We start from the raw sequence: 576,716 nt of genomic DNA, 5'->3' as shown, positions 1-576,716 counted from the left end.
AGCTGAAAAGACCAAGAATTCCTGATCCATTCGAGAACGTATTTTTTAATCTGTTTTTGGGCAGGTATTCAAGCAAAATGATGCTGCGTTAAATTAATGCTGATGAGCTAGGACAGGAATGGTGACAGTCCCAGTTTATATCCATGGTGGCCTTCCAAAGGGTGCTAGTAGAATCTGCACGCCCTTGCTGAACAATGCCAGGGCTCAGCTATTCCCTTTTTTGGGAGGCTGCCAGCCTGACTAACTGATGGCTTTCAGTATTTTGAGATGTATTCAGGCCAACAGCCAAGTGACCTTGAGCTCATTGTGTTCTGCCAGCTGCTCTGCGATGCTGTCTGCCTGCTTCTCACCTCCCTCTCTGTTCTCACCTGCAGAGCACAGGGGTGTCAGCTCATCCAGCAGGACAACTTCCCTTGCCCTCCTCTCCTTAGCAAAGAACAGTTTTCGGATGAATAAGGCCACATTTCTCAACCTTGCTGACTTCAGTGGAATAACTTCAGGTTTTACCTGTAAAACAGACTAGCGAGGAGCTCTGGGATGATGTAGCTTTTTTAACACTTTTGTGCAATCTTGTGCCCTCCACAACACCTCTGACCTGCAGTTTCAGCGAGAGACACTTGCCAGGGCTGAAGAAGCAGAGAGAATGGGAACATTGCCGTGATCCAGAGGTGTAACTGCAGCCCTTCTAGGCACACGAGTCACCTTCAGGTGCCAGTTCTGGTGCTGACAGCAAGAATTTCTGGGCAGATTGTGCGAATCTGCGCAGGACCCTGGGTGAGCCCTTGGCTGTGAGTGTCCTCAGTGTCACAGCTCCCTTGTTATCTATACCCAAGCCAGGAAGTTTCACGTGAGCTCAGAATGGAAAGGCAAGCCACAGTCTACCTCTTGAACTGCACAACAGAAAAGGTGTAAACCAAAATGCTGAGTACATGACACCTCTTGGTACTTCAGAAATGCAAGTGCAGTCATTGACACAATGGATGGAAAGGGTGTAAACAGACTACACATCCATCCTGAAAAAATCCTGTATATCTACGCACACACCTGTGAAACAGCATCAGGTTAACTACACGCATTCACAGCATCATAGAGTCATAGAATCATTCAGAGGCTTTTAAACCTTGTGATCTGAGTAGAAGAGGAAAGCTAAAAGCAGGGCACTTATATATAATGAATGCATTTACAGAAGTACGATTCTTTTATCTGTTTACTGTGTGGTACCAAATAGAGGATTCTATGAGTGTATGCATCAGATGATTGTGAAAAATGTATCTGCATTATCTTTGTTAAATAGCTCACTAATGTGAAAGAAAGACTAAAGGTCACCTGTCAAATGTAGTTGTGAGGTAGAAAAAAAAATCACGTTGGATATCTTGAAACCTTTAGGCTCATGATATTTTTGTTGAACAGAGAAAATGTGATCAATGAATCATTAGGAGTCCTGTGCCTGATAATAGAGGTCAAGAGTGCTTTTTGATGATGAGTTTAAGATGCTTTTATTAACCTGTCTCAAGATGGTTGATTGCTTTCTAATGTGATGAGACCCTCTCCAGCACTTGAATTTTAAATATTTGGAGATCTTCATTGTCAAATGCTTCTCAATAAATGAATTATTGTGCAAATGAAACTCCAGGTAATTTTTAATAAAATCAGAGAGATTTCAGTATTCTGTAAAGACTAATCCTGTTTTACAAAGTACTTGCTAAAACAAAGGTAACTAATAAGAAGACACCTAGAAATGAATGAGGAACTAGGTGGATCTCTTCACACTATGTTCCCGAGTATGTAAATACACTACTTTCTAATTCTAACTGCCTACATTTAAATTCTGGCTCATTTTAATGATGCATATGTGAGAAGAAATTAATTCATCTATGCTCAGGTCCTAAGGAACAAAGTCATTTCAGCCTTGATGCTTTCTGATACAAAATCTATTTTGCATCTCATTGGCTATATAGATTACATTAACATTTGCTTCACAATTCTGTTACAAAGTTAGAGAAGTACAAAGTGATGTCTAACTGAGAATCAGACCATTGCACATAAATTTTTACTGCTATTTCAGTAGCCCAACTCCCATTTAATTTACACCAAAGTGAATTGTAAGTAAATCCATTTAAATCCACTGGACTGCCTGAATAGGAAATTTAAAGGAGATGAGCAGCAATGTTCCTTATTTAAATGGCCACATGCTTTGTAGAATTAGAATATATAGCATTTTGTCCAGGCAACCATTTTAAAACTCTGACAACTACGGCTTTCTTGTTGAAAGACAGTTCTAGCATCAGTTCTGAATTTATAACAATGAGCAGAGCATAGTTTTTCATTAGGTCCTGCCAGCGCCAACTGTTCATGGCAGAGGAGTTTCCTGTACCCTCTTTTCACCTGGTGATATGTTAGGAGACAAATAATTAAGTCACTAATTAGGCTGGTAGCTGTTCAAATTCATTCGACTTCACTTTATTGTACAGCTACGTGACATAATGCTCAATTGTCTCATCTACCATCTGCTTTGGTGTCAAGATGTGCTTTTTCCAAGTGACATTCTGTTGTCAATTGTAGCATTCTTGACATTTCTAAATGTCTTTATTGAGAAGTTTGTGGTCTACTTGTGTTTCCACGAGAAAGTTTTGTTGATCACCACCAGTACTATGGGACTTGCTGTTTGTGGCAGCCAGAGGGACCGTTCACCCTGCCATCTCTAGGCAGCACCCTAGAAAATTCTGCAGTCATTTCTCCCACTTCTCTGCCAGTTTCACTTCTGAGTGAAGGATTCAGATGGCTTCACATGCTCTGTTTGCTATTTTGCTCTTCACTTGCTCTACACATTCAATATTATTCTGATATTACATGCAAGTATGACATCAGGAAAATTAACATTGTCAAGAGGTCTTAGTCACCTCATACAAGTCAGGACTGCAAAGAGTTAATATGTTACCAAGACCCTCAGCTCACTGTTCTCAGTTGAATCTAATACAAATTAGTTGTGTACTGTACCATTCTACACTGTGCACTGTGTTGTACTCTGTCAGGGGGAGTTTCTCACTGAGCAACAGTTGTGCACAAGATGTTATACTGGCTCATTAATTGAATATGAAGCAACGGCCTGGGATGCTGAAAAAAAAAGCTAGTCTTATTCTTTGGTGTACTAAAAGGAATGGGCATTTGCAGGACCTGGAAGCATGCTACTGATTTTAATTCAGAGTATCAAACCCTAAGAAATATGAGTAGTTGAAAGCTTTCCGGGGACAGCAACAAGAACAAAAATTGCCTGGGCAACCTGTGCCAGTGCCTCACCACTCCTATGGCAAAGAAATTCCTCCTTACTGATGGTCTGTGCACAAAAGCAAAGCTTGGATAGCTGGCAAAGCTGATGTTAGCAAAAGTAATGTCAAGTCACATCTGTCAAGGATCAGGCTGTAGACCTGTCCTGTAACAATGAGAGATTTGGTTTGTAAAAGCTTTTGTGATCAAGCCCTGCATAGCTTTCATAATGTGTTTAAATAACTTCTTTTAGACACTGAAAAAAAAGTAGTTTGCACCATACAGAAAAAGGTCACAACAGCACATTTCAACAAGAGGTAATTAACATATTATTTGGCTTCTTGTATGTCAGTTCTTATAAATTCATGTACACAGACAGCAGTTACACAAGGCCTCTGTTTTATTAATGTTAGCAGAGAAAAAAATTCATTAAGAAACTCCAGAAGTCGCATGGTGGGATTATTAAGTAACACGCAAGATATTTGCACACTTCCACTTTTCTGCTTTAAGGTTCACGACAAGAATAAATACACAAAGTTTCTTTGTGGGACACTGCCGATAAGACATGTAAATCAAAACAAGACAAGCATCCAATGATCCATGCTCTACTGGTGCATCCGTTCCTTCATTTTGATGCCACAGTGAGAATGCAGGGTCTTTTGGTTTTTTTGCCCGATGAGAAACACTATCAGAGTATTTTATGTTCAAAACCTGCAGTTAAATACATACCTCACTTCAAAACCTGAGATTGGTAGGACTCTTCACATGTCTGAATACCTTCCTGAATCAGGCTGCAAACAACAGGAGTTTTCCCATCTAAATTAGCTAAAGAAGAAGCTGAGTGATGAAGCAAGGTAGTAGCCAAGATATCATGGTTTGTTTGAACAGCTGTCGTCTAGCATTAGCTCTCATTATCCTGGCAAGCCCCACTCACTGCCCTACACACATGGAAAACCTGGCTAGATTTAGCTCTTCTCTATCCTAACACAAACAATAATGTAATGCCATGATTTTAGTGCTGCTACAGCAAAACTTTGCTAAGGACTTAAAATATGTCTTCTGGACTCTGAAAGCTCTATCATCCCATTCCTTTTTAAACAGAAGGATCATCTGAAAGCAACTTTTCCTTAAAAACTGTCATGCTACGACCCTGAAAGACAGCAGAATGAAGAAGTATTTCAAGTGATCTCAGGGACTTGTAAATCTGGGCATTTTGCAAAGAGCATGTTTGCAACAATCTGTTGATTTTTCCAAAATTATAATGAAACCAACTCAGAATCATAGCCTGTGTCCTGTTTGATCACATCTCAGCAAAGCTGTTAAAAAAATATGATGGGTTTCTAAAATGAAAGGATTGAAGCTCTAGTTCATAAGGTTCTTAAATTCGTGCTTAATTTTATTTGCCTGGGTTTCAAAGGCAAAACTTCAGAATCCAAGCAAAGGAAAAAGTAGGTGGTTAGCTTGCAAAATAAACGTACCTAGCTGAAGGTGGATAGGAGACAGGTTTAGAAGCATTTTTTATTCCTCTATGTATGCAATTTTAAAATAGTGTACTTTATGTGGAAAACGCAAACTCTTATGTGAAGGTATAAATGCAAGATTCACTATTTTTTCCAAAGGACAGTAATCAATATTGCATTCAACATGTATTTTTCCTATATGTAATAAAAAAGATCTTATGACACCTTGAAGACCACTGCTAAATTAATTGAATGGTGAACACATACCTTTGAATTTCAGATATAAAACCAGTCTTTTTAGCAAATAAAGTGTTTGATAGTAGCCACCTATTTTTCTTTTTGTTCACGTTGTTTGAGTTTGAGGGTTTATTGAGAAAACACAGGCTTAATGTTAGATGTTTCCATCAGAACAACCCACAGCCTGAACAAAAGCATCTCCCAAGATCTGCGAATATCCTCAGTCCAGTCCTAAACCATCAACAGGTTTTTTCCTTTCTCTAATCAACAAAACTATAATGAGAATATGCTTTATGGAGAGCTGTTTTGCACAGCTTGAGTAAATTGGAGTGAAGGAAAAGCTGTAATCATTCAAACCATTCACTTAAAGAGATGTTTCTCTCCTCCTTCCCTACTGATCCTCTGAAACTCATTTATGAAGTATTTTTCCACTTAGCTCTGCTCTTCTTTCCTCTACCCTCCATTTGTAGATGCCTGTATTTTCATTGATGTAGGATACAAAGCCCAGGAAAGGCCTTACCAAGTGAGAGAAAAGTAACTGCTTTCCAACACCTTTCACTGCCCACACCAAATGTACAGCTGAGATTTTCCGTGATCGTCTAACTGACTGGTGACATCAATAAGAGTTGAGTCATAAACTTGATTCACAACTCAACTCTTTCCCAAACTTACCATCAACTCTTTCTCAAACTTACCACCACCCGTTTCTCCCACTTACCACACCACTCAAATGGATCTCACCATTGATACCACTGCACTATTGGAAAGTTAAGCCTGGCTTACTCATGCAATTTAGCAGGTATATTTTCCAGGTTCGCAGGAGTGGTCTGTAGACCAGCACAAGAAACATGCTCTGGCACACCTTTCACAGCACATGGGCATTCTGTCCATCAACAAAATACTCTAGAGTATGGTTGGACCACGTTTACCTCACAAAATGGGGGTATTCAAGCTCAGTACATCTCAGAAATAATTAGAAATACTAACAGACAAGATCAGAGCAGAGACTATAAAGAACAACTTCAAATACAAAAGCAAGTAAGTAAGCACAATAGAAATAACAGGCCTTGGTGATGTAACTGAGATGTCTGTGCTAATGCTTCAAAGAAGGAGGATCAGCAGAAGGAAAAGAGAAGAATGAGAATAAAACAAGACCCAAGGTGATAGGTTATGTAGAGCACTTCCAAGGCACTCTGGACGGGTCTGTAAGGAGCAAGGCAAGCACTGGGAAGCCCAAAGAGGAAGCTGGTGTAGGATCATCCTCAAGAGAGAAGGAAGGTGACCCTTCTCAGAATAGGGGATATTTTGGCAGCTAGAGACTGTAAATGTCCATCCCTGTAGATACTACAGAGAAAGGAGGAACAAGGAACAGTAGCACAGCCCAGAAAACATTCCCATTTCCATACAGGACCTTGGATTAACAGGTAGTCCCAGTAGCGAAGACTGAACATGAGTTGCATGCGACATCTGCAGGTTTTAAATCAAGAGCTAACAGTATTTTAGATGAAACCAGTCATTCACCCTTGGTTAAAGAAACAAATATTTTCTTTTGTCCCTTTAACATATTATGTGAAAATATTTATTTTCATTTCATTGCTGCTCTTAACTACTGCTGCCCACAGAATTGCCTTGACCATGCCTGAAAATTTCCTTAGAAACTAAGGAAAATTACAAACTAAGCAATTCTCACAGTGCTTGCAGAAGGATTTTGGGAACTGAGATTCTATCTCATTTTACAGGTTTAACTCTTTTCCTGTAAGGCAGTAGATGATGAACAGAGGCACACTGCAGAAAACTGAAAGAATAAGGATGCACTGTGCAGAACAGTTGATTTGGTTTTGTGGCAACACAAGGGAGGCTCTGAACAGCTCAGAGAATCACTTGTTCCCTACAAGGACTCAAGAGTTCTGACTGCAAATTAGGACAGGGAATTTCCTGCCCCAGCTCTGAGGGCTCTGATTAAGCAGCAGCAGGGAAGTTGCCTTGTGGTGGCCCAACATCATTCCTGCTCCTAGTTATCCCCACCCCAGCTCCTCTGAGATGGTCTCAAACCCTTTGCAGGAATGACTGAGTGATCTATGTAGTAATTAGTTTGGTTTATAGTACATAACAATAAGGTAACCCGAATTGTTGACAGTTTCCCTTAACGCACCACACTGAGAGCTCTTGTTGCTACAGGAGCAGACATAGGAAATCTCTGCTGCCACAGGAGCAGTTATGCCACCATACAAGACAGACTTGTTCAAGAAGAGAGTTGGTAGGCTGCTGTAGGCAAGAACCACAATTGTTCCTCCAAGTGAAGCCATACCCACTTCTGAGTCAATCTGTGGCTAATTGCCGCAGGGACCAAGCCAGTTTGAGAGATTGCTGTTCCCTCTTGAACACCTAGCCACGCGTTCACACTCCCACCCCACCCCAGAAGCTACTCCCCTTGGCTATGTTGATTCAACTACCTTGTGAGTGTGTTCTAAAACCTGTGAATTTACTGTGTTAATCTCTAAGAGTTATTTTTCTGCGCAAAAACTATTTTAACCAAATCTGTTGTCACTGGGTAATGACGTAGAGTCACAGCCTTAGGCTGTATGACATTTTTGAAATGAAAAATATTTGTTTAACAGCAATTACCCTAATTTACTCTGAACCACAACATACATCCTAGGTACAAGCTCATACAAATTTACAGATGATTCTGGTCTTGCATGAGTCACCTGTCATTACATGTGGTTGAAAACCTCTCTAACATCTCACATTGAACCTATAAAGTACCATATTCCTGTGTACAAAAAGATCTAAAGCAAGGCTTTTTCCCCTTTCATTGATAACTGTCAACTGAAAATGTATTAGTAAGACCTTGACCTGACTGCCACCAACGTAACGGAAATATCAAACCTGAGGCACAGCTGTTAGTATCTTTTACTTGTACACCTACAGTGCATATTATCCAAATAGCTTGTGGGAGGCAGTTGCACACACAAATGCCTTTGCTGCTTCATGGCAGAACCTGCATGTATGACATTCCCCACTCCTCATCACACCACTTTCAACATGTATTTCATCACAGTGGTGTTAATGGTAGCTTTAAGAATAAAATATTCTGAAAATGCACTGAGGAATGAACAACCTTGTTGATGAATGGAAACCTGAAGGATAAAAGGTTACAAGTCAGGCTTGGAAACCCACTTCCTTGTGGACTGCCAAGGAGGGCTAAGGCTTTGAAAATATCTTTGACAAGAAGCATTTCAGCACACATCCCCATGTCATCCAGCAACCGTTTGGAGAAGATTTAGATGGTTGTGGTGCATGAAATCGTTGCAGCGTGTGTATGAAGAGATGCCCGGATATATGCCTAGCCCCAAGCTGAAAGTTCCCCAGGAAGCCACTGAAGAATCATGGTCCTAAATGCATTGCATTGTTTTGCTTTGAGATCAGGTCTCACGTTATTTTTCCTTTGGCAAAAATGAACATTCAAATTTCTCCAATGTCTGCATAGGCTTAATCATATTCTTTTTACACATAAATAAAAGGCCGAGATTTTCTACTGAAAATGTGGCTCAGGAAGCCTTTTTTAAGGCCAGTCCTGAAGTCCATTGCTGCTGACTCACAAAGGCATTAGAATATGGGAGCTGGCACAGTCACTTTCTGCAGACACAGAGTCACAGCACTGAACCCTTAGTTTGATTTGATTTACCTTGTGTCCTTCTGTCTAAAATCAGGAGTGATTTTGGCACATCTTTTGTGTCATAGGTGAAGACTTACATGTTCCATCTCATTCCCAGCATCAGAGACGTTTCCAAACATGAACCTAACCCAAGAATAAAGGAACCATTTTTGTTCTGGTTGCGAGGGTAGACTAAAACCAGGGCAAACCTCTGTGCGTGACAGATTTCATGTAAAAGAAGGAAATGTGTTCCATGACTTTCTTCTAAACTTGTAGAAGTAATCTTATGCCAGAAAGTAGGTCTGCTCTAGACAGGTGATAAGAAGGACTGACCCTAGAAAAAGAACATGTTACTACGTTGCCGTTCTTTCCATCACTGTGTGATAAAGTTACCACTCTGTTCTATAAATTCTCCTAAAAAAAACACCAAACAAAACCAAGCCACACCATTGCTGGTATTTCTAATATTAATATCATGCTACAAGAAAACTTTCTCCAAGAAATCAGGTCACTGTAAAGCTCATAAAAAAAAGCAAACCACATCACAATCTGTTTTCGGCCTGATTCCCTAATGCATAGCAAGATAGGCATCAAGCACTTGGGAAGGCCTCAAATTAGCTTAGCTTTTTTTTGTTTACCCATAATCAGTTCAGTGAAACCACACAATCACAGCCAGTCAACTGATCAAAAGAGATTATGGTCTACCAGTCACTTGCCATAATGCCTGCAGTCATCCAGATTTCCCTGCTATTTCACCAGCTGAGTTCTGGCTTCTGAACCAAAAATCAGGTTCCACTTAGTACCCACTTATAACTGCATTCCCAACTACCCAGTCTTAAGTTTGGGAATTTGAGCTACAGCATCTTGAGTTTCATCTTCACGGATTTTCACAAATATGGTGTTGTGCTAAAATCATATCAAGTCTTTCGCCAGGAAATCTAATCCTGTTCATTTACAAATCAATCAGAAATGTTTTTAAGCATATGAGTACAGAGAATATCATCAACATCAATAGAACATGTTTAGAATTAAGCATGTCCCTTAGCGTATTTCCAGTAAGGCCTTATATTGGTGAAAAGAGGAGAAGGAACTACCCATTACCTGAAATCAGTAATTTAACTCTTTCTTGAACAGTAAAAATGGCCACTACTAGGCATATTTTTGCTATATTGCCAAAGTCAATCCTGGTATTTGATAAAAGATAGTGGCTCAGGTCTTAACAATTTTTCTGTTCCTTACAGACAGTTTGTTCACATCACATAAACAACTGAATAAGGAAGAGCCTTTGCTTAGCCAAATTTACATGCCTATGCTTCATTATTTGGACTGCAAAAGCACTTATATATCCCAGGAAATAAGATTAAATACATTAAATACATTTTACCCTGGTAAAAAATGTAACGGGAAACAGAATTTGGTCCACAAAGTGTTGCACTTAATTTAGCATCGGTGAGCAAACAACTTGTCTTTTACAGGAAGAAATCCTACAACATAGGTTTTTACTTCACAATGTGCTGAACAAAGTCAGTGGAAAAAATTATTTAGATGCCATGTGGTTATTTTAAGGGCACTTTCTACTATTTGACAAAATTAAAGGCACTTTGGATTTTCCTGATAAAAGCATTCTTCATAATGATCCTCACAGCAGGCTTATGAATTGGTTGAATTGTCTTGTAACTACATCTACTGCCATCCAGAGGTAATTGACGAAAAGTTTGAAGTGTAAATCTAAGTTAATGGCATCGCTAACAGTGAGACACTAATATCGTACATGAGCGCAGCTCCTATCAAACACAAAGTTGTAGCCCAGGTGAACAGAAACTACAAAAATAAAAGTTAAGTGGGATAATTCTTTATTCTTTTCCAACAGATAAACAAAACATCACATTGATGCTTTAGGTCTTTTGGTGCATCACATATACTCTGTGCTATGCTTTCTATTAAATTTTGGACAAGCGTTTCTGTGAATTACACTCTTGTGGTTTTCATGCAGACCCCAACTGTGGTTAAAAAAAAAAAATCCAAAACCCTATAGCCTTCTTCACCCCAAAAAAAGCCTGCACTTCGCAACAGCATCCAATTTATGTCAGATCATCTCACAGTAAAGAAAGTAAGTAAACAGTAAGGAATTAAGGACATACAAACACATCATGACATGTCATTTGCTATCGTTCACACTGAAGAGACAGAAAACTTCAGGCAAAGAAAGAGAAAGGATGAAATTGGTCTAAGTGTCTACGGATTGCGAGCACTCAAAGTTGAGAATAACTGCTTTCAAGTCTTATGGCTGAGCAATCACAAATCCAGCCGGGGCAGTTGAGGAAATTCAGTATCTGAGATTCTAAACCTAGAAATGCAAAACCAGAGATAATCAAAATGAATGAATATTTCTGAGAATTCATCCTTTTAAAAAAATGCCGAAAAAGTCTATTAAGAAAGCTGGAGCAAACATGAAGTAATAAAAAACATCCATTTCCTAACAGCTATTTCTAAAATTCAACATTGGTCTCACCCTTTTGTCTTTTCAAAAGCCTGAATTTTCAGCAGTATACACACACCTATTTGCCTAGCAGAAGCTGTGTGCCTGCTTGTAATTCTCAGCTCTAAACTAGGAGTTACAGGCTCAAAGTGTGGCTATGATTACTATGGAAATCTTCTCAGAAGCCACTTCTGACAATGGGATAATTTCCCAAAATATCCATGACTCTATCTACAAATATTGTTTGGTTTACAAATCCATTCAAGTATTCCTCTACTACCACTGTCCCAACCACACTGTGAAATCATAAACTCAGAAATGTCCTGCCTGAATAATACAACATTGCTATTTACTGCATTAATGATTTTGTAGCCAGGCTTCACCAGCGGGCAACATCGTGCTGAGAACACTTAAAGCACAGTCAAATGTAGCTGCTTCTTCAGTTATGTCCCATGCTTGCAGGAGAAAAAGTTTGGTGTTGTTGGTAAACCAAGGAGATACTTCTTTCTTCTACACAATAGGAGGAGGTCAATACCAAGACTGTGACATTTCAGCTTGCAATAAGTTAAAACTGACTCTGCCAAGGCCTACAGCAATGTGAAAGCAGTTACAGATTTCCTCTGTTGATTATAATTGTTACTGTTCAATTACGTATGTAGAGACTGAATAGACAGGATAGTTCATTGCCTCCAGCAATGAAACACACAACAAAGATCAGTAAAGGAGGAAAAAAAGCCATTAAAAAAAAAAATCACCTTTGAACTCATCTGAGACCAAATATAGAATTTCCTGTCACTAATCCAGTAATCATAAGGGTGCCCCTATTAGACTACTATTGCAAATGAAGCAATTCAGTAAATGAGTAGTCCCATTTACTGCGCTGAGACTGATCATACAGTAAATGACAATTTCTGGAACACATAAAGAGGCTGGAATTTTCACCTTCCAAGATTCTTTTTCCCTTCCTTAGCAGGTTCATGCTAACAGTTAAAACAAAACTATCAATTTATGGCATGCACTCGTTCTGCTATTCCACTCATACCCAGTAGTCATTAGCACTCTCAGTCCCAGACATGTACCTGAAGGCTTCTGGTCTTTGTAGAAACGAAACCCCCAAAAACCTCAGAGTTAGCTCCAGGAGAGGAGAGGAGAGGAGAGGAGAGGAGAGGAGAGGAGAGGAGAGGAGAGGAGAGGAGAGGAGAGGAGAGGAGAGGAGAGGAGAGGAGAGGAGAGGAGAGGAGAGGAGAGGAGAGGAGAGGAGAGGAGAGGAGAGGAGAGGAGAGCATAAGGATCAGTGTAAAGACATTGAATAGACTCCTGAAAAAAATGGATCTTGCTGTTCAGAAGTATAAATTTATGCCTAGATCTAAATAGTGCTCGCACATCTCTTCAAAGATCTGTCTTTAAAGTTAATTTTATCTGCAGTTCCAGGTGAAAGTATGAGCTGGGCAAGACAGAGAACAAAATATTATCCAGTGCAATGCCATCTTGTGGTAAACGGGAAAACTGTCTGTGCCACCAGACCTGGGTTTAAAGGCTCAAGGACTCTGCTGATCCGTAGTACTCAAGTCATGCTCAGAACTACTGATTTGAAAAAAAAAAAAAAAGAAAAAGACTACCATAGTTATACTGAAAAAGTATAAATTGTGATATGCTAGGCATTAGAAACTGAGAATCAGCTATTTGTCTTCATTTCACAAGGCTGGCATTTTATTTTCATTCCAACAATACTGCCACGGCACTAAACTCAGAATCATTTCCATCAGTCCAAACATAATGTAAAGGCAGAGATGTGATTTAACTTCACAGAAAATCGTACCTAGTATAAAAACTCCCACCACTTTCCTTGGCTACAGTTAAGTGCTCTCATGAGCTTGGTTTTAGAGCACCAGGGATCAGCTCAAAATGTCATGGCTATACAAGATGAATCACTGTATAGCTATAAAAGGATTCTTCCATAGCTCATTTGTTTAAAAATAGCATGGAGGTATCTTTGACCCAGCTGACCTCTGGGTGCATGCAGTACCACCCAATCCCCTCACTGACAACTACACCTGATGAGACATGTTCCAGCGATACCACTTTCCAGACAGTGTTCCTCTGTCCCATTCTCTGCAGGCAGACTTGCCCACAAGACCTGTGTCACTCTCTATGGAGCTGCAACACTCAAATTTCGGTCCTGCGACCAGCACTTAAAGGCATTGCTCTACAGCAATGACTGTCAGATGTAAAAATATGCTACTAAAAAAAAAAAAAACCAAACCCTTGTAAAATGCATTTTCCCATTTCTCAGTCCCAGGCCTGCTCAGTGCTGAAGGCCATGGCGTGCCCCTTATGCAGGCAGAGGCAAGGGACGCCACAAGGCTCTGTTGGCTTGGCAGTGGCCATGTCTCTCTGCACCTCTGACTATGCTTTTGGCGTGTACCTCCCCTGACCCACAGGCTCCTTCCACCCATTTTCCACCCCAGTGCCACTTGGGGTGGAGACAGGAAACAGCTTCAGGGCAGCCCCAGCCAACATAGAATCATATACTCACTGGATTGGAAAAGACCTCTTAGATCATTGAGTCCAATCAGTCCCATCCGCCACTAAAACATGTCCTTGAGTACCTCATCTACCTAGCTTTTAAATACCTCCAGGGATGGCCACCCAACCACCTCCCTGGGCAGCCTCTGCCAGGGCCTGATCACTCTTTCTGTGAAAAAGTTTTTCCTGATGTCCAGTCTGAATTTCCCCTGGTGCAGCTTGAGGCCATTCCCCCTTGTCCTATCACCTGTCACTTTGGAGAAGAGGCCAGTAGCCTCCTCTCTACAACCACCTTCCAGGTAGTTGTAGAGAGCAATAAGGTCTCCCCTCAGCTTCCTCTTCTCTAGGCTAAACAATCCCAGTTCCCTCAGCTGCTCCTTGTAAGACTTGTTCTCCAGCCCCTTCGCCATCTCCGTTGCTCTTCTCTGGACACACTCCAGAGCTGCAACATCCTCCTTGTAGCGAGGGGCCCTGAACTGAACACAGTATTCAAGGTGCGGTCTCACCAGTGCCGAGTACAGGGGCAGAATAACTTCCCTGGACCTGCTGGCCATGTTGTTTCTGATACAAACCAAGATGCCATTGGCCTTCTTGGCCAATGTGGAGCTGTTGGAAAGGATCCAGAGGTGGCCACAAAAATGATTAGAGGGCTGGAGCACCTCTGCTATGACGACAAGCTGAGAAGTTTAGGCTTGTTCAGCCTGGAGAAGAGAAGGGGCTGTGGAGACCTTAGAGCAGCCTTCCAGTACTGAAAGGGCTTCAGGAAAGCTGGGGTGGGACCGTTTACAGAGGCTTGGAGTGATAGGACGAGGGACAATGGCTTTAAATTGGAGGGGGGAAGAGTTAGATTAGACATTAGTAAGAAATTCTTCACGATGAGGGTGGCCAGTCACTGTCACAGGTTGCCCAGGGAAGTTGTGGCTGTGCCATCCCTGGAGATGTTCAAGGCCAGGTTGGATGAGGACAGCAGCCCTGTCTGGTTGGAGGTGTCCCTGCCCATGGCAGGGGTGCTGGAACTGGATGATCTTTAAGGTCCCTTCCAACCCAAACCATTCTATGAACACATCGGCATCTTTGGAAGCGCCTGCCCTCAGCCAGGACGCCCCCTGACAGGTACCGAGAGCGATTAACGCCGGGAGAAGACGGACAGATGATCTGTCCGGAGGGGCGGCGCTGCCTCTCACCCTCGGGCAGTTCCGGGACTACATCTCCCGGCAGGCACCGCGCCGGGCGCCCCGAACAGGAAGTTCTCTGCTGTGCGCTTCCGGCGGGAGCGGCCTCCACGTGCGCGGAGCGGCCCGGCGCCGCGCGGGAGCGGCCTCCACGTGCGCGGAGCGGCCCGGCGCCGCCATGGCGGCCGTTCGGGTAGAGGAGGTGCTGGCGGCCGCCGATGAGCAGGAGGCGGAGAAGCGGCGGAGCGTCACGGTGGAGAAGGAGCTGGAGTTGGAGTTCGACCTAGGCAACCTGCTGGCGCTGGACCGCAACCCGCCGCCGGCGGCTGGGCTGCGCGGGGCCGGTCCGCGGCGGGAGGCGCTGCTGCGGGCTCTGGCCCGCGACAACGCGCAGCTGCTGGTGGCGCGGCTGTGGGAGCTGCCGGCCGAGCGCGCCGGCGGGGCCGGGGGGCCGCTGGTGGCCCAGCTGCCCGAGCCCACCTTCCGCCTGCCGCGGGAGAAGCCGCCGCCGCGGCCGCGGCCGCCGACCCGGTGGGAGCAGTTCGCGCGGCTGAAGGGCATCCGGCGGCGCAAGAAGACCTCGCTGGTGTGGGACGAGCAGGCCAAGGAGTGGCGGCGGCGCTGGGGGTACCAGCGAGCGGGCGGCGACCCGGCGCGGGCCTGGGTGGCCGAGGTGCCCGAGGGCGCCGACCCGGAGGAGGACCAGTTCGCCCGGCTGCGGCGGGAGAAGCGGGAGCGGGTGGCCCGCAACGAGCTCAACCGCCTGCGCAACCTGGCCCGAGCCCACCGGGCCGCCGCGACCATCCCCGCCGCGCCGCTGCACCCCACCGGCCACCAGAGCCGCGAGGAGCTGGGACACGTCGCCCGTGTCGCTCGCGTTTCCACCGCCTCGCTCGGCCGCTTCCAGCCCCGGCTGCCCAAGGAGCCGGCAGAGCCGCCGTCCCGCAGCGGCGGAAGGAAGCGCCGTTTCGAGCCACTCCTGGGCAATCTGGCGGCCGAGCGCAGCCGGCAGCTGGAGATGCTGCGGGACATGGGCAGCAAGAAGCCGGTCCTGGACATCACCCGGGCCGTCAACAAGCAGCTGCGCCAGGAAGAAGCCGAGGCAGCTGCCGCCAAGGGCAAGAAGAAGCAGTCGCAGCGGGGGAAGCGCGGCCGCCGGCAGCAGCGGGTTGGCCGCAGCGGCAAGAAGAGCGGAGCCCGGCGGCAACAGCAGCGACCCGCAAGCAGCAGCACAGGCGGTGGCAAGAGGAAGAAGGCATGAGGGACAGAGGGACTGCGTGCAGCACGGGGCTGGGGTTCCCTGCCAAGGCGTGGGAAGGGACTGTCTCTGCCAGCCTCCTGTCCCGTGCTCTATTCCCACACTTGTTTGTCAATAAATACGCTCCAGCCTTTTTAAGAAATGTCGTGCATTTGTCTCTTGGCTGGCGATGAGGGAGGACTGTGTTCCCCGTCCAGGTGGAGCTGGCGATGTATTGAGGGGATCAGGAGTCTCACTTCCCCACAGGCTGGGGGTTTCACAGGGACAGCCAGGTAATGTTTCATTGCTGGCTGCAGCTGCAGCATTTCGAGACAGGACTGAGGCTGGGCAAAGCTGCCCCTTGCTTAGGTGGCTGAGATTGGGTGTATGTTCTGGTGGTGTAACAGCCTGCTCAGTCAAAATGCTCTTTGCTCTGGGCAAGTGGCCTCGTGGTGGAGCTCTTGCTCTGTAAGTCGACTAATGCTGCTGGCTCTGTGGTATTCAGGCTCAGTTGCAAAAGAAACATGAAAACTTCGTTGCAGGGCCTAAGAAGTTGTCCAGATTTCCTAGAGATTTCAGTTGTTTAAATAAAGCCAAAGCTGGTGACTAGCCATTGAATTAAGCAGAAAAATGTTTATATTGAATAGCAGGTTAAAACCTAAATTTCTCCCTGTACTAAGAGTAATCAATCATTTCATAGAACTAATTGCACAGTGGTTTTCTTTACCAAGCAGTTTGAGAGCAGATGTTGAAAATTATTTCTGACTTCTGCTTGTTATTCTTTTGAATTTTGTAATGTATCCCATACTCTTTAAAAAAATAAATAAAATTTTCTGTCCCAGCTTAGCTACTGAACAGATGCTGTTGGCTGGTGCTGTTCCTGGGGGAATAAAATAAGTTTCAGCAATATCAAGCGAATAGTAATGTAATATCTTGCTGCAAATCAGTTTTTGAAAAACCTAGGTGACTAGCAGTTACGTTGTCTCATTCTGTAGCAGTTCAGTAGGGTGGCAGCCTGAGCGCAATGAAGAAGCTAAACCTCTGTGTAAGGTGGTATTCTTACCCAGCTATCCTCTGGAATCCTCAACATAAGAAGGTTCTTATGTTGAGGGTTCCAGAACTGGACGCTTCTGCAGATGAGGTCTCACAAGACAGGAATAGAGGGGCAGAATCACCTCCCTCATCCTGCTGGCTACATTTCTTTTGATGCAGCCCAGGATACAGTTGACCGCCTGGGCTGTGAGCGCACATTGCCAGCTCATGTAAAGATTCTCATCAACCAGCACCTCCAAGTCCTTCTCTGCAGGACTAATCTCAATCACATCATCCCCTGTCCTGTATTGAAACTGCAGGTTGCCCGGAATCGGGTGTAGGACCTTGCATTTGGCCTTGTTGAACCTCATGATATTCACACAGGCCCACTTCTCTAGCCTGTCCAGGTCCCTCTGGATGACATCCCGTCTTTCCGGTGTGGCAACTGCACCACTCACTTGGGTGTCATCTGCAAACTTGCTGAGGGTGCGCTCAATCTCACTGTCTACATCATTGATGAAGATATTAAACAGCACTGGTCCCAGCACAGGCCCTTGAGGGACACCGCTTGTCACAGATCTCAATTTGGACTTTGAGCCATTGACCACTACTCTCTGAATATGGCCATCCAACCAGTTTCATATCCACCAAAAAGTCCATCCATCAAATACATATCTATCAAATTAAAAGAGAAGGATATTGTGGAGGATCGTGTCAAAGGCTTTACAGAAGTCCAGATACATCACATCCATCGGTTTTCCTGTGTTCGCTGCAGTGGTTACCCCACTACATTGGTCACACAGGATTTGCCCCTGTTGCCCCTGATGAAGCCACACTGCTATTAATCACCTCCATGCGCTTTAGCATGGCTTCTAGGAGGATCTGTTCCATGATCTGTTCTGGAGGGACCTGGATAGGCTGCAGAAGTGGGCTGTGAGCCAGCATTGTGCGCTTGCAGCCCAGAAGGCCAACCATATCCTGGGCTGCATCAAAATAAGCGTGGCCAGCAGGTTGAGGGAGGTTATTCTGCCCCTCTGTTCCTCTCTTGTGAGACCTTATCTGGAGTATTGTGTCCAGTTCTGGAATCCTCAACATAAGAAGGAGATGGAGCTGTTGGAACTGGTCCGGAGGAGGGCTACAAAGATGATCAGAGGACTACAGCACCTCCCATAAGAGGACAGGCTGGGAGAGTTGGGCTTGTTCAGCCTGGAGAAGAGAAGGCTCTGAGGAGACCTTATAGCGACCTTCCAGTACCTGAAGGGGCTACAAGAAAGCTGGGGAGGGACTGTTTACAAAGGCTTGTAGTGATGGGACCAGGGGGAATGGGTACAAACTCGAGAGGGGCAGATTTAGACAGGACATTAGGAAGAATTTCTTTTCAATGCACGTGGTGAAACACTGGCACAGGTTGCCCAGGGAAGCTGTGGATGCCCCGTCTGTCCCTGGAGGTGTTCAAGGCCAGGTTGGATGGGGCCTTGGGCAGCCTGATCTAGTGGGAGGTGTCCCTGCCCATGGCAGGGGGATTGGAACTGGATGGGCTTTAATCTTCCTTCCAACCCAAACTATTCTATGGTTCTATGACCTTCCCAGGCACAGAGGTGAGGCTGTTAGACCTCTTGGTAGAACGAACAGTTTAACCCCCCCCGTTGGAGAGCGAACACGCTGCCGGAGGGGCTCCCTGCCCTCTGTCCGGAGGCAGCTCACCCCGGGCCGCTGCCCGCTCTCTGCCCGCAGGCGGCGCTGGGGGCGGTGCTGGCGGCGGCGATGGCGGCGGGGCGGGCGCGCGCCGTGCGGCTCCTGCAGCGACTGCAGCGCGCGGCGTGAGTGGCGGAGCCTCTCCGGGCCGCGCGGGGGCTCCTGGTGCCCTTGGAGCCGGAACGACCCCTCGGGACGGGGGGCGAGGGAAGGGTGGGGTCTCCGCATTGGTTTTTTTCTTCCTTTTAACCCTGCATTTTCCTTTTTATTAACCAGATGTCGGTGCCCGAGCCACTCCCACACTTATTCCCAAGGTAAGACTTAATTCGTGTTTCCAAAAGAGTCTGGTAGGAGACCGTGCCCCTTAGGTATCATGGAATCATAGAATCCCCAGTTGGAAAAGACCTCTTGGATCACTGAGTTCAGCCATTCCTACCTGCCACTAAACCATGTTTAGCACCTGCTCTGCCTGTCTTTTAAACACCTCCAGAGATGGTGACTCAAACACCTCCCTGGGCAGCTTCTGCCAGTGCCCAATGACCTGTTCTGTGAAATTTTTTTTTTCCTGATATCCAGTCAACCTCCCCTGGTGCAGCTTGAGGCCATTCCCCCTTGTCCTGTCCCCTTTCACTTGGGAGAAGCCGCCAGTACCCTCCTCTCTACAACCTCCTTTCAGGTAGTTGTAGAGTAATAAGGTCTCCCCTCAGCCTCCTCCAGGATAAACAACCCCAGTTCTCTCAGCTGCTCCTCGTAACTCTTGTTCTCCAGCCCCTTCACCAGCTTCATTGCTCTTCTCTGGACATGCTCCAGATCCTCAACATCCTTGTAGCGAGGGGCCCAGAACTGAAGTATTGGTATAACCTGGGCAGAGGGAACAGGTGGGAGGCTTCTCATAGAATGGTAGGTCGCTACAAGGTCTCCCCAGAGCCTTCTCTTCTCTAGGCTGAACAAGTCCAACTCTCAGCTTGTCAGTGTTCATAGAATCATCAAATGCCAAGTTGCAAGGGACTTCAAGGATCATCTGGTCTAACCTTTTTGGCTAATACATGGTTTAAGTGAGATGGCCCAGCACCCTGTCAAGCTAAGCCTTGAAAGTGTCCAGTGTAGACTCATCTACCACTTTCCTGGAGAGAATATTCCAATATTTAACTGTTCCTATAGACTCATGCAATGGTTTGGGTTGGAAGGGACCTTGAAGATCATCCAGTTCCAACCCCACTGCCATGGGCAGGGACACATTCCACTAGGTCAGGTTGTTCAAAGCCTCCAGCCTGGTCTTGAATACCTCCAGAGATGGGCCATCTATGACTTCTGTGGGCAACCTGTTCCAGTGTCTCACCAGCCTCACAGCAAAACATTTCTTCCTAATAACTAATTTGAAACTATCCTGTTTCAGCTTAAAATGTTACCCCTTGTTCTGTCACTGTACTCCCTGATAAAGAGCTTCTCCTTAGTTTTCTGGTAGATCCCCTTTAAGTACTGGAAAGCTGTTAACTTTGCAGCTGTACAGGTGCAGTGGTTATTAGTGGAGAGATTGAGTGTTTCCATGTAAACAACAATCAATGCATCCTGTCTCTCCCTCCCCTTTCTGTGAGGCACACTGATCAGAAATTTTGTCTGGCTGGTACTGCTGCTGTCATCACCTGAACCATCTCAAGTTTAGATCTGCTTCCAAGGGGAAAAACACACATCTGTTACATTAGAAAAGAATTCGGAAGCAATATGGATAAAAACAAGCTGTTCACAAAGATGTGCTTTGGCTTGAGCAGCGTAATTTCTATAGCCTTTTTCTACAGTCAGTCCCAAGTATGTGGCTTGCTTAGGCCAGGGTTGTGGAGTAAGAGCAGGAGAGCTGCGCCAAGTCACAGAGTCAGCCTGGGAGGGTTTTCTGTTTGCATTGACTGTAGGGAGGCTATGGGAATAGCTATCTGTTTGCTCTTTAGTTTCCAGATCTAATACAAATTAGTATTTTGGGACATAATTTCAGCAGTGTAAAATTCCGAGTGGCTTGGTTTCATGTGCTTTACTTAAGACACTTTTTAAAGAATTACCATTTTAGAAATTGAAAAGCTATAGATATGTTCAGGTATTTGTTTTGCCCAAAACCATCTTATAGCAAGACAATAGCACAGCTGAGAAATAGAATTGCATTCTTCTGCTTATCTGCTTAATGACCTAGTCGGTCGATTCAAACTAAGCCCTTGCTAAACCGAAGTCTCAGTTAAGAACCCCCTCTGTAGTTCTAGGCAGCAATTGAGTCTATGATCTAGCAAGATGATGTCAGTTCAATAAGTCTCTGAATAGTGGGAATAGATTGAACAGTGACTGAAGCAGGAAAAAACCCCGTTCATTGTGTTTCTGGGCAGTGTTCAAGGAAATCGTGCGATTTTTTAACACAGTAAAATTCTTCCTGAAAGTTAAGTTTGGCTCAAGAATATAACAGCGGGGCATCTGTTATACTATCAGAAATGAAGAGAATAAATGGCTTGGACATGTTCTTAGCCTGTCAAATTAATGACCAAGAGTACAGCAGACTCAGACTCCAGGAGAGGTCAAACATGTACAGCCTGGCAAGAGATGGCAGTGAAAGAGCTGATAGCAGCTGGCCTGGCCTTGAATAGAGAGCGCATAAAGGATTTTAATACATCTATCTGTTACTGTTGTGGGTCAGTGCTTCAGTGCACCCCAGAGTGTCTCTAAGACTCATTATCATGGCCTCACTCATTGGATCTGAATCCAAATCGCATATTTTCAATTAATGTAGCAGACAGAAGGCGTGACTTCAGCAGGAAGAGCAGAATGTCTCATCTGATCTTTTCTTGGAGCAGAATGGTCTGTTTCAGTTGATGCACTTAGTTTCACTGTGGCGAAATCAGGATATGCAAGAAATTGAGTTTTGTGGTAATTTATGTAAAAATGTCATAGCAGAGAGAGGATGTTACTGAAATAATACCCCTGTAAATATCTTTTCTACTAAATAAAGTTGATAGTAACGCACCAATTTATACCAAAGCTCTGTTTATTATTGGTGATGCATGCAGTTCCGTAATTTTCAAGCAAGCAATTGAGTTTGACTTGCAAATTCAGGACTAGTCAGAAGTAAAAAGAAGAGCAAACACCTGTTGGTATTACTCTCACACGTACACAAGATGTCCTCTACGTGAGTACATATGGAGGATGTCTCAAGGATTTGTCTTGAAAGTTGTTCTCACAGTTATCATGTAGCTCCTACACACTCGTAACACCTATCAACTGGTAGGTAGGCAGCCTGCACGCTCTGCAGATACTCGGCTCTACTTACTACATGCTGTTCTGGTCCTTGCAGAGTGATAACAAATTCTCATGCATACTTCCTAGTAACTTACTCAGTTTTTATAGGGAAGAATTAATTCTTGAAGAAAAAAAGAAAAGACACACCGTTTTTGCTGAATTATACGAATCAAATTAAGTACTTGGATCATTTAATTTCATCAACAACAAGGAATAAAACAGGTGACTGTTACCCAGACAAGCCAAGATGACCTGTGAAAATGTATCAGTGATTTTAAAAGGAAAATAATCTGTCAACTCTAGTGCTGAGATACAGAATGAAGTCTCTTTGTGTTCCCTAATTTTGCTATTTCATTTCCATTCCAGTTCCTGAATGGCCTACCCTGGGAAATAGAGAATATGCATTTGAGGTAGATTTAATAATAAAATATGTTTGATTTAAAAGTAGTATTTTGTGTAAGTCCAAATATGGCATTTAACAAATATTTCTATTAGTAAATATATATATTTCACTTTGCTTGGGACTAGATGCCATTTCTCCTTTTTTTTTCCAGAAAAAAAAATGTTCTTTTTTTTTTTTTGGTAGATGGCCGTTTCAAACATCCGATATGGAGAAGGAGTTACTAAAGAGATTGGCATGGTAAGCTTCCATAGTGTAATTCAATCACTGGCGAAAAGTTATTTTATAAAGGGCTGCTGGTGCTATCAATACATTTTATAAGGGAAAGCTTATGTATTATGTGTCTGAATCTCCACTGCTTTGCAGTATGTGTAGTCATATATACCAGTGTAAAAAGGTCAGAAAATACTGCTCGATAAAGAACAGAAGCATGTTACAACACCGTTGCTGTGATATAAGTAAATACATGAAATGGAGCTTAGTTGATGATTTGCCAGGACTATGCAACAGTATTTTTCTCTGACGGGGAATTTAATTCAAGAACTTTTGAATCCTGGTGACACAGCAGAATTTTCTCAAGATCACTTTTGTCTTTTCTAGTGCTTATTAAAATATGCCAGAGACTTTCCATTAAATTAGATGGACATTTATTCAGCTCTGAGTTTGCACTGTGAGAGCGTAGAATTTTTGTTTCATCAAACAAAATGTGAGATGGTTCACCTGAGTACGGTACGCCAGTTATCATTTTCAAGGTGTGTTTTAATTCGTCATTTTTCCTCTTTTCTTGGCGTTTATAGGATTAACAGTTCTCTTTTTTATTTCAAAATTTGAAAAGTGAATTAATAGATATTAAGTTAGACAGAACTTCTGTTTATAGGATTATTCCGAATTGCATGTATTAAATAGCTATTGTCAATCAATTTAGCAAAGATTAGGTGTAGAACTATTTTTCTTCTTTTCCCCACCTTATTTTTATTTTTCAGCAGTAAATTAATATTAAATTTTTAAGATTTTAATGTCATGCATTTGTAGGCAGTTTGGTGAGACCTGTGCTGTGGAAAAGTCTTTTTATGTCACAGGAATTGTGTAGGAAAAAAATATTTTAGAAAATACTTCGCATTTTTTTTGTAGTCTTAGGTGAATCTATATGCTTTTCACTTGTTCAACATCTTAGGTTTTTTCTGTCATAAGATTTCAACCATCTAACTTTGGCAATGTTATACTTTATGCTGTTTTCTGCATCCTATATGTATGTGGTTAATCCTCTTTATCTGATACTGTTGCAAAAATTTTACAATAATCAACTATTTTTGGGTTGGTTTTTTTTTTATTACTAAATGGTTCCGTTGGTTTGGATTAGTATTTAAATAGTTCAATGTATGATTTTATACCAGTTGTTTTGGGTTTGATTTCATTGTTATTTTAGGACCTGCAGAATCTTGGTGCTAGAAAAGTTTGTTTGATGACAGATAAAAACCTCTCCCAGCTCCCTCCTGTGAATGCAGTATTGGACTCCTTGGCAAAATGTGGTATAAACTTTCAGATGTATGATAATGTCCGTGTGGAACCAACAGACCAAAGGTATTACTTCTGACACTCCACTTCTCAAAGTAGTGCCTAGGCTCTTGCAGCATGCCATACAGCTGTTTAAACACCTCCTTGTGACCCGTGCGCTCGTCTTAATAGTCATTTGCTCTATTGTATTGTGACTGCAAGTTGCTCAATTCTCCTGACTAATCGGAAAGCTTTTCTTGTTTTCCAAGTTTCCTGGATGCCATTGACTTTGCTAAAAAGGGAGAGTTTGATGCCTACGTTGCTGTTGGAGGAGGGTCTGTCATTGACACCTGTAAAGCTGCCAACCTGTATGCGGCCAGCCCTGCATCAGACTTCTTGGATTACGTCAATGCTCCTATTGGGAAAGGGAAGCCTGTCACTGTGCCTCTCAAGCCACTCATTGCAGGTAAAGCAGGAGTGCAGGGTGTGGAGGTTGAGGGCTAGGAGAAGGGTAGTCATTCTACACTCTGCATACAATATTTTTGCTGAAATCAGTTTACCACCACTGCTTCACCATTCTGTGGGCTTACTTCTCTACTTGTATGCAGCAGCAATTTTGCTGTTTACTTCAGTGGAAGTAAAATCACAGGTTTTGTCATTAGTTTGCCTTGTTTAGCCAAGCTGGACTGCTTTTGGTGAGAAAAGAGATCAAAGTGTCAGTTTCTCTTTGACCTGGGGCTTCGGATCAGAAATACCTCTGGAATTTCCTGGATCGTGTATTTTTGGTGGAGTTATTATTGTGGGTTTACTTATTTATTTTGCAATATTACGTATTACTTGTAGTTTGTTGTTATCTTTATTCTTCCTTTTAAGTTCCAACAACATCTGGAACTGGAAGTGAAACTACTGGTGTTGCCATTTTTGACTTCAAAGAACTAAAAGTGAAAACTGGTGAGATTTTTTTTTTCTGCTAGTCAAGACAATTGATTTTCCAATGTCTTCGTTATTTCTGTGTCATGAAAGAAAGGGATGCTGCATGACTTTTCAGGTGTCATTTTGTTTGATTCAACCACCACAGGCAAATTTGAAAAGATTAAAAGTTTCCTTTTTGAATTAAATTTATAACATATTAGCATAATTAAATGCCTATGCAATATAGTGGATTATAGTTTGAAGGCAAAACAGGAAACTAAAATCTTTCAAGTTCTTAAATGGCACAAAATGTTAATTGCAAAGGAAATTTCTACTTACATTCAGGGTCAACCAACTGTTCCTTATTTCCTTTGTCTTTTTCTTTATGCTTCTAAGACTTCTATTTCTTTGTTGTATAATTGCAACCAAATGTTTCTGTTCCTGACTTTTGGAACCTCAGGCCTGAGATGCTGTGTGAGTGAGGGGCGCTGTCTTCATTTGGCCTTTTCATCCTTGCCAAATAAACTTTAGGGCTAAATTGTCATCTTAAGCTTCATAACCTTTTTGAGATTTTAGTTCTAAACCTCTGGATTTTATGTGCCACTTGGTACTTGTGACCTAAATGGGTGTGCTAAGGAGCTCTGACCATAGCTCAGAGTTTTCTAGTCTGTGTGTAGTTAATCGGTCTGTCTGTGTCTGTCTTTCTCTGTACATCTGTGCGCCCTTAACCAAAACAGGAAGGCATATTATGGATGCTGAAGACAGCAATTAGCAATAGCAATGGATTGTAGACACAAACCAGTTGTCCCCTCTGATTGTTCACAGAAGATACAAATCTAAGAATAATGTTGCAGATGCCATTCAGCATAGACATTTGGGAAGTATAGGCCAGGCGGGAAGGGTTACAAATGGAGACAGAACATTGTCTGGTATAATTCACTTCAGGCAACAATCTCAGTTCAAAACTTACTTACAGAGACTTCATCATCAATAAGACTTACATTCATAGATACTTCTTACTCTGCCTTCTCTTTCTTGGCTTTTCTCTTCATAGTTTCAAATAATTACCCCTCATTATTGTTATGTTTTGAACCTTAGGATTGTCTTGTCCTATTTTGTTGCAAAAAATCTTTAACTCATTTTTCTTACTTATATATTGCAGGTATTGCTTCAAGGGCCATTAAGCCAACATTAGGGATCATTGACCCTTTACACACACTGTCTATGCCTGAACGAATAGTGGCCAACAGTGGCTTTGATGTGCTTTGGTGAGTTTTCTGTGTAGGCTGCTACTTGAATTTGTTATAATTTTGTGTTTTTGCTATGATGGTTGTACAAAAAATATATATTTTAGGAGCAGAAAAGGATGATCATCTTTTCTTCTCCCATTCCTGCTCTTTTTAAGGTGGTTTCCATTATACTTTCTTCTTGCTTAATTTCACTACCTGCCTCAAAATGTATGGAAGCAAATCACTTATTCATAGAAATTTTAATGTTTTTGCAGTGCACTGAAGAAACCATTTGCTTCCAGGGTGGTAGTTGTCAGGGAACAGAGTCTCAGTCTTCAATGATTAATGACAATTGCAACAGTGTGTAGCACATCCCACAGACAGAGCAGGGAATAGAGAACAAGGATTTTTTTAATAAAATCCACAATGTGACAACAAAAGTTTGTGAAGGCTTGTGGGATGCTGGCATGTCTTAGGTCAATTATGACCATCTTCAGAACCTCTCTCATAATGTACTTTCCACTTGGCACATTTTATATATCTTAAACCCATACAGCTTTTAACGGCACAAGATGCTTGGAAGTTTCTGTTCAGAGGGCCAGAGCTTACTTTGGTTTTGGATGCTGTGTATATTTCAGTAATAGATGTGTAATGGAACAGTGTGATTTCTCAAGCTTGGTAAAGTGTCCTGAAGTACAGTGTCTGTAGTGGAACTGAGGCATGTGTCATAAATGGAAATGGTTTGTCTATAATTTTGTCCATCTAGATATGGGAATGTAGGCAGTTCCCCTTATTTATATAGTCAAACTCACAAGTATCTGGGAAATGAGACTGTTCTTAGTTCCGCTTAGCTTAAATATCACACTCCCATTTTTTTGAAGATCAATACTTTTAAAACAAAACTGGTTTACCATACTTCCAATGCTAAAGCCTCTTACAATTCCTGTCCTGCAAAAAAGAAACAAACCCGTTGCAGATGCACAGTGCTCTTCAGTGAGAAGTGTTACACCCCAAGATGCCCGTTCATCCAACCTAACTTTAAGCATGGTGTGAGCTGATAAATTGTGACCATGTTTGGATTGCCTACTGTGTGTCTGTTGGAGAGTGAAGCACTTTGGAGGTGCCCACCCAGTGTTCTCTCAGTTGTCTAGGGATTGTATTTCTGGGTTTGGCAACTGTTAGACACCAGAACTAAATAAGAAGAACCTGCATTCAAAGGGCAGCAGAGCAGTAAAATAGAGCCCTCCCACTGAAATAATTCAATTTTTAATCTTTCTTTTAGCCACGCTCTAGAATCATACACCGCTCTTCCTTACAACATGCGCAGTCCCTGCCCTTCAAATCCAATCAACCGACCGGCTTACCAAGGCAGCAACCCCATCAGTGATGTCTGGGCTCTTCATGCTCTGCGCATTGTGGCTAAATATTTGAAAAGGTAGTAAGTTTAACAACCACCCCCTTTGCAGTATGTTCAGTCTTCAGTGCCCACGAAGGGATGCACAGAAGAACTCGAGTTTTAGGCTAAAATAAGGCAATTACTACATTAAACTTTTGGCTTTGACCCTGGATATTAAATAAAGCAAAAAGTAGTTTTCCCAGGGAATCTACTCATGAGACTTTTTCTCCAAGTTGTCAAACTACGCAAGCAGTCTGATGCATAGGAAGGCAAGGATCCCTGTCCTCTTACCACACAGACGGTGGGGCTTAGACCACCATCTACTGAGGTGGCGAGAAAGCTAGAGTGGTCTGGGAGCCATGCGTATCATAGAATCGTTTGGTTGGAAAAGACCTTTGAGATCAAGTCCAACCTTATGATTGCCAAAGCTCCTAAGTAGAATTGTTAAAACTGCCACTGAGGTGAGTATGGCTAAGTTCACTCTATCAACCCAGTTTTTTGAAAAGTGACAGGAAACTTGCCCTTCACTGAACCAGTTTGATCTACTTGTTGATCCAGAAGCAGATTCATTCTCTCACTGAAGTGTGAGTTGATCCTATTCCCTGTGTTATCTCAGCTTATCTTAGAGGTTTTTGTATGCCTGTCCATAAAGAAGGTCTCTCCCTTCTCCATCCTGAGTTACCAATCTGTTTGTGAATTAACTGGTACTGTTGTCTTCATGGTGCACAGAGCCATCAGAAACCCTGAAGACCGTGAAGCAAGAGCCAACATGCACCTAGCAAGTGCTTTTGCAGGTATTGGCTTTGGCAATGCTGGTGTTCATCTCTGGTGAGTACAGAAAAATGTTAATCCCATCCAAGGTCAGCTTCTAGCCAGTGTTTGGTTCAGATTGCCAAAGACATTGCTGCCTTTGTTGCTGACTGTGTAATAAGACTGGCCTGCCTATAGTCTGGTTGTGAGAAATTGATAGGCGCTTGCCATTTATATGTGTGAGGATTGTGTATTCTGGCTAGAGATACTCAAATCCAATCATGTGAAAATTACGAAACATGGCCTTTACCTTCCTTGATAGTAAAAACTCTAGTTATGAGAAATAAAACCATCAATGGCATTTAAAATGTTGGATTTTATGCCAGCTGTTTTGCAGTGAGACAGCAACGAGGTAATCTTGTGCCATTCCTGAGCTGATGCAATTGTCTGTAAGTTGGTCTGAGGGGTAAGCATTCATCAGGCTGAAATGAGCTGTAATTAATACTGCAAGGCAATGTAGTTTCATATGGGTGAAAATCTCGGACGAGCAAACCCTAATCCTGAATAGTGTGGAGAAGTTATTAGCAGTCATTCTCTTCAGAGGCTTTTCTTTCATTCTTTTGTTTGAGCAAATCCATTCTTTAATTAGACTTTAAAATTAATGTTTATTTTTCTCAGGCAGTGTGGTCAGGTAGGGGTGGAGATTATGCTGGTTTTGACATATCTATATTACTTTAGTAATTGAGCATCTTTCAGTCCAGTCCATGGACTAATATAACTTCACAGTCACAAAGTAAGGAGATATTTTTTTACAGCTAGGTCCCTAGAATGCAAAGGGGTGAGGATTGTCTGTATTCAATATCCATACCATACCTAAATACCCTTTTAGTATCTGTACCTAAGAGACTTGCATACAGAAGACTGACCACACAAGGGACTGAAGGCAAATTTTTCAGATACCAGGAGACCTGCCCTAACCACTTTCTGTCTACCCTCTGTTCCAGCCATGGAATGTCTTACCCTATTTCTGGTTTGGTGAAAACTTACAAACCGAAGGATTATAATGTGGATCACTCTTTAGTGGTAAAACTTGGTTTATCTTTGTTTTCATATTATACATTTCAGTTCTCTATTTCCTCATATTAATGAGCATTAAAACACATTGAAGTTGAAAGTACGCGTTCTGTTGATGTGATTATTCTTTTTTCTTTTTCCCCTTTGTCCCCAGCCTCACGGCCTTTCTGTGGTGCTGACATCCCCAGCAGTGTTTGCTTTCACGGCACAGGTACACCCTGAGCGGCACTTGGAAGCTGCAGAGATACTAGGTAGGAATCTGTGGATACAACTTACTCATACAAATGGAATTCTTTCCAAAATATCTTTTGGGGAGGAGAAAAAAATGCATGCAAGCAGTTGTTATTGGTTGTCATGGAGGTTTTAAGTTTAAAAAACAAGATTCTGAAGTCTGACTGAGTTAAACATAATGCAAACAAGTTGAATAATGCTAAATCTTTATATTGGGTGATGTAGTTAGAGAAACAAGGTGGAGAAATCTGCTTCTTGGCTAGAAAACTGGGCAGCTGAAATTAACTGTAGGTCTATTATGAATTGGGAGAGAGTAGCTGTGATTGACATCTCTCTTGGTGCTTTATGGAGAGCAATTACTTTAGAGTAGACACCATAAAACAAAACAGTACTTGGGTGTACCTCTTAGCTAAAAGGAAGCATTTTGCCTGACAAATTTCCTGCAGTGGCAATACATTAGGACAGTTCTGAATCACTACTGCCCTTTTTCCATGGCATGCAGCTGTGGGCTTTGGTCTTTTTTGAATGCAGGCCTGAGCTTTTTTGTAGGTGCTAGAATTTCTCTGTGCCAGTGACTAGGGAAGACACAGAGTAGCTGTTTCTGTGGACACATCTGTGATGGCTGAGAAGTGGGTTAGTGAACAAACTGGCCTTTTCTGCTTCTTAGCAGTATAAAAGTAAATGCTGCACCCTGACAGTTTGTTTAAAGGTTACTTTTTCCTACAGTGCTTTGTTATCTGTGCAACCCATCACCAGAAGATGTTCTGGGGAAAGGATACCTCTTCATTGCACACCCAGCATGGCTGTCTATAATTAATAAACTAGCTTTTGATGATGTAACCTGAGAGCTGTTAGCAGTCTAGCTGTGACAGCACGGCTCCATGGTGGGCTAATTTATTTATATCTAAGGTCAGGATTTTTGTCTGCACTGTGCTGTAGCTAAAGTGATGCTAATGCTCATGCTTGCTAATGAGCAATCACAGTCGCACTGTGCAGCAGTGTAAAGGGTAGAAAGTGGTATGTGGCAACTCCTGGTATTTGGAAAGTCTGTGTTCAGTCCTTTGTATGACATTCAGCCTTCTGTACGCAAATCACAGCAATCCAGTCACATGTGTGACTTCCTTGTGTAAGTAATCTGAAAGCATTGTTGGTTTCAAGAAAAACTGAGGCTTTCATGTAGCCAATGAAAATATCAGTCTTTTAAAGAGAGTGTAAAACAACATGGTCAGAAAAACTATATCAGGGAAAATTCCATTTATTTTATATATGATGGCCATGAGTTTGTTCCTACAAAGTATGCAGTCCTGACTATGGTCAAATCCAGAACATAAACCTAGTTGAAATTGTATACTAGCTGCAAAATGTCAGCGTTCCTACAGCAATAACACAATTCAAAGTAGACTGAGAAAATGTTTCTGGATAACTGCCCGGCACTGCATATCAGAGAATTTGAAATTTGGCTTCTTGATTTTAAAAAACCTCTAGGTTTTATGGTATGAACTGCTGCCATAAATTGTGTTTCTAAAATCTCTGATAATTTTCACAATAGATATTTAAATTATATTATTGTCTGCCATGTGGTAAAGGGACTCTGCCGAAAACATGTCACGTGGAATTTAATTTATTCATTTCTGCCTGGGTTGTTTACTTCTAATTCCAGTCCAGAGTCCAACTGACTACAGTAGCTGATTCAAATCTGTCATGTTGCCAAATGCAGTGACTAAGAAGGTATTTTATGACATGAAGCAGATTACTAAATAGCTATGTTGTATGTACAGCTGTGAATTTGGGTACAGCCAGAAAAAGCTTAATACCTCCCTGGGTGGATTCTTAAACAGTTGAAATAGGTGTGCGTGTGGCCAGAAATTTTCTAAGTGCAATCAAAGACTGATGTGTCTTTTAGGTAGAGCAAAAAGAAAGTACTAGAACTATAGCAATATTTTAAAACTGCTCTTCATGTTTACTGTCCTTTTTTTTTGCCTCCTTCCTCTCCCTTTTACTTTACTACCTGAAGATACAAGATTTATGTCCCAGTTACTCCTCTACAGCAAAACCCAGGGTAAACTCAAACTGCGTGGCATAATCCCAATAGCATGAGACATCGTACAAGATTCTGTCATGCCTTATTAATTTCTCCCAGATGTTATCTGCTACAGTACTGCTAGTCTTACTACCCAAATATCTGAGTTCCTCAAATGAGCTTGTCATGCTCATGTTCACTTAATCCCCTTTGAATGTTACACTGAACTGTGTGAGGATCACAGGAAATATTTTTCCTGTAGCTATGTTGTGCTCTTACTCATCTCACAGTAAGGCGCTCAGACCTAACATAGTTCTGGTGTAACATCATTGAGGTTACATAGAGAACAAATTTAGCTCATCTTACTTTGAAAAGAAATCATGTGGAGGAACCTGTGTCTTCTATTTGGACATGTTTTTATTATTACTTTTAAACAAGTCCTGACCATTCATTGAAGAAGGGGAAAAAGGTGTTCTGTAAGAAATATTGGTGATCTTTCAATTTATATTGATGCTTTCATTACTGTTCAGTACATGTTTCAGAGACACCAGTTCCTGCTCTTCAGTTCTACATCATTCTACACAAGTTAGCATATATTCAAGTAGCATTAAGTTTAGAATTTACATAACCCCTTGAACACTGCCCTGCCATCTCCTGTCTGTCTCAGCCAACATGCTCTAGGTCCCATCTTTGAATGCATAATAGAACAGAATAGTAAGTGGTTTCAGTGTCCTCTAGATGTCAGCAAACTCAAGGCCTTAAAATTAACATTTGGCACACTGTCCATAAAAATAAATAACGTTGACGTTCATGCATTCGCTTCTTCCCTCCCAGCAGTTAGTCAGACTGAAAAGTGCTTCTCCCTGTAAGCACAGAAGGGAAGGAAGTTAACCTCATGTGGCAGTTAGTCTTTCTGGCAGCAGTTACCTGCTTCTCCTGGTCTTGTTTCATTTCACCTTTTACAAACTATTCTAACTGTAAAATGAAGACTGATTCCCCTTTTTATTTCATGTTTCTTTTAGGACAGTGACTGTTATGTATGGATATGTATTCAGCTGATATTATGATTAAATTAAGTCCAGAACAGGCTTCCTCCGCTCTCTCCACCCTACAGTCAAGGCATTATGTCTTATTTTAGGAGCTGACATCCGCACTGCCAGAATCAAAGATGCAGGATTTATTTTGGCAGACACACTCCGGAAATTCCTATTTGATCTGAATGTTGATGATGGCTTAGCTGCAATTGGCTATTCTAAAGCAGACATCCCTGCATTAGTCAAAGGCACACTGCCTCAGGTAAGACAGAAAGCAAAACAGTTTTTCTTTTCAAACAAAATAGAACAGATTTTTGAAAAAAACAGAAGTATTTCTTTTCAAGCAAACGTTATTTCTAGGCCTACATGAAGACAATTAAAATGGAGGAAAATTATGGATAGTCAACTGTATTTTGTTTCTTTGCACAGTTTAAGCTTTTCTTTTCAGTGAGATGGAGTGCATTCTGCAGTCTGTTCTTCGCATGGATTCAGAAAGAATGGCTAGATATTAGGGTTTCTTTTTAACATTACGTTTTCAAAAAAAGAGGATGTTTTTCATAGACCTTTCTCTTTGTAGGAGATGCTACTTTTTCATAACTATCTCTGCTAATTATGTATGCAGGATGAGTTATAGATAAAGCCTTAATACTAAGAGCTACCTGGTAAGACCGATCAAGCTTGCTTTGCATTAAGCTCTTCCATATTGAGAAGTTGCACTTTTCTTCGCAGATGGCTTTTTTGTTCCATTGATCCCCATCAGAATTTGAAATAAGGTCCCCTGGGATGATACAGATTAAACTTGTAATACCCTTTATTGTTTCAGTGCTCACAAAGACACTGCGAAAAGCAGCACAGCACTCCGAAAGCAAAATCCAGTATCTTCCTTGTAAAAAGACAATTTGATTCATATGCTGTGGACTGTTCTGTCTGCTTAGGATTTATTATTAGCACAGGAAATAAACACTAAGGAAAGAAAAGAAAAATTTGTAGGCTGAAAGCTTATTCACTTTTTACAGCAGTACCTCTTACCGTGTCTAGTTCTTCTCATTTGTAAATCTCAGAGCAATTTAAACTAGATTTTAAGTATTAATATTCCTATTTTATACCAGAGAAAATGTCACAAAGGTGCAACTATTTAGGATCACACACAGCAGAGCAGTAGCAAAGCCAGGAAGAAGACTAAGGTCTCTGAGCGCTCATCAAATGGGTTATGCATGTAAATTGTTATGGGGCATTTTGGAGGTTTGGTTTGATAAATATATTCCTTTAAAACAATTGGGTTTGAGTCATCATAAGCACAACATCTCATTGAAGGCATGTTTTGCATACCTAGGGAAGGTTCTTCACCAAAAGATGTTGAAGGGGTTTTTTTGTTTGTTTGTTAGCTTAGCTCAAATTGACTTTTAATTCATTTAGTGTTGTCTCAGCATTGAGGATTAATTGCATTGTATAAAATGAGCTCACCTAATAGTTTCTCAAACCTAATTTTTGTATATGAGTTGTAGCATGATGAAAATGTATTATTGGTCCTTAATAGCCTGTTATTATCCACAGAGGTAGTCCATACAGTTTAATCTTTGGTATATTTTTTCTTTTCCATTTGCAGTAGATTTTCTTTGGAATACAGCAGTGATCTGTTCACGTCAACAAGGCAGTTGTAGTGCAGTGCTGATAGCACTAGGAAGTGTGCAGGGTTTATTCCACATCATGAAGTGCAGGCTGCAGGAAAACAAAACTAATGTAATCTAACTGCCAGGATTTGGGCTGGGAACTCTACGGGGACAAGCACTTATACTTGAAGTTTAAACAGAATTTTATTCCAAGTGAGTTTATTGAAGATGATCGTATTTACATACAGCAGTGAGTCTAGCAAAGAAGACGCTGTCCCAAGGTCTAAGCTGGCCAGCCCTGCAATGGTGTTTGAGGGGGGATAGGGAGGACTGAAGATGAGACACAGTGGAAGGGCTGTTCTCTAGCCTACCCACCCCCTGCAGACGTCCCAGAGGCAGCTACAGTGAGACTGATCCACTGACAAGCCAGGAGTTGCTCATTTTTGGAATGATACCAGAGTGCACTGAGTCAGACTGGGTGAGCTGAGGCCTTGCTGTCCTGGCACCAGCAAATGTCAGGAGGCTCGTGCAGAGGGAGTGCTGGTGCCTCTGTGTTGGCATACAGGAGGAATATCCATTTGCAGCCTTCTGTCGATATAGCTGGGAAATGCTGCAGTCTGTCAGCGTGATTGCATCCTGTCGCCCTATGTGACTTTACAGATAACTCTGTGCATCTCAGTGCAGAGGACTACAAAACTGTAATTTGGCCCAGAGTGTCCTAACATAAGTCTGATGATTTACTGAGTGCTTGAACACTGAGTTGTCATATTTCCCATATTGTGAGTCTGAAAAAAGTACCCATACTTTTGCCCTCGTGCTGTTTGAATTTTCCATTTGGTTTCAAAACCTCATAGAAGAATCTTAGGCTTTTATTTGGCTGGGTCTGTGTGTGTAGCAATGCTGTTTGGGGAAGGGGAAAGAGGTATCATTTGATTGCTATTGCTGCACCAGCAAAGCTTCTCATGTAGGTAAAGTTATACACACAAAGCTGCACTTTTCAGACTCATCACAAGCCATACTAACTATGCTAGCAAGACTATGAACATATCACAGCTGGCTTCCTCACAATGCTAGACCAATACGTCGCGTGTTAAACTCACAGTGCCATGGCCTCTCTTGCTGTATAACCACATCCATCCTGTCTACAAATCACAGCCTTGTGGGTTTAGAGGCAAGTGGAGCGCCTGCAGCATTGCTTTGCAGCAGTGGTGTGTGCTCCGCTCAGGAGACTGAGTTGAGCCTCCCCCAACGCAGGGGGCTGGAGAAGCCCCTTCTCCAGCATCCCACTTGATGTGCGAGGCAAGGCCCCTAGCAAATGACATCCACTGTCTTGCATGTGGAAAAGGGAGGGAAAAATTTAGAGCTTTTACTAGGACAGCCTCTTCCACAAGTGAGGTCTTGAAACAGGTTGCAGCAGAAGAAACTCAACCTTGCCAAAATACACTGCATTCATGTAGAGATGATGCATCCCTAGTGTAGGCCTAGCCTCTGTCTTCGCAGATGTTTGTGACTCTCCCAAGTCTTTCAATAAATGTTAAAATTGTTGACTGTTGAAAGCATAAAAGTATGAATCATAACCAGTCCGAGTACATTAATGTTAAGCCCTTTCAGCTGAGTGTTTCTGCAGTAACAATACCTACACTAACACAGCTCCTCATCCTCAGTAGTGCGGGGTTCTTCTGAATTGCCATCTCTGCATTTGTGGTTGTTTTGTCAAGCAGAGCAGTGAAGCATGTACCTGAGTTTCAGTTGGTGGGACTTCAGCACCAGAAAATTCTGTCGAATCACTGTCGAATGAAGACAACTATTTTGTATTCTGGTTCAAAGACTATTTATTAAGCAGTTTTAGAACCGTCCCTTGCTGTGTCTCTTTTTTGGAGCCTGAGTTGCAAGCGTTATTTGCTCTTCCCATCTGTGGCAGTTCCATGGTTTTGAGAGATGTTGTATTTTGAAAATCTTGGTCCCTAAAAATCGACCTCCAAATTCCAATGCCAGGGAATGAATTTTAAAATGGACTGTATTCCCAGGATACTACCCACCAGTACGGACGTCTATGACTGACGAGACCAGTGTTTGAAGTACTTGACTTTGCAACTGAAATGCATTTTAATCTTGCTTCTGTGTATTTAATTATAGGCAATTTAAACTAATATATTCTTGGAAGTATTGTGCAGTTGATGATGCTTCAACCGTAATTACTTGATTACTTATTTGCAAAACCGTTTTATTCCCTGTGAAGGGCATTAGTACAAAGGCACGTAGTTCAGCTACTGTTTGATTAATTTTATTGGCAACTTTCTGTAATCCGTTTTTTTTTTAATCTTGCAGGAGAGAGTGACTAAACTATCACCACGTCCCCAAACAGAGGAAGACTTATCTGCCCTCTTTGAGGCTTCCATGAAGCTTTATTAGCTTAAACATTTTGTTCCAAAAAGTGTGCACTGTTCTAACACAAAGGTAATTTCTTATAGATATGGAGCTTAAATTGTTTAGAGAAAGGAAGAACTTGTGTGTCTTTGACTTCTGTTCCATTGTACACTGCCAAAAGGTCAAGCAGTTAATCTTTATCTAAATAGTGCTCTGAAGCGAAGGCTTGGCTGTGAGTCTTTTTTTCTTGCTCAGTAGTCAGGGGTATTAACTTGCATATAAAACTAAGAGCAAACTTCTCACTTTACTGGAGACTTTCTTGTGCTTTAGAGGTGGTAAAAGATGGGAAAATGATGTAAGGGATATTCCAAAGCATTTTACAAAATTACGTTTTTCATTAAAATTGTCTGTGATTTTGTCTTTAAAAGTCATGCTGTTTAAGAAATAATATGGGACATTTTTAGATGGGGAAGGGGAGTTACCTTGTGGAAAAAATCAGCTTGCTGTATTCTGTTCTACTTTGTCATCTTTTTACCACCTGGCTTCAATAAGGCAGCTCTTCAACTGGAGCACCTTTTGTTGTTTGGTTCAGAAGAAACCTGCATGCTTCATACATGTTTGGAAAAGGCTTCCTGAGAATTTGGTTTGGGTAAAAAACTTGACATTTCTTGTCAGAAATTTATCTTGCCTTTTAAAATCTATATAAAGCATTCGTAGGAGGAGCAAAAATAGAGTAAAGCGTGGTCATGTAACAACATCATACATCATGGTCATTTTGTCTCTGTGGAGGCAACAGCTCCCTTTTCCTGCTGTGTTCTGTGGAAAGAAGCTACTAACTGTATCTTGCTTCTCTGTGAAGCAATTGTTTCTGCTGAGCTCCTGCAGGTGCTGTCACTCAGAGGGCAGCCACCAGCTTACGGAAGCGGCAGTGTGCTGTGGTTCAATATTAAAAGTTGGTGGTGTAGCGTATGGCTGCACAGTGCCCCGCTGGGAGCACTGGTTAAATGTGGGAATGAGTGTGCATGTTCAGAGCTGTTAACCTGCTGGTTGACTGTCACCTGGGACAGGGAAGTGGGAAAGGGAGAAATGAAACTGAAATTGTAATACTATTTTTCTTCTTTTAGAAAATGTACGTGGTTTTGTGTACAGATAATTTAAATTAGGTTCCACTTCATGTTGGACCATTTCAGCATCTGATTCATGCAGCTACCACAGCACAAAACAAACATGAGAAGAACCCCATAACTTGTGGTGTGCTTATTTCTTTCTGCTAGGGAGGGAGCACTTTTCAGTCAGCCTTTTGAACTAGAAGGCTCTGTACTTATGCCTTTGCATTCTTGTGTTTGTCTGATAAAGCTAGTGCTGTCCCAGAATCTGAGGGCAGATATGTTCTGTGTGTTGACATTGCATCTGTTCTAATGCTGTTAAAATAGATGGATGGATACTGGTTGAAAACTGGAGATTTTGGTTTTAACCCCAGAATGGGTTTAGTGGCCACAGGAACAGTGCTGCCAGTATGCCTTGCCTGTGCTAGGACAGACATTGGATTTCCATGCCCTTTTGAATCTTGTCCTCTGCTGAAATTGCCCACAAGAACCTGTGTCACAAAGGCATATGTTGTAATAGCAAGAGATTAACTTTACTTTATTGTGCAAAGCTGCTGTATTGGGAAAAAAAAAAATTGTCAAACGCTTTTGTATGTAATCTTTCATCTTTCCACTCCTGTTTTTCTCCAGGATGTGATAGCAGTGTGGAATCCTGAGAAGAGAATCTTTTTTCCAGGAGCCTAATTCATGGCAGCCATGCTGTGTTTGGAGGGTATATACTTTCTGGAGAACTGAACAGCATGCAGGTTTCATCACTGCAGCAGGGTACTTCTATGGGCTAGTTAGGAAAGTAGGGTATTTTCTTTCAGCACACTTTTTATTTGCCATTTATCCCAGTATGGCAGTTATGACCAAGCTGCATTTTCAGCTGACTGAACCTTGCACTTAACTTCCTATACCAGATAACCTAGAACTCTTGCTGGTTTTTAAATTAAGGCTCACACACACACACACACACACACCCCCAATATGGTGGATTTTATCTGTATTTTGTAGACAAGACAAAGAGTTCGATATAATACCTAACTCGACATAAGCAGATGGTGCTGTAAGAAGGGCCATTTCTGTTTTCTATCACTTTTTGGCAGCATCAGGGTCTTCGACTAGCTTAAACTGGTTGTGAAATCGCACTCACAGACATCAGGTGCACAAATGTTCTCCCACCACCAATTATTAGTTGCTAGTGTAAATTTTCTGAAGAAAAATCAAGGGAGGTCAAGTCACCTCCCAGTGCTATCTTTCAAATAGTGATAGTGTGACAGGGAGTCACACCCCAGCTCCTGGGCAGTGGTGGTTTTATTCACAACTGAACAGTTAACCAGGGTTTTTCATGCCTTATCTTACTAAATTGCTCTTTTCTGACACAACCTAGTTGGTCAAAGATATCTGTATCTTTGAATGTGCCTATTTTGTGCACATGAGCCTGCATCTGTATGAAATTTATATGGGGAGCTGGAGTGGCACTGTAATTGTCAGTGCCTGGTGGTGGTTGGGCGTGTGTGTGAAATCTGGACAGCTTGTTCTTGTGGCTCCTGTTACTGCTCTGTTACTCAAGCCCTCCATGACAGATCTGTTATTGCCTTTAAGTGATACTGAAATGCAAATAACAAATAATATTGTACTTCCTATAAACACAAACTTGATTGAAAGTGTGTGGTTAAATCTGGCATGTTAACTTCAATCCTATAAAGTAACTGAACCAAAACCACTCAGAGAAAGCAGGCTTTCGCTAGCTTCACAGACCATCGTGATTCTTCCTGCAAAGTCATTTGCCTGATGATCTTGGTGCTGTGCAGACAAAGCCATTGTGTTGTGGGGTGACAACCAAGAGCAACGGTAGAGGCATTCCCGAAATAAAAGCATCCAAACTACTGCACAGTGTTTCTGTGAACATTTAGGACCGTTTGTGCATGCCTCAGTCTGCATAATCAGTACATAGTTATAAGTATTATTACATATTTCATGACAACAACATTATCAATCTTTTTATGTCGTACTCATTAGCAGTAGGATTTGATTGAGTCTCCTCTTTCTTGTAGAGTAAGAGACCTACTTTCTGCCTTATGTAGCTGTAACTATATAAAAGGATTTGTCAGGTTTCGTATAAAGAAGAACAAATGCTTAGTTTGTCTAGATCATGGTTTCTAAATAGGTTTTAAGTAAGCATAAATGGCAGATATTCAGACACAACAGAAGAATGGTGTGAATAGGAGTTACCATGTTCAGAATTCTTGCCATGGACATTGACCTGCTACTTCTCCCCCTTGGCCTTATGTTCTCTGAGTTCTGCACAGATAAACACAAATTGAACACTAGCTTATCTGGTTGCTTATTCGGTCCGTCTACAGTGATAAGATTAGCTTTGGGGAGCGAGTATGAACAAGTGCACGTGTAGTGCTGGTGAAAATAGTTTACCAGCAGGTGTAGTTTTACCTTGAGTACAAAATGGAAAGCCCACTCCCCTCACAAGGTGCTGAGAGCTTGGTACTAATAGAACTTAGTGTAGCTGGTACAATAGTTTGTCCAGACCCTCTCTTCCCTTGTGTCTTCCCATTCTAATGCTGATTTTCCTAGCAGTTAAAGTAAAAAGAGGATGAAGCAAAAAATGTGTAACCAACATGCCTAAATCAGCAAAAATTCTCACCATCATCCTGTGTGAATAAACATGGAAGAAACCACAGGTAGGTTAGTGTCTGTGCTCATTCCTCGTTGTACCATCTTCGCTTAATGTGCCAATGCTGTCATCTTCTGTTTTGTTGGCTTCCCATCTCCCTGAGACCTGAAAAATGGATGAGGGAGTGTGGTGGTTAAGAAACACAGCCAAGCTATGTCTAGGTGCTTCCCATAACCCCTGAGTAAATCTGCTTAAGCGTCACAGTGCTCCGGAACATGTGCAGTATGCCTTTGATTCAACAGGTCCGTCCTAATAAATCTATCACTGCATTAAGTGTCTGTGCAGAAGGGACAAGGGCAACCTGATGCAATGCAGCAGGAGCCCTAGAGGTATGGTCTCCGTTTTTCCTCAGATCATCCCTGTGTACTTCCTAAACAAAAAGGAATTTAATTTATATTCAGAAATACTGAGTACAGAAAGCGATGAGACCATTTTCCTGGTTTCTTCAGGAACAGTAGGTGATACAGAGGAACACAGACCACTTGTCTGTCACAGTGTCTTGGACAGTGAGAACAGGGTCTCACACACCTTCCCACTCCTGCTAATCCTGTCTTGAAGCCTGGTTCCATCTTTAACTTGTCACCAGGCCACCTGCAGAAGAAGTTCCTCTTTGAGCCACGGTGTGGTGGGACTGTCAGTTACTGAACTTGCAAGGGTCTCGGCTGTCTTTGTGCTTGCCTTATTTCCCACAGGCAGTTACGTTTGTGCTTACCTGCAGTGTGCGTATGAGAAATCACTCAGGCTCAGTTTGTCACAAAATCTTTCGTGCATATTTTTTATGTGTCCATGAAAATAAGCAGAAGGTTCTACTGTTGCTCTGAATTTCTCAGTGAAACAGACAAAAAAACCCCACCCAGAACCTGGGTTATCATTAGGAAGGCTGCAGTTCCCTTGGATGCAATGTTTCTGAATGTAGTTTTATATTTTGCCCATTGTAGGCTCACATTAAATAACCCACTAAAATGCCATTCATTTTCTTTTCTCCCCACTGCACTGAAACATCTACCACGAGCAAGTTGGTAGAAAACGTTGTGCAGCCAAGTAACAACAATAAGAGGAAGAATCATTTGACACAGCTCAATGGAATGTTAATCAGCGTCTTAACTGCTTTCCTAGTAATAGAAGAAGGGATGAAAAAAATACTTGCAGTCTTTGATTTCTTTTGAAATATTACATGTACTCAGTTTTCAGAGAACTTTAAATACTACAAGTGGCAGCAGGTATTTTCCTTATTTCTCCGATCATAAGAATTAAAGGGGGGAAAAAATGCACACCTGTGAGGTCACACAGTTAAGTGAAAGCAGAGGAACTGTAACCCATATCCTTTGCAGGGCAGTGTTAATTCACGTCACTGTAGAGCCACAGAGTTCGGTTCCGCAGCCGTGTATGCTGGCAGCACACCAAAGTTAACAGAGTAGCAATAGAACGAAGGCTGTGCCCACACTGTCATCTGAGCTCTGGCAAATGTTTGATTTAATCTGATACGACTATATCATGAAATGTATATATCATGGCGCAAACACTGGTTTATTGATGTGGAACTTTTGCTCTGTGTTCCCTGACTTGCAGTGACTTTGACTAGCTTTAACAATGCACTTGTGCTTTTCCTAGGGTAGGCTGTTTGGATTTTTGACCATACAGCCTTAAATTAGCAACTTGACATTGAAATGCTGATTTACACCTGCAGTCAAATGGATAACACATGTTAAGGACTGATTGTCAGCAGCTCCAATGTGTTATCGCTTCATTCTGTGGCATTGTCACTTGCCTTTATGGGATTTAAGGATGCCATTGTGTGGTATTGTTGTTATGGCTAAGGACACAGCTGTGGGGGGCTGACACTGTGTGTGGACATTGTCATTTATCTAAAAGCTGACATCACTTTCGAAAAATCACTATGGAGGTTTGGATGTTTAAGTGTTGCTGTGTATTTTAAGACAGTATTAGAAATAAAGACGCTTTTTTTGCTGGCATAAAAAACAGTTAACATTGAATAGCTTGCTCTTCTGACCTCTTCACCTTAAGGAAGATTAATGGTCATTTAGATCAGAACTTTCCCCTTGATTGGGGGTTTGAAAGCTTCAGGGAATCAGACAGACAAAGAAAGTCTTTTCACCTCTAGGTCACCAGCACAGACCGGTGGTATCTCTTAGTGACCATTATTAGATGGTTGCCCAGTAGTTTATGTGCGAGAGTTGGTCGTAATCCATTTTCCAACGGACACTTCCCTGCCTCATGAAAGCTGTCACCGTATGCTTATCTGAGCAGTGAGAAATAGGAATTAACATGAACAGAGCCTGAATTGCATTTTCTGTGCACTACTGAAACCTCAGAGTCTCTGCAACCCTTGTTTCGGTGGATCAGTCCTTCTCCAAAGTTGTCTTTCTAAGCCAGGAAAGGTTGAAGCCGTGTCAGTGCTGTGCTGTGAGCAGTGGCACTTTAGTGTTCCCTCTACTCCCGCTTATGGAGCAGGCAGGTCCCGTTCAGCCACACTCACAGTGGCACCACTCGCATTTCTGGCAGTTAGGGGATCCCAGAAGAGGACATCCCGCAGCTTTCATGTAACCATCTCCCAGGTTTAGTTCCTGGCGTGGTCAAGCTGATATACTTCATACCTATTGGATTTGTGTTTTACATGGGAGTCCTAAAATTAGAACTACTCAGTTGGTAAAAGTGAGCATAGAGCTAGGGGGCAGATTTCAATACTAAAGTAACTGCTAGTGACTTCTCGTGTCAGAATTGATAATGTCACCAACTGTAAAGCGCCGTTCAGGGACCTGCCCGACAGAGTAGAGGTGGAAATGCCAGCCCCCTGAACAAAGGGGCACATCAGCACAGGGCTGGCTGATGGGGGCTAAAGGTCTAAGCATTGCAGACATCTGCATGTGCACAGCAAACAAGGCATTGGTAAAAAAAGCTGGTGTGTGGAGATATAAGAATATAGTTGCTTACAGCTGAGACGTTGAGCCTGAATATATATCATGGTTACATGATAGAGAGTATGAGAAGTTGGAGAGCTAAGGTCTAGGAGCCTACCTCTTTTTGGCTGACCAAGTTGAGAGGATATAGAAACATCAGACTTGAGGGGAACATCTAAGATGAGAATACGTATTTTACAGAACATTGTAAAAAACACAAGGGATGTAGAATCTAAAACTGTGGTTATTAAGGAGAGTGTGCCATGTCTATTGCAAAGCTCCCAAAAACTCAAACCTTTTGGTTTCCTCTCTCCCAGGCTTACTGCTGTACAGTTACGTGCCATGTAGTGCACAGAACAACTGAAGAGATTGCAGCCCAAACTGAGGTTTAAGTGTAAAGGCTAATAGGACAGAGGAAAAGGACAGGTAAAGATCATCAGTTCTACGAAAATCAAAGATCTCAGAGGCTGCGTGACTTGAAAGGGACTGACCTCTATGTAGCTTATGAGCTTGAAAATCCTCTCCTATGTATTTGCAGCATTAATTCCTGTTGTTATCTGAGGTGATCTACTTTAATCAGATTCCTAGAAACAAGTCAGGTACTTAAAGGAGAGTATCTTTGACACCCCTGCTGGCAGCATCCACAGAGAGGCCAAAGACCGAACCAGCAGGGAAATAAGATAACTTGCTTCATCTCTCCAAAACATTTCTTAGGATAATTGGCCTCAGAGGGAGTCCACCAGTTTCCTCTTCCAGACTCATAGACATATGGTGTATAGCCATTTAACATGCTTGTCGCACAAAAGCTACGTCAAGTCTCAAATTTCTAAGACACAGTTCCCTACTAGTGCTCCCAGTGTACCCTAAGACCTCCTTTGTCACTGTGCCATCTCGCAGCTTCACACAGGCAACATAACTTAAATATGGATCAAAAAGGGACTCATAAAATTGATCCTGCTTCTGTGCCTTTAGAGCCACTTCTCCTACTTCCTCTTCCTGTTTCTCAGTTTCTAGCACTGTGTTCTCTGAGTGCCAATAGTGATGGTCCTCGTTTTAAATTTAATCTCATTTTCACCGAGAATTTAAGCCAGGGGAGGCAGTGTCATTTGATACCCTCCAAAGACACTCATCCTGCTGAGCACGTGTGCTGCATGCAGCAAAAGGAGCTTGATGGCTGTGTGAGGACACGCTAGAGACAAGTAAGGTGACAGTTCAGGTTGCCTCATTCTTTAGACTTATCCATGGGTGGAATCCTAAGCAGTTTGTGCCTGGTTACCCAAGCAGTGGATTTTCCTCCATATGGTGTGAGACAGTCTGCAGTTGCAGCAAGAGGGCTACTAGTGCAAAAATCTGGGAAACACAGGAAGAGTTTCAATAAATGTGCTTGATCATCCAAAAAAAATGGTTATGTGCACATCAGGAGCCAATAGTAAAAATAATCTTAAAATGTTTTAGAGGAAAAAGTTGGGAGTGAAAAATCCCCATCCAAATATTATTGTGCTTTATCAGGGCAATAAAGACCTCACTGATCAATTTGCTTGAAAAATTAATAAATTAAGGGCAAATGTAATTAAAGTTTGGTATGTTCATAAGCTGTTGTTGTCACAGCCCAATTTGGACATATCGCTCTGTTGTTGACATTTTTAATCTGTGGATTACCAGTACACGACCAGTGTATGAAAGCTTGTTAAGCCTCCACGTGCTCAGCTTGGCCCTCTCTTTTAGTGCTGGGTCAGTGCAATCCCTGCTGCTGGCACAAGCTCTGTGGGACTTGAACCTTGCGGTGCTGGGCATTGTGCTTCTCACTAATCATTGTATGGACTTACTCAAGTGTGTTTTACAAGCTTAGGGCAAGTTTGTGAATGTCCAATTACCTATATGTAACTTTTTTTAGGAGGAAGCAAACAGGCTTGTTTTTTTCTCTCAGAATCCTGCAGTATCTTTCTGTAATTGGAAGGGGAAGAGATGCTTTCAACCTGGCTTCCAGGTCTGGCCAGTGTTTCCTTTCCTGATTAGCAGAGAAGTCTGTGCTCTAGCCCTTTCAAACTGCACAAGGCTTGCATCCTCTATGGTGAATGTGAAGTTTAGAATGTTTTTAAATGCCTTGATCGTCTTATTCGCATTTGGGTAAAATCTGTCACAGCAGATTTCAACCAGATGCTGGAGTTAAAATATTGCTTTTGAAAAGTCTTATTCATGGGCCTTTCAGCCAGGCAGTGCTACTTTAATTTTGGACTATTTTTGCAGACTTCTATAAGAATGAGGTGAAGTTGGTGATGGCCTATCTGTCTCTCTCTTCCCTTCATTTAGAGGAACGTAACAGACTAGGTATGACAAGCTTTATATTTTGCTTTTGCTGTTGGTTTTACCTTTAAGTCATCAGCAGTTGCAGTTCTTAGGCCCTAAAATGAAAAAAAAACAAAACGTTATTTTCTTTCCAAAAAACACTTGCATTTCATCATACAGAAGTGTATTAAAGTCTGTAGCATGCATGTGCACTTGTATCCTGTCTTATTTTTAAATGGTTAATTGTGTATACACAATCCTGCTCCAAAAATATCTGTGATTTATCCTTATCATATTGCCCAGCTAACAGTAAGAAATAGGCTCAAGTGGCTCAGTACGGATTAGATTCGCCTCTTACGCAACAGAGTATGAGATCCAGGGAGAAGCCAGAGACTTGCCTGCAAACAGCTCTGTCTTCTGTGGGCCAGGGAATCCCTTGGCAATATTCCCTGCATATGCTGAGAGTACTGGGATCCTTCCCACCGACTTCACTTGAAGAATGCTGCATGGAATGCTGCATTTGTTTATAAAGGCCAGGATAAAGAAGGTTTCTGATTATTCTCTTAAATCAAAGTTTCATTACATTTTTTTTTTACCGTAATTCACATCTGTTTTTACTGGATTCCTTTTAAGGTTACCAGCTCTGGTGTACTTGGTAAGCAGGACAAGCAAATACCCTTGATTCCGCTAAATGTGGCTGAAATGTGGGAAAAGGAGCCTCACTGCCTCCCCAGAGAGACATTTTGCCAACTTATGGGATTTTCTGCCATGTTGACAAGGTTCACTGATCCTTATGCTCCTTTAATCAGTTGGTTTTATCTCATCCTCAACATATGTCTCTTCTCCTTTTCCACCTCTCCTTCCTTTCTGCCCACATTCCTAAAAGTCAAATACCTTCCCTGTCCCAGACCTGCAGTTCAGGTTAGATGGAAGTTTTGTCAGGCGTCATACGTCTGGTTTTGTGTCCTGAGTTCTCCTCCTCCTCCTCACTTGTCCCCATTAACCTTTGGTCACCAAGTTCTTCCACCAGCAAGTGTTTTGATTCTTTACTGCAACACAGGGAGTTCAAGTATTTGGAAAACAGTTACAGCAGCTACATCACAGCCCACAGCGAGGAACATGGATTCCACATATTGACTTGGACATCTTCAGTCAAAGATATAACCCAGTGCGAAAACAAATTTGGAGTCTTCTCATGGCTGCAGTGGCATCACATGAATTAAATTAGTAGCTTTTTTATTGATAGCACAGAGGAAAATTTTGAGCCTAGTTTCTAGATATTTTATGTAATTTGGGGAACAAAAAATGGTTCATAGGATCGACACATGTTTGGTTTCCTGCTCCCACCACAGACTGGACTCTTGCTAGGTGGGAGATACTACGTGAAATTGTCTGATGTTACCCTGCAAGCAACCCCTGAGTTGGATATTGTGGAGAGCATCTTCCTCAAGTCTAAAATTACTGTCCTGCTGTTCTTCAGCAGGTTTCATGCAGTTGAACTTTCTAGTACACTTCTTCGGCAGATATTATCACACCTAGTTTGTAGCTAGCTAAACCAAGACATTTGTCCAAAGTAATTCACAGACAGCTAGGAAAAAAAGTAGCCCAATATGTGCAATTCTGCTGAAGCCACATTAAGATTTCCTGCAAACCCCTGGCCATTGACAGTGCTCAACAGCCCTGTAAGATCTTTGTAGAATGAAGCAGCAAACTCCCTTTTGTGAACAGTGGAAAATTCATTCCCAGATGAAACAGATCATATTGACCCTCCTGAATCCTGTTTTTCTGTCTGGAAGCATGAGAGCCTTTTGTCAGCTCTCTGCACAGGGTGACTCATCCCCAGAGCATCATGTCCTTTGTAAAGATAGGTGTTCAAAGCCTACCTGCTCAAAACCCTATCTATAACACTGTGAATGCCGGCTGGTAACCAGCTCCCTTCAGTTTCCACATCCCCACCAACTCTCAAATGATGAAACACCAAACATTTGTTCTAATGTTAAACCCCAGCTAAGATTTTAAAATATCTTCAAGTATACCTATAACTAGGAAAACAATGACTCAGATCCAAAAGTGTCTCCTCTCACAGGACTCTCAATATCAAAAGGTGAAATAAAGGGTGGTTAGATTTGTTATAGCTTTTTTTTTTTTTTGTCAACTATTCAGTGTTGCTCTTCATTATTTTTTTTTTATCCTTTTGAAAGCTTTAAAGCCTCCCTACATAACCGCCTCTGCTCCATTCACTGATGAATGGATGGTGCGCTGATCTTTTTCTCGGTGGGTAATGGATTTGGCTTGATTGCTTGACACAGGAACAATAGGGGGATAAATAATTACATTCGTGCCCGTGCAGCTCCCCATCTGTTGAGTGTGTGCGCCTTCAGAAGGAGCTGGGCAGGGACAGATGAACACGCCAGCCGAGCCTGATGTTAATGACATCAGTCATACAAGTAGAACATGTGGCGCAATGAATCAAAAACTAATTGAACTTTTGCTCCATCATATTGCCATCCCACCGCCCGTTTCAAACACAGCACACTTTTCCTGGGACAATGCCCCTGGCCCCGCAGTGGCTTTGCTGCTCCTGGACAGCAGGAGGCTGCCCTGGGAGATGACAAGTGATACCAACTTCTCTTCACTCGTTTCTTCCTTGAAATAGGGACACCTTCCGCTCAATCAAAATGCTTCCAGGCTTGGGATGTGTATTTGACCAATATTTATTATTTCAAATAAGAAATATGCATGAATATGATAGTCAAACCCATATTTGCTGGCACTTTCCATCAGGGACTGTTGGTGGCAGACATCTATAGGAGAAGACAGAGCTAGTTTTTGTGTTTGTTGCACATACTTGCTAGTAATGAGGGGTATTCATCAGACTGATATAATTTAATATCATTATTCACACTTGATAGTGTTTCAGATGCATCAGTTGCTGGAGCCTGCAAGCCAAATTTTTTGAGCTTAGGTGTCCATGGCTGCACTAAGTCACCAGAAGTTGAGGGGGCTGATTTTGTGGCTGTGAAAAAGAAGAGTTTCTGATGGGACTATTAAGGAATGAAAAGCTTTGTCAAGAAGAGCCTTTATTGAAGTGCATAAATACGGAATTAGGCCCCAGAACCATGAGGGCATGTAGGATCCCATCTATGACTGAGCCATCTGCCCCCCCTCTGTAGCTACAGAAGTGTAGTAGCATATAGACCTACGTATGTCTGCCTGACGTGCCCTTCTTTAGTCATCTGCATTTGAAATTTTACACTGAGGTGCCCAGGATTCAAGTACTAGTGTATGAACTTAAAAGGTAAAACAGAAAATGCTTTTCTTAGTGTTTCTAGACTCAGCTCCTTATTGTATGTGAGGAACAAATTTTTGTGATAAATGTATTAAAGTACACAAATCTTAGCCCAACTTCTATTAAATGTCCTTGCACTACTTCTGTAAATATTTATTTGCTTATAAATTGGCTGCACAAAACAGCCTTTAATTATTAGCAGATTATTACAGAGGATCCTCCAAACTGGTAAAAGGAGATGTAAAGTAAAATGCTCTTATCTGAATAGAGGGTTAAGTACAGCTAAATTAAATCTTTGTATTAATAGTATTCATAGAAAGGCAGATGGGAGCAGAAAATGTTGCAATGAAGAATATGGAATGAGATGAGATCACAGCATGTCTGTCCTTTGTAGATCTGGACAATGATCACAGAGGCAGATTGGATTAGTGAAACCTATTTACCAGAAGTTCAGAGCAGTTGCATGAAGCTGAAAGGCAGTCAGGAGGGAGAGGTGGAAAATGCACCAGATTTACAGCTGCAGCGATGAAAATTTAGAAGTTTTCACCACTGTGATTTCATCCAAATGTGAGTACATCAAAACTGTAACAACCGCTACGGTGTTGTCTTTCAGATGGATGGGGTGTTTAGCATCGGGGGAATTTTTGAAGTGAGCAGCTCATCTGTTCTTCCGTGCCGTGCTCTGCTGGCAGTCTAGCGTTCACTGCTTGTTTCTGGAGCTAATCTGTGCAGGTGCTTCGACATTGTGGCTGTGTAAAAACTTTGTGCCGGCAAAATTGGGAGATCTGGAATCAGTGTTGATATACCTATGAGGTAATTGCTAAAGTGACAGCTTGCAACTGTGTGGTTATTCTGCGTAATAGAAAAGAAAATGAAGTTCTCTAAGCAGTTAGCAGCTTAGATGAACTGGGTGAACTGCATGAATGTTGAATTTAAGTCTGCTGGCTCAATAAGTGGAACATTTCCAAAGCCATGCCCTGGAAATGAATGCATGATTAACATTAATTGCTTGTAATGAAGAGTAAGAACCGGACAAAGCCCAGTCTGCATTTGATTGAACAAATTAGTTTAAACTCAATAGCTGCATATTTCAGCAATATGAGAAAGAAAGCAGGTAAAAGCAGGGAAAACAAATTGTGGGGCCAGATCAGATCTTTACTTGCAAGCTGCAAGCTTGAGCTCTCAGCTGCATAATTTCAGAATATAAGTGGAAATGACAAAGTGAACCATCACTGTAATTGTTTTTATTGCCTGAAAGCTGGGCTGTGCATACAAACATCCTTTTGCAGGCAAATCCAGAAACATCAGCTGTGAGGATTCATTCTTTCTTTCCTGCTCCCAACCCCTGCAGAAAATCAAGTTTGCAGGGAGAGCCCTGCAGCCCCACTGTTTGCGTTGCTGCCATTGTTTTCCTGCGTGAGTGGGTCACTTCTGGCTACCTCAGCGATTCACTCTTCATTCAGTGGCCATTCAAGTAATTGCATGTTTGCTGGTGCTGTGACTTCCCTTTCATGCTTTGCCTTTCTTTGGCCCCTGTAAGCCATTTGCCACTCACACTGACAGACAACAGGCAGTGTGTTGGACTGTGAGTTGTACGTACTCTGAAAACAGGCAAATTTATTACCTGGGCACATTTATGTCTTGTTCCTTGTGCACCAGCCTGGGCACCACTAAAATCACAACAGTACTTGGTTCTGATAGAAATCTGTATAAACTGTGGTTCTCATACTAACCAGTAAAATATAGACAATACTAGAGAGACATGAAGATGGTTTCTCACATCACTAAACTTTTCTGTGATTGAGTGTTTTGCTTATGAACAATTAGTTTAGTTCTCGCACAATGAAATTCCAAAAGTAAGGGTAATTGCAGCAGCTTCAGAAGCAATTTACAACATATTCCTAGGGAAAAAACTCCACTTTCATTACATACACATTCAGCATAGTTTAAAATATGAAATATGTCCTGAAGGAGAAGGCAGCAGGGATCCCCAAGGATATCATGCTGTGCAAAACAGACCGCAATCAAACTGACAGCTTAGCGCGCTCTCAGGCTTTATACAGTGTGGAAGCACCCTGTGTTGGAATCGGTCACTGGCAGGGACCCTGGACAAGACTGATCACCTCCTGTGTTACTGTCTTGTTTCACAGTGGGCAGAGCATTGCCCAACACTTTGTTTCTAGCCAGTGGTGTCCTAAGACTCAGCACTTATACCCTCACTGGAGTATTGTGGGGTGGCATTTAGACAAACACAAGTTGTCTAGGAAGAGTAACTTTGGTTCCACTCTCAGCTCTGTTTGGAAAAGAGCCCTGGAAAGCCCATTCACTTGTTATGCCTGCCGTCAGAGGAGTTTGGCTGCAGAAATGAGGAGCCTTGAGTGAACTCCAGTTGCTTCCACAGCTTCACAAATCTCTGCGAACATCAATATATAACAATGATGATTACTGCAACTCCCGCAGATGAATGGATGCCAAAAACTTAAAGGAAAGCTCACCCGGAGAGTAAGAGTCAACCATCATCCCGTAACAAACTTTCCTGGCTCTTCAAAGCCTTGGGACAATAAATGGAGCTTTAGTAGGAAAGTCCCATTCACATGCCTTGCCCTCAGAGTTAGCCTTTACAATTGGAGATAAGTCTCCAAATCTGGCAGTATTTTGCAGGCCTGTTTCTGTCACTGGCTGCTAAATCCTGTAGTCAACTCCTGTATCCTGAACGCAGAGGAGGGTAATCATTTTGAAGAGCAAAGGGTAAGATATGATGAGAAGGAGAGGTGAGAGTATCACTGAGTTTTTCAGTCCAATTTCAAGCCAAATTGAAACAAGAGGTGTTTAAACTTTGCACCCAGAACAAATCACTTCAGTCCAGTCAAAAGCTTGACTTGTTTTCCTAGCATTTTGTGTGTCCAGTGGCTAGTGATTCTGTTTTGCCTGTGATTTTGGTGTCTTCATGGGTCTAAGAAATAAAATTGAGAAACAGACTTCAAGCAAAATCCTCCAATTTAAAGAACTGAACAGGTCATTTTGAAGATTGAAAAAGAAAAGCCTGGCTTAGTGCAAATGTTGTGCAGTAAAACTGAAATGATGGCATGAACTGGTTTGAACTTATTGAAAAAAATCCTGCCTAGAGAAAATGATAGGCCTCTCCAAAGTTAACGTAGACACTAGTCGTGCTTGAAGGTGACTGGATGGAAAGAGAAGCTCATTTCTTTCTGAATCATTGGCAGGTGAGAGGCCAGATTCAAACTCAGGAAGGAGAAGGATGGTTCCTCCTGGAAGCCTATGGGAGTGGTGCAGAAACTTGGGGAAGGCTGCTGCCCTGTGCCTGTGGATGTCTGTATTGTACAGCTAGAATATGGTCACTGAGATGACATTAAAAAGACTTTGATTTGGGTTGTTTTAGTTAGAATCCTTAAACCCTTTCTTCTTTCCCCCCTCCCCACCATGGCCCCAGTGTAATCTCACAGAGAACTTTTAGAGGCACATGTAACCTCCACTGCACCCTGACGGTATTCCTGCTCTTCTTTTCACAGCATGTAGTCCTGCCCGAAGACGAGCCAAAAGTACACAGCACGTCCTAACAAAGAGTGTAAGAAAAATCTCACTTTTTCCCTTTTTTTTTTTTTTTTTAATTCTAGTTGGCTACACTTATCTTTAAAAATGTTGTGGATAAATGTGAAGGAGATCTTTCAGGGCAAAGGAGCGCATCAGTGTCTGATGCTGGGAGTGGGGCGGAAAACAGAAAGGGGAGTATCTGTAAAGCTGCAGTTTATTTACAGAAGCGTGTTGAAACTTTAAAAAAACGGGTCTGTTTGTGCAATCAAAATGAACGTAATGGCTTATCAACATAGGTCATCTGAGGGAATCACAGCCTTGGCTTTTATCCATAAATCTCTAATAACAGTGACAGAGGGACAGGCAGGAAGGAAAAGCAAACAAATCATATGAATACATAACATGTGTTAGTTGAGGAGTAAGCCAGTATCCCATTCCCCAGTGAATTTAGGAGGGATTCCATCAATCAATGGACTGTAAACTTGACTCAAAAAGATGGCTCTGAGGGAGCCACAGGAGAATGCCTGTCCCTTGATCCCAGAGGTACTTGCCTGACCTGCACTCACCACCAATGCACTGGTACAGAGGACACAGATGGATCCTCTGTCCCTGCAGGTGAGATACCACCCCAAATTCGAAGAACTGAACATTTTTCATGCTCTGAGAATTTTTTTTCAAAATTTCAACACTTTGACACGTGGCTGTGAGGTTTCTTCTCTTCAGAGACAGTTTTCCCTCCTTAAATTCACTTGGCAAATACACAACCCCTTCCACGATCCTTTCATCACGGTTTAGTCTTACAGGAATGACAGCCTTTATCTCTTGTACATATCAAAGCACTTTTTACTAGTTTTGAAACTCTTCTGCCAAAGCATTTCTTCTCGCTACAGACCTGTCTCATCTCTAGCACTTTGTTGCAGTATTTTGCTCCATGGCCTTTCTTTTTCTCATGCCCTATCCCACTTCCCAGTCCCTTCCTCATTTGTAAACAGCCTTCTCTTCGTATTCCTGATTCTCTGATCTCCCCATGGCACCACAGGTAACCCCTGCTTACCACACTTATCCGTGCACTGGAGTAAACCTCACCATATTCTCTCCTGTCTGCTCTCCTGGCTATTAAAGCAGATCATACGATCCAAATACCACACAGGACACCTAAAGTTGTCCCCAAGAAGGGTCAATAGATGCCTATGGTATTTGAGTAGAAACTATGCGTACGTACATTTTTCTCAAATTGTGAAAAATCTTATTTTTGTCCCATAATTCAGGCTGAGGTTTCAAAATGACTCTTCATTCCAAATGAAGATGAAAATCAGAGTGCTGGAGACACGGAGAGTGCTGCTAAGAAATTTTGAGATGCCACTTTTTCATTTCTTATGCCTTTTGTTTTTCATGTAATATAAAACCAGCAGAAAAGTCCAAACCAAAAGTGAGCTATTCTGTTTTAATAAAACAGAATGTTCAGATAATTTCTCAAGTATTTTCAAAATAGATACTTTTCCAACAAAATTCCCAGATTTCTAACCAGGATTTTCTCATAAAACTATTCAGTTGCAAAATTTTCAGCTGGCTCTCACTGAAATCTAGGGCAACTGTGTGTCTGTTATTCTGTTCCAAATGTCAGCAGCTAGTTATTGTTTCTGCTGAGTGTAAGCCTCTAATATTTAATTAGGTTTGGATCAGCTGTTGTAGTAGCATTATACTCATAAGCATCTAAAGAAATAAGTTAAGAAAGTCCCTGGTTTGCTGCTGTATTTTTGGAGGATTTTTTTTTCCTTTGGGGCTTTCCTGACCTCAATTAAAGATGCCCTTTGATTGGCCCTAAGTCATGATGCAGGCAGCATCCTGTTAGCAGTGGGAGCACTGAGCCCGAGGACCAGTCTGCAGTTCCAGCTAAGAAAACAAGCAAGGCTCTCAAACCAAAGCAACTGGCACAGGCAACTCTTAGACTTGTGCGTTCCCCTTCTTCAATGTGATGCAGCTACTTACAGTTCATGTGCAGGCATTCAAATAAATAACACGTAGTGGAACATATGTGCCTGTGAGGAAGTTGTGATTGCCAATTTCTAGACCCACACAAAAGTAGCAGAATGATTATTTTTCACTTTTACCTCTGCACCTGCAGCCAGTGCTGCAGAAATACCTCAGTTAACATGAAATCTTCTGCTCTAGTGATTGCAGTGGATGCACAACTTTAATCCTCATCAAGGGTGAAAATAGCAAGCAACATGAACATCTGCCAGACTTTTTTTTCATGGCAGAAACACTCAAGCAGTGTATCATTAGAGTGATTTAACTTTCAAATGACTGACCTTGGGGGTTAATTTCCATCACATTCAAGAACCCATCCCAAAAGCATCATCCTGACTGTGGAAGGGTGAGAGAAAGGGGGAACATCTTTTTCTTAATAGAGTGTTTCACAAACACATATTTTTTGCAGTTCCTATTGCCCTATTAAGAGTTATTTTCAGGGATAGTAGATACTTCCATTCTTTTCCCTTGCTCTCCAAGTCCCACAGTCCTTTTGCTAGAACTCTAAAACCCGTCCAGGCACCAGTACCTGTCTGTTTTGCAGAAAAATGGCAAATCCCTCTGTGTATGCTAGAATTGCCACATTAAGAATTAGACCATCAAAAAGAGCTTAACTCTACAGATCTGATGTTTCCTTCACTAACACTTCATTGTTCATCTTCTAAGCTTCAAAGTTTTGTCCAAAGCCAGATGCTTAATTGTCATCTTTTCTGGTTGGTTGTTGGTTTAGCAGTGGGATATTGGGTCCAGGAGCAGGGTGGTTAGAAAAAGCTTCTGTGCTGATCTGCAACCCTCTTGTGTCCTCTGTGCCCCCTGCTTAACACAGCTAATTCCAACAGCGGAGATGCCAGGTGGTGAAGTCCACAAAACAGAGACTTTGCTGAGCTCTGAATTCAGAGTCAACATCCTGCAAACAGACTGAACCAGGCAAAGGACTTACAAGTTCTAAAACCAGTAGTATTTTAGGGAGCAGTTAATAATTCTGAGTAGTTTGGCTGACTCCGCCATTCACACAGATTAAAATTTCCTGGTATGTCTGGAAAAGGAAAATGACTTCCAGCTGATCCTTCTGCCTCACCCTAAGTACCCTAGAGAAATGTCAGCTCCAGTTGAGATCAAAACTGCACTACAGCAGGTTTAGTTTCCTGGCCTAAATAAGTCTTTACATATTACAGTAATGGGTGAGGTAGCCAAAGTCACGGTGAAATCTTGTATGAAGAGATAAGGAAATCCAGAAGTGAGCTACAGCCAAATGCTGCAAACAAAGGGGTTCACTGAAGATGTGCTATAGAGACTGTGCCGTTGTCTACAGATGTAATGGAAAATGGCACTGTAACTTATTTATACAGATTCTGCTGCTTGAAGACATTTTGGCATTTCTGATACAATGTGTAACAAAGAATCTCAAAAGCATAGAAAACATGTCTAAATAATTCCTGCTATTAATGGAGTTAAAAATACCGCTTCCTTTCGCCAAATTGTACTGTAATCCTTTGCAACACACAGGCAGATTGTTTCAAGTCAGTAGTGTTTCACCCTGGTCAAATAAGCCACTTTCAGGATTAGAGACCACTGCACCCAGCATCCTACTTACCAAAAATGTTCTTTCCATGGCCATGCAAAAGAAGTGACCTCAGGTGTCTCTGTAGCAGAGGGACATTTTCTATCACACACCAAAGAAGCCTGAGTATGACGTAGAGCACTGTGCATATTTCCAAAGCTTGTGGGAAATATGAGCTTTGTAGTGTTCCTTGAAAGCCAGAAGAGCTTGATTCACATGAGGCAGACTCCAAAGGCTGTCATGAGAGACTCCTACCAACCACAGCCTCATTGTATTTGTAATGAAGATGAGTGTCTCCACAGATGTCGCTGTGGTGATGGGGGTTCGTGCCTCTCCCTGCTAAGCAGCTTGCAAGGTTCGAGTGGTCAGGGCACGCATGGACACAGGAGCCTGCAGCCTGCCAGGAGCTGCTGCAGAGCAATGAGGAGGTCCTGGAACTGGTTCAGGAGCAGCTGGGAGAGAGCCAATGCCAAGTGCTTAAGCAGTATCAGGAGACTTCTCAGCACCAGCACCACTATTGTTTCTGAATTATTGGAACAATGCAGAAGCTTGGCTCTGTCAGGCAGTGCCAGATTCGTGGTCAGTAGAGCTGGGCCCTGTCTTAGGCTTCCTTTAGCACGTGCTTGTCTTCAAGTACGCGAGTAGTCCCTTTGACTTTAACATAACGGTGGGCATGCCCTTAAGAGGTTATGAATCAGGGACTGTGTTAGGCTGTGTGCCAAAATCCACAGAACTACGAGAAACCCTTTCTTAGGTCTTGAAATAGGCTAAAATAAATAAATAGCATTTGTAATTCACATTGCACAGGTTTAACTGATTGCTCAAGATATGGTATAATAAGACATTAAATTTAAGCTGTCTCAAAGGCATATCCTACTTAGTAGATTTTGAAAAGGACCACATTTCAGTCTCCTGAGGAGAATACAGAAAGGTGCAACTAAGTAGCTGGATCCCAGAGAGATTACGATTAATTTTTCTGTACTTCTACACATCTCATGCATGTAGGCAGAAGCCACACAAAACCACACAAATCCCACAGTCCTCACCCAACAAAACTCCCTTTGGATGACAGGAAAGCAGCAGGTAGAGCAAATGCCATACTGCTCCACTGTAAGTTTGACAGCCTACCTTATCTCCGAGGCCGAGTGTAATGGGATGGTTTTGCCTTCTCCCTGTAGGTGATAGCCATATCCGATCATCGGCCCCACAGGACAGAGAAGCTTCAGCCCCACCAAGGCGATCTCTTCCAGGTGCTGTACAGTGAAGATGAGGTGCGGGGCCTGGGCCACCTGCAGAGTGGGCAGCGGGGACCCTGCTCTGCCAAGGGCACTGCCCAGCATGGTAAGTCTGCAGAAATGGCTTTATTCCTCTATGGCTTCAGAAGATTTTTAGATATCACAGTCTTCCAGTCTGCAGTGGAGCAGGCACTTTGTTGTGTACCTGAAAGATTCTTCCACACTTAAAATGTCCAGTGGAATTAATGAGATAATGACTGTGACATTGCAGGGCTTTTGCTTTATTCAGAATCATAAATTCAGTTGATATGGAGTCATAAATGCTCTCTTTTCAAAGGATGAGAATATTTTAGAGATTATGACTTGCATATTACTGAGTTGGCCTGAGTCTTCTTATTATATAAAATTCCCACTTAGAACTTGCCAGAACATTATTATTTGGGATGAAATTTTAGATTCTGAATGTCTGCCACAGACCTGACTTTTTTTTTTCAACCAAAACTTGTTCAGCATATTTGTAAGAATCTGAGAAGGAAAATTAGAGTTTTCAATGCAAAACCAAGGAAATGAGTAAACATAGCTAGACTGGTCATTCAGCTACTTCAGTGCTGGTGTGTTATGTTTGAAAGGTCAAAGCTGGAGCTTAGCCATGCAGTTTGGCAAGGGTTGGCTTTTTAATCAAAAATGCATCTTTTGCTCTCCCTTGAAAAACCAACCAGATGCGATCAAGTCATAAGCCTTTGAAAAAAATCCCATATGGCACATGTCTGGTAGAGACATTGGACATTGACCTGCTAAAGCTGCTAAACAGATTAGAAGTTGTAAAACGGATACTATAATGAAGACACATGTTCTTCACACCACCGGTCTGCAGCTGCAGTGCTCATAAACCATCCCATTTGAACACAGACCAGACAAGTGCAACGCCTTGGAATATGAGAAGGAACAAACTGAGCCTGGGACTGTTGGGAGAGATCTCAAACTGGCACCAGAGCCAAGAAACGGATGAACAAAGAAGTGGGGCTTAGGAACTGGAGAAGGGACACGAGGAGGAGTGACTGAGACTGGCCGTGGGGTAGTGGATAGCAGAGAGCCAGTGGGGCACAAAGAATCATAGAATCATTAGGTTGGAAAAGACCTTAGAGATCATCAGCTCCAACCATATTGGTCTACTACTAAATCATTTTGCCAAGCACCTCATCTACCCACTTTTTAAACACCTCCAGGGATGGTGACTCAACCACCACCCTGGGCAGCTTCTGCCAGTGTTTGATAACCCTTTCTGTAAAGAAATTTTTCCTAATGTTCAATGTAAACTTCCCCTGATGTAGCTTGACACCATTCCCTCTTGTCCTATCACCTGTCACCTGGGAGAAGAGACCAACACCCACCTCTCTGCAACTTCTTTTTAGGTAACTGTAGAGAGCAATAAGGTGTCTCCTCAGCCTCCTCTTCTCCAGGCTAAAAAGAAGGGACTGGTGGTCTCTGCTGCAAAGGGAAGCAAGAGGTAAAGGGTGGCAGATAGGTGCAAACTGGAGAAAAGATGTAGGTACTTCAACAAGAAGAGCCCAAAAGAGGGAAACAGTTCTCATAAGGGGAGAAAGGGCACAAAGAAACTGTGATGCTGAATGGAAAAGCGGGAGAAACTAAGGTTAAGTTAGACTGCACAGTAAAAGGGAAGAACTGAGAACAAAAGAGAGGCAGAAGGGACTAACTGAGTAGCGCAGGGAGGGAGGGGAATGGGACAGGAAAAATTCACCAGGAGGATCTGGACAAGAGAACAGAGCTACTGCAGGGCTGCCAAAGCTTGGGCAGCATGGTGAGGCTGCTGGTTGGACCTCTATTCCCTTCAGCACAGAGGGTGCTCAGACTGTGCAACAGGTCGTCTCTTGCAATTGCCCCCTAATGTCTATCCATGCTGCTCACACAGCCAATGTATGCCCCTTTTCTGGGTGTCTGCTTCACATCTGTGGCTTTAACTCCCAGGAGCACTCGATACCTGCTGCCACTAAAAACTATGCTGGCTACACACAGTGCTGCATCCTGCTCAAGCCTCTTAAAAACTGGATTCCCAAGAACTTCTAGTCTTAAACTCAGCACCTACCTCTGTTTCCCTGAGATAGCATCTTATTCTCAGTATGTAATGCAGTTGCCTTTTTAAAACATTTGTGCAGATGATGACCACAGTGATCAGCAATACAGAAAACCCCATGAAAATATTAATAGTTATGTCCTCAGAGGGTTCACTGGTGGGAAAAGGAGGTACAAGACTGTGTACTGAGCAACCAAAGCTAGGCATGAATAACTGCTTTCTGAGTGAACACTGTCCATATGAGTGAAGCAGAAAGTCTGTGGCAAATTAGGGACTGAATCTCAATGTCTATATCCTTGGGGGATGAAATAACTTTGGTTCAATTCTAGTGTTTTATAACTTTTGAGTGCCTGATTTTACAAATGCAGCATTTTAAGGGCTTTAAGTAGAAGACTTTGCAAATATTTGTGTGAAAATAAAAGCAGCTCCTTGCTGTGGTGTGGTGTACCTTCCAGTTTCAGTAGGCACTGTATTAATAATACCTACACAGAGAGTAGAGTGCCATGAGAGAGCCCAGAAAGGCTTCTCCAGCTGTTTCTCAACAGCTGGAGACTCATCATTGTGTGATGTGAAGTGAGGTATATACACGGATATGTAGCATCTGTTTTCTGTACAAATGTTACCTCCACATAAATTTCATCCTTTAAAATTATCTTTCAACTTTCTTGCTGGAAATGGTTGTGTCTGTAGTGTTTTTCCATGCTTGCTTCATAGACAAGTATTATTGAATGTTAAAGAGACTTCAGATTCGGTAAAGCACAACTTGCAAACCTGAGGTGTTGAGGACTTACTTTTTCTTATGTATTTTGCTAAAACTTTGCTAGAACACTTTCCATATCTAAAAAGAAGAGAGGTAGGCAGAGGGGAAAAATCAGTCAATACAAAGTCAATACAAGAGCAAACAGAAAAAAATGAAGAAAAAATATGGCCATTAACTGAAGCACTGATGCCTGGAGCCACTTGCTGAATTTTGTTAGTACCTAATATGCAAGATGAGAGGAGCTAATTGAATTAAACTTTGACATGAGGGATACAGTTGGGTACCTAATAGAATTACTGGAGCAAGGGGGAGCAGGAAGAGAGATGCTAGTTAAGATATTTATCATGGTCAAATATTGGCCCCAAAAGAGAAGACAGTTCTGACTGCGAACTCGTACTGGAAACAGTTCTATAAGCAGCACTCTTCACTCTCCTCAAACCGGGAGAGTAGACAGGCAGACAGAAAGGCTGAAATCTCTCCCTGTGATGGAGTGGATGTAGCATACATTGCTGCCCAGGTAAGAATAATTCTCCAGGGCAATCCAGAAAGACGAATGAACTGCTAGGCAGGATGAACCTGGCAGGGGGGCTCTAAGACACACAAAAAAACTGCATTACCCAGGCTCTGCTGTGGAGCAGCAGGTAGGACTGCACTTCTTATGTACATATACATGAGTGTTCACAGAGGGTTAGGGCTCCCACCTAACTTGGTCTGCTGAAGACAGCACATTGTCTCATTTGAAAAGCAGATAAGCAACTTCCCAGAATGACAAGCAATTCCAAAAATCACGTTTTTTTGATATCACAGTAGCTGATCATAATAAAGAAACTTCTGCAGTTTAGGCTATAAACAAACCTAGTGGGACCATAACCTGAATCTGTGCTCTGTTCATATCTGGGCTTAACTGCATGAAAGAAGGCTTTGGGTGCAAGCTGTGCCAATGCAGGAATTACTGATCATGCCACATTTCTTATACTTTGCAGTAGGACTTACTGAAAGAGAGTCATCCAAGTCCTGCAGTCACCTGTTGGATAGGAAATCTTCGGTAAGTAAATACAGCAAACCAGCTACCACTGTCTGATTCATCTTAAAACCTACTACCTGTCAACATGTCCCACATTAATAGCATGTCAGTCTGTCACAGTATGTGCAGATTTCAGAGTCTTCTTTAGGCTTTGAGACATCCTTTATGCCAGAAGCTCCTTAACTGGGAGCAGAGACTAGCACAGGACAGCTGCCACTCAGGGAACCAAGGAAACAAATATCAAATAATTCATATTCTGCAGAATGTCATCCTGACAAGATAATTGGACCAATCAAAAATATCAACAAAGAGTCAATGGGAAAATCATCATACAAAATCTGAATATTTGTTCTGTAGTGAAAAGACAAAATGTTTTAGTTAGGAATGACTTGACTTTACTAAAATGTTTTCCCTCTCTTCTTTTTCTTAACAAAAAACAATTTTCGAAGTCTCTACATTTTATAAAAACCACATTTTCAACTAGAAAATAGTTCTTTGAAAAGTTTCTGACCAACATCAGACCATGCTATAGAAACTTTCTGGCTTCAAATGCTCTTTTGGATGGCTGCAATATACGTGCTAGCTGGTAGCTGGGCTACACTCAATAAAAATCACTGTGAGGTGTTGAAGGATGGTCAAAATGAATGGCATTCAGTGCAATGAAACTAATTGCACCTAATTAACCCAGTTAAATTTCAAGGATGTTTGCAAAAGTGATTTTGAACATCTTAAATCTTGGTTTACTTGCAGAGCACAACTAAACATATCCAGTCTCAGATTAATCCCAGGGAAAATAATCCTAGGCAGTTTAAGACCAGTTATAGTAGTGACAATAATATGAAGAAAATTTTTAGTATTGCCAGTAACATCAGTCACTGTGTTTGTTGCCTGAAATGATGAGAGCACATCACAATTTTTGATCTTTTTTGCTGTTTCTGGGCAACTCACACTTTCGCTCAGCATCTCTGAGGATATACCAGTCTCAGTGGCCTCTTTATGGGAAAATGCAACTCAGTTCTTTGATCAACTGGGACAAGGAGGATGTTGATGATTAGGCACTCATGGGGCTGTGGCAGAACTGGGGCATGAGCCAGGAACCCCCATGCCACAGAGCAGCACTCAGCAAAACATTTCTGAATGTGTAAGTAACAGTGATGGCTCGGACAGCTGTAAAGGCAGCCTGTGAAGAGCTGCAAGAGGCAAGCTGCTCAGTCTGCACAAAGGCTTGCCTCCTTGGGAAGCTAGACGTGAAAGCTAGGGAATAAAAAGTCCTGCAAGCCTCCCTTCTTTGATAGTAGGTATAATTCTTGCTGATATGAGTGCTGCACTCTGCTCAGTGAGGTCATTCAAATGAGCAATTGGTATTTATGTGGGTAAAATTTTGGCTGGCGAGTTCTTAGCCAGCCTCCTTTCTCTTGTCAAGACTTAAAGTATTTATTCATTTTCCTAAACCAGCCTCTTTCCTCAGACAAACCTGAGGTCCCTGCTCATCAGTGGTATTTCCTAATGGCGCGCTTTTTCTTTCCGCAGTTTCCACCATCACCAGTTGCCCATATCAGAGCAAAAGCAGTGGCTGTCACAGACTCACCTACAGGCAACGGCACTCCTACAGATGAGTAAGTCCCTTCCCAGTCCTCCACCCGAGCCCAGGGGGCTGTGTGGGGTGCTGACAGGGCAAGGAGGGGACTGGGTCTCTCTATCACAGGTCACCCTCTCACCAAAAACGTGAATAAGTGCTTGGCTGCTCCTCTAAATGACAAGTGTAAAACCTCAGCAATTTACAATAAAGCCACACCACTTGCTTCCCAAAGGCAGGAAAAGATCCACTAAAGGACATGCTGATTATATCGTCAGCCATGGCTGTTTATACAGCTGCCCCAGTGCTGGTTACAGCTTTGTTTTATCACTAGAAAGAAAAGCATGTAAATCCAAAATTTAAGTGTTTTCCACTTAAGGCTATAATATTTGCTCTAAGGCAGTTTAGAAAAGGTAATTAAATATTTTTTAAACAAAGCTTTATTGTCTTTAAGTCTAACTAAGGAACACCTTGACCACAGTGCAGATGCACTCATCAGTAGACAGTTAACCAAGACATGGATCCAGGTGATATTTTAGCTGCCACTATTGCCACCTGAGGGTCAGTTAAAAGCTCATTGTCGCAGTGTCCTTGCACTTTTTACACAGAGACATAAATCCTCCTCAGACGGTGTAGGCCAGCATAGCCCCTCAGTCAACACAAAGCTCACACCCTCTGGATGCTGCCACACGGTCCCCGGGTGGAAGGACTCAGCTCAGGCCCTAGGCCACCTACCAGCTTTTTCTCTGGTGGCAAATGCTACAGAAGGTGTACCTAGTAGCAGTGTCATTTGTAGCCCATCTCCTCATGCGAGTGTTCACCCTGATAGCAAGTCAGAATGGGCTCAAAGGGGAGCAAGGACAGTAGGGAATGGGCAGCTGTGATGTCCAAGCCCACTGCCTTGCACAGCCCCTGCCCACCATGGACCTGCTAGTCCCAGGGACAGGCGAGCCACAGGTTTACCTTTGCAAACAGGCAGCCCTTGGTGTTAATGGCTAGTGGTCACAAGCATGGGAGAAGGGCCACAGAGATTACTACTTTACACGTCTGTGCTTTATTTTCTAGCCACAGGCAGCGCTGGAGGAAGACAACGGAGTATGACCTGAGTCTGCCACCGGGAGCAGAAGCTTCCCTACCACTGACTAGAGGCAGCCTGTACGGGACACCCAGCCTCCTGAGGAAGATGTGGATGAAGCACAAGAAGAAGTCAGAGTACTTGGGGGCAACAAACAATGCCTTTGAGGCGGACTGATAAAGCTCAGTATCACTTGGAAAGACAGAAGGTCCTTTAGCCAGGACAAGGTGCTCTAGAATCAGTGAGGGAACAGACACAGCACAGCTCATCCAGGAAAATGATGTCCTTTTATTATTTGATGCCATTGCCTCAGAATGGTGAGAGAAAGGCTAAGGTAAAAATCATGAATGTGATGCAACTCACTGGCCTTTCTTTGTTGCAATATACTAAAATTCCAAGTATCCCACTAAAATTACATCTTGACTCAATGCCAAAACTACTGCTGGCCCATTCAATATTATACATGTCTGAATCAACTCAGACTCACAACAAGAAAAGCCTGCCAAGAAGTTTGTGTATTCCTCCAAAGCAATGGTTAGATTACAGAGCGCCATTAAATCCCAAGGGTCTGCTTGTCCTGTGCCACTGCTTGTCCTCTTCTCACAATGTGAGATAAAAACCACATCTTACAATATGCCTGTTGAATGACACATGCCAATCTTTTTTTCTTCAGCTTTGATGTTTCATGACAGGAGTAAAAGACGTAAAAATTTTAAAATAATGGGTGAGTCAGAACTGAGCGAGTTGGCAAACACACATTTATCAAACCTTGCTATGTGACAAGTGATTGGTGTTTCAAAGTGTCCTGCCAGATCAAACAATGAGCAAACAGAGATACTTTCTTCTGTAGAACCTGCAGGACAGCCTTGCAGCTGGAAATCACAGACTCGACTCTCCTCCTTCCCCAAGGCAAAAGTCATTCTCTGGCCCAGCAGCCTGTTAGAGGGATGATTTACTCTCCTGTTTTTCTTCCTTCCTGCGGGAAAGAAGAGCAACGCAGCTCCTCATTAACCACACATTGAAAGGGCCTGGTTGCTGGCAAGGCAATGGGAAGAGGCAGTGGTGGCCCAGCATTGACGATGTGTGACCAGCCACATTGTTCAAGAGTCATGCCGATGCCCTTTGGAGGATGCACACCTGCACAGCACCAGGACATTTTCCTCACAGGGGCCCACTCCACCTATAAATTAGAGCTTGACCTTGTGTAATACTCTGTACACCATGACCAGCCTGAGCAATAACCCTGCCAACATCAGGTTCTCCATGACTGAACCAAGGTGGAGCTGCGCCCAAGATTTTCCTGTAACATCTTCTGCAAGTATCACCAACTACACTACACCCCTACTCCCCAGCCCGTAGAAATCCTGCCAGAAGCCTTGGCCTCGTACACACCTGCTATTTTTACGCATATAGGTAAGCCTGGTAAACTCAGCGGAACAACTTTCTTGCACAGCAATGCGTACATTCAAGGAGAAAGCATAATAGTCATCACCAGTTCCCTTTTTTGGTCTCATAATCTAAGCAAAGCAAAAATGAAAAAGATGGGCAGACACTGGCAAAAGCCCATGTGCTGCGTTTGGGGTAATTAAGATGGTGAGCGTTTGTGGTACCTGCCCTTGTAGTGTATTTGACCCATAGTGCACCCATCACAGAGTTCAGGGCAGCAAAAGTTTTGTCTATTGAGAGAGCTGTATTCTAGTATTTAATTTGTTAATTAATAGATTTAAGCAGTATGAGAATGGAGGTGAAGAGGAGATGATTAATGTTTCTACCTAATAATTGCTGTATCTTGAAATGTGTATCTGTGGTCTTCTTATTTATTTAATTTATAATTTGGGTCTACAAGAGAAGGAGAGACTTACAAGAAGCATATTTAATTTCTCTGTATTCCAGGAACTGCTGTGGAGATTTCTTGTATTGTAGTAGACACTTATTTCATTGATTTAAATAAAATATGTCTTATTCTTTAAAAAAAATTAAATAAACAAGTAGCATGTGGTAACACATGAGTCTCTGTGCCTTAAAAGCTTCTGGGGAGATTTTCATAGAATCATAGAATCATTTGGTTGACAAAGACATTTGAGATCATAGAGTTCAACTGTACCTGTCCGCTACTAAGCCATATTCCTGAGGACCTCATCTATTTATCTTTTAAATACCTCCAGGGATGGTGATTCAACCACTTCTGTGGGCAGCCAATTCTGATGCCTGATAACCCTTTCAGTAAAGAAAATTTTCCCAATATCCAGTCTGAACCTCCCTTGGTGCAACTTGAGGCCATTCCCTCTCGTCCTATCACTTTTTCCTTGGGAGAAGAGACCAACACCTGTCGCACTACGACCTCCTTTTGGGTGGTTGTAGAGAGCGATAAGATCTCTCCTCAGCCTCTTCTTCTCAAGACTAAACAACGCCAGTTCCCTCAGCCGCTCCTCATAAGACTTCTGCTCCAGACCCTTCACAAGCTTTGTTGCCCTCCTCTGGACACACTCCAGGACCTCAATATCTTTCTTGTAGTGAGGCGCCCAAAACTGAACACAGTTCAGTGGAAGTTTAGAAAAACGTAAAGCCAGAGCTTATAATATTGAAAAATATGATGACAAAGATCCCAATTTTTTCTCACCCCAAGGAGAGCCCAGAAGTGTGTGTGAGTAGCTCCAATATTTTATGGGTGATAGAATCATTGTTTGTTATCAGATACTCAGAGAAAAATTCTGATGATGGCAAGAGGAGTTAGACATTAGATACGCGTTTACACACCTGACCTCAAGCACTTCACAGACACAACATTTAGTTCCACTGTGTCTCTTGGAGGTGAGCAGTGTCACTATCCTCCCTTCTATCAAATTTGAGCACTAAGGCAAAGACTCGTTGAGGGCAGCTAAGGCTCTGGTAGAGACTAAAACTAAGCAATCCCTATCTTCAGGCCTATCACTTGACAACAAAGTCACTCAACTTACTTCAAACAAGATCCTTGGAAAGTGCGTGCAGAACTACAGCCCAACATGAGATGGGTTGCACAAGGGTGCAGGAGCCCAGGCTAGGGGAGCTGACTCAAGGACTGCAAGGGAAAGACTTCAGGATACACCAGGGAAAACAAACATATGGTGTTGGCATCCTTCACCAACCTCGACTTTAGAAAGCCCTTCTGTTAGCGGGTGGCTTGTCCTCCCTGGCAGCTCTGGTGAAAAGGTGCCTCATGCCTGGTCCTTCCACTACAGACAGTGTCTACCTCTAAAACGGGCAGCCAAGGAGTGTCCTCTTGATGACCATCTGGACTGCAGGTCTTGGCACAGACTTTTTTTTGGGATGGGGGTAACAGCCTGGCCCCTGCTGTGAACTCCTTTGTAAATGCCCAACACTTCGTATTTGTTAAAATAGTGGAATGAGTGTGGAAGAGGATGTGGATATGCAATACATCTTCCAGGTGAAAAATGTACAGAGAGTGACATTGGTCAACTCCACCACAGTCAGAAAATGTGAAATAGTGATTAAAGCAATAAATAAACTGCACCATTTTTCCATCGAAGTCAGAAAAGAAGTTAACTGGGCAGCTGAAAGCATCGACTCTGGCATTGCCTAACACATGTGTGTTGTCATACTTTACGATATCTCCGAGCGGATGCATTTTTTAGATATGTTTCTTGTAGCTTAATCATTTTGGGTTCCCCGGAACTAGTGACTAACAAGGGCACTGGCCTGGCTGAAATAGGCAGCGTGATGACAGTCCTTCACGTTTACAGTAATTTATACTTCATTCCAAAAATAGGTTTCTAATTTTTTCTCACCATTTCTAAACCATCTTTGTGACAGAACTACTCATTAAAACACCCCTTATTCCTTTGCATACCACTTTATTTAAATAAACTGTAGTGAATTTAAAGCTAGTCTACCATATAAAATAACTCCCACTGATGCATGAATCAAAATCTCAGATATGCTTTGCCTGCCTTCCTTCCTCTTTTGCACTCCCTTTGCAGATCCTGTAGCAAAAAGGTTTGCCAGAAGAGCAGATCACAAACACATCGCTTTCCAGGGGAACACGACACACTTATGACAGAAAACATTTTTAACTCAAACATTGGCATTTGCAGAATAATTTCACATCCGCCAGAAAAGTTGCAATATCAGGACTTGCACATACAAAGGAAAATGAAACAAGTCAGCTTTCTCAGACGAAACCCTGTGTGTGAACTCTACAAACAATGCAGATGTCAAATAACCATAAATATTTTATGAGAGATTTTTAAAATCTCAGTGTTGACTCCATGGATTATTCACAAGCTCAACCCTACACTGTATTGAAATCTTTTTTTTTTTTAAGTGGTAGAATTATTTTAAATGAGTGGGCACACAGATCACTAAAATAAAATGTGGAGCATTTAGAAGGAGAAAAAAAGAGAGTTGAATATTTAATAAAGTTAGATAAAGGCCCAGAAAAAAATGAGTGGCTGAACTCAAAGGAAAACACGAAATGGAAGCACATGTGGGTGATGCCTCTCTTCCCAGCTGCCAGGCTGGCTTCACTACAGGAGAGGGCACCATTTATGACAGCTGTATTAATAAACCTCTGGAGCAGCCGAGGGCCCCACAGCTGACCCAGCAGGAGATCAGCGCAGACACTGACTGGCAGCCCCCAGGCCCAGGTGTTTCACCCCATCAGACCTCCTGCCCTGCAGATTCATCTGCCCTAACAGTTTACTCTGCTTTATTTTAGAACAACATTTTCCCACTGCACCCTCACAGTTTGCATAGCACTGAAATAGTAAGTGCTATTTCAATAGATCAAAAATCTATTTGCTTGATGCTCCCTTTTTGGGGGAGGGGAGAGTGCACTGGACCATAAAGCAGAAGAGACATGCAAAAGGCCATACAGCTTGTCGGTCCTTTCCCCCTACCACTGACGAGGCATTTTTTGGCAAAGCAGGACCTCGGAGCAGCCGTACTGGGAGCTGATGGTGCAAAACCATCTGCTCAGCTGACGCATCGTCTGCTCCCATGCGGCACCAGCAAAAGCAAAGGAGGGGTTCAGGAAGCAGCAGCATCCTCGTCAAAGCGGTTGCCCGAGTAACACGGACCACTAAACACACAGCAAAAGCTTCAGAATTTACAAGCTGCTTTAGCCTGGGAGTGCTGTGACAAGCCTAGGAAAACTGTATTTAACTGCTAGGCTGCACACAAAGTCCTGTGAGTGACTTTTATCAACAGAGAGATTAACCTTTCATGTGAAAACTACAACCCTACCTCTTTATAACTCTATCCTAGAGTCCTCGTAACACTGGATATCGACTTCGTCCTTGAAAGTCAGGATGTGAGTAGATTTTTCAATCAGATTTGTAGGCAAGGTGGATAAAGATTTATCTATAATGAACCCTTAAACATGGGGTTCATCAGCACTCAGACTCTTGCAATGTCTATTCTTTTAATCGTGATGGTAAAACCTAAAAATTCAAGCTTGGCCAACTATTTCTTTCGTTATTGACATTATAATTGGAAATGACAAGCTATTTAGGTGTCTACAACATGCTCAAAATAGGTTAACCCATTAGTGGAAGAGTCGCAAATATTCTAGTGGAAAAAAGGAGTAAGAAATAAGCCTTCAATCATTTTCCTCCAGAGAGGGATCTTTCAACACAGAAACTACCAAGAGCCGGCATGTGGGGCTCCTGTGCCTCAGTGCACATGCCACATTCAGCAAGGGCAAAAGAACTGTGCAAAGCCAAGTGTGGCATTGTCCAGCTTAGGGTTTCACAAAGGAGCCTTTATTTTGTGACTGTTGCACTCATCTGAGCTGATGCTCCACTGACATACATTAAGGTAGCTGTTACTTTTGCAGCCAGTCACAAGGTCCTCACTGGACCTCAGGTTTCCAAGTGGAAAGCAGGGATGCTGAGCAACCATGCAGTGCCCCAGATGATGCCACTTATTCTTTGACCTTTGCCACCTAAAGAAATGAGACAAACTCCACCGGTGTGACAGAGGAGTAGCCTCACATGTGCAAAACAGCTACGGTCTGGTTGCCACGACTCCGGCACCTGTTTTGCCCCAGGTCAATCCTCCCCGTGGGCCAGAAGGAGCAACCAGCCGTACAGTCCCTTGCCAGGGACCCCAAGGAGTGTGAAGTCTTGGCCCAGGCTGCCTTCATCTCTGGTCAACGGCATTCCTGGCTATGCTGCAGGTGGCCCTGTGTACCTCCTCAGGCTGGGAAAGATGTGTATGTGCAGTGCTTGCACATCCATCAATGAGTGTGCAAACCAGGGCCTGGCCCAGTTTGCATAGCAGCCGTGGCAGCTGGATACATCAAGGGCTTCTTTGCAGACCATCACCTCATCTTTGTTAAAAATACCTTCTTAGTGCATGTGATCACTGCTGGGCTGGAGATATACATGTAAGCTCAACCAGGGTGATCAGCAGTGGTGGAAACCAGAATATTAAGAAAGAGAGAAGGGAGAGATGCCAAGCACTTTGTTCCAGCCACCACCTGAACTTTAGGAATCTGTGTGTGTAGATTCAGCTTCAAACCTCAAGACATCTCCTGAACAGGCAGATCCACAGTTTTGGTGATAATGGCACTTGGGAGCCACACAGAGTTGTGGCCAGGGCATTTAGCTCCAGAGATTTTAATTAAATGAATATTATCTTTTTCTCCTATCCTATGATAGTCAGATATTACGCACTCAAGGTGAATTTTCCCAACATTTTAATTATTTAATTTTTTTACTCTTTGAGCAGGGCTGGCTCCAGGCACTTTTGCAGAGCACACCCTTGCTATGAAGGCAAGTGGTGTCTACCGATAGAGTTTGAAGAAGGCAGAAGGATGACATAGACTAAGTTTGCTGCTGACAGACAGACCCAGTGCTGGCTTTTTCACCTGTAGAAATGAGCTGCTATGAGGCAGGGAGGAGTGCTGGAAGTGGGGTGCTCAAGCTGTTCTTGTTGCAAAGCCAGCATTGAACTGTGGGAATTGGGAAGATGAACAGCCGGAGGCTGCAGGTGCTTCTCCCCCAGAATTACTCTTGCAACCACTAATTTCCTTCAGGACAACATTTCTCTTCTTACCTTGCTGTTACCTGCTCATTTAAAGCTGGAAGTGAGAGAATCACACATGCTTACGCTCACCTTCCCTAAGGGCAAGGAATATGATGTTAACTTATGCAGGGCCAGGCTGGGTTATAAACACAAACCCCAATGAGTTTGGGGCAAACATTTATCAGCAGGAAACATAAGGTGTAAAACTACCGAGAGCTTCTGTTGTGAGCTGAACCAAGGCTCAGGACCTAAAACTCTTTTGAACATGATTTCCAGAGGTGGATTCTAACTCTGCAGCTCTTTACAGACTTGTTGCTGAGGGCCATTCACTATGTGCATGAGCTGAGAGCAACTCAGGTGCAGGAAAATTACCCCTGCCAGGTGTTTCTATCCATGTTTGCTACTGAGCTGCTGCTGAGGGAAGTAATTAGAAGCCACCTACTGTCACTGAGCTCCTCAGGAACTCTGCAGAGATAGAAGCATCTGCTGCCAGCCAGGCACCAGCTCTCCTTTCAGGGGTCAGTACCAGCAGAGGCCCTTCGCCTGCTGGGACCTTTACCATCTCCAGCTGTGCCCTGACAGCGTGACCTCGGGCAACCTGGGCCACGTTTGCCATTTTTCCCCAGTCAGCCAAACAAAAGCAATAGAAGATGTAATGAATTTTACACATTTGCCCAATGCAATTAGCAACAGGCTCTCCATGGAGGGGCTGTATTGTCACACTCAGCTGGAGCCAGCTAAGCTGATTTGTCCAGGCTCACAAAACTCTTCTTTCACAGCCCAGTGAGTACGGTCAAAGGACAAACTGACAAGATCCCATCTTGGCCCCAGCTGCTGAAAGGTCCACCCCCTCCACTTGGCCCTACAAGGAAGCAGGAAGTCTTGAAGAGCACTGGGCTGGTTTCTCCCTTAGGGTCCCATCTGGTTGGATAACCAGATCCATGCTGGAGTATTTCCCTTGTTCTCCTGCCCCAGCCTGGCTGGCCAAGTCACTAAAACATCCATACCAGTGCTGCAGGACAGTATTTGCAAACTGCGTATTGTACAAACACAAGTGTAACCATTGCTTACTGCTAGCCAAGGAAAAAGACATTCTGGTAAGTACCAGCAAGGGCACAAAAAAAGCATAAACTCAGCAAACACAGGACACTCCATACCCCGTCACTGGGAGTTTGCTAAGGAGAGGTTGTATTAACAACAGAAAAAAAAAAGAAAAAAGAAAAAAGGGAAGACAAGAAAAAGCTCTCCTCTTCCCGCCAAAAATTATGCAGCAGCAGGTCCACAGAGTGTCTGCCAGATGACCCACTTGTCACACTCATAATTGCTTCCCATCTGGTGTCTGGAGCACACAAAGCCTGGCCGTTTGCCAACGCAGGACGACGCACAAACTGGCCTACTTCTGGTGACACAGGCCCTCCAGACACCACTGATCCGCTGTTTCCGTATGGCTGTGGAGAACGTGGCATTCATTTGTAAATTGCCAGCGGCTGATTTATCCAGCTATTTGGGCCCCCCTGCTCAGCCCAGCTAACCGGCTTCCCCTTTGCTGCATAGAATCATAGAATCACCAGGTTGGAAAAGACCTCTTGGATCATCGAGTCCAACCATTCCTATCTGCCATTAAACCATGTCCCTGAGCACCTCATCTACCCGTCTTTTAAATACCTCCAGGGATGGTGACTCAACCCCCTCCCTGGGCAGCCTCTGTCAGTGCCCAATGACCCTTTCTGTGAAGAAGTTTTTCCTGATATCGGGTCTGAACCTCCCCTGGGGCAGCTTGAGGCCATTCCCCCTTGTCCTATCACCTGTCACTTGGGAGAAGAGGCCAGCACCCTCCTCTCTACAAACTCCTTTCAGGTAGTTGTAGAGAGCAATAAGGCCTCCCCTCAGCCTCCTCTTCTCCAGGCTAAACAACTCCAGTTCCCTCAGCCGCTCCTTGTTGGGCTGCATGGTGCAGCCCAAGCCCCAGCACTGAGGCACATACTCTCTGGCACCGAGGAGGCACAAACACACGCTTGCTGGTGTGAGAAGCAGACAAACAAGGACCCTCTGCTTCTGCCACTTAGCTTGAAGATGAGCATATCAAGCCACCTTCTCCCCACACATACATGCAGACACATCCTCAACTGCTCTAATTTCTTGATTGCTTTTCCAACCTTTGTCTTTCCATCTAGTGTGTATGCATAGTTCATTTTGCTCACATAGTTCCTACAAAGACTTTTGAGGCACTTTATATCACTTCTTATAAGCATGGTCTTAAAATGAGTATATGTTTCTGGGTTTTCTTTGCCTGTCTTATGGGTTTGCTACTGATGAGAGGGTGTTCTAAAAGTTTTTCAGTTCCTACTGGAGTGAGAACTCGAAAGTTAAGCAACTATTTCTTAAATTATGGGATAGACCATTTTAAAGCAGAGTACACAGTGTGTTCAGGTGTGCTCTGAAGTTCTGTTAGTTGTGCACCCACCAAATATCACCGTTACAAGGAATAACTAAGACCAAGCAAGTGGCTAACAGTCAGTGAGGAAGTAAATGCTGAGAATTCTCCCTCCTTCCAAAAGATTTCCACCCTTTCCACTCAGATTGACACAGAACATTTGCAGAAATATTTCACTGCCAGCCAACACAGAGCCCCTCCCCATCTTGCTTGTTCTAAGGCCATTAACAGGGTCAGGGGAAGTTTAGATTGGATATTAGGTAACATTTATTTACTGAAAGAGTGATGAAGCAGTGGGGAAGTGGTGGAGTCGTCATCCCTGGAGGCGACGACGATACATCAAAAAACGTGTATATGTAGAACTTCAGGACATGGTTTAGTAGACGTGGTGGTGTTGGGCTGACTGTTGGACTCGATGATCTTACATACCTTTTCCAACCTTAGTGATTCTACGATTCTAACATCCATCTTCTCTGCAATCAGAGGGTATGATGACATAGGAAATCAGAAGTCAGGCAAAAATCTAGAGTCTCTAAAAATGATCCCAAAGGACTACCCCAGATTTCTGTAAAAGGCAGCAGCAAGCAGATAGAAGTTCCTTTGTAACAGGGAAGTATATCACTGTGTTGACACAGTCCAACAGCAGCCACCATCAAAAGACTCCTCTCATTTCTATAGCTCAGGAAAACCACAGACAGCAGAAGAGAATATGAAATTGAAAAAAGAAAACCAAATCACCAACACCAGTTGATACCAGAGAATGCCCTACTGCACAGGTCTTACTCCAGATGCAAACAGAAGCTGCACTACTGAGATTTCATAATCATTAAGGTGGAATATTGTATGAACATTCAGGTTTTTACTTTATACAAAATGTGAGATTAAGTATAAATGTCTGTTCTTCCAACACATCATGCTAACAGAACTACAACGATCCTACTCTCTCCAGCTGAAGAGCAAGAACCCAGCCCACTCAAGGGATAAGCTGTCTGTATCCAGAGGAAGTCACAGAGGCCAGCATTCTTCTTGGAGCTGCAGCAATCTTTTTGCTCAGCTGGCACAGGAACAGATTCCTCATGACAGTAAGCATTTAAGCCTGTAAAGCTTCAGCTCATCCAAGGTCAAGGAAATTTATTAAAAAAAAATTTAAATTAGGTCTATCATTAGAAGACATTGATGTGTTTTCTTCCTAGGTACTGAACCTTTACCTGAATCGTTGTCACAAAATCAAATGCAAGAATCATTTTCAGTCTCGGAATTTTTGTTGTCTGCATTTTATTAGACCTTGGTCACAGTTACTGTGCAGCCATGGTTGGTTAATAGCCAGTATTCAAACCCTTATTTCATGAAGCTTGATTCACTCACAAGATGGAATCATTCGTTTGGTGCAACTCTATTATTTTCATATAAAGCCGGAATAACAGCAGTAGGAACTGGGCTTCTCACCAATCAATTACTTAAAGACCATTTCTTCCAAGTAAAAGTCAGGCCTATGAGTAAAGCTTCCAGAGTCTTCATATAATCAGACTTCGGGTTGTAGTTCCTTCCAAGTTTGGCTTACTAGCTGCCCATCTATTCTACTTTCTTTCACTGAGCAAAGCTGATGTCAAAAAATGAACTCGTTGCATCATTAAAGACTTGACTTTCCTCTACCTACACTTTGCCTCCATTTCAGATGTCAGCCATCAGCCACAAGAAGCCATGCTCTCCAGTCAGCCAACCTTGCTTGTCCCCAGTGTTGGAGGAGGCATGCAAACACGAGCAGGTCTGCAGGACATTCATACAGCAGTGTGGCTGTAAGAGAACCCCAGCAAAGCCACAGTAAGAGTCACATTGTGCCTGTACAGCCTGAAGCTTGATGACACCAAGATAAGTGGTGTAGTTGCCACACCGGAAGGATGGGATCTCATCCAGAGGGACCTGGACAGGCTCAAGAATTGGGCCTCTGAGAATGTCATGAGGTTCAACAAGGCCAAGTGCAAGGTCCTGCACCTGGGTCAGGGCAATCTGTGGTTTCAATACAGGATGGGGGATGATGTGATTGAGAGCAGCCCTGCAGAGAAGGACTTGGGGGTGCTGGCCAATGAGAAGCTTGACGTGAGCCGGCAATGTGCTCTCACAGACCAAAAGGCCAACCGCATCCTGGGCTGCATCAAAAGAAGCGTGGCCAGTAGGTCGAGAGAAGTGATTCTGCCCCTTTATTCCTCTCTTGTGAGACCTCATCTGGAATACTGTGTCCAGTTCTGAAATCTCAACGTAAGAAGAACATGGAGCTGTTGGAATGGGTCCAGAGGACAGCTACAAAGATGATCAGAGGGCTGGAGCACCTTCCCTATGAGGACAGGCTGAGAAGGTTGGGCTTGTTCAGCCTGGAGAAGGCTCCCAGGAGACCTTATAGTGACCTTCCAGTACCTGAAGGGGGCCTACAGAAAAGCTGGAGAGGGGCTATTCGTAAAGGCTTGTGGGGATAGGACCAGGGGGAATGGGTATAAACTGGAGAGGGGCAGATTTAGACTGGACATTAGGAAGAATTTGTTCACCATGAGAGTGGTGAGACACTGGAACAGGTTGCTCAGGAAGGTTGTGGATGCTCCATCCGGGGAGGTGTTCATGACCAGGCTGGATGGGGCCTTGGGCAGCCTTATCTAGTGGGATGTCCCTGCCCATGGCAGGGGGGTTGGAATTACATGATTTTAAGGTCCCTTCCAACCCAAACTATACTATGGTACTATGACACAAATTGCCAGGACATATTTCTGAAGAACTGGCTTGTGTTAGTTCCTCTTGTCCTTTTCTGTCAACAAATGAAATTATTTTAATTGCTTGCCATTTATATTTTGTCACAAAACTGGGAAAGACAATAGATATTATCTATTGAATGCCAATGTTTCTAGCAAAATAAGAGAGCCCAAGTCTAACACTTATTCAGATTAATACATGTTTGTGGGTACTACTTTGGAAACAAAGTCTTACTGCACATTTTACACCTGCATTTACCTCCCAAGACCCAGGCACACATACCAAAATACTTCTGCCATACAAGTGAAAGGAATGTAGAAAAGCTTAACATTAGCAGCATTCTTCACCCCTCAAATTGTCTCCTCTACATAAATATTTGTGCTAAAGCTTTGAGACACATCTGTTAAACAAATACAAGTAGGCTTACAGGTAGGTTGGGTTGAAGCACATATTGTCCAGGGACTCAATCCTGCTGTGTAACCTACTCCTTCTCATGATTACAGTTTGTCTCTGCCCAGCCTAGAAAAGGTAAGTTTCTTGCAATTTTAAATGCACACATCCATACACATTGCTTTAACGAGCACTGAGCGTTTAAGTTCAGAAATAAAAGGCACGTACAGTAACCTGGTACATAGATGCTTTATTTCTGACATTAATATGGTCTGTATTGTATGTGAGATTTTCTTACATAAATGAAACGTTTGTAGTACAACAAAAACTAAGATAAACAAGGCATTTGTTGCACATTATGTCAAACCTTAGAACAAAAATATGGAGTAATATGTATTTAGGTTTCATGCAAGTTTGGCTGCTGCATGTACAATCTACTTATAAACTGAAAGAAATGCAAATGCATGCAACATTCAAAAAGTAATAAAAGATGCCTGACATACGAAAGATTAAAACCTTCCTGCTAAAGCAACAAAGTAGAAGTTAACTGAACGATCCAACCAATACCAACACAAATTAATACTACTTACCATAAATCTATGCTTAAACTTGGTATAGGCAGTTTTGGTGATATCACTTCTACTGAAATATATCATTCAGATTCTAGATATCCATTCTCTCTCAATGTCTTATCTGATTTTCTGTGAATTAAATGCTGTCTCCAGCATTAAATGTTGTTAAATCCATTTTGGTAATCCACACCTAAATTTAGTACTGCCAAGAGTTCTAATTGCCTTTTCTCAGTTTTCATAGGCAAGGAGTAATCCTGGCACGATGGCTGTTTTCTGATCTCCTTGCTTATGTGGGATTCCCCCTCTTAAAATTTTGATGTGAATTAAAAATCGCTAAAATGCTTATGCCTACTACTGTCATAGCCAGGCAAATATTAATATCAAAAAGCTCCTAAAAACAAGGATTGTATAAGCTTTGAGATGTTTAAAAAAGTTTAATAACCCACTACCTTCCTTGTGTCACTCATCACGTTAAAATTCTCCATTAATAGATTATTCTCTATCAACTTTGATATTAAAGTGATAGGAATACTTTGCACACCCTGCATAGTACTGGTTGAGCTCATAAAGTTAACTAGAGAACCTGACATCGTTTTTGTAATTTTACATACAGTGCATATGATGCTCGCTCTTTCCATCTCTCATAGCAGCAAGCCGATTCTGCCACTATCTGTAGCAGCACACCCGGGAGTGGAGAGGAAGAGTGTTTGAATTATAAATAACTAAAACTACAGTGTACAATTCTATCTACCTGTCAGTATTTATCAATAGCACACCACTATAACTTGCTCGAAAATTACATACAAATCTCTACAACAAAAGCAACCCAAAACATTCCTTCAAAAAAAAAAAAAAAAAAGACATAAAATAAGTGCAAATACCTAAAATAGGCAACTAAAGCAACTGTTGTGACCTGTACACCTTTAAATAAGGACAAAGATTTTTCATAAATAAAAGAAGGTTCTTTGCTCTTCAGACACTTAGTAAGTAAATAATGGTCAAACTTAAGTGCAGATACAATTGTTTTGAGATCCAAGGTGCCAAAGTTTCTTTAAAAAAAATAAAAATCTATATTTAAAATGCATTAGTTTTTAGTTCCTATGCAGGATGAAGTACTCCTGAGTCACATATAGGACTCCACCATTCATTTCTAAATATATTTAACCAAGGTACAGGAATAGTTGCTGTATAATACAGGTATACCTTGTAATTATTTTGTAGACCAACATGATTTAAGGGTTATAGTGCAATATTTATGTAGATGTAACATACAGTATAGATTTTTCCACCTCACCACTGTAATTCTTCTGCTGTTCCATACTATAAATTTGTCCTTTTTTATTTTAGCTGTTTTAACAGGAAACAACATTGGCTTCTATACAACCTGCATACATATAAATATCTACATTTAAGCTTTAAAATGAAAATAAATTATAAAAACAGACTCCTTTCCAATTTACAAAATTTTCCCTGTTCCTACATACTGTACAATACATTCAACAATCATCTCATTTTGAGATTTATGAAGAAAATACTGATGCTTTACACTAAAATCTAACTAACCCCCCTCTGCCTACTTCTAGTACCATTTGCAAATAAATATATTTAACACTGTAGTTAATTTCATTGTTTTGCAGCATACCAAAAAAATTAGTAGTGCAACTTTCTATCTTTCCTTTACACTCCTTTCCATTGTGTTTCTTTATATACTAGAAAAATGCTACATAAGCAAAAGCACATTCAATATTGTATGCTGCTCATTTGGAAACCAGTAACAACCTATAAACCTACTCTATATTGAAAATGCACTAACGGAGAAAAAGCAATGTGAATCAAAAGAATAAATATGAAAAATAGGCATTAAAACTGTATGTTGTAGGTACTGCAACGTATCTTACCATGCTTTATCATACTTCAGGGTGTTACTTTTAAAATACTTAAGAAATTCATTGCAGAACTGTTAGTATAATACTATCCCTTTGTAGAGAATGAGAGCTCTGTGTCTGTTGTCAATCAAAAGAAGAAAGGAAGCTTCAAGGTAGCTTTAAGGTTTCCCTTGGCAGACTGTCTTAAAGTAAAGACTTAATTCACCACTATTGTGCTGGAATCGCCTTCAACATTGTGTCAGTTTCAGTGGAAAGAAACGGTTGTCAGTTGCTGTGACCATCACAGTATCAGAGCCCTTGAAGTGCTGCTGGTAGCTGTGTATGTGCTCAGATATCTTCTTGCTTGTTCAGTCATGATAAGCTGGTCTTCTGTTTTTCCATAAACCACTGCTTCCCATTCACAATTTGACTGTATAAAATAAAATTTGGTTAAAAATATTCTTTTAACTGACTAAAATACTGGAGCAATGCTCATACCACCTTGCAAACTAATAATAAAGTATCAAAGTCAAGCAATACTGTATTTAGATACTCTAATGTGTATTAGTCATAAAAAGAGAATAGTTCAAGAATTCATACATAAAAGGAAAGTTAATTAAGTCATCTCTTTGGATATCTTCCCCTCTAAATGTGCTAAGTTCAACAGGCAGAAGAATTATTAGTAGCTGTCTGGGGACACCAAGGAAGGCAAAAAGGCTTTGCAGCTGAAAAAGAATATAGTGAAGGATTTCGCTGACCCAAACTGGCAGCTGTGGAAAAACAGTCAGAGGTTTTTGGAGTATAGTAAAAATGGCAAAGGAATTAGGAGTAAAAATAATGAATGGAAGAATAATTGAGCCAATAGTCCTGCTTCTTCTGAGAAGCAAACTCTGCACATTTACATGATTTATTGAATCTTGAGCTGATTGTAGCAGTTCTAATTTGGACCTGACACTAGCAGACTGCAGCTTAATGAAGAATGCAAGATTCTCTCCTTCCCATATTGAGCTAGAAACTTATCCGAAGGATCAGTTCCACATACACACACACAAAGAAAATCAGCCGTTTCAGTTTCTCTATAAATTCAGCAGGACTCGATTCATGGAACAGACTCATGGTTAAAGAGGCCACTAAACTGCAAGGGAATTTCTCAGGGGAAAGAGAAAAAAGAGAAAGATGGTTCAATGTGAATATTTGTAAGTATAGCATGACTAAGGTTCCATTTTAAGTATTCTTAAGAGCATAGTTCTGGGCCAGATAGATGTAGTCACATTTGCTGCAATTCATAGCAGTTAATTCCTTTTTTGGAACATCACAATTAAATAAGGTTTGGTCATAAGAAAGGAACAGAAAGTAATACTGTTGTCTCTGTACTCAAAAACACATCGTCGTGAAAGCAATTAAGTGGGACATGGAAGATCAGGCTCCAGACACCCTGCCTTTTTATTTTTAAAATTAATACAGAGATGTAGCTATTCTGAGAAGACACGAAAAGTTTATACATTAACTCCCTATGGCGCAAACTGGAACAGGTACCAAGTCAAAGAGAATCTCTCCCTAAATCAGTAGTCAAGACACACACAGAGTAAAAACTAAGTTCCACAGTTTTAACAAGACTGAAAGTATACAGATATACAAGAAATAGTTACCAAATAGAACCTGTGGGTGAACTCTGCTTAAGGACATCCCACTGGTCTTATTTTTAAGTAAGCACCAGCCGAATTTGAGAAACTTAGTTGCTACAGAGATTTAGTCAGCACCAAGTCAAGTTTTCTTACTGCTAGAGTTGGTACCCAAACCTGTTTTGTATGTGTACCCTTACCCTGACTTTTCCTTTCCCCTTCATTTAAATCTTGGATGCCACTCAATGAAACATCAAGGTTGTATTTAAAGAACATAGCTATGAATGAAAACTTTATGGACACATGACCAGCTTATAAGAAATAAGGATCATGGAAACACTGACGAAAACTAGATCACTGAGTTGAACAATTCTAGACATTAGGACAAGACAGAAACCAAAAAGAAATTCCTTGTTAACCTGTTAACAAAACTAACAGAATTCTTTGCATTTGCATCCAGACCTGAAGATCTTTCTCCGCTTTGACATTTTTTGAAGCACATGCATTCATTTTCTTCGTAATTACTGCATTTTCTTTGTTTGCTGGATTTGTATCCTGGTTTTCTGATGTTGGGTTACTGTTGTCGTGTATTTCCGAAAATGGTATCGTTAATAAAGATGTGGTATAGAAGTTTTCTGACTATTGATGAAAAAGAGGGTAGGAAACAAGAATAACAATTAGTATTTAATAAAAACCAACATCTTCAGCTGCTGTTTAAGCCAAAACGTAAACAAAGCAAATACTATCATAAAGACCCTAGGAAAGAATCTGAAAAGAAAAACTAATGAACAGTATGTAACTGGTGTATACAGGGATTCATGGTTTACTGTGCTCAGGACTGACTAAGTAGCTGCTAGCACATTTTGAGCGTTACTGAGTAGACGGCTTCTTTTATACAAAACCACGCTACAGATTAGTCATTCCAGAAGAGTTTTATATACTATGTTTTTGGAAATAAAAATAAATCAATCCAGCTTCACTATAGCAGAAGAAATTAGCAAAATTAGCTGAGAGTAGCAGTGGCATATGCACTTGTTCCCTTACAAAAGCACCCTATTAACCTGCTTTCAGCTATTTTTACATATTTATTCTACCTCAGACCTTACTCCAAACTTTCCACCTCACAGGTACAAGATTTCTACTTAAGGATTGTTACATTTTTAATTTTTAAGTCAGATACTACCATTATATCTCTTGCTAAGAGCAAACATTCCTGTTGACTAGCATCCCTCATCAGAGAGAAGGAAAAGAATTTTTTTCCCGGTCCACTGCCCTTAATACACCACAACATCATAGTGTTTCTTGATCTTAGTTTAAATTACCATAGCATCAGTGGCACATAATATGCCATGTCATAACAAGACATTACTAAGGGAGCACTGAGCATTTTGTTTCTGTTTTGCATGGCTGCAGCAATGCTGCTCCTCACAAGACAGAGATGTTCTTGGGGAAGCGGGGAATTTCCACTAGGTGGCAGAGCACTTAACGCCCAGGCGACAGACACCTAGGCTTCGCACAGATCCTACGAGGCATTTAAAACAGGAATTTAGAAAAACAGCTACAATAATCAGAACAGGGTATGACTTAAACGCCTGTTCTTTTTAGGAACTTTGGCCCCTAAGTCTTGAATACAGCTTTATACCAGATCAGGAGTCAGACAGTTACTCTTTCAGAATTGAACACATTCATACATTAATTTAAGAACTAGATTAGAATAAAGTTTTCCTACAAACTACTTGACTAAAGTTTAGTCTATACTACCACTCAACTGGTAAAACATTGGGTTACTTTTTAAAGGAACGAGGGACCAAAACAGCCCCACCTCTGAACGCTTGATGTCTTGGTTGGTAAGGCAGAAGTATTCAAATTCCTTCAGGCAGAGGAAGCCCACAAACCTCATCTTCTACATGCTTGATATTCCTCTACTACATGAAGCAGGAAAAGGAAAAACATGCTGCCTGGTATGCACTTAAGTATTTTCAGAACACGTCAAGCATGCAAAGCACAGGGACAAATACCGTCTTCCTGGGGTACTACAGGTAGATTCAGCATGCCGTATATCCTAATGCTTACAGATAACCAGCATGGAAGTAGCATTGCTACAGCAGCAAATCTGCAAGCATCCACATTACTTTACCAGTCCCGCTCTGAAGGCTTGGAAGGAAAAATTCATGCATAAATTCATGCCCAGTGTTCAAGTATTGCTTAAGTACTTAAAGTAGCATTTCAAACCGAAGGTGATTTTCAGTTTCCAGATTTATGAATCTAGCCTCAATCCAAACACTTTATTTCAATTGACAGAATGGAAGATACTCAGTTCTATATTAATATTGCTGCCAGTGATGCTCTTCATTAGTGTAATTCTTACCTGCACATCTAAACTATTGTCTTCTGTGAGAAGCTGAGCACCAATCTCTTCTTTTTCCCATGGATCTAAGACCAGTGATTTTCTGACCTTTGTAGAAGAGTTGTGCTGCAATAAACATTTTGCAGAGAAAAAACTGTAAAATACTCTTTAAAAACAGTTAGTTCCCATTTTAAATTATTGTAAGTTACCTCCTGATTGCAGCTTTTATACACAGTGTTGTCTTCCTCCTTGAGAAATATATCTGTTCCAGTTTCCTCTTTCAAAACTTCCCTAATGTCTTCCTCCAAGAAGGCAAGTGGTTGTGACTAAGTTAATTAAAATTGGACAAGAAAATACAGGAAGTCTGTTAGTTGCTATATTTTACCATGTTCTACTTTCAGATAATGTAGGCCAAAAAAAAGATCTTGCAAAACACAGCAAAAGATAAAAGGATTTAAGTTATTGTAGTGAACAACTACAGACCAACATTTCCAGGCCATGCAGACTTTTTAATTCATTTTACTCTGCATTATTTCTAGTGAGATAGAATACATACACGCACACAGTGCCTCAAAAAATGTAAGGTAGCATTGTAGAAGACATGTAAACTACTTGTTTGCATTTATTATCAATGGTTATCCACTGACAAAAAGGATAAAAATACTTTATATATACACTGAACACAGATGTGAACACATACGTATAAACACATGCATAGAAACGATAAAAAAACTGTATTCTAGAATTATGACTGTTGTTGGGAAAGGAATTTATGTCAATCTTAGCACAAATCTTTGAATAAGACATTGATAGTCCCACGTACAGTACAGAATTTCACAGAAGCCATACAGATGGCTCCTTTGTATACTAAGAGGAGAAGAATTCCCTTAAGCCCTCAAAATTTGATTTGAACAGGAGGTTAATAGTGGACAGAAACAGGAATGCCAAACCACTCCATTTGCATAGTGAGAGAATCTATAGGGCAACACAGATGGTGCCAAGCCCTGTGGCAGAGTCTGAGCTACCTTCTGTGTTTGCAGAAAAGTAATAGTCAATATACATTAGCTGGAATTTTTTCAGACCTTGAAAAGCATATGTCTACTGAATTCCAAAAGTTATTAAGCATTAACATACCTTAGCTAGGCTAGGAAGAGAGGAAAAATTGAATTCATTTGGGACAAACAAACAAAAAAGTAACATCCATAGTCAACCAAGAAAAAGTCTGTGATAGCAGAAGACTCAGAGGAATCGTGAGTCACCATATTAAGATTTTCAGTTTTAGGATGAAGAAAATTTTAGATGCCACTCAAGTATGCCCCTAAGAAGGATAAAACACTTCCAAACACCTTCCCATCAAAAAAATTCTCAGAATACTAGCATGCTGTAGTAAACATCTAGTTTCAGTCCTAGCACTGCAGAAGAACAAACACCTGAGAACAAGTCAGCTCTTACTTAGTCCAGGGGATTCAAAGACAGTACCGTTTTAAAAGTCAGATGTGAAGGTTAAAGTGCTTAAAGTAAGTGTCAATCACATTTGTCTACATCAGTTTTCTCTCACTATATTATCCAGACCCACATCTATGCACTCTCACTCACAATTTTTCTTTTGTAAAAGCAAAGTGCTAAAGTATTAAAATCTCAGACAAGAGTGTTGCCACCTTGTAAGAGTTACTGTGTTAGCAAGGATACACAAACTTAAAACCACTCTTAAATGTAGAACCCATGAATTTAAGATTACTATGGATCAAATGATTACATGTACCAAATACCATTCAAAAGAAGGCAATGAAGGGTACCAGTCTAACATACAAAATCTGAAATATTTTTGATTCATGTTCTAGCTGTTCTCTAGGATAATATGGGGTGTCACTGAAGCAACAGTATTGTTGCTTTCTCAGATCATGCTGAGGCTTACAATATCTCAAAAAACAAGAGGGCATTTAGACTTCAGCAAAGAAGAAAATAAACGTGTCATCACATACCGTAAGTTTGAGGGGACCATACTTTTTTTCCTGAGCAGCCAAAGCATTTTTAAAAGGAGTTGGTGTCCTCGGTGTTGAGCCCAAAAGAGACCTTCTAATTGTGGGAGTTCTAAAACTATTCAACCATAGAAAAACATTCATACATACATACATTTTAATATTTTACTGTACCAACAGTAATGTAATAAAATTAATAAAAGAAACATTTTAAAATACCCTACTTTACACAACTGATATCACTACCATGAATCTAAAGGTACTATGATCACCATAGCTTTACCCCAAGTAGATTAAACTTCATCTAGATTTTTTTCGGTATTTTAAAAAGGGAAAAATTTGAACTGAGTACAAGTCATTTTCTGATAGCTTAAGACCAGGAAGCCAGTCTGTTTGTACACAAGTATTTAGCATTAGGGGTTTTAGAACTCATTCACAATATGCACACAGGTAGACTAATTTCTTAATGTTTAGAAAAATTTGTTTTTATTTGCAAAAGACAAGATGTTTAATTTAATAATCCTACCCCACATTTTCCTTTTGATCTTTTGGTGTCATTTCCTTGTGTAGAGGAGTCGTAATAAGAACCTTCTGCCCACAGATTGGAGTCGATGTAAATGCAGGATTTTCAAGATTAAATTGTTCGTTCCCAGAGCAAGTGTTGAAAAACTGAACACAACAGAGGAAAAATAATAAGCAAATTTAAAGGACAAAACTTTAACACTGAACTGAGCAGTGAAAAAAGAAATATATGTTTATTTACTTATCTGAAGGGCTTTTACTGACAAACCTCAACAAACTATTGTTGACTTATACTCTAAGATGTCACCAATATTTATCACTGAAACCTTGATTTTCCCTTAAAAATCCCTGCTGCTTAATTAGGTCACAGAGACAATAGGCCTCTACCAAAAAACTATTTGCACAAAAAAGTGTGAGCTGGCACATAAGTCACCACGTTCCTCACCCCCAGTTAGTTTTCAAAACAGAGAAAATAGGTGTTTTAACACGTTTTTGATATATCTACCTTTATGCATGTGTTCTAAGAAGTTTTTGGACATACTTGTTTAGGCTACAATGTACAACTAGGGAAGAAAGTAAGTACTTGTAATTTATAATCCACCCACTTCAGTCTCCATAGTTTAGCTGTATTTAAAACAAACTCACCTGTGATGGAGAAAATGGTAGTGTTTTCACTGGTGTATGCTTTAGTGCAACATTGACAGCATCATTACACAAGCCATCGTTCAGTTCATTAACCGGTGGTTGTCCAAAACGCAATCTCTTTTTCTTTCTTAGGATAGTAGGTGGAGTGCTGAGTTTGGTTAAGTTTGGGGTTGTTGGAAAAACTGCTTCTTCCACGCCACTGATGCTACTGTGTTTTTTGCCATCGAGCACAGCGCTGACATTATACTGGCACTCAGCAGCCCCTTCATTGTGTTGAATCTGTGTTAGTTTTACTGGAGCTGGCTTGACAGAAGACGCAACGGCCTCTGAAAGCTCAAAACTGGTGACATCATTCCACACTATGGGATCCTATGAAGCAAGATGCAAAACACTCAAACACTAGCAGGCTTATCTAAGATTATTTCAAAATGTGCAAGCCAATCTAACAGCTCTCTATCTTCTGAAGCCATTTAACGAATTATTCTCCTTAAATCTGTCACACAATCCTAAAATACTGAATATTTTAAGACACATTTCTTTTAAAACAGGCAATGAAACAAATTACTCTATATGGGTGAAGCTACAGACAAGAACAGAAAAAGATAACGTTAAGAGTATTTTACACATACTGTGTAATTTTAAGTTCCTAAATAAGTTTTTTTTAGAATAAATACAGACTTACAGATTCAATAAAATCAAATGTCTCTGCAAAATCTGGAATGGATTGTAGAGATGATAACATTGTATTTGATTCCACAGCCAAATACTTATGTGGTGAATTCAGCTGAACAGATGTGCCATGGGTCTCATCCATGCTGTAGAACTCACTTGTTTGTTCCTCAAGACTATTTAGTGTATCAGACACACAATCTTCCATGACAAAACTTCCGGACCAACAAGGTAGGTTTCCAGCTTGCTAAAGTATGGAGAAACACATTAATCTTATACAACTTAGAAGCTGAAAAGACTCAATTATGTGACCACAGAGAAGGAAAAAAAAAAAAAGTATTATACTATATAGAAAGACTAAGCACAACTATTAATTTTTGGGTTTTCAGATACTAAATATCTCTGTGGATTAATGCAATTAATCTTCTCCTTAGATTAACATACTCAACACTCTCAATTTGTGCAAGATTTTGATCTTTCCTCTCATTCATGTCTTATGCACGTTCATAACTTAGGTAACAATGGGTTGCACTGGAAGGCAACTCTGATGCAAGTTTCTTGCATTTCTGAACGTCAGTATGTTTAAGTTATCTTCACTACAGAATACAGATATGTTTTAAGATTAGAAACAGTTTCTAATTGTGAGATACTTCTTGCTTGATTCAAGGCTTTCCAATGCAGATTCTGCATTGATAGTTTATTTAACTACTAAATGGTTATCCCATTTTAGTATACTGCTTAGCACTCAAGAAACAAATTTTAATTTTCACTGGGAATCTAGAAACAAAGCAGATTCCACTGTTTCAAGAGAATGGCAGGAATAGCTCCACCACAAAAAAATGGAAATTCACCTGTAACCCTAATAAGTAATCAATGTGGTTGTGTTGTTCACAGCCCTCTGTTCCTAAGGAAATAAGTGACTGTCATCTGCAAGTTTCCCTCATTCCACTGAAGTACACGTGAATTTTGTACAGTGTAAATTCATACAAAGTTTGTCATGTCCAAATGTGGATATTATGTGTTCCAAGTACTCACACAGAAGTTTATTAAAAATATAATCTTACAGGACTTTTTGAAATTAAGTACGGCAAAACCTGTGTATTTTTCACCTTTCTCTGTTGAACAGATGACCAACATTGCTGATCTATAAAACTGAATGGCAGTGGTATCAAACAAAGCACTATCTGCTGAAAAGGATTAAAATCCTGGGTCTTTGAAACAACTGCCAAATTGCAGGTCATATTTTTGCTGTTCTCACAGTTTAGAAAATGGAACTAAAAATAATCCGTCTCCATTCTAATATATAGACTTTGTTTTACAACCCAGCCACCACAGGTTTGCTTTTAGAAGGCTGAGTGAAAAAACACCTCACAAAAGCAAACATCCATTACTAAATTGCTGAGGATTAATCTCAGTAAAACATAGTCAAATATTTACAGAAATTTACAGTCCTTACAGAAGGCACTTGTTTTCTTCTGATTTCATTCTCTGTTGACATAAGTAGCAATTCAAGTTGCTTTATTTTCTTTTCTTTATCAGGATCATCATCAACAAATGACTGCTGAAAAATTTCAGAAAGAAGTTATTACTATTTTCCACCTTCACCACCTCTCCACAGTAAAGATTCTACATTCTAACACAGCTACATTTTTAACAGAAATCCACACACAGCAGAAACAAAGCTATTCAAGCTGCATCGTATTTTGTAATATAGTAGTCATTGGCAAGTGAAAAAATGCTAGCAGTTATCAGCAAATGGATCCAATGTTAGAGGGGTATACAAGATAATTTTTTAAAAGGTTTTGAATATGGCCTGTAATTGCTCAGTACGCTATAGTACTTTTTAACCAAAAGTCGCTCAGTTCTGTCTTTAATAGAAGCAACAAAGTTGGCATCTTCGTAGATGTGTTTGTGTTTTCATGTGCTTTCTGGAATTTTGAGTTATTGATGTTCACTAAGTATAAAGGAAGTGTATAAAATAAGCATTTGCTGGCAGAATATCTACCACTACCAGTAGCAAGCAACCTTACCGCTACTATCAGAAAAGAAAACCAATTAGGTTGGGTTGGTCAGTTTGATTTCAGCCTCCTTAAAACTGATTGCTAGGTAAGTCAGGATATATTTTAAGAGTTTCAAAACTAATTATACTCCCCAGTTTAGAGGGGCAGTCTGTTACTTTTCTGGATAGGGCAATCCAGAGAGTCAAAGGCCACACCAGGCTTTGCTACGATTTGCTGCTGTATTCTTACAGTCAGTTCAGAGGAGAAAATGCAACATGAAAAAGATGACCTGCACAGGGAAGCTTGAGGTTAGGTACAGGGTTCTGCAGAACACCTCAAACATATTGATACATATCTAGCACAAAAAAGTATGCATTATTCCCTGTGTCAAAATAACTTTTTTTTCCCCTCTAATTTCAAATTCACAAGAATTCTTCCAGGAAGTCATATTACCAACCAAGATCTACAATCAGCCTCCAGCACCTGAGGAATTGCAGACATATTCTAAGCTCGGCCAAAGAAGAAAAAGGAAATAAATATATCATTTAAAACAAAATATTGTTTTAAAGTTTCTCAATACTTCAGCCCTTATAATGTTGCAAAAGAATCAGTTGAAGGCACTGAGAGAAGTTTATCAGTCAGAAAAAAATAAAACCTATAGAGAACAAAAGAGCACAGCCACAGGCGTAAGTCACAGTAAGTTATCTGAACTGAGTCTTTTAGGAAGTGCCATGTTTAGTATATATAAAATACTAAAATCTGGTTTCTAAATCTCTCAGAAGCTAGGTAACACTAACAGGTCATGCTTTTAACCTAAAGATTTATCCAGTAGACCATGTTCTAGCCCATACTTCTGTCAGAAATAAACACAACCATTGTGTTTCTGGGATGTACAAAACAGCTTTTTTTTCCCTACCTAGGACTACCAATTAATCTAGCAAGCCTACTTACAGAGGAACATGTGCATAAATTTAGGTGAATGACAGAAGACTTTAAAAACATTTTGAAGTTACAGGTTTTTACACTCTTTATTTTACAGCATAATAAGCAGTACATTCTCTTCATTTATGATGGCCGTTAACAATTTACCTGAACTATGTTGGAAGAAGCTGAAGCATGTTCTACACAGCTGCCTTCTGGTGAGGCATACTGGTATGCTGGAATCTAAAAAGACAAATCATTTTACAAATCCTAGAGAAATGGGTTCTATAAAATTATCTCTAGTTTATTGTACATAAACTACTTACTAAGGCTTACGATTCCTAAATTACCGTAACATCACAAAAATACTCTTCATTCTTTCAGATTTGTTTCCATTCCAAACGAAATAAGTTATTTGAGACTCAGAAATAATAATTATTCTGGATTTTGAACTTACATGTGTCTGAACAGGTAGGTAAAACTGATTCTGAGTGTGCAAGTGTTCCATAGCCAGACGAGGTTGGGGCTGAAGTTCAGATGAACTAGCTCTTCCAGATTTTATACTATCTTGTAAATATCCTTCCTGTTCCACCTTTCTTCGCATTGTTGAATTCCAGTGATTTTTAATTGAATTATCAGTCCTAAAATGAAAGTATACAACAGTGATCGGTTTATATATCTCAGTTTAATATATGGCATAATTTACAGAGTTGTACAGCAGGGTAATCCAAAGCCACTGATCCAGAAAACTCCAGAAGCTTGGACTGGAAGTTCTATTATCAGAAGTGTTTCAGCATAATGACAAGGAAGTTACTTTTTTCAAAACTTCTTTCTACTAAATTTGAAGTCTGCAGGAAATTAAAAGTAACAAATGAGAAAGCCTTGGTTCTGGCTACTATTATGGGCGAGAATCTTTTTTATTGGAACATGGAGCAAACATGTTTGTTCTCTGTGACTGCACTATTCACCCACTGCTACAAATTTGCAGAACATGAAACTAAGGTAACCACCCTGCTACCCCACAACATAATAAGAGCCCTGTCGGTAGAGTTTGCCACCAGAAGGTAACTCTTCCGAAAAAAATAACAGCCTGCATTCCCAGCTACAAGCTTTATGTGCAGCTTTGTGAAGAACATCACAGTACATCTTGGTGCTCTTGACCTTGTCTGGGGAAAACAGGCATGGCAGAAGACCAGTAGCCATTGTCACTCCCCTTGGAAAGAGAATGCCTGCAGCTGGACAAGCAGGTTGAAATCACTTTTAACACTAGAGAAGCATTAAGGCAAGAGTAGAGTGAGAATGCACTAGAGTCTAAAATACTAGCAATATTATTACTAGCTGTACAGACAGGTACACAGAAATAAAAAATGCTTCAAGCCCCATTCTTCATCTAAGCTTAGCTCCAAGCATTCCCCTTTTTCATCCCACTAGTGTTAGACTTTGTACAAATCTTCTAGGTCTAGGATCTAATCTTTAGCTAAAAGTCTCATCTTGGGTTTATTTTGAACAAATAAGTCATTGAATTAGGAGTGCCTCTGTCCTTACAAACTTATCTTCCCTCTCTGAAATTCTATTATGATGAAATTCATTCCTTGCCTATTGCTCCAAAGGATTTCCTGTGATTCATGGATTATGGACTTACTTAAAAATTTTATACACACATCTCTAAGGACTCATTCTCCCAACATAACAAGTGCTGACATTCCTTAGGCACAGCTGGACAGTCACCTCCTGAACACACAGACAATTCAGAGAGGGACAGCTTGACATTGACTTTCAATTAACAGTACAAGGTAAAAAAATTTATTAAACCCTTTATACACTAAAATTTTGTTTTCCACAAGCACAAGTCAGCAATCACACTTGACACAAAGATAAGGAGAACAATGCATACAACTCATTCTTAACTTAGAGACTAAAGGGTAACCAACTAGCTTTTCAATCCAGGGCTCCTGCATCTAGGCTTTTGAAGGTTACCAAAATTCTCTTTTTCAAGTGTCTTGTTTAACAAAAAATAAATTAAAAAAAGATTTTCTGATCTTAAGCTAAAAACAGAAAGTCACCCCCAAATGTATAATACTGAAGGCACTCCGTTATCAAATCGTATGATGTTAAGGCATTCTTCCACTATCACTTGCAGTCACTCTTCAGCATTAGAGGTCTTTTTATTGGTTTTATAACTTTTTTAAAAACACGTAATCAAATGCAATAGACCTTAAAACATTTAAGTCTCTATCAAGATAAAAATGTTGTGACATAAGTTTCAACAGATGCTCTCTGACTAACAAATTGCATTGGAAACAGTTGTGTGATGAACACTTCCCATTTTCTACTATTAACACAAACAGATTTGAAAAGCACCTTCCAGGAAGAAGTTTTGCTATTTCAGCCCATCGGTTTCCCAAGCGCTTGTGAGCTTCATAGATTATTCTGTCCTCTTCTTCTGTCCATGAAGACTTTTTTACCTCGGGATTGAGATGGTTATGCCATCTCTCTCTGCATTGCTTGCCTATTCTTCCTTTCAGGTGTTTTGCAATTAGAGACCAGCGTTTTGGACCATACTTCTGAACTAATTCTATAACCTGGAATACAGATGAAAGCACGTTATAAATCTGAACCCTAATTTTCCTAATCAAAGTCAGAGAACATTGATAAACTCACATTTTAGAAAAGGATTATAATAGTCAACTTGATAAGACACCAGACTTAAGGAGGCAGTGAATAGGTGTTTTAAAAATTATTTTTAAAAAAAATTTAAAAATTGCATATTAACCCCAAATTCACTGTGTTTAAAATGTAAGTATATATTGATGAAAGCATTCATTTAGAATTTTCCTTTTTGTTATCTATTGCATAAGCTGACTCTAGGCAAGACCGAAAAAGGAGCTAGTAAAGATGCTTGGTTTGACTTTTTTCAACAACACACGTGAGAAAAAACCCCACACCTCTACTCTCAAACTTCATCCCATTTCTACAAGTTTTTACACATCAGAAGCTTTTTCTTAAATGAATGATGAGAACTGAAAAAAAAATAAACAGATTAAGGAGATGATATTCACAAGTTAACAAATACTGGCTTTAAACATCTTAAAACACTTTTAAACAATGGGAATTCAGAGTCAATTTGAAATACCAGACATGAAAGCTACATGTGTACCTCCCTACAGGATAGTCTACGCTTTGAAGGCAAAAAGCCGCAGTGTGGATTAACAGAGATGAGGAAAAGGAGTCTAAAACACCGTTGCTAGCTTCTTTAACAGTAGAGTATGAAATAATTACCCCTATTCCAAAACCTTTTAAGTCTGTTGTGCATGAGAAATGAGGAATACAAGATGTAAATGACACCTTTGATCTTTAGTGCTATGAAAAGATCTCCTCTACTTGGTAAGCTAGAGTAGTTTAACTAGCAATCTAGCTAAATTAAACACATGAGCAGAACACGTATTCCATCTACTTAAGAGCAGCTGCATTTTTTTTTCTTCTGACACAGCATAATATAATATAACAATCTACGTCACAAGGTGCATTAGGCATCATCTTTGTGGGGATGAAACCTTAGAAAAAGTACAAATTCTTAGCAGTCATATGCCATATTATTGCAGTAAAAGAGTACAGCATAAATTAGTTTTTATTACCCTCTGATCTTCTTCTTTAGTCCAGGGACCTTTAATCAGTTCTGGGTTTAGTACCTTCTGCCATCGATGCTGGCACTGAAAGTCTGAACGATTCTGAAATAGTTTTAGAAGAACAGTGTAGCTGTTAAACTCTTTAATACATAAAACTGTATTAGGTAGTCAGAATTATTAGCTCCATTCAAATAAAAAAAAACTTAATCAGACCCTTGTTCTAAGTGTAACAGTTAGATTTTCCACTGTTATTTCTTCTTCCATTTGTTTATAAAACCTCTTCTCCAGAAAAAAAAACAGCCTTGCACAAAGCTCTAATTTAATTACTTCGATGTTCTTACTTGATAATCAAATTCAGAACTCACTCTTCTTTAAAGAAAATACTTAGAATTATTTTTGTCCTCATTACACCCCATTTTCTCTAAAATTTGACATGCTTTTGATATTACCCATAACCTATATAAGGAAATACATTTTTAAGGGAACTACTTTTTCTTTCATATAAAAGAATGAACTTTTTTTAAGATTCAAATTCATATAGTCTCAGCTCTTTCCTAGAATGCTAAGGAAAACAGATTTATATCAAGTTTAGCTAACACATACTAATTAAACAACATTGCTTTTTCTTCTGGGGACAGATGGTGCTTTTCTGTAGCTTTACTGTGGATCTTTTGAAATATTGTTCCCAGTTATGAAAGAAAAGCAAGCTTTCGCTTAGCCTCCTAAAAACTGTAGGAAAATTTAGGACTCTTGAGGGTAGTGGGTCCAGACCGTAGAAACATGCAGATAAGAGCTTGCTCCAGCATGGCACACTAGTGTCCCTTTTATAACGCTGGGACACAATGATTTACTCTCTTCAGTGCAAGTTGCTGGATAGCAAGTACCAACTTCAAGGTTTTGCTGGGCTTTTCTACCAAGTAAAGGCGTTATCATGTTAAGATGAAGTTAAAGAAGCAGTCTGTGAGATCAGAAAAAAACACTCAAAACACTGTTACATCTAAAATTACATTGACCACAGTATCTTCAAGTTAATGACAAGTAGACACTCTATGATTAAAAGCACACAAGAGCTCATTACAGAACATCATCGTTTCCTGGTGGACACAAGCTGTTAAGAGACAGACTCAAAATAGGATAACTGTTCCCGTTTTCAATGAAAGTAAAATTTTGAAGTTGTGGCCTTCTAGTGTTTTTACCTTCCAGACATTTCTTAAATCATTACATATCTGCAAAACAAATGATGGAATGAAACGATAAAATCATTTCAGGCCTGCCTTAACTGCAATAAACCGGAAAGAGAATACAAGCTGCGTTCCCACTTTTGAGGGTTATCTTTAAGCCACCTTTACTTTTTGGAGAAGAATAGAGGCAAGGTTTTGTGTTTGGGTCAACAGTAAAATGGGGTTCTGAAAACATGGCAGTTTGAGTGACTTCACATGCTAATAACTCAAGGCACGCTTGGTTTTACTAGCAAAAGTCTATAAGTAACAAGGTAAGTGCTAATTATGCCAGCCTCCATCACTTGGCTTTGTAATTTGAACACTGCAATAGGTGTCACAGAGGGGCAGTGGAGTCTCCATCCATGGAGATACTCAAAACCTAACTGGACACTGTCCTGGGCACCCAGCTCCAGCTGACCTTGCTTGAGCAGGGGGGACCAGACGATCTTGAGACGTTCCTTCCAACATCAACAATTCTGAAACAGGCAATCTGATCCTCCGGGAATGTTGCCCATAATAGCTGGGGAGCATTTTTTTTAACCTCACTTGGGGATACCTGAACAATAGCTTTCTGTCTCCAGAAGCATTTGTTTTATTTATAACTTTATAACTTAATAAAGTTTGGATAACTTTATTAAACTAAACTTAGATCTGCTAAAATGCCACTCCATACTACATCTGCAGACCAATATCAACAAAAATTGTATTTTAAAGCAATTTAATATAAAAGCTTTTTGATAGTTTCTCTTTCTCCTCTGCCAGTCAATAATTTCACTGCTTTTTGAAGAGGATAATGTACACGTAAGGAACAGTGATTTGCTTATGCACTCCTTAAATTTAAAAGCCTTGAGTTCATTCACTGGTGTCTATACTAAGCCGCCTGGAAAAAAGAAATCAGAAATACCACAGTTGCACAAATTTGATGAGAACAATGAAAAGCTAGTCATTCAGCATTTAGAATTCAAGTCTATTTTTACCAAGTTACACGGGAATTTCATACAACCATATCACTGCATTCAACATTTTAAAGAACCACAAAGGCAAGGGGGTGGAACGGCGGTGTATAATTTTTTATATTTCTAACATTTGAATGTTCAATACCACTTCTAGGTAGTGATTTCAGCTTTAGATTCAAGCCATGGTTTTACAAGAGGAATTTTAGAACACTTAATCAGAAGAGAAACAAACATCATCAACTAAGTTGCAGGTATTTTCCACCAGCACACCTCATACAGCTGAGGAGTCCTTTAACATTTGAACTAACAGCTCCTTTATTCATTCCACCTGACCATTGGAACAGAACAAGATATTTTAAGCGTCAGCTCAATAAATTTTCTAATGTTCCATTTGTAACAACTGAAGATATCATTGGGTGGAAAGATTTACATACCTAAGGTAGGCAGACATCACCATAAACAAAACCAAACCAAACCAAAAAAAAAAAAAAAAACAAACAACCCTCCAAACACCAAACCAAAAAACCGGCTACCCCACTCCCATTTTCCTAAGTTGTTTAAGATATTGATCCTGCTCCTTTCAAGCTATCTTTCAGATGCAACCCACTCTGCTAACTGCTTCAGAAGCAACCAGTGAACTGTAGGTGTAACCACCACAAACCAATAGGAAACCAATAGGAAGCAGGAATATATTCCAGAACAGATAGCAAGTGTGAACAGAGGGCATCAATTTGATCCTTTCAGACGATCACTTGAGCCTCAGCCTGAGCTGATGAAGCTCTCCAAGGTCTAAGATAGATCTCAAGTACAATTGACAATTTATTGTTTTACTATTGCATGTTTCTAATTTCTATTTCACCTCATTTCCAAACTACACATATGACCAAAGTAAGTAAATATTAAAAAGGAATATTCAGAGATTCAGCTTACTTGTAGATGACTAGCAATGAAAGCCCAATCATCTGTACCATTTTGTTCCACAAGCTTCTTTAGCCTTTCATCCTGTTAAGACATAATCTTAGTCAATAAATGTTACATGCTATCTCAATGATACTAAACAATAACATATTTCATGTGCTACCAATATCATATAGGAATAAAACTAAAGCCAAAGAAGGTATTACCTCATCACGTGTCCATTTCACCCTGCTATATATCTTCTTAAACCCTTTTTGCTGTAGAACTTCATAGTCATGATCCACATATTGAAGATCACACTCTTCCTCACTGCAGGGTACAACAGAAGAATGAAGACAGAAACAAAGTTTAAAATAACTCTGAATAACTTTTTTTCCTAACTACTTGTAGATTTTTTCCGATCTGTACATATTGTTCTAAAAGGACATATAGAATTTACATGAACATAAGATCTGTCTCCAGCAGTGGCCTATATGTTAGGGGAACCGAATTAATTTTAATTTCAAGGCCATGTACTGGGATACAGACAGATAATTCATTGCAAGTCAAGACTTAAATTTGAAGCAAAGGCAATTGTTTAAGATCACGTTTTTGTAATACATTTATGAATCTTTATTTTACAGAAGTAACCCTATAAGACAAAGTGGTTTGGTAGCCTGCAAGAGAGAGTCCTGTTTCACCTCCATAACTCAAACAAGTACAACAATGTTGCCAAATAATTTAGTTCAACTTGAGATTTGAAGGGGCCTCCTGCCTTGAATAACAGTGTTGCCTCCCTGGTACAGGAATTAGATACATATCTTTGAAGAGAGAAACATTACAGCAAGAAATAACTGCAGTGCCAGTGCTGATTCTCGAAGTTCAGAGTCAGAGGGGCAAGAAGCCGGGAAACCTCTGTCACTCCGCGGAGATCGCACTCCATCTACTGGAGAAAAGAATACTTCACAGCCTTGATAAACAAAGCCTTACAAACAAGCAGCACAGGGAAATGTTTCACGGAAATATCACTTAGACTTATGTTAGAGACTCGTTTTAGACAGCACAAATTCAAACATGTGGAAATCTAGGCCTAACAAGATGAGCAGTTCTTTTGCATCAGTTATAGCAAAGACACAAAGAAGGGACTCCCATCGACACACACAGCTTTAGTCAAAACCAGTTTCACACTGCAATCTTAATTTTCCTCCATTTCATTCTCAGCATAAAGCACAATATAAATATCATATTAATGTTCAAAACAAATTTATTAGTTCTGCTCAGTCTTGAAAACTACTTCCATATTTCAACCAAAGGTAAAAAAAATCCTTCGCCAGTAATGGAATCAACCTGTGCCAGTGTCCTAAGAGCAGATTAGATGACAAATCTAATTTTTTTATTTTCCAGAACATGCAATTCACTCACATAGCATGCTGAGGGACCATTTATGAATATTTGTTATTTCCTATGAAGTGAGTATGTTCTCTGTAGCTAACATGAATATAGGGTCATTCCAGAAGAGAACTACTTATTTGGAAGTATTACTGCAAGACAGTATGTATCAAACTCTTGCAGACCCAGTGCATTTAGAACTGCTTCCACATCCTACATCATATCTGGATTTGCCCTACTTAGCTCCATGATGTGGTAGAAACAGTCAGTAACACATAAACATACTAAAACTCTGCAGAGCCAGTGAAATAAAAGCAGTAAGCTTGTCTAAAGGTCAACAGCACGTTCTTCACAGTACTTGCAAAAAATAAGCCGCAAACACAATGATTGTAAGAGTTTTGCTTTAAGTGGCTTAGGACTTAAGAAAATAGGATTTAAACTCGCAGGTAACTAAGAGTTTTCTCTTCCCCATTCTGCTTCCTTTTTTTGTTTCTAATCCACAGGTTCTTGACAAACTTCAGGAGCATATCTTGGCATTATAATCCTACTTCATACTAAGGAAGCCATGTAATTTACTTATAACTAAAATTTGGTCTTGTGATTAAGCTGTTTGTCAACATCATCTCCTTTCTCACCCACTGCACAGCAAACCAGTCTTCAGTGATGTGAAAAGTTATGGGGATTTTAAAAAAGAGGAAGGGCTCCATATACGTTGCAGTGATGCTAATGAGAGCAGCAGCACTAGGCAACATTGGGTCCCTGCCGGTAGCGGTGGTTAAGAACCCTGCACCTGGAGTTCTCCAGAGGCACACACGTCCCACAGCCAAGCAAAGCAGCACAGCCACCAGCCACCTCTGTGCATTTCACAGGAAACAGGGGCCAGCCAAGCAGTCACTAAGCTCTCTTGCAGCTTGATTCCACATGAATAACCACTTAGTCTTCAGTCTTATTCAGAATAGGTACACCAATAGATTATAAATTAAACATACATGAATGGTTGGGACTACTACCTTAAGTTTTCAATTACAAAGAAAATAAGAAATATTATTCTTCAAATAAAAAAAAATCTCGAACAATAAAGTATTTGATGAGTTCTGTGCTATTTGCCTCTGTACTCCTGAGTCAAGAACCATTAAAGGAAAAAATTAAGCTTCCAAATGCAAAACTCATAAGAGGTTTAAGAAAATTAAACTTAATTCCATTTGGTGCAAAACAATTATACTTTCTCCTTACTCCACACCTCAACAATCTAGAAATCACCTTTAAACTCACAACTGCAATTATTTCATTTTGGAGATACCATCATCATGCACTGACACAGTACTCCTCTAGGCCCGCTGATCTCTAACCGAACGTTCCCCCAGCTGTATTTTCAATTACGATACCAAAGCACTCTGTAGTCATACAAGATAATACAAACTAAAGCTTTTGCAAAGATGAAACTATTGTTCACAATACCACAGATCGAAGTTTCATATTACAAAATGCATATTAGGAGTAACAAGCAACTTTCTCTCTCTCGGCCAACTCTTGCAGATAGCTAAGTACAGACAGCTCCAACAGTCAGTGCCTGCAAGCAAAGACCCTTAATGAATCTTTGTTCTTATACAGCTAGAAACTCAAAGACTGCTTTCTTGATTTAGTTTCACTTTTGCAGAAATAAAAAAAAAAAAGATCAACTTACGAACTCTTTTCATGTCTGAGGAAAATGCAGGAGCAGTATCTGTAACTTAAAAACTACCCCCAATTCCATGAGAAGTACGCAGTCATGGTAAACCCTTGTTGCCACAGGTAACTCACAAATTAATGTTAATCACTGAGTATCCTTTCCTTTTTCAACCCCAATCCTTCTTTGCAGTTTTCATAAACTAATTATTTAGGACAAGAATAACTATAGCAATAGAACAGTTCTACAAGACCCACCTTCTGAATACAATGTAAAGACACACCCATTTTCATATCAATAAAACAAAAGATGCATCAAAGCCATCTGGGGCCACTGAAGCTCTTCAGGAAAAGATTTCAGGAAGATTCTTCTCTCAGGAAGATTTCAGGCTAGATTGTGACATCCTCAACCAAAGAATATGCCAAATCAGAGAGGAGGTGCATTTAAGATACTGGAAGAATTGGCAGGCCCAAGCATCAACTTCAACCTTACATGGCTGTGCCAAGGCCGCTCAGGAGGAGAACAGCAAGAAGTATTGCTCCAACAGAAAGAAGGTAACCAGCAGGAGAAGCTACTGCAGAGACAGCACAGTCGTTACTGACAGGAAAGAGAAGCTAAAGAGTTGCCTAGGTAAGCCACACGAGCCGAGAAAAGCAGAGGGGTGAGAGCAAGAGAGCGAGAGGCAAGAATCATACCTGACAGCTGGCAAGACAGAGGCAGGCAGATACCTGTGCGGGTGCCGGAGGAGGGAGGACTCGGAGGAGTGGGGGGAGGGAGATGGGCAGTGACACCCGAGGCCGGAGCGGTGGAAGAGCGGCAGCGCAGCCCGGCGGGGCGGCGGCACCTGGCAGGGATCCCGGGGCATCACAGAAACACAGAATGTCCTGAGTTGGAAGGGACCCACAAGGATCATCGAGTCCAACTACTATTGCTGCATACGACAACCCCAACATTCACACCATGTGTCTGAGCGCGTTGACGAAATACTCCTTGAATACTGTCAGGCTTGGTGCCATGGGGAGCCTGTTCCAGTGCTCCACCACCCTGAATGAAGAACCTTTTCCTAATATCCGACCTAAACGCCTCTGGCGCATCTACCTGTCATTCCCCGTGGTCCTATCATCGGTCACCAGAGAGATCAGCTCCTCCCGCCTCCCTTGTGAGGAAGCTATAAACTGCGAAGAGGTCCCCCCCTCAGCCTCCTCTTCTCCGGGCTGCACAGTCTAAGTGGCTTCAGCAGCTCCTCTAATGGTTTCCCCCCGCTAAGCCCTTCACCAGCTTTCTGACCTCCTCTGGGTACCGGGGCGGGGGGCGGCGATCCCAGGCGGGGACACTGGGGGGGGGGGAGGGCGGGGTACCCGAGCGCGGGACAGGGCGCGGGGGGGAGGGGGGGGGACGGGACAGGGGGCAGGAGAGGACGGCGAGGATGGACAGGAGGCAGATGGGGAGGGTATAGGGCGCAAGAAGTGTAGTGGGGAAATCAGGGTGCAAGGGGGAGGAGGACAGGGCGCAGGAGGGAGAAGCAGGGCGCAGGAGGAGGAGGGACAAGGGGACACAGGTCTGTTCCCCGCGGGAGGCGCGTCCCCTCTCACCTCCACGCTCTCTTCGCCATCCTCGTCGCGCACCATAGGGGGCAGCGCGGAGCCCCCCGGGCCGTTCCCTCTCCCGGGGCGGCTGGAGGCAGGCGCGGTCCCCTCAGCGCATAGCTCGGCCCCTGCCGGCACGGGCCGCGCTCCGGCTCCGCTCGCTAGCGCTCTGTCTGTCTGCTCTCCCGTCAGAGCCGCCCCTTCCCGCCCGGGCAGCGCAGCTCGCGCCGGGCTCGGCCGGTGCCGCCGAATCTCGCGCCCAGCCTCCCTCCCGAGCCGCCGTTTGAATCTGCGCACGCGGACTCGTGCCCCATTGGCCGCTGCCGCCGCACGCGACAAGGGGGAGGGCGGGGCCTCTCGCGCGCCGCGGGGCCGGGGGGGGGGGGGGGGGGGAGGTACCGGCTGCCGGGGCTTCCCCGGCTCTCGCCGACCCCGCACGCCCCTAACGCCCCGGCGCCCGCGCGCCGCCAACGGCAGCGGCGGCAACGGCTCCCGGGCTGAAGGAAAAGTAGTCCGGAGCAAAACATATGCGCCTCCTTCGAGCCGGAATCGAACCAGCGACCTAAGGATTCCCGCGGAGCCGAGCCTCTACAGTCCTCCGCTCTACCAGCTGAGCTATCGAAGGCAGCTGCGCAAATTTTGTGTTCTGGGCTATAAAGCTTTGTCGCTGACCCCAACCTGTATGGAGACTGCTTAATTCGGGGAGAGCCAGAGTGTGAAACTGAATCACAGAATAGTTTGAGTTGGAAGGGGCTTTAAAGATCACCTAGTTCAAATCCCCCTGCCGTGGGCAGGGACACCTCCCACTACATCAGGCTGCCCAAGGGCCCATCCAACCTGGCCTTGAACACCACCAGGGGTGGGGCAGCTACAGCTGCCCTGGGAAACCTGTGACAGAGCCTCACAGCCTGCATTGTGAAAAAATTCCTTCTTATGTCCAGTCTAAATCTTCCCCTCTCCAATTTATACCCATTCCCCCTGGTCCTATCTCTGCAAGCCTTTGTAAACAGTCCCCATATTTCTTGTAGCCCCTTCAGGTACTGGAAGGTCGCTATAAGATCTCCTTGGAGCTTTCTCTTCTCCAGGCTGAACAACCCCAATTCTCTCAGCCTGACCTTGTATGAGAAGTGCTCCAGCCCTCCAATCGTCTTTGTAGCCCTCCTCTGGACCTGTTCCAACAGCTCCATATCCCTCTTATGGTGAGGATTTCAGAACTGGACACAGTACTCCAGGTGAGGTCTCACAAGAGAGGAATAGAGGGGCAGAATCACCTCCCTTGACCTGCTGGCCACGCTTCTTTTGCTGCAGCCCAGGATACGGTTGGCCTCCTGGGCTGCGAGTGCACACTGCCGGCTCATGTCAAGCTTCTCATCAACCAGCACCCCCCACTCCTTCTCCACAGGGCTGCTTTCAATCACATCATCCTCTGTCCTCTATTGAAATTGGGGATTGCCATGAGCCAGGTGTAGGACCTTGCAGTTGGCCTTGTTGAACCTCATGAGATACACACAGGTTAACTTCTCCAGCTTGTCCAGGTCCCTCTGGATGACATCCCATCCTTCCAGTGTGGCAATTGCACCACTCAGCTTGGTGTCATCTGAAAAATTGCTGAGGGTGCACTTGATCCCACTGCCTATATCATTGATGAAGATATTAAACAGCTCTGGTCCCAGTACAGCCCCCTGAGGGACACCAGTTGTCATGAATCTCCATCTGGACATCAAGCCATTGACCACTACTCTCTGAATATGACCATCCAACCAATTTCTTACCCGCCAAACAGTCCACCTAGCAAATCCATATTTCTCTAATTTAGAGAGAAGGATGTTGTAAAGAGTTGCTTTAAAACAGCATCTGACTTTAAACCAGCTTGACAGGTCAAGCGCCCAGCAGAGGGTTGCTGCTCCTGGGCCACCTCCCTGCTGACAGAAGGTTGGTTATCACAGGTGCTCTCAGCCCCTCACACCATGCACAGTCACAGAGTACGAATCATAAAGTCATAAAATCGTGGAGGTTGGAAAAGACCTCTAAGATCATCCAGTCCAACCATCTGCCCAACACTCCTCAAGTTGCACCAGGGGAGGCTCAGATTGGACATCATGAACAAATCCTTCACCAAAAGGGTTGTTGGGCACTGGCAGAAGCTGCCAGGGAGATGGTTGAGTCACCATCCCAGCAGATGTTTAAAAGGCGAGTAGAAGAGGTGCTTGGGGATACGATTTGGTAGCAGACAGGTATGGTTGGACTTGGTGATCTCAGAGGTCTTTTCCAACCAAGTGTTCTACAACCATGTCACAAAGTACCACGTCTACATACTTTTTGAATACCTCCAGGGCTGGGGACACCACCACTTCTGTGGGCAGCTTGTTCCAGTGCTTCACCACTCTTTCAGTAAAGAAAGATAGTAAAGAAAGAATTTTGTTTTTACTAATAACTGATCTAAATTCCCCCGGTGCAACTTGAGGCTATATTTTGGCATCCTGTCACTTGTTCCTTGGCAGAAGAGACCAGCACCCAGTCCACTACAACCTCCTTTCAGGTAGTTGTAGAGAGCAATAAGGTCTCCACTCTGCCTCCTTTTCTCCAGACTGAACAACCCCAGCTGCCCCAGGTGCTCCCCATAACACTTGTTCTCCAGTCCCTTCACCAGTTTCATTGCTCTTCTTTGGACACACTCCAGCACCTCAATGTCCTTCTTGCAGTAAGGGGCCCAAAACTGAACACAGTGTTCAAGGTGCAGCTGCTCCAGTGCTGAGCAGAGGGAGTCGATCATGTCCCTACTCCTGCTGGCCACACTATTTTTGATACAAGCCAGGATGCTATTGGCCTTCTTGGCCACCTGAACACACTGCTGGCTCACGTTCAGCCAGCTGCCAGCCAGCACTCCTGGGTCCTTTTCCACCAGGCAGCTTTTCCTGCCACACTTCCCTCTTCCCTCACTTTCTTTCCCTCTCCAGAACATCAGTGCTGCCTGGTTACAAGTGTGCGTGAGCAGCAAGAAGCACGGGTTTCATTGTACCCTGCTGTCTTGCTTACCGATCGCCTGTTCTACTCACCACACCGTCAGATTAAAAAAAGGCCCCTCAAACATGGCACCGCTTCCTCTTGTAGACGTCCGTGGAGCTCTTAGGAGAAAAAGATGTGAGCCCCTGCCATAAAGACGAGGGTTAGCAGTTACAGAGCCAAAAAAAATAGACAAGGGCATCTTCCTGCAGCCCTGACAAAGGCACTCCTGGGGGCAGCCTTTAAAGATACCCACAGTGTCTGGTCAGTTCTCAGGTGCTCAAGCCTACCACAGGGCCCAACCATCAGCTCTTTCCTTTAATTTTAATATGATTTTACTTTAATGGTCAAAACAAATCATCAAAACAACATAGGTTTTCTTATTCCAACTACATTTTTTAGGTAGTTTGCTTACAGAAAAATTGTTAACCAATCCTATAGAGGAAGTAGTCTCCTGAAGCTATCACCACCATGAAGCACAAGCTACGCTTGATGCAACCTGTGTGTCCTCTAGGTATTCCCCTACAAAAAAGTCCTAAGCTAGGAGTTATGTGTATAGACGAAGCCTTGTATGCATGGTGTTTGTACATACTATGTGCATACATACCTCTTCCCAGCCTGTGAGGGGAAAGGCTGGCTGGCAGCACCTGTGCAGGCACACAGGAACTTCAGGCCCTGGAACAGCCCCTAAGGAGGGAAAAAATAGCACACACAAAAAACCAGCTTACCTGCATTACAAAATTACTATTACAAGTAAAAATTACTATTACAAAGGTGAGCTTGGACAATTGCATCTTTCACAGGAAAAAAAAAATCCAATTTTTTGTGGTTTTTGCTTGTTTATTTACAAGTAGGGTTTGCCTGCTGCTTACCAATAGGTGTTCAGCACCAACCTGCATTCACTGCGATTCATTTTCCTTGTCTAGAAATGACAACACAGCAGGTTTCCCCACATCAAAGCTCTGACAGGAGTCTTTGCACTACAAAGGCTATAATCAGAAATTATGTAGAGTAAAAATCACCCTGAGACAGGATTTGTGTCATCAGCCTCATATGGTATGAAATGTCATCTTTTAGCATTCATTTATATTTAATTTGAAGTGAAAGGAGCCTGAAATAAAAATATTGTTGTTTAAATAAGTACCTTCTTGCGTATTCCCGTAGCAGTACAAGAGTTCTTAATTTGTAGGAAATAGATCCTGAAAACATTAGCTGAGTCAAACTACTGAATTAATAAGTACTGATGGTCTTGCTGTTAAAAAAAATAATAATTTAAATATGCAGTTGTTATGACATCCAGTAAACATTCTCTTTGGAGTACATCAGTAAGCACTTACGTGCCTCAGTTGGTTTTTGTTTGTTTTGTTCTTTTTTAATTCCATGTGTGTTACTGTCCTGTGTGACAAGGTCCAATGTCCTGAGTTTTCTTGTGCTCCTATATGACAAAAAGAGGCTGGAGATGCATCCCCCTTTCCACCTCTCTCCTTAGCTCTCGGTAGCTTCACAGAACTAGCTACTTCGGTCTTCAGAGACCCTACAAGTTATTTTCTCCAACTGTTCATTTCAGAGAATCCCTGAGAAAGAGGCACAAATTGCCAGTCTGTTTCTGTAGTGTGGTATAGCATGTCTCCACCAAAAGCCACTACTTTTGAGGACTGTCCCATCCCACCCCACTCCACAAGCCACCAGCCTCAGCCTTAACAGACTTTTGGTAGGAGAGCCATTAATATCACAGTCTCATTATGCAAGACCTGCTTTCTGCCTTTGCCTGTCCTTCCCAGGACTGCCGTGTGTGAAAGGAGAGCTCTATTCCAGCCTACACTAGAAGAACATCATCGGGTGCAAAGACACTGCTGCAGGCTCAGGGGGGCAGGATGAGGCTAATGTCACCATCACTCCAAGCTCATGGGCCTTGAGTGACAGTGGGCATACTTCCAGTGGCACTTTGCCAATTCCCTGTTGCCTTAGGATGGCTTAATTGGGTTTCCTGACAAATCAAAATCAAACATTACTTGAACCGCCTGTTGGCATTTGGATCCTGCTCAGGTTTTGTAGTGTGGCATCACACTTTCAAAGACAGGACACTCACACTCTTACCCAGATGATTTGAGAGGTGAAGGACTCTGGAAGAGACAGTGACAATCCTGTAATTTGCCCTGTTATTTATTCCTTCTTTCTAAGCTTCCTGCTAGTCTGCAGGAAAAAATTTCTATTAGGCATTCATTATGATCCTGACCAGTGGCAGATCAGCAACTCTCTTCCAGATGGGAAACAGATCCCTCCCTGTGTACAGTCGATGCTTCAAAGAATTTCACCCAGCCTCAGTGGTACCACACTGTTAGGCACTATGCTTAGTCTGTATGTGTGTTACTGGGCTCATTTTTACTGCTCCAGTTCTGCAAGTATCTATTCCCTGACAAAAGCTTGAATGAATAAAAAATATCAGTCATGGTCCTATTTCATATTGCCACGGAGCTGAAATGACAAGAAAAAGTCTGAAGTCATGTGCGGAAGTTTGTAATTCTTTGCTGCTATGCTCATCAGAATCTCATTGTGAATTCAGGCAGCCAGTTCAACATTTATCCGAACAACTAAGAAAAACAAGGATATTCCCCAGAAAGCACAGGCCTAACACCACTAACATAAAGTGAAGAATAATGAACCTATCGTAAATGATCTCCCAGTAGGCTGTTCTGAAACAGTTAAAATGGAGAAACCCAGAATCTTTGCGAGGATGATTCTCAGCACAGACAATCAACAAGGCAGCAACAGACTTCTTGCTATTGAGAGCTTTGGCCTTTGAATCCCACAAAATTCCTACAAAGTAAACTCAGAAATTAGCTTTTTTTGAATTGTGGAAAAAAAGTAGCTTATTTCCTCAGCAAGTTTCCCAATGCAAAAGCAATTGCTGCCTGTCTCATAGATCTATGGTCATAAAGGAAAATAAATGGATGATGATTGCTAATGTCAAGCAGCATAGGTGAGCACTTACAGCTTTTTACCAGATATTTTCCTTTTAATAGCCTTCAATGCCTTATCACTTCTGCCTCTAGTGACTATAATCATCAGACCTCTACACTGGCAGAAACACCAAATATGTCAATTAAAACCTCAAGTCCTTTGACTTGTTTTAAACTCAATGTCACTGCACCACTCATTCAGAGTCCAAAGCGATGTTGCTTGCATCAGCCCTGTGGGGGCTGAGCGTCCTATCCATGTTTAGAGAAATTCCTGATGAAAAGCATGGGATATTCACTGGGAAGTCTTTTATTAAAACAGTTCTCCATATGGATGCACATTATTTCTGCATCTCCTCGTGTCTCAGTACTGAAGATCCCAGCTTGTCGTTTGTACCTGAGTCATGTCACAGTCAGTTCAGTGAAGCTGCAGTTCAGAGCAATTTAAACTTACTTTCTTTTTTTAAAACTTCTCAGTATCAAAGCTTCTGAGGGGTAATATTCTATTCATGGCTTCTGGAAAATATCTGCTTTTGCTGGACTTCTCTCTAAAACACTCCTTACAACATTTTCTTGAGATGCTGAGTCTTACAGAATCAACTCCTCCACCCAGAAGAGTTAGCAAGCTCTGTGCACTTTGACTCAATAGATTGACACAGCCTTTTGGAGTGGGAAAAAGTGCCATTACCTCTGCCTAGCTCAATTAGCCTGTGTTCTGTTAATCGAGACGCAGAATAATTTTATGTGAGTTCACGAATTTTGCTTTACTATATTGACGGGTCTACATTATTCATGCTAATGTAAGGAGGGTAGAAACACAAGGTTTAAAGGCTACCATATCAGAAAAATATTAAAATAATTGAGTATATTTGGATGAGGTTAGAATTTATACTACTACATTAACCTTCATGACAACTCTGCACAAAAAACACATTCCTAAATCAGCCTGTATCAACTTCTCAAGGAGATGTATGAGTACTCAAAGAATTCTAAGGTGGCCTCTGGATCAGGCCTTGGACTGAAAAAAAACAATTGCAGTTCCCAGGTTCGGGAACGTGTTTATTTTGGAAACCAGGGAAATCACTAGTTCTAATCAGCCATACAGATGTTTTTTAAAAAGGGTTTAGCTCTTTCTCAAACATACATAGAACTTCAGAGACTGGAGATTTAGATGTCACCTGTATTAGTGGTACACATTTTCCCATGCTGTTTTGGAATTACGCCCTTGAAAGTCATCACTACAAACGCAAGAGAAGTCGACTTAATCCTTACATTTTGCCAACCCCTGGAGTAAACAATTAGTCCTAGTGGAAGGTCTTTGTAAACAGTCAGAGCTAGACTGAGCCAATCAAATGTTCACGTGGGCAAACTTTAGTCAGGCAGCAGCAATGGTGTGCTAGTAGCAGCCTGAGCTACATTCCGGCAAACAGCCTAAGTTTGATAGCAACCTGGTGATAAATGGAAAGCACTGGCTTGACTTTCTACTCCCCAGATAAACCCCTCTTCATATGAAGAAACTGGTGACAAGACTCTCCTTCCTACTCCTAACACTGATTACAATAACAGGAGTCACAGAGACAAATCTTCCAGTATCACAACTGGCAACTGCAAAGACGCCGGCCTCCGCTGCTTGCACAACTGCAGTTTACCTCTTTTTCCAAGGCAGAGTTGCTCCCATGCCCTGCTGAATTCCAGAAGGAGGAGAGGAGAGAGAGCTGAGAGTGCTTACAGCTGTGAGAGACTGCACACTTCCATCCCGGTTCCCCTTCTGCAGTCAGGAATGAATAGTCATGAAAGATCCATCCTTAGTGCAAATGTATTTTCTGAGTTTGTTCAAGGACACGAGTGTATGAGAGTTTCACAAATGTAGAAGTCTCAGGGTTAGGTTAGGCAAGATCCAAAATGTTAAATAATAAACGACAACTCTCAGGGCAGACAATAGATAACTTGAGGTTGTGGGGTTGCAGACTTACCACAGATCTGAAATAGTTCAAAATTTCCAAACTAAGAAGGGTATGGGCTGACTTCAAATGCAGGGAATAAAACAAAAAAATATGTTAGCGAATATGGCAGGGTAAAAAGGTAGTTAAAGTTAGGAGAAACAGAGAGAGCAAAGAAATAAATACTGGCATTTTGTTTCTTCCATTGTATCATGCCTTGAATTTTCCTAGTTTGAAAGCAAAAATTATGCAGGTACTCTTGACCCTTATTTCCTGCGCCCTTTCTGTTGTCTGCAAAAGTAATTGCTATTTCCAGCATTTGTCTTCAAAAGCCAAGAAGGATATAGTGGGGGAAGAGCACTATTCTTGTATGTGCAACATTCAGACGTAGGACCTGCCTTTTCCGTGTGTTTTGGCTTTTTTCTCGCCACAAACCCTACACTACCATGTGGCAACAACTGGTGAGGTCTTACTCCTTCTCTCTCACTGGACAAGTATGGAGAAGTATGGAGATGTATTTAGCAGCTCTTGCTCTTAGTAGAAAGGAAAGGTGGATCTTGGGGAAATCCACAGATTTAAAGTGAGCCACTGCAGCTTCTGAAACTAATCCCCTTGGAGGGGGAACAACACGAAACATGGTCACCCTACAGAACCACTAGATGATTTTCAGAATCATTGATAAACATTTAAGTACCTTCTTTCCTCTCCTGAATATGTTCACAAGTCCTCTGTTGTCTTAGGAATTTCCATTCCTTTCTGGCCCACACATTCAGATCTTGGAGGAAGTCAAACAAGGTTTTCATTTCTATTAGTCTCAATTGTGTGGAATTGGATTATCTATTGCCTCTTACTGTCTCTAAGAGCAGCAGTATAAACAGAGGACAATAAGCTTATAAAAACATCCATGGTAAAAATGATTCATTATTTAAGTCCAAAGGATACACAAAAGCAAAGAGGAAAGCTAGCACATCAGAAGAGACCTCTTCAGGATTTGCAGAGTGCACAAATGCACGTGGGAAAGAAGAGAGAAGTTAGGATTAGGAGGTGGTGTCTGGCAAGTATCTCACTACATTTATACAACAGCCTGACAGTCTGAAAGAAGCTTCATTTTAAAGAAAATCTTGATTACTGAGTTGACAAAACAGCCTATAACATTAAGATTTCTTATTCTGATAGAAGTTGCTTTAACCCTGGCTCATACATGGCTTTAACCAAGGCAAACACAATCAATGACTGTGCATTTCATGCAGCCAGGCTCTACAGATTACTGGTTAATAAGAACCATAGTGGCTTCTAAACCTTCTTCCAATTTCTGGTAATGTCCTTCCACCTATCATCTTTCTTTTTAATTTTTTACCTATCAAATACAAGTTTCCAAACAGCACAGACCCAGTCCAGATCTACAGGATCACTTTGGAAGTGAAATCAGATTTCCTACCAGCAAGGCAAGGCACTAGAAGTATTACTTCCAGCAGAAAAATAAAGTAGGTAGTCATTTAAAAAAAAAAAAAAAAAAAAAAAGGTGGATAACATCCAAATACAAGTCTATGCAGCGATCTCATAATCACCAAATCAATGCCTTTCATTAACAGAACAGAGAATAATAGTCTTTTCTGAAGCCTCTTAAAGTGTCTGCAAGTTGCTGCAAAAGAGGTCCTGCTTATACTGAAGCCTCATGCCTTTGATAATAAGTGTGAAGTTCACTGGGTGAATCTGAAATTTAAATAATTGAAATCACAATAACCCATTTCAAATAATTTGTGGCAATCAGGTTTCCGCAATGTCAGCTTGGCCATCAAGTCTGCTACAGATTCAAACGCTACTAATTTTCATCATCTATCATTAAGTTGTAAATAGTCAAAATATCACAAATCAGTAGAAGCCAACATATGTCAAAGCCTCAATAAAATAAACTCCACATCAAGCAAAGTGATGCAGTATCTATTAATGTGTTTGGATCGACTCTCAGTAACACCAAGAGCACCTTCCACAAATCACTACACATGCTGATAAACATGCATGGTTCACTCTCACCCTCATCCTAGGGAGAAAATTGTGTTGTGAGGGATCTTGTTCTGGCAGGAAGCTGGGGTTTTGCAGAGATGTTAGAACAGATTTGCTATAGACATACTTAAGGAAAAAGAAAAACCACAAGCCAAACAACTCCAATCTAAAATTAAAAAAGATAATTAAAAAGAAATGAAGGCTGTACCATTAAGAGCAGAAGAAAAATGAAAACTCTCTGAAAGCACTCTTAAATAGGTTGTTTCACACATGCAGAGCTGATTTTGGCTCTGATTATGAACATTACATTAATGAAGACAAGTAAATTTCTAGCTTAGCATTAAGCATTTAAGCCTTTGAAATACAAATCTTTCAATGGATAATTTTCAATTCTTCAGGATGACATGCCATCAAAATTAACTCTGTATATTTACACTCATCATTTTAAAGACTGCTTTAGTGCTAGCATACTTTGAATTAAAGTCTTCCAAAACCAGAGAAAGGAGTAACACGAAGTTTTGCAGGTGGGTTTTATGACTTCTTTTCAGACTCAAAAGTTATGATTACAGTCAATTTTTGAAACAAAATGTTAGCCAGTGGAAAAAGTGGTAAGTAGCTGTCAATAAGTTAATCTTTGACTATTGCCAAATTTTCAAAAGCTATTTCTTCCAAATGATCCTATTCATATTTGTGTATTGCACGCATGCATTAAAATTTTGCTTTGAAATACATTTTGACCAATGTTTCAAACCATAGATTGCAAGATACCTTAAAATGTTATGTATGAATTGGTCAGCGCTTTTCTACACCTTTTTTCCAAAGCTGTCACTAAGAAATTTGGGATCTCAGATTTTGATCTCAAATATATAAAAGCCTGTTTTAAAAACCTCCCAAATTCAAAGGTCCTATGTGTTTAATGAAATATTCGGAACAGACATGAGGTAATAAAAACCTTTCCCATAAAAAGTTTTTCTTCCAAAAAAGTTATTTTAAACAGAAACATAACTAAAGCAAAATGGATGACATCACAGCTTACCTTCCTAAGATTCGTATCAGTTTTTCAACTTCATGTATGCAAGCGTAATGCAATTTATATGAAGAATGCAGAAGTTAATATAATTACAACTCATTCATTTTGTAGCCAAACCAGTGTTAATTATACTGGCTAACGTGTGAAAGGCTAGATAAAAGTGGCACCTTATAAAACCAAAGCCAATGTTTTAACTTATAGTTTTAATATAGCAATCAAAGAAAATTCCAAATACTGTACAGTGAAGTGTAGTATAGTACACTATATACTGTTATAATACACTATTGTTACATTACAGATAAAAAAATCAAATATAATTAGTACAGCAATCACAAATAAAACAAACCAAACCCTGCTGGATAAACAGCCAGTACTGTGAAGATGGTATAGCTGCTATGCTAATTTCTTTTTAATTCAACATGTAAAGCATTTACTGTTTAAAAAGTTTTGTTTTCTAAATATATACACTATTTTAATTCTCATTTATACATTTTAAATAGCATTCCCTCCTAAAAGTGCACTCTTTCATTTCTTGGCAATAATCCTTGTTAAACGTAAAATAATTCTGAAAATACCACTCTTGTTTCAATTGTTTATTGCTCAACCGCAGGCATAAGGGCTCAGAGGGAATCCTGCATTCCAAAGACCTTAAGCAACTTCTTTAATTTTAAGAAGCTAAACTGATAACCACAAACAAAACAAAGAAACCACTTACTGTTGTTTTCTTTTAACAGAAGGATCAACTTCATATTATTATTGTTTTACAGAAGCACCTAAATTCTGCTATTTGAAAATAAGCCAAACAAATGTAGAGGTAACAGTGGCACCTTCTTAAATGGTTCATTTTCCATACATGTCAGATCAAGCATCGCTCTCCCAGTTGTAAGCATACTATTAATTTTATTACCTGGCATTTTCAGCACATGGAAAAAAATTAGCAAGCAACTCTGTGACAATGGAGTCTACTTTTTTAAATGAAGCATTTTGGTCTTGAAAGTATGCCTGTTGTACAGGGCTGCTAGCATAGAGCCTTGTGGCACCGTGCCTCTGTGACGCTGCTAGAGCATTCCGTCAGAGGCACCGTCTAGCTCACATCTTGTATCTATCAGGAAACAAGTAAACTACATGGGATCAAACCATCAAAAAACATTGCTGTTTTGTGACTACAGCAGTGAAAACATCCCAAATATACTCATGTGATTTCATTTGTAAAGCTGCTATTTATTTCCCCTCAGTGATTTGCAAACAATTCCGAGAGAGACAGCAGTATCAAAAATTCAACCTTACTTACAAACAGCCAGTCATTTGAAGCAGTAAAAGTCTTGCATTTGCCTGGAAAACCAATCTGCTCTCTGGAAGTTTCCCATATGCTTATCAACAATCTTGTTCATTCTCTTCCCCCCACCTTGTATCGGCTCTTTATTTTCAGTAATCATCTCTCATTTATTTTATATGTACTAAGCCATAGTAAAGTTTAGGCTTTTCAAGTAATTTAAGTCATCTTTGCCACGAGACGCTGAGTAGAAGTTGGTTGGCCCATAGACAGGAAAGTAATCAAGGCAGGTGTTCAAAAAAAATTTAAAACCCAATTCAAAAAGAACTAGAACAGCCTAAGTTCAGAGGCAATTCAGTAGAAAGAAGTTGGGCGTTTTTGGAGAAAGGGACGCTCCTCATCTTTTAATCTTTTAAGTCCTATCTTTTAAGTCCTCATCTTTTAAGTCCTATCCACAGGGCTTCACACCCACAACGAGTCAGCATCTTCCCTGCCCTTGCACCCCACCACCATTTTCCTGACTCTAACAGGGAAATCTAATGAGTACATGGGTGCTTCTCAGCCAGGCACACAGATCTCCCTCAACTTACATCTACATCCACTGCTGGGAATCAAATGAAACATCTGTTCAAACTTGCACTTCAGTGTTCTTTATTTCACTTCTGTACAGTTACACATCTCACTGGCATGTAGATGAATTTTAGCTTCACTCGAGAGTATCAAAAGCCACCTTTCTCAAAAACACTGATATTTAAATGCATGAGAAAGCTATGTGAAATAAGAACACTGCAAAGAAATATACACAATCCTGCTTTACACCAAAGGAATTAATAGCAGCGGGTCTTGTGATTCCGACACCATTTCACTATTCCTTTGTGAGATCATTTTATTTTAGGAAGTGGAGAGTGCTGATCTACATGAGTTCAGTGGACCCAAGCTGGCACTAAGGGTGAGTCAAACACAGCTATTATCTGTGTCCATTTTCATTTAGATAAGAAGAAAAACATCAAATTACTGCTGAAATGGGAAGTGTGTCAAAATTAAAACACAGCAAAAGGCACACACAAACTTCCATAGTCTTACCAGAAAGGCATGAAAGAAGTCAGTATTTCCCCTTGAAATAAGGATGATGTGCAATAAATATTTCCATTTATTTCAAACTTACAATTCTCTCATGTACACTGCTCATTTTTCTTCAGCTGAGGAACACTTCTTTTTCTAAAGAAAAGGTTAAAATGTCATAGTGATAGTTACCTTGTCTAAAATGCAAGAGATCCAGGCGATTCCTCCCCATTAGCCTCTCTGGACTTAAATTCCTCCCCAGGAATATGCCACAGCTACGCTTTACAAAACCTCCCACTATGACAAAGCACAAGCTTCTACTCAACATTTTCCATACAGAAATAGCCTTCAGACAGCTAGACTGATTCACAGGAGACTAAATGTTTTCAGAAGTTATGGCAGGCTTCCAGCTGCTGCATGTGCATCCTGTTTCTCACTGAATAAACCCTGCCAGTTAACCAGTGCATCAGCAAGGTCAGTTCTGGTGAGCCAAATTACTTCATACGTTCCAAGCTTCCAAATTGCCAACTTACAGGTTAGCAATTTGAGATCTTAAAACTTTTCATTTACTCATGAAAATGTGGTTCTTACTTTTTTTACCCATAAGTAGTGTACTAAATCATAAAATATTTATTCCCTCTACATAAAAAGTTAACCAATAGAGGCATTTTAATTTACTTTGACAAAACGGGGGCTATTCTTTAAGTGACTCACTTCAGTTAATTTTTACATACAAAAATAAATCCTACTTCATGGAACGTTTTATCATACTAATGCTTAGAAGTGTTTAAGTGATAAGAAATGTAAAAAAGTGAGGAGACTTTTCTGAATACAAACATATACAATACAAACAGCAGTTGTGAACTGGTAAAACCCCACATGTGCACAAACAGAGACTTCAATAATTAAATGCTCTTAATTCCTTTGAAGCTGCATTAACATCTGTCATCCATTCAATGTTATTTTACCATTAAAGGAAGCAACAGTAGTGCACTTAAATATGACTATGAAGATAGAAAGCACAGTGCAGTATCAGATACACATTCCATCCTTCGGGAGCAAGCGCAATGGCTGCTTCTTAAGAGTTAGCATTGCAGGTCTGATGAACATGCTACTTAAGTGGATACCAGCTATATTACCACTGATGCAGGGAAATCTGCATCACAAACTGAAACAAAGCTAATAGAAGTAGGTAGACAGTCTTTACAGACACTGAAACATCAGGTATTCCTTGCTTCCACGGAGTAAACAGTGAGCTTCTAAAAGCTCAATCATCGCTGAGCATTTCAGGATAATGTATGCTAGACAGTCATTTCCTTCACATGAATTGTTAATTTTCTCTGAAGAGGACAGCTGTTATTTAATCTTTGCCATTACTAAACAATGCTAATAATCACATTTTTTTAAAAGAAATGGATTTGCCATGGAACATTTGTTGTTTCTTAAAACTGCAAACAACTTCTCTCCTGTAGTTGTACTAAGAGTTGCACAACATCTGACCAGCTCAATATTTGGGAGGAAATAAAGACATGCTATCATTAACTAACAGAGCACCAAGATGGTCGTGTTGGCTCAGACAGCCACGCACAACCATAGCACATTCATTTTATCTTCATCATACACTAAGTAACCTTTTTTCCTAACTTGCTTAAACTGACAATATGCAGAAACTAGAAAGTTTACTAAAGTTACACTTATTTCAAGCTTTCTGAGAAGCGTATACAGCTGTATGAATGGAAAAGTTTTTAAACTGGAGGAAATGCCAGCACGATGTAATTCAAGTACGGCATAAGCTACATTATCAAATTTAGCATAAATTTAGTTTCGGTTGCTTTTTGAAGTTTATGTATAAACCACGATTATAGTGCATTTTTGAGTGGAATTAAGTACCTGGGACAGGATTAACTTTGTCACATTTCTAGTTTTGCCTGTTCTAGCCTTTCCAGTAACCTTAAACTAGCATGGTAAGAACCTTGCATGGGCTTAAACTTTAAGACTTTTAAAGAATTAAAAATTAGAAAGAATTTTCAAGAACCCACATTTACAGCAGATATTCATCTCAGTGCATTTCCTAATAACTAATTTACAGGTAACAGAGCCAGCCTGGGCAGCGGTATGGTAATATTGAAAGCTATTGCCAATCACACACTTGCTTATCATGCACTGAATAAGATGATATAATCTTTGACATACATACAAGATTTAATAACTAATCACTTTGTGTGGCCCAGCCAATAAACATTATATTTGAACAGTAATTTCTTCTACCTTTATTAGATTCTACCCTATCAAGAGTGATCCATTGGCTCAGTTGCATTAGTGATTCCTGCATCTTGACTATCCATCTCCTCAAGCTCCTCAACAGAATTTCCCTTTTGTGTTTTAGACCTTGCAGGGAATGTTGTTCCCATAGAATTTACCATGTTACCATCAGTTGATTCAGTATCCAAGCGTTCAGAACCACCTGGTGCAGAAAACGATTCGGGTAAGCCAGCCTGAAAGCTCCCAGTTTTAGCAGTTGAACTCACTGCCTCTACTTTTCTTTGAGATATATCAACTGATGCTGACTGCTCTGTATTCTGATCCCGCAAATGTCTATCCATTGAAGCCTGAATAGAAGAGACCATTTCCTGCAACTTTTTTCTCTGTGCCTCAATCAAAGTGGGGTCAAGCTGCCTGCTGTCTCTCATTGTCACAACTCCTGGAGCAATTCGGATAAGCTCACTGTTACCAGAAGCAGCTGTGAATACAGAAGGCTCAATTTTAGCAGAAGGACTGAAGTCTGTTTCTGTGCTATGCTTTCTTAGAAGTGGTGTTTCCCTGGCTCTTTGATCATGCTGTTGACTACTAGATGCAGTTCCTAAAGAATGACCCTTTCCTTGAAATGCAGTTATGTTATGCAGTTGTTCAGATTTCTTTTTCACTACTCCACCACTACCCAGCTTCAGCATTCCATGGGAAGGACTTGCTTCTCTGCTTCTTGAAGTAGCTTCTGCTCGCACTTGACTTAAGGCCTCTTTAACCAACTCTTCAACGTCAGGACCAATAGGAAAGTGCCCAGCAGCATCCACACACAGCTCTAACCTGTCCTCTGCGGCATTGTACACAAAGTTTTTACCAGGCAGATGTGGAAAAGTGCAGTGCTTGCCATCAGCCAGACCTATAAAGACAGAAGAAGTTATTCAAAGTGCAATCATATTCTAAGGCATGCTCTGGATAGACACTAATTACTGTAGTTAAACTCGTTGCATCAAGTATGTAAAAACAAACGCACTGAAATTTACTACTGTGAGAGAAAACCAACTTAGGTTTGTATGCCACATGACAACAACCTAAGATGCTGCTGTCTTCTATGCTGATTCTAAGGAAGAGATGGGATTGTAGCATTACTAGATAGAATAACCACCTTGCTAGGACTTGCAGTTCCAATAAAACCGAAGTTAAAGAAACAGTATATGCTTGCAGCAACACTAAACACGCCAAGCCCCATCACTACCACCATCACCACCCACCCCAAAACCACACAAAAACAAATAAACAAACAAACAAGCCCCCAAAACTGCCAAAGACCACATTTCAAATTACTGTGCACCTGGAGAAGTACTGTTTAGGCTCTCTCAGACTAGTTAGAATTGTAGTAGGATTTCAGGGTAAAAACTGCTGCTAAACTTAAGTAATTCAAATTTGCTCTTTGTCATCTTCTCAGAGGGAAAATGTAGCTAGATAAACAAGTGTTTCATGCTTACTGTGTTTAGTAGTCATGGAGATCATAATTATTAACCTCTACAAAACAAACATGAGGCATAATATTTTTACCTCTTGTTTGTCTTATTATCCTACTTAAAATTTGACTGATCTGCTAAAATCCAGAGCTCACTATGCAACTTTAATTTCTGAAGGGGCTTTGTGTCAAAAATGGGCAACATTGGGTTTTCCAGTTTATCACTTTAAAATACAAAATAACTCTTTCAACTCCTCCCAATACTGGCTGTGGTAAAAGCAGTGAGGTATCACTTCAGTGACAACAGCTTTCTGTGAGGCAAAAGCTATCTGCAGGTGAAAACTTGGCTGCAACTCTCTTCACTTCAGTTGCAGCAGTTACATGAGGAAGCTACAATTAAAAAAAAAAAACTTTTCAAACAGCATCAGGAATAGTTAAATTGGATTTTTCCTCATTCTCTCTTACAATTCTTTAAGACACCACAAACACATAAGGGAAGAAGCACAACAAACAAGTCCTGCTTCTGTGTTGTCAAAGAATGCTGTTAAAACAAGTATTCTGGGCATCAATGAAAAAGGTCATTGAAATAACTTTAAATGTTAAGCTAGTTTTATACTTATGAACCAACTGACTAATCTCACTCATCCTCCACAAATTTTTATTCACACACTTCTAAAGTTGCAGAGTATCTACAGATGAGATTTTACTTCAAGAACTTCAGACACATAGCTCCCTTCTTTACATATCCATAGGAATCAAAGACAAAACAGCCAACACACAGAGAACACAATGCAATCCCAAACACTTATCCATCTGATTTCTCCTGAAGAACATATTTTAACAATATAATTTACCAGCTCAACCTTCATTTGCATAGGGGAGAGCTGCAACAGCTTCTATGACAGACCAAAACTGCCTCTGAAATTGCAATTCTGAAATCTCAAAGTAGGATCTTAAACAAGATCTACTAAATCAAATTCAATTTACAGTACCTACACTTGATAGAAAACTTTGTTCCAAATGTCTAGTATAGTAGTTGCATTATCACATCAACTAAAATATTACAAATGGGTAAGGAGCTTCTTTAAGTGAAAAAAATAGTTACTGTCGCACATTGCAGTTGTTTAATGTAGAAATTAGTAGTTCATAAAATGTTAAAATTGAACATGTACATTAATGCTGAAACAGTATTCCTACTACCAAGGCAGTGCAAAATACCTGCACACAGAATATCACCCCCTACAGCCTTCATTCTTACATTGTCAGTTGACAAAAATCACTTAAGCCAGGCATTTTCTGTGAGCTAATGACTAGCTTGATTAAAATCCCTTGGATTCATTGCAGGTTCTCAACTCTGACTAGTTGTTAATCAGTCCAACATGTCCTTTCAATCAGGCACTGTTTTAGCCAATTCACTTGCCACAAACAATATATCAAGTCTTTACTGTACAAGCACCATAAAAGAAAGAAAACTAAAAGGAAACAGATCTGCTACAAGACAGTAGCATGCTAATTCTATTATCCAGATAATACAGTAAGTTACTAATAATACAGTAAGAGGTAGAGAGCATTTACTATATCGGCTTACTGCATTTTTAGTGCAAATCAAACCAGAAATTAGATGGCAAAATACCTGTTTCCAGAAATAATCAAGACTAAGTTAAGGCTGATAAAACTGCCTAAGAAGAAATCAAACGGTAAGAAAGCAGCAAAAGAAACATGATTATAGATGAAACCACAAGAACTAAACTATGCAGAGACTTCAATAAGAAAATAAACTTTAAATGAGAGAAAATAATGGAGTAGTACTTTTTTGTCTCTAAAGAAGCAGATCATTCTTTTTACGTAGTATTTGTAAAGCTCTCTATAATCAAATACACTCTAACTACTTGCTTGGTTATTCTGCACATAGTCCAAGACGTGACTTTTATTAATGCAAGAAGGGGATGGATAGCTTTGCTTTTGAACAACGATCTTAGGAACATGAAAGACAATTTAGCCAACTATTTAAATTTAAAACATGCAGTACCCCTGCACAAAATATCTACTAAGAAGCACACTAGAAAGATTAACTGCTTATCCAGTAAATTTTTAAAAATGTAATAGGAATAGGTCTTATGATCTTCTCTTTGTTTGATCTTTTTCTGGGGGGGAATAAGGAGTCAGTTGACTTATTGAAGTTATTCATACAATTCAGGAAGTTTAAATGGAGATGTGTGACTGTAGAGAAAGTATTAGAAAAGAAGAGATTTAAGTTGAACTAACTAGTCTTACTCAGATTCCTTAGTTTTAGGCTCTCAGAGAGCGCACAGAAGGTGTTGTGCAATATTATGAAAATGAAAATGTACCATGGTAATAAAATAAAAATGTGTTTATGCTTACAAGTGACTCAATACCAATTTACAGTTTTTAAAAGACTTGAAAACAGAGGAAGAAAGCGATAAACCCCCAAAATACCTGTGGTTTTCTTCATTATACTGTAGAATACTCCACCCTGCTGGAACAACTGAGGAAGACCCTTTGCGTAAGTCCAAACATCTTCTCCTGTAAAAAGTCAAGCACAACCACCAAACAGTCATATTTTAACATTATAGACAATGGTTGAAAGAGTAACTCCTTAAATTAAAAGCTGAATCCTCACTCTTATGCAATTAAGAATTAGAACTTCTCTTGCAAATTTGCAGAACAGGGGCCCAGGACACCAAGAAACTTTCAGGAAAACACACCATTGTCTGCAGTCAAATATCCTACATCTTCCAGTATAGAGGTTCCCAGATTTGATTTGATCCAAGCTGCAGTTCCTGGTTCTTTGCCAAGCCCTGTACATGAGTCCCCATCCCCTTACTACCCTTGCTTTCACTATAAAGCTAGGAAATGACTAATATACTTCCAAAACTCAAGTACATACCCTTGCACATGAAAACCTCAATTCTACATCCCTACACCTTCTCAAAAAAAAGATCTTGATTTCAGTGGGTTTTATATTGTAGCTGAGATACAAATGTCCACACAGGCAGCTGTGTAGAAACTATGCCCGTACCTTGCTTTTCTTGAGAGTTAGAAACAAAATACCAACTGTGAGGCCCCAAGCAGTCCTGGGCAACTGGCATCTTTCAAAGATGCCAAAAATGGCATTAAAATGTAACAACCATAAATGTCACTGAGAGGAAAAAAACCCTAGACTACATAAGGAAAGGAATAGAAAGAAGAGAAAAATTGGGTTACAATGACAGAATATCAGTGACCTAAAGGCAGCTGCTAAATCAGTTCAGATTGCATTTTTACCTATACCCTTTTCCACATTTTGCTAACCACTTACCTGCTTCAGAGAAGCGATGTGTGACGTAGCTGTCAAAGCAGTGCAAACAAAAAGTACTGATAAATTCCATCCTCCTGATGCAGAAATAACTACTGCACATATACATTTTCAGAGAAAGAAATGCTCTTCCCACTTTATATTAAACATTCAGGGAACATACTGAGACATTTTAAATAGAAATTGCACCCTTCTTTAGGCATCAAAATCTCAATAACCATGTCTCTCAATTTTCTATTAAAGTTGCAGAATGTAAATCAAAGTTAACTGGAGGCACTTACTACTTGGAACAGAGACAGCTAGAATGTGTGAGGCTGTGAAATATTACCCACAAATATCTCTCTGCTTGATGTTAAGAGTAAAATAAAAGTAAACACTTATTTTTAATAGCTTCCACATGCTGAATACAGGGCAAGCCCTCCATGCATCTCTTTATTGCATGTCCCACACGGTAACCGTGGCTCCTCTCCTATCCTACCCTCTCAGATAAGAAAATGTTTCACCCTCTGACAGTGGCATTGTGCTACCTTACTCTTTGACAACCTTTAAGCCCTCTCTGACTTCTCAGTTTACCCTCCCCAACAGGCATCAGCCTCTGTACCCTCCCCTGCTTGTCTCTCCCCCTCACCAGAAGGATTCTGTCACTTGCCTCTCCCCTTCGGTGTTATTCAAGTCCCCATTCCCTAGAAAAGGTACAGGGTATCGTCACCATGTTTTGCCTTTAGACATCTTAAAGACAGGGGACCTACATTATCTGATTCACTTTAAAAGCATCCCCTTGAACCATATACGCTCTGCTTTATTACATCCATTTGCACAACAAGCTCACAGATCTGGCCTTCACTTGCTAGCAAGAATATTCACATTAAACCAACTACTCTTCTTATTTTCCATGATCTGCAGAAGAAAGTCTTGTCTTTTGATTTTACCCTGATAACTCCTCTCAATTGACTTGCTAATAAATCAGAAGCTCCTCTCCATCTCTCACTGATCCTCTAAAAAGAAAAAAAGGAAATTAAAAAACACCATTTAAAAGGAGCCTTCTCTTTTCCTCACCACTATTGCTACCTTTTCCCCCTCTTCTTCAGAAAGCTGAATGGAGGGAAGACAATTACTGCTGCTAACACTCTCACACATTTTTGGTATTTAAAAAGGTGCTTACTGTTATCCTGCATCCCTGTTTTCATTGACGATTTGAAATGCAGATCCCTGTACACAATGGCTGCAGAGCATCATTGCTGCAGTTCTTAATTTTTGCCTAAGTAGCAGCAAGCTGAAATCTTCCTGATGTTTTAAATAAGTGTCCACAGGAATCAAAATAACCACTAGACTGATAAGTAACAGAATACAGTCATCAGTCTCCTGAAGCTCAGGAAGGCCACTGCCAGCATCCACATAGTGGCTGACTTCATGTGAAGGACTCCTACACCGATCCATCTAGCAATCCGTTCTTATTTGAAATATTCCCTTCCACAAGGTGACCACCTCGAATTTAGAAGCAGCCCAGTTTTATACATTAATGGCATTCTCCAAGGAAAGATTCCCTATTCCCTCCAGGCATGATTTTTGAAGCTTTGCACCAGGGAAGCATGGTTGCTTAGATAGCTTTTATGCAACACTAAGAAGGATGACATGCAGAAAACTATGGAGAGCAGGGCTCACAAAACAAAAGCATCAGCCACTGGAAGAAAAACAAACTAACTATGTTGTTTTGATAAAGAGATCTCAGATTGGAACACCCAAAATCCCACAACTACAACTGGGCTTTCCCAGATCACAGGAACTAGTGTGTATGATTCAAATAAACTACGTTTGAGGTTTACACATTTTAGTTGGATTTTGCTGTTTGTTTTGGCTTTGGTTACCATGGAAGGAAGATCTTGATAGGTCACAAGTTAATTTGGGTGATAATTTAGATTAAAAACTCCCTCAAGATGCTAAATTTATCCAAGAGATGATGTTCTCTGCACCATTCCCACTCCAGTACAGACTTCCTCAGATCAAACCTCAGTGCCACAGTATTAAGGTACGGCAAGAAATGAAGACTGTCCTACTCACCAGCATGCCTCACACACTTCTGAAAAAGAGCAGCTGCAGATTAACCTACACCAATGAAAGCCCAAGATTGCCACGCTGTACAGCAGAGAAAACGCACAGAAGTGCAAAACAAATTGAAAGACCAGTTGATAAATACCAGACACAGAGAAATACAGTTGGCTTAAAAACAAGCTCTTTAAATGCAAGCAAATCCTGGTATCAATTAATAAATTTAATTAAAACATGGTTATTTTGATTCCTTGTGCACTGACAAATTCACCAATGCAAAACAAATAGCTCAAAATAGATTCATACTTGGCTTGCATGCATCCAGAGTGCTGCTGCATGTTGAACTTAGAATTAATAAACCATCATCTATGTAATAACCTTGCCTACCGGAAGTTCTCCCTGCTAGTTTTTCAAGAGTATTTCTTAGTTTTGCTTCTTGACTTTTTTTCTCAGAGTTCTGTTTCTCACTTTGCCCTGAACTTTTTCTTCACAGAAACACAGAATTATTTAGATTGGAAAAGATCTGTAAGAACAACTCGTTGCTCTTCATATTTATTCCCTTTTCAATCTCAATTGTCAAATCTCACCCTCCCATCTCCACATTACTGGATTGTTCATAGGAAGTGTAAATGAACAATAATTAGTGGCCCGAGCTAAATAATACAAAATCAGTTTTTAAAATCTGTTCTCACCTGCAGATCTCACCTGCTCCAAGATTATGTTTACTAGAATACATAGTCAAATGGATTATATGCTTATCGAATTTACAGCTGCCACATTAGGGGATCTACAACATTTAAAATAAACAGCCAAAACACTATTAAGCTGAACACTTCCCTCACTAAATTCTTTAATTTTAAGATATTGTTTGCACTATGAAAGAAATCCAAATATCTTTCAAGGATCTTCTAAAAAACTAGACTTTACTTTTTTTTTTGTTTAAATACATGCTTTAAGTCTTTGATGCAGAGTTGCCTTCTTTTTACCAGTAGCAAGAGGAGAAAACCTGGGTGGACCAGAAATCACCTCTAGGCATCAAACTTGCAGTGTACATAAAATCAGTTTAAAAATATAATATTTTAACTATGCTGATGTCTGATTAAAATTCCTTTAGTTATTTCCTTATGGAATTCTGTATTTTGAGCTAAACGAAAGTGGGGAAAAAACATATTATGCATGATTTTTTGTAAAGCTAAATAGCACAGAAATTACAGTATCTAATTTCCCAAGGCTTATTTTTAAGTTGCATAGATTAAAATTAAAGAACATGGCCTAAAATTTTAATAAGACAAGAAAAGAAAAACCATAGTAACTGAAACATGAAAGAAGCAGCAAGTGTGCCGGCAGGTGACCCTGCATGAAAGAAAAGCTTCGAAGCATCCAAAAGGTAGAGATGTTTGAAGATACACTTTCACTATAGGCATTGAGAGAAAAAAAAAAGCAGTGTGTGTCAGGCCCAGAGAGTTCTTTCAATAGCACACGTTCTAATCTGACTGTATTCAATGAATGCTTTTAGCAGAACAAAGTTACAGCAAGAGCAGGCAGGACAAAACTCGCAAAACTTTGCAGCATTGTTTTTTAGCAGTACAGAAACGTAACTGAGAAACATCGAAGCTTCTTGTCTCGGAAAGGCAGAACGTACCACCCTGAGGAACTGCCAACCCAAAGCTCTTAAGAAAGTGCAAGGACTCCTGAAGTTCCTTAGAGTTTGTTTCTGTATAATCAGAATTATAAGTAGTCAATTGCCTAGGATTCTTCCACAAGGAAAAAGAAGCCTTGATGATAAAATTGCTTATATAAAAATAGAATCTTGTTCAGTAGCTGCATAAGTTGTTATAACTGGTTGGTTTATCATTTACTGTTGCTTCTACTAGTAATGCAAAATGGATGCAGTCAGAGAAGGGTGAGGTAAATTCTATTCTAACCTGTGCTTCAAAAGCAGAATCTAATAGCAATGACCGTCAAAGACAAAAATTGTTTCTTGAACACAAGATCAGCTCACTATTTATAGATAAATGCTCATTAAAAAAATGAGACACCTTAATGCTGAAGTCACTGAGATACTTTTAAAGCACCTCAGAGTTTGTTTGCAAGCCAATAACTACATCTTCAGGAGTATTTCCTGGAAAAAGGAAAGCACTCTTTTAATCTTCATCTCAAAATTACAACAGCTTTTAAACCTAGCCTTTTCCTGCCCTTTGGAACTGTGGTGTAAATGTCAGTATGAAAACATGGCTAGTGATTCAGCATGTTGTCTTGCAAGAGACACAGGAGTAACAACCAGGCTGGAAAAGAATCAAAGTTCTGCCTGACGAACCTCTGACATACCACCCTGTGATTGTGCAATTGTTTCGTTTCTAAAACATCACATGCTTTAGCCACACCAAATCCGTCCAGCAAGAGAAGGCTCCCACAAAAAAAAAAAAACAACCAAAACTGTAAGCACTCCTATTCAGCTGGTTCATAGAGCTAAAGGTACGATAATTACCGCTCTACTTCCTGCCAGCGAGCAGCAAGAACTGTGAAACCTGATGAAGAAACTACACAAATGAAGGTCCAAGTCTCCTGAGTCTAAATATGAAAATAAAAACCATAGGCACCCCAGTAAAGTCCTTCCAAATTTATTTTTTAGCATTTGGCCATAAGTGATTATTTATAACCATAGCTTTGCACTGGAGTCCACCTCTGGGCCTGAAATCTGTGCTTAGCTTCTTTCCGTTTCTTGTTTGCTTACACTCCGAAATAATACTTTTCACAGCTCTTTAAAAAGACCAGATCTTCACTTCAAGGTAGCAGGTCAGCCAAAAAGACAAAGTTGTGTTGATTTGCTTAAACCAACACAAATCCCAGTGGAGAGAAATGCAGGAAATGTAGGAAATTATCCTATTACAAAGGTGACAATTTGGTCCTCAAACTTCCAGGAAGCAGAGACTCAGCATCCCCTTCTCACCTCTCCTCCGAATTTATTTCCTGAAAGCTGAGGGAGATGTAGGAAAAAAAGAGAGCATGTAGCTCACACATATACACATAAGATGTGCACCTCATGAGAGACAGGGAAAATGAGAGACGGACAGACAGAAGAACGCAACAGCTTCTTGAGAGCAATTCTAAAAAGAGGACTTTATAGCAAAGAAAGAACAAGTATCTCCTAAACACATTGTCAAATGTCATAACACTGAACAAATCACTGGCAGCACATTAAATGTTCTTCTAATAGAGGGATAAAGGAACTAACCTGCTCCATGCTCACAGAAAAGAAATGTACGTAGCTATAGTTTGTAAAATGTTATTGCCCATTTAAAAATACCATTTTATAGTATAACTTGAAGTCAGCCTTACCCATTAGAGTTGCTAGAAGACATAGGGAGTACATTTCCTTATCGACTTGCTCTTGCAGCTCCTTTGATGAGATTTTACTCGTCACAGCAACGTCTTCATGCTTCACAGCATGGGCCGAGTGTGCCGAAGCAGACTGCCTGCCTTCCTCCTTACCTTTCAGGATTTCTATTGCAATCCTGTCACCATGCTGCAAAGGAACAGGCTCATTTTCCATGCCTTCTTTGGGAGGCAGTAGCTCTTTAGGAGGAAAGCCATAGCGAATACATTGCAAATACGGAGGAATATTAAATTCTCTTGCTATGCTTTCCTGTAATTCCAAGAAGGTAGTAGTGCACTTTAGGGTAAGCATTGACTGCCTCCCATCATTTGTGGTTATTCGGATTTTCTTTTCTTTTGCAGATGTTGGAGAATACGGCGTTTTTGTTGGTGTAGCAGGTGCGGACGATGGCCCCTCACGAACAGCCCCAGGAGAAGCAGTCCTAGGTTGCCCTTTAGGCTCTTGTTTCAATTTTTCACTTTTCCGTTTTTGCATTACGGAAGCCTGGTCTGCAATGTTCTGCTGAATAGTTCTTTCAGTTTTGCTCATGTTCAACTCCTCCTTGTGCAAAGTTTTCGTCTTCTGTCCAGTCAAAATAATTTTGGTTGGAAGTTGTGACTCTAACTCTTGTCCTTGCTGTACATCCTCAGCTCTTTGGGCATGAGCACCATCTATATTTACAGGGGTATAATCATCAGGGTTCTTTTTGGCAGTTTGATGCAATATCGTGTTGACAACTTTCTGAACAAGAATCTCGCTACCAAATTCACCAGGGAAGTGCTTGGTAACGAGTTTCATGGCGACGTCATACACATTGCTGTTCAGAGATGTGTTGCTTTCATACTGGAACCAGTAGACTGTCTCTCTCACCACTCTTCCACTCCACTCCAGAGTAATAGGAAAAGCTTCAGGGAGATTATCGTATTCTTTACCCTCCCAGTAGTGCTTGAATCCACAGCCGCATTTGCCCCCCGTAGACCTAGTATTAGTTCTGTCTCCATCCAAGTATGAAACAGACCCATCTTCTCTGACACGACGGACTAAGTTACTGTGACACCAGTTACAAGCAGTCAAACTACTCAGGCTATAGTCTGGTACCAGAACATCCTTTGCGGGGTTGTAAGAACACACCAAACTGTTGAGGGGAAAACTGTAATTTTTGTCAGGCCTTAACTGGCCATGAGTGCTTTTTGCCAGGTTGTAGAGTTTCCCCCCAGGAGCCAGCCACTCTGGAGGAACGTGATGCTCTGAAAGGGCTCCACAGATCAGGCACCTGTGAAGGCGGTTGTCCATCACTGCTTTTTTGGCAGCCGCAGTGACTTCTTCAGGCTGGACTCCAATTACACCAGTCCTTCTGTAGAAATACTGATGTACATCAGCTACAAGACTCGGATGGATACCGTGTTTGCTCATGAAAACCTCCTCCATTGCAGCAACAAGCCTCATCAAGTACTTGTCTTGCAAACTTCTGTCTCCTCCAATAACACAGCCACCGTCCTCCTCTAGCTTGATGTACTTTTTGATGAGGTCCTGAGGAACTCCCCAGGCTTTAGGTAGTAGCTTCCTAGGCAGTTTAGGTAAAGCAGCACCTTTTATTCCAACTAGAGGAATATAATGGTTACGCCCTGAGCTACTCCATGCAATGCAGATCGGCTTGTTCAACATGCCATCTTTTCCCATACATTTTTCTAGAGGTACCAGACCAGGAAGGAACGTTGCTGAATAATCACCAGAGCTTCGCATTCCACTCAAGGAGTCCAACAGGATGATAGGTCGGTGAAGCACATTGGCCAGACCAAAGATGTGAATATTCCTAAGGCCCATTGGCACACCTTCTGGAGGAACAAACAAAGGGTCACATTCATTGATAATGTCCTCCCACTCTGCTGCATCGATAAAGTCATGGAAAAGTGCCTTGTAGTGACTCAGATTCTCCTCAAAATGCTTCTTTAGGTTTTCTCGCAGAGCGTGCCAGAACAGTTCCCTGCCAACAAGCGCCCGTGAGACCGCGTGGACAAGGCAGTGGCCGTCTCCGTCCACGTGCACGGGAATGAGGCACTCCTGGCTGTTGTTGGCCTTCTTGATGTCTTCCAGGGTGTCGTGCAGGTAGATGAGGCTGCCGGAGCGGTCCTTCCCGTATCCGATGGTTTCGACGTGCTCAGGCTCGATGAGGAAGGCGCGGTCACCCAAGATGGAGCAGTCAAAGATGTCCCCTTGGTTCATCTCCGTAAGGAGCTTGGCTTTGCCAGTTTGCTTGTCCATCCCGTAGCGGGCCAGGATGGGGGCCAGCAGCTTGCAGTGGTAGTTGGAGAGGCCCATGACTTTGACGAGCTCGGCGTTCCTGCGGGGCGGCCCGGCGCCGCTGACGCCCAGCAGCGCGTTCCGCAGGAGGCTGTGCAGCACCAGGTCGGGGTCGGTGACCTCCTCCACCGCCAGCAGCTGCCGCTGCTCGTGGCGCCGCCCGCAGTCCGTGCACTCGATGCTGCCGCTGCCCTGCGGCCCGTGCGCCGGGAAGAATAGCCGCGCCTGGCATTTCGGGTCGGGGCAGGTGCCCGAGAAGATGCGCCGGTCCCGCTTCTTGGAGGCACCCGGCGGCGGCTGCTGAGGAGGAGGAGACGACGGCGGCGGCGGCTGGGACATGGCTCCGCTGCGGCCGGGCCTCGCCGCCCCCGGCGCTCACAAGCTCATCCCGGGCGGCGTACGGCGCCTCGTAGAAGCCGCCCATCCGCCGCGCCCGCCCGGCAAACGCGGAAGCCGCCGCCGCCGCTCACCGCCTCCTCTCCGCCGCCCGAGCCGGAGCCCGCAACGTCACGCCCCCTCGCGCCCCGACGCGAGCGGCGCAGGCGCGACACCGCGAAGGCTCTCGGAAGACGGAGTCTTCTCGGAGTGGAAGCCCGCCGTGGGGAACGGCGCGGGCAGGGCGGTGGGACTACAACGACCGTGATGCCCCGCGGCGGGGGGCGGGGCGATCCGCGGCAGCCGCTCCGCCCCGCGGGCTGCTGGGAAATGTAGTCCGTCCCCCCCCCGAGTGGACCCCAGGGCTTTGGGGCGTGGAGGATCGCAAACACCGTGGGAAGCAGCGATACCCTGCAGACATGGGGCCTTGCCCCAGTCACGCCAGCCGTACAAGAGGCAGTTACTGTTGCCAAAAGTGGCATATTTTGATTTAAGCTAAAGTAGAGTTAATTTTCATCATATTTTTTTCAATCATATTTTTTTGGAAGTTATACAGAACACCCCCCTCACTGCATGTATTCTTTTTTTTCAAACAGTGTTTTCCCAGACACTGTTCATTCTTTGGAGATGATAACATCTTGTGTGAAGTATGTGCTGAGCAGATGTCTCTTCTTCTGTCATCACCCCTGTTTGCAGCCTCTCCCTATCTCAAATGCAAGGTCAGGCAGAGCTGGAGCCAGCTCCAAATTAGCAAGAAATTTCACTGTTGTGAAGTTCATAATGACATTAAAATTAGTCCTTGGAAAATAATAGAATATGCATAAGATTTCTGGGAAAGTTTATCCCTATGCCTGTGAGTGGGAAATGCATTCTGTAACCAGCTCTTATGTCACAGCACACAATTGAGGGAGATCGCTCCTTCACATTGACCCAGACTGATAAAGGACGCTTGCTTTCCAAAACTCCAAAACGAGTCTTAGAGAGCTTATTTGCCAGCATTTTCAGGCCTGCGCTGTGCCTGCTCTCTGAACCCCCCAGGCTTTCTGGGGCTCGATACACCCTTGGTGGATTTTCGTTTCCCAAGTTGCTATGCCAGGCTGCTTCTCCGTGAGGTGAGCTATCTAAACGAAGGTGTTACCCAGCTGCCGGCTGCTGATAGCGCTGAAACAAGACACGCAGAGACATGAGAGCAAGTTATTAACACATGTGATCCCTCCTGCTGGTGCGACATAAGGAGATAATGAAGGAACGGTGCTGGCGCTCATGTTATCTCCAGTGGCCATCTGAAATGATACTTCACAAAAATGAAAGAGAATAAAGTTCACAACTTCCAACCTAATTACATATTCTCTCGGAGAGCCCAAAGAAGGTTACTGTCAGTGAGCAGGGGGTTTTAAGTTCTCTGGAAGCCATTTGGGAGATTTATCACTCAATAAAGGCAAGCAAAAGCTGAAGTTCTGGAGGACACAGCAGCACCTCTCTGGGTATTGCCAAGTATGAGAGTGACCCAGGCCTACAAATAGAAGGGCAAAAACGACTGCTTCCTTCCTCCTCCATCATCCTGGATCCACCAAACACCTGGCATTTCCATCCCAAGGCCTTACCTATTCTACAGGCATCAAAACGATTTAATATTAGAATAAAAATCATAGTGCATGTATTGCGCTTGTACTTTCCAATACAAAGAACGTGTTTCATTGTCATTAATCCCTGAAAGGTAATTGATGCAGCTGACAGTTAAATTATAAAGGTTTAAATGATTTACACACAGAGAAAAATTCTGTTTGTGTGCTTTATCACAGGCTTAAGGAAAAAAATGGCTCCAGGCCTGGCTGTGTGACAGGCTGAGCACTGCCACCTTCCAGTGACAGCAGTGGAAGCTGTGCATGCTCTTTCCCTTTCAGTTACGGTAATTTTTCAAGCATAGAAAATGTATGTGTGTCTGTGTAATGTATGTATTCCATAGCAGAATCTTTTATCTGATCTTTCAAAATCGGGGACAGATTTGAAGAGGAAAAGGTAAAAATTATGAGACAGATTTTCATTCTTTGCCTGCTACCGTTTTTTTTTTTTATGTGTGTGACAGTACAGTACATCACCAGCTACATAATCCTGCCAATGTGCCTTGTACTTAGGGATAAATCAGCAGTCTATGCCCATTCATTCCTTAGTCTTCCCTTCATAAGTAGCAGGAACGCTGTGAAAATGCAAATAAGGAAGCCTCTGTCCTCTGTGAAACTGTGTGGCAGCTACCGAGAATGGGCACCATTCAGGGCATCGGACGGTGACAATCCTGTGCTAACCCGGCCGGCGTTTTGAAGGAATGTCAAAGAAGTTTTGTGTAACATCGCTGGCCTCTGGAACAATCCATTTCTTCGCATAGCAGAAATAAACACTTCTGTCACTGTTCAATGGTAATTTGTATTAAATAACAGGTAGCAGTCCTTCCTAGTTTCTGCATTAATTTCCTGGATAAACTATATTCAATAGAGTAATCTATCTTTTGTGGTGACTTGACTCTAATTAACATGAATCTTTTTGATTAATGAAATTTGTAAGTATTCCAGCTATATGCAAACTTATCATCATGATTGACTGCCCAAGCAAATTGTGCAACAATAAACTTTCAATACAGAAACTTTGATAAAAATCACAATTCTCTGGCAAGCTAATAATTTATGCAAATTAAATGCATATCTGTTTACTAGCTTTGTATTCTGTATCTGGTAAACATGATAAGGAAGTTTGGTGTTATATCACTGAATACAGGTCATATAAGTAACTGTACCTTTAGGCAGACTTAAAGGAAAGTTCCAGAAATACAGTATCTGCCTTGGTAGATACCCTGCAGAAGTGGAGCGATGAGTTCTACCAGAGATCACAGCAATAGCCACACTATTTTCACAGGCAGTGCAAGCAGCAACATTGCTGTTAGGAACGCAAGGTTACTTTCAAATCTACCAAACACTTGAAGAACACACCAATTACAAAGTTAAATCTACTTATAATGGGTCAGAACTGGACCCAGCACTGAGCCCTGGGGGGAGTCTACTTGTGACCAGCCTCCAACTGGATTTAACTCCATTTACCACCACTCTTTGGGCCCGGCCATCCAGACAGTTTTCAACCCAGCAGAGGGTGTTCCTGTCCAGGCAGACAGTTTCTCAAGCAGAATACTGGGAGAAACAGTCAGTATTTAGTCAAAGGCTTGGCTAAAGTCCTGGTAGACTACATCCACAGCCTTTCCCTCATCCATCAAGCAGGTAACCTTTCTACAGAAGGTGATCAGGTTAGGTTGGCAGGACCTGCCTTTCACAAACCCATGTTGACTGGGCCTGATCACCCAGTTGTCTCGCATCCTGTAAAATAGCTCTCAGGATGACCTACTCCATGATCTTCCCCCAGCAACAAGGTCAGGCTGACCAGCCTGTAGCTCCCTGGATCCTCCCTCCAACTCCCTCCAACCATTCTTGTAAATGGGCTTAACACTTGCCAGCCTTCAGTCAAGTGGAACTTCCCCAGGCAGCCAGGACTGCTGGTTGATGGAAAGGGGGTTGGCAAGCACTTCCACCAGCTCCCTTAACACCCTTGGGTGGATCCCATCTGGCCCCATAGACTTGTGAATGTCTAATTGGCCAAGCAGGTCTCTAACCATTTCCTCTTGGATCATTGGAGCTTTGGCCACCCTACCTTCTGGCTCAGGAGGCTGAGTACCCAGAGAACATCTTACCTTACTATTAAAGAGACAACGAAGGCATTAAGTACCTCAGCCTTATCGTCATCCTCTGTCACTATTATTCCCCCTGCATCCAGTAAAGGATGGAGATTCTCCTTGGCCTTCCTTTTGTTGTTGATATATTTGTAGAAACATTTTTTATTAACTTTCACAGATTTGGCCAGTTTAAGTTCTAGTTGGGCTTTAGACCTTCTGATTTTCTCTCTGCATGATCTCACTTCATGCTTGTGGTCCTCCTGAGATGCCTGCCCATAATTCTAAAGGTCATGTACTCTCCTCTTTTTTTCTGAGATCCACGCAGAGCTCTCTGCTCAGCCAAGCTGGTTTTCCTCCCCATTGGCTCATTTTCTGTCACACAGGGATGACCTACTTTTGTTCCACCAGGTTTTCCTTCTTAAAGACCATCCAGCCCTTTTGGGCTTCTTTATCTTTTAGGACTCCCTCCCAAGGAGCTTTATCAACCTGCCTTCTGAACCTGTGACACTTTATTGATGAGAGCTGAGCACTGCCAGGCAAAATATTGGGCATTCATTTCTGGTTCAAGATGCAAGGTCTAAAATTTTAGTTTGGTCTTCACCCAGTGCTATTCCCTCTCTTTGTAACTCACCCTCAGGAAATGGGTCATTCCCAGGTGAAAGCAATTATTTCTCCCAGGGATTTCTTTCTTTGGAAGAGCAATGACAGAAGTTCCTAGCTAAACAGAAGGAAAAGGCTTTTGAAGTGTGCCAGAGATCATGGTGAACTAGAAGGTGCTCTGTTTTGTCAAGAAGTGAAAGTTATTGTCAGGCTCCGGCTACAACTCTGTAGCATGCTCTTCATTAAGTGCGTTATGGAGAAAGGACAGCTAAAAGTCTGGTGTTATCTTCATTGAATCCCTGCAAGACTCGCTGTTTTGTCTGACCTGGTCCTGAGAACACTCTACATTTCAGCCTTAGACTCAAGGAAGAGGAGAGAGAAAACACAAGCGTGAGCTGGAGGGAAGAAGGCAATATCATCGCAACCCACAATGAACGCAACTTTTTTTTATTTACATCTGGCATCTTAGTGTCTAAAAAGCATGGGTAGGCCCCCTGACCGGATAATATTTATGACATCATAAGTACTATTAGTAGTACCAGCTATCTACAAAGAGTCAACAACAGTGTCTGCTTCACACACTCAGTAGCTTTAAGTTCCATGCAGCATGGACTCTTGTATTTATCATTCTCATCGAACTAATTCTGTACTCGCTTCCAAACTCCTGCTGAACTGCATATATGTTGTTTCCCTTCACCTGAGCAGGGATTATTAAAAGCCCGAGTGCTAACCACCATGCTTGCTGTGGTATGTCAGAGGGGTGTTGTCACAGGCCTCGTGTCCTTGTTCTCAGAGGAAGCGTGCCACCAGGCATAGTGTTCTGGAAGGACAGGAATCACCACTGAGCAACTTCAGTTCAGCTTTCATAAACCTTTGAGTTAATTAATAATTAGTTGATGGGGGTTAGAAAATAGCATCTGGCTTACTTCGAGGAGCTGGACTGGTAACTCTTGTCTTGGGTATGTCCAACTGACTAGCTTCCATATTCCTCTTCTTGTGCTTTCCAGTGATCTACAAAATGAAAAACTGTTTTCCTTCAGTACTATCACAGAGTCAGAGCTTGAACTGCTGCCACTGCAACAGGTCCTGCGTTTCACATCACTAATAGATGCACTTTATTAGCATTAATGACAGCCCTACACACAATACCAAATTTGAGCTGCTCGAAATGCTGCATGTGTGTTAACAAAACATAAGCACGTTAGGAAAACAACATGAAAAGGGAAATACTGGGCAGAGGTTCTAATGCTAATTACAGCTATCCAAACAACCTGCTCAAAGGCTTTGCTGCTGCAAAGGCGGTGTTTGTTGAGGTACTGCCTTGTCTTGTAAGAATAGCTCTCAATCTGATTCGCATGCAGGGACAATCTTGGCATGCAAGACAAGTTGCTCAATGAGTACATTGGGGGATTTTTACCTATGCTTTCCTTTTATTTCTTGTCTCAGCATCTGGTTCTGAGGCCCCATCTTACAAGTAAATTAAATTGATTTCACATGCAAACTCCTCTGCAAAATTAAGGCCCTACAATTTTTGTTCTGAATATCTCTTTGAGAGCTGATGCGAGCACAGCTGGCAAGAAAAATGGATTCATCAGGACTGTCAGTGTCCAGTCACTGGACTGGAATGGATTCACCAGGACTGTCAATAGAAAATCAATCTTTAGGGCAGTAGACCATTAAAAAAGAGGAGAATGTAAGTGTTATTAGCTTAGATGCGTAACCTGATTATACGGAAGTCTCAATGGCAATTACTGGGAATATTTATCTGCTTCCCATCATGCTCTGTCAAATACAACTATACAATGCCATTACACTAAAAGATAAATGCCTAAAAATAAAACAGGTTGAGCAACTAACACACTCACTGTTGTATTGATCTGTATGTTCACAGTGTATGCACAGGCACTGATCTCAGCAGCTGTTAAAGGTTCACTTAAATCTATATGGCATTCACATGTATTTAAGCATCCCAATTTACTTTGTGGTCCTTAGGGAAATTGTTTCTGCAAATACCCAGTTTAATAGAGAAGAATGAGCAGCTATATCCAGCACAGAAAAAATCCCAAGTCAAGGTTGTATATGGGTGACAAAGACAATGAATGCTTCTTACAGAGAACACATAACAGCGATGCCTGGCTTGTGATCATGCTTAAATTTGGGAGTACTAGACAGGTTGAGAGCTTCTATGGCAGGGGGGTTCCCTGCCCATGGCAAGGGTGTTGGAGTTAGATGATCTTTAAGGTCCCTTCCAACTCAAACCATTCTATGATTCTTTGGTTTTTCAGAGTTGAAGATGTGTGAGAGAACCTGGCATACAAATATGAAATGGTGGGAATGGATTGAGGGACTGTAAAAAAGAAATACAAATAAAGGCATTCCATCCTCCGATTCTTCTCCTGAGGGTTTTAACTTAGATGTTATTATAATTCAAATACAAACTAGAGGAACCATTCAAACTGGTTTGTCACCCTCTCCTTTAACAACTGAGCATAATATCCCATCTTCCAAAACGCACAAGCACCCTTGCCACCAGCAGCCAGATGTTGTAATAGTTTCTAGTTTTCTGATAGCTGAAAAGGTTCCTAGTCTTTTACGCTCCTATGAAGGCCTAAACTACAGTACTTGCGTGCGTGAATTCATTTCAGTTCACTAAACCTAGCAGCCTTCCAGTAAGTGGGATCTCACACCATGCTTCTTTGTCCTGGATGCGATTTCCAGATATTGAAATAAGTGAAAAGGAGGTTTGTAAAAATGAAGAAACAGGTGCCTACTACAGGGCAGGAATTGCTTTGAGAAGATTTTTCTCAAATTTGATGTATTAAAAAAAGTTACATTTTTTTTGCCTTTGAGAATTATTTACTTCTAGTCATAAACTCATTAGCTTCTCTAATGGAAAATGCATAAAGTGACTTTGAATTAACTCTTGTCCTTCAGTAAGTTTACTAGAAAAACAGCCAAAAAAATAACCCTAAGTTGCTACTGTAGGATTTGCCGTTTCTGTTCTGTATCACTCTGTTTCCATAAAGCTACTGTTAATATTTATCTATTTAAGTACAACACCGCCAGTCTGAATCCAAAGGTACTTTCCAATGCATCTTGTGGTGCAGTGTCAGTCTCCTCCTGTGTCATTTTGCTGCATTCAGCTCTGGCAGTAGGTGTCAGCAGAAGCTAACCATGTGAACCTTCCCACTGATCCCAGGCTACGCAGACTATGTGTTAGTGCTACAGGGCACAACTGGTTTGTCACTCCATCGACTGTTATCTGACTAATCAAATAAAGGAAAACAGAGGACCTATCTGCTGAACATCCTAGAAGATCGTACATGACTGAGAAAATAAGCAGGACAAGCCTTGCTGACGCACTACGGTTTCATGTGTATGGCAAGCAGAGTAGGGTAGTTCACAAGACACAAACAGAAGAACATTGCATGCTGAAGAATTACAGGAAACCGTGATTCGAACATTAAGAATATGAGTTCCTGTTCTGAGGTCCAGAACTCATCAGGAGATCTGCTCAAATGACCACAACAGAATGGGAGTGAAGAGAAAGCAGAGGAACGATCTCACTATGGTATGACTTTACTGTACAGCTCTGCATAAGGAGGATTCAGGAGATAGGATTTTAAGCGGGGGGATTTCAAATAAAATCATACTCAGGTCCTTCATTACCACCAAGTTCGCTGCTAGAATTAATGAATATCTGCTGGTAAAAGTGGGAGAAAGTTGGCTAATGCGTAGAAAATTTGAGAGCGATTATGTTTATATAGATGTAAGACATCCTGTAGGGAAGGCTTTTTAGATCTGAATCTGAGCAAATCTAGCTGAGTGAACAAAAGTAGCAAACATATTGCACAACTGTTCTTGAAATGACAAGAGATGTAAAGAATGCCAATGGACCTTAATAAAACATCTTTGAAATTCTTCACATTGCTAGATAAGATTTCGTGGGAAGAAAGTAAAAATCAAAAATAATTCTGAAAAAATGAAAGTTTGCATGTGCCCAAACAACGCTGATACAAGGAATAGTGAAGAGCAGAAATGTCAACTTAGTTAAACAATGGCATTGACTCCGAAACTCAAAAAGAAACACTAAAAATTAAAAAAAAAACTTAAATTAAATTACCGAACAGATAGCAACATGGTCAAAAAAATCCAACAATGCCAAAGCAGAAAGTAAGACAGAGTTAAGGGGATATAAAGAGGACCTTCTGCAAACACATTGTGACTATGAGGAATGGTTGACATCAGCCCAGTACAGTAACCTGTTTTCTCTCCGTGAGAGTAGGCCACTTACATGAGAAGAAGTGATAGCTGCCTTATCTTGGCATGCATGAGTTTAGGTATCCACTCACATTGCACTTTAGAATCAAGCTAGCAGAAAACGCGCTGATCGGATACTGCTGTGCTACATAGAAAAGCCATGATTATAGCACACTTATGTAACCACAGCATATGTAGAGCAGCTGGTCACTACCAAATCGTAAAAGCATATCAAAATGAGGTTATGTAGGCATCTGTCCTTAGTCTGTTCATTAATTACGTGCAAGATTATTCTTCTTAAACCTGTGGGAAGCACTAAGCTGGAAAGAGTTGCAAGTAATTTGAGGGAAAAATTTATAGTTCAAAACTATCTTAACAAACTGGTGAAATAAGTAGGATTAGAAATCAGTATATATAATGCTTTATTCCCACTTATAATCACAAGATAAGGGAGCAAATTTATTGGAAACATTTTTTCACAATGGATCAGGGCATATGGTGAATCACAAACTGATTGTGAGTCAGCCGTGTCTCATTGTCATGGAAAAGCAAAGCCTTTCAAAGGATTCGGAGCATGAGTGTCGTAGGTGAGACAAAATGATTGACATGGCAACTTGCAGCAGGTGCAGTGTGTGTTGTTACCTCATTTTAAGAAGCATGTGAATCAACAGGAAAAAGTCCTGGCTGGATGAATGAAAAATTATCATGGTCTAGGAAAAAGAAGAAAGAAAGAATGGGTGTCCTCATCTTAGCATGCAAGATCTGGGTAACTGAGGCTGGTATCACACACAGATTGGAAGTAAGAGTCAAGATGTCAGTAAAGAAAGATGATACAGAATTAGAGGATATGACAAAAAAAAGTATGCCAGAGATTATATTGCTTCATGATAAATACTCTGCTCTACTCCAAATCCTTTCCTATGTTTCTATTTGTATCTAAGACTACTAAATCCTCCCCTCTGATAAGTTTTGTTCACCTCCTGTTTGCATCATGAGCAGCTAGCCCAGCACTCAAGATGAATTGTAAGATTTGGCAGAATGTTCCTGATGAAGACAAACGAAACCATGATGAGTATGCTCAAAACTAGGAAAAAGCAAAATGAGAATTGGAGAAAAAGAGACTTCTGGTCTCTGGGTTAGTAGAGCTGAGAGTTTCAACTAGTTTTAGAATAACCTGCAGATCAAGAATATTTGATTGAAGCCATTACCCCTCTCAAGAGTGTTATTCCCAACTTAGCTCTTCCAAAGCACTTCACTGGCTCTCTGACATGCTTCCATCCATGAAAGAAAAATGAATTAAAGTATTGGGGGACTAAAGAGATTCAGTGAACTGATGGGGCAGTAGAGGGGGAAAGAGATGCAGGTGGGAACTCTGGTACGGGGAAACAACATAAGCACCTTCTGGCAGGGCAGAAAACTCTGGCTCCACAAAAAGGGAGCCTTGGCGACCCCTCATTCTTGTTGCACAATGCCAGATCCCTGGAAGAAGGCCTCACGCAGGTATTTTTATGACAGTCGTTTGAGTAAGATGAAGAAGAAACTAAAGGATGACTTTGAAGAAACAAAGGAAGACTTTGCCCTTACAACTCTGAAAGTGTAAGAAAGACAGTGGACAGTTTCCTCAAATAACTCTTTAGAAACAGGTAGGATCTGAAAAAATCATCAAGCAGAGAACATGGCATTTTTACTACTGGTTAAACATTGGTTTAGGTTTATATAATCCCTATTTTAAATATTGTTCCTCAGTTGCTTCCTAGGACTCCAGACACTTCCCAAACAGACCTTTTGGGAGCAGCTATCTCCTACCATGTGTGCAAAAGCATTTGTTGTAAACTCCCAGCAGTTTCCACCAGCAAAGAAGCTACCTGGCATGCAGGAAGCCACTGGTGTTTGAAACATGCTCTACTGAGAGCAGATCCATGTACTGATTGGTTAGCACATCTGAGACACTTGTATTTTTCCTGCTGGAGCTCTGCAAGAGTTGATTCTGAAATAGATGCTTTTAGAATGGAGTTACAGCACATTACAAACCCCAGGGCTTAGTAACACGGATCTCTCTCCTTCAGTTGCCCTGTTCAAATATCCTTTTGTTGTATGCCCATTGTATTGTGCTATGCTTATTTCTGTGTGCAAGTTTATTGAAAAAAGATGAGAAACTTCAGGTGTTTCCCAGTTTGCCCTACAGAAGATATTTCATTGGTTTCCTTAGTCAGGTTTTATCTGAATTGCATTACAATGCAGAAATATTGATAGGACATACACAGTAAAGATGAGAAAACAGAACAACAAAACTGAAGGAAAACAAAAGATTTATTTCAATTTTTAAGTGGTTACTCTCACTATCAGCAGGGCTGAAAAGAATGCCTGGGCTAATGAAGAGTGAGCATTAAGCAAGTATACTTTCGATTTAAGTGTATACAAAAAGATTTCACATATATAAACTTTATTAACCTCTCCACTTCACTTAGAAATGGGTAACTCAACTTCCTCACAGCCGTCTACTCTTGCCCACTCAAGAAACTTGTTCTCTTCTTTTAAAGACTTTACACCCCAACTCCTATATTAAGACAAATGAAAACATCTCCATGAATCTGTGGTAGGTTTTGAGATTTTATTTCTGGGAAAGCTGTTGCCTCATCTTTGATACTTCCTGATAATTCATGGGAAACATCTGAGGAAAGGACTTTCTTGTTCCCCAAAACAGCAACCACAACTGGAACGAAAATTAAAAGAGAGAAGAAACAAAAAACCCACGACATTAAATAAATGTTTACTTACACTGAAACTTCAGTAACTTAATTCAATTTCAAATTTTAGAGACTTTCAATGTTATACCACATCATGTGTTTTTTTCCCGTACCACTAAGATTTAATCCCAGTTCCCTTTTACAATACTATCTTAATAAGCAAAGGTAGACATAGGGTTTTACTTAGGGCCTCTACGTATCATCTGCTTAATCATTACACATTGCAGTGAGTCAGATGACTATACATCCTCTCATGTTTTCTTTGCGTTATCATTTTGGTTTTCCGTTTGGAGGTCTAGATATAATGATTATGTCACACCCTTGTAACGCATGTCATAGTGCCTTTCTTTCTTGTGTCTTTTTGAAGAGAAATAGCTTCTAATTCTTGTCTGGATGTTTGAAGATTGTTATTTAATATGTTAAAGAAAAATAGTTTTATTATTTTTAAAGAAATTTATTACAGATTTAAAGGATACACTGTCTTCTATTATTTCAGTCAATTCTATCTGCAGAGGTTGACTGTTATATGTTGTAGCCAACAAAACTGGCATTTCATATGACAAATATGTCATAGCAACAGGGATCTCAAATGCAAAAAATGGTTTCTGCTTTCTATGAAAAAATTAAAATGGCTTTTGATGTGAAAGGATGAACCTTGCAGTGTATCAAGTAACAAAAGCTGAAGGGCAGTGAATCTGCTGATCTAGTTAAGCTTCAATTTTACACATAAACATTTAACAATAGCATAATATGCCACAACAGTCGGTAAGAGGTTATGATAAAAGAATACAAATTTACTAGCTACCTAAATGAAGGATCTCATGCTTAATGGCTTACCTCCTGCTATTTCAGGAAAAGAACTGTACTCAGCATTGAATCCTGCTCTTAGTTAGGGGCTACTGCTTACGTGTCCTGAAATATCACTGACAAATTTGGCAGTATCTTTTTCGTACTCAGTTCTCCGGTATTCACCATGTCTCAGGATTAGACTGCTAATGACCATTATTTAATAACAACTAACACTTGGAAACATATCTCTGTTTACACTCTGGAGGTGGGCACCTCACCTGAAAATCCATCTATGATGGGCTTCAGTTTTGCAAAATCTGATCTGGATTTACTCATGACACTGACAGATGCAAACTAAAGTATGATACTCAAAGCATCCAACAGCATAGGAAATACAATCAAGTGAAACCAACTCAAAACAGTAGTTACAAGAAGGGTGATCCCCACTGTTCCCTGTCTATTCTGATTTGGGGTTTGACATGAAAGTCTAACGGCAGTGCTTCAGAGGAGATGATTTTTCCTTGGAGGCACACTGGGAGTTAGGGATCCCCAGATGTGATTTGGCAAACAAGTTCCAGGAACTTAATAAAGCACTTAAGTTTCTTTTTATTTAACATTTGTATTGAACTTCCCATGTTTCAAATGTTCCATAAAACATCTGTTATATTACCTTACTGGAGGAAAGTCAATTCAATACCCATACCTTGTAAAGCTGTATGCATATTAGAAATGTAAATAGTTAGCTAGTCCCCCTGAAGACCAACTTTATCATTCCTTCACGGTCTTGCTGTGAAAAAATGGGCATCTGTGTGCCTGGAGACAGGAACCTCGTCATGAACATGGATTTAGTGGCAGATGAACACCATGCCACAACAAGCCTTTCTCATGATACGTAATCACTGATTTACTTCCTTGCTAGTTTGCGGTTGTGGGGGTTCTAACTAGCCTGAGCGTGTACTGTCAAGTCTGCTGAACAGACAATTCTAAACAAAAGACCTTGTATAACTTTCTGCTCTCTACTTTGAAACTTCATTTAAAACTTCATTGTTTTTAGCTTGTATTTCCTTTCTCTCTACTTTGGCTCATGGCCTACAGTGCTAAGAAGCTTGTTACCAGTCTACATCGGCTAATGACCCTTTGTCTTTGCAGTTTTCCCTTCTAAACTTCAGCCTGCACTATTACACAGCTTCTTGATGTGGGAGGAGGCAAAAGTAGGGTGTATGGAGGCAGGGTTGCTATGGGGAATAAGTGCAAAGGGAAGAAAGGTGGAGGCATGTAAATCAGTGAAGCGAGAAGGAGAATGAAAGAAGGCATAGCAAGAAGGCAGAAGTAATGGTGACCTTGCAAAAGATGTTTCCCCCTCTTTTTGGTGGTTTGATCTTTCACAATAAGGTCAAGAAAACAGCATCTCCACAAGTACTGAGTTATAGCACAGAGTTCATTCTGACCTCAGCCCGTGCACCAGTCTGCTGATGTTGACAGGAGTTTTGTTTTGCTTTAAAAAGAGTATGTCATCATCGCCTGTTTTTTTCCCCATTTTCTCTTTCTATGTTGCTGGTGCTTCTAGGTGAGCTATTCAGACATTGACCTGTGTGTAGTTAAACAGATCAACCTGTCTGCAAGGATATGTGTAAGAAAGGAAAACAAGCCATGGAACAAACAGATGATGGAAGAAATGGGGCACATCTATTAGGTCTGTTTGTTCAGCAGCAGGACTGAGACTGACCTTTTAAAGATTTTCTAGGTTTAGTGCTTCCTATTGTGGATGATGCAGCATTAGGGACTTCAAGTGTGTACTTACGTCCTCCCAGCGGAATACCAGAGTGAAAGGAAAACATGCTGTTCTTACAGGGCAATTACAATGGAAGAAAATAAAAGGCTGACTGTAGCAGCAAGTAGTTTTTCTCTTTGTTCCTTTTTTTTGAAAAAGATTTCACCATACGTGAAATTTGCTTATATTGAAGGTGGAGTGGATAAGATTCTTGTGCTGTGTTGTATAGGAGTGCAATATTCTAAGTAGTCACAGAAGATCATCTCTGGTGCAGAAAGCTGAATTAGGAAAAAGTGAGGGTTTTTCTTTCTATAAAAAATGAAAGATAAAAATAAAAGATAAAAATCTTTCTATAAAAGATTAATATAAAATCTTTCTATAAAATATAAAAATACACCTACTGGGTGAGGGAAAGGCTGTGGATGTGGTCTTCTTGGACTTCAGTAAAGCCTTTGACACAGTTTCTCATAGAATTCTGCGTAGGAAATTGCCTGCCCCTGGCCTCGACAGGCGCACACTGTCCTGGGTGGAAAACTGGTTGGATGGCCGGACCCAAAGAGTGATGGTAAATGGAGTTAACTCCAGCTGGAGACTGGTCACAAGTGGTGTTCCCAGGGCTCAATGCTGGATCCAGCCCTGTTCAATGTCTTTATCAATGACCTGGATGAGGGGATAGAATGCACCCTAAGTAAGTTTGCAGATGACACTAAGCTGGGTGGAAGCGTGGATCTGCTGGTGGGAAGGGAGGCTCTTCAAAGGGATTTGAACAGGCTGCATCGCTGGGCTGAGACCAATGGCATGAGGTTTAACAAGGCCAAATGCCGGGTCCTGCATTTGGGGCACAACAACCCTATGCAGTGCTACAGACTGGGAGAAGTCTGGCTGGAGAGCTGCCTGGAGGACAAGGACCTGCGGGTGTTGGTTGACAGCCGACTGAACATGAGCCAGCAGTGTGCCCAGGTGGCCAAGAAGGCCAATGGCATCTTGGCTTGTATCAGAAACAGCGTGGCCAGCAGGTCCAAGGAGTTTATTCTGTCCTCGTACTCGGCACTGGTGAGACCGCACCTCGAATCCTGTGTTCAGTTCTGGGCCCCTCACTCCAAGAAGGATGTTGAGGCTCTGGATTGTGTCCAGAGAAGAGCAACAAAGCTGATGAAGGGGCTGGAGAACAGGTCTTACGATGAGTAGCTGAGGGAACTGGGGTTGTTTAGCCTGGAGAAGAAGAGGCTGAGGGGAGACCTCATTGCTCTCTACAACTACCTGAAAGGAGGTTGTAGAGAGGAGGGTCCTGGCCTTTTCTCCCAAGTGACAGGGGACAGGACAAGGGGGAATGGCCTGAAGCTGCACCAGGGGAGGTTCAGGCTGGACATCAGAAAAAAAATTTTCATGGAAAGGGTCATTGGGCACTTGCAGAGGCTGCCCAGGGAGGTGGTTGAGTCACCATCCCTGGAGGTATTTAAAAGACAGGTGGATGAGATACTCAGGGACATGGTTTAGTGGTTGATAGGAATGGTTGGACTCGATGATCCTAGAGGTCTTCCCCAACCTAGTGATTCTGTGATTTACAGTCACCCAGGGGCCCCACTACTTCTGAAATGTCATGGGGCGGGCAGGGCTGCATCTGCAGATTGTGGCCTGGACTGGAAAACTTTTTCTCAGGCTGTCAGCAAGCCAACCCATCACCACATCTTTCTCAAGCCACCTAGCTTGTGTCAATCTGCATGTGGAGCAGAAAAAATGGATTATGACAGGTCAAAGAAAGATTTGTAGTGTTTTTATACACATAAAGAAAAAGGACTAGAAGAGACTGCCAGTGGTTCAGCCTCTGCAGCTGATAAAAGATGCTGTTTATGACTGTCCTTTTTTTCTTTCCACACAAGCTCTGTGTTCTTTTTAAGTGGCAGAAAAACTCTAGGAAGAGCTGCGTATCATTGTTACATAACTGAGGTGAGTTTCACTTTAAATGGATGCTTTTTACAATTTTTCATTTCAGATGAGGAACAAGCAATATAAGAATGCCTTGTTAGAGCTTTAGAAGAAGAAATCCTGGTTCCAGTATGGGATGAACACCAACAAAACCAGGTACTTTATCCAGTGCTTAAGAAGTACAGGAACGCTGTGATGATATGTCAGGTTACAGGCTACTCTGGGGCTGAACAGCTCTTTCCTTTTTGGGGAGAGGAAAAGAACTTTTTTGGTTCTATTCTTGGTTTTGTCCTGATACAGAAGAAAACCTTCAAAGACTTTTTCCTCATTCAGGTTCTTTGGGAGAGAAGGGAAAGGAGAGAGTGGATACATATTGAGGTTTGTCTCTGCCAATTTAATCCAACGTGAAAATAGTGTTCTAATCCTGAAAGATTAATTACTGAAAATCTAGGCCTTAAAGGAAAGGTTTGGCAGCTTTAAACACTTTATTCAAAGCACGTAACATAGTAAGAAACTCTATAACTCTATTTCTACTGTTTAACATTTCCACTGGATAACAGGGTGCACCTCTTCCTTGCATCAAAATGCATAACCTTTCTGTTTGGAGATTTGCCTTTTTGAAGTTGTTCTGAAAAGAGCTTTCTATGTGGCTGTCTTCTAAACAATTACACATGGAAAATGGAACAAGGACACTCACATGGACATACTGTTAAATTTATGCAAGACTTATGAGAAACAGAAGGTTACAGTGACATAGTTCAGTTTTTTATGATAATGGATCCAAATAATCTGGCAGTTTTCCAAGTTCGGGATATATTGGACCATCAGCACGGTTTTAAAAAAAAATGTCTCTCAGAAAGAGAAATGTTGGACACAACGGGAATTGTTGTAGCAGCTCAAGTGTACAAACCCAGCAGGTGGTGGTAGGCTGAAGAAAAGGCCAGGACCAGAAGTGAATTATAGGTGCAGTCAAATGACTGGGTATAATGATGGGCTAAAACAGCATTCTCGCTAAAAATGTGTTAGCAACATCCTTACATGAAGAGATCAAAAGAGGAAGCTTTCATGAAACCACACCATCTCAGCAAGAACTGCTCATTCCTGTCCTTCCTCAAAGATGCTGGCTTTCAGTCGTACCTTTCTGTCCCATTCCTTTGCTTAATTAGAAGTGGGGAAGGAAGGAACTATTGAAACTCTGTTGAAAAGATGATGTATTGTAGCCATCATTCTTTTAAGATATACCAGGACATCTGATTAATTATCTCAGACCATCAGATCAAGCTCTTTGTCTAGGATTCACTTTTGCCCTCACTATAGTTTCTGTTTCTAGGATGCACTAGCTGTTGCCATTCTCAGTAGTCTCTTGCCTTCCTCTTCTTGCTACTCAAAAATTTCACCTGTGCTCCCCTGTGCTTGGAACAAGCTCTCTTGCCTCACATCGCATCTCAGAGGCCTTCCTGAAGCTGTTCTTGTTTTGTGACGGCTCCAAGGTGGTACCATCTTCTTAGGTGTGCCACGCAGGAACCTCAGCCAGCCATACTTGGAACAAAGAATCTGATATACAGAAGCATTTTGTGGCAGGATTGCACAAATTAAGGGTGGAGTGGGATTTTCTGCACTGCATCCTGTGGTAATGTGGGGAGAAGCAAGCGTGGCAGGAAGCACTGAAGAAGCAGCCAGAAAAGAGATAACAAATGTTGCTTGAGACAAACTGATAACTCTATTTTTACCACATCCTGCTGTGAGAAATGAATGAGCCCTGAAAGTGACTATTGAATAAAAGCAACAGCAAAATAATGCCTAGAAGACAAAGGGGGAGGATGCTTCTGCACTCCAGCTGATGTCTCTTCCTCCATCCAGCCCGATTCATTCACTTTTGCTGGCCAGACGAATGAAATACTGGCATCGAAAATCCTTTCTCTTTTTCTGTGCCAGGCGTGACAGCTCTGCAGCTGAGGGAGCAATCCCATGCCATGCAGGCTCTGTGGATTTAGCTGACAGGAATAACTCTCAGTGTGTCCCTGCGAGCATTCAGCCCCGCAGCCGCTGCTCCAGAGCCCCATCACCCTTCGCAACCCACTGGAGCTGGGCAAGACCACGTCACCCTGGGTTATCCACCGGTTTAACTGGAGGACGGAGAGCTCAGTAATCCAACCTTGAATCCCATATCCCATATCCCATACCCTGTGCACTCTGCCAGCGCCCATCCCTCATGCAACTGCAGCCTCAGGGCAGCAGAAAGGGGGGAGCCCGGCATCCTGGGGAGCAGCAAGAGGGGAGCCAGGCATCTCTACGTGACAGAAAGTGGGGAGCCCGGCATCCCGGGGAGCAGAAAGTGGGGAACCCAGCATCTCCAGGTGGCAGAAAGGGGAGATCCCGGCATCCTGAAGAGCAGGAGAAGGGGGAGCCCGGCATCCCGGGGCAGCAGAAAGGGGGGAGCCCGGGAGGAGCCCGGCATCTCTAGGTGGCAGAAAGGGGGGGAGCCCGGCATCCCGGGGCAGCTGGAAGGGAAGAGCCCGGCATCCCGGGGCAGCAGAAAGAGGGGAGCCCGACATCCCGGGGCAGCAGAAAGACTGGAGCCCGGCATCCCGGGGCAGCAGAAAGAGGGGAGCCCGGCATCCCGGAGCAGCAGAAAGACTGGAGCCCGGCATCCCGGGGCAGTAGAAAGACTGGAGCCCGACATCCCGGGGCAGCAGAAAGAGGGGAGCCCAGCATCCCGGGGCGGCGGCAGGAGGAGCGAAAGCAGGGAAAGCCAGCTCAGGGCAGCCGGCGAGCTTAGCGGGAGGACGGACGGACGGACAGGCAGACAGGCGGCGGGGGGGCGGGGCAGGCAGCTCGGCGCTCGCAGCAGCGCTCGCAGCGCGGCTCGGGAGGAGCCGCAGCCCCGGCGCTCCGCACACGGGAGCGTTTCGCCCCCCTTTTGTTTCAGCCCCCAAAGGTAGGCGCGCTCCCCTTCCCTGCCGCTTCGTTCCCGTGCGGTGGCTTTAAGATACTGTGTTTGCAAAGAAGTCGCTCAGTCATTCTGCATTTAGCATTCGCCTGGCGTATTTTCTTGCATTCCCATCCTCCAGCGGTGCTAACTCCTGTACTCCTGCCCCGGTGTTCTCAGGTACGTGTAGTTTTACATATTGTGCTTTATTTTGCGTGGCTGGTTGGGGTGGGGGGGGGTGGGGGTGAGTGCTGGGTTTCATCTACAGATGCCACCAAATTCCATTTCAGTTCATAGAATGGTTTGGGTTGGAAGGGACCTTAAATACCATCTAATTCCAACTCTCCTGCCATGGGCAGAGCCACCTTCCACTAGATCAGGCTGCCAAAGGCCCCATCCAGCAGCTCCACTGCTTAATTCCAGTGATACTAGGCTGGAATTAGACATTTAACAGTGTAAGCGATGGCTTGGCATTTACGTTCACAGCATTTGAAAGAGCCCTTTTCCAGGGACCCCTTTCCCCTTGCCCCTGTGGGATGAGGAGATCCTGGTTCACTTTGCTTTGTGCCTGTTGGCGTAGTTTAGATCTGTGGTCTCTCTAATGGTCACTGTTGTGGGGGAGGCAAGGGCTGGAATTGCTTCTTTACCCCTTTAAACACCTTCAGTATGAGAGAAGGCTGGGGACAGATAATTAAAATAACGCTTTCCCCTCCCTTGAAAAAGGAGTCACCAAGTGTTGGTACTTTCTGCACAGTTCTTTTATGAGGAAGGTAAAACTCTTGACACAGACTTGGAGTGTTTGCATTAGGGGAGAACTAGTGGAGCTGGAGAGAAGTGTCCCACAACATTCACCCACGTGACTTCGTATTTGCAGAATGTCTGTGGCTCAGTTCTTTTATAAGTATTGGTCACCTCTCCTTCTTGCCTCCGCTTTTCTGAGACTGATGTGCTCCTGCAGAGCTGGTATTTGCCTGAATCCAGCCAGGCCCTTTCCCTTAATTTCTGGGAGTGTATGAAGAGCAGGAATATGCACTAGCTGGCAGCAAAATACAGTTAGCACTCTCTATATTTCTCTGTAATAATTGCTACAGCCTCTTTGTTACGTTCCATGAGCATTGAAACAGCATTTATATTGGACACTCAAAATACACACTGACAGCCCTTGCATTTCATGTATTTCATGCTAATCTAATAAATTCAGTATCTATTGTTATCTTAAAAGAGGCTTAAACATTTCTTGAGGGGAAGGAGTGTTACATGGACCAGTGTATACAGGGCTGCATCCAGAGTGCTGCAAGACTCGTAATTCGTTACGTTGCTCTGAGGGGATCTTCATTTTGATAACCAGCAGCAGACAGGACTTGTTGCTTTTTATTATTGCTCTCTTTGCATTTCCATTCCCTAAGGACAGGTGGCTTTCTAAGAAGCCCCACAAAGCTGGATGTTCAAGTCTCATTCAGCAGAGGTCCTATGGGGGATGTAAGTTGGGCTGCTCCCAGCCCACTCTGCTCATAGAATAATAATGCACTGCAGGGAGCCAGTAGTTCAAGTTTTAAGATGTGGGCACTTTAAAATTACTAGTCTGTTCATTTTTTTGACTTGTTTAAAATCAATCCACAAGTAGGTGGATAATTTGACTGTAATGGCTTGTGTTTAAAATAGTGATTGCTGGGTTTTAATATGCAGATTTTTTTTTCAGCCTAGCTAGCTGGAGTAGCTGCAAGCCTCCAAATCTGACTTGACCTAGAAACAAGACATTTCAATAGGGTACGCCGAGAGCCCAAAATAAAGTACACTAAATAAAATGTCACAGGTATTAGCAAATAAAAATAGATGTGAAGCAACTTTTGTCTCCCCTGGAATCTAAGATATATGATGGAAATCATCTGTCATTTTATAAAGCCTAAATGCTCATTGCAGGTTCATGTTAATCATCACCGTGTCAGAGGGTATGTCAAATCTTATTTTCCATCCCATCCATACAGGATGAGCTTCTGATAAGCTATGATCCTTCAGCCACATCCACACATCGTCTCTCTCCTGGATTACCCTGACCATTTTCCATGTTTTTGTACTTTGCGTGCAAGTACTCAGGCATTTTTGTCTCACGGCTACAAGCCATTTTACACACAAATGTCCAGCATTTCTGCATGCAAGTCGAGATAAGTGACGTGTATTTGTAGTTGTAAATGAATAATTATTTTTTAATTTCTAATATGTCACTTAGAAAGCTTATTTTTAATGAGTAGGCACTTTCTAGAAGGAAGGTCTCTACCGGTTGGTTTTGTGACTTCATTTTTGGATGCTCGTAAGTCATTGAAGACTTACACTGCTATGAATTGGGTTTTTTTCTGTAGACTGAGGAGCTAGAATCTAGCATAAGTAATCTATGTATTTATATAGTCTGAGCTGTAGTAAAGCAATATGTTGTTTTTATTTGAAGTTAGCACTTGGAGTGTTTATATTGAAGGCTTCATTTTGTTCTAGTTAAAGTATGATCCATATGCTAAAATAACCTGCCAAGCAAACACGCTTTCCAAAGTAGAACTGAAGGGTTTCAGCATACTGTGAGAATATTTTAAAATGTGTTAATCAGGTTCCTGCTTGCATTCCTAATTACTGAACAGAATCTATACCCCCAAGTCTTCCAAACCACCTAATACGGTGTCTGCCTGACTCTGGAAGTGTCTTAAACGTATTGAATCTCCCTCTTTAAGCAGAAAGTTCTTAAGCGCCTTATCTAGAGCTGCCGTAGATGAGCATCAAAGCCCTTAGGAGATCAAGAAACTAGGACACCTGGCAAGCACACTGTAAACACACGTGCTGGTAGGATTGGTTGTGTTTCAAAATGCAGTTGTATAGGCTTTGTTTTTAAAACATCACCAGAAGAGGAGCAAGTATTCATTTTACCCACAGAGCTGGTGGTGATGGGACTTGTCTAAAGAGTAGACTGTGTTCTAGTACTTGAAACCTGTGCTCCTGGTTCCTGTGCCCAAGGGGTTCAAGCCCACCCATATCTTTCTCCACCTCTGCAGCTGTTGGACAGGCAGCAAGTAAGTGAGTGGGAGACCACGCTTCTCCCCCTGTGTTTAACCTGGGCCATCTCATGGAAGGTACAGCAGGTTTCTGAGGCTGACAGGAGAGAGGACCAAAACCTGGCTCTGTTGCAGCAGTCTGTGTGTTCCCCTGGGAGGAGGGCTGTGGTCGAGTGCTTGGTTACTGATGATGAGACTGTTACCACAGGTGTGAATTTCCGTGACATTCTTCGTGTTTCAAGAGAGGAGAAACACTTGGCTAGTTGCTCTAAGAGAAAACTGGCCCAGGAGAAGAATGAGCTCTGAGTTTTGGAGTGGATGGCGACAGCTGTTTGTAGTCCTGGCTTAGGAGTTTAAGCTCTGAAGCTGAAGTAGGGAGAGCGTCCAGCATTCCCTACCAAAACCCCCCCATTTCCAGTGCAGGAGTCTCCATCCTGGGCTGCCTCTCTCTCGCTGTGTATCTGTGTGGTGAGAGGTGTCAGCCTGGTAGTTTGGTATTATGCAGTTTTCAGGTGGTGGTGTAACTGATCCATACCACAGATCTGTGTGTCTGTGACCTGCTCCGTAACTCCGTTCCTTCACTCAGTTCTGTTTTGAGAGCTTTCCTCCCTAGCCTTTGGCAAAGGGAGAAGTAAGGTTCTGTCTTCATGTGACCTTTTCACGTGGGTCTCTCAGACACCCTGCAAGCATCGTCTGACAAGGAGAGGGAAATTCCTCATTCCCTCATATTTGAAATGCTTTGCTTTGCAACTACAGCATTTCTTTGTTTTACGGCAATAAAGTACCAGGTTGGGCAGAGTGTGGATAAGCAAGATTGGTGTCTAAATTTATTTCAAAACTCCTTCATCCAAAGAGATATCACGTCTTATTTCTTGGCAGACTTGTTTGAAACTCAGAGAGCAACTGGCAAGCTGCTAGTGCTAAGTGCCTTGCCAAATACTATTGCAAACTACTGCCACTGCAAAAGTTGCTTAGCTTTACAGACCGTTAAGTTTCTCTTGGAGTAACTCAAAGGGTACCAACTTCTGATTCTTTGCCTCCACTGAGAGGCAAGACCCATGGATTTACATCTGCTTATGAGGCACCAGCATGCTGCTTTGCTACTGCCATCCTTTCCAGTTCTTGCAATCAGTTTTCCTCTAACAGTACTTCTCAATGTTGTACTCACTGCTGCGAAATAATGAGGAAACAGAACTATTTAAAATGTTTTCATGGTATTGTTAATTGCTAAATATTTTGGAACAGACATCAGACTGGAAGGCTTTGCCTCCGATTCTGGACTCAAAGTTGCTAATGTAGCAGGTGCATCAGAATACATTTGCAGTGCCCCATGGCGTTATACCTCATATCTGAGTTTTTGGTGAACAACCGTGGAACTAAAGTCGTTCCCAAGTATTTATATTTATGAACATAGTATAGGATGCAAAATCTGATATCTAAATATGTGCAAACTGTGTACCAGTTTTTGAGACCTTGGAACTCCGCTGCTAAACTAAGGTAACGGTTGGAAACAGGTCTTATTTTTCAGAAACTATCTTGGTAGCTATTTCAGCACTTTGCATCATTAATATTTGCTCAGAATGATATTTTAATGGAAACTGTAATTTTTGGGAGGGACTTGTGAGGATTATTTTCCTGTGATGTTGCTTAGAACATTGCATTACAGAGACATTTCTGGAAGGTAGGAAGATATCCTGAAGGGGTAAGTGCTGCTTAGGGCTAAATGGCTTAAATCATGCAGTTATTCCAATTAGAAGGAAGCTTGGTAGGTGTGGAGTGCAGCCTCCTACTCAAAACAGGCTTAACCCAGAGTTCAAACAGGGTTGCTTAGGGCTTTGTCAAGCTGAGTTTTGAAAACCTCCGAAGACAGAGGCTCCACAGCCCCACCAGGCAGCTGTGCTGGTGGCCAGTTACCTTCACGGTGATTTCCCTTCTCATGCAATGCAAGGCAGCAGAATCTGTCCCCTTCTTCTTGGTAACTTTCTCAAATGCATCTGTAGGCTGCTGTTAGGTCCCCCCTGGAGCCTCCTCTTCTCAGAGTCCAGTCACTTGCAAATCACCTCCTAGAGCTTGTGCTGCAGCCCTTAACTGTCTGCCCTCTGCCCTCCTCTGTACCCTGTGGATTTCCTGTTTAAGTGCAGGAATGTCAGACACATGTATTTAAATGCAAACACACTCAGTCTACAGGACTCTGACAGAACAGCCCTGTATTTAGATTATGATAGTCTAGGTTTAGACAGTTTTTTTTGGCATCTTAGTGATGGTTATTTGTGATTTGGGATCACTATGAAGCCTTAAAATATGTTTCGTACTAAGTTTAGTAAATAAGTAATGGCTGAGCATTCAGAAAATGAATGTTTTTACTTAAATGCTCTGGCGTTTCTAGTTCATGGGATGTTTTTACTTTAACGTTGGGAGGCGCATGGAATAGGGACAGGAGGTAATTAAATAAAAAAATAACTTTTTTACTCTCTACAGATGGAATTTAACCATACCTTGCGAAACCAAAATGTATTAATTCTATACATTTGGAATACTACCAAAAAACTGAAAAAACAGGCAAAATTTAGAGCACTTCAGAAATAAAAGCTACCTGGCAAAAGCACGCAGACTGTCAAACACCTGAAGACAAGTGCACCAAAGAACTAGGAGACTTCTGCTTCCTACTGCAGTAGCAATGGTGCTTCTTGAATATGTTATGGGTGGAAAAAAAAAGGAAAGACAACCCCCTATATTTTCATAAAAAGTAAGTAGGAGGGGCATGTAGCATTAAAGAGTACATAGCAATGTTTTGTGAGAGGTAAGCAGTGAAACAGAAGGGGGTCATAGTAGATGCTGACAGCCTAGAATCCAATTTGCCTCCTGATTTTTTTCCCCCAAATACTGAGCCCTCCTGTTTCATTTAAATGTTTCTTTTAAGTAATGCATCAATGGTGTTAATCTAATCTCCTGGTACTGATGGTAAATTTCTTGTAAATAAGTAACTCAGCGTGACAGATTGCTCTTACAAGGGGTTCTGGATTTTCAGAATAGCAGGGAAATACCGAAGACACTTTCAATATTAAAACGTTTAAATTTCACCCTCTTCCCCGCCCCCCCCCCCCCCCAAATCAGCCCTTGGTAAAGGAAAATCTGTTGTCTTTTAAATTGTTGGGTCTCTTTTCTGCCACCCTTCTGTGTTCAGAGCCCTGACTGAAAAGTGGATGGGGTTTCTCTGTCAGGGGACCACAAAACTGTCTTTTGATGGTCTCCCTTAAAAACTGTGGGATACTTTCAGCAGTGACAGAAAATCTGAGTAGTTACTTGGCTCTGGTGAGAGAGTATGACCAATGTGCTCTGAATTTTCAACTGCTTTGGTGTAAAGTGATGGTATCAAGAACAAAATGTGCTGTTTCCAATGTTGTTTTACATCTTGTCTATGTGTCCACACACATTATAAGTAACTCTAAAGGCATATGCCGGATAGATTGGTTTAACTTCACTTTTCTTAAGAATTTTTGGAGGTTGGCTGCCTCTTTGGTGCTCTTTTCATGTTAACTAATACGTTATGTGGTGGATGAATAGGATTCTTTATAGAATTATCTAAAACCAGGCACTGATTTATTTGAAAACAAAGGGTTTCTTTAGACCTAAGTTTAAGCTGGCATTGCCATGAATCCTAGAATTATTCTACATTTAAATGAGAGAACAGTGATGCACTTGTACTTGGGCTTTGAACAGCACAGAGCTGTTGACCAGAGACTCTGAAACCGCTGAGCAAACCTTTCTAGGTTCACTTGCTGAAGTTTCCAAGCCCACTTTTCCCTCCTTATGCAGATAATGAAGAGCAAAGCTGAAAAAAATGCACTTTAAAAGTGTCACTAGTCAATTTGTTTGGAGGTATGCAAAACTGTTCTGCCGTGTATGATCAAAAAACCTATAAAAACCTGAGTGCTGTGTAGCAATCTAAGCACATACTTTTTCTCTGTTTTGGTTTGGGCTGTGTGGGCTATACTGCATAGCAGCTAAACAATACCTCACTTGTTTATGAAAAAGCTTGGGAAGAAGGGGTGAGAAAGAAGAAAATATTTACAGTAGTTTTCTACCCAATTAAAATCAGAAGGCAGACTGAAAAGGAAAGAGTTCATCTACCGTCCAAGCCAATTAAAGGTAAGTTTTGCTGCTTGGATGTTAATTTACACATCCAGCACGATGTAAATGTAAACTAGGAGCTTGACTTAGCCTCACCAGTTCAGATGATCTTCAAATTTATGATTCATTTGGTTTTGATTATAGCATCTGGGTGTTTAAGCACATTTCATATGAATTGATAGTGGCTATTAGAAATTCATAAACCACCTTAAAATGCTAAACTTGTGGAGTACTTCACCATGAAGTGTAAATAATGCCTGTGCTGCAAACATAGCTCTGAAACGTGAACTGACTATGATCTTTGGTTATGATAGTTTTATGTTTGGTGGCCTCAGCCACCAGCTGCTGTTTAATTATCTAGGAGTAAAACCAGAATTCTGTAGCTTCTCTCATGTATTAAAAAGTATGTAGAATTTCTGTGCACACACTTTAATTGTACTTGTTGATTCTAGTTGAGGTGGTTTGGTGTGCCCACCCCTATGTTTCAAGTGTCTTTGTTTATAAAGAATTAAAATAGGTGGAAGAAGAAATCTCCTAACATAGGGTTTTACTCTGAAATGAAATCATGCCTGACAAATTGGTGGCCTTCTACCACAAAATTACAGTGCTGGTAGAAAAGGGAAGAGCAGGTGATGTCATCTGTCTGGATTTGAGCAAAGCATTTGATACTGTCCTGAATGACATCCTTGTCTTTAAATTGGAGAGACACGGATTTGATGGATGGACCACTTGGTGGATAAGGACCTGGCTGGGTGGTTGCACTCGGAAGAGTTGTGGTCAACAGTTTGACGCACCCTCAGCAGTTTGCCTCAGTTTGCTGACAACACCAAGCTATGAGGTACAGTAGACATGTTGGAGGAAAGGGATACCATCCAGCGGGTCCTTGACAGTCCTGAGAGGTGGGCCCACAGTAATTTCATGAAGCTTAACAAGACCAAGGGCAAGGTCCTGCACCTTGGTTGGGGCAATCCCAAACACAAATGCAGGCTGGGCAGAGAGTAGATTAAGAACATCTCTGCGGAGAAGAACTTGGAGCTGTTGGTTGGTGAGAAACTCAGTATGACCCAGCAATGTGCACTTGTGTCCAGAAGGACTATCTTATCCTGGACCAGATCAAAAGAAGCATGGCCAGCAAGTTGGGGAAGATGATTCTGCCTCTCTATTCTGCTCTGGTGAGGCCCCACCTGGAGCTGGAGTCCTCAGCACAGGAAAGACATGGACCCGTTGGAGCAGGTTCAGAGGAGGGCCATGAAGATGATCAGAGGGCTGGAGCACCCCTCCTGTGAGGACAGGTTGAGAGAGTTGGGGTTGTTCAGTCTAGAGAAGAGAAGGCTCCAGAGAGGGTTTATAGGAGGCTTCCAGTCCCTAAAGGGGCCCTACAAGAAAGCTGGGGAGGGACTTTTCAGAAGGGCATGTGGTGATAAGAGAAGGGGAAATAGCTTTAAACTGAGAGAGGATACATTTAGATGAGATACAAGGAAGGAATTCTTCATTCTGAGGGTGGTGGAGGCACTGGACCAGGTTGTCCAGAGAAGTTGTGGCTGCCCCATCCCTGGAAGTGTTCAAGGCCAGGTTGGATGGGGCTTTGAGCAATGTGGTCTAATGAGAGTTGTCCCTGCCCATGGCAGGGGCGTAGAACTAGACGATCTTTAATGTTCTTTTCAACCCAAACTGTCCTATCATTCTGCAGTTCCATGAAGCTGTAAACTTGTCAATGTCTGTAAAAATCAGTTCGCTGTTTTACATAGGAGAATCACTTGAAGTGAACCAAAGGAAATTTTATCATCAACCACCCAGTCAAAGACCAGAAAATTCTTCAGGGTATATGTAGGAAGTGTGATGTGAACAGAATAAGAAACAAAACAATCCTTGACAAAGAATCCACGGGTACAGAGTATTTCAGAAGCTACAGAGTAGTGGCCTCATAAGGAGTAGAGAATGGCCTTGCTCCTCAGAATCTAAACAGGCACACACAGACAGACATGCGCAACTTGACCCTTCTTTAGGAAAAGCAAGTTGCATCTTGAAATGAAAATATGTTGGTAGGAAATAAGGAACTGTCAATGAGAAACTGGAATGTTCTTTGTCTTGGTTACTGCTTTATGACTTGGCAGCTGGAAAAGATTGATGGCTTGGGTGCTTGGCCTTTTGGTTTGGTTCTGCTATTTTCATTTATGTGAATTATAAAGACCCTAGACATAGGTCTTCATTTAAAGAAACAAAATAAAGACAGATTACTAACAATGTTATTTTAAAGTAAATGCAGACCTACCAAAGATGTCCACATGTTGCATAAGTTAAAATGGTCAATATGCTCCTCGAAACAGTGCCTGGTGCCTAAACAAGTAACGCTGTCACTCCAATTCTGCTTGTTGCTGCGAAGTATTGGGACCTATCTAACAGTCAAGGCAAGCAGTGTTGTTCTGGTCTGCTACAGTTGACCTGTCCTGCTTTGCTATCTGCCATACGGATGTCACTGTTGGCCCTGGTTTCCTCTGGTTTGGCTTAGAGTGAGTCTGTGTCACTACATTAGTTCAGTTTAGGAGGTTGCTTTTGAAGTACATCCCTCACCACATTTTAGTTGACTTTGCTGGGTGATCTTGGGGAACATGACTTGTATTCTTTCCAGGTGAAGTCACCCTGGAAGATGTTCTGCAGGAGTGCTTGTAACATCCACAGACCACAAACGGATGTCCTGTCCATAGGACCAGGCTAGAGCTGGCTTGAAGCCAAACATACAAATCTCCATGTAAACATAGGGAGTGTGGATGATGCATCCTCAACGTTCCTCTCTGTGAATGTGCTTGTCTTGCACTGTGTTACTTGCTAAGGTAGACATTGGAACAAAAACTACACCAAAGGCAGATCCAAGCACCTGGAGCCTGCCTCTTCTTATGGCATCAGGGGCAACCTTCTAAGTAGTTGCTCATGAAGGTGTAACACGCCTCTGGAATGGCTCTCCCTGCAAATGCCTGTCTCATTTTTCATTTTCTGTTTCCTGCCTGTCACTTGACTTCCCTCAGTGCTTCCCTCCATGCTTTCAAACCATTTTTTCTTCCTCTCACTTCTTGTTTGCCACGATCTCTTTGCTAGAACATTGCTCCCAGCCTAAGGGCTCAGTGTCATGAGGTCATTTAACTGTCTTTGCACCAAAGGTGCAATCTATCTTTTATGAAGAAGCATTTGCCTCTGCTGTTTTTAAAGCTCTTTCCTGGTGGAATCTCTTTCAGTGCTTCATTACCCTTCCATTTTTTTTGTTAATGTTCTTGTCTCCCCTCCTCCAGTATTTAATCTGAACCTTTCCTGTGCTTATTAGGACTTGTTCTATCCATAGCTGACTGAAGAGACAATTCTCTTCTCTTTGTAGTTTTTTTCCTCTGTACTAACACCTATCTTGCCCACCCCACCTCCCTGTAAGTCACATTTTCTGGACTGCATCGCATTTTCCTTACTGTTCCCTAGAGCGTCTCTGGTGGTTTCACACCTTTCCTAGGTATTCAGACACAAACAAAGTAAAGTAGAAGCATCTTTTTGGTTTTGTTTTGTTTTGGTTTTTTTAGTTCAGCACATTACTCTCAGGCTTTTCACTCCAACACATTTCTTATTATTTTATATCTCATAGTAATGTTTCTCTTTCTTACAGCAGCATGGTATTTGTCTCTTGTGTCCTGCTGCATCCTGCTGCTTTGTTGTTTCCCAGTATTTCTATACTTGATGGTTCCTGCCTGTGGGGAGTATCTTGTACATAACCTGGTACATTTCACTTTGTCCTTCCAGATCACTACTCTATCCTGATGATGATATATTTAACCTTTGTTTCTCACATCCTAAACTAATACTTGTTCTTCCTGCATCTGTAGTCTGATTGTTAAAATATCTTGAGGGTGTTTCTAAGCCTTACGAAAGGAAAGATGTGACATCTGTGCTATTTCTCCTACCTGTCTGGAAGACCTGTCAAAGAAATTTAGCAATGCGATTTAACAAATCTCTTTTGGCTACCAGTTAAGATTACCTCCAGGTGCTGCTCAGCACTTCATTCTGGATTGTTTTCCCCAGGAATTCAAAGTTAAACTGTCTAATTGGGTCTCTAATCTTCTTACCTGTTGTTTTTTGTTGCTTTGTTTTGTTTACGTGTTTGTTTTTTCCATTGTGCACACATGCATACACATTCATTCACATTCTCTCTCTCCTGCTCCCTGAAATCCTGCCTGTCATTATTTATGCTAATTACTGCTTAGATTTGGCCCTCTTGATGAATAGAATCATAGAAAGGTTTGGGTTGGAAGGGACCTTAAAGATCATCTAGTTCCAACCCTCCTGCCATGGGCAGAGACATCCCACTAGATCAGGCTCCCCAAGGCCCCATCCAACCTGACTTTGAACACCTCCAGGGATGGGGCAGCCACAGCTTCCCTGGGCAACCTGTGTCAGTGCCTCACCACCCTCATGGTGAAGAATTTGCTCCTGATGTCTAATCTAATTCTGCCCCTCTCCAATTTATAGCCATTTCCCCGATCCTATCACTCCATGCCTTTGTAAAAAGCCCCTTCCAAGCTTTCTTGTAGTCCCTTCAGGTACTGGAAGGTCACTATAAGGTCTCCTTGGAGCCTTGACTTCTCCAAGCTGAACAACCCCAACTGTCTCAGCCTGTCTTCATAGCAGAGGTGCTCCAGCACTCTGATCATCTTTGTAGCCCTCAATGAAGACAGATGTCCTAAACACAGTAGCCTTCTGGATGTCATTCTGCATCAGTTTTTCTCTGTGTTGACTAGGGCAGCAGGTTTTTCTTGCTTTTAAGGTATAAACTTATTGATAGTAAGGATTTTTTAAATATGCATTATAATTCTATCTTAACCATGCTGATTCTAATATCTGTGTGCTTATGCAGATTTTATACTTATTGCTAGCAATTTGACTGTTTCCACATTCTATGTCTGTCTTGACAAATACATCTTCCACTGTTTATTTTTACAGGGCATAAGCACAGATTATCCTGTTGCATTGTTTTTTGGAGAAGCTGCTACTGCTTTCTTGTCTCTCCTTTTAGTATTGTCTCTTGTGATGTCTCTTCTCTACCTGAATGTGTTCACATTTGTCTTCATTGCATTTATGAGCTCCCTCTTCTCCCATTCCATGAGGTTTAGTCAACTTGTCTTCTGAAGTGCTTACTCTACATTTCTGTAGAAACAAATCTAAAGGATCTGCTGCCTTCTGTATTTTCTCTGTTTTTTAATTAAATAAGAAGTATGAGTCTAAACAACAATAAAGCTTCATGTCAGTTCATGGGCCTTTGCTCCTGATGTCATGTGGCTATCAAGATACCACATATAGATTCCCATTTCAGGCTTTTCTTTTTTATTTCCAAGCTGCTATCTGTTTAATATGTAGACCTGAGCACATCTGTGGTGGGTCTAGATTTTGTTCCACAAGTTATTGATACTGTACAAAGGTCAGATGCAGGACCCAAACTCTTCCAACCATGGATTTATTTCCACTGCTTATTACAGCAGTGAAAGTAAAACAATTTAACAGAACCACATCGTTCGAATGAACAGTTGTGTGACTTTAGTGACCTCAGCAATTAGCTGTAAATGCCTCCTCTTGCTGTTTTGAAAGGCGAATGCTGTACTGCATTCCACTCCCAAGAGAGAACTGAGTCTTTACACATTCACCCTTAATGACACCAATGATGCTAAAGGCTTAGCATTAACTTTCTTCAAATCCAGGGTGAGTGAAAAGGGCAGAAAGAGTGCTCCCACTCCGCTACGGGAAGCCAGTCCATGCAGCATTTGTGTTAAATCTGTGCTATGTGATGCCGCTCTTTCAAAAGAAAGGGATCTGGTTATCCTGACCAGGGTCTTAAGAGCTAGGAATAGAAAGATATTGACACTTCAAAGGATTACTGTGTAGTCCATTGAGCACAATAAATGGGATATATGCAATAATACATATCTATATGTCTAAATTTACTTAGTTATCTTGGTCATTGGCAGTCATTGGGCACTTGAAGCTACATCAAGTCCACATTATGCTAGATGTCTTACACAAAATTAATAAAGATGACCTCTTTTCCAAAGAACTTTGCTCCGGCTTTTATTCCTAGGTGGTAAGATAAGACAAGTCACAGCTGCAGTGTGAAAATGATTCTGAACAGAGTGGGTGACAGTGGCATTCGATTGTGGAGGGAGCAAGAAGAGAGGGGTTGTGTTCAGAGCTGCATCTCTTGAGGTCTGAAACCCTGTGGGTTTCCTCTGGATAGGATGGTTGCAGAGAATGGGAAAGTGGAGAGGCAGGATGTAAAACGGTAGACAGACATTATCCTTGCAGTAAAGACAAATGAGAAAGATGATATAACAAAAATGGGAAGATATTTTTTTCATTGCCTACTATTTGATATTACTGTTTGTGGGGTGTGTGCAGCTGCCTGCAGCCATTTTTTCTGCGCTGATGAAGGAGGTGCCCAAAATAAAACACTATTTGGAGTTTAATATAATAAAGCTCTGCCAGTTTGTCTTGATCACAAAATGCTTTTTTAGGCTTCTGATTCCTTTTCTCCTACTTGCACTAAGATCTCCAACCCATAAGACTTACTGTGATTTTTGATGTTAATTTATTTGCAGCCCTTCATATCCTGTACCTAATTAGAGATCAGTTTTAGCCAACTAATTCACTGAGCATATTGACACACGAACCCTGATACTACTAAGGAGCTCCAATCTCCCTGGGATTGGTGAGTGGTCTTCCAAACATTTTATGTAAGCTGAGGGTTCTGCTGTTGTTCTACAGAGATGAGCAATCGATGTTCCGTGACACTAGAGAATGAGGCCTGGGGTGCTTCTAGAAGAAAGTGAGAAGTAGATGATTTTTTCCTAGCTGAGTAAAAAGGCTGTCCTTTGCAAGTAATCTTCCTCCACTGGGGGATGAGGAGTAAGAGACAGGATTCTGGACAACTCAAGATCTCTTCTGTGTTCTTCTGCAAAACCTTTCCTTGCGTCTTGGTTAATTCTTTAAGGCTATGCCGCAGGCACATTTTTATTGCTGTTTTCATGTTTTACAATGTAGCACGTCTTAATTTTATTGTTCATTGGACTCTGTATAATCTTGCCCAAGAAAATGCCACTGCTGACAAAGAAAATACTGCTTTATTCATTGAGATTCAGACTCTTGTTTACTTATTTATTGTGCTCTGTTGTATCAGGAATTTTGTTTGTTTCTTTCTTTAATCTGACTTCCTTACAAATCTGTGGTATATTCTGTGCCAACAAACTACAGAATAAACCACAGACCAGTGTCACATCTATTTTCCGTGGTTTTCAGCTCTGCTTAGTTTTTCAGCTCTAGGTAGATTATCTAGCAGTACTTCAAAACGTTTAAAACATTAACACAAATTCCATTATTTATGTGTTCATAAGATAGAAATATTCTCTGAAATAACATTTTGTTAGTATCATATTTACTTTCCTTCTTAGTAAATTTCCCCCCCCCGCTTGTATAGATAAATTTATTTTTTAAATTTACAAAAGAAAGTCTCTCTCTCTATATATATATATTTTTTTTTTTTTTTTTTGGTTCTAAAATAAAGAAGTAGGGGTTCTGCCTACTTTCCTCTCCCCTCCCTGAGGCAATACAGGAAGTCATGAGCTGTGCTCTCAGCTTTCCTGGACATGCAATAAAAGAACACTTCATATAATCCCACGTAAATTAAATAACCAATCCTACCATCTTCCTGTTTGCATACTCCCACAATTCTAGCATCTGCACAAGTACAGTTTGACTTCATACCTGCCCACCATGGTAGGCATATTAATGCTTTCAAGTTTGCATTTATGTGAAATGTCAAAACCATCATTCTCTGGGTGTGAGATTAATATTTTATTTGTTCTCTTTTTGTCTCCCTGGATCACTGGTCCTATTCTTAGTTGATAGAAACTCTACCATCACTCTATTACCCTGTAAAAGTACTAAGCTGCTCTGGCTTATGTGACTTGAGACATCTTCCCCATAAAACAGATTTTAAAATGTGGTACTAACTTAACTATGCAGGTTCACACTGAATGAAATAAAATGTATACCAAAAACTTTATTGAGCAGTTATGCATGTAGAAATGCTGGAGCCAGGAGTCAGCAGTATAAACAGCCATCTCGCTTGCTCTGACTTTAAAAGAGTTAAGTAAAAAAAATGGTTTTGGCCTCTGTACTTTTGCATTTCTCTTCTCAAAAATAGGCATTATTCTCATAAGAGTGAGAAGTAAACAGTGATTATATTTTCTGATTTTGAAGATGCTTCTGAATCAATCAGTGGAGGCAGAGGAGTGAAGAATGAAAATACCTGTAATTACCCTGACTTTATTTTAACAGAGGTACGTGGTGAGGAGTGCTTGGCCAGACATCTGCCCGCCACCCCAGGCTCCCTAGGGGAGGTGACCTTGCCAGCAGCGTAGGTGATCCCTGAGGTTCTGGTGTCCTGATGACTGCCTGTGGGTAGGCAGAAATTGGTGGCAAACAGAGAAAAACACTGAGCAGGGTAGGCCTGGGAGAACCGCAGTTATATAAAGGTGAATGATGAAGCATTATTTCTGAAGTGGGTATTTTGAGGGGCTGTTACCGCAACACTTTTTATATAAATGAAAGGTACATTTGAATCGGAAGCAATTTAGTGTACAAACCTGCTAGTGACTCATCCCAAACCTGAGGGGAAACAGAGCTAGCGTGGAACAGAGAGATTTTTGAGCACTTACATGGTATCTGCTTCAGACTGACGTTAAATTTTCATCAATTAATTAGTGGAAGATATTAGCACTTTCCTCCCACACCACTTCTATTAGCTTCCATTAGTGTGGTGCATATTCCCGTTTGGCTATCCTCATCACCATTGCAGCTGCATCCAAACAGAGATTGATCACTGATAGTTTCCTGAACAGATTCTGCACAGCTCCCATATTTCACTACCAATGCAACAACAGGGTATTTATCAAGTGAATCATAGAATCACCAGGTTGGAAAGGACCCACTGGATCATCGAGTCTAACCATTCCTAACACTCCCTTAAACCATGTCCCTAAGCACTTCATCCACCCTTTCCTTAAACACCTCCAGGGAAGGCGACTCGACCACCTCCCTGGGACATCTTGAGTTCTCGTGGCTTTACAAAATTCTGTATCTTCTTTCTAGAACACATTTTTCTCTTTGGTTAAATCAAAGATTTATAAAAACATGTAATGATTCAGGTTGACAGAAAGATTGCCATGTAATTAGAAAACTTTGGCATTTTGCTCTTTTTTGTTCTTAAGCAAGCTTAAAATTGCACTGTCATCTACAAAAATTACTTTAATTTGTACAGCATTGTTGGAGAAGACTGTAGTTGGAATAAGACATTGTTGATCTCATCCCTTATAGAAGGAAAACAGTAGCTTGGATTTTTGTGCAGGAACATTTTCATATAAAATATTTGACTAACGTGAGCAGTGACTGCAAGAAAATACTATGCCTTTTTAAATAATCTGGTTCTTTTTGTCCCTTTAAAATTGCTGTGTGTACATCAAAGCTAAATGTCAACAAATACAATTTTGTGATAACTTCTATTTAGTATTCATGTTCTGTGCTGCCATCTACAATGTCTTTGTTCTCTGTGGTCCTTTCCACCCAACACCATAACAACTAATATTGAAAAATTGCTGACCCAAAACATTAAATACTGCCATGTTCCTTTTTAAAACTGCATAATGGAAGAGTGATCTTGAGTTCATATCAAGATTAGAGGGATTTCTTTAATTGTTGCTTATGCTCCATACTCAAATTTGTAATATTCCATTAAGTGGCTTCTGCTAGACTGTCATATTACGAAAAGAAAGATATGTTAAGAAAAATCTAGTAGAGTCTGAAAGCTGATCATCTGTCCTCTGTCCTTGCTTGTTCTTGGACATCTTGTGTACATTGGTTTTACCTGGTATATGAAGAGAGGATGTGTCTTAAAATAACTCTGTTGCTGAAACTCACTTAAGGGTTCAAACTCATATACACAATTAAAACATTGACCCACAGCTCCCAAGACTGAAAATGAGAGTATTTGTTCATGGATGCCAAAAACTAGACTCCGTACTTGGTAGATGGAAATACCTCTTCTCTGCATGTCGGGAAGAGGTTGGGCATCTTGCAAACACGAGGAAACAGTTAGATAAACAACTGAACAAAGTAAGGACAGCAAGTAATAAATTCTTACAACATTTTGCTTAAATCTCTTTCATTTTTGGATTATGAGACAGAGCTGCTTGGTTCGGTGGTAGGTTTTTTTACATCCCTGCTACTTTTATTCTACTCCAAGTTGGTGCATAACAGTGCTGTAATGGAACGCACATGTCATTTGGCATAAACAATTTGTTAGAAGTATTAATAGAACAGCAAATCCAAATCTGGTCTGTTCTGTAGATTTTAGGCTGCCATTGAAATGCTGAGTTTTTTGGAAAAGGCAGTGAAGGGGTGGAATCGATGCAGGGACGCTCCCCAAACCAATGCCCTTGTTTAGTTTCATTTTAATAGAATACCTGTACAGATCTGCTAAATAGATCGGTAAACAGTAAATAGCTTGAAAATGCAAGTATGGTGCTTGTGTTCTTGCTCATCTCTACACTCTGGGGAAGAACTCTTGACATTCTGGGTAGACCCCACCTACATAACATCGTGTGCCAGAGCAATTGTTTACCAAAGCATGTTTGTGTGCACCAGCCTGTATTTGCAATTCCAGTAGAACGTGCTGTAGCTGGGATTCAGGAGGCTGAATTAAGAAACATCCATATAGAACTACTACTTAGAGAGCTATTTTTCTTTTATACTTAGCTTTCCTTTTTCGTTATAGTCCTACCTTGGAGATATTGCGAGTTCAGTTCCAGACTGCTGCAATACAGCCAATACCACAATAAAGTCACATGATTTTTTTTGTTTCCCAGTGCTTAGAAAAGTTGTGTTTACAGTATACTACAGTCTATTAAGGGTGCAATAGCATTATGTCTAAAAAAACATCTACACCTTAAATAAAAAATACTACATTGCTAAGAAATGGTGCAATAAAAAATGCAGTATCTGTGAAGTGCAATAAAGCAAAGTGTGATAACATGAAGTATGTCTGTACCTTCCCGCACAAGCTGCTCAGGTCTCCTGCAGACTCAGATACCTGATCTGTTTAATAGAACTGTATTTACAAGATGAATTCCAAAGAGCATTTGCTAAGAGAAAAATGCAAGTCTCACAGTACTATCATCAACTTATACTTCATGATCTGCATTGGACAACTTCAGCTTCAAAGTGTTTAACAACACAGTAATTTATTACTGCACTGTACACATATTTGCTGAGACCAGTCCCAGAACGTGTTAGCATATAGCAATAAATGGTGGGTTTGAGATGTCAAGCACATATTTTGCTATAGATATGTAAAGCAACCTGCTGCCCTTGTCCTTTTGTCATGTATGTATTCATCATTATAGGACTTAGACACAGGACTTCTATTTCATCATATTCTTGGAGCCCATGTAAAAACCATGTAAATCTTCCATGCTTCCATGTAAGCAAATGGAGGTGGCTTGAGGCATTATCTACAGTGTGAATCTGCAAGATAATGGAAAGCTAAGGTAAACTATGCTATTTGGAGTTTGGCATTCAGGCTCCAGAACTAGTTTATGGATATCCGTTTGGGCTCTTGCTCCTGACTGCACACTTGCAGTGAGCAAGGACAGCCGCAAAGCAGAAAGAGATCCAAGCCCCGTGGGCAGTGAGTATGTCCATCTGCCTTGGTTAGCAGTGTTTCTCCTAATGACATGGCTATAGTTGGATGACATCTCCTGGTGGAACCCTGCCAGCATTTGCACCCAGAACCACTCAGCTCGGAGTGTAGATGTCCAGCATATGTCTGCTGAGGTCCAGTAAATGTCTGCTGAACATTCAGAGAACAGGTACTGCTTCTAGGAAGGACCAGATCCATGTGCTGTAGCTCTGACCAATGTAAATGTCAAGGCACTTAAGATAGAGGTGCCACTGAACTCCTTCTTAGTGGGACTTTTCCATGTGACTGAGAGTATTTGGTGTTTACTACAGTTATTCCTGCCCAGAGAAACTCTCAGCTGTTGGCTTCATCATCCCAGTGTGCAACTGCATTGCCGAAGAGACTGAAAGCTTAATGTATTTTTAACAAAAAACATAATTGCTTTGAAGAGCACTGGCAGGGAATATGCATTTCCAAGGTACGCAACAATATACTTGGCATACACATTCCCCTAGGTAGGGATAAACTCACCTTTTTAATCTTTCAACTTCATTTATTTTTCTTTAATTCCTGTGACACTGCTGCTTTTGGCATAATGCTTGTTTGTGTACTAGTTGGTGTGCATGTTTAGTATATGCTTCAATTGATTTAAACCAGTTTTCTTCTTAACTTCTGTGAAGAATTTCTTTGATGTGGTGTTGCTGTCATTCTTCTGGTCCATGTTATGCATTTTCTGTGATGTTTATGAAATTATGGAATTTATTACAGTTTTTCTATAGTTTTCCATTATTTTCGTTTGTGGTGTTTGCTCTGCTAAGTTGGGTCCATGTGGTGATGTTGTAAATCCCTGGTTTTGGTCTCCAACAGCCTCTGTGCTCCAGGACACTCTTCCTGTAATACATGGATGATCTTCACGTTTGGAGTGCTGGAAAACTGTCAGCTCACTGTAAATGTTATTCAGGGCTGGGGAGCTTCCTTTACCTGCCAAGTTTTTATGCTTTGTCAAGAGATAATAATGAATCTTTCAGTCGTACTTGTTTAGGTGGCTTGTGGTAGTTTCAGGTGGGTTGGGAGAAGGGATTGAAGTGTATGTTTGCAACAAGTCAGTCTTTTAAGTATTCATTTCATTCCTTCAAATTGAAAGACTGCCTCTGTAATCTAAAGACATTTTGTAGTTGATCTAGCATACAAAAAGAAAGAGAAAAAAATTTCCTCTGAGCAGCTCATGTAAAATCGAACCATTATTCAGACTTCTGTAACAAGCACAGGCCCACAATTATGAAAATAAGTTAAATGAAAGCTATTAATATGCATACATGCATTAAGTGTTTCAAAACCAGCTTTGGTAAAGAACAGTTAGCTGGTGACACTGTTGCTTGCACATGCACTGTGAGGTTTAAATCTTGTCCAGCTGGCATTTCTTTCAGTTTTAACTCCCAGGCTTTCAGCTAGATCACTTTCCTACTGAGGTCTTTATTTGATTTTGCCCGTGGTAGCCCAGCTCTCCTGATAATCTTATGTGTCAAGGGAGTCTATCAGGAGACTGTTTTCTCTGGGATATGATGCAAAGTTGTTATGCTTTGCAGAGCTGAACATCTGGTCCCAACAGACCCATTCCCAAGCCTCTCCAACGTCCTGTTCCTAAGCAGGCAGTGGGGTATGAACACAGGTTAATTAGGTGTATCCGAACAAGATACTGGGAAGTAGTGTGAGAAAGCTGATAGAACACAGTGGGTGCATATCTGTCTTCAGACATTTTGTAGGGTCTTTGTAGCTGCTGGAATCCCAGGTGTTAAGACAGTATTTGCTCTGAGTTGTTGTGCCTGCATCATTGTTAGGCCTGCCCATTGCAGCCTGAGGCTTTCCAAAGGGTAATGTCCTCAAATTGCTCAGTGCTGTGTAGCTGGATACAATCAGCTTGGAGTCGAGTTGTTTGATTAAAACAGTCGGCACATGCATTGTTAACTACAGTGGCCATCACTTGCTTCCTGAATGAAGTCTATATTTATGGCTTTATAGGCTAAAGGTTAACAATAATTATTTAAAAGATCACTTCAAATCTGTTGTAGTGTCACGTTAATGCCTTTTGGAGGGTTTTAAAGAGGCATGCATTTGGTTTAACTGGAGTTGCTTGGATGCGAGATACTGTCACAGAAGAGTTTTTGATTCCAAACATCATCTCATCTTAGTGTGCAAACCTGATGACTCCATTAATGATCTGTTCTGGGGCAAGAGAGTTGTGTTGTCCCAAAGCGTAAGCAGTAGGATAGAAAACTTGATGTTAGAAGTGATAGGCTAAGATACCTTTTTAAAGATGCAGGAACTGAAACTAAAACCTGTGATGTTGGTTTTTGAAGCTGAAAGCAAGGTTATGATTTTGGGGTATCACTCAATTGACCCACACTGTGTTTTAGCAGTAAGTAAAAATACTAGGCTGCACTTGTCAAGTGGTTTGGGCTGTGGTTGTGTGAATATTTGAATATACACTGAAGTATCACTGAGTATACGTACGGAACAGTGTTCACTAGCAAGTCTCCTGGCTATGTTTAAACAAGTCGTCTGCATTCCTCCTTGTCTTTGTCATGCAATGTTTTTTATATTGTATTTAGTTTTGTCTGTATAGTTCTCTTGATGTTGTAAAATTAGACTTTTGATCTTTGGTCAGGGACAAGGTTTTCATGCTAATTTAAGGTCATTTACAGTAAAACCAGAACCTAATAGTTCAGTTTATTGCTACCTGCTCATACCGGACTTGGAGAAACATGTTAAAAGTACTCTGCATTCCTGTGACCTCTTGCATTTGTGTTGGGTTGAGATGGGTCCTTCATTCCTCTTCCCTTCTTTTTTCTTTTCCACCCCTGCCACCCAGTCAATGGTATTTTTCATCAGAGACTTGAAATAGTTGGGATGACAGCACAGTACATGTATTTGTAACATTCTTCAGAAGCAAAGTACTGCAGAGCAGTAGAAGCAAGATTCTTTGTGTGTATTACTTGCCCAGAAAACATAAATGTGGAATGCAGGGGAGTTCCCGGGGACAGAAATGCCAGAGCAAATGCTGACCTTTAACTTCACTTAAAAGGCAAGTTGTGTTCTGTGTTTCTGTGTGTGCTATACAGTTAACCACCAGGTATCCACATTGACTTTAGAATACTAGACATTAAAAGCTCATCAAGCGAATCTGTAAATTAGGATTATTTAAATTTTTTTTTATTTTTAAACAGCCAACTCTCTATTCAAAGGTTTAGGGCTTAGACTGCATGGTTAAGTAGACAGTTAAATTGTCTGTAGGCCAGGGTCATCTTCTCTGCTTTGCTGGGTTGAGGCCCCACTACTTACTGTAAATCAGTCCAGGGCTCCATTCAACTGATCTGCTGATGAGTGAATGATTAACTGAAAACTATCAACCAGCCAGAAGATGAACACTGCTAAACAACTTTGAAGTAAAATAACTCTTGAATACAGGCTACCTGATTAAGTTATTTGCCAACAACTTATTTTAACTGACTGAAGTTCAAAAGTTCTGGGTTTCATAACAAGAAGTGCTAACACAGTTTCTTTAAAACCACACTATGAATGTAAGGCAAATACCTTGCCTGATCCGAACAAGCAAAAGGCGGCTGTTGCTACAATGCAGAGTCTCTGGATCCAGTGGTGCCTGCCCCAAAAAGATGAAACTCTAAAGTCAGGAAAGGGCAGGCTAGGAGGGTAGAACTAATATCTTCTTGATTGGACTCTGCTGAAATGGAAGTTTGTAATCCAGCTGGCTTGTAGCTTGTGTGTACACAGTTGTAACGCGCTATTCAAAACACTGATGTATTTTAAATAATGCCAGGCTGCTTCTCTGGTTTGTTTCTGGAGCATTTGGATGACTGTCAGTGTCTGACACATGAGTGTAGTATTATGCAGGAATACTTCTGCAGCAGGAGTGTCCAGAAACAGAATCTTCTGAATCACTACTTGCCAGATACTTGCCAATACCCGTGACTGTTGAAATGAGCATCGTCTTGTCTTGTCAGGCCCAAATATGAGTCTTGTGAAGACATGCTTGTAGAGCATGGGGCTTCTCCATAATCAACAGAACGAATTCCTGGTGAAAACCCATGAGGGCTTGGGGAATCCTAGGCATTGCATCTGTTAAGATAGCAGAATGGGCTACAGTGTTTTCATGCTTGCTCATTCTTTACACAGCAGTTGAAATTGAGAGAATAATTTGGGGTATTTATATGGAGAAGGCTAAAATGGCATAGGCTTTTTTACTTCATTCTGAATATCACCATTTGCACTACATATTCCTTATTTCTTAAGCCTTGTCTGAATGATGAACATGCATGTGTTTAGAGACCATAGCAGATAGTCAGTAAACATAAGGTTTGAACTTTATGGGTGCAGTGGTCTGTTCTGTTAAACCAAAGCCATGCCAACTCCTGGCTGTCCTGCACTTCTAGATCTAGTTAACAACATAAAGAAGAAGCGATACTGCTATCAAAAGAGCTTTTTTTCCCCCCGGAATTTGTATTTTAATGACTGTTCTGTGGCCTAAATCTGATCAGGAAAAACTTAACATGCTACACTCAGTTATAAGAGGTTTCAATGAATTTTAACTGGAGTATTGAAGCTTACCCTCTAATTTCAGAGGGTGCAGAAATACTTCCCCGAGTAGTGCTAGGTATTATGCAAACCCATCTCGTTTTCTCTGCGTTATTCCTTCAGCACACACAGAAAAGGGCACCTCTAAGTGCACCAAGAGGTGAAGCTGAAGCCCCTCTTGTGTGCACGGTGTGGGGTTTTCTTTAAGATTATGTGACTCTTATGAGGTTCAACAAGGCCAAGTGCAAGGTCCTGTGCCTGAGTCGAGGCAATCCACGGTTTCAATACCAGATGGTGGGTGATGTGATTGAGAGCAGCCCTGGGGGACCTGGCGGTGCTGGTCAATGAGAATCTTTACATGAGACAGCAATTTGCGCTCGCAGCCCAGAAGGCCAATCGTATCCTGGGCTGCATCAAAAGAAGTGTGGCCAGCAGGTTGAGGGAGGTGATTCTGCCTCTCTATTCCTCTCTTGTGAGACCTCATCTGGAATACTGTGTCCAGTTGTGGAATCCTAAAGAGATGGAGCTGTTGGAACGGGTCCAGAGGAGGGCTACAAGGATGATCAGAGGGCTGGAGCACCTCCCATAAGAGGACAGGCTGAGAGAGTTGGGGTTGTTCAGCCTGGAGAAGAGAAGGCTCAGAGGAGACCTTACAGCGACCTCCCAGTACCTGAAGGGACTACAAGAAAGCTTGGAAGGGGCTTTTTACGAAGGCATGGAGTGGGATAGGATGAGGGGAAATGGCTATAAATTGGAGAGGGGCAAATTTTGATTAGACATCAGGAGGAAATTCTTCACCATGAGGGCGGTGAGGCACTGGCACAGGCTGCCCAGGGAAGCTGTGGCTGCCCCATCCCTGGAGGTGTTGCAGGCCGGGTTGGATGGGGCCTTGGGCAGCCTGGTCTGGTGGGATGGGGACTGGAACTCGATGATCTTTAAGATGCCTTCCAACCCAATCCATTACAGACTCATAGAATAGTTTGGGTTGGAAGAGACCTTAAAGACCATCCAGTTCCATGATTCTATGATTATTTCGGATTCCTTGCAGCACAGCGGCTTTGCCACCGCTGTTTCCCGGACTCTCCGAGCGGAGCCGCCCAGCAGGAGCGGGAGGGGCCGCCGGGAGGGCATCGGGCACTCCCGAGGGGCTGTGCCGGGTCCCCCCCGCCCCGCCCGCCGCCCCACGGGCCGCTGGCACCGCCCCTTCCCGCTGTCCCTGGGCAGGGCCGGCGGTGGGGGCGTCGCTCTGCGCCCCGGGGCGGGGCCGCTCCGGGGCCGGGACGGGGCCGCGGGACGGGGAGCGGCGAGCCTGGAGAGCGCCGGAGAGAGGGGCGGCTCGGCGGCATCCCGGCGTTGGAAACTTCCTTCCCGAGCGGCTGGGAGAGCGCGGAGGAGACAGAGGTGGCGGGAGCCGGGGGGAGGATCGACCGCGGGAGGAACGGGGGCAGCGTGTGCCGAGCCCCGGGGGGGCAGCGTGTCCTCACTCCTGGGTGGCGTATTGTCCTGAGCCCCAGGGCTGGACGTCGTGTCCTATGCCCCGGGGGGGCATCGTGTCGTGGTGTGTGCCCCGGGTGGGCGTCGTATCGTGTGCCTCAGGGCGAGTATCGTGTCCTGAACCCCAGGGTGGGCATCGTATCATGTGCCTAAGGGCGGCTATTGTATGCCCCAGGGTGAGTGTCGTGTCCTGTGCCTTGCGGTGGGCATCGTGTCGTGTGCTCCGGCTTGACATCGTGTCCTGTGCCTGAGTGGGCATCGTGTCGTGTGCCCCAGGTGGGCATCGTGTCATGATGTGTGCCCCAGGGCGAGTATTGTGTCATGTGCCCAGGGCTCCATCGTGTGCCTCCGGGCGGGCATCATCCCATGTGCCCCGGGTGAGCATCGCGTCGTGATGGGTGCCCAGGGTGGGCATCATATCGTGTGCCCTAGAACGGCTGTCATGTGCCCTGGGATGAGTATCATGTCCTGTGCTTCAGGTGGGCATCATGTCATGTGCTCCAGGTGGGCATTGTGTTGTGTACCCCAGGTGGACATCATGTCCTGTGCCTTGGGATGGACATCGTGTTCTGTGTCCCAGGATGATATCATGTCCTGTGCTCTGGGTGGGCATCATGTTCTGATGTGTGCCCCAGGGTGAGTATCGTGTCATGTGCCCAGGGCTCTATCGAGTGCCTCAGGGTGACCATCATCCTTTGTGCCCCAGGTGGGCATCATGTCATGATATGTGCCCAGGGTGGGCATCGTATCATGTGCCCCAGGGTGGTTATTGTGTGTCTTCAAGCGAGTATTGTGTCATACTCCCAGAGCTCTATCGTGTACCCCAGGGTGGGCGTCATCCCATGTGCCGTGGGGTGGGCATGGTATCGTGATGCATGCCCTGGGGTGGGTATCGCGTCACGTTGTGCCCTGGGGCCAATATCATCCCATATGCCCCAGGGTGGGCATCGTGTCACGATGTGTCCGGCAGGGCTGGTGTGCCCCAGGTGGGTATCGTATCATGTTGTGCCCTGGGGTGGGCATCGTGTTGTGATGTGTGCCCCGGGGCTGGCATCATCCTGTGTGCCCTAGGTGGGTATTGTGTCATGTGCCCTGGGGCGTCCCAGGGTGAGTATCATGTCATGTGCCCAGGGCTCTAATTGTGTGCCCCAGGGCAGGTATCATATCATGATACATGTCCCAGGCTGGCATCATCCCATGTGCCCCAGGTGGGTATCGTATCGTGATGTGTGTCCCAAGTGGGTATCGTTTCATGATGTGTGCCCCGGGGCTGGCATAGTCCCTTGTGCCCTGACATGGGCATGGCATGGTCCCGTGACCCCCACTGCAGGCATCATCCCGTGAGCCCCGAGGCCCGTATTGTCCTGTATGCCCCAGGGCCGGTATCATATGCCTGATGCCTACTCTGCTCTCTGAGCAGTCTGCAGCCAGTGCACAGCCGTTGTTTTGGAAGAAGGCAGCGAACCTAAGGGATTGTCCTGGAAAACTACAGCTTTTCAGGCAATGCAGTCTTGCAGGGATTCACATACCCTTAAGGAATTTAATTCTGACGAGGGTAATTAAAAGGTGGTTTTGAAGTATTAAGGCTAAAGCTGCTTTGACAGCTCGTCTTTTTTCTTTTAATATATATGTGAATTTTCCTCCTCCAGGAACTCTTAAATGTGTAACTTCTGCTTTTAGATGTGCAGTAGCTTTGCAGTATGGAATATTCATTTCTTATTCCCCTTTAACCTTCAGATATGTTTTCATGCTGGTGCTACGTTCCTTTTCAAGGCAGTAATGTCACTTGAATGCCCTTATGGTTCTTCCAGTTATTTGGCACTGAAGATTCTGTGTATGTTGCTTGCTGTAGTGTTCTTGTAGCTAAGGTTTTTTAATAACTCCTTTCAGATGTATACCAAGTATGTTTGTGAACTCGCGCAGAATGAATCTGTATTTTTAAAAGCTGCTGTTATTCCATTTTGGGTTCTTTTAATGTTAGTGGTGCTTCAGTCTGAGTGTCTAAATATAGTTCTGACTTGTATTTGTGTTATTTTTTTCGGTCTTCATCAGCTCTTCAATGACTGTGCTATGAACTAATGATAAAAAAGGAAGGTGTGTATGGAGGAATGTTTTTTCTGAAGGCTTTAAGATACTTCAGATTTCAGGAAAAACTGTTATTAGCTTTAGGAAAGTATTTTGGAAAGTCCACTCTTAGTGTTGTCAAGGCAGTCTTCATGTATAGTGTTTCTAATAACAGAAAGCTTAGAAAACCAACCTATTTCTTAAAAGATATTTTGAGATACATGTTTAGAAATAAGCACATGTAACTTGCACATGTCGGTGAGAAGTACTGCTTGTTTAACCACTTGGACAATTTTAAAGCTGAAGAAGTAGTCACTAGTGGCTACGTGATGATGATGAATGGTGTTAAAATTGCTTTCCAGGCTCAATTCCCACCTTTGATTGTAAATTACACCCTCACCACATCTGATATTGTTGCACCAGATTCTGTTATGCATGCATAAACAACTGCTGTCTGATTCCATATAGAATTGAAACACCTTATTCTCTGCAGCTTTAAACTGTGGCCGGGATTATATGCTTTGTGTTCACTGAAGCCTGACTGCCCTCTTATGTAGAGCTGACTATGCTGCAAGTGGCTGGTACCAGCTGTCTGCAGGACCTCTGGCAAGTAGCTCAGGTGCTGTTACTACAGCTTTTGATCTGTGCTTTCCTTAGGCGGTCTGTTTAGCTTTAATGGGAACTGGTGTGTAGGAAGACTGAGGAAGCATGCCAGAAATGTGCAGGTAGCAAGTGTAACACAAACTTGATTTTTTTTTCTACTGTTTGTGTCGGTCATACCGGCTGACGCACACAGTGACCTTTCCAGATACTACAGACACAGGCTAAAGATGAAATTATTATGGACCTGTGTTCGACATTAAAAGACAGCTGCTTTTTATTGACCATATTTGTTCTTTAGATGCATTTTGTTACTCAGGGTTTGCTTACCACAGCAAAGAACCTGTATTCTGTCATGTAATAAACATGAATGCAAATGGATCCAGTCCAAGCCACGAATCTCGTTATATGCCAGCTGGAGTAACTTAATGGGAGGTGAGGCTTATTTTGGGAGGTGAGCAGAAGGGATGTTCTTGGGTAGAGTCGTGGGAAGTAAATGTTTACCTGACTTGTCCGATTTCGATAGAGACAGAAAAAAAGAAGAGTTACTTTGTTGTTCCTCTTGGTTGAGTTTTCACTTTACCTGCTATCCTTTTCTGCAAGTAGGAAGAATCAGTAGAATTGGACTTTGCCCACATTGCTGCAGAGTAGTGGTCTGCTTTCTGTGGTGGTGCTACTAGAGATTTTAAAAAATGCATGTTAGTGGGTGGATGTGTAAGCAGGGAGCAGGCTTTCTCCTTTATACCAGTGGCTGAATTCTAAATTCTCCTTTCAAGCTGTAGTTAGGAAGGAGTGTGGATGGAAGCCAAGGGTTGGTCAGAGTATTTTGGTTAGTGTACTCCTTCTTCAGCTGGAATATTGCTAGAGGTTGTCACAGTTTAGCCCCACCCAGACAAATTTCAGCAGCTGAAGCCATGCAGTTGAGCTTCCAAAATCCATTCCTCCATCCCACCCGATGAGGAGAGGAGAGAGGGAAATGGGAGGAAATAGACTTGGAAATTTGGTTGGAAACCAAAACTACAGCTTTAATGAAGTGATAACAATAATGATAATAATGAAAATAATTATAAAGTAATATAATATATATAAATATATGAGATCGCACCCCCACCCCTCGATGACTATACGTCACCACAAATGCTGCAGAGGAGACACAAGGCAATGGGTTCATAGCTAGGAGGGAGCTGGGCTCAGGAACTGGATTCAGGAACACAGGATCTGGGATCAGGAACAAACAGACAGTTGAGGTCCTCACTGGATATCAGCCATCGCAGGAGACAGCGAGACCCTTGTGATCTCTCAAGTTTTTACTGAGTATGACCTGTATGGGATGGAATACACTGTTGGTCAGGTTAGGGTCACCTGCCCTATTCTTCCCTCCTTGCAGGTACAGCCCCCTTCCACCAGCATGAGGGTGGCCTTGGTTAAGTATAAGCACTGGGCTTTATGCGTACCAATGCCTTATGTTATCGCTTTTAGAGAAGAACACTGTCTCAGAAACATGCAGTTAACTTTCAGAAAAATGAAACTACTTACAGCAACTGAGTTAGTCACAAAACTGACTCTAATTTAGCTCAGACCACAACGGAGGTCTATGCTGGTGTTTAGTGTTTTCATATTTAAAAGCATGGCCAATGTAAAACTGTTTTCTGCAGAACCTAGCTGTTAGACAGCTTCTGGCCATCTACCTGACTTTGCAAATTAGTGATCTGTGTTCTGGTTTTGACTCTTCCTGAAGCATGTAACTTCTCCTGTAGTTCCTGGCTCTCCTCCTCCTATATTTCTGTTGCTTTGCATTGTGAATATCTTGTCTCCCGTTTCCTGTGTCAGCTGCTTGTCTTGCAATGAGAGTGGGTCTCTCTGTTTCATCATACAGTGGTTGAGAAAAAGTTAACTTTCTGGGCTTTCTCAAAGATTGTGTAATGTCCAGTGATATGTTGAGTCATTGTCAGGATCTATGTGGAGAAGACTGAGGAAGTGATGAAAAGTATGCCAAAGATTATACTTTCTCTAAAGTAAAAGGAAATAGAGTAATGTTTGTAACGAGTAATAGGACTGTCTCTTGTATGTTACCCTCTGTTTCTGCGTATGCAGGTTTCTTATGTAATTCGAATCACACTCGGGTGGGATTTTCAGCAGCTGGTTTTACTGGTGCCCCAATCCTAGAGTAAGTCTTCCTAGGCACATGATTAGCGCATAGGGAAATGTGTATTCAGTTCCAGTGGGTGAGTATGAATCCTGGTGATTCTTCCAAGCATGCTTGGAGAGAGGCTGTCTTTTGGGCGATTTTGACCCTGTTATTGTCTTTGCTTCCATTCTATTACTCAGGTATGATGGCTGTTTTGCACTGGCCTTAGAGGCCTTTAAGGCAATTTGGCTACAGCTGGAGAGGTAGCAGAGGACTGCACAGCTTCCTCACCTATTTTGAACAGTCGTGACAGAGATTGAATTGTAAACACCCAGAACCAGTGGTGTTGGTTAAGCAGTGCTATCACCTTCAGGCCATTATCATTTTAAAAAGAGAAGAAAACATTTCAGTTTTCAGATTAAATTTCAGAAACCTTTTCTATCTTGCTTGTCTAGAAAGGAGTAAAAAGGAGGTTGTATCACTAAACTACATTTGCCTATTGCATTTAGCTATTTTGAGGTTGCACAAAATACTTTTCTCGTAAGGCATTCAGAAAATTCCTTGTCTGTGGGTTTATATTCTCATAGTGTCCGGGTGCTGTTATTGCCATGCTCTTACTTCACCAGAAGGCAAGGGTCAGCCTGAAATTTGACATTGTTGTGGCTTCCTGCAGGAAACAGTGAGAATACCGCTTGCTTTTTGACAGCCAGCATGGAGAGAATGGATAGTGGAGCTGTTGACAGACTTGAAGCTTTGCCAGGAGGATACCTAACTTCTGTTCTCGTTTGTCTGTTCCTTCCCCTGTTCCAGGCCTAGATACTGTAGCAGCTTAAAAGTTTTAACTGTTTATGGATAGCACTGGTCCCAGTGGTATCCTGTCTTGCATTATCTACGTGCTCTTTTGCTACTGCCCAAGTATGATTTAAGGGATATTTATTTTGCTACCTGGTTTCTAAAGTTCCTTCTCCTTCCTACATGTTATCAAAGTTGAGGCCAGGGGATGCTTGTTCTTAGTTGTGGGAAATGATATAACCGGAGGCAGAGACTTCTGAACTGACAGTGCCTGTTAAATTCACTCGTATCTGGCAACCCTCAAGACACTACAGTTTGCGCTTTTGAAGCTGTGGATGAAAATAACATCCCTACTGATTGTTCTCTGTTATTCCTTCATGTAGTTACCACAGCATCAGTGGTTTTATCTGCTACTGAAACTACAGCTGTGTTCCTAAACTACAGCATGGCAAAGATGTAATCACAGCATGACCTGGCAGTGTACGGTTGCAGCCCAGAAAGCCAGCCGTATCCTGGGCCACATTAAAAGAGGCATGGCCAGCAGATCAAGGGAGGTGATTCTGCCCCTCTACTCCACTCTGGTGAGACCTCACCTGAAATACTGCATCCATCTCTGGATCCCTCAGCAGAGGAAAGACATGGATCTGTTGGAACGGGTCCAAAGGAGGGCCACGAGGATGGTCAGAGGGCTGGAGCACCTCTCCTGTGAGGACAGACTGAAAGAGTTGGGGTTGTTCAGCCTAGAGAAGAATAGGCTCCAGGTAGACCTTACAGCAGCCTTCTAGTACCTAAAGGGGGCCTTCTAGAGAGGGGCTTTTGACAAGGGCATATAGTGACAGGAGAATGGCTGATAGCTTTAAGCTGAGAGAGTGGATTTAGATGAGATACAAGGAAGGAATTCTTCACTCTGAGGATGGTGAAGCAATGGACCAGGTTGTCCAGAAAAACTGTGGATGCCCCATCCCTGGAAGTGTTCACGGCCAGGCTGGATGGGCTTTGAGCAGTGTGGTCTAATGGAAGGTGTCCCTGCCCGTGGCAGGGGGCTTGGAACTAGATGATCTTGAAGGTCTCTTCCGACCCAAACTATTCTATGATTAAGGCAAATCTATCCATGTTTCTGTAGTCAGACCTGCAGTTCAGATATAGGAAGCTCTCAAGGGCTGATATGCTCATGGCAAATAGAAATTGAAAGAAAGCTCTGATCTTGTGGAGTTTAGTGGTAAACTGATAATACATTTCTTCCAAGTTTGTCAGTTCAGCTTAGTGTTGGTGACCCAGACACAACTTGGAGGAGATGCCTCAGGGAAAGAAAATCATCAGAGCCAGTGTGATCTTCCAGGCAGCTTAAAGAAAGAAATACGAACATTGCAGTTTCAGCTTCTCAGATGATTTATTCTTTTTCTCCCCTGTAAGATGAATAAACTCTTCCTGAATTAATCTGAGTGATACTTCTTCCTTTTGTTTCCCATAGATCTTACAACTTCAGATCTGGAATAAAGCTGAGTTTTCCAAGTGATATTCTTTGGACTACAGCTTTTAATCCATACTGCTCTTGTACTGCTATTTGAACTGTGACATCAGGAATAAAAAATTAAAGGGATAAGTACAGCTTATGGTGTGAGTGCAAGCATTTTAGGAACCTTTGTAATGAATGTCACTTTACAAGAGGAGAAAGATGGTGAATGATATGAGGCAAGGAACACCTAATCCACTTTAAAGCTTTACTTGTTTTTCTGTGATGAGCAGGAAGACTGATAAACACAGTGACTTGTTTTCAGTTCCTGGCGCTAGACCTGAACTGAAGTGGTCTGAACATTGACATAAGTGCTTTGTAAAGTCTAAGCTTAGTGAAACACTTACTGAAAGTGGTGCCAATTGACTATTTTAGTGGACCTCTTATAATGGAGAAGTGCACAGTTAACCTTTAGATGTTAATTTTAGTGTGTGGCAGTGGGTATAGAACCATCTTAATCCCATGCCAGTATAAAATTGTGGAAAATAGGAACTGTGCCTTGTTGTAATAAATCTTTTAACAGTGGCTTGCCAAAGGAAAAGGGAAACCAATTTGTAACTCAGTTTGTGTAACTGCCTTCGATGAGCTGTGTTATAGTCAAATAAAGGTGTGTGTGTGTAAGCTTAATCCTGCTCAGCCCTGTAATTTCCTAATCGGTGATGTAGGGAACAATCAAATTAATGTAACTATATATGTAACTAAAAATAGTTCTCTGACTATGTTGCAGTTATGGATGATCTATCACTTAACTGTGATTACAATGGTTTCAGATGCTACTTTTTTTATTAAAGTCACCAGATAGATCTTTGAAAATTACTTAATTTTAAGTGGCTACGGAAGCAATAATAACATGAAGTTTGAATCAGGGAGGTTATCTGACTTTTGAGAACAAGAAAAATAGTCAACTGCCTGAGATTAGTTGGGTGTCAAGAGCAAACCTTTTCACTGTATTCCAGGGACTTTGGCCTTTGTGCCAACATAAATATGGGTGTCTCTCTAATAGCAGGATTGCGCTGGATTAGTTTGTGCTTTCTGGAAATTTATGATATGAAATATACAGTTCAGTTTTCTACTTCCCCATTTTAAGAAAATGGGGAGTTAAATGTTGAACTGGGCGTTCCTTTTTCCTCTGGGTGTTTAAAAGAGAACTGAGGTCTCTGCTTTCTAAAACATTTTTCTCATGTTTGTTGAGTTGGTCAGATACATACTGTTCTGAAAGCTGAGCTGCATTCACTGAAATGCTTCTGGTGACCATGCAGTCCTGAGCAGAGGGTTGTAGATACGTAGCATTGATTTTGGTTGAATTCCTGTTGTTTAGAGTAGGGTCCAGCAAACAGTTGGCTTGTGCTCAGGGCAGGTGTGGAGAATACTGTCCAGCAGTGAGTGAAGAAGCATCTATTCAGTACTAAGCTTTCTGCCATATGATGGTGTTATCCTCTCTCTTCTTGTGTCCTTCCCAAGTTCTGCCTGGAAGCTAACTGTTCTACTGAAAGGAACAGACAAACTTTCTGTTCTGCTAAACACAAACTATGCCAGGTTTGGGGGAAGAAGGGGCAGAGGGAAGATAAATATTCAGACAGACGCATGATGCTACCTGTGTCCCTCTCTAAAATTTACATGAAAAATTACCTTTTCTCATGTCGTCTTTTATCTCTGATGATTAAATACACTCAGCCTGTTCTGACAAATCTGAAATGCCCTCCGGTACAGACTCATGTAGTTGAAAACCTTTGTGTTTAAATGAGCTATTGTGAATATACATGTTAGTGGCTTCTCGCAGGCGTTTTATACCAGGTTGTCATCTTCAATTATTTTTCCGTGCTCTGTTGTTGTTCCTTCAAAGTATTGGCTGCAGTGGGCTCAAATCTCTTTTCAGTATATCCACACAACTCAGCAATTTTTATTTTTTTTTTTGTACATGTGTTTCCTGAGAGAACGTGAGTGATTTCGGTGAAACAACAAAGGACAGCAAGTGTGAAACAGTTTGCAAAACCATAGCAATTATGGCTGTTTATGTGAATGTTAAAATGCATTTCCTGCCAGGAAAAGTTCTTGTCACACAGGTTTAGCACTGTGAGCTAAATGTTCTTGTACTTAATTTTCCTTCTATGTTCCCTTTAAGATTACATGATGGAATTCACACTTTCTCAAGAAAAGCTGTGTATCTTGGATCAATACCGTTGAAGATACCTTCTGGTTGCAACACCCAAACCAGGGACTTGTAACAAGTTTGTCTAAGGAATACATACAATGGATCTCAAAGAAAGCTGTCCAAGCGTTAGCATTCCCAGCTCGGATGAACACAGAGAGAAGAAAAAAAGATTTACTGTAAGTATGTAGGAGAGTAAGCACTGTAGGCAAATGCATGGGCTTTTGGTACTTAGAAGTGCTACTTTGTTTGGGTTTTTTACTAGTAAGCTTAGTATTACTTTCAACAGGTTTATGAAAGTCTGTTCACTTAGTTTTGTGAATACTGGCCATAGTCCAGTGTGAGACGTTGTGAATGTTTTACAGTGTTGAACTGTGTTGCTTTGTGCAAAAAGCATTTGACTTTACAAGTTTCTGGTATTTTTGCCATCAAATAGCAGCCTTTTATCATATAAAATATATAAGTGTCCAAATGAAGGAATAACATGAGTTTACATGAAAACATTTATTTTGTGAGGGAGGAAGGTGTAGGTTTTGTTTCTGGTTGGGTTTTTTTTTTGTTTGTTTGTTGGTTTATGTTTTTTTTCTTAAATGCCTAGTTTTTTTCATAGATATCCTATTATACTTTTATAATTTTTTGTGTAAAAGAAAAAAAAAATCCAAGGTTTGAAAGACCTTTTTGTGTCTTCCTTCCTGTTTTCAGATTCTAATGCCTCTGAGTTTTTTTCCTATCCTGCTCTCACTTCCACTCCTTGTTATTCCCCTCCTCCTTTCTTTTTAGGCCTCCTAATTTGACTTGCTTTAAGAAAAGTGTTCCCGTTCTGTGAGGAAACCTTTTGCATTGCATACTGAAAAATCAAGTAGTGTGGTGTGGATTTTTGTTTTGCTTATATGTATACTAGATTATAAAAGCAACATCATAATACTTCCTTTTAAAAGCTCAGACTATTTCATTGCTCTTGTGCAACTTCCTCTAAGCTTTTTTTTTTTTTGTGAGTGAATTAGTCACTCTTCAAATGTGCAGAGCAAACAGCTTTAGACGGAATTGCCATCTGAAGAATACAGTTAAGCAAAGATTTACTTTGAGTTATGTATCAATCTTTCCTCTTCACATCCCTTCCTCAGAGAAGAATAATGCTGTTTGATTCCACAAGTGTATCCAGATATAATTTGAGGAAGGAATGTGCTGGTAAAGAGAACAAGCAAAAGAGATCTTTACTAATACTCTACACTGCTTCATGCATGGGAAACTCGAATGAGCACGAGAAAGTCTAAACTTGAGCTAATCGGGTTTGTTTTATTGCCTCAGTGCCTGGCAGTCCTGCTGTTAAACTGTGCCAGTGTGGTACATTTGTGGTACATGCTAGTGTTGTGATTTCCAGGTCATTTTACATAAATACATGTGACAACCTTATAAATTTAAAGGCATTTTGTTTGGGTGTGCCATTTAGAAATCCGTACGAGCAAGAATAGAAAGGACACTTCAGAAATTGAGGGTTGAAAGAGAGGAAAAAGGAATCTAACCCAGCTTGCACTAAATGGAGGCACAGTTTGTCTTGGTGTCTTCCGCTTTCTGCATCAAGGAATAATTAGCAGCTTGACAGGAACTGCTTCTCACAACGAAGCTTTTAAGTATTATCGCATGTATTTTAGGATTTGATAACAGAAGTGAGGGTCATACTAAACTTCATGGTAGGAACTGTGAATTCCAGCATGTGCCTATCAGTGCTTTTGCTCTGTCTCCTGTTTTGTAGCTGTGTTATAATGCCTGGAGACTGTCAGTGCTGCTTTTGGAGGGGATGAAGGGAGAGGTGTGGCGCAAAACACTTGATTCTTAACAAATTTGTGGTAGGTGTAGCTGTCTGTTTCTGATGGCAATGTTAGTGCCATTTCCTTGAAAATTGGTAAGAACCCCAGGGTAAAAGGAAAGGTGAAAGTGATAAAGGCTAGGAAAGACTTCAGTTACTTTTGAGTCATCTACACCTTGCTGTCACTTACAGTATGTATTTCTATTGCTTCAGAGACTATTCTAGAATCTTAATCGTCTAAGCCAAAACTATGAATTCCAGCTCAAACCTTACAGCGGCACACTTAATGCTGGCATGGAAACAAGACAAGTATATGCAACTTTGCTTTTACTAGCTATTCTTTTTCCCTTCACACTTGCCCTGATGGAGCATTTTTAAAGACAGTCATGTCTCTGTGCGGTCCTTGTTCTGACAAATAAGTCAAGCTTTTAACTTTTATAGATTTTGTCTTTGAAAATGAACTCTTCATTTCTCAGAGGAGAAGTACCTGGGGGTGTTGGTTGACAGCCAACTGAACATGAGCCAGCAGTGTGCCCAGGTGGCCAAGGAAGCCAATGACATCTTGGCTTGTATCAGAAACGGCGTGACTAGCAGGTCCAGGGAGGTTATTCTCCCCCTGTACTCGGCACTGGTGAGACTGCACCTTGAGTCCTGTGTTCAGTTCTGAGCCCCTCACCACAAGAAGGATGTTGAGGCTCTGGAGCGTGTCCAGAGAAGGGCAACGAAGCTGGTGAGGGGGCCGGAGAACAAGTCTTACAAGGAGCGGCTGAGAGACCTGGGGTTATTTAGTCTGGAGAAGAGGAGGCTGAGGGGAGACCTTATTGCTCTCTACAACTACCTGAAAGGAGGTTGTGGAGAGGAGAGAGCTGGCCTCTTCTCCCAAGTGACAGGGGACAGGACAAGGGAGAATGTCCTGAAGCTCTGCCAGGGAAGGTTCAGGCTGGACATGAGGAAAAAAATTTTCATGGAAAGGGTCATTGGGCACTTGCAGAGGTTGCCCAGGGAGGTGGTTGTGTCACCTTCCCTGGAGGTGTTTAAGGGACAGGTGGATGAGGTGCTGAGGGGTATGGTTTAGGGATTGTTAGGAATGGTTGGACTCAATTACCTAGTGGGTCCCTTCCAACCTAGTGATTCTATGATTCCTGAGCATTTTCATTACCTTTTATTGAGTATTTTATTTGTTCTTTTCTAGATACCGCATACATGGGGTATATTTACTACCAATACTTTTTTCTTGAGACTAATAATTTCACTTCCGAATTTTTTTGGCGTTCTGATAGGGAAGCTTTTTTGCTTCCACTTAATTCATGGTAACCACCCTCTGTATATCCACTCTAGTTCATTGTCCTGCCTTTCCCTGAAGATTCAGAATTCATTTTCTTTATAAAAAGAGCAAAGTGCTTGCTTTATACCATATCTAGGCTATATTAATTGCTATTCTGTCCTTGCTGCATAATGGGCCACTTTTTTTTTGCTTGTTTTGCCAGCTAGCATTGTTTTGGATTTCTCGCTTTTATCCCTGTGCTGTTTGATGTCTGAAGCTTAATTTTCTCTTCTGACCTGTTCTTGTCTCCCCTCGCATCCCCATCATGTATAAGCTTATTAAGAAATCTCTTTCAAGGGTGTTGTTTGATTAAGTCTGGAAAGTTTCTCAGACCTGTGATGAATAATGCTAATCGCCAGCCCTGTGGAAGCTGTGGAGTTGTTTTTATTTTGTTGACACTTAATAAATAGTTTTCTTAATTTCTCAATGACTGCTCTTTTGAAATTGGAAAATGGCCTACCTTTTTTACTTATCTTTGTTTATTACAAGTTGAATATTTAATCCAGGAGCATGAGCTACCATAACAGAGTTGGAGCCTTTTAATTTCAGTGACTTCTTTGATGAAGAAATCTATCACAGACAGAAATAGTTGGACCCTACTGTGTCTGTATCTGGGAAGACAGTCTAGGGATAGTTCAGGAATCTATTTTTCTTCCTTTTTCCTTTGTCAGAGCTTTGCCTTGCTTATCCACATATACAAGGTTTGGATGCATGTTACCTATTTTTTAGGAGTAATTTAGATTTGAAAAGGTTATTATCTAATTAAGGCTAAATCTCCCTCCTCCCCCCCTATGCCTTTCTAGAAACAGGCATAGGGGCTTTACCAGAATCTTTGTAGATATCCGATGTGTTCTTACCATCCAACGTTTCTGTAACTGTTGAACTTGCAGTTTCTCCTTTGTTGGGTGTGCAGGAGCTTTGATGATGATATGAACTGAATGACCTCATGTGTTTGGGGGTTTTCTTATGCTCTCATGTAAAAAACGTTGACTGTGTCATTGTTCTACAGCTAGCTGCTCTGAGAACAAAAGTGCTTTAGTTCTGAGGTTGCCAAGGAGGTAAATACTATCTGTATTCTAAGTTATGCTTGCCTGTGCACTTTGAAGTCTGTGTGTTTTGCGCAGCTGATTTAAGGAGTTGTCCGTGGCCTGCATCTGACCCTTGTTGGCATTGATCTGCCATGCAGTCATGGGAGTGAAGATGTTGAGTGTTTGAGCATTATTTGCACGCCTTGATTGCTGTATAAGATGCTTAGTTCAGGAGGACAGTACTGAGTGTTTGCAACTGAAGCTTTTGCCGTTTATAGCCTAGGGGTGCTCTAGAAGGCATGTAAGTAGGTTTTATGCCATCGCTTGTTTAGCAGTTTAAGGGAAAGCTAGTTTTCTAAATAGAGCCACATCAGCATCCTACTGGATGCTTCCGTCCAGCCTCCTGTGTTCCCCGGGGAAGACTGAGCACAGTTTATTTGAGCAGTTAACATAGCATGAATGCAAATCTCAGGCTAAGGGACTGCCACTTCCACTAAGGGAGTTAAATAGAGAGAGGTGAGCTGCTATTGTAGGACAGAAGGGCGACTGGGAAATTGGTCCAGCTTGCTACCTCAGGAGTTATCAGCCTTCTGTACTCATTTCCTTGCTGTGCCTATCCTCTCCTGTGAAGTAATAGACAGGCTCCTTTTGGAAGCACAAGAATGTGGGGGAGGGAAGTTAACCAGTTGCATAAGAGACAGGAGAAGCCTGCTGGACACTTAGCTGTCAAGCACATTTATGGAGCCAGGGACTGACAATCTGTCTAGTTACTAGAGCCCTCTGCTGCGATGGGATTTGAATGGCCAGAACTGTGTGGCTACGCCTCCCTTGATCTCAGTGCTGTGTATTATGTAACCTGTACTGTATTTCAGCCATAGCAGCATTTTTCCACCCCTGAACAATTGTGTCTACGCCCCCAACCATCTGCCAGGGTTCTGACTATAATATGTGTTCAAGATGTTGCGAGGAACAGTTGTCTTGATAACTGCCTTCCATATGTACTTTCTGTAGGTTTCCGTGAAGACAATATTCAGTATTTAAATGCTTTACTTTCTTAATATGAGTTTGTATTATGGATTATCAAGTTATTAACAAATTTCATAGCAGTTTTTTATAGATTATTATCTGATGGTCAGGTGTTTTTGTTGGATATGAACTAATTTATGAAACTCCATTAATCAGCCTTGTGTTTGTTTTTTTATTTAAACATCAGGTAAGCAAAAACGTATTTCTGTAAAACACCAGACTCTTCTAATCGTTCTTTTAATCATTTTGTTGACTACTTAGCTGTAAGACATATATAGCTCAGCAAGAACATTTACACAGTACATTTGTAACATGCCCATATTTCCACCACAGGTTTAAACCTGGGCGGTTTTATTAAACTTTGCTGTTGGCAATAACTTTATCTTTGTTACTGCAGGTTTACAAGGTCTTGGTCTCAGTTGGCAGAAGTGAATGGTTTGTCCTCAGACGGTATGCAGAGTTTGATAAACTCTACAATACGGTAAGCAAAAGGCAAGCTATGAAATGATGCCAGAATAGCACAAAGTAATGCAGTGTTATAGTTTGAGTTAATTCCCTCATTGAGGAATTTGAGTCAACATTTGATAACTGTAGGAGCCTGTTTAAAGAAAATGACAGGGTGGGTTTTTTAAACTTTGGTTTGTTTGAATTTCAAACTCAAAATCCACATGCCACTTCTTTTTATTGTTGCTTGGGGTCATAGCATACTGAGAGAAACTTGCAGTTTACTGGTTGTCATAACATCTGAAATGTGCGTTTGTTCATGATAGTAAAAATCAATGCAAAAACTTAAAACATCTAAATAGGTAATTTCTCTTCCAGTGTTTTGAATTATTGAAAGCAGTGAACAAATCTTTGTTTCTTAATCTAAACTTTCCGATAAGTCAGTCATGGAAATTGCTACCTTCAGTTTCACAGCCAAATGTTGTGCCAGTGGCCACTTTGATGACTAATTATGGATTTCTTGAGTTTGTTGTGAGAAGAGGATTTCCCCCCTTTTACATAGTGGACAAGCCGGGCAAGTACTTGCTCAGATGCATAGTCGGTTATGTGTGCTGTGTCCTACTTTTCTCTAGCTCTTCATGCTTAGAGCCCACAATTTTTGTTCTAACAAAGAAAGAAATAATTCCTCTGTGATCCACTTAAGAAAAGATCACCAGCACTTTATTTATGCCTCCATGTCCCTTCCAGCATCATAAAACAGGCTGTTTATCTCTTTATAATTTTGACTTAGGGATAGACCACCTGTGGTTTCTAAACCTTTCAGAATGTTGTTTTGGCAAAACCCAGAAGCCTGTATCCCCAGCCCATCTTAAACCTCATTCATACACCTCTATGCGAGCAAGCAAGAAAAATCCCAAACCTAAGAGAGGTAGAGAAATTATGGAGGAAGGAAGGAAAGAGAAGAATAAAACCAATATTGAAATTGTAGCCTACTTTTTTAATCTGGGGAAGTGGAACATCATTTTGGCAGTATTTGCAGAAGATATCTGCAGTAGTCCATAGCTTTCTAAAGTTAGATGGACTTTGAATTTAAAAGGGTATGACTGGAGCAAAAAAGCTGAGTACAGATTGTTTTGGTTTGTTTTTTTTCCCCCAAGTGTACAAGTAGAGAAGATGGCAGAGAGAAGCAGAATTACTAATAATCAGATGTTCAAACTGTTCAAACTATAATGTTTGAACTATAACAATAATGTTCAAACTGTTTGTCAGAAAACAAAAAAAAAGCAATTACTTCTAAGTACTTCAATGTCTAAGCATAGTCCAATTATGTGTTTTGTGTTCAGCTAAAGAAGCAATTTCCCACCATGAACCTGAAGATTCCAGCTAAAAGAATATTTGGAGATAATTTTGATCCCGGTAAGTTATCATCTTGTTACTCATTTTGTCAGCTTCTTTATATGAAAATTGATCTATTCCAGCCTACAAGAAGCTATCTTAGATGAGTTCTACACTAGTCCTCAAAACAGTGACTAAACCGAAGTTTAGTCACGCTTCAGTCAAGAACAGGAACCAGCATAGGTACGTATTCTACCTTGTGGTCTTGAACAAAGTATTGCTTAGTGGCCCACTGCCTTTCTTGCCCTGAAGGGCATAGCTCCTCCTGTATTCAGAATTGTGAGAGATTTTGAATTGTCAGGTCTGATGTCTTCTGTAGAAGAGTTTGAGCTTTTGATTTAAACGTATTCCTAGTAAATTTTAAACTTCTTTTGTGTGGCCTTTTTTTTTTTTCCTCTGAAAAATGAAATAACTAAAGGGTTCATCTTTGCAGGCTTCTGAACTCTCTGTATCTAAATGTGCTTCCTTGTACAGTTTAGATGAAAATGAACCTCTTCCTGCTGTTGTTCCATTTACAGAAGCCTGCCTGATACAAACATGATGTCATCCAGTTAGCAGTGATAGGTCTTAATTAAGCTAGCTCTGCCCACATCAAAATACTAATGGAAAATCACTTGTAAAGTGCATTGGATTAACCTAGGTGGCACCGCTGATGTATAAATAAAAAAGCAGATAGGAGGTCAGGCCTTTACTGTAGGTGTTTATACGTTTCACTCAGGCCATTTTTACTTGAGGATTTTCGTAACGGTCACTGGCAAACCTCTCACCCTCCCTTATCTTGCTGATGTGATCAGAATGTGTTTGTAGTTTCATGTCCTCCTGCACCTGTTTCAAGCATTTAATTTTCCATTTTGCTGATCCAAAGGTGTTGAATTTCTTGGAATGTGGTGTTCTGACTCTTTTAGAGTTCTTTCAGACATAATAATTTTCAGCAGTCATAGTTAATCATCTGGATCCTGACATGAGACTCACTTTTTAATTGAAACAATCAAATGCAAGTGTTCAAGCTCTGATGTCCTCTTCTGATGAAAAGGTCGAAAGTTCTAAATGTATTGTGTGTACAGGAACTTCTTGGTTTGGTTTGTTTTTTTTCCTTTTCTCTGACTTTGGGGGTTTCAGAGTTGGCTTGAAGACCTCGTAAAGTCATGCAGTCTGGTCTGTTGTATAGGCAAATATACAGGTGGGTTTCTTGAAGTCGGATTTAGGAAACTGGAGTTTAAATGGGGAAAAAAATCAAAACCTTAAAGCTTCATTAAAACTATATATGTAAAACACAAGTCCTCAGAATTGTTTTAAATTTCCATGAACTGTGCTTGAAATCCTTAAGAGCATGAGAAACTTAATAGTTCTCAAGATGTTTCTTGCTGGGGGGCAAGGTGGAGATGGAGCCATGATGCTCATTGAAGTAACTCTTTATCTTAACACTGATTTATTGAAGCTTTGATGTAATGTTTCTGTTGGCTTCTGAACTAAGTCATGTATTTTACAAATGGTGAAAAGCTGTTTTACCTATATTAAGTCATGCTTTAAAGTATGCAGCATTGTACTGTTGCTTGAGAGTTCATAAGTGCAATAGAGTGAAACTTAGATATCCCTTTTTCCAAAGTCTACCAAAAATACCATGATGACACACGCTGTCATCTGAACGCTCCATATTTAGTCACCTATTTCAAAATTAGTCTTGTTTGAACTTAAAAAATGAGGCAGAGGGAGATCATAGACACCAGTCAGAATGCAGAGCTAGAATATTACAGAATACTTCTCAGTTGATGTGATGCAGGTGTTTTATCTTCATCATCACGGATTGCTCCGTATACTTAGCATGGCTGATTGTGTTGTACATCCACCATCCTGAAACTGCTGATGTTGGTGACTCCCATAACCTCTTCATGCAAATTTACCTTCCTGTTTGATGTCAGAAATCTGGGATTATTAAATAACCTAACAAGAGTTTAGGGGTTATATCCATGAAACAATATGAACGTTTTTCTTAATATCTGAAATGCAGCTTTTAATTCAAATTTAAAATTTTAGTAGTTGTCAGTAACCTAAATGTGACAGTCATTGGAATACTTTAAAAATTAATACTTAAGTTCAGTATTCTTTTTCCACACGAATCATTGTTGATTGAAGGAATGAAAGACAAGATTATTCTGGTTTTTTTCATGTCAGAGCCCTTTTTCTATTTCAAGTCCCTTCCATATCTTTCCATATTACTGAAGAAAAGCTATGTGTGTTAAGTTTTGGATGAGAGTGGAGATTCTGCAGTTTGTGGGGGTTTTTTTACATTACAGGTGATATCCAAAAGAGAGAGGGGAAAAGAATTTTATTTGGTTGTCTTCATTAGTTACATCCAGGAACTTGCTGCCTGGATGAATTGTGTAACTTTCCCACTGCCATACATACATTATGGAAATTCTGCTTGATGGACTGTTCATGTAAAAACTTGACTTGTGCAACTGATGTCAAGTTTTGCCTATGGCTTTTTTCTGAGTGGAATTGGGTCCTGAAGGGCTCACCCATGCAATGAAGGCTTCACGGCTTAGCCCACTGTGGTTACGTGTTGTTCTTGGCACTCTTAATCCACTTGGCTTTCTACATAACCAGGTAGTTTCATAAAGAAACTGATTTTTTTTTTCTCTCACCTCACTTGGATGTTTTTTCCATATATTTTCATATATTGAATTGATCCTGTTCTTGAACCAATCATGAATCTTTTTAACTGCTGTTCAAGTCCTGAAAAGCCCTACCTTTGAAAATGTCTGTTTCACAAGATGACTGATCATTTTAATATATCTATCTTTTCCTTTCCAGATTTCATTAAACAGAGAAGGGCAGGACTGAATGAATTCATTCAAAATTTAGTTAGACAGCCAGAGCTATGCAACCAGTAAGTAGTTTCACTTCTATTTTACAAGGACATTTTAAAAGCTATGGAATGTCAAATATAAAACTGCAAATTAGATACCTTTAACCAGAAAATGTATTCTACCTGTTCAGTGCCCTTAAATATAAAAAATAAATTTTAATATGGTTGTTCATTCCTTTAAGAAAAATATGCAGACTAATGAACAGTATAAAGATGTCTGTGTTCTGAAACTGGTCTACAAATAAATTTTGGGGCAATTAACTGATTTTAGTTCAAGGGCCACAGGTTCCAGTCTGAGCCCTGTTGCTGTAGGGCCGGTGTTTGTTTTGCCAGTAGATTTACTGTTTGAAAACTCTGCTGTCACTTGCTACTAAGTTGTCCTGGGAGTAAGTCACTGGCTGCATCCTTCTGTTAGAGCAGTGCACGTGTGTACTCCAGAGCTTGTTTTAAGCATGCTAACCAAGTAGCTTAATCACCTTGCTTAGGTAGTTTGGGATAACCAGGCTGACCTGCCTAAAGCTAATGAATAAGCTTGCGCATAAACTGTTCTGTGAGAACAACTGCAGGTGTGTTAACCTCTGTCTGTGGGATGGTGATGGATGAGAGATGGTGGTATGCTAGAGTTGTTAGTTCCAGTTAAATCTGGAGCACGGTGCTTCTGTGTATGAACTGATTTGGGGGTTGAACTGCATTATTCTTTCAGTTTAAATCTATACCTAATCAGTTTCAACTAAATACATGCAGCTTTCTATGTTACTTGGACTAGTAAAATGGTAAAGCTCTATGTGTGGCTGTAGTGTTAAGTAAATGTCTTTAATACGTATCAGTATTATCAGCCTGTCAACACAACCTGTGAAACTGCCTGTTTCCCACAGGGGAAAGAAAAATCTCTTAACAGAATATTGTTGCTGTTTGCTGTGTGCAATCACATCGTTATTATTTTTTTCCAACTAATGAACTATTTAATATCCCATTAACCTGAGATATGTACTTCCTTTCTTTTTTGGAAAGAAGTATCATTTTATATATAGTTCCTAGTGGTAAGTGGAAAAAATTTTGAAACAATCTTTACAGTGAAATAGTTTTCCACTAGAACAAATACTGTGAGGTTTGTGGTTTTAGTTGTGTTCTCCTCTTGGAAAAGTAGAAGGCACTTTAAAATAACTTATTATTGAATTCTAATCTCGTTTGTTTCATTAGGGAAGGACTCTGTTTTTTTAGCACAATCTCCTCCCTTGTTTGGTTGTCAGTATGTCCCAGTACCGAATATTTTGTCTCAAAACAGACTGTGTTTGTTTTCCAAAGGTAAAATGGTGCTTTTTTTATGCATATCACATGATAATGTGTTTAAAAAAAACAAGACAAACCTTAAATCCGCTTGCCTTCTTAAATTCTTGTGACCCTTGAAAAATGTTTTTGCCTCAGATGCATCTGCAGAGAAATCTTAAGTTTCTTGACAGGACACTGAGCCTGTCTGATCTATTAAAATGACTTAAACCAGTATCAAGAAATAGGTCTTATAAAGTCAGCTTTTGGTGCTGTTGAAAGTGTGTTAAATAAAAAGCTTATTAGGCATAGTTCTAAACTAAAATAGAGACTGAATTTTGTCTTGTGCTGTTCTTCTCCTCTCCACCCTTAAAGTAAGTGTTTTTGTGTGGGAGAAGCAGCCTTTAATTGACAATTCAGTGCAAAACCATTTAATTTTATAGTAATTCCTCTGTTGTTTGTCTTTTAATAACTGCAAGGTACATTGTTTTTCTGGAGCGAACTTTGTTACGTTTTGCAGTGCTCCATTGCAACAAATCCTGTTAATAATGACATGATCTGTCACTTCTCTATGTGCCAATGAATGTTATTAGTGAAGAAATACCAAAACTCTATAACCTTGGTTGGTGGTGGGTTGGTTTTGTTTTAAAATCTTCTAGAAAGTACTTACGGAATATGTGGTGACTGAGTCTCCACAGATAGTCCGCATTGTTACTTTCTGAGACTGTTCTGTCTTAATGTGCTATTTAAATTTGATCTTAGGTAAAATAACTTGGGTAAAGTTATGAAAGGTGCAAGGAAATCTTAGGGGCCTATGCATTTTCACAGAACTTTAAATGCGGCCACCTTCAACTAAATCTCTTAAGCATTCAACCCAGTATTGGGATGTCATATTTTTAAGTTCTGCATAGGAAAACTGTTTGACTAAAAGCTTAAGAATGGTTCATGATGATGTCCCCGTTTCTGGAAAGGAAGGAAGCTAAACATCTGAATTGGAAAGCATAAATATTAAGTTCACTGTGTCCAAGATGGTAATAGTCATGTTATTCTCTGACATGTGCAGTACTGTGTTCTTCTATTCTTTTTTTTTTTTTCTGTTTTGTTTTCCCCTTTCTCCTCTAGTGGCCTTTGTTCTTGGGTCTGACATGTTTGTTGAGTATTGCATCAACCCCAAACCTTTCTACTCAACAAAACCCTGAAGTGCTTGAGTGATTAGAGAAACCCTGTGATGGTTGATAAGGATATATCCAAAAATATATGTCAGGTGGAATACAAGGGGGAGATCACAGAATCACCAGGTTGGAAAGGACCCATTGGATCATCGAGTCCAACCATTGGCTTAAAATGAATTGGGAATTAAGGGGAATATCTTCAAGGTGCATTTATTCAGCTAACTGTATGTGATAAAGAACTTGCTTTCACGGGTAGAATAGAGAAGAAATGTCACGAGAGACTGATATCTGGTGATGCATTCCCCTTGCTGACTGAATAGGAGCTGGAAGTTTGTTACTTGCGAACGCTGCTGGACCCCCTAAATCATGGAGCAACTGTTCAAATCGGGCTGCTCGCCCCCTCAAATGTTGGTCTTCATTGAAAAAGTAATGCATTTAATTGTCTGTCAGAACACGTCCAAAGAAAATCTGTTTGAATCTTAATGTGTAATAGAGGGTGCATTAAAGATGTAACGTAGTTATTTTTAAATAGTGCAAAGTAGCTCCTTAATGAAAATGAGGACATTTGCATAACACTTTAAGAACACAAGGATGACAATACCCTGCAACCTCTCTGGGGATATGAGTTATCAGCTCTTTAAGTGAGAAGCAGAGTTCTGCATTTCTTCCCTCAAAGTGACTGGATCTTTCCGGTTTCAAAGCCTGATGAATACAAAGCCCCTGGTTTGTAAGATCCGTGTCATGCAAGCCTTTCATTATATCAGTTGTACACTTTTAAAATCCTACTGTGCATTATGGCTTTTTGAGACTTTCTTTTCTGTTAGAAAGATGGTAGCGTTTTACTTTTCTGTTTGTTTTATTATTTTAGAGGTGTGTGGAGAAGAAGAAAGGAGCTGGGCACCATTATTTAGATAAAACGTGTTCCAAACTTTAAGGTTCTGTCACTGGCAGTTTTACCATTTTGCTTCAAAATTTCTGTAACTTTTTGGACTTTTTCCTATTTTTGGATATATCCAAAAGTTTTTGTGTGGCTTCATATGTTCCTGCAGGAAGGCTAATGCAGAATAAGTATCATGGAAGGAACTGGAGATAATTCATAAACTAAATTTTTCCAGTCAATCCAGATAAAAATCCAGACATACCCAATTTTCTTTGGTAGTATATGTAAAACATGTGTCAAGGATCCCTTTTTAAACTGTTTGCCTGGTCCTTTAATTTTGTATGCAACGCTATTTTAGGAACAGCTTCAGTGTATTTTAAAATATATGGAGTTAGGACATGAGCTAATATAGCATACAAGTCCTACCAACCTATGTAGCATTTTGAATAACATGCTGCAGTTCTGGCTAAGAAATTGGTATATTAAACTTTTTATTTTCAATCACTGCTTCTTTGCAGTGCTTTTCAAAAGTACAAACGTGAACAGTGTAACATTGATGAGTTAGGCTTCTGGGTTCCATGTATTGCAGAGATTGTGGAACACCCTGCAACTGTACAGCAGCCTTATATCATAAACAGATTTCTCTTTTTGGTTTTTTTCTGCTGTGGATTCAGTCATGGACAAAGTTACTATAGTAACTATTTGAGATGTATTACAACATGCTCTATTTAGTCAGCCAGTTGTCCAGATTAATTAATGCTGAAAGGTAATTAAGGTTTAATTTTGTTGTTTTGTGTCGCAAAAAGCATTACCTATAACTTTTCATTCTTGATTTTACTATATCCAAAGATTTTTAAACTTAAATTGTTGCATCATAAGCTAATTCTACTACAATATTCAAACCATGGTGATTTTTGTCTTCCTGAGATGCGGGTTACTAGACAGACCGTGAAATAGATCAGAATAAGGAGTTCACGTAAGATGGGAAGAATTAAACTGAAATCACAGAATCATAGAAAGGTTTGGGTTGGAAGGGACCTTAAAGATTATCCAGTTCCAACCCCCCTGCCATGGGCAGGGATACCTCCCACTAAATCAGGCTGCCCAAAGCCCCATCCAACCTGGCCTTGAACACCTCCAGGGATGGGCAGCCACAGCTTCCCTGGGCAACCTGTGACAGAGCCTTACCTTTCTCATGGTGAAAAAATTCCTCCTTATGTCTAGTCTAAATCTTCCCCCTTCCAATTTAAAGCCATTCCTCCTATTCCTATCACTACATGCCCTTGTAAACAGTCCCTCCCCGGCCTTCTTGTAGCCCTTTCAGGTACCAGCAGGTCGCTATAAGGTCTCCTTGGAGCCTTCTCTTCTCCAGGCTGAGCAACCCCAACTCTTTCAGCCTGTCCTCATATGGGAGGTGCTCCAGTCCTCTGATCTTCTTTGTAGCCCTCCTCTGGACCCGTTTCAACAGCTCCATATCCTTCTTACGTTGATGATTCCAGAACTGGACACAATACTCCAGATGAGGTCTCACAAGAGAGGAATAGAGGAGCGGAGTCACCTCCCTCGACCTGCTGGCCACGCTTCTTTTGACACAGCCCAGGATATGGTTGGCCTTCTGGGCTGCGAGCGCACATTGCTGGCTCATGTTGAGCTTCTCATTGACCAGCACCCCCACGTCCTTCTCCACAGGGCTGTTCTCAATCACATCCTCCCCCATCCAGGTATAGAGGTGAGGCTGACAGATCGGTAGTTCCCAGGGTCATCTTTTCTACATTTTCTGAAAATGGGCACAATGTTGCCCTTCTTCCAGTCAGCAGGAACCTCTCCTGACTGCTGTGACTTTTCAAATATCACGGAGAGTGGCCTGGCAACCACATTAGCCAATTCCCTCAGGACTCTGGAATGCATCTCATCAGGTCCCCTGTTCAGGTTCCTCATGTGGTCACAAACCTGATCCTCCACTACAGTGGGAGGGGGTTTACCCCCCTGGTCCCCTTCTTGTTGCCCATTGACCCAGGAGGGGTGAGGAGAGCGGTTGTCTTTGAAGTCTGAGGCAAAAAAGTTGTTGAGTACTCCAGCCTTCTCCTCACCTGTTGGTACGAGGTCACCGTTTTCATTCATCAGTTGGTGTACACTTTCTTTAACCTTCCTTTTCTGATTGACGTACCTGTAGAAGCTAAAATGACAGTGAGAAATTGTGTCTTTTTGCTTTATTTTAGACTTGAAAGGCTGAAGGTAACTAAAACAGATTTCAAATAGGGTTTAGGAACAGTGAATGTGAGCAGCGGCAACTGGGGACCTCAGGTAGCCTAGGACATGAATTAGGTTCCGTAATGCTAGTATGAAATACAGGAGCTGGAGTGATGTCAGAAAGAGCTCATCTCTTGCCTCTTGCTTGTGGTACTCTCTTTACAGGAGTGTGGAGGGTGAAGTGGATTGCAAATAGGAAAGCAAATATATCTACTTCTTATATAAAACTACTCTGTTTTATATATGCTAGAGGTAAGGTAAAAGAGCAGCTCCATAGTAAGTGCTTTCCTTGTACTGAATGGCTCATGCAGCGTTTCCAGTCAGTGACTGCCCTGAGGCCTTCTCAAAGGACTTTATCACTGAAATTTAGATAAGATTTCTTCCTTGATAAGCAGACTGCCTTTTAGTGAACTGAAGGAATTTGAAAGTTTCACTGCATCTCTTTCAAGGGATGTACAGACTATATGTGATACCCATTTGTTTAGCAATTAATTGTGTGTCATTTGTATTACATTATTCTTTACTGACTTACTGTGCTGTGGTTTAGAGGGACATTACATTCTTTCGAACTTATGTTGGGTAAGTCTTGCTTCCTGGGAGTGGGTTCTTAGAATCCTTTTACTTTCTCTCTTTTCTCCCAGCCTTCTTTCCCCAGCCCCCACCAAGACAGAACCTCAAAACCAATGCTGTAGTTAAAATGCTTCTCTTTAGGCACTGTGGTAACCTTGTAGTCTCTCTTGCCAGTTCCTGAAGGACAGCCTTTGTGTCCCACAGCTGACTGGAAGGATTTCTTAACATTGTCTTGTCAGTGCCCACCTAGAATGCATTCTGAACACAAAATCCCCATCTTCCTCTTCAAAGCAAATGGGGACAAGAGAGTTACTACCACGTACCTCCTGGGACATGCACCTCTCTTTGGGATACAGACTACGTATTTAATTCTGTATTGTGTTGGACTATTTCATTAATTTTGGAAAACTAGAAATAGTTATAAATTCTTCAGGTTTTTGAAAGAAAGTTGGTTTCCTGGTGGTTGCTAGCAAGTTAGAACTCGTGCTTTGGAAAGTGTTTGTTCTCCTAATAATTACCTTTTGATGCATTTCCTTATGTCTTTACATGCTTCTGCTTTAATATCTCAGGTTTTTGCAAGTGGAAAATTTTATGTACAGTATGTAACACATTCAGCAGTTGAATTATGTTGCTGTAAAAGCATTTCTTGTACACAGAATTTAAACATAAAACTTTGTGATGAGTAACTCTTCTGTACGCTGCTGTTCAATCCTATGCTGCTTATGATTATGGCTGAAAGTTGTGCAGATTATCGGTGTGCTAATGAAGTTAACTCTGTTTGTAGCCCAGATGTCAGAGCATTTCTTCAGATGGATAACCCAAAACACCAGTCGGATCCATCTGAAGATGAAGATGAAAGGAGCAGTCGGAAGGTAATACAAAAAATAGAACAGTTTTCTAAATTTTGGCTGCTTGAGGTGAATCTGAAGTATATTTTTGACTGAAGATTACTGGTTGGTTTCACAATAAATCCCCTCCATGCTCTTTTAAATAAATGTGTTCCACTGTGGGCTAAAAGATATTTTTCTGTCAGATGTGAACTGCAGAGAGAGGTAAAAGTGGTTACTAGCTTTGTCTTGCTTCTTCCCCACTTGCTATGGGAGTTAAAGAAACAACTTTAGTCACAGCTGTCACAGTTTTTGCAACCTCTTCAAAGATTCTTACTCAGAACATCTGGCAACGAGCAGGGGAGACTGAATGTTTAATTGTCTTCTTGTTTGCTTGAGTGGTTTTTTTTTAAAGAAGGAGAGAAATGTAATTCTCTCAGGGGGAAAAAATATCCAGCCTTTCTAAAAGTCACTCAGGAACAAGGATGGATTTGATTTCATTTCGAATATAACACTGTGTGAGGTCAGAAGCCTCTTCTGTCACAAAAGGCATGGCTATATGGATTCCCTGAAAATGACTTTACAGTCCCCAGAAACAGTGCCGTTTTGGGGGTGGGGAGGGAGAGTATTTCTAGGAATGCAGAAGTGCCATATTTAAGTTTATTTTCTTTATTGCTTGCTCCTTGGCATACAGGTGTAAGCTTAGTAGTTCTTTTCTTATTCAGCCTCTGTTAAAGATGTAAGAATTGTCATTTTGGTTTGTATGTGATCCACATTTAGTGTTTTCTGAAAGTTTGACTGCTAAGGATACAAGTCTTTGCTGCTTTTTTTTTTTTATTTTTAATGAGTGCTTGTCAGCACTGTGAGCATGCAGTGAAAATCTAATTTAAATACTGTTTTCTCCCTCCTTTTGAAATGTACTTTAAGTAATACAGAATGATCTAAACCTTCTGTGGAAAATTAATGATGTGTCATGCCACAGCAAGTTCCAGAATGGGAAGAGAGCTAATGCGTAATGGCCTGGACCACTGGCTTTGATAGGAAATTCACTTTCCCGTAGTTACTCCAGATGATGCAGCTGAATAATAAGGAGCAAAAACAAACCCCCAAGAAAAAAAATCCCCCAACTTACATAGTAGCGTTACAAAACAAGGGTAGTGTGACAACAAATCAAGTGTAGCGTGATTCTGTGAAAACTATCTAGTACCATTGGGTGATTGGCTTTTGTTAATGAATAGTGGCATCCAGAGCTGCTGTACGAGCATCTCTGCCTCTGTAGCAGTACTGGTTTTGTAATGCCTGCTAGGCTGTTCCCAGGTACCTTGTATTTGAGTGTAGTTTATCCTTCTCTGATAAAGTCCAAAACCACAATGAGGTACTGCTTTTTACATCAAAAACAAAGTGGAGAAAATTACCTAAATGACAGTGTCACCTTCTTCTTCCTGTCATTACAAGTTCTGTATGGGTGTCTATTGGTAAGATTCATGCCATCCCTGGAATTGAGTTAGTTAGCCTTTAATGTCAGGGTAGAAAAGGTTGGTAATACTTTTCGGGGGCAGGGAGAATGTTCGCTTCTGGTTGTTTGTTTTTTTTTTAAAGCACCATGTCTTTCATTAGAATTATTTTATTGTTAAGATCTCTTGAAAATTAGAATAAAAGGTAGAAAATGTGTTCGTAGAGCAAATGCAGAAACGGTTAAGTTCTGGATGAGGAACAAGTTGTTTGCTGAAATGCTCTTAAAGTTTTTGTTCCTAATCTTTTCCTCTGTGTCTGGATGCAATTATTTTATTACCTTCATCCTTGAATCTGAAGTGTGTAGAAACAATTTGACAAGGTGATGATGGCCAGGTATTTCAACTTAGGAAGTTTCCGGTCTGGATGTTAGATTTCTTTAAAAGTCTGCTGTAACAAGTGTAAAGGTATGGATTGAGCAGATTGAGGAAATTAGTTGAGTATTTTGAAATTAATATTGGTTAAACTACAAGAGTAAAAATTAAAAAAAAAAAATAAAAAAAAAATTTAAAATAAACCTCTTTGTCTCTCCCAACAGTTAAATTCTACCTCACAGAATATCAACCTGGGACCATCTGGAAATCCTCAGTAGGTTTCAGTTAAATTTAATTAAAATATAGTACAATTTAATGTAAACTTTTTATTTTAATGAAATTTTATCAAAATTAATTTTAATACCTGAAAAATTAGACTAAGTGTAATTGTTAATAGTGTGAAAAGATCTTTGGCCTTTATTTATTAATTTCACTGCTGTCGAGGAAGCAAAACATTTAATCCTGTGCTAAATAAACAACCGCTTTTAATACATTTCTTTCCTTTTTACCTTCAGATTGTGTTAGTCTGCTCTCCTTTTACTAAAGGATGCTATAGCAAAGATGGCCTTGGGGCTCACAACTGTTAAGAATGTGAACAGTTTCTGAAAACAAGTTTGTTTTAATGCAGGGCAAAGGAGTAGCTTGCCTTGTCACTACTACAGACCTAGTTACTGCAGTCATAAGTTGCTTCTCTGTTTGGTGTCTTCTGTAGAATTTCTGTTCACAGTTCTAAGTGAATCTGTGCTTTTCTCATCTAGATAACTGCTATTTTGGTTTTGCTTTCCTCGCAGATTTGTTCTGGGCAAACAGGAGGAAATGCTTACTAGATTGCAGGAAGAAATGAAATTTAAGAGTACTTCCCGTCAGGGGCAGTAAATGGATAGGTGTGTGGTGATGTAACTATTGTTTCACGATTTGAAAACAGGCATAATTGTTTTGCTGACAAAAATATCTCTGCATTGTATTTATGAAAAAGTGAGAGAATCCTGGGAAATAACTGAAAGGAGTTGTCATGTGGAAAGTGGAAAAACTGAGAGTGAGTTCATATGTACACACGTAGAGGAGGAGGATGTTAGGGCCTCACTCCTTTCACTGTAATTTAAAATGACGGAGGGGAGGATGGGATAAGCAAAAAGAGGAGACATAACAAACTTGATCCTTCTTTGCCTGGTGTAAGTTTTGAGAATCCATTTGGCCCTCTGGCAATGAGAAATAGAGTCCAGGAAAAGTCATGGGGAAATGGAGACTTAAAAATAACAAGAAATTAGACTATGGAGAATAAAAGAACAGTCTTGCTCCCTCTTTACATCTTAAACTAAACAAAATAAAAAAACCCTCAAACTCGAAGGATGTAACCTGAACGCGTTTCCTGGAGGAAAATGGAATTGCAAAATGAAGAGTTGTTGTCTCCAAGGGAAGGTCTGCAGAAGTCCTGGGTGTTGGGTAGAATGAAGAATAAAGAGGGGGTGCTAGCAGGCCATTCTTCTCACCTTACATCTCAAGTGCTACACTAGACTGTCATTTCTGCCCAGGTGACCTGTCTTCTTCCTAAATATCTTTCAGCGCTAAACCAACAGACTTTGATTTCCTGAAAGTTATTGGGAAAGGCAGCTTTGGCAAGGTGAGCTTTCTTATTACCGTGTCTTATCCTGGTATGAGGATGCCAGCTGGTGGCTTGTGCATTGTGACTAGACTTGGCCAGAGGTTTTGGAAGTGGTATCAGTCTAAGGTGGCGCGTAAACTGTCAAGTTGGATCCCTGGTGATGCTTCTTTATAGCCCTGCCATATTTAACCCAGTGTGGCAGTTGATTGCCTCAATCTCTTGTTGGGAGTAACAAAAGGGAGCATTTCCCTTTCTCATTAACAGCAACAGGGATCCTCTGTTTCTCCCAGAGAGGAAGGGAGGTACCCCTGTGCTTATGCAGCGGCCGGAGTGTGAATTGTAGGTTTCCCTTTGTTGGCATGGACTGTTTCGTGAAACCGGTAATGCTATGGAACAGTGTAAGCAACAGCCCATTGGGAAGTGACAAATATTACTATTCTACAGAGATGCAACAAAGAACGCTCCTTGAAATCTTTGATTTTGGGTTATTTTTCAAGTTGTTTTTCATCATTAAATTATCTTTAAAGCTTAGAAAAGCAGCTATAATTGATCCTGATAGAGATTCAGCAAGTCCCGGAAAACAAATATAATTCAATCTTTCATAATGCCACTATCATGATAGATTTTACTGAACTGTAAGTTCATTCTTTTGGTGACTATCTTGCTGATTCACTGTATTAAAAGCAAAGAAACTTCATTGGGAAAAAAAAAGTAGCACAAATACTTTCTAGTTATGCTGAATTTATGAAAGTATTACTAATAGAACATGAACTGCAGCAATCACATTTCCTCACTTGTTTTGAATTTCACAGGTTCTTCTTGCAAAACGAAAACTGGATGGGAAATACTATGCTGTCAAAGTGCTGCAGAAAAAAATTGTTCTTAATAGGAAAGAGGTGAAGAGAAATATTCTTTTTCCATCCACCTCCCTTCCTTTTTCCCCTTAATTACAAAATCATTCTGGTTTACTTATTGGTCTTTTACTTCCTTACAGCAAAAACATATTATGGCTGAACGTAATGTGCTCTTGAAAAATGTGAAACATCCATTTTTGGTTGGATTACATTACTCATTCCAAACAACAGAAAAGCTTTATTTTGTCCTGGATTTTGTTAATGGAGGAGAGGTATGTGATGGTTGTGTTTGGATTTGAGGCTCTCCATTTTGCTAATTCTAGGTGGAAGGGGTGAAATAATCCTTTACAATGGACTGTTTGGATTTGAGGCTCTCCATTTTGCTAATTCTAGGTGGAAGGGGTGAAATAATCCTTTACAATGGACTACGATTAGTATTCTCCCAGTTTTGAAAATCCCATTACTTTGTGCAGTTACTGTAGACTTCTGTAGCTGTTCAGCCCCTGATCCTCATCTTATCAACAGCTTTGATCCCAAACTTATTCATGGTTGTCAGATACAAATACTGTATTTTACAGTTACGTGAAGTTAACTTAATTATTAATTAATCTGATGTTGGCATTTTTCACCATGTAAAACTCCCTTTTCCTCTTGTGTCTGTATTAGCTGAGATGCCAGTATTTCAAAAGTGGAAGGAAGGAAACTGGCAACTGAATTTACTTCATTCATATTATTGGGAACCTTGGGAATATTCTGTAGCTTTGCATGGTCTAATTACTTATTTCCAAATAGCCTTGTCCTCAGGGTTCTTTTCCTTGAAATGGTGCTGTTGAATCCTAAAAGCCATTAAGTAACTTGAGGGAAAACTTGTGAAGAAAATGGAGAAAGTCTGTATATGTTTGAATAAGATGTTCTGAAGCATTTTGTGTTCTGTAGGCATCTGTTGCTTTTCAAAGTGCCCTGTGCTTCTAGGAGTGCTCAAGAAACTTGTGTATAAACTGTTTGAGTAGTCGGCACAGATGAGGAGGATAGAAAATGTTGCTTCTCTTCCTTCAAAAGGCTTTGTGAAAAAACAGTAATATCTGGACCTATCTAGGAAATGAGTTATGATTGAAGAAATCAGCATAATGGAAAAAATAGTGTATAAAAGGAACTATCCAACATACATGCTTCAAAGAAGAGCTGCATGTCTTGTTGCTTGCTGAGTTTTCAATTTGGTAGCTTATTCGTGTAAAATGTACATATTTGGAAGGTCTTACGGGTGAATAGGAAAGAAGGATGAGACAGGATACCATTGTTAGACAATAAAATGCTGGTAGCTGAAAGGACACAGGAGAAACGGTAAAATTTAAGTAGTTTGTTTTGGCATATCTCAAGGTTTCCTATTATGTCACTGCAGCTGGATGTACACAGGCGAGTGTAGAGTATATGGGATAAACCAGGATGAGATATGAACTGGGGTGTACTTGTGCATTAGTTCTAGTTCATATGACCTTCTCTCAGTATTTATAATGCACCTAGAGCTGGTGTTCTGACCTTGTTAAGTGGTGGAGCTGGGACAAGACGAGCCTTTCTCTTGTCTGATGTACTGTCATGTTATTTAGAAAGTATTAGCAAACTCCTGGTGTGCTCTGCTCTGAATTGGTGGCCACAACTTAGTTTGGCATTTTTCCAGGCAAACTAAAATACAGTTCAGAACAACTTTTGAATTTGAATGAAGTGCTTGCAAAGTTCTCATGGCTTTTTTTTTTCTTTCCCTGAAGTTTGTAGATGGAAAACAGAAATTTTTTTGTTTAATTACAGCTTTTAGAAATTGAATGGGTAGTGCAGTTTCATCTGAATGGTTACAATTTAGTCTTTGGCTAGACTTCTGTGTCTGCTCATCCTGTTGGAAGCCAGGCAGCTCTCTGTAGTTAAGAGAATTTGTGGATCAGCTTGGAATATACATCTCCCAAAGTGATCTTAGGTGAAAGTAGGTGGTTTCAGAATAAAATTATATTACTACATAGATATGAAGTTTTGAGTACAAGCATATACAGAAATGGAAGATTACTTATTTGACATCAGGTTATATTCTCTTAGGAGGCTTTCTAGAGTGATTTAATCTTACCAACCTCTGTTCAGAGTTAGTAGTTTATTCCAGTTCCTTTTTTACTAGTCTTAGTTTTAGAGGAATGTCCTTATATGTTTGAGGTACCTGTCCATCTCTGAGCTACAAAAGAGGGAGAGTAAAGGAATAACAAAATACTGTTGCAAAAAACATTTTATTTCACTCTATGTTTGTTTTTTTTTAAAAAAAGTGGACAGCTAAATAAAATTATGTTTTACTATTAATATTACATGTTACTAACCTGTTTTTTTGGTGTGTGTAATGTTCTTTCTTACTATTTTCATATTTACAGCTGTTCTTTCACTTACAAAGAGAACGTTCGTTTCCTGAGCACAGAGCCAGATTTTATGCTGCTGAAATAGCCAGTGCACTGGGCTACTTACACTCCATAAATATAGTGTACAGGTAAGTTTCTGAAATGTATTCTTGTCCTGCAGAAGTTAAAAACGGGACAAATTGCAGATTAAAACCACTGCATGAAATCACCTAATGCAAAATTTGAATGTCATGGTTTCACCAAAACTTAAAGCTTTCAGCTGAAGAATAGCAGTCCTTGCCTCTGAATATCTTGTGCTAGTGTCTGCTATTTTGAATTAATACAATTTTAATTTTTTTAAATACAGGGATTTAAAGCCAGAGAACATTCTCCTAGATTCACTAGTAAGTGTACAGCATCATTATTTGGTTTCTATATTCTCTCGCAAAATTGGCATTTGGGTGTATCTGCATGTTGAGCATATTCTCTTTTCTAAAATTGCACTCTTTCCTAAACAGGGTCACATTGTGTTGACAGACTTTGGACTTTGTAAAGAAGGGATTGCAAGTTCTGATACCACTGCAACTTTCTGTGGGACACCAGAAGTATGTTGACAACTTTCTTGGTTTTTTGGCTAGTAATTAATGACTGTTGACTATTATTAATATTTCTGTAACTGGAACATCAAACACTCTATTTTGTATTGTTGGAGACTTGCATTCTTTTTAACAAGCTCTTTCATGAACCAAACACAAGCTTCGTGCAGATCTCTTCTTTGTCATTTTTACTAGTACCCAACGTCTCCTACTTAACTAACCACATCACGATAACTCATCTCTTCCTTCCTCCCTTTGCCCCATCCCTTTTCAAACATTGTTTCCTCACACATCCCCTAACTGCTAGCTCAACACAGGACAGTCAGCTTGGGAAACAGCTGCAACAGATTTGCCAATAAGAACCCACTTACCATATCCTGCCACCAATGTTTTAGTAAGTTTATAAGGACATAGTATCTGTGAGTCTTGAGCAAGTTTTGCATGTGCATGAAACTTTGAACTTGCAAACCAAGTTTATTGAACTGTGTTGTCTCTCTTTACTGAGAAACTACAATGGAAACACAGTATCTGGAAGTCTTGAACACTTATGAGGGATTCACTGAAATGCCACAATTAGCAGCTTTGATGATTTGATAAACATACTTTAAAATAGAGAAAAGGCCTTTGAAGGCAGTGGAGGATGAGTGAGGAGTAGGATTTAGCTGAAACATTTGGAGTCAAAAACAAAACCGAAAACCAGCAGGTGACAATATGTGACAGCTTACCCTAGTTCTGATCAGAGCAGGAATCCGTAAAGATGAGTGATAAATGCAAACTGAAACCATTTGTTGAATATTTGAAATTTCATAGAATGGTTTGTGTTGGAAGGGACCTTAAAGATCACCTAGTTCCAACACATCCCACCAGACCAGGCTGCTCAAGGCCCCATCCAACCTGGCTTTGAACACCTCCAGGGATGGGGCAGCCACAGCTTTGCTGGGCAACCTGTTCCTCACCACCCTCACCATGAAGAATTTATTCCTAATGTCTAATCTAAATCTTCCTCCTTCCAATGTAAAGCCATTTTCCCCTCATCCTATCACTACATGCCCTTGTAAAAAGTCCCTCCCCAGCTTTCTTGTGGACCCCTTGAGGTACTGGAAGGCTGCTGTAAGGTTTCCCCCGGGCCTTCTCTTCTCCAGGGTGAGCAACCCCAACTCTCTCAGCCTGTCCTCATAGCAGATCTGCTACATATTCTCCTTTTCAGAAGGATAATGTGTAGAACACTGGTAACTGTGGATCTGTTTGTGAAAATCTGTGGGGTTATTTTTCTCATGTTCAGAGGCTTGGTCTACGCACTTACTTTGGGCTTGCATTAATTGCAGCGTAAGAGGGTGCTCATGCTGTTGCTTCATATGAGTTCTTAAAATATCACAACTATACATAGCAGTTGTGTATTAGCCTTTCTTATCCAACATTTAGATTAAAACTTTTCATAATCCTTCTAAAACTGTAATGATGTTCTCAGTGTTTCACAGAATCACTGAATCACCAGGTTGGAAAGGACCCACTGGATCATCGAGTCCAACCATTCCTAACAATCCCTTAAACCATGTCCCTAAGCACTTCATCATCCCGTTCCTTAAACACCTCCAGGGAAGGTGACTCGACCACCTCCCTGGGCAGCCTATTCCAGTGCCCGATGACTCTTTCTAAACAGAGCTGAATGACTTGGTGAATTCCAATACCTAAAAAGCTAAAAGGAGGTTGTGAAAGGTTAAAAAAGCTTAAGTGGTTGAGTTCAAAATACTGCAGCTGCTTTTCATGCTTTTGCAGGGTCTCCTCCAGACAAATGAGTTGCAGGGCACTCACATACAGAAAGTTTGAGAAATACTGATCTAATTAAACTGTGAGTTTCAGTCTGTGCCTTGTCTGACAATGCTATCATCTATTTGTAAATGAAATTTCAGAATTGCGATACTGGAATGATAGAAGTGAGCATCTCCTTGTTTTGAGAAGTTAGAAACTGTGCGTGCTGTAGATGAGGATTGAGATGACGATGATCCAGCCATAGTAATATGACATTACATACTCACAGAGAATGGTCTCATATTATGAAATGGCTGTCTTTGTGCTGTAGTGCTAGTAAGCTCTGCAATGCTCAGTAGATTTCTTTCAAGGCAGATGGCAATTGGTTAGCATTGTCATTCAGTCTCTGATGGTATCATATGTTTGTCATATCATATCTCAAATCAGTCAAGTGAATACCTACTTGACAGCAATCTAATTTAGCACCTCACAACTCATGCCCTCAACAAGATTTACAATGAAACTTAATATAGGTCATACAGTTTCTCAATAACGATAGATCTGAAGCAGAATTAACATCCTCTTTAATTTTGATGTACCGGATAGGGAGGATGCAGGCTGGGGATGGCAGAATAGGTATGGCTAGAGTAGGCAGCTCGCTGAGCGATGTTGCCTCTGCAACGATGCAGCAACCTGAAATCTGAAATGTATAACAAGTTTCATAACAGAGGTGGCAAAGTAGTTTGGCAAAACAGTATTGTAGGGGAAGGATTGTTTCAGTTAGGAAAACAACTGTCCTCCTCGGTAAATGACCAGATAGATAGTGGTGAAGTATTTCCCAGGTTTGTTCAAGGACAAGATAAATACTTAGCAATTACTTAGCAATACTTAAAATCGCTATGAAGCAACTTTTCCTGAAGGTTTGTACTGTAATGCAACTAAAACTTCAGTTTTATTCTTGCTAGCCTAATGCTCTAAAATACTTCTTTGTTTATGTTTTTTGTTTTTATTTCAGTATCTCGCACCAGAAGTCATTAAAAAGCAGCCCTATGACAACACAGTAGACTGGTGGTGCCTTGGTGCAGTTCTTTATGAAATGCTTTATGGGCTGGTATGTACTCATACGTGAAAGTAAACATGAAGTGTTGTTAAAGATATTAGCTTTTGCAAAATATTGAAATACTCCACTGAAATGGATGCACCGTTTGTTTTATATTTAACATAGCACCTGTTTTTCTCTTTCGGATTTTGCATTGCCTCTAGATGTCAAAGATTTACTTTCCAGTGAAATGTTGGACATCAACTCCAATGAAAACAAGTAGTCATCACTTTGAGGGAGTGTGAGAGTAAACAGAATCAACAGGGATAATACCCAATAAAAAAAGCCCACTTATATATGAAATTTTGCCAAATACTGGAATAAGTAAAATTGAAAGACTTTTTCTTTACTTATGTCTCCCAGAATTCCTCCTAGCTTTTTTACTTATTGATGCAGCAATAAAACAAAAAATCTTACTGTGCGGCTTCTAGTAATATGTAATCACTCTGACAACAATCTATTCTGTTAGTTTGCTTGAGTTTTCACCTCCTCCCGTAGGACTTTAAATAGGGAGATAGATTGGGTTTTCAAGTCTTATGTTCTTTTCGGGCAAGTTCAGTGGGAGCTTTGAAGCTGGATAGCATCAGTAGCTACTTATGAGTGTAAGAACATGTTAGAAGAAGAGGAGGTGGGTGAGGAAGGAGTGTAAAGATCTGACAACAGTGATGACTGAATTAGAAGTTAGCAGTGCATAGGAAGAGGTGGATTTCTTCTTCACTTCTATCAGTTTGTCATCCATGTAGAGTCATTTACTGTTCAATATACATGAAACAATGTCACATGTGGCATCAAATTAATGTGTAAATTTTATTTTTTAGCCTCCTTTTTACTGCCGTGATGTTGCTGAGATGTATGAGAACATTCTTCATAAACCCCTAGTTTTGCGCCCAGGAATCAGTCTCACAGCCTGGTCTATTCTGGAAGAACTTTTGGAGAAAGATCGGCAAAGCAGACTTGGAGCAAGGGAAGATTTTGTATGTAATGCTCTAATTTATTGATCCCTATTTTGTTTAAAGGGACATCAGCAAATTTACATGCACAGCACATGCTTAATAGTTGGAGATAGATTTCTTTGTTACATCTCTCTCTGTTTTCCTCCTTTTTATTTCTTCATTAAAACCACCAGTGTGGTCAGTCCTTGAAAGTTGTTGGGAACAGGAGAGAGGTCATTGTTGTGGGATATAAATATTTTGAGCTTGGTTGCTGCTGTAACTGCCAGCAAAGGAAACACGCTAAGGTAGGTTTCACTGTTTGTAGTGAAACTGGGAAGTAATCGAAAGAAAAGGCTGTTTTCTGGTAACGTCAGTTTAACTACCTACATGAAAAACAGTCTTCAGAGAAAGAGGAACACTAGTACCATACAACCTAGCCCTTTTTTTTAGCCTTGAAGTAGTGGCAGATGTTTTCCCAATATAACAACAAAAACATTGTTTGCAAGAAGGTGATGTGAGAAAGTGATGTGATGTGTCTTCAGAACTGTCGTGAGAAATGATCTAGAAAGACTTCTTCCATCCATTAATTGTGAGATCTTCAAAGTCTTCCTTTTGCATTCGTAATGTTACATAGTCTGTTGACTTCGTAACAGCATTTGGACTACGACATAGTACGTTCTCAGTATGGAGCAAAATGAAAGGATGATAGCATTTAGCGTAGATGTTTGCTGCTTCATAACCAGTAAGCGTATTGCTGAGTTGTTGAAGCAGCCACTTCTCAATGATCAGCTTTACAAAATCTAACGAAACTTTAAGACAGGAGCAGAGGTACTAACAGAAAACCTTCTTGCTCTGTAGTAGACTTGAAGGTGATTGATTTCAAGGCTTAAAAGCAGAAAATATGATCTTAAAGGAAAGCAAGTTTGTAAAGGCAGGCTACCAAATTTTAATTACTGTTTTTACCAATTACAGCTTTTATTACAAAGTAAACTGTGAATAAACTGATGAAGGACTTGACTTCCTTATGTGCACACAGTCTGAAGCAGTGTTTACTATGGTGCACAGGGTGTTTTTCTGAAATACCTAAAACCTTTGTTCTTTTCTACAGCTTGAAATTCAGAAACACCCGTTCTTTGAATCTCTCAGCTGGACTGATCTTCTTCAGAAGAAGATTCCGCCACCATTTAATCCTAATGTGGTAGGTGCCTGGTGCTGCTCTAGTTCATGCCAGCTGAATTTGTGCCTTTGAGGGCTCATCTGTTTGCAAAGTATGTTTTGGAACAGTGAAGAACGGGAACCCATCAGTGCCGACTGGACTACTGGGTAGTCACACTTAAGCAGTGATACTGTCTTGTTTTTTGCTTAAAACTGAGTTTGACATATCACTGTTTCATGTGCTTATTCCTGTCAAAGTGCTGTCACTTTTTGTAGCGTAAGTAGACCAAAGAAGAAAATACAGATAGCCTCTCTATTTGAGGAGTTTCCAAAAGACTGATTTTCTGCTTTCATTTTTTTTTTTTTTTAAGTTATTGGATCTTAGTTGCAGCTTTTCTTTATCCTCCCATCAATTTAAACTGTGTCAACCTGTGACTGGTTGTCCAAAAACTCATGGAGGGGCGAGGAAGTCATCCCTAAAGTCACATCAGAGCGTTGTCTTTTGTTGAGTCTGTATCTGTTTGGTGAAGAAGCCTTTGTTTTTCCCCTCTGTGACTAAATACTGCTGTGGTTTAGTTCTTAGGTGTGTTTCTGGGAATCTGATCTATCATAGCAACAAGGCCGTGGCTAGAATTTAACACTTAGAATAGTATTGATGGAAAAGGCAGAAAGATAACTTGGTGGGGTTTGGCGGGTTTCTTTTGTAGGTTTTGGCTTTTAAGGCAGTTTTTATTTGATTGGGTTAGGTTTGTTTAATGAGGGAGGTTGTGGTTTGTGGGCTTTACTTGTTGTTTGGGGTTTTTCCCTTTTTTGCATCTCCATAACAGTCATTTAAGAAAGAGACATTTCTTCTTAGGTTTATCAGGTCGTAAGGATGCATAGGGTTTGGCCTGAACTCCAGCTAAAAAGACACAGTCAGGCTTTTAATAGCTTTTTTTCAGGGATGCTGTGGTGTGCTTTCTTATGTTTCCTGGGCTTAAATAGGAAAGAACAACATAAAGTAGATAGCCTCAAGAGTTAAATTTGAAATCTACAAGACAAGCACAAGTTTAAAACACAGTACTAATGTGACAACTGTTTCTGTTTTCTAGGTTGGACCAGATGATATTGGGAATTTTGATGCAGTGTTTACAGAAGAAATGGTCCCATACTCAGTTTGTGTTTCTTCCGATTACAACATTGTTAATGCCAGTGTCCTAGAGGCGGATGATGCATTTGTTGGATTTTCTTATGCACCACCTTCTGACGATATGTTTTCCTAGGAAGTTAGAAGCCAATAGTGTTTTGGAAGTCTTGGGGTAAACAGAAATGTTAGGATCATGGACACATTCCAAAATAGTATAACTAGTGCCTCGTTTTGTATGTAGGTTTGAAACCTATGAACAAACTTTCTCTGCTGTATAGGAGGAATTTGGGCATTTTGGATGGCTTTCTTTGGTGTTTGAACTGTTTGTTCCTGCTGCAGAAAGTATTTTTTAAAACCTTTAAAAAAGCATTCTCTACATACTATTTTTTAAGCAAAAACACTGACTGTTCTCCTCAGTCCCTTCAAGTTTACATTCGTACTTATCTAAGATTTGGCTAGCACAAACAGCAGCAAATTTAGTAAGTTTATAAATGCTTTTGTACCTATTTACAGTGACTTTGTGCTTGAATTGTAACTATGCAAATTGTCTTTTGTATATCCTGGTTAAAAAAGGTAATTGTTTTCCCTGTTATATCACTTTGAAATACACGTTAATTTACCCGTCAGCACTTAAATGAGCAGTTAATCTAAGTTAAGATCAAGATTCTTAAAGAAATTCTACACAATGAGAAGTTGGTCATGTAAAACTGGATTGTTGCTCTTGCTGAAGTACCCATTCACTCAACTGGATTATCGGAGGTGTGGGGGATTACTCAAAGCAAGGATGGAACAAGTTAACTGGATCGATTTCATAACGTTACTGATCGTGTGTTCTAGTTCTCTTTCCTCCCTGAGATAAAGACGTCTATATTTCAACTATATTAAAAATATATTTTTGGTTAAAACTCTGCTTTTCCAAAGATATAATATGCAATAATCACTTACTTTGAGAGACGATCTTGCTTTGACCTTTTAAGGGTGGATGGTGAGGGGATCATGCCAGACGTTAGGGATTTTCCTCACGGATTTATAGTTCAAAACACTAATATGTTCCAAACTGATTGTATTTCAACATTCATAGCTACTTGTCTTTGCATTCCAGTTTGCACCAATTTGAAATCTTCACTTGATATTACGGGGAAAAAAATGTAAATAATGCTGATAATTTTAAAAATGTGAAAAGCTGTTGTATTTCTCATAACATACACGTGTATGGATGAATTGATAATTCTGAACAATTTCTGTTTAAGGAAATTTTTTTTTAACAATGCAAAAAATGACTGCAGTTACAGTGTATAAAGGCCTGTCATGGTATTAGTTTTATTATATATATATTACTTGTAAATAACAACTTATTTTTGCCTGTTACTTCAAAAATGTTCTGTGTTTTTTGTTCATAAATGCATTTAGTTAAAGGCCTTGATCTGAGAGAGGTCTGATAAGACACTGATAAGTAGCCAGAGTTGAATCTTAGATAAATTTCAATATTTAAATCCTCTCATTCTTGACAAATTAAGAACTACGTAATAAAAATTGCTATCTATATTGCATCAAGATCAGTTAAAAATTGAAACTATTTGGGAGCAGAGTGCCTCAAATCAAAATTCTGTTGACATTAATGTTGTATCAACAGAAAATCATTAGACAAGTGGAAACTAAAACACGATGAGGATTCTTTGCTTATCCTAAGGAGTATCTCCTATAGCGGAGTCTCCTGCACAGCGATTGAGTGATGCTGAGCAGTTGCTAGTTAGTGAGGTGGTGGAAGGAGTGGCTGGGTAAAAGGAGGTAGACATTGGTATGGAAGGGAAGAAGAAACTGTCTTGTTTTGGGGAGTGAAGACTGGTGGCCTAATTTTCAATAGTGCAGCTGTGTGAAGTTCAGAGAGGTTTGGAAATGGCTGTGCAGCTGTTCAGGACAACCAACAACCCCAGGAATCCTGTTCTTGCAGCTCTAATCATTTGGAAGCAACACCCTTACCCTCTTAATTGATTGTAAGAAAGGAACTATCCATTCTCCTACTGAATTTTTACTCTGTGTACTCTGAAATGATTGTGGGCTACAGCAACTACCCTCTCCTTACAGCAAGGAAGCATATCCTGTAGCTGCTTTTGCTTCTCCCAGGAAGAAAGTACAGTACTGTGGAGAGTTGTGAAGGAGAGAGGATACTTTAGAAGCTGTTGCAGTGGGAGGTAGTGTCCCCTTTAGTTTTTGTCTTATATTTCCAAGACGTCTATACCTAGCTGCCTGACTTTGGGGTGGGGGGGAGTTGTCATAAATTTGTGGCTTCTTTGCTTTTTTTTTGTTATTTAAACAAATGGCAGTAGTAATTATTTCTGGGAGAGCAGCTTAATAATAGCTTATTAAGCTTTTTTTTGTCAGCAGGCTCTGCCTTTTAGGTGACATGTGAATGTGTTAAACATACAGCTTTCAATACTTTAGTTTGCTTTGTTTATTCTACTATAAATTCAAGTTGTGAAGTGCCTTGGTCAGATCAGGACTTCTGAAGACAACAGACTGTGTACAACATCAAGCAGTAAAGCCTCACAGTGCTTCCGTACCTAGCACTCCTGTTCTGAATATTCCTGCCTTTCCTGATGCTGGTTGTCCACATAGAGCAGCTCAATTCAGATTGCATTAGCCCCTTCACCCACACGGAGCTGAGAGTGAAAGCTGAAGCACTGGTTGTGGTAAAGCTGAGATGGGAGATTGTCAAAGAACCTACACAGGAACCACTTGCGGTGCTCCCTTCCTGCTTTGGCAGATAAGTATAAAGGGAGGTAAAATTTGTCTTTTTGTGACTACCATAGGGGAGCTTGCCTGTTGGTAGCAAAAGGGGGCTGTTCCTCCCCTTCCAGAGAGGTGCAGCTGAACTCCATGAAGAGTAGCCCTTCTCTCCGGTGCTGTGGAAGTGAAGAAACAGTGCTGCCTTAGTGCTCTCTGGTCTTCTGGCCTTAGAGGAGAAAGACAGAACAAGATGGACTGACTGACATACATGGCAGCTGTAAAATCATGAACTGAAATACAACAGAAGAGTTTAGCAGTGCTGCCTTGGGAGGTAAGCTTGCAGATGTCTGGCATGCTAAGGGCAGTAGTTAAATATGCAATATTTATTAATGAAAGACAGAAAATGCTTTTACAAATGTGTTGTCTTTTAGTACTTACTATGGTGTCAGTGCATGACCCTTTCTTAGTGGTGTGCCTAGGACTGTGGCTCCAGTAACGCGAAGGCAGTGCACCCCACAGCAGAGACACCCAGAAGAGCTGGTGGCTGATGTGCTTGTGCAGCTGTGGGTCATGGGTGGGCTTGAGTTTTGCCTTCACCTAAGGTGCAGAGGGAGTTATTTCAAACTGGCTGCTCAGAGCTTGGAGAGGTGTACTCAGCTGGCTAAAAAAAAGGCTGGTTGACTGGGTCCAGAGAATTGTGGTGAATGGAGTTAAATCCAGTTTGTCACCAGTCACAAGTAGTGTTCCACTCACAACACTTGAGTAGAAGTCAAAACTGAGTGGGGTCGGTTCTGTTTAATACCTTTAGCAAGAACTTGGGTTAGGGAATCGAGTATGCCCTCAATAACTTCGGAGATGCCAGTAACTTGTGTGGGAGTGTTGATCTGCTTGAGGGAAGGAAGGCACTAAAGAGGGATCTGGATGGGCTGTATGAATGGGCTGTGACCAGCTGAATAGGATTCAACAAGGTCAAGTGCCAGGTCCTGCACCTGGGACACAACAACCCCATGCAATGCTACAGGCCTGGGGAAGAGTGGCTGGAAAGTTGCTTGATGGAAAAGCACCTGGGGGTGCTGGTTGACAGCTGGCTGGATGTGAGCCAACAGTGTGCCCAGAAGGCCAAGAAGGCAAAGAGCATCCTGGCTTGTATCAGAAACAGCGTGGCCAGCAGGAGTAGGGAAGTGATTGTCGCCCTGTGCTCAGCACTGGTGAGACTGCACCTTAAGTCCTGTGTTCAGTTCTGAGCCCTTCACCACAAGAAGGGTGTTGAGGCTCTGGAGTGTGTCCAGAGAAGAGCAACGAAGCTGGTGAGGGGGCCAGAGAACAAGTCTTGTGAGGAGCAGCTGAGAGAGCTGGGGTTGTTTAGTCTGGAGAAGAGGAGGCTGAGGGGAGACCTTATTGCTCTCTACAACTACCTGAAAGGAGGTTGCAGAGAGGTGGGTGTTGGTCTCTTCTCCCAAGTGATAGGTAATACGACAGGAGGGAATGGCCTTGAGCTGCACCAGGGGAGGTTCAGATTGGATATTAGGAACAATTTCTTCACCCAAAGGGTTGCCCAGCACTGCAAAGGCTGCCCAGGGCGGTGGCTGGGTCCCCATCCCTGGGGGTGTTTCCAAGACGTGTGGATGCGGTGCCTAAAGACAGGGTTTATTGGTGGCACTGCTCGCTGCGGTCGCACCCCATGATCCTACAGCGTTCCCTGCCAGGCGGCTCTGTGCGAGGCGCTGCCCGGCCCCGCCCCCGGCGCTGAGCAGGGACACGGGGACACCGGCTGGGACAGACCTTCCAGGTCATCGACTCCAACCGTACCTGTCCACTACTAAACCATAGCCCTCAGCACTTCATCTACTTGTCTTTTAAACACATTTAAAATGGTGGCTCAGCCACCTCCCTATGCAGCCTCTGCCCGTGCCTGAGAACCCTTGTGATAAAAAAGTTTTTCCTGATATCCAGCCTGAACCTCCCCTGGCACAGCTTGAGGCCATTCCCCCTTGTCCTGTCCCCTGTTACTTAGGAGAAGAGGCCAGCTCCCTCCTCTCTACAACCTCCTTTCAGGTAGTTGTAGAGAGCAATGATGTCTCCCCTCAGCCTCCTCTTCTCCAGGCTAAACAACCTCAGTTCCCTCAGCTGCTCCTCGTAACACTTGTTCTCCAGCCCCCTCACCAGCTTCGTTGCTCTTCTCTGGACGCACTCATGCACCTCAACGTCTTTTCCTATAGTGAGGGACCCAAAACTCTACACAGTATTCGAGGTGTTGCCTCACCAGTACCGAGTACAGGGGCAGAATCACTTCCCTGGTCCTGCTGGCCACAAAATTTCTGGTACAAGTCAAGATGCCATTGGCTTTCTTGGCCACCTGGGCACACTGCTGGCTCATGTTCAGTTGGCTGTCAACCAACACCCCCATGTCCTTCTCCAGGCTGCTTTCCAGCCACTCTTCCCCCCAGTCTATAGCGCCACATGAGGTTGTTGCTCCCCAAGTGCAGGATCCGGCATTTGGCCTTGTTAAACTTCATGCCATTGGTCTCAGCCCAGCGGTGCAGCCTGTTCAGATCCCTTTGAAGAGCCTCTCTACCCTCCAGCAGATCGACACTTCCTCCCAGCTTAGTGTCATATTCAAACTTGCCAAGGGCAGGTCATTGATAAAGATATTGAACAGGACTGGACGCAGCACTGAAGCTGGGGGGAAGCATAGGATGCATGGGAATGTTCTTGGGAGAGTGCAGTAGTGGGGTTTGTGAGGAAAAGGGGCGCTGCAGCAGGAGCTCAAGGCCAGAGTGGTGGCTGCAATATGGTGCCACGAGTTGGGGTGGGGTTTGCTGGCTGTGGGGTGTGGATGTGGTCACCTGAGCAGCAGGACTGCTCAGGCTCTGTGTTCTGAAGCTCAGGCGATAGCAGTATTTGGGGCCATCGCCTGGTCTGTCATGTTCGGTGTCCTTTCCTTGTGGTGTAGGGAACGCAGGATCCAGAGAGATACAGTGACCCGTGTCTGTCTGTGTTTCAACTGGATTTTAATCCCTTCTTATTTAAGATCGTAAGGGAGGGAGCAGTAATTGTGTAGGAGTAATCTTAAAGAAACTGAAAAAAAACCAAAAATCCCTACTAGGCTCCACACTATAAAAAGGATATAAAGGACATAAAGTTGATGAAGGGTTTAAGAGGGAAAGCTGTACGAGAAGTGGCTGAAACCACTTGGTCTGTTCAGCCTGGAGAAAAGGAGACTGATGGGACACCTCATCACAAGGGAGGCAGGAGGAGCTGATCTCTTCTCTCTGGTGACAAATGATAGGACCCAAGGAAATGGCAGGAAGATGTGCCAAGGAGGTTTAGGTTGGATATTAGGAAAAGGTTCCTCATTCAGGGTGGTGGAGCACTGGAACAGGCTCCCCAGGGAAGCAGTCACAGCATTAAGCCTGACAATATTCCAGAAGCATCTGGACAATGACACGTGGTGTCAGTTTTGGGATTGTCCTATGCAGGGACAAGAGTTGGACTCAATGATCCTTGTGAGTCCCTTCCAACTCAGGACATTGTGATTCTATGAAATTCTCTTTCAACTTGTTCTTAAAATGTGATACTTCAGGCCCCTAAGCACTGCTCCCAGACCACAGTTCTCTGATGAGAGGTTTCACACTGCTGCCACACGAGTGTTGCACTGGAATCCAGTTACTCCTGCCTCAAATGTCAATCTATTTGTCCTCATGAAACTAGTTCTGTGAACTCCTACAGGAGATCTTTCATATGCTGTGAGCTTTGCTTGCTCATCAAACCAATAATCCTGTGTCTTGTCCTTTACCAGGTAGCTAAATCTGTTTTTGAAGATTTAAGTGGAGTTTTGTATTGGCCATCTACAGAGAGGACAAAGGATGCTTTGTAGGAGAAAATCTGTAAGACAATAAAATAGATATGTCTAGACAGAATACCATAGTTCAGCCTTAATAATTCTCTGTCTAAATTCAGTGTAGTGGTGCTTCATGGTTTGAGATTTTACTTAAAAAAATAAAAATAAATGCAGGGATGTGGATACCACACAAAAACAGCATTGAGGAGCATGGTCAGCCTCCAAACCAAAACTGTAGTTTTGACAGCTCTGCCTATGGGAATTGGAATCGATCGTCTCTGTTCACAGATGGAAATAAGTGTTTGCTAGATCAACAGCTTAAGTAGGTGTGACAGGAGGTAACAGGGAAATAGAAAAGTCAGATTTAATTAAAAGGGAAAAATGTTTTCCAGTTTCCGACTTTTAAGAGTTATGACAAACCTTTCAGATAAGGGAGATATTTGTTTTACTTCTGATAGACTGATTATACCTTTAAAATATATAGGGGAGATTAAATTAACCACAAGCTTTAATTTCATGGGGGCACTGCAACAGTTCACTGAGAAAACACTAGAACATTCTTCAGGAATTTACTTTGGGAATGTAGTATGCTTCAGCCATTGGAAATAACTTCCTATAGAACAGTAGTGTTTTTAAAATCCTTTAAGAATTGCATTGTTTGAAAAAGAGAAGATTTTAATTTCGTATGGCTTTGTTAACACATACCTTTATTATCATAGCATGGCTGGTTCTAACATGATTACTTCACAGTTTACTTGAACATTTTGATAAAAAGGACAAAGATCTTTCTTGGAAGATGCATCGTGGAATACAGAAGATGAGGGAAATTGCTCTTGTTTACCTGGACAGAAGTGGTGGCCTTCAGAAATTTGTGCACGATTGCAAAAAATATAACGGTATTACTCACTTGACAGATATTCTGTCAAATTGATACATAATGTTACACAAATCTCTGTTAATTTTTATTTAAGGTACTTTTTGCTCCTGCAGACTCAAAACAAAGTTATGCTGTTTATCGTTTCATTATTTCAATAAATCCTTCTGATATTACTGAATTAGATGCAACTCTTGGAAACTACATTCTTCATAAACCCATACAAGCTGCAGAGATTTTTCAGTCAGTAAGTATTTACTTGTAGACAAAAGTACACCTTCTATATTCTAACTAGATTTTTCCTCTTAAAATCAAGTTATTTTTCAATCACAGGTATGTTTCATAGCTATTAAAACATTATCGTTAATTGAACAGTTGCAGACAGAGGCCCAGGTGAGTTTGCATTGTTTTCCTCCATTTACATTCTAAATCCTTTAGGCATGGCAAAGTATTAACAAATACTATTTTTGTATTAACTCTTTCAGTTTTCATTTTCCCTTTGATTGTAGTATTATTTGTAATTAAAACCAGTTCAAAGTCTCACCCAACCATATTCCAAGAATTCTGAGGTAATTGATATGAAACTGAATTGCTTTTATACTTCACGTGTTTGGGGTTTTTCCTAATAGCTATCACATTGTGTCTAAGTAAAGCAGTTTTAAATGAAAAATATTTTTATGTTGTTAATGTAATTGTGTCTCTTGTTAGATTAGCGTTCTGCTGAAACCAACACATTTGCCACCTTTACCAAGTTATGTTCTCAGCCTTTCTGCATTTCCCTTTAATTACACATCTCAAAGATTTTACATGTCTGAAGGAATAGCGATTGCAATGGGAACAGTAACAAAATACACACAAGGAGCAAGATTTCTTTGTACTGAGGAAACCTGTCCCTTTTCTGAAGGTAGTAAAAAAAAAAAAAAAAAAAAGTACTATTTCAGAAGCTTTTTAATATTTTTGATAAGAGAAAAAAACCTAGCATGAAAAAGGCATTTTCCTATGCAGTCTTATTAAGGAGACAGCATGATTTTTATTAATTGAAAGCACCAGACCTTACCAATAGTTGCTCAGCATTATTTAATGTTTTGGGAGCATAGCTATACCAGCAATCCACTGTCCTAATGCTGGTGATGTTTTTTATGAGAAAAGATATGTGTCCAATATAATCTGATAAACTATCTGAAAGATAAAAAGCTGGACTGGTGGAATGCTTTTTTTTTCCTTAGAAACGGTGTTTCTCTGCATATAAAAATACCACAGAAGAGTATGCTTAAGTGACTGGCAAAAGCTTCTAGCATAGAGCAATAGCTAACTTCTGTGGAGCTACTTCTTTGATTAGTATTACTGAATTGCTTGTACCATTGCAGGATTAGGCCTTATGCACTTTTAGAGCTCTTTTGTTTCCTCCTTCCTGTAACAGAGAACATAAAATTATAAAAGAGAAATGAAATGCCAAAGTGAGGAGACTACAGGATAAATCCTAATGATGTCTTTATGAGGGCGTAGAATCAGAGTGGTTTGAGTTGGAAGGGACCTTAAAGATCATGTATTTCCAGTTCCCCTGCCATGGGCAGGGCCACCTCCCACTAGATCAGGCTGCCCAATGCCCCATCCAACCTGGCCTTGAACATCTCCAGGGATGGGGCAGCCACAGCTTCCCTGGGCAACCTGTGCCAGAGCCTCACCACTCTCATTGTGAAGAAATTCTTCCTTATGTCTAATCTAAATCCTCCCCCTTCCCATTTAAAGCCATTGCCCCTTGTCCTATTACTACATGCCCCTGTGAACAGTCCCTCTCCAGCTTTCTTGTAGCCCCTTCAGGTACTGGAAAGTCACTATAAGGTCTCCCTAGAACCTTCCTTTCTCCCTATCCCATGTCATTGCCATGCAAGGCAGAAGCTGGAGCTGGTTGCTCCTGCTGCACAGAAAGCCAGGCCAAGCTGGTCAGCTTGGGAATATGCAAAAGGAATTTCTGCCATCTTGTGGTAAAGCTCTAATAAATTATAGAGATCATTTTAGTGGAACCAGAGTATAGGAACATATGCGCATCTGAAGAAACACATGATTAATTTGGAATTTCACTGTCCAGTATTTTAATTGCATCTCTTTTTAACAGGAAATTTAAAATTAAAGCCATGTCCAAGTTCAGTAAATTTATTTATTTATTCTTTTAGGGTTTAACTACATAAGAGTGCATCTGCCTGGAGCTACCGAATCTGCCACAGTGAGGAATGATTTTGTATGTAGTTTGTGCTCTTCACCACTGCAGGAAGACATGAAATTTAGAGTACTTGGTGGTAGGATCTATGTAGCTTTGTTTTTAGATGTTACTTTCCTCCTTCTGCTACACAATAAGTAAACAAAATGATAAAATGGAAAAAAAACCCAAAATAAAAGCTGTACTGTTTTCAAGCAAACTAATCTTTTCTTTGCCTTTGTTTTCAAAGATAAACAAATAGTTGAAATGATTGATGCAAAAGTTCTTCATGCTTTGAAAGGATATTCCAATGATAAATCCCATTTTAGGATTCAGACGTTTACAGTTTTCCTGAGAGGTAAGCTGAATTCTGGACTTTTGTCAAAAGTGTTTTAGAATTGAACTGTAATAATCCCTTGCATTTTTCCTACAGGTCTGTTTCTCTGGATAAAATGGTGAAAGTAATAATTTATATTGGAGTTCTGTAATAAAATGGGGGGGGGGAAGACGTAAAATCAGTTAGGTGACTGAGGAGCACACACAGGTGATGGAAACATGCGTGTAGCAGAACTGTCGTGTTGTCTGCAGTATCATGTTCTAACTGTACCTTGTTTTTTTCCTCTGTTCTACTTCCTTTGGTCACACAGTTTTGTACTCACTTCATGCATTTTTAACATCCTTCCTCAATCAAGCTGTTTCCCGCATTCCATCAGAATTTTTGGCTTTTACTACCACTGCCTTTCACTGCAATCATTATATGATTACTAATGTAAATATCCAACTAAAATCACAACTTGCCAACCTACTTCCGTTAGAAAACCCCCACACCATTCCAAAGGTCTATGGAATTATATGGTTCATTTCTTGAAATGTAAATAGAAAAAACTAATAATAGTTAAAAAATTATAAAACTAAGATAATAAAACAGAATCCGAGAATTATGCATGCATTAAATTTCCATTGGCTTCAGTGACCAATAAAGGTAGACAGTCTCACAGCTGAGTCTCGTAGTTGTTTGGACCTAACTCTTGTTTCCAAAAACGTGGTAATTCTTTCTAAAAGATACACAGAAATAGAAAGGTTCCCAAAGCTATTTCTGTGTCTTTCTGAAATCTGTTTAGTTTAGGTTTTTTTGTTTTTTTCCCTCTGACATTTTACAGGACAGTAACAGATAATGGTGTTACCACAAGTTTCAGAGTTGGAACACATATTTGCCAACAACTGTCCATTTTCTTTTCAATGCAGACCTAAATGCATCATCCTTTGTATTTATCAGGAATCTGCCTTTTCTCACCCACCGTGCATTCCTTACCTTTTGCACTAAATTAATTAGAAACATATACTTCATTTTACTCCAGTCTGTTACACTGAACCTGGCGTCCAGTTGCTGTTATCTGTAATTAAATCATAAAATCAAACTGTTTGGAATGTAAAGAAAAGCTTTCTGAGCATGTCTCTAAAACTTTTCATGCCCTAACACATCTGTGGGTTCCTCTCACCACCCCATTGTTTTTAACTTTCTAGATGAACTGGCCAATAAAATGAATATAGGAAACCACTACCAGATTATAGGAATTCCAGCCTGTGTGCAGAATGGCTTACAAGCTACACTATGTATAGAAGCCAATAGTGTACAGCTCTGTAACCCAGATGGTAAGGAATTCCATTAAGAATTGACTACAAAAAGTTGAAAAACTTTTGAGAAAAATATTGATAATTGGTATAGTTTTCTGTTATCTAGAGGCACAAAGTATGAAACCACTCTGGGACTTTCCTCTTACAGGCTGAAATGTGTGCTTAATATTATGTGAGAATATCTTCTTTTTCCCATTTCCATGCATTGTGAAACTACGGAATTACTTTGTGCACTTTTGGTACTTTGAAATCATATATTAAATGAACCTAATATTTCAGTTTGTTATTCCTTTCTTATTCCATCAGTTTCAGCAGATCACGTCTACTACCTTTTTAACAGCAAAATTAATAGTGTCAGATGTTTACATTCTGGATTTGTGCTCAATACATAAATATATCCATTCTTTGTAACCTTTGTATCAAGACTGGAATGGCAATTCTTTCTGATATATCTGCACAGCTGTGTTATGAAGTGTTTGTTAACCTGTACTTTGTTTTAATTAGGTCCTCCTTTTGTTGGTTACAATTTTAAGTATCTGCTATCACTGACTTCAAGTTCATGCTGGAGGTTTACTGCTGTCCTTGCCAATATCTTTGCTTCCGAAATTGTCCCACCAGGCACTTACACCACTCTTAAGCTCGCAATATTGCTGAGTCTAGTACAGACATGTGACAAAGAAAATGCAGATTATCTGGATCTGTTGATTGTGACAAGCGACACGCTAGTAATTGATAGGTAAAGAGATCCCTTATTTTTCACATAAATTAGAATTAAACGCATGAGTATTTTTTTAAGTTAATAAGATCAGTCTTATATGAAAGGCTAAAGAGATTGTATTTTAAAAACATACAGGTCTCTGACTTAGTAAAATTACCAAGTCTTTATCTCTGGGACACGTTTATTCGAAGTGATAAATTTAGAGCACAACTTCACTAGTAATAAAACTGCTTTATGCTCTTGTAATGATCTCAGTAAGATTTTAACATAAACGCTGTTTGGCAGAGCTCAAAAAAAGTTCTTCTAACATAAAAACTGAAGACTGTCCCAGAAGCTGGTAATGATAAAAGCAAAGGGCTCTGCTTTCCAAACCTTGTGTCACTTTAAGCCTATCATTGTTACTTTCCAGCTATCAGCATTTTCAGTTAATAAGCAGTGTGTTAATACATATTTACATCTTTATCACTATTTTTCATGGAAACTATACCGATAAAGTACATCTTCACACATGGGTCATAAATCTGGCTATTGTTGCCTTTAGCAAAATACTTTCCTGCTTTCATGCATTTTATGTATTTACCCCTTCACATAAACTGTTAACACACTTTCACATACACTGCAGAGAAGTACAATACACTCAGCTTTGAAGTCACATTAACTTAAACAAAATAACTTTCTTCTTCTCCAACTCAAAGCAGGGCTTCATTTTTATTTTTTAAAAAGATCCTTGAGAGTGGCAAAAATTTTATCTTAATCTGAGAGTTCAGTAACAAATTCATTAGTATTTTTTGTTGGGGGAAAAAACCCTCTTTCTTAGCCATTTCAAAGTGTAGCTGTAGAAAGAAGTTCAAATTTGAAAAAAATATGGGCTGCAGGAGTTATTTTTCCACAGGTTGAGTAAGATTCCGTAAAAGAAATCCTAGAAATTGGTAGTGGTTTGAGAATCAAAAAATCTGGTTAATATAAAAAAAGTTGCACACTGTAAATCTTGGTCAGTGCTGTCACTTGCACTGTCTCGCATGCACACAGAGTATCTTATTGTCAGTAGCGTGTCAGAACAGGCACTTCCTACATCGTATTTATATTATTGTGATAGTCTATTTATTAATACTTATTAATTTTAATTAATAACTTTCAGTTAGTAGGATACATCGTGCTCCAACATCTTAAAATCATTAGGAGGCTTTGACTGGGGAATCAGACAATTTGCAACCTCTTTGTGCCAAGGAACACAGTACAGGGGGTGAAAAAGAAACTGGGAAGGGAGTGGGAGAAAGGGTAACCCAGGCAGGCAGAGCTTGCAAGTTCCCAGCGTTTCCATTTTTCCCAATGGCCAGGATTGCCAATTCTGTACCCTTTTAAATCACTGGGAAAGTTTCTCTAGAACAGGAGTTAACAATATGGGGTTAAATTATGACATTTCATTGACTTCCTAGGAATCACTTCTATTACAAACCATGATTTGACTCATATGTTAAGTCCTTAAGAAATAGAGTCCTGTTGGCAAGAAAGCTTGAACTTCTACCTTTGTATTCAAAGTTATTTTAAACATTTCGTTTTGGCACTGGTTTATATTAAAGGATTTTTTGTTGTTGTTGTTTTGAAGTGTGTCTTAATACAGAAAAACACCCTTATAAAGTATTAAGTAGTTTAAGTTTTGCAAAAGTAAAGAATTATTTAACAATTTGTGACTGACAATTATTTAATCCTCTAGGCTTCTGAACTACAGCATTTGCCTTCTGCCTCGTGGCATACGACACCCACCTTCTAGTGAAATTTTTCCTTCTGTGTCCAAAGATAAACACAGAACTGGAAGTGCTAGTATCCAGGCTTGCAGTGCTGTGCTGGCGAAGGGTGGTGTCTGTTACATAGGAGACTTATCTTCATATAAAAAGGATAAACTCGAACTTCTGCAGTCTGGTAATCTCATATCTACTACCAAATGACTGGACAGAACAAAACAAACAAGCAAAATCAGGGATAGGTTTGTTCCTCAAGTGCTGGGAAAGTCTATTAGCTCTTTTTAACAAGTCTGTGTAAGAAACAAGGATAAAAATAGCAATATAAGCTTACATTTGCTACGCAGGCTACACTACACATCCATTAATTAACAAAACAATAACTAGACAGCAACATAAGCGCATGCATCATGCTTCTTTAGAAGGATAAATCATAAATACTAGGATTTAGGCACTCACATATGCAGTCCTCACAACTGCTGGCATTGAAAAGCCAGACTTACAAAAAAAGGATTATGTATTTCACTGCATTGCCATGACAATTCAGTGAAATACATAATTGTGTCTGGTTTCAGATGATGTGTGGGACTAGAATTTGTAGTTAAACGACATGAATTATATACCTGACATATTTTGTCCTATCCTAGTTCTAGAGAGCAGAACAACAACAGTATTTATTCCTGGGAAGAAGTATGGAGAAGAGGCTGACCAACAAGTTACTATTCCAATTCAGACCAATTTTTGGTCTTTTGCAGACGTGGATTCTTCCTCTAAGAAACACATGCAAAAGGAGAACTTTTTAATTGGACAGATGGTAAAGCACATGCCTTGTTATGATGGTAACTGTATTGTATAAGTCATTTGTGTTTATGGTTATTTCACCTTATAAAATGGTGAAAACAATCAAAATTGTTACTATTTCCCAAAAAGCTTAGGTGACTTTAAATCAAGTAACTTCTAAAATGAGCTAGATTTACCCAAAGTAGCTATTGTTTATTTTATTTGGGATAGTATTTGGAATAGCTTTTGGAAACTACAACTGAAACAAAATTGTACTGCGTATATTGAAGCTAAATCGTTAGATAATCCTGCAGGACTCTGTGTATACAGATACCGAACATTTCAGTTTAAAATATTGAAGTCTCTAAGTCAAAAGGCCAAAATAATTGCTTTATTTCTCTGGGTCTTCTCTTTAGGACCTGGGTTTGATTCCACCTAACCTTCTAGATGTTTTTGGGCTTTTGATATACAATGAGTTTCCTTCGTGCCAGCTATCTTCTCCTCTCGTTCATCATATCTTGAAAAAAGCCATTACTCCTGAATCCACGCTGTACAAAGTCTCACAGCAGTTCAGAACGCAGGATTATGAGGAGGTAACAGATAACACCCAATAATTTAGAAGATCACTACACTTGGGAATATCAGACTATTTCTGGAATCAGAAGGTTCTGTCTGCACATTCAGCTTGCTTATTTTGGAACCTGCTAATACTCCCTGCCTACCCTTTCCCCCACCATATTCCCAGCAGCACTAGTAGGTTCATTAATAAAGCGAGCTTTGGTTCTTTAAAAGGGCCAGCATAATAAATTCCACTTGATCTTGTTTCTGAAAAACATATGAAGTTAACATTCACATGAGAACACATCTCCAATACCCTCTTCTGACAAGAATAGTTTATATAATCAGTAATAGAAGTTTATATTCCATTCTAAATAAACTGTCCATAGCACTTGTATAATTAACAGATGATTCTGTACTATCAGAATAGTTTCTTATGCATAGCTAAATGATGACAACTGTCTTTTTAAGACCTATTGGTAGAATATATTGTCCAAACTATACTCCTGTGCCACTGGTTTGTTAAAAGGTGAGAAAAGTGTAGCTTTTTCAGTTTCCTGTTAAATATTTAAAATGTATACTTTCTCTCTAGTTTATTTTGTTTGCTAAGAATCTTCACGTTGAGCTGAGTTCAGAAGCAGAAAACCTCATTCAGGGTTACTATATTGCAAGTCGCAGAGTGAGAAGAGATTCTATTCATGGATCAACACTATCAGCATCTGCGCTAAAAATTCTGTACGTACTGCTTTTTGTAGTAGAGGAAAGCACATCTATGTTTCAAACAGAAATTGTGCTAACCTGTTCAAGAGCTTGTTAATGACAAATCTAGAAGAGACTCAACCTTTGAGAAGTTTGGGATAAAGAATCTTATTTACTATGTACAAATACTACATATTTTAATGTTGCAAAAAGAACATTTAAAGAACTTTGCCAAGCAAAACCTCAGTGATTTAAGAAATTATCACTACTAAAGCTATCTAGAAAAACAAAAAAACATATTGCATTCATGTCTGCAATATTTATTTCTGACATGCTTATGTTAATCTCTTAGGATTTCACTGTCTAAGGCTCATACTAAACTAAGTTTAAGAAAGAAAGTGCTTGAGGAAGATGCATTGATTGCCATCTTGTTACTTGAAGCATCTCTTACCTTAAAACACGGTAAATAATGTAACTCAGTCTTTAGTTTTGGGCCCATTTTCGTTTTGTCAGTTTGAAAAAAAAAGCTGATATTAATCGATTGCAATAGTTTCAAATCAAAGTCCAGAATTTCAGCTGTTAAGATTGGTATCAGAGAAGTCTTTCAGTTGGAAAATCTCAGTGCTGTACACAGCCAGGCCACAGGCCAGCACCAATCCTCCAGCCTTTATGCCGGCTTACTTCGGGCATTGCTCCTCTGACATTGGTCCAGGTTAAACTAAAGACAGATTTCACTCCCTTGGGAAAGAGAAGGCAAAAGTTGAGGGGGAGAGTTTGTTTATTTAGCATCACAGTCACGTTTGTTCACGCACAAAAGTTGGCAGCAAGACAAGAATTAAGATGTAACACTTGAATATTATGACATACAAACCATATTACTAAGTAATCTGTGTCACAGCTTTACCCCCCCCCCTTTCAGTTCTGGCAAGTTTATCAATTCTTTCAGCTTAATTTCTTCTTTGCTTAGGCAAGTCTGCACTATGTGTAGCACCAAATCCTGTATTTCCATTTGACCTCGTCGATGATAACTCCCTGCAACAGAGAGACATTTACTTAATGCAGTGTCATCACCAACTACTGAAGTTTATTGGTGCATATGGCCCAGGAATTCACATTAACGAAGAGTGAGAGGTGCGCTGTGTAAGTAAAGCTTGACGCTCCTACTTTAGGTTCTTTTGAGACTGCAGTTAGAAATATACAACTAAAGGTTTTTAATGTTTTTGTAAGATAGTTCAGTGCTGTTTTGCTAAGGAATGAAGCATAACTGACAAAATTGAATTAGAGGTTTTGTGACAGTGCTGTTGGAAGGCAGGTGTGATATCTTCATCCTGGGAGGCCACAGCTTCAGCTAACAATCACAACCTGAACTTCTTTTCCTGGCTACCACTGTTCATCCACAGTTAAATGACAGGAGCAAAGCAAGGGTTTTAATAAGACTGCAACTCTCAATTAAACCAGTTTAGAATCTAATGTTTCATATAACTACATGAACAACTACAGTGTTTCTGGTTGCTTCTTCTCAAATGTATCCTCCGATGAAGATTAAATATTTAAATACATTAAAACTTCCTACTTTAAGCCAGCTCTCTCAAATCATTACTAGCTATAAAAGGTTTAAAAGTTATCACCATGCTGCCTGATATTCTATGTCTTAGTTTTATATTGCAACAACATAAATTAGAGCAGGATGCCAGTCTGCTCCTGTAATCTGAAAAACCACCCCAGTGTTTCCACATTAATTTAGAAAGACTGCAGGAGATAGCAGAACCCCACAGAAAGGTGAAAAAAAAATCATAAGGCGACTTGGTAGTTAGGCAGCTCAGTGAGTTCAACTGTACCTCACTGCAAAAACAAGCGTAAGGAACATTATGGTAGGACATGAGGTGTCTCAGCTACAGCATGTTGCTCCAACTGTGGGCTTCCATGTATTTTATATCCTTAGTAAGGATATGGCAGTAGACTTATCACTGAGCAAGTTTTACATCCAAGAAGTCCATGTTAAAAACACAGAAAAAAAATTGTACAGACTTCCTAGCAAATCTGGACAAGCTGAATACCAAAGACTTGGTGTGACTCATACCCAGGATGTCATCCAGCAGCTCACACACCTTCAACAAAAAGTTACAGTCACTGAAAACAAATCCAAGACTTTATTCATAGAGACATTGCCTTGGAGATAAGCAGAAAAGCTACCACCACCAACACTGCAAAGACTCCCACTTAAACAAGAAAACACAAGTTTTCCTACATGTTTTAACCCTTGATTTATTCAGTTTTGTTCCATTTATTTGATACACTTGAATATTCACACTGAGTTCTAAAAGTGTCCACCAGGCCACTTCCCCTTCTAGAGCGACACTCTCACCTGCACTTCATTCAGAGATTATTCACATTTTCAGCTGCTACTCTGCTTTACTGTTGAATCAGGCAGTATTTCCAAGAAGCAGGAAGGGCCATGACAGCATATCCAAGGGTATCAGAACTCCACACTTCAGGCTGCTGTTTTCAAGCTAAATAAAAAAAATTCTAAGTAAGTTAGTCAGTTTTCTGTATGCTGAATCAATCTCATGCAAAAGTTAACAACTTTACTGGCATTTCAGAGTCAAAGATACACATCAAAAACCAGTCAGATGGGTAAACGGCAAAGATTTCATCATTAATGCCAGCAAAATCAGGTCTAGTGGGAGGTGTCCCTGCCCATGGCAGGAGTGTTGGAACTGGATGATCTTGAAGGTCCCCTCCAATGCAAACTATTCTATTCTTCTAGAAACGACTTCCCTTACAAATCCCTGTTTTTGACAAGCCGTATTAAGGGATGATTACCCTGATTACCCTCATATGTGAAGGGCACAACTCTAAATCCTTACTTCTCCGCAGCTTCTCCGAGGATGCTTTAAGCAAAAATTAGAAGACAAGTAGCAGTACCACACGTAAAGGACAGCACAGTCAGTGGTTCAAAACTGTCCTTGACAACAAACAGGCCTCACTTTCAGCTGCTGTCAGCCAGCACAACTCCAGGCAGCAGCAAACGTGGCCAGCACTGGCCTTCACTAGATAGCCACGCAGCTCACTGAAGGCCCTGTAATGCAGTGCCACAGTAAAAAAGCAACTTACCGTCTCAAACATCCGTACTTCCAGAAGCAGATGTACTCCACTGTTGACTGCATGTGCATACAGGAGGCTCAGAGACAGTGGAGAAGTTAAGCGGATGTCATAGCACCTTTAAAGGATAAATAAAATCAGAAATGACGGCAGCAAATCAAACTGTGAAAATCCTACTGCTCAGCAGGCACATCAGATCCAACATTGCACATCACGAAACTCAGCTGGGTAAACGGCAGAGGTATCATCACTGTGCCTGCAAACAGCTTCCTGCCTGGGGTAGGACTGCTGTAATCTTTTCCATGTAACAAATCCCCTTGTGTTTGATAAGTTTCTCTTAAGAGATGTGCTTCTATAAATTAAAGTAGAACCTTGTTTTGAACTGTTAAGCAGGGAATGGATTCAGTATAACCAGGAACAAGAGAAAATAGGTCCCTTTGTGCACAAAAATGCAGGACCCTCCCTGCTGTTATATTCAAGCCCTAGGTGCCAAGTACATTTCTAGAGGTAAAGTTCACTGCCATAGTTGCCTTTCCCTTTAGAATATATCCCAACAGACTTGATGCAGTTGAGTGCCAGCAGGGATAGCAATCTGAACACGCTGTTCTTCACTTTGGTCTCACTTCCAACCAGCATCTGTTAATTCTTCAAAGCAGAAGTCTTTTCTCTCCCCAGATAAAAACCAAATGCTCTGATACTATTAAAAACCCCTCCCCGTCTGATTCCTTCAGGATTCTTGGATTGCACATCCTTTGTTCTGGGGATCGAGCCTGAACAGATTTCATAGCTGTCATAACACCTTTTGTTAGAATTTCAGCCTCTTAACCCTACATGCAAACAGCTGTATTCCCCCTTTTTCCATCCAGAATTTACAACCCATAGAAGAGCTTCAGAAATCTAAACTGTGATTTCTGGAGGCTTTCCCCAACGTTTTTAAGTACAGTAAGAAATAATTACTTCTGTAGCTCCAGAAGTCACGTGATATCTTTCTGCTTGCAAGGAAGCAGCGTGGCAGAGTCCAGACTGAAGATTTTCAAAGCCAGTAACAAACTCATCTCTTAACTCCACCTGCTGCCTGAAACAATAACAAGAGATAAAAGATGACCAATTCAGATCTCTACTGCTGAGCCAGCAGCAAAAAGCAACAACATTTCCTTGGGGAAAGTAAGCCAGTGAAATAAATACCAGCCCACTGCTGGCTTTATCTTTACCTGAGGAGGAAAGTACAGACAGCACCAGCAGAGACCAAGGCTAAACAGAGGCACAAACATTTCACCTAAGGTAACCTCCAGCATGAGGAATGACAGATTGCAGGGCTATTATGCGGCTCCTAACGAGCAGCCATCTCTGGGGAGAGGAACCCCCCAGCAGGGTATGGCCTTTAACCTCAGTTCACGTGCCACGCTCTGGTGAACCTACTGACATGTTTTCCTGTTGGCTGGATTAGTCAGCGCTCACGCTGTGGATCTGGCAAGAGAACATTACCGCAGACACTGCTGAGACCCTGGGGTCCTGTCCCTGCCAGATCCCCCATTTTAGACCTGTGCCTACTATCCAGAAAGGGCATCATCAGGGTCACCACACAACACCTGCCAAATTCCCCAAAGGAAAAAAAAAAAAGGTAATTTATCTTTAGAATTAGGAAGTGGATTTGCCAATGACAAGGATTTATCAGCAAAACCAAATCTCCTTGGATGTCCTGACTTGCGGAAAGATGACTTTACAACCCATGAGGTTGTGAAGTAGGTACGTTTATTCAGCACTGAGGCACATGGGGGAATTCCTCCTCCAAATATGTGCGTGCCTACCATGGCAGTGTGTCGTGACTTTATACAACAAAGCGTTTTATATCAATGATAATTCTGAGAATGCCTATACACATTCATAACATTTCCCCGCCTCTTATTACAATGAGTTCCGAGAAGTCATTTCCATATGCTCCACTCTGGTCTCTTCCTGCTTGCGTCTGCGCAGTGCCTCCTGGTGGTCGTGGGCCAGGGTCTCAGGGATGAAGTCAGTAGTCTTCCTCTGGACGAACTTTCCTTAACCTCGGACTGTGCCCATGCTCCCTGGATTCTTGGCGTTCCACCAGACCACAAAGCCCTTTCTACCCTAAATTGCTTGAGGCAGCAATTTATTGTCCTTAGCAGGGCAAGAGGCAGCTGGTCTGTGTTCTCATCAGAGCTTCAGGCAATCTGTCCTTGCCTCTTACCCGGAGCCATCCACAACAGACCTCTTCCTATGCAATGGCCTAAGATACATTGCTTCAGCTAAATAATTGCTATCCAGTTAACCCTTAAGCGTTAGTTACTTTAACTACCTAACTACTACTTTATTGTCCCGTCTATCAGTTCCATCTGTCATTCCCTCGAAGAAACAAAAGATAATTCAAAGTAACCAGCATGGCTTGGCAGGGGAGCAGCACACACTAATTAGGTCCATCTTAGTCTCACAGGATGCACGCAGGTCACTGGAAATACCAAATGGCTACTGAGTGTCGGCTTGACCTGACCCACCCCAGCACGCAGAACAAGCCTTAGCACGCTGCCACCACGCTTGGCAGCTGAGATAACGATATGAATACAACAGCGTAGCAATCACTTGTCTTCCAAGGGATGACATACGCTGTTCAGAAAAGTGCCTGCAGGGCATCCCTTTAATTCCAGTGATTATATTCTGGATAATCACAGAATGGTTTGTGTTGGAAGGGACTTTAAAGATCACCTAGTTCCAACCCCGCTGCCATGGGCAGCGACACCTCCCACCAGACCAGGCTGCCCAAGGCCCCATCCAACCTGGCCTTGAACACCTCCAGGGATGGGGCAGATACAACTTCCCTGGGCAACCTGTGCCAGTGCCTCACCACCCTCATAGTTAAGAAATAATCATCTCCTGGAATTTATTTACATAAGTTTCCTCCCCTTGGCACACACTCTATTCTCTGAGGTCTTCTTTAGGGGGTCTCTGGATGAAGGCAGTAGATCTTCCCCACAGTTGAACTTTCCAACTCTTCTTGCACAGGCTCTTAAGACTCCTTGGGCACTTCAAGGCTGCATCTGGTCCTAGCTGGTTCCTTCTCTTATCATTGCGCTAGTCATTGTTATCTGGCTTAACTGGATACAGTCACATTCTTTCCCATTCTTTCTAACTGCAGCCCTGTTAAAAGTCTTTACTTAAGGATAAGTATCCAGGCACAGGCTAGCTAGAAGTTATTAGTTACGCTAAGCCTACATTTTAGTTCTAAAATCACAAAATCTATACATAATATTCAAGCATATACTACTTTAGCAACTTATAACAATTTCTTCCTTCACCAACGCCTCATCTCAACCACTCCCCCTCCCGATTTAAGGCCTTTTCCCCTCGTTCCACCACCACACGCCCTTGCAAACATTCCCTCCCCAGCTTTCCTGGTCTGAGCGCTCACATCCGGATTTCTCACAAGGAACAGCGATTTCTAACCCCTCTGAGAAGAGCAACTCACGGAGCACCGGGGCCGTTCAGAGGCTGCCTGCGCCGCGAAGCCGCTCCAAGTCCGGCAGGGATCGCAGCCGGCGGCGCCGCAGGAACGGGAAGGCTCCCGACTCACCGAGACCCTCCCCAGGGACGGGATCCCACACCGAGGACCCCGCCGGACGCCACGTGGCCCCGGGGCGCGCGGAAATAGGGGCGGGAAGGGAAGGGCGCGCCCCGGGGCTGTGATAAAGAGGGTGCGGGCCACGGGCGAGCCTGGGCGGGCGCGAGCCAGGGGCGGGGCCTGGGGCGGGGAGGGGTGGGCACATGGCAAAGCGGCGCATTGCCAGTGGGGCAGGGTCAGGGGCTGTGGACGGGGCGCGGGGCGAGGAGGGGCGGGGTTGGCTCGTGCCAGGGGCTGGGCGGGATTGGCGCGCGCCAGAGGCGGGGCGGGGCCGGGCGGGCGCGCGGCAAAGCGGCGCCTTGCCGTGGGGGAGCGCGGAGCCAGAGAGTTGTGGGCGGGGTCTGGGGTTGTGGGCGGGGTCTGGAGCGGGGCGGGGCTGGGCCTGGGGCGGGTTGAGGCAGGCACGTGGCAAAGCAGCGTCATGCCGGTGGGGGGGCAGAGGGGTGTGGGCGGAGCCTAGGGCGAGGAGGGGCGGGGCTGGCGCTCGCCAGCGGCGGGGCCGGACCGGAAGGGCTCACGACAAAGCAGAGCCTCGCTGGGGGGCGGAGCCAGAGAGTTGTGGGCGGGGCCTGGGGCGGAGCGGGGTTGGCTCGCGCCAGGGGCGGGTCTGGGCGGGAGCGCGCGGGCCCCTCAGACCCTCGTTCGCACCGAGTCCACCCTCCAAATCCCGCCTCCAGAGCTCCGGTGTCACTTCTGTCTGTAATCGTATTCATTGGGTTACACAGCTCTACCCTGACACAAAATTGTTTCCTTTCCTCGTCCTTAGTGAGGGTGAGGACATCCCTCAGGTGATGCTGGAACAATCACAAGTTCTCACTATCTGATATCCCTTATTTAACACGTTTTCGGCCCTGAATCAATTAACCACCGAGTTAATCATTTTCTTAAGACCGAGCATCCACATCCCTGGGCAGAGGCGGCGGTGTTTATGGAAGATACTGAGTGTCTGCGTCTCTGGGGAGATATTCGGGTGTTGGTGGAAGACACCAACAGGGATCAGGATGTTTGCAGTGAATTCTAAGGCCAGGTTGGATGGGACCTTGAGCAGCCCTGTCTGCTGGGAGATGTCCCTGCCCATCGCGGGGGGTTGGAACTGGATAATTTTTAAAGTCCTTTCCAACTCGAACTATTCCATGATTCTATGATTCTAAAAAATGAGGTAAACAAGGTCCAAAATGCATTCTCCTTATCCCCTTGAGTAACATTTGTGGAGCCAAGGTGGCAGTAAGGAAACTGAAATTTATTCCAGGTGGGTATCAAAAGACAATCAGGGCTGGAAGCACGGTCACTTTCCATTTGATGTGTCTTATCTACAACAGCATTCTTAATCAAACCCTGCTTTTTCACCCTTAAAATGCTTTGGTTTCATGCAATAGTCAGTCTTTCAGGAGTCAAAGCCATGTAAAATTCATCTCTGTGGTGTTGTCATTCTTTACTTTACACAAGTACAGTGAATACTTTGTCCTAAAAGTCTCTACAGGGAAAAGGATTGGCAGGGTATGCATTAAGAGAAGGCAATATATGGCTGGAGGGCACGGTATTGTAGTCACAGCTGTGTGTATGAGGAAGGAAAGATCTGCGGGCAGCAGGTTTTGCATAGGCAGGATATTTGTATGTGCCTGTGCAAAGTTTGTCTGTCCCTCTCCTCTGAAGGAAAAGCTGTGATGGCAATAACTGAGGTTAGCTAGGATCTTTAAGTTACTCCCTGAAAAGCGGTTCCTTTTGGTAGCCATGTGTGAACATTGTGGAACTGTATTCCTAAAGGAATGGGTATTTCCCATGCCAAATTGTTGCATTTCAGTATACAGGGATAAGAACTGTTCCTAAGCAATGTAACATTTGATCCAAACACCATGTTTGAAGCAAACGGGTTCAGGGGATCCTGGTGTAAATTTCTGGAAGACAAGAGCTCTTGCCCTGCTCAAGGGGAGTGGATTCCCTCACCTGGTCTCTTAGCTCTGGACAAAAAGGCATAAAAATTTGTAGCTGATGCAGAATAACCTGCGTCAGAAAAAAAACCTCAAACAACCCAGCTCATAAATATGGGGAATTCTTCTCAAATGAAAATCTGCTGTGGTAATTCTGCATATTTTTACTGGCTTTTAATACATCCATAAAACATAGCTGGGGTCTTTGCATTGTATGTGGCCACAATTTGTACAAATACAAGTACAAAGCTGCCCCTGTGTTTGCTCTCCATCGCTCTGGCTGTTTTCTGAGCACTGTAAATACCCCGCCTTTACTACAACAAAAGTCTGAGCAGAGGTATTTTCTCCATGCCATCCATTCATGACTTTCCATGTTTCTGACCCTTGTCCCTATCTGCTTTTCATGCTTGCTACATGAAAAAGCAGTCAGAATCTTTCAATTGCATTTAATGGGAGAAGCCTTAAAAGACTAGGGGAAGGGTGTGAGTCTTTTTTTTACTTTTTTTCTTTTTTTACTTTCTCGAATTCTGTCCCTTTCAGGTGTGTTACCTAAGAACCTTGTGAAGTAACCAGCACCTTTGTGCATTGCTGCTTTGCATTTTATCAATCTAAGCTGTGTCTTGATTTATAAAGCAAACGATTCCTGAAAACCCTCACCATTCTCACTCTTTCATCTTGCTCAGCTGTCATCACCCCTACAACTCCTTTGCATTTTCTTATTAGCCGATCTGAATAAAATAGCTGTCCCGAACATATGAGGTTGTGATAACCCACTTTTTACTACTATGAAAAGTGAATACACTTCTTTAAATAAAATCAGACTCTTATTTACATACGAGCAGATAACTTGCCCCTGCTAAACTGCCCTTTTGTACATATTTGTTTCACAAAATACAGTAGTTTGTGTGGTTAAATGGTTCTCTGGCTATGGAATTCTCATAATGAGCCACTTCAAATTTTAAATAAGAAATATACGCCTAAAAAAGTTTAAATACATATATTTGATGTGTATGTTTAAACTACTTTTACTATTTCAAATAATAACCTTAATAAAAGCTCAGAATGCGGCAGGGATAGAGGGGAGTTCCAGATTTTACTGTGCTTTAAAACTCTCACATATCCTAGGTGGTTTGTCCAACTCCTTCTAAACGACTCTGCTAATTTTTCATATAGTTTCTTACACCAGAGGCCTGGTTTTCTGGGATCCTGGGCATTCAGTTTGCCATGGCATGCTCAGCACCCCTGAAAGACCTCACCTCAAGAATGAAAGGAATAAAATTTATTTTATAAAGGTTGTTCCTGCTAGTATTTGCGTTTTCCTTTTCTGCCAAATTTCATTTTAAATGTAAGCCATGAAGAAGTTTTGAGAAAGATGTTGCAATAAATGGAAGATGTTACTATTAAGAACATCAGTCTTGTACAATGTCCTGTACAATGAGGAAATGATACAGACTCCGTAACTCAAAAAATACACTATGTCCACTGTATAATATTTAATAAAATGTTTACCTTGGCAATAACACTATGAGAAGTACAGTGCTCTACACAACAGATACATTAGATGGCATTTGTGCATTCGGTTTCAGCTTTTCTTGCCTAAATATAGAAGATATTTAAGTGAAAAAATGTGCTGTGAACAAGCCAACTCTTAAGGCTCATTTGCTTGAATGCATGAATCCACAAAAAGACAAGGAAATGAACCTTGATACCTTAAGCAGACAAATAGTGGTACTGGGGTAACAATTGAACACATTTGAAACCCCATAACATGCAACACAACCGTATAAGTCAATACAAGCAATACGTGACGTACAGAGCAGCTCCTGCGTGTTGTACATAGAGCTGTGTGTATGTAGGACAGATTTCACCACATTGTGACTTGAGGTCAACATGCATCCACTTTTTCAAGGATAACTACATACATTTATGATAATCCGAAGGATGAAGCCCTGACCTGGTGACTGCAGTCACTAGGATTTCTGCCACCGGCCTTATGCGGTGAAGAAGATGGAGGCGGTATTTTGATTGTTATTTTTAGACTTGTCCTTTGCTTTTCACTCATCACTCCTTCTCCTCACTTTCCCACAGCGTACCTATTCACCGCTTGTCCATAGGAGACGAGGTTTCCTCTCCCGCTAGCAGCTCTGCCTCTGTGCCTGCCCCTTGCATTGGTGCTGCCTGCAATTGTCTTCTCCTAATCCTCTATTTCAGATCCCAGTAATGTCCTCTGTGATAGAAACCAATCATGTGTCACATTAAGTTAATGAGGTATTAATTACATTTAAGAGTCAATTCCTTTTTTCCTACTAACAGTATTAAGGAATTATAGTTTGTCTGTAGGTAGTAATTTTAACTTAAATATATATAAGGTGTAATAAATAACCTTTTTTTTAAAGCAAGAAGGGAGATTAGATTTGTGAAGTTGTTGATGTTTCCCCTTGGTTTGCACCGTCTCCTTGTGCCGAGTGAGTCAGAAACTGTCCTGTAGCTCCAATGTATAACCTGGATCTCATTGGCCACTTCTGCAAGAGAAGAGACAAGCACAGCGCTGAGATACCCGGGGTCTCTGCAGTCTGAATGCCGTTCTCAGCAAGGCTTAAAATCTCTATGGGATCACAGTGCAAGAAAATAGGAAACTGCTGCTGTCTCCAGAAAGTTTCCGTTTTGTCATTTTTTGGAAAATGTAGAAGCTGGGTAAGGGAACCTCAGCCTGGGCATTTTCTTTGGTAGTAAATTGTGAGACACAGCTCCTAACCCTCTGCCCTGGGACCCACCAGACAGGAGCAGGCTGTGCCAACGGGTCATCGTACTACTTTTTGTACAGCCAATGTTCTGCTGATAAAATAAAGTATTCTTCTTTCCAGTGTCAAGGATACTATGGGGAGACTGCAGCCCTGCATGCTTTTCTGTTCACACCAGCCAGCCCCCACAACAGCGACTGCAGCACAGGATCGTAATTTTAATGTAATTGCTCCTGGGCAGTCCTCAGCAGTGACAACTTCTTGTTCTTTGTCAGGTCCAACAATTTCAGATGAGACAATTCATCTTTCCATTCACTGATTATTGGAACAATCCATTACACTGGTGTGAAATATCCATTTTTATAGCTGGAGTTCTGTAACTCAAGCGAGTGAGGTACTGCAAATGGCCCTGCCAAAAGGGTGACCGCAGCTGGGTGCCTTTCTCTGGGAAGGAAGAATTCAGCTCCAGTTTAATGTGCTGAGTTCATTATTAGAGAGGTGGATATTTAAAAGACAACTTGTCACACATAGTCGGAGGCAAGAATACCTGAAGCACAACCAGCATGTTGTTCCAAAAGAATACAATTTTTTAAAGACACTTTTGGGAACAGGCTGGCACCTTTCCTGTGGGTAACAAGAGAGCCTTAAAAACCAGAGGGGCTTAATACTGCAGTTAAATCTCAGCTTTTCTATTTAAAGACACAAAGCAGGAGCATATTCTCACTTGGAAAGACTGTACAATCTTGTTCAATATTTTTATTTCAGGTTATGAATTCGTCACCAATAAGACATCTGAGTTTAAAGTCCTTAACTGTATTTTTCGTTTGGTGTACACACAACAGTACTTGGATATTTTACTTTTCTCACTATTTGTATTTACTGTGCTTGATATATGAGTGTAATTAAAGTCTGTATCTGTACTGGTTGTCTCATACCCTGCACTTTTGGGGTTTGTGAAGCATGTGCTATGACTTATCAGTGACACTTTTGTTCTACTGCCAACTAAAAGATTAATTTACTATCAGGAATATTAAAAAGATTGGTTAGACTCACAGAATCTTTACAAAAATAAATATATATAGCTGGGACATAAATAATGTTATAAAGAATAATCGCTGGATGAGTCAATTATTGCTGTGTTCCAGTAGCTTTGGAAATGTGCATCTGGATCATTTAACTGCTGCAGTAAGTATTTGAAAGTACTTTTCTGCCAGTAATAATTGGCAGCTGATAAAAAGTACTGTAGGAGACCTTCGCTCTGGCCAAGGGAACTTACAGAAGCTACTTCAAACTTATTTTAAATACATAAATTATTTTTTTTACTTAAATTAAAGCCTTCTTCTAATTGATAGAAAGGTTTTGCTTTCCTAATGAGCCTGCTAATAATTTAAATGGCCTCAGATGCCTATGTTCATGTCACGCTTTTTACAGTGACCAACACTGTGAACAAGAATCTCTCTGTGAATTAGTCACTTCATAGGAATTAGAGATTACTTTACAATGTAATCTTAATTAAATCATCCCGAATTCATCAGACTTAAAAACAAAAAAAGGAAAAAGGAAAACACTCCAGTGCTCTAACTCACTCCCTGAGACCAGAGCCAAAGAAAATACCCGGTGGTGTTTAAGCATCCCGTCAGTCACTGAGCAATGCCTTGGAGAACAGTTTCCAGCCCTTCGTCCTCTCCAAGAGGACCGTTTTGCGTCCCCTCTGCACCACTATGATTTTTTTTGGACAAAGGGAAGAGCAACAACAGCATATACCAACTAGACAAAATAAACACATCAGAAAAGGACTTTCAGAGAAGGAATTAACACGTGGCCCGTAATTAACGTCACCTCCCATACCCTGGCTACTTTGGCAGGAGAGCCAAAGCAAGCCCAGCCATGACTGGGGTCACTGCTGTGGGACAGCGATCACCTCAGTCACACGCATACCCTGCAGCAGGTTCTGATGGTTTGGTGGGGGATCAACAAGGTTTCCATGGAGGGACCAAGATGGTGCTGGCACTCCTCTGGTGCTGCCCTCCACCTTCACTTCCAAGGGACTAAGTCCCACTGGGTCTGGCCCTATGCTATATTTGATATTTTTGCACATAGACCCTGAGGGTGGAGGGACAAAGCTCCCGGACATTTCCATTAAGCCCCTGGCACCTAGATGCAAAAAAAGTCTGTTCAGGCAGTCTTTTCACGTATTAAGTCTGGCAAGGCAAATGAGCTTGAAATCTTTAGTTTAATCTAAATATCTTTAACACCTATTTACTGCTTCACTGAGTAGAATCAGAGAATAGTTTGGGTTGAAAGGGACTTTAAAGATCACCTAGTTCCAACCCCCCCTGCCATGGGCAGGGGCACATCCCACTAGATCAGGGTGTCCAAGGTCCCATCCAGCCTGACCTTGAACACCTCCAGGGATGGGGCAGCCACAGCTTCCCTGGGCAACCTGCGCCAATGCCTCACCACCCTCATAGTGAAGAAATTCCTCCTTGTGTCTAGCCTAAATCTGCCCCTCCCCAGTTTATACCCATTGCCCCTCATCCTATCACTACAAGAAGGTGGTAGCTGCTCCTCAGCTCTCCTACCTTGACAGGGTGGAGGTATCCATCCCCTCGGAGGGTACCTAAGCCCTCTCCTGGTGACTCTTCCTCATCCTGAAGGCTGCGGGTGAGGTGTGCGATATAGGTGGTGGCCAGGAGCAGTACATCCAGCTTGGAGAGTTTGGTGTCAGGCGGCACGGAGGGGAGAGTCTTCTGCAGCTCGAGGAAGGCATGGCGTAGGGTTTGAACCCGACTGCGCTCTCGAGCAGCATTCGCAGCAGCGGGTCTGCCAGGAGGTGCCCCAGCCCGCTGCCCAGCCACCAGGGGTGGACAGGGATTGCTGCCGGCAGCAGAAGGCAGCAGGGAATCGGGCTCTGCGCCCAGGCAGGAGATTTCCTCGCTGCTCTCAGCTAAGTGTCTACAGTCCATTGGTGACTTCCCTGGCAGGGAGGGTCCTGGAACCAACAAAAGCATCTCTAAAGCCTGCTGCTGTGCTGTGCTGAAGCAAACACCTTCTAAAACAAAGATTAACAGAAATGCAAGTGCTGCCCATGCCAGAAAAAGCCAGGATGCTGCCGTGCAGCTGTTTGAGCTGCTTTTCCAGTCGCTGCTTATAAATTTGATATCACACACTGGCACAGAAACAGAAGTTCAACTCTTTACAAATATTTAATTTAGGGGGGACGGTATTACACAGAATAGTTTCTTTGAATCACCCATAGACTAAAGATCACTCAGCTCTTCTGAGAAAACCCAATGGGTAACGCTGAGCAGCACTGCCACGGTGGTTGCCATTTACAACCAACTAAAGGTTAGGCTGAATGGGACTTTTAAAACATATTATGTGTATAATCTGGTTTGTGGGACCATGTGCATATTTCTATTTACCTGCCACCATTTCATTGACTGTCTTTTAGGTGATCAGTGCTCCACAGATTACAGAAAATAATTTCCATTTTCAGTTGCAGCTGTGAATGGAGCCACAGAACACAGTGCTCGGGTTTTGAAGGGTGAGGCTTGGTCCGTGATTTTAAAGGATCGGGAACCAAGTTCTGTCCTCTCTCCCCTAATGCTACTCAGGAATGTTCATGCTTATCCTGTTGCTTCTATGATTTCAAAAGTAAAAAGCATCTTGTAAACTGTATTTTAGCTGTTTTTTGGGGGGAAAGAACCCTTTAGAAACAACAGCAAAAAACTTTCGAGCAAAGCTGAAAATAATGACCACAAAGTCTTTTCCTAGCTTTGAGAAAAAGATGGTCAGTCGACTCTGCCTGTAATAGAACTCACAGCCCTCTAATTCATTAAATTCCAGTGAAATGCAGTTCAGTAAATATTCCACAAAGCACAGCACTTCTTGGAACAATACCTGATCCTGCTGTCCTTGGTCAAGCAGCCCTCCTAGATGTTGTAGGCAGATCCCAGCTTTCACGTGTTGGGAGCTGCTGTTTTGGTGATGTCCCAGCTAGAAAAGAAGGGGAAAAAAACAAGTTATTAAAAATTTTAATTGCATCCAAATACAGTATAAATTAAAAAATTCAAATAAAATTGATGCACGTGAATGACCAAGGATCTACGTTTACAAAAATTAGGCCTTATTTTGCAAAGCATTTCAGCTGCACGCTTCAGTCCCACTGAAGTCCCTGCATAGCTGTGGCTGATAATGGCAAAAAAAAAAAACCCAGACAATGAACCAAGTCAAAGATTTCTAGCAGAGAAGAGGCAAAGTTCCTAAATAATCCTTTTTGCAATGCTCTGAAGTGATGGCTTTCAGAAGACGTCATTATCTGGGGTGTTTTATTGTGATTAATTTGCTGTTTATCTGGCTGTTAGAGTTTTATCAGTTAATGTCCTCCTAAACGGTAGTACAGTTTAGAGTGAAATTATTTGTGAAAGTCTCCGTGTGCGTTATAACTGTAAACCAAAGGAAAAAGAAATCTCATTATTATTAATCTCATATTAAGTCTACATGAGCTCGTCTTGAGAGCGGGATGGAAAATTGTTCTTAAATCGGCTGCTTCTTTTAACTTAAAATAAAAAAGGCCCTGTGTGCTTTTTCCCTTGCTATTTTCTCATCATGCTAAGTCACAGTTGGATCTGGATGCATTTTAGTAGCAAATAAAATCATCATTATTTCTACTAAGAGTCAAGATCTAATTTCAGGTTTATCAGCAGGATTTCTCACTTTCCATCCTATCAAAATCCCACTATAATTAAGAAGTCTCCCGCAGTTGCTGGGAAGTCCGAACTACACAAGGACACAGGCTGAGTTAGTATAATAGCCGTTCCTCTACTGAAACAAAGAACTGAGGCTGGTGTACACAGAGTTTTGATTTTGCTTTATTGGTATATAGACAAATTTAGAACTAGAATGAGTTTGTAGAAACACACATACCTGAAAGCCTCATTTCCTTGAGCACCTTTGAAGTAGGAGTTTCTGGTTTAGGAGCTTCACATCTACATTGGATGAAATCCTGGGCCTATGGGATGGGGGGGAAAAGCAACATTTCAGCTGTGGAAATGAGAGATTTCACTCTGAAATAGTTTCTTCACTATTAGGTTTCCTCATCATCTACATAGAGCAATACCTGATGGGCCAGGAAAGTCTGCCACGCAGAAACACGGGATATAACATAGGTAAAACACGGTGGTTCCTGAGCCAAGCTCACGTTAGTTACGCGCGGTGGCTAGGCAGCATCACTCCTCACGCTGGTGAGACCGGGCTGTCCGTCAAAGGAGCACCCGGATTTTGTGGTTCAAAACCCTTTGCGGAAAACTAATGTACATTAAATGCCTCTGGGCAACAGTCAGTTCCCATGTAATCTCCTTTAAAATGTTACAAGAGTTTGCTTTTTAAGACAATTGCAATAATTTTTGCCAGCATCCACTCGCTGCCTGGTGTGCAAAGAGACACGGGTGGGAAAATAGGAGTTGGACTTGATGATCCTTGTGGGTCCCTTCAAACTCAGACATTCTCTGATAACTACGTCAAAGTATTTACGTTATAGTATTCCTAAAGCATTCCTATTGCAGTGTTTCCGATGCTGGCGATGCATTTGTACCTTTGTACGACATTACAAAGACATAATTAGTTCGAAACCTGTTTAGTTTACAAAAGAAAACAGCACAACAGTTATTTCAGTCCTATATTCCACGCGAATGGAACGGTGATGCAGGCAACCTGCCCACACGGACAAGGAAAAGACAGAAAACGCAAACTGAGAAGGAATAGGCGGAAACATCCGATAAACTTATCGGCAGCCTTTTCGGTCGTTCCTCGGAGGAAAATAAATACAGGGAATCTAAGCTGGTTTGCGTCCTTTTAAGAAGACCTCGCTCTTTGCCCGACTCCGGCAGCCGCTAAGGAAAAGCAGCCGCGGCCCCGCAGGGACGCAGAGATGGAGGGACGCAGGGATGCGGGATGCGCGGCCGCCCCGTCCCGCACTCCGCCGCCGCGGGGGAGGATCCCGTGGTTCCCGAGACGAACTTACCGTTCCCGGGATGAACTTGCAGTTCGCGGCCGGAGCGGAGCGAATCCCCTCCCGCGTCTCCGGCCCCGCCGCGCCGCTTATAAGGGGGCTCTGGGCGCGGCGGGGCTGTACCTGGTGCCCGGGCTCCCCCCGCATCCCGGGCTCCGTCCTGACAGACCGGGCTCCCCCCGCATCCCAAACCCCTCCCGTCATATCGCGTCCTCCCCCCACCCCCCCAGCCATCCCAGGCTCCCCCCGCAGCCCCCCTCCTCTCCATCCTGGGCTCCTCCAGAATCCCAGATCCCTCCCAGATCCTGGACCCCTCCCGCCATCCCGGACTCTCCCTGTATCCCGTTCCCCCTCCCTCCCTCCTATCTTGGCCTCCCCCAGCATCCCAGACCTCCCCCGCATCCCAGGCTCCCCCGCATCCCGAACTCCCCCTGCATCCCGCCCCCCTCTCCCTTCCCGCCCCCCCCCCCCCCTCCCTCCAGCATCCCAGACCCCCGCCCCGCATCCCGGACCCCCCCCCCCCCGCCCCCTTCCCGGGCGGGTCATTAATCACGGAGCTGTCGGGGGGCGACATCCCCCCCCGGGGGCTCCCGCTGGCCCTGCCGCTCCCCGCTGTTTTCCTTAGGATAAAGTAACGGTGTCGCTGGAGGAGAGGAATTCGATCGCTTTGCTAAAAGCGAGTCCCTTCGCTCCGCTCCATCGCCGCTTCCCCGGCTCGAGGGGATCCCGGGCAGCCGAGGGGGACTGCGGGTCCCTGGGACCGCGGGCAGGAGGGGATTGGAGGGTCCAGGGATTCCTGGGCAGGAGGGGATTGGAGGGTCTGGGAGTTCCCGGGGCAGGGTGGGGACTGGGGGCTCCCGGACAGGGAAGGAATGGGGGGTCCCGGGGCTCCCGAGAGAGGAGAGGGATTTGGGATCCGGGGGATCCCGGGCAGGGGGGATTGGGAATTCTAGGGGTAGGGAGGTAGTTGCGCGGTCCGGGGGTTCCCGGGGCGGGAGGGGATTGAGGGAGCCGGGGCATTCCGGGGCAGGGAGGGATTGGGGGATCTCGGGGTTCCCGGGGCAGGGGAGGGGGACAGGGAGTTCCCAGGACAGGGAGGGATTGTGGGGTCCCGGGGTAGGGAGGACTGGGGGTTCCGGGAGATCCTGGTGCAGGGGAGAGGGATAGGGAGATCCAGGGATTCCGGGGGCAGGAAGGGATTGGAGGCTCCGGGGATTCCTGAGACTGGGGAGGGGGATTGGAGGCTCCCGGGACAGGGGAGATTGGGGGTTCCCGGGGCAGGGGGGGATCCGGGGGATCCCGGGGCAGGAGGGGATTGGGGGATCCAGGGGTTCCCGAGACAGGAGAGGATTGGAGGCTCCGGGTATTCCGGGGACAGGGGAGGGGGATTGGAGGCTCCCGAGGTAGGGAAGATTGGGGGTTCCCGGCACAGGGCGGTATTGGAGGCCCGGGGGATCCCGGGACAGGGGGGGTTTGGGAGGTCCCCGGGCGAGGCTCCGTCCCGGAGCTCCGTGAATCCGCGGGCGAATGGGAACGCGAATGGGATGGGAACGGGCGGCTGAGAAGCGAACGGGGAGCAATTAAAAGTTAGTAACGTTAATGAGAAGAGACAGACAAAATAAATAGCGGGGGTATGGGATTAGCCCAGAAAAAGAAAAACCCAACATTTTGAACGAGCCCCGATTGTGCGATAACGGAGACACCATCGATCACCCCTCGGGGCAGGGGAAAACAAGCTCCGGGCGGTTCGTTACCGGCCCCGCAGCCAAGAAAATGAAGGACTTAATCTTGGGCGATAATTGGAAACCCCGGGAAGGGACGAGCCCGGTGGGAGCCCCGAGCCCAGCCCGGGATTGCCTCGTCCCGGCCGGTTCCCTGCCCTCCGGTTTAAGGGAGAGGATTTGAAAGGAGCTTTTCCATCCTTTGAATGTTTAGCTTTTTTTTCCTCTTAATAAGTATAACAACTCTAATTTTTTTTTTTAAATTTAAAATCAATATTGGGTACTTTTTGTTTTGATGCAGAGGCTGTTTCATGTGATCTTCCGGGGTACTGTATGTGCTGAACATCCAGCAAAACCTCAGGGTAGCCCCTGGAATTCTAATTTCCCTTTTCAGGTGTTCACAGACCAGCAAACAAGGGCATGTTGCCAAGATTGTTGAAGGTGCTAAAGGAAATGAAATTAAAAAAAAAAACCCCACTAATAATGGACCCTTATTGATGACAATCGTGCATTATTTTTATATCTAGATAAGCATACATGTGCATATGTGTATATAAGTAAAATATACATGATTGAAAGCAGCCCTGCGGAGAAGCAATTAGCTTCATTTCTTGGATTCTTGCATCTTTAATAATCAACATTAAATAATCAACCGGCATTACAGACCATAATAAATGGAGGAGTACTACAGAAACACTGTATGCCTTGGGGTAGGGTACTACGCTATGCAGGGGTGATCCAGTACCCAAGTTCATGGAAACGTCAAACCGTCTGAAGCTACTGTACGTGCAGGAATAGCTGTCACACTGAAGTTTCATGGAACAGAAGGCAGGTTAAGATAAAAACAGGATTTCCAAAACCAGATGCAGTTGAAGCATTATAAAGACACGAGTGATAGAAATGCAAGAAAATGTGGTTTCAATAGAGGATGGGGAATGATGTGATTGAGAGCAGCCCTGTGGAGAAGGACTTGGGGGTGCTGGTTGATGAGAAGCTCGACATGAGCCAGCAATGTGCGCTTATTGAACCTCATGAGATTCACACAGCCCCATTTCTCCAGCCTGTCCACGTCCCTCTCGATGACATCCTGTCTTTCCACTGTGGCAACTGCACCTCTCAGCTTGGTGTTATCTGCAAACTTGTTGAGCATGCACTCAATCTTGCTGTCTATATCATTGATGAAGATATTAAACAGCACTGGTCCCAGTATGGACCCCTGCTGTAACTGCCAAACGCACTGAGTAGTTGAGGCACACAAGTCTGGGGATCAGCACTCCCATATCCCACAGAGGGATAAGTCCGCCTGCCCAAGAGACGTCAACTCCAAAGGAACTTTTAACTAGGCTCTGGGCCTCTCGGCAACATGGCTTTGGGTCAATGACAGACGTAAAACTCAACAGTAGGTACCCTGACTGCCAGAGACTTCCCAGCCACCCTAAATTAGCAGATCATAAGTGCTGTGCTCTTCTCTGCTCTGAAGTAATAAATGACATAAAATTAAGCACTCTCTTGACTTTCTAACTGTACACACACTGTGTTTGGCCAGTGCAGGAAATACAATGGAAGGAGTTGGAAGAGAAGTGATGGAACTCCATTACCATCTTTTGACAACTCCAAATCCAGCTCACTGCTGTGTGTGGTTGGAGAGATTGCATAGAGAGATTTGTGCATGGGGCTTGGAGAGACCACCCTGGCTGCTAAAACTGTTGCCAAAGAAGAGATGCTTTACCTATATTAAAAAAACCAAAACCCAAACCCCACAAACCAAGCAGACATAAAGGTAGAGACAGTTGCGCTTTGCTCCAGCAAGATTTTCTCCCATTAGAAGACTCCTCCATGAGATCCAGTGATTATTTTCTTGCATCAACCCACTATTTAAGTCTAAAGCTGTAACAAGCTGCTGCAGCTGTTTCTTCTTCTTCTTTCCCAGATAAATGTCTGAGAATGGCTTTTCTGCCTTACTTTGAACAGTATATTTCAAATCTGAGAGACACCAGAGTCACAGAAGAGCCAGATTTCCAGTATGATTTAGGTAAGAAAAAGTTGTACCAGAGACAGAGCGATGTTTTTCCAGGTACACTTTGCTCCCTTCACATCAAACGATGTTCTGGTTTTACAGCTACAATTCAGCCTGAGCATTCTTAGTATCTGTTTCCAACTTGTTCATTTTCCCCCGTTCCCATGTCTGTATAAGGACTTCACAAGTTTGTTTGTCTGCTGGTGAGGTAAAGAGTGGTGATGGACCAGCAGAAACGTTGCTCATCCCAGTAAGACAGCTACGGTGCAAAGCCACACAGAGTCTGTATCTGATCAGGTCCCACTGATTCCAGCCGTAACTTAAGAGCAAATCCAAGGTGAGATACGGCCACAAGAGAGTCAAAATAGGTTGAAATTCGGAACTTCTGCTCCATGGAGAAAACTCCACAGTTCACAGTGGAAGTGAATTCCAAACCCAAACAGGTATTTTGAAAACTTCCAATCAAATAATTTCTTTTATCCTGTTTCACATGCCATGTTGTCAGTGTATTGTAAGACCACAGCACTCTCTGCAGTTATGTTGAATATATTACAGCAAAATGCTTGTTATTGTATTTTCTACATTACTAAAGGTAGAGCTGCTTCTTAACATTGGAACACCAGAACACAGCAATGCCTCTCCAATATGCTGGAAGAATGTCATCTTTCCTTCTAAATTTTCTGATCAAGTTAGATTAGCTTCCAAGTATCTTAAGTGAAATCCCATTCTAAATTACCAAGTGTTTTAAGGAACGTTTTCATTAATAACCCATATCCAATAAAAAAAGTTTAAAATTCTGTTGCAATTTGAGCTAAAGTAGGATCAGTTTCTAAGTTCAACTAAGTCTCGTCTAAGTAACCTCATTTTCTGAAAGTTAATTGCATGTTTTTCAGACAGTGTTTGTCTCTAGAAATGACAACATGGGGCATCGATATGCAGAAAGGCTCTTCTGCCCTCCTCAACCTGAATGTATTGATGGCAATAGCCAAAACAAGGAATGTCGTGCTCGGTTAATACTGATTTTGGTAATGGACTAATTAATGGCAGCTACACATCATTAGTTTACTTGTTGGTTTCTATTTTCTTATTCTGATGGCAAATCGCTCACCAGCTTCATCCTCAAGTTTTTAGTACCACTCATTTACTACCTTAGTTTTGGAAACCTGCTTCTTTTATAATGAAGATTGATGTCTTGTTATTCAAGAGGAGAATGTATGCAGGAGTTAAATTTGTTTGAACTATCTTTATCAAAGGGCAATAAAACATAAACAATAACAAAACAGACAAAACATTGAATACAAAGAGAGAGATCCTGATTTCCTTATTCAGGAAAAATTCCTTTCTTATCTCAGAGGGGTTCTCAAGCATAAGATGCTGAATTGACATTCATACAGAGAAATTCCATCAGCAAAGGTTTTATTCCAGGGGCAATTTACAATCTGGGCTTTCCTTTTAGAATTTTCCTATATCAGAAGTCTTGAGTGTTCATTTAATTACTGCAACTAGTGCAGAGCAGCCAAATTCAAGTCCCAAAGCAGAATTTGAAGTAAAATTAATGTGTAATGCTCGCAATCCAAAAATTAATCAGCACAGATATCATTAATCTTCTTGTGCCTTCTTTCCTAACTGTTCCATGCTATTTAGCAGAACTTGGAAAGGTCCAAATAATGGAAATTATTTTGCAGGACAAGAGATCTCAATATCATATGCTAATAGCTCCTTTCTTCCTGAAGTAAGAGACTATATGCATGCCTCTGGATAATCATGACGAGTATCATATATGGAAAGAAGCAACTGCTTAGGTATTAAGGTCACAAACTAGGTGAGAAGCTGGTTAAAACAATACCTTTCTTGCTGAAGTTTAAGAAGCAGGCACCCAGTTTAGCCCACCATGGGCTGATGTTTTTGCCTGCTTTTGCATTTCTTCTAAATAGATAGGCAGTCCCCGTATTTTTCAGAATGCTCTTAAAAGGCAGCATTAAAGTCAATGACTGGTTTTGAGATTACAAAGATGCAAACAACACATCCAGAGAGATGCCAATGCCTTTCTTTGTAACCTTTGAGAAGGAAAAAAAAAGAAAAAAGCATCCAATAATGGCCAAATCTTCAAATCCTGTAACTTCTGGCTTTTAGAATTCAGCTTCTGCTGTTACTTCAGATGCCTCCTCAGCCTGTGTCAAAGAGATCAGAGAAGACAGATGAGATCTGCACATCAGAACCACACCAAAGCTGCTGTCACTCCTGTCTTCATTAACCCTTCCCAGGACCAGACACCATTTCTACAAAGTTTATAATCTGTGTTACCAAAAGCTGCAGATGATAAAAAAGATCTTTACCTATTGTGAGGATATCAATGGATGCAGTGAAAGGCCTTTCGCATCCCAATGCCAAACCTGAGGGCAGACTAATCTGAAATGACACAATCTGATAACCTGAAGTATTACATATACCTTTCCTATAAAACTGGCTGGCTTCTTCCACACTAAACTGGCAACAATTAACATTTTTTGCCACTTAGATACGTATCAAATAATGATAATTTTCAAGTTCTGCATGAAACAATCTTAGTAATAATCAAAGTGATTACTCAAATAAATGAAATCAGATAAGGCTCAGTCTTTTATTCCAAAACACTTTACTACAAACTGTATAAATGATTACACTCAACTTTCCTGGATATGTAATTAGTGATTACTATGATGGTCTAATATATTAACTCTCCAAGAAAGAAAGATCTCCAAAACTCTTTTTGAATTAAAGTATCAGTCTATTACATGGATCATTTCACAGCTGGCTCTGATTTATCTTGGTTTTGATGCAGCAATTAATTTTGCTCAGAATTAAGAGAACAGAAAGAAGCTGTCAGTCATTCCTGTAGTCTCTGGTTACAGTGCAGTTTGATTGAAGAGGTAAGGTTCAAATACGTATTTTTCTAGCAGTGAACTCCTAGAATCCTTCAAGGTCACGTGAGAAAGTAAAAACTCACTGTGGGTTATTTTTCCTAGCGAAGTAAAACTGATTTGTTACAGTCACAATCTGTAACATTTATGATTTAGTGGCTGTAAATAAGCAGGTTCACATTTTAACTGATTACCCTCAGAGCTCTGTTAGCCAGGACAGCTACTTTGCACGACACACTGAGATAAAAGTTCCTAAGAAAAACAAGGAAGAGCCTTTCAGATCCCCTTATTTTTATCACTTACAGTCACAGACTTTCCCTTATCAACAGATTATGTGTCTGAATCCTCATCCTGAAAAATCAATGGGCACACCTTGAACTCTGACACGATTTTTTGGCTATTTTTTTCCCCTTCTGCCCCCATTTCAGAACTTTTAGATTGTATGGCTTTCATAGCTGTATCCCAGGCAGTTCTATGCACTGCTTTGTAATTGCACATATGAAGAAATAAAACGGCATTAAATTCACTTGCACCTTGCACTGCTTTTAATGTGATGTTTAAGAAAAATAAGAAATCTTCATTGGTTACTGACCTAAAGTTCAAATGTGAACTTTAGGTCAGTAACACAAACACTATGTGTACACAATGATTACAAAACTTATCTGTCTGTCTATCTATCTATCTATCTATCTATCTATCTATCTATCTATCTATCTTCTAATGACAGTCTGAACGGTACCAATGGGAGGTGTTCACTGATGCCTTATTATTTTCTGTTTTGGTACTCTTAACACACCAAAAAGCTACAACAGTACTGTGGATCGCTGTGAAAGCATCAGAATCTTCACTGACACGGCTTGGTCTCACACCTCCTAGGTCCTAGTGACAGGTTCTATCGGGAAGAAATGCTACCAAGAGCAGATGACGATCATTTACAGACCTCACTGAGATAGCTGCATTTTTCCTTTGCCACCAAAGAAAGGAGTGAGATGAGCTACAGCTCCTGGAAAAGGTGCTCCAGGTCTTTTCAAAGTGTGCTCTCAGCTCTTCCAAAGTGCTCCAGCTGGTATCTCCAAATATAATATTTAATGCACCTAATTCTGCATAGGGAATACTGCTCTTCTGTGTCTAAAACCAGCACTAGCGTGCACAGATAACACTGCACTAGTTTGTACCTTAACTCTTTATTTCTCCTTTTTCTGAAACAAAGGCTGAAAATACTTTCCATTTTTGAATTTTCAGAAGTTTGCTAAAATCGTCATTCAGTAAGAGAACAAGGTGCAAGGTTACCTGGAGGTAAACCACCACTGCCCTCTCAAATAAGAGAACTATATTTTGTAATACAAAATAAACACAGGATTGTAAAAGTTATGTTTTGGTTATATAATGATTATAATCTCAGTATCAGTCCTTCTCAAAAAAACTTTCATATGATAGGCCTTAATAATTCTATTTATTACAACACCAGTTAGATTCAGATAGACAAAAGCGCAGTGTACACACAGAACATGTGCATTCTCACCTATTACCAAATACACATTACTCTATATAGGTTTCAGACCACACAAATCACCTCGATTCAAGGCATTTATAAATATTAAATAAATAATAGAATCATAGAACGGTTTGAGTTGGAAAGGATCTTAAAGATCATCCAGTTCCAACCCCCTGCCATGGGCAGGGACATCTCCCACTAGATCAGGCTGCCCAAGGCCCCATCCAACCTGGCCTTCAACACCTCCAGGGATGGGAGAGCCACAACATCCCTGGGCAACCTGTGCCAGTGTCTCACCACTCTCATCATGAAGAAATTCTTCCTTATGTCTAGTCTAAATCTGCCCCTCTCCAGTTTATACGCATTGCCCCTCATCCTATCCCTACAAGCCTTTTTGAACAGTCCCTCCCCAGCTTTCCTGTAGCCCCTTCAGGTACTGGAAGGTTGCTATAAGGTCTCCTCTGAGCCTTCTCTTCTCCAGGCTGAACAAGCCCAACTCTCTCAGCCTGTCCTCGTATAGGAGGTGCTCCAGCCCTCTGATCATCTTTGTAGATCTCCTCTGGACCCGTTCCAACAGCTCCATCTCCTTCGTATGTTGCAGGTTCATTCAACATAATGATATAATAATAAATTCATTCATTTATTCATTCAACGTAATGAATGAATAAAGAAGGTGTTGATGAGAACACCTGCCAAAGGGCTAAGAAGTGGGAGAACTAATGTTGCCCACTGCAAGTTCCTTCCATTTGATCTAGACCTTGAATACATAGGATATGAAACAGGATGTGCATGGTGGCCAGGAGAGTGGTTTATGATTAGTCGGCACAATCCACCATAAGTGTTCTATGCTGATTAAATCACTTAAAGGTTATTACCATAATCCATATTATGTAACGTGCACTGGAGACACAGAAGGTGACTTTCCCACCAAACTCTGTATTGCAAACCTACTACAATGTTTAAGCCCCTGAGTAAGGATCTGTGGGCAGAAACTGCTGGTTACAGTTGAAGTTTACAACATCAAAATTTCAACAACTTTTCTAGTCACGGAAAAATTAATAATAGTGTATCCCACTGGAAGGTATCGGGTATCTTTAGAATAGTTAAGTGATTTGTTTTCTTTCAATTACTTCCTGCCAATATCCATAATTCTCTCTATATGTTCAAAACTAACTTAAAATCCAATATAAAATTGCTTTTGTTTTTGTATCATCAAAAAAGAAAGACTAATGACATATTTCAGTAATCTAGTAATAACTGGCCTTTTTCATTGTTCAAGCTGTATGTAATCCTCAGTGGATCTTAGATGTAGGTTAAAAAGGTATTTAATGCCTGTTTTTCAGTTGCCAAGGTCAAACAGCACCTAGCATGTATAGGGAAAGAGGAAACATCTGTTGGAATAATTTATTCAATTAACATAGAGGGTAGGATTAAAATTCAATTTTTTTTTTGGTCTGATACTGAATTTCAATCAAACAATACAGGTATTTGTTCAGTTTGGCAAAATTTCCTCGCTTTACTACATGTGGGCACATTTATGTATATTCCTAATTGCTGGATCGGGCAAGGGAATACTGTGATTTGTCATTATTTCATATCTGCGTAGATTCTGAGCAGGAGTATTTGTATTTTGAGGGGTTTTTTTTTTTGAAAGAAAAAACATTTTAAAAATAAAAAACTTTAACTAATTCCCAAGATTCTTTGGTTTTAATGGAATTCTACTATTAACAAGATTAGAGTATGTCTCAGTATCAGTGATTACACATGCAATTGCAACGTACAGCAACCTTTAGCACCAAAGATCAAAGTCCTGCTTAAAGGTTTTCAGCAAATATTAAATGCACATCATCTGACTGTAGTTTATTCTAACTGTTATGTGAACCAGAGTGAAATCTTCTACACTAATAGTAGGAAAAAAAACCCCAAATAATTCAAACTGCTTAATTTGCAAATGTAAATCAATACAAATATAGACACTTCATTCCAATCAAGTATGGAAGATGCAATCTTTGCCTTTTTAGGGTCAAAAGGGATTTCAACAGGGCCGAGATTGTACTCCAGCCTCTTACTGCAGGGAAAATTTTTCTCAAGCAAAGAAGCTCAACAATTGGACAGGTTTTTAACATAGTAGGGTAGAATCAGAGTGCTTTATTTCAAAGATGATATCAGAAGTTTTTACACTGAAAAGAAACTTCCTGGGAGGTGCTTTACATGCCTGTTCCATCCTTTATTAGAACTAAGGGGAATGGTAAATGAAAAGCGTACTGTAATTCAGCTTGGCCCAAAAGATAGAATGCTAAAAGAGATTAAATGGAAGCTGACAGAACACTAAGCATGTGGATAAACCCCTTTTGCAACGGAATGAAAGGAAAAAACCCCATGTTTCTCTGGCATAAGTATTAGGCTGCATCCCCCCTAAAATTCACAAACTGGGACTACGCACTGGAAAAACAAGTCAGACAAAAACTCAGGTATGTTCCTCAGACACATTCTTAAACTTCTCCACTGCTATGTGCAGTGGAAAGCAGGAAAGAAATTCAAGACTGGGCACATATGTGACAAGTTCCATTTCTTTTCCATTTCAAAATGGAACAAAAATGATAGTTTGGAAGAGACCAATACTGTGATTTGTAATTCTTCTTCTGTTCTCAAGGGAAAGGCAGCTAATTTTAATCAGAACAAATAACCGGTAGAAACAAAACTGATGGAATAGAAAGCAGCAAGTAGGCAAGAATAGAGTAGTGTTAAATGTTGCTTAGTTAAATTTTCAAACGTACTAATAAATTGTGATTTGAATGTAAAATAAAACACTATATTTAGTCATTTAGTTAAAAATGAATACTTGTATCAGTTGAACTTATGTATTTATCTGCAGCATTGCAGAAATGATGATTTTTTTTGTTGGCCAGTACTGCTGATAAATAATAAAACAGTTAGGTTAAAAGTAGCATTAAAAATTGTGAAGGAGCAATATTGGGTCCCAAATACCAAACTCAACTATTACTACAGGTAAAACTGAAAAAAATACAGGTCCCAAACTGCAAATCCCTATGAGCAGATTTTATTTCCACAAACACAAGGCTTTCACAAGGCTGCTTATGTGAGTAAGGAATACATATACTAAGCTCTAAACTGTTTAAAATCATCTAAACGTCTGTAAGGCACACACAGCAGATTTTTTTTTCTTGATTATCTTGGTGGTCTTGAGCTGATGCTACAGGAAAATGCTAATCAAAAGTATAATACTCTGGAACATATCTGTTACAAGTAAGCCATAACGATGAAAAGGGATTATTTCTCTTGCGTATTAATGCGTGCATGGGATCAACCTTCACCGATGGTGTCGACAGTAACTGTACTTTCAAGAATTAACTTTCATATTATTTTACTTTTGAGGAAGATTACAATCAAATGCATATGACAGAATCTAATAACACTGGAGTAAAGTTATTACTATTAGCTAGCCTACTGATTTGTAAGCAGAAACAGAAATCTATTATCATGTCTTTCAAAGAAATAAAGACAACAAACATAAAATGGTTAAAAAAAACCCTGAAACTGTTTTCAGATTAAATTCTACCCTCATGTACTCATTTTCCAATAGATTCAGTAAGAGCTGTACAAGCAATAAGCAAAAAAAGGAAGAGGCAGATGTTTGAAGAACATACCTGACTTTTCATCCGACTTGTTTTTTCCCAGGATTCTTGGCAGAGGTTTTCTTTTAACTTTGTGCATCTCAGACACAACTAAAAAATCTGTTTTTTCTTTCACAGATGGATTGTGGTGAACGGGAAGAATGGGATAAAGTTTTTCAAAGTCAGCTGCAGAAAACAAAGCAAAAAGTATTAATCCAATATCCCAAGTCAAACCATTTTAATATTCAGTATGATCGATCACAGGTTCCAATATCTCTTGTTAGAGGAAAGAGTGTAATAAGCTTTAAGGAAAAATGCCTCAGATTTGATAACTGAGAATGGAAAACATTGTATTAAATCATAGAAAGTGCTGCAAACAGTGATAAATATTAAAGCAGGTGTTCCCATTCAGGTAGAGTTATTTGAAGAGAGTAATTTCAATTACATAGCACCTCCTTATACCAGTAGTTATTCAGAAGACAGAACATTACATTCACATATGGCTTCAAAACACTGAGCAGACTGCAACTTCCTTGGGGCTGAGGTTGACAGGTGGAGTGCTTTTCGCTTCCTGTCTTCAAAAATAACTGATCTTCACGAGATTTCACAAATTAACAGTTTGAGATAGTACAGCTACAAAGCACATGCTTTCTCCACCAAGTTACATATCACAGTTTATCTTCAGGAAACAACACTATAACTGCCACCAAATTTATTTTATAAATATGATTATTCAAATCACTTTGAGTAATTTGGAGTCTAATGTCTGATTCCTAATCTGGAAGATGGCAAGACATGCTGTTAAGATATTTGTCTCTTAGACAAATAGATAGACATAGTCTATGTTCAGCCAACTCTACAGCACAACAACCTCCAACCCACCATTTTTTAAAACCTCAAAGTCTATTTCAGGTTTTGCTCGAGTTTCAAAACTAATTTGTTTCCCCTCTTCAAGATTTTGTCGCCTTTTATTTTAGGTTTAAGGCTTTTTTTTTTTTTCTCTAAGACTTTTCTTTTTTCTTTCCAGGTTTAAAACTCCTACTTTTGTCAGACCTGTATCTTGAAAAGGCCTTTAAAAAAACTGGCAATTTACACAATTTACAAATAAGTATCAACAAACAGACTCTTAAAGTCTGATATATTCCATACAAATCTATTCTAGGATGCCCAACACTTTTTTTTAATATATGGGAAGTAATCATTAATATTTATGAACATTGAAAATGTACCAGTTACTCATTTCCATAACACTGGCAGATTGGGATGGGAGGAAAAAAACACTGCATGAACTAGTACTAAAATTAAATTTCATATTGGAAAATTCCAGTTTCTGTCCTTGCATTTTGGTCTCACCACCAGAACAAGTCTCATTCCTAGCATATTTACTGTTAGTTGCTATTATATTGTTTCCATAAAATTTCAAATAGTTATGAAGTAATTGATTAGTCTGCTTACAAAAATGTTGATAGAGTATATGTTCATCTGTCACTCTATCTTTGCTTTTTTTCCTGGCAGCTTTGGAGGCTTTCCAGTTCACTAGGAACTGTCTTTCCATTTCTTTAATTTCTTTCCCATCAAGGGATTCTGTCAAAGAGAAAAGAACATTTCCTGTGATATCCAAAGATAACTAAAAGGCAGTAGAAAGCTGTATATACTTCGTACTGGTCTGATTTGCTCTCTTCAAATCTTTTGTCTTTATAGTCTTTTGTGAAAACAATACCCACCCCCCTGGATATTCATATTTTAATTAGCTGCAAAAGCGAGTTAACATATCTCAATAACAAAAGAAAGTATCTACTAGTTTTGAAGCTTTCAAGCAAAATAGATATATATTCACAGCCAGTTAACATGCAACACCTTGTAGATAGTTCTGAAGGAAACATACGTTCTCATGGAATGTATAGATAGATGCAGAAATTCAGGATAAGAGAGAACCTGCATGGCTTAGCAATCAAAGAATCCTACCAATCATGTAGACAGACAGATATTATTCAGCTCTGTACGATTAACTTTACTCACTTTGATGCCATACAGGTTATCCTCTATGACTGCTTGATTGTGTCTGCATTTTTGAGTCAGACCAAATCAAATACCTAATTTGGCCACAAATTCAGTTTGCATTAGAATTGTTCTAAGACCCTGTTATCTTTATTATGCAGATAGGATTTTTTCTTTCTCTTAATGGTCAATATTTTGAAGAACATACATTTGAAGAACTCTCAGAAAAAAACCCCAATTTTTCTAATTACAACTTTTAAGGTAACTGTTGTCATTTTTATCTGAAAAAGTAAAAAATGAGCAGATGTTTTTTACTTCTTTCTCCAGTATGAATATGTGCATACAGAAGATTAAGTTACTTCCTCTTATGGTAAAACTATCTCAAAATAATAGCGTAAACAGCATCACAGTAAAGTCAAGATTAATAAATACATTCATAACATAAGTGTAAACTGCTTTTATGTTTAAGGACAGGTATTATACAACAAATACAAAACGGCAAGGTACAACTGCAACTGTACTACAGGTTGATAGGGGAGTAGACTAAACTTATCTTTGAAGATCAGTTTTACACTATCTGGATTATGGACACAGAAATTGTCTTATTGTCTTATAACAATCTTGCCACACATCAGTTACTAAATCTAACAGCAAAAGCTCAGGAACAGAGATTGTGCAGGTGGTTACATAAACAGTTTTAGCAGCTTTTAAAATTTATGTACAGCTTTTACTTGTACATAAATTAAAAATTCATCATTTAACAAAAATACGGCAGTAACTGTGTTTGCACACATAGCAAAATTTAAGCACAATCAAAATATCAGTTATTTTCTAAAACAGTGAGGGTTATGGGTGGGGTTTGCGGCTGACTGCTAGTATTATTTTTTACCTAGACTTTGTGACTGTACAACAATCCTGTCCCTGTACTTTGGCTTTCGGCAGATGGGGTTTCCTGTAATGTCCATTCTGCGTAGCTTTGTCCATTTGTTTAATACAACCTCCAAATCCTGCAATTGATAAAAGAACAGAACACTGTGATTATTTTCCCCACTCCAGAGTAAAATTCAACAGTAACACGATTTGTTCAGCCAGGCCCAAATCCTGCACACAGAAGTAACTTCAATGAGACTATTCATGTATTAGCATGCACATTACGAACGTGCATTTTCAAACAGAGTGGTGCGTAGCATTCCCTGAATATATCATAATTACACAGAAGAAATAGTGATGTAGTTGGAAAGCTCTCCATTTTTAAGGATACAATAATGCCAGCTATCAAAAATTACCACTACAGTCCCATTGGTAAGCACCTAAAGTTGAGGAATTACCAGCCAAAAAACATGTACGATATGTCATGTCTTTTAACACATCCTCCTAGAGTATTCGTGTCTGCTTAGATTTTGAAAAATTTGTGGAAGAATAAATATTTTACAGAGAAAGAACTGACTTAAAAAAAAAAAAAAGCTAAAAATCATGCAAACCACAGTAGACTGCATCTCTCTTATATATATGTGAAATTGTATTTTACAGGACAAACGAGAATCCTTCCCCACTGAACTGTGGGTGGTCAGTTATAGTATTGGCCCAAACAGTGAAATTTTTGAAATATACCTTTCTCCATCTGGGTTTCTGTCTGGTCACCCAAGGGCAGCATGACCTGGATAGAACAACTTCTGTCTTTTAAATATAATAAATTCAAGTTAAAAGGATGCAAAGCACAGCAGGTTGGTCCTTTCCACTTTTTGAAATACCTTCTTTTCAAAATTTCACTTAACTGTCATTCCTGATAGGCTTCCTTTTATGTATGAAAAGCTTAATCAGGGATTCAAAACAACTATGGAGGTACAACAGGAGAGAGGAATTTATGTTCTACAGTTGTAATATTTTTGAAGAAATATACTAATAGTGATGTGACAGGTTCTAAACTGCAAAGTCTGTAGAATTTCGTAGCTTGATGCCAATAAAGAACTACTAAGCAATGCTAGTATCTCTTAGCTCCTTCAAATTTAGAAAATCACCTAGGTAACACAAGCAGGGAGAATTCTGGGTTTGCAGGCTCTACTCCCTTGGTGGAAAATCCTCCTGGGAATATTCTATGGGTTATATGACACATGTTTAGAAAAATCACATGAAAGAGGCAGGGGCAGCACAGCCTCACACCTCCAAACCATACCATTTTTCATCTATCAATGATGACGCTGATATAAATCCAGTGATGATCATTTTTAGAAGAACAGAGAACAAAAGTCTGTGAGGAGCAAGACTGATAAAATAATGCAAGAAGCTCTGAGGGCCAGTCTACACAAAGAAATGCTGATAAATCTCATAATGCTACACAGCAAAGCTTTATCAGCACATATAGGAATAGCAATATAACCACCACAGTTTAGGTCCTAAAAATCATAAACACAACAGTTTAGGGGAAAATATTTTAGGTTAGACTTCTTAAAAAAGACAAGCATTTAGCAAGTGCATTTATTTATTCTTACCTGAGCATTCAGGCATTGTCACTGAAATCAGTAGTGTGTTCTAGATTTCACTAGAAAGACTTTTTTTCAAGTAATAGTTTTGTAACACAAAATTGCCTGTTACTGAAATAAAATGTATGCAGTTTAACTTTGATGAATGTATACAAAGAGTTCCGTAGATTTTTTTTAGCTGTTACTTACTTGATAAATGACCCAGAACACGCTTACTCCAGTGTATGTTTATCTAAAGAGCACACTAATCCCGTGCTGAAATATGATTACCCTTTCGATACGCTCTAGTTGTTCATTGCCTTCCTGTCTCTAATAAAGTGCTTTCACTTCCCAGCCTTTCAATAAGCTGTACTAAAGGGACCAGACAATCTTCTGGGCAGTCTCCGTTTGATAAATGATCATGTCATGCTATCACTTTGAGGTCTGCTACAAAATACTGACGAGCAAATTATATTCCATTGGGGGGGCAGGAAAGGGGGAAGGGCAAGTACCTTAGCAGGCAGCTGTAGTTCTGGCAATAACGTTCTTACCAATTAACGATGGCCATTTAAGAATTGGTATTTGACTGGTATGCTCCATTTTTTATCGGAAACGTCTACTCCAAGTGCCCTAACTACATCTACAGACAGCAATTTGTCACCATTCTGACTACCTGTCATAATCTATTTGAGAAAATCTATAATTTTTCTCTTGTCCCTGACTGAATTCTGAAGCGAATGAATTCATCTTTTGTGATATCCTCTTGTCACAATCAATACTGGGCAGAGGTTGAATATATTAAAGACTTAGGAAATACAGATTTTTATAGGCATTTCTAGCTACACTTTCTATATATATCCAAATAACTTGCAGAGGTCATAATTTTCCCTAAACTAATGCAATTAATAGATAAATAATATTCTGGGTTTTTGTAAGCAGGAGTAGTTGTGGGGTTTTTAATATGAATAGTGTTAAATTTATATTTTTTTAATTTAAGAAAATTCCCTTAGTATTCCAACCCAAATACACTGCAGCCCTGAAGTCCCTGTGAACCTGACTAAAGTAAACCAGAAGCTTGATAGGATAAATAAATGAAGTACCAAGAAATAGAAAACAAAGAAAAGCCAGTTCTATTGAAGTCAATTATATTCTTGATAACTGACCTAAGACGTGCTTTTTACACGTGGTAGTGAGTTACAGTAGGTTGTTTTGCATGAATTGAGAAAAAATTACTTAATGTTGTTCTGTCTGCTGTTCAGACTGCGTTCTATAAACTTCAGTCATGTGAAACAAGGTCATATGCCTTGATGTCTGTTAATTATGCTAACAAAGCCCTGAATTAGCCAGAACTGTAAGTGCTTCAATTTACTAACCCTGATTTTTAACTATGCTGAAATCAATGTGGCATTGTTGAAAACCAAGAAAGTATGGTTTTCATAACTGTGTGAAAAAAACCTGAGATAAATGTTTAGATATAAAATAGTTATAAAAAAATGAGGGAAGTCTTGTATTTTGCGCATTTCTTTTGCCCTTCACGTTTTGCTTTTTTGCAAAGATTCCATACTATTCCTGCTGCACGGATAACTGCCGTTGACCAGCCCTGTTAAGACATGGATGGCTCCTCTACAGCTTCTCTTTCCACTGGGTGAAGCAAAGCTACAGAGCTCTCCGACACTTCTCTGTCATCTAGCACCATCTCGGTCTCTGATCAATGCCAGACATTGCTGGGGATGCTTTTGATAGCAGTGATGGGTAAGCAGGAACTGGGAAAACAGGGGATGCAGAGCTTTTGGCATGAAAAAGAGGTATAAATAAGAGCTTTGAAAACGGAGGGGCAAGAGGGAGGAGAATGGAGGCAGCTCGTCTGGGAATGAAAGTCTTTGCTGTGTGTAACAAGTTCAGCCAGCAGAAGCAATTGAATACAATGGTATGGCCCCTAAAATGCTCTCAGCTATCTCAGTTGTAGAATAATGTAAGCCATGGAATCATGAAATTCAGGGTTGCAAAAGAATTGAAACAGACTCAAAACTACTGTCAGATATTTTTTTTAAACAGTTAGTGGATGTATAATCTTGTTCTCCTGCTAGATGTTCACTGTAAGTTAAAAGCGTCTCAAGCAGAGCTATAATTGACTTTCTTTTTAATACTTTGAATGGCCTACTCCTTTTTCAACAGTTTGTTGGTTTTTTATTTAAATAATAATTTATATTAGTGGTAAGTACAGGCTACTATAATGTAATCTCTGAAACACACTAATTGTAGCTGGAAAGTTAGGTCTCCAGCCACATTACATTATATACTAGGCATATTCAACATGGTGATTAATTTTACAGGTCTGCAAAGACATGAATAGAATTACCCTAACTGCTCCACATTTTCAAAACCTGAAGAAAATACACAGTACAGCCACTTCCAAAATTTACCCGAGCTTGATACAAGCGTAACTGATAGCAGCAGGAGCTACAGCTGACTCAAATGCTAACCACAAGACTTTTCAACAGCTGTGACCATGTAACATGGAAATCTAAATATTTCATTGATTTGGGTAAATATTAACTCTTGTCTTCCTGATGATGAAATAATGACATTTAACAATGATAAAATAATACAGACACAGTTACTGAATAATGCGTTCTTTTTGTCCTCTCCTTATTGTGTTTCAGAAGATACCGTTTTTTCCTCTGAGACGCTGAAAATGCTGTCTCTGATCTGGCATTCTCTATCTTAGAAATAATTTGTTCTTTGCTTAAGACAATCTTCTTTTAAGATCATCACATCTGAAGTCTTTTGTATTTATAAGAAAGAAAAAAGACAATTAAAAGAATTGCCATAATATGTTTAATTTATAAAAGGAATTTTTTTCAGAAGGGAAGCTTTGGAGAGACTACCTATTTAAAAAAGATTACTGTTATTTTGATGTAACCAACACATTCAATATGGTTTTAATTACCCAGCAAAAGCCTACATGAATTGTATTTTTATATGCATTCAATCACAACTGCCAGCCAGAAACACAGCTTGAAATACAATACATTAATTATCCTCCAGTAAAAAAGAAATGCATCACTCAACATCGTTTTAAAAGTAAAATGTAAAAACATGAGAGTCCAAATAATGTATATTGACCTAGATAATAGACAGATTATGTACATAAAATTATAGATTCTCCTTATTAGTAAACAGAACTGCCAAATTTAATGTAAAAGATTTCTAAGACGTATTGTAATGGATGTTAATGTAGAAGTATTTTCAAAAGCAGTAAGAATTATTATTTCAGTAACTACTAACCTGTGAAAGTTAACTTTTCTAAGGAAATAGAATGTATATACAAAGCAGTAATGATAGAGTTTATTTTAATCAAGGCTTTGTCTTGGTGATTTGCGTTACGATTTAGGCTGATCCACTTTAGCATTTATTAATAAAAGTATAAATTTCAAAAAAATCATAACACTAATGACTATTGCTTATATTGAAGCAGTGTTTATTAATTCATTTATAAAGTTCATTCCATGTCTCCACCATGCAACGATGGTGTTAGAATACTGTTTAAGATAAATTTGAAATTCAGTTACTAGCATGATACTAAAATTATTTTTATAACTGCTCTTTATGCCAAGAAGAAGACATCATAACTTATAAAAATAATGAGAAGTGACAAGGCTCCTGTTCCTTTTTGAGAAGATCAGGTGGAAATTGTGAGTCTAGAACTCTCTCTTTGAATTACCTTCACTACTGCAAAAAGAAGAGCAAAAATGCTTCTGTTTATTTAATTTGTTTTAGCTGCTACTGTGGAAGTTAGAGCTCTTGTTCACGAAGACGTGTCTTTCCTTAGCAGAAATTTATGAAAGACATTCCACTTATACTTCCATGACACTTCTTATGCTACTCCAGCAACAATAGTCAAAAATCATTTTGGTATTAGAACAATTGCAAAATCAACTAGATGATTTGATATCCGAAAAGTGGCTTTGATATATGTTAAAATAGTGAATTAAAAACTGTAATATATAAAATATTGCAAGTCAATTAACAAACAATGTCCTCATCATCTTTGCAAATTAAGCCACGGATAGTCACTCTGATGACCAAACCATACACATTAACTCTACATTTTGGATAAATTTTATTATAGTTCTAACTTCTGTGCATTTACTACTTGGTTGACAGATGTATGCACAATTGCCACTTTATGTAAAATTAAAGGACATATGGACATCCTAGGTAAACAGTTCTCCACTTTCAAACTCAACAAGATTTTGGATGAGAAAATATAGCATGCTTAGAAAGTCAGAGATTCAGTAACTGTAGAAGTGAAGTTTATTTTTACTCATCTGCTTAGTGATAAAGATTAATTTGACTAATTCCTTATCATTCAAAGCAAATAGAACAAATATCTATTTTCATACCTCCACGTCTTGTAGTTGATTGTCAACTGCTCTAAGATAAGTAAGATTTTCCAAAACTGCCAGTTCTTCTAATTCATCAATGTTGTTATTGCTGATATTCAACACAGATAAAGATTTCTGGAGGAAGAAAAGCAGAAAAGGGAATTTTTTTTTTTCATGCCATGCAGGAGTCTAGTTGTAAATTCTTACAGAACATTCTCTTAAAGGAAGAACAAGCATATGGAACAGAAACATGCAAAACAACTACCACATACCTCCCATACTGTTTTATGTTTGCTTTCCATCTTGTCCCAAAATGCTGTTTATTCCAGTTTTGAAGTCAAACCAAAGTAAGATTATTTCTCTGTTATTTCAGGTATTCTTAGTAAACACAGTATTTTAGTTTCACTCCATAGGTGTTCAAATGCTTTACAGAGCTTGAAAGTGCTACTAATTCTACATTTGAAGTATGAAACAGACACAGAAATTGAGTGCCTTTTCCCAGATTACATCTGAGCTGCACAGAGCTGAAATCCCTATCCGATACCTGCATAGTCTCATTTAACTGCTGTTTTTCTTTCTAACTTTATCCTCCATACTTCTATTCCTTGCCCCTTCTTTGGAACAATAGTGAGTCACATAATGCACTTTGCCTTTTGTAACAGACAATAGTTACAGAATTATCTTTACATTCTAGATAAAAAGTAAATGTGTTTATCTCAGGAAACACTTAATGTAGTTTCACACGAAAGGAACAAGAAGCTTATATCTCTGGAAGATAAAAAAGGACACCTAATCCAGCAAGTTTAGAATTATACTAGATATGGAACTTATCATTAGTTAGAAAATGTCTATTTTGGCAGTGTATAAAGGAAATCTAACCCCCTTCCAAAATCTGACCAGGACCTACCCTGCAGGCAGAAATTACCATTATCATCCTGATACACACAGTACCTAAACGTCATCTCCTCAGTCAAAAGGTTTGTGTTATTGTCATCATCAAAACATTTGCTTGTGGTATGCAGAGAGCTATACGGTCCCATGTTTTTGGCTCTTTCATCTCTGATAGCATTAAGAGCCACAAACAAGTAGAAGAAGACGAATTAAGAAGTGATATCCTAAAGAGGGACCGAACAGTTAGCACTCAAAGGATAAAAATAGAACGTTTTCACATGTAGTTTCCACAAAGATGTTACATGGTCAAGAATGTGAAGTGTTTCTTACAAACCAAAACAAGTCTCACATCAAATGACCTTAAATAAAAGCCACAAAGAACAAAAAGCTAGTAACTCTAGGCCGGGATGCTGAAAAACACTGAAGCATGTGAGTTATCATCCTGGGAAGATTATAGCCATATAACTTCCCTCTAGTTTCATCATTTCTCCAACCCAGAAGGAATAAAGTATAAGTGCTCTCACAGGAATGGCTCATTTCTAGTAAAGGAAAATGGCAATTCATGCCTTGGATTACTTAATCCAGAAAGAATTAGAGCTAAATAAAATGCTGATGATATAGACATGAACAAAAGAACCTAATTTTCTTCACCTTTACAAAAAAAATCACATCAAGCCCTGACTACACTTTGGGAGAGACAGCACAATGAATTTTTTTAGTATACAACTACAGTCATTAGTAAATAAAGTATATTTTTTTAACCACTTCAACAATACACTTGATATTTACAGAGCAATTAACATGTCGAAAGAAAGCTTCAAAAGCTGACTTTCCCAAATTCTTGACATACCAGAACATAGAAAATTTGCAGAACTAAAACTGAATGCTTTTAATTGTGTTGCTCTTAATATCCAGAAAAAAAGCTGTTTGCATTTTTATTGTCACTGCATTCCCAACAGAATTACAAAAGCCAAAAAATAATGTAACAATCAAATCGGAGAAATACCAACAAACTAATTCACTACAAACTAAGTAGACAATTAACAGTGATAAATTCCTGTTCCTTTTCTAGTTCATTCACATTCTGTTGGTGTAGGACATCTACACATCTCCTTGCTTCCTCTCTTTCTTTATTCTCATTTCCATCCTTCACGGAAAAAGAAAGAGAAGAAGTAGAATCTGCTGGACTCTCTGCTTACATGAGAATGAGGATGGGAGTCCCTTGGTAGAATTTGAAAGAATGCTAACGACTGGCAGAAGGAGAAAACACACAGTGATCAAGTCCAAATCACTTCTCTTAAAAATACTGTTCTATTAATTAATGGCTCACTGAAATTCTCAAAATATACTCACTGCCAGGGACCTCAGAGTTCTTGGATCAAACAGAAGCTTCTCACCACGAGGGAGGTGTTGACTTTCAATATGCAGCTCTCTTATTTCTTCTGATTTATCCAAGCCCTCTACTACAGTGATGCAGTTGCCTCCTAAATACCTGAGGAACAGAACCCAAGATAAATTTTAACACCCTTTGACAGTAAAAAGCAAATACAAGGCCTCAAAGTAGTACAAATTTTTTTTAATGTATTATTGACTAATACCTGGAAAATATAATAAAAAACTAAATAACCCAGCATCCGAGTAGAACATACAGCTAACAGATCCCATTTTTTTTAATATACTGCTACGGTTTTATATACTGCTATTATTATTATCAATTATTAACACTGTTATTAAATGACTGAATAAAGAAAATAATTTAAATGCAAATAAATATGTTAACATAATATTACTTACTGTTACTTATATCATAGAATGCTTACTTCATAAGCATCTACTTTTATTTGAAAAGCAAAATTTAAGAGCTGAGAGAACACTAACGGCTATATATTCTTTTAACTTCTCAGTGTAATAATTACTCTTTTACTAGCAAAATAAAATATTACTTCTACTTACAGTTTTTCAAGGTTTTTCAGGGAGGAGAGATTTTCTATACGTGAAATACAATTGTTCTGAAGATAGAGGTGCGTTATATTTGAAGCAAAGTCCAAGTTCTCGATTTGACTAATTTGGTTATCATATAAATACAGAACTCTAAGATTTTTACACAAAGAGAGGTCACCCTGAAACAAACAATAACAAATTAATGGTAGACTGAGTTTGCTCACTGCCTGCCTTTGGATCATAGAATCATAGAATAGTTTGAGTTGGAACAGACCTTAAAGATCATCCGGTTCCAATCCCCTGCCATGGGCAGGGACGCATTCCACCAGAGCAGGCTGCCCAAGGCCCCATCCAACCTGGCCTTGAACACCTCCAGGGATGGGGCATCCACAACTTCCCTGGGCTACCTGTGACAGAGCCTCACCACTCTCATGGTGAAAAAATTCCTCCTTATGTCTAGTCTAAATCTGCCCCTCTCCAGTTTATTCCCATTTCCCCTCGTCCTATCACTACCAGCCTTTGCGAACAGTCCCTCCCCAGCTTTCCTGTAGCCCCTTCAGGTACTGGAAGGTCGCTATAAGGTCTCCTCTGAGCCTTCTCTTCTCCAGGCTGAACAAGCCCAACTCTCTCAGCCTGTCCTCGTATAGGAGGTGCTCCAGCCTTCCGATCATCTTTGTAGATGTCCTCTGGACCTGTTCCAACAGCTCCATCTCCTTCGTATGTTGAGGACCCTGTTGATTGCTTTTATATTTAAGTTCTTCTGCACAACGTATACACTTTCTCCTTTAACAAACACTTCTAACACCGATTTCTCCTAGAAAACCTGAGTCAGTGTCAGTAATAAACAGACTGAAGACTGAAACCTGTCACTACCACTCTGCCATACAGAAGTGGAGGACTGCAGCCATCATCAGCGGGTACATCACATCCTGTGTGACTTCATTCCCCTCCCTGCCTTCACCAGGCAAATTTCAGAAAAGCAGAACTGTTGGTGTAGTTGTCTCCATCAAACCTCAGTGATGTAATGGAAACCGGTTCTTGGCAAAGGAATACAGATTTATACAAAACATTGGTGTATTTTAATACACCATCGAGTCTAAGATGTCAAAATGTCAAATTTCTTTGAAAGTAGTATTCTTAAATAACTAAAAGGTCACATGTTCTTAGGAGGATTTCTGTAAAACTACTCCATGGCACCTGATGAACCAGTTCTAAACAAATGGGCTGATCAAATCAGTAATTTGCTGTGGCTGTGCACATTCCTAGGAGTGGGCTGAATAAACCTGTTTGCTTGCACGGATCTGCTCACATAGGACAAGCTATTTAATCTTCTTGACTGAAATCACAGTTCTAAAGCAGAAAAACACCATAGACAACAATTCAGTTTTGTCTAGGGTTCAGCAATTTCAAAATGTGCTCAGTGTCTTGAGGGGATTTGAATTAACTCAGGATTTAGTGAAACATGTATAAATTTCCTATGATTAAACTCAAAGGAAGGAAGACTGGCTTAAGCTTGCAAGTTTAGTCTTTGAAAATGAAAAGGTCACGAATTACTTTTTAAATGAATAAGCTCCAGGGAGCAATTTTAAAAAATATGTAGATTTTAACCTGCTAATTCAAAAAAGCCACTACACCAGTCCAAATTTGTTAACCTTGCTTGGCTTATGTCCTGTTCCTGAACTCCCCTTTCCTTTTCCAGACTTCCTCTGAAATATAAGGAATAAATCACAGATAGATTGAAAAGATTGTGCTGCAAGTTAACAACTCTGTGAAATTCCCAAGACTAGAAAAAATATGGCATTAGCAAGAATGAAATAGGTGTTACGCTTAATAATATGTAAGATCATTACAATATTTGCACGATTGCTAGTCTTTTCATCATCTTCTACTCCACAGTTTGCATTTTTATAAAGGTAACCATAAAAAAATGCAAGCCTTTACCTAAAAATACCCAAACCGTGGCTGAGAATATGAACTTTGTTTTTTAACCTCAGATCTAAAGTCTCCAAGGACACTGTAGCAAGATTTCAATAGGGCTGGAGCACTGCCATCAAAGCCCTACACCTCCTGATCCAATGGCAAGAGCGAGCTATGTTCTATAGGAGAAGTGTCACTCTAAATGATTAATGCAAAATACTCTCATTCTTAAGTGGCTAAAGAGCTAAGTAAATGGAGTTATCATTTTCATTCTGGTGACTTCCTGAAAGCTGTATGAAAAGTTCCATGGCAACTGTATGAAAAAAACAAAATAGCCAATTAGTTTGATTTTTTTTTATTTTAGCTGCCTATTTCTACAAGTTCTCTGAAAAATTGAAAAAATATTTCACTAGCACTTCAGCTTATCGCTCTTGTGTAATTGCTTACATGGGTTTTCTATTTTAAGTAAATAACGGCTAAAAAAGCCAGTGTACTGATACTAACCCTATTGCCTGCTGCAGAGATGATACATATTTCCACAGTTTCAGGTAAGAAATATACTTAAACGAGAATTTGCCACATAAAGAAATGTGTCAGGTCAATAATAAGAAACACTGCAGATTGCTAGAGTTTTCACATTTCAATTACCACACATTTAAAAGCCATTTAGACACTTCTACATACAAGCAGTGTTCTACAGTATAAGACCAGGGAATGCTGAAGCATGTTTCCAAACACGTATTATTCAGAATTGCAAGTCAAAATAAATGTTAAATGTTAAATTAATAAATGTTAAAACATAAAATAGTTGTTATGAAATACAAACTTGGCTTTGCTTGTGTCTCCCCAGCTATAAACAACTCGTCGTAACAGTAACTACAAATCATTCGAGTAGTCAGGTTAAAAGGAATAAGGAAAAATAAATCTTACAATTGCATCTATATTCTTATCTGATAAATTCAGGTGAGTTATTTTTCGCAGGTACTGTTCAAAGTCCTCTTCATTGCGAGTCTTGTGACTGATGATTTTAGCAATTAGATACACTGTTAGTCGAACCATAATTCTGTAATAGGCCAAACCGCTCCTCTGCCTTTTTTAATAGCTTGTTCAACGTGCTCTTGTCAGTAGTTTTATGAAATGCCTCAAAAACAAAAAAGGACAATGTTACACTACTTGTACTCTAGATCTTCAACAAAGCTTACCTGTAGACTTCAAATGTTATATTTCCTCACCAACTTTTTGCTTACAGTGACACATTTATGTGTAGTCTTTGCTACTTGTAAAACACTACGTCTTTCTTGCTATCATTTAATCAAACTATTAATTTACTAAATAACATTTAAAATACAGTTACATTTTATTTGTTGTTTCAGTATGCTTAAGGTTTGTCTTTCTCATACAGAAATATGAGCGCAACAGTCCACAGAAGTAATTCTCACACATAACTAACTAATTAAAGGCAGCTCATAACCCCATTATTAGTTAGAAAACACATTGCCCTCCATAGCAGGTTTTACAGGCTATGAGATGGTATAAAGCCACGATACACTTCATGTGTCTGCACAGCCCTCGTGTCATGCACAAGACTGCACATGCATTTGTTATGCAGTGAAAAGCTTAAGCTTTTTCGCACTAAGCGTACTGTAGAGACTCTCAAAACAATTCCAACTTTCTTTTTTAAACTCTGGCCATTGTTCTAGGTGAGTTTATAAGGAATAGAGGGGATGGAAGAAGGCAAGACATATTTTGCACTGTATGTGTAAACACTCCGGGCACAAAAATGCCCTAACAAATATAACTTAAGAAATCAGCATAAAAAGGTTGGTTTTTTTTACTGCCAGTACATAATACTACGTACATTACCCCCAAACTCCCCACATCAACGCGTCAAAACAACTGAGGAGACTGCAAAAAGCATCCCAATGCTAGAAGTCATGCAGTCACATGAACTGAGGCATGGAGAATCCTCCATGCCATTTACTCCACCTCTGAGAAATTGAGGAAAAGTTAAGATTGAAACTGTGAAGGCAGAAGAAACTTCCTTCCTTCCTAAGCAGGGCTGAAGCTCAGTAATTCCCCCTTACCTATGTGGGGTTTGGTTTTTTTGCTTTTTATTTTAAAAGGGGGGAGAACAAGGAAAGCTGAAAGGACATAGTTTTTTGGGGGGAGGAGTGGTTGTGGGGGTTTTTGGTTGTTTTGGGTTTTGTTGTTTTACTTTTCATAGAATCATAGAATAGTTTGGGTTGGAAGAGACCTTAAAGATCATCCAGTTCCAATCCCTCTGCCATAGGCAGGGACAAGTCCCACCAGATCAGGCTGCCCAAGGCCCCATCCAACCTGGCCTTGAACACCTCCAGGGATGGGGCAGCTACAGCTTCCCTGGGCAACCTGTGTCAGAGCCTCACCACCCTCATAGTGAAGAATTTCTTCTTAATGTCTAATCTAAATCTTCCCCCTACCGATTTAAAGCCACCCTCCTTCATCCTACCACTACATCCCCACCCTTTTTTTTTTTTTTTTACGGTGAAGTGTGTTTCTTTCTTGCTTTCTTAAGCAGAAACACCTTTCAGAGCCCTTTTTCAGCCCTCCTCACAGGCAAGAATGCTCCCAATACCTCCGCACGCAGCGGGGCGGCGGCAGGCACAGGCAAGGATGCTCCCATGTCCCTGTCTCTAAGCCCAAAGGGACGGGAGGGGTCGTGACCCCGCTCCCAGCCTCCATCCCCTCAGGGAACGGCGGCTCCCCGGCCCCTCACCTCCCGGCAGCAGCGGCGGGACGCTGGGTAGGGGCCGCTCCGCGCCGGCAGCGCCTCCGGTTGCTGTGGCAACAGCATCCCAACAGGCGGCGCGCGCCCCGCCGGCCAATCAGCGTGGGGATGGGATGGGGGGTGATGGGGATCCCTGGGGGCCCTGCCTCCCCCCGGCCAGGCCTCTGTTGTGAGCACGTGGGGGGGCGATGGGGTCATAGGATCATAGAATCATTTGGTTGGAAAAGACCTTTGAGATCATCGACTCCAATCGTACCCGTCCGCTACTAAATTGTATCCACAAGAACCTTATCTACCCGCCTTTTAAACGCCTCCAGGACAGGCTGAGAGAGTTGGGGTTGTTCAGCCTGGAGAAGGGAAGGCTCAGAGGAGATCTTATAGTGACCTTCCCGTACCTGAAGGGGCTACAATAAAGCTGGAGAGGGACTCTTTACAAGGGCTTATAGTGATAGGACCAGGGGCAATGGGTATAAACTGGAGAGGGGCAGACTTAAACTAGATGTAAGGAGGAATTTCTTCACCATAAGAGTGGTGAGGCTCTGTCACAGGTTGCCCAGGGAAGCTGTGGCTGCCCTATCCGTGGGGGTGTTCAAGGCCAGGTTGGATGGGGTCTTGGGCAGCCTGATCTAGTGGGAGGTGTCCCTGCCCATGGCAGGGGCTTGGAACTAGATGATCTTTAAGGTCCCATCCAACCCATACTATCCTATAATTCTAGGGTCACTCAACCACCTCCCTGAGCAGCCTGTTCCAGCGCTTTCAGTGAAGAAATCTTCCTTCTGTCCAATGTAAACTTCGTGTGACACAGCTTAAAGTCATTCACTCTTGTCCTGTCACATATGACTTGGGAGACGAGACCAACACCCACCTCCTTTTAGGCAGTTGCAGAGACCAATAAGGTCTCCCCTCAGCCTACTCTTCTCCAGGCTAAATAGAATCATAGAATCATTTGGTTGGAAAAGACCTTGGAGATCATGAAGTCCAACCGTACCTGTCCACTACTGAACCATCCCTGCGTACCTCATCTGCCCATCTTTTAAGCTCCTCCAGTGATGAGGACTCCCACACTGCCCTGTGCAGCCGCTTCCCCCCCCCCCCATTTTCCCCAATATCCAGTCCAAACCTCCCCTGGTAAATAACCCCAGTTCCCTCAGCTGCTGCTTCTAAGACTTGTTCTCCAGCCCCTTCAGCAGCTTTGTTGTTCTTCTCTGGATGGGGGACTGGGTATTTTTTGTTAGCCTGGACTCATGGGTCTGGCTACCCCTCTGAAGCTGAATGGTGTTGCTGTGCAAGACACATGTCATGACACTGTCACAAAACCAGGTATGTCCTGCAGCAAAGGTGGCCCCTCAGCTGACTGTGGCCTGCCAGACCACCTCAGGGGTCTGCAGAAGAGGAAAACACAAAGGGAATTTCCCAGAAGAAAACTTTGAAACCTGCTAATGCAAACGTTTTCCAGCATCTCCCCTACAAAGGGCTCATTGCCTCATTAATGTCTTGATAGTGGTGTGTGTTCTGGGCTATGGGGGAGTGCCGGTCAACAGCCAGCTGGACATGAGCCAGCAGTGTGCTCGGGTGGCCAAGAAAGCAAACAGCGTCCTGGCTTGTACCAGAAATTGTGTGCCCAGCAGGACCAGGAAAGTGATTCTGCCCAAGTACTCACTGCTGGTGAGGCCACACCTCGAATCCTGTGTTCCATTTTGGGCCCCACACTACAAGAAAGACATTGAGATGCTGGAGCCTGTCCAGAGAAGAGCAACAAGGCTGGGGAAAGGTCTGGAGAACAAGTCCTGCGAGGAGCAGATGAGGAAACTGGGGTTGTTTTTTCTGGAGAAAAGGAGGCTGAGGAGAGACCTTATTGCTCTCTGCAACTATCTGCAAGGAGGTTGTGGTGAGGTGAGTGTTGGTCTCTTCTCACAAGTAACAAATGATAAGATGAAATTGCCTCAGGTGGTGCCAGGGGAGGTTTAGATTGGATACTAGGAAAAATTTCCTCACTGAAAGGCTGGTCAAGCATTGGAACAGGCTGCCCAGGGAAGTAATGGAGTCCCATCCCTGGAGATATTAAAAAATCATGTAGAGGTGGCACTTCAGGACATGGTTTAATAGGCGTGGTGGCATTGGGCTGACAGTTGGACTTCATGATCTTAGAGATCTTTTCCAACCTTAATGATTCTATGATTCTTAAATTTTGTTTACTAGCAGGTTTCCTATCTGATGTTACCCTTTTTTCCTGTGTGCCAGGTATTTTTGTGAGCACTAATTACTGACAAAACCAAAATTACATGGTTTAATTCCCCTGTGCTTAAAATAGGTTTAACACATTAATAAATTGAATGGATACTGTGTTAAAAAGCAATGTTCTATAAAGAAGGTTAGCAAATGTTTAATACATTTTTCTTATGATGAAACATGATTCCAGTTTGAGGGGTTTTGGCTTTTTTTTTTTTAAATAATTTATATTATATCAACCTTTTTGGTGCCTTTTATTTTAAAATCGATTAATTCATTGGTGATGACACCAAAGTGGGAGGAGTGGCTGATACACCAGAGGGTCACGCTGCCATTGAGAGGGACCTTGACGAGCTGTAGAAATGAGTTGACAGGAACCTCGTGAAGTGCAACAAGGGGAAGCACAAAGCCCTCCCCCTGGGGAGGAACATCCCCAGGCACCAGCATGGGCTGGGGGCCAACCAGCTGAAAAGCAGCTTGGCAGAAAAGGACCTGGGGTCCTGGTGGACATCAAGATGAACATGAGTCATCAATGTGCCCTTGTGGCAGAGAAGGCTGGTGGTGTCCTGGGCTATGTTAGAGGAGTGTTGCTAGTTGTAGAGGGAGGTTGTCCTGATCCTTTATTCAGCACTGATGGGACCACACCTGCAGTACTGTGTCCAGGTCTGGATTCTCCAGTACAAGACTGACATGGACACACTGGAGAGAGTTCAGCTAAGGGCCATTAAGATGGTTAAGGGACTGAAATATCTCTCTTTTGAGGAGAGGCTAGGAGAGCTGGGACTGTGAAGCCTGGAGAAGAGAAAGCTCAGGGATATCTCATCAATGTCTATCAATACTGGATGGGAGGGAATGAAGATGGAGCCAGGCTCTTTTCAGTGGTGCTGGGTAACAGGACCAGAGGCAATGGGCACAAAGTGAAACACAGGAAGTTCCCTCTGAACATTAGGAGATACTTTTCACTGTCAAGGTGACTGAACGCTGGCATAGGTTGCTCAAAGAAGTGGCGGAGTCTCCCTCCATGAAGATATTCAAAAGCCATCTGGACACCGTCCTGGGCAATGAGCCAGAGGGGGCCCCATGGACCAGGTGACCTCCAAAGGTCACTTCCAACCTCAAGCGTTCTGTGATTCTATCAATTAAGCATATGAATAACTCACCGAAGTAAATAAAACTTTATACGTGTTATGTGCTGGCTGGGTTGGAACATGAAAGTGCATCAGCTGGTCAGTGACAAAGTCTATTGCTTCCAGTGAAACCAAGATTAGGACTTTATTTTTCTTGTAAGAAAAATGACGCAAAATGTTGCTACAAGCAAGCACTTGCCCTTTGTTAGAAATGCAGACAAAGTATAAAGAGTCCCATACTTCCAACCTCAAATTTCCTATATCCTTCTCTCTGAGGATACAAAAGTTCGTAAGATGTCCTTATTTCTGTGGTGGAATCCAAAGTGAGCATGCCCCGGAGCTGCTTGTTCTGGGAAATGTTTCTGTAAAAAAAAAGGACATTAATATTCTGAAAGTTAATTTTGGACTTAGTTTGTTCTCCCTCGTGACTGTAGATTTTGCAGGTGTCTGGGGCTGTCTGCTAGTAATTTGATTTAAAGGCAGAAAAAGCTATGAGAAGTTTCAGAGAGAGCATTTATTCATTAAGATTTGAAATAGGATTCTCATCTGGTGGCACAGAGTATTAAACAATACTCTCCAGGATGCCAGTAATTTGGCTAAGTACAGAAAGTCCTTGTCTTCAGAAGAGCTTTTGAAAATACCTGTGTAAAATCATTGGCGGCTGTATTTCTTACAGTTCTAGGTTGGAACATTGAACTGAAATTTACTCTTAAGGACATAAAACACCTGAAGAGCCTCCCTTGGATAAGCACCGCCACACATTTTGCATAGAGCTCTTTCTGCGTATATGGATTCCACACGTGGGGTGTGTCATATAGTGGACAAGACAAATAAGCTTAGAAGATGTTCATGCTTCTACTTGTGAAACATAACGTTCAAGCCTAACAATTTCTGATAAACTTTTTCAGAGTCAGGTTTCAAACTTCTTACTTAGTCAGACTGTTTCATGAGTTACTCTTTTTTAGGCTAGACAGCTATATAAACGAAATCAACACAGTTGCTTCAGTCTGGTTGTTTTAATATGCAAAATGTATCTGAAACAACTTTTTCCATTGAATTTAAATTTGGTTTCATTTTTATGTTTTCAAAGGTAGCAAATATAAGGTTCTAAAAAAACCACAGGGCAGAGCAAATAGTGCTTTAATTTCAATAAACTTGCAGAGAGCTGTGCTGAAATCTTTGAAAAATAAAGCTGTAATTCATTAAGCCTGATGTTGTCGGTCTGGTTTCTTAAGGACATGGTGCTTATCCCTTTGTGGTGTCTCTGCTTGTATATACTGACTAGTAACTTTTAAACCCCCCAAGCCAACTCTGGCTAAAATCAGCAAAGGGGACAGGCATAGGAGGGTAATAAATTTTACTGTTTTTTACAAAATTCAACAACTGGTGAGGAAAAAAAAAGATTCCTAGCCCACTGTCCTCTTTTGAGCGAGGGGCTGAAGGGTGACCTGAACAGTCACCTGCTCAGGGGCTGGGTGGTCATCAGCCTGCCTCTGTCAGCAACCGGGCAGCCTTCATTCAGCCAAGGACTGGTAGGAGGAAGGGAAAGCTGGAGCAGTGCGGAGGGCCTGCTACAGACATGGGATGGGAACACCAGCCATGACCCACTAATGTTTTAGTCTCAGGGAATAAGATAATACAGGAGACAGGGCATCATTGTTTTAGCTGCTCATGAATAATAATTCTGGTGCATAAGTAGTTTCTTCAGTTTTGTTCACATGACAAGTTTATTCCAAAACAGGTGTATGGCAACATAAAACTACATGTTTATATTTCTATCCTAGAAGTGCTTTGGGTGAGACAGTTTCCTGGAATAATTATTTATGTAAAGCCTTATGTGTATGCAGTGTTTCAAGTTCTTGGATTTGTTCTGTTGCATGACAACACCTCTTGATTCTTTATTTTATTTGAAGAGGATTTAATGCACGCATCAGTAACAGATTATACATTCGAAGCTGAGCTACTTTTTCTTCCCTGTGCTGGAGAAGCACTGGACTGGAGTTCTGTCCACGCAGTTCTTCCTTCCCCTCACTGACCATGCATGGTTTATGTCTCAGCTACCGCTGTTTCACTGGATATAACTTATCCCTTCTGTGATTAGATTAACCCTTTTGCTGATACTGACTGCTGATACCAACAGAACCGTGTAAGCCTAAGCAAAACTGGAGCTAAGACAGAAAACCACTAACATGATTAAAATGAGATAGATAACAGGCTGGCTGTTACAAAAGATCCTACAATTATTTCTGCAAATACAACTAAAATGAAGTTAAAATATGCCCAGTATCAGACAAGGCCTGAAGTCCAATATGGATAATCATTATTATAAAACTTTAAGATCTGTTATTAGTACAAAACTGTTATAATCATTAAGATTATCGGCAGATGCCAAAGAGTGAAACAGCCTTTCTGCATCTCCCAGCATCAAAATCTGTTAGAATCTAGAAGTAAAGTTGAAGTTATCTGTTTGAAGGTATAAACGTTTTATCTTTATAGTGTTTATAATAGTTTTTCTAATGAACATTGTATCTTACCTCCAGCAGAAACTACAAATCAATTTCGCTGTTTTGCAAAATGCAAAATTCTGTCTCCAAAGATGAGTGATAAGAAATAATTCAAAACACAGTTTTACAATTTGAACCATAGAGAAGATAACAGATTTTCAAATATTGTAATGAAGTTCAACAGATGAACCAAGAGGAGAAAGTAAAAATTATGATATGCTGCTATTATTTAGAAGCACTCAAAAGGTGTAGTAGTATCTCAGCATTATTTTACCAAACACTGTATAGAGAGCAAATAAGAGCAGTCACACATTGATTCTTCTTTGTTGTTAGATAGGTGTAAGATGCTTTTTACATGTTATTTATCCCTAGTGGATGTTTTACATAAATATTTGTGTTAAACCGTTTTTGCCACTTTCAAAATTTTATCTACTTGTCATACAAATGACCTTTAAACTGGAAAAAGATGTTCCACAAAAACTTGTTATAATGAGGAGCTGGTTTGGAGTTTGTATCATCATATAGAATACATGCATCTTGTTTAAGTTGGAAGACTATCTGCTGCTTTAGTTCCTCTATGTTTCTGCAGTTATGTCTCCAGTTTTGCTAAACTCACACTGAAAATGCCTCTGTTAGAAACAGATTAAAAGTACAGGCTTAATTCTAACCTCAAATGATAAAGGAAGTGAATGCAACTTGTCTTCAGCTGGAGAAGAAAGTTCAGATGGTTGTAATTACTAAAGACCGCATGTCATTAGATGCAGGCACATAAATTAATTTCCTTGTATAATATAGTAATGCCACTACAGTTCTACACAAGCCCTAAGGTAATGGGCTCTAACACAAACAGAAATTCACACAGGAAATGATGGACAAATTACATAGGAGTTGAATGCATGTTTCAGTTGGAGAGTTCCTAAAACAATATATTTGTAATCCCCTTAAAGGGCTTAGGCATTTCCTAGCTGCGATGATCTAAACAGACAGAAAGAGTAAACATTCTTTGCTAACAGCATTATTAATAATTGCTATTTAAGGTGGTAATGTCAGGCAAACTGGAGATGTAGCGATGACCTTTAGCGCTAGAAAATGCTAATACCCACATATGCTGTTTAATCTGTGTGTTTAAAAGGCTAATGATCAACCTTATTATTTCATAGAGGAAAATGGACACTGGCTCTGGCAAAAATGCCTTGCTAAAGTTCATGCACTTCTGGTTTGTGAGAAGTCAGGAAGAAAACTCAATTCTCCCGAGATGCAGTCCTATGACCTATCCACTGGACCATGCTACTTCCCTGAATACTGTAGTTTTCAGAAAGCCCTGTATGAAGCCATTTTTCATAATTAAAAACAAACCAAACGTCACAGCAAATATTTCATATGTTAGAAGTTTCATCTGAGGGTCAAAATTAACCTTCCTAAATTACATATTTCCTCATGGATATTATTCCTAGGCTCTGAAAAGTAAAACTACAGCTCATTGAAAAATACACCCCAAGGAACAAGATACTTCATTAATTCCTTAAAGGTTAAGCATAATTGTTTTTAACTCCAGAAAAATCCTTCAACTAACTGGAGACTCTCTGATGTCAGCTCTTCCAGACTTGACATGAGAAAAAAGTTCTACATGCATGCAATTAATCTTATGTATTATCACCCCATATATTAATAATTTTCACCTCTTAGGGACTTGCACCCTTAAAATTATGCTAGCACAACTATATAGCATTTAAATTGTACTTGGCTTTGTATTTGTTGTTATAATTTATCTTAACCTAATTTATGGTATGATATAAAAAACTGGGATATACTGGGATTTCAATACATTTTAAATATTAATATAAGTATGTTCTGTTACATATATGTTAGTAGAATAATGAGAGTCCGATTCTGATTTGGAATTCTTGGAGCACAGCAATAAAAATAGATGAAATAAATACTGTACTTATCAAAGAGAAAGTAACGTGCCCGGTTTATTTTAAAACACTGACCTGAAATTTAAAAAATCACCGGTATTTAGCAAAGGAGAGTAAAAAGTAAGGTAATTAAGGTTTAATTAATTTAGTATATTTTTAAAGTTACAAACAAAATAGTAACATGTTAGCAATTAGCTTTGTATCTTGGATTCTTGCATCTTTAGTAATCCACATTAAATAATCAACTGGCATTACAGACCATAATAAATGGAGGAGTACTACAGAAACACTGTATGTCTTGGGGCAGGGTACTACGCTGTGCAGGGGTGATCCAGTACACACAAGTCCATGGCAACCTCAAACATTCTGAAGCCACCGTACCTGCAGGAATAGCTGCCACACTGAAATTTCATGAAACAGAAGGCAGGTTAAGATAAAAACAGAATTTCCGAAACCAGATGCAGTTGAAGCATTATAAAGACACGAGTGATAGAAATGCAAGAAAATATGGTTTCAATAGAGGATGGGGAATGATGTGATTGAGAATAGCCCTGCGGAGAAGGACTTGGGGGTGCTGGTTGATGAGAAGCTCAATATGCACTGGCAATGTGCACTCGCAGCCCAGAAGGCCCAACTGTATCCTGGGCTGCATCAAAAGAAGCATGGCCAGCAGGTTGAAGGAGGTGATTCTGCTCCTCTATTCCTCTCTTGTGAGACCTCACCTGAAATACTGTGTCCAGTTCTGGAATCCTCAACATAAGAAAAAGATGGAGCTGTTGGAACAGGCCCAGAGGAGGTCTACAAAGATGATCGGGGGGGCTGGAGCACCTCCCAAATGAGGACAGGCTGGGAGAGTTGGGGTTGTTCAGCCTAGAGAAGAGAAGGCTCAGAGGAGATCTTATAGTGACCTTCTAGTATCTGAAGGGGCTACAAGAAAGCTGGAGAGGGACTTTACAAGGGCTTCTAGTGATAGGACCAGGGCCTGGAGAGGGGAAGATTCATTCTAGACATAAGGAGGAGTTTCTTCACGATCACAGTTGTAAGGCAGTGGCACAGGTTGCCCAGGGAAGCTGTGGATGCCCCATCCCTGGGGGTGTTCCAGGCCAGGTTGGATGGGGCCTTGGGCAGCCTGATCCAGTGGGACTTGTCCCTGCCTATGGCAGGGGGGTTGGAACTGGATGATCTTTAAGGTCTCTTCCAACCCAAACTATTATATTATTCTATGATTTTCAGAATTCTAATTTTAATATCTGTTGGCTAATACTGTTAGATGAAAAAAATAATTGTGGTCTTCAAATTATATTTTTATTTATTAAAATGTCACAGTCACTCAGAATTTTTGTATGCATGCTTGTCTCAAAAATCAAAATAAAGAGAACCTATTTGTATATGCTTCAGTACGTACTGAATTAATTTAGCTGTCAAAATAATTACCTGATATGTGGCACTTACCTGCACTAATCTCTAAATAAAAAGTGGGCACACGTGGTAGAATGAGTTCACATATTTGTCGCTATAAAACATGTAAGGGAAATGATTCTGCTCCTGTGCTCAGCACTGGTGAGGCTGCACCTCGAATTCTGTTTTCAGTTCTGGGACCCTCACTGCAAGAAAGACATTGAGGTGCTGGAGTGTGTCCTTCTATGATGGAGTGACAACATCAGTGGACAAAGGAAGAGATACTGATGTCATCTACCAGGACTTTTGTAAAGCCTTTGACACAGGCCCCCACAACATCCTTCTCTCTGAATTGGGGAAATATGGATTTGATGGATGGACTGTTTGACAGATAAGGAATTGGTTGGATGGCTGCATCCAGAGGGTAGCAGTGAAGGACAAGTGGTGTCCCTCAGGGGTCCGTATTGAGACCAATACTGTTTAACATCTTTGTCAATGACACAGACAGTGGGATCCAGTGCACCCACAGCAAGTTTGCAGATAACACCAAGCTGAGTGGAGCAGCTGACACACTTAAGGGACTGGATGCCATCCAAAGGGACCTGGACAATCTTGAGGAGTGGGCCCATGTGAACCTCATGAAGTTCAACAAGGGCAAGTGCAAAGTCCTGCGCTTGGGTCAGGGCTATCCCCAGTATCAGCTGGGGGACAAAGGGATTGAGAGCAGCCCTGTGGAGGACTGGAAGGTACTGGTGGATGAAAAGCTGGACACGAGCCAGCAATGTGCACCCATAGCCCAGGTGGCCAACAGTATCCTGGGCTGCATCAAAAGAAGCATGGCCAGCAGGTTGAGGGAGGTGATTCTGCCCCTCTACTCTGTTCTGGTAAGACCCCTCCTGCAGTACTACATCCAGCTCTGGAGCCTTCAGCACAGGAAAGACAGGGACCAGCTGGAGCAAGTCCAGAGGAGGACCACAAAAATGGTCAGAGGAATGGAATGCCTCTGCTCTGAGGACGCACCAAGAGAGTGGGATTGTTCAGCCCAGAGAAGAGAAGGCTCTGGGGTCACCTCATTGGAGCCTTTCAACACTTAAAGGGGCTTCTAAGAAAGATGGGGACAGGCTTTTTAGCAGGGCCTGTTGCGATAGGACAAGGGGCAATGGTTTTAAATGAAAAGTAGGTAGATTCATACTAGAAATAAGGAAGAAATCTTTTACACTGAGTGTGTTGGAACAGTGGAACAGGTTGCCCAGAGAGCCGGTAGATGCCCCACCCCCAGAAACATTCAAGGTCAGGCTGGATGGGGCTCTGAGCAGAATGATCCAGTTGAAAATGTCCCTGCTCACTGCAGGGCAGGTTGCTAGATGACCTTTAGAGATCCCTTCCAACCCACACCATTCCATGGTTGTATGATATCGAGTAGGACAACGGCTGTGCACTAAAATTTAAAGGCTCACACCACCTCTAGAAGAAAATAAGAAAAGTTACTGGCCAGGTACGTTTGCTGTGTCTTCCTTGGACTTAGAAGGCACTGCTACAGGCTCGCAGTCTCTGCTCGCTTGCACTGCAGTCTGTCACTGCCCTTTCCGAGAACATTAATAGCTTTGAATATTAAAATACCACAGCTTTATTCTCCTGTCTCACCACCACCACAGCCATACTGGAAGGAACATAAAATTGTTCTCTTATCAAACTGCACATCTGATCATTATCTAAACTTTACTTGGTCCAATATTTGTCCTATAATGTTAAATGCTGCTGCTTTAAAAATCCTGATGAATTTCTGCTTCAGGGTATCTGCACTTCCCTGCTGAATGGTAAGTTTCCATTGTATAATTTGCCTCTCAGCTTCAAATACACTGGAATCCATTTGGATGAAAAGCCCCGAATGAGTAATAGCTATTAAAATTTCCAGACCAAAACAAAAACAAAACCCACATCAAGGCAGAGTTAGAGCTGAAAAGGAATATCAGTTACTTAAGGTATAAAGCGTAATGGCATATTGTATAAAGCATGTTATAAATTATCCCAAAAGTAAACATTCCAAAATCCCCAGGAAACTTGGGATTAAGAATAAAAACCTTAAAAGAAATCCAAACATCTTGAATTACTGAAATGCAGCATGAAGGCCTCCAAAACAAACTTAGCTCAGCCCTGCAGCAGCACCACGTTGTAAGCCAGCAATTATGATAAATACATTTTGGTATCTCTCGCCCTAAATTAGCTCAATGCATATTTCAGAGATGATTTTTCATTTTGTTCCTTTGCATGCAACAAGTGACTATGACAAGGAAGAGAAGATAAGCAGGAGACAAGTAATGGTATATATCCATACTATTATTTTCATACTGGAAGTGGTCATTACTTAAATACTTAGAAATATAAAATGTCCATTCTTAAGTGCAAAGCTACGAGCAAACTATTGTTGTATCGTGCATGAATGTCTCATCACTGTGAGAAGAAACCACTGGATCAGTAAAACTAAATCAGGAAAGACTCCATTAGATCCAGTAACTTGCTAAAAGATAAGCGAATGAGATTTAGATCCTTAAACACAGATATGAAAATCTGAGAAGCAAACTTCTTACAGTGCACAAGTTATCTACCTAAGCTAACTAAGTGGACAGAACTTTTCTAAGGAACAATAAGAAAAAGCGTAAGAGGAGATGAATGTTTGCAAAAAAATTCAAGCCCCAAAACACTCGCTCATTTTCAAAATTGTTTTATTGCAGTTGGATAATACAGATAAATACCTAAGAGCAAACCCAGTAAGTCACATTTATTTTTCTTCTGGAACAATTCTGCAAACTGGTTGTGTTTTATGAACAAAAAGTTGCACTGCATTTCAGAACATTTTGTTCTTTAAAACTGGTCAGACAGGTGGGAAATATTAAAGTACTACAATTTAAATGAATAATTTTCCACTCAAGCTTCATTTTGCAGATTGAACAAGTCCAAGTGAAAGAAACCATGACTTTTTCTGGTCTGGAGATGCATATCAGCTGATGATGCACTTCAAGCTGTATTAATTTGATTAAAAAGTTTATCCTTAATAACCTGAGACATCAATCCATGTATAGCTTCTATGGTGGTCTTGCAGCTGGAAAACAAGCATAAATTCAATGTTGGCCAAACACTGAACTGAACTGTCATTTTATTTGAAGATATTCAGCTGTTCTGGAAGTTCAGGGTGCCCATAACCCCATGAATCTTAACAACTGTCCAGAAAGGAAAAGTCACATGCAGCAGTTTAACCATTGCTGCCAATAGCTTTTTGTTACTGAAAAAGCAAACTGATGAGCACTATATACAGCAAGACCAATTCCAGAAAACTTCTGGCAATTTAGGACATCTTACATTTACAATAGCAAGTGAGCTCTGTGGTCATCTGAACCAAAAAAGTAAATTAAAAAAAAAAAGAAAAAAAACCCTGGTGAAATGGAGCTACCAGCTGTTAACAACACTTGAAGGCTCTTCCTGTTCTCTCCCTTATCTCCTTTGCCCAATCCCAGGACAGCAACCACAGCTCCTCTGAGAAACTTTACAGAGAACATTAAAAGAAGAGTTTATCCGTTATTAGGCAAAATATATAACGTGCAAAACCCACAAAGCGCTGAGGGGGCTCCCTATTGATGCAAGTTTCATCGAGTGTGCCTGGCTCAGGGGGACATAGTGTCAAATTAACAGATAAAAAGATCTCAAACCAGAATATAGAGACACAGAAGGTGTAGCACCCTTGAAGGCATGGAGAATAGGCACAAACTGCTACTACATAGACCACGTGTGAGTACCTTTATGCTGATGTCTTACAACATTGTTTTATTCTAAAGCAGGTACACCCAATAATCCCTTGGCAAACTTTGCAACCTGCAAGTTTAATACCTGCAAGTAATTTAGGTACCACTGAATCAACTGTGCTGGTGTTTGTACAAATCTACTGTCTTTTGGCTTTCTGTAGGGAAGATTACTAGTTGAAGAAAAACATGCCAGTATTACAAACCATTTTGGGAACTACAGTAGCCTCTGTTACACAGGAAGGCAGAACTGATGACGACGACAATCCCTTCCAGTCTTACAACTTATAAACTAAGTACTGATGATGACTAAATAAAAACAAAAAGTAAAAATCTCTAGAAGTGCTGCAATAAATAATACTGTAGGATGATCAGAGAAAGTTATTTCTTGAATAACAGTAACCACGTCAGGGTAATGTGAAAATAAAATGTGAGCAGTATTATGGGACACCAAACAGGGATCAGAATCAAAGCAAATTTGTCAGAAACGTCATCCTTCTCATGTCTTTAAAGCACTGCGATTTAACTGTTTCACTAAAGGAACTGGGAGGTATCACTTAACCTGGCTTTTGTGAGTTAGCAACAGAGTTAACCCCATTGCAAATGCATTCTGCAACTAGAATAGTCTAAACGGGTATTAACTTCTATAACGTCAACCCCCAACTCAATAATGTTTGTAAGAGCTATTAACTTTCCTTAACAAGGAAACAAACACACAGAAGACACTAGCAAAACAGCAACTCTGATTCTATTTTGCAGAGACCATATGACAGCTGCAGCTATTCCCCCATTGTGTTCCTTTAACAATAAACTATAAGCCAAAGTTGAATTTATTTCAGAAACAAAGACTGAAAAGCCATTGCAGGTTTCATAAAGGCAAGATTTTCTTAAACTTTCAAAGGTAACTAATGGTATTTGGAGTATCTCCATCCTGTACATACTCTAATTGTTCTGATCGATAATCTTGGTACGTTACAATTTTATTGCTAGGTTACAACTAAAGGTAGGATAAAAGTTTAAAACAAAGTAACACCTTTTTACAGGAAAGAATACAAGTACACATTGTCTTACCTGTCTCTCGTTGCTTTTGCAAGTTTGTCTTCTGATTTCTTATCATGAGTCTCTAAACCCAGCATAAAACTGCCTCTTCCAAGCTGAGCTTCAGACTGTTCTAATTTTTCAGACAAATCAAAGACTTGGCCAGTGGTGTAGTCGGCATTCTTAACCAAAAGAAGTCAACAAACATATTGAATTCTAAGCTAAAAATTCAAGCATTTATACACAAAAACCCCCAAAATCTGAAGAGAGCCAAAATCTGTAAAGAGCCTGACTGTAGTACAGGACATTTTAACCCATGTGTGCAATTGGAGTGATACAGAACATGCACTGCACACAAGCGATGGTGGAGAGAACAGAAGCTGAACATCTAAAAAATGCTCAATGCCTAAAGCCTGAAACAGGCACTCTTCATTACTTTTTGCCCGAAGTTATAAGAGAGTAAGTAAAACTCAGTTGCTTTTGTCTGTAAGAAAAGGTATAAAATTGAGAAAAGGTTTAAAATTGGCTTTTGCAGAAGGAAGGTTTTGATGTTGAGCTGTTACATTGAAGGTCTACCTGCAGTACTTCTGTTGCAACCTTGTTTTAACAGTTCCATTGGATTTTAGGCATTTTTAAATCTTTTTTTAAGTCTTTACTTATTCAATGCCATTACTGTAAGGCATCCTATTCATTGCAGTGCTGTAAAGGGACACAAAGTTAAAAGGTGTTTAAGACAAAACTTATGTTTAATTTTACCAAGTTCTCTATGCACTTCAGTTATTCCCACCTTCTACTTTTACAAAGCAGATAAGGAACATTTTAGTATTTATGATGAGGAAAACCTTCCTTTCTTGTTTAATCTGATAAATAGATTCTACATCTACAAGTGTCCAATTAAGTGTTTTACAGTGGAGGGCCTGCCTTTCAGCACTGATGAAGTGCAATATATGTGCATGATAGGATACTATGGTACTTACAGTAAGCAAACTAGAAGAACTGAGAGTGTTCACCCAGTACTTGTTCCACAAAAGCTCCAGCAATTTACGATCCAAAGATGATTTAAAGTACGAGACTTCTAAAGCGTAATACCTTTAAAAACAAACATACACACAAAATAAGCTTCCATCTAAAGAGATTTCATTTGGTTGTGACACCTGAAGTACAGACATCTCAAGAAATCCCTATCAATGGCAAATATCTTCAAAAATTCAAAGCACTGAACAATAAAAAAGTTACATCCAGTTCCAATTCTAGCTCTAAAAGATTTTCCATAACTCTTTTGTGTATAGCTTTAATACAGGTATACACAAACCCACACATATTCCTCTGTTCTATTTAATTATTCTCTTAGCAACTTCTTGTGCAATGCAACGATGCCTTGTTCCATGCTTGGGATCTTCAACACTGTAATAACTGTTACATGACTGCAGGTGTACATATATCACCTCTAATTAAATTAAAAGCATTTGACAGCAGTAAATGTTACAAACAGGCAAACAACCTTATGTTCTACCACACCTATTTCAAAAGCAAGATAATGCTACAGAATTCATAAGACATGATAAAGCAGACAGAAAGCTGAGCTACACAAAGTCTTTAGTGTAAGGGATTTACAGCAACATTAAAGAGCCATACTAAACTTTATTTTGATCAGCAAATTCTTGATTCAGTTTATCAGTAATCCTATTATCTCTTGATTTCTCTGGAGAGTAAGTTTTGCATTTCTGTAAGAATTTTCATCTCGGATAACAATGCTTTAAAATCTACTCACAGACCACACTAATATTTCTGTGACAGAACAAATACTCTTTATTTCACATACGCTAAGCAAAATGAGGTACTAATCAGTTCAAAATCAGAAATCCAAATTGTTTGAGAAATAGTGTAATAAACTTACTTAAAAAGACTAAGTGGAATCAGTTTCACATCTGGCGCTGAACGCCAATTAAAGGAGAGAAGTTGGACTAAGATTATCCAGAGTGCTACTATGAAGCATTTAGTAGTCGCTAGCATTCCAAACAGACAGAATCACTAATGGTCTAGAGCATGTGGCTTACAAGGAGCAGCTGAAGGAACCAGGGTTGTTTAATCTGGAAAAAAGGAGCTGAGGGAGACCTTATCGCTCTCTACAACTCCCTGGAAGGTTATGGTGAGGTGGGCATCGGTCTCCTCTCCCAAGGAACAAGTGACAGGACAAGAGGAAGTGGCCTCAAGTTGTGCCAGGGGAGGTTTAAATTGGATATTATGAAAAATTACTTCACTGAAAGGGTTGCCAAGCACTGGAAAAGGCTGCCCAGGGAAGTGGTGGAGCCACTATCACCAAAGGTATTTAAAAGATGGGTAGATGTGGTGTGTACAGACATGGTTTAGTCATGGACTTGGCAGTGTTAGATTAAGGGTTTTAGCGTTTTTAGTGTTACATTAAGGGTTTTAGTGTTTTTAGGTTTAAGTGTTAGATTAAGGGTCTTAAAGGTATTTCCCAAACTAACCAATGATTCTCCAGTTTCATGATTGTTACTCAAGTTCTCTACACTTTTAGTCTGATTACCTATACTACTGAAAGGACACCACCACTCCAGTCTTTCGTATTATTAGTAATTCAGCAACCTGACTAATTTCCAGTTTTAATTGCCTTTCTTTGCCTAACTGCTGTTTCCGTCTAGAGAGACTGGAAAACATTGCCTTGGTTTGTATGGAAAGAAATGGCTTGTACAAGAAGCCAGCTTCCTGAGATGAAGGTTATAACAGTAACTATGAAACACTTCCAACCTAAACCAACCCCACCAAATGAACTCTCCCAAACTGACCACCTCTAAAAAAGAAAGGATAACACGCATCCTCCTTTCATGTTTAAAAGCACAGATTTATGGACAAGGTCACGCTTAAAAGTACTACTCTGAAATGACAAGAACATCACAACTCTACAAAGATTTCTGTGTAGCTATGTTGTGGATTTTTCCTCAAACTGGATAGGAAGACCGATTCCTAATTGTTTTAATTTCTTCAGCTCTTCAGAGTCAGACTCCGCATGCAACTACAAATGCACCAAAGAACAGACATCCATGCACCAAAACCACAAAAAAACCACAGAACAGTCTGCAGGACACACTGGTGTCAAGGAGACCTTCAAGTACTCTGCACAGAGAGGCTTAAGCTGTAGTATTTGTCAAACATAGGAAGGTAAAATTGAAACCAGGCTGCTACTGAAAAAAGTGGTCCCATCTTTCCTTAGCTGCTCTTCGCAAAGACCATGTCTCCAACATCTGCCTCTACTTTCCACCCCACCTTTGCTTAACCAGCAAGAACGTGTGCGCAGCCATGAGTTGGATTGGATCAGGGGACTGACTTGGCAAAACAAATGCCTTGCCAAAAAAGTAAAGATAGGCATGAAGTGAGGAACACGTGGCTGGGGACAGAACAGTTAAGAACAGTTAAAACTAAATTAGCTTTTTACTTTCCAGTTATTCTTCCTGTTGCTGGTGTTATCCTCAAAGCAATCCGCTTTCCAATCCTACCCACACAGAAACAACTTTAACATGCTCAGCGACACAGGAAAAAAAGAGGGACAACACTCACCACTACTCAGAGGAGCAGACACATTGCAGTCCCCCTAGCCCTGCTGACCTGTTCTTCCCTCCCCTAAGAAAGCATCACTACTTAAGGGAGTTCAGAATCACTTGCTAAAGCTTTTGACCTTTAAGCTTTAGGTTCATCTTCAACTTCGTAACAGTTCTCCCTTAAAATATTACCTGATAACTGACAATAAGATTTGTCCACAAAACCAACAGTGCTAAAGCAATAAAGAACTTCAAGATTCGAAGCACTCCAAGAAATGTACTTTACTGTACTGAATCACTGATCTAAACACCAAAATGGACAATAGTTAGTAGTTTTGACGTTACTTACTGTTTACAATGTACACCAAAGTCTTCTATTTTATTAAGTGGAATAGTCTGGTACTCAGAGGGACCTTCATCTGGAGGTTTATAGCCCTAAAAATGCAACAAAGGGCAAAGACAACACAGTAATTTTGGGTCTTTTTAAAATGCCTTAACTCTTTGAAAACACTTCACAAAAATTCTAGTTGATGCAATTCTGCATTATTTTTCCTAAGGAAAACAAAATTTCCTCCGGTAGCCTGAAATATGGAATTTTCTTGGATCTCAGATTTATGGTTGGCTTTACTAGCAGTCATTATATTTACAGGTCTATCAAAAAGCACGTTGGGAGCAAACACGTGGTCACAGTTGAGATTTTTTAAACAAGTAAGATGGCAAGCTATGATTTGATCATTTCCTAGAGAGAAGAAAGTGAGTTTCTTCTAAGATAATATTTCTCTACCTATTTTTGGAAGTGATTTCAAGTCTCTTTTGAGAGAAGTCAGGAGGCATGAGAAGAGAAGAAACATCCATGCCTTGTGTGTGCCTTAGAAATACCTAAAACTTCAGTTACTTATTTGGCCAAGATGGTGCTGCTCACAGCTACTGACTAGGCAAGAACTGCCCACAGACAACTGTCAGGACTCCCTAAAAATACACTTCTAATATGAATTTTCTAGATACAATTTGGTTTTCAGGTGCAGGATTCTTCTCGCCGCTCAAAATTCTGAAAGCATTTATGAAGTAGTTTTGCCTAGAGAAGTGAATATTCTTAGAATAGCGTGTGATTCAGGAGAAGATCTCTTGTGTATTTGTCAACACAAAAATAATGCCTGAATGCAACTGGGAACCTCTCAGGTACATTTTTGTTAATTATGATTTTACCGAATATCAATCCGAAGCTCTTCATGAATCAATAATAACTGAGAATTTGAAGGATAGACCTGAACTTTATTTAATTTCAAACTAGTAGCACATTTATTCTCTGCCATAAGTATAAACAAAAGACTGCATCTGGGGACCTAGATCTCCAATACTTATGTGATTTCCTAGTTTTTAGCCTAACCCTTCCATGATGTTTAATTCTTTTTTTTTTTCCACAGTATTTTGCAAAGATTCATAATATCTATTTGAAATAGTCAAGTCGATAGTCTTGTTTTTCTAAAATGAAAAGCAGATGACAACATAAAACCCACCCTATTAACATTTGGATTTAGGTCTAAAAAATGATAAAGAATTAGCATAACTACTACGATGAATTCTCCATAAAATTATATCCATTAAAAAATGGTTATACTGAACTATTTAATTTTAGGACAGCTCCACTATCTAGACAGTCTATTTGACTTAACACTGCCAAAAAAAAAATCTATGAAAAACAAACTAGAAATCAACCTTTGTAAATGTAACCAATATCTAAAGACAGGCAATAACCACTGAATCATCATGTCTTTCTTTCAGGATAAGCAATGACACGCAGTACAGCACAGCAGATCGAACTGTCAGCCAATCAAACTGCAGTAATCTTTAGGATCAATTCATTTGTCATTGAAAGACAGTTTAGTGATCAAGCTCTAGATAAGTTCAACTATTTACCTTAGGATATGTCCTAAATGCTCCAAGATTTACTTTTCCTGCAGATATTGTTCTTGTTGGATCAATCTGTAGAAATACGGGTAATGCTTGTTATATACATTTCATAAATTATTACAGGCATAAATTAACTCTACAGTAATTGTGTTTCTGAAACATAATTAGTGCAAGTTGTGTTAGTTTTGTCATAAACAATACTTTCAGTTGACATCTGTTGGTATGGGACTCTAAAAGGATGGGAATATCAATAACTTTCTATGGCCCATTTTTTCCAAACTAATTTTCCTTGTTTCCCAATACTTTAAAGAAATTGCACTTAAGAGCTATCAATAAAATACCATAATTAAAAAACCCCTGCATTTTAATCTTATAACCACTAGAGATAAGAAATAGTATTATGTGTTATTTTGGTGGTAAATACAGGAAACTAATGAAGGAATCTCCTCGCGAGTGTATTTACTAATGCCATGTGTAACTTTAAAAGTAATTAAAAAAAAAAAAAAAAAGCAGCCCTAAGGAAAGTGTTATGAACCTATGAAACTATGTCTTAACATATGAGAACACATATGGTCAAAACACTTAAGGGTGATTTATGCTTTTTTTAATGCAATTCTTCCATCAAAGCTATATTCCCTCCTTCTGACTAGTGTCAGCCTTTTTTCCTTTATTTTGCTCACCAGCAATAGTTATACAAGTAGTACCTAAAATAAGGTTTTACCTTTGATTTCAGATGTGATGCAAAGCCTGAAAGACCCTGAAGGGCCTGAAGAGTTTATTCAGATTTTTTTCTTCAAAGACAGATTCCCTAGTGCCTTTTACCTCGTACTATGCCACTCATTTATTCTAGAAGGCATTCTAGCTGCCAAGCAACAGAACTCTATGAACACGCTTTGCTGTATCTCAACAGAAGAATCAACAAAGAGAACAAAAGAAACATAGTTTTCTTTTATTGCAGGAGGCTGAATATGGATTGCTCAATACACTTTTTTTTTTCAAAAGTACCAAGTCGAGTGTAATGTATGGATTTGTACATAGCTACCACGCTTGGAACAATGAAGTGAAAACAGCCTGGGTAAGTAATGCTACTGGCTGGATGGCATAGGGGCAACAAAGCAAAAGGAGCAATACCAATCTAGAATTTGTATCCAACACTTCCATCGTGCAAAATACACGCTCCTAAGTTGTTAGCAGGCAGAAATCTATATAAATTATTCCCCCCTCAACATAGTTTGCTATAAGGTTTTATCAGCTATTGGGCAGTACTTACAACCACTGCTACAAAGGGTTCTTGAAATTGCTGATTGAGCATCTGAGTGCTGACGTCGATCCCAGAGAGCCAGCAGCCGTATCCAGGGTGACTGTGATACCAGCCAATTGCATTTTCTAGGCGACCAACCTAAGAGCCGTGAAGGAAAACAAACCCAGCGTTAACCTCCACTCTGCAAGGACCAGCTGCCCTCTGCTGGGCCTCTCGGCACACTGCAGTACGGGGGGAGGATTAAAAGGAACACTGGCAGCCTTTGATGCCAACTTACCAACACTAAACTAAATACTAAACATACATCTTATTTTGCTGAGCTATTTCTAGAAACCATACAAACTGTAGTATTAACACTTCCTGTTAGAGCTGCTACCACGGAACAAAGGACTTCAAGGAGGCAGGAGCTCCTTCAATGACAGCTGAAGTACCGAAGAGATTCCACATGGTGAGATAGTAACCAAGAAGGAACTCTTCAGTGTGGAAGGGAAATTTCTTAGGAGGCTATGACATAAGTATATATCATCTCCTATCACGTATGGTTTGTCAGTAGAGAATAAGTATTCATTATTTAGGACAGTAACACATCTCAGAGACATAGAGAAAGATTATTACTAGGTATAAAAAATAACTTCAAAAAGGCATGTTTCCAAACACCAGAAATTATTGCCGGAGCCTGTTGTGAGAGCTAAAAGATGACTTTTTCAGATCTTCAGGATCAGAAAAAAAATCAAAATACGAGTTTCTGAATAACATCCCTAGCTACCTCTACAGACACTGGAAGAAAAACAAACCAACAACAAAAAACGAACAAACACCTGTTGCACACAATTTCATAATCTTCTCTCAGGAAATGCTTACTGGCTGCTCCATACCGAGTTGAAAAATTCTGGTATGACCCTACATGCCAGTTCTTAATAGAGTTCTGTTTGGATGCATTACCTGCTTGGTTTTGCTGAAGACTGAACACGTCAGGAAGGTTACATCAGAAAAATGTTAAGGAGAGACAGAATACTCAAACTGCCTCCTGAATGGAACGCTGATTTATATTTTCTTTACATCTCCCATAATAGTGAAATTGAAAGCAACAAAGCACTAAAGAACGTGTTATTTTTCAAAACCAAATAACACATTTTGACTGTATTAATACCAGATCCTGCCCACAGACAAGCAAATAACTGGAACACTGGCATCCGTAAAGTGCTTATGCAGGGGAATATACCAACTTGTGATCTAATATTAAAAAGAGTTATTGCAAGAACAACTGCTCACCAAAATAAAACGTGGGACAAGCCAGTAGGCAAACTCTGCCAGAGCACCAGTAAAAGTGAGTTATTATATTTGCAAACAAGTTCATTTTCAAAATCTTGAGAACAAAACTGTACAATATAAACAACCAGAAAAAATGTTACATATACTATAAGCACTCCTACATAAACCTGGACCATTTTAAACATAAAATGTACTAAAGGTATGTAACTCCCCTCTTAATTTATGCTGTATACTTACTATTTCGAAAGCCATTATGTCTACCTAAGAACTGAATAGTATGAATATATCTTTACAGACATCTAAAAGACATCTTTTACAGTTCCCTGCTTTTCTGCAACAACACTATTAGCACCATGACAATAATAGCTTCCAGGTAAAAGAAATTAGATTAAATAAATTATTTCTAAACATTCTCATAAACAAGGCTGAATTATTAAAAGAAAGTCCCAGTATACACCTACTTCTGGATTATGTTTACTCTTTTCTGACAGCTTCACACCTATTTAAATCTCTCTTAAATGTATGTATAAAAGACTATGAATGTAAGTGCAACCCTTCAATATAACCCAAATACTGCTGTTATCTCCAGTGAATAAGTAACAGACCTCATATTTTAGCTGGTTTAAAGTACGCCAAGGACTAAAGAAAAATCAAAGGATAAGCTGGGCCTCAAAACTATCTGAGTTTGAACAGAGAGTTATTTCCACGCTTATTGGTTGCATAGGGTTGCACTCTATTGGAAGAAGCACGTCAGCAGGAGCTCTGATGCATTGTGCTGGTTTCTATGTTAGCCATAGGGTAGATTCATATTTCTGATATTTCTGTTACGTATGTGAGAATTGTTCTGCAGTCAGGCCTAGTACAACATAGATCTCTGAATACAGGGTGACAAAGAGAAGGAACATACGCCTGAGTCAGTTCATCTAAATTCCCTATTATAAATATGAAAAATAAAGTTGCAGTTAAACGTACTTATTTCTTCATTAGCATTTTCTTCACAAATGTCTTTTGTTTATTTTTATGGAAAACAGCAGCATGGCCACGCAGTAAGGTTTCAGAGAGCAAGAAGGTAAGAATAAATGTCGCATTCCTGATTTAGAAATAGTATCTCTGACACACACATATATTGTATTTAATTTTGCATACTGTTTTTAGAAGCACGTATTATATCAGCTATTTTAGAAATAGCTTGTTCCCTCCTTGTGCCAGCCACAAGCCACCAGCTGCAGCAACAAAAACACTTCCCGAGCAGTGAAAATAATTTATAAAGGAAAGGAGCTGATGACCTATTGAAAGGCATAGAAATATATATGTGAAAATGCTTAAAGGGCCTCTTCTGACACAGTTCTTCCCTGTACAGTTAAAAAAGGGTGTAAAGGTAGCACTTTGGGATGCTGTCTAGTAGGCATGGTGGTGTTAGGCTGATGGTTGGACTGAATGATCTTAGAGGCCTTTCCCTACCTTGATGATTCTAAGAAATAGGGCCACTGGAGCAGCCACCTTATCGCTGTTGGAGCTGGGGAAGCCTGCATCCCCCAGCACATGTTCATGTGCTATTAGCTTCTGAGATCCCCAGCCTCACTGTGGGGTGAGAGCAACACCTCCTCCCGCTGCTCCTCACCTGCTTGGCATTCTCAATGTATGCAGCCATGTACTCATAGGCAGCCGCTTGCGCGTTGACGCGTGTCTCGGTGCCCTCCACTGGCAGGGCGAAGCTGTCCATGATGATCATGGTTTCCCCGTCCACCTTGCCCAGCATTAGCCCCATCACTTCCAGGTTGCCCCCCGACCTGGCGTGCATCACCATCTTCAATAGGGCCAGCGCTGAGATCTTGCAGTACTTGAAGTAATGGTGGCTGTAAGGGAGAGGAATGTTTCAGTTTTGGGGCCTTCACTGCAAGAAACACAGTGAGGTGCTAGAGTGTGTCCAGAGAAGGGCAATAAAGCTGGTGAAGGGGCTGGAGAACAAGTCCAATGAGGAGCGGCTGAGGGAACTGAGGTTGTGTAGCCTGGAAAAACAGGAGGCTTTATCATGTAAAGCAATGTTTACTGCGTTCCTTTTCATGCTTTCCCTGTTTGCTCAAGAAAACAGGGCACAACATTTTAAACCAGCATGTATAAGTAGACAGATTTCATTTGTTCTATGCTGCAATACCAAAATGACACCAGGAAAACTGGAAAAACAGCAATTCCCATACATATAAAACTGCAGCAAGGGCGGCAGGGGAGGAAGTTGCTTTAAAAAAACAACTGTATGCCACGTTTAGAGATGGTACTTACAGATCATATGGACACTTAATTGTGCCATTAGGAAATATTTTCCCAGAGCTTCCCTTCAACTTCCTAAGCTCTGGGAACAGTCAGGACTGGATTCTCTACTCCTGTGAGGGGCATTTAGAACAAGCTCTTGCTGTCACAGACATACTTCCTTAGAGTCTGGAGAAGAAGTCTTGGGAGGAGTGGCTGGGGGAACTGGGATTGTTTAGCCCGGAGAAGAGGAGGTTGGTAGGAGAACTTATCGCTCTCTACAACTGCCTGAAATGAGGTTGTGGCAAGGTGGGTGCTGGTCTCTACCAAGTGACAGGTGAGAGAATGAGAGAAATAGGCTTATGCATATCAGAAAAATTTCATTACTGAAAGAGGGGTGAGGCACTGGCAGAAGCTGCTCAGGGAAGTGGTAGAGTCACCATCCCTGGAGATGTTTAGAAGGCGGGTGGACAAGGTGCTCAGGGATCTGGCCTAGTAGCGGACAGGTACGGCTGGACTCGATCTCTTTTCCGACCAAGCAATTTTATGATTCTGTAGCCCCGAGACTCGGGCTCCGCCTCGGGCTCAGGTTCGGCCCCGTCCCCCCGCCCCGTCCCCGCTCTTGCTCACTCCTTGGTCCAGGGCTTGGCCGCCAGGATCTCCTGCTGCTGCTTGCGGTCGTACTTGTAGATCTCATCGATGCTCTGCGCCTCCTGCATGTTGTTCGCAAGCTCCCACGTCTTCTGCGCCATCCCGCTCCCTGAGGCGCCGCTCCCCACCGCCGCCATCGCCGCGCGGGCCTCGCTACGGGGCCGCGGCCGGACGGCGCTGCGCCTCCCTGCGGCGGCACCGGGCTCTGCGCCGCGGGGCGGCCTGCGCAGAGTGCGTTGCTTACGGCAGCGCGCTGCGTACGGGGCGGGGCCGCGCAGAGCGCGCTGCTGACGGTAAAGCACTGCTTATGGCACGGGGCGGGGCTGCGCAGAGTGCGCTGTTGACGGCACTCCGCTGCTTACGGCGTGGGCGGGGCTGCGTGAAGTGCGCTGCTGACGGCACACCGCTTACAGATGGCGTGTAGGGCTGCACAGAGTACGCTGCTTACGGCAGTCCGCTGCTTGCGGCGTGGGACGGGGCTGCGCAGAGCGCGCGCGTGGTTTGCCGCAGGGGGCGGGATTGCGCAGCGTGCGCTGCTTACAGTATAAGGCGGCGCGGCAGAAGCGTGCGGGGGCCGCAGCGCGTTCTCTCTCTTTCCTCCCCGGTCTTCTGTCCAGCCACGCAGGGTTTCACAGCCCGTAAAGGCCCCCGTTGAGGCGCCGCCGCCTCCCTTCCCCCTCCCTTTCAACAGCACGGCCCCGCCCCTGCCCTGGCCCGCGGAGGAGGTGGCAGAGAGGCCGGGGCGTGGCCCGGGCTGTGGGCGTGGCCAGGGCTAGAGGGGGCATGGCTTAACAGGACCTGTGGGCACGGTCAGAGACAGAGGGGGCGTGGCCAGAGGCAGAGCCAGGGGCGCGGCCAGAGGCAGAGCCAGGGGCGCGGCCAGGACAGAGGATGTGTTGGCCGGGGCAAAGGGGGCGCTGCCAGAGGCAGGGGGCGTGACCAGGGCATGACTGTGGGCGTGGCTAGAGGCCGAGAAGAGGGCGTGACCAGAGACGGAGAGGGAGTGGCCATGAGAGGCCACTCATATAAGGTGGCCATATAAGGGGGCGCGGCCAAGGCGGGGGGGCGGCCATGGGAGACGCGCAGTCCCGGCAGCATTGTGGGCGTGGCCAGTGGGAGAGGGGGCACGGTCAGAGTGGGCAGAGACAGAGGGGGCGTGACCAGGTCTGAAAAGAGGGGCGGGCAGGGCAGAGTGGGCGTGGTCGATGCAGAGCTATGAGCGTGGCTAGACCAGGGACTATGAGCGTGGCCATCGGCAGAGGGGCGTGGCCAATGCGACGGGGGCGTGTCCTCCTCGGCCCCCGCGCGGCAGGGGGCGCTGTCCGGCCCCGCCCGGCGGTTTCCGGGGCGGCGGCGGCGCGCGCGGGACGCGGAGGGAGCGGCGGCCGCCGGGATCTGCTGTCCTGAAGCCCACAGCACGCTCTGCTGCTCCCCCGGTGTGTGGAGGTCGAGCGTGTTCCGTTCTTACCGCGGGGTGGGAGGTGTAAGGGACGCCGGGCCGGGTGTGGGTGTCCAGGAGGCGCTTGTTGTGCTGCCGTTGCCTGACGACGAGCCCGGGAAGGAGGGAGGGAAGGAGGGTGGCTGGTGCTGAGCAAAATATGCTGTCACGCTTGGAGGAATCGCTGGGCTCTGCTGGCTCCGGAGATGTCCCCAGGTTAAATGTGGTTTTGGATCAAAGTACGTCTTCTGGAAAAGTAAATCAGCTTTTACGGGGAGGAAAGGAACGCGTCCCGCCTGCTGGGGGGTTGTGTCCAGGGTTGGGTGCCGTCAGGTCGTGTCGTTCCACTCAGTTTGTTAATCGTGGGCGTCTAGACCCTGGAATTTGATGTGCTTTTTCAGATAAGAACTTTCAAGAAATGGAGGTGGAAAGGGCGGGAATCATGCAATCGTAGAATTGGTAAGGTTGGAAAAGACCTCCAAAATGATCAGGTCCAACCCTCAGCCCAGCGGCACCGTGCCTACTAAACCATGTTCTGAAGTGCCATATCTACACGCTTTTTGGACATCTCCAGGGATGGTCACTCCACCATTTCCCTGGGCAGCCTGTTCCAGTGCCTCACCCCTCTTTCAGTAGAGAAACTCCCTACTATCCAGTCTAAACCTTCCCTGATGTGAATTCATCCTATTTCTCTCCTCCTCTCACCTGTCACTTGGTAGAGACCAGCACCCACCTTGCCACGACCTCATTTCAGGCAGTTGTAGCGAGTGATAAGGTCTCCTTCCAACCTCCTCTTCTCCGGGCTAAACAATCCCAGTTCCCCCAGCCACTCCTCCCAAGACTTCTTCTCCAGACCCTAAGGAAGTATGTCTGTGACAGCAAGAGCTTGTTCTAAATGCCCCTCACAGGAGTAGAGAATCCAGTCCTGACTGTTCCCAGAGCTTAGGAAGTTGAAGGGAAGCTCTGGGAAAATATTTCCTAATGGCACAATTAAGTGTCCATATGATCTGTAAGTACCATCTCTAAACGTGGCATATAGTTGTTTTTTTAAAGCAAGTTCCTCCCCTCCTGCCCTTGCTGCAGTTTTATATGTATGGGAATTGCTGTTTTTCCAGTTTTCCTGATGTCATTTTGGTATTGCAGCATAGAACAGATGAAATTTGTCTACTTATACATGCTGGTTTAAAATGTTGTGCCCTGTTTTCTTGAGCAAACAGGGAAAGCATGAAAAGGAACGCAGTAAACATTGCTTTACATGATAAAGTAGATACATAAGATGCAGATATATTGCATATGGTACTATACATATGCAAATAGATGTTTTGATCTTGAATAGACAAGCCTTATTAACGCTGTTTGGGCATAGATTTAATGAAAGTATGATGCTGAAACTTGACTTATTTTTTTGAATACTTATATGCTTTCTATTGCCTGGTGTAATTGTTTAAGTTGAAATTTACCTGGCTTGGCTCTCAGAGTTCCTTTTGTGAAAACTTCCAGTTTAAAAGAAAAAAAAGGTTATGAAAAACTAAATACTTCAAAAGTAAAAAATATATGAAATATATTTTCTTCTGGGATGCTTTCAGACAGCAGTTGAGTGTATAGCTGCAGTATGTTAAATGTAATTTCACTTTGATTAATGCAGTGCCTTGAGAATGCAAATATAGCCAAGGTTTAAAGATGAAAGAGCTGATAGGCCTATGGCATCAAATGCATTTTTAGAAATAGTGCTTACAAACTGTCGTGTTTTCAAAAAAACATGAAAAATATGTTGTTTGCCCCTTGTAATTTTGGGGGCATATGGTTTATATTTGTGTTTTCAAATGTCCACAGCACGTTCTGACTTTCCGTTTTGTTCCATGCACTTGTCCATGGTCTCCAACCTTAGCTTTAAGTCTTCTACTTTTGCTAGTAATAATTGCAAGGTAGTGGTTTGCTCCAGGCTTGGTGCTGTTACCTCTGAGTTCACTGTGCAACTGAGGACTGCGGTAGCACTCTTTTTGGATAGAAATGTGTTGCCTCCTTTTTTTTTTAAAAAAAAATTGTGATTAGGCATAATCTCTTGACTTCAAACAGTAGCTGATAGAATTGATTAATATTCAGTAAGGTATTTGCTTTCATACTGATATATTTCCTGAACTTAGTGGTGGGTGTTGAAATTGTCAGTCTCGGCGTACGTAAGAATTTTTGATTGCCTTTTTTCTTTATCTTTCATTCTCTTTCAGTATAATATACATTTTTCATTTAAAGTTTACACTCATATGTTTTAAGAAGAGCAACTCAAGTAGAAGGATGTAAGACATTAAATGTCTAGCTATTTTCTTAGAGGCCTAGGGCCACTTTTCCTGGCTATTTAGCTGTATTAAGGTTTTGCTGAATCAACAGGGCTGTATCGTTAGTCTTTGTGTTCTTTGAGGTCTGGGGTTGTGAGCTTTCTTCACATCAATTGAATTGCCTGTGTAGTTCACCTGTAACTGTTTTGTCTTTGTTTTTTAGTTTATTATATTGTTTTTTTGGGCAGTATGATAGGACTGCAGAATGCTAGGATATTTATTGTATTCCTCATACTAGATAGAAAAAATATACTGTAAATATTCTTTCCCTTATACCATCTCTCATAATAGGTTTGGTACAATTCCAATGCAGTGATTTGGAAACAGTTCTAGAGTTTATAAATGTTATTGTAAATAGAGGTAAGAAATGCAGATCATATAGTCAATGAGCTTTTGGAAAGGCTTTTCACTGTGCCTCCTTCTACCTGCAGTAATTTTGCCCTTGGTGTATACACAACACTGGATAGGTGATGAGACCAGTTTTTAAATTCTTGAGGGTGACAAGTTGTTCCACCTGTTCAGGACAGTTTTTTTTTCAGTGTTATTCTTATGTAACGTAATAGGCTAAATAAAATTTATCAATGCCTGGAATCTTACTCTCTTTTAGGTTTGTTTTATCCTGTATCAGTGTGCAAAACTAATGAGATTAAAGATTTAGGACAAATCAGATGAGGGAATTTATTTTTGGAATTGATAGTCCTGTATTACCACTAGGGTTGTAAATAGGTTGTCCTACTTCTGATTCTTTTGTGACAATATTATGATTTTATATTATGAATCAAAAAATAGCATTAAGAGAAAAAGATTGAAAGGAATACACTTTAAGGAATACATCAAGCAGTTGTATTCATTAATTTAAGTTAGCATGCAATTTTTTGCATCAGCAAATCTGATGGAATTTTGACATTGTTTTCCTCTTCCGCTGTAAGCATTTATGTCAATCTCTCTGGACACATTTTGTGTTAACCTACGTAGTGTTTATTTTGCTGGTCTTTGCAATGTCTTTCCTAATATACTTGTATCATTGACATATTATTTACTTCATACAGTCTGTAAGCCTCAAAGATGCTGAATTAGCCTCAAGAAAACTGCTGGACAGTCTGCGTTTGGATACTAGGTGTGAGGGCATTTCTCAGAACCTGCATAAGCAATCCTGTTGCTTCAGTTGTGTGGGTAGTGTTGCACAGATTTGAGAGTCATGATTTTCTTCTAAATTTCATGCTTCCTTTAAGCGTGGAATATAATGTATGTATTTTTTATCTTTAGGCTTGATTTTGCAGAACAGCTCTTCCAGTGGAGTTGGTAAAGATGCAGTGCAGATGAAGATGAGTAGGCTTGTGTTCAGTCATTCTTTTTGATTTTGTCTTTTTTCTTTCCATGGTTACTCAGTATGCAGCATAGCAGTATTTTTAGTTCTGATAATGCTATCCTAACAAAGAATAGTCAAAGTCTGGGTGTGTGCTTTAGCTTCTGTGCAGTTCCATTGCCATGAATTTGATTCACCTTCACAATTTTCATTATGAGGCTATCTAGGGGCAGCAATATACAATAAATTGCACAAATAAGCTACTAAAATTTCTGCTCTGTATGGCTTTCATTTAAATAGGTAAGATGCACAACTAATGGAAGAGAGGTAATCAGCTCTTCCTCGATACATGTTTTCTTGCATATGAGTGACTTACCTCATCATGAGTCAGCGCTGCCTCGTATCTACGTCTTACAATTAGCGCAGAACTGTAGCTGTTCTTATTGCCTCTGTTAGTTTATTGTTACAAGAGGTAATGATACACTGTTGACTCCAACTCTGGAAGCACTGTACATGGATTCTGTGTTTTGTGGGGTTGTTTTTGTTGATTATTTTGGTGACATTTTTTTGGTTTTGAATAAGCTTGAGGATTTTTAAGACTTCTTGCAATAGTAAGTTAAGTACAGCATTGACTGCATGATTTGGTACTTATTTTGGAGTGTATGTTTATTTTTCAGTTTTTTTAACATTTTTGTCTAATGATTCCTTTATCCTATTATTTTTTTTGTGTTGTCTGATTTTGATTTTGTAATTCACTAGCAATCAGCTTGTGTTAGTATGTAAGTGAAGGCCTGTTGGTAGACTTGAAGTTAAAAAAAGGGCTCTGAAACACTTTAACCCAGTTAGGAAAAAAAAATTAGAGAAATATTTTGAGGCTTATAATCTGAAGTCTTTGAGTTTTCTCTGTGGTAAAACATCAGTTAATGTTCTCCATTAGGAAGGACCCTCAGGTTGGGTTTTCTGAGCCACGTTTCTCTTTGCCCAGCAAACATTTTAAGGTTTGCAGTTCTGTGGGAGAAACTTGAATATTACTTAACTACTGTCTTAAGTAACTATTGTTAAGCTTTAAATTTTTGCGGTTCTGATGTAAAGGCAATGTTCTATGTCTTTTCTGTAACCTTAGAAATGATGGCAGATGATTTAGACAAGTTTATTGAAGATCAGAAGGCCAAGTTGGCACAAGATAAGGCAGAACTTCAAAATGATCCACCTTACATGGAAATGAGGGTAAGACTATTCAATAGTTTTCCTGAATTTGAACACTTCTACTGCTTTTACTGTGCTCATAAAACTGTATTTGTCATTAAAGTATAAATAAATGATCCATATATTGGAAGTAATTTGTAACTTAAATACTTTGTTTATCTGTATCGGTGTTTATTTAGGTTTTTAAAAGCCTGTTTGCCACCAAGCATACACAGTAGCGTTTGTGTTTTACAGGTGGGAAACTCTAGAACATGATTATTCCTTCCTCCCTCCCTAGGGAAGCTGACTAGCAGGGATCTGCTCTCTGCCCACTCCAGAGCAGGTGTTGTGATAGGGATGGAAGGTGTAAATATCCTCACAAATTCTGTTACAGAAATTAGGAAATATAAAAGGCAAATTACTTAATCCAGTCGATTAAACAAACTCTGTTCTTATCACAATTTTCCTATTAGAAATTTTAGTACCTAATAATAAAGCTATAAAGATTTTAGAATTTGCAGATCACTAAGTTGTTTAATAGGGTCAGTACCTTGCAAAAAGCTATATCTAAATAATGAGAGCTCGCTAAGTATTATGGTAACCTAAATAAAATCCTCAATTAGAAAAGAGGTTTTGATTTTCCTGTTGTTTGATTTACAAAGCTCCAAGCAACTTGAGCTTTTAACAGCAATTACAATGCTGCATTTTCGCTACTTTTTTTGTTTCATCAGAAGGTTATGAGAATTAATCTTTTCCCTTCTGTGGGTGATATAAGTATTTTGCATAGTTATAATAATTCTGTCCAGAAAGTTTTTTGTTAATTTAGTCCAGAATATTAATTCTTAGGGAGCTGTGTGGAGTTTGACTTCTTTTATTTTTGCCTTCTCTGCGCAGAGCAAGTTTACAGAGGAGGAGAATGTTTCCAGCCTGTAGTTCAATAAAGCCCTAAGCTGTATGGTGAAAGTATATTTTCAGGGAACAGGTGTGTTAAACTAGCTCTGTGTTACCTTGTAATTCTTTAATATTTTCTAGCAAGGTGCTGTACATCAAACCAGCCCCCATAAAAAAGCAGAGACGATATGCATATACTATGAAGCAGTTGTAGATTATGACACAAAATATGTTGACTATATATATTATTTATGGAATGGAATGTATTGAACTAATAATTACCATGTTGTAGAGGTGAACTGTTTTTTTTTGGTAATATTAGTGAAATGTATAACCTGCTTAGTGTGTTAATCCAGCTTTCAGTCTCTCTATCCTCCAGTGCTAATAATTATGTTAATAGCATTTTTCTTATATGGGATATTTCTTTTACCTTTTCATGCAGCAAAGCATTTTGGTTTTTTTCAGATTAAGGAACCAGAGAAGCTTTCTGACAGTAGCAAAATGTTAATCTCCATGGCTAAAGAAAATATACCTCCAAATAGTCAACAGAACTATCCTTTAGGTACAGTGGGTTTTTTTATCTTTGTATTCTGGATTTAAGTAGCATTTAATTACCTTTGATAATTTTTGGGAGGGAATTACTGCTCTGAATTTTTAATTCTAAGAGCATAGTTATAATTGAAGTTCATAGCAATTCTGCTGTCTTCCAAATTACTTGGGATTGTGTGGAATTTTTGGTTTTTGTAGTTATGCTTTTTTTGTTAATAAAAAAAAGCACTTTCTTCTTCCTTCTTGTAAGGGTATCTCTATTTAAAGAAAAACCAACCACAACAATAAGGCAAATGAATAAACTCCAAATCAAAAAGCTGCTTGCCAATTCTTCATAGATGATCTGTCCTTTTCTATTATATTTGGGTTGAGCGAAATGTGACATGCTAGCTTTTCCTTACTTGTCCTGCCATCTCCTTTTGTAGGCACTACTGTTTTTCCTTACTTAAACCTGTGTAGCTTAGTTTTGTCTTGACAGCTTTAGAGCTTTTCTATGTCTTCTTGTTGGTAAGTAAATCTTTTCATGTGTAGACACTCTGGGTTTGTACCTCATTAATTTTCATACTGTGCTCACTGTAATTCTGAAGCTTCCAGTGGGAGTAGAAGCTGTCTTTTTATTTTACGAGGACTTCTTTTCATTTTAAGATGTGTCAATGGATATTTGATGTTTTTTACATAATACTAATGTAATCTAGCTTTTAAATAAGTACTCCCGCTGTGCTTAGTGATATGTTCCATCTATAATTTTAATAGAATTTGTCAGCAGAAAAGTGCATGTCTTAAATTAAAAAGGAACACCAGCTTGTGAATCTGGGGCCCTGAATTTTATAAGGATGTTATATATGTAGAACTTCCAGCCATCAGCAAGGCAAGCTCCTCTAAAAGCTTTACAGCAAAACTTCGCTAAAAAATTATCTGGAATGATAATTGAATATGCCACGCTGCCAGAAGTAAAAATGGATAAACTTAGCTAGAGGACAGCACTTGAATAAGTATTTACCTCACATTTTTGACAGTTCTATTATGATCAGCAGGTTAGTCCTAGTGTTGATAATTCTTTGCTTAACTATGGAAACGTACAATACAGAATGTAGAACACAGTAGGTACAATCTCAGTGGCTCTGACAGACCACCACATAAAATTTAAGCTATTTTAATATTCAAATAATTCTGTCTCTTGTTGGAGAGCTATAATAGCACGTCATGTTGTGTTTATTATTATAGGGTTGATTTAACTGTTGACACCTAAATATAGTAACACTCATAATGAAGTATTGCAGATGAGGGGCATTTGAGTGTTCTTAAAGAGCAACAAATGGGTATTGCTATGTCATGGTTTAGCCCCAGATGACAATTGAGCATCACGAAGCTGCTTGCTCATTCCTCTCCAGCGGGATGAGGGGAGAAAATTGTAAGTGTAAAAGTGAGAAAACTTGTGTGTTGAGATAAAAAGACTTTGTGAATTACATAAATATTACTACTTAATAATAAATAAATAGTTTTATTCTAACAAAGAAAGAGAAGGACGAGTGTTGCAAAAGAAAACAGTTGCTTGCCACCAAGCCAGTCCCTGAGCAATGGCCGTCCCCCAGACTCACTCCTAGTTCTGTAGTTGAACATGACATCATGTGCTGTGGGATATCCCTTCGATAATTTGGGGTCAGCTGTCCCAGCTGAGTTGTCTGCAAACTTCTTGTGCACCTGCAGCCTACTCACTGGTGGGGTGGGTGGTGTGAGAAGCAGAAAAGGCCTTAATCCTGTGTATGCACTGCTCAGCAAGAACAAAAACATTGAATCGTAGAATGGTTTGGATTGTAAGCAACCGTGAAGGTCATCCTGTCCAACCTGCTCCATTGAACAGGGACATCTTCAAATAGATCAGGTTGCTCAGAGCCCCATCCAACTTGAACATTCAACTCTAGTTGAATGTTTCCAGGGATGGGAAACCTCCTGTGTTATCTCTGTTTCTAGCACAAATCTAAAACATAGCCGCATATTGGCTACTATGGAGAAAACTCTATCCCAGCCAAACTCAGCACATTATATAAACTGTAATTTGGGGGCTGAATGCATTTAGCTATTACCATATGGCTGTTGATGTTACTGGCTGATTCTGCTTTAGAACAATGTAATTCTTTTGGATTACAGTTGACAGGGACTTGTTCCTTGGTAACTTCTAAGTATGTTTTAGAGTTCTGGCAGTAGTGTTGATAATCAGGCTGAATGAAGTTACAGTTATTTCTTAACATACTAAACACATGCAAACTTCTATGTAAAAATGCATTTAAAATCTTAACTTTTTTTCTAGAAAAAAAGGTTGTCAATGTGGTTGTGTGTGGTTAGCATTGTGAAATGGACATAAATATAGCAAATACAGAATGAACAGAAGCAGGAATCTAATGAAAAAGAAAGTATATCTCATATTCCAGCGGAAGAATTCAGCTAAATTGTGCACAAAATTAGGATGAATGAATGTTAACTGGAGTATTTTTGCTCTTTTCTGCTAGGCTCTTCTAAAGTAAGTTTTTTGAAGTAGGTAGTTTTCAAACATCTTCTAAGTCACAACCCATAACTGTCTCGTTGCTTTTCTGGTGGCCAAAAAAGGTCTTCTGTAATAAAATTAACTTCAAACCTGAATATTTTACATACTTGAATCAAAGCACTTAATTCTCGCTATTTTTTTTTTTCTGTACTGAATTTTAACTGGCTTCTGTGAGTGAATCTTCATGCCGACATGTTAGTTGCTTTTGATTTTTTTACTGGTTTCCTGTAGCTAATCCGATAATAAAAGCTGTTTCAAAATAGCATATGACATATTTGATGAGGACTAGGTCACTGGGTTCTGCAGAACAGCAGTCTGGCTCCTGTTTTGGATTATGAGGATACATTCTGACTTAGCTGAAATTACCTCAAATCAAGCTAGCTAAGTGTATTTTTTACTAAGTATTTTTTAACCTTCTATCTGTTTTGGAAGTGAAGTGATTGCCAAGTTAGCAGTTTTCAATGTTTATATGATGTCATTTTTACTGTACAGACACCGATTAATGCTCTAAATACTTACAAATACTGGAGTCAAATTACCATGCAATAACTGGGACTCATGTAAGGGTACATCTTGAAAATCCCCCTCTTTCCTCTTATTCCTTGCTACTCATTTTACATAGACCATAAGATGTAGAAATGCTTTCAGACGAACAATAAGAAATAAAAAAACTGAAATAGTTGCAGTCTTTGTCGCTGATTGTGTGCTTTTGTGGAATTCAGTATAGTTCTCTGTGGGAAGTAGTGAAAAAAGTGTTTGCAGAGGTGGGCTTCTGGGACAGAGGATATTTCTTACGTATTTTGGGAACAACAAACAACTTGCACAGCATTATATTTTAATAGTGCAGCTGTTATGAGACATGACAGTAAACCTGAAAAAGTACTAAATCTGTGTTTTGAGTCTACTGCAGTTAAAAACACTGAGGCGGAAAGTAAAATTGATAATTATTATCATACGGTCAGGTTCCTTCTAGTTAGTTGTGTGGAAGCTGACATATTTTTCACGTGCTTCGTGCTAGTCGCAGAGCATGTTTTCTGTTTTGTGATAAACAAAGCTTAAATCTCCTGTCAGAGGAGATTTCCTTTGAAACAGACAGTAATAAAGGAAATAATATAGAATAACCTATATATTGTAAGTATTTGCCTACTTATCCTAATAAATTTAGTTGATGTTGCATTTTTTTTCTAGCGGAGAGAAGAAGCACGAGGGCTGGAGGAAAACTAACATCCGAAAAACAGTCCATTTTTCTAGAATGCTTTCCACCCAACTGCTCACACAGAGTATTTCAGCTGTTTTGTAATTACTGGTTGCATAGTTATTTTTTTTATTGCTGATGTCTAATAAAAATCCAGATGTAGCTTTTCCAGGGTATGCTTTGTATTGATACAAAACAGTAGGATAATATTTAATTGTATTAAACTTTCAGGTGACTATGGCTTAAGTTTACCTCTTGGAGAAGAATATGAACGCAAAAAACATAAACTCAAAGAGGAACTTCGACAAGATTATAGGCGCTATCTTTCTCAGGTAAAGCTTCTTGTTTGATTGCCTGAGTTTAGTGAGTCTTTTAAAATGACTCATTTTATTTGAATGAAAATTAATAAAATGATTGGAAAATCTTTATAAGGAGGCATTCATTATGAATGATGTCTGATTTTGAAGACATTCAAAGTGGTAATTTAAAAATGTCACAACTAGGAAGGCGTATATATTTCATACTTCTACAGATTTCACTGCCATGAGACTACGTATCAGTACATTTTATTCTGTACACTTCTATTTATTTGTCTCTAATTCTTTCTTAGTTTCTTCCTAAGAATTTAAAATATTGTCATTTACTTCCTTAAGTACTTATATATTCTGTGGTCTGTAATTCAGGTAAGATTATTCCTATAATTAGTGTGACTTCATTTAACAGCTTCTTTTCAATTTTAGAAATAAAACCCCTTTGTTCTGCTTGGCATGATTTATTAAATGTGGCAATAGATTTAAAATTGAAATGGTATGTATGAAACATCACAGTCTTGGGAATATTCTGTATCCCTTCTAAGTCAAACAAAAAAAATCAGTAACCACGTAGTTTCTGTTGTCTGAAAGTGCTGGTTATTGGTGTCTTTAATTCTTGAAATGAAAGAAAGGATTGGCTTTGAGAAGTCTATTTTGTTAAGTCAGATATTTTTGTTTTAAAGACTCTTTTTGAATAGTATCTTTTCCCTGGCTTTTAGGGTATTTCACAGGCAAAAAGAAAGGTAGGGTGCCTGCAATATCATTTTTTTTTCCTTCGAATTAGTTGCTTTTGCTTTGAATGAAAGCTTTGTGCTCTTTGAATTTAAAAAAATCATTACTTTTTTTGTGCTTTATATGTTTTTGCATGCAGCAGTCATCAGTTGTGATTAGCATTGTTTGCTTTGTGCAGAATGATTACTTATGTTCTGTTAGTAAGATTTCAAAGTAAGATCACGTGTTGATTTCTTTTTTCCTTTGCAGTTGCTATTGTTGCTGTCTAATGCTGACTCTACAAAGGGTTTTCTTTTAGTAGACATTTGCTTCAAGGCTTACCAGTTACATAAGTGTTATGAGTTGTTTTTTTTTTTTTGATGCACATACTTTATAAAGCTGGAATAAACCAGTAAACTCTGAAACATTATAACACGTAGTCAGAACTTTTTTCTTCCCTATCACTGTGAAATCTCATCAGTGCTGCTTAGGAAAGCAGTAGAGCCAGATGTTAAGCACCTAGTGGCCAGAATGCAAGAAAGCAAGTATTTTGAGGAAAAATAATACTGGGGGTGCATCTTTGCAAGCGCTACTGTCAGGTACATATACTTTTCAGGTTTAATACTTTCCATCCAGTTGTTCAAATTAAGCAACTTCAAAAAGGACTGGGAGGTAACGTGGTAGAAAAACAGTATTCTGGTTTTTTGTGAGGCTTTGAATAACATGCATATGATGCAAATTAACTATCTTAACATGCACTAGAACTCCTGAATAACAATAGCAACAGCAGAATCAGATGGCTGCTTAACCTCTAAAAAAAAGATGCTTATATAATTGTTGCTTCTTGTTTAATCTTGAACTTCAGATTATTTTCAAAGTTAGAGTATTGTGTTAAAACTTAGTATTTCATCATTCTCAGCAAAGTACTCAAGTAATAGAATTTTTATAATGATTTCTAGTGTTTTACCCTCAATCGAACTTCAGTTCAACAAAGTTAGGTTTACAGGGTTTATTTCTTAATGTGATACTTGCTAGTTATAAAAAGCTTGTAAGGCTTGAGGAATAGAAGGGATAACAATCTATTTTCCCTACATAAAGGGAGAGCAACTTTTAGCAGTTCTTATAGTGGTACTATATATATTTTTAATAAATTATTTAGTCTTGCTTATGTAGGAAATTCAATTTCCATATCGGCTTCTGATTTTTGGCCAGTAAGATCAGAGATAACCTCTATAGATGTGTGCAAAGTGTGAAAAGAATTACGTAATAACGAGGATTACAATTTACTTTTACTAGTAAAAATAGTTAAGTTCTCCATATTAATCTAGTTGTCTCAGTGCTTGAATATTAGTATGGCTATTAAATCCCTTAAATCTTTTAATGTGCAGTTGTGAGATATAATTCATAATGACGTGTTTTTGTTCTGGAACAAGTAGAGTTCTTACCTGGTGACATGCCTCTAAGCTTTTAAGCTGTGTTACAACATAGATAATGGAAGGAAACAATGCCACAGAGATACTCTATCTCGCCTATTCCCCTCATCAGCCTATGCTACGCAAATAGATAATAATTTTATTGAAGATTTATAAAACATAGTTGATTAAGAATGGCCTGGAGATGCTTTTAGTAAATAAATGATATGCATAGAAGCCACTAGACCTGCAAGTTAAGGAGCTGTTCCAGCAGTGGTATTTGATTTGAAAGGCTGATAATTTGACTTGCTGTACAGCCCATTTTCCAGGCTGTGGCCCAGGGAGCTGTATGGAGCAACAATGTAGTGTTTTCTTGTGGAAAGTTCTGTTATGAAAGCGACTGATGGTCTGTAAGGAATGACAAGATTTGATGATGGGTCATTATCCTGAAAAGTTTGGATACTGCTGTTGTAGAAAACAGTAGTGTTGAGATGCAGAGTAGTGACTCTGCCAGTGTTAGCAGGAATTTTATCTGTTAAAATAAAGAGAGAAACATTTTCTGCAGTTAGAAAAAGCAATTTTTCATCCTAGGTAAGGTAGTGTCCTGGATAATTCCTCTTACATCTATATAGATGCTTGTGCTTACGCTGCTTGCTTGCAGGAGAATTGAGTAATGGGGTTTGTTTTTTTTTGAATAAAAATATGTTTTTTTTAGACACAAAGACTAATATATATAGTCCCTGAAATAGTGCAAAAGGGAAGAAGTTACAAACTCATTCAAACTGGAGCTGGAAGCTTGATTTGATTTCACGCTTCTCTTGATTTCACTTAATTTGTGTGTTCCAAGAGCATCCTACATTTTCAAAATATGAAGGTTGTCTTCAGAGTGTTTAATTAAATTGATCATATTTATCTCAGAAAGTGTAATTCCTAGCAACCAATTAGCAAGTTAAGAGTTGGTATTTTAAAATATATTGAATTATTTTTATTTTTTTTTATGTAGAAAAATTATCTGACTACTGGTGAAGTAGATCTGTATACTCAGGGATTATCTCTTCCTATTGATGAGCGAAAGTCTGCCAAGGTAAATACCTGGAGGATAATTAACCTGAATGTTTGAACTGTTCTGGAAAAATTATTTCCACTTAAGTTTGTTTTTTTTTTTTTTTTTTTTGAAAGCCTATATGAGTTTTACAGGGGTCACATCTCCTTATACCCTGACACTGTTGGCCTTCCATTCCCAGTTCCCTTCTGTGTTTGTTTCTAAATTGATCTAGGCAGTTTAATCAGGAGAAACTTAGTAATTTAGCAAATATTTTTACTGAGTCAACAAACACCACTGATTGGTTGTTAGGGTTGGTCATCAGCAGAGATGCAAGGGAGAAAAAGAAACTGTGGTGCTAGATGAGGACTGGACTGTTGCACTCCTGAGCAGTTCCTTTGGTTTTGTTTTTTTTTTAACCTATGTTGCTTTGGAGTTGCATTGTTTTTCTGTGTTTGGGGCCATGCTGTCACTGTAATCTAGGGCAAGACTTCTGCTGTGGAATGTGTTGGTCTTGCCTTAGCTGAGCTTATGTGTTCTACTTCTTGTGCTGGCAGTGTGTGTTGGCCATATAAGAATTCAAATAAGTGAAAATTGCTGTTATGAAAAAGCCCCGACCTCCAAATTATATTCATAGAATCATAGAATAGTTTGGGGTGGAATGGACCTTAAAGATCATCCAGTTCCAACACCTTGCCATGGGCAGGGACACCTACCACTAGATCAGGCTGCCCAAGGCCCCATCCAACCTGGCCTTGAACACCTCCAGGGATGGGGCATCCACAACTTCCCTGGGCAACCTGTGACAGAGCCTCACCACTCTCATGGTGAAAAAATTCCTCCTTATGTCTAGTCTAAATCTGCCCCTCTCCAGTTTATACCCATTTCCCCTCATCCGATCACTACCAGCCTTTGCGAACAGTCCCTCCCCAGCTTTCTTGTAGCGCCCTCAGGTACTGGAAGGTCGCTATAGGGTCTCCCCACAGCCTTCTCTTCTCCAGGCTGAACAACCCCATCTCTCTCAGCCTGTTCTCTTATGGGAGGTGCTCCAGCCCTCTGATCATCTTTGTAGCCCTCCTCTGGACCCGTTCCAGCAAGGGAGGCAGCAGGAATTAAATGCCCAAGAAAGGGGAAAACACTTCTTGCATGCATTTGTGCTGAGTGTATGTTAGCTCCAAGTTCTGTGAACTTCATATTAACCCTTGCGTGTATGTGTGCTGAAACAGTGAAAAATAAAGTACCCTTAGTTCTGTGGGAATTAAAAGATGTATCTGGACTGGAAACGTGTGATCACTGACGGGTTTATATCATAGCATCTCAACATTCGTTGAGATTTGCTGTACAAGTGTATTGTATCCTTTTTACCCATTTATTTATGGCTATTGTAGAATCTGAAAGCTGCCAGAAGGTGTCACACTGTGCCCTGCTAAATGGTCAGCCTCTGGGCAGATAACGGTTAGAGGTTAACGTTTATGTTTTGGTTTCCTAGGTTAGGTAAAATGTGCAGTCACGTAGGGTGTTTTCTGCTGAATGTTTTCCCACCTGTTAAAGACAAAGCTAGTTTCTCAGCTTTGGAAAATACCCCTCAGGCTGCTTTCATAGCTGTCTGCAGATTTTATTTTGTCACTGTCAGAAAACCTAAAGGCACAAATTTTGGAAAAAAAAAATCAGTTTGGGGGACCATTGGTCTCATTTGCAAAACTATTACTAATCTGATATTTTCATGGTGATTGAGGTATAAGTTATTTTTGTTCGAAATTATTTCATGGGAAAGTAAGTCTATATATAATGTTCAGATGCAAAATCATCTAGGACAAGGTAGATAGATCATGTTTTTGTTAATTTTCTTTGCATTCTTTGTGCTTTTGACTCTTTTTACAGTCAGCTTTGCTTGTTAAAATTTGACAGGTCAAGCTATATCCTAAGCTATAATTGACACATCTTGTCTGTATATGTATTTGCTGTCCCATTTTAATTATGAGTGGGGCAAGTCACAAATAACTTTAATGCATCAAAAAAATTGTATGTTTAAAAATCTTCTGTAAATATGTAGAAAATCTGTAATTAGAAATTAGGTGGTGATTTCTAATTGTCAAAGGAGTAAGGCTTTTAAAAGTTTTGGAATAGGTTTAGCAGGAGGAAACCTAACTGGTTTTAAGTTGGAACTTGTGTTACTGTGGACCAGACTTCATGCCCAAAAAGCCGAATTCTACTTACAGATTTCAGAGTAAGAGAAAGTACCATGTTCAAGACTGAACAAAAACCTCAAAGCAATTGAAGGTCTATTTGTACATCACAAAGAAGGGGGGAGGGAAAGCACACAGCTTGCTTGTATTCATTTCATACTGTAGTTCGCTGAAGTTAAAAGCTACTCCTCAAAAATGCAAAATTATGATGCCCTTTTCAACGCCTGTTTTAGGAGAAACTACGGCTTGAAAGAAACAAGGAGTACAATCAGTATCTCAGGGATAAAGAAGAGTGGAATGAAAGGCTAAGGAAATTAGGGAAGAAAAGCACAGAGGTAATACAGTTTTACTGCAGCTGATACAAAGAACAACATAAATGATCTTGTCAATTGTTTTATTATAAAACTAAGATATACAAAGTAAAACAAAATAAGCAAAGAATGTAATTCAATTAGTCCGGGCTTTTATTAATATGTGCAGCAAGTCCTTGTCACTAGTCATATACTACAGTTCTTGATTTCTACCCTTCTGAGAGGCAGCCATACCCTCTAGTACACATTGATTCCTCTTCCCAGTTTGGTGTTGTTTGCATTTTCTATTTATTTTTCATTATGTTTTATAAAATATGAGTTACTATTGTCCACAGATGAAAGTGTAATGTACAGAAATACTACAGAATTTATCCAAAACAATGTGGTTTGCTAGAATTGTGCATTGAACACTGGTCCACTGTGCTGCAGGGTTGGTTTTTATCCACTACACTATCCTTTCTCATATCTCTCCTGTGACATCTCCCAGGAAGCAGAGAAATAGATTAAGAAATGGTCAGGTTAAAAGACTGGGCTCATAGGTAAGAACTGTTACAGACTTGCCTGAATCTGGATAGAATAAAGATACCGAGTTTCTTGATCAGGTATAAAGTTCAAAATATTTTTTGATTCTTTGCATCTCTGAATCCGAAAGTCGGATTTGAGTTCATAAAAGGTCTATCCCAGATTGATAGCCATTTTTCTGGAAAACATTAGATAAAGAATGCATCTTTCTTTTTGCCTTCAAGGAGGAAAACTAAAAGCTTTTAAGACTTGCTTGAAGTATTTTTCTTGCTCACTTTACACCTTTTCTCCAGTACCTGTTTAGGGAGTGTTTAAGGAAATACAAACCCAAGTTTTTACTCAATGTAATTTATTGCTATTCAGATCTTTCAATATTTTTTTTCCCACTAAACAGAATGAGATGGACAGGAATAAAAAACCTATTGCTGTTACCAGGTTCTGGCGCCAACCAGAACTACATACAGAAGTACAGCCCTGCAGTACAGGTGCAGAGCCTCCTAGGAAGGATGCCTTTACTTCCACAGAAGGTTATGAAGAGCTGCAGAATAAGAGATGGCTGGAAGAAGACAGGTATCATAGAATAGATGATGAAGTTGAATTAAGAAGTCGACTATTAAATAAAAGACTTGATGAAGATTTGGATGTTCCTAGTCAAAGACATCATGGATTTGCTAGCCAGTCTGTAATCCCTGTTAGGAAGCATCACAGGCTTGACGATCATCGCGATTTTGGTAGAAGATACTACAGAATGGACTATGAGCCTGAGAGGAGTGAAGCAATGGATCCTAGATTGAGATGTGAAAGCGCTTATGACAGAAAAACGCCCCGTGTTTTTTATGCTGAAAGGTATTCTTAATTCAATTTTCTCCTTTATTTCTGTAGTGCTTCTTGACAGCCATAGTTTGATGTCATTGAAAATCATATAAGATTCACATGTGAAAGCAAGATTTTTGTGCTTTAGGATGAACTTTGCAATAGTTTTTAGAAAAAAAAGTCGTTCAAAATTGGACCAGTATCTAAGACTGTACATCATATGTTAGGGAGCATTTTATGTATTATGGCAAACTAAAGATACTAGAGATACTACTCCAGAATATGAAGCTCACAATTCATTTTTATGAAGAATAGTTTTCCAGTAGTTTTCCAGCTGTGCTGGAAATGCAAGATTACATGTATTTTCTTAGTCTGTAATAGTTACTGCAAGGCAGTTTTCAAATCAGATTCCAAAATTGTTTTGAGCTTCAGTTTTTGCTATATGGTACTACCTGTTAGAAATGTAAAAAATACTTTTAATTATTATATATCCTCTTTTTGCTTCATGACTTGCTAAATGTCAGACTTTAAACATATGTGTAGTTGAACCAAATTCTGATGGCGTTAATAGGTGCTAATCTCAGTAATAACTACACATTTTGAATATAAATGTAAGAAAACTCAAACCAAACAAAAGAGTGTTCTAGATAAATCTTTCAGGATGCAAAATGATATTATGTACTGTTCATTATTGCATAGTCTTTACTGTGTTAACTGATAAATCAACTTCATTACTTTGGCATAAATTGTTAATCTTTTTCTTCTAGCTCACCCATTTAAAAGAAAAGAAAAAAGCATAGCCTTCCCAATCGTCCAATGTTTGGCAGTCTGGCCACCTTCATTTATAGTATTTATTGCAAGAACCAGTTGCATTCAAAAACAGATGGGTTTTGCTGTGAAATAGTACCACAACTTCAAGCAAATGTGCTTTATACAGCTAAATTCAAATTTAATAAAGTAGTCAAGTTTCTTGTAAATAAGTTCTAAAAAGGTGCTTGAAGAGTGTTCATTTGATCACTTTACAGATCTTGGGAACATGAATGTTGTAGATGCTTTTTTGGTTTTTGTTAAGTCTGTTGCCAGAATTATTTTACTGTAGTCGCTTCAGTGAAGGAAACTCCATTGTCGTTACCATGTTAGGCAAAAGAACGACGTGTTTTTATTTTCTAGAATTAACATTTCTAGAAAAAGTAGAAGGAAAATTGTACCACTCTCAACAGTGTTGAGTAGTACAATTATATTTTGTTGTTAATTGCAGGGGGACTGGTTGAATGATCTTTTGAGTCATTGTTTACAGGGATGATTTTCTGGATATTACTGCAAATTAATAACTGGGAAAAACAAACCTTAAAACGCTCTTTTGCTGCAAAATCAATTTATAAATTGAATGAAGTCATGCTTTTTTCCCAGTTTCAAATGCCAATAGAGTTAAAATAACTTCACTACAAAAATAGCTGTTGATATTCTTTCTCATCCTTTTTAAGAAAACATTGTGAAGGAATGAAGTAACTATGGTGAAAATTAAATGTCTGGGAGGATTTGGGAGATGCAGACTAAATAAATGGGTTATTTCAGAGTTTCGGATTGTGTGTTCAAATGAGTTTGTAAAAGCATGTGTTTATTCGCGCAGCGTTTCTGAAAAAGACTAATGGAAACAGTGGTTAAATAGATGGCAGGAACAAGATAGCCTGTTTTCTGTGGAATGAGATTCAGAGATTGTGAAATACAAAATTGTTCAATGCTGTAGTTTAATACTGGTAGAAACGAGCAACAGAAGTTTAGGGTAGGGTCTTCTTGTCCTACAACTTCTCAGAAAGAAAAATACTAGAAGCCTGACTTCACGTCTAACGACGATAGTCTCAAAAATGTGGACATTCTGGTCAACAGCAATGTTGATTCTCTGTTAGTTAAAATGCAGAAGAATGATTGTCCTCTTTTTACTACGTAGCTGTTTGCCACCTTCTGGACACCGAGTCTAATGGTCATATTTAAATGAAAATTACCATCTGATAAAGTTTGAGGGTTTATTTTATTTCTCAAAGAATATATGCAGAATTATATATGTAAAATATCAACAAAAGTGGTATTAGAAACAACAGTAGACAATATCATGTTGAATAAGAAGTATACTAGTCCTTAGTTATTCCAGAGAACACTGATGGTGCTTATATAAATGTCTATGACCAGTATATCACTGGGCAATTAATTTGTTATTTGGAGAGGCCTCTGAAACAGTTTTAGTTCCAGTTTTCATTTAAAAGAAAGCACAGAAGCTGATATTTGTTACTGGCAAAACTAACTTGGTGTATCTTCATAAAAGAAGTTGCTGGACCATCACCTGAGTTGCCTGAACTACTTAAATTTGGAAAATTTGGACATAAAATTAAGGTCTGGGTTCTTTTTTTTTTAAAAAAATTATTAAATCTACTTTGTAACCTAGTACTTTTTTTTCTCCTTCGCAAGGAGCTCCGCTTAACCTCTTATGAAATTCAATCTCTTTTCAAGAAGGATATACATATCTATTAGTTACTGACAGCTCAGCTTCTGAAGAGCTAGCATTTTTTTAATACATTTCAGGCAAATGAATCAACTTTTCCACAATAGACACTAGATTTGTAAGGAGGAATATTTTTGTTTGCTGCAGTAAAGTTTTTACGTTTTAAAAATGGCTGTAGTAGTTTGGAGAGGCAGGTGTTTTCAGTGGGACTTCTCAGAAAGGTTTCTGTGTTGACGAAGGCTGAAGATACAACAGTTTCTTGATTGAATTGACCCAACATGTCCTGACCATGCTAAGCGTGCTTGGTTTTACATAAAAGATTGCCTCTTGAATCCTACGGTTTGTTTCTTTGCTTCCTCCCTGCATCCTTTCATCATGCTATGGACTGGACTTCCTATTTCCCGGCTGTGTTTCAGTCTTACGTGGCCACCCTTCTAAGTAGCAGATAGATCATTATTGAAAAGATGATCATGAAAGAAGATCATGTTATGCCAAGAGGATGGATGTTGTCCTTTCATGTTGTTCTTGTGGGTTAAGATGCCAAATCAATGTTTAATAATCTGCTCGCATCCTTTCTCCTTTTATCAGTGGCTTTTATTTAAATTACAAACAGGAGCAGAGCTCTGGATCTTTTTACATAAAAGAATAAGATGGTTTTTTTTTCCATGATTACCTAGCATTTTTTTCTCTTTTTCTTAATAGGAAGTACATGACTCTATCCAGCTCTGGAAAATATGTAACTTTGCTAGCATCTACTGTGTACTTCATTTTTCATTGAATACCTGTTCTTGCCTTATTTTTTCAAAATAACTTGACGTCCTTGGTAAAGAGGAGTTAATTTGAACGTAAGAAAAGCCTGTAAATTCAGTTACCCCAGATCTTTTCAGGAAAAGCCCTCTTGTGTCCGTACAATTTTTGGCATCTTTGGAATTACTTGAAGTTTCGATTACATTGCTTCACTTTATATGTAGTTGATTCAAATTTTAGCTGCTGAATTTTTGTATTCACCATGTCACCTGTCTTTTATCTTGATCAAAAGTCACGTCTCTTTTAAATAGTGAAGTGCAGCTTGTCATTGGAGAAGGTTTTCATATCTGAATTAAATGTTTCAACAAACTTGCCCTGTAGCTGTGTGCAGAAATCTGTTATAGACTCTGTTGGCTCCTGGAGAATAAAAGCAGCAAGATCTGTTTTAATTAACGCAGTGTGAGTGGTGAATGCTCTTCAGCTCTCAAAACTCTTAACCAGGCTCAATGGATAAAGGTTGCACGAAAGCAGGCTTGGGAATTCAGTTACCAGACAGAGAACTGCTGTAATAATGCTATTAAAGAGAATTATATTTCTACAAATTTGGGTGATATTTTAAGAACTGGTTCCGCCGTCCAGTGTTCAATTGGACTGAGAATCCATTTGCATGAAGCTGCTGGACTGCTCATTTCAGATTGGATGTTTTCAGGCAAGCATAGCTGAATATTTTCTGTTTCCTTAAGGCCCTATTTGGATGGAATAGTAAGAGATCTACCTGCAGATTGTGAAGATGAAGCAAAGGAGAGAGCATGTGTGCAGCAGATCTCAAGAACTGAAAATTCTAGGTGTTGTATACAGTGTATTTTTCTTGTAATTGCTCTACAAAGTCATGGTGAAAGGAAAATGTTTATTTAAAAACCCTAGTACGTTGTCTGAAATGGCTGATAGGTTTCCCTGCAGCTAGGTTATAGTAAAACAAGAAAAATGTGTTTCCTTTGGAAACAGCTATTGAAGTTTGCATGCCAGTTTTCTCTTTGAAACAACAGATCACCTGTTCTCCAAGTGAAGGCTTTTAATGATTACAGTAATATAGAGTCCTTTTTTAGTAGCAGTTTTTAAATTCCTTTTTTTTTTTCCTCGTCTTCTGGTTTGGCAAGTCCTGAAGTGATCTAAGTGGATGAGGCAGAAGCAGAATGCTTGTAAAGACCTTACGTGAACTCTTTGACTGGTACCGCTCAGTCTGTCAACATCATTTTGGTGCTCAACTGAGTCAGTGTTTCTGATGGCTTCAGAATCAGCAGGCGAAAGAGAACTGTAGAAATGCCTTTTTGGCAAGCAGTTTCTTCTTTTGCTGGTGATATTTCTTCAGATTTTAGAAAAGCATTAGTCATAAATGGATTGCATAGTGATGTAAGTGCATCTATCATGTTTCACACAGACTGCAAATAAATTCTTGAGTTTGATCTTTCTGTTTTCTTTTTTGTCTTTGTCAGAAATCAGGTACAAATTAGTTCTTCAGCTAATGAACAGCCCAAGTCTGCAGCCGTAATGCCATATGCAACGAGTCTTGTTCTTGGTATGTATAAAAACCTAGCTTATGATACTGAGTTAGCCTTTCTTTGCTTACTCTATTTTTCTTTGGGAATAATTAAAAACTAGAAAAATTGGCTTATTCTTTGTGCTAGTTGTCCTTGAGGCTGGTAAATAAATATTATTTACATTGAGAAAATAATAAAAACATGTTCTAATTAATTTTGAAAAGCCCCAATATCTTCTTAGAGTCTATTAACAGTTTAAGGCCCAGATACCCCATGCTTATTGTGGATAACTACCACAAGCTGAAAGTTTTTTTGTTCCTTAAAATCTATGTGAGATGTTATCATTATTTCTTTTTACCTATCTGCCAATACTTTGCTAAATTTTAGTAGTAATGGGAACCTTCCTAAAAGTGGAGCGATGTGCTTTCCTCCCTGTGGGTTTGATTCCTTTCTGCCTTAACTTTTGGTTTTTATTAAGGCAGCGCCTCACAATTTTGGAGTGCCGTAGTATATCTTGCTTAGTTGAGCATTAGGAAAAGAAAGTATGCAATTTAAGTAACTTTTTTTAGTTGCTGTTGTATCACGAAGCTTTGGAATATGTAGCTTCCTGACTGTACAAGAAAATTTTAGTAGCTTTGATTATCGTACTTCAAAGAAACTGTGTATTAAAATTAGATATATTGGTTTTTAGTCAGTAAAGATCCAGTGTTCTTATGCATTTTCCCAGACTGCGTACTCTGCTGTGTTTCATGATTTAAGTAGACTGAATGTGATGTTTTTGTCTGGTACCTTTTGTCTGTGTTGGGAAGCATCTATGCAAATGTGTTTCCATTTCCATTAGGTGGTCAAGACCGAGAACTTCTCCAAAGGAAAAAAGAGAAATACAGGCAAGAACTGATAGAACAGATGGCTGAGCAACAGCGAAATAAGAGACGGTAATGGAAAGTTACTATATTTTTAAAAGCCAAGGGCTGTAATTTAAAGGAATTTCATTAATTCAGTGTGGTAAGAATAATTGTCATAATTAAGGAATTCCAGCTAGCTAGGTAATATTGCATCCAGTTAAACTCATTGGCATAGGAGCTTTAGTTTCTGATAAACAAATTCACCAGCTTCCAATGGAACAAAGGAAAAAATATATTTCTTTAATTTTTAAGAAATTATTTTTAGGTTCTCAGTGGTAAGAAAGATCTAACTGAAGTTATTTTTTTTTGCTGGAAAAGGAGTGTCCATTTACAGTGCAAAGCTGAGAGTAAGTCTTGTTTTGCCCTCCAGTTTAGGAAAGTAAACTTTCACTTCCAGACCATTAGACTGTCTGGCTTATATAGAAGAATAAAATATAAATTTCTTGCTTACCTATTAGTAGCTGCCTGCTAAATGATAGTATGGATACTTAAAGGCATACAGTGATAATTAGTGAAAGGATAAGGAATTAAAAATGTTACTATTGACGGTTTCACTCTGGTGAAAAATTATATGTGCCGAGCAAGCCTGAGCCATGAAATTACAATGTAGTACTTGTTGCTGTGCATTTGAATAATTCATTTCAGTATGTTTTGTTATAAACTTCTTGCAGTAATATGTATAAAGATCATTTTTTAAGAAATATCCTGAAAGGTTGTAGTAAAAATGTGTGGTGACTTGTCCTTTTATGGTAGTTGGATTTTTATTAGGTGGAATAGATGATAGCCAGATACCTCTTGAGAGTTCTGTTTATTCACAAATAATATGCAATATCCTTCTTCTCTGAATCCAGAAGAAGTAATGTCTTCTGTTATCCTATATTTTCAGAGTTAACTACAGTGTTGTAAGTTTTGTGGTTTGAAAGAATGAGTATAGTTGTTACTGCTTCTGATTTTATTCTTTTCTTTTTTTTTAAAAAACAAAAACAGTGAGAAGGAACTTGAGCTTTCAGTTGCTGCTTCTGGAGCTCGAGACCCAGAAAAGAAGGCAAGGAACTTGGATTTTCTTTAACCTATATAGACTTTTTTTTATTACATGTACACCGTGATTGCTCAGTCACAGAACTCTGTAGGGTTTTTATAGAGTCATAAATGTGTTTTTTTTCTATGCATTAGCACAGAATAAAATTGAAGCCAAGGATGATAAGACTGTAACTCATTACCCATGCTTTCAGGTTAAGAGGAAAACATTTTCACAGAAGTTATCAAACATTTTCTTTTGCTGTGGCCATGTGGAAATTTTGTACAGGCAGAAAAGAATCATAGAATCCCTAGGCTGGAAAAGGTCTTTGAGATCATCGAGTCCAACCATACTTGTCTACTACTAAATCATATACCCAACCACTTCATCTACCTGTCTTTTAAATACCTCCAGGGATGGTGACTCAACCACCTCCTTGGGCAGTCTCTGCCAGTTCTTGATAACCCTTTCAGTGAAGAAATTTTTCCTGATGTCCAATCTGAACCTTCCCTGACCCAATTTGAGGCCATTCCCTCTCGTCCTATCACCTGTCACTTGGGCGAAGAGACCAACACCCACCTCTCTACAACCTCCATTCAGGTAGCTGTTGAGAGTGATAAGGTCTCCCCTCAGCCTCATATTCTCTAGGCTAACCAATCCCATCTGTTGAATACTTTCATACTTTTCATTCTATCATGGAAAGAATACATGGTGTCTAGTGTCTAGTCATAGCCTGTACATGTACAGCTTAGTAACCTTTTTTGGGAGTGTAAAGTATGCTGCAGAAAGTATTGCTCTTTTTCAGTTGAAAAAAAAGTCTGGTTCTTTTGCAGCTGAGTTGATCGCGTTCTAGCAATTTTTGCTTTCAAATTTGTAATTATTTTTTTAACTATCAAATGTACTGTTCAAGATTACAGGTTTTTTTATAGGATTTTCACAGAAGTTATCAAACATTCTTGGGAGAAAAAAAGTAAGATGTTTAATATTGTGTTGCTTGTAAGACTCAATGCAGAGTTACTGTCTTCACTTCCTTACTAAGGTCATTATTGTACTAAGAATTTTGATTAGCATATATGAAGGTGTAGATTGCCAGCACTAGTAACGTTAGTAGGAGACTGCTTGTCAAAGAACTAATACAGTTTGCATGTGGGTTCGCCAAGTGCTCAACTTGGGTGCAGTAGTGATCTTCTCTTGGAGAAGCAGGATATGTAACTTTCTCAAGCAAGAAGAAAATTAGTTATTAATGCAGCTGGTTACCAGTTTAAATTATCACTTGTGCTGGTTTTTTTGGAGGAGGCTATAACTCAAAAAACTTGTGCCATTTCTGGAGAGTTTAGCAGGGATGAACGGAGCCCTTATTTTCTAGAAAATGAAGCTGTGAGATACTGTTAGTCAGCATGTGAGGCAGGACACTGAGAATGCTTGCAGTTAAGCAGTGAAGCCAAATGAAAAGTCTTACTCCTAAATGGAGAGGGAGAACACTGACAAGTGTTGTGGCTCTGTGTTCCTGCCCTCTCTTCCTCAAGTATCTGTGGTGCTTCTTTGATCGCTTTTGTGAAAGGATTCATCTTGATTAGCTGGCAAATATCTGAATCTTTTTTTTTTCTGCTTTAGTTGGCTTAGAGGGGTCAGTTGGCTAATTGGGGATTCAGATGGTGAAAGGGAGAGGGCTGGAGTGTACAGCTGGGAGCCAGCAGGAACAGAGGAAAAACCAAGCAGAGAATGCTGGCTCTTTTGGCACAGCAGGCTGTAAGGTCAGTGTAAACAGTTTTGTCTAATCAAAGCCGACTGGGCAGGAGCATGCTGTGCCAAAGCACTCTATATATCGTACGCATCTCAGAGACTGAAAAATGCCTGCTGTAGGAACAAAATTATATCCAGAGCAAGTCCAGGGCATGTATAGTGTTTTAAAACCATTAATTTAGCTGAAAGCCTTCAATTAAGTAGAACTGCTGCATTCATTAAGCAGCAGTTGCTGTTAGCTTTAAATTGCCTCTCGAGGGGGGGGATTCTTATTAGGTGGATTTGTTGATTAATTACAGGTTGGTTAAATAGCAATGCCTGATTAAGAATCTATAAATGTACTTTGTGTGTACTGCTTGTTTAGAAGAAAACAATCTCCAGGATGAATGGGGCACCATAGTCACATCTGAAATGAGCTACATAGCTGAAATCTGGGGCACTTTGCGAACCGTTCACATCAGACTTGTTTGTGAGAAAGGCTGGTTTAAATGTTGCGCTCGAGACACTGAATTTGAAAAGACAAGTTAAAACAAAAGCCTATAGACTGCTCTATAGTTTCTATTGCTGTAGCTTGTACCTATTATCTAATTTTGTATTCACATCTAGAAATTCAAAGTTAAATATTATAAAGAAATATTAAATTCTAGTAGATTTTAAGAATTTTAATGCTGTAGTTGATGATTGGTGAGTACTAACTGCCTTGTGTGTACTGTCTTGCAGCTAAGTGATGAGGAGGTAAAGATTTAATATTTTGCTGATGTACTTCCATATAGTAGGGTATATGGTTAGATATTTAATGTTTAGCTGGTTACTGGTATTCCTTTCTCTGAATGCATGTTAATTGAAGCACTACAACGTTAAGACCAGAAAATTCAGAAAAAAAAATCTGTTTTACTTATACAATGTATGATTTTTTTCTGGTCTTCTATTATATTGACTCATTTAAAGAAACATTAAAATATTTATGGGTATAGCTGATGTAAGGGCTTTCTGGGTGTGATAGGATGGTTCTGAAACTAACTGATTGCATGCCTTTGTGTTACTTGCATGTTGTCCATAACTTTCTCCTGAGGCTGTCAGATATCAATAAACATTTGATACTTTTATTTAAAAAAAAAACCAAACCCACAAAATTCTATAATGGTTGTTGTAAAAGCTAATGCAATCAAATGAATGAAAAAAAATGAGATAATATTGCAAGGAAATGTTTATTGGAAAAAGTCTCAGTGTGTTTGTTCTTCTTCTTACTGACTATGAGCTCTTTTAGTTTTTGGAGGGTAGAGGTTGTGTTTTAGAAACTTTTCCTGTGCATAATATGAGAATGCTGTCAGTGTAGGAAACTGGTGGCTGTAGAAAACCAACTATGGACAACTGTGTAAATGCTTTTTTCCCCCAGCATAATAAGTAGAACCATGCGCTTCCTGAAGCCTGCCATAGAGGCTGGGTTCTGTAAATCAGTGATAAGCATGCTGGATTTCCTTGTAGTATTAGATTTCCAGTAATGCCTTGGGAGAAGAAAGTGCAATTGCTAGAAATTTGAACGGCTGGTTGGAACCCAGTGAGGTATTAACACAGCCTAACTAGAGGTTCAGAGAATTTCCTAGTAGTGTCAAAGTAACTGCTTTTTTTCTTTCTTCTTTCTATTTTGTGTTCTTTCTCCTTCAGCCAGATAGGTTGAAGCAGTTCGGCTTGACAGCGAGAGCTTCTGAAGAGAAAGTACCTCCTGAAAGGCCTCGAGTGGCTTTCCAAACTCCAGTGCCCGTCCCTTCAGCCTCTCCAGTGAATGAAGATTTCCACAGGGGACTGGCGAGCACTCTTGGTGAAATAGCAGCGCCGAGGTGCTTCACTCCACATTCATTTTGCGTGTTAAATAAGCTTGGTGTTCAAGATGTTATTTCTGCTTAGAAAGACACAGCTCAGTGATGCTATTGATCCTTCTCCTAGGAAGTAATGCAGATAAAAATAACATTTTGGCATTTAACAAAAAATGAACAGAAAAGACTACTTTGCACTGAAAAAATATTTTAATGCCTATCTGGTCACAGTTTATTTTGAAAAATATAGGGAGGCTGGGTTATCTGTGAATGCAGCTCTCAGTGGATGCTTGCATACAATAAGGGTCGTGCTGTAGAAATGATGTCCACGTCTGCAATATTGAACCACACTGCTAGCGTGCCTGGGGACGTGCCCAGCAGTGTCTGTATTGTGAGAATGCTGGTGTAGCATGAGTTTGATCCGTATCAATTAAGTCATCTCCCAGGGCTAAGCTCAGGAATGCAGCCTAAGGGAGGATAGCTTCCACTAGACACTGTGGTTGAGACTAAACTGGGTTGGGAGTGAGAAGGAGCTTTGGGCATGTGGCTGAAGCTGTGCTGTGCCACTTGCCCTTTGTCCGGTTACTAATCCTTGGCTAGTTTTATTTACTGTTACTGATGTAACCAGTAAGTATCATTAATTGAACCCTTTAATGAAAGTGTGTTTTATGTTCTCAGATCTCTGGAATAGTGTGGGTTCATGTACTGCTCCCCAAGGGAGGGTTAATTCCTTACTGAGGCTTATTGTATCTTGTTTCTGCATGGCACTAATTTGAGGTCTTGGGCTGAGCTAAATATGGAGTTTTCCCATAGTGAATTCTCTCTTTTTTTAAGAATTTCTTCGTTTGATGATATTTCTTTTTATTTGTACTACAAAACAAAAAAAGTGTTCCTTTTTTCTTTAAGGCTTGCACCGATGCCTCCACCACCACCGCCAGCTTTGGTAGAGAACTACAGAACACCTTATGATGATGCGTATTACTTTTATGGAGTTAGGAATCCTTTGGATCCCAGTCTTGCATATTGTAAGTTGCTTTCAGGTGGATTGGTCACTAACGTGATTCAGATGACTACTTTTAATCTCGTTAAATGATGACTAATGTAGAACTAGTAACAGCAATTTAAACCTATTTCTTAATTGTGTACTGAATGAAAAATAGGCTTTTTTCAGTACTGGTTTTGAATGAAATTGTTTTCTCCAATTTCAAGGGAGGCTGTGGCTTTCAGAAATCTTGTTCATCACTTGAACGAGCTCTGATCTCAGCTACTTAGCCATTACTCCTCACAGATAATTTTCTTTATCGTTTTAATAAGAAAAACATTATTTTCTAACAATTTCAGATAGAATTTAAAATATATTTAAAAGAACTGTATGAAGTAATTGAACTTTCTAAGAACTCCTTTTTAGGAATGTGTGTGGGTTCTGGATTGTGTGGTGTTTGGTCTGTCGGTTTTTTGGGGTTTTTTTTTGAGTGTTTTGCTTTTTGTATGGGCAAAACCCAGAAATACTTTAAAAAAGTTGTTCTCCTACCTTCATAGAAAAATTAAAATAAAAGAGAGAAAAGCCCTTACAGTAATAGGTGTTTTACTGGTGGATTTGTATGAGATATTTACCCACTGGGGAATTTCAGGAATACTAGAGATTTAAGAGCAAATGTTTTTTTAGACTTTTTTTGTGTTTTCCAGTGTAATTTTCTCCCTACCTGGGAATGAGATAGCTTATGGTTTGAGATTGATAGCTCATAGTTTGAGAAAGGTGTGGTGGGGTTTGGTTTTTTTGGAAGTTCTTTCTGTGCTGTTGTTGTTGTTGTTCTGGGCACCATTTTTACCTTTTCTTAGTAGTCTTATTTTCAGACCACAGTTTTTAACTCACAGAAGAAGAAGGAGAGTGTTTGCTGTGGGTGGGTTTTTTGTGTGTTTTATTTTTTCGTTTTTTTTTTTTTAGCCTTGTATCAATACAGTGTCTAAGGTAAAATGGTTTGCAGTTTATAGTATGAAAGAACTAATACTTAAAATTCACGTATGAGAATTAGGTTGTTTTAAAGGTGGAATATTGCTACTGCTTAAAGTTTGAAAGTGTGAAATTGTTCAAGAGATGCATCTCTTACTGTCTTGAACACAAGCAATAATTTGTGGGGTAGTCTCAAGCTCTGCTGTGGCCGAGTGCTGCAAGTCCTATTTCAGTAAGAGTATGGATGCCAAATGTTCTGCATTTCTGCAAGAGCAGTGGGGCTCTACTTGCAAGAGAGGATATATGTGGAAAGCGCGAAGGAAGACGAATGTCACATTAAGCGAGTTATTTCTTTTTATTATTTCATTGTAGAATATGTTAATGAAGAAATTTGTAAATTTTAAAGGGATTTAGTTGTATTTAAGAAATAGATTTGTACCTTGGCGTTGTGTTGCTTGCTTTAGTGGGCATTAAGGATTAGCTAAGTTTGTTATAGAAGTTGAGAGTCTTGTTTGTACTTCTGCAGTCACAAGAGTTTGAACAGTGAGTTCTATTCTTTAAGTAATGGTAAATGTTTATATTTGAGCATTTAAAATTTAAAATTGTAATGTTTTTTGCTGTTTAGATGGTACAGGTATGATGGGAATGCAGCCCACACCTAATCTCGATCAACCTTTAGGCCAAGCCCCAGCAGAGCAATCTGTGTAAGTATTATCTGTATTTGTATTCTTTGTTTGTATTTTCCTGTATTGATGTGCTTCTCATGTTGGGAGTGTTTTGCTGACAATGGATATGCCTCTGAAATAAAGTGTTAGACGATTCTTTGAACTTCTAATTAAGAGTTTCTATCTAAACAATAATTCAGCAAACTCCTGTTTTTATATGGATTTATGAAACTATTTGAGATTATAAACGGTCAGGCTGTGGAAAACAACACTCTTAAATGTTTCAGGCAGGGATTTTATTTTTATTTCCCCTGTCTTGGACCCTATGATGTTTTCCTTTCATATGTGTGATTTTCTATTTCAGAAGTAACATTGGACAAAGGAATACAGGAGACAGACAAGGAAGCGTAGGTGTATTTTCTGAAGAAAAGACAAAGCCTTCCAAAGAGGCAACATTGTCTTATCAACAAGAATTACAACAGCAGGTACTGAGTGATAAAGCTTCTGACACTTTCTTTTTTTTTAACTTTTTTTTTGGTACTCTTTCAAAGATTATAATTTATTTTACAAGTAAAAGACTTTCTTAACTCTTCCTCTTTTCATCACTCCTTTCCTCCCATTCCTCTGACCCCACTTTAGCTCATTTTAGCTCCTCAGGTGGACAGTAAGCTCTTCAATTTTTTTGTCAGGGGCAGAGAGAGTGTGAAAGCTGACCCCAAACAGGTTAGTTCCAGGCATGGAATTCTATGTAATTATTTTCGTAAGCATAAGAACCTGCATCTTAGAAGCAGTGAGTTTAATTGTTCTGATGTTCCCATTGAGAGATTGTATTTGAGCATTATTGAAATTAGAGTGCTCCTTATAATTATAGCAATAACTTCTTCATGATCATTTGGATACTAAATCAAAAGCTTCACTAATGTTTACTTCCAGTGTATTTGTAAGCTGTTTCCTTTCTTTTTTCAACTTCCTTGTTGATAGACTAGACGCGTTTCTTGACTCTCCTACTCATTTTGGTGGCCTTTTGCTGCTGCACCTTGTGGGAGTTTGTATTTATAAAATATATTTGACCATGATAAGACACTTTGTTTCAGAAGAGATTTTGCTAGAACCCAGTTCAATGTCACGTTTTCTTATCTTGTTGTTCATTATGTATTTCCTCAGTGGAGGTAAATAACTGCTATAGAAAGTATTCCAGTTCTAATTATGATTGTGCATAGGGATAAAGGAGAGGCTGCCAATCAAGGTCAAGTTAACAGTAAAATAAACATTTAGGAACACCATCTGATATTGCACTTAGGCTTCTCTGAAGGCATTTTCGCACTATAATCTTAAGTAGTAAGTTTTATCTTGGCTGTATGAGAGACTGCACAAGTTGACGTAAAAATCTGATAAACATGACATGATACAGCCTTTTAAAGTTATTACGTTGCTTATAGTTGAAAGCAAACAAAATACATTTTGCTTTTTTTGCCTGTGGACAAACCTGACTGACCGTTTTGGTAAACAGTCAAAGGGGCCAGATGGATCTCTGCCTTAATGCATCTCTCGCAAAACTGTCTGACTACTTGTTAAAGAGAAACATTTACCTAAGGCACAGAAGAAATGAAGTTAAGAAAAATACATTAATATATTTCAGCTACATAAACAGCAGCGAATATTTTAAAAGCTTTGAAAAGAAGTTGGGCTTTTTAAAACAGCTATTCTCTTTATGAATGCTGCATTAAATTATTAAGAGACTTAGTTATGTAAACATAACCTGATTTTGAAGAAAAGGAAGATGTGAGTAGTTCTGTGTTATTTGCATACATCATTACATATTACTGCAGAAGACTGTTTCATGAACGGTTGTAGAAATGTGTAGCATCCTTCCAAGGCATTTATTATTAAGAGTCTCTTTATATCAGGTCATCTCTAGTCTAATTTTTCATTAAACAACACATACTGGGTTGAGAAAAGAAAGTGCTGTAGTATTGTAATATTGCCTGTTCACTTTTCAGACAGTATAAATTTTTGTATCAGAAGGTCAAGGGATATGAGACTTTTGATCTAATACAAGCGTCTGATGTGAATGTTTCGGGAACTTGGAAGTCTTTTAGTGTGTATCTGTATGTTTTTCTGGGGTTATGCGCAACTGTATGTGTACATTTTGGCAGTAGTATTCAATGCACTGCAGTATAGGCAGTGAAATGTTTGCAGTTTGCTTGATATTGATGGGGGGAATGGGTAATGATAGCACCCAGCTTCCTCCATTAATATTTTATTAGAATTATATTTAATATGATGTTTTCATGCATCTGACTGCTTTTTTTGGTTTCAGATAAGAGAGAGAGAGGAACAACGCAGGCAAGAGAGAGAGGAGAAGGAACGCTATGAAGCCAAGTTAGAAGCAGAAATGAGGAATTACAACCCCTGGGGAAAAGGTGGTGGTGGCGCTCCTCTCAGAGATGCAAAAGGAAATCTGATAAGTACGTTTGCCAAAATTATGGTTTGTCTTTTTCAGATCAATGTTTTCTTGCTCTTGTGAAGGCTCTATTCAGATATGCTGTTTCTTTTTATTCAGATATGTTATACCTACACTGGAAGCCCTTTATTGACAAACAAAAATACTTTTTTCAGGCAGATGCATAGATACACAGAATGGTTTGGGTTGGAAGGGACCTTAAAGATTACTTAGCTCCATCCCTGCTGCCATGGGCAGGGACATCTTCCACTAGACCACGTTGCTCAAAGCTGCATCTAGTCTGTCCTTGAACACTTCCAGGGATGGGTTGTCCCCAACTTCTCCGGGCAACCTGTTCAACCCTCACAGTAAAAAAATTCTTTTTTATGTCTAATCTGAATCTCCCATTTTTAAAGCCATTTTCTTTTTAAAGCCATTGTCACTTGTTCTGTCAGTACACTCCTCTGTTAAAAGTCCCTTTCCATCTTTCCTGTAGCCCCCTCCAGGTACTGGAAGGCCGCTGTAAGATCTCCCTGGAGCCTTCTCTTCTCCAGGTTGAACAAGCCCAACTCTTTCAGCCTGTCCTCTTAGTAGAGGTGCTCCAGCTCTCTGATCATCTTTGTGACCATCCTCTGGACCTGCTCCAACAGGCCCATGTCTTTATGTTTGGGGTCCTAGAGCCGAATCGGTATTCCAGGTGAGGTCTCATGGGAGTGGAGTAGAGGGGGAGAATCACCTCCCTCGCCCTGCTGGTCATGCTTCTTTTGATACAGCTCAGGATACAGTTGGCTTTCTGGGCTGCAGGCACACATTGCTGGCTCATGTTGAGTTCATCAACCACCACCCCAAGTCCTTCTCTCAATCTGTTCTCCACTCAGCCTGTGTTTGTGCTTGGGATTGCCCCAACCCGGGTGCAGGACCTTGCACTTGGCCTCATTGAACTTCATGAGTTTTGCATGGCTTCACCTCTCAAGCCTTTTGAGGTCCCTCTGGATGGCATCACTTCCCTCCAGAATGTTGACCACACCACGCAGCTTGATGTCATTGGCAAACTTGCTGAGGCTGCATTCAATTCCACTGTCCATGTCGCTGACGAAGATGTTAAACATTGCTGGGCCCCATACTGACTCCTGAGAAATTCCACTTGTTGCTGGCCTCCACTTGGACATCGAACCATTGACCTTAGCTCAGAACTGAGTGCAACCATGCAGCCAGTTCCTTATTCACTGAGTGGTCCATCCATCAAATCCATGTCTCTTAATTTTAGAGACGAGGATGTCGTTCAGGACAGTGTTAGAAGCTTTGCACAAATCCAGGGAAATGATGTCAGTTACTCTTCCCTGAGGGGAAGAATTCACCTATGATGGTGAATTCTGATTTGAATTTTAAAATACATCTTCTAGTAACAAAATGAGACTTTTCAAAGCATTTAACACTTACTGAATAACGGTTCATATGTAAATAATTAGTTTTATGAAACTTGACCAACATATGGCTGTATTCACTGTCTCGTTTGATGGCAGGAAGTAAAGCTTAAATGCTTTTTAAAGATCATGTGCGCAAATAATAAGTTCAGAAGCTTGTGTTGAGTATCCAAGCTTATGTTTATGCCCAGAGTGGATAGAGGTGCTCACACTGTCCAACTTCAGGCTCTGCATTTGAGCGTCTGGCTTCTTTCTCTTGGGTTTGTAATAGTGTGAGTAGAGTGGGTCACAGGTAAGCGTAGGTCGCTTACATTAACCTGAGCTCTTTATGTATCTCTTGAGAAGCTTGTGTCTGTAAATGAGGAACCAAGAGGAAGGAGCTTCTTAGCCTGTTTTCCTGAATTACATATGTAGTTATATTTTCCCACCATAGTTTAGCAGCGTGATGGATAGGTTATAAGGCAAATGTCATGAAACAGAACATGCTTTTTATGCCATATCTCTTTTTTATGCAGCATGACTTGTCTTTTTATCCTCTTGACTATGTCTGTAAATAGCTTGTGAGACTCCAATGTATGCAAAGGCTGCTTTACAGAGAGGGCTGTAATTTAAAGTTCTTGGAATCTGTGTGCTTAAATGACTGCAGTGATTCATAGTTATCAGAAATGCTAGTTAGAATAATCTGAAACATATGTAGACTTTTTTGTATTGAAATGAAGATTCTAGGTGTAGTATGGTGAACACTTCAAAATTAATTAATGAGCTGAAATTAACATCTTTGAATGGGATTTTTGTGGTAATGGAGAAGCACCATGTAAACGTTGGTGAAAATGTTTTATGACATTGTTTTGCTTACATACAGAAATCTGCACCTGCATTATCACTGAAGACATGATAACCAAAATGCACTTTGATGATTCTTTGTTGTTATCACCCTTAATAGTAATCAAATAGAGATTCAGTACTTAAAAAAAACAGTACTAAACTGAAAAGTATTTTTGCAACTTTAAGGGAACAGAAGAAGGGATGGTTTCTAAATACATACTTGTCAACACAGACCTGTCAGTCTTTTTTTTTTTTTTTTCTTTGAGCTCTTTATCTTTCCATTTCATAGGATTTTTGGGTGCGGGAGAACGGGGAATCATTGCTGTGAAGAATCACTCCTGGCAAAAGAAAACCAACAAAATATATCTTTCAATCTGTGATTTCCCACTGAATAATATTATACCCGTAGTTTCTAAATTCTTGTATTTGCAAAAATATTTTGTTCCCATGGTTAGTATACCCAGGAAAAAGTGGAGTCTGTGCAAAAATACCTGTATTTTTGAGAATCTAGGGTCAACGTGCCTTTTGTGAGAATGAAACATGATAAACAGTTATTTCCCCTTTCCTTTAGCGGATTTGAATATGATGCACAAGCAAAATGAAGGTACATTTCGTAATCCAGAGGCAAGACTATATGAAGATAAAGGAGGTCTTCTATCTGTTGACCTAAATTTGGCCTCCCCGAGACCTGAGAACACAGAAGCATCTACAAATAAAATAGCAGGTTTTTAAGAATACTCTATTACAGCTCTAATTATTAATAGGTTGTAGTGATCAGAATTCTCTGGTTTCTTTGCTTCATTCTAATAGTCCTATGATAGCGCTTTCTACCTGTGAAGTCAGTATCCTGCTTCTTTCCCAAACTTCTTGGTTGCTGTCACTGTGTGCACTGAAACTGTATTTTCATCTGTCTTGTTAGTATTGCTAAGTAATAACTATTTTAACACTAAACAGTCAGAATCAGTACATTAGTTTTCCAGGTTCAATTTTATCTAATCAAATCTTCATATATATTTTTTCACTTTTAAATGACACACTAAAGTACAACTGCATAGTAGGAGAGAAGATGGAATAAAAGAGGAGGAAGGTCTGCAGGTCAGTGATGTTGAAAGTGAAGATGAAATTGGGACAGTAACTAGGTTAGTGGGTTCTAAAAAGTTATAGGTAAACCAGGTATATATATATATATGTATATCTCCCTGTGCACTGCTACCAGGTTCTAGTTTTTAAAAAATTTTATTTTCCTATTTAAAAACAAATGCACCTTTCTCTCTCTCTCTTTGTTTTGTGAGATATCTACATGAGAGCACTGTGGTACTCCAGACCTATCCCCAGTCTGGGATGGGCAAGGATCAGGATACGTGGTGGTCTTCTCAAGTCAGCTTACATGCTGCTTTTCTTTCTCCTGTCTGAACTGTTGCACTTCTGTTTAAAGAATTACGTGGTACTTGGTGCATGGATCTACTCCCGTGAAACAGCCGAGGCCAATAAAGCAATAACGCAGCGTGGCAAGGCAAAGAGCCCTCTGGCTAGATCACTTTTTTTGGATCAGAAGGTGGTACAGATCAGCAATGGGAACTTCATAGTCTTGCACCTTCCGGTTCATTAGCCACAGTAACGTGGCTTTGTGTAGGTTCTGATAATTTGTTGGTTGGTTTTCTAACACCATCCCCTTAAAGAGGAACTTTCAGGATAATGGCTGGTACACAGTAAGTTCCTTCCTCTATACACTCCACAGTAATTTGTCTGTCTTGTGTCCATGCCTTTTAAATAGTATATAAACTTTATTCAGACTTTCTGTGTGGAATGTATCCTGAGTGAAATAAATCCATCCTAAAAAAACCACGTTCAAAGTTAGTTGTATTTTGGAAATATTCAATCATTGATTCTATGTAATGAAAAATAGTACTAACCTCAAAGTGTACTACTTGGTTATAGAGGCACATGCTCGTAAAGCTAGGCAGTAGCAGTAATTCCTGCAGGAATAAGTGTAGCAGTCATTCCTGCAGGAATAAGTGTATGTATCTGCTTTCGTCTCACCTGAGTGCTATGTCACCCTAAAGAGAAAGGTAAAGGGGAAACGTGAGAGCAGCTACAGTTGTGTTCAGCTCAGCTCAGTGGAGCTGTGGCTCTTGCACATTCTTGAGGCACTGTCCTTTGGAGCAGACATGAGTGAAGAACATGTGGCAGGTGACAAGTTAACACGACTTACTCTATTTTTACTTCTTTCTTTTCTCCTCTGATTCCTGTAGGGATCCTGTTCTGCAAAACCTGTTCTGTGTGGTAACTGAACTAATTCTCCTTTCTAGACCTTTTGGGACTGAATGTTTATGATGCTTTCATAATTCAAGGCTGAGAATAACTCAATAACTTCTCCCCAGTGTTGTTGCTCCCAGTACAGGGGAGGAAGTTGTTGAGCTGAAAGAGACCTGACACTTTGTAGCATGAGAGGGATCTTATACTGGCAGTATTCAGTTTTCTGAGGTAGAATTTTATTTGCCAGATTTTGGCTATATTTTCTATAGCATCCATTGCTATTTTACTTAAACATTCGTTCTGACAGGATATTTTGTTTTTAAAGAGTGAATAACCGTAAGGTGTAGAACTACTCTGCTAGATCAGAGTAATGGCAAGGAGTAAATTTATGACATGTAAAATCTCTGTTATTCTAATTAACTTACAGGTAACATTTTTAGATATTAAACTGTAGATTGGACAGTGGAATTCATGCCTTTTATAGGTGTTATTTTCTAAAAATACAGATGGTTTGGATGTTATTGAGCAGTTAAAACCTGCCCAACTAACAGTTGAGCTGAACTCAAAACCAGCGTTCTAGAGAACAATGGAAGAACTTCTAATCAAAGCTGTTGTTTTCAGCTATAGCCTTGAATTATGGCTGTCATAAACTACCTTTTGAAACAAGTGTCTCCGATTCCCTCTTCCTCAGTCTGGCTCATTCTCTTAAATTTGCTGTGTCTCTTATCTGTAACTTTATTTTGCCCCCTTGTCCCTTCCTCTAGGTTTTCCATTTGCACAGACCTCTCCTTTTGCTCGAGGGAATGTATTCGGTGAACCACCGTCTCCACAGCATCTTAAGCGACAAGAGTCATACAAGAACTTTCTTCGTCTACAGGTGAATGAATGCAACAGTTATTATCTTGTTAAATTTTTTTTTTTAAAAAAGAGAAATTACAGTCAAAAGTAAATCATCAGATACTGCTCAGCAAAGACCTTATTCATTCATAGCCAAATTCTGTACACAAGGGGTATACTAAGAGCTCTATGCTATTGCATCTCAGATTTTTTGCCTTACATAAGCTAAGCCTGTAAAAGTAAGGCTATTAATACTTGGCTTCATTAATCTCATTCTGTCTTTTTTCTCCTAAGCACAGCTCTCTAGATACAGTATTGAGCTCTAAAACAGTGCACAGAGTACAAGTTTGCATACGTAAATATGTAAGAAAAACAGATGTTCACCATTGGAAGGATACATGATACAAATGTGTATTCATCAGAATGAAATGTTAATCAGTAAGACAATAATAATGCAGTTACTTATTCATAGGTATATAAAACATGATTGTTCTACTGGTTTCTGTATGTATTTCTTTGCATATATGCATGTATATAATTAAATGTCAGTTTAATTAAATATCAGTATCAAGAAAATCCTAGGTAATTTCAAAGGGCCTGAATGTCATACAATAGTTTGATGTGGATCTCTTGAAAAGATCAAGGCTTTTTCCGTGTATATTGGAAGGAATATATGTTGGTTCTTTTTTCTACCAAAAAGAATAAAGAATGGGTGAACCTTTGGCCTCAGTATGTCAGTGATGTATCCAAAAACGTTATAATTGTGGAAAGGAAAAAGATAATTGCTATGTCTTATTTTTGTTTTGGTTTCCCATCTTCCACAATTTAATCAGCGAAGACGAGAATTGTTCCAGGACTTCCAGAGTAGAGTAAGCTTTAGGAAATATTCACGGTTTATTGGTAGCATTTATAATCAGTGTTCTTAATGAAGATTGGTTCAGTAAAGAGTGGCCAAAAAGAAACAGTAAAATATCATCTCATTTAAAAGGAATCCTGAGGCTGAAATGTAAGACTACCCTGGAATTTCTGCAGTTGTTCCATACAGTCTTTGGTTGTGCAAGTAGGTACTGTAAAAGTCCATAGAAGATCACAATGGTAAACGTTATTCATCACATTATTGCTGGCTATTGACACTTGAATACGTCTTTGTTTTATTTTCTAGATTGAAGAAAAGAGACGTAGGGAAGAAGCAGAGCGAGAAAAACTTAGACTGGAAGAAGAAAAAGAAGAAAAACGAATAGCTGAAGAGAGGATGAGAATTCAAAAAGCATATGAAGATGAACAAGAAGAGAAAAGAAAGAAAGAGGAGGAGGTGTAGTATTTTGATACCTTGACTTTTTTTACATCCTAAACTGACCCTTTGTAATATTTGTCCTCTAGATTAAGATGGTAAACTGAGAAGTGTCTTGTGTATTGGTCTCTGTTTTTAAATGGGTCTACTTTAGCTAGAGGAGAGGTAGAAATTCTCAATGTTAACTAGCACATTCTTCTCTCTTTTTATAGAATGCTACCCACTTGAAGAAGTACTATTAATTCTTCTAAGAAAAATTCTGTGGTTTTATAGTTGACAGTGGTGCTCTACTTTCTAAATTAAAGTGTTTGTGAGGCCAGTGAAAAGATTTGTCAAATTGGTAAATGAAAAAACAAACACACATCTTTTTTTTTTTGTTAGCCTCTTAAATCTAGCCGTCATGGAATTATTTGTATTCTGAATGTAGCTATACAGGAAGAATTCATAAAGCCATTTTTTGAATTGGCCAAGATATGTCTTTGAGATAAGAATACTGCTTGTTTTGGAAGAATGCCAAGCAAATCTAATGAATAATTTTTGTGGTGGTAAACTTGTGATTTAATTCGAACTCCAAAACTTTATTTATCATGTTTGGAAAATTGAATTAATTTGCATAATTCAGAATCTCATAATAGTTATAGGAGAAGGACACAAGGCCATCAGAGATGGGAGAATCTTTCACTACCCTGCACGATTATGAAAGATCAATTCAGGTTGTAAGACTTCAAGATTTCTGAGACAGAACCGTGAGCTTGTATCCTAGATTCTCTTTCCTAGTATGAGCAGGTTAGTTGGATGAGTCTTGCCTTCTGAGTAGTAGAGAGTGGGAAACTAACTGGTATCCTTGTTTTCACAGATACAAGACTAAAATTGAGATTGAATAAAAATTTTCTCAGTAGGATTGTCATAGGATAGTGCACTTTCGTAGTATGTTTCAGTATGTTTTGTTTGAATCTGAATTTTTGGAAATGACTCCTGCAGTTGAGCCTGAACTGGCAGCAGCTCTGGGACCACAAACCTAGTGTTTATTTTAGTTATTAGGAATTTTGTTAAATGATGTCAGCAGAGCCAGGGCTGCAGGTGTTTAATGTCTGCATGGTATAGTTTTTGATTTGAATGCTTGAAGTCTGCCTAATGAAATAGCTTTTCATGTCTTACCAATCACTTCCATGTATAATTTTAACTTCTCAAGCAAAACTTTAATAATGTTGAGTCTTTTGTATGTACTAATAATGTTTATGATGTAACAGCGAAGACTAAAAGATAAAGAAATGATTCGATTAGATGAAGAAAGGAAAAAAGAGGCAGAAAAAAGAAGAAAAGAGAAAGAAGAAAAGCAAGATGAACAACTTAGACAATATTTTGAGAAAGAGAAGATGGAAGAAGAAAGGAAGATGGTAAGCTTCAGTGACTTCCTAAGATACAAATACTTCCTCCTAACTTCTGAAAATAGCCAAATTTTAAGGAAATGGCATTATTTCTTACACCTCTACCTTCAGTGTTTTTACCCTCTTAGGTTATCAAGCTGTGGTAGGTTTAACGCATGCAGAGTACAGCTGATTGAAAAATAATGCATCCTGCAGTTGAAACCTATCTTGCTGATCAAATTGGCATTAAAGAAATAGTAAAACCAAGATAAATAAGAGCAAGCTGCATTCTGCAGCTTGCAAATACAAGTAAAGTTACATAACTGAAAGGCCTGGAGGACTTTCATCTCTAGTGATTATGTTCTTTGTAATTTCATTATTTTCCTTTGGCCAGGATCATGTAAGAAGTCCATCACGTAGAATTCTGATGGACAGAATGACAGAATCTCAGTAAATTATATAACTGTTTCTCTTCTAAAAATTTCTATGTGGCATTTCTCTAAAATGGGCATTTCTCTAAAATGGGCATTTCTCTAAGATGGGAGTGTCTGGAGGGAAAAAAAAGATGTAACCTATCCAGAAATTTAAATGACTGCACCACAGAAAAAAAAAAATCATATTAAATAATTCTTGCAAATATTTTATGCAGTTAAGAATTGAAAGCCAATTAAATAGAAAAATAATTTGATTAGCATAAGCAAAAGCATTCTTTGGTCAAATGAAAAATATTAACAAAACTCTTCCTGTCCAAAGCAAAACTTTATTCAGGTTCTGTAGGAATGTATGATGGTTTCAGTCTTGCTTTCCTCCTTGCAGTTTTCAAGGCAGCCTTCTCCCATCATTCCTGCTTTTCAGAACAAAACAATAAGAAAAGAAGACAGGATTCCCTCTGCTGAGAGCCGTATATCTTACTACACACAAGTATGATTTTTATAGTCAACTTTTACTGATTTATTTAAGACAGTACAGTGTATTACATCCTAACAGGTTTTTAATGCTTCCAGTTATTACTAGCATACCACAAATAACTGGAGACAGGGTTTCTATTAGCCAGTTTTGTGGCTCTGAAAGTTAATGTGGAACTGTATTCCAAGTATTTTTTTGGGGTGTGCTATCTTAATTTTTTTCTGCATGTGCATTTTCTGTAGAGCTGAGCACCTCATTTTTAAATGTATATGCTCTGTCCAGGCCCTCACCAAGGGTCTGATGGTCTCGAGGTTTACGTCTCATCTAGAAGCTCACTGTGTTCGCTCAGAGAAGAGCTTAGCTCAGGCATGAAGCTTAATGTTGATTCCTAGCTACAGACATGGTTGTTCTACCATTATGTTCTTGAAGGTACATAAAGATTGTAACTCCTAATACACTTCACTTTCCTCTTTGCCTGACAAATGAGTTACAGTAGTGATTCTGAGACCACTCATTTCTTTCATTTGATTTTGTCTTCCCTAGGACAATTTTTTTGAAATGAAATTTTCCTGTGAAAAGCAGATGAAGTAATTGTGTATGATATTTCGATTTTAGGCTATGTTTCTGACATTTTACTGGAAATGGTTTTTTTACCAGCTCTTTGTATGAACTGGGCTAAAAATTTTAGAAGTTAATTTGCCATGAAAATGATAATTTGGCAAAACATAGCACAGTTTCAGAAAATGTTTCAAGTAAGTCTTTGAAACCTATTTAAAATGTTTGCTTTCTCTAAATGTTAAAATGCTCTGGAGGAAAGTCAGTTTATTTCTGTGTCTTTACGGTACTTGGTATAGCTTTGTCCAGATCTCTGAATAGTTATTGGTATTAGCATGGTGATTTGGATTAAGCATTTAAAGATCAGATTTAAAAAAAAAATTGGGCTTTAACAACATGTAAGGTTATTATTCTGTCTTCTAGTAGTAGTGGTAGTTGATGTAAATTGGAAATAAAATAACGAAATAAAATGTACTTACGTCTGCTATATTTTCTTCTTTTAACATATTAACATTTCATATTCAATATGATTGCTAGGATCCTCCACAACTGAGACCTCCTTCTCCACCTGTCCCTGCTAGAAGAAATCAATTGCGTGCACTTGGTAGGTATTATTTTTATTGCAAACTCACTTTATATTACAATGAAATTGTTCTCAGTTGCAATTCTCTTCCTTGCCTGCAAAGGGGTTCTTATAAAGTTTGCATTTCTGTGTTGGTGTTCTGTCTGTCTCAGTATTATCAGTATCTTGGTATGGTGTATCTGAAGTATTAATAGAAGACAGAAATGCGTTTAATATGTGTCTTCATTAGGAAATATTTTTTTGCAAGGACTCTGATAATGGAATAGCTGGACCTTTCAGTCAGGACAGTGGTGGCCCCTGTGACCACAACGTTGCAAAATGGGAGAGTTTGGATTGGCTGAGTAATGGATTAGATCAATGATGTGTAGAGCACTGCAGTCCGAACTCTTAAATTCTACTTTCCTTTGTTAATCCGCCTAATTCTTTGTTCATTCCTCTTGGCTTTCACTGGTTGTTTTAAAATTGGAAGTGCTGAAAGGAATCGCCCTTGCCCTTCAGATGTTATTTATCTAGGCAGCATGTGCATGGAAAGCAGTAATTTTTCTTCTGATTCTTTTTTTACAAGTATAAAAGAAACAACACCTGGAATGTAACAGTAAGTGGTGACCTACAAATGTTGACCCCCAGCTGTCAGTATGTGGGTCTATTCTACGGAGTTAGGACTCTTCCGCTGAGTGGAAGGCAGTGTGATTCTTAATACAGCTCATTGAAGTCTGTTGGTTCAGACCATGTGTCATGAGAGAAATCAAGACATAGGAATTAAATCTTATTTTTGAGGATTTAAGCTAATAAAACTTGCTTGCCTGCTGGGCTCTTGACTCTAACTGAAAGTCAGTAAAACATCAAGTTATTAAGCTTGTTATTTGGAAAATAAGGAATTTAAGAAACTCTTTTATCTTGTGAAGGAATGCTGTCCCGTCTACGAAAAACAGCTTAGACACAAAGTAGGCATAGAAAGTCAACATAAGCACATACTAAAAATATGTATTAAGTTAGAACTCTTGAACACTTCAGAGTCTGCACTGGGCAGACATGTATCTCCCTTCTGAGTCAGGAAACAGAAACGAGGTTTTGTGCTTTCTGATACCCCCTCATTCCTGTCACCAGCCTCTGACTCTGAGGGCTGTGTAGGTTTGCTGATTTCAAAATAACACTATTTCCTGGTAGTGTCTACTTGCTGTTATTTGATAGCTTTTCCTTTTTTAAATACAACAAAATATTTCCACTGAAGTTTAGATGCTTTTTGCAGTTCAGGGGATCTGGTCCTATTTTGCTATCTCAAAATACAAGCTCTGACTTGACTTATAGGGTATGAAATGCTGTGAATCTTGTGTTTGTATAATCCTTGTTTTAATTAACAGTTCATAATATCTTTTTTTTTTTTTTTACCTTACATTTATGAGGTAGTCAGAAAAGTGTCTCTGACACTCTTTATTTTTATTTTGTTAAATTCCAGAGGAAAGAAAGAATGTGATTAATGAATTATCAGAGATGAAGAAGCAGCTTCGTAGCGAAGAGAGGCGACTGCAGGAACAGTTGCTAAATGTGGCCAGTGATGACGATGTACCAATTACACGGTCAGAATTTCATCTTCAGTTTTAAAAATCAGATTTTGCACAAGTGCTCAGAGCTGCTGTGTATTAGTAGCTAGTATTAGCTGGTTAATACATGAGTGAAATGAACATATAATGATAGAACCTGTACATAAAATAGTCTTCTTTTTTTTTTTTCTGATATGTATTGTGTTTTTCCAAGTATCTTACTGAGGTGTGGTGTAAGGATGGCTGTGCTGGTAAGATTGGGAGCTGCAATGCTCTGTCCTGGAGAGTGTGTCTGAGGCAGAACTTTATCTCATTACCTTTTTTCCTAGGGCATAATTTACGCCCATGAACTGCTGTACTACTGCTGATTAATATACTTATGAATAGCACACTGCTGTGGAAATACTTTTTCTTATTGAAAATCATACCATTTTCGTTTAAAGAAGATAGGCTTACTTCCAAAATGTATTAGTTAATTGTACCAATTAGTTGTAAAAAGCTCATCAGATTATCAGTCTTAGTTCCACTCCATAAAGCATGAGGTTTTTTATTTTATTTTAAGTAGATTATCCCTTTTTATAACACAATGTGCAGTGTCATTACTTTTGAATTTATTTTCCTGTTTTGATAGCTTTATTTAAGAATAAAATCTTTGTCAATGCTCTATTTCCATGCAACCCACTCATCTTACAATGTTAAATTATACTCTGCTTGTTTTGCAATTTTCAAGTGTGAGGAGAGAAAAGAATCCCAAGGACATATTTGAGATGGCCAGGCTTCGTCTGCAGGCTCCAGTAAGGCGAGCTTCATCAAAGGAGGCACAAGATCCTGTCAATATACAGAATATCTGGGAATTTAATGAACTTAAATACAAAGGCAGGTAGATCTTCTTGTTGTCAATGAATAAAGGTAGTGAAACATCTGTTCTTTTCCTGCATCTTCCATGCAACCCAAGATTTAAAGACAAAAATAATAATAAGCATCTCCACAGCTACTGCCCATACATGACAGACTCTGTGGACTGTGTTTTGTATGTGTATGTATTTTTCTGTGTGGATATTTCTACAGGTGGACAAAATTCATGATGTTGTAATGCTGAGTTACAGCACTCTCCCAGCTTCCAGTACTTGCTTCTTAAACGTGTTATGCATGTGATATTATGATGTTATTGAAAGTAGACTGAATTTGATTTTATTTACCCACCAACAAAATATGATTCTATGTAACTTTCTGTTTCTTCTTTACCAGAAAATATATTTTAATGTAGTAAAATTGTAAAATAATTGCTAAGTGGCTCATCATTATTTTGAGTAGTGACTTCATATCTGTAGTTAATTCTTTAAAAATGTTTTTCATAAATGTTGCTTTAGGGAAAAATGTAAATTTCCTATCTTTGCTCTAGATGCAGAAACACGTATGGGCTTGAGGCACATGTATCCTGATCCTCCAAAAGATGACCAGACCCTAGAGATTCAACAGCAGGCACTGTTGAGAGAGCAGCAAAAGAAACTTGACAGAATGAGAATGAGGAGAGGGACCGGAGGTAAGGAATGACTGGTCCAAGATAATTTTAATGATTTTTGTTTATTTGTTTTTGTTTTAATAAGAATTAAAAAACACCAGCTCTAGCTTTACTTCTTTCAAGTTCAATATCAGCACTGTAGCACAAAAGAGTAAAACACAAGAAGGCTAAAATTCTGTCATAACGTAAGGTACTAAACAATGGAAGGTTTTTTTTTTTTCAAATTACAGTGACTGTTTCCTTCTGGTTCCCTGAAAGTAACTGAAAAAGTGCAAGAGAAAAGTAGTTTGGTTACTGTTTTTTAGATAAAACTACAGAGCAGTAAAACTTTTCAGCTGCTTTGTGACAGAGGTTAGAGGTGTTAGCTGGTAAATTCCTTGTGGCATTTCTTCAGGTTTCACTGAAGAAGTAGATAGCTGTGAAACTGTGAATTGCTTAAATTGCAGCCAGTGTGTCTGCACCTTGGTCTCTTTGTAATGGATTAAATTCCTTTATTTCCATAGTCTCGATTTGATTGTTTCAAAGTTTCAGGCGTCTGTATCTGTAAACAGTCTTTGCTTCAGAAACCAGATGTAAGATATCATATTGGAGAAAGTATGTTTGGCCCTTAATCACCACAATATCATAACTAGTTTGAGGTTCTAGAATGGAATGTTGCTTCTTTTGCTTGATCATCCTAACATAGTAAAGTATTAGCATCCTAACACAGTAAAATATTTTGGCCACGTATTGCAGGAGCAGTGAAAAGTAAATGTAGTCCCCCTTTTTTGTATGCTGCACTTAACTCCATCTGTATTGTTCATTCAAATATCTTTTATGAGCAATCATGAAAGAGCAGTAACTCAAGTTGGTTTAGATGTTATTAAAAAATATCCACAAGAGTCGCTTCAATAAATGACCTCAGTTTTGATTGCAAGGTACAAATTTCTCCGAGAAGTGTGTGTTTCTGTAATTCAGGCTTGACTGTATCTTTGAAGAGAAAGTAACTTTATTCCTTTGGTGGTGGGTTAGCTTTGGCTAGCAGCCAGACTACTCGCCTGCTCGTGCCCCCTCTCACATGCCCCTTGGCCAGATGGGGAAAATGGGAAAGAGAAAGCTTCTTGGCCAAGGTACAGACAGGAAGATTCCTTACAAATTGCTGTTGCAGGCAGAACAGACTCAACTTGAGGAAAACCTAATTTATTATCAATGTAAATAAATACTTAATTCATGATTAAATTACATTAAATTACTTAGTCATGGGAAACAAAAAGATAAACATCAAAATCACACCTTTCCTGTGCCCTTCCCCAGGCCCAGCTTCCGTCCTTTACTCCCAATACCCTGCTCCCCATCCTTGATCCCATCCTATGTTATGTTTAGTCGCTTCAATGATGCAGTGAATGGCATGAGGCTGAGGGGGGGGCGTGGCAGGAATTATGGTCAGTACAGAGCAGTTCCTCTCTGCTGATCTTGTCTCCTTGCACCTTTCCATCTACTCCACCATGGTCTCCTTCAGCGGCAGTGGGGGAATCTTTGTTCCAGCACCTGGACCACCTCCTCCCCTTCCTTCTTCTCTGACTTTGGTGTCTGCAGGGCTGTTTCTCACAGTTTTGTCCTCACGTCTCACTGCCATGCTTTGTTTTGCCCTTTTCTAAATGTTTTCGCAGAGGCGCCAGAAGCTTGGCTGACCCCCTGTGGTATTGGCTTTGCCTGGCACAGGGCAGCCTCTGGCATCTTCTCACAGAGGCCATCCCTGCAGCCCCCTCCTTGCCACAGACACCTAGTAGAATTTCAGATTTCTCCTTAAGATATTTTTTAGCCTCAGAGAGGAGGTGGAATTTTTGCAGAAAAAACCTCTCAAACGCACGTGAAAGGAGAATAGTTACACCCTTCCATACTGCTTTAAAAAAACTTACGCCTCTTCTTACCACAGGTCATTCTTTGAGGCTTGTTTGTGCTGCCTGTTAATAGACATATATGTAAGATTAACAAAATCACCAAGATATGAAGAGTGACAATTACTTGCAGGGTATTTTGTTTTGTAGCCTAGTGAGTGTTAAAGATGATTCCTGTTCCACCTTGGACAGATGTGCTGGTCTTCAAGCAATGTGGGCAGTATTGTTGATGGATAACGAAATGCTACAATTGCAAATAAGCGTATCTATACCAATTTCTGTGCTTATGACATGCTGTTGTAATACAATATCATTTAATATCTAAGTGGAATGTATAGGGTTGTCTTCAGTCTTCACCTTTGTGAGATTGACTCAGCTGATGAAAAGTAATTCACTAGCTTCAGCTGAGATCTGTGTGGGATTTGGTTTTGGTTTTCTGCCATTAGAATAATTTTCAACGGGCCAGTCTGAGAAGGTTTTAATTTAGTGTTATCTGGAGAGGAACTTCCACCAGCTACAAAGCAAATTTGCTTTTTTTTTCATTCAGTTTTAAGGACAAGCAGTCATTTTAGACATACGCTAATGCTAAATGGATAATGGAGGCTTACATGGTTAACAACCTAAAGATGCATTTCCTCAGACGATTAGATTAATTAGTAAACAAGCAGCTGATTTTTAGAACAGTTTTCCGCTGATGCTTAGAGGATCCCCAAGCAGCCTTTCCTCTGTCTTTCTGTCTCCTACTGCTTTACAACATCATTTAAGTTTATAGTCTGTCACTGTGTACTGAGCAAGAGAATTAATTAGTTGCCGTGTATCTCTCTATTTCCAGTATATTTTCCTCAGAGACAAGTTCATCATCTTCCCCTCACTGAAAATAGATGAGTGGTTTTATTGTCTGATTTAAGGCAAAATGAAAGATGAATTAAAGCAACATGTATTTTTGTACTGAGGGTCGTATTATAGGCTGTAGTGGCAAAGGCTTACCTGTCTTCCCACGCTATATGTAAGTGTTCTTTACTTTACATGCTCTATGTACTGTTTTCTCTCTGATATTAATTTTCTTTCTTTTCTTTTTTCTTCTCTATCCAAAAGAGAACTATGTGGACTATGAGTGGAACTATAACCTGAGAAAGTAATGATTTTTTAAATATCCCAAATATTTTAAATGCTTTATGCAAGGCAGTCTTTTCGAGACTTCTGGAAATTATTCTTTTTGCAGATAGGAGGGAAAGGCACAGGAGCAGGTCTGATGTTGTTGCTCCGCTTGACTGGAGTTAGCATTTCAGGAATGGGCTGGTTGTCAGTGCAGAAGTGGGAGCCTATGTGCTGTGTTTTTTTGATACTAGAGAGAAGGTCAGCTGCACGCTGGATAAGATTGCTAGACAGAGATGCAAGAAATAAAACCTGCCTGATTATATTTTGTTTGAAATGAATATTTAAAATAATATTAAATATTCTATTTGGAGACTTAACCCAAATAGAATCATAGAATAGTTTGGGTTGGAAGGAACCTTAAAGATCATCTAGTTCCAACCCCCCTGTCATAGGCAGGGAATAGAGAGAGTAACTTCTGTTTTGTTTATTTACATTTCCAGTGTGCCTGGAGTCATTGCTAGGTAAACTTTCAGAATGGTTCTCTGTGCTCTCCAGAGTTGAGTTTTTTATCCTTAGACAAGTAGGTTCCCCTGTGAAATGATCTCTGTCCAGTTCAACGTCTCAAACTCCTTTTGAAAGCTGCAAACATGGTGTGCTCAGCAAGTTGAGTATACATTTGCTCTTGGGTCTTTCTGCAGTTTGTTGCTCTGGTTATTGCACCCTGACAGGAGCCAGGAGATCTGATTTCATCTAACAGAGTTTGTTCTGACACTGCATCCTACCTGCTAGTCAGTTTGGTTGTCGAGATGTCCCACCTCGGGGAGAGCATTGTTAGCCTTCAGTTCTGTTGATAGAAATACAACTGTTTAGCTACACAAACCTTCCTATTCATGGCAAGCAGATGTTTGGAGTATAGAGTAAATATTTTTTTGAATATCCCTGAGTTTTAACTACAAAACTGTTGTAATGTTTAGCTTCAGTAAATATAAATGAGACTTCTGACTCCCTTTGCCTATCTCTTGATAAGACCACTAAAAATAATGGCAAAAACCAAAGTGAGGTCAGGAAATACATGGTTCAGGTGATCCCTAGTGATGAAAGAAATAATTGATTTTTGACTCTCTTAATTTTTGAAATATGCTACAGTATTGGTTTACTTTTCTACTTGCTTCATAGCAAATTTAAGCAAAAATTGATAAATTAGATCTCTCTCCATTATTAGGTTTTTTGTGTCCTAGCTGTGGAATTCAGATGGAGTTTAAGGTGTTGCTGTTTTTCAACCACTGGGATGTTGAATACCATTAACTTCCACTTTTTTTTTTTTTTTTTGTAATTCACAAATATTTTTAATGTAAGAAAAATATGTGACATATATGAAATCTAATATGTGAAGATGATGGCAAGAAAACCAAGATACTTAGGCTAATGAAGGGAGGATAATCTTTATTACAGTAAGAAGGCCATCGGCTTCGAGGTCTTGGGTGCATTTTGAAAAGTAGGTTTCTGTTTAAATGCTTTTTCATCTGAAGTTACTTACCCTGGTGTATTTTCTCAGTACCATGTTCCAGTCGCATTAAGATTTAGTGGTGTACAGAACATACAGTGAAATATATATTTCTTGCTAGCTGGAAGACTGGGTATTATTTCAGATGCAGTAATTAAAATAATAAAGACCTTAGGGCATCAACAAACGAAACAAAACAAAAGAGGGTAAATGAGAGATTTGTGCAGCAACCTTTTGCACTCTAATTGATGGCTTAAACCCTGCTGCCTTCCCACAAATTGATGTTTTTCACGTTATTCAATCAATACTTGGACATAACCTTTCTGTAACAAGTGTTTACAGTATTGTTGTAAAATAGCACAGAAGTAGTTCTGACTGTTGCAATATAGAGAGCTTCTCAGAATTCATTACAAATTAGTGCAATTATAGCGTTTAATGAAGTGTGATTATATCTTATTTTGAAAAGTGGTTTTCAATAGCCACAAAAATAATCATGCTTCCTTTTACTGGTTAACAAATCGGGTTGTGAGCAAGATAGGAAATAATTAATTTTTATTAGAGATGAAAAATATAGTTCTAATATGAAAAGTATGTTTGCTCTGTTGACTGATAAATCCAGTCGTGAGAAGGGCTTGCACATGCTCAGTGTTCTTTGAAATAATATACTACCAAATTGTGTTTGATTTCCCAGATTCTACTTATATTGACATAAGGAAACTGGAATAAACATTGCATTCAGATGTTTTAAAAGTATTAATTGAAATGTTTGTAATTTTATAGAAGTAATGCCTCGTGGTCTTTGTTTTTGTAATAATGTGCTGATAAAAACTAATGTGTTTTAGTATTAACTGGTTTTCTGTCAATACTGTTGTTTTTCCCTTGCTACATGACCTTCGTTAACAAAGATGGTTCTGCTTCTGGCAATAACGCACAAAAGATAGGACTGGTAAGAATAAAATGCTTTTTTAATTATATTGCTTTGCCTTTTTCAAGTGTGAGAAATATTGTCTTTCACAGATGGGGAGAAAGGAGTTAGACTTAAGTGAAGAGACAGTAAGCTTTATTTACTTCTCTAGCTTGTCAGTGCAATGAGTGATAGCCTCTTTAAACTTGACGTACAAGTTGTTTATCTTTGTATGTAGAGATAGCTAATTCATTAACTTTCTCCTTTTTTATATTCATTGGTACTTATTTTATATTCATATGATGTTAGGTTGCTGCTAGGGGTGGGAATTAGTGAAAAAAATGAAGCCAGAAGCAGTTGCTCTGAATTCAGGTGGCTTAAGTGATGCACGTGGCAGTCAGTAATTAGATTCGTTGTCTCAAATGGGATGTTTATTTTCTGACTTGGTGAAAAGAGCGAAATAAAGTGCTGTCAAATTGGAATTCTGCACTAACCCGGACTACAGAATAACAGAGTTCAATTGTGTCTCATGAGAATGTGAAACCCTGTGAAATAGAAGACTGTGCAAGAGTAAAGACATTAGCCCTAAGGAAAATACTCTAACGGCACACAGGAATGAAACTTTTTTTATTAAAAAAAAGTCCCCTTAATGCATTTTATAGTTGTAATTTATTGCCTGAAAATCTTCTTCAGAGCAATGCTTTGCAGTAAATTTTTTTTCTCTTGTTCTGTTTCCCCTAATAGTTCCTACTGCTTGGATTTCAGAGTGGTTTTTCAACATAAATTATTCTGTATTAGAATTTCTGTAACAAATTGCTGCAACTTGTGCATTGAACTACGCTAATTATTGGTGCTTGTTATTACTATGAAGAAATCTATTATTTTAATGCTTTGATATTGAAGATTGTATGTGGTGGAATAAGGGAAACCTAAGGAATCTTTCCTGATCTAGTGGAACTTCCATTTCGAACATAGGGGTTCAAAATGGATGATCTTTAAGGTCCCTTCCAACCCAAACCATTCTACGATCCTTCATTTGATCAGTTCTTCATACAAACTTCAGGTGCAAAGCACACTTCTAGTGTGAACTGCCCTGAAACTGAAGCAAAGTCACTAGGGTGAATTTCTTAAAGGGAATGTCTGTGTTACACAAAAAGCCACAGCACTTACCATGTGTAGGCAATTTCAGCAAATGGAATTACTGCAGAAAAATGAAACCCCCTAATACTTAAAGAGAACATGAATTATTTAAAAATATATTGGTTATTTTAATAGCCATAAAGTAAGGAATAGCGCAGAGCACTGTAGAGCTGTCACTTGCTTTGCAGAAGTTTGGCAATTGATTTACAGTAAGTATAATTTGGCCCCAGAAAGATATTGAGGCATCTGAACTTGCATTTCTTCTGTTTCACTTTTGTAGTTCAGGAATGAATCTAATGAATTCTTGAAAAATTCACTGTTGGAATCTGATAGTGCTTTCATTGGTGAGTTTATATGTTTCCTTAACCATGTTTATAAGCGTACAAACATGTCATTTAATCTAATGTTGTGTCTCTAAAATGATTATTGCTCTTTTTAAAGTTGCTTTTCTATTGTTCTGCATGAAAGTAAATAATTTATTAGCAATCACAGCTTACAATTATGAGTGAAATCATGAATTACAAGTCATCTTTGTATCAGAAATAGTGTGTCCAGCAGGAGCAGGGAAGTGATCATGCTCCTGTACTTGGCACTGTGTTCAGTTTCGGGCCCCTCATTACAAGAAGGACATTGAGGTGCTGGAGCATGTGCAGAAAAGGGCAATGAAGCCGGTAAGGGGTCTGGAGCACAAGTCTTACGGGAGATGGCTAAGGGAACTGGGGTTGTATAGTCTGGAGAAAAGGAGCCTGAGGGGCTCCTTTTTGCTTTCTACAACTACCTGAAGGGAGGTTGTATGGAGGTGGGTGTTGGTCTCTTCTCCCAAGTAATGAGTGATAAGACAAGATGAAATGGCCTCAAGTTGTGCCAGGGGAGGTTTAGATTGGGTATTACGAAAAATTTCTTCACCAGAAGAGTTGACAAGCATTGCATCAAGCTGCCCAGAGAAGTGGTTGAGTCAGTATCCCTGGAGGTGTTTAAAATTGTTTAGAGGTAGTGCTTAGGGATATGGTTTAGTGGTGGACTTGGCAGTGCTAGGTTAAGGACTGGACATAATGATCTTAAAGGCCTTTTCTAACCTAAATGTTTCTGTGATCTCACAAGTTTTTTTTGTTTGCTGTAGGGGAGATGCAGTAGATTCCTGCAAGTCAATTTTAATGAAACTCGGTATGTTTCTGTGTACCAATGATTGCTCTCTCTGGCTTTCATTGAAAGCAAAATTTTTCATTTGAAATGTATTCAATCTTATTCTGTTAATGTGCAAATCCTGGAGTACAGAAGAGAATCTGGCATTGGGAAAGGCGCAGGATGGGGCTTTCAGGCTTGGTACTCTCTGTAGTCTGCAGTATAGCATCATAGAATCATTTTGTTTGGAGAAGACCTTTAAGATCATGACGTTACCCTTAACCTAGCACTGCCAAGCCACTGTTCTTCAGGTTAGGAAATAGGATTTATTATTTACAGCTCGAATAATGAAAGGATGCTTTAGGGTAGTCCATCAGTCTAGAGTCTGGCCACATACTCTGTATCTGATGGTAGTTGGAATAGGTGCACAGGGAAGAATAGAAGGGGGAGGGCAGACATGCAGCATCACTGTGATGGACTCCTCCAGCCTCCAGTGACTCGGAGCTCAGAGGCTTCCTGAGTCAAATGCTGTGTGTTTGCATATAAGAAGTCTTGATAAGATGAGTCTGTAATAGTTTGTCTTTCGTGAATTGGAATCAGCATTTTTAAATCCCTCTAGTTGTTCACCATTAGCAGTTTTGTGCAGGTTAGTTTCCACACCCTGCCTTCTGTGAGCCATCCTCTTTCATCATCTCTGAATCTGCCACCAGTGAAATGGCATCCTCCTTGGTTTTATTCACCACTTCCACAAGGTTCATGATATATATCATCCCCTCTCCTATTTCCTTCTTCTCCTATGCCAACTGGTTCTTGCAGCTTAGTGAGATGATGGAGTTAACTTATGATACTATTCATTTTCTTTTTCTTTCTTTCCAAAGTCATTTATGACTATGTTGAAAATCACATTCCCTGGAACTGAGCTGTAGGCACCAGTTAAAGCTTTGTTACCCTTTGTGCCTTATAAATAGCTGTTGAATTCTGAATATGAATCTGGTTGTTTACGTCTCTGAAATGAAAAATAAAAACTTTCGTTATTGGTGGGCTGCCTTCTCTGTGGATTGTGCTGCTCACATTGTCTGAGGTTTTTTTGTGAAATGCTTTTGTGAAATACACTTGAACGATGTTTTTCATTTCCTAAGAGCATAACACCACCCCCTGGGTGGTTTTTTTAATGTGGGTTTAAAATCTAACTCAATTTTTTTAATAGATGTCAGCATTACAAATGAATTTGTCTTTTATCTCCTCAGATTCAGAAATTTGAGGCAGTCGGGAGTAAATAGGTTTATCAATTTCTTTTCCCCCTTTTTATGCCTCACATGAAACCGTGAAATTCATTAGTCTTAATGCAGTGATTTGAAAGGACATTTACATAGCAGTGTCTGAGTAATAGATGACGAAAGGAACAGGTAGCATCTTGCCCTGATGAAACTCTAAAGGTGCATATAAATTCTTCTGTAGCTTGTACTTTTGTTTCTGTTGTGATAAATTCACATGAATAAACACATTTTTGTATTCTCAGTAATAGCACTGTTTGGAGTATAATGAAGTTCAACTGATCTTGGAACTAGAATTCCAATGAGGGGATTTAAGGAGGAATTTCTTCACTAAGAGTGGTGAGGCTCTGGCACAGGTTGCCCAGGGAGACGGTGTCTGCCCCATCCCTGGAGGTGTTCAAGGCCAGGTTGGATGGGGCCTTGGGCAGCCTGATCTAATGGGAGGTGTCCCTGCCCATGGCAGGGGGGTTTGGAACTGGATGATCTTTAAGGTGCCTTCCAACCCAAACTATTCTATGATTCTATGTTTCTATGATTGTCATATGCCATTTCAGAATTTTGCCTTTTTTTTTTTCACTTGGAACATCTGTGATAAGAACATGAGTAATTTTGGTGGGACCTGGGGGAGGGGGAAGAGGAGAGAGGGATAACATTTTTATTTTAAGGCAAAACCAACCAGGAATACGGAACAATTTTGTAAAAATCTGTTTGTTTCCCTGAATTTGCTTGATGTCAGTATCAATCAAATTTATTTTTCAAACCTAAGTATTTAAATTTTCAACCAAAATAATTATTACTTTTAAAATTTCATTTGAAGAGCTTTGAAATTTGTAGCTATTGTGTAAAATATTTCATTAAAATTTATTTTCTAATTGCTAAGCAATGAAAAACCCATTCCTTCCACAGCTGTGGCTTATGTTTAATGTCACAGTATGTCCCGTAGCAAACCGAATCATTTCAGACGTGTGCTGCAGAATTGTTCAGTGCTCTATGTGCTTGTGTGTGTGTATATATGTATTTACACATTTCTTTTTTTAATTTACTTACTGTGTCATACTAGACTAAGAGCCAGCAGGTTGGAACTGGATGATCTTTAAGGTCCCTTCCAATGCAAACAATTTTATCTTTCATTGTCACAAAGAGCGATTGGTGGTAATGGATTCTGTGCTGGTTTTGTTAGGCAGAGTCCTTTATTTTTCTGGGAGGCCCTGCTCCTTGCAAGGTGCTGGGAGAGATTGAAGTAGAAAACAGAGCCCAGTGTCTGCGCCAAGCCAGTGGCAAAGCCATAAACCAACCCCCAGGCAGTGGCTACTGGTCCCAATGAGAAAAAACTATGTTTGAAACTATTTTAAGTAGTTGCCAGAATCAGGGGAGGAAGGGGATATAGGCAAAGCAAGTGTGAAGCAGTCACATCACCTTAGTGTTCATTTATGTTATAAAAATAATTACCGCCCCCACCCATAACGTGATAGAAGTGTGATGAAAAATTTATCTATTTATTTTTGTATGAACAAATCCTAACACTTTATTACATGAAGAGGCTAAGATATAACTAAGATGCAAATAAGGCATTGGTAACATGATCATGTATTCCATGTAGCCTTATCCTCTATTTTGTGTACATAATTTATTACATTCTTGTATCTTTTTCTGCCTCCAGTTTGCCTAGTGTTCTCTTTTTCAAGCAGAGACACTATTCCCATTTGAATACTCATTTTCTTTAGAGGTCTAGGTATAAACAACATATAGTGAAGTAAGCGGAGTGCCAGCATGGAATACCTGATCTAGATAAGAGATATTTCAGTATGTATCTCAAGATAGTCCTTGGCTTTGCTTCCAGTTTAACTGTTTTAACTTTTGTGATACCTTCTTTTGTCTGCACCTGGACGTCACTGGCTTCATGCAAGATGTCCTAATTGAATACATTCTGTTAATTCCTGTGATTAAATCAAGTACAGTAGATTGACTCATTTCAAAACATAAAGAGGTTTGAACCTGTTTGATTTCTTTGCAAATGGTTTCACCTCTGTTTTTCCAGGTGCTAATGGGGAAATGTTTCCTGCCTTAGGAGAAGTTAATTTATCACCCCAGTTTCCACTTTCTGCAAGGGAGAGGAGACGAATAAAGCAGAAAGCTTCGGAGTATGCTGTATGTATAACAGATTGGTATAGATATGAAGGTGGACCACAGAGGTAATGTCAGGCAGTTCCTGTGGTTCCTAAGTGGCAAGATGATATGGATACTAATAACGTATGTGTATAACTCTTTGCCCTTCTGAAAAAAGGATGCTATTTAACTGAAGGATTTGTGCCTTCTGGCATTTTCTGCAGGAGGATGTTCCACCGAGCCAGACACCATTGCTGCAGCCTGACAGCTTTTCTTTGCACTCGAACTTCAGCCTTGATGTTGATCAGTTGAAAGGCAAGAATGAAGAACGATTGCGCAGACTGATGGAGCTCCAGCAGAAATCTGCTTACTTAGGTATGCTCTGTGTAGTGGAGATGATGCAGTCAATATGAAGTAATTACAGTAATTAAAGGAACAAATGCTAATAGACTGCCTGTAGCTGAACAGTGAGAAACTGGCTCAAGCATAGGAATTATTTATGAACTTCTGTAGCTGTTCCAAAAGATTCCCAGTGAACTTCAACACAGCTTCTTAGAGTAAGTTTAGAGGAGGGTAATAGGAAAAGATGAAGATTCCTGTCTGATCAGCCACTCATACTTCTCCTGCCTGTAGCACTTTCAGTATTGCAAATGTCACTGCTACTGGATAGATGTGGATACGCAGCGGCATAGCTGCTGTGTTAATGCCTTTTCTGTATGAGAGACCAATTATGGCAACTGTTAGTGGCCTTTAGTTTCTCGTGTGGGTTATAGAATCATAGAATATTTGGGTTGGAAGGGACCTTAAAGATTATTCAGTTCCAACCTCCTGCTATGGGCAGGGATGCCTCCCACCAGATCAGGCTGCCCAAGGCCCCATCCAAACTGGCCTTGAACATCTCCAGGGATGGGGCAGACACAACTTCCCTGGGCAACCTGTGCCCATGCCTCACCACTCTCATCATGACGAATTTATGACCCAGCTGATGCACTTCGTGCTAAAGATTCTTTCATTTGAAAGAATTGAATCTGAAATCTCCCTTTTTCTGGAGGTGGTTCCTTTGCTGTCTAGGCAATGGCAGTATTGGTATCCCTTTTATAAACTTAATGAGAGTCTAGATGCTGACAGTTGTTCAAATTCTGTTGCTATGGGTACACTTACAAGCACTTCATAATTTTGTTCGTTTGTTTGACCATCTCACTGTGATTTTTAAGTCACAAAACCCCACCATTCATATTCCTTTTTTCTATAGTCTAAACAAATGCTTTACTAATTTTACTCCACCCAAAACTTTTTTACTGTTTAAGCTTCTTTTACTTCTGTGCCCTTGTTCCATCTCACCTCTTTTATAATTTTGCCTCGTATCGTGTGAACTGCACTTTTTATTTCATTTGCCTTCTGTTTGTCATGGGCTCCAGACCTTCAGCCTTTAGAGATAAATAATATGCGTGTGTATTTACATAGTTATATGTCTGTATGTAGCTTGTTCTTTGGAAGACATGGGGACCATCCGCTCCTCCTTAGCATGTGTGCCTGGGAAATGGAACAGGAGACCCTTTTGCTCAGCTCTGGCCACTAGGGCTGCACTGCTGCCTGCACTCTTGGTCCCTCCTCCTCCTCAGTGACATTACGAACGAAATCAGTGATGTGAGGAGGTTTTATTCCTCCTCCCTAGCAGTATGATAGAGCCCTTGTGGCATACTCTTCTTTCCTAACAGCTAGGACTGTTATTTCTTCTCCATCCTCAGAGACACTGCGGGGAGAAAACAATTCTGTCAAATCTATACCTAAGGAATTCTGACTGCTTGTCTTCCCTTTAAGTGACCAGGAGATGGCAGCTTACAGGCTTTGATAAATTTTAAGAGCAGATCCTGCTGGCACAGTAAGGACGCTCAGTTCACTTTCTTTCATGGGACTGATGTGAGAATCCTAAAGCAACCCTACAATTGTTTTCTTAATTGGAAAATTAGTGCATATTGGAGCCAGGCCTCTGTTTTCACCCATCCAAAAAAACCCATTCCCATCGCTGTAGGCTTGGTGAGTACTTCGGGCAATGAAGTCTCTGCAAGCCAGCACCTACTTTCTCCGGTGTGCGTGTTCCTAACTGTGTAAACAACAGCAGCCTCAGAAGCTGCTGGCATTGGACAGCAAAGACTTGGAGTCTTTTGCTGTTGACTCTAGATGGACTGAGATCCCCAGGACATCAAAAATGCCTGTTAAATAGAAACAAATACATTATAAAGGCATTACTTAGGTGTTTATTGCAGAATAAGAAGCCTGTTCGATATCACAAGATGTGACAAGATTTGAGAAGCTTTTGTCCCTTTTAACATGTGTACGTTGCTGTCCTCCTCTCTAAGGTGATAATATTTCCCTAGAAGTGGACGACCTTTTGAAGCACGCTTCATCTAATGCTGGCAGACGGCCCAGTTCTGTTGACACGGTTGCAACAGAGCCCTGGCTGCGACCAGGAACGTCCGAGACGCTCCGCAGGTTCACGGACGAACGGTCAAGCCCAGCAAAGCTTTCGCCTGAAAACACACTGCTGAGTTGGGAAGGGCTCTCAACCGCGCACGGCTGAGCCGAGCCCTCGCGAAGCAGCCGTGCCTTCCAGCCGGGGAGGGACCACACAGCACTCCTGCACTTTCCAAGGTCTCTTGTAGGGATGGTTCTCTTCCATGTACATAGTGTGGAGCTGTACCTAGAATGGAAAATAGCAATAATAAAGTAACAGAAGCTGCAGCGTAACAGAGATTTAAAGCAGGGATGGTTTAGATATGAAAGTGAGGGAAGAGCTTGGCTGTTTTTGCACTTTTTATACAAGTTAAGTTTCAGCCTTAGAGCTGAACTTACCACAAAACCAATGTGTGTGTGTGTGTGTATGCATTTGTTTGTGTGTAAATTTAATAGTAAATCAAAGTTAATTCCTAGCTTTTTTTATAGCCAGGTTCTCAAACTGTCTGGAAATTGAGCAGAGATGCATTTTGAGCTTTTCCTGAAAGAGCAAATAACTTGGAAAAGGGAACTTAGTTTTGATGCAGTGAGGAGTGTTATCCTGCATGAAAGCTCAGCAGACTGTTACACGGAGAAATGACCATCAGCAATGTATCTTGTGTTCCCTACCCTGTTATGTGCTGGAAATAGGGATATTCTTGCATATGTTTAACTTATGGTTCTGATTTAAAACTTAATAAATTATTTTGTTACAAAAAATGTGACAGCAGTGTTAAACATTCTTAATTTATCATTTGCTTCACCCTACGTTTACTCATGAAGAAGAATGCTCAAAGCGGCAGGAAAAGCACATGGAGAAGTTGCTGAATAGAAGCACAGGTCTTTCTTCAGCAAAGATGGGTAGATGGAAGGAAAAACTTAGTTCAGTGAACTGAAACGCCAAGGTGAAGCAAGGGTAAGGTTGTGGCTTTTGTGTTGGTTAGGAATTCCCACCCAGCTGCCAAAGCTTTGATGGGCACGGGAAAAAAAAAAAAGGACAGAACCATTTGTAAACCGTATCTTTGTTGTTACTAAAATGTCTTCAAGCTTCTCTCTCCCTGCTTGAAGGCCAGGGCAGTTCTGTGATAACAGCAGGTAAGAGCTGCTCGCTAAGTGACTCACTTCAGGGTTGGGTGGTTTAGCTGCTTCCTGGGTTTAGCCTGTTCCTTCCCAAAAAGGAAGTGCCAAAGAATTCCAGTGCGTACCATGAGTTCTTGGTTCACAGGCCAAAAGGCCCATTGGTGTTATCAGTTTGGCCAGTAAGAAAGGCAAGGATCTCAGTGAACCCGAGACCTAGGCTGGGTTGTGGAGCACAGGCCTGGCGGCTGCTGAATCCTCAATTTCCCAGAGGCACAAATCCAAAACATGATTTTAAGCAGGCAAAGGTTTTATAACAGTTGCCACCGTAGCACTGTGCCTCTCAGGCTGAAGCCTGCCTTATGTGTCACATTTTTCTTCAATTCACCACCTGCCAGCCCTTCCCTGGGTTTTGACACCTGATGACTCTTCACTTGCTTCATGAGTTGAGCTGTGCGATACACTCACTCCAGGCTAGAAGCAGACCTTGTCTTTTCCTTCTTTCTCATCTAGAGGCCTACACAGTTAACTTTTATTCCCTGAACTTTGATTAGTTTTATTCCCCCCAGGAACATGAAGTCAGTGTTACCCCAAAAAGCAGCCTCGGTTAACTGCAAGAACTGTTGTGAATGCACAGAGTGCCTCGGGATGGCAGCTGTTTCTTCCAGTTCAAGCCTAGGATGCTGCAGTGTTGGTGCTTCTTTTCACCCCTGCAGTGACCTGAAGCCACTGAATTCAATTAACCTCACAGCATTTAGTATAAGCAATTCCCCTCATCCTCACACTTGTCCTCCCTTTGGCATCCAGGCTGCCTCTCAGGCTACTTTTGGCCTTTCCCCAGCTTTCCTTCAGCTTTCCCTGCGTCTCTAAAGCCCAGGTGTGGGCAGAGCCTTTCTATTTATCACTACAGCCTCATCTGCAAATAAAAGCAGCTGCAACCCTGAGCTCAGAGTTGAGATGCCCGAAACAGGACACAGCTGGTCCCAACCCTGCTCTTCTGATAACCATCACGGACACAAAATGGTTTGGAGAGCTACAGGTGGACCACACGACCCAGAGCACAGCTGGGCAGTCCTGGCACTGCAAGAAGAACAAAGAAGAGGTAACAGGGAAGAGTCACGATACCACAGGAGCTCAGTCTCCAATGAAACAAGACTAAACAGCTATTAGGCCTTTTCCACCCAAGCAATAAATAAGGAAAGGCAGGAGACAGCCATGCTGTAAAAAAAGTCATTACTGAAGGGGACTACAGAACAGAAAAACGAAGCAGGAAGGTTTAAAGCAAAAAAACACGCCATAAAACCCCCAAATTACCAAAATTTTTAGATAATCTCTTCTACTCGTTGCCACAGACTGCTGAAATCTTGAACACAGAAATTGGAAAAGGAATTGGGCAAACACATGGAAAAGAGAGACATAAATGGCAGAATGACTGGGGAACAGCGTCAGAACACCTCGATAATGGTACCAAGGACACACGAGTGTCACAGCGTGTGACATCAGTAGGGACAGGCCACGTGACAGTTACAGAATTGCTGCTGATCACCATCAAACAGACAAAACAAACCTCTGGTCTGGCCCAGCACTGTGGTTTAGGGTTTAAACATTACACAACAAAATGAAAAAATAAAAGGCTGGACTATTGCAATTAAAGTAACCTCAATTCTCCCCCTTCTGACTTCAATAAATGCAATTTGGTTTTGCTCCACCTCAATTAATGTTATGGTAGAATTCTCAGTCACAGGTCAGGCCTTTTAATTCAACACTGTCTCTTGCGTAGCTGTTTCATCAAACTGCTTATGCTTATTGAACTGCTGTGTTCGGCTACACTTCACCCATCTCCCAGTTCACTGGCGAGAGGCACATCCATTCCTCTCTGCGATCAGGCTCCCTCATCCACTTTCTCATCTTCACGCTTCTCTCCTTTGCTAGTTCCGAGTTCTGTAAGAACACACTTGAGAACAATTCAACTCCAGTTTTACTTACAAAATCAAAGATGCTGACCAGGCTTAAGCTGGCTGAAGTGCTGCGAGTCAGCAGTTGGACCAACTGTGATCCCAGCCTTTCCCTTCCATCCACCCTTATCCCATAGCCGCCTGTATTCCTCTTTTAATTCCCAGAAGGCAGAAGGCAGCATTAGCCTTTCTGTCTGTGCAGCACTAACAGGGTTCATTTGACCAGTCCAGCCACAAGCATGTTTTTTCCTCCTTGTTCTTTTCCTATTAAACTTACCGCTCTCTTTCACTCTCTAGGTCTTTCCCTAACACCAAGGCATAACCTGGCCAAACAAAAGCCCCCCACCTTCCTGCCCCCAGTGGCGGGGGTTTGCTCCTTTGAAACAAGGGCATGATTCCAAGAATCACAGAATGGTTTGGGTTGGAATGGACCTTAAAGATCATCCAGTTCCAACCCCTCTGCCATGGGCAGGGACACCTCCCACCAGATCAGGCTGCCCAAGGCCCCATCCAACCTGGCCTTTAACACCCCCAGGGATGGGGCAGCCACAGCTTCCCTGGGCAACCTATGACAGAGCCTCACCACACACATCGTGAAGAAATTCTTCCTAACGTCTAATCTAAACGGTCCCCCCTCCAAACTAAAGCCCCTCCCCCTTGTTCTATCCCTCCCTACCCTTGTGAAAAGCGAAGAAGCAAAGAGAACTTTAAAACAAGTAGCTGTGGGTTAGACTAGTTTTGATTGCACTGATGAAAGAGTTCAAAAACTTTATTGACCTATAACCTGATTAGAATATGCCAGATGAGAACCAAATATTGTACAGAAAGTTGTACAGAATTTTTTTTTACATAGAAAACTTTACATATCTGTACCATATACATTTTGTCCATCTGAAAAAAATTTCTACATCCATTGTAATACAGAATGCTTGACAATCTTGTCTTTTAACCATCAGAGCACAATTCACAGTATGAATACATTTCCAATAAATTTAACCATCCCCAAACCATGCCAGATTTATTACTTGAATATATTCAACATTAAATTCTGTACATAAGAGTGAAATCTACATCAAACAAAAAAACATGTGACAGCAGACACAACCTAGACTTGTTTGCAGTGATTCAAGTTCCAGTCCTTGAAGGATCATCATTTCAATGGCTCGTTATATTGAAAAGCCCTAAAACAAGTATATTACAGGTAGTTATGTCAGTTGTGATATTTCTACCTCTGTTCTTGACAAAAGTCAGCAACACGAACTGCTGGGCTACAACAAAACCAAAAGAAAAAATGAAAAAGAAAAAAGAAAAAAATCACAATCCCAAAAAATAAACCCAACCTTCTAGTGCATTCGGTAAACAATGAAGTGTTACGGGTTTCCAGCAAATCAATAATACAGAAATAAAACAATTGAGGAAGAACTGTATAATGTTAAAGAGTTTATATTACAGACCTGCATCTCTGTACATTTTTCACAGGAGGATGATTTCCCGATGTCTCAGACAGCCTGAGTGTGCAAAAATCTTAGAATATCCAACAGTTGCTAAATATCTTTTATCATGAACAATAATCTCCATTTTTCTTTTCACTATAAACATTTTATCCTTCAAAATACAGCTCTCCTGAGTTGTACTTCTTGCAGAAGCTCAAACCTTTACATATATAGTTCTTTGGGTACGTTTTCCTTCACTCCCGCCACAAACCCCTGCTGCCATGCTGCTGCCTAGGACGGTGAGGGACACCGCAGCCCACGGTGACAAGAGGACTGTGCTAAACGCTGGCTCTGCTCAGAACGAGCCAGGTAAGAGAAACCGAGAGAGATAATCCATCAGGAAATAAAGGGACTGGAGTGTTAAGCCTTAATTACATTTGTAAGCATCCGTACCGTTAACCCTTGGATACACATTGCCATACAAAGAAACCATTTTTATGGATATCCAGACAGAATGGCTCAGCTACCTGGTCCTTTTATTTAGCTGAGGAATATCAACTTTTTGAAAGAGCAATACCCAGTCACTATCTGCTACTGCTTGCTTATTCCAGTCTCTTGTTCAGGTGGTTGGGATATTTGGAAAACCACACCAATCCGCAGGAAAAACCTTCGCAGAACAGCTCGAAGTTCAGGAATAAGGTCAAACTGCATAATTTCACACAACAGAGGATAGTAGAACGAGGCATGAGCCTTGAACTGAGGAGAAAAAGAAAAGAAATTACTGTATTATTTATCAATACACCTCAGAAAGTGTGTTGAAAGGGAAGAATTTTAAATACTTTCCCAAGTCAAAGTGAGAAACCCACAAAGTAACAAGCAGAAACACCCTTATAACTGACATGAGAAGTGCTAGAATAAGGCTAGGACAGCTTCAACATACTCTGACAGATGCTCGCTAGCTACCCGCAGCTGCTTGCTAATGCTTATTCTTCAAGAGGAAGACTCATTCCTGGATCAGGTATGTTTTTTGTTGCAGCTGGCCCTTTGCACTTCATATTTCAGCCAAGTTTTGTTAAGAGGGAGATCTAAGTATGGATTTATTTACTACAGAATTGCTTTGGAGAGGGTCAAGGTGATCTATGTGTAGCACTGGACGCAGAACCAGGAGTTAGTTCTTCAAATAAAGTATCAGACACCGATCATCTTCCTCAGCAGGAGAAGGGTAAAAGCAACTTAACACACACTTCTAAAGAATTTTAGCATCATTGAGACTCTCCCAGACACATTTTATTACTCACCGCACCCCCACTCTGCATTACTACTGTCAGGACGCATCGAGTCCAGTTCTGATGTACATTCCCTCAATAAAAAGCATCTATATTGCACCAGGAGCTTTTACAGTCAAGTCAATGTAACTGTGGGTGAAGAACTGGTCTGGAACTAATTACCCATAAATGCTGTCTTAAATACCATTCCAAGCAGTTACTTACCCTTTCGTCACTTATCTTCAGTACTTTAGTCAAAAACAAGAGTAATAGATTAGTCCAGGCTTCCCGATGACTTTCTGATGTAAGAGTGAGGAAATAACTCAGAGCCTCACTGCAGACACTAGAAAGAAAAGACACAAAAACTAGGAACCAACGTTTGTTTTAAGCTCTGCAGCAGGGAGGGAACTTTGGCTTTGCAGCTATACCAGCATAGAGCCTTGGTGTAGAACAGCATCTTGAAAGCCTGATTAGTAACAGAAAGCAGTGATTTTGTTCAACTAAAACCCAAAGTCCTAGGACTTTAGCATTAAGTGTGCTGACAAAACATAACTGCCCTGTTTGTGCTTATATTTGGAGTGTAACGTATGCTCTTTGAGGTGTATTAAAATGCACGTGACAAAATGATACGTACACTTTAAAAATTAATCTCATGCTGATGTCTCTATTCCTTGGTCTATAAACCTCAAAATACTTCCACTGCATTACTGCCACAGTTTTAAGCCCTCTCTTATTCCAACACTCGATTGAATGACTTTGTAAACTAAAAATATTCAGATGAACCTCAGTATTCATAGTAATGAATAACCAAAAAGCCAAAAGCTTCTGTGTAGCCATAGGCCTCTGAAGCCCAGTGCTCATTTCTACACATGAGAACAAACAGCATCAGTTCCCTATCTGAGGTTACTGGAAGAAAAGAGCAGGGTTTTAGGTAGTAGTTCTGTTTAAAGAAGAGCTATAACAATCCCCCACTTACCCAACCTGCTACAAAAAAAAAAAACCCATAAGGTGACAAAACCCTTTATTGTCTCTTGCAAAAGATTTAGTGAGAACAAAACCAGAGACAGCTTTCGTTGCTGGAGGCACAGCACTTACCCTGTGACATAAGAACTTTTAATATTAGTTGTGACCACCACCACACTGTGCTGGCTCTAGGAAGTTTATTGCAAACAGAGGAGATCTATCCTTTTCAACAAAAATAAACATACTTTAACATCAGAAATAACATCATCAGGTTCAGCTAAAAGGGCCTTACTTTAGTAGTCTTTGCTGGACTTCTTCCCATGCACTGGTACGGCTTTCATCCATGTACATACGGAACAGAATGCGCAACCCACAGGCAAGACTACTTGTCTCCTGTTTCAGAAGATTAGGCTTTGATTTGCCTTTGAAACCTAGAGAAATTCCAAGCATTCATTTAGATTTTTTTTTTTTGATTCATCTGACATTTCCCCTCACTTCTAAGTAGAAGGTTCTCGCAGGTAGACAGCAAAGAACCACCTTAAGTAATTAATTCCTCATGGCACTTAATACAATGGAGTATTGCTAAAAATTAACCTGTGTGTTGGCACAATAACTGTGTTTGGCACCCATTTTTATATAGGCTCCCAAGCACCTGGGTGTACGACGAGTTACACGCCAACCACTTGAACAATGGACCATTTTGTCTCAACCATGTACTATGCTGTTTTATTGCTTGGTTTTGGTAAAAATATCTACAACAGTATTGTTTCCAATGTTGTTCCTGTAAATTAAAGTCACTTTGCTAGTGGAGATCCATATGAGCAAAAAGCATACCCATAAACTTGAATACCACCTCACTCAGGCTGAAGTGGTTCTGGCTACACATGCACTGACGCATCAGACAGTTTGCTGCATCTTCACCGTACGCGTTCATCATTCGAAATATTGATAGAGGTGACTTTGGTGCAAGGAACAGATTAAACGCAATGCTACGGAGAGCCCATTTTCCATCTTTTTCAAAAAATGACATATATTTCACTTACACACTGGCAGATAAAAACACCCCCTCTAATGAGCCCTGAGATTTTGTGCCTGCAGCTTCCAAGGATGGGATTCACCCCCTACAGCCAGGGATGAGCCTGGCAGCAGTAACCCAGTGAAACCTTAAATTTTAGGAAATCAAAAAGCTGCACAGATGAGACCTCCTCCCCTTGGGGATTTTATGGTTATAAAGTTACAACCTTACATTCAGCAACAAAGCACTTCTGCCCTATTTTTGGGGTTAATTCAAAGCACAGTAACACATTCCCACCAAGTATTTCTCCAAGGTGATTGACTCACCTGCTTTCCAGAGAGCAGTTCTTTGCTCATTGTTTGAATTAAATGCTTTAGCAAATCTGTGAGATTCTAGCAGACAATCAAGAAGTTTGAAAAGCTGCTGTGATGTTAGAAAACGATACATCCCTTGATCTTGTGTATCCACATGGACATCAAAGTCTACTGCATCTCTCTATTAAAAATAAATAAAAAGCAAACAAAAAAAAAGAAATTTCAAGTAAAAATTCACAAGCTCCTGTGATAGCTTACTCCTACCCAGTTTTCCCTGTACTTTGATTTGAACTTAAAACTCTATTAAGAGTTGTATCCACATCCCAGTTACATAAATCCCTTTGAACGATACATGTTCCAGTCTCCACTGTGCGCTGCCCCAGCCCACCAAACACTATTTAACATGACATGTAAAAGATCTCAACAGTCTGCTCGAAGTTCTCGAGGACTTCTGAAACCCATAAATCGGAAGATGTTACAGGAGTTTATGAAACTTCATCCATCAGAGAAAAAGCGGTTAAAAAGAGAAATTCTTAGCAATTTCTACTTACTTGTGCTGCTGCTAGATTCTCTGCATCCTCTTTTTTGCTAGTTGCTGGGAAGAACACAATATTGTCGATAGTCTGAATGAGTTCCAGTTGTACAACGCATTTGATCAAAAGTGCAGCAAATAACTTCTGTTCTGGAAATTCTTTAGAGGAATGAAAAAGAAAATTGCTTCTTAATTAAAGACTGCAACACTTTTTTATTTTTTGAGCTACTTTGGGCATAAGTTAAAGAACAGTTCAGCTTCAAGCACATTCATAAAGGAAACTGGGAATCCCCCATCTCAATTACTCTTCCAAAACCAGGGCTGATTATTTAACTTTGCATGAGCACCTCAAGGATTAGATACAGTCTCTTCAAATCAGTCTAAGCAGACTTTTATTTCCAACTATTGCTTCTGTTGCATCCTGCACAGAAAGAACTTTGTTTTATAGAAAACAAAAAATTTACTAATTTACAGAGAACTATAAGGCCAGTATTGTTTCTAATATTTTGCTTTGGGTAAAAAGTCTGCAAGTTAGCAGCTGAACTCTGGATTTTTAAAGCACAGGTCAAAAATATGGACCCACCAGTCCAACAGAAGTTTGTCATTCAACATGGAGACAAAAATGTAATTGATACAATTTTCTCCACATCATGTTTCTAAAGTTATGGTTGGGACCACAACTAAAGACATCAAACATCTGCTAAATAATACTCTTAACGGATATCAAATACCAAACCACTAAAAAACACGCACTTGCAATTAGCCTGGCTTTGCTCATCTCTTCACCTACTGTGGACCCTGCGCTGGGCTGATACGGGCGTCCATCTGAAGACCTGGGCTGAATAGTCTCATGAATATCGACTGACTTCTGTGAGACTGTATCCTGAAAAGAAAACCAAAACCCAAAAATTAACTCACAGAAAACTTCTGCGAGCAACTGTCAATAGCATTGTGCTCTTCACAGCTTAAGACATTTGCTGTTTCAATACTGCACTTTTTCACTCATGTTAGTCATATTTGATCTTAGCATTCCAGAAAGATGCACCCAGAAAAAGATCTACTGAGAAAGAACTGAAAATTTAACAAGTAAAAAATACTTAATTACACAGCAAAGTCTTGAATATTATTTTGCATACAAGACTTTTGTATGTTATCCAAGCATTTAGTGTGTCAGCCAACAGTTAGTTTGACTTTGATCAGATAAAGTGTATGATGTTTGCTGCAAGGTTCCGACACTGGGAAGTGCAGTCTCTATCTTGATCTACAAGGAAACCTCTAATAGCTTCTGTGAGAATTTGTATTCCTTTTATAACTGGTGAAAATGATCACACAGCTCCTAAATGACAAATCCAAACAACATGAGGCATCATCAAACTTTAATCTTTACTTGTCTTCCCTTGCTTGAATATTCTGAATTCTATACATTTGTAGGTGCTACAGGAGTTTACCACAGTAAAATGATGAAGGAGAAGAATACATACATATCAAGAAAAGATTCTTATTTAAAATCATGTCATCTTGTGAGCTAGAACTCTGTGATTTTGGAAGATGAATGGATGGGGTTTTGTTTTGGTTTATTTTTTCATAACTATCTTCCTTCTTGGCAAGTTGTAACATATTAAAATCCACGGTAATACACACTTGTTTTCATTTCGGAAAGCATTCATTGAAGGAGGAAAGAGTAACTAATGTAATTAATAACAAAATATATTATCATTAACTGCAAAGCAGTTATATACAGTAGTTACTGTCCCTTTCAGTAACCCAGTGTTTCTGTTGGATTTTCTCCCTAAGTACCACTGGAGGATACACATTAATTCCCTGCCTTGGGCTGTTAGCAAGATTTAAATCTACACATACAGTTCCTATTAAGAACATATCAACTTCTAATATTAATAAATAACCAAGGGCTTAATAGCTATTAATTACAAATACACTTCTAATAGGTATTATGTCTACAGATAGTAGAATGCTTCATTATATTTGAATTACCTCAAGAAAAACTAGATGGAAATATCTAAAGCCTGCAAAAATTCTATCCTACCAAAAGAAAAAATCCAAACTACATCTCCTTTAACACTATTTATTCTACAAGTTCTGTTAATTTTTAAGTTGTAAAGTACCCTTTTACACTGAAGACAAGAAAGATTTTTGAAAACATTCATGTTGAGCTATTTCAAAGAGAAAACATATTTCGACTTATTCATGACTAAGACATTTAATATATTTGCCATTACTGCATGCTATTATATTTGACATAAATAGATCAAAACCAGAGCCAGTGTTTAGATCAAATGTTTTATACATCAAATCACTACAAATGAGTAAAGACATAGGAACATTCAGTTACATGACGCAAAGTATGTTTATAATGGGAACTGGCCATCACAAACTTTTCCGCTCTGTTGTAAGCAAATTATGTTAACACTCCATAAAGATAAACGGAGGGAGCCAGTCTCTCTTAGTAGAGCCTGTTTGGGCCCATATTCTTGTACAATTTTTATCAAATGCTTCATTAATCTATAAAGAACCTAACCTTGTGAGAATGTCCAAAGGCTAAACTAATTCTCATCAGTACCAAAGTAGCAGGGCTGCCACTTGTAGGCAAATCCCAGTTTTCTATCTGTTTGTTCAATCAGTGCTACAAAACCTCTATTTCTATTTTGTGAACACTGATGTTTAAGTTCTTATTAGCAGAGAAAATTTCAAGGAAAAAAAAAGTCAATCTAACAGGCAATCTTTCCACCTTCAGCATTTTGTCATCATGCCAATATTTCAATGAGAATATTAAGCGAAATGAAACAAAAATCATGCCGTGAACCAGAAAACAAACCCTAAATACAGTATTACAGAGACGTACCAGACACAGGACATTATCTAAAACATAAATGGATAATGACCTACAGCCAACTTCTGGAAGCCAACTTTATTGCAAACAAATACATACTTCTCCTTCCCCACTAATTCCTTGCCATTTTTAAGCATCAAATAGCACTTTATCTGAAAAAAACCCATTTTTAAATGTAAATAATAACTCAGAAATCGGTTTAAACTAAGTATACTTTTCACCTATCCTACATCACAACACATTTACATCAAACTCTTGCAAGTGTTAAAAATATTTTATTATTTTGCCAGCTTACCAGTTTTTCTTTTGCCTCAGAAGGAGATCCAGAGCCAAACTCTCCACTGACTGGTCGCCAAGTCAGCAGCCTTGAAAACACAAAATTTAGGAAGTTTGAAATAGAAACCAGAACCAATATACTAAAAAGCCCACTTCAACACGGTGAGGGGTTTCTTTGTTTTAATTTAAATTAATGGAAGCCAAACACAAAAAGAGTTAGATATACTTATATAAACAAATAAACTAAATTCAGTTTTAAGTATATATTTTATTCTTTCCAACATACTGAAAAAATATAAGTATTGTGTTTTACGAACCTCACCATTTCCGCCAATTGCCTTGGACAGACAACTGGATTATGTGCAGGTGGATTACTTTTTCTCAGAAATATTGGATTTAGTTTTAGGTAGTGCTGTAGTGCCATTAGTGGGCCTTGTTCTCTCACACTGCCTCAAGCTTTACCTGGAATAAGGAATGAATCTACCCTAGGACAAATCAGCGTGAATATCTGGATGTTCTGCATTCTGTTTGGGATGTGTTCCAGTATTGGGGCTCTATTTCCACTTAGGATTCAACATTTCCATTTAGGATTCATTGCTGTTATGAGGTACCAAGTCACTCACCACACTTCTGATCTCTTCCCTGATGTTTTCCAATAGCACGTTGCTCTCATGAGGATCTTTGCCACTAAGAAATTTCTACATTAATTGTAACTTATTGAGGCTGTCTGTGCCTGCTAAGAATTGAGGGAAATCGAATGAAATTACCTTAGTGGTCCCATCACCTCTTGTTCTATCAAATCTATTGCTACAAAGTAAGATTAAAGTTATTTGTCACTGTTAAGATCTCAAACTATTTAGCCTCGATCTGTGTGAGGCAATGCTTGATGGACTTTTGTGTCTGCATATCCCAAGTGAGATTTTTCCCACTGTGTTAAGGATCCTAAATTAACAAATCACTGATCTCCTAAAGACCATATGACTAGAAAAACAAATTGGATGTAAAAAACCAGAAAATCTTGAGGCATGTCATGAGACACCAAATCAAGTAGAGCAGAGAACTGAATTGATTCTTGAAAGCTACCAGGACACAAATTAAAGATCATTCTGGATTAGAGGTTGTTAAACACAGCGTAATATTTTTTCGGGCTATGAAGTCTTAAACTTTCACGTGCCAAAGGAGGTATCGGAATAACAAGCCATTATGAGCCAGCAGAGGCCAGATCATCGTAAATTGTGTAAGGAACCAATTTTAACTCGTAGGACAAGAGGGCATTCACCCTGGCTTTTACAGCACCAGCAAGTCGAGACTTCTTCTCATGAAGCTTCAGAAAATTTCAATTAAAAAGCCATAAACAGAATAGAAGTTAAATAAAAAGAAGAATCAAGGAAACAATAGGGTTGGATAAGCAAACAGTGAGGTGGATTGAAAACTGGCTGAACAGCCAAGCCAAGAGGGTGGTGATGAGTGGTGTAAAGTCTATTCAGAGGCCAGCAACTAGCGATATACCCCAGTGGTCCAAACTGGGTCCATATCTTCATTAATGATCTAGATGACAAGGCAGAGTGGATCCTTGGCAAGTCTGTTGATGACACCTAAATGGGAGAAGTGGCTGATAGTGGCACCTGAGAGTCACGCTGTCGCCCAAAGAGACCTTGACAGGCTGGAGAAATGGGCTGACGGGAACCTCATGCATTTCAAAACCGGGAAGTGTAAAGTTCCCCACCTGGAAAGGAACACTCCCAGGCACCAGTATATGCTGGCAGCCATGCAGCTGGAAAACAGCTTTGCAGAGAAGGCCTCGAATGTCCTGGTGGACACCAAGTTGGACATCAGTTAGTAATGCACTCCTTGCTGCAAAGAAAGCAAACGGTATCGTGACCTGCATGAGGAGAGTTGCCAGCAGGTGGGGGGAGGTGATCCCGTCCCACTACTCAGCACTGTGTCCAGTCCTGGGCTTGTCAGTGTGAGACATGGAGGTACTGGACCCAGTCCAGCAAAAGGCTGCAAAGATGATTAAAGGCCTGGAGTATCTGCTATGTGGAAAGGCTGAGAGACCTGGGATTGTTCAGTTTGGAGAAGAGAAGGCTCAGGGTGGTCTCATCAATATTTATAAATACCTGAAAGGAGAGTGCAAAGAGGACGGAGCCAGGCTCTTTTCAGTGGTGCCCAGTGCCAGGACCAGAGGCAATGGGCACAAATCGAAATACAACAGTTTGTCTCTGAACATCAGGAGATTTCTTCCCTGTGAAGGTGACTGAGCACAGGTACTGGCTGGCCATGGACACTGCAGAGCTTGCTTCCCTGGAGATACTAAAAAGTTAGGACATGGTCCTGGGGAAACTGCTCCAGGCTGCTGTGCTTGGGCAGTGATAGACAATCTCCAGAGCCCCTTCCAACCTCAGCCATTCTGTGTGATTCTGTGCTACTATCTTCAGCTATCAACACCTCAATGATTTTATGGAGGCTTGGCAGGAGTACAGTTTGGGTTTTTTCTAGTAAGTGATCCTAGCTGAAATCAGTAGCTGAATAAATACTCCAGTACTAAGTTTTCCAAACAAGGAAATAATAAAATCATCTCTCTTTGCCAAAAGATAACTTGCCAAGAAGTAGCAGAGGCCAGTACTGCAACTAAAAACACCAGCAGCCAAAACTCCAACTCTTAAATTGAAGAACTTACACAATACCTGAAAGATGTTTTGTATGAATGTTAAAAAAGAACAGATGCAATCCTACCTGATCAGATTAATAAAAACCTCTGCCAGAAGATACTTTATGCCAGAGATTCATACCACCTGACTATTTCAAGACAATTTGCAGTAAAGCACTTGCCCATTAAACTTTCATATATACCACTGCGTGATTTGTCTCTGTCTTCATTTCAATGTTTTCAACCAAGAAATACAAATATGAAATGCCAGTCGTACCAGGAGTCACTGGAGAAGAATCAGATCCCACAAAAGGAAAAGGAAAAAGAGGAGGGGCTTTACAGAAGTAAAAAGAAGTATCCTCTGAGTGCTCAGAAAGAAAAAATGCATGCAAAGTCTCCATTAAAAATATGAAAGAATTGTCTGTCTACTGTTCAGAATTTTTTTCTTACCCACCTAGAAAGCTTCAGCTTTAATCAAAATGGTCGAAGTGAAATAATGTTTCAAGCAGTTTTGTATCATCCAACAGTTGTTTGGAGAAGAGCAGGTGTACTTTCACGACAGGAAACAGGACTGATTATATATGCTTGGGGGATTACTCATACATAAAATCCAAGTAAGATTTACTTTACTCTGCAAAAGTTAGGAACGTCCCAGAAATATAAAAAGAAATAACATAATGAAGTTCTCAAAGAAGTCTTAGAAAGACTAAAAAAAAGGAAATGGGAAGTAAAGATCGGAAAGCTAAAGAAGACATCAACTACCCTCCTAAGAAAAATAACACATTTGCAAAGCAGCAGTGCTATAGGGAATAATGCACAGATTTCAAAGCAGATCTAGCTAAATGCAACAAAGTATTTTGAATGTGTCTAAAGATTAAGATATCCTAAATGCTTCTCCAGAAAGGTTTCTAATATTCAACTATGAGAATACCCAGCAATCTAAGTTTTGATCACACATGGAAACCAAAGCAAATGTTTTGCTAGTATTTGCTTCAATATTTTTCAAAGTATGAGACACAGTAAATTAGGTCTAATTGAACTGGACTTTCACATCCAGATATCTGGTTTCAAATTTTATTTTTGGCGGCTACCAACATAAAAAAAAAAAAAAAAGTTTTTAGCTTTAATTTAGTATTATTTTTTGGATGCATTAAATTCATATCTACTCACATAGAAAAGTAAGTGAGGTAGTGGCTTACAGATTAATTTACACATTAACTTCATCTTTTAAGCACAAATGAAGCTCTCTTACAGAGGTGTTTGATAGATAACTCTATAATTAAAGAAAGACTGATGGACAGAAAGTTCCCTTTTGCTTCAGGTGTCTTCAGGCCTAAACTAGGTGATACCCAGAAACAAAGGCTAGGAACTAGGTGACAGACATAGGAGAAGTACTAATCCAACAGTTCGACATCAAGACTATCAGATTTGAAAACAAATAATGCTGCATCTCACTATTGTCAGGGTAGGGGGTATCATGTATATATATATAAGACACAATTCAGAATGGTATAGTCTTGTTCCAAGACAATCCACATAAGTTATAAACATGAAAGGAAAGACAGTTACAAAATATGCAAGATAATTTTCACTGAAAGATTAGGATTCATAGAACTATGATGGAAGTTAACTGTCGACCACAGAGACTTAAATCTCTAGGACTGTAGCAGTATTTTAGCTCATATTCTGTGGAAAAAGCTTCACATGTAATTAAAAATTGCAGTCTGCCTATCAATAGCATCCTTCTACATACAAAGAAAATGACCAAAAAGTCAGATAGCACTTTTTAACAGTTTAAAATTGAATCAAGTTACAGACTTGTTTTTTTTTTTCTCTCTAATCTCTATAGGGTATTTCTAGTATTTAACAGTTTACCATCTATAACGCAGGACAAGTACATCTAGCATCTAATTTACGATTATGTTTGAAGACAGACTGTTCTGTTCAGTCCATTATCATCTAAAAAGCCTTACAAAGCAAAACATAACAGCTTTTGTTCACCCTAATGATTAGATATCTAGTAGTTTGAAATCAGTAAGTCATGTAGTTAAGCTACTTCACAAAGTATAAGTATTAACAGTCATCTTACGCGTGAGGGATTGTAGTTTTGAAAATATCCAGCATGCAAGTACAAGTTTTATCCCAGATTTCTAGGGTAAACTTTTCACCATTTAGGATGACGACATTCTCCAAACAATTTGTACCGGATCGTGCCAGTTGTTCATTGTCTGGAAAAGACAAACAGTGCATTTGTTTATTCACACTCAACACAGTAAGATGTTAACACTGTTTAACGTAATTTGGTATAGTCCTACCTTGCTGCACACACCAGTACAGCTGTGCAAATATGTCATCCAAAAGAACATCACTAAGTACTTCTAAATATTGTGTGAATACATCACATATTGCATAAAGTGCATGGTTGCAAGTAGTCGTCATCCATTCAGCTTTCTAGGAGGGAAGGAAAAAAGAAGTTACAGCCTTGTTCAAGGCTAAACTTTTAGGATATACATCCCTGAAGACAGACGGATATGTACATATACATATATTTACTCAATCTGAATTGCTTTACAGTGATATGCAATTCCTTTCTATATCTCAAAACTCCCAAAACTTGGAGGTGCAACTTCTGTTTTGCTAACGGGCAGCTTTAGGAAACTACTGAAACAATCAATGATTCTCAGAGACCAGATTATACCACTGACAAGTACTCACCATCATATATGACACTGAGTTTGAAATTATGCTTAGTGTCTACCCTAGCACAGTAGTTTAACAGCAGGCTATGTTTGCTGTGCATCTCCCCAGTATTCCCAGAGAATAAAAACTTAGAAAGTGAGACATATCCTCCAGTCACACAGAGCCTCCCAAACAGTTGGCAATTTTGATTAAACATCTCTTGCTAATTTAAACATAATTATTCCTGTTTAACTTCCTTGTTAGGATAATACCTGTTCTGGGTTTGGTTGGTCAAAAGGGTTCAGTGAAAGCTCAGCACTGAGGTTTTTTTGTTGACTTTTTTTCATTTTTTCCTGGCCTTCAAGAAGTTTTGAACTAGCAGAACTTATTTTCTTCTAATTGTGACTTCACTCCTCATAACAAGCTTTATTCCATTGAGCTTGTTGCCATGAAATAATGTACCAGATTCAAAACATCATCTCTAAAGGCTGCATTTCTCCTTACAAGGCCTAAATACATTGCATTTTACACTACTGCTCGCAGTGCAAACTAGTGGTCCTCTTAAACACATAGCTTAAAAAATGACAAGAGTGGCAATACCTCCAACAGAATGCTAATAAAACAGAATAAGGCTACTAAAACCACAGGTCAATTGTGCAAGTCCTGAGGTTTGCCTTGCATTACTTGATAAGCTGTATTCTACTGTAACTACAGATCTCATGTAAATTCTCTTCTCCCACTTTGTTCACCTCAGTTTGCTGTTCTGGTAGTTTCATGTTGTCAAATATCCTAAAGACAATCCGAAATAAATCTTGCCACCAGTGTTTTTCATAAGTGTGGCCATATGTCTTCATTATTTCAAACATTACCGTTAAGCCCCTGAAATCAAGAACGAACAACATATATTAAGGATTATAAGAAAGACACACACGAGACCAAGTACGTCCCACCGCAATAGCAACAACAAACTCAAATACTGTTAAGAAGATTACACATTGATCTGGGAAGGGTGTGCATCAGTTACAACATTACACTAATATTAAGCAGAAAATCAGTTTGTTTGGAAAGCACTTAAAAGGCACAGGCAACAGCCAGAAAATACTTTTGATAACTGTGGTAATTTCAAACAAAAATAGGAAAATAACTTCTTTACAAAGGATCACAAAAATAAAGGAACAAGCATTTCCAAGAGATAGAAGTCTACAAATGAGTATTTGTCTTCATTGGCTACAAAGAGAGTCCAGATACGCAGCTTACATGTAGATGTGTCAATGTAAAATGATCCATATACAATCTCTCATATTTAGCACAAGAACTGCAACAGGATACACTTTTTAAGGGAAAAAGCCATAACCAAGAAAAATAGACAGGTTTTACAGGAAGTCAGAGCAGAGCTTTGTTTTCTTTTCAATCATTTCTGCAATCTTCAACCAGTTAATGAATCTAACTATAAAAACAGTTTTCAAATCCTCAAGGTAAGTATGACTGGCAAGACACAGGAGGACAAGCAGAATTGGGGTTATGAGTTCAATTAAAATAAAATAAAAAAGATTCCAACAGAATTGTGCTGTGGGGGTCTACTAAAACTAAACCCATACATTCCATGCAGCAATTTACATTTGTTTTAAACAGAGCAAAACCAGAAATGTGATATCAGGCTTTGCCAGGTCAGCTACAATAAATCACTAAAATGGAATTAAGTAACAGGGACACATATCATGGAATCAAACACCATACATTTATATTTACTAGTGAACACAGAAGATCAGTACTGCCACCGGAAAAAGATAGAACTGGATATTAATCCAGTTATTTCGAAAAGAAAAGGATTTAATGCATTTTGACCATTTAGAGTGACCTTCCATGTTAAAATAATGCTTGTTTGTCATATGTTAGGAAACTTAAAAGTTGACTTCATATTATTGATATTTCACGGTGTTCTATGTTTAAACTGCCTCCACTCCATCTGACTGCAAGTTGAGCTGAGCTGTTTTAAATAGTTTACAGGTTCTATAATAAACAGAGAACAGTCACTACATTTTAATTTACTTAAGCTTTAATTTATTTTCAAATGAACTATTTAAATAGTTCTTTATCTTTGTGATTTCATGGCTACTGATCCTAAACAGGCACTGAAAATACATTTTGTCAGAGACTGATTTTTGTTACTCTAAGTGATAAATGTTATGGGGAGATCCTAAGTCCTACCCTAGCAATCCCTGGACTGTCTAGATTGGACCACGACAATTGGAATATTTGGCTTTATGAAAATGTAATACTATTCTACTTAGCACATAACTTCATTATATATTATAATGGAAAATAAAAAATTCGTATGTAATGAACACAGGCCTAATTTCTACACCCCAACATTTATTTGAAAGGTGTTTTGGAAAAGCTTGGTGTTCCCAAAGCAATATCACCTAAATTAAATGCATAAGACATTTTAGACTGGTTATATTTACTAAGAAACTTGTTTGCATGTTAAATGTGTAAAGTAAGCCTTTTAAAATTTGAATTACAAATACTGACTGTTACCTGGTTCTTACATCTAATTTGCATCTATTGATGATACAGGACAACTCAAACAGAATCGGGAACCATCCTCGCACCCACACTCTGTCTTCAGGAGCAACATTCATATCATCACTTGTGTACTCCTTGAACGCCTTTGGAAGCAAACACAGGGTTATACAGAGTTGTAATAGTTAAGTTTTTTCAAAATAAAACACAATTTGGATTGGAAATAACAATCTCTGCTGTACTAGTATTACACCCTGACGCTTCAGGTGAGCTTGCAATCAAAATAATACTACTGAGAAGGTTAAGTGTTCTTCAAAGTAATGATTGGTATATTATGAAAAATAAACTCAAAAAATAAACAAGATGATACAGTCAAGCATTGTTTTTTTTCCCACAGTTCAGACTGAGTCTCCTACTGACCTTTTATAGAGACAGCACTGAAAGTGAGGATCTACCATAATATTTTGAGGGTATCAAGCATTTGTGCTTATGTCATTATCCATTCTTCACACATTTCTCAATAGAGAGCAGGTCCTGAGAAATGCTGGTCTCCAGCAGCTCTCAGGAAAGCCAGTCACCAGCTGAACCAGGTAGATTAGGAGTGAGAGGGAGAAACAATAATAAAAAAAAAATCGCTGGTGTTTTCAACATCTGTGGCATTTTATACCCCTATTGCTTCTGAATAACGTTTCTCATTCACATCTGAAACTTGAAGGTTAGAGTGAGTAATTTTTTCTTTATCAAAGGCATTGTTGATTAAAGGACTTGTAGTTTAGTTAATACAGACTATACCTGAGGTCTATCAGATACATATTTTGCACAGTGGCGAATGAGGCGGATCGCTTCCATACTGGTATCTGGAAATGCTGCATTGCAGGCAAATTCAGACAAGCACTTTACTGCATCCTGGAAAGAATCTATGGTTGCTGGGAAGTGTTTTTCAAACACAATTGCTGGGAGAGAAGTGTGAACAGAAGAAAAAAAGTGTCATGCTTTAAAATCTATTAATTCTAACAGGTACTGATTCTAACTGAAGTCATGAGAGACTGGTTCATTGATGGTGCTGTCAAATGCTCAAGTAGTAATAAAAACAAAAAAATAAATGCTCAACTGAAAAAATAAATCAGCTAGAGGGCATTCTATTTTCACAGTAAATAAGTGTCTGAAGTAAATCAAGGCAGAATCTAGTCTAAAGGAGGGAAATATTACAGTTAAGCAAGAACAGAGCAATAGGCTTACTGCTTAATACTAGCCTGTGCGACTGGAACTTAAGAGGGCTATGTAAAGCATGAAGTTACATCTACAAAAGGACTTCTTTCAGCAATACAGTCCTGTTGCCTTGATTTTAAATTGTCACTGTTGAAAAAAACATTCTCAATCAATGCTGAAAAAGTTTTAGGAACTTGCAGAGGTTGAGACAGAATAAAGAGATCCCTTATGGCACTTAAAGCCTGGGATCCACATTAGAATGGGAAAAAAAAACCCAGAAATCAGAGTGCCACCTAGCTCAGCACTTTCTCCTAAAGGGGGACACGGACAAGCACAATTCGGAAGCAAGGAAAAAGACAGGCAAACAACAAATCAGTAAAATGGCTACACTTTTTTTTTCTGGGGGTGAAAAAATAAAATTCTTCACTTAAATGAAACATACACATTAAGTAAAATTATCTAAGGCTTGACTTGTTTTACTACAGAATGCTACAAATAGATAGCTCGGGTGTTTTTTTAAAGGCATAAAGGAAGACAGATAACTATAATCTCATTGAGTTATTTGTATATTTTCCCAGAGGATTGGCTGAAAAGTGTAAAACACTGGTTCTATAGCATGAAAGTACCCTTTGCTATGCTGGCTGTAGGGCCAATAGATAAACAAAGGTTCAGTCTCTGGGGTCACATACACTTTCATGATGCCTGAATATAGTTAATACTCACTGACAATGTGTCCTGTAGTCTGGAATGCAAGTTCCACTATACTTTCATCCTGATCTGAGGCTGCCAGATGAAACACGGAAAAAATGTTTTTCCAGCCAGAGCGAATGTTAGCAGCCTGGGAATTTACCATCTGTGCAATACACCGTACAACCATGTCTCGAATAGTAGGAGACCTACATTAAGATAATAAGCAACAATTGATTAAACTAAATTACGTAATCAACAAAAATAGTATAGTTCTGCAGCAACTGATTTTACAAAAGCAATTTGAAACATTGATTGCAAAAGTTGCTGCTCATGATCCCAGAAGATTCAGTTAATTTTGTCATTACCTGTTCCTCTTCATGATATGTTCAAATGGTCTTAGGAAGTCCTTCTGAAATCGGAAGTTAGCAAGTTCTCCTTTTTCTAAGAACTTCATTGATAATTGTCTTAATGAGTCTACTGCAAAAATAGCTACATCTTCATTGGGATTGCAGCCAACCTGGTAACACAGAACAGAAATGCTTGGTAAGCTTGCGTCAGGATTTTTATGGTATCAGCCCAAGCTGCCTTTGCATTTGGTAATGGAAAACTAAGCAGTACTGGAAATATAACAAAATTAAAGAGTAGCCAATTCCAAAAACCACATTGGTGATGCAGTACTACACTCTCTAACCAATTCCTGCTACTTTCTGAATTTTATATCCTAACATTTAACATTTTATAAGAATAACCAAGCTGTCTTGAAAAACTTCAACAAGTTGTATTAAAAATGCATGTCAAACATTCATCTGATAAACAATCAAAATAGACTTGAACAGAAAACAACCTCTTATGTCAAGCTTCATAACAGATCCCCCAAAAATAAAATATATAACTAAAGGCAGCCAGTTCTACAGCCTGGTCACGATAGATAAATCAATCAATCAATCAATGAGTCAATCAATCAGTCAATCAATCAATCCTGCTCTTACATTTATTATATTGTGTACCTCTGCCTTCTCAAAGGCCTTTCCAGCTTCACAAGTTTTGTTGTGTTTTAAGCAACTTATACAGAATGACAGAAAATCCAGTAAAATTCACATGAGCACATGATTTTCCAACAAATCTCTAAATAAAATGTATTTCTATTGGTCAAGGAGTGTGCAGTATAATCATTAACAGGGGTACCTTATTAAAATGATCTCCAATAACTTCCCAGATTCTAGACCACTGTAGCCTTATCCGGCCCATGTTGTAGTAAGAAATCTCTACTATCTTCTGCAGACTAAACATTCGAGGGTGGGTAGCAGACAGCAGTTCATCCATAGATACAGCACAAAGCCACCGAACAAAATCCACTGTTAAGTGACCACAGATTTTAATGTAGTATTTTTCCAAGGTTTAAGACAAAGCTGCTTTGTAATTTACAGAGGGGGTGGGGAAAAGATAAAACCTACCAATAGCATTTCCATCCAACCTTGTAGATCCCGTAAATATTCTGTAAAGTACAGTTCAAGGCATTGTTACTATTTATTAAACATATCTTCAAGACAGTTAAAAATATATAGACACCAAGTGACTAATTCTACATTATTAAAAAACAATGGTAATTGTAGAAAAATACTGAGCTTTGACAATAAAATCTTAACTATTTCAATTATTTCTAATATTTAAAAATCCGATAAGGATCTGTAGAGGCTGGGAGGTGAGCATTGTTTCTAATACTATCTGCTCACCGACAGTGACTGACGAATCATGTCGGTAGTTTATAAACTATTCAGCACTATTCCAAATACAGATGTCAAACTTCACCAGGGTGCAAAATTCCTATTTGCCATGAGGAATAGATACTTGAAATACTTCCCATTCTGAAGCGGGGAGAAATACCACAAACCTAAAGAGCTATTATGTTTGACATTAAGCCCCTACTTTGCTTTATGTAATTTTATGCAAGGCAGCTTTCACCAAACCGACATCGATCTTGCTGCCTGTACTCAATCACAGAAATGCCTGTAAGCCTTCAGAATGACACAACTTTGTTACTGTCAATTTTGATAACTATTATGAAAATCATGTTTTTTCGTTTATTTGCTGAGAAAGCAAGATCCATTAACATTCCAGTACGATCAGTACTTTGCAACATAAACAGAGAATATTTCTGTATTAATTCCGTTATGATAAACATGATTCATAGAAAGGAAGATTGCAATAATAATTTTGGCAACTTCAGGCAACATCCACCTAATTTAGAGGAAAGCAGAGAGTCAGTAATTACACTTAAAAGAAAAAGGTTATGTCAAGAACGCTCCCTGCACTAATAAAAAGTAAGATTTTCTATAAGTTACTACAGTACAGCAGTTTTCATTCTGCAACTTTTATATCAGTAAAAAGGCTTCTTGTCTATTTTTTCTTCTGTTCCTTCTTGCAAAAATACTTCTCCATAAAAATGAAAAAACCCACAGAACAAAAGCACTTTAATATGGTAATACTTAGGTAGCTTTTCCAAATAGCAGTGAACTAATACTGTCCTATTATTAGTACAGGGTAGTCAAATATTGCTTAACAAGCCTGAGGTGGCAATAACAAATTCAGTACAATACCTGTCTACAGCAACGACAACACTTTGGGAGCTAGTTTCACCAATGGATTCCTGAATACTTGCTATCTGCTTCCAATCCACGTTTCCACCAACTACAGAGAATAAAATTTGAAAAATGGGTAAGAGACAACATAGAAATGGCTGGGAAGAAAGAGGAAGAGAAGTTGTGCCACTTCAAATAAATAAATTTTTAATTCATGAAAAAGAAGTACATTATTGATTTTCCTTGCACAAGCTGGGCATCTCAGTGAAAAGTTGCATGCTGGTCTAAGTCCCAATTCTCTAAATTGTCTATCCATGTATAAACTATGTTAGTCCCAGAAAACTGTCCACATCAGAAAAAACTGCAGGAATAGAAAAAAATTCAAAAGCACAAGAACCACCTTTTCATCCTCCAATGGACTTCAGTAATCCTGCTACTGAAAATATATATAGTAGAGGATACAACATATGATAGAGGGTATCACACAGAGAACTTTTTACACTCTATTAGTTGCAAGTAAATCCATCCTGATAAGTTTTCTTTCCAATCATTCAGAGGGAAGAGCTCCCATCACAACTCCATCTTAAAGCTGTATCTCAAGTACAACAAAATTATCACCTAAGAGAGATAAAAATTTGTAAATAAAAATAGCAATGCTTATTTTGGTTTTATTAAACTGCAACTCGCACCTGGGAAAGCTCATGTTAAGAAAAAGCTAACTTCACAGCAAGCAAATATCTGAAATTTCTGGCAGTCTCTAAGCCCCTCTCCACCACCTTCAAAAAAAAAAAAAAGAGCAGGAATCTTTCAATCATTCCGGGTAACTCCACCTACCCTGTATTTAGGGTCTTTTTAATTCCTTAGGCAGCCTACTGGCAAGATAAAGGAGAACAGCAGACTGAAAGAAAAGCAGTTCTGTTCTCAGAGCTCTGCAGAGATGAAAAGTTCTCATGTTTCAGATTGTCTCTGAGCCTTGCTGTGCTCCACACTTGGAGGCGACTGGAGATGACTGGCTGTCAAATCTAGATAAACTGACCCACATGGAATATTTTTCTAGGGCATTTATAGAGTAACCTTTCTGCACATACATGCACATATACATAACCTTCTACCAGCGTTTCAGCAACTTATAATACTGTTGGGTTTGATCAAGGCTTCTCTTGTAAGCACACAAGCTGCCACTATCAATTGGTTTGAATCTTGGTGACACGTTGGATAAGAAACATCAGAGAAGCAGCTGTGTGAAGTGAATTTGAAGGGCTGTTTCCTAGAAGTCAGGTAAATTACATAAATTCTGCCAGTTTACAGGACAATTCCCTATTACCACAGGATTTATAATCCATGTTGGAAAACTTAAACATCATATTCCAATAGTTATGAGATCTTTTACAGTGAAACAGAGTCACCTATAAAAATCTGCTTTACAAAAACCTGATTCCTCAGATTCCCATTGTCCAGCAAGGACTTCTGGTTATGCAAGAAGTACACTTTAGCTACGATCTACTCACAGCAGGAGGCTTTGTCTTCCAACTTTGTGAAGAGAAACTAGAGTAGAAGAAAGCTGAACTTCATAGTAACAGCTCCAAGTAAGAAAACAACCCTACCAAAGAAGCAAAGGAACTGATGCTTATTCATTTACATTTACAACCCACATGCTTGTGATGCCTTTAACTTTCAAGTAAAACAAAAAAAGGGCCACAGCAGGAAAATAATGCAAAAGAGTGATGAAGACATTCAAATGCAGATGCTGGAAGAGTGCACAGCTGAACCTTTGTTCAGGCAGTAAATGAGCAATGGGGTTTTTGGAGGCTTGGTCTGGTTTTGTTTTTTAAAAAGCACAACTTCTAACCTCAGAAAGAAGCTAGAATGCTGCAGCTTACGCTTGTCTGATTTTGCAAACAGGTTTGAAAGACGAAGCTTCTGTATCACCAGGCTGCAACTTCACTTAGTCCAATTAACCCGTTTCCTGTAAATGTGTTTCTATATATGGACATATGCACTATGGGGTCTTCTCAGGAATTTAGGTTTGAAAGTCATAGTTCCAAAGGATACTTCAGAGTGATCACAGAAAGAAAATTAAAGTATCTGCAACACAGGATTTGTGGAGAAGAGTGAAAAAACTAACACAGTGTAGCAAATGACTACGTTCTACCAACCCCTAAGCGCACAAAATCTGAATTCTTTTGAGTTGGGCATCTTTCCGTATGACTCTAGTGACATTATGGAAAAGGAAGGAGAAAAGGAAGGAGAGAGGGGGGAAAAAGAAAGAAAGGGAGGGGGGGAACAAAGCAGAGAAGGGGGAAAAAATGAAGGACAGAAGAGGGAGAAAATGGAGAGAAGGGGGGGAAAACGAAGGAGAGAGGAGGAAAAGAAAAAGGTTAAGTTTCCCTATGTACACTGTAAAAAGCATTCCAGAAGTTCAATTCAGAGTGAAGCATTTCATGCATGTGGGCACAGACTCTTTACCTTTGAAACACAGTTGACAGAGCAGAAAAAAAGTCTTTATCCAGCTGGTGAGCTGGATCTACACCAACAACTAGCAAATTGATTTATGACACCTCACTACAGTTTACATTCTTGAGCTCTCAGGACTTAAAATTTTTAAAGACCAGTCACTTCAGCATAGAGAAACTGCCGACATTTGGAAACAGCAAAGCTGGATAGGTCATCAGGGAACACTAAACTGGAAGATGCATATTAAAAGGGCAGGAAGAACTCAGTATATGAGATGTTGGCACACATCTTAATTTCCGGGCATAAGGTTTCCCTTCGGTAGCTCTTGGCAAGGTGAGGGGAGTACACAGAGGCAGGAGAGCTAAAGGAGAACACAATGGAAAGAAACGGACTGACTGCAGAATACAAAATCTGTCTGAGGAGAACACAAAGCTAGATGATCGGGACTAACTGAGGGCTAAGATCAGGGAAACTAGTAAAATAATCATTGCTTCTCAAAAACCAAAAAGTTACATGAAAAAATTGAGGGAACACAAAGCTTTTGCTCAGTTGTGGGAAGTTGTTGAAAACACAAGAGATACTGAGCAACAAACTAAAACTGAAACTTTGTAACAGTCAAGTGGAACTATATAAGCTCCTTGATGCTTTGTATAATTTCCCAATACCCTACAACCCTAGGTCTTTAACAGTTTTCCAATGTAAGTAAATAAATCACTCAATTTTTTAAAGACAATTTAAGGTAAGACTGGTATACTTTTCTAGGAGGACAGGAAACAACAGCTCATTTACAGAGTAGATTTTGGTTTTCAGGCCAACCTAAAAAAGGCACTTATTCAGTACTAAAGTAACCACAAGAGGGGGAAATACAATTTCAGAATTTAAGCTAATCTCATCTCCCACTTGGTTTGAATACTGCATATTTCTCATGAAGTTTCATAAGAGGATGCTTAACCTACACATGCTAACTTGTCTGTTTGGTAAAATACTTTGCACGCTAACATTGCAGTATTATTAAGTCTGGTCATACCATCAGCAATACAGTCTTACTTTGCCAGCTATATTTTATTAGAAATGAATAATGTATCATTTTCTTATATTTCCCGCTCTCCCAACCTAGTAATAAAAAAATAAAACCCATCCAGAAGTAGCAACAGGTCCTTTTCAAAGCCAAAGCCAATTTTACAAATTTTACTTCGTGTTCTTGTCTCCAAATCTTAACAGTCAACAGTATCAAAAACAAAGAACAAACTTTGTCAAAACAAGGGATAAATCCATCTGAACAAAGCCAGCTAAACAAAATACTTCATATCTGCATTACTTACCCAGTCCCAGCCCCACAAATTCATCAGGTGCCTGATCTTTTGTTCCAGTGAAAGAACCTTCCCTGCCACGGACTGTCCCTGAGATGTAGCGGGGTTTTACTCCAGTTCCTATTAACTGTGCCAGTTCAAGTTGACTGATGCATTTCAGAATCTATTCCAGAGAATAAAGAAGTGCTTTATCAACAAAAAGCAGTTTGAAATAGCAATAAATCAATCACTCAATCAATTAATCTTTGGGCAGATCTAAGTATTGAAGGACAAGCATTTCTGTCCTTCTGCCTAAAATGAACATTAATTTAACTACTATTGGATTAGTCTCCGGCAATTTTATTTCACATTTGGACACGTTTTGCTACTTTAATTGGCTACACAATATACAATTCTACATGGTGTATGTACAAAAGTATATACTTGGCACTTCTTTAAAAAAAACACGGTACTTATGCACAAACAAGAACTCTACTGTGTTCAAAATCAGTACACGTGCTTTCATGCAGTTTAAGTACAAATAGCTCTTGTACCTCATGCCAGGAATTTCCTAAATAGTTTCCATCCGTATGAGCCACCGTGATGAGAGTTTTAATTGTGTCAATATTCTTCTGCTTCATTTCAGTAATACCAGAACTCACTGTGAGTAATGTAAATCTTGCTAACGCTTGGACATAGGCATCTCTTTCAAGCTATAAATGGGAGAAAAAAACCCAAACAAATAAAATTGCCTTGTAAGTATTTTCTGTTTCTTGTTCTTAGTACAATCTGTGTGATTTCAACAACTACATAGCTTACGCTATTCTTCCTAGAATTTACAAAGTATTCTACATAGTGAAAATATCTCATGTTCTTCTGTAGAAAGCTGTGCGATAAAATCAGGCTCCCTCTATTTAGGAACATGAAAGGTAAAGTCTGACAGCATAGAACATATAGCTGGTTGTTTGGTTTCTTGTTTGGTTGACTTACATTTTGAGGGGTCTTTTGGGGGAAACTGGATGCTGTTTCAGAAGAATTGTGGCTTCTTAGCTAAACTTTTAATATTCTTGTACTATGAAAATGCTGCCTTAGGAGACTAAAGTTGCAGGATTTTTATTTTTTTTTGGCAACAGAATCTATATAAGATATGTAAAAGGAATGTTTTGCCAGGTCCTCTATTCAAAGCATATTTGATTTAACCTGCATCACTTAGAGCACCTCAGAACCTTGCAGGGTGAGACTGTCATGGGTGGGTAAACAGCAAGTGACCTATCATCCAGGCAGATGAAATCAGTATCACAAAAAAGAGTGTTCCACATGTAGTTACCTGATTTTTATGTATATGGAATCTATAAACAGCAAAGGAAACTCCTCAGATCTCATATGAACTGATTAGAATGGTATAAAGGGGATTACAGCTGAGCTCACTAGTGCGTTTTACTCTCTTGTTGTGTATGATCCGAAGGCCATGAAGTGAAATGGTTGTACATCAGGGAAACAACTGCTGACTATGATATATGCTTAACTGTTTGCACATTTAAGACTATTTTGAAATTAAAAATTCATTGAGCATATAATAAAACCAAATATAAAATATTTTAGCTAAAAAACCCAGGAAGGATGTCTGTTTCATAGAGAAAATATGAACACCCCAACCGTAGCCAATGATAGAAGGGATGGATTCTCAAGAGTCACACGGCATGGCTGCCATGTTCAAAACCACCTACTGCTACAGGGTACATTGGCAAAAGCACAGCAAATGATGCATAAGCATAGAAAAATCGAAGATTCCTGGAAAGAGTACTAAGCAAAAAAGCTTTAGAGTCTATAAAGTGTGTATTTTCTGTAAAAGGAAAAGCTTCCCAGTCGTATCTTCCCTCTCTGTTCCATTGAGGTATTCCCCCTATGCCCTTTTTCTAAGACAAAGTAGAAGACAAAAAACTAAACAATGTGTCCAACAATCAGAATAGAAAAACTGATGATATAAGGAAATTAAGTCCATCCTTTTGATGTGCATCTTGCCCCAGATGCTTAAAGAAAAAAGCCAGACTGTGTGACAGTCTAAGATTAAAAGTATAAATAATTAAAACCAGAATCTTTAATTGAGGTTTTAGAGGTGAACATGCATAGCTTAAACTATACTGTGTGCTTTAGGAATTTTCTTAAAATGTAAAGCCTCTAGCTTCTTCCATCATCTCTCAGGAGGTATTTTCATTCAAAAAATAAAATAGCTGCCCATACCAGTTATGCACAAAAGGAAAACCTGATTCCAACAGAAAAGATCCCAAGGTCAGCTCAGGAATGGGTTTGCCAGTCTCCTTCAAACCACCAGAGCTATCTAGCATCTGAAGTCAGACAACACTGCCATCTAATCAGGACCTTGTGCAATAAAATCATCTTGTAACGTACTGAAATCCACAAACCAGTATTGCTTTTAATGAGATCAACAAAACAGAATTCCCATAAGAAGTCACTTATGGGAATCACTTATATCACTTATATATAAGTATCACTTATATTGAAAATACAAACCCAAGATTTTAAATTTCAGCAAATGAGAAGTGTTATTTTTGAAACAATTTCAGTTCAATCAAGTTTGTCCCAAGCCAATGGAAGGATATGACTGATTCTGGTACGTCCTTGAAGCATGAAGATCTCCAAGCAAACAAGCCCTTGCCCTTCCCACCCGAAGCAAACCACTGCAGGAGTGGGAGCTAACCTCTGGAGCTGCTGAAACTGGTATTTGTACCAGTTCCACTTCTGTAGCTTAGAAACAAAAATAACAGTAATGTGGATTGTGCGGAACAGCTGGAGGCCCCAGGGAAGGCTGCATTAATCAAATTTTTAAGTCTGTTCAGTTGGGGAGATGGGAGGGAAAATGAAGTGGAAAGACAAAGGATGGAAACCTTACACAATCTCAAACTGCCTTTTTGATACAAATCAGAGGTCCCAGTATGCCTTTCTACGTTAGCGATAAGTTATCCAATTTGCTAAACACAGGTGCAAGTGGAGATGGAAGCAAAGCATTCACTATCACATCATAGCTTAACAGCTTTTACTTAGTTTTACAAGGCTGTTGGTTTTTTAGAGTAAGTGGTGTTTTTTTAAATGTTTTCAGTGTACACATGAAACAATGCAACATCAAATATATGAGTTTTGCTTTGCCTCTCTTCAACTATCCCTACAATGGATTTAACAGCAGACCAGCACTACATTTATTAACTAACAGTCTACAATAACATAATAGCACATTCATTACTGATTATTTTGAAATAGGAAGGGGAAAAAAAAGGCTAAAAAAAGCACCTAAGTTTAATCAGAATTACCCTTTGGAGCCAGAGAGCCTGGAATTCTTGGCACTGTGCTAAATGCAAGATACATTCAGGCATTACATCAGGATTGACATTTCCAGTGCCACAACTGTTAAAATGCTATCCAATTATAGAAGTCTCAAATTAGTAAAATCTCCCTGAAGTTGAGAACACTATTTCAAACAGGATTCACAGAGATACTATTTTACTTATGAAACAGAATAGAAAGACTTATTTTACAAAGCATCACAACAAAGCTAAATGGCTTTGTAAGAAAGCTAAAAAGAAAGTACTTTGACAAAAAAGTAGTGAGCTTATGGGGAAACAAAAATTCAGCACATAGGCATGGCAGTAGTTACCACAAAACACCAGGAAAAACAAAGGTCACTTCCAGATGAAGCAGTAATTGCAGAAGCAGGCAACCTCCAGGTATTGCAGAGCACAGCTTCAGCAACAAGGACTCCTAGAGCCCCATTAACATTTGGCTGGTCTCAGTCCTAATTTTTTTTTTACCTGAATGTTGAAAATGCAAGCAATCCTGATTGCACATCGTATACCCTCCAAACAAAGAGAGGCAACTTCTGTGTCATCACAGTCCTGTAGACCCACACTGAACGCAGCTAGAAAAGGTGTCCATGCCAACTGGAAGGTATGGAAAATAAGAGTTACATTAGGAACTCTAAGTACTAGAAGGGAATGTTACAGTTTAAAAATCCTGATGAAAGTGTAAATTCTGTCCTTAATTCACATCATTAACCTAGAAGTTGTGTTTTGCCAAAAAGTAAATGGAATAGAATAGATATGAGATACAGAACAGAAGTTCTGCAGATTGAAGCACACCCCTACTCTCTCAGCAACCAACATACATAATCGCCTTTAGATAGCTAGAAAAAAAAACAACTCCAAAGCTATGTCAGTTAGATAGTTTCGGTATTCCCGGGATAACTTTTATCTTTGTACAGGGAGAAATAAAGAGAGAATCACAGTATATAATAGGTTCCTTTATGATTAAAAGTCTCTACTTAAATAAGAGAAATTTGTCTTGATAACAACTGGGGCGGGGAGGGAGGGAGAAAGGTAGGGTACAACAGGGCAACAAACTTTATTAATTCCATCAAAATACAGTAATGCAACCATAAGAGATAGGACACAACTGTTTTTTTTGATTGCGATGCTTTAATTTTGTTTCCCTGGGCCCTTCACCTCTTTGTATCTAAGCCACTTGATATTTCCCATTCCTTTTGCCTTAGGTGGGTCTGAGAGTGTAATACACTAAACTAAAAGTTATTGCAGCAGAGTCCACATGGTTCTGTCCTTGTGGCCAAGGCTCCCTCTCCCACAGGCCAAAAAAAACCCCTGGAAGATGCAGAGGATTGTGCTGTAATTACACATGGTTATGGAGAGGAAACCTCAGGGTATCCAGAACGATTTTTGAAACAATTTTACCTAAAGTCACCCCAGATGAAATAAGAGTTAATAGGCACAGCAGGGAAGAACAGATTTCATGCTTGATTTCATAATAAAATGATGTACCACAGAGCTTTAGTTTCATTTAAGCCAGCAATTCCAAAAGCACTATCCTCAGCACAACACTTGCACACGCCAAACCATAACTCTGGGACAATATTAAAGAATCAGACGAATTCCGAGATCTAGGACTTAATTCCCTTTGCATGACCTTTAAAGGTCCCTCCCAACCCAAACTATTTTATGATTCTATGCTTCAGAAGTGTATTTTTCTCCCCCTTTGCCCTCCTAGTTCATTATTCCTTTTGAAATCAAAACTAATCGTAAAAACAGAAAACCTGAAATACTTCCTTAAGAACTCTCTAGAGATCTGTCCAGTATGCTTTATAACTAGATTTATACTGTTATTTATAATAGACTGTTTTGTCATTAAAGGTGAAAATCAATCCTCTAAACCAGACAATCAGTTCTGATTAGCGGGTGCATGAAATGAATTTCCGTGATAATGGTATCAATGGGTGAAAGAGATGCCCAGAAATAAAAAAACTAAATAAAAAATATGAAATTAAATATTAAACTTCCTAAGTTCTCACTTTTTTGAGACAACAGCTCTCTGTTCAATGTACTTTAATTAGTCTATGAACACCCTCAAGTAAAAAGACTCCCAACTCTTAGCACCTTCACAGAAGACTTTTAGGGTGTTAATTTACCCTGATGTTTCATACTTTGCTCCTTTGAAAATGGATTTTGCAAATGTACTTTTCAGATACTCAAGGCTAGGAATGATGTGGACTAATAGGGCTGGTACCTTAAGGGAAAACCATCTATGAATTTCACAGATGTCTGCATGCAAGTTATTTCACTTCAGTCTTAAAGAAGCCAACACAAAACTTATGCACCTCTGCTAAGTGACATCCTGACAGTAGGTCTTAAGCAAGAGCTTCATTTAGCATTGATTTGTACAAACAGAGTACTTTTATTAATATGGCAATAATGAAATTAGAGGTTTGTCTCACGGACAGCAGTCTTACTGCTAGATAGTCAGTGTGCCCAGGTGGCCAAAAAAGCCAAGAACATCCTAGCTTGTATTAGAAATTGTGTGTCCAGCAAGACCAGGCAAGCGATCATCCCCCTATACTCAGCACTGGTGAGATCACACCTCAAATATTGCGTTCAGTTCTGGGCCCCTCACTACAAGAAAGACATTGAGCCTTGGAGCATGTCCAGAGAAGGGCAACAAGGCTGATGAACGGCCTAGAGCACAAGTCTTATGAGGAGCAGCTGAGGGAACTGGAGCTGTTTAGTCTGGAGAAGAGGAGGCTGAGGGCAGACCTTACTACTGCTCTCCACAAGTACCTAAAAGGAGGTCGCAGCCAGAAGTGGGCTGGTCTCTTCTCCCAAGTAACAAGTGACAGGACAAGAGGAAGTGGCCTCAAGTTGCATCAGGAGAGGTTTAGATTGGATATTAGGAAAAATTTCTTCACTGAAAAGGGTTGTCAAACATTGGAACCGGCTCCCCTGGGAAATGGAGTCACCATCCCTGGAGATATTTAGATGTGTAGATGTAGTGCTGAAGGATACCGTTTAGTGGTAGACTTGGCAGTGTTAGGTTTGCAGTTGGACTCAGTGACCTGAAGGGTTGTTTCCAAACTAAATGATGTGATGACTTTATGACTCTTGAGCCTAGGCCTGCAGCTCAACTTGACCTCACAGCCCCATCACTCCAGGGAACCATTTGCTTATTGTAATGACAGTAGTCTGAGACTTTGCCTCCCTAGAGCAGTTCACAAAGGGGTCATCTGAGGACCATTAGTCGCACAAGGGCAACAAATGACAGTGCATGGTAAGGACACAAGTTATTTCAGTGGCAGGTAACCGTAATGAGTTAAGTTATGCCAAAGACCACATTTAATAACATACTGAGGCACAATACACTACTGAGCATACTCTGTTATCTATGAATCCAAATCACTGGTATGGAAAAGGCATTTGGGATGCAGATAGCTTTGCACCTACACAATAGCAAAGACAAGTGTTCAGAAAAATAGTTTAATTCAGATCCAGCTACCTCCCCCAAAATAGATGGAAGTCCTAGTCTGAAATATTAATCAAACAATGAAGTGGGATTAGCCATTTCTCACTTACATAAATCTGCTGTTCCCTATATTTGAAAGAAAAATCCTACCATTTCAAGTTTTTAATTACTTTCTACATTTTTGTCCCCTCAACACACTCCTCATAACTCCTCCACTATATCCAGATGCTGCGGCAATCAGCACAGAAAGTTCTTGAATCCCAGGGTAAATGAAACTGCAGTGCTCAAAATCTCTTCTTTCCTGTAGCAAATTAAATAACTTACAAAATTACTAAAACATAGCAGACAGATCTTTAGTATTTTCAACAAACCCTGCCAGTCAATATTTTGTATTAAGAAACTACGTGATATCCTAGGTAAATACCTTAACGCATATCTCACCTTAAACATGGGTCTCACATGCTCCAGGTGTGTTGCACTGGTAAAAGGTGCCTGAACATGGCTCACTGCCTCCATAAGAGCTTTAGCTGTTTTAGCCATTTGTTCCATTTCCAAATTATATAGAAGTCTTCTCTGCTTTTCACTAGCAACACCTGTAAACACATTTTTTTCCTCAGTTGTGCATCCTTAGCAGTGATGTCTTTGGAAATACGATAATATTAAGTACCATACTCAGAGGCATTTTTTTTTGTATTATCTTTACTTTCTGAAATTATCACACCAGCAAGGTACTTCTTTTACAATACAGACAAAACTTAAGGCAAATTTATGTATTAAATGTAACCTAATTTTAAATCTTTACAGAATTTTAAGATTTGCACAACAAACATTTCTTCTCTATGACATCACCTGACAGCATAAACATCACATCCACTAAGTCAAACTCAAAGTGAGCAGAAGTTTCATAGCAATTCATCAGCACAGGAAATAACAATAAAAATAAGTGGACATCCTTTTTCTGAGGAAGAACTACCTTAATCACCTTTTCATTTCAGTAATGGAATCTCCATCTCATCAAGAACGTGAAACCCATGCAGAATGTAAAAATCAGCTTCTTCAAAATTACAAGGAAAACATTATGTTAATTGAACAAATTGAAAATAAGAGGGATTCCTTTCTCCAGATGTGAATTTCCTGTAAGCAATCTGTTCTTAAGGCTAACCTAGGACTTAGATGTATACAAATTTGACTATGTTGGAAAAAAGTCAAGTCTCTCAATATTCTCTGTAGGAAAGCTAGAATGAATAATATCTGAATCTTCATACTGTGCAAAACATAAAAGTTTTTCTGGTATTTGAGAGAGAAAAGATAATTAATTTTAAAAGTGCATAAATTAGGTCTCTACAAAACAAATAACGCAAAATTTTTGAAGATGACAGACTGGTTATTACTGCAGGAAAACACAATAGTTACCTTAGGAATAAAAAGCACAACCGCTGTGTTTGTTCTGCACTATTCCTACTAACACTGTTACTTCATAAAGCCCTCAAGTGCATTTCCCTATCTGCTGTTCAACAGCGAAATCTGTCTTCTCTATGGTCAATGCAATGAATGCCAGGAATTCAGATGCAAAGGGAAGTGAAAGTAAGCAATTGTATTTCACACAGATTTGAAGGCAGCATATGCCTTTATGTTAAAAGGAAGAGGATAAAAAATTAGAAGTTAGGGCTCATTTTGAGTTAAGTGGTGCTTGCTTCATTCATCTCTGATTTTAAGAAGGAGATACCTTCATGAAAATGAACAGCCAACACCTTGAAGAAAGTTAACTTTGCAACTACTTACTTTGTTTACTAGATTTTGTGGGTATTGTTAATTCTTTCGTTTCTTTCATTGAAATCTTCTTTCCAGCTATTTCATTATAGATAGCAGACAAATATTCTTCAGGGAGATCTTTACTGTCATTGATACCTCTATTCATTTTAATATACTGCTCTTTTGTCATTTTATTCTTAACCTGAAACCCAGAGAGAAGCTATTAATATCAACAAGTGAGTCCAGTTCATGGCAGTCACAATGCTGCCAATAAAGCAGCCAAACAGATGAAAAGTTACCATCAAGGACAAACCTGCTGATTCAAAAGACATTTTTAAGTATCCAGCATATGTAAGACCACACTGTCAAAGCCACAGAATAACTCAAAGCCACATGGACATTACAACACTCAAACTTTCATTAGGATCTGCAGATCAGTTAGATATACATTACATTAAAAATGTATTTTATCTTCTCACACAGAGTAAAATATCTATTTTAAACATAATCTCATAAGAGTTCAATAACATTTCCAGATTTTGCTTATATAAATTATGATGGCTTATCACCTTAACTCTGAATACCATTCACTACAGAAGTGAGTTGTAGTTATCAAAATAAAGCTGCATTATTTTTCAGGAGCAGATTTGTGTTAAAAATCAATGGGCAAGTAATTACACAAATTCTGGCTTTTACTGTAGGTTAGTTCACTACTGTGAATTATGTGATATGAAATCAAATACATACAATTTGTATTCAATGAAGAGCAGGGAAATTATATTTTACTGAAAGATCTAACTAAAACAACTTAAAAATCTCAACACCCATGAGATACCAACACCCATGAGTACCCAACACGGTACTGTTACTTAGAAGATGCACAAACTTCAGCTACCATATTTCTTAAACGCATATCTTGATGTTCAGTTTAACACCAATTTTACTACTACATTGTCACAAAGCCTGAAATTTAGATGTCTATGGATTACACATAATTTCCAGCTACATACCTGGGGACTGTGGAGATCTGTTGTCAACATGATAATTGAGTAAGCTAAAACATATGCAGTATCTGCACTAGCAAAAAGAGTTTGCCTGATGGGGGAAAGGAGAAAAAAAACAGCAAGTTTAACATACTAGGATTTTTAACTTCTTATTCAGCTTTCCAAAATTCTGAAGACAAAGTATGGCTTACCCTTGGTTACATTCTAAATATCTAGCAGCAAATTTCTCCATTAGGCGATCAATTTTTTGAGCCTCTCCTGGAAGACGAAATCCCTCTAGAAACATGCGCAGAGCTGAAACAAAATCCTTTCCTGAAAAGTCGTGTTGGTCCACGTAGGCATACATGACTTCTTTGTTAAATTTATCATTGTCTCCCAGGAACTCGCCAACCTGAGTCTAAAATAAGAACAGAAAAGACAAACTAGTGCACTTACACTGAAAAAAAAAAAAGTAAGAACAATAGAGTCGCACTGTCCATATGTCTCACAAAAAGAAAGGCCTTTATGCAGTTAACTACAACATATGCCTGCTTCCCCTCTACTCTCTAAAGCAAAGTATTTTGGCCATATATTCCATCATAATGCTTTTCCATGCTTCTATCTTCCTCCCTTCCTCCCTTCCTCCTTCTCTGGTTCTACTCATGTATCTATTTTTTCTAGTAGATGAACTCCACATGTACACAAGACAAAGTTAGTAGTACCAATGGTTGATTGTTCTCTGCTGTAACAATTTTTGTATTTGGGAAACTTACTACAGGAATGAAAAGCTTACTAAACTCAGCGTTATTCCCACTAGAGTACAGATCTCAAATACATGCAAGTGATGCTTTAATATAAATAGCTGGTACTCAAATACATCCATGTTGATCACTGTCAATACAACACAGTACAGTGAAAAAACACATTACAGTGAAAAATACTGTGTATTCAGATAAAGATGCCTGTATATGTAGACTGAAGCTAAAATTTGTTTCGATGGCTGATTGTGAGTTCTAATACCGAACTTTGCAACTTCAGGCACAGCTGCAAGCATGGGCATATGCAAGCCTTTCCTTAAAGGCAATGTGGGTGGCTACTAAGCACAATGGTGCAGAGTGGTCTTTCAAAAAGCTATGTTTTTTATGCCAACACCAACAAGAGATACATCCACTCTCCTCAGCCAGAGACCACAGCATCTTTCCAAGACCAGCCAGAGCTGCTACCTGCAAATAAAATCAAAGAACTAATCTAGATTAAAAAAACCTCCTTTTGGGAGGTAGCAAAAAATGCTTTTCATGCTGTGGCATCATCTTACTTTTTAGCCATTTCTGAAGGGCAGTTACTCCTGAGAGACCCTTATTGAACTAAAGTACACACAGCTCACTACACTGCTTCTAGCTATACTAGCAACTAAGTATAAGTTTTGAGTCAGCTCATGTAGGTCAGTCTTTTCCTTCACACTTCACTGAACTGCAGGATGCATATGGTACAGGTTACAGCCTTAATGCATACGCCAATTCAAATTCCTTGAGCCTGCAAATTTTAGAAGAGAGAAATTTCCTTTTCTTCATTGTACAATAACACCACACGCTTCAAAACACTATAATATGATCTGCAATTAGTATAAAAACATCAGCATGAGCAAAACCAATCACCAGGAAAACAGTTTTCTTACTGAATCTAATCTTTCCTCCTGATGCAAGAACTGAGCAATATCTTCAGGGGTAGTGCCAAGCATTCCTTGCTCTTGCAGGTACTGAATCCCCCTCTTTGGTTTCTTATTGAATCTGTACAATCAAGATTAGGATGGAATGAGAGTTAACCTTTTTATCCATGCACAAAGCCTTGCCAGCTTAAATAAAAAGTTTCAATAATTTTGGATGAGGTATTGAAAAATCTCCGTATTAAATACTTTTCCTTCATCAAACTATGCATTAGATAGAAATGAGCTATTCCCTTCTATAATTGATCCCTTTGTCATTGGATGATTTTACAGGTTCTCCACCTCCCCGTAAACAGCCTCCTCTTCCTCTTTGCCACACAACTGCCAGCATGGCATCCAAGCAGCTCCCAGTAGAGAGCTAAACACTGTAATTTACTCTGGCACTCATGAAGAAAAAAATATGGAAATAGCAGTGTCTTGGCTTGGAAAGGAACAATTATGCTCTGTTACTTTTTGTTTTAGTCTGTATGAAACAATAAAGAAATCCATGAGTTGGCTGTAAGAATGGAAATGTACAAGACAAGGAACCAGGTAACCGAAAAGCTGAAACTCAAGGACTAAGGCATATTTGTTGGGGGTCTGAGAACTGTACCACAGAAAACTTTTATTTTTGCATAAAGCAATCTCACTGACGAGGTGAAGTGACAAGGCTGAAAGCACACAGAAGATCCACGCCAGACTGCCCTGAGAAATTATACTACCCTCCAGTTCTAATTATGACAAGTTAATTAATCAGAAGCAGCATCAGCTTAAGCATATAGGCACTTTCATCAGTAATGTGTACATTAAAATGGGTCGTCTTCAACTGATCACGAGTTCAATGTTCTTTTCATCCAAATATAAAAATCTTATTTTTAGACAAGCAGGTCTGGAGAAAAAAAAGAACAAACATTCAGAGTACTCATCTTCTAGCTGTGAGGAATTAGGTTAACACAAAACACTGTTGACAGGCTCCAAAGCGGACACCATTCAGCACTCTTTCACCAGAGGAAGTGCTGTTACATCCAGAGTATTTTTCCTAACACAAGATGAGTATCTATGAGGAGAAGGAAGAAAAACCCAGGAATCTTCATAGCTCTGAAAGAATCCACCCTCCCATGGGTGACAAAAGGGCACTCACAAGTCAATTCCTTGTTCTATTATTTCCTTTTGTTGCTTTAGGACCTCAAACTGCTCTGGGTTGTCAGTGCCAGACATCTGTGTGCTATAACTGCCAATTCCTGATGAAGCAGTAGAATCCAAAGAATTTAAGCTTCCATATCTATTAATTGTCTCAGGGTGTTTGGTTTCGTTGCTGTCCTGTTCTGCAGGTTTTTCTTGGCCTGTAAATTGGAAAAGGTTACATACGTACAGAATACATACAGCGAAAAGAAATCAAAATCAGAATTTTTTCTTCCAATCCTCTCTGAAGGCTTCTAAAAGTTACTAGGGTTACCTTCAATGATCTATTTATTTTTAGACAAATATTCTGCTTTTGTTTTGTTTGGAAAAATAACAAAAAAGTCACTAAAATCTATCAAGGAGGATTCTTTCAGTCCATGATGTACCTGAAAGTTAAGCCTTAAATTTCAACTACAGTTTGTAGGCACTTAGAAAAAAATATATGACACCTTCAAAACCCAGTTACAGATTTTTCCTCCTATTTTCAAGCTCAATGTTACTTCTGACCTGAAGCAAATCAGATTAGTCTAAGTTTTTGAAGCAGAGTGTCTGGAAGTGTTTATGATCAGATATGCCAAGGAGCTGGTCCTCTCGGTTCTCAGAGACAGCCGCACTAATCACCTCTACACATGCAGGTTATCACTTCACCTACCCACTTGATCTGAAAATTCTGGCATAACCTTATTACTTTTCACCTCAGGTCAGATGGAAACAAGATTAAAACAAGTAATGACTTAGTTACTTCACTGATTACCACACTGAAAGCTCTATAGCTATACATTGATAAATAAAAAAATGCTGTCCATCCAGCCTGCTTCAGTAGTAATTTAGTCAATATGCAGTTAGATGAAATTAGGCAACTTTCAAAGTAAGTCTTGTGATCATTTTAAAATTAGAAACATTAAAATTAACAGGATTTAGTTATCCTATATTTCTAGGATTCATACAATTAAGAAAAGACAATTTAGACTACTTGTTCAAATGACACCAATTCAAACTTACCAATATTTCTATCAAAGAAAAAATAAATTTATTCTCTCTCTTTTTCTTAAATGCAAGAAGTTTTACCAATCTGGATACCAACCGTAACAAAATACTGAAAACATGCCCTAAACTCCTACAGCACCTCTAATAAAGCCATGTTGTGTCTTACCGAGTGTTGTTTGAGAATTGGGATTTACATATTGATCCTTACTCCACTCCACCATGCACTTCAAGATTGATACTAAGCATTCCAATCCTTTTTTTCTCAAACTTAATTCCTAGGAAAGATTTCAAAAGAATACATTAGAGGAATGGAGTTCAGTCTTAACCTATTGTGCCAAGAAACAGAGTTTCATAAAGTTTGATGGAATTTTTACCTGAACATTGGACATGCCAAGTTCTTGGCTACCCCTTCCTTGAGCTATCTTTGACAGGTCATTAACCAGCCTTTCAAATATATTTGCTGCATTTAAATCACAATCATAGTTCACGTAGATGTCCACTACGCTCTGAGCATCTATAAATAAAGTGACATGGTCAAACAAAAATCAGATCATTCAGTGAAAGGCAAGTACAGTGTTGCTCTTTAGCATAAAAAGGTAAAAACTAGAACCAAATGGTCCTTAATACCTGCGCATATCCTTGTCAGCGTTTGTATCACCATCCATTTATGATCAAATGAGCTAGTAGAAGTTTCCAAGATATATAGGAAAATTTCTTTGAAGAAAACCTAACAAATATTCCAAGAAGACGGAGAAAAAAAAAATATATCATACACACAGTTACTAGCTTTGATGGCTGATATTCTGACATAAGTCTGAAAGCAGCGCTTTAAAGTTACAGGAGATAAGCGAGAAAAGGAGGAAGAGAGTAAATACAACTTATGCTTCGTACATTCAAATTGGAAATTAGAATTACTACTTATGTAATTCTGGAGTTTTGTCCAGCTGAAAAATTTGGTATATATTCTGATCACTCAAACCCAGAAAAACTGAAAATGACAAGATATGTGAAAGGACAATGTAGCCTGACAAGAAGTACAAGCTGCTGTTAGGGTTCATTTGGGATTCTGAAAGGAGAGGTATTACCTCACTACAAAAGATTTTCTCTACAAGATGATGATATTGCACACAAACATAACAAACAGCCATTTAAGCCAATTTAAAGTATCGGACCTTCATTAGAAGGGAAACATCTTGACAGGAAAGAATCACTCTATGCTATTAGATTATGAGAAGAAGCGCACTGATCAGGCAGACCATAAAAAATGCAGCAGGTCCATAAAAGGAAAGTTACTTTTCCCTAAAACTGATATTAGCTTACCCTGAAATCATTTTAGTGCTGATGCTTTTGTCTGGAAGAAAGACTATCTTATCCACTCTCAATTAGCTCCTCACCAGATCTATTAGTATTACAGGCTGACTATTTCAGCTGAGCAGGCTTAGCAACTAGGACAGTCTTTTTTCTTACTTCCTCCCTAAGCAGCAGCAACTGCTGTAACAGTGGATGAACTGAAAATGTTAACTGCTACATGGCATTACATCACCATCCTACACAGCATCACATCACCGTTCTGTGCTTCTGAAACCTCACCTGTTCGCAGCCAGTTGGGGCTACTGAATCCAAAGCATCTATTTTCTACAACGCTGCCAAATGCCTCGAGCCATCAAGTTCCTCTTCTCCAACAGCAGCACACAAATACCCAGACACATAAGTACCCTTGTTTTTAGTATTAGATATTCCCTTATACCACAGAATTTTTACAGACTTTTATGCTATTAGCCAGGTAGAAAAAAGGCACAAGGCTAATTTTGACTTAAGGCACATGTCTGGGGAAAAACAGCAACCCTTATTTTTAAGCAACTTTAATAGTAAGTTATTTCCTCGAGCAAAACGCGCTACCAGTAGTTCCATTTTAGTGGCTGCTTCAGGGACAAAGAAGCACAGAGCACAATCCCAATTACCACAGCATCCCTATGAAATATAAGGAGTTCAACACAAAATGGATCAAAGGCTTTCAAGCCCTTAAATATGCTTAAGAGTACTAGACTGATTTCAGCCACAACTTCATGTATTCCAAACACAGGAAGACGAAGTTTTATTAAAAGTCATGCTAGGAGCAATCATTAGTTACATATTTGCTGTTTTCTGATTGTTTTTACTGAAAAACAGTAATGTTATACACTGGAATCAGGAAAAAATTTTTTTCTCCTAGAGAATTTCAGAAGTCGTCATTGATGGAGCAGAGAAAAAAGTTTAAAGTACAAAAATTAAACCCTACTCTAAGCTAGAAATTAGCTGGAAGATCTGTATACGGTGAAGACACTTTAGACCTCTATGCCTGCGAGACAGGGCTGAATTCTTGCTTCTGCTATCAAATTCGGACAAGCACAGCTTGTAATGACTAGCTTCTCAAAACTATGCCTATTATTTACATTTCAGATATTTAAAAATGCCAGCTATTGCTATGTTACATATTGCAATCCATTTTACAGGCTTAAGACTTTATTCCTTGCATATCAGCTAATTATTTTGTTTGTCAACTGAAAATAAGAGCTCTACAATAACTTATTCACAGCTATGAAATGGTGGTAATGGCAAGTATCATTAAATGACATCCAAAATCCTGCAAATATATTCATTGACCCAGGTAGAAATATAGTTACAATACAATTAAGGTACGACTCAAACTACTTTTAACTGTCAGAGGGCAGTGTTAGCTGAATATTGAAGTCAAAGGACCAAGGAAGGGTCACTTTCAACAGAATCTAAAACTATTATTTTAAGATATGCCAAAAATTTCTTACACAGATGAAGAATGAAGCCTCAATCCCAAAATATATAGATTTTGCATATTATAAATCAGAGCATATGGCTCTCCTCACAGTTCCAACAGACAAACTGAATGTGAAGTTATCTACTTGTCTACCCACATCTTCTGAATAACCTTTAGAATCAGTAGCAGAAAGAAGAGGAATTCTTAGCTCATAACCAGGAAAAAGAATTAAGTTTCTAGAAATTGCTGTCCCCCATACTTTGTAATAAGAGGAAACTTTGACAGCATCAAGCTTTTGGTTTTCATACTTGTGAGGACGAAATGCAACCCTGCTATGTGGTGATGGTCCTGATTTAGCATATTCTAGAAGCTACTACAATAGTCTAGGGTATTCTATACCTAATTTTTCTCAGATATGTCTTAATTTTCTGTTTGGAATTTGGGGAAAGGATGGTAGTGATGTAAGCTCATCAAATTTCTGTCAGGGAAGCCGGATTGCAATGCATTTACCACCTACACGCTGACTTGTAAGCTCTGTAAACACATAGTGAGTCCAACACTTTCTGGGAAGCAGCTTGTGTGACTGAAGAGCAGCTCAGCCCAGTGTGTCTCATGTGCTGAACACTGCAAATGAACTACAGTCTTGTTGAGCACATACAGTTTGTTCTGAAATTCTTCAAAATGCACCACATTTTTAAGGCACATTTAATCAATCACCAAATCTTAACTTCTATCTAAGCTATGCTCAGTGAAGTACTGGAAATATTATTCCTACTTCCTCCAAAAGGTATCAAAATAGCCTGGTAAGTGATCAGAACACAATACATGGCAAAAGCTACCACAATGTATCAACTTATACAATGATATCCATAGACAAAGAAATCCTTGAATTCAAGGTCCTTAAACCAGCAACGTTATTGATATTTCTCAGCATCTTTTCATGTATTTCATCTCTACACTTACGAAGCAATCTGTAGGCTTCAGCATTCACATCAACTCCCAAAACATGAATTACCAAAATGAACTTCAGGAACACATTGCGCACACTACTGCTTTATTCACAATGGAATTAAGATCTTTAGCACATGGGACATCCAACAGGACGTCCATGTGGTTCAAATGGACAGAACAGTTCTGGGAAGCTTGTTGTACCCTATGGCACAAGGATTAGAAGTCAAGAACAAGGCCTCTACATTTGTCTTGTTTTCCCCTGTGACCTAGAATATACTCATCCAGTGAGAAAACTTGCAATACCTTTCAGTATTCAGATAACTTTTACTGCAAAGAATATGGACTTATCTCTACTTGTGGCCCAAGGAGTTAAAGCGTGTGTACACCTTTTGAGACCTGAGGAAATGAGATTATCTTGCTCAGGACATATATTGATGAAGGCCATGATATACAAAGGGAAGCGGCTACAATAATCAAATAGCTGGGATTTCCCTAGAGAAATAAATCTGTCCAAGTGACCTCAGAGAGAATCCACAATGCATTTCAAGGCATTAATTTTTACTCTAAAATTCGGTTGCAAAGCCATGTAGCCTTTTCATAAGCATACTCATTTTCTTAATTTGCACTGTGGTGCAGAGCTGAAACTTCCTAATCACATTACCGAGCACTGGTTTACCAAGCCCAACCATACCTATTCGCTACTAAACTATATCCCTAAGCACCTCATCTACTCGTCTTTTAAATACCTCCAGGGATAGTGACTCAACCAGCTCCTAGGGCAGCCTATTTCAGTGCTTGATGACTCTTCCAGTGAAGAAATTTTTCCTAATGTCCAAACTGAACCTCCCCTGATGCAGCTTGTGGCCATTCCCTCTTGTCCTATCACCTATCACTTGGGCGAAGAGATCAACACCCACCTCTCTACAACTTCCATTCAGGTGGCTGTAGACAGTGATAAGGTCTCCCCTCAGCCTCCTCTTCTCCAGGCTAAACAACCCCAGCTCCCTCAGCCGCTCCTCACAAGACTTGTTCTCCAGCCCCTTTACCAGCTTTGTTGCTCTTCTCTGGACATGTTCCAGGACCTCGATGTCTTTCTTATAGTGAGGGGCCCCAAACCGAATACAGTATTCAAGGTGTGGCCTCATCAGTGCTGAGCACATGGGCAGAATCACTTCTCTGGTCCTGCTGTTTCTGATACAAACCCTGCATCGCTTTGTGATAATACCATGCCTGAGACAACCGAAAACTCTGGTTTTAAATAAAGGAAACAAACTCATCTAGTAATAGTATAATAGGTTAGGACTGTAAAAATTCATCTCAACCACAGAGTAAATCAAAGGATGTTTTGCACTGTAAAAATCTCGTAGTTTATGCTAATATTTATTAAGTGATGAAATAGTCTACTTCTTTATTAGGGACTTCATTTCATGTTCTACTTAAAATACAATGGAAATACTTTTTAAGCAGCCTTACAAAAGTTTTCCCATGACCTTCCAGTTCGCCAAACAACACTACAAGTGTCATATTACTTCGGACGTTACAGAGCATACTTTATTTAATCTGTGAGTCTTTCAAAGGAAACCCTGCTATTTTATCCAAAGGGGGTTTCAAAGGCATTGTTGCAAGCAAGTCTATTGACACTGGGTGAAAACTAGCTTCTATACAAGGGAAGATCTATCAAGTCTTATGCACAAGCTGTGATTCAGAAAGGAAAGCAAATTTATCTAAGCATGATCAAACTACACACAAATACAAACATTCACTTAACACTCCTTGCCCCCAAAATTAGAAATACATGTAACATACCTCGATCTGCATCTTTAGATGAGTCTTAAAGTTTGAGAGGAGGGTAAGAAATATGGAAAGTGAAAGTTCAAAAACTTCTGGAACTGATGAGACTCCATTTTTTGACAGTGCAACACAAAGGTACTGCTTAATAGCATTAATAAACATCTCATTTGTCCTGAAGACAGGTCCTGCATTTTGCAGAATGGACAGAAGCAACTGCAATGAAAGGATCTTTGATCGCAGTTCATGGGATCTGGAATAAAACAATGCGGTTATCAGCTCAGTGTAAGTCATAAAAAAAATAAAACGTTCTCCTGAAAAGCAATACACACAACATTTTTTATGTGGAATGTTCATCAAACAAACTCAAATTTGACACAATCTGGGTTTTTTTGTTGAAGTGGTCACTCTTCAGCCAAGGTGAGCACAAATAACCTTTTCCACTTACTGTTTCTCTCCATTATTATTGAGCAACTGCCTCTTCAGCATCACAGCACTGAAGAACAGCAGCAACAGCAGGCAATGCCCAATCTTAGCCAGAGGGTGAAGGGAGCATTCTTTCCTTTTCATGGATTTTTAGAAGATCTCATCTAACACCCCCAGCCCATTTACAGAATGCTGACAACCAGAAGGTGGAAATCCCTTCTCCTCCTTTGTTTCCACCAGCATAGAGAGTTGAAGGACCACAAAGACAACAGCTGTGCTGCCTGACCTACTTCCTCCTGACACTGAAAGCTCTTTTTCTCAAATACAATATTTTATAATGTTTATCAGTCACTGGCCCCATACCACTCCAAAAGTAGCCAAGATACAAAACACGCCTATTTTAAGCATGGCAACAGCAAAGTCAGGCAACCGCGGCATTGTCAAGTGCTCCAAGGTAACATGAATCTTCTTACAGACTGAAGTAAGCTAGAATTCATGTCAGAGCAGTGCTACTATTTCTGCTTAAAACAAACAAAAAAATAAATCAAAACCAAAAACCAAAACACCAAACAAAAAAAACCCCATTAAACCACACACACACAAAAGTCTAAAAGAAATCTATATCTATGAAAATATAATGCAATTTAATAGCATCCTGGGTGGAAGCATTCTCTCCTCAGATTCCTGATACTCGTTCTCACTTACGACCATCTTGGAAAAGGCTGTACCTCTTCTGAAGAGCAGATATAGACACAAATGGCTTCCCCAACAAGAGAGTCTGCAGCTTTCCTTGAACAACCACCCACTGACGTCAGTTACGAAACATAAGAAACAACGGTGAGAAATTTTTTATACAGACAGAGCCCAGACATGGTAAGGAGCTCTTCGAGTCAACACAACACACACTACAGTTGGATAGTTGCTGGACACTGCAAAAGTACAAGCATAGTAGTAATTCCTGTCTAGCTAAAACGCAAATTAATAACAAATACATTGCAAATGAATGCAATAATTTCTGCATGCTGGCAAACAAAGTGGGCTAGGGGATGGAGAATCAACCCACAAACATTTCCAACTCATAGAACATAATTGCAAGCATAGACTTCTTGTCTGAAGACACTTGTGAGAAGCAAAACATAGCCAGTCAAATTGAGTGAGGTAATTGTTCCTTCCATTCCTCCTAAGGGGCTGCAGGTCAAAGTAAATGCCCCAAACCAGCTTTCAGTAGGAGTTCTTCAAGAAAATGCCCAGCTCTAGACATTGCACAGCTGCACAGAACCTAACGGAACAATCTACTTTGATGCAAAAGGCTCGATTTTTGCAACACATTGAATCAAGTGTGCAGACAGCACGTGACCAGACTATACTATAAAAATTTAAATATCAAGATAATTTCAATCATACATAAAATATTAAATATTGCCTACTTCCAGCAAGTGTCAGCTTATAACAAAGTCCTCACTTGCTGGCCTTACCAATTTTATATGACGTGTAAAGCCCACTCAATTTAAAACAAGTTTCAGGATTAAAATATAATAAGTGAACCTTCAAGACATTTCTCCCCTATCTTATTTTATTCCAGGGAAAAGGGAGATAAAGACATCAAGCAGGTTCCCAGAAAGCACAACCCTGATCTTACCTCCGAGCCTTGTGATTTTAAGTTAAATCTCTATGTCCAGTTATTTAAAATTTTAAAATATTGTCATTAAAGACTTAATAGCTAATTGCACAAGAAAGATGATTTTTAAAGAGGCAGATAAGCCTTTTTTAAAAATGCTGTAGATATCCTATGCCCCCTTTTCCAATTACAGCATGTTTGTAATAGTTCAAAAAGCCATCGATGCCTCAGAACTACCAATAAATTCTAGGCACTTCTCCAAACACAGGACGTCTTCAAATGCCTTTGCAGCTAATTCTTGTTGCCCTAAATGCTGTTTCTTCTGATTTTTAATATATGAAGAGCTTAATAAGTTCTAATACGAACGTCAAAGACTTCACTGATTCAGCTGAGATGCTCCAAGTGCCTCAATAGCCTCTGCTGCTCTTCCACAGAAAGTTAAATCCACTAAAGCCTTTAATAAATGCACTGTATTAGTCTCAGAGAACTGACTAAACCCGCAGGATTTTCATGGCATTTCCTGAAAGACAAATTGTCAAAAATCGTGAGGAAAAACCTTATGCTGAAGTCTTCCTTCTTGAATGTCCTGACTTTCCATAGTGCATCACTAGGTTACAAATAAAAAATGGTTCTATACTAACCCTTCAAAACCCAATTGTGCCTAACAGACAAAAAAGATGCATATAAATTCTACCCAAGATCAGAAAAGCCCTTTGACAACACTAACAGCTAACTAATGCTGGCACACATCTATAAAAGAGTATTTCTTTTTGGTTTACAAGGAACAATCCTCTAAGCAAAACTGAAAACATGGTATCGCAGTCAAGAGAATAAGGTTTCCAAAACAGTCTAAAGATTTTGTTCCAAAACCTCTCTCTTTTCATTAAGGAAACTGTCAAAAATGTCCAAACTGAGCAAAAGAATGAAACACTGTATCAGGAATTTATCATAACCAGTATCAGTTCAGAGTCGGGAGTCTACATTATGATGAAGTAGAGTTGGGCTTGTGGACGGGATACAGGATATGCAAGAGATACAATAAACTGAGGGGCATAAACAGCCACAGTTACAAACCTAGGTATTACTTAAAAGCAGAATAAGGCTACCTGAGATCAAAAATACCTGAAGACTTTCCTTGCACACCCTTCTGAAAAGCGTTAAAAAGAGCAACTAGGAAGAACAAGACATACTTAGAGAAAGCACAGGCATTATTAAGAAACTTCTAAACAGGCAGATAGGTAGCAGTAGCCGCTTTCTTTTAACATACAAAACATGCATTAAAAGTACCTTTTCAAGTTTTCTAGGTCCTTTTTACCATACCATTGTTTTCTCAATAACTAAGGACTGACAAAAATATTTAATTTTTTTTTTAAATTTTCTAATAGAAAAGATTCATAACAAGAACTCTAACTTCTACTTACTTTGGATCTGGTGGTCCATCTGACAGGGGCTTCATGGAGAGTTTACACAGTGACCTGAATACAAGGAAGGCATCCTTTTGTAAAATGTGGGAAAACTTAGCACCAGGGGTAGGTCCTGAAGAATTTCCAGATTCCTAAAGAAGTTAACATATTTCAGTATTCCATTTTGCATTAGCAGGGTGTGTAGGGAAATCCCCACCTCCTAGCAACAAGAAGTTAAGATATTATACAAATATAACCAATTCACTATAGCTTTACCATCTCAAGACTAAACTAAACTAAACCAAAATATTCTGTAGTCCATTTAAAATGAACAAACTTGCTAATAAAAAATGCCATTTCAGTAAAAAAATCAAAGACTGTCATGAAATAAGATAGGTCAAGTTTAAGTAAGGCAACTTGCAGTGAATTGCCTTCAGATGCTTTAAGTAGATAGCTAGTTTTAAAAAATCCCATTTTAATAAAATGCCAGTGGTTACATATCTGTGGCAAGATGCGTTTGGTAAAATTTCATGCTAAAATAATCGCCTCTACTGCTAAGGCCTTGCAATTCTGTATTGCCGTTTCTTATATAAGCAAGGTGTTGAATGGTTCTATTTGTATGGCATATGTGACTATAATATTTTAAGCTTAAAATCTATTATTCTTTACCCTAATTACTCAGTACATTTTGATAGCAGACACCCTCTGTCTGTTCACAGTGCATACATGCTGATATCTGGTACAACAGAAGCATATTTTCACATTGTTTTTGCTAATGAAAAACGAATCCTCTCAGATGTGATTTTTTTTATCTGAAACCATTGCAGTAAGGCCACTCTATACGCCTGACATTTTTATTTAGCATATGCTAGGATAAAAAAGGCATCACATGCAAAATTCACTTACAAAATAATTTAAATAATGCATTAAAATAGAATATTGCTGAGAATGATGTGATATTCATCAGAGTAACTTGTTTTATGTAATTATATTATACACTTCCTGCACAAGTGTTGGGCAACATGTAAAGCATACTACTTTTTCCAGTATTTCCCAATTTGTAACTGCCTGTACCTGAGTATCGTTGGAAGAGACAGATAGTCTGTCATCAGGTAAAGATGGTGTATAAGCAACAGAAATTGGAGTGCCTGGAATTCCATTTGCCTGAATGTTTTCACTGTCACTGCCATCCTCTAATGTTACAATTGTGCCATCACCACCAGCACTTTCAGCAGTCCCTTCCATATCTATCAGAAAAGACGTAAAAACAAATGTAACATAAGAATGCAAATTAAACAGAGCTTTTAAATCTAACATAAAACAATCACAAGCAAAGTATCATAAGGAGGACCTTAAGCAATAATTTACGTGGCATTATGTAACTAAAAAAAATTCCAAATACTCTTAATTCCCACTAATGAAAACTACAATAAAAAAAATAACTCATAACTTTAAATTGCCAAGTTCACCATTTTACCAAGTTTCTAAGAAGTACCGGGCAAAGAAAAACCCACTGAATTGACAGACACTTTCCAACAAACTGAGAAATGCAGTGCTACACTGCTACTCCAGAGACAGGCCCATTTGTGAAGAGTTTATGTAGAAATGAAACAGAAAAAAAGACAAGAAATAAGATCTTACATTTTAAAAAGGTCATTAGTCTCCAGTACAGACAGTGTAAATTAGGTATGAAATTTTGTCCATTTTACTGGACAGTAATGCAGAGCTAAGGTCAGAAAACTGAAAATGTTTTCTTCAGCATAAGCGTTATTTAAATAATGACATATTTTACTTAAATATTCAGAAGTGTTAAAATAAGTCTTAATGTCAAGATTCAGACTGCAGTGCTATTGGCTAGACAGACATTAATATAATACCTCCAACTACTATGTTCACCATTTCCTGCACAATACTTTCAACAATTTCTTGTGCCTTCTCTTCAGACTCATTGCTTTCACCATCATATGTCCCTCCATCACCTTTAGAAAGATCTTTAGAAAGAAAAACAAACAAATATTAATGAGAAACTCAGCAACTGAGGAGACATTTTACTTGTATTTAATATTTAAAAATTCAATTACAAATCTATCGATAGGTGAGTATACGTTTAAAAAAGCTACGTTTGGACGCGTTGAAAATAGTATTTGCAGAACATAAGCATTGCAGTGTTTAACCTGTAAATGGTAATTAATCCACAGGCCTATGCCAATGAAGACATCAATTTTGTATTTTCATGCACATTAAACACTGAAAACCTACTGATTTTGAGATGTTGTTCTGAAAAAATTCCGTAATATTACACTGAGGAATCTTTGCTACAGTGACTACAACAGAGTATGGGCCTAAAGGATACTCGTGATAAGGCTTAACAGTAGTTACAAGGACAACAGGCATTTTGCATTCGTCAACTATTTCAAAATACATGCCTGACTCCAGATTTAGGAGAGGGGAAGAAAAAAGACAGTCCTCAAGCCTTTCTTTTTACAGACCGTTTCCCTCCCTCCATGAAACAGAAATACACACTGATTACTTTCTGCTGCTGTGGCTTGGTCGGCTTCTGTCTGTTCATTTTCAGCACTAGAAATATCAGATCCATTTTCAGCTTCTGCATCTTCTTGAAGGTTCTTGTCCACATCATTTGTGCTGTGGTCAAGCTCTCCCTCCTGTTCTTTGGACAGCAGATCAGTCTGTGTTGGAATATGTTGCAACTGAGGTGACTCAGGCTCATGATGGCTTACTGGAGACTGCTGTAGATGGTGTTGCTGTCTGTGTCTTTCCTTTTCCATCTGTTTGGCTTCCTGAAGCTACAAAAACATTGCAACCATACAAGAATTTCACTATCAAAACAAAACAATATGTTGCATATACATTATTTTAAAAACATGCTTACACTCTCATAAAGATATATAAGAAAATGCATCCTTTCTACTATTATAAATTATTTTAATATCACAGAATAAACCTTTGCAAAAGGGCTGCTTCCCAGCTATTCACACTACACTTAACCGTACCTTCACTGTGGAAGAGATGACTACACTATACATAATACAGAACCAAGAGTTGTCTGCCTGCCCTAGAAGGAAGTTCAGCCAGCAGACGGAGAAACACCAAGGCATTTGGTATCAAGGGAAAGACTGAAAAAAAAAAAAGGAACTGACTAAACATTTGAGGAAGAAAAAACCAAAAATGGGAGTCAAAACTGAAAAGAGCAAAACACTACAAAAAAACAGAAGCTCAGGAAGAAATCATCATATTTAAAACTGTAAGTCAAGACTACTTTAGTTTCATAGGTCCTGCTCTGGAATTCCCAGAAAGGGAAGAATTTCTGTAACTTGTCTAACAGATAAAGACAACAGCCATTGAAGTTAAATCAAAGATTAACGTCAAATCAAAGCACGGTGTCATTTGAAGTGATGCTTTAAGGACTGGCTTTCTATCCCTGCAGGGCCTAGTGTTTAACAAACCTTTTGTAGCTTTTTATACTGTTATTTGGCTACTATGACCTCAGCCCTTTACTTTTCCACTTAAAGCTTTCTATGCTGCATCTTTCTGAGTAGATACTCCCTTTAAATCATGACTCAAATAATTCCTTCTATCATTTGTTAGCTATCATATATTGATAAGAGAAGGCTCCAAGGAGACCTTATAACTACCTTCCAGTACCTGAAAGGGCTACAAGAAAGGACGAGGGGCAATAGCTATAAAATGGGGAGGGGCAAGTTTAGGCTAGACATAAGGAAGAATTTATTCACGATGAGAGTGGTGAGGCACTGGCGCAGGTTGCCCAGGAAAGTTGTGGATGTCCCATCCCTGGAGGTGTTCAAGGCCAGGCTGGATGGGGCCTTGGGCAGCCTGATCTAGTGGGACGTGCCCCTGCCCATAGCAGGGGGGTTGGAACTGGATGATCTTTAAGGCCTCTTCCAACCCTAACTATTCTATGATTCTACAATATTAAAATAATTGCCCTGAGTGTGCAAAACAAGCAGAACTGCTTATCAGCTTGCATAAAGACTGGACTTACAGTCTGGCAAAAATGAAGACTTTCATTGTATTATAATAATAATAATCATCCTCATCATCCTCTTCTATACATTGCTTAGAAGGACAGTAACTGCACAGATTTATCAAAGCACTCAGGTACTGCATGGCTTGCTTTTGCCATGACTCATCATAAATACGTTGTCTTACAAATCTCTGACTATGATGGTACCACGTACAAATATGCAGTTGCTTCTAAGAGAAAAGTAAGAAAGTACTACATAGTCTTAGAGGAAACTTAAGAGTGTGTAATAATACAGCAGAATTACTTGTACAAGTAGCCAGGAATTCAACAATTTCTCAAATCTGGGAATCTGCTTTTTTGTTTGGGGTTTAGGTGTTTGGGTTTTCTTTCTTAATAGGAATTAGGATGATTAATTTGACTTCCTGATATCATAATATCAGCAGTAGAAGGCACATAGCATTTGCTGGAGTCCCTGCTGACAACTCATGACAGCAGTTTCAGTGACTTGTAAGCATCTGTTGGTGACTACTACACATTAAAATGTTAAAAAATATAAGTAACCACATGACTGGGAAGGGTTTTTGTTTGGTTTTGGGAGGGGTTGTTTGTTTGTTTGATTTTGATCAGGGATCACTTCTTCAGTGTTTATAGGCAGAACAACACTAGAGGATTTCACTAACACTATCGTACTTCATAAACACTGTTACACAGGTAGGGTGGCACCTCTTGGCAGCCCAATAATAGAAATGGAAGTTGAATACACCCATTCAATATAGAGGACAAGAAATTTAAATCCCATACACCACTCCCATGCCCTCAAACACATTTGACACCTATTTCAGAGGGCAAACCACAAACAGAACAAAGTAAAATACCAGACTTTTTTTTTTCCCTGCAGAGTACCTAAGTTAGAAAAGCAAAAAAGCTTTAATAATAACAACAAAACAAACCTCTCAAGCTGGTTACCTTTCAAGAGCTAGCTTTTACATAAAGATAAGGAGATACTCACTGCTTGATTTTCCATCCGTGCAAAAATGACATTCAGCATTTGTGTTAGAGTGGCCTTGGCTGTGGTTTGATTTATGAGATTTTTGCTTGCTAGGTAGATATTGTAACATGTTCTTACAGCCTGTAGCACTGTTCCTTCGTGGATTTCTATGTGTTGAGATGTTACTGCTGTGAGCAAAGCCTAAATAAACACACACACACACCAGTCAAAACTTTTTTTGCTGATCAGATAATTTGCAATGAATAAATATCAAAGCTGGATTACTTTTAAAATATAACTAAGTATACACATACATTGAGCTGCAGTTAATAACTAAGTTTTGGCATGTACTCTTGTAGCCTTATCAGAGGATCACATGAACCAGTTATATTAAATTGAGAGTGCTTTTAATTAACATATCTAGGAAATACATGTTTCACAGCATAGAACAGCAAGTAGTAACCAACGGAGTTACCAGACAGGTAGTTAATAAAAGCATCCCAGAATTTTCTAGACACGAAATATGGACAGAATACCTGTTAAAATATGGGCAGATATCCAAATAGTCCAAAAGTTGTTTTACAAATAAATGCAAATGTGAAGAATAAAGATGGAGTATGAGATTATGCAGTTAAAGTGGGAGAACTATCCTTTCTAAACACTCTCCTTGGGCAATGCTAGAATATTGTGTTGCACTCTCTGTAGAAATTCACTCCTTTCTTTCCATTTGAGCTAGTATCTGGTTCTCTTTTTTTACAAAAATTATGCAAATAAGCCTTTAAAACATCAGGAAACACAGAAGGTAAGGAGCACATCACTTTTATGGGAGTCAGAGCCAGGCTGTATTTGAGAGCAGAAAGAGAGGCAGATGAAATCTGAGCATGGGGTGTAAAACTGTCAGAGGTCTGTGATGAGAGGGGAAAAAAAGGGAAAGAGCTTAGTCCACAACACAACAAACATGTTTATACTGATCATGGTACTCCAGTAGCAAAAAACCAGAGAATTTTATACATTAAAGACTTACAGTTAATGATTTAATGGGATATTTAGGGAAAGTAAGAAAGAACTGGAAGCACTGGAAAGCTCATATTTTTGTAAGCTTATCACAGTTAAAACAAAAGTTATAAAGTAAGCGTTGTGTAATCTTGCATCATTACTCTTACTGACGTTGTCAGCACCTCTGTCCACACACGACAAGCAGACAAAGAATATCCACTGCTTACTCGAAAATTTAAAAAATCACTCTACAGTCTGACAGGAAAAAGAAAATCGAAGACTAACCTCAGTGAGCTGCTGCTGAAGAGACTTGAATTCTACTCCTAGATAAGCAATCAGCTCAACGTCTTTTCTTAGTCTACCCATGGTGCCCCAGTTCTCTCATCAGTGGACACAGGGAGGCACATATATGGATGTCTGTACTTACATTTCTTACTTTTTTTTTACGTTTACGTAAAAAAAGAGAGTTTACGAGAGTTTACGTTATCAGCTGCATGACCACTGAACAGCATCACAAACTACGATCTACAAAGTACTACAGCCTAAATGCCCACTACAAGTCTTTTTTATCAAAAATCAAAGGAAAAAAAATAATAAAAAACACCCCAACCAACTGAAGAGAAGAAATCACAGGGGGCAGGCAAACTAAAGAAAATGGCTTTGTTAAAATAACCTAAGTCTAGCACTAACCCAAGCACTATCCCTGGTTTTTTTTAACCCCAAAAAATCAGTTTACACATCACTGGGCCTCTAAAACCAGGCACAGAGTTGAAATTCACACCATTACTCCTAATTCTTGCCCTCTCTGTGCAATGATTCAATATCTGTCTCCACACAACTTATCAATACTCTGCTACTGCTAACGGAAACAGCATTCAGGGAAAAGGACGTACAATAACCGTAACAAAATGCAGAGCCAGAGATGATCAGCGATAACTGGTGCCTCCCAGGGGTCCGCATTGGGATCAGTGCTGTTTAATATCTTCATCAATGACACAGACAGTGGGATCCAGTGCACCCTCAGCAAGTTTGCAGATGACAACAAGCTGAGTGGTGCAGGTGACACACTTAGGGATGGTATATCATCCAGAGGGACCTTTACAAGCTCAAGAAGCAGGCCTATATGAACCTTACGAGGTTCAACAAGGCCAAGTGCAAGGTCTTGCACCTGGGCCACAGCAATACCCAATGTCAGTATAAGCAAGCGGATGAAGGGACTGAGAGCAGCCCTGCCAAGAAGGACTTCAGTGTGCTGGTGGATGTGGAGCCGGCATGGTGCGCTTGCAGCCCAGCCACATCCTGGGCTGCATCAAAAGAAGCACAACCAGCAGGTCCATGGAGGCGATTCTGCCCCTGTACACCATTCTAGTGAGACCTCATCTGGGGTACTGCATCCAGCTCTGGAGCACAGGGAAGATATGGACCTGCTGGAGTAGGTCCAGAGGAGGGCCACAAAAATGATCCTGGGGCTGAAGCACCTCAACTATGAGGACAGGCTGAGAGAGTTGGGTGCATTCAGCCTGGAGAAGAGATGGTTCTGAGAGGACCTTATTGCAGCCTTTCAGGGCTATAAAAGGAGCCTACAAAAATGGTGGGGTGAAAGTTTTTGCAGGACCTTTGGAGGTAATAGTTTTAAACCAAAAGAGAGACGATTCAGACTAGATACAAGGAAGAAATTTTTTATAACAAGGGTAGCGAAGCACTGGAACGGGTTGCCAAGAGAGGTGCGGTAGATGCCCCATCCCTGGAAACATTCAAGGTCAGGTTGGACAGGGCTGTGAACAACTCAATCTAGTTGATGATGTCCCTGCTTATTGCAGGAGGATTGGATTATATGATCTTTAGAGGTCCCTTCCAACCCAAACCATTCTATAATTCTATTCTACGGTCTCTGTATCAATGAGTTTGCTAACAAAACCCGTTTAGACATTTAAACTATTCACCCCCTACAAACAAATTCTACACTAGCCTATGCACACAATTCTGCATGTCCTACTTTCACTTATCTTTCACTAAGTATTGTAGTGTCTCACCTCCATCTTACTGCCAGGAATTCCTGGGGGTTTATAAGACTTGCAGGTACTGAGTCAAAGCATGCTGAACCCTTTTAATTAGAGCTTCTCATCTCTTCTCATCAGGCAACAACATTCCCCATCCCACACTACACTCACACACCAAAATTTATCCTCAAAGCTACTCATTTCTCTGGCTCTGTGGACTTCTCCAGCTCCTTCTGACACATTTCAGGACCTGAAGGCAGGTAACTTCCAGGGATTAGATTCTGCAATCTCTGATGTGGCTGGAAAGGTTGCTAAATACACGTACGTACTTTAGTATTCAACTTATTGAAGTCCTGTGTGTCTTAAAAGTCCTAATAGGCCAAAACAGAAAGCTCCCTTAATCCTTCACTAACAATTCTGTAAGAGAATTAAGCTTGTGCTAGTTTAAAAAAATTAAAATCCGTAACTCTTGGAAACAAGCCAAACAACTGCAGCCCAGGCATAAACAGACAACTATTTTTTCCAAAGCATTGCTGTTTGGGCCCAACACAGTAAGTATGTAGATTTAGTTAAGATTTCTTCCAACCAATTCCAAACACTGACATAAATTGATGTATTGTAAGTGTTTGTAAGAACCATGTATCATTTCTCATTTGGAAGATAAGGTCTCCTGCTGCCCAGCATGCAGGACACCAATGAAAGGGTGCAGAGGGGCAGGGGGATCAAACCTCCATCTCTTTTGTTCTAGCTAGATAATTCATAAAATTTACTCCTTTGTGTCATTTTTCATCTCCTTGTTAAATTCAGGTGATTAAGAATTTGATATTTGAAAGTCCAATTTTACTTCTGTCATGGTTTAGCTCTGGTACAACTTGACTGGCAGCTAAGTGCAAGCAGTTGTGATCCTACTCCCACCCCATCCAGGGAAAGGGGTAAGAGAAGTGAGAGAAAGAGACTTGTGGGTTGGAAACTAGAAGACCTTTAATGAAATAATAATAATATAGAAAACTGTTGCGCCCCTCCCAAATGACTACATCACCACTACTGCTACAGAGAAGGCACAGGGAAAGGCCTCGAGCTGGACTAGACTCAGGAATGGGATTCAGAAACACACAGATCTGGAATCAGGGGCAAAAAGACAAACAAAGTCTGTATTGGATGCTGGCCATCAAAGAATAGAGCTTGACTCTCATGATCTCTCAGTTTTATATATGGAATGGCATAATCTGTTGGTTGGTTTTGGATCACCTGTCCTGTCTGCTCCTTCCTGCATGTGCGACCCTCTCACGACATTCTGCCAACTTGAGGATGTCCTTGGTTTCTATAGGAATACGTGTAAGCGACAACCTTTCTGCACGTTACCAGTTCTAGAAACAAACACTTCTGAAAAATATGCAGTTAACTTTCTGAAAAATGAAGTTACTTAAACGAGGCTCAGCTGAAAAGTTAGAAAACTGATTCTACTTTAGCTCGAACCAGAACATCGCCCATCTCAGTTCAGTAAAGTCTTGTCAGTTTTCTTCCCAACTTTTAATAACAGGAGATAATACCTGCTAGTAGAAAAAGGTGACAAAGCTACAGATGGATTATGTGCTCTTTTGTTTTAATTGGCTTAACAGCCTGAATTTCATGAGTTTCTTCTGTACATTTATAATGACTGCTAGAGCTTAGTTCTTTTCACACCGCTGGATAAGGGCGTGTGGAGGCAATGAAATGTTTACACACGGAGAAACATACCCCCTTAAGATATTAAAGCAAATTCTCTGAATAACTAAATCTTCTATGCAGACTTAGAAATCAATCTTTCCAGCAGGTTATCTCCTTGCAGATATCTAACTATTAAAGAGTTCAATTTGGCTACAGAAGTCCCCAAAGTCACTTCTTTGGGTTTCTTTCTTTCTGGGGCACTAGGGACAACAAACCCGAATGACTACTACACATTTGTAAACTGATGAGCATTTTTAACTTGAATCTTTTGCTAATATCATTCATATTCCTTCCAATTTTGATGCATCCTCAGGCTAATAGTCGTGCTTACTTCATGTCTCAATGCCACTTCTCTTCCTTTATTATCACAATCTAGCAGAAATATGAGAATAAACATGAGACAGGAAGCATTGTACAATTGCTTTCTGACAACATCCTTCCCTCTCAGTAGCTTTCACTTAGGGCTCAATTTGACTGCATGCTCTTAACCAAGTCACCTCATTCTGTATCATAAAAGAGCACATCATTACCACAACTGGCATGACAACTAACCCTAAGAAACCACAGGTTACAATCAACAGCAGCAGTCCTGCTCCTCTGAAAGCATTGCCAACTCAGATTCTAGAAAATTAATCCTTCCCTTTCTCACTTTATCAGTTTTTGTCAGGTTACTCCCCAGCTGCACCCTGTGGCCAAACAGCTACTAGGTCCAACGCAAGGAGGAATAGAGGAGAGACAGATGAACAGGACACAACTGCCTCAGCAACAGTCCCCACTTAAGCAGGATTACACAAAATCTCAAACTGCTACACAGCGATGCATGTCCTTGAGAGGCAGAACAAAAGCAGCTCTGCCTTCCTCCCAGCCATAAATGCTTACTGCTCACCTTGCATCAGGTCTAGGGCACGAAGCCACCTGTGTTATTTTAATGACAAGACATCAATACAGTTTAAACCAAAGCACAACAAAAAAACCCCACAGTTGCTTTTCCGGTGTTTGGTTTTGGTTTTCTGTTTGTTTGAAAAGTGATTTTAGTTGATTCAGAATAGTAAATGCATGCCAGGACAAAGGATGGGGTAGGACAACGTGTGGGAGCAAAGCCTGTACAGGAAAACACCCCTCTGCAGAGATCAGAACAGCAAAGCTACTGCAGTGGCTCTGCTGACTATGGAGCTGCAGCATTAGGTTGCTCTTTTCTATCATGGTAAAGATTTTCTGCTCAAGGCTCTTTGCAGCCGAATTCCCACTCCTTCTGGTCACACTTAGCTCATCTGTTTTCATCCAAATATCTTCAGTGTGAGCTTGGGAGAGATGATTTAAAGAAAAAAAAAAAAAAAAAGCTTACTTTACTACTTTCCTGCACTTCTCCCCTTTGCTGTTCTTTAGGCATGGAAAAAAACCTTTGTAGAAGCATTGTTAGCACTACCTCATTACACTTCAGGCCCTCTCCCAAAAGCTTTCTTTATCACAAAGTCTAAAAAACACTATCAGCCCCAAAGCTCTGGTTGTCCTGAAACTACCAGCTAAGATCCTGACTGACAGCCTTGTTTCCTTAGGCTTTCCTTCCAACCTTTCACACCTCCTATTGTTCTGTATTCAAGAAAGACCCTACTGTTCCTGCCTCTACCTAGTTACTATAAATAAAGCTTGTTCATTTTTATAAACAATCATCAGATGGGTTTGGGAAAGAAGAATAATCTTCAAGATTTTTTCTTGAGTTAAACATCATCACACTTTTGTATATCGTCTCTTTTTTTTTTTTTTTCCTTTAGCCTGCAGCATGTTTGCATATTTAGTGACTTCTCCATTATGCAAACTGAATGTATTAGAACAGCACGGGAAGGACTGTGATTTGTGATGCAAAATTAATGTAGTGTAAAAAGTAAATAACATTAATTCTCTACTAAAAACACCCAGCATCTATCTGTACCCGTAAATTCTTCATTCCTCTCACACTGAATATCTTGCAAGAACAGAATGCTTATGGCGCAATACAGTAAATACAAACAGGAAAAGTAATTTAAGAACACACAAGGGGTAGATGCACCTACACATACTGCTAGGAAGCTGGTTTTCAGCTCAGGGTCATTCTTTTCTTCCTCTCAGGCAACTCTGATTATCTAATCTTCAGAAGATTTATGGCACTGAACAGACGACATCTGATCAGCACAGGCTTAGTTTGGGTAAAATACCTATGACTCAGTTGCCTGGGAACTCCTGAGCACTTGAGACAGTGGCCTTAACCCCTCTCTCCAATGTATTAGCTACTAGAACCCTGTAATTCTGTTTTCTTTGAGAAGGGCTATAGTGTTATTTTCAATAATAACAAATTTTTTTTTTTAAACATCAACTTGAAGTCCAAACAGTAAATAACTGATCATGAAATCCTGTGTTACTGACTTCTGGAAAAATGCAGGTGACCTAAGTTCTCGAACCACAAAGCAACAAATACATTTAATGACTTTCACAGATAAATCATTCTTCTGTTTGAGTGACACTAGAAAAACCCACATCCATACCAAATACAGTAATATAGTTCTCCAACTGACATTTTCTTTGTGAGCAAGCGATAATCTTATCTCCTGCTTTTTATCATTTCCAAATTACTCTGTCATTTCTGTTATATATTTACCATAGCTTTTAAAGACCTACATTTACCTAACTTAGCTTACCAACTTTAAAGACCTATAGAAATACACCATAAGGTCATGAAAAACAGAATATAGTGTTTGCTTCCAGTGTGCGTTCATAGTCAAGATAGCAATTTAAATACTGTCACATCCTAGACTCTACACCAGATTTCAGTAATAATGGATCATTAACTAACCCTTAGCATTTAAAATCAGTGTTTTTTTCAACTTAACATCAATTTTAATAAAAAACTATCCATATTCAGTTACCAGGCCTGAAACACACTGAAGGATTATGGCTGTGAAGATGCTGAAAGAACAGAACTATGTTCCAGTTTCTTTTATGGAAGAGAGTATGATGAATATAAATTATAAAAGTTTTATTTAGTTTATTATCGGAAAACTAGGTGTTCAAAATTAACTAGAATCTAATATGGAGTTAAATGGATACATATTCTGCAAAGTGGAAGTATTTCATGTCCAACTCTAATAAGAATAATCCTTGTCCAACAAACATAATCCTTCTCTAAAAAATAAAATTGCAAATTGACAGGACAGCATTTTCAGGTTAAGTAACCAGTCCCAGCCATTAACTTAAGATGAAAGCCTGAAAACACAAAGACTCAGAAAAAAAAACCTCCTGCATCATTATTTCGATTCTCAAATCATTCCATAACTCACAGCTCCTTTTAATCTCAGAATAAATTAAGCCTTCTATGAGATCTTTTATAGGAAAAAATAACCACATGATATTGCAGATGATTAAGTTACTTAGATAGCATTCCACACTACTGAAACACAACAAGATATGGAATTAAAGAAGTTTTTTCTACGGGTTTTCTCGATTTGGAATCTGGTTTCAAACAATTTCTGTTAAAATTCTTTCAAACATGTCATCATTCTCCTTATTCCTCAGAATTAGTCAGCTTTTACAGTTTTCCCATTCCACAAGCTAAATATGAGTTGTCCTTTATTTTTAGTTAGTTTCAAAATGAGACTTGTGTAAGCAATGTTTGATTGAACTTTCCTTCCTTCATGGATGCTGATCATACTGCCAGTGTGATGTGTTATAAAAGGGCACATGGAGATGACCTTATGAACACTCCATTGCACATGTTAGATTCAAAAAGCAGTCACTCATGTAACGTTCAACTTTGCAAACCACTGCTAGCAAGCCCACACAAAATTTTTTCTTTGTCAAATACGATCAAGTTAAGCTGTAGAAGTATCTAGATAATAACAAAACTTACTACACAGCAGACTGCAGAAAGAAAATACAGACGAGAATAAACAGTTGATCCCATGTCCCATCCTTCTTCCTCATCCTCATTCTTTCTTTTATACATATTTTAAAAAATGTAATATATTTTTGTTCATACATTGTAGTTCATCAGGAAAGAAAAGGCCAGAGAGAAATGTAAATAGAACTTCAACTAAAACCTCTACAGATGCCAACAGCAAGCTTGCACACATCCTCCTGCCTTCCAGATGTCACAGTAGCCCTAGCTGAGCAAGCTGAAAGGCAAAAAGGTTCAATCAAGGGAGTCTGTTTCAAACATAATTTGAATAAACAATTTTCAATGGGAACACTACCCTAATTACTGGCTTTCCTCCTGCCCCAGTAATTGCACCATAGCAACTGAACAAAAATTTGCATGGCTTCCCATCAAAATTACACCAAATTAAACTAAACTACAAGAGGAAGGAAGGAAAAGGCCAATTTTCCAGTCTGGTTCCTCATGGAGTCTGCAGATGAAGAACGAGGGGATTAGAGAGATGAAAATACACAAGCAGAAACAGTAAACTGTCTACCAACTGTCAGAACTACTGCCAGTCATACCTCTAAGCTCAGATACCTAAAAAGAGACAAACTATACTCCCCAGTGTCAGCAAGACTATTTCCTTGGTAAGCAGCAGAAAGGTATTTTGAGAACGTCTAGGTGGCTCTGGTTGCTTAAGATGATCCCACCACTATATAGAAACTATCAAACAGCACACACACAAATTACCCAACGCCATCTCCCAGATCTAAGACTGAGCACAGAACACTGTATAAGGGCTGTTCATTCAGTGTGCAGAACCAAGATAAGCCTCTGGGGAGGAAGGTACCTGAGAGATTAGGTTTTCAGATTTCACCATGATGTTGGTGATGCAGCTGTCCTGCAGGAGCACTGCTCATGTTGTGAGGAACTGCCTGGGAGTGCCAGCACAGAAAGCGGGAGTCCCACGTTCTCTGCCTTGTGTGTCCTTGAAGAAACTAAAATTCCTCAGAGAACATACGAATCACCAGGACCACAGAACAGTCTCAAAAGACACATGATCCATCCTTCAAATCATACTGGAGAAGCGAGCTCCATACTCAGCCCCGAACAGAAGAGTTACAAAGCCTAAGAGAATACAACTGACTTAGCGGTTTAATTATTTCGTCTCCCCTAAAGGAAGACGAAAGTTCCATTCTTTGCTAAGGTTATTTCCAATGTCGATGCTTTCTGTAGTGCACACTGTACTGGGCAAACATGGAATCAAGCAAAAACAGTAATCACTTTCTTAGGCATTCTAACAAGGCAATTAGCTAAGTCTAAACAGTCAAAAAAATAAGGCACTAAACGAAACGATGCACTTAAAGCATTTACAGTTGTTGAAGAATTTACTTTCTTGACTATTTTCTTGGACAGAAGGACTATCAGCTCACAGGCGGGGAGGGCCAGAATAAGAAAGCATTCAGAGAGAAGGTATTACACTGAGAGGGAGATGTTTCAGTCACTGAAAGTTTAAAGCAAAAAAAATCTACCCTTTGCAAACTGATAAACGTCTCAAATTCTTGGGCAAAACAACACAACAAATCTAGACAACAGTATCATAAAGATTTGTAACAACTACCTGCTGGAGAATTGGAGTGTCAAGAAAAACAAATATTTGAGCTATGAAAAGGAGTAGGAAAACAAACTACCTTCTTTGAAGTAGAACAAGTAAATACAATCTGCTAGAAATAGCAACATCTCAGGACACATATACACAAGAATATGAGGTAACAAACACTCCATTCCTCATAACTAACTTGAATTGTATTCTTCACTACTGCTCATCATCACAGCCAATCGAAGACTACTGTTACAGGAATATTGTATGGTATTTCCACTAGGTGGTTAACTTCTGTTACTTGGCATAATAATTTCCCATTATAAATAGCCATAATTAATGAGTGCAGTCAGAAAACTGCTAAGGCTTCCCAGAAACACTTATTTGTACAAACTCCACATGTGCCCTTTATATAAGCTATGGAAAGAAACCCTAGACCTCCTTTGAGGAGAAGTCTATGACAGAGCAGCACAAAGCTGCCATGGTAACACCTGACTGCCAGGTCTAATTGCATTTCATAAAGTAATTCCAAAATGGATTTCAAAATCTGCTGCTTAATTACCGTCTTCCCCACTGGGAGTGCAGGATTATTTGAGAGTAATTCCTCGCAATTAGAGAGCTCCACAGATTTGCTGTGAATGAAATTTCACTCAGTGGCCTGTGCACAAGATTTCAGGTCATAACCATGAGTTCACCCAAAATACAATGGGAGAGAGCAGGGAAAGGAGCATCAGTCTGGGATTTCCCATCTCAAACAAACAAGATCGAGAAAACATTGTAAAGTTACCATTACACTTACACAATAAACACTTTGGTTTTGAACTCTGAGGCCATAAATGTCTTCCTGTTGTCACTACCATAAATACTAGAAGTTTTAAACTAATTACCTTTATTATTTGTAGCTGAACCCCTTCATCTGTTTGAGGGCCTTGAAAACAGCCACATATTGTCTCAATAATTCTATCAATTAATTTTTTGCCTGGAGCTGTACTGTCTGGAGCATTCCCCGTCAAGTGGCCATATGCTATAAGTTTCTGGAGAGAAGAAAAAAAAACACAAGTAAGAGCTTAAAAGTAAGTCAGCTTTTTCATTAAAATAAATAATTTCACTTGTAGCTCTAACTTGCACAGAATAATTAAAACAGTACATTTTACCCCAAGTTTCATAGAACACCAAAGGTTTTTTAAAATGTCCTCCAGATTAAGGATTCAACTGATTATCCAGATTAATTGCAACTGCAATTAAGTTTGTCAGCAAGCTTAACATTAAAGCTTTTGTTCATCAGTTAACAATGTTTTAAAACAAACAGGATTCTAGAAACTAACCCACATCACACAAGTCTTCATGTGTAGTCAGCATACAAATGTTTTTACTACCAGATAAACCTTTCCATTCAAGCTACTAGCTAGTTTTCTCTTTTTGTGCTCTATTATCCCTTTTTCTCTCTAGGTCTTCAATACTTCAAAAACGAATTTAACACAAAATTAACAAAATCCTCTTCTGAACTCTTTAGGCAGGAGAGTATTTGTAAATCTCCATGGGTTATTTACTTAGAAATATAGAGTAGCATAGTATCAGAGTGCAACAGCATGCCAGGCATACATATACCTGTGACTGTAAAAATATTAATCGAGTTCACTGTTGGACTACTCGGGAGAAGCGAATGGCTAAATTCCATGCTGTAGAATTTGTTTTGAAAATATTAAAAGAGCCTCTTGAGTTTTGAGAGACACCTCAAATTGAAGTATTTCACTGCAATTCTGAACAGCATAAAATGAATTTGATCATGCTATACCTGCTGTGTTAGTTCAACACATAGATATACACATGAAAATAGGTAGCTGCACACTAACATAATAAAACTGATCCAAACATGTAACTGTGGTAATATATACACACACACAAATAAACACACACATGCATTACATAATAAATATAATGTTGGGTGTTGGAGCTGTTGGAATGCGCCCAGAGGAGGGCTACAAAGATGATCAGAGGGCTGGAGCACCTTCCTTACGAGGACAGGCTGAGAGAGTTGGGCCTGTTCAGCCTGGAGAAGAGAAGGCTCAGAGGAGACCTTACAGTGACCTTCCAGTACCCGAAGGGGGCCTACAGGAAAGCTGGAGAGGGGCTACTCATAAAGGCTTGTGGGGGGGGATAGGACCGGGAGAATGGGTACAAACTGGAGAGGGGCAGACTTAGACTGGACATTAGGAAGAATTTCTTCACCATGAGAGTGGCGAGGCTCTGGCACAGATTGCCAAGGGAAGTTGTGGCTGTCCCATCCCTGGAGGTGTTCAAGGGCAGGTTGGATGGGGCCTTGAGCAGCCTGATCTAGTGGGATGTCCCCTGCCCATGGCAGGGGGGCGGGAACTAGATGATCTTTAAGGTTCCTTCCAACCCAAACTATTCTATGATGCCATGATTCTATGATTCTATAAATTCACCTTTTGTGAGAAAGATATTCAATTTGGTTGTATGTGCAATAAAACAAAATAATATAAAAACAATTACATTATTTGTTACATACAACTGTACCTCCCCTCCAAAACAACAGAATTTCATAGTTGATAGTTAAAGCTCAGCTTCGTACAGACCTGTAAACAATCTAGAGATGTGCTGACAATCCTGGGGCACTTCGACTGGCACGCCAATTCAAACGGTAGGAAGTATTTGTCCGCCTCAATGAAGCTTGTCTTTGATTTTACAGGTGGAAGAGTGCTGGAACCAGGCTTTGCTTCTCCATGAGGGGGACTAAGTAAAATGATTGTATTAGAATGCTGCAAGTGATCACACATACAGTTCTCACCACCACAATGTTTGTTAATAAAATAACAAAAAAATTAACATTAGGAAAGACTAACATCTATGAAGTTAACATAACAGTAATATGGATTGTATACAAATTCTAAACAGCTTTTATACTTCATCTGCCTCCTTTATGGATCAGACAAATCAATCCATTTGCATATTACGTAGATATTCAGTCATCTCTGTTGATTTAAAAACACAAAGATTTGTTTCCTGTGAAATAGGAGACGACTCCGCTTACTTGGTCAGTAAAGGCAGAGGAGAAGGAAAATCTACTCCATATCATCTCCACATTAAATGATAATTCAAGAGAAGCTAGTCTCTTACTTAGTAGTGAACAGATAAAGATACAACTTGCCAAAAGTTTTCATGACTCTGAAAGTTAAGAACTACTCGAGTACTGTATTAAGACATGAGTTTGGTTCAGTACTTCAGAGAAAGTACATGTATTTTGGAGATTAAATAATATCTCAACTTTAATCCTGAACATATTCAGTGGAAATAGAAACATGAACAAAAAAACACACAAAACTTTGCTCCATCCATGCTTCAAATGATACCACAGAATTTAAGAGTTCAGTGGACAACGTATCTGAAATGGCTAACTGTACAAAATTTGAGAAAATAATTAGCTGTTGAAGTCTTATTTCTTACAGCACCTTTAGAAAGGGCTTGCTCGTTAATACATAGTTAAAAAGGGCAATCAAGAATGGGTCATTTTTCAGTGATTCGTGCACATCAATGCAGTTTGCCTTTGATCCAAAGCAAGACGTTTGGAGTTCTCATTTAACAGAACAGCTGATCACCTCTATATAAAGCATTCCTGGCCTTTTTTTGTGCATACATAGACATCTTTACATAGAAGGTAAACTACACTGTCTTACAAAAACTTGATAAAAAAAGAGCATAACTTTGCATTCTGTGGTGAAGTACTACAAAATTCTTGCAGTAATTCAAACAGATCATTATAAAACAAGTAATTTCAAATACAGGCCCTGTGCATTTGTTGCAAATAAATTCAGATGCTTCAAGGAATGCAGATGATGGAAAATATATTTTTCATGTTTCTGAAGTAGAAGAATGAACTGCTAAAAGTTTATTATAAATCCAAATAATATAGTTTCACGCATCATGGAGAGATCCTTAAATTAGCCAGATAGATGAATTTGAATTATCAATTTCAGCTTTCCAAGGAGCAAGCTGGATTGTCCTTAAGATGATATCAGGCTTCACATTCAAACAGGCCTCCTTGTTTGGGCTGCTTTAGAAAGGCACTTAAATTCTAAGTCTCAGTAGTGAAGAACTAGTGTTAAGATTCTACTTTCTATGAAATAATTTCTCTTTTGAAGGTTTAAGGATTTATCTCTACATATTTTTTTGCTAGGAAGAGCTGAGGTTTATTTTTCTGTTGGCTGCATAACTTTATTTATTACCCAATATTACTTTGCTGGAAACAGAGCTCTTTTGGACAAAACCCAAATCAGATAAGTTGCAGAGAAGGTACATGATTCTTCTACATTCTCAAATCTTTCCTAAATTCTTATGAAAGATTTTCTCTGAGGAATAGAAGGGTGGCATCTCTTGCTCCTGCCTTATGACAAGACTGTTCTTCATCTAGTGATTATATCTACTGAAACCATGAAAATTCAGTTAAAAAATCATTCCAGAAATAAAAACAGGAGCAGCACATGACGTAATTCCAAAAATGAAGAACCTGTGCCACTGCAAGCAACTGCAGAAGCCTGAAGCTTCTCTTAATGAGAAAGCTATTAAAAAATGTCCAAAATAATAAATACAGAAGACAATGCTTTATTTGCCTCTGGAAGATAACTTAATAAGCTCTTCACTTTGCTGATGATGGAAGGGGAGGGGACAGCAGAGGGGAGGATAAGAAAAACCAAAAGAGTCTCTTATTCTTAATGTCAGTGAAGAAATTAATTCAGTTGGGTTTGCTGGTTTTTTCCAGCACACTGAAACCAGAAACCATCCCTAGCATTTGTCCACTACAGGATCCACCAAATATGAGATTTAAGAAATATGCTGATATTTACCTATCAGCCACAGAAACAGGATCAGGTATCAAACAATGAATTTTTAGAATTATTTTGGCAGCATTTTCCATGTAACGTTACATAAATCAGCCTGTCCTTTTCATTCGCCTTCACCTCACTACCAAACACCAATTCTGTTTAAAAACAACCAAACAACAAAACAAAATAAGCAGTTTTCCACGCAAAATATCTAGGAGGGGGAAATAATCTTTTTTTTCGATGCATTCCAAGTAACTGTGACATTATTTTCTTTGAATGGGGACCATAAAATAATTAAGCAATTATCATGAGAAGTCCCTTATTAGAATATTCAAATCTCAATTACAGAAATAAGAAGCTAAAAAAAATTTGATAAACTCATAAGTTTCTCTATTCTAAGGCTTAGAAGAACAGTACTTCCTATTGCATCCAAAAAATTTGACTCTACAATAAGAACAGGGCAAATCCATTCACAGTTTCCAAGTCCAGCAATGTCTTCACAGCAGGAAAAGGCTACTGACGAAATAAAGACAGCACTGAAGGAAAGCCAAAACCTATTTAGCAAATGTAGAGGCAGGTTGGACAGACACATTATACCCCAAAATATCACAACTTTAGATATTAATAGGACAGAATTTAAGCACCCAGAATCAGAAATGGCTGAACCATCCTTGCGTAAATCATCATAATTCAGTGCTCTCATTAGTTTTAGCACAGTATTTAACTACAGGATCAGACATTACTTTTCTGAACTCAGTGCCTAGAACAAATATCCCTCACTGAATTTAATATTAAAAACTTTTTTCTTACAGTGCTCACAATGTGGACTTCTGCTTTATACTATCCTAAGTAAAATATCTTATATAGCCACATTACTAATGTCTTGTGTTGCTTGGTGCAACATTTTCTGAACACCACACAAATACTAACTTTATTTTTACAACCTTACTATGAGCATTTTGCTGGTGCAAACTGAAGCACCGTGACTCCATCAGATGCATCCACTAATTTTTACCTCCTCAATTTGATAAGCTGCAAGATTAAGTTGTTTAGCACATTTGATTGCTCCTTTACAACTTCTGAAACCGTTTCCACTGGCTTCCTTTCCTGCTAGAAGTGCTTACATTTTCCAAACCAAAACTTGTAGATTTCAGTTGAAGTACCCAGGAGAGGAAGCAGAAATCACTAGCAGTCAATTTTGACAGCTGTGGTTTAAATGATTTGCCTGAACCATACATTTGGCTACAAAGCAGAAGCAGGTCTCCAAGCAGCACTCATCTGCTTAAGCCACAAGAACACTTTCATCATCAGTTCACCCACTGATCCAATTCTTGCAACAGGTGGTATAAACAGGCTTCACCACACAGACCTGACTCATAGTTAATAACACATTGAATGAGGAATAAGTCCTATAGAATATGTAATAATCGCCTCCACAATTTGCCAATACTTAAAAATTTACTTGTTGACGGTGCTCAATGTCAATTTTTGCCTCTACCTTCAATTGCAGAGAAGCTGCCTCCAGAAATCTACAGCTAGTCATACTAGTCTTTCCCACTTGTTCCCACTTCCTCACTCCATCCCCTTCCCTTTGCTAATTTAGTTCAAGTGTTTCGTCACTGGAAGTGTTCAAAAAACATGTAGATGTGGCACTTCAGGACATAGTTCAGTAAGTGGTGTTGGGCTGACGTTGGACTTGATGATCCTAGAGATCTCTTCCAACTTTACTGATTCTATGATTTACATTTCAGGCTCTTCTCCCTCCTCTGAACCCATTTCAGGATGCTTTTAAGCTCAGGTCCCTCCATCAATACTTCCCATGCCACCCACAAAGTCTTCCTCTAATCCTGAAGCCCGTTGCTAACCTCCCTGGCCAGACACTGTCAGCCTTCTCCCTGTAAGCTGTCTTTTGCCTCTGCTCGAAGCGCCCCATGCCTTGCATGGTCATAGTCAGTCACAGAAGAACTTGTAGCATGTTTTCAGATACCACCAACCTTAAAATACATTGAAAGTGCTTTTCAGAGAGACTCTGTACTCCCAGTGCAGAATAAGGACGGCACACATTTTAGGAGAGTAAAAAGGCACTATTGCTTAATATGATGAACTATCACATACCTTTGCTTTTCTGTTTCAGCCTTTATTTCATCTGTAAAATGAAACAAAGGCACAGTTATGGAAGTGGTATAATAACTGCAAATAAAAAATTCAATAATTGAAAATTACTGGAAACCAAAACTATTTGAAAACACTATTAGCTGAAAACAGAAAACACATGTTTATAAGCAGTTTCGTAACAGCTTCTATTCTTCACCTGCATTTGTTGCAAAGTGTATCAAAATTGCTTTACAAATATATATTCAATACTTAATACTTAGATTTGCATCCAGTCATCCTAACTAAACACCAGATCACTAGAATGTTTCTGTGAGGACACTGGCAAGCTCTTTTCACAGCACATGGATACAGAAATAATGAGGAAAATGCAAATATTATCAAAACTATTTATCTATCCATAAAGGATACACTGCTTGTTAAATGTGGATTATACAGAAAAACAATAAAACACTATTCCAAATTCTTACATGAAACCTTAATGACCAATAAGTATCCTTGGTTTAAGTGCCGTTAGAATGTTGTAGGAATACATTCTTGAAATAAAAAGGTACAGGATCAAGCATGGAAATATATATATTTTTGAAGAAATCATCTCAGGAAATCCATTCTACTGTCAAGTCCTGCTCAAACATGCAAAACCACAACTAACTAAATCAAAAAATTCAAGATTTTTGTCTATAAGCTTTAAACAAGTGGCACAGATCAATTCTGAGAAAAAAAACCCAACTGAATATTTCTAACCAAGCTCCCATGCAGTAAAAGCGTATTTGGTCTGGGTCCAACCCCTCACTTACAAGCATACCAATGCACTTTTTTTAACACAAGTTCCCAAGTTTGGTACTCAGCTACAAATCACTACTATCAAATATATTTACTAATAGACTTGCTCAACATAAAGAAAAGTGAACATAAGGAATGCCTGCCAGCCCAAATCTAAGTAATTTTTCTGATATGACTGTTACCTCTGTTCACCCCCAGCAAGACCCTGAGGTTAGCAAGCAAGTGGTTCATCTGAGGAACAACCAGTCAAGAAGCAGTTCACATTTGCGTTATCCAGGATTAGACAAAACATGGACATAGTTCTAAATTCCAGCTATTCAATATTCCTCAATAGGTGACAATAATAACAAGTCTTACAGTCAGTAATGTTTCAGCAAAGTTTGCCTTATAATGCTTGATCCATGCACCCACTTGAAGACAAATTCATGACTAACAGGAAGAAGAAACTCTCTTCCTCCCTTGCAGCATCTTCATACCTTTCATTATTTCACCTTCAACCTTAGCATTCACCTCCAAGGAACTCAACTCCCTGAGATGTTCTGAAATCTGTCCAACAAGCATTACCAACCAACAGATGAAACTACAGAATGGTTTCCGAGTTCAAAGCTTCTAACTGAAGTGGCAAAATTAAGAAGATTCTTGCCCAATACACAGCTATTTCAAACACAGAATGAAATGCAGTAGACTACAGAAACTAAGGGAACTCTAATTCTTTGCTTGGATACCAACGCTACTAATATAGTGACATATTAACGATTTTTTCCCATAAAATGACACAAGGTGTGAAAGTAGTGCCATTGAAAAGATGGGGGGGCAGACACAACACAGAAGCAGAAATCATGTCTTATGGAACTTGACTTCTTTAAATTCTCTTGTTTTATATTAAGTTCTTGTTCAAAACAATTAACACAAATTTAGAAATCAGTAACATAATTTGAACTTAAGTCATGCTAACAATCATTTCCATCATTTTATATTCAAGTCATAACCAAAGATTATAACCAATTTTATGGTATTAAATATAAAGGAAGATGATATTTCAATTGAAGATAAAACAATCATAGCCAAATTATTACAACACAAATTTCATGATACAATTTTATCAGATTTCGATAACCTGATGCAGACAATAGTTTATTTAACAGTTTTACTTAAGATCACTTAGGTAACGGAGTCTATTACTCTACTGACAACACAAAATTTACAAGTTATTTCATACTTTGGGTAGAGCGAAAAAAAAGCAACAAACAAATCTAGAATAAGAATCAGTTCAGACTATTGCTGTGAATATAGCCTGACACATGGACAGTCTCTCCCCAAAATGCTGATGCTGGAGAACGACCACTATCAGAATTTCTCTCCAGACCTCCTCCACGTATCAAGTGGTAAGGCCTTTCTTAAGCTGGGAAAAAAAACACCCCTTATGATCTCTGTCAGAAAACAAAGGTTTGAGAAACTTTCTCTCCTCTCAGAAGTGGTAGGAAGCAAAAAAAGCTACCAGGAAAAAAATAAAATCAGAAAAGCCAAATCATTTACAAGGATAAATAATTGAATTAATGTGAAAGTTGCGTAAGGAAATACAAGCAAGCCAGTTCTTCTGCTCCCCACCCTCTCCCTTAACACAATATATTTTGCCATTAAAAGACAACATATGTTCTAAGCCTGCTACTCTTCCAGCACTATTTAAAGTGGACGTGACAGCACGTGAGTGTTCAGGCACTCTACTTAGTTTTACAAATTTCAGAACAGTTGTTAAACTGTGTGTTTAAGCAAATTCCTCTAGATGAAAGCACTGCATGAACAAAGATGGTCCCTGGCAATCACGCAACTGTAAAACAACATTCAGGAAAAGAAAGATCAGGAACAGTAGTTCCACTTTGCAGTAAATTGTTTTATTCCTAACTAAAAGGATGTATCAAACCCACCTCACTGTCATCTTGCTGCTGCATCAGATCATCTCTGAATTTATTCTCTGCTTTGTAAACTATAACAGTACTTGCAAAGATTATCAAAATAAAAAAATACAAGCAGAGCTGTTTAGAGCTCTCACCATGCTCCAGATAACCTAACAAATTATCACTGTTCTCTCTTAAAATACTACAAGAGATAATCTTCAGAATAGGTCACAGCAGTTGCTATCACAAAAAGGAAATTCTTGTATCTGAAGGAAGCACACTACAAGGAAAGAGCTTCTGCAAGTGTCAATCTAATTAGACATTACTAGTGTTTTGAGCATCATTGCATCAGTCTATTAATATGAAAGTACAGATTTTATAATCTTTGTTAAATAAAGTGCCTTATAGTAACTGACATCAATATTTCAGGGAACTAAAATATTGGCAGCTAAGCACATAATACAATACCATTACTATCAATGAGGTGGACAGCAAAATGCTGTAAAAGCAAATTTTACTTTTACCCTCGAGAACAGAGAAAACCTATCTTCTTTACTGATCGCTCCCCTCTGCTCTCAATGCCAAAACACAAGTTAATCACAGTACAATTTCATCATCATTAACAACCACATCTAGTAGGAAGCATAGAAAAATTCAAGACACATCATCATCAGAACAACACATTATAATAAAGGTAAGTAAAAATTCTCATGCTGGATAAATTATCAGTTAAAGACAGATGAACCAAAACACTGACATTCTTCTAAATAGCAAAACGTAATCCCTGCAAAACTAAAGATTAGCTAGAAAAAGGGAGATGAAGCCAGGCTTGAACACACGGCTGCTTCCTTGTTTTGCTCTACTGCTCTCCAAAACATACACCCAAAACCACAAAGGAGAGGAACCAAGAGCTGGAAAAGTTTATTATCTCAGCACCACAATTAATTTTGGGAAGTAAGAGTAAGAAAGGATGCCAGATGCTGTAACAGGGCAAGAAGACTGGAGAGAAGGACTACAACTTCCAGGGTCTCTCTCTGCATTATCTGGGAGGCAAACACAGAATTATGTAGAAAATAGGTCAGATAATTCCATGGCACTGAAAGCATGATGTGTCCTAAACTGGAGCTATTAATAATCGGGGTAAATTTAGTACTCTTAAATAAAGTGCAGCAGGAAAAAAACCCCACAAACCCAACCCTCCTCAACTCTCACTTTCATGCAGTTCCATAAGACCAGCTCTTTATAGAGCTCTATCACAGCATTAATGGTAATATAGGTGGCTTTTGCATAGAAAAGATTGAGTTGATCAATGGAATGCGTTATTTAGCAGTTTTACAGTGGTATGCATCAGCTGTTTTGCCTAGCAGGTACAATGAGTCATGTACATTAGTTTCAACCTTTTTTATACAAGTATACTGGTTTGGGCTGGGGCAGAGTTAATTTTCTTCATGGCAGTTTGTGGGGCTGTGTTTTATATTTGTACTGGAAACAGCATTGATAAGACAGGGATGTTTTAGATACAGCTGAGCAGTGTTCACCCAGAGTCAAGGGCTTTTCTGCTTCTCATTCCACCCCACCAGCGAGTAGTCTGGGGGTGCACAAGAGGGGAGGGGACGCAGCGGGGACAGCTGACCCCAAACGACCAAAGGGATATCTTACATCATATGATAGCATGTTGAACAATAAAAACCTGGAGGGGGAAACAGTAGTTCACCTGCCACTGCCTGGGACCTGGCTGGGCATCCATTGCCTGATGGTGAGCTATCACTTTTTTTGAGTTTATTTTCCTTTGTTCTTGCCCCCCTCCCTCTTTTTCCTCATTCAATTTTCTTTAATCCAATTCACAGTTTTTGCACTTTTACCCTTCTCACTCTCTCCCCGATACCACCTACCAAGGGGGCTGCTGGCCAGAGGTAAACCACCACAACAGGTATCTGGGATTCCATCCTCACCTCTCCACCTTTAATTTACTATTTCAGCACGTCATGTGAACACTTTTCCTTACCCTCTTCAGACTGCTCATAGTTTCTACAATGAAAAAGAAAAAACCAACTAGTTTTATTTTATTTTTCTCCCTTTAACACCACCTAACCAGCTAAACTCATTTGCAACTACAAAATCAACATCTCTGTGTAATGACAGTGGGTAACACCTAATCAGCAAGGTCAGAACAGGCCACATAGATCAAGCAGGTGCTGTGGGCAATACTGTCTTAACAGTTCTGTAACGCTGATCAAACTCCAACTTAGAACTAATTCACTGATTGCCTGGTTAATCCGATTCAAAGGATGATTTAAACCTTAATTACACTGAAAGGTGTCTAAGTCCAATTTGAAATTTGTTTATGACTGGATTATTCCTTTGATTCCTATGCCAGCATCCCACCACATATGAGACAGACCCTCTCCTCTAGCTTATCTTAAGGTAACGTTCCCTTCTGCTTACCTAAATATGCTGTAATATCACGTAAAGTATAAATACTCTATGGTTATACTTTGGCAGAAGTCAAGGATAACATTCTCATCAAGTAAGGGATAACTAAATGGGTTACCTTCAGGAACAATACATGGAGCCAAGTTCTACACTATCAGCTCAGCATCAAGCTGGAGGATAGATTACAGAGAAAAGAATTCTTATGGAACTTGCATTGGAAAAGGGAAACTACCAAAAAATGGAAAAATGCTTCACAATTACATTACAAAGCATGATGCTAGGAAAACCCGACACGCTTAAAAGCATTTAAATATACATCTCATACTACTTCTCCATTCCTGCATCAAAATTGTCTTAAAAAAGAAAAGCGTATTACATTCCCACAATACCGTATTCTAAACGACTGACACTGCCTGCCAAAGAAGCACATGCACAACTCTCAACTCTACAAGGATCTCCACATCTAAAGATGACTAACATTCAGCATAATCAAAGTTTATGTACCCAACTGTAGGTAAATCTATTGGAACAGAAAACATTCTGCATTTTCATTTTCACAGGGGCTCGGGAGGGGGACAGATTACCTCATAAAAATTACTTCTAAAATATATATATATATATATACACCCTTGCTCCTCTCCTCACTGGGGAAAAGAAGGGGAAGCTAGTCTTCCACTTAGTATTGAAAAAACCTTAGATATTCCAACTGTTCTTAATGCCAAGAATGTATGCAAATGATAAAAAATCATAACAATATTACAACTAAAAAGATAGGGGTATCACATACCTAATGAATTTAATATAGTTAACAGGGGTTGATATTTTAAAGAATTGTAACCATCCCAGGTAATCAGAAGGTAGAAACAGCCAAAGCAGCAGAGGTTGAAATATTCCAAGAAAACAAGTCAATATTTGAAGCTCACATTATAGATTGATGGCAGCCCTGCCGAGAAGGACTTGGGGGTGCTCGTGGGTGAGAAGCTCAACATGAGCTGGCAAAGTGCACTTGGAGCCCAGAAAGCCAATCATATCCTGGGCTGCATCCAAAGTAGTGTGACCAGCAGGGTAAGGGAGGTGATACTCCTTCTCTGCTCTCGTGAGACCTCACCTGGAATACTGCATTCAGTTCTGGAGTGCTCAGCACAGGAAGGGCATGGATCTCTTGGAGCAGGCTCAGAGGAGGGCCACAAAGATGATCAGAGGGCTGGAGCACCTTCCATACGAGGACAGGCTGAGAGATCTGGGGTTCTTCAGCCTAGAGAAGAGAAGGCTCCAGGGAGACCTTATAGCAGCCTTCCAGTACTTAAAGGGGGCCCACAGGAAAGGTGGGGAGGGGCTCTTTATCAGGGATTGTAGGAGGGGTACAAGACAAGAGGTAACAGTTTTAACCTCAAAGAGGGGAGATTTAAATTAGATATTAGGAAGAAATTTTTCACAGCGAGAGCGATGAGGCACTGGAACAAATTGCCCAGAGAAGCTGTGAATGCCCCCATCCCTGGAGGTGTTCAAGGCAAGGTTGGATGAGGCTTTGAGCAACCTGGTCTAGTGGAAGGTGTCCCTGCCCATGGCAGAGTGGTTGGAACTAGATGACCTTTAAGGCTGCTTCCAGCCCAAACCATTCTAGGATTCTATGATACTTATACCATAGCAGACTGCTGTGAGAAGGAAGCAATTTGAATTCAGTTCCTTCAAATCAAAGCAGGTGAATGAGATCCAAGGAACATGCAGTGAAGAGGAATTTAAATTATATCGACATTTATATTTTTAAAAAATGAAATTCTATTAAAACATTAAAGGCTTCACACAAATTGACTTAGCTTGCTTGCTTCCTTCCATTCAAATATTCTACTGACTGTCTCCAATATAATTAAAAATACTGCAGCAGCCAAGGCATTTAAAAAAACCAATTTTTCATCATTAACAATACTGAAACTGTCCTTCTCCATGTCAATATGTATGGAAAACCTCAAAGACCTAGCAGTCTAAAGGTACCTCTCAATTTAAAACTGTAAGATCATGTCAGCCGGACTGTAAGTAATATAAAACTAGAAATTCTATATTTTTTGTAGCTAACTTTCATTAACTGTATTTCCAGTTATATGATAAGATTATTAGTTTAATTTTTAAAAAATTTCCAAGTTTGAACTCACAGTATTAAAGCCACAGAAACGTGATGGGAATAAAAAATACTCCCAAACCAATCTCCCTCTCAAAGAGACAAAAATTCTAAGCAGATCATACCAAGTAAGTTTTTCCCCGAAAGGGGTTATTGGAATACATTTCTAAATAAATATCCAAAACTTCTTGCCATTCTTGATACCTGCTGTCCATTGGCTTCAAGCAGTGCCAAAAAAAAAGTCTCTTGCCTATTCAGCTAAAGGAAGTATTACCCAAAAGTCAGTAACTGCCTTCAGAAAAAAACTAGAACAATTAGGTTTAAGGAGTCCAAACAATAGAACTGGATAAACACACAGCTATTTTTAACTCAAGGTCCACTGCATTCAATGATGATCAGAGATGATATCTGTGAGCAACTTCTGCCAAGTCATTATGTCTAAAAAAAACCCAGCAAGTTTATGTAAAAACACATGCTGCAAATTAGGCACTTGCTCTTGGCACCTTGTTTCTAACATCTAAACCCCTCATAGGTCTTCCACAAAGCAGAGGATTTCCTAAGAGACAAACGCTGTCAAACACACACACTGCATAGGACTTTTCTCCAAGCTTCCAGCTGACCACTCTCCTTGCTCTCACAGAGCCTCTGACACACTAGTTCTAAACTCTGAACTACTCCAGTTTCAATATGTTTTCTTGTGTTGAAGACATATGGAGAAGAGTAACTAGAAAATTTAGATGATGGTATTTTCCTCTCCCAATTATTTTTTAACTGTAGCAGTGGAATTAACTTTCAGTATCAATATATGTAAATAGTAAACAGACAAAATAGAAAAGCTTCATAAGAAGCCTCACTGGGATCTCAAATTACCACAGAATAATTAAATAATTCAGCCCAATACTGTTATTCCCCCGGGATTATCAAACCAAGTTGACTTGCCTAAAATTAGTAATAGTGGTAATAGTGTATGTAAATTCATTATAGGGAGATGGTACTGAAATAATCAGTATTTCAGGCAGTCTGAAAGAAGAAAATATTCACCATGAAAGCTGTTATTGTTCCTTAAGTGGAATTTCCAAGATGAGTATCACATAATTGTGTCTTCCTGTAAATCCTATAAACAGCTTTCTCCATCATACCTTGTAGGATGCACAGATCCCCCTCCCTTCCCTCAGATCCTCCTGAAAACAGTGACCATAAGATGGACAAAAAAAATTCTATTTGTGGAAGTCCAAGAAGAGGCTGATAGCAGCATCTGGCCTCTAGGGCAGTGTTCTTTGATTTAATCCAGGAAGCTAACCTAAAAAGAAACAAGATTGGAAGATATATAGATGTAATCACCTAGAACATCAAAGTGTGAATTTCACCTGTGTACATTCTCCCCTTTGTAGAATACTATGAGCATTTCCTTCCCCTCAAAATTCCTGAGCTTAGACTTCAGCAAAGACCCTCAGTTACAGTTTATTTACACATCTGTTCTTATGTCTGCTGATACCTGGAAGGAAGCAAAGCTCCATGCAGATTTAAGAAAGTCAACACTGTGGCCTTGAAACAGAATTTATATAAGAGCAAACAATACAGATAAACAAAACAACCTTAAGAGTATATTTGAACACTTCCACTTGCTTTCCATTCAAATGTATTATGCTGCTACAACTTCATGCTTACAGGTATTAAAGGAGTAACTAAGGAAACACAGATTAATCACACATAAGCAGTGTTCCAAACAAACAGCAGTTACATTTTGAGTCTAACGACTCCTGATAAACTTCTGCGTACATCTTCCTCACTGTTATCTACAAAATCCTGAAACCCTCTAATTAACTGAAATACTAACTTATATCTCATTAGCTTAGAAAGACACGAAGCAGTAATCTTTGAAGCGTGTAGAGTATTTAGGTGTACATACACATGAAGTAAAAAGAACAAAAGCCATGAATGTGAACTTCGTACAGGTGAGGTGCTTCAACTTCAGATGACACTAATCCTCTGAAGAGAGTGCTAATGTAAAAGAGGAGCATTATACGTTGTTACTTCCCATGCCATATTTTCTGATACATTAAAGTTGTACAACAAATCCCATTAAGCATTTCTCCATTTTTATATCGGCAATTCAAAAGACAGTAACTGTATATCTGATGGTCTTTATTGGGCTTTTTATCTGTGAAGCAATCTTCTCACTCCTAATTTTCTTTTTCAGACAGTCATCCATACAGAACTACAGCTTCTCCCCACCCCTGCTCACAATATGTTATCATTTGGGAATATGCAACTCTGGGGTGAATTCAGAAGCTTGAACGCACAACCTGACTCCACTGAACCAACCTTACTACCTGCTCCTTCAGCTTGTTAGGTATGACATTTTTCAACAGAGAATAACCAGGAAATCTACTCAAAGGAAGAAACTATTATACTCTAGTGGCCTCATTCTGCTTAAAATTAATTCAGAATCATTCAGTCCAATGAGATTTTATGACTAGATTTTCTGTAATAATCCTTCTACTTGCTAAATCAAGTCGAGACAACTGTCAAATTGCTTTACTGACTACTTGGGAAGAAGAGGAGGCATGACACACACATAGGCCACACACTGCCAATGATAACTGAACTGTAGTTTTATTAGTAACATTTGTATTCTAACGTGGGTGAAAAGCTCATTTTCTGCAGCAGTAAATCCCTCTGCTTTCCTTCAATATTATATGGATCTCCATCCTTTATTAAATCTACAGCAAACTCCCAGCAGTATCCAAACTTGTGCCTTCACTCCTTAGAGAAATCTCTATTCAAAATCAAAGAATGGAAATAGATTTTTTTATTTACATCTTTAAATACGCTTAGAAGAAGAGGATAGCCATGTACATTTACTTTAATCAAGCAGGGCACAACTTTCAAATGCTTTGCTCCAGGCTTTTTTGTATCTCCTCCCACTACTGCCATATACAGGTTTCACACTCAGAACTCATGGCAGAAGCTGCTGAAGAAATGCATTAATATACAGGTAATTTGGTTGCTTACTAAATACACAGTCACCTAACCAGGTTACAGAAAGGATTTTGCCTGGAGGCATAGTTTTCCAATACGCTTTAATTCAACTTAGGGTGACCACTGAAAACAGTGATTCCTCCTATTCCATGTGTCGTACCATGCTTATTTGCACAATCACTGCCAAGATAACGCAGTTTAAATAGACTGATAATTTTAGTCTTCCTTGGGTCACTGAGCTATTTCAACTCACTGTAGGGCTGCATGATCACGAGCCGCCACACCTCACGTGTATCACATTTCAGGAAGGAATAGCAGGAACAGAATCACCAATTGCAGTGGATATCCACAGCTGCACTGGAATAAATACACTGAAAAACTACATGAAGTCTACTCATTATGTTCCATTAACATTAGTTTTTTTTGTAATGCAATAAGCTTTCTAAGGACAATAATATTTCTCTCTCAGTTGGGGGGGGAGGGAAGCCTGCAGCAGCTTATCCCTCTTTAAAGTCACAACGTATATCGTGTTTTCTGACCCTTCTTTCCCACCTCCTTCATTAACATACTTGCGAGCTGTATAAATCCTGATTCTAGAGGCCTCAATCCTATCATATAACACAACAACAGCTATCCAAATAAAGAGGCAGGTAGCACAATAGTTTGAAAACAGCACAGAATAACTTCAGTCAGGTATTTCTATCGCTTTTCTGTATTTTTTGCTGCTTAAAAAAGTAAGCAGAATTTATATCCCTACACAGACAGACGAGAACTACTCAGTTCAGAGTAGTTCTACTACTCAGAACAGAGAGACTACACAGCAAGAAGTATGCAATTTGTTAAATGGCACAAATCTCGTTGATACTAACATCCCTTTCCCCCTGACTGCATCATCTACATGATCCCAGTACAACTGTTTGTGCATGCCTGTTATAAAATAGCAGAGGGACCATACCAGCTGAGAAGTAACACTGGATTAAGAGATTAAAAGTTGAAGTTTTTAACTTCAAGTTTAAAACATTTTTTAAAAAATATGGATCAGTTCCTTCATCTGTTTTTACCACGTGGTAACAGTAGGATGGGGAAGAAAAGAAATGCTGGGATTTAAAATAAATGCAGGATTACTGCTACTGCTGGGGAAATATGGGGTGTTAATTATAACACACTGGAAGCACAGAAAGAACAGAAGATTAAATTCAACATAGAAACATAAAAATGTATGTTGAGGGAGGTAATTTATTTCTTTAGTGAAGAATATGGGAGGACAAAACACTGCAGAGAAAGAACCAAATTAAGACAGACCCCCTAGAAGAGTCTGATGAAAGGATATACTACAATTATTCACATCAGAATAGCTGTAATTTACAGAAAAAGCAGTTTTACCAACTGAGTGCAACAGTATACAGACAAGTATAAAAACCAGTTTGTTACAAACTGTCTTTCAGGGAAATATCAACAGGCTGGACTAAGAAAAGCATCACAAGTCTTTGGAGATAAAATATTCCCAGCTTTTCCACTTCAATAATACATTTTTCAAATTTTCTTGCCAAGAATGTTAACTGCCATCTCAGTAACCCGTAACAAGGTAAAAGAAACTAATTACCAATAACAAGTTCCATAAAATAGGCATTATAATCAGCATAATTCTTTATATTTGCATCCCCTCTGTCACTGCAACTCTACATTACAATGCACTTCACGTGTGTGAAGTTCCTGGGAGTCTGTAACTCCACTAGGAAGAATCAGGAATCTACTCATTGAATTAGGTTTAAAATTTAAGCAAGGGGAGGAAGGTAAGCCTTGAGGGATGGTAGAATTTCATGGCCTGAAATAGTATGTAACTTCTTTGTTTTCTCTAGAATAGTTCATGCAAACTAACTGGACCTACCCCCCCCCTCACTGTTTACCTGATTCAAATGATGGGACACTTTCATTTCTCAGCACACTCATCAAAAAGAAAACAGAAAAATCTTCAATAGGACATGCTCAGGAAAGATTCAACACATCCAGTCCCTCTATCAATTTTCTCAAATATTCACTAGTTCATTTGAGTGAATACCTGCTTCAGTCAGCAGAATTGTAGCTTGTACTGCACATAAGAGCAGGACGGTAGACACAGAGTATGGTGGGTTTATGCTTCCTCAAAACCACAAAGAGACCAGTAGCTCTGTGGCTTAAGATTGTGAAACACGTTTGCCTGGTTCTAGAGATGATGAATCATCAATAACTTTTAATTTGCCACAACAGCTTGATATGTTGCCCTCTGAAACTCAGAGAAGTCAAAAGCAGCTTCACTTCTTCCAGCTGCAACCTTTAAGAAACTAACTGGGATCTATGTCTTTATATTTTTCCAGCTGAGCACTGAATACAATGTAGCTATTTCAGATCCACAGCAGAAAGTAGAAATTTAAGACTATCTACCTCTCAAAAATTGTTATTTATGTAAGTATATGCACACACATCCCATCTCCCATACATGATGTGATTTTTACTCCCTAGATCTAATCTATAACTTGAAGGGGAAGTTTTAACACAGCAAACCATATGAAACACCACAAGAGTTTAACTAATAGTTTGACTCATAAGACAGGTCATGACTGAAACTGCTACCAGCATACTGATACATTTCCAGCCTCCATCACTGTTCAGACATCCTGATAAACTTTTTATTAAAGGTACTCTTAGCTACTCAAACACAACACAGATTCTTCTTTTTTAAGTTCAAAGTGAAACTAATGAATACTGGCAAATAAAAGAAATGATTACGCACGATATTTCTGGTGAAAACTGTCAGATACCAAGGAAGTGCGGCATAATTTCTTACAAAGAAAGGAAGCTTGAGGTAATACACACTGCATTTCTTCATGCGAAGCTGGGCTGTCCCCCCACCTCCCTGACTGAGCAAGTTGGTTACCCTCATTTTTAAGATCAGAAACTCAAGCATATCCCTTATACTCTGCTTGGAAAAGTGTGTGTTTCTGCTATAATACAAAGACACCAGAAAAAACTTTGCAGACTCAGAATTACATTTGTAAAAGGGAAAGCATTTTCAACCAAATCATTTCCACCTGTCTGAAAAAATATATCTGAAATTTAATATATCCAGAACAGAATCCTGCAGTTTGTAACTCATCGGAGAGGATAAAATGAGCTTCTTTCTGAAGATCATCCTTAAGTCTGACCTTTAAGTTCAAAGAAGGCAAATAAGAGCAGCCCAACTCAAAAAACCAAAGACCTGACAGTAAGAAATTATCTCACACCTCTCTAATTAAAACTGCTAGATTCTTTCACCACGTCCATCCCAGTAAGAGACTGATGTGCTACTGCCTACTTACTAACTTTGGCAGTATCTAAACAGCAAACAGGCTGTCCAGAGAAGTCGCAGAGTCTGCTCTGCTGGAATTACTCAGCATACTGCTGACAAGGCTCTCAACCTAACCTACAGCTTCACTTTCAACACATGATCTTCATAAGACTCCTTCAATCCAGACTTCTCTGTAAGTTGACTCCATACATTTCCAAAAGACTTCTCTTACACAAGAACATCACTTCAGCATTCACTTGCAGTCAAACAACGTAATAACTAAATGGCTTCATGGACACAAGTAGCTGAGTAACTCTTGAAATTTAATTAAAGTTTTTGTTTGCATTGACAACTGCAAAAGGAGCCCAAATGCTCAATAGCACCTGCATCTAGAAACAAAATGCTGCATTCAAGAGAGGATTAATTTTGATATTAAGACGTTTCAACAGACATGTTTTTGTGCATGCTATCTGCCTACCTTCTTGTAAGTTCAAGTTGTCAACAGCTGAGGAAGCTGAACCAGCTGTTCAGCTGTGCTTCAGGACTTGTCCAAGCATTCTCCAAAGCCAGCAGAGAGCTGATCAATACAATCAGCAGAACATGAGAGATCTGATGTATATGAAGCCCCTAACCTGAGGCAACTTACTCTTTAGCTGAATCCTGTTTCGAGAGTTTATGCTTCCAAAAGAGAATCAACAACCTAGTAACAGAAGAACAAGGGACGTATAACATAAATTTAAGTCACAAAGCTGGTTCCTCAATTTTTCCCCAGCACCAATGCTCCCATATTTTAACAACTGTATTACAGCTGTAAACATAAAGTACTGTATTTATATGAATTATGACAAAAACTCAAAGAAAACATTACTACTATATTTTCACTTATGCACTTGGCTTATTTATGAATCAAATTTTTAAGGCCTAACCAAATATAAATTGGAAAACCAAGCTGGAGCAGATTTTGCAGCAATTCATCTCTCCTTATGTTATACACGCATTCTGTTCTTCCTGTCTCAGATACAACACAGCTTTTTACACCTACATGCAAGTTTTAACTCCAGAATTAGTGTATCTTCAGTTCATGATACCATTGCCAGAAAACCAGAATTTTCATCATGATTTTATGTCATAAGACAGGGATTTGCATTCAGTAGCTCCAGTCCATCTAGTTAAGAAAACAAATTTCTTTTTCCTTTGAGGTTAAACAAGCATTTTAATAAATAAATGAAAAAAACCCCAACCCAAACCAGAAAACAAAGATAATTTAGCAGAAACATGTTTGGACTTTTGCACTACCCAGCTCAAAGCTGTTTCTCCATGGACTGCAGACATAATGGAACTAAATGAAAACAAATTTCGAAGAGGAGGCAGAAAGGCAACTAATCAAGCTTGACAGACAATAAATGTCTCATGAAATACATAAGCAGATCAATGTCCAAAGATGCAAACAAAAATGGTGTGCATCCCTATCCCAGATTTTTAAATAAAATTCACGTAAACTTTGAGAACTAGCAAACAAACCCAGAATATCAAGCCTAAAAACACCAGATTGGATTGGACAAAAAGAATAACAATTTTTTCTTAAACCCTTGATATCCAGCCTGTATTTTGCTTCCGTGAATGGCCAACAGCATATGCCTAAATAAATGCCTATTATAAAAGCAGGGCAAGAATGCTGCAATAGTACCCTCCTACCAGCATCCAGCCATCTGTGGCTTATACTCTTCCTGCACAAAGACTGTTCCTGCAGGTTTCACAACCCTTGCTAAACTTTAATTTAATCACTTTTTAAACCATTTTAGCTTTCAGGATCAATGCAATTTCAAGCTGCAAGAAAGAATATTTTTTTGCTTTGCTTTAAATAAGCTGAGTTCCTTACAGGATCTCCAGATCTGCATTACAAGCAATTACAATCAGTTGCTCTGTCTCCATGTCCATGCCACTTGCAATCTCACAAACTTCCTTTATCACCCATTTTCCTACTTCCTCCCCCATCCAAGGAATAAGTGGCATAGCCTGCTTGATCTCTTCTGGAAGATACTCCAGAAGAATTATCATTGTTAACTTCCAAGGCATCATTTCTAAGTCCACTGTCACTGTGGGAGGCATCAGGAAACAGAATTACACGTGAAATAGATGAAATCTTCATGAAATGGTATAACAGCTTCCCTTTTTCCCCCCTCTGTTGTGTTCCTATTTATCTGACAAAGTAATCTATATTTTCATGAAATAATTCACAGACAGCAACTCCAATTTCCCCTCCATGCTGATGGATAAAACTTAGAGCCTATGTGTCTGCACGCAAAATTTAGAGTTTTATCCTCTACTTCCTCCTTTTCACCCATAAGGATTATTTTGCATTTATCAACATTTAACTTCTGCCATTTTATCAATAAGTGTGTCATTACAGCACACCTGAGGGCTTTTTAACAGGTCGTTTTCACTCTTTTAAATACTTTCTTTTGTCAACCTTTGCTGCCTCACTGTTCACCACCAAACAGTGTGGACCTCTACAGAGCTGTAATATCATTGGGTTGGGAATATAGAATGCAGGAACCTTAGGCAAGCAACCTTGTTGAGGTTTACTGTAAAACTGGATTATGATATGCTTATCTGCACACTCATCAACTCTGCCTTACAGATTTGTGATTCTAAGTTTCCCTTCTGCAAAGCCTGCACCAATTGTTCCTCATTATGGCACAAGGGTCCGTGTTGTTCCCTTCCACCTGCATTTTTTGCTAGAGTTCAGACTTCCCAGTCTGAAGTTCTCCAGATTTCTCCATCTCTTATATACCCAACAGTTATATTCTTTTTAAACCCACCCCCTAAAAAAACCCCAAACAACAAAATGACTGATGCTACTTGCACTTAGTATCTCTCATTCCTTTGGCAATCGATGAAATTTTAATATCACATACTTTATTAAACAGTTCATCAATTGCAGATTAGAGAACCTTTTAAACTCCTAAACCTAATAAGTCAATAAGAACTTTGGTTTGAACTTCAAATTGGGAATTTTTTTTCCGACTCATTCCTTGCAATTCCACTACAGGAAGCTTCCTCAATTTCCATATACAACAAGGAAAATAACATATTTTGGTCTCCTTCAATATCTTTATATTCCCCAAATGTTTCTGTGATACCAGAGAATCACAGAATACCAGGTTGGAAGGGGCCTCAAAGATCATCTGGTCCAACCTTTCTTGGCAGAAGCACGGTCTAGACAAGATGGCCCAGCAACCTTGTCCCACTGAACCTGAAAAGTGTCCAGTGTTGGGGAATCCACCACCTCCTTGCGGAGAGTATTCCTATGGCTGATTGCTCTCACTGTGAAAAAGTTTCCTCGTCTCCAACCAGAACCTCCCAGGAGTAACTTCTACCCACCACTCTTAGTCTTTTCCATGTGACTGCCCCTAAAAAGGGAGTCTCCACCTTCTTTGTAGCCACTCTTCAAATACCTGGACATGGTGACAGGGTCTCCCCACAGCCTTCTTTTCTCAAGGCTGAACAAACTCAGTTCTCCAAGTCTTTCCTCACATGGCAGGCTTCCTTTGATCATCTCTTTCTCTAGATCCCCTCCTGCCCATTCACATCTTTATCATCTACAAGCCAGCATATGAGTGTGTTTTCTTGTTTGCTGTTTGTTCATACCCACTTTGGCACAATCTTTTCATAAGCTTTTATCGATAGCTGGTACACACTTCTAAGTGTTAATAAAACACATGACAAAGAATCACCAGGTTGGCTCTAAGCATTTTTCTCCCTTCAAAGCGTTCTCTGTATTGCTCTTTTTGAAACAAAAAAATGTGCTTTAATGAGTCTTTTTCATGACTCCTATGAAGCCGAATTTGAGCATATTATAGCGCACATTTGAACACCTAATGATGAGAATGCTCACTATTACAAACTAGCTCTTCAGTTGCTACATCTTAAATTGATTCCCGGGTAGTGCTCAAGAAGGACTCAAGAGCTGCTCAATACATCTTAATTGAATGTTACCTGTCAACACAGTTGATTTATTTACGTAAAATGACTAAAGCTTTCTGTAAAAGCACAGCAAATTAAACAGTCATACCTACAAAATTAATGCTATGGAATTAAGACTTTCCTACACATTATCCCTCCTCATTCCTGGCCTGTTAATAGAGCAGCCAGTTTTTAAAACCAAAGATATTTCAGCAGACCATTTTAAAAGACTTCTGGTATTCATATATATGCAAACACACAGCTGTTTTTGACACAGCTACCTATTGATGAAACTATTTCTGGAGACTTCTCTATTATTTTCTACTCACTCATTTGATGACAACTGAAGACTGAAATAGAGGTTTTACTAATGCAGTGCATTTATTCTAGCCAGGACAGGCTGGTGCTGCAGAACAAGACTGTCATTACATTTCTTAGTCTTGTTTCCAGATCATTTGGCAGCATGAACAAAAGCTACACGTCCACTTTTCACACAGCCCACCTCTTCATTAACACTTTGTCATGTAATGTGATCCTTCAAGCATTCATATTTTTCCTTAGAAGTTTTTTTTCAAGAGTAAGCACAGATACATAGCAATGATCATGCATCCTTATTCCATATTTTAAAAGCACAACCAGCTACTACAAACTAATATTACATACATTGAAATAACTCAAGTTTCACAGTTACTCAAGGTAAGAAAAGGAAACACACCTCTGCTGTATCCCCCATGAACACAAGCATACAATAGATTAAATAGCTGTCATATAGAACTCACTCATAGAATATAATAAATCCTGGCATATAATGATTATTTATTCTAAGCACATTTACATCAAAGCAGGTATTTATTTTGACTGCTAGAACATTTTAATATAAAATCCAAAGTTAAAACTGATCAAACTATGTATGTAATAACCCTTCTCACATCTTGGAAAAGGGGAATCTTTTTGATTATCCTCCCGTCAACAGCGGTAATCACTCACTATAAAATTTTCAATGTCTATGAGGCGGTTTCATACACCTTTCTGTCAAGCAATTTGTGCTGTGAATTGTCAGAGACTCAATACAACTGCAGATAAAAAGCTTTTGTGCCATATGCAGTTCTAAGAATGGCTAGAAGCAAATTAAAAGATCCCTTCATAACATGGGAAAAATCTACATTTTATCTTTCACCTCCATCCTTGCTGTAGCTATCTGGCTTCAATTATTTTCTGTCCTTTTGGAAGTTGGTGGTTTAAAAGGTAATTTAGAAGTTGGAAATTACTAAGCTTTATTTCAGACTTAAATACAACATCCTTATAATTTCACGATACCTTGAGCAATGCCCCCCCGTATTCACATTAAGTGGCCTGTTCTCAGCAACCTCAAAAGCAACCTGCCAAGTAGGGATGGAAAAACAAGCAGCAAACTCACATGATACTGCAAGATTCTTACCCATTTCAAGCACTAAAACTTAAAAGGTCACATGCAAGTCTATACATGAATGATACTACTGGTAATCTTCTAAATAAAAAAACATTATGTCGCTTTGCTCTTGCCATAGCTCTGAATCATAAGAAAATCAATGTCTTTTCCAGATACAAGATAGGCAGGAGACTACAATGAATCACTGTCTAGAAAATTAATTGAGCTACATTTGACAGAGGTGAAAAAAATCCCAGATAACAGAAAAGTACGGACAGAGGTTTATTTTTATGTTTATGGTATGCCCCCCAAAAAGGTTACAACCATATCAACTTGGTAATTTTCTATTACAAATATAAAATCAGAAGTCCTGATGCAAGGTCTTTCAAATGAAGCTTTCAAAGTGATCATACTGTTACTGAAGTCCTGACTTCTTTATTGCACTCTGATATAGGAAGCAGCTTAGCCTAAGATGTTTGAACACAAGAAGGATGGATATGAGCATTACAATACTCTGAAAGCTCCAGTGTGGCTGACTTCAGTACAGCATACATACATTACAGTATTACTATGATGAAGTCTTTATTTTCCATCTCCTTTTATTTACATATAAAATAAATATTTCTGAAAGATCAAACTGCTTAAATTACAACTACTTACATGACAACTACTCTTTCTTTTCTCAGATGCTGATCAGAAGACAACTGGGAGACTACTTCAAAAAGTCACCACTACAGGATTTTGTGAACCCCACCCATGTCGCACATGGCGTTACAATGTCTTCTATCATTACCTACCAAAGCTGTGAAATACAAGGTAATTAAGGTGTTCAGTTCAATATTTACTGAATCCACAATTTCATAATGAACTATTACGAAAAATCGTACTCCTATTGACTACACAAATTGGTTATATATACACATAATTTTTAATCTAACAGTAATTACACTTCCTACTGCTCTGACTATGTACCCCTCCTACTTGTTCTTTAAGAGCATTTTAGGACACATGATTAAACAAGTGCTGTTATAAACTACAGCAAAGAAATTTCAAAATCATCTGCTCTGTTATGAAAGGATACTTGGCCTTTCTAACTATTCATTGTTTTCAAAATAATGGAAGTTTCTTTATATGTCAGAAGCCTGTGCGGAACTCCCTGGACATTTCTAAGCAATCTATTTTTGATCAGATGCAAATATCTTCCATTACCACCTAGTGCTCATCAGGCACCTATTCGATTACATCTAATACCCCTCATCTGTGCTGTTCAAGGAGGTTTTATATTATTATTTCTTATATTTAAGTCATTGGTATATAAAACTACTTTGGCCATTTCTACCTCCATGGAGGTCAGAGTCAGAAATCTTTTACATGAGTTAGTGTTAAAATTCAAAACCCAGGTTCTCATAGAGTCCATTTACTACAGTCCAGGCTGGCTGTCACCTTGCAGAGAGACGCAGAACAAAGGCACTCCTGGGCAATTATACCTTTTACAATATAAGTTCCTACCCCCATGTGTTCCTCACGTGCTGTCTGCACAAAAGTTGATCCAATGGTGTTTCAAGGCTGGAGTCTTCTATTCCCTATTTTATTTCCTTCCTGTTCCTAGGCAAGCCAGCCCTTTTCTTCTCTTCAAGGTATGCAGCTGCCTGCGATCCCTTATCTTCTTGTTGAACTGGTCCCTGGGGCCCCTTACTGCAACTCAGCAAAAGTTAAACGGAAGTCCATCCTCTCAAGTAAGCCCTATACCTCCTCCCCTGCTTAGCTATCTATGCTAACCAACAGAGTTAATTTAAAGTTCAACTACACTAAACTGTAAGGAAGGCCTACTCGTACTAGGCTTTAAGCAAACACACTCTTGATTCTAAATTTAACCTGTCTCTAAACAATCACACAATTCTAACATTCTATAAGAGTTAGTGCAGTGCATCAGTAGTGCATGTACTGCCACAGGCACAAGCCATATATGCAAATACATCTCTAAAGTTACACATATCCTTTAAGCTTTATAGATAGTGTCAATAAAGAACACTATTGAAGATACTCAAAATTACACTTTATAGTTCTTTATAATAGGAATTCAAAACCCATCCTTTCCTTGTCAGGGTATTTCACTCTGGCCTAGCCCTCCCTCTGGTCCAGTTTCAGAGAGCAGCTTTGGGCAGGGGGAAGGGGGATTTTTTGGAGGGGGATGTGAGGTATGTTATTAAAGTGAGTGCCTACACAGAAGCATAAAAGGAACAATCACTCAAAGGGTAGAGGTAAGAAATGTCTTAGTGCCTTGCCACCTGTCTCAAGTGTAAATCCCCAGAAGGCCTGGAGAGGATTCAAGCAGACAGACAGCGGCTTCTGCTTTCATGACAAAAGCAGGTGAACAAGGAAAGAATGGCCCAAGTGCTGTTTTACTTTCAATGTAAAAGTCAGCGTTAACAATTCAAATGCAGAATTTTGCTTTGACAACATAAGACTCCAGGATGGAGGTCAAACGTATCCCCTCTTTCTTTCTGCATCTAAGATGTAAACCTAAGGCTCCTCCAAACACCACTAACCATCACAGTCTTCTCCCCTGCCCCCAGTGTCAAAGACAGTTTCAGAGGAGAAAATTATTTATCTTTACAGCAAAATTTTAAGCATTCAAGATCTATTTATATGCATAATTATGCACACATAATCAGACAAAATACAGTGTCATGTCTTAAATCACAAATGGAAAACATCTAAGTGTCTCATTTCACCGCAGGTGAAGAAAATTTTAATCATAGCTCTTAGGCACTTAGACAGTCTTTATCCAGCTTTCAAACTTCCATGCAAATACAACTGTCCTATTCCAGCACTTTTACTTACAGCAGTTATAAAGCTCTGTTTCCATTTCAGGATAATGAAAACAGAGGTTAATTTATTCCTATCCACTTTCTCACATACTGCACAAGATCCAGTATTCTTGCAGACGTCACGGTCCATTAGCCAAATGAAGCAAGCCAAGTTAAGACTCTGCATTTTCCAGCTTTCCCAAGTTGCAGAAAATAACTGATTCTTTGCCAGCTGCTGCACTCTCAGTCCATGCAATGGCAACCCCCAGAACTTTATACACACTGCTGTAACCTGCAAGACTACTGGCCAGGCATGCACAGGTGGGTCAGTTTTACTCACGATAGAACCACACCTTTGCAAAAGCAGCTTCATTGGAAAGGGCATTTCCATTAATTTATGCTTACCACCTGCACTAGAAGTACACTGATTTGTGCAAATATAGCTATGTTAGTTTGTAGCACAGTTTTAGAATTAAAATATGATGGGAAGCTACCAAAAAATCAAACCATTTTATTTAATTCACAGATTCGAAAGTTTGTAAGCGTACCTTGTGCTATTCAACAGGACAGCTTAGTCCCACAGTATAAAATATTATTTAACAATTTTAGTATACCCCAACATTTAATCTCAATTTGAAAGTCTAAAAATATCTATCCCCAGTTTCTCTTAAACTGCAATGCTGCACATTGCAATGTTGTTCATTCAAACATTTCTGACAACTAACTGCAATGCAAACCAACTCTCAATAGTCCCACAATTACACCCAGTAAAAACACAAAGCAGTAAAACACTTCTGTATCCAGCATTGACTAAAATCTCTTTACATGAAATATTTACAAACTTAATTATGCTTTTATTTCTAAATGAAAAGAAGGAATAACATTACAAAACCTGTTAAGATTATTAGAACAGCAAGTGCTAAAGACAGTGAGAGTGGAATTTGTATTATTAATGGATAACCTTTTTCAAACCTATCTCCCTCTGTCTTTGTCCCATAAATGGGCCTTAACAAACCCATTTATGTCAAGGGTGGGTATTTTCAATTATCTTAATTTATATGACATGAAAAAAAAAGACTGAAGAGCACTGGACAGCAGACATTACCCATTCGAACAAAACCAAGTATTAAATAGTGTAGCATCAATAATCATGTAATCTCATACCACATCAGCATACATGAGAGAGACAGTACAAAAAATAGGGGAGAGGAAAGAACTGGAACAGAAGTAAAACCTTCTGAACTGAAATCAACAATTGAAAAAGAAAAGGAAGCCCACAGCAATCATTCCTAGATGTCCTAATAGAAGACTGCCTTGGTTTTGGTAGAATTTAGTTAAGCTGTTAAGAGTGTGCAGACACAATTATAAAATAAAAAGCTGGCATAAAAGACAAAAAACACCCAACCATGACGAAACAGCTAGTTAGATAATAGAATTAGAATGAAACCTGTTTACCAGAAAAATTAAATAATACTAGAACAGAACAAGAACAGCATACCTGCAAAAAACAATCTAAGCCAGTGAACAAGGCAGCCATGGGATTTTATCAAATCAGATGTGGGTGACTGCCCACTGCTTTGGTCAAGTGTAAATCTGCTTTTCAGGGCTGAGGTTTTCTGTATTTTAAAATCTACCTGAAAAAATGTTGTTTGTTCAAGCTCAGAAAAAAACCAAAATCACAAGAGAAAAAGAAAGATTAAAACAACTGAGCAGAAAGATATATTTTGGGCATCTAATCATATGTTGCAACCAAATACATGACTGCTTTGAGATCCTTCACTAGGCAAGAGTACATAGCTTAGAGAAAAGCTAAAAGTAGCCACTTCAGAGAATAAACACCATCAGAAAGCAGCATTGATGCCTCAGTTCAGGAAGTTTTGGCGATATAATTTCTGAAGAAGCAAAAGAAGTTAAATGCTCTCTTGAAATGAAATATCTATTTGTCATTTTTGTTTTTCTCACACACATGCACACAGACAGCACTTCTACAACACACAGAGTACACAAGTTTCTTGGTATAATGCTTAAAAAGCATACTTTCACTTACAATTCCCATAAAATCAACTCTTTTTTATTAAAGAGAAAGGAATTTCCAAAATAGAATAATTCTTTTTGCTGTTTCAGTGGAAGCACCCAGTGTAAAGTGCAACTGCCTCTTACAAATGACTGAAAAACAGAACCAGATGTCAGAAATCTCTCTTTTTTTTTTTTTTTTTTGCTTGAATTAAAGCACATTTTTGGAACAGGAGTGACACAAAGATTTGCAACATCAGAGAATAAAACCAGCCACTGTTTTCCTCCCTGTGACTAAACAGAAGCAACAGACTTAATCTTGATTCTTGTATTGGTTTTGTTATTCTCTAGCTCGCATGGCTTTTCAAGCTTGTCTCACTGATAATAAATCCCACACACTGCTGAAATCAGGTGTAACACTACTCGAAAAGCTGTATCAGGTACAGAGTTAGTATAACCTCCACATTCTCTACCAAAGCTTCAAAGCTGCTGCTGATGACAGCATCGTACTAAGAGCTCAGATCCCTCAAGACTTCAAGATCTTTGAAAAGCCCCTGCTTCCCAACTAAAACCTCACCACCTACTAACATGCACACGCTGAAAACTAATATCTATAACTTCAAATTAAAGAAAAATAGCAAATAAAATCAAAACCAGAAACCCCCAAAGAAACTCAAGCAAAATGCCCAACATCCAGAAGAATACCTAAACGCTAAAGCTATGGATAGAGTGGAAAGAAGCAACACAAAAAATGAGGGAAAAATTACCACCATATTTGTCAATATTTATCAACACAAATGAATTTTTATCACTCTTCTCCTACCAGTTTGACAGGTTTTATTTCTAATTGTGTAAAGTTAAGAAGTGAAGAACGCAGAAGAATAATATGTGGGGAAAATACCTTATAATCTATCTAAAAACTTACACTGGTAGAAGATTTGCTTTCTCAAATCCTTACTGACTGGCATTTTTGTTCTCACTCACATCATGTATCGTCTACTTCACTACCTTGCTTGGCATCAACATTAGGCCAATACAGCAGTAATTACCTAGGTCATCCTATTCATCCTTGTAACAATACTGGCACAGTAGCAGACGTCTTCCAGTCCTTTAGAATTTTCTCAGTGTCCTAAGATTGATTAGAAATCAATAAGGGAGTTCTGCCAAGTATTTAAAACTCCTGGGACTCAATAGGCCTATTTTTAGCAGCCCTTTTACATTTATACTCAAAATGGGAAGTATCATATCACAAGTGTCATCTATCTTATCCCTCAAACCAGATATTTTTATTTAACGCTCCTCTGCATTCCATTAAGTTATCTATAAAATACATAGGCTGGGGTTTTTTGAGGATTGGTGGTTTGGTATTTTTCTTGATTTTAAGTTCTGACACTAGGGTGTTTTTTTTTTTTCACAGAAACAAAACACACCAGATACCATTTGTTCCATTGTCCTTGCACAATATTCTCTTTCTATAAAATCCCATAGGGGTATTTTATATTTTTCCTGGTGTTTTTTTGAGACTTTTTGTATATACACTACTTTTTTTAAAGGTTTGGTTTGCCTAACAGTAATCTGCAGTTTCTTATACTATTTACTCATGAGAAGGACGCAGTAATGACTGCCAGGTACACACAGAATACTTCTTGGTCTGTATCCACCTGACTAGCACAGCTAGATCACATAGTTTGGGCTTTCAGAACACACACTAGAGTTCTGCCTCTTCTAACAGATAAAAACTATCAAGCACCTTGCTCAATTCTGCCATATTTCCTTGACACCTCTGTCCTTCCTCGATACTTGCAGTGTTTCCCAAGTCACTTCAGCCTCTGATGCTCCACTGACAGTATGTCTTTCCCAGACAAAAATATTTTCTCCTGTCAAACCACCGATTTACTTACACATCACATAGGAAATCTCTCTAGCTTGATACAGAAAACACAAAAGCCCCTTCCCCCTGCTCATTTAAGTCACCCATCTACCGCTCGCTGTTGCAGAAACAAATGAGTCACGTACAAGTTTGCTGGTCTTGCTTCCCAGGCTCCTGGGAGTACTTGTTCACTGTGTACTATCTAATCAGCAACTTGATAAAAATCTGAATGCCAATGAAAAAACCCAAACTGACAGATAAGCGCCCCAAAAGAAGACAAGGCTTCCTCATCCAGCTCTTTGTGAGACCATGACTTCAGGAAGGAATTTCGCCAAGAACAAGGAAGAGAGACAGACTAGAACACCACTGGTCAATGCTTCCCTCTCACACCCATGTGAACAATCCTCCCTGACAACTAAACAAGTCAGCATATTTAACAATGTATTACCAGGGTAGCACCTCCATAGCTGTTATTCTCTGAATAACTCTAAAAAAGGTCCAGAATGTACGTCTGATGTAAATGGCCAAGCTAATTTTTTTTAAACTGTGTCTGAGACACACACGCACAAAATGTTACACTATTGTCATCCTGAAAAAAATGAAACTGTGGTTAACTGGAGACAAGAACCAAGAGAAGAGAGGAAAAGCCAACCATTACAGGTGTAATATAGTGGAAGAGGGTACAGAAAATATCAACAAGAACAAAAACTCACAAAACAGTGAAGATATTTCATGATAAGGAAGAGATGCACTCTGGTCACAAGGCAACAACTTTTCATTTTAAGCTTCAACATTCAACATTCCAAAAACATTCTAAAACACACAGCAGAACAATTATTTAAAAGCTATCCTGTGTCACAAAGATGTGTCAAAGTATGTCTAGATTTTAAAAGATATTGACAATCGGTGTTGAAATTTTCAAAATATCTCAGGATAGCCAAAGTTCCACCTAAAATAAATACAATTTTTTTCCTTGCAAGATAAAAAGCAAATATTTGATACTTATTCTCCATTCACATTTTTTCAACTCAAATGCAATTCTCCCTGTTTTCTACAAAAGTGTTTTTATGTGCACCTTGCCGACCATCCCCTTTCTCAAGGGAGATTAAAACTCATCAGCACTGCCATTCTACACAGCCAAGAATGGATTGCATTTTAAACAATAAAAATTCCCGCTATACACAACTTCTCTTAAATTAGTCCCATTAATTTGACATAAATGGCACTCCACACCTCAAATGCAAAAGGCAAACTGGAAAACAGTTCACAGGGCCAAACAAATCTTACTGTTACCAAGCCAAGTTTTCAATCTTCCCAAAAGTAGATGAGATCTTAACCACACTGAAAGCCTGCTGGTTAAAGGCCAAGCTTAGCAAAGCAAACAAAAGGAGGGGAGGGCAGCTACAAGTTTTAGTGATAGTTTGACGTTTTTTTTAATATACATCTTGGTTTGTACTAGCAAAAAACCTCCACTTATCCTGCTTGCCTACTTCAAAGTAAGTGTTTAAGAAGAACAGTTACAACCAGGAAATAAATTCTGTATAGACAATGGTGACTTGTATAATTGTGAAAATAAATGCCTATAACACTTGCAGACAACAGACAATGGTACAATACCAATCTCTTTGTATTCAGCATAGAAAGGACTCAAAAAAATTCAGGGCTTTGGCTTCTTAAAAAGGACAACTAATTTTGATAGAAGATGGAAGGTAGTCTACAGAGACAGCATTATCCAAAAAACAAACAGAAATTTAGCTCATCTGACTCATCCACTAAAATTAATTCCAGAGGAGTAACACAATAATGGCCTTCAAAGCGCATTTTTAACTGTTTGTGCTAGTTTAGGAAGGATTTTTTCCAATGCGTAAATGTATTTCCATATTGACCGTCACCTTAGCTTACTCTGACAATTGAACACGACTATCCAGATAAGCAAAGGACATGAGAAAAGGTAACTAGGAAGGGTAAAAAGCAAGATAGAAAAAATTATGCAGGTGAGACTTTCTCTGTCCATTTACAAATCCTTGTAGGTAAAAATATAGATGAATCACCTCTGTGGTGAGTTCTACCTTACCTGTTTTCAGAAAAAATAAGATTCACTGCTTAATTATACCCTGCTGCTTCATCATCCTACACGTGCATGTAATGGCAGCACCAACTGAATGGAGCTGATGCTTTCACATTGCACAAGACCTACATCATCCAGCAGGACTTTGCATAACAAACTAAACTATCCAAGGAGCACGGAAGAACCATTTAAAACTGAGTTTCAGGCCTCTTCAGTTGGTACTTCCAGAATTCCAAGCAGCACATGAACGTGTTTTTTTTTCAAACTACATACTAGCTACACATTCGTATCATTTTCCATCATTCGTGGTTTGTGCTTTTACAGAAGAGTTGCTTGACTCCTGGTTGACAGTTGAACAAGCAGGAAATTCTGATTTGCTCAGCTTGGTCCTCCTACAAACCACCTTTCCAGGTAGACAAATCCACACCCCAGATTCTGACCCAAAGCACTAACAGTTTTTGTCCAGTCTATTAAAAACTTCACATTCAGCTGAGGACTTTCCTCGCCTCCCCAAGACCTTTTATGGTCTATGCATAATGCAGTGTGTTTACTGTAAAGTTTCCTACACTGTAATATGGCTCAGAACCAATACAGAAACAGCAGTGCAGGGAACTGACTAGGAAAGGAAGCTCTAAATCTAATCCCGCTGTCAGGTTGCTGCCTCATGCTCTCTGCAAATGGACAATTTTAAAGATAAACTCATTTCTTAGATAGATGAAGAGCAGCTGCTATACAAGTAAACAATATGAAGTTCTAAATTAGCTGTACTTTATTAGGTGGCTAGAAAAGTAAATATTATATTTCTCACCTACAGAGAACATCTTCCAGAAAGAACAGTATTACACGAAAAAAATACAGAATTGCTGACTGCAAGTTTAATGTATTAATCCAAAGACAACATGGTGCATCATTAGATATAGGATGTGAATATCAGGCTTAATACTGTCCCTGTTAAAAAACCAAAGAACATCTACAGTTCAAGTTGCAATATTTAATTCATATTTTGCTTTTTTATCTTCTAATAGCCCAGAAAAATGGTCATACTAGAAGAACCTCATCCTAACACCTGTTCAGAGGTCAGACCGACACAGTAACATATCAGGAATGTTGTGGGGTTTTTCTCCCTCAAAATTCACAAACCAAAAATAGATTAAGTATAATCTTAATGGAATGCAACAGCTCAAGTTTATAAGAAAATACACAGGGACTAAAAATTACAAAGGGATATTCTAAAGATTCTTAAAGTACTGCTTGTCAATCTCAATCTAAAAAGCAGAGTTTTAATTTGTTTGCCTATTTTACAGGAATACCATATTTCTGGTCATTGCTTCCTTGTTCCTGAAATACTTCGATTCATCTTATGCAAACCAATAAAGATAGTGAATTTAGAAAAAAATAAATAAAAAATTGAAAACATTTCAAAAAATGACAGCAAAATAGTCTGGGTTAGTAACAACTACTAGTTAGAATATTTGATATACTAATAGTAAGTAACATTTTACTACAGTCAGGCAGCTGGAAAAAAAAATGTTAATGGCAAAGCTTTGTATTAGATCAGCTAATTACAGTGAAGATGAATCAATTAAATATTCAGACTGAAAAAACCCCATGATGTTGATTTGAGGATGTGTAATTACTGCCATGATTTTTAAAAGCTACCCTTTATTTAACAATCTTTTTTAAAAAAATGCAATAAAACTTTAAAGTTAGACTTTGCCAGAGTTAATTCCAAATTGAACTTAACTCTAAATTACTATTATACTAATGTTTTATCATTAATGTCATTGTTTTCTAAAATAAAACAATTTCTCAGGAATAAAAAGTGTGTCCTCCTGGGTTAAGGTGGCAAAGAACTGTCTAGTTAAAGAGCACTCTCCAACAGATGACGAGCTAGATGGAAGAGACCACAACACGTGCATCCCATTTCCAGTTCTGTTATGAAAATCACAGCTCAGTTTTAACACCCAGTTGCCCCTGTGAAATAAGGAGGATATTTACTTTTCTCCGAAAAGCTTTTCATAGTTAGGCATAAGTCCTACTCTGTTCAAAAGTTACATATTGCCTCTTTTGAATTGAGTCTACCACAGACAAAACCAGACAATGGACCACACTACATTTACAATCACCAACTATATTTAATTGTACCACAGCCTAAGTAAGACTCTTCCATAATTAACATTATGTCTGGTATTTTTCAAATTCATACATCCCTTCTATATACAATAGGTAATACGCACAATCCTGTATCTCTTTTTTCACCTGCTTCACTGACTTTTATACCATTTCCCTATTTAAGACCCAATCACACAATCAGATCCTCTGGAGAACGTTTCAGTGAGGTTGCGACACAAGAAATCACTGGGATGCATGCTTGGGGGGGGGGGTCTCCTTGCACAAATCAGTTTACAAGATAAAAGATACAGATCACACAGTCTAGAGGGCTTGCTTTATAATCTGTGTAACACAACGGAACCATGCTTGGAAGGATCTGAATGATACTTAAAACAGATAAAGCTACTGAAATAAAGTACAGCAGAAACACAAAATTAATAACAGTATCTAATTCTACGGATGACATACAAGCTGGATATAAACTCAGTTTAATAATGACAAATAATCTTTATTTTATTTCTAACTTGAACATGCAGCATAAAGTCAACAGAAAGGCCAAAGGTTATCAGTTTAATCCCATCTGCCTACATCATGAGACTATTATTAATTATTCTCGTGATACATGAGAAATGTAAGAGAAAAACTCCAATCTATTGGAACTATTAAGAAACAAATAGCTGAACTACTGCCATGTCTCCTCCTCTATTTGTCAGGGTCTTTCACAGACAAAGAAAACAAGAGAAGGAAAACAAGACAAGGACTGTTCTTTTGAAAGTATTAGAAAAGACCAATGAACAGAATGACAAACTGAACAGCTTGAAATTACTTATACTCATTTTTAAAACAAGCAAGTTTCGGTTTAATAGTATCTCTTCAGACAAATCCCTTTAAATAGGCATTATTACTGTACATAATCAAGATAATTATCTCCAAAACCAGAAACAATTACACAAGAATACATAATCCATTTATGTATTATTTAAATAAAGCAGACCCTTCTACAGAGGTCTTAAAGTAACCATGCCAATATTCTGCCACATAGGTTCAAACCCTGCCTGAGCTCATCACACCAGAATTTTAAAGCCCGAGTTCTCCTTTTATGCTGCCTGTATCGCGTGTGTACGTAGGCTTTGTACTACCCAGCCCTGGTACTTCCCTCATGTTTCTTGGTGAGGTGGTGGTGTCGACACAGCTGCCCTACAAACCCAACACCCCTCTCCACCCCAAAGCCGGCAAACATTCCCACATCTGCTCATGGCAAGGGGGGTTGGAACTGGAGGATCTTTAAGGTCCCTTCCAAACTGATCGATCTTTAAAGTCCCTTCCATAGGGGTAGATCTTTAAGGTCCCTTCCAAAGGGATGGATCTTTAAGTCCCTTTCAAAGGGGAGAATCTTTAAGGTCCCTTCCAAACGGGTGAATCTTTAAGGTCCCTTCCAAAGGGGTGGATCTTTAAGGTCCCTTCCAAAGGGGTGGATCTTTAAGGTCCCTTCCAAAGGGGTGGATCTTTAAGGTCCCTTCCAAACGGGTGGATCTTTAAGGTCCCTTCCAAACGGGTGGATCTTTAAGGTCCCTTCCAAACGGGTGAATCTTTAAGGTCCCTTCCAAACGGGTGGATCTTTAAGGTCCCTTCCAAACGGGTGGATCTTTAAGTCCCTTCTAAACAGATGGATCTTTAAGTCCCTTTCAAAAGGATGGATCTTTAAGGTCCCTTCCAAACAGGTGAATCTTTAAGGTCCCTTCCAACCTAAACCATTCCAAGATTCTGTGATCCTCGCTCCCTCTGCCACACACGAAGGAAGCCCCCTTCCCCATCAGCTCTTTCTCCACCAGCAAGGACCCGGCCAAGGCTCTCCCTGGCACATCTCCCGGAGCATCCCCTCCTCCTCCAGCCCTGCATCCCAACTCCAAAGGGCCACCGACTCGCGACGTGGCCTGCTGTCATTGTCTCTCGCTCGGGGCTGGCTGTCACCTGCTCCCTCCCCGTCTGCTTCCAGGTCACACGCCTCCTTCTCCCTGCCTATTCATGCCAGGCGCTGCCCTCCTGTCCAGGATCCGCAGGGATTCCCAGTTAAAGGCGCCGACCCCTCTCTGCGCACCCACAAGTCATCAGTCCCCCCCATCCCATCAGCCCCGCCGCCCTCAGCCCCCCAAAAGCCCCTCTTCTCCCCCCCTCCCGCAAGCCCGGGCGACGCTGGGACGCGCCCCCGCCGCCCCTTCCTCACCCAGGGCCACCTCGCAGGCTTTGCGCAGCTGGGAGTGATGCGCCTTCTTCACCTCCTTGTCGGCCAGGATCTTCTCCAGGGCCCGCGTCAGGAACATGTTTTTCGTCTTCTTCCCTTCATGCATGGGGCGCGATCCAAACGGGAAAAGGGGTGGGAAGGGGAGGGGGCACCGGCCGCTCCCGCTGCGGGGGGGAAGGAGGGGGATACGCGGAGCCCGAGATGCGCGGAGCCGGGGCTGCAGCGGGGATGCGCGGAGCTCGGGATGCGCAAAGCTGGAGATGCAGCCGGGATACGCGGAGCCGGGGATGCAGCCGCGACGCGCGGTGACGGGGATGCGCGGAGGCTGCTCTCCCGGCACAAGGAGCCCCGGCGGCGGCAGCCACAGCCACCCCCAGCGGCTGAAAGGAGAACGGAGCCTTCTCCTTCGCTTTCCTTTTCGCCCTTTCCCCCGCGTCCCGCCGCGATGCGCTCAGTCCCTGCGCCGCCCCCGTCCCGCACCCGCCTCCATCAGCGGCGGCGGCGGCGGCGGCAGCAACAACCTGCCCTCGCCATGTTGGAAGGAAACGACGTCAGGGCGGCGGGCGCAGCGCTGCGGAGCGGGAGGAAGCGGCGGGAGGAGGCAGCGGCCGTGCCCGAGCCGGGGGGAGCGAAGGGGGGGGCGGGGAGGGGAGTGGGACGCGAGGCTCGCCTTCTGCTACAGGTGGGGCAAAGCCCGCGGGAGGCAGCGCAGAGGGAGGTGCGGAGATGGCCGCTGCCACCTGGGAGGAGGAGGGGCAGGGCTTCCCTTCCGGGCCACCAGCGCTCGGGGCGGGGGGGAGGAGGAGGCAAGTTCCCCCGGGCAGCGCCACCTGCCCCCGAGCGGAGGCGAGAGAGGCTGCCCCGGGAGGTGCTGCCACTGCCCGTGCGGGGAAACCTCCCGGGAGGAGCGAGCGGGGAGCAGCGCCGGCGGGCGGCGAGGGAGATGCGCCTTGGGGTGTGGGGAGTGGCATGCCGGCTGCCCGCCCGCATCCCGGCTGCCCTCCTGCATCCCTGCTGCCCGCCGCACTCAGGCTTGGACTGACGCTCCACCTGTGCGTGTTCATGGTACCCTTTCCCTGTCGCTTTCATCCTCTGCCTTTAAAATACAGTCATCTAGCACTTCCTCCCTGTTGTGTGTGCACTGGGAGTACAAAGCATTAACAAAATATTGTGCCCTACAACTAAACAGTGACTTTTCAATTTTGTTATTTTCTTAAATTGATAGGTTTTTTTCTAAGATTATTATTTTATTTTTTTTGCCTCTGTTCTTCGGCCTTTTTCCCTCCCAGAGTGCCCAGGAGTCAGTTTGTTGTGCTATGTTCAGGGCCAAGAAAAGCTCTGGCGGACTCTGGATGACTGGTAGGCAGCAAAAGCATCACAGCAAGTTTTTACTCATAGAGGTGGTACAGCAGTATTTAAAAGTAGAATGCGGCACTAACTGTAGCCAGGTCTGGTTTAGAAAAATTTAGCCTGTTACAAAAAATATTAATTAAAAAATAATCTGGAAATGTAAGGACTGAAGTTCTAGCTGTACCTTTAGGACAGAGTGGGACAAGGCTATAGCACCAGTGTGCCAAAAGCAGAGGTGGTTGTGGGAACCAGGAGCCGTCTCTGACCTCGGAGGACAGAGAGCTGGCACACGGGGAGGTTATCCTCAGCTAACTTTTCCTCTGTTCTCTTTTCCTCTGGCCTTGCTGCGTCCATCAGGACAACAGCCTTCCAAAGATAATCCTGATCCCTTCCTCATGAAGAACTACAAAGAGCCTGCCCAGGCTATCGTGCCACCATGCTAAGGCCTTGCAAGCAGATGCCTTGTGTTCTAGACTGAATAGTTTATTTGAGCACCTCTATTTCTTTGTCTACAGCAGAGTTGTTGTAGCTGCATTAGTAAAGGTGCAGTGATCCCAGCCGCTTAATGAAGAAGCAGCTAATGCTGGCCAGTATTGCTTTTAACCAGTTTCCCAGATGAAAAATTATCTGTCGCAAAATTACTTGTTGCCTTGTAGGTTTCTATATTTGTATTTCTTAAGGAATACCCTGGCATGGGGAATTCTGCTAAAAGCTGTAAGTGAATGCCAGGCCTAAACCACATATTTTAACAAAATGACTTGATCTGTACCAGGGGCTCATTCTTGTCACAGAACCTACAGGCTATTTTATTAACCAAAAGATAAAAAATACAGAAAATATTGAGAGGATAGACCTGATTTTAGCCTTAAAACAGCTTTGTGAGCAAGGTAGAAGTCATATCAGCAAGTACATTGATTCTTGAGAAAAAAAATATACAAGGTTTTCTTAATGACTATGTTCAGTTTGGGTTGGTTTATTGAAAAGACTATGTCTTCAGCAGCAGAACTACTAAGCATAATTGAATTATTTCTTATAATTTATTTCAGGAAAAATCACAGTTTTTTGTTATACACAGGTGCAGGTTCAGAAATTCTGATGTCAAAATTGCTTTGGTCTTTCAAAGCTACCCCGTAGTAACCACACGTCAGGAGTAAGAATTGCCATGGAATTCTTGCTGGTAGTTTTGCACAGACGACTGGAGTCCAGATTTCCTTGGCAAATGGAATTTGCTATTGATTTTCATAGTCCATTTGGCAGAAATAAACTCACAATGAAGACAATGAATATCTATATGTAAAGCACACTGAGGACTGCAGTTAGGTATCTGTTTTGTTCATATTAATGTGTGTTTTCATATGCTGTACACAAGATGATTATGTTTTAGTTGAGCATATAGAACTGCTGCTGAAATATCAGGCTGCTGGAGGAAAAGACTTGTCAAAAAGACAGTTCCCTGTCTTTAATTCCCACTCTGTGAATAGATTAAACTTCTTGTTTTGTTTTGCTTGGGTTTTGTTTTGATTTGGGTTTTTTGGGTTTTTTTTTTTTGTTTTTTAAATGTGATTTGAATCTTCAATTTCTGTTCTCAAGTTCAAACTACTGGTGGTCATCAAGTTTATAGCTTGGTGCAGCTGGTACTTTACATCTACGTACAAGTCATAAGGCAACCCCTGTCAAAGTCCTGCAACAGTGTAAAGCCCCCATGTTATCAAAAGACTGCTTCTGAAATTGCACGGGAAGATCTTATTGTAAATCATCTGTGCAGCAGGTTGTCATCCAGTTTCCTTCTAAAAGCTGAGCCAATAAGTATGGAAATCACAGGGGAACAGTTATACAAGCACCGTCGATGAAAAGACAGTCCAGTGCTCGGCTTTAGGGCCAAGATATGAACAGATTTGAGCTTGTGGGCTGGGTCTCATTGCTTTGAATAGAGACAGTTGTTATATCAGCTTTATTCACTAGGGAAGCCATGTATTAAAATAATGTTTGGTCAGTTATGAAGACCTTTAGGGATTTTGAGGGCAGATTTTGCTACAGAAACTACAGACCATAAGGAATATGTTTACCTCTTTACTGATTACATAAAAGTTAGGGGTTTATCTGTATTGAAAGGAGAATAAAAAAAACTCACAAGAAACAAAGGGTGAAGATTTAAAATGTTTCTGTCTCACTTGGGTTCCTAACTAAAGATAGAATCATAGAATCATTTAGGTTGGAAAAGACCCTTAAGACTGTCAAGTCCAACCCTCAACCCAGCACTGCCAAGCCACCACTAAACCATGCCCCACATTACATATCTTTTAAATATCTCCAGGGGCTCAACCACTTTTCTGGGCACCCTGTTCCAAAGCTTGCCAACCCTTTCAGTGAAGAATTTTTTCCTAATATCCAATCTAAACCTCCCCTGGAGCAACTTGGGGCCATTTTCTCTTGTCCGATCACTTGTCACTTGGGAGATGAGACCCAACACCTGCCTCACTACAACCTCCTTTCAGGCAGTTATAGGGAATGGTAAGGTCACCCCTCAGCCTGCTTTTCTCCAGATTAAACAATCCCAGTTGCCTCAGCCGCTCCTTATAAGACTTCTTCTCCAGCCCCTTCACCATCTCTGTTTCCTTTCTTTGCACACACCCCAGCACCTCAATGTCTTTCTTGTAGTGAGGGGCCCAAAACTGAACACAGTATAAGAGACACGACCTCACCAGTACTGAGTGCAAGGGAATGACCACTTCCTTAGTCCTACTAGCCGCGCTCTTTCTGATACAAGCCAGGATGATGTTGGCCTTCTTGACCACCTTGTTCCCACCTTGGTCGGTGGAACACTGCTGGCTCATAAAGGTGGCCGTTGACCAGTACCCCCAGGTCTCTTTCTGCCGGGCAGCTTTCCATCCCCTCTTCCCAAAGCCTGTACTGTGCCATGGGATTGTTGTGACCCAAGTGCAGGACCTGACACTTAGCCCTGTTGAACCCACATACAGTTGACCTCAGCCCATCAATCCAGTTTGTCCAGATCCCTCTATAGATCCTTTTTTACTCTCAAGCAGATCAACACTCCCACCCACCTCAGTTTCATCTGCAAACCTACTAAGGGTGCACTCCATCCCCTTTGTTCGGATCATTGGTATTAAACAGAACCAGCCCCACTAATGAGCCCTGGGGAACAGATTGTGCCATACAACAGTAATGCCTTGCAAAGAATTCCAAAATGCTTGTTTTGGTTTTACCATGCAGGTTTCTGCTTTACTGGTAATTGGCATCAGCCAGCGGCTGAACCAAGGGCTGTAATCCTCATAGCTGCAGAGATCCCTATTTGGTTGCTGGTGAAGTTCTGAGGACATGAAAAAGGACTGATAATTGTTTTTTTCTGCTCAAACCAATAGGTCTACAAGCAACATGTATGAAATATTATAGTTGTGCTGTCAGACCTGAGAAATGGTTTCTGAGAAACTTGAATGTTGATATGTGTGTGCTAAAGCACAAAAACACCACTGCTTTGTTGGAGTGTTTATGTTTATGCATAGAACAGCACAAGAGGAAAAATGAGTTTGAGAAACAACCCCCGATTTACTGTCTAGTAGGATTTTTTAATGTTAGGTGGAGTATTCTAAAAGCCATTTATTTTGTCTCATATATTTAAAATGTTTCCAGTGAGTATTAGATACTTGTTTAGTGAAAAAAATGTAGAGAACTTTCTGTTTGAGAGGGAATAATTAACACCTGCTTCTGATGGGTTTTATGTGCAACAATTGTATGTACTGCTTGTCTGAAAATGCTGAAAAGCTTGGCCTTTTAAGCCTTTGCTCCCAAAAGACAGTAAAAGGTGGTAGTAAGGGTGCAGTTTCATGCCTGAACAAGCTCATGATCTATCACTACATTGCCTCCCAATGGGAATTCTTTCACCTATATGAGCTCTCACGCACTTCCTTGTGTTGGTGCAGTTATGCAGCAATGCAGTGAGTCAGTTCATCTCAGCGGTCCAGCCAAATATCAGCCTTACAAGAAAGTTGGTTTTCAGTGGAATCAGTGAATTAGTCAGACTTACGTACATATTCAGTAATTCTTACACAAGAAAGGGAGTGGGGAAATGCGGTCAGGGTGACAAGGAGGGCCGCTTGACTGCTTCTGGTGGCACTGTCTTAAATCATCTTGATGACCTTTAAAACAGCACAGTAATAGTAAGATCACTTTCATCTAGAATAAGACACAACTGCCACTAAAGGAAGCAAGCCTTCTTCCTGCTCCTACCTATAAGTTTCTTGCTTTCTTGATCAGCGTTTGCATTGTCATGTTGTGAATTATTCACTGAATTACATTCAGAATTTAATTAGGTTGAAATTAACCTGACAAGAAACAGAGGATTTTTAGTCCAGATATACTCCATATCCCGATTCATCGGGCAACCTCACAAATGTTTGTGTTAGCTCAAGGGAGGGGAAAACACAATGAAAGGAACAAGAAAGTGGGCAAGAAGAGGGCAGGCATGCATTTCTTTGCAATGCTGTCAGCTTATGCCAATTTAGAATTATTGTTTAAACCACTGTTTTCAATACAAATTTAATTCAGTATTTCCATTGTACAAGAGACCACTCAGCCCTGTCTTTGTATGTGACCCAGTATATAGGATGGATGGGGACAACAGATAGGGTCAGCATGTTAGTGCCAGTGTAGATGATCCTCTAATTGTGGTGGCTCACTTGTTGGTACCTTCTTTAGCTGCAGTATAGTACTTTGCATTTGCCCCCATTCTGTTTTCATGTACCAGATGCAGATGATCAATGCGTGATGGATGAGTCCAGATGGATCCAGCAGATGGGAACCTGGAATGGGAGAGAAGTTGTGGTTCCATTTTGCAGCTGCAGGCACCTTGGTAGAGAAGTTTCCAAGTTTCTTATTGAATGCATTAAGATTTAGCAAGTCTGCTGGTGGTACTTCGTCATGTGATACTGAGATGCAAAGAAGGCATTTCTCTCTGTCCCTTTGTGGGGACATCCTCTCTGCCACCCTTGTAAAAATAAGTGAAGCATAATTCAAAATATCCACTGTATCCATTATGCAAAGGATCGCAATATATTACTGAAACTTCAAGAGATGCACTCACTATAAGTGTGCTTTAATATTTTTAAGAGGTGGATTTTTTTAAGATAAATTCAGGAGCTGAAATTAAGAGTTCATGGTTTGTTTGTAGAGTGAGTATTCTAAGAGGTTAAAATAGGCTGCAGTGTATCCACTGTGGCACTGGAAGAACAAAATGCAAATGTTTATTAGTACAGGGAATATTATCGATAGGTAATTCCTAGGTTGCTTCCAAGCATTTGTACAAAAGCTATGACATCCTGGAGTGACACATCTGTCACTGTGAGGAGGCTCTTGCAAGGTGACAAATTTATTCCTGAAAACTAAAAAGTACAGGCTCTTGCTATATTGAAATACAGTCTCAATACTACAGTTAAGTGGCGATACATATTCCTAGTAAAGCATGGTATTTGTCAGTTTGTGACAGTTTGAAAAATGTCAGATAGCAGTGAAGGAAAAAAAAACAAACCTCTTGTGGTTGATGGAATAAAGTTTTGAATTGCGGCTGGGAACTGTGGAGCATACCAAATGTTCCTGTTGTATCTTGTATATATGTGCTTATACTACTGCAAGTGCTGGAATGTCACTGCTTTTTGCTAGGATTTTTTCTGTGGGAATACATTTTCTTCTGGCCTTCCTGTAGGATTTTGCAACTTCTTATTTCTTCAACACTTTGCTCCTGCTAATAGATGAGTACTTCTGTTCCCAAGTTCCATGGCACATCAGCATACCATTGCATAATATTTTGAATGAAGCAGGAATACGAACATCCATCTTCAAGACTGAAGGAAACATATTTTTAAAGCGAGTTATCCAGGTTGTTTTTTTCATAAAGTTTCTCTAGTAGTTTTTCAAGCTTGAGGACCTGATTATGGTTGTATCATCCCAAATTGACTAAGAAGGTGGTTTTCTGAGCTATCCTCTTTGAGAAAAGATAGAGTATTCTATTTGGGGAACATAAAAATGAATAGCATGTTTTCACCCTTCCCCAGGAACCTACTCTACAGTTACTGTAATATGTGAGGCTATGCAAATTAAAGGTAAATCCAAGCCAGTATGGTGACGCCTTCCTAATGACGAGTATTTCTGTCTCTGAGTACCAAGAATACAAAGTTCTGATGATTTCCTGAGAGCCTTGCACTGCAAAAGAAGATGCATGGAGGAGATATAGCAAAGGTAGCAATACGATCTACTGATTTATTGCCTCTCCTATCCAACTCCAGCAGATAAAATTGGTAAGTAACTATTTATTATTGGATTTTAAGGAAAATGATTGAAGGGAGATTACCACGACATGATTGCCCTTTTTCTTGGCAGGTGCTGTCCTTACCGTTACGGCTTTCCTAGATTATTCTGTGGGTGTGAGCCTGGTTAATTAGTTATCTCCCCAAATATGTGTAATAGGAAGAACTAGCATAGTGTATGGTTATCCTGAGTTCATAATCTCCAGTTTCAGTTTAGGGAATGGGAATATCCTGATTTGTAAAAAAATCAGAAAAGTAATAAATTTACTGAAAATGATGACTCTCCTGCCTTTAAATCCTAGCTTTAGACTCCTGCAGGTCTTTTATAACCGATGTGGCATGACCAGCCTAATGCACGCTGAGTTGTCTTACAGATTAGGCATTAAATAGCATAGATATTGGGAGCATGAAGCATTAGTTTTAACCTAATTTTTTACAGGCTGAGTGACTCTCTTGCCCTTGATCTGAGCTGAATTCAGTGTATCGCTTTAGAATTTGTGCATTTTCAAAGGTTTATGCAGATCTCTTTCAATAAGCTGATAATAGCAAAAGAAGGGTTGAAAATGCAAAGGAACTGAGAAGAGTTGAATGGAATTCAGCTGGAGAAAAATATCCCTTTAATCTGTGGGTAGGGTAAGTCAAATGAATAACAAGGATGATTTCCAAGTATTTTAATATCCACGTTGAAAAGCTTAGACAGAGAGGTCATAAAAGTCATGTGAATTAAGGTGAGAAGCAATGAGACTGGAGCGATAACTGCTTTTAACTGCCATAAAGTGATCTTTGAATCTGCCTGATTGTTTCCTCCAGCAACTGCACTGGGTTATTTCCTGTCAAAAATGCAGTAACTGATATTTCAGTATTTACTTTATAAACTGCAGGCTTCGTGGCAGGAATGAGGGATTTTGTGTATGAATAACTAGAAAGATAAAATTGAATGGGAGTTATGGCTATTCTTGCCTACAAGAAAGATTAAAGAAGCACTGTAGTGATTCGTTTTATTATTCCATTTTACTCACTATTTACTAGATGTGTATTCGCTCAAATATCTTTACAAGACGTTTTGAAATACTTATGACAATTCTGATTAGACTTCCAGGATGTTTCTAGTTTCAAGTCAAATGTCAGAGCTGACGTGCAATCTGGATCATTAAAAACTGGACTGACTGGTTTACAGCTTATATGATGGATGGTTTCTCATGACATTGAAATCTGCTGCTGTCTGGGTTCAGATTCAGGCAGACCTGGAGTGTTTAGTTTCGGTATCTGAAAGGTTCTATCATGTGCTGTATCTTGCTAAATGCTTTATAATTTTAGATCTCTTTATGTATGAGTGTTGCTGTGCCACTGATGGGGCTGTTCGGGTGCAATTAATAATTGTTTGTAGCTGAGAAGGTCAAACATACATTTTTGGGCCAGTAAAAATCTCATTCATCATAGTTTGTGAGACATGCAGCAGATAATTCCACAGGGCCAAGTTCCTCTGAATCCATAGAGTTGTTACTGATTTTTGTGACTGCTTCTTTTCTCAGTTCCTTAGAAATGTGATTTGAGGCAAGTTGTGCTTACCAGTACTGCAGCCGTTGCTTAAACATGGGGTTTGTAAAAGAGGAGGCTTTGTGCAGGGCCCTTATAGGAGATACATAACCATACAAGTCAACACTAGTGACATTTTTTTTGGTGTTTTCTACCTGCTTGGACCAAAATTGCTTCTTTGCCTCGCACTGGGACTACACATACATTTTGCAATAAAAGCTTACTTACATGAATTTAATAGCAGGTTATGGCAGTGGAGCTTGAACTGGTCTATTTGTGTACGCATGGGATGGGGGTCACACCTTTGGATAGCTGCAGGTGTCATGCTGCAGGTGTTCATTAGTTTGTTCTTTAACTTTTCCTGGACTAAACTCTCATCAGCACATTGCTTTTCCTTCACTCATCATTTGAGAACAGAAATAATACTTGGGATATTATTGCAAGCAAAGGCATGAACACAGATGTAAGAAGGAAATAACATGGTAGGGCAAAGTACGCTGGCAGTAAATTCTCTCACACAGATGAGGTCAGCCTAAATCTGGATACTTAGAAGTCAGAACACTGAGCATAGACCACTGGAATTTCTGCCTTTTTTTGGTGCAGCAGTATGTATGGCACCTGCAAGATAAATTCCTTAATCTTAAGGCATGATAGTTCATGGAGGAATATGTAAAGGAGGCAGACAGTTGTCATCTTTTAAAAATAGTAATTTGAGGCATTTGTGTCACAAAATGTGAGACTCCACCAGAATTTTCCCCAGGTTTGTGAAGGTTTAAATTCATGGTTTCACTTTCTTTCATTGGATGGCTGGATCAAAGGTAGAACATTAAAATCCAAACTGACTTTATATTTACAGTGTACCATATAAGAATGAAATTGTGTCCTTCAAAATAGGTGTCAGCCCTCTATGGAAGCTGACTGTGCTCTGTTTTAAAAATCCAGCCATGACTTCTAAGTAAGCTTTGCGTATTTCTGCACATTTGGTAAATGTGATCACCGTGTGAAATATAATATTAAAACGTTCTGGTCTGTTTGCAAACATAAACTTTGTTGGAATCATTGCAAACACTGATGCATTTAAAAAAATTACAGAACACTGAAATTTGTAGTCACTATTTCTATGCATAAGTGCTGAGGTTATTTTTAATATGTTATTTACTAGAAAGCAGTTCACTCATACAATTCTATTAAATGTTTTGCCGTGAAGCTATGACTGCATTTTGTTTTCCTCACTTATGGAAAACTCAATGCTGATTTTCTTTCTAATAAAAGTATTGGCTTTTACAAGAACAAGATTGGTTTCTGCAGTGGGAAGCTGAAGAGGCTGTGGCTTACTTTGAATATTTGTTTAAAGTTTCAATAACTGATCATTTGCAACAAACATGAAGTTCTTTTACACTCTTACAGAAATAAGATAACATTTTTCACTTCAAATTCAGGGAGGGCTTTAAACTCAGTAGCCTTTAAATATCATATAATGCCTGCTAGAAGCAGGAAAATAAGTTAATTAACGGAAGAGACTGCTTAAAGGGACGTCTCATGGATTCAACAGGCAACTGGCAGTCAGTCAGCTGCTGAGATAAAATTCACAGGGTCTCACCAACCCTGGAATTTGATGGTGACAGATTTGAAACTACCCTATGATAGATTTTGAATACTCTACATTGCTTGATTATTCATGTACTGGTATGTTGTGTATCTTCGGTATTTTCTGTATGCTGTAGAGTATGCAGTTGTTTAACTTGTCAAGAATCTCTGAAGGAAAAGGAGAAAAAGAATGCATCAAAAAGTTAAGTCAAAGTTAGACAGCTAATTGTTATTAGTGGGGACTGTTACATTTTTTATTCCCTCTCCACCAAGTACAAGGACAAAAACTGAAATGTGAATGTAGAGTAACAAAAATAACTACTGGGATTAAAAGAGAAATGAGAGAGAGGAACCAAAAGGGAGAAGCATTCATAGTCCACAGCATGGGAAAGACTCCAGGCTTCACTGGTGGTGGCTGAAGAAATTAGGTCTGCTTGAATTATAGTTGAAGTTATATGACAGAAATATATGCAGACGTTTTGCTGATTATATGTACGTTATTTTATAGAATCATAGAATAGTTTGGGTTGGAAGGGACTTTAAAGATTATCTAGTTGCAACCTCCCTGCCATGGGCAGGGACATGCCTCACTAGATCAGGCTGCTCAAGGCTCCATCCAGCCTGGCCTTGAATAACTTCCAGGGAGGGGGTTGTTCCAGTGAACAACCTGTTCCAGCTTGTCTTACACGAGACAAATATTTACAGCTAAAATAAATTGCATCTATTTTTTAGAAGGCTGTTCCCTGAATGTCCCACATGCCCTGGGCAAACCTGAGAGAAAGAACTTTAGGCATCTGAATTCAGCCAAAATTGGTACGTAAGCATGGTTGATGTACTGGAAGTTAAAGGACATGTCTCATCCTAGAGTGGAATTTGTCTTAATTAATTTTAACAGTTATAAAAACTAGGCACCTAGTCTAAACATTCATCTGGACTCCTGCTATACAAAAAGGCTAACATGTAATGAATAACTCATGCAGTACCGATTGTACCAAGTCCAAGATAGATGTGACCTGTCATCCTCTACATGCTCTCTTTATCTCTACTGACTACGGAGGGAACCAAGTCAATTTAGTTTAGATAAATAGCTTTCATATAGTTGAAGTCAGATCAGTTAAATGCCACCTTCAGAGCAGAAGAACTGTGAAATTCTTCTCCTATACAGGTGGAAGTTGAGGCCTGTCACCCCAGGGGATGAATACAGAAAAAAATGAAAGGTGAATGATGGCATCAGTAAGTCTGTAACTCTTAACACCTCCTCCTTAGTACCCTGCATTGTTATCCCTTAGGAGAAGGTACAAGGGCTGTCTTTTTTTCCAGACATGAAAGAATGGGACAATTTACTGGGATATCTCAGAAATCTCAGGTAATGTTTTTGGCTGTAGGATTATTGCCAGTTGTTGTAAATATGTTAAGCGTTTGGATCTTTTTCATAGTGGTATATGTTACTGTCACAGAACACCTAAGGTGAAGCATGGATTGATTTGTAACAGATGTGTGTGAGCTTTTATAAGTAATACTCTTTTGTATAATAAAAAAAAATTGCAGAGTTTAAAGATTGTTATTTATTTATTGTTCCTTTTTTTAAAAAGATCTGTACTAGGCAAATAGCCTGACTCTGGCAGTGTTAAAATTATTTCCTACACTGAATGGCAAGTAAAATGATACATATCTGATAGTTTTCCCTTTCATTGCAGCCTTGACTTATGTACTCCAGTGAATCTGAGCATAAAATATGGTTTAAATAGATACACATTGTCAAGACTTCATGAAGCCTAGTATAGCCTTCCCTGGAAAGATTCCTATGTACATCTCATCTCCTGGGTTCCAGTACCGCTTTTTGCTTGGAATTTATGGCATGTCATACTGATATTGGCGGTACTGCAGCTTCACTCTTTTCAGTTGTGATATCAATCTATTCTTGAAAAGCTGTGTACTTATTAAATGCGTTGCAATGTGGAAGAGTGGAGAAAAATCATCATTGCTTGGCTATCTATGGGTATCTAATTAAAAGTGGAAGAAAAAATGCACTTCCATCATGATTTGGATCAATGTTTTCATGAATTTTATGACAAATGAGGACTTCCATAGAGGAAGCTGATCTTAACCCTCTTTACCTTTTGGTCTGCAAGATCTCGCAGCAAATACATGGTGTTTTTTACACTTATACACATTGCCTTGTGGAAATACAGCCCAAATACAATGCAGATGTAGCTTCTGCTACCTCTGAATTGAATCCGCTTCTCTGCTTCTTCACGCTGCAGATACGTAGCCAGTTTTGCTATGTTGGGCTTTATCCACACATAGAGCTGGAGAGGTGGAGATGAGGTGCCAACTTGCATGGAGTGCAAAACACTAATTGCCAGGGATAATAGTGAGCCTTACGAAATACCTTTTGCTAATATCCACATACACTAAAAATTAATTTTGTCACAGGGGTTCTGAATATAAATGAACACTATCCCCACGGGACTACTCCGAAGGCGGGTAATTTTTTAGGTAAGAGAAGTTTGACTGTGGGCTCTGACACCATAAGATGGATGGGGAGTTGATTTTTCTGATTTTAGTGTTCCTTTGGTTTTCTCTGCTTGTTACTGTTAGAAATAATCCTAGCAGTACCTGTTTACTTACTAAGGATGAAGGTCTTTTTATGCTTCTCGCAGTGTCATTCATTCTAAAATGATTACTCTCTGCTTGTTTGCCAATTTTTTTCCTAACTTTTGTTCTTCCAACTGTTTGCTTAGTCACAGATAGCTGTTTGCTCTCCCAGTAGGCCATCTGACCCGGCAGTCCTCTAAATATACAACACATTAATTTTATTGAACATCATTTCCTTTCACCTTTCTTAATTATGGTGCTTCTGTGATTTTATTCCTGGCTAAAAATAAAAATGCCTTTTTATACTAGTCCAAGTGATCTTTGCTGCTTTTGTGGCTTAGAGTCTTGCTATTTAAACTTTTTCCTCTACTCCACTGTAGGCCTTTGCTTCTATTTTTAGTCCTGATACTGAGTGAAAATGGAAAACGTACTCCAAAACTACCTTTGGCAGTGCATTCAGAAGTATGAAGATGATGCATTCTGCACTTGGTATCATTTTGGATAAAACTTTTCATAAACCATTGGTCTTCCATGATTATTCCTTGCCCCTATACATACAAAGTGTTAATTTTCAGCAGAATGGAAATCACTAACTCCAAAAAAGAATTTTTAAGGAATTAGCTTTTTTACTATCCTTCAACAGACACATAAATGGGGGAGGGGGAATTTATTCTCACACATATTCAGGCTTTAACAAGATGGATTGGTTAAGATTCTCTGAGAGGCAAAAGCAAAAATCAAAAAGGTGATTCCAACAATTTTAAATAACACTGTTTCTAAGGGATTGGGTGCCAGCAGATCTACAGCCAGGCATACCAGCAAACGAGCCTTTCCCTGGTGCCATGCAGAGGAGCGTGAAATGAGCAGGGACCTTCCTTTCGCTGCTAAAACTCTGATCCAGACTCGAATTTTTTTTTTTTTCAAAAAAGCTGCAGAAATATGATATTCCTACTCTCAGCTCAAAAGAAGACAGTTGTAGATGAGCTTCCCAACATTCATTAGCCAGTCTACATCAAAACTGCTCTCTGAAGAGTAGCCCGATCTTCAAAAATGCTTGCTGTGAGGTCTCTGCTGAGACATTTCCTGAAGGTTGCGTTTATTATCCGCAGTGTTAGGAGGTGTCTGTTTGACAGGCAGTGGACTGTATCCACTGGCTCCCTAAATGGCCTTCAGCATGACAGCAACTTCAGGTTATTTCTACCTCAGCTTCTCAGAAAAGACCTAATTGCTCAGCAAAGAAACCTCATTAAAATTATCCTAATAGCTTTCGCAGAAAATCTCTAAAATGTATAAGAAAATGTTGGGTTTTTTCCTTGACTTAAATTATAATTTTATAAATGTATTCCTACAAATGCCTCATATATAGAAGAATTGTCCGTGGACTGAAGCAGTCTAAAAATCCTTGTGGTAGTTGATATGGCCCTGTAGGCTCTCCAGTGCCCTCCTTAGTGCTACCAGATGTCACAGGAAGAGGCTGAGAAACACCTCGGAATGCTTTGGGCCATGGTCTACAGCCTTCTTTATAACCCAAGAAGCAACAAAGGCTTTCTGGGATGCGGTTGGTATTGGGAGTTGAAGGCATTACACCTTCTGCCTTAAGTGCTCATAACAGCAAACCCTGACCTCTTAGCTCTGTATGGTGCAACTCAGGAAGGATTTGGCCCATGATCTGAGCTTGTAGGTTGTGTGTTAACGTTAGCAGTGGATAACCTCCCAGAAATAGGCTGCAGCAGCACCAGGAGGAGAGCTTCTTGTGTTGCACCAGTGAAGTAGTGTTGAGGGCTTTTAGGGAACTGGCCAAATGAGCTGAACTTGCTTATGCTTACAGGAGGCAGAGGAGAGATATGGAACACATGCTGCCTGCTATCAGCAGCCCTGTGATTGCCAAGAATTGCAGCTACGCCATTACGTAAACCATCACACAGTACACATTGTGCAGACAGGCTTCTTGTTTGTGTGTGAATGGATCTGCGTAGGTATGTGGGGAAGTTCACACATTTTAACAGGTTCAAGATTTAAATTTAGTACCAAAAGTTAGGCTCTTTTATAGCCTGAAGTCGTCACCGACAGACAGCATTCACTTCTTCTTTGAAATGGTGGAAGAGAAATGGAGACACATGCAGCATGATATAGCAAATTCATCCAGTTAGAGAAGGCGCAAGTATATTTTTGCCTTTTTGACAGGTTCTGTCTTTACAAGGTCAAAGTGCAGCTCTGCTTCTCCTGCCACACTAGCAGGCATTTCACTCATTTAACCCTTAGAAAACTGACTGGCTTCCAGGAAAATAACAATACATTATTCCAAGCTATACTAAGTTCTGTAAATGTGATAATTTAATTAAACAGAGTAAAGCAATTAGTATAAAGAATTTAAAATAGAATAAGTTGTTTTTTTTTTTTTTTGTAAAAAAGTGTCTATTTCTAGCTTATTAAGCAAGAAGAACCCTTGACACTCAGCTTTTTGCCTGTACTCCTTCAATTCAGCCCAATCAACTCAGATTTTCTCAACCTAGAAACAAAGAGAAATGAAACAGTAAGTAGATTGGTCATCTCTGCTCAGCTTTGCAGGCTGCTATGCTGGTTTTTTTTCAGTTATGACATGCTGAAAACAATAAGCCATCTGAAAACTCTGGCTCTGATTTTAACAGATGCATTATTTTCAAGATAATTGAATATTCTGTTATAAAATGAAACTTTCCTCAGACTCTTTTGTATATCTTTCTCTATATATACTCAGACCTAACTTGACAATCTGTTCAAAACTGGTTAGAAAAAAAGGGTTCATTATTTAGTTAAAAGAAAGGGAAAGCTCCCCCAGCATCAAGCCATCCTGGTATGCAGAGGAATAGCCTGGCACACAGTAGTCAGCACACACGACTAAAACACCTGCTTGCAGTCATACCACAATATTTATTTCAGGAGCAGTTATCTATTATTTGAGATAAAGTACATGCTCCTACAGGCCCAGGGGTAGATTAAAATATTTCATTGTTATGGCTATTCTGCTGCATGTCTTTTTCAATAATGCCGAGCAGTGCTAAGGTGCAGTGCTAAGGACTCTCGGAGCAGGCAGGATGGATGAAATATGTTACCCCATGCCTTTATGGCAATGGATGGATTTTCTTTGTTGCAGACAAAGTGCAATTACTGCATGGCTGAGGACTGTGGTGGATTTTTTTTAATTAACATTTGAATCTATTATTTATGAATGCATTCCCTGTTGTCTAAATCCAAGGGCAAGCCCTGCCGTGCTTGACTAGGTCTCTCAGGAGAAGGCTCGAAAAGATCTGCAAGTGAAGAGAGACAGAGACTTTCTGCTTGACTGCTCCTGCCTGTCAGGCAAGGACTAGCATTCAAGGGCTAAAGGTTTACCTATTCTCAACATTCTCACCTCAGACATCATTTGCTAAGGAGATCCATGTGTTAGCTCACTGCTCTGGAGTGACTGCAGTTATCCCAAATTTGCAGACATTAACAGAAGACCTTGTTGTTAAGGCAGACCCTTTTAATACGACATGCAGCCTAAGGCTGTGAATTTCCAACAGGCTGCTCAACCAGTGCATCATGCTTAGGGCGACAGGCACGTTCAGCTGAGGACTACGAAAACCACTCTGGAGTAGTTCGGCTTTGTATAACAGACCTACCAGCAGTATCAATACTCCCGACTTCATGCTGCTGATATGGCTTGAAAGCCTTTCACTGCAATCAGCCACAAGACAGCTCTCTCTGCACCCAGCTTTCCTCCTACACAGCTGGAGGAGGAAGAAATTACTGCTCTCTGGACTCTATTTTTTTATCATGAATGAGTATGAGAATGAAGTATACATTAAACATGCCAAATGGTCTACATTTTCAATGGACAGAAGACTTTAAAATTTACAACTCAGAAAAAGTTTTCATGTGCTGAACATTTAAAAAAAAATTTAAAGAAGTGTAGCCAATGTCACAGAGTTTGTATTTAAAAAAGACTTTCTCTGATGTATTTGAATTTCTGTTCTCTTGTGCTGTTTACTACAGCAGGGGGGTAGTTGTATCTCTACACATCTGAGATACTCCTGTGTTTTACCATCACTGCACGAAAATGGTAACATCTGGCTTGTAGGCACAGAAGTAAAAAAAAATGAAGTCACTATGTGTAAGACTTAACATTTTTTAGCAATGAACGTGACTGATATGTAACAGTGAACTATGGAAATGATGTATCAGTTCTGCACAGCTAAAGGAAAGGTCAAAAGACTTGCAACAATACTTATTACTCTACCCATGGTACCAAATACCTTATTCTTTGAGTGGTTCCATTAAACTGAATGTAAACATAAAAAGGGAAAAGATTGTTTAACATGAATAAATTCAAACAGTTGAGTAGTAACCTATTTTTGGTAGAAAATGTAATGCTTTCTTCCCAACCTTAAGAATTAGATGCAGCGTTTTCAACAAACAGTTACTTTGCGCAGTAGGCAGCATAATCTGCACACCACAGTCTGTTATAGACAAGCAGGCTGGCACTGGATGTTCTGAAGTAAATGCATGTTGGCATTCAAGGACATTTGGACTCTTTCTATTCAAATTTCAGAAGTTAAAAAAAAAGATTTGCAGTTTTCCATGGGCTTTCCATGTTAAATGAGTGACCCAATATATTGGCATTCTTGAAGCAACTTCTGAAAAAGACTTGGGGATCTTCACCCATCTGTGCTCTTTCTTCAAGATTTGCAACCAATCTCGATACCTTTTTTGACATCTAAAGGCCCATTTTTATCAATCAAATGAATGCTGATCCAAGGTAATTTGGAATAATTTTTTTTGTTGTTGGGAAAGGTGACTTGAAGAGGAATAAGCCAATTTCCTTCACATTAAGTAATCTCAGTTTTGGGTGGTTTTTTTTTTACATAAAAATTAAAATCTATAGAAAAAAAGATCAGATGTTCACAAAAGCTTGTCTGAGCACTTTTTTCCAAGTTACAGATGTGGTTATAATTATTCCATCAATAATCAAGGGAAGTTTAACTCTTGGATTTCACGTAATCATGGCATATGTGATTTTGACTACTAGGTTAATAACCAGTGGTTTGGTCTTCACGTAATTTTTATTGTGTTGCCTGGTAAAATACACCTATGATTATAAAATAAATTCACTTTTCTCAAAAGCAATTATTGATTCCGTTGTCCTGTAGGCTATCAAGACTGCTGAAGAGAAGTACAAAGAGAAGAGAAGTAAGCAGTTATGAAGATAAAAAAAAAAGCTATTCAGAGAAGCAACATTTGTAAGTCACAAAGGTTGTCATTCCATATCCAAATAGCTGATTTCCAGTAGTTCTTTCCTTAGGGTAGACTACTCTATTTAGAATCACTCCCACTGATGAATCATCTCGCAAACTCTTAATTCAGGAAATAGGTTTTGTTCTTTTCTAGTCACTGTTTCTGATCATCTTTAGTGACCCTGAAATTAAAGAGCTCAGAGACTATTTACACTTGTATTCAGCTACAGGGCACTAAATTACCCTGCACAGGTCTCCAAAACTCAGCTTAGAGTTTTCAGTCACACATAAGACATAGTATTCAGGACATGTCCATCCAGATGCCGGGATTGGGTTTGATATCAAGTACTTCTAAATGTCAAGCCCACTCAGATAAAGAATACTTACAATTATTCCCATCCAAGGTCAACTAGATCTACAATGCTAGGTAATTTTGGTAACTGAAAGAGGGATTTTAGTGGTTTGCTTTTTTTTTTTTCTTGCTCCAAGAGTTCACTTTCTTTCAGTCCTAGGGGAGATGTGATGGTATGAAGATAAAGCTGAAATGTTTCATATGACAACTGTTGGACTACAAGCAGGATTCAAACCATCACATCTGAATCTGATTTGTCCTGGCCCATACTGGGAAAGACTTGCACTGTAGCAATCCAGAGGTAAATTTGCCTTATGCTGATTAGGCACCTCTCATGCCTCCTGTCCTTCTCTTCAGTCTCCTTTGTCCTTGTAGTGGGTTCAATCTTGTCACCTAAATCCAGAATAACGCGCAACAATTGGTGCTAATATTTAATTTACACCACTATCAAGACAGTTCGTCAAGAATATGTGCATAGCCAAAGATGTTATTGCTGCCTTCAAAACCTCAAGTGATTATGGTCATAAGCAATTTTAAATGACTAGTGGAGAGCTATTTTGAGAGCTTTTGTCCCCTAGAATTTTATTAAACCAGAGGAGAAACTTACATTACTCAAACAAGTTTGAACTAATCAAATCTCAACAAGCTTTCAGAAAGCTTGTTTAAAATAAATAATTTTTATTAACGAAAAGTCAAATAAATAGAATGCAATTCTGTCACCTTTGTTCACTGACTGCCTTTTGCAATCCTGAAAATAATGATATAATTAATTAAATACAGTGCTCCCTAGTCTCATAAAGGTTGTCTCTTTGCTAAATTCAAGTACATTTAGAGAGGATGTAGTTTTTTTAAAATATTGCCTCCTTGGTGTCAGTAGTGTTTTATAGATACGTAAGTGTCACATTCTTGAACAAAAGTTTAACAAATAAATGAAATATGAAGAATACTTCAAAAGCCTTTGATTATTTTATTAACAAATATGTTTTATTTAACATGTTATAGCATAAGATTAAACTCAAAATTAATAAAGTAAAATATATGCTTTTGCAGATATAATAACATCAAAAAAATACTATTTTAGAAGTACCCAAAACCCCTCAATAGTCATTGTATCCTCTATGCTTTCCTTATTATTCTTTCAAACATGGTGCTCATTCACTATATTTCAGCTGTAAAGCTGCTGCTTTCACCTCCAGCTCACTTAAGAGTCCATTATTAATTCCTTTAAAACATGCAAAAAATATGACTTCCAAGAACACCGCCAGAGAGCTACAGAGCTCACTGCAAGAATACCAATAAATAAAACATCCGTTAACATCAACTAATTACAGTTTAAGGCTAGATCCTTGGCTGGTGGGAATGGATAGACACTGACTACAGCAGAACCCAGATGCACTAGTTGGCTGCCAGCTTCCAAATTCCAAGTCCTGGCAAACTGCTTTGTCTCTCCATAAAGCAGAGTATTGTATATCTCAATGATATCTCATTATAACTTTTACACACCTCTAGGAAAGTCATATTTTCAAGGGCAGTATGTTGGGTTTGAGTCCACCCTAATATATACATTTGAAAATAGTTTCCTCTGTACGGTTAAAGGAAACCTTGAGTCAAATTCTTGCATTACATGAAAGAAAAATCCCCAAAGTGCATATAGAAATTTATGTATACATGCAGAAGGAAGCCACATTGCCTTTTGCAGCACCGCCAGCTGCAACTTCATGCCATTTACTGCTATAGACACGGGCCTGTGTTGAGTCACAGAGTACACGTACATGAATGTAAACTTTATCCCTTGGCTTGAGAGACTCAATTAAGGCAAGTCTTCCTGTTAGAGGAAGGAGTAAGGCCATAGATTGTACGGAAGTGAAGTTTTATTTCAGGCACATGTATGCGGACCTGGACCTTCCCCCCTGAAGCTGCAGAATCAAAGCTTTATTGTAAAAAGAACAGACTATTTTGCACCAAACTGGTAACTAAGTTAGTATATCAACTTTATGGACTTTTGTAGAGCAGATATAAAATGATTTTTTTCATTTCCTACCCAGTAAATCTGGTAGAAACAGTAACATATTTCCCATTAGCTTCTATAATTTTGAAGTGGCCAGGCTTAAAATGGCAACTGAACCACTGCAAAGCATCAGCACTAGGATTAAAATGCTCACTCCTAGCTCCTAGAAATAGCTCTCAACGGCATTTCTTCAGCAGATGAAGAGTTATGTTTTTAACTGCAAGCATTGTCTCTGTGCAGGTTGGTTTGATCAGCGTCTCAGGAAGTAAAAATCCAAAATGGCCAGTGTCCCGCAGCTCGAATGCAAACGCATAGGGGATGCCGTTTTTATAGGCCCAGTCCATAGAGCTACCAGAACTCACATCTGAAAGAGGGAATCCAGAGAAAATTTTAGAACAAGTCATGTTGAAGGCACTAGAGGGTTCTTCTGGCATTTTGTGTTCAGGGCTCAGTGAATATACTTGCAACTCCAGCTGTTGATTGCCTTGATCCTGAACAACCTTCAGAGAAGGGCATGGCCACTCAACAGAATAGAGGATTAGACTCTCGATTTCACAGGAAAAAAATTAATAACTGGCTTTTTTTTTTTTTGTGTAAAGCAAAACTTTAATAAAAGAGAACATTTAGAATAAAGCCTCAAACTGTTCTTGTCTGCAGGCAAGCGCAGGCTAAAGCTTTGCTTCCACAAAGATCTCCCAGCTGGACTGGAGCTCTGAATGCTCCTGGGCTTAACTTGGGGTTTCTAGGCAATTCCTTTGCAAGCAAAAGGGAGAAAGCTGATAATCTACAAACTCCTTTTCAAATTGCTTTTAAAATTCTTTTATCTTTATTTCTGTCTTGTTTTCTCACCATTTCCTTACAGCATGAGAGCATTTGCATAGGTGGTGTCTAATATTAACAAATCTTCCCAAGGAAGTGTGCTTCTTCTGCTTTCGTTATCTCTGTATGCTGATTACCCAAGACACTTATATTTATACAAAGATCCATCTCTCATGTGGCCTGCTGTCTTCTGTGCAATTCTGGCATTAATTTACACTGCTTTTCACTTTGACATAGTGACTGACTGCACTGTAATGAGCACAAGATGATGACCATACTGTGAGTTAGAGATTCAAAATAAAGTGAAGCTCTAGCCAAAACACAGCAACACAGCAGAAGAGAGGCAGAAGGTTACTTGTGAAAAATCTTGCCATTTGTTTAAGCTTCTCACTTTTTCGATGTCTATTATTATTACTGAGAGCACTTAGTCTTCATAGTCTCAGCTGAAAAAACAGTGTCTCGTTGAAACCTACTGAATTTCTCTTACCTGTCTACATGGAGAGCTTGCCTGACAAATGTTGTTACATATTTAAAAGGCATACATTAAAAGATATTTTTTATAAGGAAAAAAATGCATTTGAAATCACTCTCTTAAAAATAGAAGATGTCCAAATAATGTATTAATTTATTAACATTTAGACACAAAGACATTTGAAACCTAACGTTTAAAAACTTCACCCTAAATTTCAGAATGAGCCCTATGAATAGCTGAATCTATCACAATTGCACAGAAGGAGAGACAAAGGGATGGTGAAAAATGAAACCTACTTTGAATTATTTCCATCCAAATATTTTATAACTTAGCGGTGCATTTAGGCTATGTGATAAAGATATGCTTTTTAAGACTTTGTTTTATCTTTCTTTCTTTTTAATATGTTCTGAACCTGATATTTCCTGGCTTTCACATCTTAAATGCATTGCATTTTAATCTCTTTTCTTGCATCAATTGAGTTAATCTTACTGCCATCAACTGACTGAATCCCGTACAAAACATAATCTCCTACCTTCCACACCATCCACAACTGGAACAAAGTGCATTTCAAACATTGTTTGCTTTCTTTGTTGTAATAAATGTAATCTTATTATAGGTAGGTCAAAGTCACAAACCTGTGCTTTGAAAACTTACACAAAGTGCTAGATGCAGGACCATATCTGTATCTTATACCATAGGCTGACTGAAGGGCATTAACAGCATTATAGGCTGCTGATTCCTGTGAGGGGGAGAAAAACAAATACATAAATTAGACTTAGAATTAAATCCTGTAATGAGACTGGAACCTGAGCTACGGATCATTGTCTTCCGGCACAATGCTGTGTTCTGTGAGTCCATGGCAGCTAATCTAAAATTATTTTAAAGGATAAATTCATTATTTATTTTTACTGACAGCAATTCCCTAATTCTCTGAAAAATTTGATTTTCATGGCATAAAAAAGCTCATTGCACAGTGAATGATCAGCCATTAATTTTGTAATTATAAGTATATATACCAATTTAGTGAAACAACAAATTTAGGCAACATGTGAGACCATGAGATGAAGTATTCTCTTTTTTATGCAGTTTAAAAGCCATGCATGCATTTTCTGCCAGCACCTGTGGATCCATTTCCCAGTCCACTAAACCTCATCTTTGCAGAGTTTATGAAGGAGAATTGATCTCATTGTGACACTCCACAGTGATTCAGTGAGCAGAGTGGGAAGGAGGAAGGAGGCAAATTCCACTCCTGCTTTGCTGCTGGACCGGAGAGTGTTCCCTGCTGGTTTAACTTTCTTTGAGGCCAGGCACGTAGGGCTTTGGAGACTTTACATTACACTGAGAACTGCTCTTAACAAATGGAAGAACACTCATTTACTCCATTATAAAAATATATTAGGCAAAACTATTTTTTTTGTTTGTTTCTCAGCACAGGCATGACGGTGCCACAGAGTCTGACGTTTTCAGTTTGTTCCTCCTCTTCCTCTTGCCACATCCACAAGAGCCTGTGTGGAGGCACCACGAAAGTCAATGCTGCTGGGTTGGGATGAAGTCACCAGCCCATCTGAGGAGTAACTTCTGAGTCATCCCAACACCAAAGATGAAGAGGTGGGAGGAGGTCTGAGGGAGAGGGAAGTGTGGTCACTTGGGACTCTTCCTCCTCTCACAAATGCCTCAAATTCTGTGAGTCATGAAACACAAGACCCACGACGGGGTTGGAGGTGTTGGACCCATGAGGATGGCGAGGTGGCAGTGGAGCCCTGCAGGGCTCCAAGGAGTGGGGTGCTAAAGCTGCAGCCTGGGGCTGTTGTCTGGTAGGCACCAGACAACACTGCAGCCCCAAGTATCAGGGTCAGATAATCTGGCACACAGGTGTGCCCAGCAATTACCATCCCAGGGTGGACCTCAGATGGCCTGGCAGAGTTCAGCTGAGTGAGTTGAGATAGGTGGAGAGTAATGTCTTGGTAAATGTGCCACGGAAAGGAGAACACAGCCACAAAGGAGAAGACTCCCTGTGCATGAGTTACTCCTTGTACCGAAATATGATGACAGAAGCAAGCCCTGTTGAAATATTCCAGAAGAAATAGTTTGGCAATGCCTATTTAAAAACAGCACAACACCACTGGGTTCTACACAGAGTCAGCAACTGTCTGAAGGCCAGGCTGGGAGTGACCCAGTGCTTAATGCTCTTAGTCTTGAGGAGTGATGCTTTTCTCCACTGTTGGGAGTTACATGCCCAAAGAAGGAGACAGTTTTCAACTGCGTCATACTCTGCAAGCTGGATCCTGAATATATCCAGGCAAGTAGTCTTTGAACATCCTCAAGGAGAAAGCTTCACAAGAAATTACCAGATTTTTACAAAGACATGCACAAACTCAGTCATGCCTTGTAAGTTCACTGCAAACACTAAAGCAAACGACAGTACAGGAAGAAAAGGGATGAAAAGCCAGTGAAATTTAGAACTATTAAGGTGGATGTATGTTTCTGCTGGTTTTTTTCAGTCTAAAGGGGCGCTTTCCTTTTAAGTATCTTAAAAGAACAGATTTCGGGAGATGGTTAAGAAGAGACTTGTGACTAAATTAGAAGGGAATATGCATGTTGTGATCCGTACACAGCTCTCTAGTTTCAAAGCAGCTCTGAATAATTGAACACTTTAATTGAAATGGTAACTGACAGCTCACTAAAATGATATGACCCAGGCAGAAACATCCTTTCTTCTGCTCAGGATTAATTGTGGCCCCCTGTTAGCACTAATTTTTATTTATCTGCTATGCACATGGGGTCTTACAGTTGTTCACTGTACACAGTCTGTACACAAAGCTCGTTCCATCAGCAGCAGGAAATAGAGATCTGATGCTTTGCAGGTCACTGTAATTCTCCAAGAGAACTGGGGAATCTGAAACCTCAGCCTGTGTCACCATTTTAGACACCTCAAATATTAAAGTCTATTCATTTTGGAGCCACCAAGCAATGGAGTCTTTGGCTGTAGGCAAATATTAAAAACCACAAATAAATGAGCAACAGTATTCCATTCGTTTTTACTATGATTCCCATTACAAGCTTTCTAAATAACAGGAAACTACTTCAGTTTCTTATTCCAACCTCCCTGTTCTTTCTGATCCACAGAAAGACGTACAAAATTCAAAATATTTGTCCAGGGCTATCATCTGCAACAGTGTTTGTCTTTGTCTCTTTAGGTCTGTGCTCCACTCCCTCTGACGATAAGCCTGATCCAAGATCTCACAGGCCTGGGGAACATCTACTGCTCATCAAAACCTGGGTTCATTTGGTCTAAAAGCTGTGAATGGGAAGGTAGAGTGTTTGTGCTGGGGGGCAGTTACTCCCTGTCTCAGAACAGAAATAGCCCTTGAGCAACAAGAACAACATGTACTAAAGATTAACTGGTACGTGTGAGAACTCTTGGGGACTTACAATGAATTTCCTGCTATTGCCTGAGTTTGCTCTGGCTATTTTCATCAAGATAGCCAACAGTCATCTTCTTGCAGAGCCGATGTAAATTCTTCCTAACTCCATGTCTTTAACTTTTGCTATCTTGTCTGTTCTTAAAAAAAACTATGCTTGCATGGTCTTCAAAGGAATGAGATCCTGTGGTTTTAAATTCCCAGTCTATGTTTTTGGTAAGTTACAGCAACCAATTCACTCTGGGATCTCTTCTTTCTCTTTCCCATGACCCAAAAGAGAGTGGTGAAGGTAAAATAAAAAAAAAAAGGCCAGTAGATTTGTTCGCATTAAATGCAAGGTTGAGAGACCAGTCCCCACAAGTCTCATATTTTTAGCTCCTCTGGCTGCTTAGTTAATGTCTTATTTGCTCTGTTTCCCAAGAATGACATCAGACAGGAGAGTTTTTTAGTAGCTGCTGAAATTAAGTGTCTTAACAGAAATAAACCCACAAAGAGAGTTCAGTTTGTGGAGTGCTGGCTGCTCAGCCTCCTGAGAGGGTAGCTGAGTCAAACTTCAGTGAAGCTCCAGGGCCTAATAACATCATTTATTCTTCACAGGATAAATCTAAGGTGCAGTTAAGCTCCTTTTGGAGTAAACTAGCTTAAACTAGTAAGTTTAATGTCGCTGCAACCTTCAAGGCCAAAATGGGAGATATATGGACAATGTAATTTTACAGGGGACTGAAGATGAAAGAAAGAAGCTTGCTAGTGGTTGACGCAATGTGTGTCTGTGAGCAGGAGCAAACAGAAAGTGAAGTTAAGCCACAGTTCCCCAAGACAATGGGCCATAGGGAGGCTTTTATATACAGAAGGCTGGGTAAAACCAGACCTCAAACCGTGAGCAGAGGGAATGGTTCTCCTATATTTGGATGAGCATGGAATACATGAAATGTACATATTTGTAAATCAGTAGGCTTGCATCAAAAACTGTATTCTTATTAATTCATTCTTCTAATAGACAGCTATTCCAAAACACCTGATGTTACTTAACTGCTTGTCTTAAAGGATGAAACCACTGTGTATGAGCAGAATGATGCATAAAGCAATAGAAGCTTTACTTTTGATGAAATCTATGAGATTTCTCCTCTAATTGATAAATATAAACCACTTCGACTTTACTTTGTACATAAAATGGAAGGCGATCTTCTCTGTACTTCTAGTGTTTAAGTTCTAAGCACGAAACGACAGCATTTCAGCTAGGTGCCCAAGGATTTAACTACATGATTCCCATTAGAGCTAATTAAATAAAATGATAATAACTTTAATTAAAACCCAGGGATTTATCCTATAAAGTAATTTAAAGGGACTGACTGATGGAAGGTACTATACCATTTTAATCAAATTACTGCTGACTCATTTTGCATGAAGGTTATATAACCAAAAATGAGATTGCAAGCAGATCCAGACTGCTCAATAGTAAATATGTGCAAAGTACTGAAGAAACAAGTCTCCTCTCAAAACAAAACCTACAAAAAAAATATTATATAAAGAAGCATATTCTCCCAAGTTTTAATATACTTACCACACAGCTGAAGTTTGGAATAGTTGCATATTTGTAAGAGTAAGGGTACAGCAGCATCTGTGCATATGCATGGAAGGACAAATAGGCTTTTATTTGCTTCCGATGTTGACGGAGAAAATGAGCAACAGCCTTTACTTCAGGCTCAGACTCTGGAAAAGGACCACAGTAGGTGTCATCGCATGGGTGAAATGAAGCACCTTCATCTAGAAATTGAAAGAGAAAGTTGATGGTAAGTGGTCACGGAGAATTTCTAAGAGTCAATTTCTGGCTGTGTGGGCCTGTGTGCAGAAGTGTGAAAAGCAATAAAAAAATTGCTTGTGACTGATAGTCAAGAACCAGTGGGACCTCGGTATAGCAATCTGCTTGATCATGTAGCAGACACACCAAATTGCCAACTGGCTAGTTACATGCACTTCTCCCCAGAGGACAAATTTTTAACCCAACAGAAAAAGAACAGCCTGACTTCATTGTATTTCCTTCCCGGGGCTTTCTGTGTAAGTGGCACATCTCATGATAGCATTCCAGCATTAAAACTATTGAAAGGTTTCAGTTGGTCTACTTGAAATAAGAGTGCTATACCTCTTTCACTCGTCACTGCCTAGACAAATCTAGCTTTTAAGAGCATTTTAACCTAGTAGCTACTGCAGTGATGGTTACAGTGGTAGGCACATAACTTCAATAGGCATTATCTTAGAGACTGGTTTAAAATATGAGAACTGTCCATGACTACTGCCTATTTTTACTCTTGCAAATCTTATGGGAAAAAATGACAGGCCTCATCGGACGATTGCTCGGTTAGCTAGAATAGAGATCATCTCTCTTTGCATAGGGCTTATTTTAATTTCAAGTTTGGGGCAGGGGTCAGTTGTGAGGATACCTTTCACCACGTCAACCCACTTAGATGGCAGTAAACTACAGAAATGCAGCCTGCATGCAATATCCCATGAGATACTGAAAGATGAAACTCAGAAAAGGAGGTGTGGCAGTGTCTCCTTTATCATTTAGCAATGCTGGATCTAAGCCACAGTCTCATTTACAGCTTAGGGGCTGGGCCTAAAAGATCAATATTTATGCAAATCCATGCTGATCTTTATCCACTGTGATTTCAAAATGCCACATATTTTACACTGATCCACAGAATAAAATAGTTTGTTTGCCACATTCCCTGGTGTCATCAGGGACTTACAAAAGCAGTGTTTTATTAGCTTTCCTTTGTATAGTAAGTACTGCCATCTTCAAATGATAAGAAAAGAGCAGTGTGTGAGAAGGCATAATTATACGACCTAAACCAGGGTTATACAATCAATCTAATGCCAAGATTTCATGCTGCAGCTTCATTTGTAACATGAAAACTGAAGCTACCGTTCAGTGGCCACAGGTGGGGGTTTCAATAAGTATTAGTGCTTAGATTGCAGTGGATATGGAAGAGTTATACGGAGGGCAGATGGTCTCCTCCCTGCAGAACAGATGGCCACCAAGTCATCCAGATCCCAAGAGCACTCTGCCTCGATGTCTTGTCAGATAATATAGCTAAAGGACAGGCTCTAGAGCCTGTGCTTTTTTTTTTTTAAGGGATACTTCATCTCCTGTAACAAGTGTTGTACACCGAATCATGAAAACAGGCATCACTGTTAATAAACATCAGACTCCTACAAGTTAACAGTAAAATGACCCAATTCTAAAATATGACTCAGTTTAGTGACTTTTAGTGAAGAGAAGACTCTTTAAACTGTCCAGCCTACTGTTGTGAGCCACTTGCTGTAGTTAATGCTCTTCCTTAAACGAAGCTGGTTGATAGCAAAAAGTGTTTCCATGGTGGCCCTGGATAATGTAAGGATATCCTCAATTTTGATACTGGAAGTTCTTTTAAAGTAACACAGGAAGGAAAAAAAAATGACACAGTAAGTATCAACTTCTATGAAATTTCTGAGTTACATTCATGAGAAGAAAATGCAATTGCATAAAATGTCACCATGGTGCCTTACTTTTGTAACTGATAGCATAGTGGGGGAGGACAAGTATCCTCCAATATCCACCACAAGATCAAATGTACAAAGGAAATGTGTGCAGAAACTGATAAAACTAATGCTTTGGCATAGACGGAAGTTACTGAGAACGCATGAGCTGGAGCACAATTCTCAAAGCTCCTTGCAGCCACTTCTGCCAGTATGGGGTACTGTTGTCAGTGAACAATGAGTGCACTGGAAATTGGAATGCATTGGAAATTTTAACACTTATTGCTGCCGTCTTTTGGGCCTGAGATCTAACCCCTTTAACTGCATTTGTCCTGTGACATAATTTAGTTATAAAGAAGCACCTCATTATTTGCTTTAATGTTGTTATTTACTTTGTGAACATGAAACCATTATGCTAGTTATTGCACAGGAACATATATTGCAAGGAGCATTTCTACCCAGAGATCTTGCAGTCAGTATTCACCTGGGTCTATGTCCAATTTCTGAGCGCTATTTTAGGAACAGGGTGCTGCAAAGTGAAATCTGCCACAATCAGTGATACAGTCCTTTTCTCAGTCTCTAGATAACACAGAAGCAACATCATAAAGTTTACTTCAAAGTCCTACATTGAAAGGGAAGAGGAAAGCAGAAGGGATGTGGTGTTATCTTTACCAACTAGCTCACTGCAGTGGCTTTGCTGGGGCTGGATTCAGCCACAACACACCTGCCTAGAAGCCCCACAGTGAAGTTCAAGCCTTGTCTACAAAGTGTAAGTGTGACTGACCTGAATTAAAAGGCTTTTACAAGCACACACACAGTATTAAATGTTAAACACACCATGATTATACAAGCCTAAAAGTGTGATATGGTCCAGATTCTTCTTTGCCTCATTTAGTGTCAGATTAATGAGAACATGGGGTTCTGGGTGAGGATCTTCTGAGCACCAGTCAGCCCAGTTAATGAAAGAGCTCTTTATTCTCTGGCAAAATAGAGAATCAGATGGAGTTTGGGGTCTGGTGTGGGAAGCAGAGCATGTGCTTGGTGGGATGACGAGTTAACCTTCAATGCATTTTTAGTTTTTGAACTCGAGTTGGGGACCTGTCTTTAATGTTCAGCGCAGGGGAGAAATGCCACAAGTAATGGATTACAATACACAATGCTGTGCGTGTATTGCCATCATTTCAATCAGTCTAGTAAAAAGTTTTTTGACTGAAAACTAAGGAAACATTTTCAGGACTGAGTAAAACAAGTGTCCTTTAATACAGTGGCTGGGGAGTAAGAAGAGGGAGGAGCAGAGCAATTTGAACCCAAGAAAGATTCATTAGGACTAGAAAGAAAATGCGCTGTGTGAGTAATAATGTTGCACTGATAAGTAAGCTTAATATGGCTCTGAAGACTTTGTAAGAGAATTGTTCATTCCAACTATGCTGGTGCTTATCTTCTGAACAGTAAATTCCTGTCCCCAGATTATCTGTATTTGTGACTGAAACACTTAAATAAAAGATGGCAGCAGTGATGCAGAACTTTGGTTCATTCTTGCATTACTTTTGCAGTATAAAATTGCCTTAAAGGTCATGACAGCAGCCCTGGGACTATGTTCTGCAGTGGAGGGATTATCAGCTAACATAGGCTCTCTGTAACTGCTTTTGTGTCAGTTCTCTCCTTACCGTGAGCAGAGGAAAAAAAAAACTGGAAGCATATTTCGAAAGCCCATGCGGTATTGAACGTATACTGCTGTTCACTCTCACCTCATTTGTAATCGCTCTAGGCAGACTATTTACGCTCACTTTTTATCTGTACAGTTCTCAAAAATGTACTTAAAGATTCCAATTGCTGCAAGCCAGGCTGCAGAGTGCTTGCTCCTTGCAAGCAATTGGAGTACTGTGGAAACACACAGACTTCCAGTGGAAGAGGGATGGGCTGAAGGGAGGGCTGTTGCATTAGTGCTATGCAAACACGATTTCTGTCTTTACAAGTTTATAATGTAAATAAGGAAGGTGAATAAATGCTGGAGGAGAAAGCAGCTGCACAGAGAGGCAAAGGAAGTTGCTCAAGATGGGAGAGCAGGTCAGCAGAAGATATTTGCACAACATAGTGTTATCACCTCCTGCTTACTCCTGTGTGAACTGCACTGTCTTCCTCTAAGACGTAATAAAAAAACATTTCTTCTTCAGTGGACCCATTCCAAATCTTCAGCTAGTATTTCATTACTGATGCACTTTCTATGCAAAATTGAGGTCAAATTTTATGAAAGTATTTACAGAAATGCTGGGAGTTTAAAATTGGATCTCCATGCATTTAAAAGCACCTTCTTTCTTTATTAAATCACTAATAATAATGGGCTTAAAATATTCTCAGACGTTTCTCTGTGAGGCAGATAAAGCAAGTCTGGCATTTCCAAAGCTAAAGCCATTTCAGAGAAATGATGAATTAAATAAAATGAAGTTTGAAATGTTTCCTAGAGCTCTAAGCAGATAAATTCTGAAGTGTGATGGGCCAGGCTCAATACTGTGCTTCAAATTATTTACATGATTGCAGAAATACAGAATAGCTGAATGTGCCCTTATTTTTTTACTTTTGCCACATTTGCCATGGAAACTTTTTACTTATGATGTGTCTTTCCGAAATTCAGGGCTTTTATCTTTTTTTAAGCGAGAAGGAAGATTTGAGCCCTGGCTTGTGGCTTTATGGGAAAGTAGCTTCAACTTTAACTATGGAAACAAGAACACTTCACAATGGATGTGACCTAACCTACTTACTCTCTTGGATAATTAAATACAGAGTAATCTGAACTAGTGGACCAAATTATCTCAAGACTTACCACACCATTTCACTTTCCAGTTGCGATTAGCATCAACACCATGACACCGAAACCTTGTATTCTTTGATCTTGTTTTTCTCCAAAATCGATCCTAACAGAAGTTATAAAATAGTTAAATAGCATTATCACTAAATTTGGCAAAAATCTATTTGTACACACAAGAAACGCACCCCAGTATCATATTCTAACTGGAGTAATTTACTCCCATTTTGCATGCTATGAAGTGATGGACCATATTATATAGAAAGTTGCCTTTGAATGACGTAACAACCATTCAATCTTTCCTGTCTGAAAAAATTTTTGAGTAATACTGCTGATACTACTTACATTTGTCCAGCTAAAATGATATCCATCCACGTTAAATACAGGCATGATATAGAAATACAGCTGAGTAAGCATCTTTCTCATGGCAGGATCGGTCTGGTGGGTCTGAAGAGCCTAAAGTGGAAAAGCCAGAGAACGTAGTTTCCATAATAAAAATAACTTTCCGATTAAGTATTGTGACAACCTAAGACAGTCATATGGCCTTGGGCACTGCTGACAGCTGTACTTGAAAGGCTGATGTCTTCCTGTAGATCTGACTAAGGACAGCATGTGAACATGTGATAAAGTTGTTCAAAAAACCGTATTCTCTATTCTCTCTGCCTCTCAGTGACTTTCAATAGGCAAGAAAATCAAGTCACATTATAGAGAGGCAAATCCGTACAAAGTGTTTCTTGATGTAGGACCTAAAAGTAAGCGGAATAGATTCTTAGTTGAAGAAACAAGTTTAGCTCCTGTGAGACAACTGGAGTGCTGTCTTCTTCTACTAGGTGATGATTTGGTGAAGTCAGAGCATGATTTAAAACTTTTGTGGTATTTTAAGTAATTCACTATATGCACAATCATCAATACAGGCAGCTTATTCCTTTATGATTTAGAAAGCCCTCTGCTTTTTGAGAAGCTCGAGTATTAAGGTTAGTAAAAGAAATCTAGGTAGGGAAAGTATTTTTTTTTTTCCATTCTGCATTTTAGAAAAATGCAGCAAGCTGGAGGGTCCTCAGCAGTTCAATTTGCTAGTACCAGAGATGCTCCTTTACCAGTTACAGGAAGCTTGGACTCCAAGCACTGTAGCAAAAACTACCCCTTGTCATAGCTGGGCATCAAACTTTCATCCTTCAGAGTTTAAGTCTTAACTTAATAAGGAGTAAAGTGCTTCACCTGGCAGGCAAAAAGCGTGTCACACTGAAGCTGGGTTCAGAGAGATGCCTGAGGCCAGTTCCTCTCCTTCTGGTGCTGTGATTATAGCCTTCTGCTTTGCAGTACTTCTGCCCTCCAGATTCAGGAGGTAATATGTTTGGGAGGGACAAAGGGAAACATTGCCTCGGAAATAAGCTAAGCTAAAAGATTTTGCAATTGACAAATGCCTGGGAACAGCAAGACATAATCCAATACTTCTGAGTTCCTAACCATGCAGCTGCTTGGATGACTGAAGCTACCACAGGAACTGAGAGATACTTTCTGTGGAATCCCTGTAAGAAATACTCATATGACTAGACACGCCTGGGGCTGAAATTTAGGCATGTAGGAGTTTCAACATTGTTTTTTTTCTTTATTGAGGACTTAGTGAAAGTTCTAAGTGCTTTTTCTAAGGTGCTCATTAACCACCTCTCTGTAGTGCAGTGCTCTCTCCTCACCCTCAGTTTCCCCCCCGCCAGCAGTGCAGGTCTTTCAGCTTCACTTGTGGATCCAAAGCAGCGCATGATCCCTGTGCAAAGCCAAGGAGTCAGCCAGGGCTACTCCCCACGGAGCTCCTGTTCTGTTTCAGCCAGGCAAGAGGAGATGAAAGTGAGCAATAGAGGACAAAAGGAGCACAGCACAGAATGAAATGAGGCTTAGGCAGCAGCTGGGACAGCATCGTCCATGGAGCACTGCAGATTGGGATAAACTGCTGAAAGAGTGTAGGGTTATTGCAGGAGAGAAGTGATAGTGGGCCTTTGAGGGGAAGCTCTGTGGAGCCATGGGCTGCCCTGGAAAAAGTCTCTGGCCAATGCAGAAATTACAGGTTCCCTGGCCCACCAGAAATTCCTGAGATTCTTAGCTGGAATGGTATTGAATTTAAATTCAGTGCATTTGTATTAAGAAGCCACATAAAGGCTATAAATATGTTTAGATAAATACTGGTTTTGAGGAAACTGCAGCTATAGTGAAAGGTAGTTTTGTCAAAACAGAATGCAATGGTTACTCAAAAATAATGACCATGAAAACAAGGGCTTTGTTTCATTGACATTCCACATGCAGAAAACACATGCTGAAGTAACTAGGGCTACTCTGTGCATTCTGCTAGTCCTTCACTTCAGTATTCACAGCACTGAATACTGAATACTTGCTGTATGGCAAGTATTGATGTTAAACCTGCAAGAGGGTTCTCACAATGATAGAATCATAGAAAGATTTGGGTTGGGAGGGATCTTAAAAATCATCCAGTTCCAGCCCCCCTACCATGGGCAGGAATACCTCCCACTAGACCAGGCTGCTCAAGGCCCCATCCAACCTGGCCTTGAACACCTAGAGGGATGGGGCAGCCACTACTTCCCTGGGCAACCTCTACTTGTGCCCCACCACCTGCATTGTGAAGAATTTCTTCCTAATATCTAATCTAAATCTTTCCCCTTTCAATTTAAAGCCATTCCCCTTCATCCTATCACTACATGCCTTTGGAAAAAGTGCCACCCCAGCTTTCCTGTAGTCCCCCTTCAGGTACTGCTGTAAGGTCTCTTTGGAGCCTTCTCTTCTCCAGGCTGAACAACCCCACCTCTCTCAGCCTGCTGATAATCTTCATAGTCCTCCTCTAGACCTGTTCCAACAGTTCCATCTCCTTCTTATGTTGAGGATTCCAGAACTGGACACAATACTCCAGATGAGGTCTCAGAAGAGAGGAAATGAGTGGCAGAATTGCCTCCCTCCACCTGCTGGCCACGCTTCTTTTGATGCAGCCCAGGATATGGTTGGCCTTCTGGGCTGCGAGCGCACACTGCCAACTCACGTTGAGCTTCTCAACAACCTCAAGTCCTTCTCTGCAGAGCTGCTCTCAATCACACCATCCCCCATCCTATACTGAAACTGTGGATTGCCCTCACCCAGGTGTAGGACCTTGCACTTGGCCTTGTTGAACCTCATAAGATTTACACAGACCCACTGCTCCAGCTTGTCCAGGTCCCTCTGGATGACATCCCATCCTTCCACTGTGGCAACTGCACTGCTCAGTTTGGTGTTATCTGCAAACTTGCTGAGGGTGCACTCAATCTCGCTCTTTATGTCATTGATGAAGACATTCAACAGCACTGGTCCCAGTATGGACCCTCGAGGGACACCAGTTGTCATGAATTTCCATCTGGACATTGAGCCATTGACCACTACCCTCTGAATATGACCATCCAACCAATTTCTTATCCACCGAACCGTCCATCCATCAAATCCATATCTCTCCAATTTAGAGAGAAGGAAATATAAACGGTTCTTACAGGGAAATAGAACCAAGTTGTACTCCAAAATGTGAGTCAAGGAAAATGAACATTTTTATCATGCTTATTTCAGGGAGAAGTAATTTGGCTGGGGAGGAAATAAGGCACCACACACCACTGCTTTGACTTTTTGATGCTTCTCTCTTTTTAGATAGTATTAACAAATTAAGGTCATGCTCTGTCTCCGTGGTGGGTATTTATATGTTAGTGATAATGAGATTGCCATATTTGCTTTTAACTGTACTTATGGATGCTGTTCTTTCACTGTCAGCTACATCTCTAATCATGCATTTTGTTACAGTAGTGCTATATACTGTATTTTAAATTGCAATGCTATAAGATTAAAATCTTTAAGACACTTTAAAAACCATCTCCTTAAAGTAACTACAGATAATTTATCAATTTAGGGTAATGCACAGCCTAAAAATTGAATGCATGAGCTTTGTAACTTTTTCAGAACCTTTCCAATTTTGGAAAAAGTGACATAATGAAAATATTTGAACTAATACTTTTTAATGTTCAGTGCTTTAAATCCAATGGAGAATATACTTTTCATGTTAGCTAAAAGCACCACCATTTAAAAAGCAAACAAAACACAGTCTGCAAAGTGTCAAATACCCTTTCATTTTTTAAAGCAACTCTGTTCTGTTAATGCCTGCTGTCTTTGAGAAAATACTATGAGAGACTTTGGAAACCATTACAGTCCCCAGTAATATGTTTCAAAATTTTAAGTCTTAAAGTCGATTTAAAGCCAAATATATCAATCATTGAATTCTGTTCTTTAAAGCATAAGTAGTTCACCTTAATAATTTGGTTACTTTTTTAGAATACCATTTAATTAAAAATGTAATGGACCCAGAGCAACTTTCTTCTTCATGGAAAGCAAGACTGCAGATGGTGTAATGTGATGTAAGTGAGATCATATTCATACTTTCTGCTGAAAATATTTTGTCCTTCATACCGTTTTTATCTGGGAATTTTATTTGATAATATGTAATCACGCAGATTATACAGACTGTATAATCTCACCTCCCTTAACAGGGAGGTCTTTGGCATGTGCCTCACTGTTACTGAAGTGTGTCATTGCTAGAGCGTAGCCCACAACTTGCCTGTTGTGACGTGACTCTTGTATTCTCTGAATAACAATCATGAAAAACCCTCCCCTCAATGGCAGTGTTGAAACATTTTCTCTTCACTATGACACAAGCAAGACAAATACAAATCATTAGTGAATTAACTGCATTGTAGTTTGCACAGAGCTCGCAGATTACAAAGCAATGTGACTTTATATGGCTTGATTCTGCTTCCCCACCATGCAATCAACTGCAGCTTTGCTGCTGAATGTGCAGAGAGCCAGACTGGCCCAATAAATGCTGAATAGTGTTATTAGTGAATGAACAGATGATACAGGAACCCTGCCAACACCGTGTAAGCAATCTGCCTGGGGGATGGGGAATAGGACCAATGATTAATAGGAGGGAGTTCGATCATCTGGATCACCAGAGTGGTGGTTGTTGATAGAGCTTCACCAGCTTAGGCTGGCTGAGGATCTGGTACACAGGAAATTTAATTTGGGGAATGAAACGAACAAAAGAGCTGTATTGGAAACTGCCAAGGCAATAAAAGGCAGGAGTTTAAAATGGATTTAGGATGCAGTGAGGCTTTTTATAAAATAAGGGGATTGGCTGAGAAGGACAAAGCAAGGAGACGGGATTGAGAGAAACTCTCACATTGCAGTTGAGTTTAATAACAATTTACTGTCCCACAAGTAATTATCATCAAATTTAAGGTAACAATCAGCTTTTGTTGCTTCTTTTTTTTGAATTAAATGATCACACTGAATTAGATAGTTACTATTTTAGCAGGGAATCAACTCCATTGCTGTTCTTACAGCTTTAAGATCCATCTTAAAGCATCCTTGCTGATGGTAACAGAAAATGTATAGCTACACTTCAGCAGGATGACACCATGATCTGCCACTCAAGCCTTCATTGCCACTTAATCAGTTGTCAAGCTAGTAGTTAGCTGTGTCTCTGCACTTGGAAGCAGTATGTATTTTTATCTCCATTTTCCCTTTTACTGCCAGTGTCCTTCTTCGAAACTCAAATCACAAGCAGAGTGGTAAGCCCTTTCTTGAAGGTAAGATACAACTGAGTATCTAAAACCAAATGGCTTAAAACAAAGGGTCAGATTTTCAAGGCTGAAACTTGAGCTGTGTCTGAATTTTTTTTCAGCCAAGCAAAATTTTCCTTCCACAGAAGGAATCAGAAACAACAGCTGAGAAAGATAACAGTGTGCTGCAACTACTCTGCAACACTCAGAAGAGAGCCCATAGAAAGTGACTGAAAAGAAGGACCCAAAGGCTTGCTTAAGCTCATACTTAAGGATGCAAATGGAGAAGATGCTGAAGCAGAGAAGAGGCAGAAGGATGATGGCATGATTGACGTGTTAGAGAAGCAAACAGCAGTTCCAGGAAGCTTGGAGAAGGTTGGGCCCATTCAAGCAAATGCAGGATCTGGTGGGGAAGAAGTTGGATAGAGTTACACAGATCTTAGTGGAAACAAGAGACACAATTGCTTGGCTCCACTGTGAGGCAGTACATAAAAAAATCATAGGTCCCAAATAAGCCAAAGACTGACTAACAGGGAAAAGAAAGGCCTAAGTTATTCTGAAACACTGTGAATACCCTGAAAGACATAACACAAATTTCTCTACTAGTAATTGCATGAAACTAAAGCCCACCAAGCTGGTGGAGACCCCTGAGATGTCTACCACAGAAAAATGTAATTCTTGAATTTTGGGTCCTAGTTATGTTGGTCCAGGGTAGTATATATTGAGGGCAGTCCACCAGAACTCGCTTGAATACTCTATTTAATTAAATTGTTGGGATACAGTTAAATAATTAAGATGCAAATTATTGCTTGTAATTCCATTTCTAGAATGACTAAATTGTCCGCACAGAATTTTCTTTCACAGTCCTTTCTTGTGCTCAATGATGCTTCTGCATATTGGTAATTTTACTGAGGCTCTAGTTACTCAGCATCATCATACAGGAGTGGACCGCTGCAATATAAAGCCAAATTTCTTCCCTATGTCAAGTAATATGTTGGAGCAAAAATGTGTATTCTTTTCATGCCTTGAAGAAGAACATACCCAACAGCTTAAAAGCCTTCACAGGGTAGAGTTTGAATGTCCTGGTGATTAATACTTATATAGAAATTTGCATTGCAAGTGTCATTGAAGAATTCCTACTACAGGCACAGCACAGCTGCAGGGTTACCTTTGTTTTCTCAAGATGTATTCACATTGTGAAAAAGTAATAGCTGCATACAAATTGAAAGTAATTTTTACTTTCTTAAGATCATAGGTAGGCAGGAGGATGCAGCCGAGTTGTTGAAAGTACACCAGAGACGTAGCCAATACTCATTTTGTTTTGGAAGAGAAAAACTGAAAACCATTTAAATTGTTATTTCTCATGGTGAAAATGTTACAGCAAAGGAAAGCACGTTCTCCAAACTGTCTTACTACTGAACAGCACCTGTGAAAATCCACCATGGACCAAAAGAGAAAGAAACGCAGCACAGTATAAAAATGGTTTGCCACATCTGTTTTTAAAACAATGCATCACATGCCTCGTTGTGGTGATATCACGGTACTGCACTCCCATCTTTTTTGGCATTGGCTTAGATATTATTTATTACAAAAAATCACCACAACTGAGCTCCCAGTTTGGAAAACTCTTGTTGGTAGTGTTCACTGCTACTTTATTTTCCTTCCTCTCAGAAATTATGCATATTAGTAAGCTCTGTGTTCAGTAGCAAGATTGTTCTGGAGAGACGCAGACACTTGGAGTGAAGTGGCTGCCAAAATAACTGAACTTATTCAGAACAGAACCAGCTGTGGAGGAGAGGGTGGATGTTGAGTAGAAGCAGCAACTACATACAGTTAAGTGTGATTACCACACAGAAACTTCAAATGGCAGGAACACCATTTGGAGGACAAAAAAAATTATGAGGATAAAAACAGATTCTGCATTTGTGCCAATGCCTCTTGCTGTTGAAAGACTGATGAATGAAGTGCTGAGTAAAGAGGTGATCTCTCTGATGGAGAAAAAACAAATAGCGTTTCAGGCAGAGGCTCCTGACAGAGAAGAATGAATTAGCTAAAGATAAGTAAGGCTGAGTGCTTCAAATATAGATGCTGCAGGATGAACAGCTGGATTTTTCCTCCTGATAATGGATATATAGGGAGCACTCAGAGAAGCCAATTCTTTTCTGAGGTTAGGCAGCTAAAAAGACAGCTGGGGAGACTAGAGTCTGGCAAACAATAAAAATAAAGATCCAATGATTGTATTGCATTTACTGAAAGAACTGCAAAGTTTGTGGAGACATCAGTCACCAGGTGACTAGTCCGCCAAGGTGAAAAGACTCCAGTCTTCATGGTGCTATAGCTCCGGCAGCTGTGAAGGAGAGTGCAGGGGGCCAAGATGCAGCCTGAGAAGCTTCTAGTCTTCCTAAAGAAATGGTGAATTAAAGGTTGATCAACAGGAGGAAAATGCAGATAGAAAGATTTCATAGAGCAAGAAGATGCAATGCTTTTAAGAGCGAAAATAAATTCCAGTCAAAACAACATCAGTTGAATAGCTTTAGCTGAAGGGAACAGACCTTGGAAAGAAGGAACATATCCAGCTAAAGGGTGAAAAGAGAAAGATACAAGTACCGTATTTGTTTTGGCCTTGTGTGCTTCTGATTCACTTCAGAATATCTCAAATTATTTCAAAAGCTCTTCAGGTTTCTGAGAGCCAGCACTCAGAGATAAGTTAAGAGCAGTGGCGTATTTGTCCCTGCTCCTGGGAATAGAAGTGGTATAAATGTATGGCTTACAGTGACAGGCAGTAAATTCCTTGCTTTATTTCCTGTATGGCTCGAACCTTCTGACTGGAAAACTCCAGAAAATGGAGGTGGAAAGCATGTCATAGAATCATAGAATCATTTTGGTTAGAAAAGACCTTTAAGATCATCAAGTCCAGTCCTTAACCTAACACTGACAAATCCACCACTACCGTGTCCATGTGTAACACATCCACATGTCTTTTAAGTACCTCCAGGGATGGAGACTCCACTACTTCCCTGAACGGCCTGTTAATGCTTCAACACTCTTGCAGTAAAGATATTTCTCCTAAAATCCAACCTAAACCTCCCCTGCTGCAATTTCCTCTTATCCTATCGCTTGTTACTTGAGAAGAGACCAGCTCCCATCTTGCTACAACCTCCTTTCAGGTAGTTGTAAAGAGCAATAAGGTCTCCCCTCAGTTTCCTCTTCTCCAGGCTAAATAACTCCAGTTTCTTCAGCCGCTCCTCATAGGACTTGTGATTCCGACCCTTCACCAGCTTCGTTGCCCTTCTCTGGACAGGCTCCAGAGCCTCAATGTCTTTCTTGTAGTGAGGAGCCTGAAATTGAACACAGTATTCAAGAAGGAGCCTCATCAGTGCCAAGTACAAGGGTAGAATCACCTCTACTCCTGCTGGACACACTGTTTCTGAGGTAAGTCAGGATGCTGTTGGCCTTCTTGGCCACCTGGGCACACTGCTGGCTCATATTCAGCTGGCTGTTAATCAGCACGCCTAGGTCCTTTTCTGCTAGGCAGCTTTCCAGTCACCATTCCTCAAGCCTGTAAGCATGGGGTTATTGTGACTCAACTGCAGGACCTGACATTGAGCCTTGTTGAGTGTCACACAATTGGCTTCAGCCCATCGATCCAGTATGTCTCATACTTTTCAAATATTTAAATTTTGAGACCTTTCATCATGGGAGTGAGCTAACTACATTGCCTCAAAGTATAACTAAATACAAGTGTAATGAGCATCCTCTAAATTAATATTAGTCAGAAATCTTGGATTGTGGGAACCTGGCATTTCAGCCCTATCTATTCAAAAGACCTAAGACTGCTGACAAATGATAGGTCGAGTGTATAATCTTTGACGGACATTAGTGTGCTGCTTCACATAATTATCTTATACACCTCCAAGATCAGACTGCTTCTGAAATGGGTGAAAAACTGGTATCTGAATTCATAATCAGACAGTGTTCGAGACTCTGGTAGTTACCGAAAGCAAGGGTAAACACATTTTCTGACTCCCAAAGGATACCAGTTTTGATGAGGCTCAGCAAAACCCAGAAACAATCCAGCATGTTAAGATGTTTTCCTGACAGCGTGGACTTCAACACTGAAATGAATGACTGAGTGCTGCTCTGACTGTTGATGTAGCATATTGCAGATGTTTTGTCCATCAGGACATGGAGTATGGAATTTTGCAGAATTGTGTTATACAGGCTTTCAGCAGATCTTAAAGTAGGAATACTTACAGGTTTAGGGCCTTCTGACCACATGGACTGCACAGCACAGAAAAGCCAACCCTTTTTAACACTGACACTGTCTGGATCTCCTGCTTGGACCCACATTTGGTCGCACAGTTGTCCTTATCCAGTTCTGTACATGTGTATGTGCTGTTATTGTACGTATGCTGTCTTTATAGTCAAGCACTTCATAAACATTCCTGAGGAAGAATCTAAGGTCTTGAACCTCGTAAAATTCCTAGTAAAGATTGATCTCTAGGGCCTGGTTCACAAGCCCAAAGATCAGCCAATTGGCAGCATGTGTCCCATATGCATCCCAAAAGGTGACTCATAAATCAGTCTCAAACTTAGAACAACGGAGGCAGATGTTGCCGTTTTGCAACCTGGACATCTGTGTGTCTCAGCTCGTTATTATGGACTGAAAAGATGGGATTCAAGCCTGAGTTTGGCAGCAATCAATACAAATGTCAGCATTAAAAAAACTCAAACCAAACTAATAAAACCCTGTCCCCAGCCTTTAACTTCTTTTTCTGAGGTTGCCTGTCTGCTCCCTGGGTGCATGATGAAGCACAAACCCATCGTCTTGGGTAACCTGGAAATTCGTATCATTGAGATCATAGGGGACACATTTCAGAATCTAAACTTCCAGCTGTGCACCTCACAAATGAAAGTATACAGAGCATATTGATACTCTTTTCAGTTTTGGGATTCTTCTGAGATGACAACAGCTATTATGGCCCAGCTTTAAGGGATGACTGCAGTGCTGTAGGATGAGCAGGGCTTCAAAAGTGTGGATTTGGATTCCTCTACTATAAAGCACCTTTTTGCTAGTGAGCCTATGGATAGGGGTGAAGGAGCATTAACTGGAACTTAACAAGTCATCTTGATCAAGTCCAGAAAGCTCAGAAGCCGTTCTAAACATTTTTTCAGGAAATACCTGATACTGGCTAGGTTCTATCCCAGAGGCAGATAGTAGCACTGCTCATCCAGGAAAAAAAACACAACAGTCTCACATTAAAGTGGCTACATGCAGTGCGGTGCCAACTGATCCACATTTGAAGACTAATAATATTATTTTGAGGAAAGTCCTCCAAATGAAACATTTGAAAAATGGAAGAGCCTAGGGAGTCTATGGAAAAGCATGCTGTAGTTCACACTTGAGATTAAAAAGGCCTACTTTTGAGGATGGAAGAAGCTGTTATTGGAGTTTACTGCATTTCCAAAGTGTGAAGCTATTTGCACCTCCATTTGAGGCCCCAATGAAGCCACTCCCTTGGGGGATGCATTTGATCTCAATGAGTGTTGAGTGTTTCCCTTACAGCTGCCATTAGATACTTAAAATATTTTCTCAGAAGGAGTACAATCAGTGCTTGCTTCTTGAAAGTTTTAATTACATTTCTTGAATTTTCTAATCTTGAGGTTTAAAAACCCAGTTTTCTTCATCAGCAACAAAGAGCAGTGCATCTTAGAGCCACACCTCTTGTGCACTGTTTTCTGAAAATGTTGTATGAATGACATTTCAAAGTTATACATCGTTGACATGGATCAAATGGCAGCATTTATTAGAAGGAAGAAAGTCAAACCAGATGTAATGGGAATCCTCATCTGCTTTCACTAAAACTGAAACAGAATCTAGTTTTGATGTTAATTTGAATAGCAGCCTGTGAATCATATTTCAGGTTTTTAAAACAATAGTAAAATCCATTGGTCTGGATAATTTGATATCTGAATTCTGCTTCTACTCTCATAATTGCACACCCAGTGAAGAGGAGTTAAGTGTTCTTAGTTAATGAATATATATAAAACTGTACTTTGCAGAAAGTCTATAGGTTTTGCTCTTTTGTTTCTATGAATGCTATTTAATTCAGGATAAATATTTGTTATGTCTGACAAAAAAATTTTGCTTCTAAAATCTATGGCTTCCTACAAAGTGATTTCACAAAATAGAATCCCTTTCTTTCCACTCTGTAATATTTATTAATCCATTTTAATACACGACTAGATCCCATGCAGTCTTTTTAAAAATTTTGGCTGAAACCCTTTTTTTTTTTTGTTTCTCTCCCTAAGGCTTTTGCCACAGACACAAATTCTAGCTTGCATTAGATTATTTTTGTGGGTTGCCTTCAAAGTTGTCCACCTGTAATCAGTTTGATTTCCGTTGCCAGTCCCTCTTGCTTCCCTCCTCCACCACAGGTCTCTTAATATTTCCACTGTTGGCGTCTTTTTTTTCTGCCTTTTTCCAGCTTGAAGGTGGTGGGATTCCACTGTAACCTAACTGGTATTCCACTACAATATAGGCACAGATGCTTCTGTGTGCCTGACTAGATGATATCAAAATCTCAGATTCTGTGTGTAAAAGGTATTCCCTTTCTTGACTTTAAATTCAATGACTATGAGGTAGTGTTTGTCGGAGACGACCAGTATTGCTAAACCTTGCAGAACATCTGATTATCTTTAGCTGAGAGACTACAGGCATTTAAGAATGCCTTCTATAGTAACAAACAGTGATGCTGTTATTAACACCAGGCCTATGGAATACAGAGCCAAGGCTAGAGCTCATGCTGGAGTATATTATAACCAAACAACACAAAAAAGCTCCTCGTACCAAAAAAAACAACCCTCAAAATCAAATAGCTTTCGCTATCTTTTTGTTTGTTTCAAAATGTGAGTAGGCTGGTTTTGTACTTTCAATTATATTATCACATAATGCAAAACTCTTTCCTGTGCAGTCTCATTCTCTTTTTAATCTTTAACCTCTACTTCTGTATTTTTCTCCATTTTTACCTAGTTCATCTGCTTTTTTTATCTATTGTATTAGCCCAAATACAGAACAAGTCTGCATAGCAGGCAGTCTCTTGACTTCCCACACTTCAGCCATCACATCCTCACCTCCCAAGACTGATTTGTCTTTGTCTGCTTTGCATTTCCAGATAGATGGGAGCTGGATCCTGCCTGGCTGAATAACTGCAGGTACTTTGTAGAAAGCGAGCAGCTGCTGCCCCTTCCCTGGCAACTCACAGTAGCAGCCACCCGCTTAGAGGCACCTCCACCCTTCAGGAGGCAGTGCGTTCCACCCTTGTAGAAAAATCACTGGCACTCGGAAGCTGCAACTTCCACGAGGCAAACAAGATACTGAGGTAACCTAAGATAGATGGGAATACCTGGTCGAGTTTGCAGCACCCAGCTTTGAGCTTGAATGTAAAGTGAAACTAATATGTAGAGGCTGCTTTTTAAGCTAAATGTCTTGAAAAGCCTAGCAGTACACAGTATGGATACTTAAAAAAAAAAAAGGGTGATAGAGACCATAGGATGAAGTGAAAGTTTAATAAATATTTCAGACTGCCTGCACAGTAAAAGGATGCACATGTGCTGTTCCTGCTAAAAAAGAAGCTAACATCACATAAATCCAACATTTGCTTTTACTTGCCTTATATCAATGGGCTTGTGGTGCTATTCGTTAGAGTCAACAAACACGCCAGGAAAAACCTGTTTCCAAGCTGACTGCCCTTTCTCAGAACTGCCCATAAGCACCAGAGAGGATGGAAAGTGGGCTGCCAAGCTGCAGCGGTGCTTAAGTAAGGAGCTTGCCAGCAAAAGAGAATTGCTGAGTTTGAAGCACAGAGAGACCTTCAGTTTTTCCAGAGTTATTACCAAAAATGTCTAATTCAGTTAGTGAGAAAAGCAATATCCTAAACCATAAGATCTAATCGTCTTGTCTCTCCTGGCGTACCAGCTATTTTTAATATACTGATGGAGACTGTCAGCATAATGAATTCTTATCCTGATGCTGAATTCTTATCCTGATGCTTTCTGCTTTAAGGCTGGATTGAAATATTGCTCTAAGGAAAGTAGAAAATCTACAGCATCTGTGAACAAATGCGATGCATAACTGAGATCAGCAGACAAAGGTGGTACATTCTTGTAGTCTCAAAGAATGCTCCAGAAACTGTCTTTAATCTAGAAAAATGCTTTTACATTTACTGTGAAACAGTCTGGCTAGCAAGGTATCCTCTAAGGATTTCAAATAACAGCCAGAAGGCTTTTACGTGCACATATGCAGTCTATATTCTGTCATAGGCTCTACAAAGAAACTCGTGATTTTTACCTTACTGCCACATTGCAGTGCTCTATGATAAAGCCTTGGTAAGGAAGATGCACTTGAGCAATTAGCTTTCCTAGCAGTGCCTGTCTGTCCCAAATATCTCCCTTTCTGTTCTCTTGGGTAGGAAAGCTGCTAAGAACTAGCTGCAAGTTTGTTCATCTTTACACTAACAGAAGTCCTAATAAGAACACATAGCATCTTTGCACAGTGAACTTCGGTGATCAGCTCCTCGATCTGTTTAGCCTATCCATCTATCAGCAGCCATGTCCACATGCTCATCCAAATTGTAGTGGTCTCATTACTTCTGTACTTGCCCTGTATGCTGCTGGGACTTCTGAGAAAGTCCACACATGATTATATGATCCTCTCATCTAACGCATTAAGGTGTTGATGATGGAGAGCTTTACTCCCATGAAATGACTTAAAGGGCCATGATCTTTCTGCTGAGTGGAGAGATTTCAGAAAACCAAAGGCAGATCCTTTAAATCAGAAAAGGTAGTAATACATTGCAGAATTCCACAGTGACAGATTAGGAGAGAATCAAGAAAAATTGTGTGTTTGTAAGGCCTTGCAAACAAAGGTTTTGCATCACTTATTTTGAGAAAAAAAAAACGGTATATGAAATACTCAAAACACATCTGTTGGTTTTTCTGAAGCCTTCTCTGACTTCTGTAAATTGCATCGCAAAACAGCCTCCACTGTGCAGCTAATACTCCGTCTTGAACAAAAGTTTCTTCGTGAATGAAAAATGTGAAAATCCTGCAAACATATCGAGAATGTGAAGTATATCTCAAATTAAAAGAGATTAAGTGCTGCTATATATTAAAAATCCCCAAACCAGATGTATGGGAAATTGGAAAGCAAAATTCCATTTGATTCAGTGATCATTTGAAAAATGACAAAAGGATAAATATGAAAGCTTGACCCCAGGTATCAAAGATAAAGGGAGCATGAATCTAATAAGACAGAATCAAAGAAACATTGGAGAAACTATTTGATAATCAGAGAATATGAAAACTATAATTTGGTGAAGTCTGTCTAGGATTTTAGTTTCCTATTCCTATAGAATTACGCACAAGAGAAATGTTTTTCTTTATCCTTAAAGCAAAGATATTGCTGAACTGATTTGAAGCAGTACTCACTGGCACTGATTTATCTGGACCATTACCAGAATTATAATCACCACATTTTTAGGTCTTGGAATAAATTCCTACTTCATATCTCTGCCAATATGTGGCTGGCATATTTTTTGCCCTGTGCCTAGCTGTGTCTGGCTGTCACTATCAGCTTCGTTTATCAACTGCTTAAGTGTTCTACAAGTAAATAAAAAAACCTGGTATGATAGCTAGTTGCTGTTCTTATTAATAATATGCTAGATTTGTTATAGAAAATATACGATGTTTATTGAACTGAAGGAGTTGCATGGCTCTAAATCAATAAACACTTACCTCTTTCACAAACCACTGGCAAAAGGCAGGGCCAATCCACTCTCTCGCATGAATTCCACAGTCTATCCAGACAGCTTTTTTGTAAGGCCGTGATCTTTTACCTAACTTGAAGTGTGATTATTCATAGAAATATCAATAGGTCTCATGACATTAGTGTGATGCAATAATGAGAAAATAACAGAATATTAGAAACAGTAAAGCATTTTAAATTTCCTCATATAAAGGAACACAAATGTAGTGTTTTCAAAGGTATGGCCAAGATAATGAAGATCTAAAGAAAAGAATCTAAAGAAAAAGAAATTACAGGAAAAGTGAGATATGTCAACTTTTTAATGAGGAATGAAAATCTGAAATATCACATGCAGCAGGGTGAGGAAAAATAACACTACAGGAATAGACTAATGAAAAGCAAATTTTCAGAACTCTGCAGCAGCTGATGAAATGAAACTACATGCAAAATTTTTTTTTTTTTTCATCTGCTGGCACCCTCTAATTTCTTGTCCTAATAATAAGAGCATACAGACCTTAAATTTTGTCAGTACTTAGGAGAAAACCTATGTGGCATGTGCTGAGCAGGGCTCCAGAATCCTCTGGGGTCCCACTCCAGCATTACTGCTTTCCAAGTTGTCTATAAACACAAAACTCTCCAGTTCCCTTAAATCCAAATAATCAAACTTGTCCTGCAATCTATCTCCATCCATATCCAAGCCAAGTAAATAGGATTTAGCTCTTAATTTTCCAGCTTTTATTGTTTTGTTCATTAAAGATGACACTCAGACAGATACTAAGATCTTAGCAATGTATCCTTAGGAAACACTGATAACGGGCGTCTCCACTGTACAAACTATCACACGAGTAATAAAGTGTCTGTCACTGATTCCAGACTCTAGTCTGATTAATGACTACTTAATCTTTACCTTGAGTACAAACAGTGGTCTACCTTCATAGGACTTTCCAATGGAGAACATGTGAACAAGATCTGAATGAGTTTTATTCAGGTGATGCATCCAATCCTGGATCTGCAAATACAGAAATAAAACTGTTTCTTCAATCTTTGCATTTCATAGCAAGCAATTGTAACATATTTATTAATCTCAGCTCTCTGTCCTCCGTATTTTTTTGATTTTCCTGTAGTTTTTGCCAGAGGTTGAATGCAGCATTCAGTTACACGGGATTTTTTTTTCCATCATACTGATGGAATGCATTAGCTGTTCACCAAAAATCTGGGGATGGGGCTAATCCACCACTTCCACTAGACATTACTAGGAATAAAGAAAGGAGGGGGATTGGAACTAGAACATGTTTGAGGTCCCTTCCAACCTAAACCACTCTATGATTCTATGACTCTGGCTGACAAGACACAGAATGGCAAATAGATTGATCTGCAGGGTTCAACGCTGCTTACAATATTTGTTTCACAGGCACCAGATCTTGTTGAGGTGCAGCACCTTCCATGCTCAGCCCAGGGACTTTGTTTTGGTGCAAACTGCAACTGTGTATGTAAGCACACTGAAATAAAGAGGAATCATTTACCCAGCTATCTTCCGGGATAGTATCCCTCATACATGAATCTGTATCTAAGTGTTTTTAAGTAATTTGACCTCTTGTGCAAATAGAATAGAATAGAATAGTGTAGAACAGAATACAGTAGAGTAGGGTAGAGTAGAATCATAGAATCGCTAGGTTGGAAAAGATCTTTGAAATCATCAAGTCCAACTGTACCCGTCCACTACTCAATCATATCCCCAAACAACTCATCTTCCTGTCTTTTAAATATCTCCAGGGACAGTAACTCAACCACCTCCTCAGGCAGCCTCTTCTATTTCTTCTTTTGGTGAAGAAAACTTTTCCTAATGGCCAATCTGAACCCCCTGCGTTGCTGCCAGTGCAGCTTGAGGTCATTCTCTCTTGTCCTATCACCTGTCACTTCACCTGTCACTTTGGAGAAGAGACCAATACCCACCTCACTACAACCTCCTTTCAGATAGTTGTAGACAGTGATAAGGTCTCCCCTCAGCCTCCTTTTCTCTAAACAACCCCAGTTCCCTCAGCCACTCCTCGTAAGATTTGTAGTCCAGCCCCTTCACCAGCTTCATTGCTCTTCTCTGGACACACTCCAGGACCTCAATGTCTTTCTTGTAATGAGAGGTCCACAACTGAACACGGTATTCAGGTGGAATGGAATGGCAGGGACCTTAAAGATCATCCAGTTCCAACCCCTCTGCCATGGGCAGGGACACCTCCCACTCGACCATGATGCTCACCCAGCCTGGCTTTGAACACTACCAGAGATGGGGCACCTACAACTTCTCTGGACAACCTGTTCCAGTGCCTCACCACCCTCATAGTGAAAAATTTCTTCCTTATATCTAATCTAAATCTCCCCTCTTTCAGTTTAAAGCCATTGTGCCTTCCACTAGTTAAAACATTCCCTCATATTACTTACCTAAATGAGTCAGTGAGACTAACTATTCATTGACATATCTTATTCCATCAAAGACCTACTTTAAAAACAAAACTCAGAAGCCATCGCAGTTACATGTAAAGATAAGGAATAAAAATATTTTTAAGGTGTCCATTTCTGAAGAAGTAACCTTTCTAATACTTCTGAAGATGAACAGACAACCATAACTTAGAAAAAGAGTGATATCTTTGCCTCATTAAAGACACTGGTGTAGCAGATTAGAGGAACAATATGAATTCCTACATACTTCTTCCAGGGTGTGATACACTTCATAGTTATACTCAGAGATAGATCGTCGATTCCTGTGTGACCTCAATCCAGTTTGGTTTTCTACTGCTTTCTGTAGGTCTGATATGAGAATCCTAGGTAAAAAAGACAGCAGTATTACCGAAACACTAGAAGAACACACAGGCTAAAGCAGAACAACAATCACATTTTGAAGAAATATAGTTAAACCTTTCTGATGTTGCTTGATCTGACATATTTTGAACATAAGAGTTCTTCAAGATTATTTGAATGTATACTGCCAAATAAATAACCTAGCTGCTTTGAAATGTAACAGTGTCTTCAAAAAACACAATGAGCTTGTAAGCAAATAAACCAGAATGGTATAAATAATGTAGCCAATGTGAAGAACAAGCCTCTTATATTTGTTTATGGAGGAGCATTTGTTTTCTTCTTACGTAATACTATGTGATCATAGATCTTCATATATTGACTTCAAAACCTTAAATATCTTTAGGCTTAGGAAAACAGGCACCTATTTTGTCTCAGGAGTACTGTACTTGGATGGAACATTACATACACCTACAAGTTGTAGAGGTAAAACAGAAAAATTAAGAACTTGGTGGCATGACCATTCTGTCTGAAACACAACAAACAACAAAGAAAAAATCTCAAGTGTGGTTTGTTATTCAGAATTATTTACTTTGTAGTAGTGGTTGCCAGCTGTTTTAAACTAACTCAGGCAAAACATGAAACAACACCAAATGTAACTAAAATATGCTTGCATAAAAAGTGAGAGGTTCTTTGCATTAAGAGCAAAACACAAGAGCATTGGTTCCAGCTGAAAAATTTCCTTTTTAATGGCAAACACAAATAATGATGCAAAAGTAAAAAGATACTAAAGAAAACATCTAAGGGGTTGGAGTGTCTATCCCTTCTGTCAGTGGTAGGAGCTGGGAACAGTGTCACTGATGTCAGTAACCATGTCAGTATAGACCTGAGGGCCATCCCTGTATACAGCCACCTTCTTCTGAAGCACGGCAATGGGTAATCACCATACCACTCATCATCCTTGTGAAATGATGGTCACATTCAACCCTTTGAAGTCTTAGAGGCATTAGCTGCAATGACTGGAAAGGGATGAAAATAAACTGCATTCGGTCTGATCCTAACTCAATTGCGCAGCAGATACCTCACAGATAATAGCTCTATGTACATATATGTATCAAAATAAATGCTAGCTACATTCTACTGATGCATTAGGAAAGTACCTGCATACAGGAAATGACATTGTTCTATTACATTGTGTGCCAATGGCACCTTGTTTTTTATCAGAAACGGTGTGACCGGCAGGTCCAGGGAGGTTATTCCCCCTCTGTACTCGGCACTGGTGAGACCGCACCTTGAGTACTGTGTTCAGTTCTGGGACCCTCACCACAAGAAGGATGCTGAGGCTCTGGAGCGTGTCCAGAGAAGAGCAACGAAGCTGGTGAAGGGGCTGGAGAACAAGTCTTATGAGGAGCGGCTGAGGGAACTGGGTTTGTTTAGCCTGGAGAAGAGGAGGCTAAGAGGAGACTTTATTGCTCTCTACAACTACCTGAAAGGAGGAGGGAGCTGGCCTCTTCTCCCAAGTGACTGAGGACAGGACAAGGGGGAATGGCCTGAAGCTCCACCAGGGGATGTTCAGGCTGGACATCAGAAAAAAAATTTTCACAGAAAGGGTCATCGGGCCCTGGAATAGGCTGCCCAGGGAGGGGGTTGAGTCACCATCCCTGGAGGTATTTAAAAGACGGGTGGATGAGGTGCTCAGGGACATGGTTTAGTGGCTGATAGGAATGGTTGGACTCGATGATCCTAGAGGTCTTTCCCAACCTATGATTCTGTATCAGCAATGGGAAAGATGCCTGGTGGAAAAGCATCCAGGGGTGGCGGTTAATAGCTGCCTGAATATGAGCCAGCAGCATGCCCAGGTGGCCAAGAAGTTCAAGCGCATCCTGGCTTGTATCAGGAACAGTGTGGCCAGGTGGACCAGAGAAGTGATTATCCCCCTGTACTTGACATCAGTGAGGCCATACCTCAAATACCGTGTTCAGTTCTGGGCCCCTCACTACAAGAAAGATATTGAGGTGCTGGAATGTGTGCAAAACAACAAAATTGGTGAAGGGTCTGGAGAACAAGTCTTAAGGGCAGCGGTCGAGGGAACTGAGGTTGTTTGGTCTGTACTAGAGGAGGCTGAGGGGAGACTGCATAGCTTTCTACAACTACCTGTAGAGGAGGTTGTAATGAGGTGGGCATTAAATCTCTTCTCCCAAGGAACAAGTGAAATGGCCTTAGGTTACACCAATGGAGGTTTAGACTGGATATCAGGAAAATTTTCTTTACTGATTGAGAGGTTAAGCATCGGAACAGGCTGCCCAGAGAACTGTCCCCACCTCTGGAGGTAGTAAAAAAATATCTAGATGTGGCATTCTGGACATGGTTTAGTAGGCATAGTGGTGTTGGGCTGATGATTGGACTTGAAGATTTGGAGGCCAACTTCAATGATTCTAAGTTTCTATGAACTTTTATTAAGCAAAGTAAATGCTTATAGTCTTGCAAAGTGCTATACACTCTATGACCAGTATTGTAACTCATTTAGCTTGCAGTTAGACTAAAAAAGTGCCTTTATTCATCATTAAGATATATTAAACAATATATCTAATATATTAAAAAAAATATACTTGCCTGCTCTGCTGAATTCAGATAAGTACCTGCCAGATTCATGCTCTGTTTGTTAGCTTTTACAATAATAGATATAACTGCACAACTCCTAATTGTTTGTATCCCTGTACCCCAAATGAGATTTGATAACCTTTCTGTACTTTCAAATGACTGTGCACCATATACTTGTAACACAGATGATCTTGAGTCTCTCAGGTTTGAAAACAATCTAAGTGGCTTCATTGCCAGAGAACTTAGAACTGAGGCAACTTGGGGCAGGAAGAGCTTTTCTGATGCCTGGCTTGTTTTCATGACAGTTTTCTTGTCAGAAAGTCAAACAGTGGGACAGCTAGATCTGTCTTACAGGCAAGGGCTGACCACCTTGTTCATTATTGGGGCTGCTTAGTGCTTCCTCCCTTTAAAAATTTGTCATAATTTAGGCAAGCATCACTTCATCAGGCTGAAGTTTTACGTGGTGCTTGCCTCAGATTTTCCAGTTCCAAAAGGGATGTGGCAATTGGGACTCTTTTGCAAACAGCATGTCAAAAATGAAGTAAAACAAAATATTGTGAAAAACAGCCACGAGAAGAGGAGCTGTATGAAACCTTGCACAGCCCCTCAGCCCCTTGGCTGTGGAGCTGCGCTTCAGCTCAGGGCTTTGATTCTCAACCGAGCTGTGCTGTAGGCAGGGCTGTGCTTGGCCACCCCAGCAGCCCCGCTCCTGCCACTCCCTATTATCTGTCCCTGCTCTCATCCTGCTGGCTCTCGTGGAGTTACAGATCTCAGGAGGCTTGTCAAGACAAGCACATGCTTGTCTGGGTCTTTGTACGATTTTGCTTCTGATGGCTGGGACCCAGCGGGAAAGGAGTCTGAAATAGGCAGCCGGGAGATGAAAAGGAAAGCGAAGAAAACAGTCTGGACCTGGCAAAATGCTGCCTGGCTTCCTTCTGAGTGCACACATCTTGTGCACCAAATGTCAGAGGAAATTTTCCTGTGGAAAATGACTGTAATGTTGTCCTAGTATTTGTAGCACATTGTTTCAGGTAAACTGAAAAGACTATTTACTCCGGCAGTTCTTGCCCTCACATGCTCTGCTCTGCAACCGAAGTAAAGGTCTTCAAGTATTGGGTGTGTTTATAACACATACAAAATGACCTTCTGTCATTTCATTAAAGGTGATTACTGTGAGCAGTAACAGCAGCAGACGTGAATACAACTGCCGGGGCACAGTAACTAGGGGACATTATTTTGTATAAGAGCGGGAAAACAATTGCAGAAATCCTGATCTCATTTTTAAACACAAACAAAACTAAAGTAATGTTGAATCCACTTGAAAGTCATCCTGCATTTCAGCTACCGGGCCTGTGAAATTTATTTCCTTGTGGTTTTGTATTTTTAGAGCAAAAAATTAGTACGAAACCACTCTTATAACAGAAATGGAATATAAAATACAAAAATGGAAGAGTACATACACTACACAATGATTTGTGCTCTCTTTTTCTCACTGAGAAATAAGTATAAATAGCCTCATGTAGGGCTTTATTCAGCAAATGTTTCAAATAACTCATCAGCGGATTATTCAGATGCTTAGGCATCTCACTGAAAAAGCTTTAATGATGACATCATGACTCTTGTCTAGTATATCATATTGATAAATAGGAAATGATAAGTATACTCCAAAACTGTCTTGAATGCTTTTAAGAAATGCTATAAAGCACATGTGATCCTCCGTGTGTATTTGTTCTGTATGACTTGCACTGGGTTAGAAGGAATAGAAAGTTATAAACCAGAACCAGTATGATCCTTTATAATTCATGAAGAAGGCTTGCCTCCATGTTTGTGCTTGTAAACAAACCTCACTCCTGTTAAATACCAAGAGAGGAAAAGCACACTGTAGAATTAGTAATTACCATCCCTCTCTTAACAGATGTGATTTCATATACATTGAAAACACTTTAGCTTGACTCCAAAGGAGGACATTTAATTAAAACTGTCTGCCTGTGGGAGATTCTCTGTTCTCCCAGTAAAATGGTTTTTTTCTTGGCAATGTCTAGCTGTTTGCCAGTATAATTGCTACGATGTGGAATGGAACGTATTTTCAGGCACACTTGGCCTGGTAGACACAGACCTGCCCTAGAGGTCGAATCTCTGGAGCAAGTCATAGAACACAAAGCACAGGCTTACGTGTACTGGATGTTTGCTTGCTGGAGGTAGGGCAGCAGACTTCGGGACGTGTTCTGTGGTACTCGCACATCGGTGACCGTACCTTTGACGATGTGGAAGGTGCTGCTGGGCTGCCACAGGTCCACCTGTAGTGCAGGAACCAACCTGTAATTCATATGCATTCAGTGTAGGTGGGGAAATCCAGGAGATGGCACGCTTGAAGCTATGTAGGCAAACACTCTAAGCACAGTACAGACAATAAAAAGTCTGTTGGCTGGTCCAGCTCAATGTATGTGTTATTGAATGTATTTTGAGGAATGATTGCATCCAGTTTACCACAACTTTCGTGGGAGATTTGCCAACAGGTTGAGAAAACAATTCCAGGAATGTGCCTCCTCAAATGGCTCAAAAGAAAACCCACCTCCAACTGCATTCACCTCCTCGGACAACTATGCATGTCCTACATATTAACTCCTATGGAGTTCATGAATCTTTTATTTCACAAGGTATTTTCTGTGTTCACTAGGGCAGTAAACCCAAAGAATGCTAAAGAGAGGTAGGAAAGCATCGCATATACCAAGATTGTTTGCGAAGTGTACCCAAGATTTATTCTTGATAATAAGCAGATCAGAGGTCAGTAACAGAAGGTCTCCAGTACTGTCAAGGAAGTTCAGATCTACCCAATAATTTCATATGAAATGTGAAAGTAACAGGATTAAGATAATCAAATTATTACGATCTTGTAAAAAACGATAGCTACAAATGATACCACAATTATTAATGTGCTATCTACATCTCAGCATATCTAAGGGAGGATTCTTGGCCATTTTTTTACTTTCTATTTTTGCCAAATCTGAAATACAGCTAGAAATTTTAGCCCAGGACAAGAACTTTCAAGAAATCAAGAGAGTTTGCAAGAAGGGGATTTGAAACTCGATGTTCTGGTAGCAAAATGGTGTCACACTGCTCACAAGTACTGGATTTACAGATTCCTAAATGGAGGCGAGACCAATTCCTCCTCAGCCAACGCAGACCAGTGGCTGGAACACAAGTTACAAACTTCTTCCCAGAGCTGCTAAGTAGTCACAGGAGACTACAGAGAAGAGTGTTGGCAACAGCCACTGTGTCAATGTGACAAATATGTCGCATTGTCACATGTCAAGATCCACAAGCTTTAAAAATATCTAAGTTTCTGAGATGAATACAATGAAGTGAATTGATAAGGACTACCATGCCCCCACATTTCCGAAAGAGAATTTCAAAGGAATTGATAAATATCTTTTGAAGTTTATTACTATCAGGTGTGCTAGGCAACACCAATGAAAGTCATAGATACAGCTCATAAGTATCTTGCCTCACTTGCTTTCCAAGTTTCTAAGAAAGCTTTTATAATCTAGATTTTAAAAGCTTCTGACTTCTTCTATGCCATACAAGCTACTCTGGAAATATCTAATACATTTCACCTGGTCTTGCTGTGAACCTCATTTGAGAAAAGAGTATAATCTGGCAACAAGGCTCTAGTTCCCACCATTTCTCAAATGGCCCTCTGTAAGAATATTCTGATTACCAAGAAGGCATCTGACGCTGAACCTGATGCCACCTTTTCAAGCAGTAGTGACTTTAGTTCAGCTAATCCAATTAAATGCCTGCTACTTTGGAAGGAGAAAAACTAAAACACAGGGGCAGCCTCTTCTGTTCCTGCCAAACCCACTCTTTGTTTCACACTGCCACAATATGGTCTATGGATCTGTGTGACAGTGCTGGGTAGACACAGCACCTTTTGAAGTCTAACACCAAGACTGGCAAAGTTCACGAGGCTTGTGAAGCTGACAGCAGCTATGACAGATGGTCAGTAGAAACCAAACTCATGAATTAAATGGTGCTAAATGCTGCTTATAAATAAAGATCCTATCACTGTGCTAACACCTTATGTTTGTCAGTTTATCTGTCTTTTGTATTTTGATTAATTATAGGCATCCAATGAAATTTCCCCCTTATTAAACATGTCTGATTCCACACAGCGTTATTTAGAAATGTGTATTTGAATTTTAAATTTATCCCTAAAAATACACATCACAGAGGGTAAATTTGTGGCTCTTGGAGTAACGGCTTATCAATCAGCTCAGCTTGAGCCATCTTTATGAAAATAGCAAAATGTCACACACAAGTTAAGATGAAATTAAGTGAAATGTCTCCTGTCCAACTGCAGTACCTAAGCACACAAAACTGAAAACAGAAGTTACAAAAATGAAGAAAAAAATATAACAACTGAGATACACCTGAAACTTCTCTTTGTTCTTGACAGTTATACAGGATTGTGGGGAATTTCTGCATCATTTTGGAGAGCGTAAACCAACCAATATTCACGCTGTTGGTTACATCAGCAAGCTCTTTAATTTCTGAGGTATTCTAATTGTCCCTCACATTACTGGCTGCAAAGGAATATCAAAAGCAGAAGCAATCTTCCTTTAGTTAATGAAATCAGTGGCATATTGCACACCACTGTATTCTTTTGGTGAAAATGCAATATTTCACTCCTGTCACTGCCCTGGAAGTGAGACAGAAAAATCCCATTTTTAGAATGCAAATCACTCCTCTTCAACTCAGTTCCCTATTTGGGTAGTTTGGTTTCATTTGACTCCCACTTCTCATCCTTTGCAATGTAAACAAAGCATTCAGTGCTCGTCTGGGAGATGTTACCTGTGCTGTCCAGAGCACCACTTCAGCTGCTAGACTTGATTTTGCTTTATAAAGCATGTAACAAAAAACACATTTCTCCAATACACATCTTATTTATATTGCAGCTTTCAGCTTGTCCTTGGCATGACACAAAGACAGCACATGAAAACTGATAAATGGAAGATGGGTTTCAGAGCAGGCATGTTTGGACTGAGCAAACCCAGTCGTACTTCACTGGCTGTCAACTTTAAAAGACTTCATCACTGCATCTCCCATGGATACTGAGGGCTCCGTCTCATCACTCTTCTTTCAGCATCATTCCTCTGGCAAGCATGCCATGGATTTCCACGCTGGGCTCTGCTGGCTAGCAAGTCATAGTGTTATTAATTGCTCTCTTTACTATCTGCAACGGGATATTGTTGTTTCTGCACATTACACATTAGCTATTACATAGTATTATGGATTGCTTAACAGTCAGTGTCGAAAGACATTTATTTGCCGTGTGGATGGTGATGCTGTGTGGGTGGTGGGATTTGCTAGGTTGGGGGGAAAGACTCTCCAGCTACCAAAAAGAGCAGATGCAGAAATCCTACAGAAAACCCTGAATACACCACCAAATACTTGAACCTCAAAATTCACCTGGAATCCTGAGGTTAGAGGAAAGGAGATGTGCTTTAGAGGATGTCTGGAAACCTAAATATTCTCATCTCCTTTGACTGGGCCTCGCAGAACAGTCTCCTTCCAACATCCTTTCCTATCTGTCAGGCAGCAGGTTGCCTTTAGAGGGTCATGGGGTGCTTTAAGCCTCTGGAAAATAATGAGATCCCAGGCAGGATTTTTCTGTAGGCTCAGACTTGGGACCTGGAGACCAATTATTTGGCACCTGCTGCTGCACTCAGGTGTGACTCTGGGTATCTGTTCTTGGGGACAGCATTGGCTCTGCTGATTCCCAGCAAATGGTCTTTCCCAGAATCTCCACAGAGACACAAGCATCCAGACTTGATTTCTATGAGAATAGCATGAAAAAGCATACAGACAGCTCCCTTTTCCCAGAGGATTTAAACACATTATTGCTTTATTTAACAAGTAGAGTATAAGAGACTATTAATTATGACTCCATGACAAGTACTCATTTTTAACTGCACATTCTTTTTTCAACTTCTCTTGTCCCATGAAAGTTTCTGGAACTCAACTTGTGCTTAGGAAAGCCAACACTCCTTGGGTTTCCTTTTAGGCAGTTACTCTTTAGATGGAGGTGTTAAAGTCAGCTGAAGAATATAAAGATATCAGCTCTTGCCTGGACATCTTCCAAGCTACAGCAACTCTGAGCTCATTAGTCATCTCTCTAGGTTTCGGTGGGATGGTGATGAAAAGTCAGCACAAAGCAAAGGGAAAAATATTTTTAAAATATTTGGAATTCTGTGTTAAAAGTATTCAGGATTTCTTCCAAAATTAAAAATGATGCAAATAATTTTCCAAGAAGACAAACATTTCCTTGACATAACCCTATATATCACAAACGGTGTACACAAAGCTCTGTTGCTATGCCAAGACAGAAAGCAGAGCAGGGAGTTATTTCTTCACTAGTTCCAGATTTTCCTCTAGCTCATTCTGTGCCTGTGGAAAGGAGCCTGAGAGAAAAGGAGTCTCCTTACTTTTCTCCAGAAACACACACATTTCTTTCAAAGTCATTAAAAGTCATTCAAGTCATTAAAGTCATTAAAAGAGATCCTCAGCTTCTTTAGACCAGAGGGCTTAGCTCACTCATGCTTTGTAATTAAAGACACTTTCTCAGGCAGTAGCCTCCAATTGTTCCTCACCACCCTTTCACAAACAGGTGTTTAACTTCTTCTATTTAGCGGGAAAGGAAGATGCTTAGCACTCTCATCAGGTCTGCAATCATGTGTCGAGGTAATTGAAAATAACTAGAATAACTCAGCCATAACTTACATTTAGTATCTGGACAAAACTGTTTATATGATTTATCTGCATGATGCCCCATGAAGACAGTAATTTTGTTATGCTTAAGTACCTAGCAACTCCAATTTTTATACTTACTGGGTTGTACACAGCAATACATGTGCTGGCCTTATCATTAACATCACCATGAACAGATTCCTCTGAGAAGTGTTGTCAAATGTAAAGTTCAGAATACAACTATTGTTATGATGCCATCAGTTGCAACGGCTCAGCATTTCTGAGCCTTTTGTAAAAGGGAATGTGCAATCAGTAATGCAGGACGTGATGCTCCTTTCATGTGGGCTCTCTCAGGATATATGCATTTTCCATTTACATCCATATGCCTGTGTATAGACACATAAAGTCCCTAAGCAGTGCTGAAACTCTTTAGATATGTTTTCAATCAGAAGTCTGATAGGAAAAGATAGAGAACGGAAGTAGACACTGCCCTGGTCTCACTAATGCTGTCGGAAGTCTGGTTCATCACATAGCAGATGAGGAACAGTCACATACATGTATATACACAAACACCCTTCACATATACATGTGTAGTGTGCATCAAAATAACATTTTTAGGCTTCCTTTTGTACATTTGCTAAGAATGAATAAAGAAAGACTCCTCTTGATGCTGACACTGGTGGATAATTATAGCTGTGCTGTAGTTCACTGCGAAAGAGGAAAACTGTTCCTTTCCAGTGTCTTCACCCTTGCAAATATTTTCAGGATCAGGATTGATTTCATCCTCACTTGCTCCTGCCAATTAATTGACAGTCCTGATTGCAAATCTCCTTCAGGTGCCCTTTACGTGGAGCAAAATGGTCCAGTGGCAATGGAACGTGGGCTTCCCTATGCTTTCTAGAAGGACTTACAAGGTAGTCCAAGTTGCTGGTGTAATTTTAGTTTCTAATCAAGCACACTGGACATTTTACTGTCTCTAACTTTTCACTATTTATTTGCTTTTCACTGAAGCTGGTAAGAATAATTACTCCAATGAATCAGGATTGACTCACAGGATTGTAGCAGCCATAACACAGGCAGGAACAGAATGCGAACTACGTACAGCTTGAAGTTTTGAGTTTTGCAGATCATTGTGGAACTATAACACACTAATGGTCTTGCAACTCTACTTACACTGGTATAATTTTACACTGCAGAAAAGAACTCACATGCTATTCCTCCAGGGAGTCAGTGAGGAAAAACTCATACACAATTATATGGTAATTGAATATCCATTCTTACAAGTACAGATGCCATTGGCCTAAGTATATTTGAAAGACGTGAAACAGTCTATAACAGACTCATTGAAAAAAAACCCAACCAAACCCCTATTTTGTTTCTTATTAAACTATTTATGGCTTTGTTCATTTTGTAGTTGTTGCTGTGCTGCATGAGAAATGGAATAGTAAGCCCTGGGTCTGAACCTCTTCTCATCGAAGCAATAGGGCTAAGCTGATGACTTCGCTGAGCTTGGAGTCAGTTTTCTTCACTAGTAAAAAAGGAAGCATATTCCTGCCACCTCAGAAAGACCAGGCTTTTCTGCATTTTAAGAGAACAATACACTCAGTACCTGGGCTCTCCTGTTCTGTTTCACATCTTCCTGTTCAAGTTTTCCTGGAACAACATTATCCTTTCGAGCCTGGCAAGTGGTTTACAGACACGTATTCTGATACATTGATGAATAACCTCCGTTGTCACTTGACATTTGTTCTCTGTGTATCTGAAATATCCTCTGCATATCTGACTGGAAACCTAATTATGAGTTAGGGCAAAATCTCGACTGATGACTAAAGCACCTGGCTATATAGATATATTTGCTGTATGTGCAAAGTAAAATGCACAGCCTGGGCTACTGAGCTAATTCTTTCCTCCTGCAAAGTAGCAATAGCTTCATTTGGGCTGACAGGCTTTCTTACTGCATCTTCTGATGAGCTTTTGTTCTCTGAAGCCTTTTTCAGCATTTGCCTATGGAGCTGAAAACCATCAGATTTATAGCCAAGCGATTCTTTTGCCCTATGAGATATTTTTCTGATTCCCTGAACTGCAATGACAGGATCAATTCAGGGATTACAATGGATAAGCAGCTGCTGTTGGGGCTAGAAAACCAACAAAAGGGAGTGGAGTTGTGGTTTCAAGGCTTGCTAGGCTGCCTCCTCCCAAAGTTAAAGAACTGCCTGGCTGTGAGCAGGAATTTCTTTTGTAAAAGCTACTGAAGAATGAGTGGTCTAACTCTATTATGCCAGGAATGTTCACAGAGCGGTAGCTTTTTTGCTACCTATACAAATATCAGGCATATGTGATAAAAAGGGCTTGTAGAATGCAGATTGAGTAGAACTTATCAGTAAAAGCTCAAATGAAGTAGTGCTTCAAGAATAACACTTAAAAAGGAAAATTCCAGAGCAGATAAATAGGATCTCCTGGATCTGAGGACCCAAGCAAAATCTTAGTTTCTTTGCAAAGCACTTGGGAATGTGACATTTGCCTCTGTCAGTCAGGTCTAACAGAATTAAAAATGAAAAGGCTCATAAATCAGCAACAAGCTCCTCAAATCTCCTAAACAAGAAAGAGCAACAGACAGTAGTCAAGCATTGGACAGGTATATGAGACAGAGAGGAAGCAGATAGCCAAGAGAAACCCTGGTGTACGGTGAGTACTTCGCAATACTCAGGTCACTGTGGTACTACCATCCTGAATAATTATCTTTCATCTAGTGATTACTGTAATGATTTGCTAATGATTAGTGTGAAAACAGTGAACCTGCAAAAAGGTATTTCTGGTCCTAAACATTGGGTTAGGAATAAACATTTGTAGCATATCTACAAAAAGAGATAGTATAATAAAATAAGAGCAAACGGCTGCAGCAGAACATCTAAGATTTAAGATCGGTGCCTATGATTGCATTAAAGCAGCAGCCAATCCAAAAATTGTGACAATGATCTACAGCTAGAAATATAAAGAACGCCATGAGTTAGTATTTGTTTTGCTAAAGAATTTGCTGCATTTTAGTCTACCACAATAAAATGAAAAAGTTCCTTAAGGCTGCTATGCAACATATTTGTCATCTTACATGATAGTTGGAGGAGAAGCTCCACTATCATTTACCCCCACCATACTCACCACCATAACTGCTCCAGTGGTCTGTGGCACAGGCACTGTGAAAAAGGTGTTCATGAGTGTGGGCTGATGCTGCTGGTGGGAAGAAGTTACCAGGCTCTTATTTTTATTCCCCAGAGAAACTGAAAGAAATTTGCTGGAAACAAGGAATACATACTGCTGTATATGCACTGATGGCATCTCTGACCTGCCATTGTCTTTGTCATTCGGTAAAAACCAGAGACCGGCATCTCGAGCCATGAAAGACAGCATGATACTCTGTTCCCCACCTGCCTCATTTCTTATGCCCTAAGAGATAGTTGCAGACATGGCACTGCACAACGCCGAAGAGCTTTCTGAGAACTTCCTCGGGAGGGATGGTGGCACTATGGTCTTGGGGGAGCTGGTAGAAGGAGCACAGGGGACCCTGCTCTGCCAGGCTGGGACAAGAGCAGTCAGAGGCAGCTGCTTTGCAGGCTGGAGTAGTAGGTGATTGGCTTCCTTTTTGCTTGGTTACTGTGGATGAGTTTGTTGGTCATATACCTGCAAGTTTAAGCAACTTCATAGAACTCATAGCAGACAAATTTTTATCTCTAAGGCTGGCTATTTTTACTGGCGGTGCAGGTCTGCATGGTTCATCCCATCAAGGGAAAAAGCAATATTTTGTCACCTACAAGTTAAATGAACCAGCCAATGAAGGAATCAATTTATAATAATGATTAATAACAAAGAACTGTAGGCAATGGAGCTACAGACCGAAACTAATTTGTGGAAATTACTCAGCAAGTGATTATGACTAATGCAATTTGCCTCTGGGCCATTCATGAACCAAAAGTTAAACGTGTGGAATGAAACATTCATTATCCATCATTCACTCAGTATAGGCAGTGGCATTTGTATTGTAGCAGAGCCTATACACTTCAGGCAGGTTTCAGAGGTTTATTACACTGAGCATTATACGGATCTTTTTTTTCTTAAAAAAAAAGACAAATATCCCTTCTAAGGAGCTCCAGATGCTAAGTTTAAAAAGTCTGAAGGGACTACATCTTCTGTAATCTTGTATGAGTTAGCCTTACAGCTCAGGTATTGGTAGCAGAGCAGTCCTGTTTGAGATCAAAAAGTTTCCATGTGGACTAAAGCCCCTGAGTATTCCTCCACCTTCTGCGAGTTTTACCACTTACACTGTGGCTGGGCTGCCACTGCTGCCCAAGTTAATTACTGGGTACATATTCTAAGATACTTCCAATACAGTAAGAGAGAGAGCCAATTCCCAGATGAGCCTTCAAGGATCTCTCAGTGTAGGTTTCTGTAAACACACATTCAGGAAAGGACTCCTTTTGTGACTGATCTTCTTACCAAAAGGGATGGACCCCTTGAGTTGGAAGACAGGGATGGAGAGCAGAATAAGCCTGCTATGCCATCTGGACACTCTACAGGGCCAGACGGGATCCACCCTGGAGTACTGAGGGAGCTGGTGGAGAAGCTTGCCAAGCCACTCTCCATCATTTATCAGCAGTCTTACCTGAAAGGGAGGTCCAGACAGCTGGAGGCCTGCCAGTGTGATGTCCACCTATGAAAAGGACTGGAAGGAGGATCCAGGAAACTACAGGCCAGTCAGCCTGATCTTGGTATGGCGGAAGATTATGGGGCGGTTCATCTTGACACCTCATCATGTATGTACAGGACAACCAGGGGATCAGACCTAGACAGCATGGGTTCATGAAAGGCAGGTCCTGCTTGACCACCCTGATCTCCTTCTAAGGTGCTGGAGCGTGTCCAGTGAAGAGCAACGAAGCTGGTGAAGGGTCTAGAGCACAAGCCTTATGAGGAATAGCTGAGGGAACTGAGGTAGTCTATTCTGGAGAAGAGGAGGCTAAGCAAAGACCTTATTGCTCTCTACAACTACCTGAAAGGAGGTTGTGGTAGTGTGATTGTTGGTCTCTTCTCCCAAGTGACTAGTGACGGGACGAGAGGAAATTGCCTGAAGTTGCATCAGGGGAGTTTTATATTGGATATTAGGAAAAGAAAGAGTGGTGAAGCATTGGAACAGGCTGCCCAGGGAAGTAATGGAGTCATCAACCCTGGAGGTATTTAAAAGACACATAGGTGTGGTGCATAGGGACGCAGTTTAGTGGTGGACTTGGCAGTGTTAGGTGAAGGGTTGGACTTCGTGATCTCAGAGGTTTTTTACAACCTTATTCTATAATTCTATGACTTGGCAGCCTACTGGTTTCTATGGCACTGGCTTCAGCATGGCAGAAGGCAAAGCTCTCCCCACTTCTTTCACCATTGCCATGCTGTTTCTTTTTCCCCCGAATCAGGTGAGCCAAACAAGAGCTAGTTTAATTCTAGAAGGATGTAGCAGATCAGTACCTTCCCACCACTTTCCTACACTGGACTTTTTAAAAATGTAACCTGCATAGGCTTTTCTTTAAGCAAATCTGTCAGCAGCAGACTCACTTTATATTATTACCAAGAAATACGGTGTTCCTCGATGTTGAGCAGGTACATGTAGCTTACCAGCTTCTTTTTTTGCATTGTCGTTTTTTTTGGGGGGGTGCCGTCTTCTATTTTCATCTCAGCATATTTTCAGCATTGTGCTGGAAGACTCATGTTTAAAAAAATTGAATATGAAGTCCACTGTCGGTTGAGTTTCCAGCTCTGGAAGTTTTGGGACTGGAGAAGGATAGGAGACACCAATATTGGGACTTAAACGTTGCACAACACTAAATACATAGTTCTTCAGAGAGGCTGATGACCTGCAGCTGCTACTGACTTTGGCTGGTACTGTGAGCACTTGGCACTTCTGAGAAATGCCATTGTTGATCCACTTCTCCATGAGTGAATAACTTAAGATTTTATTTTTTGTGTGTGTGCAGAGTGGGGGAGATAATGATAAGTTAATGTTAAACATATCCATTACTTGTTAGCCTCCCAGGCATCTCTTTCTGTCTGACCCCATGTAGATGGGCAGTGAAGCAGCTGCAGATGGAAGAGCCCCAAGACCTGAAAACCAGCCAAACCCAGCCTGTTTTCATGAAACTGGGTGTCAATACTTTCTCTTTTGAATCTTCCCTTCAACCTCCTCTGCTTACTACCTCATCAAAATCGATCACTTTCTAATTAACTAGTCAGATGCCAATGCAGTTTGCCAAAATTTTATTATTCTGGTCTCAGAGTTACAGCATGCAATTATTTAAATTTCTACTGCTCCCATTTTGATGGAACTGGGTGAAGGAATCTCTGGGAGCCTAAGGGAGCTCTGTAATGAGAAACGGTTGCTGGAAGGTGAGTAACCCTTTTGCTTCTCAGGGTTTGCAATATGAGGAGAAAGGAAAAAAACACGTGCTCCCTTTTTATGTTCCAACATCCAGGGGGAAGAAATTAATGCAAAAAACAGCTTCCACATGTATTTCTCAGGTTTATGGTTAGACTTTTTTTCCCTAATTGGGGGTAAAACAATTATACTTTTTGGGGTATTACTGTAACATTCACAGCTGAAGGTCGGGCCCTTAGTAAGAACTACAGAAACAAACACAAGACAATATTCTTTAGGAGAGTTGGGCATTACGTATGAAGTGCTATAATACACAGCATCAAGATACAGCCTTTGCTGAACAATGAAATTCCTCCTGAAACATGCACACAGGCTGGATATCTTGAGAATGGAATTTACAAAAGATAGCATCTTGAGTGGAGAACTAAAGGATCATATAACTAAGAAACAGAGGTGCTGAATGATACCTCAGCCTTCCTCCTTAAAATAGGAAGGCATCAAAGTCTCGACTGCCGGAGTATTCATGGCAGTAAATCTTCTCCTGGGTTGAAGTACCTAAGGTAGCTCTGTCCACTTTCTTAAAAAACAGTAGCAAGGAAGCTTTCTCATAACTGAAAGACTCAACATTTTTCAGGACAGTGTAAGAACTCTTCTAAGATTTTAATTTTGTTTGATTTGGTATGCTGACTGAGCTTTTATTTATTTGTATGCCAGATGTTAACTATTGGACTAGAAAATGATATGCACCTTCGTTCTTTGCCTCAGTGAGAACACAATCATTTACATGAGGTTTCAACAAAGGAGACAGAGGTACACTGCAGACTGCCTAATAGCTTGCTGGTGAGCAGCCCACAGGTTTTTCACAGTTCCCAATGTTTTGGTACCACTGGTGTTCTGCTGTGACTCAAAACTGTATGTCACAGGACTGTCAAAGTTACCAGCATGTCCCTTTGTATATATCCATATAGCTCTTATCAATGAGACACAAACGGATGCTGGAGTTCATGGTGCCAAAAGACTTTAGCTTGTGTTTGTGCTGCCTGTAATGCTACCCATCAAACTCCTTTATCTTCATCGGTACAGGGAGAAGTCAACTGTTGCCTGCCAGGCTCAAGCAGAGAATGAGCTAACATGAGTGAAGAAGCAGAACCTGGGACTTGCTGTTCCACTCCTGGAACAAACTCAACACAGTGATCAAGTTCTTACCTTCTTGGTTCTGCTCTGGTTAGGCTGTGTTTTGGAGACCATTATTTCAGATGTTGTCAGTCCCTACCCCAGTGCCTGAGGACAGTGCATGAGTCTGGTGCAGTCCTTTCCATGCCCAAGGCCTGGCTTATGGGTACTCTCCACTATCCTCTGAGATTATGGGCCACACTGTTGTGGAAAGATTGCCTGTGCCTTTGTTATCCATGCTAACAAAGTAGCATGCTGCAGAGCACTCTGCTCTTCAATTATATCTGCAGGAAAAAGCCATTTGGCTTGCTAGCGACTCTCAACTGCCTCTAGAAAACTATTCTGACAGAGAGATTCTCAGACTGAAGCACTTCCTTTTTCTTTTTCATCTGTGTGTTCACAGCTTGAATTAACTCAGTGTTTTAAATAAAACCATCAGCTAGATAATGAAGCATGCAACTATGTACCTAGCAAGAACTGGAAGAGCAAGTAAAGCAAATTACCAAGCATGGCACCTATATTATTTTAAGTCAGTAAGTGTTTCTTGTTAAAATTGTCAGGCATGGTGAATCTAATTCCTACATTATTTTATTGGGAAATAAGAAATTTAATGACAAAAGCTGCTTTCTAGGGCAGTTAATGTCTATTAACTCACTAGTCTCCAAAAAAGATCAGAAAAAGAAGACGAAAATAATCAAACTCACCTTGAGCCTGTTCAATGCAGCCTTCAGGATCTGCGTTTCCCTCTCACTCTCAGGAACAACTCGTATGACTTTATCCCTGCCAATAACAGAGCATCAAATTGACAATTTAAGGCTCTTTGCATCAGCACAATGCAACATTAAAGAGGTTCATACAGCTACCGTACTTCAGACTCTTTTTCAGCACCTGTGAAATGTCAGGTGAACTAGAGCTCTGCTTCTAAACTCCCTCTCTGGATTATGTGCTTCCATAGTAGTGATTTGCTGTTTACAGATCAGGGTGTCAGCTTGACCCTTCATTTCTACAAAAATGCTTTTGTTCATTACTTTTAATTTAAACCATTCAGGCTGACATCTTCCAAACCAAATACACACCTCAGATCAACCCATTTTTTTTCCAAAACAGATAATTTGTTTCTGAGTACAAGACTAGGTAAGGTACATTGCTTTTATATGTTTAAACATTCAATGTGCTTTCAGAGTGCAGTGTTCTCATGCATTAAAGAGCGGATTTGACTTTAGAAGAGAGGCTGCCTTCATATTGGGGCCTGGCCTTTTTCTTTATCCACTAAAGCTTGCACAATTTTTCTGAAGCAAACAGCTGTTCATACAGGCTCAGAAGGTTCTAGATAACAGCAGTTAATTTTATGCACTTTCTTTAGCAGATCTCAAAGAACATAACTTTGCAAAGAAGAAACAAGGAATTGAATAGCTGTCCGTTCAACGACCACCATCTGTGTCATGGACTATAGGAGGCTGGAAACCACAGAAAATACAAGGGGTTATCATGCAACTAAACCAGCATCATCATCATCATGATCCATACACAACAGAACTGAAACAATCTACATGGCCATTGCTAGTTCTGTAATTTTCCTGCATTTTGGGTTTTTTACTTTGTACTCTCGATAAGCAGTAATTCTCCTCTTCCAAGAGCCCTTGGAGCATATCTTTGGCTCATATGCATAGTAACGTATATCTTTATTTCTACAGCTCTGTCCACTAGGCAGAACCTCCTTTAAAAAAACTTCTATACCTCCATTTTCCTCATTATCTGGGAATTGTATGCAGTAGAATTTCTCTTGGCATTGAGAGGAAGTTTGTTCCTCAAATATATTGTGAACTCTTTTACCTCCCCGAAGCTTCTGAGACTGCTCAGAAGACACCTGATTAACTAGAAGCAACACTGGTGTGGATGCCTTCACTGGCCCCAGTGTTTTAGGAAAGCTCCCAAGCTTCTGTTTTTCTCAGCAAGCGGGTGGTGGGTCTTGCCTTTGGTGTACTGCAGCTGCAGCCCTGGTACAACTCATCCTTGAATCTTAAGAATCCTTAATGCTAAGCATCAAATATTGTCATTATTGCACTGAGAAGAATGCACTGGTTGTTCAATTCAGTACTACTAATAAATACTGAATTCTGAAAGGGCTTATTCCACCTTTTTCTGTCAGTCCTTTTCCCTTCCCCCATCCTTCTTTAGTCTTTTCTTTCCACTCAACATCTGCTCCCCTCAGTTAGCCTTTGATCCTTCTTTCTGTCTGAGCTCCTCAGTTTTGGTTCTCACCCCTGCTGAGCTTTCCCTGTAGACAAGTCCCAAGCCCTGAAACTCGTAACCTTAAAGATTTTGGTCCAGTAAGACTCCAGGTTAGGATTGCAATAACACTGATGTACCCAGACAAGCGGACCTCAATCTGCTCTGCTCAGCTACCACTGGACCTGACAAATGGTCTGTGCCTAAGGAGGAAGATTTCTAAAGAACCTTTGTCATACTTTGGCAGATCTAAAATTCTAGAGGAAATGACTAAGCTTCTGAGCCAAGTTTAACCTCCTGTATAGGAATTTACACAGAAAGGAATAAGCCTCTTAGAGTACTACAACTATTGCATTTTTTCAAGGAAAAGAGATGCTTTTAATTCATCACACATACAACAGTAATATTCTTTCCTATTACTCATTTCTTTCAGAGTATTAAATTGCTGTTAAGAAGGAAATGGGTAAAAAGAAGTAATGATTTCCCAGGCCATATGAAGTTGCAGTAACTAATAAAGATTCATTGGATATTTGTGGAAGGATTGGGAAAACCAACATCTAGAAACCAGACTGTAATGAAATAAGTAGCTAAGCATGTGCTGTGCAGCTGTAATGGAATTTCAAAGGAATGGATATCACTTAGGTACAGTCTAAACTGCCTTGAATTAGCTCAGGAACTCTGTCATTTACAATGTGATGAAAGACCTGCCTTAAAGAGGAAAATATTGGTGCTGTGACAGATTGATCACTTGACACATAGTTGGGAAATGCCTCAAGCTGTGGCTGGGTCTGATGCTAGATAGCACAAAGCAAGCAGTTCAGCATATCTGGTACTGCTGCTATTTTATGAAAAGATGGTTAAGCCATTATGACAATGAAGTTTCATTGATTTCTGCATGCAGGATGCAGGAATACACTGAATTCCTGAGACTCATTTGCTAACATCCACTTCTGTAGGCTAGCCAGCCAGTGGATGATCATTCTACGTTCTTCAAGAAAGCACAGATACCAAATTCAGCTTTACTCCTGATATCTACCGGACAAAAACCATAGTCCTAAAGCTATTTTTTAGCCTTACAGCTTTTCTAATTGCATTTTACAGTAAAAAAAAAAAAAAAAAAAATAAAAAAAAATTATTACCTTAAACACCATACAATACCTAACGAATTTAGGGAACAGATCCAACAGCGTACCGAGTATTTAAAAGCCAACAACAAAGGTCACAGACTAATGTGGCTGACAAATGGCAGCTGTACTCCAAACACTCAGAACCACCCCTCAGGGAGGTCCCCTGCCCTTCCTCATGTCTTACTGCTGAGGAGAAAGAAGAGAATGATGATGTATACCTCTAGGGAAAATTGATTTTTACTGCCTTACCTGCAGTCACCCATCAGCACTTTGCTGATTTATGTAGGCAAGGTTGTTTTTCTAACCATATTGTCTGTAAACCCCTTTTGTTTTTAAAGTCTGTTTTTTTTTAAAATTTCTAAACAAACAGCAAGATGTGATATATTTTGTAGAAATTAATACAGAACTTTGCATCAATCAGGACCAGCTTTCAACCAGCCTAGCCACTAGGCTAATGGAATTTAAAGCTAGGACTTAGTAACATTATTTGAATTTTCTGTATATACAGTTAAAAGCTTTTGCAAAGAGCAATACACCAGCTTCATGAAATTAACTGACCAGATAAGACGGGTGAACAAAGAGTAGAAGCCAGACTACCCGTGTCCCCAGGGCCAGCCTTGTGTCTGAGCAAAATGGGTGACCAGCTGTTGGCTAGTACTCACATGCAATACTTTTTTCTCCTTCATTACCCCCTTATATTTTCAAGAACAGCATAAGAGATTACACAGCTGCCTTTAAAACACAGAATATGCTACATGGGCTTGGGAAGGGCGATATTCCCTGCCGACAACGGGAACTCAAATCTATTGGTTTATTTCTTTGGCTCTTTTAATTTACCTTTTTTACTTCATAGTTTTACTTGTCTATGAAAAGACCAGATGGATTCAATGAACCCATTCTGTAGCACATATACAACTTCCTTACCAATGGAATTAGTGGTTCTCTCTCATGAAACTTTGCCACTGAAGTCACATGGCACAAACTGCATTTATGTAAATTCCTCATTTCCTTGAGGAAAATTCGTCTTATTGCTTTATTTTCCTGATTAATGTAAACCTTAATCACCTCTCTCCTCTCTCACGCAGTTCAGTAAAAGTATATTTATCAAGGCTTTACGAGTATTTTAAACACAGTTTCAGGAACGATGTGTTATAAATCAAATACCTACAGAAAAAATCTGAAAGAAAATAAATCCCCACTTACAAGCACTCATACCTAATGGTAGAGGAGGGATCATAGGTCTTGAGAACAAGTTGCCATAACTGCTGCATTGAAGAGGTTCATTAATGTTTGGGAACTAATTACACACTGAAAGACACACCTCAGAAAAGCTACAGCATGGAAATCTCTCATCAACTCCCAATATGCCACAAAATATCATTTGTGATGAAAGATTGATTGCTTTATTCCCTTTTCTCTGTTAAATTCTTCTACTAGTTAAATTTTAAGAAAAACTCAAACACTATTTTTTTCTCTCTCTTACTGGGATGGTGAGTTTTAGTTCCAACTAAGGAACAATCCTTTCCCATGCAAAGCTGCACTCCAATGACTCATGAACATTGCATATGTGGCTGTTTAGCTCAAACACAGAAAGTGGGAATCAGTTGCCTCAGTGCATGTCTCTGTCTCAGAATTGAAAAAAGGTGTGTGGTAATGACACCACTTTGCATCACCAAACATCACCTGGTCATTTGCAAATCGAAGAGAGAAAGTTACTTGGAGCATAAAATAAAGAAAGAACTAACAAGGCAAAGGCATGCTTAAGAAAAACAAACAGGCCAAAGTAAGAAAGCAGACTACAAGGAGATACAGTGCTAACTGCACAGGACCAAAGGATGCAAGAACTAGGGAGGTGCTGATTTTGATCCAAGTGGGAGGCTACAGTAGATGCTTAAGTGAAACATTGTGTATACTCATTTGAATTCACTTCCTAAGGAACATAATATGATAACATGTTCGCATCAAATAGCTGATGATTGTTTATCTTGGATGTAATCCTTCCAATGACATATTATATTAAGCACAGCTACTTTTAAAGAAAGGAGCATCATCAGTCCAGTAACGGAGACGATTGAAAGAAGCTTCTTTCTGTTACAGCTCCTGCTCCTTCCTTATTACCATGGCTCACATATTTCCCTAGAGAGTTGCTCTGCACTTTGTAATAAGTGATGAGTAGATGGTGATGCTGTCAGGCCTGCCACGGGCCTGACAGTAGCAGGATGCTTATCTGTCCTTTTCCCAAACATCTTCATCCTGACTGCAGAGGCATATTGGATTTGTGTGGTACAGCTGGACAAATCTGGTTTACTGTCCTGATTAGGTTGTGGCAATTGGGTGCAGGGCTGCCCAGCCAGTGCCCCCAGACACAACATCAGTTGCACATATTTTTATCCCTTTTCCCATTTTTTGACCCTCCCTTTCACCGTGCTTGTACTTTGCTTTCTCTGTCCAACTTCTCTCAAAAAGCCAACTCATCTGTAGTTACTTTTTCCCAGTAAGTCCCAGGTTTGCTACATCTGTACTCAGATTTGGTATATCTGGGTAATTTCAGCCTCATACAGTATTACTGATAGGGTTATGTAGGTATTGTTGCCTGCAAAACGTTCCCAGTACCCCCCTTCAATGACCTGTTTCTCACATAACCTCCTGCAAGGTCCAGTTGTCCCTCACAGTGCTATCCGAAATTCTTGTCAGCTTCTCACATTGTCACACCCAGGAATTTCTCATGTCACATCCCACAGTTTATCCAAGCCCTGAACAGTTAGCTTAACTTCAGGACAGGCTCTAGTCTACAGCCTGCATGTGTTTGCAGGCTCAGCCCTCCTCCGTGCTAAAAGTCCACACAGAAGTTCTCGTGCTTTTCTGAACCCCAAAATTGCTTCAGTTCATTCTAAGCCCCATGTACATTTTCAGATGACTGCAGTAACTATTTCCAAATCAAGCACCTTGGGATTCTGCAGAGCAGATATGTTCTTGCCCTCAGTGAAATCAAAGAAAAAACATCAAGTCTGAATGAGGGTAGTTAAGAATTTAGATATCAATTGCAGAAGGCTGAAGGGGCAAATGATTTGGTATTAGAGATCTACATTAGACTTCTGTGCTTCAACTTCCTTTAAGACCCTGAACGAAACATCACAAGTCTTCTACAAGTGCAGGCTTGGAAGAAGGTTTCTTACACTGACCTCCATATGTTTTATATCCACATTGCTGGCAGAGATATTTGCTGGTGGACTGGTTTGGCTGGTCCCTCTCTGCCCCATGCATTCCAATGGCCCGAGCAGGAGTCTGGGCTCTGTCCTAGTGGGTGTGCTTGAAGCACGAGTACTTGCAAAACCCATGGCATTCAGTCTGACTTTGTAGAGGAGTGCACACTTGCCTGTAAAGCATGATGGGCAAGCTCAGGCTTATAGTTGTGCTCAGCTGATAGTGTCAACATGGCACAGCTCCGCCCCCCTATAAATAGGGATGATGGCATCTTTTAAAGTTGTGGGGGCACAGAGAAAGTAAATAAATTAATGACTGTTAAGCTTTCAGATGGCTACAGCTAAGCTTCAGATGGGAGCAATGCAAGGACCACAGATGGAAAACAGTAAATACACATTTTATGGACAGCAAAGAACTAAATTCTACAACCCTTTTTTAAGTCTTGACGCATCGTGCATTTGCCTGATAGACTTCCACGGTGTCACAAGCATTGTAAGAGATCATCCCTAAGCCTATAAAGATATCAAACCTCCAGTGGTCTATAGTTCTTCAGTGCCATTGTGGTTCTCAGTTTCCTCTGCTTGTTTTGATCTTACCAGAGAGAAGCAGATACACTCAGACAGGTACAATGCCAAGAAACAGACCAAGCTTCTACAAGCCCTATTTCTATTACAGACACATACACACACAGAGGCAGAAGAGGACTTATTTGTTCTAATGGTTATATTTGCCCCTAAAATTATCAAAGCCTCTACTGTATGAAAGTGGACAAAGGTGTCAGTTGCCCAACAGGTCACATAATGCCTCAGAAAGACAGTAAATGCCATTGCTCGTGATTCTCTCACAGTGGGGAAATAAAAATCAGCATTTCTCTCTGGTCACCTGAAAACTACATCCTTTCCCAGAAGTTTAAACCTCACTATTTTTTGACAACTTTGCTTTTATTAAAGCCAAAGTATCACCACATTTTGTGGACATGGCTTTGGCATTTCTAGTAAATCTATTAGAGACTGAAAAAAATTAACAACGTTAAGTCACAATTTAGGTATTTTAAAAAATTTAATAGTGATGCTTCATTAATTGGTGCTACACCTTTGCATACTTTTTTCAGCGTCATACTTTTTTAACAGCTTATAAAAGCTTTGTTTTCAAATAATCTAGTATTTTACACATCTTGAGCTTTTTCCATACACCTGAGTCTCCTGACAACATAGACAATTGACCAAGGTCTTGTCTGTGTGCAAAGAGACAACTGGGTGTGCAGATAATCCTTAATTTTCAAAGTTCAGTTGGAAATCAGTAGGTGCTGGACTTCTTTCCTTTTATGCTTTTCTACAGACAATGGATTGATATTTGTAAAATAAGGAACAGCAAAGAGTCCAAACAAGAGATGTCCACAATACCTTGTTCTGGAGACAGTTATATATAATTGTGAAACGCTCAACTCAAATTTACAACTCAAAGGCTGTAAATAGCCATGGTTTTTGGTTGTTTAGGCAAGCTAAAAACCTGGAAAATATGAAGTACTAAATTTTCAATAAATTGAGTCTTCTACAATTTTAAATAATTTTTTTAATTCCCGTGGTTTTCTAGAAAATCATATGAATTGTCATCACTGCATATTAAACCCTAGTATTTTAACATGAAAAAAACATGGTGAAATTGATTTACTGTATACTATTTAAAAAAGTGATTATATTAAAACTCTTGTATACCCAGGTGTAAGTAAAATAACTACTGTTTCTGATACTAATAAATGGCTAACTGTCGACGGCGAGGGAAGCAAGCGGACAACTCAGTGTGAGTGATAAAGCAAGCTTCTACTTTATTCAAAATCAGCCCGGATTATATACCCTAACATTCAAAAGATGCTTTGTGCTTTATAATTTGTTACACCTTATACATGATTAGTTACTTAAAACTATTTGTTCTCTATTGATTCATTGTCCTTTGTTAATTCATTAATACTATGTTGCTACTTCGAGTTTCGTTTATCTACTTGCAGTTATATTACAGTTGCAGCTGGGCTTGGTGCTCCATCCTGTTCCCTTGGGAAAGACTCACTTGTCCTTCAGAAGTTTCTTCTTAGAGATTCCTCCTTGTATGCCTTCTTGTTCTTTCAGTCCATATCTTCACTCAAAGTTTAACAAGGTTTCCACTTACACAATACGTGTCTCACAAAGCTTTTCTGTTAAATCATGTCCTTGTTCACTTAACCATTCCTCGATCCATTTTTCAACATTCTCATGTCCTTTTTCACTTAACCATTTCCCAACATTTCCCCCTTTTTCTTTTTGCACAAGCAGAGCATGGTGATTTTTTGTTATACTGCGCATAATACAATTGTAGCCTATCTTAAATGCAGCTATAAGCAACAATATTAGGCCTATCCAACGCAATGCTTCTTTAATTACAGAGAGGAGCCAGGGTGATAAAGAGCCAAATATTGGTTGTATCCAATTGTCTATTCCCCATCCATCTTCTTGTTTCAGTTGGTGAAAGGCCCTGTTGTAACCTTTTTATTTTAGCATGTATAAATGTGGAGTGATCAGACAGGTTCAAGCAGCACATACCTTCAAACTCCTCGCACCCATGGCCTTGTGCCAAGAGCAAGAAATCTATGGCAGCTCTATCTCGTAACACTGCATGATTGACGCTTTATACATCACTTGTGAGCATGTCCAGAATTTCTGATGTCATGTTCAATTAGTCTTTTGCCCTACAACCCAATTGTTTTGCTAAATTCATTGCCTTATTAGCTGCAGCTCCAGGGAGAATGGTTGTAATTGTTATTTGTTTGAATTCACTCCAAAATGTAGGGTCTCCTACCTGTTTGTAGTCTAGCTCATGCACACTGCGTTTTCTGCTTGTTTTTTGGCTCCACTGCATGATCAAAGATACATTAGGGTGAAACAGTGATAGTCTGCCAAGATAATAAGGCCCTCCTTGTGGTTGTGCCGGTATACCATTCCATGCTCTATCTCCACAAATCAAGAAGATGCCTTTCGGTAGCCTTTTTGGGGTATCAATTTTGCTAGCATTGCATTTATCAAATGTTTGGTCGAGAACACTATGCCAATCTAAATTAGAATCCAAAGTAGACCAAGCACCCCTGTATTTTAACCACGGTCGAGGTGCTGCATCACTTACAGGAGTAAAGTCAACCCATCCTCCTGAGTTGTATCTTGATAGACTGGCATTAGCACTCCCAAGAAGGTCTAACTCTTCAGGGGGCGATTGCAAGGTGGTGTTAAGTGACAGTATTAACTGACACTGCCGATAGGCATCATGAAGTGGTGGAGTTCCATTAATTGCTCCATCCAGAACCTTAACTGCAGATAGATTTCGGCACAATGTTTCGTTACTCACAAAACCATAAAACTCCTCAGGCTTCCACACTGGCAGACCTATTAAACAAGTTCGAAAAAGGATTAGTCACTCCTCCTAAGCTAAGACAGAGCGAAGACTGGTTCAATTGATTTGCGAATGTTACCCAAATATTGTCCCTTGGTTGATTGAAGTGCGTTATTGCTAAACTTATAACTATTAGCGTGCCAAACAATAAAAAGTGATCAATTTTTATAAACATAATTACAGTCCCCCTTCTGCAATTGCTCTAATCAATTCTTCTTTCAAGTTCCCTTCGATGGGACCAAACAGTGAATGTCTTGTAGATGTTACCTCCTTGGAACAACAATAGGTTAAAATTTTTGAACTTAACTGAGCCTGAATCCTCTTTACACAGGCGTCAGCGTGAAAACGATAGAAGGCCAATATTTTTGTTCTGGTGATTCAAACAAGGTTAAAGAAACTGGCAAAGGTAATTTAGTTTGCCTTCGCAGCTTTCTTCGCCAATTATAATAACCAAATTTAAATTCACAGGTTGGACACCATAGTAGTCTCAAAAATGTTTGCCTTATCCAAAATATTTTTTCACACATTCCACATTGTAAAGCTATCCATGCTGTACATTGTGGTTTTTTGCAATCAAGACAGTCCTGTTCAGCTGGCCCCTCAACTTTAAACGTTGCTAACTCTTCTATCCCATCTAAAATATTTTCAAAGGATGTACAATTCTCAACTATGTCGTCAATCTCTTTTTGATAGCCTCTTAACCTTTCAATAATAGGTTTTACAGTCAACAAGAGTTTGTCATTGACCCACTGCTTGTCTTCTTCCGTCAGAAGAAACAATCTGTCGGTCATTGACTTCTTGAGTTATTGCTGCTTTAGTCCATTTACTGGGAATCCATTTAGGACCTGTGGGAGTAAGTACACACATGTACCCTTTACCCATGTATTTTACTTCAGCTGGTCCTTGCCATATACCTGTTGACGGATCTCTATACATTACATGTATGACAGGGCCCATAGGTATCTCTCCTTTCCTGTGAATCCATGCAGCTGGTTCCTTTTGTTCCCCAAATAGACATAAATGATTTAAGACAAGAAGTGTCTTACTTAATCGTTCCTGAATGTCCTTAACTTCCCTAAACTTATTTAAGTATGTTTTTAATACTTGATGAGCTCGCTCTATGATAGCCTGTCCTGTTGGTGAATGTGGTAGTCCCGTCTTATGTTGCACCCCCCATGCTTGAAAGAATCTATAAACCTTCAGGCTAGTATAGGCTGGTCCATTGTCTGTTTTTTATAGTCTGTGGTACCCCCATTATTGCAAAGCATTGCATCAAATGTCTGATGACATGAAGAGCCTTTTCTCCTGCTTGAGCTGTAGCCCAAATGAATCTACTATAAGTGTCAATAGTTACATGCACATATTTCAGTTTCCCAAAGGCATTGACATGCATAACGTCCATTTGCCACACTTCTCCTACTTTTAACCCTCGAGGATTCACTCCCATTCCTAATCCAGGGCCATGATGGCTGCAAATTGGACATGTTCGAACTATCCCTTTAGCTTCTTCCATGGTGATATTAAATTGCCTGTGTAGTCCTCTGGCATTTTGATGGAAAGCAGAATGAGACTCCCTTGCTTTGACAAACTCATTTACTGGTGCGGCCATTGAGACTAGCTGATCGGCATAGTGATTTCCTTTTCCTAATCCATCTTGCCACATATGACTTCTTATATGGATAATGCAATATTGATGAGTTCTTTGTTAGGTAGCAGACTGTAATTGTTGAATAAGTTCAAACAGTCTTTTGTCAATGATTTCCTTGATCCTGGCGTCTTCTATTCTGCTTACAACTCCTGCCACATACATTGAATCGGTTACTACATTGAGATCTTTCCTCATCCATTGATTAAAAGCCCATACAACTGCAACTAATTCTAGTGTCTGTAACGAGTCTCTCTCATTAGCAGTCAATATTTCATGTTTCCAAGTTCCATCTTCAAACCATGTAGCAGCAGCTCGTCGTGACTTCTTTCCTGCATCTGTACATATAGTGACTGCCTGTTCCAAAAGTCGTTCACTTCGTTTGGGGCGTTCAAGCCATTTATTATGAGTTATCCATTTTAAAATAGGTGTCTTCAATGATTCCAAATTGATGGTGGCTTCATTTTCCAACAGGCTTAACTGTAAAGAGGGAGAGTTTTGAATCCACCATTCCAGATCTTGCCTTTTTATAGGTAAATAGATGGTGTGAGGTTCCTTTCCAAAAATTTGTTTAATTCGTAGACGGCCTTTTTGTATGATTTCTGCTAAATTAGCCGTTTTTTCTTGAATTGTCGTTTTTGGTTGAATGCTGGTGAAGAGCCACTCCAATACCCTGGTCTCCCCCTTTTTTTTTTTTTTTTTTTTTATTTGCGTAAGGGCTCCGATAAATTGGGATCGCTCCTGGAGAATTGTGAGGTCCACAGGCAAGTTGGGATCTATACGGTCCACTGTACGGTCGACAAGAGTTTCACTAAGGTGTTGTATCATTTGTTGTTGTTCGATTGTTAATTTTCCGTGCTGGATCAGTTCCTTTTAAAAGAGGATGCAAAACATCCAGTTCATCATTGGTGATTCCTGCTATAGGTCGTAACCATTGCAGGTCTCCTAAAAGTCGTTGAGCATCATTAATTGTTGTAAGCGAGGTGCAAAAGGTTAATTTTTGTGGTTGTACTTGAGAATTTGTTATGTTCCATCCTAGATATTTCCAAACAGGGGAATGTTGAATTTTTTCCATTGCTATAATCAATTTATGTGTGGTTAGTTGTGTCTCCAAATATTTCTCTTGTTGAGTGGTAAATGGCTGGTTCTGTGCAAAAAGAATATCGTCCATATAGTGACAGATCATGGTTTGTGGCCATACACGCCTTATTTCTCTTAAAGCATTATCCACAAACAACTGACACAAAGTGGGGCTATTTTTCATGCCCTGCGGCAATACTGTCCACTCAAAGCCCAAATCAGGTCCTTCCCTATTGATTGTGGGTAAAGTGAATGCAAAGCCTTGAGTGTCATTAGGATGGAACTGAATAGTGAAGAAACAGTCCTTTAAGTCTATGATCAGCAAATGCCTGACACAGAATAACAGAAACATACATAGTGGATGACCATCAAGTCGTCTCTGGGCTTTTCTCTGAGTAATGGCTTTTCCAATTTTGCTCAAAGTTTGTTGTGCATCACTCTTAAAAGTACGAGGTGCTGTTAAAGCCATGTCCTCCCTTAAGAAGATCAAATAATGGACTTAGTTCTGCATTAGTTATACCCAAATAAGGTTTAACTCGATTGATTGTTTCTAGGAGCTTTTGTAAGTTGTTTTAACTACTATTTGCAATTTTCCACTCAAAATATTTCCAGGTTTGAATTTTTTCAGGAATACAATCTTTGAAATGGTATTAATTGAGCAACACAACTGCTTTGGGTGATATACATAGGTGGGAAAGGAATATAAACCATAGCTTGTATTTGTCCAGTAAAAGCAGAATTAATAACACCAGGTTACAGAAAAAGACTTTGCAAAGTGACACTCGAATGACCTACTAACCAAAACACTTAAACCATTACCAATAAGACCAAATGCTTGGAGCAAAACCTTGTGTGCTTTTCAATCTCTTCTTACTGAGGAGGCTGTGAAGAAGATCCAAGCAGGAGCGTTTACTGTTGTCACACGTCTCCGCTGCATGCTGGGTTGCTGGTTTCCTTGGTTCTTTAATGTTAACGGTTTACCCTTCTTTTATCTGTTTTAACCTGTATGGGAATTCTCAAGGCTGCAAATGCATTAACTTTTCTATTCTTTTGTAAATTTTTACTCTCAGAGGATACTCCTTTTGGACTCTTAAATCATGTCTTCATTAGTGTCTGGCTAAAATTCCCTTTATGGTTGTCTGCACTAGGACCCAGCAGCTGCTGATCTGATAAAGGACACTGGTATGCAGAGTGTTCTTCATAAACTGTTACTCCCCTAGAGAGACATAGAAACTCCCAGGCTGAAACAAGACAAAAAACCTTACAGGAGTAAGAGGGGGGGGGTGATGGGGGGGGGGGGGGAACTCACACACAGCTATAGGGCTGAGGTTTTTTCCAGTTTTGTTTTGTTTTGTTTTCTACGTTCTTTTTTCTATTTTTCTATTTTTTCTTTTTCCATTTTCTTTTCTGTTTTTCTTTCTGTTTTTTTTTTTTTTTTTTTTTTTGTATTTTAAAATCTTGTCATCTGTAGCCTTTCACTTCAAAGGTCCCAGGTAAATCACCTGTTTGCCGGCTTAGTGGACGTTTGAGATTGAAAGGTTTCAGAGTTGCATTTTAAAGATTAATCTAAACAGAGGCTCAATATAACCAAAACCCAATTTGCAAATCTTACAAACGTTTAAAGCGCTTTAAACACACACATGCATACACACACACAGAACCACTCTTTTGAGCTGGCTTAATATACCCATACAACATTGTTTACGACCGGTCAATAAGAACAGCACGATGGTATGAATATTTAAACTACACACGGCACCGAACACACACAACACTCAAAACATGCACATATATCACAAAATAAGGCTTGTATCAATTGTTTAACAGGTAACAGTCCTTGGTTGTTACAGCATTTTCGTGGCATCTTCTTCCTCCTCTGATTCCTCTCTACCTTTTTACCTTGTAACGTTTTATACAGTTTGTAATCTCTTTCCAAGCTTTCATTAGTTTCTTTGCAGTTTTATCATCATCTGTAAATGCCTCCCACGGGATGTTCCCAAATTTGCGCCATTCACTTTCCTCAAATATCTCATTCGGATCCTTAAAACATCCCTTGGTTTTTCCTAAGGTAATGAGTCCCGCAAGTTGTTTGAGACATTGTGAGTCAAGTCCTCGCTTCTCTAAGAAGCTTTGTAATATTTCATAAGTCACTTCTTTATCCATTTCTGGTCAGAGAAAAAAAACCCTTATAAATTTATAAAGTCTTATGTGTAGCCCTGTTCTGTCTTATCTCTCCAAAGCCTTATGATGTTGGGCGACGGATCCCTTTTTGACGATTCAGACGTTCGGACTAGAGTGCAATGATCCCTAACGAAATCATAAGCTCTTAATTTTCGCCTTCCGGTCACTGTATCCCGGCACTTTTCCCGACTTTTACAAACAATCTCCATAATTTCTCCACTTGTCTATTAAGTCCTTAGTTGGACCTGCTCCCCGCTTTTCTAAAAAGCATAAAATCTCTAATGCTACCTCTCGTTGCGCGCGCTTTATCGGACCCTCTTATATTAAATTGTTCCTTATTTTATCTGGTCCGGACCCTCTTTCATGATCCAGCCATGAAAGGTTGCAGCCTTTTTACTCACGAGTAGGTAGTCTCTCACTCGGCCGGCGAACCTCCTCACGTAGATATCTGGGTTCAGGCGCGGATCGTTCGTACTGATTCAGTGCTCCCGATCTTTCGCCCCCTGGTCGCTGCTACCAGTGCTTTTGCCGAGCTCGCCGTCCGGAGGTAACAGGGATTGGGGGTCCCTGTCCCTTGCTCATCTGCTTCTTTTTTCTGGTCCCTGTTCGGGCGCCATTTGTCGACAGCGAGGGAAGCAAGCGGACAACTCAGTGTGAGTGATAAAGCAAGCTTCTACTTTATTCAAAATCAGCCCGGATTATATACCCTAACATTCAAAAGATGCTTTGTGCTTTATAATTTGTTACACCTTATACATGATTAGTTACTTAAAACTATTTGTTCTCTATTGATTCATTGTCCTTTGTTAATTCATTAATACTATGTTGCTACTTCGAGTTTCGTTTATCTACTTGCAGTTATATTACAGTTGCAGCTGGGCTTGGTGCTCCATCCTGTTCCCTTGGGAAAGACTCACTTGTCCTTCAGAAGTTTCTTCTTAGAGATTCCTCCTTGTATGCCTTCTTGTTCTTTCAGTCCATATCTTCACTCAAAGTTTAACAAGGTTTCCACTTACACAATACGTGTCTCACAAAGCTTTTCTGTTAAATCATGTCCTTGTTCACTTAACCATTCCTCGATCCATTTTTCAACATTCTCATGTCCTTTTTCACTTAACCATTTCCCAACAGCTAACCACATACAAATGTAAGGTCTAATACTTTCCTTTAGAATGTTTGAAGTTCACAGAAAATCCTTAATTTATAGAACACAAACTATGTGGGCTTCACTTTTTGTGAGCTATGTCTTACTTGACCTTTCAGTCAAACACCATTTTCATCTGTGTCACAACTACTGAACACCTTGATAAATTCTTCTCAAGGGTCAGATAATACTTCAGTCTTTGAGAAACAGAAAGGAAGAAATATATACTTCTGTTTTCATGACTCTTGCTTTTCCCTTAAATTAGTATTTTTTTTAATACATAATTTAAACAGAATCTTTATAGGAAGCCTATACAAACTTGCCAAACTTATTACATAGTTTCCTTTAACAGTAAAGAGGAAGAGCTTATGACCAGCAGGTCTTCTCCAGTACTCTGTTCTCTCATTGTTTGCAATGAATTCAATCAAAGATAATTCCCATTTTAGGAGAAGTAACTTCATAGAGTAAGAGAATAATTTTGGTTGATGGGATATCTGGAGATCCTGTCATGAGATACCCTTGTAACTCTTCTCTGTACCAGTTCCCGGCTTTCCTGCTTGTGAATATGGACCAAAAGTGCTGTGTAGACTTTGCTATTCCTTTGAAAAATCTCCACTCCTACACACTCAATCTTATGTTCCAATACACTGGAGCTCACAGCCATCCGATAGCTTAATACTGCATTCCTATTTTTTCTTGTCTCTAATTCAACCCATGTAGTTACAAGAGAAATTACTATACATATGATCTTTACATTTCAACTACTAAATTTCATCCTGGTTCTTTTAATTCAATCATTATGTCCATCAGGATTTTCTAATACATGCCGAGAAGCTTTCTTGATTAAATAACTTAAGAAAATAATTTAGGGATAAAGAAAAACTTTTTGTACTTTTGTGGGTAATGACAACTCAAGGCACAGAAAATGAGGGATAAAAGCATGAAGCAATTCCTGTTGCTGAATGGGACAAAGTCTGGAAGTATTCTGCTATTCCTGATAGATTGAGCTAAAGAGATTGCCTAAGACCGAGATTCTCAAGCTCTCATGAATGTGTAAGGCTTTCAGCATTAGCAGGAGAAAGTCTGTACTCATTACTGTACTTGGCACAGAAGCACAAAAAACTGATAAGTGTGTGAGTTTGTAAGTGTATAAAAAAGAGAGCAGAGGAATTGCCTCATGCATATTTCAAAAAGTAAATGTCAAGTTGTTGAGCTTAGTTTTAATTTAGGACTTATCATTAGTGTTTTCTATGTATTTATTCATTTATGCAAGTTACAGCAAGAAGGATGAAAATATTTATGGGGTAAAAAAAATGTTATGGTATGAAATACTGTTGCATTGAGATGTCTGCAGCATGTTAAGTTTCCCCAAACTATTCTGCCATGCCTCACTACCTAGCTTGCTTCCACAGAGTGATTTTGTATTTTAAGTCATGGAAAACACACCTTTAATGTCACTGTACAAATACAGGACAAGCAGGACATGCCTCTCCATGGCCTTCCTAGAGGACATGCCTAGAGAACAGGATCTATAGATTTCAAAGCTGGGAAATATATCAAATTTACTGACCATAGTAAGGAAAACCACAGGACAATCAGTTATTCCTCTGTTTCAGATAAAGATAAGAGAGACTTGGGCAAGGAACTGTTCATTAACTCACTACGTTATTTTAAAGAAGAAACTGTCAATCTGCACACATTAAACCCCGGAACAATTATACATTGTGTTAACTGCTAAATCGTACAACAGATGACAATCGTACAGATGACACAAAGTCTCACAGAGAGCCCTCTTATTTACCCCACAGGGAAATGAACAAGGTGACGATGCTGATGTGAGGCAGCAAAACTTTGTGCCTAGGCAGATGTCCCTGACAGTGCAGATGAGGAGAGTCCTTCAGCAAGGGGATGCCTTGCACACCTGCAAGGTGGAAACTTGGTCAAGGTGAAGACTGAGGTGAAACTATGTTTAAAAATTTGTCCCCAAACAGTCTGTACAGCAGAATATCTTCCCATCAGTTGAAAATCATACTGCAGGAAAGGAGTGGATTAAATATATATAAAGCAAAAATGTAAGATACATTCTTTGAATTACAAATGCCAGACATGATTCTTGGTACAGTGTCAGTTTTGCTCTTTACCAGCTGCCTTGAATAAAGAGACCGATGAGACAAACAAACCTAGCAACAAGTCAAGCTGCCCACAAAAGCTACAGCTATTCCTGGGAGTATTTCCCAGTTTAACACACAACCTGGATGTATTTCAGCTTCAGGTTGAGTCCCGAGTGACCACACTGCACTGTGTTCAACCATTGTTCCCCTCTGAAGCGATGCAAGGTGCATGTTGCTAATTTGGAAACAAATATAAATTCCACCAAATGCACTTTTCATTTAGCATTGTCAGGTTTTGTGCAATAAAATGTTTTGGAAAATTTGGAAATGTTTTTGCATGCTTAGTTATGCAATGGGTTTCCTTTAAGTCAATGTTCAAAAATATTTTTTAAAATAAATATTGAAATAAAAATGCTTAATTACATTTTCTACGAACATGGAAATCAAATGTGATGCAGGAAGAGAGAGGAATAATTTTAATGACAAATCATTGGTTTCTAATCGGTCGTGTTGCAAAAATCTAGAGCTTTAAAGAACTATACATTGAAAAGTGGAGCTCCAATTCTGCATCACACATACATCACATTGCTGTACATTTACTGAACCATCCTTCCTCACTGAAATCAATCCAATTACCTGCAATGGCAAATTACGGGTGCATGTGCCTGCAGTATGTCATGCTATTTTACTAACTATAATAGATTTTTAATGTTCATATTTTTATACTTTTCAAATGAAGATGAGGCATTTATTTAACCTGAAAGTTCAAACCAACATTTTGGAGCTAGATGTAGTACTACCAAGAGAAACCTCATCACTCACAGCATGTCATCTGTTTAGAACCACTTATCCATGGTGATGAATTTATAGCTGAGGTTTAGAAACCTTTCATGGTGGGATATTTTTAGCACACAAACAAGAAAACACCTATTCAGCTGCTCCACACAGCTTTATAGATGCATACCATCTTTTTGTTCATACATCCATTTAAACTACTCTCCAGCTCTCTAACTTATTGCCTGAGCATTTTTGTTTGGAAATACATGTTTTACATCCTTTTATACCTTATCCCATTTGTTTCTCATACGACAGGAGTCATATGATAATCTGCCCAATGGAAGGAACTGGCTACCATGGAGAGTCAGAGCTGCAAGTCCGGATGTGTGCAGTCAGTCCTTCCCAATACACTCACTGCTCACAAGCCAGCAGCTATATAGGTTATTGCTTGCAGCACTTCTACCAAGATTTTGACAGAAGCATAAATAAGAGAGAGAATAATAAAGCTTGAAAATATATGTTGATATTTCAGTGAAACCAAATCTAGGACGTGCATGTAAATATACGTATCACCTTATACTTCAGTAAAATTAACAATAATTGCTTGCAATATCAGAAGGTATTTGTATATATCAGTGGATCAAAACCCAACAACCAAAAACCAAAAAGTGTATTAAATGCGATCATCATAAACCAAAAAGTGTATTAAATGCGATCATCATAAATAGAATAATAGAATCATAGAATCACCAGGTTGGAAAGGACCCATTGGATCATCAAGTCCAACCATTCCTAACACTCCCTAAACCATGTCCCTAAGCATCAACCCGTTCCTTAAACACCTCCAGGGAAGGTGACTCAACCACCTCCCTGGGCAGCCTCTGCAAGTGCCCAATGACTCTTTCTGTGAAGAATTTTTTTCTGATATCCAGCCTGAACCTCCCCTGGCAGAGCTTGAGGCCATTCCCCCTTGTCCTGTCCTCAGTCACTTGGGAGAAGAGGCCAGCTCCCTCCTCTCCACAACCTCCTTTCAGGTAGTTGTAGAGAGCAATAAGGTCTCCCCTCAGCCTCCTCTTCTCCAGACTAAACAATCCCAGTTCTCTCAGCCGCTCTTCATAGGACTTGTTCTCCAGCCCCCTCAATATTTTCTTCATTACTCATTTTGTAGGCTGTGAAAATCATCACAACAGCCATGTAGAAACACCTTTGGTTTGATAACGTCTGCTTTTAAACAGACTGGATTTTGGTTGGTTGGTTTATTTTAGAGGAAGGGGAAAGTGAGGTGTATGTTTATAAGGTGAAGTGATTTTATGTATCAGTAAGGGCCACTCAGATGGAAAGCCTGAGGTCAGGTCTGTTTAGAAGAAGCTGTGCTGTGGAAGCCACCCAGGCTCACTTTGCAGGACCTGAAGCTCCCTTCATGAAGACTGGGCAAGACTCCCAATCCCTTTGCATTTGTGTAGCCCATTGGGATACTGCATTTTATCCTTCCCATGCATTTTTATGGCCATAAATTTAGGTTCCAACTTGGCACAAGGGGCGGACTACCCATACAACATTGCGATGAGTAGCAGTGATGCTTGTGCTGGTCAGTTACTTGTTAAAATGGGCTACTGTACCTTTTATTGTTCATTCAGATGGATCCAATATGTTTTGGTTTTCAGCGTCATAAGTAAAAGCTTAAAAAAAACCCTCAAACAAATCTGATAAGTAACGCAGGGTAAGTAGTGGGGAAGAATTAATAGTGGAGGGGGTTCCTGGCCAAACTCATTTCAGAAAATGAAAGGTGACCCAAGAGAGCTCTGCTCATCATGCGACTGCAGCTGCTTCTCAGGATAGTGCATTTCTTCAAGCGGTACTCAGTATCTACTCGTGAGAGGCCCTCTGTAGCCACCTAACACAGTGTTGAGCCATAATGACACTGTAATACGTACATCACAGTTCCTGCACATACTTACCTATTTGTCTTGATAAAAAAAGACTTTAGGACGCTAGATTTAAATGTGTTTATAGTGGTTCACAAGTCTGCAGACTCTCTTAACAGCAGGCAATGAATGAAAAGGAAGTATAAAACACTACCACACATATAAACAAGATAGCTAGGCATAATTTGATGAGTCTGCATCACTGAGCTTAGTCTTGATATGCCTGTACACAATCTGACTCTCCTTTGATCTAGATTATCTAAAACTAACTCCTTTCTTCTTTTTCCTCATGGCATAAACCAGTCCTCAGTACCTTACACAAAACTGACCTGCTATCCTATCATCGAAAAATCCAATGCTGAAAATAGACTACTGAAGAAAACCAAAGCACATCAACTGCAGAATACTACTTAAAAAACCAAAATCAAACTGAAGGCTTGGGGAGCTTATTAAATATTTCAGCGGCAATGAAATTATTTATTCTCTGAAGATAGTTCCTGTAAGGCAGCTGCACTGGCCATTAAGGCAATTATATTTTGCCATTTTCGTAAGCTGCTTAAGAAGTAATTTTTCTCCATTAGATTAATGCTGTGTAAGTTCTCTACAAAAGCACTTCTGACTAAAGGGAATATTTGAGATACATGTTGCATAATTATGGAAGTAAAATCTTGGGATTTACTTCTTTACTGCATTAATAATTGTTTGGGCAGGATAACTTGGAATCCTAAAGAAACTTATGTGTCTCTTATTTTGCTAATAACCTGACCTTAGAGAATGCCATAGTAAGATTTCCCTAAGCAAAAGGGTGTTAAGTATGGCTGTGGTTAAGATAATAATGTTTAGCTTAACTGCACCTCTCCAGCTTGTGGAAACGTCAACACAATGGAAAATGAGGCCAACTTCGCAGGTCTTCCCTGAACAGTACTGTAACACTCCTGTGACTGCTAGCACAGTGCTGTGAGTAGATAGGATCATTTTGTTACATCGTGATAGTCTGAAGATAAACGGGAGATGATGCTTTTAGATATCTAATAAAATGTTCCTTTTTTCCAAGATGAGTTCATAAACAGACCAGCCACAAAAACGAATTCTGAATTGCTGATAGGAAGGACTTTAAAAATTACTTTAGGCAGGTGTCTTAGCAAATTACCTCTTGAATAGTTGTCTTATAGCTGCCTTACAGGCTCAGGTCCATTCCACATCATGCTAGGCCACCCAACCCTACATAGCCTATAATGGGAGATGGGCTTCTCAAAGACTATTCAGACTGCTGAAGATATGAATCACCCTCTGGAAGTCCTCTCTTCATCATCTGTACAGTGAAATATTTGTAGAAGAACCAATATGGTATAGGACACAATATATTTAAGCTATTTTATATTCTCCTCCTCTGACAGCTTTACCTTAGGGCCATCTGTTTTATTGCCTTTTTCCTCCCTTTAAGGAACCCAAACTTACTCGTCTCTGACTCAAGAGTTATGATTGCTTTGAGCGTATTATTTTGGGCTTTACACACTAACCTAACCACCCTGCACATTCTGACATACTTCCTTGTATCAGCTGAGAATGGGTTATATTCCTGTTTCTCATCAGCACAAGATAAAAGTACATTTTTTAAAGAAGTGTGACAAATAAGAATTAACAGGCAATTAATCAATTAACAGGTCTTGGTGAGGCTATTTACCTAACCAAAGTCAGGTAAAATACTTCACCAAGGAATAAAAGCAGGCTGTATATTATCTCTGTGTTGTGAGGCTGATATTTAAATTCTTGGCAATCTGTGTTTCTGAATGCAAGGAGCAAGACTGATATTGCATACTTGAATAACAAACTGTTTCTTAAAGTGTTTTCCAAAAGCACTTGGTGTTCTTATCTTTTTTTTGTTGTTGTTAATACACATTGTTTTATTCAAGTCAGTGGAGTTAAGCTTGTTTGCATAAACTGAGAATCTGGTCTATGACACTCCTGATGTGCAGGTGTTAAAGCAAAATGTTTATTGCTCTGCAATTCCTAAAACCATTATTGGTACTCTTTTAAAAGATACCTACCTTACATGGGAAATAAATCTTTCTGCCGTACAGCTCTCATAGCAAAATTTTCAATCCCGATGGCTTTCCTTTTTTTTTCCCTGATTAAAAATATCCTGATCATAGGGTGAGTTTTAAGTAATATCCAACAAAGCTGCTAACACTGAGGTTCTCCCCATGATACCAGAAGGCTCACTGAGCTGATGCACATTGGAGCAATAGATAACATCTAAAACATCATTTGACAATTATGAGAATTTCAGGTGAACAGGAAATGATGCGAGATTCCAGAAACTTCCCTGTTCTGCATGGAAAGAAAATTAAAACTTTCCTATTTTAAATCAACAGAAATACTTGGTAGCCCAGAACAGCACAGGTATAAATCAGGCAGTGTACAAAAACTGTTCAGGTGCTTGCTTGGTCTTAAAGACACAGGGAAGGGAATCACAGGAATACAGTGTATTTTAAGGATTCTTTTTGTTTATTTCTGTTCAGTTTCAGTTTGAAACTCCTCACCAGCTGCTGACTTTCTCTGTGGCAGGAAGGGTGTCTACGACTGGGAATCAGCCATTATAATGCAGTCTGCATGAAATAAGGATTAACAGAATTCTGACCTCATAAAAGAGGGAGTAGCAGGGTTAGTGATGACTAGTGACTATTAGGAACTACTATGAACGTTGAACTAATGCAAATCACTTTGTAGCCTGCTTCTAACAGATCCAGATAGCTGTGCTTAACATGGCAGTCACGTATTTTATAGCATCTGCTAATACAGGCATAAACTGTTTGTAGCAAGAGCTACAATAAAGCTGTTGAGATTTGCCCATTTGCCAGAGCAAAAAACCAGTCTACTTTTAGACCTCTTTGTCCACATTTAGCTCCTCTAGGACACTTAGCATTCTGATTTTGTGTAAATGGTGAAAAGTTCAGCCTTTTTTCAACCCTTTTCTGCTGAGGACAAACCTTTGCAAACTGTACAGGAAAATTAACCCCAGATAATATGATTTTTGTTTTCTTTTAATAGGAGCAACAAAGATGGTGTTATTAAATCTTATTAATATCATAAAGAGCACCAATACAAGCATTTAACGTTAAAAAATATTAAAATGAATACATATTTTAGAAATATTTTTATAATAGTAGATTCCCAAGTCAGAAAGCAATGGAGAGGAAAAATTTTGCCAGTTTAAATACATTCCTGGTACAGAGCAGTTATGACTTAATTTTTAGGCAATGCAAATCTTATGATAATGGGAAAGTGATCTTCTGGAAAAGGAGCCAATGACTGAGTCAAGCTTTTGGAAAAAGAAGGGTGGATTGCTCTGGGCAGAAGCTACTCCCCATTATACCCACCAATTACAAAACCAATTAACCATAAATACAGCAATTTTGTTCTCTCCTTTAAGACATTCCAGAGATTTCAGACTCTCTATCAACAAGAAATGATGGAGATCAAGAAGAAACCTTTGCTACAGGCATGCTATTTAACAGCTGCAGTGTTTCAGACATCTTATTCTTTAGGGCTTAGTGTTGGGACAACAGAAGCTACACAAGCATTTTAATTCAAATCAGAAGTGTACCTCCGAAGTGAACCTGAGCATCCCTTCTTGCCAACACGTGGTTCACACTACAAAGCAACCACAGGGCACATGTCACATAGTGGACTGTGCACAGGGTGTATGAACTGGATTTAACATGAACTGAGAGATGCACTTGGGGTGCATGTAATGTGACCCAATCAAAAACAGGCTTTCAGGCTGCGGCATCAGGTCAGCCAGTCCAATGCAAAACCCAATCAGATTCACAGTGTGGAGAAGGTCTGGTCCTCAGCACCAGCTGATGCACTCCCATCAGCATGTCTACACAGCACTACTTGCTAACACAGACCTAACCTGATAGAATAGTTATTTTAACCCAATATGCAAAGACTTATAAGTAGATCTTCGCTTAGGTTTCAACTTAACGAAAAGTCCTACTTCAACTTTACCAAAGGTAGTATAAATACTGGAGGGCATTTTTTCCCTACAGAAAACCACTCTGTTTAAGAGTGTGGATGCATACCTACACTACTGCTTGCAGAAAGCTTTTTTCCCCACTCAGATCCTTGTCGTTAACACATGAACTACAAGTGTTCATCCTGCCTTCAAGTGATGGAATTTTCACCTTCAGATTTTTGTCATAATTGAGATAAATCCTGATTTGCCAATACTACTCAGGAAATGAATTTCTTTCTAGAGAAACAAGAAGAAGGAAGTCAATCTATTTAGCATCCAGAAGATTTTTATTGAAAGATATTTTAAATATCTCAGCTGCTTTTTCTTTGGGGCCAGTGAATGCATGGAAATACTCTCACAGAATTCCTATGCTGTTAAAGGCCAATTTCATCAAAAAACACCCAGAGTAACTTTTGTTTTTACCAGCTCTACTTGACAGATGTTTTCTGCCTACAGGGGCACTACATTACACAAGTGTTGAGATCTGAATGTTATCAAAGTCAGTACGTACTTAAATGTGTAAAATAAGCTTTCTCAGTTCCACATTAGAGTCTTACATGAAATATTACAGTTTTAAGCAAGTGCCAATGAAACCAAAGCACTCTTCTTCAAAACCTCTCTGTTAAATATGTTAATGATGCAGCTACACATGAACACAGCTTTCAAGACCATAAATTCTCTCCTCAGTACAGATACTTTTAGAATCTCATGCCATTAGGCTAACTTTTAAAATTAAGGGCTGTAAAAGTTTAACTGCTAATTCTGATGCTTCTAGCTTCCTTCCTCTTTTCGGTCTTCATGTTTAGCTGTTTCTGAGTAACATACAAATGTCAGCCTTAAATTCAGAAGTACCTTTAGCCAAGAGTGATGGATTTTATGAAGTGATTTGGTAGATTTTGAAGGCTCTTTATATGCTCCAAAGTCTGTGTTTCACATTTATTCTGAAGGTCAAGTGCCAAGAGAATGGACTGTGCAACAAAGAAGCTATCAGTTCAGTAGGTAAAGCAAACACATGCCTAATTCCCAAGGTGAATGAGTATTTGGGTGCTATTTGTCCACAGGAAGCCTGGTAGTCTGCTAGAGCTTAAGACAGTCTGCCACAGCATTAAGTGGCAGCCTCGTGCAGTGTTATTACTGTTGTTAGTGACCGTGCTATCACACATGACCAGACAAATACAGTACCATACGGAAATGCTCCAGACCCATGCCTGCTTTAGGGAGTAAAGCAGGATGACTGCTAGCTTGCCATTTGCTGTCACTTTGGATGTGAAAGTGAAGAGATCCCTGATGCTGTAACTCTCCTTAATGCTCACACTTAATGAGCAACACTTAAAACTTGCCTGTGGGCATCCGCTAAAGAGCAGAATAGCTGTTGACTTCCCTTGTTATTCACAGTGAAAACAGGGGAAGAAGCAGAAGCTCTTTTATTTATACTCCCTTTTATTTATACTCCCTTTGATACCAATATTATAGGTGAAACTATCAGTTTAATCAGTTTAATAGCATACTTAGTAAGAGCACACTACAATGGTTTTTATATGAGATTATGAATAAAGATTCATAATCCATTGTTGTGGCCTGTGATTGGTCAAAGGTTTGAAGGCAGTAGTGATTTCTAAATGAGCACAAAATTGGAAGAGAAGCAGGAGCATCATTGCCACAAAGAGCACGGAGAGCACTGAAGATGGAGGCAGTGAGGGGAAAGGTCTGGGGCAGGGCTCAGCAGGAACAGACATCAAGAAGTAGAAAATGGGAATCTGGACATGAAGAGGTGAGCAGTCAGAGGGACTAAGCATAAAGACAGAAGGTTTCGCATCTTTACAACAAATACAGTTGGAGAAGGTCTATCTATAGAGGTTAGAAGGCATCTGTATGAAAACGACTGTCACTCAGCCTAACATACTGGCATTTAATATTTTTCTGGGGTGCAAGAGAAGTCAGTGATGTCTGTGATAAACAGCACATAGAGCCAGAGAGGAGTCTCAGCTGCAGTGCTCTTTCCTCGTGCTTCTCTGCTTCCTCAGTCAGCACTGACTTTGAGTATTCTAACAGTCTGCAGACTCTAGGAGTAGTTTAAAAAATTAAGAGTGCAGGAAAACAAAAGCATTAGGCTATTTATCTGCTGGGTTTGAGTATACATGGTCAAAGTGGAGACTAATTTTCAATGACATTTAAGATTACAAGGTATTTTTGATTGCACCATCTGAGCAGAAAAGAAAAACAAAAAAAAAGTTATTCTTAAGATCCGTATAACTGGCTCCATGGCTCCAGAAAGCCTCATGATAATGATGGCATTAGACCACGCAGCAGAGTATGTATGTCTAGTGTGCACCCAGGAGTGTCAGATGTAGGAGCAAGAGTTCTAGGATGCCGTAATCAATACACAAATGGAATAGATCAAGAATGATCTATCTTGGTTCCTCTGTTTCCTAGATCACTTCACTTGGAAACTACTGATGCTCCTATGAAGCAATTTTGTTTTTATTAGGGTTTAATATCCAAGAGATATTATCAGAACTCTTTTTCTCCCTAACAGTAGCTTCCAAAAAACCTTCTAAAAGCAGTAAAGGCCTTGCTTCTTTGCGGAATACCATGTATGAAGATATACTGAAATGGGACAATTTACAATCTGTTCTGAGCAGTCAGTGGATGTATTAAAGGTCTTGGGGTTGGGAAACATTCTTCTAATTGCTTCTTTTGAATGTCTGCAAGCACAGAATTGCAGGTGATGCATAGGAATATTCAAGATCATAATTCTTACAACACTGCAAATTTGTTCCAGTCCATGGAAAACCAATTAAAAATGCATATTTAGAGGATAAATGTTGTAAGCCACAAATACTAGGGCTGAATGTGAAGCTTTACCTATATGGAGATTCTTGAGAGAGAGAAGGGAGGGGAATAAACCTAAACACTAAATGTTAAAGCTGCTGCTACCAGGAACACATGGCCGTCCAGACAGCTCATCATCAGTTAAAGCATGTGGCAAATTCAAAGGCCCGATTTAAAGCTGGCAATATAAAGTCTGTGCAGGCTGCCAAAGAACCAGATGTCTCATGCCTGGAAGACTCTTTCCTTCACTGACACTCTCCTTATGGGTCCGGTGATTGATATCCAAAAAGGACAGCACAAAACATTCATAAGCTGATGTGAAGTACTGTAGCCAACTAAGAACTCTTGCTTTTTTTTTTCTTTCTAAATAAAAGGTTGAAAATCTTTCTTACCAATTTAAAACAAGACAAATGACCCTTAAAACAGTTTCTCTTACAATTTCATGAGCTTCAGGACTTATTCAGGCTCAAAATCTGTTACCAATATGACTTAATTTATGGAGAAATGTTTGTAAGATGGAGTATGGAGTTTCTTATTTAATTTAATAAAGTTGGTTTATGGCTAGATAATACAAACATTTGTGTAGAAATGTGAAGTGAGATCGGGAAATTATAGCTGCAACATGAATTAAAATGCATTGTAGTTTCATTCACTTTGGAGATTTTTCTAACTTTCGGAGAAAACAGCTTGTTTACTATCAACTGTCCAAAATCTGAACTTCTGGAGCAAATATTCCCCAGAATTATTCAGGTTCCTGAATCAATGTCTGCGTTTTAACCCAGTAATTCAATAGGTAGGTAAAAAACCCCAGAAAATAAGGAGCAATGTTATTAATTTAATCCAAATGAACAAAAAAGGAAAGTTTGAAGGAAAAGTGTGACTTGAAAAACACTGTTTGAGCAGACAATCAATGGGGTAGGGCCTGGGAGTCACTTATGTTACTAAGTAAAGAAATGTAATCTACTTTTTAGGAGCTCTACTAAACAAAAAAGTCAGGGCTCTTATTAGATGGTAAGGTTTTTTGTTTCAACCCAGGTATAAAAGGGCTTAATGCTCTGAACTGAAACTTGTGAAAATCTCCCCTATTTGCCTGGTAATTACTTTTTCCTCAAATTAAGGAGCATTCATTTTCGGCTGGAATCTGAATTAGTTGCTGTAACTCCATAAAAACCTCCTTGCAGTACCTTGGCTGCCCTCCCAAAATTCTAACTGGCAGAGCAGCAATTCCTCTGTTTTTAAAGTTCAAGATGTGGTTACAACAGAGTTATGGCTTGGACTGTTCACACCGTATGTGACATCATGAGTTTGGCTATTCTATTAGGAGAATGTGTGGAAGATGGTGAAGGGGTTACTTTGAAAGACTCAGCCCACTCACAAAAGCACAGCAAATCCCATTAATCTGCCAAGTACCATTCTCAGTGCCGGAGCCCTGTGGTGCGCCTGGTAGCAAACAGACGTTACGGGCACTGCTCTAACAATCTACAACTGATGTCCTGAGACATGCCTTTACATTTGTTTCTTACTGGATTGTTAAAAAGCATTTACAGCACTGGTTATTTGTTAAACATCAATGTGGAATCTAGTTTGCTAAACCAATAAAAAACCACAAATGCAGAGGTCTTCTGTATTATGGCTTTGTCACTGAAATACCAAACTCTCCATTTTAGATTTTATGTCATTCATTTTCTTTAGACAATTCACTGCTGTGCTCTTAGAAGAAAACACTCCATGCTGCAAAAGCTGGACTTATGAAACATGGTGAAAACATGTTCTGCCTAACAGCAGGCAGACAGCAAATGCCTAGGGCATTGTCTAATTGTCCTGGGAAAATAGTCTCTAAAACCTCTCAGATTTATTACTGTCATTTTCATCAGATACCTGATACAGCCAATGTTTCTAAAGGTTTTAGAGTTTTTATCTAAAAAAGACAGATTGTTTAGTCTGTCTTACTGAATGACATCATGCTACCCATGCATCCTGTATGAAAGACATACACCTTTGTGTATGTTACTTTGATTTAACAGGTTTGGAGGTATAATGGATGCCTTTCCCATTTCAGAAATTCTGATGCACACATTTGTGTGAATGTATAAAAATACATATAATTTTTAGTGAAAAAATACATACTCTCAGCTTATTCAGGACGTGAGTTACCTTAGACTGAAATGAACACTGTAGATATAGTCTCTTAGCAGCATTGTTGATGACTTTTCTCTTAATTGATCACAATTTCCAACTCTGACATCTAGAAAACTACTAAAACCAAGCAAATAAACCAGGAAAATCCAAAGGGATACAGAAGAACAACATACTGAGTTCAGAAGGTATCAGTAGTCTTGCACTCAGGTATTTCTCAGCCTCTCTCATTTAAACATCAACCCAACATGTTAAGAAACAGAGCTTTGTCTGTTAATACAAAATGGAATCTATCAATTTATTTAATAAATGCAATTTAGGTTCTTTCCTGCTTAAAATTCACAAAAAAATTAACGAATTGCCAAAGAGAGCTGCTACTTCCTTAAACAAATCATACTTACAAGCAATTTTTTACAGCATTTGCTGCCTTCTGTCCAAAAAAAAAAAAAAAATCCCTAAATTGAAAGCATTCAGATTAAAAAAAAAAAAAAGATAACTTTTTTTCCACTGGTATAGACTGCTGTTTGTCATACTGGCTGGATACACCATCCAAAACAACTGTGTTAGAGCTGAAACTACTATTAGTTGGTTATACTGCACACACAAGACAACAAAGACCTGGGGCTATCTGCTGATCCCGCAGGTGGTAATGCCAGTCCCTACCCAGAACGCTGCTGCAGGCTGCTTACCACGGGACACAAGGACAATGAAGTAGACATAGGAGGGTGAGAACTGAGAGGCAGGTAAAGGAAAAAGAGTCGGTTTTTACACAGTAGACTGTAATCTCAGCTCAGCACCTGCACAGCCAGAAAAAGGAAAGGTCCTTTGAAAACGACAACTGAAAAACTACATACCTAGGCCTTATGTGCAAGAACTTTTGATGTCAAATGCTGTTTCCATCAGGGAGCTGCTGTTTGCCAAGATATGCCCCCCATGCAGTATTTTCACTTAAAATCTGCTCCTGCTGCTGTAGCACCCAGTAATTTTATCAGATACAGCCTCTAACGTACCTGCTCTGTATCTAAAAGTGAAATACTAGAGCGAGGGAAGGGAAAGATTTGGTTGGTCTATTTAATTTTGCTGAGTTTTTAGTAGATGAATAGGATGTAGCTCAATTTGACTGACATGAACTAGAAGAGAGAGATTAAATTTCACATGAATAAATATATACTGTTTGTACTGTCTTATGCTATCTTGAGTGCACAAATTTTGAAACCTGTGATCATTATTGAACCTCAGTCTTGCTTTATATTTTTTCCTAGAAGAGGACAGCTGTTTTGAGATGCTTGAAGGAATGGGGTTTAGCAAAATTATAAACTGAAAAGGTTTTCTCTGGAAATTAGCAGCAACAATACATATCTACTAAACACTAAAATCAGAACCTAGATACACAGCTGTGTTTAATTTTGTTGTTAGGTAAGTTAAAAAAAATCCAGCTTAAATCACATTCTCTGCCTTTATATGAATATACACTTACAATGTAAACTCTTTCTTACATTGCACGCTGAGAAATTAATAAAGAGAATTAATTTCCACTCCCAATTATTTCAGTCTATAAAGCTGTGATGTGCAAAACCTGCACGCACTGAGCTAAACTTAAAATATGAATTAATACCACACAAATTTAGGTCTGTATAAAACCATTCAATTGTCAGCTCCATATTTCTGCAGCCTCTTTCTTGTTATACTTTTTGTGCCTAGATATCCTTACATAAAGTTTCATGGAAAACGGAGCTGGCATGCTACGCAGCTTTGAATAAGCTGCCAAAAACTTATATTATGCAAGAAGCAGCATATGAGATGATTCTTTATGTTTGTATCAGAATTCTGGTTTTTCCATCTCAAATGAAAAATATATCATTTGTTCTACTTAATTTTTCATTTCTAAAATAGAGTGGAGTGACCTAAGCCATACATCAAGACAACGTGTGGCCAAAACAGGAAAGGCCTCAAGGCTCTGGCTGCCATGCTCATCCGAGAAGCAATGTTTCCTTCAGTTAATCCCTACCATAAGATTAAAAAAAACAACTTTTACTCCTCCCACCATAAACTCTAACTTCAAACTCCGCCTTTCCTGTTTCACATGAGTAATAATTAAGCTTAAAGAACCCCAAACCCACAGGCAATGGGGGCACAAATCTTTAATGCAGTGAAGTGTATTTGGTGTTCTTGCACTGAAAGCAATCTTTCCTGTTTTATGAGCAAGATGTTGCTGCTCAAAGCAAGCATCTGCCTGTTCCTTATAGACAACAGATTCCAGTCTTTTTCTGACATTACTTCATCGTACAACATCTGGTGTTTTATAGTCACGCAGTTTAAAAATAAATACTCTTTACTTTAGAAAGATTACCTTAAATTCGCCCATTTATTTATTCTTGTAAGCAGCAAAATCCTTTATTCAACAACTAATTTAAAATGTCTTTCTCCATTTGCTTGAAGTTAGTGTTATTTTTTCTCCTGAAAAAAAGTAATGTTTTTCAGTGAGGCAGGGCGATTGCTGGTTATAAATGCACCTAATGATTATGTTTTCCATTGGCTGCTGTGAAACTGGTCCTCCCAGTGAGATCCAGTGCATTTTCCTCATGCACGAAGTCCTTTCTTTGTTTCGCTTATTTTCTACGTTTTCACAGAATTATTAGTTAGCATTTTTTATTGGCCAACTGTTAGCTAATCCATCACTAAGACTGCATTTCATTTCTATAACAAGATAACTGAAATCTGGTAGATTCTTTATCCATGGAACAAACCTTTAGAACGCTGTGTCTTGCTTCCCTCAACTAATGTCACTTCACAGAAAAGGCACCTGAATATTAGAAACTTCGTTCCTCGGACCTCCTACTTTTCCTGGATCTGTCCTTTTTAACCATCTAGGAGAATGCTTTTTGTCTTTTGTTTGCTTTTCCTCCTAGTATAACAGTGCGGTCTGCAGTGAGCGTGCCTTGCTGCAGGCTCCGTAAGCAAATACCTTCTAATTCAAAGACCACCCCTAGTGCAGTTGCCACACATAAAAGCTCACGTGTGTTTTTTTCGGCAGAGATAATGGATGCTAGGTTAAAGAAAAACAATATAGAAAGATCAGATTTCGTGAAGCACAGTGTGGATGCCTTGTTCTCTACAATTCTGTTCCCTGAATTGTTTCATGGCACTGTCTCACCATCTGTAATTTGGTAGGACTTATGCGATCTAACAGGGTAAAATCTGCAGGTTTGCTCCTCACTCTTATAGTTTCATTCATCAGAAGCAAAAAATCACTTTTCCTGGTCCCTGGACTCCTTCACCTACCTTCCTCATGGAGCTTTTAGAGCATTTGGAGAGGTTGACCCTCGTAAAAAAGAGAGATAAGGCTTAACTCATCTTGAGCACAAGTCTATACTGACTCCTTACCATGGAGGAAACTGAATGTACTTCATTTTTCCATTGCCTTCCAAAGGCATAAGCTAATTAATCTTTCTACAGTTTTGTGCTGTTTTCCCATCTGTTTGTGGATGACGTGTGCTAATCGTTACATAACATTCTCCAATCTGGTCAGGCAGGGGCAGCCTGTGCCAACTACCAGACTTTTTGGGTGCCTTTTCGTCCCTCACTCACCACATAGACAAAAAACGCCAGTTATCTTATGGAGAAGAGATGAGAGGTTCGAGGAAAAAGGGATGGATGGAGAAAAAATAACACCAGCGGGCTGCATGGTGCCTACTGCCTAAGGAGAACCTGGATGCTAGGCTGAAAGACCCACATTTCTCTCTCCACGTTGGCACAGTACCATCTGGCCAGAGTAGACCAGTATCTTTGTTATGTGCCTGTCTGACAGATGTTGATGATGTTGACAAGGTGATGTTGCTTTACCTGGGACCTCCAAGAGATACAATGCACCCAACATGCTCAGATATTGCACTGCTCATGCCAAGCAGCCAGGGTTCCTCACCAGATGTGGTCTCCCTTCTGCTAAGGAGAAGAGACCTGGGTGCCTGTGCTTCCAGCTGCTCACAGTTGCTTTGGAGGGAGAACTGCCACTCCCTCAGGACAACTTAGTGTTGAACAGAAACAGCTCTTGCAGTAGGGATCAAAATGTGCATCATTAAATATTCCACTGCACTTACAGCTCTAGGCAGACCTCAGACATTTCTTACACTGTTGCATAGCGAATGCAAAAGCTTTTACACTTTATACACCAATGCTTTGATTTCCTCTGAAGCTTTTCTGAATAGGTGATGATTTTAAGATTATATCAAAACTAAGATAACTTCTGGTAAAACAAGAGAACCTCAACTGAACAGCCTGAAGGTGAAACTATACAATTTTTCACAAAGAAAGCAAATTACCTAGACTTTATGTCCCATTAACGACCTCCGTATGTATTTTTTAGTGTTGCCACTACCACAGGCAGACGGATCAGGGATGCAGCCTGTTGATAACAGTATAGAATAAAGACAGGACATGCTATGTTTTGTTGCTGAGGGTATAGAATCATAAAATTATAGAATCGCTAGGTTGGAAGGGACACATTGGGTCATTGAGTCCAACCATTCCTAACACTTCCTAAACCATGCACCTCAGCACCTCGTCCACCCATCCTTTAAACACCTCCAGGGAAGGTGACTCAACCACCTCCCTGGGCAGCCTCTGCAAGTGCCCAGTGACCCCTTCTGTGAAAAATTTTTTCCTGATGTCCAGCCTGAACCTCCCCTGGTGGAGCTTCAGGCCATTCCCCCTTGTCTTGTCCCCTGGGAGAAGAGGCCAGCGCCCTCCTCTCTACAATCTTCTTTCAGGTGGTTGTAGAGAGTAACAAGGTCTCCCCTCAGCCTCCTCTTCTCCAGGCTAAACAACCCCAGCTCTCCCAGACACTCCTCATAAGACTTGTTCTCCAGCCCTCTCCCCAGCTTCGTTGCTCTTCTCTGGACACGCTCCAGAGCCTCAACATCCTTCTTGTGGTGAGAGGCCCAGAACTGAACACAGTAGTCAAGGTGCAGTCTCACCAGTGCCGAGTACAGAGGGAGAATAACCTCCCTGGACCTGCTGGTCACGCTGTTTCTGACACAAGCCAAGATGCCATTGGTGTTCTTGGCCACCCGGGCACATTGCTGGCTCATGTTCAGTCGGCTGTCAACCAACACCTCCAGGTCCTTCTCCTCTAGGCAGCTTTCTAGCCATTCTTCCCCCAGTCTGTAGCACTGCATAGGGTTCATGTGCCCCAAGTGCAGGACCCGGCATTTGGCCTTGTTAAACCTCATTCCATTGGTCCCAGCCCAGCAGTGCAGCCTGTTCAAGTCCCTTTGCAGAGCCTCCCTACCCTCCAGCAGATCCATGCTTCCACCCAGCTTAGTGTCACCTGCAAACTTGCTGAGGGTGCACTCAATGCCTTCATCCAGGTCATTGATAAAGACATTGAACAGAGCTGGACCCAGTACCGAGCCCTGAGGAACCCCACTTGTAACTGGCCTCCAGCTGGAGTTAACTCCATTTACCACCACTCTCCAGGCCCGGCCATCCAACCAGTTTTCCACGCAGGAGAGTGTGCGCCTGTCCAGGCCAGAGGCAGACAGTTTCTGAAGCAGAGTGCTGTGAGAAACTGTGTCAAAGGCTTTACTGAACTCCAAGAAGCCTTCATCCACAGTCTTTCTCTCATCCAGTAGTCGAGTCACTTGTCATAGAAGGCGATCAGGTTAGTTTGGCAAGACCTGCCTTTTGTGAACCTGTGTTGACTGGGCCTGATCACACGGTTCTCTTGCATGTGCTTCATGATAGCACTTAAGATCACCTGTTCCATGACTTTCCCTGGCACTGAGGTCAGACTGACAGGCCTGTAGTTCCCTTGCTAGTTCCTTTGCAAAGTGTCTGTTTACACTTTGTTCTACCAGCGAAGACACAAGCTTATTCCTCCAAGACATTCAGCTTACTAGCCCAGACTTGGCTGTGTGCTTACATGGTGACTCTTGTTATTTGGTATAAATTTTAGGCAGAGCATGTTCTTGGCTGCCTGTCCTATACAGTTCAAAGCAAACCCAAGGTCTACTTCTCTGTTGAAACTGCACTGTGACAAAAAAGGCAGAGCTCTTAACAAATTGTCCTTATTTAATTGTCCTTCTCTGTTTCCTTGACCAATACAGCTATTGTTCGCTTACCATCAACCTATTTAATAAACATAGTGTCAACAAAAAATAACTTCTATCACATCAGCCTTGTCTGTTAAGTAAAGAAAGACTTCAGACATTAGGAATGATGAAGCCTCCTTGCTTCTAAAACCCACACGTGATGGTGGCTAATATTAAGGTTAACCTTTTACTTTGGTTTTGCACTTGTAGGCAGGCGGTTATTTGAAAATAAGCACCACACTATTATCGTTGTGAGCCTGACACACTCTTTTGGGATTGCTCCATTGATATCAGTCTGGAGAGGAATCTGGCACTCAGGACTGATCAGGAAGTCAAATTCTGCCAAGGCAAAACCATTGTGTAGTCCTTGGAGTTCATGTGTAGAATTCACTGGTTTCAGACAACTGTATCCAGTGCATTTGTACAGGGAGACCTAGAGGCCTGAGGTACACAGGCACGGACCAAAACCCAGGCACTTCTGCCCCTTCCCTGTGCCAAAATTAACACCCCGAGGCTCTGCAGCAGCCAAATTACAGCCTGACAAGGTGAAAGTAAGTTCGGGGAAAAATTAAAAAAAAAGGGAAAAGTGCTTTTTTCGCTCTTTGCTGATGGAATTGACTCGCTCTAGGCAGAAGAGTGACAGTCCCTGAGCGGGGATGCACATCTGGAGCACAATCACCTGCCCTGGTTAGTGGGTTTTGGCTGTTTTCACTGCACTGCTACTTTACAGTAGCATCTGCTGGTAATCTTGTAGGAGTACGATGCAGTAAATCAAAGCGCACCAGTTTTGCATCAAGTGGGCTAAAGCAATTTCTCACATCTGTCCTCAAGAACTGACTTTCTTTCAGGGTCCTGTCTCGTACTGATATAATCTAATGCCTGACTTCAATGAATTAATCTGTTCATTTATTTCAACTAACTTGACACCTTCAGTGCTTTGGGAGGGGAAAAAAAAAAAAAGACCCCAAACCCGGGCATCCTGGCTCCTCCTGGGTGACACACAATGCCTGGCTTTTAGTTTCACAAGAAAGCAGTCAGGTCCTTGGCCTTCCTCCTCATCTGGCAACCAAAAAAGGTGCAAACTATTAGAAAGAATGAAATATATTGTCCCCATCCATTTGTTGGTCTGAATACCTTTTCAACTCAGAGAACTTTGAGTCACCCAACCTCAGTTACCTTTCACAAAAGGTAGTTGTAGAGTTTTCTTTGCAGATGCTTTGCTTACAATCAGCGTCTGTTTAAGGTCTGATTATGATCTGATATACTGAAATGTAAATTAGTACCAGCCTTAAAATTCATACACTTTCTCTGTAACACCAGTATCAAATCAGCACTGCATCTTTGTACTCAACCATGTGAACTAAGCCTTTAAATCGGAATCAAAATTTCCTGTAAAAAGTAGGATTGGGCTTAATTGTCTCCAGAAGTTCGCTGACTGTAAGTCTGTTCCTCAAAATCTGAAACCAGAAAAAGTCCTGTTAAGGTCTGTAAGAAGTTATGCCTGCAGCGGGTCTCAGAGAGATTTAATATACAATTATAATTATCGGTTCTCATTTTACACTAAACCTTCTTATCATTGTAAATAGAACAGAGAGGCCAGGATTCACTGAAAGTTGTTGTCTGCATGAAAAGCAATACTGGTAGCATAAACATGTAAGCTAGGTGGGCCAGCCACAGCAAAAATATTGTTTATTTTTCGTGTATGTGTAGAGGAAAATTCTCTTTAACTTCTGCCTCACAGCAAAACAAATCATACTGCTTGAACAGTAAAAATACTGAATGGTAAACTGCACTGTCTGTTCTCAGTTTTTACTGCTATGTGTATACTCCCAGCAGGTGTTGCTTACAGGTCCACTGAACAAACACCCAATATATGATTAAAATATCTGTTTGTTTCTTGACTTTTGCATCAACATTATACACACAGTGCATTTGTTAAAAACTACCTTCTACAGCAGAAGAGGGAATACAGTTTCTGTTATATATTCAGAGGTAAAATTAAGGAGAAGAGATAAGTGAAGGGCAGTTCTGCAAGGCAGAGATGACAAGAGTTTACCTCTGAGAGATAGTGAGAAATTATTAATGGATAGAGCAACAAATATTTCCTACTTCATTTTGAGCATGTAAGGCCATTTCAGACATGTGGATGACATTTTTACAGGTACTGGAATTTCAGGACACCTTGGGATCCTGTTTATTGTGCAGTATGGGATACAGTCCTATGCAGTCCATGAGGCTAGAGTTGCCCACAAATCATTAGCAATCTAGTCAAGAAAACCAAATTTTTAGCTTCCCTTTTCCAGACTTGCTCCTTTCACAACTGTGATTTTCCTTCTGGACTACAAGGAAGTTCTGCTTGTCTTTCATGTCTTTCATAGCTGCTCACATATCTACAGATACCAATTTTTTTAAATAAAAAAAAAAATCAGCATGTAGGTTATTTATATAGTATGTGCCCCCTGCTAAGTGCTGTTGTACAAAACATTCAGGGTGAATAATATCACATGTGACTGAGAGAGCATTCCCAGCAGTGGAAGTTGGAAGGGAGTGAGTATAATGTAGAAGTAGAAGCATTGAAGTTCACTGCAGCTAGGTACCAGAATCTCCGGGAAAAGCTGCATTTCTTTGACTGCTTATTTCCATGAGGCAATGGAAACTGGTGGATTCAAAGTGGATGCTTTAGGCTGTGGATCTAGACGGATCCGATGTTAATTATCTTATATTTAAGTAAGTATCTTTGTCTATATACATGTTAAACATATCCTGTTTTTTTTCCAGAATCTAATCGTTGAACTCAAACTCAAGCCTGAACATGATTTTTTAAAAAATTTTCTTTAATAATATACTTGATTCCTATTTGTGACATACATACTTCTAAAAATGAGAAAACTGCAAATGTTTTCTAGAATTCATCTTACACTTCGCAAAGAATCATTCTTACTAGAAGACCATAAGCTGTGTCTAATGTAGGAAATCTAGGAAATGCTCACAGCTATGCAAGCTTAGCCCATGTCCTGACATTTTAGGTCTTCCCTTACTCTCAGCCCCTCTCTCCTACATGCAGAGGCCAGACAGAAACCACACCACAGTCCAATGGAGTCCTAATTTGGACAAGTATGGGACCAGGCTCATATGGTGACCTGAACCTGGAGATCAGTTTAGGTTAAGCCATAACCGAACTGGAAGCCTCGTTCCCTGGCATTCATGTCACCTGGGTAATATGGATGTGCACTGTTGTTCCAATTATTAAAAAAAGATTAAAAAAAGGAAAGGAAAAAGCGAGGAACTGAAACACTTCATATTTCTCTATTATAATGGGTAAGTCAGAGAGGCTTTAAAAGGTAAATTTATAATTCCTGGACTTAGACGAGGAGAAAAAGAATCAAACCTTGGCAGTAGTTCTTTTTTTTTTTTGCCTCCAGGAGAACATAAATGTTAATGTGCAGGGGGAATATCATGTGATGAGAAAGCACAAATTAGACTTGCAGTGTTCGGAAAAGAATGAGTATGAAGGTCCCAGAGTTGTGGATTTCACTGAGCTGTGCTCTCTTTAGCAGTGCTTTGGTTACCAAATTATCGGCTACTTGAAGAAAGGATATTTAAAATCGTTTTTGCAGAAAACTTATAGATTTTCACCTTTTAGAAGCTCCCAGCCACCATCCAGAGAAGCACCAAGTGTGGTTTCCATCTGAATGAATATGATTAACTTCCATCTAATGCTGGTGGTGTGCTTTCCAAATGCTTTTTTTAGCCAGCTGAGCAGCAGAGAGAAAGAACACTTTTTACACAGCAAAGCAGGTCTTTTAGTCCCCAATTAAAACATTTGGAAAAAATCTGTGGAAGGGAATAGCACAGAAGGAGTTCCATTCCACTTCTCAATTCCCTCGGCAACTCATTTTAGCCACATTCCCATGTGTTTTTTCCATGAGACACAACAATTTCCAGCTATTGTGTGTAAGGTATTGTGGGATCAGAGGCACTTAGCTATGGTATGTAGGGATATTGATGGGCATTAAAATACTTGAAATTTGCTGAACGCTCTCAGATTTGCTATCTGTGCTTATCTACATGAACAGATGGTTTATGCAATTTTCAGAATGTTATGTCCCAGCAGCTGAAGCACATTGTAGCTTGGATTATAGAACATTTCCTTACTGCTTTCAGTTTCCTTCTTATCCACCTCAACATCAATCCCAGAATATTTTGTATTTTTTTACACAATAATGTAAGAATGCATCATAGACTTTACCTGACCAAGAGAAATTACAATTACCTGCAGCACTGCAACCCACAGAAGAATAACATTTTGGATGAATTAATACCTTAACCCAGAATTTTAAAAGACTCCAAAACCTCCAGCAAGAAACCTTAGAGAAGAACTGTCCAAGTTTTTTTCAGCCTCTGCCTGAACTTGGTTATTTGAGGTGAGAGCAGAGGTGAGGCGCACTTCTGAAGAGTCTCTGGGAGAACAGAAAGTGAGCTACCAAATGCAGGGGACATCGCCAACCTATGTACTGGTGGAGGGAAATGAGCTGGAGTAAAAGATCTTAGTACTGATTTTTTGAGAACAAATGAGAGAGATCCTTTTTGTCCTAAGAAATCTTGACCTGCTAATGGGAAACCATTTCCTTCTTCATAGGATTCCTAAGAGTAGGAAGATTGCTGCACTTTGTCTAAAAATACACAAAAAGTCCATCTGCGCTGGTATCGTACTCTAGAAAACAGTCAGAAGACAACTACCCAAAGAAGAGTTACAACGAGGCAAAAGTATACGTACTACCACTGAGTACGCTTCCAACCTTCAGTTACTTTCAATGTAGTGACCTCCCGGGCTGGATGTCAGTGGCCTACCTAGTAACTCTCCCTTCTACAGACCTGTCAGGCCCCCTTGAATCCCTGTGAACAGTTCACATCCTTCAGCAAGGACTTCCACAGGTCTCGCACCAGTGGGGTGAAGAAATTTCTTTTCAACCTAGTTCCTAATAGATTTGTTTTATACCTCCTACTTCTTGTAAGTGGAAGAAACAGTAAACAACTGATCTCTATCCACCACCTCCATGTCAGTCAAAGCTTGTAGCCATCTGTTACGTCCTAAATTGTTTCTATTAGAAACCAAACAGTCTTAGCTTGCTTGGTTATTTCAGGTATTAAACCATTCCATACATTTGGTTATCCTTGTTGCCCATTTGAACCTCTGGTAATGACCTCCTAGCAAATCCTCATGAATATACCACAGTTAACTCTCTCCAAAGCTTGATAGGTGTCGCCCTTGCCTATCATCCCTGGAACCTCTGGAAAGAGAATGCAAATGGGAAAAGAAAAAAAAAAATGCGGGGAGACACACTGTATTTTTTAGTTTGGAGTAAGGCAGCTGATTAACAGTGTCTTTTAGAGGTGCAGGCAGTAGCTCCAAGGTCCTCTTGAGTTCCTGTAGGCACATGGACAGAGAGACAGACTGAACCTTTGTGTGTTTAATGAGGCAGCAGAAGGGAAATACACCTGTGCCTCACTCTTTGCAAGAACTCAGTTGGCACAAAAGCTGCTGCCTCTTTGCTGAGACTTCCCAACTATTTGTGGACTGCCCAAAGGTATCTGGAACACGTTTGCTTAAAGATGTGTCCTATATGGCATACCTGGCCTGCTCTGAACACAGCTGGAGAAGTATTTTTTGAGGAACATGTGCAATACTGATAAATTGTCTTAGGTCAGAACTAAAGAGCTACAATTGCTGTGTGCCTCCTAGTGCCAGGCTGACTTTGAGAAAAGATTTTTGTTGCTCTTTTTCTTCTTTTTTCTTCTTTCATCCTTTTGACCTGATTATATTTATGCCTTTCCCTTCTACGGTACAGCTTCTGACACAACAGAAATTACTAGGATTGTCCCACATTTCTTAGCACAAAATGAAGTCGGATGGAAGGAACACCCCTTTTAATGGTGAACATTAGAAAACTATATTCACCTCCTGACTGCCTTTCTCAAAAAAATCTGCCTGTGGGTGATGACCAAGGTCAATAGCGATGGCAATACCTGCTCAACTGTTTCTAATCAACTGTACACCCAGAGGAAATTAGACCTGCTCAGGACACTGGGCTAACGGTAGATGCCTCAGAAGTACAACACATATTCATAATTCTGGAGAAGCCGTCATCCAGCTTCATACTAATTTTTCATCATCTTTTATGGGCAGAAATAATGCCAGGATAGTGGAAATGGAAAAAATTTGTAGACCGAGGGAAAAAAAAAATCAGGTTGTTTTTCCAATTTGCATTACACATGTGGTACACATTCTGGTTTGCGTTACAAATGTGACCACATTTTCAGCAAGGCTTGTAAACGTATCTTGGCTCCCTACTATGATTGCCCACTGACCAAGAGTTTTTATAGTGAACTCTAGCCCTTTTTTTTGAGTAGTGATTTTTGTTGTGCTTGCCCAAATTCTGGAAGATGATGAGAAGTCTCATTTTCCTGGACTAGATTCTATGCAAAAGCTGCTAGGACAGAGATCAACAGGGACAATTTGGGTGGGTCTTTCACGCACCACCCATGGCACATAAAATGCTTAACAAGAAAATGATTTTTGAAAGTTTAACAAAATTGGTGAATCATGTAAATGAGTGGAGGAACAATTCTTGAATCCGCATGCAGCTTTTTCTATTTTTAAACTTGATTATAGACTGACAATCTCACTTAAACCTAGAGGATATTAAAATATGTATTTCAACATCTCATTCATTGATCAGTAGATAGCTCATGTAACTAATGCTCAGAAAAAGTTAGGTACTAGGAGTGGGAAAGCATTATTCATCTTAATGTTATCTGCAATCAAATTGAATGTAATCTTGAGTGTAAAAAAATTGGGTCTTACTGACACTCTGACTGTTCAACCCGTTCCAGACAGAGAAAACAGTGCTGCAGCACAAAACTTAAGACAGGATCCTGGCTTTAAAGAACAGTTTAGTTTTCTGTCCAGTTCCTTTCTGCCACCGCCAGGAGGGCTCCTGACAGTGGTGGCCAGTTTGGTTTCACAGTGCACATCGATACTGGGACCCAAGGAACGGAACAGAGATGGTGAAACAGCTGTCAATTGTTTAAGTACTTTCTATCACTAATAGTGACCCAGTGGTGAATGGCTTCATGTCATATTACCAAATCCTTGAAGTTCAGGGAATGTTTTTTTAAACTTTATTTTAGTAGTGGAATTTCCATGCCTGGCTTAGCTACTTTAATAAAACAAAAATAACAATACAGTTCCTACTTCCACAAGGACGTGTGCTTATCCTGAGGAATTTGCCGATCGGTTTGAATGACTTTTATACTGTATGTGAAAAGACGCTGCTGCCTTCTAACGCTCCTGTATTTGACTGTCTTTTCATTTGGATCCCAAGTCTATTTTGTTAAATACTTGCTTGAAAACAAAGTATTTGAACCATGCAAAAAGAACAGACACTTTGAAGGCAAAGTCGAGCACTAAATACCACACATTGCATTTTACTACTATTTGGTTCAATCTTTCCCTTTCTAACAAAAACTTGAACTTCAAAAATTAAAAAGAAAAAAGGGGTGGAAGAAAGATGTCTCATTTGAAATTGCAGGTAGAAGCCCTCATTTGTCTTTCTCATGTCACTTTTCTCAGCATAATTTTGCTGGTCATTACTTGCATCGTGCAGAGAGAGAAATCATGCATAAAATGTATATGTAATTAACTAGATATGATAGCAGAATATCTTCCACATGCAATGCCATCTCTTGATCTACATTGATGTTGAAGATGATTGTGCTAGTCAAGATCATAGGTTCATAGGAATTTTACTGTGGCATCTGAGATGAATTTTGCTCTTATATTTAACACACAACTTTTTACATGGTTGTTTTAACTATGTAAGATTTTGATAGCTTTTTTTCTCTCTGTATAACTATGTTATACAGACACATCCCACTAATCTAGTGGGACTGATCTAGTGGGATTGATCTAGTGGGACGTGTCCCTGCCCATTGCAGGGGGGTTGGAACTACATGATGTTTAAGGTCCCTTCCAACACAAAATATTCTATGATTTGGTTAATCAAAGTTATTCAAGTTCCCCTATTGGTTAATCTTTTTATGCATTCAGTATAATTACACACGGTCCAACTCTTTAAAGAAAAGAATTGAAAAGAGTTCTACTGAAATTTCCCCCAAAAGGAAAAATACAAACCTTCATTCATTTCAGAGCACGCTGAAGCATCTAAAACTTTTTTTTTCCGCCTTGTATAATCATAGAATCATGGAATCATAGAATAGTTAGGGTTGGAAGGGACCTTAAAGATCACCTAAGTTCCAAGCCCCTACCGTAATCGCAACGCGTCTCTCTACAAGGACGCTAAAACTTCCCACTCCCAAGGTAGCATCCTTCCTATTGCTACCGGAGACTTTGCGGTGTCTATGGGAGGAAAGCGGCAGAGCAAGCTACCCCCGAATGGGAGCAGGCAAACAAACAGCTCGGCGGCTGGAAGGGAAGCCCGAAGGCGTTCGCACTTACCCTCGGTAGCGGGCGAGGAGCGGCAGCGCAGCCTGGAGGCAGAGCAGACAAAGGGGCAGCAGCCCGCGGGGCGGCATGGTGCGCGCACAAAGGGGCGAAGGCGAGAGAGCCGGGGGAAGGCAGGAGCCCGGCAGCGCGGGGAGGCGCCTGCCGCGGGGGGCTGCCGGGGTTCGCCAGGAGCAGCCTTCACCTGCAGGTGCCGAGGGGTACGGGGCGGCGTCAGCTGGCATCAGGAGGGGATTGCCGCCGTGATTTTGCAGGCTGTGCAAAAGAGTTGAGTGATGAGAGGGCAGAGAGAACGCCTACATAAAACACCAGCGGCGGGGAGACCGTGAGGAACCACGAAGGACGGAGAAAGGGGGATTTCGAGTCACCGGTGCTGCCCAAAGTCAAGACGCTGCTATAATAAAATAAAACAAAAACTTGGCGGCTTTTCTTTTTGAAAACTGGGGCTTTGCCGTGTCTTTTCCACGCCGGTGAGGGTGAAAGACCCGCACAAACGTAAGTCACCAGAGCACTGGCAAGGAAAAGGGAGAGAATATTGTTGCAAATAATAGTAGTTTATGGAAAACACATGGAGTATTTGTTAAAGAAAGGGGTAAAAAGGTAACACCAATATGGGATAAATTGATAGCCCCTTTGATACTTTTGTGTTGGCTTTCACAAAAAGTGCTTGAAAACCAACTGATTCTCAGCCTCTCTAGAGTAAAACGAACGAGTGGGCAGTAGACAAATAAAACCAGCTGACATTTGAACACGTGTGAGAAGTACTGTAAATCCCTGTTGTTGTTTCAGAGACACAGAGAGCTTTTTGAAAAAGGGACTGTATTAAAACCACACACACACACACACTTCATATTCTGTGGCTGAAAGGCAAGTGAACGTTTTCCTTTGTCTCTTTTTCATGCTGGTAGCAAATCTGGAGCTGGCTGTGTGATAGAGTCTGGAGATGGAAAAGATTTGGTCCAGAGCAGGATTATTCCCTTCTGTTTGATTATCCGTGTCCTCTGCCTTGAGCTGCCTGTCCCTGCCCCCTCTCCCCCAACATACCCTGTGTAAAATCTTGAATTCACTTCTGGTAAGGCTGTGCAGAGGTGAATGTGTGTGTGCTTATACATAGATGTGCATTCAGCATGAGATGTTGTACGTGCCTTGTTGAAGACACTTTCTATGTTCTACAGGCAAAATCCCAAACCTTTTCTGCAAATATTCAGTCTCATAATAAATGCTGCTTTAAATTTACCCACATTTGTTTAATAGAAGCTCTACTGAATGTCCAGAGGTGAATTTGAAGGTAAAAAGTCAGCCACTGTGAAGCTGAGTAACTGACTTTTGGAGGGCATGAGTATGATATTGGAGCAAACGCCATTGCTTTATTTCACATGCTGTTCGTAGTTACTTGTCTTACTATGTATCCTGGCTGTACCTGAATTTGCATCAAGAAATACACTAGTTTTTTGAAATGTTTACAAAATACAGTTTAGCTATTGTTCTGAAATATTTGCTTTCAGCATGAAAACCTGGCTCCATTGGAGTCGGGAAGAATTTTACTATTGG

At 40.0% G+C, this 576,716-nt stretch overlaps 13 protein-coding genes, 1 long non-coding RNA gene and 1 other non-coding gene across 41 annotated transcripts; 6 read left to right on the top strand and 9 right to left on the bottom strand.

Annotated features, from left to right (window-relative positions):
• Positions 1-14,876: 14,876 nt before the first annotated feature.
• On the top strand, positions 14,877-16,878 carry RRS1 (ribosome biogenesis regulator 1 homolog). The gene has a single exon (XM_054059061.1). The coding sequence runs from the start codon at positions 14,975-14,977 to the stop codon at positions 16,055-16,057; it is 1,083 nt and encodes a 360-aa protein (XP_053915036.1). The 5' UTR covers positions 14,877-14,974; the 3' UTR covers positions 16,058-16,878.
• A 1,916-nt stretch (positions 16,879-18,794) lies between these two features.
• ADHFE1 (alcohol dehydrogenase iron containing 1) lies at positions 18,795-42,320 on the top strand. Of its 3 annotated transcripts, XM_054060273.1 has the most exons (15): positions 18,795-18,885; positions 19,037-19,074; positions 22,397-22,440; positions 22,617-22,670; positions 23,857-24,011; positions 24,194-24,390; positions 24,798-24,875; positions 25,999-26,104; positions 27,348-27,500; positions 28,191-28,289; positions 29,216-29,294; positions 29,440-29,536; positions 32,675-32,832; positions 36,509-36,637; positions 38,284-42,320. In XM_054060273.1, exons 1-14 carry the CDS (start codon positions 18,830-18,832, stop codon positions 36,590-36,592), a joined length of 1,398 nt encoding a protein of 465 aa, XP_053916248.1. In that variant the 5' UTR covers positions 18,795-18,829; the 3' UTR covers positions 36,593-36,637; positions 38,284-42,320. The 3 variants fall into 3 exon arrangements, with proteins under 3 accessions (XP_053916248.1, XP_053916247.1, XP_053916249.1); XM_054060272.1 differs by lacking the exon at positions 38,284-42,320 and having other exon boundaries at positions 36,509-38,275; XM_054060274.1 differs by lacking the exons at positions 18,795-18,885; positions 19,037-19,074; positions 38,284-42,320 and adding an exon at positions 23,031-23,182 and having other exon boundaries at positions 22,420-22,440; positions 36,509-38,275.
• Positions 42,321-48,915: 6,595 nt separating this feature from the next.
• On the top strand, positions 48,916-65,713 carry VXN (vexin). The gene is made up of 6 exons (XM_054057087.1): positions 48,916-49,387; positions 52,351-52,406; positions 57,143-57,305; positions 61,035-61,096; positions 62,606-62,691; positions 63,717-65,713. Exons 1-6 carry the CDS (start codon positions 49,321-49,323, stop codon positions 63,901-63,903), a joined length of 621 nt encoding a protein of 206 aa, XP_053913062.1. The 5' UTR covers positions 48,916-49,320; the 3' UTR covers positions 63,904-65,713.
• A 10,844-nt stretch (positions 65,714-76,557) lies between these two features.
• MYBL1 (MYB proto-oncogene like 1) lies at positions 76,558-101,073 on the bottom strand. Of its 5 annotated transcripts, none has more exons than XM_054060405.1 (16): positions 100,804-101,073; positions 96,384-96,486; positions 96,190-96,261; positions 93,093-93,185; positions 91,819-92,039; positions 89,915-90,098; positions 89,626-89,700; positions 87,993-88,097; positions 86,550-86,783; positions 85,868-86,236; positions 85,227-85,369; positions 84,704-84,818; positions 82,931-83,047; positions 82,743-82,847; positions 80,837-81,013; positions 76,558-79,182 (listed from the first exon to the last, which is right to left on the bottom strand). In XM_054060405.1, the coding sequence occupies exons 1-16, from the start codon at positions 100,821-100,823 to the stop codon at positions 79,054-79,056; spliced, it is 2,262 nt and encodes a 753-aa protein (XP_053916380.1). In that variant the 5' UTR covers positions 100,824-101,073; the 3' UTR covers positions 76,558-79,053. The 5 variants fall into 5 exon arrangements, with proteins under 5 accessions (XP_053916380.1, XP_053916381.1, XP_053916382.1 ...); XM_054060406.1 differs by having other exon boundaries at positions 87,993-88,094; XM_054060407.1 differs by lacking the exon at positions 89,626-89,700.
• A 258-nt stretch (positions 101,074-101,331) lies between these two features.
• On the bottom strand, positions 101,332-101,422 carry TRNAY-GUA (transfer RNA tyrosine (anticodon GUA)). The gene is given in 2 exon segments: positions 101,332-101,367; positions 101,386-101,422. It is a non-coding gene; the product is annotated as a tRNA-Tyr (tRNA).
• A 9,791-nt stretch (positions 101,423-111,213) lies between these two features.
• On the bottom strand, positions 111,214-129,342 carry VCPIP1 (valosin containing protein interacting protein 1). Its single transcript, XM_009570942.2, has 3 exons — positions 126,489-129,342; positions 120,245-120,331; positions 111,214-117,226 (listed from the first exon to the last, which is right to left on the bottom strand). The coding sequence occupies exons 1-3, from the start codon at positions 129,163-129,165 to the stop codon at positions 116,355-116,357; spliced, it is 3,636 nt and encodes a 1,211-aa protein (XP_009569237.2). The 5' UTR covers positions 129,166-129,342; the 3' UTR covers positions 111,214-116,354.
• An 18,622-nt stretch (positions 129,343-147,964) lies between these two features.
• Positions 147,965-213,721, top strand: SGK3 (serum/glucocorticoid regulated kinase family member 3). 5 transcript variants are annotated; one of them, XM_054058571.1, is made up of 18 exons: positions 148,022-148,115; positions 179,996-180,202; positions 182,160-182,365; positions 187,769-187,852; positions 189,159-189,231; positions 192,025-192,100; positions 199,002-199,089; positions 201,095-201,144; positions 202,434-202,491; positions 203,286-203,369; positions 203,468-203,599; positions 205,730-205,842; positions 206,061-206,097; positions 206,212-206,298; positions 209,054-209,149; positions 209,956-210,111; positions 211,178-211,267; positions 212,316-213,720. In XM_054058571.1, exons 3-18 carry the CDS (start codon positions 182,288-182,290, stop codon positions 212,484-212,486), a joined length of 1,473 nt encoding a protein of 490 aa, XP_053914546.1. In that variant the 5' UTR covers positions 148,022-148,115; positions 179,996-180,202; positions 182,160-182,287; the 3' UTR covers positions 212,487-213,720. The 5 variants fall into 5 exon arrangements, with proteins under 5 accessions (XP_053914545.1, XP_053914546.1, XP_053914547.1 ...); XM_054058570.1 differs by lacking the exon at positions 179,996-180,202 and having other exon boundaries at positions 147,965-148,115; XM_054058572.1 differs by lacking the exons at positions 148,022-148,115; positions 179,996-180,202 and adding an exon at positions 161,736-161,831.
• Positions 213,722-217,606: 3,885 nt separating this feature from the next.
• Positions 217,607-230,192, top strand: MCMDC2 (minichromosome maintenance domain containing 2). The gene is made up of 14 exons (XM_009570889.2): positions 217,607-219,814; positions 219,909-220,039; positions 220,126-220,185; positions 220,501-220,696; positions 221,967-222,089; positions 222,240-222,347; positions 223,514-223,642; positions 224,129-224,360; positions 226,057-226,262; positions 226,729-226,895; positions 227,278-227,454; positions 228,012-228,154; positions 228,471-228,580; positions 229,086-230,192. The coding sequence occupies exons 1-14, from the start codon at positions 219,715-219,717 to the stop codon at positions 229,244-229,246; spliced, it is 2,043 nt and encodes a 680-aa protein (XP_009569184.2). The 5' UTR covers positions 217,607-219,714; the 3' UTR covers positions 229,247-230,192.
• LOC128851377 (uncharacterized) lies at positions 222,232-234,989 on the bottom strand. Of its 3 annotated transcripts, XR_008448736.1 has the most exons (7): positions 234,705-234,989; positions 232,178-232,295; positions 231,233-231,338; positions 230,484-230,628; positions 228,570-229,150; positions 226,107-226,288; positions 222,232-223,383 (listed from the first exon to the last, which is right to left on the bottom strand). It is a non-coding gene; the product is annotated as an uncharacterized LOC128851377 (long non-coding RNA). The 3 variants fall into 3 exon arrangements; XR_008448735.1 differs by lacking the exon at positions 232,178-232,295; XR_008448737.1 differs by lacking the exon at positions 232,178-232,295 and having other exon boundaries at positions 222,236-223,383; positions 228,990-229,150; positions 234,705-234,987.
• Positions 234,990-238,273: 3,284 nt separating this feature from the next.
• Positions 238,274-242,606, bottom strand: TCF24 (transcription factor 24). Its single transcript, XM_009570943.2, has 2 exons — positions 242,109-242,606; positions 238,274-239,307 (listed from the first exon to the last, which is right to left on the bottom strand). The coding sequence occupies exons 1-2, from the start codon at positions 242,535-242,537 to the stop codon at positions 239,194-239,196; spliced, it is 543 nt and encodes a 180-aa protein (XP_009569238.2). The 5' UTR covers positions 242,538-242,606; the 3' UTR covers positions 238,274-239,193.
• Positions 242,607-248,284: 5,678 nt separating this feature from the next.
• On the bottom strand, positions 248,285-273,722 carry PPP1R42 (protein phosphatase 1 regulatory subunit 42). 3 transcript variants are annotated; one of them, XM_054059004.1, is made up of 9 exons: positions 273,657-273,722; positions 271,832-272,042; positions 268,997-269,163; positions 268,397-268,535; positions 266,171-266,287; positions 260,195-260,312; positions 258,763-258,891; positions 257,341-257,493; positions 248,285-251,448 (listed from the first exon to the last, which is right to left on the bottom strand). In XM_054059004.1, exons 2-9 carry the CDS (start codon positions 271,958-271,960, stop codon positions 251,444-251,446), a joined length of 957 nt encoding a protein of 318 aa, XP_053914979.1. In that variant the 5' UTR covers positions 271,961-272,042; positions 273,657-273,722; the 3' UTR covers positions 248,285-251,443. The 3 variants fall into 3 exon arrangements, with proteins under 3 accessions (XP_053914979.1, XP_053914981.1, XP_053914980.1); XM_054059006.1 differs by lacking the exon at positions 258,763-258,891; XM_054059005.1 differs by lacking the exon at positions 273,657-273,722 and having other exon boundaries at positions 271,832-272,179.
• An 11,826-nt stretch (positions 273,723-285,548) lies between these two features.
• Positions 285,549-298,855, bottom strand: COPS5 (COP9 signalosome subunit 5). The gene is made up of 8 exons (XM_054059841.1): positions 298,553-298,855; positions 297,297-297,531; positions 294,413-294,541; positions 293,149-293,214; positions 291,581-291,666; positions 288,652-288,763; positions 287,708-287,856; positions 285,549-285,942 (listed from the first exon to the last, which is right to left on the bottom strand). Exons 1-8 carry the CDS (start codon positions 298,708-298,710, stop codon positions 285,858-285,860), a joined length of 1,020 nt encoding a protein of 339 aa, XP_053915816.1. The 5' UTR covers positions 298,711-298,855; the 3' UTR covers positions 285,549-285,857.
• Positions 298,856-299,894: 1,039 nt separating this feature from the next.
• CSPP1 (centrosome and spindle pole associated protein 1) lies at positions 299,895-362,720 on the top strand. Of its 12 annotated transcripts, none has more exons than XM_054058071.1 (31): positions 299,895-300,009; positions 304,774-304,877; positions 306,192-306,288; positions 310,244-310,344; positions 311,043-311,066; positions 313,450-313,530; positions 315,908-316,009; positions 316,902-317,353; positions 321,308-321,409; positions 322,058-322,140; positions 322,944-323,037; positions 323,995-324,052; positions 327,434-327,606; positions 328,489-328,607; positions 330,159-330,237; positions 330,563-330,683; positions 332,519-332,666; positions 335,462-335,614; positions 337,911-338,023; positions 339,146-339,295; positions 340,525-340,671; positions 341,458-341,562; positions 342,640-342,706; positions 344,142-344,262; positions 344,957-345,102; positions 345,629-345,769; positions 351,133-351,173; positions 352,552-352,615; positions 356,706-356,815; positions 356,998-357,148; positions 359,134-362,720. In XM_054058071.1, exons 2-31 carry the CDS (start codon positions 304,776-304,778, stop codon positions 359,352-359,354), a joined length of 3,666 nt encoding a protein of 1,221 aa, XP_053914046.1. In that variant the 5' UTR covers positions 299,895-300,009; positions 304,774-304,775; the 3' UTR covers positions 359,355-362,720. The 12 variants fall into 12 exon arrangements, 11 of the variants coding, with proteins under 11 accessions (XP_053914046.1, XP_053914047.1, XP_053914048.1 ...); XM_054058072.1 differs by having other exon boundaries at positions 299,917-300,019; XM_054058073.1 differs by lacking the exon at positions 299,895-300,009 and adding an exon at positions 304,243-304,261.
• A 309-nt stretch (positions 362,721-363,029) lies between these two features.
• ARFGEF1 (ADP ribosylation factor guanine nucleotide exchange factor 1) lies at positions 363,030-463,955 on the bottom strand. The gene is made up of 39 exons (XM_054058097.1): positions 463,516-463,955; positions 431,535-431,565; positions 427,176-427,332; positions 425,466-425,612; positions 414,408-414,587; positions 411,926-412,199; positions 411,273-411,386; positions 410,470-410,642; positions 409,414-409,547; positions 405,967-406,201; positions 401,064-401,163; positions 400,811-400,950; positions 400,603-400,711; positions 399,409-399,610; positions 398,241-398,352; positions 396,778-396,983; positions 396,593-396,677; positions 395,613-395,784; positions 394,272-394,423; positions 390,842-390,970; positions 387,572-387,730; positions 387,051-387,201; positions 383,293-383,383; positions 382,150-382,190; positions 381,881-382,050; positions 381,061-381,212; positions 380,729-380,901; positions 379,589-379,749; positions 378,812-378,942; positions 377,023-377,152; positions 375,910-376,045; positions 375,684-375,822; positions 370,964-371,033; positions 368,574-368,703; positions 367,840-367,979; positions 367,301-367,469; positions 366,252-366,390; positions 365,222-365,339; positions 363,030-364,487 (listed from the first exon to the last, which is right to left on the bottom strand). The coding sequence occupies exons 1-39, from the start codon at positions 463,637-463,639 to the stop codon at positions 364,323-364,325; spliced, it is 5,541 nt and encodes a 1,846-aa protein (XP_053914072.1). The 5' UTR covers positions 463,640-463,955; the 3' UTR covers positions 363,030-364,322.
• Positions 463,956-483,578: 19,623 nt separating this feature from the next.
• Positions 483,579-575,409, bottom strand: CPA6 (carboxypeptidase A6). 2 transcript variants are annotated; one of them, XM_054059319.1, is made up of 11 exons: positions 575,160-575,409; positions 531,431-531,506; positions 518,570-518,694; positions 513,708-513,822; positions 511,914-512,015; positions 510,997-511,101; positions 495,914-496,024; positions 495,587-495,677; positions 490,811-491,013; positions 486,482-486,566; positions 483,579-484,900 (listed from the first exon to the last, which is right to left on the bottom strand). In XM_054059319.1, exons 1-11 carry the CDS (start codon positions 575,387-575,389, stop codon positions 484,713-484,715), a joined length of 1,431 nt encoding a protein of 476 aa, XP_053915294.1. In that variant the 5' UTR covers positions 575,390-575,409; the 3' UTR covers positions 483,579-484,712. The 2 variants fall into 2 exon arrangements, with proteins under 2 accessions (XP_053915294.1, XP_053915295.1); XM_054059320.1 differs by lacking the exon at positions 513,708-513,822 and having other exon boundaries at positions 518,570-518,713; positions 575,160-575,408.
• Between the last annotated feature and the right edge of the window lie 1,307 nt (positions 575,410-576,716).

This window comes from Cuculus canorus, chromosome 2 (assembly GCF_017976375.1).
Source record: "Cuculus canorus isolate bCucCan1 chromosome 2, bCucCan1.pri, whole genome shotgun sequence".
Classification (NCBI taxonomy): Eukaryota; Metazoa; Chordata; class Aves; order Cuculiformes; family Cuculidae; genus Cuculus; species Cuculus canorus.
Note: the sequence above shows the minus strand (reverse complement) of the source record. Positions and strands in the feature narration are given on the sequence as shown.

Bases quoted from the DNA above. Each gene is read 5' to 3' on its own strand.
- COPS5 (XM_054059841.1), bottom strand. From the start codon at position 298,710: ATGGCGGCGGTGGGGAGCGGCGCCTCAGGGAGCGGGATGGCGCAGAAG. The intron at 297,532-298,552 runs GTGAGCAAGAGC...TCTCCCTTACAG, and splicing joins GCCAAGCCCTGGACCAAGGA to CCACCATTACTTCAAGTACT. The intron at 288,764-291,580 runs GTAAGTAACGTC...TTGTTTTTAAAG, and splicing joins TTTGGTGTACATTGTAAACA to GTATTACGCTTTAGAAGTCT.
- CPA6 (XM_054059319.1), bottom strand. From the start codon at position 575,389: ATGCCAGCTGACGCCGCCCCGTACCCCTCGGCACCTGCAGGTGAAGGC. The intron at 512,016-513,707 runs GTATGTAGGAAT...CTGTATTTGCAG, and splicing joins TGTATCACACCCTGGAAGAA to ATCCAGGATTGGATGCATCA. The intron at 495,678-495,913 runs GTAAGTAGTATC...AACTTCTGTTAG, and splicing joins ATCATTTTAGCTGGACAAAT to GATCGATTTTGGAGAAAAAC.
- ADHFE1 (XM_054060273.1), top strand. From the start codon at position 18,830: ATGGCGGCGGGGCGGGCGCGCGCCGTGCGGCTCCTGCAGCGACTGCAG. The intron at 24,391-24,797 runs GTAAAGCAGGAG...CTTCCTTTTAAG, and splicing joins TCTCAAGCCACTCATTGCAG to TTCCAACAACATCTGGAACT. The intron at 27,501-28,190 runs GTAGTAAGTTTA...CATGGTGCACAG, and splicing joins GTGGCTAAATATTTGAAAAG to AGCCATCAGAAACCCTGAAG.
- CSPP1 (XM_054058071.1), top strand. From the start codon at position 304,776: ATGATGGCAGATGATTTAGACAAGTTTATTGAAGATCAGAAGGCCAAG. The intron at 345,770-351,132 runs GTAAGGAATGAC...TCGTTAACAAAG, and splicing joins AATGAGGAGAGGGACCGGAG to ATGGTTCTGCTTCTGGCAAT. The intron at 351,174-352,551 runs GTAAGAATAAAA...TCACTTTTGTAG, and splicing joins ACGCACAAAAGATAGGACTG to TTCAGGAATGAATCTAATGA.
- PPP1R42 (XM_054059004.1), bottom strand. From the start codon at position 271,960: ATGGTTCGACTAACAGTGTATCTAATTGCTAAAATCATCAGTCACAAG. The intron at 269,164-271,831 runs GTAAGATTTATT...TGTTTGTTTCAG, and splicing joins ATAAGAATATAGATGCAATT to GGTGACCTCTCTTTGTGTAA. The intron at 258,892-260,194 runs GTAAAAAATAAT...TCTCTTTGACAG, and splicing joins TGTACAGTCACAAAGTCTAG to AATCCCTTGATGGGAAAGAA.
- ARFGEF1 (XM_054058097.1), bottom strand. From the start codon at position 463,639: ATGCATGAAGGGAAGAAGACGAAAAACATGTTCCTGACGCGGGCCCTG. The intron at 411,387-411,925 runs GTAATCAGTGTG...TTCTTTCTAAAG, and splicing joins CCAAGCCACAGCAGCAGAAA to ATCTTTCTAAAGGTGATGGA. The intron at 378,943-379,588 runs GTATAGTCTGTA...TTGCTTCCAAAG, and splicing joins ATGTATCTGATAGACCTCAG to GCGTTCAAGGAGTACACAAG.
- VXN (XM_054057087.1), top strand. From the start codon at position 49,321: ATGCACCAGATTTACAGCTGCAGCGATGAAAATTTAGAAGTTTTCACC. The intron at 57,306-61,034 runs GTAAGTCTGCAG...TATACTTTGCAG, and splicing joins CAAGGGCACTGCCCAGCATG to TAGGACTTACTGAAAGAGAG. The intron at 62,692-63,716 runs GTAAGTCCCTTC...TTTATTTTCTAG, and splicing joins AACGGCACTCCTACAGATGA to CCACAGGCAGCGCTGGAGGA.
- VCPIP1 (XM_009570942.2), bottom strand. From the start codon at position 129,165: ATGTCCCAGCCGCCGCCGCCGTCGTCTCCTCCTCCTCAGCAGCCGCCG. The intron at 120,332-126,488 runs GTAAGGCTGACT...GACTTTTTACAG, and splicing joins TCTTCTAGCAACTCTAATGG to GAGAAGATGTTTGGACTTAC. The intron at 117,227-120,244 runs GTATTTTGGGGG...CTGTCTTTATAG, and splicing joins TATAATGAAGAAAACCACAG to GTCTGGCTGATGGCAAGCAC.
- TCF24 (XM_009570943.2), bottom strand. From the start codon at position 242,537: ATGCTTTTGTTGGTTCCAGGACCCTCCCTGCCAGGGAAGTCACCAATG. The intron at 239,308-242,108 runs GTAGGAGAGCTG...CTTCTCTTGCAG, and splicing joins GATACCTCCACCCTGTCAAG to AAGTGGCCAATGAGATCCAG.
- SGK3 (XM_054058570.1), top strand. From the start codon at position 182,288: ATGGATCTCAAAGAAAGCTGTCCAAGCGTTAGCATTCCCAGCTCGGAT. The intron at 199,090-201,094 runs GTAATACAAAAA...CTCTCCCAACAG, and splicing joins ATGAAAGGAGCAGTCGGAAG to TTAAATTCTACCTCACAGAA. The intron at 211,268-212,315 runs GTAGGTGCCTGG...TCTGTTTTCTAG, and splicing joins CACCATTTAATCCTAATGTG to GTTGGACCAGATGATATTGG.
- RRS1 (XM_054059061.1), top strand. From the start codon at position 14,975: ATGGCGGCCGTTCGGGTAGAGGAGGTGCTGGCGGCCGCCGATGAGCAG.
- MYBL1 (XM_054060405.1), bottom strand. From the start codon at position 100,823: ATGGCGAAGAGAGCGTGGAG. The intron at 93,186-96,189 runs GTAAGCTGAATC...AAACTATTTCAG, and splicing joins TCATTGCTAGTCATCTACAA to AATCGTTCAGACTTTCAGTG. The intron at 86,784-87,992 runs GTAAGGACTGTA...TCCATACTTTAG, and splicing joins GAAGAAAACAAGTGCCTTCT to CAAGCTGGAAACCTACCTTG.
- MCMDC2 (XM_009570889.2), top strand. From the start codon at position 219,715: ATGCATCGTGGAATACAGAAGATGAGGGAAATTGCTCTTGTTTACCTG. The intron at 219,815-219,908 runs GTATTACTCACT...TTGCTCCTGCAG, and splicing joins CGATTGCAAAAAATATAACG to ACTCAAAACAAAGTTATGCT. The intron at 220,186-220,500 runs GTGAGTTTGCAT...GTCTCTTGTTAG, and splicing joins AGTTGCAGACAGAGGCCCAG to ATTAGCGTTCTGCTGAAACC.